We start from the raw sequence: 418,573 nt of genomic DNA, 5'->3' as shown, positions 1-418,573 counted from the left end.
ATTGATCACATATGATATATCTGTTTATATAGGACTTTCTTTTTTCAGAATAAATGAAAACTTAAGACATAATTTAATAAGCAGGAGTTCGCTGCAAAAATCTGGAAATATGAAATCAGGAGGTTGGCATGGAACAAACTTAAAAATTGGGAGTTTTTTTTCCCTCCCAGCGTGAGAGTTGACAGGTATGGTGTAAGGTCACTTACATCAAAGCAAACTACAACTCAGCTTTTACGGCATTAGCATAATTTTCAAAGCATTATTTCTGAAACTTCATTATTGTATTTTGGAGATATCGATAAAGTTTAGTGCCATGGTGCCCATGATTCGGCTCCAAGGGATGTACTTCATTCAGCGCATGTATAAACCTACAATGTACGTGCGGTGACGCCATTATGTAAATACATTCTGTTGCCTAATTGCGAGCATTGAATCAAACTGTATTGTTGTTTGTTGTGTTGTCGTACTGGGATCACATTTTAATGAGTTAGGTATTTACAATTTCAAAGCAAAGTAAAAACGTAATTACTGATATAAAATGTCCAATGCAGTAATGCATAAACAAACAATACTTGAGTCAAAAGAGAGAGGTAGTTTTACAGCAACTCACGAATTCTTGTCATCGTTCAATCAAGTTACACACAAATCTATATTAGGCAGAAACAGTAAGAAAACAGAAAATTAAATAAATTACTTTTCAATCAAGTTTATACTATTTCTTTTTAATATTTTTTGTTAATGTAAGCTTATCTAAATAAATAGCATTTAGAACTTGCATGATGTCACGGAATTGTGAGTCGGCTTATACGCGAGTCATGCAGTTTTTAGTGTTTATACCTATTCAGTTTGTTGGGTCAGTTTATATGCGAATGGGCTTATAATAAGTATATACAGTATCTCACCAGACTGTAAGACCACAAGGGCTTGTTTATCTCACCAGGTTGTAAGACCAAAAGGGCTTGTTTATTTCACCAGGCTGTATGACCAAGAGGGCTTATTTATTTCACCAGGCTGTGAGACCAAGAGGGCTGGTTTATTTTACCAGGCTATAATACCAAAAGGGCTTGTTTATTTCACCAGACTGTAAGACCAAGAGGGCTTGTTCATTTCACCAGGCTGTAAAACCAAGAGGGCTTGTTCATTTCAATAGGCTGTAAGACCAAAAGGGCTTGTTTATTTCAACAGGCTGTAAGACCAAAAGGGCTTGTTTATTTCACCAGACTGTAAGACCAAGAGGGCTTGTTTATTTCAACAGGCTGTAAGACCAAGAGGGCTTGTTTATTTCACTAGGCTGTAAAACCAAGAGGGCTTGTTTATTTCAACAGGCTGTAAGACCAAAAGGGCTTGTTTATTTCAACAGGCTGTAAGACCAAAAGGGCTTGTTTATTTCAACAGGCTCTAATACCAAAAGGGCTTGTTTATTTCAACAGACTGTAAGACCAAAAGGGCTTATTTATTTCACCAGACTGTAAGACCAAAAGAGCTTGGTTATTTCAACAGGCTGTAAGACCAAGAGGGCTTGTTTATTTCAACAGGCTATAATACCAAAAGGGCTTGTTTATTTCACCAGGCTGTAATACCAAGAGGGCTTGTTTATTTCAACAGGATGTAATACCAAAAGGGCTTGTTTATTTCAACAGGCTTTAAGACCAAGAGGGCTTGTTTATTTCAACAGGCTGTAAGACCAAGATGGCTTATTTATTTCACCAGGCTGTAAGACCAAGAGGGCTTATTTATTTCACCAGGCTGTAAGACCAAGAGGGCTTGTTTATTTCAACAGGCTGTAAGACCATGAGGGCTTGTTTATCACACCAGGCTGTAGGACCACGTGGACTTGTCATACCAGACTATATGACCAGGAGGACTTAGGCTATAAAACCAAGCAAGATTACATATATATACCTGATGATAAGCTCAGTCCTCCACTGGTATAAAACATTGGCAAATTGAAATACCTTTTGTTTCATCATAACCCGACCCCTACATTTAACAAATTGATGAGGCTGGCTCTCTGTGTTTATCATGGGACAAATATTGTATGGTTTGACCATGCGTCTGTATTGCATAACATTTCATGCATCCACCATTACTAAACAGACTTTAAAAAGATACTTGAATATATGTACTAAATTTCGCAGGGAGCGTTGTAGATTCAAGGCTTTCAGGTTTGTTCACTTGATACCAATCCATCTCAAATATGGCAACCATTTCTGAAAAATGGAAGAAAAATCATTCAAGAACTTCCCAAAAATGGTTCAGTAGAATATGACCAAATTTAAGAAGAAGCATGCCGGTGTAGTGTTAAATTTTGACCCTCGTTGAATTCTGACCCACTGGGTCATTTTTCAACGACCGTGATCAAAATTTCACGTTAAAATCTGACCCTTTTTTAAATGTCCTGTTAAATAACGACCCAGATGTAGTATCACATTTTGACCCTCATTGAATTCTGATCCGGTCGGTAATTTTTCAATGTGATCAATATATATATATATATATATATATATATATATATATATATATATATATATATATATATATATTTATTTATTTAAGCTGGTTCCCTATCTTTAAATCTGGGTAGCCTCTATCTATTTATCCTGATTCCTATTTATGTTGTTTATTATTATGATGCTTTTATTTTTAGGTATTAATATGTGTTTTCCCTATTTGTGGTTAATTGGTCAGATTACTTTTAGTCCCAGATAGTTATCCTTGTCGATTACTCGAACCTCCTAAGAGGGATCAAGGACATCTGATCTGGTTGGTCCCTATTGCATTTTCTTTATTTTATTTTGTATTGTTATGTCAATGGATATTAATAGTTATTTTAAAAAAATTATAGTATTTTTATAGTATTTTTGTATGATAAAATTGTTTTTCTTTATTTTAAAAAAATTAATAGGTTTTGATATATAGTTTAATTGTGCCCTATGGGAAGTTAATTGATCAGAATCATTTTAGTCCCAGATAGATATCTTTGTCAGTTACTCGAACCTTCTAAGAGGGTTCAAGGACATCTAATCTGGTTGATCCCTATTGAGTTTTCCTTATTTTACTAGTTATTGATATATCAATGATTGGCTATTATATTTTTTTTTATCTAAACCTGTTTTACGTAAGTAGGTTATTATATTTGTATAGGTACTGTTCAGGTTAGGGTTGGATTTGTTTAGGATTTCTGGGAAGGTAACTGGGGATCCTATTTTATTTTGATCTGTTTTGAATATCTCCCTTTCGTTTTTAAATTTAAGGCATACATTGAATATGCGTGGAAGGTCCTCAGGGACCCGGCAATAATAGCAATTACGATTGTGTGGGAAGGGTCCTATATGCTTACCATAACTGGTAGCCAGTTTGGTTTGACCTGTATATATTTTATTAATTATCTTTAGATCTTTACTTTGGAGTACGGGTGGTTTCCTGTTTCTTTTGACTTCATTAATGATGTTGCAAAGTTTCCTACCTTGGGCACTGTCATTCCATTTTTTGCTGCCATTTTTTTGTCATTAATGATGTTGTTAGGTTGTATATTTCGCTAACACTGTAGTCTAATTGGACGTGGCTAGGTTCGTTAAGTTTTTGTTTAGCTATTGAATCTGCTAGGTCATTGCCTGGTATATTTATATGGAATGGAATCCATAGGAATTACATGTGCTGTTTATTGTTGTTTAAGCTTTTTAGCGTTAAGTTGGTTTGTTTCAGAAAATTTTCTCCGTAGTTGGTATTGTTGTTAAGTATTGAGGAGATGACGCTAAGTGAGTCGCTTATAATTACTGTCATCGGAGTGTTGTTAGTCTCGACCCATTTAAGTGCTTCTTTTATGGCCCAGAATTCTGCCGTATATATTGAGCAGTTGTCGGGTAGTCTATGTCCTACTTTGATGTTTAATTCAGGGATGACAAATGCGGCTGCCGTTTTGTCTAGTCCTTTAGTTTTTGATCCATCAGTGTATATCTTAAGGAAATTTGAGTAGTTGGTGTTAATTTCTTCTGTTGCGATGGTGTGTAATTGATGTTCTTGATCCTTTTTATTGCCATATTTGGTGAGGAAGATATTGATTTTTGGCTCTTCGTTGGTCCAAGGATCGGTTCTGAAGTGCTTGTTTGTTTTATGTTTGAGGTTTCCAATGTAGAGTTGTTCTATAAGTTCGTTCACTAATTTCCCTGTAGGGGTTAGGTGTTGCAGTTTATTGCTAAATGGTTTGTCACATTTTTCTATCGCTATTCTAGTGGGGTGGGAATTTGAGTGGGATGTTAATCTGGCTGCGTATCTTAGAATCAGTTCTTGTCGTCGGAGAGCGGGAGTTCTCCGGTTAGTACTAGGAGTTCTGCTAGAGATGTTGATGGTAGCGCGCCAGTGTTTGTAATGAGGGCTTTTCTTTGTATATTGTCTAGTTTTTTAAGATGCTGTTTAGGTGCTGAGTTGTATATTTGGCATCCCTAGTCTAGTTTGGATCTAATCAGTGCCCTGTATAGGGTTAGCAGTGTTTCTTGATTGGATCCCCAGTCGGTCCCTTTAATGTTGTTGAGGAGGTTGAGGTCCCTATTACGTCTTTTAATTAATTCTTTGATTTGGTGTTCCCAGCTTAAGTGCTCATCGTAATACATTCACAGGAATCGTGCAAATGTTTCGTACTTAATTTCATGATTTTGTATTGTCAGTGTAGGGAGATGCTTGTTTATTTTACGTTTTGGGGTAAATATTATGGCTATAGTTTTTTCGTGTGCTAGTTTGAAACCCCGTTTGTCAGCCCACTTTCCAAAGTTGTTTAAGCTATCTTGTAAGTATTTAATTATTTTGTGGTTGGAGGGGTTTCCTGCTCTCCATATTCCACTATCGTCCACAAATTACGATATTTCAGTTAGGTTAGATGCCAAGTTCTTATCTAGGTCATTGATCATGAGGTTGAACAGAGTGGGACTGAGTACACTCCCTTGTGGAGTCCCGTTTTCTAAGGGTTGTAAATCAGAGTGAGTGTCACCGACTCTGGTTATTATCTTGCGGTTCGTTAGGAAGTATTCGATGAAGTTATACATTCGGCCTGTTATGGCGTAGTGATTTAATTTGGCTAATAAGCATTTAGTCCACACTAGGTCGAATGTCTTTTCAAAGTCTATGAATACCGCTATGAGGTTTCTGTCTGATTTTCTTTTGGAATGTTGAATAAGTAATTATTAGTAGAAAAAAGTTAGTGTATCATTTAGGGCCCAGCCTTCTTTTTTTTTTTTTTTTTTTTTTGTAATCATATAGGTAATGTAAGATTTGGGTCTTAGGGGATGTTTTCCTTCACGTCCGTGCTTCAATTATATATACGGAAACACTCGTCAGTCTGGCTACCCATTGTCGACGAGACATCAGTGAAGAATGAGTTGCAGAATAAGCAAACTGTTCGAACTCCAGATGCACCTGTAATATGCCAGGCGCCTCCTGAATGAGCTGGCAGCGGAGGCCAATGTAGAAGAATTAAGAATGAAAGAGGAGGAGGAGCAGAGAAGAAAGAAAGAAGATGAGGAAAAGAAGAGAGGGATCAGGTCTCACCCTATGATGAGACCTAATTGTGAGGTGAAACCTGAGGCGAGGACGCCTCCACAAACAACAGTAACAGTACCACAACGTCAACCACAGCCACAGACTCTTCCACCAGTAGCACAATTACCTGTGGTTCGCCCAACTGAAAGCTGGGAAGAAGAAATAAGGAGGCCACAACATCCTAGACTGCGACATAGAAGAAGAGAGAGGGAAGTTTATATTATCCCAGAGACAGAAGATTGGGATGCTGAGGCTAATCATCAAGCCTCTGCACTCCCATCTGCTACAGTCAACTGGGATAATTACTGGAGCAGAAGATGTGTTTGTGGAAGGTGCCATCACTAACAGGTGTATGTATCTGACTTGTTTAACCAGTTGAAGGAGAGTTGGTATTGGATGATAGATCCGGAGTATGTAGTGGAAAGACTTGAAAGAGAATGGAAGTTCCCAGGCAGCCCATTTTGGCTTGGTATCCCTCCTAGATCAACTAATCTTACATCTGAATTGATCTGTTTTGGTACCGCCGTTTAAATTCTCACACTTACTCTTTTACCATGCGTTACTCAACTGCTATAAGTCGTTTAGACTTGACCGATTGGTTTTTAATTTCAATAAGTATGTACACTATGTACACTAAATTCAAACTTGTTCGGAAAAATTATTCAAAATTTATAACTCTTACGATTTGATTAATTGCAGAGGTGGCTAACACATTATTAGTATATTTTGTCCATTAGTAAAACTGGACATGATTTGGAATAAGTACGGGCTGGCGTTTTGGGGATTACATGACATCCATGGCTGGCTTTCCGAGTACCTTTCCTCCTTTACCACGCTCGGACAACGTACACGTGGCAGTATGTGGAACGATTTCCACCTGCCACAAGACCAGGTGTCCTAATGTGACGTCATCGCTGCCGACTAATCGTAGTGGGCGTCACATACTGCTTGGGTTGACACGTGGGGCATTTCAATCCAACTAAAAAACATGAGTGTGTGGTGTGACTATTCCCACTCATGTTTATTAGCCTTTCAGTCAGGTTGTTAAGGACTAGTTAGTCCTACACCTGAGTGGCTAAATTGAAAAGTACTCTGTGAGTACATAAAAGCCTGGGGGATTACCCTCATTTTCCTTCCCCCAAGAGTAATTAAAAATCACGCAGTGCGTGAATAAACAAGTGGTACATGTTCGAAAGAACGAAAACCACTATAATCCAACTAACCAACCATCCCAGGCAGCTTGGACTTTGCAAACAATCTGAAAATAGCCAGGGAGAACATTGAAGGGATGATAGAAGAAGAGGTAAAGAAGTTGAGAGGTTTCATCTCGCCTGAATATGTAAGAGTCGGAACATTGAAGTAGTCTCTTGAAATTGTTATCTAAGTCAGGTGTTTTTGGATGATATCTTCAATTTTACAGAGTGGGCTTTTATCAAAAGAGGACGGGACAAAGTCCATAAAGCAGAAGAAATGATGAAAAGGGTCTTGGAAGAAGAAGTCAAGAACGTTAAAGACACATGGGCAAAAGATAGGAAAGAACAAGAGAACAGAAAGAAAAAAGAAGCATCTGAGAGAATGAACAAAAACTGGATGAATGTCCAGGAGAAATGTAGAGTGATAGGTCATCCAGACTGGATTCCTGAGTCGGAACACAAAAAGAAAGGAATATTGGGAAAATTTAGGAGATGGATAAAGAAATGGAGAAAGTAGAAGAAAAAGCAGAAGAACCAAATGACTTTCATGCCTAATCCTCCCAAAAAAAATTATTTTTTAAATGTGGTATCAGTGTTTATAATCCACGATATATTTCCATGTTTATTTCCCCTTGACGCTAGGCAGGCCCATGATATATTCCTATGTAAATTTTCCCTTGACGCTATACAGGCCCAGGTTGTACTTCATAGTACTTGTAGCTATATCGTCCCAAGGGACCTTGTAATGGTAATTCCCATTGTCGCTATAACTCTTGTCGCCATATCGTCCCAGGGTGGTTTGTAATGCTAATTCCCATTATCGCCCTATCGTCCCACTATACTACTCTGATGTCTTTCTTCAAATGTTGGTCTCCATCTGAAAGTGCTCTACAGGCGTAGGCAATAATCTTTCCATTATTAGTTAATAATGTGTCTAGACCGACAGGAATTGCATGTACAAGTAATTGCGTTTCCTTATTAGGATCGAATTACGCTGTTATTGCGTTATTTTATTAAATTCTGTTTGAGTTTTTCAAACGCTTTATCGTTTTTCACTCCATTCCCATGGTTGATTTTGTTTCGTTAAGGCTTGAAGAGGGTCATTGATTGTTTGATGGAACGCAGCAGGCGAAGTACAAACAAAATTACATTATATCCATTTCAAATATGGAAGATAAATATATTCATAATTTCATTACTACACGTACTGCATTACATTGCTTTTGTTGATTTTATACATACTAAGCATTTCCTTATTGACGACTCATAAACCCATGTATGCATAACTTAAAACAATATCCGTTAAAAAATGACCCGGAAATCTGATCAAAATTCAACGCTGCGATCGGTTTTCAACGACTGTGAAAATCAAAATTCAACGTTAAGAACTGACCCTGGGTCAACTTTCAACGTTAAAAGCAGACCCGGAGGGTCAAAATTCAACGAGGGTCAAAATTTAACTCTACACCGGCATACAAAAAAAGTTAAATTTGTTCAAATTTGTCAGATTTGCCCTCAGATTTGGCTGCCAGTACCAACAAGATAAAAACATTCCAGCAGCTCCTAATTGTAAACACTAAACATTAGAAAGCATAACAGCATCAAGGCATTTCAGATTTATTCAAATGATTCTGATCTGCCTGAAAATGTGAGTCTAAGAAAGTAATTCAGCAGCTCCCTCTCAAAGCCTAACCCAGATTACTTTTATCAACTGCTCTTGCTTTTCACTACTAGGGCGATGTCAGCTCGACTGACCTTAGGCTCGTTTGGTTTCTTGTTCAAATTTCCCAATGAGTGAATTAATTTTGAGGTTTCTGCTTCATTTTAGGGTGTTGCAATTTATTTAGAAATCATTACACACTACTTGTGGTTCAAGCTGTGTAAGAATTCTAGGGAGAAATCACTTCTCCCTTCAAGGGCCAAGTGGAAGAAGTTTACTGTCTCTTGGAGACCTGGTTTGAATTGGGATTTTTTTTTCTATGTACATGTATATTTCATGTATGTATATTTATATGTGTGTATGCATGTTCAGCAAATTTTGATTAAATCTATGTAAGTGTGGTCATGGATTTCCTTTGACCTGATGGCCTGGATCCCTGATACAGCAATCAGTTTCCTGGATGCATGTGTTTCACCCATTGACCCACCTTGGGTCCCTGTAACACGGAATATTTTCTTATGGTTCCTTGTTATTTTTGTTGGAGTAGTACATTAAATTATACTACATAAAAGATATTGACACCTTTTCAAGCAATGACCAATCATTTGTCCCCAGTTGGTGTATGCATATGTTGAAATAGTTATCTATTAAGACCCTAATTGCAAGGACTGCAGAATTTATGTGGCTTCCAATAGAGCAAACAAAAGATGTACCACTATCTTTATGGAAGTCTTTGTTCATGCCAATCTTTTTAAGTCTTTGTTGACTATTTGGTTGTATTAATTTGCCTTTGATTTAATCATGTCCAGGGAGTTGAATTTTTATTATAAGTATTAAACTTGTTGGCATTAGGCCTTAGTGACTTGAGTTTAGTAATCAACCAATCATCACAAGTTAGGTTCACTTGGTGATATATACTCCTAATTGGTTATATAATTTAGTCTCAGATACGTGTTCAGAATGTAGCTGAAAATTTAAATGATGTCAGAGGTGAATTTAAATGATGTCAGAGGTCAATTAAAATGATGGCAGTCAGCCAGGGCAGAGAAATTCCCTTGGCTAAGAAAGAAAGAGAAAGTGTCAGAGATTTAAGCGCTGTTTTTTCCTGGTTTGTAGGAGTGCAGAAAAAAAAATGGAAGTCCTAATATGCAGTTCTCTGCAATTATCAGATACAAGATAAATAAACCAAGATCATGAAAATGCTGTAGCAGGGAGGATTGTTTAGGAGAATAAGACATATCGGTCTGTTTTTATCTTCATAATAAAAGTATATTCAATCAATTATTATTTGTATGTATCATGATTCTCAAATTTACAACAATAAAATGGCTGTCTGCCCTTTGCAATTTTTCTCCTCAGCACAGAATACGTACTTGGTACACAATCAATCAAAATGTAAATCTTTTTCAACAAAATTTTTCTCTTCCCCAAAATCACAAATATATGTCCATTTTTCTTGCATCATTTATCGGCCTCTCTGGTGCAGATTCAGAAAATTTCTCTTTTGTGCAATAAAACATTAAAAACCGATCATCTTTTTATTTTATACCTAAAATCTAAAAGATTGTGTTAAATTATTGTATTGTACTAAGTATAGTTTCTAACATATTAAATTCCTAGGCTGGGCTTGGACTCGGATATGTTTGAAGATTCCAATAGTTTTCTTGGGACTCCCCATTTCTGGAGCAATAAGTCCTTGGCCCTCAACTTTCTAACTCAAAGGAAATCTGTGTATGGTTATTAAAGTAAGAAAAAAGTAGACTGGTAAAGTGCAGATATTGGATAAATCCAATAAACAAAAAGCGATAGAAAAGTATTAATTTATCAACCATGTTTGTATGCATCCGTGATTTTGATGGAGCATGTTATGCCTATGACCCTGGCAGTCTTCTGTCATAACTTTCCAAATTTGCAGAACATCAGTTCTACAGCACATGCCTCCACTAAACTTTATGCATGGCTTCCACTTGGAGTAAGAACGAATGCTGTCTAGTTTGGGTTTCAAAGATCAAATGTCTAGTCACTACTGAAAGAAGAAAAATGCTTTCTGCACATTATCTTGAGTTCACTACCATCTTCAGTTGCCAATATTTGTGGATGGATTACAGTTAAGGCAAGGAAAAACCCTATTAATTTTTGAACCAAAGAAAAACAATTTCTACACAATAACTTCAAGCCCAGAAGAAAATGATGGTTTCTGCACAGAAGGGTATTTTAAAACTTAATACCTTGACCAAAGGTCCAGGTCATTGAGACTCATTGACCAATAATCTCCAGAGATAATCATGCCATGTTATTTCCTTCACTGAGGACTATTAAACATGGTTCAGATGTATAATGTAACGTACTCATGCTATTGATGAAGATATGTTTTTTTAAGTCTGTAATCATCTACAAAAGAAATATAAAGAAGAGAAATGATAAAGCCTGGATACAGAAAAAATTGTTAAAGAAACATCGTTAATGATGATTATTTTAGCACATGTCTCACGTTGACATGTATTGGCGTTCTTTATAGCAGATGTCTCATGTTGATATGTATTGGCGTTCTTTATAGCAGTTGTCTCACGTTGACATGTAATGGCGTTCTTTATAGCCGATGTCTCATGTTGACATGTATTGGCGTTCTTTGTAGCAGATGTCTCATGTTGATATGTATTGGCGTTCTTTATAGCCGATGTCTCATGTTGACATGTATTAGCGTTCTTTATAGCAGATGTCTCACGCTGACATGTATTGGCGTTCTTTATAGCAGATGTCTCACGTTGACATGTATTGGCGTTCTTTATAGCAGATGTCTCACGTTGACATGTATTGGCGTTCTTTATAGCAGTTGTCTCATGTTGACATGTATTGGCGTTCTTTATAGCAGATGTCTCATGTTGACATGTATTGGCGTTCTTTATAGCAGTTGTCTCATGTTGACATGTATTGGCGTTCTTTATAGCAGATGTCTCATGTTGACATGTATTGGCGTTCTTTGTAGCAGATGTCTCATGTTGATATGTATTGGCGTTCTTTGTAGCAGATGTCTCATGTTGACATGTATTGGCGTTCTTTATAGCAGATGTCTCATGTTGACATGTATTGGCGTTCTTTATAGCAGATGTCTCACGCTGACATGTATTGGCGTTCTTTACAGCAGATGTCTCACGTTGACATGTATTGGCGTTCTTTATAGCAGATGTCTCATGTTGACATGTATTGGCGTTCTTTATAGCAGATGTCTCATGTTGACATGTATTGGCGTTCTTTATAGCAGATGTCTCACGTTGACATGTATTGACGTTTTATTATAGCAGATGTCTCATGTTGACATGTATTGGCGTTCATTATAGTAGATGTCTCATGTTGACATGTATTGGCGTTCCTTATAGTAGATGTCTCATGTTGACAATTATTCGCATTCTTTATAGCAGAGTTTTTGTTACCAATGCCATGTCATCTTTAATATACTAATGAATAATCATTCGGATTCAACACTTTCTTTAATTTGTTTGGTGTTTCTCTTTAAAAAATTTCAGAAGCCTTTCATTGTGTTGCATTATTCGGATGAAAAAAGGATGAAATACTCAAAACTGTTAGCGACATCTTGAATTTCTTAAGTAAAAGTGGTTGATAAATTAATGTTATTTAAGAACAATGGCCTAAATGACCAGCATAATTAAAAATGAACAAAAGAAATGTACTTCTCTAAGTTAATGTTTTATTATATGGATGAAATGTCAAACTTTTGTGATGCTTCATTTTTCTTCAAGATGCTCAACATTTTTTTTAAATGTCTGTGGTCTGGGTAAAAATACATAAAGCTAGCTCTGTACGAGCTATTTTACGAATATGACATAATAATAGCATTTAATAACTCAACAGATAGGTTGTTGCTGTTGTTCTAGGGTTTAACGCCATTTTCAGCACAAGATAGGCTATACATGGCGGCCAGTATAACTGGTACAGGAACAACCCTGGAAAACCCAGGGAAGACCACCGACCCACGAGAAGCTACTGGCAGGCTTTCCCACGTACATGCCAGCCGAGCCTTGGACTCGAACCCACGCAGACAGAAGTGAGATGGTAGTGATCCGGCAGCAGATGGGTACACGGATTGTATATATTTACAGTAAAACAATACACATAAACATTACAGTGCCAACAGTAAAAGCAGATTAAAAGACAGTACAACAGTAAGTGGGTGTGATTTAAATTTTTAACGTAGCTTTAACAATTTTTCAGTCATATCGCTACGATGTCTGCAGTGTGATAGTTTATAGTTATGTCTAGCACTGGGACATCATGCCGCAGACATGTAGCATGATGTCCCACCCAGTCACATTATCCTGACACCAGGCCGACTAGTCCTAATACTAAACTCTTAATGCTGAGCACCAAGCGAGGCAGCTGTTAGCACCATTTTTGTAAGTGTTTGGTATGACTCGGCCGGGGTTCGAATCCACAACCTCCCGCATCCGAGGCGGATGCTCTAACCACTAGGCCACCAGAGCGGTCAATACAACAGTAAGAACATAACAAATATACAAAGTTTTGTTCCTTTGTAAGTTATGGATGAACCTGTATAGCATGAAAGGTATGCACTTCATAATTTAAGTAGATACTATGCCAATTTTGGTGTTAAAAACATTGTCAGCGATAACATCAGATTAAAAGGCAAGACAACAATACAGCATACAGTTAAAGGCATGCATTGTGATGGATAAGTGATGATATCCGAAAAATGAGGGCATAATATTGGAGCCTTTAGCAAAAGAAAAAAAAATATCTGTATATTAATCGTAAGAAAGTGAGTAATTAAGATACGCGTTATAGCTGCAGGATTTAATTTAGATTCTAATCCATGAAGAAGGCACTCTTAAAGCTGAAATGTGGCTGTTGCTAAATAGAGACATAGAATACATCTACAGTGTGGCCCAGACCATGTCTGAATCAGCCTGCTGAATTATTTTGTAATTGGGGATTGTTCTTAGTGCATTAGGAGGGCTGCTCCAGACCCAGGAGTGGGAAGGCAACATCAAATTTGAAAGAGAGCTTACCATACTGTGTAGTCTTTACCTTTTGATCCTGTTGCCAGATTGTATTGTCTAAAATTATAGTTGCAGTTTTTTTAATGTGACCAGATTACGAGAAAGCAATTAGGTGTTTTTTTAAAAGACTCTTGTATACTTAGTTGCCATATATCTTAATCTACTAATCTGTAGAGTTAAAGGTTTGCTTTTCTTCGCAGTGAGATGTATTCGCTATTTGAATCATCAAACGCCAATTTTAGTGCCCTATACTATATATTTTCATTTTGTCAGAGTATTGTTTGCTACAGAAATGCTAAATAAAGGGGCGTGGTTGAAGTTGAACCTAATGAAGCATTTTTAGATATGACACATAATGTAACCCCGCGACAGGGATTTTCTTGTCTCGGTCTAAACCCGAACGTAGATTGTTTTTCTCACCCAATATTTCCTTTAAAGTAAAAATAACTCTTCACTAGTGTAATATAGTTCACGTGCAAATGTTTACATGCAGCTCCTTATACAATTTTTTTTAATGAAGGCTGTTGTGTGACCGTTGCATCCGAAGTACACAATTTATACGAGTGAGCAAAGAAAAGTAACAACATAAAACGTGGCATAGTAATGAGGTATTGTCACATTTAATATGTGGATGTTATATAAAATTGACAATAAATAATTAATATCTATTACAAGAAACTGTTTCATTTTCATAAGTTCTAATTTTGAAAAGTTACATTGTAAATAATAAAACGATACTGGGTATTCAGCTCTTCTGTAGTTATACTTAGTACAAGCTGTAACGAAGAGTAACATGTTGCATTAAATTATTCATGGGTAATTAGTGATATATTGCCACTATCGTATATATCTCTCCTTTTCTTTGGAGGAAGTGAGACTATTTGTGACATACTTGTGTTGTCCTTAATATTGATTGTAAAATTACCCCTATGTATAAAAGACCCTCAAAATACAAACCCTAGCGGATAACCATGTGCTACACTTTCAAGTTCACGGATTCTTTGAAAATTTATTTTTCTGTCTTGGAAATGTGGCAAGTGCTACTGTAAAATTTGCTTATGGATTAATGTGTTGATGGATAAATGATTCCTTCTGGCTGGTAAGTGCATTATTTGTCATTAAATATTATAGGCATATTTTTAGTTGAACTGGCTCACAATGGTAATGCTTAAAAAGATTAGAATAAAGCATGTTTGACATACCACATTTCTGGCTGTTACTAAGTTTTCCGTAGTTGTTAAGAGAGTTGGGATGCTATGAAGTGTATAGGTCTATAGTCTGTATGCATGGATCAGTGTTTTCTGTCATAGTTCATTTCACACAGCATTGAGAATTTTATCTCGTCCGTAGCACAGTACTTTTTCAGGTCAGCGTCATTAAATGTAGCTAATATTATATAGTTTGTTTCACACGAAATATTTTTAAAACTAGTTCGGTAGCGTTAGATACATTTAATGACGCTGACCTGAAAATATACTGAGCTAGGCCTGCATATAGGATAAAACTGACCATGTTGTGTGGAACGAACTAGCATAATACAAAAAAGCTCGACATCGTATGCGTGTGTGTTTTTGTCTTTCTCGAGATGTTTTTGTATGGTGTGTTCTCAAAGATGGATTGACCTTAAGTTCCTATGTTTTTGTTATATATTTGTTATTCTTGTGTGATTTTAACACAATTACGTCAGGCACATCAGAAGACAACAAAGGTTTCTTTTTTTTTTAAAAAGTAGTTCTGAGCGCGTGGACACCATGACTGAGACGACTGGTCTGAGATGACCTGACAGAGATAAGAAAAGTAAGTTTCGCAAAACAGCTAGATTTCTCTGTCGCATGGGTGAGAAATTATAATTTTAGATCTTTACCGATATATGTTGTTGGCATCAGCGTAAGTATACTAGAGGCCCTAGTATTGAGCGTTCAGAAGCCCTAGTATTGAGCCTTTAGAGGTCCTAGTATTGAGCCTTCAGAGGCCCTAGTATTGAGCCTTCAGAGACCCTAGTATTTAGCCTTCAGAGGCCTAGTATTGAGCCTTCAGAGGCCCTAGTATTCAGCCTTCAGGGGCCTTAGTATTGAGCCTTCAGAGGCTCTAGTATTGAGCCTTCAGAGGCCCTATTATTGAGCCTTCAGAGGCCCTAGTATTGAGCCTTCAGAGGCCCTAGTATTGAGACCAGAGGCCCTAGTATTGAGCCTTGGGATACTCCTTTATATCCCAGTTACAATATGAGAATCCCAGTTTAACACGTTTTCGGTTTCAGTCAGTTTGATGAATTCAGATCAGTGTTACAGGCTTTCACATTTTTTATTATGAAGCTATGAAGGCATTGGACTGTCGAAGGCATTGGACATATCCATTCGACTGTCGAAGGCATTGGACATGTCCATTAGACTGTCGAAGGCATTAGACATATCCATTAGACTGTCAAAGGCATTGGACATATCCATTAGACTGTCGAATGCATTGGGCATATCCATTAGGCTGTCGAAGGCATTATCATATATATTAGAATTGCACCCACATTGGAGCCAATGTCAAAAGCTCCCCTCCAGTCTTTCACCAATTTCATTAGAGTACTTTGACATCGATTCCCTTTTCTAAAAGCAGATAGAGAGCTATGAAGAAAAAAAATCATCAAAATGCGATTGGATCTGATTACATAGAAGCCTTTCAAAAAGTTTGCAAGTAAAATGTAAAATGCTGGTTGATCCGTAGTTACTATAGTCCACAGAATTATATTTGATGTAAGTTTGGGTTACCTGTGCTTCTTCAAGATAATCTGGAAATTTCCCTTGTCAGTACAAATGTTACAAGTAAGCAAATTTCAGAGTATAAAACTGATACTCATAATTTAAGCATTTTAAGGGACGTGTAATCGATGCCTGTCGATTTCTTTGTGTCAAGGCCTTTCACAATTTTGAAAACTAGTTCCGGTACTGCGAGTTCGAGTTTGAGTTGTGTAGTTTTCAGATTGTTGGTTGTCATTAATCGATTGTATTTTAGGGTGATTAGTAATGGGATTTATTGGTTCATTTGACTCGATGGTTTTGACAGTGTTAATGAGTACTGAAAATTTCGGGAAAATTCCATAAACATTATTTTGTTCTGTAATCTTCCATTAGAATGATCGTAGTCTCAACTATTAATTTTGACTGATAAAAAGGTCTATCGATTTTAGGCCACTATTGCATCTTTCAACGAAACAAAGTCTGATAGATTATCTCCTGACCTTAGTTACAAAATGTATCTGCTGTTTTGTTTACAACTGTCCCGAAATTGTTTAGCTTTTTATTTGTTAAATATTTTATGGGCCATACCCTTTTTATATATGGCATTTCTAAGTACAGTGTTCATGTAGGAGATGGGTATTTTCTATTTTCTTTTTTGAGCGTGATTATCAATGACCCACAGTGATAGATTTTAATATGCCCAATATATATCATCAATATCGTCAAACATGTCAATGACTTGAAAAGGTATTTTATTAACAGCAACAAGGAATTGTTTCTCAGCAAATTCTTTTTAGTTGCTTCTAGGTGATCTTCTCACGTCTGTTTGAAACATAATATTCTTTTAGTGTTGTGTCTTCCATGTGATGCCACCAGTGCCGGATTACCCATTTAGCACACTATGCACGTGCTTAGGGGCACCAGATCAAAATTCAAAACTAATTGTTGATGATAAAGTTGAATGAATTATATAACCATTTCGATCTGCATGTAAGCGTATTTTGATTTGGAATGATGGCAACATTGGTATTTTCCCACCGTTTTAGCTTTTAATATTGTTTTTGTTTTAGTTTCACATTTTGTAAAGGCCTTAACCCAGCACTGGATGTCACTCACACCACATTCAATATGTATGCTATGACACACGAATTTGGACTGTTAGCAGCATTACATATTTTTTTAAAGGGGGGAGGGTCTTAAATAAAAGCAAGTGGAGTTTCCTATGGAAATTTAAGTTTTTGTAAGACATTATATGCTATGAAACTTCGAATAAGACGAAGGAAATACCACTGAATTAGTCTCATAATTATGTTTAGATTAAACATTAGTACTAAGCAGTTACGGGTATACTGAATTTTTTGATCAAGGAAAGCGCAACTTAAATTAAGACACAATGTTCTCTGTTTTTTAATTTTTTAAATTTTTTTTCTTCCTTTGTTTGACTGGGGAGGGGCCTCTGGTGTCAAATTCAGAGGAGGTAACCGAGCTACATCCTAAGTGGATGAAAATGATTGGATTCTTTTAAATTTTTAAAATATTCAAACTAACCTTCCCTATCTCGGTGCCAACCATCTCAGCCTTTTCCACCTGAAGTGGTATACATAGCGCCTAATCTTTAGAAGCTCTAAGCGCTTTACAACATTAGACAACACCTATAACATAAAAAAACATATAATGATATGAGTAGTAAATGGGGTGAGATTAGCGACAATGGGAATTAGCATTACAGAGACCCCTGGGTCAGATTAACGACAATGGAAATTTAACATGGCGAAAAATCGTGGGTCAGATTAGCGACAAGGGAAATTAACATGGGAATAAATCGTGGGTCACTCTAGCGACAAGGGGAATTTAACATGGAACTATAGTGTGGGTCTGTCTAGCGACAAGGGGAAATTAACATGGGGAATAGAGTTTGGGCTTTTGGGATTATTTTTTTAAAATTTAAATTTAAATTTAAATTTAAATTTAAAAAAGGGGTAGGCAATGGAAAGGCTATCTCTTTTCGAGAAATATGGCTGGCCCTGAAAAGGGCCTTTGGGTTTATGTTAATGTATTCATTAACATAAATGGTACCGCATTGGTCTTCTTCTTGTCCTTAGGCTACGTCTCACTGTTGGTCCGTAAATCAGCACTCTTTTCAGGCATCCTTGTCTTTCAACGTAGATCCTACGTATCCACAGGCTGGTGTTTGTCCTGTGGACAACGGTCCACTTGGATCGGTCATACATGAGCATGTCCGTCCTAAACATCATGGAAGACACAAGCGTAGAAGATTGCACATCGGTCCACATCTTGAAGCGACGAGAACAAGTGAATCAATGCAGTGAACTGCGCTTATTTATAGGTACAGGAAGGATTGAAACGGATTGAATTCATTCACCAATCCGAACACGCGTTACAAAATTCAGTCAGCTCGCATCCAATCCGAAGAGAGCAGTCTGTGACGTCACGTGGTCTATATAGATTCGTTAGCGCTTGTGTGCAGTTAATCTATGCGACAGTGATTCAACATGACGGAAACTCAGAAAACGATCCAATGGGGTGCACCAGCAGGGGAGACTGCCCAAGGGAACCCGGACTTACTTTCAGAAGAGGTACATTGGGATTTTGTGGATTTTCTTACCTCGCAAGAATTTGTTCCGGAACCTTCGTTACCTTCTTCATTACCGCAAGTGGAGAATTTTAGACAGAGACAGAAAGAAGAATTGGAGAAATTTATGCAACGACAAAAGGAAGCGGAACAAGCTTTTCTCCTACAGCAACAGCAACAGCAACAAGAAGAGGTAAGAAAAAAACAACAGCAACAACAGCAAGAAGAAGTAGCAGCAAAGAAACAAGAGGGTGAAAATCAAACGGCTACGGTACTGTTGGACATTTTAGCGGTGTTAAGAAGTCTGAAACAAATGTATCAGACTTCTTTATCACGACCGAAGAGAATACGACCTTCCCGAGCTAAACACGCCAACCCTGTGACTAAGCCTGTCCTACCACCCTTAGTGATTTCAACCCAATCATCAGAAGTAGGCCTTGGCCGTGGCAAAGGCTTAAGGCAGTTAAAGTTGATTGGTTAAACTCACTCCTACACCATAAAGAAAAAGGCCCTTTTCAGGGCCACCCACATTTCTCGAAAAGAAATACAATTTCAATTTGCCAATAACTCAAAAATAAACCCCACCCATTTTACCCTTATAGTACATGTCTGTGTATGAGTGCTTGAGTGTAGCTTCTTATTTTAAAATCAAAACTCAAAGACACTTACCTTATATCATTCATGTATTCTTTTATCCATTTTTTACAATCCAATTCACAATTCACCACAGAACACTTTAATTAAAAGTTCATTGACTTCTTCTTTCTTCTTGTTTAGTCTCTCTGCTTTTTGAATTTCTTCACCGTTTTTTCCTCATTTTCTTTCCTTCTTCTTTTCTTCTCCTGTTTCTTTGCTTCTTTTAAATAGAATTGTCTTCTTTCTTCCTCTGAAGAATCCATCTCTTCTTTCGAAGAATCCCTCTCTTCTTCCGAAGAATCCCTCTCTTCTTCTGAAGAATCCTTCTTTTCTTCTGACTCCTGTTGTTTCTTTTTTGGGCAATCTGGAGACCAATGTCTTTTTTCTTTACAATAATAACAGGTATCTTGACTTTTGTCTTTTTTAGCCCCTGTTTTTCTTTTTTGACGGTCTGGACACTCTGAAGACCAATGCCCTTTCTTCTGACAGATATAGCAAGTATCTTGACTTTTATCTCGAAAGGAAGGAGAGTAGTCCGTCGGCTGGTCTGAAGAGAATTTTCTAATGACCCCTCGCAAAGCTCTGACGAAACGTTCCATCTGGGTAGTCTCTTCCATCGTTGTGCTCGGCTTGAGAGTGAAATGAATAGTGAAAGGACAAGACACACACCCTTTTTATATACGCTGGTTTGCCAAGACTATAAATTAGTCTATGGTGTTTAAACGTGAGTCATTTGACGTTTTGCACTCAAGATGAAACGATCCCATTCATTCGAGAAGAAAGAAGAAGAAGAAGAAAGTAAGAGGCAGAAACGTGATCTATCGCCTCGTACCAGGGCTGAAATCTTGGCACAAATTCATGCCAGTGATTTTGAAGAGGACATGAGTGAACCAGAATCCGAACCCTCTAAGCCAAGTTCACCACCCTTAGTCAACCCTGAAAAGTACTATTCCATTCGAGAGACGGAAAAGCGCTCCTCTAGAAAATTTAGAACCACGGCTTACACCTACACGGTGAAGTTTAAAGATTTCAAGGCCGACGTACCCTTGGAGAAAGCAGAAGGGTTTATCACCGAGATGTGGGATTCTTTGCTCACCGCACTCAAGCGACAATGTCAAGCCAAAGAAGACGATCGCTTGACACTATCCATAGATCACGACGGTTTGAAATCCCCTGTTTGGATCGAGTTTAGCAGACCCGCAGAACTGACCCCTTCCAAAGTCATGGACAAGATACAACAGGTGCAACAATCTAATGACCAGTTTGACATCACCGATGGTAAAGCCACACTGAAAATGGCCCACGTCTCTCCTCCTCAAGGAACTGGATGCAAAAAGATGTTATTGGTGGACGACCTTCGCAACACCAAAAAGAGTCTCGTCCGAATTAACAACCCTCAAGACCAGATGTGTTTATCCCGTGCCATCGTGGTGGGACGAACCTATGCCAACAAGAACGATACGGTAGAATGGAAAAGAACCTGGAAAACTATTCAACGATGCGACCGAGCCAAACAACGAAACGAAGCAGAACTCCTGTTACAACAAGCCGGACTGTCCAAAGACACACCCTGTGGCATTCCTGAGATGCAAAAATTGCAAGATGCCCTAGCTCCACGCTACACCTTGAAAGTGCACCCTCAAGAAATGCGTGGAACTCTGTTGTTTCGAGGCCAAGATTTTAAGGACGGAAAATACATTCATGTCTATCATCACGATGACCATTTCGATACCATTACCAGTATCACTGGATTCCTGGGATACAGTTATTATTGTGAGAAATGTGACTATGGTTATAACAATCGAGAGCAACACAAGCATTGTGGAATGAAATGCCCAGGATGTTTAGCCTCTCCACCCTGTCTGAGCGAAGGACCAGTGCCTTGTTCGACTTGTTTGCGCACGTTTGTCAGTCCTACCTGTTACCAACAACATCTGAAGACGCAAGGTTCACAGCAGAAATGTGCTTGTCAACTCTTGAGATTGTGCCCTACGTGTAGACAAGGCATACGTACCAATAGTACCAAGACACACGTATGTTCAGGAAAAAAAAAATGTCACATTTGTCACCGCATCGTGGACTTGGAACACCAATGCTACGTGCAAAAATACCAACCCCCACCAGAGAAAGAGGACGGTCACAAGAAGAAAGGCAATTTCATCTTTTTCGATTTCGAATGTATGCAAGAGACCGGCATTCACATTCCTAATTTCTGCGTGGCTCATCGAGCGTGCGAGAAGTGCATTCAAGAACCTATCTTCAGTCATTGCCCTCACTGCAGCAAGATTCCCGGAGGGCGTGAAAAAATCTTTCGGGGACCAAACACGTTAGCCGATTTTGTCCAATGGGTCTTAGACGCCATCGACAAGACGTGGAGCCAAGAGGACATCGAACGTTACGGAGATTGTCATCGTCATGCCACGGTGATGGCTCACAATTTCTCCGGATACGATGGACAGTTTCTTTTGAGGTACTATGCTGAACAAGGCACCGAGCGTCCTAAAGTCACTTTGAACGGAGCCAAAATCATTTTCATGCAAGTGGGACAAGTACAGTTTAAAGATTCGATGAGTTACTTGGCCATCCCTTTGAGTCGAATGCCTAAAACGTTTGGAATGACAGAAATGGCTAAAGGGTACTTTCCACACTTTTTCAATACGGAAGCCAATCAACATGTCGTTCTACCCCATTTACCTGAGGCTCACTATTACGACCCCGACAACATGCGTACCGAACAACGAGAAGCTTTCTACGCTTGGTACCAGGCTCATGCCTCTGACCCCTTCGACTTTCAGGAAGAAATGTTAAAGTATTGTCGTTCCGACGTGGACATTTTACGACGTTGGTGTGGAAAATTTCGAGAACTGTTCATGGAACACGGAGGGGTCGATCCTTTGAAAGAAGCTTGCACCATTGCCAAAGCGTGTTCCTTAGTGTACCGCCAACGATTCATGCCTGAAAACACCGTGGCTGTCATCAGTCCTCAAACGACCCACTATGTCAAGCGTCAATACTCGGTCAAAGCCCTACGTTGGTTACATTACTTGTGCGACAAGGAAGACAAATGGATTCAGCATGCCCGCAACGGAGGAGGCGAAAAGACCATCGGAACGTATTCGGTAGATGGCTGGGACTTAGAAAACCCCAAGATCGTGTACGAGTTTAACGGTTGCTTATTTCACGGATGTCCCGTCTCTTACCCTGACCGTGACACTAAAAATCAGTTTTTGCAACGAACCATGGAAGACTTGTACCAGGACACTTGTCAGCGACGCCTAAAGTTAGAACAGCAAGGATACCAAGTGGTGGAAATGTGGGAACACGAGTACGATCACCGTTTGAAAACCGATCCCGAGTTTAAACGCCTCGTGGAAAGTTACCAGTTCATGGACCCGCTGAACCCGAGGGATAGTTTGTACGGAGGAAGGACCAATGCCACCTGTTTGCTGTACCAAGCCGACGAAGAGAAAGGAGAAGAAATCAAATACTTGGACGTGTGTTCGCTGTATCCCTACGTGTGCAAATATTGTCGCTTTCCTGTAGGGCACCCGCAATTGTTGACGGAACACATCGACTTGAAAAACATTCGACAATACGAAGGCTTGATCAAGTGTAAAGTTTTGCCTCCCACGAACCTATACCATCCCGTCTTACCTCACCATTGTCAAGGCAAACTGATGTTTCCCTTGTGCCGTACTTGTGCCGAAACGTGCAACCAGGACCAACCTTGCCATCACAGCCAGGAAGAACGTGCCTTGACGGGAACCTGGGTCAGCGTGGAATTGTTCAAAGCTCTGGACATGGGATACCAACTGTTAGAAGTGTACGAAATTTGCCACTTTCCCAAGACACAACAGTACCACAAGGGTGACCCTACTCAGAAAGGCATTTTCGCCGACTACGTGGATGCCTTTTTGAAACTGAAACAAGAAGCCAGCGGCTATCCTTCCTGGTGTCACACTCCCGAAGACCAAATAAAATTCAAAGAGAAATACTACGCACAAGAAGGCATCTCTTTAGACCACATGGAAAAAAACGAAGGCAGGCGATCGTTTGCCAAAGTGATGTTAAATTGTTTGTGGGGTAAAATGGCACAACGACCGTGTTTACCCAAGACGGAATATTTGACAGAACCTTCCCGCTACTTCCAGATGATTCACGACAAAACCAAATACATGAAACACGTGGACGTCGTTCGAGAGGATTTGATCTTGGTCAATTACGAAGAAGATCTGGACTTTGTACAAGACGACCCTTTTGGAAATGTCATCATTGCGGCTTACGTGACAGCTCATGCTCGCTTAAAATTGTACGAAGCTTTAGAACTGTTAGAAGAACGCGTCCTGTACTTTGACACGGACAGTTGCATTTACATCCATCACCCGATTCAACAGCACCCTAACATCGAAGGAGACCGTTTAGGAGCCTGGACAGACGAGCATCCCGACGACAAGATTCTAAGTTTCGTCAGTGGTGGTCCCAAAAATTACGGCTACGAATACCGGGACAAACAAGGAGAAATGCACACGACGTGCAAAGTGAAAGGACTGACTCTGAATCATCGTACCAGTCGAGTGGTCAACTTTGGGGTATTGAAAGAAGCCTTGCAATCGGGAGAGGATGGAAACTTTAAAGTGACCACCTATCAACCGAACAAGATTGTACGTTTACCCACTCACCACATCGTCAGTCGACCCTTGGAAAAAGTCTATCAAATTGTATACCAGAAGCGAGTGCGACTTCCCAATCACTTCACCTTACCGTACGGTCACGTCGGTATTGGTCTGTATATAAAAAGGAACCCTAGGCAAGATCGATAGTTCATTGTTCATTGAAGTAACTTACCATGTCGTTGACGAAGAAGAAACCAGATTGGTTAGGAGTCAAATGTTGGACATCACCTAGACCAGGGTTTTGAGGCTTGGACACAAGAAGTGGCCCAGTATGCACGAGAGTTATTAAAGGAAAAAAGTTACTTTTCAACCTGTGTTAGTGACGGTGCCAGAAGAACCCGTCACCCAGGACAGGACTGTCGTGGACAGGCCTGAAAGACCCTTTCGGGAGGACACTTGTGTGACCTTACCCCTACTATAGAACTGGTTAGAACTTTACCCAAAACATGTTGTACAGACACTTGTGTTTATTCCACGTTCATGGTTATCATGTGCCTTTTATTCTTGTACTTAAGCCTTTGGCTTTTATGTATTTTTGTCTTTCGTATTCATGTTTGAAACATTCAATAAACATGTTCTGAAAAAGTATATAAACTCTTGTCTTGTTTGTTTTTCGTGTCACAAGTGACATTTCTCACACCATGGCTACCTCTGCTGTCTCTGCTCCCTCTTCCTCTACTGTCAAAGTCATCGACGAACACTTAGATCGTGCCAGTTGGGAGGCTTTGTATCTTCGCCATCCCTTTAACATGCTCATTGCTGGACCTAGCGGTTCAGGCAAAACCGAATTCGTCAAACGTTTGATCGAACATAAACATCATTTGATCGATCAACCCCCTCAACGACTCGTGTGGTGTTACAAAGAGTGGCAATCGGCGTACAGCCTCTTGTGTTTGTGGAAGGCATTCCTAAAGAAGACGACGGCATCGTCTCTGACTCCCGTCTAACCCATTTGGTCATTTTCGACGACATGTTAGGAGAAGACGAAGAAGAAATTAAACTGTGGTTCACGCGCAAAGGGCATCACCGTAATGCCAGTGTCGTTTACATCATCCAAAATTTGTTTCAACAAAGGAAAGCCCATCGCACCATCAGTCTCAATGCGCATTACGTGGTCTTGTTTAAAAGCCCTCGAGATAAATCGCAAGTGCAAGTCTTAGCCAAACAGTTAGGGACACCTTGGCTGACTCAGGCGTACGACGATGCCACTCAAACTCCACACGCCTATTTACTCGTCGATTTGAAACCTACGACTCCCGAGGATTTGCGATTTCGTACCCACTTGTTTCACCACTGGTGCCAAGACGGAGGGCCTGTCCTGTACACGTCTCCGTCCTCGACTTCATTTCACTCCCCATAAAAAAATCTATAAAAACCTCAGACCCTTTTTCGTCTGTCTCACACAGTGTGAACATGACGTCCCTTCAGTCGCATCTTCCCGTCAAATTGATTCGTGCCTTGTATGGCATCAGTCGAGAAAAAGATCCACAAACACGAGCTCGTGTCTTAGAAACTAGTCTCAAAGAAGTCTTACGATGGTTCACGGTGACGGCACGTCAATTACTCCATGGAATCATTCAGATTCCTCATCAAACCAAACGCTTTTTCGATCGAAACAAAGTCGCTTTGGTCCAACTGGCCGATCCCCGCATCGACACTCAAACCAAAAAACAAATCATTTTGAAACCTGGAGGGAGCGGTACTCTAGGAGGGGTCATCATTCGCTCACTCTTAAGATGGGATCCTAATACCCCCAAAGTTATCCCCAAGACAAAAGTCCAACGAAGCCCCAAGAAGAAAAAGAAAAAGACCAGGTCCCCAAGAAGAATAACTTCTCCAGTGGCAGGACCCTCCTCTGACCAGACACCACCACCACCCCGGAAAAAGAAAAGAAGCCCCCAGAAAAAGAAAAGTCCACAGAAAACTAGTCGCAAGAGAGGCACTTCGGCCAGGACGCTACCTTACACTCGCAAACCACGACCTGCCACGGCGGTGACTGCGTCTCCGGCAGCTTCACGTTTGTCCACTTCTCCGTTAATGACACCCAGAACTGAAGAGTACTTGGAGACGTTGATCACACCAAAAACTTCTCCGTTGATGACCCCCAAAAGAACTTCCCCAGTGGCAGGACCTTCCAATTTAGTGGCAGTGGCTGCTGCTCACAAAGTACCTTCTCCCAAAATCAAAGTTCAAGAAAGATCGGGCATGTTACAAAGTTTACTGGATTTGTCCAAGCAAGAACTGGCTCGATTTAGTCCGTTACGTACCCCTGCACGACGTGTCATGCCTGTCCTCAAACTAATACGACGTCAAGACAATCAGTGGCGACGCGTTCCAGTATAAAAAAGGCCTGTGACCAAGTCGGGTATCAGTGTTTTTTGATGCTCCTGAAGACTCAAAGATGTCACCCTCCAGAAAACCCCAAGGAAAGAAAAGGAAAGGACTGCCACCACGTTTAGCCAAACATGGGGACATGTTATCTGTCCTGTCCAAAGCTTCTCCACCCCTACCAAAAAAACTCATTCAAACAGCCTCCAAAGAGGTCATCGATACCGTGTGCGAATGTTGCTTGAACGTTTTGAAAGGCACGATCCCTTTGTCCAAACACCAGAAACAATGCTACGGCAAACATCGTCACGTTCTTCGCCAAATGGTTCAAAAGAAAATTCCCATTCGTCAAAAAAAGAAGATGTTAGTGCAACGTGGAGGTATTTTGCCTCTCTTGTTAGGCCCCATACTGAAAGGAGTCTTGGGAACCATGTTGGGAGGACTGGTGGGAGCAAGATAAAAAGGCCTCGGAAGTTCCAAGATCTCAGAATCGACCCCTGACAACCCCATGGAAGGACGAAAACTAGCTTTAGTGCCTTACAAACGATGGATGGAATACCATCGGTGGCAAGAACAACACACCCCGCATTTACCTCCCAATCCCCATTTGAGCGAGATGTCCCAGTTACAACACGAATTGCAGTCCTTGATGGATCGCCAAGATTTGTCCGAAACAGAAAAATCGCAAAAGTACGGTCAACTCTTGCAACGACTGCAACTCTTTCACCAGAAAGCTTTAGACGAAACAGCTCTAAACACTCTGAAAGATTTTAAGACCTTGATGAAAAGTCCAGCACCAGTACCAGTACCAGTACCACGAGTACCAGTGACCAAGACAGAAAAAGGAGAAGAAGAAGAGGAAGGGTTTCAAACTCCACCAGAAAAAGTACGCAAGTTAACAACACCACCTACCTCCAGAATTGGATGGATTAAAAAGATGATGGCCACCCCTTCTTCTTCACAAGAGAAAAAGAAAGTGAAGACAGAAGTGAAGACAGAAGTGAAACAAGAACCGATATCCCCCGCTCAGACATCCTTCTCCTCTTCGACACCTATTGCTGGCCGCACACGCAAAGCATTGCAATCCAAGAAAGTACCCCAAGAGAAAAAGAGTAGCATCCTCCAAAGTGGGTGTCTTATTAACACACCAACCAACACAAAAAAATGGAAAAAGTCTTAGCCAGCATTTACTACGATCCCTCCCATCCTGCAGGTTACGCAGGAGTTCAAAAATTGTATCGTGCTGCCTAAACGCGACTGAAAAGTCTCCGTTTACCTCAAGTGCAACGATGGTTACAAGAACAAGCTACCTACACTTTACACAAACCCATTCGACGCAAGTTTGCCAGAAGTCGCACCCGAGTGGAAGGCATCGATCATCAATGGCAAGCCGATTTAGCCGATGTCTCTCATTTGGCCAGCTACAATCGTGGCTACAAATATTTGTTTTGTGTCATCGACGTCTTTTCCAAATTTGCCTGGGTCGTGCCCTTGACTTCCAAATCGAGCAGCGAGTTAGTGCGAGCCCTGCAACGGGTGTTGAAACAAAGTGGTCGTCACCCTCTTCGATGGCAAACGGACAAAGGCACCGAATTTCTGAACCAAGCTTTCCAAAAAGAATTAAAGAAACGTGACATTCATTTTTTTACCACCGAGAATCCCGAAACCAAAGCCAGCATCGTGGAACGTTTTCAACGCACTTTGAAAGAACGTATGTGGAAATATTTTACGCATCACCACACTCTGAAGTACATCGACATCTTACCGCACCTGGTGCAAGCGTACAACCAATCTTACCATCGAAGCATCGGACGTGCCCCGCAAGACGTGACTCCCGACAACGAAGTGTTGGTGTTTGAGCGTCTGTTTGGTACGTCCCCGACGAGGGCTGTCCCCGAGAAAAGTGGAATGTTGGCCGTAGGAGATTGGGTGCGCATTGGCAAAACCAAACGCACTTTCGACAAAGGTTACTTACCTAACTGGACGACCGAATTGTTTCGCGTCACTGGACGAGTGCATGGCCGTCATCCTGCCGTCTATAAATTGGAAGACATGAACGGAGAAGTGCTCAAAGGAACGTTTTATTTGCCCGAGTTACAACGTGTGACCAAAAAACAAGACGACGTGTACGACATCGAAAGCATTCTCGAACGCAGAACCCGTAAAGTGGGCAAACGACGTGTCAAAGAAGTCAAAGTACGTTGGAAAGGATATCCACCCAGTTTTGATTCTTGGATCGACGCTTCGCAAGTCATCGACTATAAAAAGAAGTGACCATCATGCCCTTTCACACAGCAGACGCAGTTACGTCGACCACTCCTCCTTCACCTAGTTCTTCTGTGCAAGATTTACAAAAACAACCCTTGTGGGTGTGGTGTGGAGAACGTGTGCCTAAAACGCAAATCGTCTTTTTCTGCCAAATCTTCGTGGTGTATTGTGTCATCGGGGCAGCCATCGCCAATTTGAGTTTGCAACAAGGAGACAAACAATTGTGGACCATTGTATTGAGCAGTTGCATCGGTTACCTGCTTCCTAATCCCTCCCTGAAATTCACCTCGAACGGGAACCCCGGGAACCTTGTGTCCAGTGCCAGTGCCAGTCACCACTTCAATCACAACCAGAACCCCATTTTAGACGGAGACACGCCTCTGACGTCCAGTAACCCCTCGGACAGCCACAGAACTCTGGAATTATGAGTCACCAAAACCAATTTTACTTAAGTTTACCCAGTGACAGTTCCATGGAGGTGTTTCCCAAGAACACGTTGTGCTGTTACACGGCCAAATTACCTCAGGCCATCCAGTTAGATCACGAAGCCCATTGGGAAGTGGCTTTAGTAGAAATGATTCACCCGACCCAAGTCCTCAATGTCCTTCCCAATCAAAATTTTTTTGATGTGGAAGTTCATGACGAGCAAATGCAACAGTGGATGGATAGCAATGTCAAATATGACAAGAAAACCCGTACACAAAAGTACACCACCTATCACTTGTTCATTCCCCCAGGCTATTATTTTAGTGGTCAACATTTGGTCAGCACCATAACCTCCAGGTTTAATGTCGTGTTTCTGAAAGCTTTCGCGCATGTCAACAAAAATGTCACCATGGAGTACCACAAAGCAGCTCGTCGCTTCTTGATGAAATTTGAACGAAGTAAAATCCTGTCCATTTTATTTTGTCCTGAATTGTTTGACATGTTGGGCGGAGACATGGACATGAGAAAGACCATGATCAAGAAAAACGAATTACCCATCGTTTACGACAACGAGTCTTTTAGCAAGTTATTTCGTGCCCCGGTAGAACTGAACCAAGGACTGAATTTGATGTTCGTGTATTCCGATGTGGTGGAGTACAACGTGGTGGGACACACCTCCGTACCGTTACTGCGTGTCATTCCTTTCAAAGTAGATTCTGCCACGAACGCTGACGAGGAAGGTGGAAACACTTATCACGTCCACCGCGAATTTGTCCATCCTCACTATTTGCCGGTCAGCAAGTCGTATTTGGACACGGTCAACATTGCTATAAAAGGAGATTTGGGACAAAATATTCCATTCACCAAAGGAAAGGTCACGGTGAAACTCCATTTTCGAAAACGGTTCTCTCACGACTCTTAAGTCATGTATCCAGTGTACCGAGGGGTTGCTCGACAGCGAGGACACGGCTTAGGAGATGTGTTAAAATCGGCCTTTCGTTCGGTGGCCCCGGTGTTGAAACCGATGGTGACACGCGGATTGCACGCCTTGAAAGATGCGGCACTGACGCAAGGCAAAGAATTTCTCCAAAATGTCATCATCGACAAACAAAACCCTAAAGAAGCCTTGATGAGGGCAGGCAAAAATGTCTTGCTGCAAACGGGTAAAGACATTTTAGGCCAACGAGAAACACCTATAAATGCCCTGCACGCTACCGAGTCAGGCATTCAGCAAGGACAAGGCAGAAAGAGACGACGCAGAAAACACCCTTTCACCAGACTTCAAGCGAGAAAGGCCAAGAAAAGAAGAACCGTTCGAGACTTAGACGTTTTCGATTATTGAGAAAAGAGACAAAAAAATGATGCACCGAGAATTTTGCGCTTGTTCCAAGACGGAACTGGACCTGTTTGCCATGCCCCCCACGATGATGACGATGCAAGAATCCCAGTGGGTGGAATTTCACCCCGTGTCCTCACTGACCGATTCCGCTCCCATCGAGTTTGAAATCAAAGGACAGCCCGAAGATTACATCGATCTGAATAGCAGTTACTTGTACCTGAAAGTCAAAATTCTAGATAAGACTGGAGGTGCTATAGACGATGAAGCAGTAGCTCCCGTCAACAATTTCATGCATCCCTTGTTCAGTGGAGTGGACTTGTACTTGAATAACAAACTGGTCAGTAGCAGCATGGATACTTACCCTTATCGTGCCTACCTGGAAAATCTCTTGACATACGGAATAGATGCCAAGAACACTCATCTCAATGCCTGTGTGGTATGGGAAGCTGACGAACCTACCAAGTTTGAAATATTGGAAACTGATGAAAAGAAAGACAACAATGATGGATTTGTAGAACGAAGAAAGAGAATCACGGGAGCCGACACAAGTTTAGAACTGATGGATCGTTTGCATTTGGACATGTGGTTGCAAGAAAAGTATTTGCTGAACGGGGTGGATGTCCGCCTGAGACTGAATCGTAGCAGTGCCGCTTTCCATTTGATGGCTGATAGTGACGGTTACAAAACCAAAATCCTAGAAGCCAGACTCTACGTACGCCGTGTGGAAGTGTTACCTAAAGTGGGAAACGACATCAGTCAGACGTTGAGCAGAACGACCGCCAAGTATCCCATACGGCGCGTGGAAGTGAAAACCTTCACCATTCCCAAGGGACAGCGATCCATGATCGAAGATCATCTGTTCCAAGGACAGTTACCCAAACGTTTGATCGTTGGTATCGTCGAGAATACAGCCTTCAACGGAGCTGCCGAAAAAAATCCTTTCTACTTTCAACACTTTGGTGTGTCCAAAATCGAAGCCAGTCGCGATGGCAAGACCTTGTGTACCCGACCTTTCGAACCTGACTTTACCAAGAAGAATTACTTGAGATCGTACTTGTCCCTGTACGAAGCCACCGGACAGTTAGGAACTAATACCAGTCACGGTATTACGTACGAGGATTATGCAGGAGGCTACGCTTTGTGGGCTTTCGATTTCACTCCAGACCAAGGCAGCGACGAGGGACATTTCCACCCTATAAAATCCGGCCAGATTCGTGTGGAAATTCAGTTTAAAGACCGAGACCCTGATGAAACGGTGAACGTCATCCTGTATGCAGAATTCGATAATACCATAGAAATCAACAGTTTGAGAGAAGTCATCCTAGATTACTAGAAACCATGGAAGACTTTTATCCCTCTTTACCTAGTGGAGAAACTTTTAGTGTTGAATTATTGTTAAAAAATGTTAGAGTTGTTGTTGTTTAGTGTTAAGTGATTTTTGAATAAAAAATGTGTTTTGAAAAAATTGTTTGATGTTATATTGTTGGATTATTGTTAAAAATGTTAGAGTTGTTGTTTAGTGTTAAGTGATTTTTGAATAAAAAATGTTGTTTTGAAAAAAATGCCTTTGTCTTTTGTTTAGCTATAAGAATGTTGGATTGATGCTCTTTCATTTCTTACTATCCCTCTCATGACACTCACTAAACGTTGCGACTCAAAAACCGTGTGGGGGATGTTTTCCTTCACGTCCGCGCTTTGACTTTAAGAACCGGGGTTGTTTCCAGTCTAACCATCCATTATCGACTCATCCTCCTACGAAGATGTGTTCCAAACTAGCTAAGCTCAACGAAGCCTACGTGAATTTGCATAGGGTCAGACACAGTCTGATACCGAAGCCAGAAGAAATAGAGAATGTGAGAATGTTAAAAATCACTGAAGACCTGATAGAAGAGCTCTTCAGAGAAGAAATGAACAGGGAAAAAGAAGAATGGACAGAGAAGTACAGACTTCAGAGACAGCAGCAACAGCAGCAACAACAACAACAGCAGCAGCAACCTGAAGCTGACAGAGGCTTTGTCGATTGTCGTATCGACACCAAAGAGTTCTTCTTCTCTTTTCGAAGAAGCAGACCTATCGCCAGAAAGTCTATCCTCAGAGGACATCGCATTCTTAGAAACTAAAAAAGAATACCATAGCAAACAAAAAAAAAAAACAGCCCTTTTCAAGGCTACCCAATACTCTAGAAAAGAAATAACAATCCATTTGCCAATGTGTGTAGGTAGAGTAGTGTGAAAATAAACACTAACTCTTTTTTAAAAAAATGTGAGGGTATGTGTTTGTGTGTTTGTGTTTGTAAGTGGTTAAGTAAGTTGGTATGGATAGTAGATTAAAATGATGTCTTTTTTTTGGTGTTTGAGGTGTAAATTTGGGGTTAGATTGGATTGCTTTGCGTATGTGGATAGTCTATTGAAGTGATTTATAAAAAATTTTAAAGTAGTGATGGGTAGCATAAAAAGTGAGTGAGTGTTTCTTTTAGGTCCGCGCGTTGTTGTTTTTTGGTCATGATGTAGGTAAGATCAATTTTATGTTTTTAGGGGATGTTTTCCTTCACGTCCGCGCTTTCAGTATAAATTGAAACTCGTTCGGCAGTCCAACTACCTTTGTTGATTGATCAACACCAAAAATGAACACGAGACTGGAGAAACTGTTGGAACTTCATGTGCATCTGGAATATGCCAGGCGCATATTAAATGAACTGGCCGCGGAAGCCATTGTGGAGGAGGGAAGGATAAGAGAGGAGGAGGAAAGAAGAAACAAAGAAGAGGAGGAGAGAAGATATAAAGAAGAAGAGGAAAGAAGATACAAAGAGGAGGAGAGAAGATACAAAGAAGAGGAGGAGGAGGAGGAGGAGGAAAAGGAGAGAAGAAGAAGAAGAAATTTCAGAATCCCAGAAACCGAAAATTGGGATTCTGAAGCCACATATCCTGCCTCTGCTCTCTCCCCCCAAAAGGTAAAAAGTAACTGGGGGATACGATGTGTATGCGGCGCCAGGCCTGGAAGGTGCCACCATTAACCAGGTGTCCATGAAGTTCCAAACAAAAAAACAGCCCTTTTCAGGGCTACCCAATACTCTAGAAAAGAAATAATCATCAATTTGCCAATGTGTAGGTCGAGTAGTGTGAAAATAAACACTAACTCTTTTTTAAGATATTGTGAGGGTATGTGTTTGTGTGTTTGTGCTTGTAAGAGCTAAGGTATGTTTGTGTGAATAGTAGATTATGGGTTACTTTATTGTTTCTTAGCGTATGTGAAGAGTATAGTTAGGGTTTTGCAAGCGCTCACGTAAGATTATGTGGATAGTAGATTATGGATTTTGTTTATTGTTTCTTAGCGTATGTGGAGAGTATAGTTTGGGTTTTGTAAGCGCTCACGTAAGATTGTGTGGATAGTAGATTATGGATTTGTTTATTGTTTCTTAGCGTAGGTGAAGAGTATAGTTAGGGTTCTGTAAGCGCTCACGTACGATTGTGTGGATAGTAGATTATGGATTTTGTTAATTGTTTCTTAGCGTATGTGGAGAGTATAGTTTGGGTTTTATTATATGAAATGAAAAAGTAGGGGATGTTTTCCTTCACGTCCGCGCGTTTCGTATAAGAACCCACAGTATTCGTCGTTCCAACCATTCTACAAAGAATAATCTAGACAAGATGACGCAAGTGACTGATTTATTTAATCAATTGAGGCATATCTATTTCTGGATAATAGATGCAGAATATGCTATAGAAAGGATACAAAAGGAATGGGAGTATGAAGATAAAGAACACTTGGTAACCAGTCAAGTCGAACGTATAAAGGCCGCCAGACATATAATAGAAGGAATGATAGAAGATGAAGTCAACAAATCAAGAGGATTTATTGACCCACCTTATGTAAGAGTGGGGAGTTTGAAGGAAGCACTGGATTATGTCATCCAAGTCCGGTGCTTCCTAGAGCATATAGTGTATTGGACGGAGTTGTCATATATGAAGAGGGGACTGAACAGGTTGAAAAAAGGAGAAGAAATAATGAAACAAGTGATGACCCAAGAAGTAGAAAACATAAAGGAAAGATGGACTAAAGAAAGAAAGGAAGAACAGAATAAGAAGAAGAAATTAGAATTCGACCAACTGAATAACAACTGGATGAAAATACAGGCCAAGTTCCGAGCCATGGGTCACCCGGACTGGATACCAGAAACAGAAAAGAAAAAGAAGAAAGGAATGATGGACAAAATAAGAGGATGGTGGAAAAAGTTAAGAAGTTAAAAGAAGAAGAAGAAGAAGAAGAAAAAAACCCAAAGGCCCTTTTCAGGGCCAGCCATATTTCTCGAAAAGAGATAGCCTTTCAATTGCCTACCCCTTTTTTAAATTTAAATTTAAATTTAAATTTAAATTTAAAAAAAATAATCCCAAAAGCCCAAACTCTATTCCCCATGTTAATTTCCCCTTGTCGCTAGACAGACCCACACTATAGTTCCATGTTAAATTCCCCTTGTCGCTAGAGTGACCCACGATTTATTCCCATGTTGATTTCCCTTGTCGCTAATCTGACCCACGATTTTTCGCCATGTTAAATTTCCATTGTCGCTAATCTGACCCAGGGGTCTCTGTAATGCTAATTCCCATTGTCGCTAATCTCACCCCATTTACTACTGATATGATTACAAAACAAAAAATAAGCACCATAAAATTAGAACACATAAAAAACATGCTGAAAATATTTAAGGTAGGAAACATTATTAGGTCATTAAGTTTGTTCTTTCAGTCGAAATAAGTGAGTTTTAAAAGCACTCTTAGTAGTAATGTGGGGTACCTTGGGACAATGGGACTTATCATTACAAACAGGGTCGCGGCCCTCTGGGGACTATGTAAATTTAACATGGGGAAAAGTGTCGCGGCCCTCTGGGGACAATGGGAATTTAACATGGGAATATAGTTTGGGCCTATCTAGGGACAAGGAAAATGGAACATGGGAATATAGTTTGGGCCTGTCTAGGGACATGGGAAATTTAACATGGGAATATAGTTTGGGCCTGTCTAGCGACAATGGAAAATTAACATGGGAATATATTTTGGGCCTGTCTAGCGTCAAGAGAAATTGAACACGGTAGGACTATATAGCGACAAGGGGAATTGAACATGGTGGGACTATAGAGAGAAATTGTATAGAAACTGTCTAGGGCAATGACGGTAGAGGGCCAAACACAACAGAGACAGAGACAGACATACACTAGCTCAAGCCTGAGATTTATATATAAAGCATTACTAAGACCTGAAATTTTGCTGTGTTGTTCAAAAATTTGCATAATTGTAATGATGCTATAAATAGCTATAATCCAGGAAAAGCTCAACGCCAAAAGGAATGTGACTAAAAGTAACGCTAAAACGACGAAATTGTCCCAGAATTTAAAGGAGAATAAACATATCCCCGAAAATTAAGTTACAATGGTTTAGACTAAAATGGATAAACTTAGTAACTACTTACAATATCAGCTTGTGTGACTATCGTGGATAAACACCCATGTATCTATTTATAGCTATAAGCAGCTGAAATTCCTATGAAATCTCACTATCTATTTATAGCCAGAACTTGTGGAAAATTTCATTGGAAAACCCCACTATCTTTTTATAGCCTCAGCTTAAGTGACGTTCCTGTTTATGAACTCTAGTATACATGTATAGCTACAATCTGTGTAAAACCTTCAAGTCCATATTTATAGTCTCAAAATTTCCAGCGTCAGTGACGTCACTGTATTGGACACTAAGGGATAAATGGCAACAGTGTTGCAAGTGGCTGACCTTAATACGCGCTACTGTAGGTAGGTAGAATGTATTTGATAGGGATAAAAGGAGTTTTATAGGGACAGAGACCAATACACACTCACACACACACACACACAGAGACGTACGCGCGCAGACATATGCACAAACACACACACACCACAGAGGAAAGAAGAAAAAGCAAACCTAAAATATCCTATTCACACAGGGAAGAGGAAAAAAACCAACAAATATACTATCCTCACAAGGGAAGAAAAAGAAAAAAACAAATATACCATCCACACTATCTTACAATAACACACACACACACACACATTGACAGAGGGAAGAATAAAACCAAAATTAAAATATACTATTCACACAGAGGGAAGCGGAAAAAACACAAATATACTATCCACACGGAAGGAAGCGAAAACAAACCCAAATATACTATTCACGCAAACTTACACAAACATATACAAACGTAATATCTACTATCCATACAAACGTACGCGAACGCATACAAACCCCAAATATACTATCCACACCACGTCGCTAACGCGTACAAAACCCAAACATACTATCCACACACGGGAGGAAGAAGAACAAAGCAACCAAATATACTATCCACACAACATACGCGAACACAATATACACACACACACACACACACATACACACACGTATTACTGCATTGGGTGACAATAGAACGGGCAGTACTTTAGTTTGGAGTGTTTTGAGAAATGGGCAGACTTAACATTACATTGGAGAAAAAAAGAAAGAATGGTAAAAAAAAAGTAGGACATCATTTTTGGTTTTTTATTTTTGCGGCATTATAGAACAAAGATAACTAAGACAACCTCACATTCTATGTGAGAAATGTTCATTGTTTTCATTCATTCATCAATTTTATAAAAAAGGTATTGTGATATCTATTGTCAACTGACTGCTTAACAGTTTGCTGTATATCTCATATTTAAGAGATGTCCTGTGTTTCGTAGCACACGCGACTAACAATGTTGAAGAATTTTCACAAATCTAAGGGCGGGGAAAAAAGCAGCACCAAAACTCGCCTTGTTCTAGGAGTCACGGTACTAATTCAGTCCCTATAGCAAACCTATGCAAAACCCATGATCTTCAAAGTTCAATAACTTACAGTTTTTGAGTACTCGTGATCAAACCTATATTTATGAGTATAGATAAAACCTGGATGTCAGCTTCTGTGTAGAGGAAAGGATATGAGCCGCGGCATTTTCTGGACATGCATGTGTTTAAAACATGTGCTTTCAATTCCGCACCAAAGAGTCCGGTGCTAATTTTAGTAATGAGTGTTCCAAACTCAAGAATGTTAAAGGACTGAAATTCCATCAATAAAAGAATGTCTCTATTTTTTCACTTACAACTAGGATAACATCTCAAAAGGTTCTTTTTCTTACAACATAACTTACATCATTTAACCAATCCTGGTCAGCCTAACCCATATAAATACTCTATTTTAGGCAGGCTGGTTCCCATTTTTCCATACTATTAGTACGTGTATCCTCTATCGACAGTCTAAACTGAGAGAAAATAGGTCGAACATTGGTAAATTTGTTTTTCAACGCATGTTTTGGTTTTAGAATTCAGAGTTCAACATCGGCAGGGTTATACAGTGCAATGACACTCGCGTTATTCTTTAAAAAGTCATGTGTTTGTTGCCTTTCTGAGAAGAAAACAAAACGGTAGACATAATGTTGTAAACTTTTCCGTGTAAAATTTGGTACACGATTTTTGCTATCAGAAACTGGGCGCCCACCATGAGCATAAAGTTTAGCATTCTAATCTTGTGATAGACAACACGAGCTCGATACCCGTAGTATTTTATACATGGTAAATTTTTAAAAACGGGGTGTTACATCTTCGGAAGAGTGTTCTTGGCTATGTGAACATAATGTCATCTATCGTGGAAATAATGAGCAAAAAGTACGAGAAAGCCAGTTAACGTTATTAAGGGAAACTCACATGAAGATTATTTCCCAATGACTTTTATTATTTCCCACAATGACTTTTATTATTTATTATTTCCCAATGACTATTTCCCAGTGACTTGTATTATTTCCCAATGACTTTTGTTATTTCCCAATGACTTTTATCATTGTAGAAAATAAAGAGTCTGACACATGACACTAAAAAGGAAAATTATGATACAAATTGCAAACAGTATTTCGAATATTTTCTCGTCTGTTAAATTCCTTAGTTGCAATAATAACATAAAAGAGACATCTTATGCCTTAGATGTTGAAACAGAAAAAACGAACATATTTTTAAACATTTCTACCAAAGAGCGCATACACATATTTTCCCTCATATCAAGTTTAATCCGTTGTTTACAATGTAAAAGACGATAATCGTAATTTATCATTTTATACATGTATCTACAATATTTGAATCATTTATCATTTTAAATGTTATAATGTCGTTGATTATATTATGCTAAGATTCTCCTTTTCACCAAATGGATATTCCCCACTGCATTCGTTTTCATAGGCACCTCTAACTGTTCTCATGGTTCATGTTTGGTTCATGTCAGAACTTCATGAGCACCTCCAAACGTCACAACTGTCACAACTTAGAAAAAATTAACAAATACTTGTTTGTCTTTCATGTATTAGGATTGACGTTTATTATTTTTTTAATCACTGTTAGGAAAACTTTGTACTGTGTCTGAAAACGGAGAGCTGATAAAAATTGCTGCTTCTTTGTGGTGTGGAGATAATACTTTAAATATAACAAATACACTAATCTTTCCTGTCCTTGAAATAGAGAAATTCATTTTCGCAGTGTAGTCATTACTATTGTCAAAAAGTGCATTATGAAATTTTAAAATAACATCAGATAGATACACATTAGAAGTAACGCTGGATGTGTAATCTCAAATCTAAATGAACCAACATCATTCAGATATCAACATAAATACAATTATCGTGTCCTATGCAAAAATACGAATCTCCGTATCGGTAAGGTAAGACAAATTAGGCTGATATAGAGATAACACATACAATAGACAACATACAAGCATAAACAACTATACAACTAACTAAATAATTTAGGCAAGAAAGCAAATATTTTCGAGGCATATCTACAAGAGACAACATTCAAACAACTATACAACTAAAACAATTTAGGCAAGAAAGCAAATCTTTTCGAGGCATATGAGGGGCCCTGAAAATGGCCTATGGGTTCTTCTATTTTCTCCAGTTCTTCTACCATTTCCTCACTTTCTTAATCATTCCTTTCTTTTTCTTCTTTTCCATCTCTGGCATCCAGTCAGGATGACCCATCGATCTAAATTTCTTCTGCACCTTCATCCAGTTTTGATTTAGTCTGTGAAGGTTCTCTTTTTTCTTTCTGTTTTCTTTGTCCAATCTTTCTTGAGACCATCTGACTTTTATCTTTTCCATCACTTTTTCGTTAGTTCTTCTGCTTTGTTTAGCTGGTCCAGACCCCACTTCACAAAGGACCACTCTGTCCAATTCAATGTTTTCTAAAAAACACCTTACTTTCATCGCATTATCAAGGGCCTCCTTCTAGGTGCCCACTCTCACATACGGAAGTTGAATAAAGCCTTGTAACTTTTTCACTTCCTCTTCGATCATGTTCTGGACCAGATCCCTGGCTAATTTCAGACTGGTCAATTGACTTCTCACAAAGTCCTTGGTAACTGAATACCCTCATTCCTTCTCTAGCCTTTCCATCACATAGGCGGCATCCATCATCCAGTACCAACTGTACTTTGACTGGTTAAACAGCTCAAGGTCATTTTAGTTTATTCTGTGTAGAATGGCGCGAACGATCATCATCATATTTAAATTATAGACGTAAACGCCCATACGGGCATGCACGCCTCTTTAATATCCGAAACAGACTGTTTAACTGGTCATGGGGAGCGGAATCGTGACACATTCCCCAGTAATTACTGTGCATAGAAGGCATTATTTAATTTGAGCCGTCAGGTCTTGGGTCAATATGACTGGCTTCATAGACCCTATCGACCTGGATGTAATGCTGTATTCGAGTGGGAATAGTCCCAGCATTCACTAGAGTTAGAGGTGGTAATTCAGTTTGCATTTACTGCGCCCGGTATCGACCAAACAGTATGTGATGCCAGTAGCGATTGATCGCCACTATGACGTCACATCGGGACACCTATGTATTTTAGTTGTTTGTTCATGAAGAGAGGAAAAAGTGCCTCTCCCTTCATGTGATTAATATGAGCTAGGCATATTAAGTAATTTTATGTCTGAAAGTGGCAAGGAAGAAGGTTCTGTCAGGGAGGAGCCCGCGAACCAGGAAGGCACCTTGGTGAATCTATGATATTATTTTTGACCTCCTTGCCAAAAGGTTACTGAATTGTCGTCTTGACGTTTTTTTTGAGATTTATTGAAGAAATATTCTGCGCTGTTTTAATTAAGGATAGTACCGCACCAGTACCGCTTAGTGATAGTCTGTAGGGTTATTATAACTGTATCCAGTTTGTCTGATTTGGATGGGGTGATTTTGGTTGAGTTCACCCTTTTTCTTATGGTTATCTTAAGCTTTCCTATGTTGTTTGGTGTGCTACTTTGTGCAGCTGGGCCTGATGGTCCTTGGGATTTGCACCACCTCATATATTCATAAGTTTAGGGGTCCTAACTAGTTTCGCTTGGTTGGTTGGCGCATTATGCAGCCGGGCCTGATGGTCCTTGGGGTTGGATCACCTTACATGTATTAATTTTGGGGTTATAGTAAGTTCTCTTATCTAGTTAGACTTTGCCGCCTTGTGTAGCGGGGCCTGATGTTCTTGGGCTTTTTAGACAACCTTGTATATTTTAGTTGTTTTGGGGTCTTATCTAGGTGTTCTAATTGTTTATTTTGTGCCTTAAGGTGAAGCTGTGCCTTAGTGCTATAGCGTTGATTGTACTACATATAATATGCGGTCACCTAGCAGTATGAAAAGATGTTTGTGTCCTTAATTTCATGTTGTGATAGTTTGGTGCCCTAGGAAAAAAATTAATAATAGAGAAACATTTTTTTAAATTTAAATTTAAAAAAATAAATTTTATTTTTAATTTTGTCTTTCTTTCCCCTATATGTGTGGGTTTAGGGTTGTTTGATTTACTTTCCTAGTTTTATTGATGAAGCCATTATTATGTTGTTATTTTATTTTCAGGTTAAATCTATTTTATTAAGAAAGATATCTTTGCCGAATACTCGAGTCGCTAAGACATCTCAGAGACATCTGATCTTATTTATTCCCTAGTTTTTGGTTATTAGCCTGCTTACTAGTTTTGATAATTGTTTCTATTTCGTTTTATTTATGTGATGTTATTTTATTTCATGCTATATCTATTTTAATAAGCCATATCTTTATCAAATACTCAAGTCTCTTACGACATGTCAAACACATCTGAACTTATTTATCCCTAATTTTAGGTTTCTTAGCCTGACTACTAGCTGATTGATTGATTGAATGGTATTTATTTGTTCTTATGTTTAAATCCCACCATTTTTCCCAATGTCTGTAAGGAAATTTATGATATTTTGGTAAGTATTGTCCTTATTTAGGTTTTGTTCTTTAAGGAAATCAGGGTATGTCGGTGGGGTCCCTATTTTGTGTTGTTTAGTCATAAACCTAGTTCTTTGAGTTGTATACTTATGGCAGGTGTTGAATACATGTTCTAAGTCTTCTTGGAGTGGGCAGTGTGGGCATTTGCCATTTGAGTTTGTGGTGGTTGTCAAATATTTCCCTTAGCTGGTGGCTAATTTAGTTTTGCCTATTATTATCCTATTGATAAGTTTTTGGTCCTGGCTTCTAACGAGTTGTGGTGGTTTGTTATGTCTTATGAGCTTGTTTAGGATGGAGTATAGGTTGCGTCCTTTTCTTGCTGCTATCCAACAGTTGTTGCCACTTATTGTCAATTTTAATTCTGATAATACTGTACGATTCTTGGACGCTGTAATATAATGCTACTGAGTTAGGTTCATGTAGATGTTGTTTAGCTACTTGATCTGCTTTATCGTTACCTGTTAGCCCGATGTGGGAGGGCACCCACATGAACTCTTCTTTTTTTGTTTATTTTGTAGTAGTTGTTTAATTAAGTGATTGGTTTCCATCAGAAAGTTGCTTCTTGTGATGTACTGGTTTAATTTGATCGAGTTGATGACGCTAAAGGAGTCGCCAATGATAACTGCTTTTTTATTGTTTGTTAGTTGGAGCCATTTTAGGGCTTCGATAACGGCCCAGAATTCGGCCGTGTAAATGGAGCAGGTGTCGGGTAATCTTGCTTCTAATTCTGTGTTTATTTCGGGAATTACTATTGCTGCTGCAGTTTTGTTGGGCTTTGTAATGTTTGAGCCATCGGTGTATATCTTGGTGTACCTTGTGTATTTTTCTTCAAGTTCAGCTAATATTTTGGTCTTTATATCATGTGTCTGGTCTAGTTTGTTGCCATAAGTAAGGGCTGTTGTATTGCAATTTGGGTTATCTACGGTCCAAGGTGTCGGGTCTACACTGGCTATCCATTCGATCCAGAATCAAACACAAAATTTGTTCTCTGTGCTACGTTTCATTGACGGGCTCCAGTCCAACATACCTATCCGACCTCACCCATGTCTACACACCAGCAAGATACTCACGCTCCTCTTCGGACACTCGTATTCTCATTATTCCCACTATGAAAATGAAGTCATATGGACAACGTTCTTTTGCATACTACGGCCCAGCAACGTGGAACGAATTGCCCACTGAACTTAGACACAACGACGCAGTGATCCAATGCAAGACCGCTCTTAAAACTCATCAACTGCGAGTGCAAGAACAGACTTAAAGACCTAATAATGTTTCCTTACCTTAAATATTTTCAGCATGTTTTCTGTTTTCTAATTTCATGGTGTTTGTTTTTGTAATCATATCATTATATGTTTTTTATCTTATAGGTGTTGTCTAATGTTGTAAAGCGTTTAGAGCTTCTAAAGATTAGGCGCTATACAAAGTCCTCATTATAACTATTATTATCAAGTTTCGCAAAACAGCTAGATTTCACTGTCGCATGGGTGAGAAATTATATTTTTGGATCTTTACTGATATATGTTGTTGGCATCAGCGTAAGTAGACCAGAGGCCCTAGTATTGAGCCTTGGGGTACTCCTTTGGAGGTTATATCATTATATAGGTCTTTTCCATTGTTGTAAAGCGTTTAGAGCTTCTAAAGATTAGGCGCTATACAAAGTCTTCATTATTATTATTATTATTATTATTATTATTATTATTATTATTCACTATACATTATCTGAAGGTATATATATATACACATATAAATGCATGTGGATATGGTGTTATCAGCATTACCTGTATCTGATCTTAAGAAGGAAGAAATTCAATCTCTCACTGAATAAGTGCCCCAGCTGCTCATATCGAGACAGATCATAACTTAAGGTTGGTCCGAAAAGAGGACAAATTGTCAATCAGAGATATTTGACTATTGGAATAACTGAGATACAATTTCAGTTGTAGATGGGTTAATCTTGAAAGGTAAAAAAGAAATAGTCGTACCACAAGCCCTCGGGCAGAAAATGCTAGAAACTGTACATTCATGACATTTAGGTACTGAGAAGTGTCCGAAAAGAGCCAGGGATGTCTTGTTTTGGACAAGAATTTCGGTTGACATGTCCGATTTAGTGTCTAAATGCTCTATCTGCTTAGAGCGCGGAAGTTCTAACCAAAAGGAACCTCTCATCCCCCATGACGTTCCTAAATACCCATCAGTAGTAAAGGGGGCCACTAAAGCCTCAATGGAAATTAGCATTACAAGACCCCCCTGGGCCACTATAGCCTCAATGGAAATTTAACATGGAGAAAAACCCTGGGCCACTATAGCCTCAAGGGAAATTTAACATGGAGAAAAGTCTTGGGTCACTCTAGCCTCAAGGGGATTGAACATGGGGAAAAAAGCATGGGCAACTCTAGCGACAAGGGAAATTGAACATGGGGAATTGTAACAGGGTCCAGACCTGATGGGTCTATGGAAAGGGAACAGGGGGAGAGGGACATAACACACACACACACACACACACACACACACACACACACATACACACACACACACACACACACACACACACAACGTACGCGCGAAGACACACACACACACACACACACACACACATAAAATAATAATTCGGGGTTAGGCAATTGAAAGTCAATCTCTTTTGGAGAAATAGGAGTGGCCCTGAAGAGGGCCTTTGGATTTATGTTAATATGCCCTTAACATAAAGGGCATCTGTGGCATCTTCTTGTCCTCAAGCTGCGTCTTACAGCAGGGCCATACGTCAGAGTCCTCTTGAGGCAACCTTGTCTCTCTATGTAGACTCTTCGTATCCACAGACTGCTGGTGGTCCTGTGGACAACGGTCCACTTGGTTCGGACATACATGAGCATGTCCGTCCTGAACATCATTGAAGACACGAGGGTGGAAGATTCAACGTCAGTCCACATCTTGCGGCTACGAGAATAGGTGAGTGAGTGATTGCACTGAACTGCGCTTATTTATAGGGAGAGGAAGGATTGAAACGGATTGAGTTCGTTGACCAATCCAAACACGCGTGACGAAATTCAGTCAGTCCGCATCCAATCGGAAGAGAGCAGTCTGTGACGTCACGTGGCCTATATACATTCGCTAGCGCCTGTGCGCTGTCAATCTATGCGACAGTGATTCAACATGACGGAAACTCAGAAAACGATCCATGGGGGTGCACCGACGGTGGATACTACCCAAGGGAACCCGGACTTACTTTCAGAAGCCGTAAACTAGGATTTTGTGGATTTTCTGACCTCGCAAGAATTTGTTCCAGAACCTTCGTTACCATCTTTACCGCACGTGGAGAATTTTCGACAGAGATAGAAAGAAGAATTCGAGAAATTTATACAGAGACAAAAGGAAGCAGAACAAGCTTTTCTGCTACAGCAACAGCAGCAAGAAGAAGAGGTAAGAAGAAAAAAACAGCAAGAGGAAGAAGAAGCAGCAAAGAAACAAGAGGGTGAAAGTCAAACGGTCACGGTACTGTTGGACATTTTAGCGGAGTTAAGAAGTCTGAAACAAATGTATCAGACTTCTTTATCACGACCGAAGAGAATACGACCTTCCCGAGCTAAACACGCCAACCCTGAGACTAAGCCTACCTTACCACCCTTAGTGATTTCAACCCAATCATCATCATCAAAAGTAGGCCTCGGACGTGGCAAAGGCTTAAGACAGTTAAAGTTGATTGCTTAAACTCACCCCTACACCAAGAAAATAACGGCCCTTTTCAGGGCCACCCACTTCTCTCGAAAAGAGATACCATTTCAATTGCCAATAACTCAAAATAACAACCCATTTTACCCCTATAGTACGTGTCTGTGTATGAGTGCGTGAGTGTAGGTTCTTATTTTAAAATCATAACCCAAAGTCACTTACCTTTTATCATTAATGTATTCTGTTATCCATAGTTACAATTCAATTCACAACATAAACACTCTTAAAAAAGTTCATTCACTTCTTTTGTGTCATTATTTACTCTCTCTGTTTTTTAGATTTCTTCACAGGCTTTTCCTCTTCTTCCTCCTCACTTTCTTCCCTTCTTCTTTTCTTCTCCTGTTTCTTTTTCTTCACCTGTCTGCTTTCTTCCTCTTCTTCTTCCTCTTCTTTCTCTGAAGAATCCCTCTCTTCTTCTGACTCCTCTTGTTTCTTTTTGGGGCAATCTGGAGACCAATGTCCTTTTTCTTTACAATAATAACAGGTATCTTGACTTTTGTCTCTTTTAACCCCTGTTTTTCTATTTTGACGGTCTGGACACTCTGAAGACCAATGCCCTTTCTTTTGACAGATATAGCAAGTATCTTCACTTTTATCTCGAAAGGAAGGAGAGTAGTCCGAAGGCTGGTCCGAAGAGAATTTTCTAATGACCCCTCGCAACGCTCTGATGAAACGTTCCATCTGGCTAGTCTCTTCCATCGTTGTGATCAGGTAGAGAGTGAAATGAATAGTGAAAGGACAAGACACGTACACTTTTATATACGCTGGTATGCCAGGACTATAAAGTAGCTCATGGTGTTTAAACTTGAGTCATTTGACTTTTTGCTTTCAAGATAAAACGATCTAATTCATTTGAGAAGAAGAAGAAGAAAGTAAGAGGCAGAAACGTGATCTATCGCCTCGTACCAGAGCTGAAGTCTTGGCACAAATTCATGCCAGTGATTTTGAAGACGACATGAGTGAACCAGAATCCAAGCCCTCTCAACCAAGTTCACCGCCCTTAGTTAACCCTGACAAATACTAATCCATTCGAGAGACAGAAAAGCGCTCCTCTAGAAAATTTAGAACCACGGCTTACACCTACACGGTGAAGTTTAAAGATTTCAAGTCCGAAGTACCCTTAGAGAAAGCAGAAGGGTTCATCACCGAGATGTGGGATTCTTTACTCACCGCACTCAAGCGACAATGTCAACCCAAAGAAGACGATCGCTTGAAACTATCCATACAACACGATGGTTTGAAGTCCCCTGTTTGGATCGAGTTTAGCAGACCCACAGAACTGACCCCTTCCAAAGTCATGGACAAGATACAACAGGTGCAACAATCCAATGACCAGTTTGACATCACCGATGGAAAAGCCACACTGAAAATGGCTCACGTCTCTCTTCCTCAAGGGACTGGACGCAAAAAGATGTTATTGGTGAACGGTCTTCGCAGCATTAAGCGTAGCCTCGTCCAAATTTACAACCCTCATGACCAGATGTGTTTATCCCGGGCTATCGTGGTGGGGCGAACCTATGCCAACAAGAACGACACGGCAGAATGGAAAAGAGCCTGGAAAACTATTCGACAATCGGACCGAGCCAAACAACGAAACGAAGCAGAACTCCTGTTACAACAAGCGGGCCTGTCCAAAGACACACCCTGTGGCATTCCTGAAATGCAAACATTGCAAGATGTCCTAGCTCCACGCTACACCTTGAAAGTGCACCCTCAAGAAGTGCGCGGACCTCTGTTGTTTCGAGGCCAAGATTTTAAGGATGGAAAATACATTCACCTTTATCATCACGATGACCATCTCGATACCATTACCAATATCACTGGATTCCTGGGATACAGATATTACTGTGAGAAATGTGACCGTGGTTATAATAATCGAGAGCAACACAAACATTGCGGATGGAAATGCTCCGGATGTTTGGCCTCTCCACCCTGTCTGAGCGAAGGACCAGTGCCTTGTTCAACTTGTCTGCGCACGTTTGTCAGCCCTACCTGTTACCAACAACATTTGAAGACGCAAGGTTCACAGCAGAAATGTTCTTGTCAACTGCTGAGATTGTGCCCTACGTGTGGACAAGGCATACGTACCAATAATGCCAAGGCACACGTATGTTCAGGAAAGAAAAAATGTCACATTTGTCACCACATGGTGGACTTGGAACATCAATGCTACGTGCAAAAATACCAACCAGAGAAAGAGGATGGTCACAAAAATGAAAAAGGCAATTTCATCTTTTTCGATTTCGAATGCATGCAAGAGACCGGCATTCACATTCCTAATTTCTGTGTGGCTCATCGAGCGTGCGACAAGTGCATTCAAGAACCTATTTTCAGTCATTGCCCTCACTGTAGGAAGATTCCTGGAGGGCGTGAAAAAATCTTTCGGGGACCGAACACGCTAGCCGATTTTGCCCAATGGGTCTTAGACCCCATCGACAAGACGTGGAGCCAAGAGGACATCGAACGTTACGGAGATTGTCATCGACATGCCACGGTGATGGCTCACAATTTCTCCGGGATACGATGGACAGTTTCTTTTGAGGTATTATACGGAACAAGGCACCGAACGACCTAAAGTGACTTTGAACGGAGCCAAAATCATTTTCATGCAAGTGGGACAAGTACAGTTTAAAGATTCCATGAGTTACTTGGCCATGCCTTTGAGTCGAATGCCCAAAACGTTTGGAATGACAGAAATGGCTAAAGGGTATTTTCCACACTTTTTCAATACGGAAGCCAATCAACACGCCGTTCTACCCCATTTGCCTGAGGCTAAAGATTACGACCCCGACAACATGGGTACCGAACAACGAGAAGCTTTCTACGCTTGGTACCAGGCTCACGCCTCGGACCCTTTCGACTTTCAGGAAGAAATGCTAAAGTATTGTCGTTCCGACGTGGACATTTTACGGCGTTGCTGTGGAAAATTTCGAAAACTGTTCATGGAACACGGAGGGGTCGATCCTTTGAAAGAAGCTTGCACCATTGCCAAAGCGTGTTACTTAGTGTATCGATAATGATTCATGCCTGAAAACACCGTGGCTGTCATCAGCCCTCAAGCGACCCACTTTGTCAAACGTCAATACTCGGTCAAAGCCCTACGTTGGTTACATTACTTGTGCGACAAGGAAGACAAATGGATTCAGCATGCCCGCAACGGAGAGGGCGAAAAGACCATTGGAACGCATTCGGTAGATGGCTGGGACTTAGAAAACCCCAAGATCGTGTACGAGTTTAACGGCTGCTTATTTCACGGATGTCCCGTCTGTTATCCTGACCGTAAAATTAAAAATCAGTTTCTACAACGAACCATGGAAGACTTGTACCAGGCCACTTCTCAGCGACACCTAAAGTTAGAACAGGAAGGATACCAAGTGGTGGAAATGTGGGAACACGAGTACGATCACCGTTTGAAAACCGATCCCGAGTTTAAATGTCTCGTGGAAAGTTACAAGCTGGTGGACCCCCTGAACCCGAGAGATAGTTTGTACGGAGGAAGGACCAATGCCACCTGTTTGCTGTACCAAGCCGACGAAGAGAAAGGAGAAGAAATCAAATACTTGGACGTGTGTTCGCTGTATTGTCGCTTTCCTGCAGGGCACCCACAATTGTTCACGGAACACATCGACCTGAAAAACATTCGACAATACGAAGGATTGATCAAGTGCAAAGTTTTGCCTCCCACGGACTTGTACCATCCCGTCTTACCTCACCATTGTCAAGGCAAACTGATGTTTCCTTTGTGCCGAACTTGTGCCGAAACGTGCAACCAAGACCAGCCTTGTCAGCACACCCAGGAAGAACAGGCCTTGACGGGGACCTGCGTCAGCGTAGAATTGTTCAAAGCTCTGGACATGGGATACCAACTGTTAGAAGTGTACGAAATTTGTCACTTTCCCAAGACACAACAATACCACAAGGGTGATCCCACGCAGAAAGGGATTTTCGCAGACTACGTGGATGCTTTTTTGAAACTGAAACAAGAAGCCAGTGGCTATCCGTCCTGGTGTCACACTCCCGAAGACCAAAAGACATTCAAAGAGAAATACTATGCACAAGAAGGCATCTCTTTAGACCACATCGAGAAAAACGAAGGCAAGCGATCGTTTGCCAAAGTGATGTTAAATTGTTTGTGGGGCAAAATGGCACAACGTCCGTGTTTACCCAAGACGGAGTATTTGACTGAACCTTCTCGCTACTTTCAAATGATTCACGACAAAACCAAATACATGAAACACGTGGACGTCGTTCGCGAGGATTTGATCTTGGTCAATTACGAAGAAGATCTGGACTTTGTACAAGACGACCCCTTTGGAAATGTCATCATTGCGGCTTACGTGACAGCTCATGCTCGCTTAAAACTGTACGAAGCTTTAGAACTGTTAGGGGAACGCGTCCTGTACTTTGACACGGACAGTTGCATTTACATCCATCACCCGAGTCAACAGCACCCTGACATCGAAGGAGACCGTTTAGGAGCCTGGACAGACGAGCATCCCGACGACAAGATTCTAAGTTTCGCCAGTGGTGGTCCTAAAAATTACGGTTACGAATATCGGGACAAACAAGGAGAAGTGCACACGCAGTGCAAAGTGAAAGGATTGACTCTGAATTATCGTACCAGTCGAGTGGTGAACTTTGGGGTATTGAAATAAGCCTTGCAGTCTGGAGAGGACGAACACTTTAAAGTGACCACCTATCAACCCATCAAGATTGTACGTTTACCCACTCACCACATCGTCAGTCGACCCTTGCAAAAAGTCCATCAAATCGTGTACCAGAAGCGAGTGCGACTTCCCAATCATTTCACCTTACCGTATGGACACATCGGTATTGGTCTGTATATAAAACGGAACCCTAGGCATGATCGATAGTTCATTGTGACTACCTGGACCAAGTGAACAAGATGAATACTTTCAGAGAAACACAAAACAAGTTTAGAAAGGCACAATTCAAGTGTGGGGTTTCTGAAGTGGAATGCGCTTGTGAGCCTTGCAACTTTTCAACCTGTGTTAGTGACAGTACCAGAAGAACCCGTCACCCAGGACAGGACTGTCGTGGACATTCCTGAAAGGTCATTCCGGAAGGACACTTGTGTGACCGTACCTCATGTAGAGACTGTAAGAACATTACACACTGTCCCTAGGACATCTTGCTTACCCAGAACATGTTGCACAGAGACTTGTTTATATTCCACTTTGATCGTTTTGATGTGTTTTTTATTCCTGTACATCACTATTTGGCTTTTATGTATTTTTGTCTTTCGTGTTGTTCATATTTGAAACATTCAATAAACGTGTCCTGAAAAAAGTATATAAACTCTCGTCTTGCTTTTTTCGTGTCACAAGTGACATTCCTAACACTATGGCTACTTCTACTGTCTCTGCTCCCTCTTCCTCCACTGTCAAAGTCATCGACGAACACTTAGATTGTACCAGTTGGGAGGCTTTGTATCTTCGTCATCCCTTTAACATGCTCATTGCTGGACCTAGCGGTTCAGGCAAAACCGAATTTGTCAAACGTTTGATCGAACATAAACATCATTTGATCCTTCTACCACCTCAACGCATCGTGTGGTGTTACAAAGAGTGGCAATCGGCGTACAGCCTCTTGCGAGAAAGTCAAGGCGATTCCATCGTGTTTGTGGAAGGCATTCCTAAAGAAGACGATGGCATCGTCTCTGACTCCCGTCAAACCCATTTGGTCATTTTTGACGACATGTTAGGAGAAGACGAAGAAGAAATTAAACTGTGGTTCACGCGCAAAGGGCATCACCGTAATGCCAGTGTCGTTTACATCACCCAAAATTTGTTTCAACAAAGTAAAGCCCATCGCACCATCAGTCTCAATGCGCTTTACGTGGTCTTGTTTAAAAGCCCTCGAGATAAATCGCAAGTGCAAGTCTTAGCCAAACAGTTAGGAACGCCTTGGCTGACTCAGGCGTACGACGATGCCACTCACACTCCACACGCCTATTTACTCGTCGATTTGAAACCTACGACCCCCGAGGATTTGCGATTTCGTACCCACTTGTTTCACCACTGGTGCCAAGATGGAGGGCCTGTCCTGTACACGTCTCCGTCCTCGACTTAACTTCATTCCACAAAAAATCTATAAAAACCTCAGACCCTTTTTCGTCTGTCTCACACAGTGTGAACATGACGTCCCTTCAGTCGCATCTTCCCGTCAAATTGATTCGTGCCTTGTATGGCATCAGTCGAGAAAAAAATCCACAAATACGAGCTCGTGTCTTAGAAGCTAGTCTCAAAGAAGTCTTACGATGGTTCACGGTGACGGCACGTCAATTACTCCAAGGGATCATTCAGATTCCTCATCAAACCAAACGCTTTTTCGATCGAAACAAAGTCGCTTTAACCCAACTGGCCGATCCCCGCATTGACACTCAAACCAAAAAACAAATCATTTTGAAACCTGGAGGGAGCGGTACTCTAGGAGGGGTCATCATTCGCTCTCTCTTAAGATGGGATCCTAATGCTCCCAAAGTTTTCCCCAAGACAAAAAAAGCAGTCAAACGAAGCTCCAAGAAGAAAAAGAAAAAGACCAGGTCCCCAAAAAGACCCGTGTCTGCAAGAACTTCTCCAGTGGCGGGACCCTCCTCTTACCAGACACCACCCCGGAAAAAGAAAAGAAGCCCTCAGAAAAAGAAACAGAGAAAAAGTCCCCAGAAAAAGAAAAGCCCACAGAAGAAAACTAGTCGCAAGAGAGGCACTTCGGCCAGGACGCAACCTTACACTCGGAAACCACGACCTGCCACGGCAGTGAACTGCGTCTCCGGTAGCCTCAGGTTCCATCACTTCTCCGTTGATGTCACCAAGAACCGAACAGTACTTAGAGACGTTGATCACACCAAGAACTTCTCCGTTGATGACCCCAAGAACTTCCCCAGTGGCAGGACCCTCCAGTTTCGCAACAGTGGCTGCGGCTCACAAAGTACCTGCTCACAAAGTCAAAGTCCAAGAAAGATCGGGCATGTTACAAAGTTTACTGGATTTGTCCAAGCAAGAACTGGCTCGATTTAGTCCGTTGCGTACCCCTCCACGACGTGTCATGCCTGTCCTCAAGTTGATACGACGTAAAGACAATCAGTGGCGACGCGTTCCAGTATAAAAAACGTCTGTGACTAAGTAGGGGTATTAGTGTTTTTGGTGCTGAAGACTCAAAGATGTCACCCTCCAGAAAGCATCCCTCTTCTAAACCCCAAGGAAAGAAAAGGAAAGGACTGCCTCCTCGTTTAGTCAAACATGGGGACATGTTATCTGTCCTGTCCAAAGTTTCTCCACCCCTACGAGAAAAACTCATTCAAACAGCCTCCAAAGAGGTCATCGATACCGTGTGCGAATGTTGTTTGAACGTCTTGAAAGGCACGATCCCTTTGTCCAAACACCAGAAACAATGCTTAGGTAGACATCGTCACGTTCTTCGCCAAATGGTTCAAAAGAAAATTCCCATTCGTCAAAAGAAGAAGATGTTGGTCCAAGGTGGAGGCATTTTACCCCTGTTGTTAGGTCCCTTACTGAAAGGAGTCTTGGGAACCATGTTGGGAGGACTGGTGGGAGAAAGATAAAAAGGCCCTCGGAAGTCCCAAGATCTCAGAATTGACCCCTGACAGCCCCATGGAAGGAAGAAAACTAGCTTTAGTGCCTTACAAACGATGGATGGAATATCTTCGTTGGCAAGAACAACGCACTCCGCATTTACCTCACAATCCCCATTTGAGCGAGATGTCCCAGTTGCAACACGAATTGCAGTCCTTGATGGATCGCCAAGATTTGTCCGAAACAGAAAAATCGCAAAAGTACGGTCAACTCTTGCAACGACTGCAACTCTTTCACCAGAAAGCTTTAGACGAAACAGCTCTACCCACTCTGAAAGATTTTAAGACCTTGATGAAAAGTCCAGCACCATCACCAGTACCAGTACCAGTACCACCACTACCAGTGACCAAGACAGAAAAAGGAGAAGAAGAAGAAGGTTTTCAAACTCCACCAGAAAAAGTACGCAAGTTAACAACACCACCTACCTCCAGAATTGGATGGATTAAAAAGATGATGGCCACCCCTTCTTCATCACAAGAGAAAAAGAAAGTGAAGACAGAAGTGAAGACAGAAGTGAAACAAGAACCGATATCCCCCGCTAAAGACATCCTCCTCTTCAACACCTATTGCCGGTCGCACACGCAAAGCATTGCAATCCAAGAAAGAACCCCAAGAGAAAAAGAGTAGCATCCTCCAAGAGTGGGTGTCTTATTAACACACAAACACAAAAAAAAATGGAAAAAGTCTTAGCCAGCATTTACTACGATCCCTCTCATCCTGCAGGTTACGCAGGAGTTCAAAAATTGTATCGTGCTGCCAAAACGCGACTGAAAAGTCTCCGTTTACCTCAAGTGCAACGATGGTTACAAGAACAAGCTACCTACACTTTACACAAACCCATTCGACGCAAGTTTACCAGAAGTCGCACCCGAGTGGAAGGCATCGATCATCAATGGCAAGCCGATTTAGCCGATGTCTCTCATTTGGCCAGCTACAATCGTGGCTACAAATATTTGTTTTGTGTCATCGACGTCTTTTCCAAATTTGCCTGGGTCGTGCCCTTGACTTCCAAATCGAGCAGCGAGTTAGTGCGAGCCCTGCAACGAGTGTTGAAACAAAGTGGTCGTCACCCTCTTCGATGGCAAACGGACAAAGGTACCGAATTTCTGAACCAAGCTTTCCAAAAAAGAATTAAAGAAACGTGACATTCATTTTTTTACCACCGAGAATCTCGAAACCAAAGCCAGCATCGTGGAACGTTTTCAACGCACTTTGAAAGAACGCATGTGGAAATATTTTACGCATCACCACACTCTGAAGTACATCGACATCTTACCGCACCTGGTGCAAGCGTACAACCAATCTTACCATCGAAGCATCGGACGTGCCCCGCAAGAAGTGACTCCCGACAACGAAGTGTTGGTGTTTGAGCGCCTGTTTGGTACGTCCCCGACGAGGGCTGTCCCCAAGAAAAGTGGAGAGATGACCGTAGGAGATTGGGTGAGCATTGGCAAAACCAAACGCACTTTCGACAAAGGTAACTTACCTAACTGGACGACCGAATTGTTTCGTGTCACTGGACGAGTGCATGGCCGTCATCCTGCCGTCTATAAATTGGAAGACTTAAACGGAGAAGTGCTCAAAGGAACGTTTTATTTGCCCGAGTTACAACGTGTCACCAAAAAAGAAGACGACGTGTACGACATCGAAAGCATTCTCGAACGCAGAACCCGTAAAGTAGGCAAACGACGTGTCAAAGAAGTCAAAGTACGTTGGAAAGGATATCCACCCAGTTTCGATTCTTGGATCGACGCTTCGCAAGTCATCGACTATAAAAAGAAGTGACCATCATGCCCTTTCACACAGACGCAGCTACGTCGACCACTCCTTCACCCAGTTCTTCTCTGCAAGATTTACAAAAACAACCCTTGTGGGTGTGGTGCGGAGAACGAGTGCCTAAAACGCAAATCGTCTTTTTCTGCCAAATCTTCGTGGTGTATTGTGTCATCGGGGCAGCCATTGCCAATTTGAGTTTGCAACAAGGAGACAAACAATTGTGGACCATTTTATTGAGCAGTTGCATCGGTTACCTGCTTCCTAATCCCTCCCTGAAATTCACCTCGAACGGGAACCACGGAAACCTTGCGTCCAGTGCCAGTGCCAGCCACTACTCCAACAACAACCCCATTTTGAGCGGAGACACGCCTCTGACGTCCAGCAACCCCTCGGACAGCCACAGAACTCTGGAATTATGAGTCACCAAAACCAATTTTACTTAACCTTACCCAGTGACAGTTCCATGGAGGTGTTTCCCAAGAACACGTTGTGCTGTTACACGGCCAAATTACCTCAGACCATCCCCTTAGATCACGAAGCCCATTGGGAAGTGGCTTTAGTAGAAACCATTCACCCGACCCAAGTCCTCAATGTCCTTCCCAATCAAAATTTTTTTGATGTAGAAGTTCATGACGAACAATTGCAACAGTACTTGGATACCTATGTCAAATATGACAAGAAAACCCCTGGCACAAAAAATCAAAAGTACACCACCTATCACTTGTTCATTCCTCCAGGCTATTATTTTAGTGGTCAACATTTGGTGAGCACCATAACCTCCAGATTTAATGTCGTGTTTCTGAAAGCTTTGGAGAGTGTCAAAAAAAGTGTCACCATGGAATACCACAAAGCAGCTCGTCGCTTCTTGATGAAATTTGACGGGAGTAAAATCTGTCCATTTTATTTTTTACAACGTAGTGGGAGACACCTCCGCACCGTTACTACGTGTCATTCCTTTCAAAGTGGATTCTGCCACGGCCACTGACGAAGAAGGTGGAAACACTTACCACGTCCACCGCGAATTTGTACATCCTCACTATTTGCCTGTCAGCAAGTCTTATTTGGACACGGTCAACATTGCTATAAAAGGAGATTTGGGACAAAATATTCCATTCACCAAAGGAAAAGTCACGGTGAAACTCCATTTTCGAAAACGGTTCTCTCACGACTCGTAAGTCATGTATCCAGTGTACCGAGGGGTTGCTCAACAGCGAGGACACGGTTTAGGAGATATGTTGAAATCAGCCTTTCGTTCGGTGGCCCCGGTGTTGAAACCGATGGTGACACGCGGATTGCACGCCTTGAAAGATGCGGCACTGACACAAGGCAAAGAATTTCTCCAAAATGTCATCATCGACAAAAAAAACCCTAAAGAAGCTTTCTTGAGGGCAGGCAAAAATGTCTTGCTGCAAACGGGCAAAGACCTTTTGGACAGACGAGACACACCTATAAATGCCCTGCACGCTACCGAGTCAGGCATTCAGCAAGGACAAGGCAGAAAGAGACGAAGAAGAAAACACCCTTTCACCAGACTTCAAGCTAGAAAGGCAAAGAAAAGAAGAACCGTTCGAGACTCAGACGTTTTCGATTATTGAGAAACAGAGAAAAAAAAAAAATGATGCACCGAGAGTCTTGCGCTTGTTCCAAGTCGGAACTGGATTTCTTTGCCATGCCCCCTACCATGATGACGATGCAAGAATCCCAATGGGTGGAATTTCATCCCGTCTCCTCTTTGACGGATTCCGCTCCCATCGAGTTTGAAATCAAAGGACAACCCGAAGATTACATCGATCTGAATAGCAGTTACCTGTATTTGAAAGTGAAAGTGATCAAAACGGACAACACCAATCCAGGAGGCGATGCTAGAGTAGCTCCTGTCAACGATTTCATGCATTCCTTATTCAGCGAAGTGGACTTGTACTTGAATAACAAACTGGTCAGCAGCAGCATGGATACTTACCCATATCGTGCCTACTTGGAAAATCTCTTGACGTACGGAAAAGAAGCCAAGAATACTCATCTGGATGCTTGCGTGGTATGGAAACCTGACACGGTAGGTGTAGGCACGTTTAGCGACACAGTTCTGACAGAAGATGACAATCCTCACAATGTGGGGTTTAACGACCGTCGTAAGAAAATTCTGCAAGGGCGAAGTTTAGAACTGATGGATCGTTTGCATTTGGACATGTGGTTACAAGAAAAGTATTTGCTGAACGGGGTGGATATCCGTCTGAGACTGAATCGTAGCAGTGCCGCTTTCCATCTGATGGCCCATGCCAACGAATACAAAACTATCATTCAAGAAGCCCGACTTTACGTGCGTCGTGTGGAAGTGTTACCTAAAGTGGGAAACGACGTCAGTCACACGTTGAGCAGAACGACCGCCAAGTATCCGATACGACGCGTAGAAGTGAAAACGTTCACCATTCCCGCTGGACAGCGATCTATGATCGAAGATCATCTGTTCCAAGGACAGTTACCCAAGCGTTTGATTGTTGGTATCGTCAGGAATTCAGCCTTCAACGGAACCCACGATCAAAATCCTTTTGAGTTTCAACATTACAATGTGTCCAAGATCGAAGTCAGTCGCGACGGCAAGACCTTGTATACCCGACCCTTTGAGCCCAACTTTGGTGTCGCAAAGAATTATTTGAGATCGTACTTGTCCCTGTACGAAGCCACGGGACAGTTAGGAACCATCACCAGTCACGGTATTTCGTACGACGATTATGCAGGAGGCTATGCTTTGTGGGGTTTTGATTTCACTCCAGACCAAGGCAGCGACGAGGGACATTTCCACCCTATAAAATCGGGCCAGATTCGTGTGGAACTTCAGTTTGCAAATCCACCTCCAGATCACACAGTGAACGTCCTCCTGTATGCAGAATTCGACAATACCATAGAAATCAACAGTTTGAGAGAAGTCATTCTAGACTATTAGAAGCCATGGAAGACTGTTATCCCTCTTTGCCTAGTGGAGAAACTTTAGACATGAAATGTGAGGAGACCCGTGGAAGGAGAATCCCAAGACAAAGACGAAAAGGACATCATGATCAAGTCGAGATGTCCAGAACAAGAACAGCAATTTGTCTCCTACTGTGCTACATACCTGGCAGACACAGTTACGATATGGATGAAGCATGATTACTATGAATGTCAAAACATCAGTCAAGAAGAAAAATTCAAAGAATATCTGGACGAAGCTTGGAGTCTGTTTAAAAAAGACGTGTTACGTTGGTGGTATAAAGACTTGCGTGAACATTTCTGTCCTCCATTAACGACTCAAGAAATCCATTACATCAAAGCCCTCTTTGACAAATTCAAAGAGAAAGTCGAGATCGAAATTGATCACTTATTATCAGCAAAAGAACATTTAGTGACTTATTTTGATCATGGTTTTTCTAGAAACGATGAGAAAGTAAATCGTTGATTTTGTGACTAGTATGCTTATTTTATTGTCTTCAGCTAGGAAACGTAGTGTCCATCCATGACTCAATGACTTGCAACAGTGGAAATCACAATTTCATTCACAACGTTGCCAACCCTGTTCAAAGTAGAGTGTAAATTGAAAACATGTTTGGTATTTGAAAAAAAAATGTTGGATGTTATATTGTTGGATTATTGTTAAAAAATGTTAGAGTTGTTGGTTAGTGTTAAGTGATTTTGAATAAAAAATGTTGTGTTTTGAAAAAAATGCCTTTGTCTTTTGTTTGACTATAAGAATGTTGATTCATGCACTTTGACTTCTCTCTATCTTTCTCATGACACTCATTAAACGTTGCGGATCGAAAACCGTGGAGGGATGTTTTCCTTCACGTCCGCGCTTTGACTTTAAGAACCGGGGTAGCCTCCAGTCTAACCATCCATTGTTGACTCATCCTTATACGAAGATGTGCTCCAAACTAGCTAAGCTAAACGAAGCCTACGTGAATTTGCATAGGGTCAGACACAGTCTGATACCGAAGCCAGAAGAAATAGAGAACGTGAGAATGCTAAAAGTCACTGAAGACCTGATCGAAGAGCTCTTCAGAGAAGAAGTGAACAGGGAGAAAGAAGAATGGACAGAGAAGTACAGACTTCAGAGACAGCAGCAACAGCAGCAGCAGCAGCAACCTGAACCTGACAAAGGCTTTGTCGATTGTCGTATCGACACCAAAGAGTTCTTCTTCTCTTTCCGAAGAAGCAGACCTATTGTCAGAAAGTGCATCCTGAGAGGACGTAGCATTCTTAGAAACTAAAAGATTGCCATAGCAAACAAAAAAAACAGCCCTTTTCAGGGCTACCCAATACTCTAGAAAAGAAATAACAATCCAATTGCCAATATGTGTAGGTAGAGTAGTGTGTATATAAACACTGACTCTTTTATAGTGTGAGTGTTTGTGTTTGTGTATATGATTGTGTGCTTGTAAGTGCTCAAGTACGTTGGTGTGGATAGTATATTAAGATCAAGTTTTTTTTTTTTTTTTTTTTGCTGCTTGACGTGTGGGGAGAGTAGATTTAGGGTTAGATTGCTTTGAGTATGTGGATAGTATATTGAAGTGATTAATGAACATTTTTAGAATAGTGGTGGGTAGTATAAAAAAGTGAGTGAGTGTTTCTTTTAGGTCCGCGTGTTGTTGGGTTATGATCTAGGTAATATCAATTTTGTGTCTTAGGGGATGTTTTCCTTCACGTCCGCGCTTTTAGTATAACTTAAAAACTAATCGTCAGTTGGGCTACCCATCGTCGACCTGTTAACAGCAAGACAATGAATACAAGGATTGTGAAACTGCTAGAACTCCAGATGCACCTGGAATATGCCAGGCGCTTTGTAAATGAACTGTCCGCGGAGGCTATCGTAGAAGAAGCAAGAATAAAGAAGGAAGAGGAGGAGAGAAGAGAGAGGGAAGAGGAGGAAAAGAAAATAGGAGAGAGGATGACTTACAAGATACCAGAGACAGAGGATTGGGGTGCTGAAGCGAATCATCCCGCCTCTGCACTTTCAAGACAAAAAGTAAAAAGAGACTGGAGTCGAAGATGTGTGTGTGGTGCCAGACCAGGAAGGTGCCAGCATTAGATAGGTGCATCTGAAGTTCTAAAACAAACAGCCCTTTTCAGAGCTACACAATACTCTAGAAAAGAAATAACCATTGATTTGCCAATGTGTGTAGGTAGAGTAGTGTGTATATAAACACTGACTCTTTGTGTGTGTGTGTGTGTGTGTTTGTTTGTAAGCGCTCAAGTACGTTTGTGGGGATAGTAAATTTGGGTTTAATTTTATTGCTTTGTGTGTGTGTGTGTGGATAGTAGATTTGGGGTTAGTTTATTGCTGATTTAACTTATGTGGATAGTATATTATATGAAATGAGAAAAGTAGGGGTATGTTTTCCTTCACGGCCACGCGTTTTAAGTGATGATCTAGGTAATATCAATTTTAAGTCTTAGGGGGATGTTTTCCATCACGTCCGCGCTTTCAGTATAAGAACCCACAGAGTTTGATGTTCGAACCATTCTACGGAATAATAAAAACGAAAATGGTGGTTGCAAGTCAGTTGTTTAACAACTTGGTACATATATACTATTGGATAATGAATGGTGTCTATGTAGTGAAGAGACTAGAAAAAGAATGGAAGATAGCAGAGTACCTGTACTACGCTAAATGCCTAAACGTAGCAAAAGAAGTGATAGCAGGAATGATAGAAGAGGAGGAAAAGAGATTGAGAGGTATGATAAATCCCACCTATGTCAGAGTGGGAAGCCTAAAGGAAGCACCTGACAATGCAAGCAAAGTCAGGTGCTTTCTTGAAAATATGTCACATGGGACAGAGTGCTCTTTTGTGGAGAGAGGTCTGGACAGACTGAAGAAAGGAGAGGAGTTGATGAGAAAAGTGATGGAGGTAGAGGTCAAGAAGATTAAAGAGAGATGGAATAAAGAAAGAAAAGATCAGGAAAACAAAAAGAAAGAGGCAGAGTTTGAGCGGCTAAACAACAATTGGATCAAAGTCCAGGAAAAGTTCAGAGCCATGGGTCATCCTGACTGGATGACAGAGAAGAAGAAGAAGAAGAAGAAGAAGAAGAAGAAGAAGAAGAAAGGAATAATGGAAAAAGTGAGATCTTGGTGGAAGAAGTGGAGGAAATAGAAGAAGAATAAGAAACACAAAGGCCCTTTTCAGGGCCACTCCTATTTCTCGAAAAGAGAATGACTTTCAATTGCCTACCCCCGAATTATTATTTTATATATATATGTGTGTGTGTATGTCTTCGCGCGTACGTTGTGTGTGTGTGTGTGTGTGTGTGTGTGTGTGTGTGTGTGGGTGTTATGTCCCTCTCCCCCTGTTCCCTTTCCATAGACCCATCAGGTCTGGACCCTGTTACAATTCCCAATGTTCAATTTCCCTTGTCGCTAGAGTTGCCCATGCTTTTTTCCCCATGTTCAATCCCCTTGAGGCTAGAGTGACCCAAGACTTTTCTCCATGTTAAATTTCCCTTGAGGATATAGTGGCCCAGGGTTTTTCTCCATGTTAAATTTCCATTGAGGCTATAGTGGCCCAGGGGGGTCTTGTAATGATAATTTCCATTGAGGCTATAGTGGCCCCCTTTACTACTCCCATCTCAAAACATCTCCACAGACCTATTTACATGCAATAATAAGGAGTACATTGTTGTTGTAGATTATTTCAGTCGCTACTTCGAAGTTAAGGCACTCGCAAGCTCAGAAAATTGCACTGTTATCAACCACATCAAAAGCATATTCACGCTCTTCGGATTACCGGATTATCAAACATTTTAGTCTTTCCGCGAGTTCACAAGCTACACGAAAGAATGGGACTTTAAATATGTTACATGGAGTCCCACATACCCTCAGTCGAACGGCCTAGCGAAGAAACCAGTTAAAACTCTAAAGAGAATGCTCTCAAAAGCAAAAGCCGACGGCAGAGAAATGCGTTTAAGCATATTAGAGAATCGAGCCACTGCTCTCGATATCGGGTTCTCTACCAGCACAATTGTTGATGGGGAGACAACTCAGATCAATTCTCCCAACAACCCACGAAAAATTAATTTCCCAAACCCCCATCAGCATTGAGGTAAAAAAATAACACTTCGTAAGAAAAAACAAAACAAAGAACTATTATGATAAAAGTGCAAAACCCCTAATGCCACTTAAGAAAGGGGAATCAGCCAGGGTTCAATTGAAAGGTCAAAACTGGGAACCTGCCGTTGTAATACGAAAACACAACGAAATGTCATATTCAGTTCGCACCTAAGATGGTACAATTTATCATCGCAATATACGTCAGCTCATGAAAACTAATGAAACACAATCCCTGCAATGTAAGATAAATGCGACCTTCCCTATGATTTAAAACACACTGTGTACAGCTGTATCACTCACCGCAAATGTCAGTATATCAATTTCAGAATCAATGGAATCTCAATACTTCAGCCAAAGTACGCCTGATCCTGACGCAACAATCCCACAAGTCCGTCAGCAAAGCGGATACCATACACGCTCTGGAAGGCTAGTAAAACCAAAGATAATAGTGTCAGTGGAATATCAGTTCCTAAAACCTAGAGGTATCCTGGATAACAAACAGTTATGAAATCCTGTACTCACAGATAAGAGAGACTCAGCTAATAGAACAGTCATTAGCGCAGCACAATTTACAGTTTTGTTGATAAACATAGACGGTAATTCAAGATATGGACCAGCAATGTACATTAAATAGCAATCAAACAAGCAACAGGATCTTTAAAAAAGTGTACAATGCATTCTCAGTCTGTCTCCGGATTTATTCGTTGATCATTGTAATCATTGATATCAAAGACGTGCTTGATTTTGATATATTAGTTATAATATCTCATTATTAATTTAGACAGTTTATTAAAACCGTTTCTTTGTAAGAAGATAGATGTAACATTATGTGTAACTGACTAATCTTATATACCACTCTGTGTTAAGACATCACAGTAGTCGTTTGTATATAATACAGTTGTTGATAGTTAGAACACGGCGTATTATCTTGTTTTAACTCAATAACACAACAATTGAGTTCCATCGCTCACTCGATTTCTTGATGAAATTTGTCTTAGCGATAAAAACAGAACAGCTAATTGCATTTTTATAAACTTGATAAATATTTCTAAGAGAAGTGTACCTTCGCATGTCATGGTCAATTTCATTTTGTTTATATAACTGATTAAATTATTATGTTTTACATAAGAGGGCTAGTGTTGTTATATTCTATATCTCTACTCAGATTTCCATTTATTCAATATATAAATTTCACATTTTATTTTATTATCTACTCGATCCGGGCAATAACACTGCGGTCATTCATCCTCTAGATAACGATAGCCAAATCAAACACCCAGTAACAGTAGTCACGAATCAAAAGCGAATAATGAAAAGTGTTACTGTATACACAGGAACTTCAACATTTTAGAAAGTGATCAAAACTATAAGAGAAAACGCATTACTACATTCATACCATGACAAATGAAGAATACAAAACAATACATATATAATAATAATCCGTAACTACATCCAAATGTTCATCACCGTAATTTGATTAGGATATTTAGACAACATCTGCTGTTAGATATTTACAGAACAAGCTGCACTTGCTCAATTTACACGTCGTGGATGCATGAACACTCACTCACCCTGCTCATGCTCAATTTACACGTTATGGATGCATGAACACACTCACCCTGCTCATGCTCAATTTACACGTTATGGATGCATGAACACACTAACTCACCCTGCTCATCCTCAATTTACACGTTATGGATGCATGAACACACTCACCCTGCTCATGCTCAATTTACACGTTGTGGATGCATGAACACACTCACTCACCCTGCTCATGCTCAATTTACACATTGTGGATGCATGAACACACTAACTCACCCTGCTCATCCTCAATTTACACGTTGTGGATGCATGAACACACTCACTCACCCTGCTCATCCTCAATTTACACGTTCTGGATGCATGAACACACATACTCACCCTGCTCATACTCAATTTACACATTGTGGATGCATGAACACACTCACTCACCCTGCTCATGCTCAATTTACACATTGTGGATGCATGAACACGCTAACTCACCCTGCTCATCCTCAATTTACACGTTCTGGATGCATGAACACACTCACTCACCCTGCTCATGCTCAATTTACACGTTATGGATGCATGAACACACATACCCTGCTCATACTCAATTTACACGTTATGGATGCATGAACACACTCACTCACCCTGCTCATCCTCAATTTACACGTTCTGGATGCATGAACACACTAACTCACCCTGCTCATCCTCAATTTACACGTTATGGATGCATGAACACACTCACCCTGCTCATGCTCAATTTACACGTTGTGGATGCATGAACACACATACTCACCCTGCTCATACTCAATTTACACATTGTGGATGCATGAACACACTCACTCACCCTGCTCATGCTCAATTTACACATTGTGGATGCATGAACACACTAACTCACCCTGCTCATCCTCAATTTACACGTTCTGGATGCATGAACACACTCACCCTGCTCATGCTCAATTTACACGTTATGGATGCATGAACACACTCACTCACCCTGCTCATCCTCAATTTACACGTTCTGGATGCATGAACACACATACCCTGCTCATACTCAATTTACACGTTATGGATGCATGAACACACTCACTCACCCTGCTCATCCTCAATTTACACGTTCTGGATGCATGAACACACATACCCTGCTCATACTCAATTTACACGTTATGGATGCATGAACACACTCACTCACCCTGCTCATCCTCAATTTACACGTTCTGGATGCATGAACACACATACCCTGCTCATACTCAATTTACACGTTCTGGATGCATGAACACACTCACCCTGCTCATGCTCAATTTACACGTTATGGATGCATGAACACACATACCCTGCTCATACTCAATTTACACGTTATGGATGCATGAACACACTCACTCACCCTGCTCATCCTCAATTTACACGTTCTGGATGCATGAACACACATACCCTGCTCATACTCAATTTACACGTTATGGATGCATGAACACACTCACTCACCCTGCTCATCCTCAATTTACACGTTCTGGATGCATGAACACACTCACTCACCCTGCTCATGCTCAATTTACACGTTGTGGATGCATGAACACACTCACTCACCCTGCTCATGCTCAATTTACACGTTATGAATGCATGAACACACCCAACCTGCTCATGCTAAACTTCAAACAGACATTATTCTTGAGAAAAAGAATTCTAATGACAATTATTAAATATTTATTAATTATTATAGCTCTCAACTGATAGATTGCTATGAATAAATTGATGTTCTAGCTCAGAACCACGCTATTCAAACGCCTTATGGTCATATCCCCTCCCAGAACCACACTATTCAAACGTCTTATAGTCATGTCTACTCTCCCAGAACCACTATAATCAAACGCCTTATGGCCATGTCCCCTCCCAGAACCACACTAATCAAACGCCTTATGGCCATGTCCCCTCCCAGAACCACACTATTCAAACGTCTTATAGTCATGTCCACTCTCCCAGAACCACACTATTCAAACGCCATATGGTCGTGTCCACTCTCCCAGAACCACATTACTCAAACGCCTTATGGTCATGAGTAGTGAAGTGGGATACTATAGGGTCTATGGGATTTATCATTAAAAAGACCCCTGGGACAATATAGGGTCTATGTAAATTTAACATGGAGAAAAATCGTGGGACAATAGAGGGTCTATGGGAATTTAACATGGCCAAAAACCCCTGGGACTATATAGGGTCTATGTAAATTTAACATTAACCACCCTGGGACAATATAGGGTCTATGTAAAATTGAAACAGGGAGGGTCTCTATTTTTTTTAAAAATAAAAAATAAAATATAAGAAGGGGTAGGCAATGGAAAGACTATCTCTTTTCGAGAAATATGGCTGGCCCTGAAAAGGGCCTTTGGGTTTTCTTCTTCTTCTTCTAATTTCTTCTTTTCCTCCACCAAGTTCTTATTTTATCTCCTACACTCTTCTTCTCTTTCTTTTTTTTCTTCTCCTCCTCTTCTTTCTTCTCTTCCTCCTCTTCTTTCTTCCTCTTTTCATTTTCTTCTTCTTTTTCAATTTTTTCATTCCATTCTCTCATCCTTATCCTTTCCTCTTCATCCTCCTTCTCCTCCTTTATTTCTTTCAACAGATCACTGATGATTACCTTCATTTTTCGTAAATTGTTTATCTCCATCTTCACTCTATGGGGACTATATGAGTAGTGATCCTCGTTTAGGTTAACCAACATTTGCTCAAACATTCCTAAATTGTCCATGACGTTTTGCAATTTTTCCATTTTGTTAAGGTGGTTTGAAGCCATCTTCTTTTTTATTCTTTGCAGAATGGTTTGAACCACGAATACTGTGGGTTCTTATACAAAAAGCGCGGACGTGATGGAAAACATCCCCCTAAAAACATAAAATTGATCTTACCTAGATCATAACCGAACAACGTGCGGACGTGAAGGAAAACATCCCCACTTTTCTCATTTCATATAATCAAACCCAAACTATACTCTCCACATACTCTAAGAAACAATAAAGAAACCCATAATCTACTATTCACACAAACATACCTGAGCTCTTACAAACACTAACACAAACACACAAACACTAACACAAACACACAAACACATACCCTCACATTTTTTAAAAAGAGTTAGTGTTTATAATCACACTACTCTACCTACACACATTGGCAAATGGATCGTTATTTCTTTTCTAGAGTATTGGGTAGCCCTGAAAAGGACTGTTTTTGGAACTTCAGAGGCACCTGGCTAATGGTGACACCTTCCGGGTCTGGCACCACAGACACAACGCCTACTCCAGTCATTGGTCCAATTGACTGAAGTTGTTGGAAGAGCTGACGGGGGGTGAGTGGCTTCACTATCCCACTCCTCCGTTTGCGGAATAGTGAACATTTCTTCTTCCCTTTGTCTTCTTTCTCTTCTATTCCTCATTCGAGGATGAACAATTACCTCTTGTTGTGGTTGTAACTGTGGTGCAGTCATTGCCTGTGGAGGTTCCATCACCCAGGGCTTCACCTCACATTTCTTTATCATCAACACGTGAGACCTTATCCCTCTCTTTTTTTCTTCCTCTTCTTTCAGTTTTCTTTCTTCTTCCTCTTGTTTTATCCTGGCTTCTTCCACAAGGGCCTCTGCAGCCAGCTCATTCAGGAGGCATCTGGCATACTCCAGATGCATCTGAAGTTCCATCAATTTACTCAGTCTGCTGCTCATTTTTCTAGTGTTGAACAATCAACAAGGGTAGCTGGACTGCCGAACGAGTTTCAATTTATACTGAAAGCGCGGACATGAAGGAAAACATCCCCCTAATAACATAAAATTCATCTTACCTAGATCATAACCTAATACAACAACAACGCGCGGACCTAAAAGAAACACTCACTCACTTTTTTATGCTACCCATCACTATTTTAAAATTTTTTATAAATCACTTCAATCCACTATCCACATACTCAAAGCAATCCAATCTAACTCCAAATATACACCTCAAACACCAAAAAGACATCATTTTAATCTACTATCCATACCAACTTACTTTATCACTTACTAACACAAACACACCAACACATACCCTCACATTTTTAAAAAGAGTTAGTGTTTATTTTCACACTACTCTACCTACACACATTGGCAAATCTATCGTTACTTCTTTTCTAGAGTATTGGGGTAGCCCTGAAGAGGGCTGTTTTTTTTGTTTGCTATGGCATTCTTTTTTAGTTTCTAAGAATGCGATGTCCTCTGATTATAGACTTTCTGGCGATAGGTCTGCTTCTTCGGAAAGAGAAGAAGAACTCTTTGGTGTCGATACGGCAATCGACAAAGCCTCTGTCAGCTTCAGGTTGCTGCTGCTGTTGTTGTTGTTGCTGTTGTTGCTGCTGTTGCTGCTGTCTCTGAAGTCTGTACTTCTCTGTCCATTCTTCTTTTTCCCTGTTCACTTCTTCTCTGAAGAGCTCTTCTATTAGGTCTTCAGTGATTTTTAACATTCTCACATTCTCTATTTCTTCTGGCTTTGGTATCAGACTGTGTCTGACCCTATGCAAATTCACGTAGGCTTCGTTGAGCTTAGCTAGTTTGGAGCACATCTTCGTAGGAGGATGAGTCAACAATGGATGGTTAGACTGGGAACAAACCGGTTCTTAAAGTCAAAGCGCGGACGTGAAAGAAAACATCCCCCACACGGTTTTCGAGCCGCAACGTTCATGAGAGGGATAGTAAGAAATGAAAGAGCATCAATCCAACATTCTTATAGCTAAACAAAAGACAAAGGCATTTTTTTCTAAACACAACATTTTTATTCAAAAATCACTTAACACTAAACATCAACATTTCTAACATTTTTAACAATAATCCAATACTATAACATCAAACAATCTTTTTCTAATCACAAACATTTTTTTCTTCAAATACTAACTACTTTGAACAGGGCTGACAACGTTGTGAATGAAATTGTGATTTCCACTGTTGGAAATCATTAGGCCATTGATGGACACTACGTTTCCTAGCTTGAGACAAAAGATAAGCATAATGGTCACAAAACCATCGATCTACTTTCACATCGTTTCTAGCAGAAGAACGAGGATCAAAATGAGTCACTAAATGTTCTAAGGAATAGCCCAGGCTGCGATGATGCAGAAAATACACGCAGTACTGTCCACACACCAAAGAATCTGTGCCTTGTAATTTCACGTTATTGAATCGGGTGGTTTGAGCATTTCTTCTCATAAAGTCGATGATATCGTCTTCCAAAGGGGGCAATCCGTACGAATCGAAATATTCCACACATCCTTCTTGAGGAAAGTAGACGGCTACCCAGTGGGTTCCTGGGAGATGACTGTCGTCCGTGTTGATCACGTAAGCTTGATGGTCTTTAGGTTTGCGATGAGGGAGTTCATCTTTAGCACAGACGACAGGATTCCAAGAAGCCGTATACGAACTGTGGTTCAAAAGGTAATAAAATTCCCAGGTATCCATTGTTTTGTGTTTTTTTCTTCTTCTTCTTCACAGGTAATAATAAGTCGTCAATTCGATCCTGACTTTTTGCTTGAAAATGTCGACGAATAAACGGTTATTCGTTCTGTTTCCTCACTCTGATTCAGGAGAGCTTCGATACGATGGATCTCTTGAGTGGTTAATGGTGGACAAGAATGTTCACGCAAGTCTTTATACCACTGGTGCAACACGTCTTTGTTCGAGATGAGACTCCAAGCTTCGTCCAGATACTCGTCCAATTTTTCTTCTTGACTTAACATCAGGCATTTATCGTGTTGAATTTGACTGGGATGATCGTTTTGACATCCATAACAATTTTTCTTGATCAATTCCGTCATTTTTTCGACCAAGTGTTTGGCAAAACAGGAGACTAAATGGGCTTCTTGTTCTGGCCATCTCGACTTCATCATGATCACTTCTTCTTTTTCCACTGTCTCCTCATATTCCATCTCCAAAGTTTCTCCACTAGGTAAAGACGGACAACAGTCTTCCATGGTTTCTAGTAATCTAGGATGACTTCTCTCAAACTGTTGATTTCTATGGTATTATCGAATTCTGCATACAGGATGACGTTCACTGTCTCTTTCAGTGGTTCTGCAAACTGAAGTTCCACACGAATCTGGCCTGATTTTATAGGGTGGAAATGTCCCTCGTCGCTGCCTTGGTCTGGAGTGAAATCGAAAGCCCACAAAGCATAGCCTCCTGCGTAATCCTCGTACGTAATACCGTGACTGGTGTTGGTTCCTAACTGTCCGGTGGCTTCGTACAGGGACAAGTACGATCTCAAGTAATTCTTCTCTTTAAAGTCAGGTTCGAAAGGTCGGGTACACAAGGTTTTGCCATCGCGACTGACTTCGATTTTCTTCACGTTAAAGTGTTGAAAGTTGAAAGGATTTTGAGCGAAGGCTCCGTTGAAGGCTGAATTCGAGACCATACCAAGGATCAAACGTTTGGGTAGCTGTCCTTGGAACAGATGATCTTCGATCATGGAATGATGTCCAACGGGAATGGTGAACGTTTTCACTTCCACGCGTCGTATGGGATACTTGGCGGTCGTTCTGCTCAACGTTTGACTGATGTCGTTACCTACTTTGGGTAACACTTCCACGCGTCGTACGTAGAGTTTGGCCTTTTCGATTTTGCTTTTAGGAGCCTTAGCATCCTCAGCCAACAAATGGAAAGCGGTACTGCTACGATTCAGTCTCAAGCGGACATTGACTCCGTTTAGCAAATATTTCTCTTGCAACCACATGTCCAAATGCAAACGATCCATCAGTTCTAAACTCTTCTTATCTAAGATTTTGAGTTCTCTTTGCTCAAAGCCGCTATTGGTTCCATCTACAAGGTCGAACTTGCCCGCTTCGTCAGGTTCCCACATCACACAAGCATTGAGATGGGTATCCTTGGCATCTATTCCGTACGTCAAGAGATTTTCCAGGTAGGCACGGTAAGGGTAAGTATCCATGCTGCTGCTGACCAGTTTGTTATTCAAGTACAAGTCCACTCCACTAAACAAGGAATGCATGAAATTGTTGACGGGAGCTATATTCTCAGTGTCATCTACTGCACCATCATCCTTATCTAGAACTTTGACTTTCAAGTACAAGTAACTGCTATTCAGATCGATGTAATCTTCGGGCTGTCCTTTGATTTCGAACTCGATGGGAGCTGAGGCTGTCAATGAGGAGACGGGATGAAATTCCACCCATTGAGATTCTTGCATCGTCATCATGGTGGGGGGCATGGCAAACAGATCCAGTTCCGTCTTGGAACAAGCGCAAGACTCTCGGTGCATCATTTTTTCTCTGTGTCTCAATAATCGAAAACGTCTAAGTCTCGAACGGTTCTTCTTTTCTTAGCCTTTCTCGCTTGAAGTCTGGTGAAAGGGTGTTTTCTTCGTCGTCTCTTTCTGCCTTGTCCTTGCTGAATGCCTGACTCGGTAGCGTGCAGAACATTTATAGGTGTGTCTCGTCGGCCCAAAATGTCTTTGCCCGTTTGCAGCAAGACATTTTTGCCAGCCCTCATGAAGGCTTCTTTAGGGTTTTGTTTGTCGATGATGACATTTTGGAGAAATTCTTTGCCTTGCGTCAGTGCCGCATCTTTCAAGGCGTGCAATCCGCGTGTCACCATCGGTTTCAAGACTGGGGCCACCGAACGAAAGGACGATTTTAACATGTCTCCCAAGCCGTGTCCTCGCTGTCGTGCAACCACTCGGTACACTGGATACATGACTTACTTACGAGTCGTGAGAAAACCGTTTTCGAAAATGGAGTTTCACCGTGACTTTTCCTTTTGTGAATGGAATATTTTGTCCCAAATCTCCTTTTATAGTAATGTTGACCGTGTCCAAATACGACTTGCTGACAGGTAAATAGTGAGGATGGACAAATTCGCGGTGGACGTGGTAAGTGTTTCCACCTTCCTCGTCAGCGTTTGTGGCAGAATCCACTTTGAAAGGAATGACACGCAGTAACGGCATAGAGGTGTGTCCCACCACGTTATACTCCACCACATCGGAGTACACGAACATCAAATTTAGTCCTTGGTTCAGTTCTACCGGGGTACGAAAATACTTGGCAAAAGTATCGTTGTCAGAAATGACTAGTAATTCGCCTTTTTGTTGTTCTACTTTCTTCCTCAGCTCCATGTCACCGCCCAACATGTCAAACAATTCAGGACTAAATAAGAAAGACATGATTTTGGGCCCCTCAGGAAATTTTATCAGGAAGCAACGAGCTGTTTTGTGGTACTCCAGGGTGACACTTTTTTTGACACTTTCCAAAGCTTTCAGAAACACACCATTAAACCTGGTGGCTATGGTGTTGACCAAATGTTGACCACTAAAATAATAGCCTGGGGGAATGAACAAGTGATAGATGGTCCACTTTAGATTTGGTGTACGGGTTTTCTTGTCATATTTGCTATGGGTATCCAAGTACTGTTGCATTTGTTCGTCATGAACTTCCACATCAAATTTATTTTGATTGGGAAGGACATTGAGAACTTGGGTCGGGTGAATCATTTCCACTAAAGCCACTTCCCAATGGGCTTCGTGATCTAAGGGGATGGCTTGAGGTAATTTGGCCGTGTAACAGCACAACGTGTTATTGGGAAACACCTCCATGGAACTGTCACTGGGTAAGGTCAAGTAAAATTGGTTTTCGTGACTCATAATTCTAGAGTTCTGTGGCTGTCCGAGGGGATATTACTGGACGTCAGAGGCGTGTCTCCACCCAAAATGGGGTTCTGGTTGTGGTTGTGACTGGCACTGGCACTGGACACAAGGTTCCCGGGGTTCCCGTTCGAGGAGAACTTCAGGGAGGGATTGGGAAGCAGGTAACCGATGCAACTGCTCAATAAAATGGTCCACAATTGTTTGTCTCCTTGTTGCAAACTCAAATTGGCGATGGCTGCCCCGATGACACAATACACCACGAAGATTTGGCAGAAAAAGACGATTTGCGTTTTAGGCACACGTTCTCCACACCACACCCACAAGGGTTGTTTTTGTAAATCTTGCACAGAAGAACTAGGGGAAGAAGGAGTGGTCGACGTAGCTGCGTCTGCTGTGTGAAAGGGCATGATGGTCACTTCTTCTTTTTATAGTCGATGACTTGCGATGCGTCGATCCAAGAATCGAAACTGGGTGGATATCCTTTCCAACGTACTTTGACTTCTTTGACACGTCGTTTGCCCACTTTACGGGTTCTGCGTTCGAGAATGCTTTCGATGTCGTACACGTCGTCTTCTTTTTTGGTGACACGTTGTAACTCGGGCAAATAAAACGTTCCTTTGAGTACTTCTCCGTTCATGTCTTCCAATTTATAGACGGCAGGATGACGGCCATGCACTCGTCCAGTGACGCGAAACAATTCGGTCGTCCAGTTAGGTAAGTAACCTTTGTCGAAAGTGCGTTTGGTTTTGCCAATGCGTACCTAATCTCCTATGGTCAACTCTCCACTTTTCTTGGGGACAGCCCTCGTCGGGGACGTACCAAACAGACGCTCAAACACCAACACTTCGTTGTCGGGAGTCACATCTTGCGGGGCACGTCCGATGCTTCGATGGTAAGATTGGTTGTACGCTTGCACCAGGTGTGGTAAGATGTCGATGTACTTCAGAGTGTGGTAATGCGTAAAATATTTCCACATGCGTTCTTTCAAAGTGCGTTGAAAACGTTCCACGATGCTGGCTTTGGTTTCGGGATTCTCGGTGGTAAAAAAATGAATGTCACGTTTCTTTAATTCTTTTTGGAAAGCTTGGTTTAGAAATTCGGTGCCTTTGTCCGTTTGCCATCGAAGAGGGTGACGACCACATTGTTTCAACACCCGTTGTAAGGCTCGCACTAACTCGTTGCTCGATTTGGAAGTCAAGGGCACGACCCAGGCAAATTTGGAAAAGACGTCGATGACACAAAACAAATATTTGTAGCCACGATTGTAGCTGGCCAAATGAGAGACATCGGCTAAATCGGCTTGCCATTGATGATCGATGCCTTCCACTCGGGTGCGACTTCTGGCAAACTTGCGTCGAATGGGTTTGTGTAAAGTGTAGGTAGCTTGTTCTTGTAACCATCGTTGCACTTGAGGTAAACGGAGACTTTTCAGTTGAGTTTTGGCAGCACGATACAATTTTTGAACTCCTGCATAACCTGCAGGATGCGAGCGTAGTAAATGCTGGCTAAGACTTTTTCCATTTTTTGTGTTGGTTGGTGTGTTAATAAGACACCCACTCTTGGAGGATGCTACTCTTTTTCTCTTGGGGTATTTTCTTGGATTGCAATGCTTTGCGTGTGCGGCCAGCAATAGGTGTCGAAGAGGAGAAGGATGTCTGAGCGGGGGATATCGGTTCTTGTTTCACTTCTGTCTTCACTTCTGTCTTCACTTTCTTTTTCTCTTGTGAGGAAGAAGGGGTGGCCATCATCTTTTTAATCCATCCAATTCTGGAGGTAGGTGGTGTTGTTAACTTGCGTACTTTTTCTGGTGGAGTTTGAAACCCTTCTTCTTCTTCTTCTTCTTTTCCTTTTTCTGTCTTGACCACTGGTAGTGGTACTGGTACTGGTGATGGTGCTGGACTTTTCATCAAGGTCTTAAAATCTTTCAGAGTGGGTAGAGCTGTTTCGTCTAAAGCTTTCTGGTGAAAGAGTTGCAATCGTTGCAAGAGTTGACCGTACTTTTGCGATTTTTCTGTTTCGGACAAATCTTGGCGATCCATCAAGGACTGCAATTCGTGTTGTAACTGGGACATCTCGCTCAAATTGGGATTGGGAGGTAAATGCGGGGTGCGTTGTTCTTGCCACCGATGGTATTCCATCCATCGTTTGTAAGGCACTAAAGCTAGTTTTCGTCCTTCCATGGGGTTGTCAGGGGTCGATTCTGAGATCTTGGGACTTTCGAAGGCCTTTTTATCTTGCTCCCACTAGTCCTCCCAACATGGTTCCCAAGACTCCTTTCAGTATAGGGCCTAACAAGAGAGGCAAAATGCCTCCACGTTGAACCAACATCTTTTTTTGACGAATGGGAATTTTCTTTCGAACCATTTGGCGAAGAACGTGACGATGTTTGCTTAAGCATTGTTTCTGGTGTTTGGACAAAGGAATCGTGCCTTTCAAAACGTTCAAACAACATTCGCACACGGTATCGATGACCTCTTTGGAGGCCGTTTGAATGAGTTTTTTTCGTAGGGGTGGAGAAGCTTTGGACAGGACAGATAACAGGTCCCCATGTTTGGCTAAACGTGGTGATAGTCCTTTCCTTTTCTTTCCTTGGGGTTTTCTGGAGGGTGACATCTTTGAGTCTTTAGGAGCACCAAAAAAACACTGATACCCTATTCGGTCACACACCTTTTTTATACTGGAACGCGTCGCCACTGATTGTCTTTACGGCGTATCAACTTCATGACAGGCATGACACGTCGTGCAGGGGTACGTAACGGACTAAATCGAGTCAGTTCTTGCTTGGACAAATCCAGTAAACTTTGTAACATGCCCGATCTTTCATGGACTTTGATTTTGGGAGAAGGTACTTTGTGAGCAGCAGCCACTGCCACTAAATTGGAGGGTCCTGCCAATGGGGAAGTTCTTTTGGGGGTCATCAACGGAGAAGTTCTTGGTGTGATTAACGTCTCCAAGTACTCTTCAGTTCTGGGTGTCATCAACGGAGAAGTGGATAAACGTGAGGCTGTCGGAGACACAGTCACCGCTGTGGTAGGTCGTGGTTTGCGAGTGTAAGGCTGCGTCCTGTCCGCAGTGCCTCTCTTGCGACTAGTTTTCTTCTGTGGACTTTTCTTTTTCTGGGGACTTTTTCTCTGTTTCTTTTTCTTGGGGCTTCTTTTCTTTTTCCGGGGTGGTGTCTGGTAAGAGGAGGGTCCCGCCACTGGAGAAGTTCTTCTCTTTGGGGACCTGGTCTTTTTCTTTTTCTTCTTGGGGCTTCGTTGGACTTTTGTCTTAGGGATAACTTTGGGGGCATTAGGATCCCATCTTAAGAGTGAGCGAATGATGACCCCTCCTAGAGTACCGCTCCCTCCAGGTTTCAAAATGATTTGTTTTTTGGTTTGAGTGTCGATGCGGGGATCGGCCAGTTGGACCAAAGCGACTTTGTTTCGATCGAAAAAGCGTTTGGTTTGATGAGGAATCTGAATGATTCCTTGGAGTAATTGACGTGCCGTCACCGTGAACCATCGTAAGACTTCTTTGAGACTAGCTTCTAAGACACGAGCTCGTGTTTGTGGATCTTTTTCTCGACTGATGCCATACAAGGCACGAATCAATTTGACGGGAAGATGCGACTGCAGGGACGTCATGTTTGCACTGAGAGTGAGACAGACGAAAAAGGGTCTGAGGTTTTTATAGATTTTTTGATGGGGAGTGAAATGAAGTCGAGGACGGAGACGTGTACAGGACAGGCCCTCCGTCTTGGCACCAGTGGTGAAACAAGTGGGTACGAAATCGCAAATCCTCGGGAGTGGTAGGTTTCAAATCGACGAGTAAATAGGCGTGTGGCGTTTGAGTGGCATCGTCGTACGCCTGAATCAGCCAAGGTGTTCCTAACTGTTTGGCTAAGACTTGCACTTGCGATTTATCTCGAGGGCTTTTAAACAAGACCACGTAATGTGCATTGAGACTGATGGTGCGATGGGTTTACTTTGTTGAAACAAATTTTGGGTGATGTAAATGACACTGGCATTACGGTGATGCCCTTTGCGCGTGAACCACAATTTAATTTCTTCTTCGTCTTCTCCTAACATGTCGAAAATGACCAAATGGGTTTGACGGGAGTCAGAGACGATGCCGTCGTCTTCTTTAGGAATGCCTTCCACAAACACGATGGAATCGCCTTGACTTTCTCGCAAAAGGCTGTACGCCGATTGCCACTCTTTGTAACACCACACGATCCGTTGAGGTGACCGATCGATCAAATGATGTTTATGTTCGATCAAACGTTTGACGAATTCGGTTTTGCCTGAACCGCTAGGTCCAGCAATGAGCATGTTAAAGGGATGGCGAAGATACAAAGCCTCCCAACTGGCACGATCTAAGTGTTCGTCGATGACTTTGACAGTAGAGGAAGAGGGAGCAGAGACAGCAGAAGTAGCCATGGTGTGAGAAATGTCACTTGTGACACGAAAAACAAACAAGACAAGAGTTTATATACTTTTTTCAGAACACGTTTATTGAATGTTTCAAATATGAACACGAAAGACAAAAATACATACAACCCAAATAGTGATGTACAGGAATATAAAACACAGCAAAGCGATCAAAGTGGAATATAAACAAGTGTCTGTACAACATGTTTTGGGTAACCAAGATGTCCTAGGGACAGTTTGTAATGTTCTTACAGTCTCTACATGACGTATTGTCACACAAGTGTCCTCCCGGAATGACCTTTCAGGAATGTCCATGACAGTCCTGTCCTGAAGCGAGTGGTTGTTCTCAGTGACGGGTTCTTCTGGCACCGTCACTAACACAGGTTGAAAAGTAACTTTTTTCCTTGAACAACTCTTGTGCATACTGGGCCACTTCTTGGGTCCAAGCCTCAAAACCCCCCTTTTTCCAGTCACGAACATCTGTCCAATGAGGGTGTAAGTCACAAGCTACACACACATCGTCATACACGTCTTGGGTAGCTAAAAGTTGACGAATCTTTTTTTCCTGTTGAGGTCGAGAAGTATCCCGATCAAACCGCAAGGCTTTGAGCAAAAGGAGTTTTTCGTGACCATTTAAGGCCATGGAGGTGGTAAGTACTGATCGTAAAGAGTCCACAAAGAATCGGCTGGTAAACGAAATCCCAGAAAACAAGTCACTAAGACACACACCACTTGTCGTCCCAAATTGAATGGATAAAGTTCTTGTAATAATCGATGGTAATGATCCACGGTTTGAATATGGTCATTGAGTTCCTTCCACGGAATCTGTTGGATGACATACGACATAAGTCGTGGCATAGCTGCCTGTTTTTATAGTCTCTTTGTTTCGAAAAGAATACACGTAGTTTCTAGCCAGTGATCTTCGTTCTCCAGTGGGGAATGTAAATCTTGCATACTGTAACCGAAACGTCAGAGTTCGATTAGAAGTTTCCTCTTCCGCTAAGTAGATTCCACGGAAAATATGTTGGTAATCCTTTACCTCGTCTTCCTCAATGGGTTGCTCTAGGTGAATCTCGAAGTAACCAAAATGATCAACACGTGAATCATCGGGGGCCTGGAAGTATTGAACAAGGTCTGACCATTGAAACAATTTCTGACGAATCAGTTCTCTTATACCCTTCAGGTACCAGTGGTTCAAACACCGGTGACGTAACGGATGCAATTGTTCTTTACGTTTCACTTGTATTTTGACCAGCTCTCGGTAAATGCGTTCTCTCAACTCCACAGGCAAAGCACGAATGTTCTCTAGCAAAGTATCCATGAATAGGTCATACTAAATCCTCTTTGGTCTGACACAAGAAATGTACTGTTTGCACAAACATGGTTTTAATTCATTGTCGAATCTAAATCGTTTCACCACTAATCTACACATTACAATTCGTTCAGAAGTTTCCTCTTTCACTAAGTTGACATTGCGTGAAAGATGTTGGTAATTCGTTAACTCTTCCTCTGGAATTCGATGCAGTACGTTTACAATGTAGTAGATAGAATCGTCAATACCAAACCATTCCTTTTTATAACCAGGAGGTCGTTGATCAATGTCTGTCCAATGGAACACTTTCAACTCAATCAGTCCTTGTATAGCCTGAAGGTACCAGTTGTTCAAACACCGGTGACGTAACGGATGCAATTGTTCTTTACGTTTCACTTGTATTTTGACCAGCTCTCGGTAAATGCGTTCTCTCAACTCCACAGGCAAAGCACGAATGTTCTCTTGTAAAGTATTCATGAACAGATTATTATGGTAAGAAGTTACTTCAATGTCTCGGTCCCACTAAGGGTAAGTAATGACAATTCGGTGACCATCGAGCATGTTCAACGTAGGCCGAATCTTGCGGTTCCCAGTGGTGAAGTGACACACCGCAACTGAAGCACTTGACTTTATCTCCTTCGCCCAAGTAGAAAAATCCGGCTCTGGCTAATTCTTCGGGGGTCGGTCCTCCCAGATACTTAGGCCATTTTCCTTTGAACGATTGAAGACGATTTTCAAAGTCGCAGTATTCCGACAAACGCACAGGAAACGAATATTCGTCTTTCACAGGTTCGTTTCGATGAGGGTTGAGTGACATGGGCAGGAGTTTGCTCAGGGCTGGATGACATCCGTAGGGGGGTAGACGTGAAGGTGAACATTCCCCTTTAAAACGAAACCCAGTAAAATGTCCAAGAGGACGAGCGGCATCACTTTCGCATCCCTCAGGTTTGACACGCACAGCATCACTTTCCATGACAGGGGTAGTGAGAACAAAGTTCCCATGATGCTTTACGGCATCGCTCAGGTCACAACGTACAGCATCGTACCCATCGCAAGGCTCACAATCGCACTCGTCTGCAAACTCCGTTACGCAATTACAATGGTAACCACATGGACAATCGCAGTTTCCTTCCGGACATGTTCCGTCGCAATGCATGGGTCTTATCCATCCAATATTAGTCACACTAGAGGAAGATACAACTTTTTTATAATCCCCAAACTGGAACGATGTCTCTTTCAAAGTATTCATCTTGTTCGCTCGATCTTGGTAGTCCCAATGAACTATCGATCTTGACCATAGCCCCCTTTTTATACTAGTCGCAATGCAGTCTCCAGCTTGTACATCTTTCCTTTTTTACGTTTTTTATGTCCTGTTCTGGAAGGCACCGTCTCTAAGGTACCGTCAACATTGTACCGTAATGTGATGGCTGGAAAGGCCATAGAAAGGTAAGGACAGTGCGGAGACCATCGAGTATGTTCCAGAATAGCTGAATCTTTATAGATGCATAGATCCATTCGTAACTTCAGTCCGCAAGCGAAACACTGTACCTCGTATCCCAATCCTGACTCAGGTCCCAAGTAGACAAATCCTGTTCTAGCTAAAACATGCGAAGAAGGTAATCCGTCCCTATCCGTAGACCATTTCTGAAACGTGTCCAATCGACGGGCACAATCACAATAGTCAGGTAAGAAGACTGGAAAATGGTTGGGTTTGAACTTGGAGTTCTCATCGGGTTTCTCACTCGATTCTTGCTGTGGCGAAGTCATCTTTCTAGTGGGTGACTATCCTCTTACAACCAATGTTTTATACCAACGTGTCCATACGGTAAGGTGAAATGATTGGGAAGTCGCACTCGCTTCTGGTACACGATTTGATAGACTTTTTCCAAAGGTCGACTGACGATGTGGTGAGTGGGTAAACGTACAATCTTGTTGGGTTGGTGAGTGGTCACTTTAAAGTTTCCATCCTCTCCCGATTGCAAGGCTTCTTTCAATACCCCAAAGTTGACCACTCGACTGGTACGATAATTCAGAGTCAGTCCTTTCACTTTGCACGTCGTGTGCACTTCTCCTTGTTTGTCCCGGTATTCGTAGCCGTAATTTTTGGGACCGCCACTGACGAAACTTAGAATCTTGTCGTCGGGATGCTCGTCTGTCCAGGCTCCTAAACGGTCTCCTTCGATGTTAGGGTGCTGTTGAATCGGGTGATGGATGTAAATGCAACTGTCCGTGTCAAAGTACAGGACGCGTTCTTCTAACAGTTCTAAAGCTTCGTACAATTTTAAGCGAGCATGAGCTGTCACGTAAGCCGCAATGATGACATTTCCAAAAGGGTCGTCTTGTACAAAGTCCAGATCTTCTTCGTAATTGACCAAGATCAAATTCTCTCGAACGACGTCCACGTGTTTCATGTATTTGGTTTTGTCGTGAATCATCTGGAAGTAGCGGGAAGGTTCTGTCAAATATTCCGTCTTGGGTAAACACGGTCGTTGTGCCATTTTACCCCACAAGCAATTTAACATCACTTTGGCAAACGATCGCCTGCCTTCGTTTTTCTCGATGTGGTCTAAAGAGATGCCTTCTTGTTCGTAGTATTTCTCTTTGAATTTTATTTGGTCTTCGGGAGTGTGACACCAGGAAGGATAGCCGCTGGCTTCTTGCTTCAGTTTCAAAAAGGCATCCACGTAGTCTGCGAAAATGCCTTTCTGAGTAGGGTCACCCTTGTGGTATTGTTGTGTCTTGGGAAAGTGGCAAATTTCGTACACTTCTAACAGTTGGTATCCCATGTCCAGAGCTTTGAACAATTCTACGCTGACCCAGGTTCCCGTCAAGGCCCGTTCTTCCTGGCTGTGCTGACAAGGTTGGTCTTGGTTGCACGTTTCGGCACAAGTACGGCACAAGGGAAACATCAGTTTGCCTTGACAATGGTGAGGTAAGACGGGATGGTATAGGTTCGTGGGAGGCAAAACTTTGCACTTGATCAAGCCTTCGTATTGTCGAATGTTTTTCAGATCGATGTGTTCCGTCAACAATTGCGGGTGCCCTACAGGAAAGCGACAATATTTGCACACGTAGGGATACAGCGAACACACGTCCAAGTATTTGATTTCTTCTCCTTTCTTTTCGTCGGCTCGGTACAGCAAACAGGTGGCATTGGTCCTTCCTCCGTACAAACTATCCCTTGGGTTCAGCGTGTCCATGAACTGGTAACTTTCCACGAGGCGTTTAAACTCGGGATCGGTTTTCAAACGGTGATCGTACTCGTGTTCCCACATTTCCACCACTTGGTATCCTTCCTGTTCTAACTTTAGGCGTCGCTGACAAGTGTCCTGGTACAAGTCTTCCATGGTTCGTTGCAAAAACTGATTTTTAGTGCCACGGTCAGGGTAACAGACGGGACATCCGTGAAATAAGCAACCGTTAAACTCGTACACGATCTTGGGGTTTTCTAAGTCCCAGCCATCGACCGAATACGTTCCGATGGTCTTTTCGCCCCCTCCGTTGCGGGCATGCTGAATCCACTTGTCTTCCTTGACGCACAAGTAATGTAACCAACGTAAGGCTTTGACCGAGTATTGACGTTTGACAAAGTGGGTCGTTTGAGGACTGATGACAGCCACGGTCTTTTCAGGCATGAATCGTTGGCGGTACACTAAGGAACACGCTTTGGCAATGGTGCAAGCTTCTTTCAAAGGATCGACCCCTCCGTGTTCCATGAACAGTTCTCGAAATTTTCCACAGCAACGCCGTAAAATGTCCACGTCGGAACGACAATACTTTAACATTTCTTCCTGAAAGTCGAAAGGGTCCGAGGCGTGAGCCTGGTACCAAGCGTAGAAAGCTTCTCGTTGTTCGGTACGCATGTTGTCGGGGTCGTAATAGTGAGCCTCAGGCAAATGGGGTAGAACGGCGTATTGATTTTCTTCCGTATTGAAAAAGTGTGGAAAGTACCCTTTAGCCATTTCTGTCATTCCAAACGTTTTAGGCATTCGACTCAAAGGGATGGCCAAGTAACTCATCGAATCTTTAAACTGTACTTGTCCCACTTGCATGAAAATGATTTTGGCTCCGTTCAAAGTCACTTTAGGACGCTCGGTGCCTTGTTCCGTATAATACCTCAAAAGAAACTGTCCATCGTATCCGGAGAAATTGTGAGCCATCACCGTGGCATGACGATGACAATCTCCGTAACGTTCGATATCCTCTTGGCTCCACGTCTTGTCGACGGGGTCTAAGACCCATTGGGCAAAATTGGCTAACGTGTTCGTCCCCCGAAAGATTTTTTCACGCCCTCCAGGAATCTTGCTGCAGTGAGGGCAATGACTGAAGGTTCTTGAATGCACTTCTCGCACGCTCGATGAGCCACGCAGAAATTAGGGATGTGAATGCCAGTCTCTTGCATGCATTCGAAATCGAAAAAGATGAAATTGCCTTTCTTCTTGTGACCGTCCTCTTTCTCTGGTGGGGGTTGGTATTTTTGCACGTAGCATTTGTGTTCCAAGTCCACGATGTGGTGACAAATGTGACATTTTTTCTTTCCTCGACATACGTGTGCCTTGGCATTGTTGGTAAGTATGCCTTGTCCACAGGTAGGGCACAATCTCAAGAGTTGACAAGCACATTTCTGCTGTGAACCTTGCGTCTTCAGATGTTGCTGGTAACAGGCAGGGCTGACAAACGTACGCAGACAAGTTGAACAAGGCACTGGTTCTTCGCTCAGACAGGGTGGAGAGGCCAAACATCCTGGGCATTTCAATCCACAATGCTTGTGTTGCTCTCGATTGTTATAACCATAATCACATTTCTCACAATAATAACCGTATCCCAGGAATCCAGTGATACTGGTAATGGTATCGAAATGGTCATCGTGATGATAGACATGAATGTATTTTCCGTCCTTAAAGTCTTGGCCTCGAAACAACAGAAACCCGCGCATTTCTTGAGGGTGCACTTTCAAAGTGTAGCGTGGAGCTAGGGCATCTTGCAATTTTTGCATCTCAGGAATGCCACAGGGTGTGTCTTTGGACATGCCAGCTTGTCGTAACAGGAGTTCTGCTTCACTTCGTTGTTTGGCTCGGTTCGATTGTCGAATGTTCTCCCAGTCTCTTTTCCATTCTGCCGTGTCGTTCTTGTTGGCATAGGTTCGTCCCACCACGATGGCACGGGCTAAACACATCTGGTCATGAGGATTGTGAATTTGGACAAGGCTACGCTTAATGCTGCGAAGGTCGTTCACCAATAACATCTTTTTGCGTCCGGTCCCTTGAGGAGAGACGTGGGTCATGTCCAATGTGGCTTTTCCATCGGTGATGTCAAACTGGTCATTAGATTGTTGCACGTGTTGAATCTTGTCCATGACTTTGGAAGCGGTCAATTCTGCAGGGGTGCTAAACTCGATCCAAACAGGGGATTTCAAACCGTCGTGTTGTATGGAAAGTCTCAAGCGATCGTCTTCTTTGGGTTGACATTGTCGCTTGAGTGCAGTGAGCAGAGAATCCCACACTCCGGTGATGAACCCTTCTGCTTTCTCTAACGGTACTTCGGACTTGAAATCTTTAAACTTCACTGTATATTTGTAAGCCGTGGTTCTAAATTTTCTAGAGGAGCGCTTTTCCGTCTCTCGAATGGAATAGTATTTTTCAGGGTTAACTAAGGGTGGTGAAATTGGTTTAGAGGTTTCAAATTCTGGTTCACTCATGTCCTCTTCAAAATCACTGGCATGAATTTGTGCCAAGATTTCAGCCCTGGTACGAGGCGATAGATCACGTTTCTGCCTCTTACTTTCTTCTTTCTTCTCGAATGAATGGGATCGTTTCATCTTGAAAGCAAAAAGTCAAATGACTCAAGTTCAAACACCATGAGCTTCTTTATAGTCATAGCAGACCAGCGTATATAAAAGGGTGTGTGTCTTGTCCTTTCACTATTCATTTCACTCTCAAACCGAGTACAACGATGGAAGAGACTAACCAGATGGAACGTTTCGTCAGAGCTTTGCGAGGGGTCATTAGAAAATTCTCTTCAGACCAGCCTACGGACTACTCTCCTTCCTTTAGAGATAAAAGTCAAGATACTTGCTATATCTGTCAGAAGAAAGGGCATTGGTCTTCAGAGTGTCCAGACCGTCAAAAAAGAACAAAAACAGGGACTAAAAGAGACAAAAGTCAAGATACCTGTTATTATTGTAAAGAAAAAGGACATTGGTCTCCAGATTGCCCAAAAAAGAAACAAGAGGAGTCAGAAGAAAAGAGGGATTCTTCAGAAGAAGAGAGGGATTCTTGGAAAGAAGAGAGTTATTCTTCGAAAGAAGAGAGGAATTCTTTAGAGGAAGAAGTGGAAGAAAAAAGACAATTGTATTTACAAGAGGTAAAGAAACAGGAGAAGAAGAAAAGAAGAAGGGAAGAAAATGAGGAAAAGACGGTGAAGAAATTCAAAAAACAGAGAGACTAAACAAGGAGAAAGAAGAAGTCAATGAACTTTTAATTAAAGTGTTGTGTTGTGAATTGTGAATTGGATTGTAAAAAAATGGAGAAAAGAATAAATTAATGATATAAGGTAAGTGTCTTTGAGTTTTGATTTTAAAATAAGAAGCTACACTCACGCACTCATACACAGACACGTACTATAAGGTAAAATGGGTGGGGTTTTTTGAGTTATTGGCAAATTGAAATTGTATTTCTTTTCGAGAAATGTGGGTGGCCCTGAAAAGGGCCTTTTTTGGTGTAGGGGTGAGTTTAAGCAATCAACTTTAACTGCCTTATGCCTTTGCCACGGCCAAGGCCTACTTCTGGACTGCGTAATGTTGATGATGATTGGGTTGAAATCACTAAGGGTGGTACGGTAGGCTTAGTCACAGGGTTGACGTGTTTAGCTCGGGAAGGTCGTATTCTCTTCGGTCGTGATAAAGAAGTCTGATACATTTGTTTCAGACTTCTTAACTCCGCTAAAATGTTCAACAGTACCGTGACCGTTTGATTCTCACCCTCTTGTTTCTTTGCTGTTACTTCTTCTTGCTGTTGCTGCTGTTGTTTTTTTCTTACCTCTTCTTCTTGTTGCTGTTGCTGTAGGAGAAAAGCCTGTTCCGCTTCCTTTTGTCGTTGTATAAATTTCTCCAATTCTTCTTTCTGTCTCTGTCTAAAATTTTCCACTTGCGGTAATGAAGAAGGTAACGAAGGTTCCGGAACAAATTCTTGCGAGGAGAGAAAATCCACAAAATCCCAATTCACCTCTTCTGAAAGTAAGTCCGGGTTCCCTTGGGCGGTCTCCCCTGTTTGTGCACCCCATTGGATCGTTTTCTGAGTTTCCGTCATGTTGAATCACTGTCGCATAGATTGACTGCACTCAAGCGCTAGCGAATCTATATAGACTACGTGACGTCACAGACTGCTCTCTTCGGATTGGATGCGGGCTGACTGAATTCTGTAACGCGTGTTCGGATTGGTGAATGAGCTCAATCCGTTTCAATCCTTTCTGTCCCTATAAATAAGCGCAGTTCACTGCATTGATTCACCTATTGTCGGAGCCTCAACATGTGGACAGACGTTGAATCTTCAACCCTTGTGTCAACAATGATGTTCAGGACGGACATGCTCATGTATGTCCGATCCAAGTGGACCGTTGTCCACAGGACCAGCAGCAGCCTGTGGATAAGAAGAGTCTATATAGAGAGACAAGGTTGCCTCAAGAGAACTCTGATGTATGGCCCTGCTGTAAGACGAAGTTTGAGGACAAGAAGATGTCGCAAATGCCATTTATGTTAAGGGCATATTAACATAAACCAAAGGCCCTTTTCAGGGCCAGCCATATTTCTCGAAAAGAGATAGTCTTTCCATTGCCTACCCCTTCTTATATTTTATTTTTTATTTTTAAAAAAATAGAGACCCTCCCTGTTTCAATTTTACATAGACCCTATATTGTCCCAGGGTGGTTAATGTTAAATTTACATAGACCCTATATAGTCCCAGGGGTTTTTGGCCATGTTAAATTCCCATAGACCCTATATTGTCCCACGATTTTTCTCCATGTTAAATTTACATAGACCCTATATTGTCCCAAGGGTCTTTTTATTGATAAATCCCATAGACCCTATAGTATCCCACTTCACTACTGTCATGTCTCCTTCCAGAACCACACTATTCAAACGCCTTACGGTCATGTCCCCTCCCATAACCACACTAGTCAAACGCCTTATGGTCATGTCCCCTCCAGAGCCACACTATTTAAACGCCTTATTGTCATGTCCCCCCCACCCCCACCCCGAACAAGCTTATAAACAGACATAAGAGTATATACATGCATATAGCCAACAATGTCCCCAATCAGAGGGAATCCTTTCACGGAAACAGCGTGATAGAATGTCGGCACTTACATCGAACCTATTAAAACACCATAAGTTTAAACCACTATCCAAATCCAATATTGTTCTTCCACAGAACCAGTTATGGCAATGCTCAGAACGAAAGTCCAAACTATACTAGTGTAATGAACATTACCTCCATTACGAATGTATAATGTAATTACTATGCATCATTTTCTAGATGAGAGGTGTGTTTTATGTATAGTAATATGTATAATGTACTTATCTAGGACACGTCTTTTAGCGTTTAGCAAGTGAATTGTGTTACCTGCATTTTGTATTGGAACACGCCGACTCATGATGTTTTGAAACGATGAGATATGCAGATTAGGTATGTATTGTAACCTTGTATGAATATTTTGTGCTTATTTTACATGTTAGTCATTGCAGTATAATGAAATTACCTTGTATCATGTATAATTCCACAAGGACATGGTCAAATAATTCCATAGTTACAATGTTTTGCTGTGCACTCGCCGTCAAAATAAGTACTAATCCGCCATTTGCACTCTTTTGGTCAGTGAGCGATATGGAATCTGATTGGCTATTGGTCACGTGACCTTTTCCTATAAATAGCAGCATGTACATGTAATGTAAGGCTTCACTGTTATCTTGTCCAGCGTTTGGAGCAGACGGAAGTAAAGCATCGGGTGACGTTGTACCCAATTCAACTATTCTATAATGTCTCAAGCTATGTTGGATAAACATAGTCAAGTAGCAATGGCTAGTTCTAATGAAATTTGATATGATTGCTTGACATTACGGGGAATTCCAGAAGTTATTTATTATTCATGAGGTGACGTCTGCTACCGTATTGGTTGATATGATTTCACCTTCGGTGAATTATCACTGCGATTAACCTATGCAAGTGAAGGCGAGAGATCATTACTATATATATAATCCTGGGAAACATACAAACTGTTCCCTCATGAACTGATATATAAGTATATTAACGCTATTAAACATTCACTCTTCACCTTCGTTAGAAGGCGAACTCACGTTGCACCTTCACCTTACGATACTCATCACCTTCAACACCTGAACGTTAATACTTCACCTTATTCACCGCCCCGACTTAAGCAACTCTTTCTTGTACTTCCATAACGGGAATTCTATGTGATATAAATCATTACAGATATATTCTTAAAGAGGTGGAGAAGGTGCAATTATATTTGAAGCCCCATTGCACATTCCCCACACGGGAGTCGATCACCTTTGTATCCCGTGATTCTGGTATTAAATCATAAATGTTTATGTATATGCAACTGGATTGACCTTCAGTAATTGCATGTTCACCTGCTCTTGTACTTAAGGTAATTTACAAACAAATACTTTCGATGTTGATTCTATACGGTCTTGTATTATTCTTTCTAATCAAAAGCCAGACAGGAGAATCCAAACATACTGTAGCCGGAAACGGCGTTACACTTATATACTATTGACGTCTTCTATCTACAAAATCATTTATATCCTCCATCATAACCAAGAAAGATTTTTGAACATATCTGGAAACTCGATTATTATAAACATATATTTATTACCTGCCCCGTTCTTCAAAACATGATTGTCCTTGTACAGAAGACAAAAAGTAAAAAAATTATTTAAAAAAGAAAAATAAATAAAAAAATAAAATAAAAAAGAGGAGAAGGTGCTCGTTATGAAAGTCAACAACGTCATTGCTGAGAAACAAACTTATATGGCGCTTGTACTGAATTAAACGTTTTGCTAAAAACAGACCATGACATCACTGTGCCCGGCTGCCGCTATATTGTTGTTTTCAGACAAAGCATCGAGAGATGAACACGTCGTAATTTATGACATTTAGGCAAAAATAAAGTTATTTGTATTTGTTCTTCCCTCACTATGTAATGGTTTGATATATTCTACTATAATATATGAGTGTGTACAGTAATAATTTTGTACATTTTATTTCTTTTTCATCCTTTTGTATTGTTTTCAAATCTACGTTGAGTAAATCTAAGTTGAGATTATTAATAGTATAGTGGGATACTTTAGGGACAATGGAAATCCCAGTCAAAAAGGTCGTGGGAACGTTTAGGGACATGGGGAATTTTAATATGGTTGGGACCATAGAGGGACAAAAAAGTATTGGGACTGTATAGGGACAATATGAATGGAACAGGGGAGGTGACATCATGGTACTGACGATCAGCAATAATGTAGCAAGGGGCTGACCTCAATCGGAGCAAACAGTGGGGAAAAAACCTAGAACGCTTGGCGCGAAAGGGACTGGCGGGACAGACGCAGAGATAACACAGGCAACACTCACTATACAAACAACAATACAACCGACTAAAAATAAATTAGCAAGAAAGCAAATCTTTTCGAGGCATATGAATGGCCCCGAAAAGGGCCTTTGGTTCTTTTATCTCCAGTTCTTTCACCATTTCCTCACTTTCTCAATTATTCCTTTCTTCTTTTTCTCTTTCTCTGACATCCAGCCAGGATTGCCCATCGATCTAAATTTCTCTGCACCTTCATCCAGTTTTCATTTAGTCTGTCAAACTCTTCTTATTTCTTTCTGTTTTCTTTGTCGTTTCTTTCCTTAGACAACCTTTTATCTTGTTCACTTCTTCTTCCATCACTTTTCTTATTAGTTCTTCTGCTTTCTTTAGCTGTTCCAGCCCCCACTTCACAAAAGACCACTCTTTCCAATTCAACATGTCTTCGAAAAAAGACTTTACCTTCATCACATAATCAATCGCTTCCTTCAAGATGCCCACTCTCACGTATGTTGGTTGTGTCAAGCCTCGTAACGTTTCTACTTCCTCTTCAATCATGCCTTGTACCAGATCCCTGGCTACTTTTAGGCTTGTCACTTGACTTGTCACAAAGTCCTTGGTAACTGTATACCTTCATTCATGTTGTAGCCTTTCTACCACATAGGTGACATCCACCATCCAGTACCAACTGTCCTTTAACTTTTTAAACAACTCTATGGTCATCTTCTTTTATTATGTGTAGAATGGCGCGAACGATAATGATGATTATGAGATTTGATTGGCGTCGTTTGCGCACATTTAAATTCCGCAATAGCGGTCTAATTAATTGTTCGATGGGTACGGAAAAGGAGCCTCATCCTCCAACGCTTTAATGCACACAAAGTGTGCTACATAGTTGACCTGAAAATAGACGAGTGGGAATCTATTCACACACTCGGAAGAGTGGTCCAAACGTCGCCGAAACGTACCTGAAACGCCAAACTTAACATTGCCAAATTCAACCCGTTACTTTATAATGGGTATTCCCTTTTACCAATTCCGTGTTAGCCACAATCGTAATTAGAGTCTCGAATTTAAATACTAAATCTACTCTCAACACAAACGTATGCTCACTTATTTAAATACACACTCTGTTATCCACACAAACGTATGCGCACTTATGCAAACACACACTCTACTATTCACACTAATGTTCGTGAGCTCATACAAATACACACCCACACCCACCCACCCACCCACACACAATCACATCAGTAAAAGACTGAGTGTTTCTAATCACACTACTCCACATTCAGACAAATTGGCAACTGGAATAGGGTCTCTTTTCTAAAGCTTTAGTTAGCCCTGAAAAGGGCTGATTTACAATTAGAGATGCATCTGGCTAATGGTGCCATCTCCCAGGCCTAGCACCACAGATACAATGACGACTCCAATGGTTCTCCCAATTCACTCTTGTGGTTGGGAGCGCAGAGGGAGGTTGATCGGCTTCACTCTCACAGTCTTCACTCTCACGGACAGTGAAGACTTCCCTTTGTCTTCTTCTATTCCATACTCTTGGATGTTGAGGCCTCCTTATGTCTTCCGCACCCACCTGTACTGGTACTGGCTGTGGTACTGATAGAGGATGCGGTGCTGATAGTGGCTGTGGTGTTTGTCTCTGTGGAGGCGTCCTCGCCTCAGGCTTGACCTCACACACAGGTCTCATCATTACGTGAGGTAAGATTTTGTCGTCTCCTCCTCTTTTTCTTTTTTCTCTTCTCCTCATCTTTTTACTCTCCTCCTCCGCTTTTTCTACTCTGACCTCGTCGGCTATGGCCCTCATAGCCAGCTCTTCAAGGAGTCGCCTGGCATATTCCAAGTGCGTCTGGAATTCCATCAGTTTTGCGGGTCTGTTGCTCATTCTTCACAGTTGATGAATCAACAAGGGTAGCCAGACTGACGAGAGCTCCCTTTATATGGATCAAGCACGGACGTGAAGGAAAACATCCCTTGTCAACAAAACTAACATTGCCCATACCATTACCCCCAAAAACGTGGATCGCACGGACTTAAAAGAAACACTCACTGACTTTTTATTTACAAACACTAATTACAATCACAAACTCACTGACTGTTTGACAAGCTACGGAAAACTAAGTGCTTATAGACACACTTCTAACAACGTCAAACAAACGAAGTGCTTATAGACACACTTCCAACAAAGTTAAAGAAACGAAGAGCTTATAGACACACTTTTATTTTTTCTAACCTACTAACATACCATTGGCAATTGAATTAGTATCCCTTTTCCAGAGTATTGGGTAACCCTGAAAAGTTTTTCGTTTGTGGACGAGGAGCTATGGCAATCTTTTATTGTCTAAGATCTCGTCCCGTCTGGCGGTAGTCTTCCCGCAGGATAGGGCCTGCTTCTTCGGAAAGAGAAGGAGAACTCTTTGGTGTCTACATGGCATTCGACAAAGCGTCTGTCTGGTTCCTGCTGCTGATACTTTTGCTGCTGCTTAAGTTTTTACTTCTCTTTCCATTATTGTTTCTCCTTCTTGATTTCCTCTCTGGAGATCTCTTCAATCAGGTCTTCAGTCACTTTCAACATTCTGATATTCTCTATCTCCGCAGGCTTCGGTATTAGCCTTTGCCTGACACAATGTAAATTCATTTAAGCTTTGTTCAACTTGGCTAGTCTTGAGCGCATCTTCATGGGATAAGTCAACAATGGATGGTCAGACTGGAGACTACTCTGCTTTAAATGGTTCAAGCGCAGTCGCGATCGAAAACATCCCTACACTGTTTAAAGTCGGAACGCTAGAATAGTTTGAATTGAGGGATAGAGAGAAGTAAAAGAGCATGATTCATCATAAAAAGGGCAAACAAACCACAGACGCATTTTTTTTTCAAAAACAAAACATTTTTATTCAAGTAACTAACAACCAACAATTACTTTAAAAAACATAAACAATCAAATAAACTAACAAACGTATTGTTCTAAAACCTAACTATCTTGGACAAGGTTGACAATGTTGTGAAGTGAAGCTACACTTCCAGGAATGGAAGTGATCGGGCCATTGATTTACACTACGTTTCTTAGCTAAAGACAAAAGATAACCATAATGGTCACAAACCATCGATCTACTTTGTCATCGTTTCTAGATGAACGACGATCAAAAATAAAATCACTAAATGTTCTAAAGAATATCGTAGACTGCGTTGATGAAGAAAATACAAACAATTATGTCCGCACACGAAGGAATCTGTGCCTTGTAATTTCACATTATTGAATCGTGTTGTCTGGGCGTTTCTTCTCATTAAGTCGATGATATCGTCTTCCAAAGGTGGCAATCCATACGAATCAAAATACCCCACACAATTTTCCTTAGGAAAGTAGACGCCTACCCTGTGGGTTCCTGGGAAATGACTGTCGTCCGTGTTGATGACATAAGCTTGATGGTCTTGAGGTTTGCGATGAGATAGTTCGTCCTTAGCACACCCGACAGGATTCCAATAACTAGTGTACAAATTGTGGTTCCGATGGCAATAAAGTTCCCAGGTACCCGTTTTTAGTGTTGTTTTTTCTTGTTGTTTTTCTTCAAAGGTAATGATAAGTGATCAATTCAATCCTAACTGTCTGTTTGAAATGTCTGGCAAGTAACCGTTTCTTCCTTCGTCTCTGCACTCTGAGTCAAGAAAGCGTCGATTTGATGGATCTCTAGAGTCAACAATGGAGGAGAGGAATGATTACGCAAATCTTTATACCACTGATGCAACACGGCTTCTTCCGAGATGAGACTCAAAGCGTTGTCCAGATACTCATCCAATTTTTCTTCTAGACTAAGGGTCAGACATTTATCGTGTTGAATTTGTCTGGGATGATCGTCTTGACATCCATAGCAATCTTTCTTGATCAATTCCGTAATTTGTCCTTCCAGGTGTTTGGCAAAACAGGACTAAATGTTACTCTTGTTCTGGCCATCTGGACTTCATGACTATGTCATTTTCGTCTTTGTCTTGGGGTTCTGCTTCCACGATCTCCTCCCATTCCAAAGATTGTCCACTATTCGAAGAGGGATAACAGTCTTCCATAGCTTCTAATAGTCTCGAATTACTTCTCTCAAACTGTTGATTTCTAGGGTATTATCGAATTCGACAGACAGGATAACGTTCACCATGTTGTTTACATGTATTGGCTTGCAAACAGAAGTTCCGCACGAATCTGGTCGGATTTAAAAGGGCGGAAATATCCATCGTCGCTGCTTTGGTCTGGAATGAAATCAAAGCTCATAAAGTGTAACCTTCTGCATAATCCTCGTACGTAATGTCGTGACATGTGTTTGTTCCTAACTGTCCTGTGGCTTCGTAGAGGGACAAGTACGATCTCAAGTAATCTTTCTTCGCGTCACTAAAGTCAGGTTCAAAAGGTCTGATACACAAGGCTTTGCCATCTCGACTGACTTTGATCTTGGAAACATTGTAGTGCTTGTCACAGAATAAGGCAAAGAAATAACTTGGTTTTGTCTTAAAACAATTAGACTATTTCTCGTTGTACATGCGTACAACGTTATATAGGGTGAATGTGTTTTCCAGGTAAGCGACTGTATAACATGTACCTAGCCACAGATTACTTGTGTCGGGTATCATGACTAACATGAGGTGCACGGGTATTCTACCCCGACTTGTACTCACTCTCCTATGGATTTAAGTAAGACGAATCACGAAAACCACACTGGTCGTTTTTGGATCACGTCAAGGAGTATACACTCTCCTTTATTCTCCAGCCATAGGGGTAAGTGTTAAATTTACATTCTATTTGTTTTATAGGCGAAGCTTATTCGGTTTGTACTGTGTTATCGCGTAATAATGTTTATTACAACGCAGATTTTTAAAAGTAATATCATATATATAGAAATTATGCATACACTATTATGTCCCATTTGGTTTTATTATTGCTGCTTATGTGAATCTGTAGCTGCGTCTGTGCGTCTGTGTGTCTGTGTTGGCAGCTGTGTCTGTGTTGGCAGTAGCTGTGTCTGTGTTGGAAGCTGTTTCTGTATTGGAAGATGATTCTGACTGTGTTCGTAGCTGACTGTTATAGTAGCTGACTATTATGGTAGCTGACCGTGTCTGTAGCCGTGAATGTATATGAAATGTTATAGTGAATATAACTAGAGCGGTCCGAAGCTGTACGAAGCCGTCTAAAGTTTCATGGAGTCATCTGGAGCTTCCAGAACAACGCTGTCTGTTGTGATAAGATTATTGTGAATCTTAGTTGTGATAAGATTATTGTGAATCTTAGTCGTGATAAGATTATTGTGAATCTTAGTCGTGATAAGATTATTGTGAATCTTAATCGTGATAAGATTATTGTCAATCTTAGTCGTGATAAGATTATTGTGAATCTTAGTTGTGATAAGATTATTGTGAATCTTAGTCGTGATAAGATTATTGTGAATCTTAGTTGTGATAAGATTATTGTGAATCTTAGTCGTGATAAGATTATTGTGAATCTTAGTCGTGATAAGATTATTGTGAATCTTAGTCGTGATAAGATTATTGTGAATCTTAATCGTGATAAGATTATTGTGAATCTTAATCGTGATAAGATTATTGTCAATCTTAGTCGTGATAAGATTATCGTCAATCTTAGTTGTGATAAGATTATTGTGAATCTTAGTCGTGATAAGATTATTGTGAATCTTAGTCGTGATAAGATTATTGTGAATCTTAGTCGTGATAAGATTATTGTGAATCTTAGTCGTGATAAGATTATTGTGAATCTTAGTCGTGATAAGATTATTGTCAATCTTAGTCGTGATAAGATTATCGTCAATCTTAGTCGTGATAAGATTATTGTGAATCTTAGTTGTGATAAGATTATTGTGAATCTTAGTCGTGATAAGATTATTGTGAATCTTAGTTGTGATAAGATTATTGTGAATCTTTAGTTGTTTCAAAGATTATTTTGAATCTTTAGGTGTGTCAAAGATTATTTTGAATCTTAAGTTGTTTCAAAGACTATTTTTTGAATCTTTATAATTTTGTTCTTGTTGAACAACATACTGTTTAAGGGGAAAGTGCAGCCCATGAGGGTTCTTGGATCTGCACTTCATTTTATTTAATATTTGTTTTGTTTATTTTCACATGCATTTTTACATCATATATTTATCATTATTAACTCATTCATAAATTTCCATCTTTCTTACATTGTGTTTGGCTTGTTCATTTCATCCAAAAACCCACTAGATTACAATTCTGTGACAGTGCTGTAACTCAAATGGATTTTCCTCGAACGCTCCATTGAAGGCTGTACGATACCAATGATCAAAATGCCCTTGGAACAATGATCTTTGATCATGGATTGATGCCCAGGACACTTGGCGGTCGTTCTGCTCAAAGTGTGACTGACGTTGTTTCCCACTTTAGGTAACTTCTACACGTCGCACGCAGAGTCTAGCTTCTTGGATGATGGTTTTGTAATAGACAGCATCACTTATCAAATTGAAAGCGGTGCTGCTACGACTCAGTCTCAGGCGGACATCCACACAGTTCAGTAAATACTTCTCTTGCAACCATATGTATAAATTCAAACGATCCATCACTTCTAATTTGTTTGGGGGGCATTTGATTTTGTTTCGTCGGGCTTTGAATCCCACATTGTAGTTGGGGTCTTAATCTGTAATCAAATCGGTATCGTCAAGCTTGCCCGCTGTGCCAGGTTTCCAAACAGAGCAAGCATCCAGATGGGTGTTCTTGGCTTCTTTTCCGTACGTCAGGAGATATTCCAGGTATGCTCGGTAAGGGTAAGTATCCATGCTGCTACTGACCAGTTTGTTATTAAAATGCAAATCTACTCCACTGAACAAGGAAACTACTTTATTCTTCGTCCTTTTTATCGGGACCATCCGTCGATGTGTCCATTACTTTCACTTTCAATTACAAGTAACTGTTAATCAGATCGATATAATCTTCGAGATGTCCCTTGATTTCAAACTCGATGGGAGCTGACTCTGAGTCTTTGACAGAGAAGATGCGATGATATTTGACCCATTGGGATTCTTGCATTGTCATCATAGTAGGAGGCATGGCAAACAGATCCAGTTCTGACTTGGAACAGGCGCAATACTCTCTGTGCATAGTTTTTGTTTATATGATTTAATAATAAAAAACGTCTAAGTCTCGATTTCTTCTTTTCTTAGTCTTTCTAGCTTTATGAGTGTGAATTCTTCCGAAGGGGTGTTTGCATCGTCTCTTTCTGCCTTTCCTTGCTGTGGCGTCAGGGAAGCGCAAATGCCTGACTCAATAGCGTTCAAGGCATTTATAGGCGTTTCTCGTCGTCCCAATGTGTCTTTGCCCATTTAAAGCAAGACATTTTTGCATGCTCTCAAGAAAGCCATTTTACTGTTTTGTTTGTCGATGATGATATTTTGGAGAATTTCTTTGCCTTGCGTCAATGCGGCATCTTTTAACGCGTGCAATCCTGGTGTCACCATCGGTTTCAAAACTTTCAGGCCGATTTCAACATATCTCCTAAACCATGTCCTCGTTGTCAAGCGACTCCTCGGGTATTCTATATAAATGACTTACAATTCGTTAGAGAATCGTTTTCGAAAATGGAGTTTCGCCGTGACTTTTCCTTTGTAGAATGGAATATTTTCCCCCAGATCTCCTTTTACCGTAATGTTGACAATGTCGAAATACGATTTACTGACGGGTAAATAGTGAGGACGTACAAATTCGCGGTGAACGTGATAGGTATTTCCACCTTCCTGGTCATAGGCAATGGTACTAGCCACTTTAAAATGAATGACACGCAGTAACGGTACGGAGGTGTATCCCACCACGTTGTAATCCACCAACATCGGAGTTCACAGAGATCAAATTGATTCCTTCGTTCAGGTCTACCGGGGATCCAAAAGCCCTGTAAAAATCCATATTACTGTTGATCTTTGAGCCCAGATTGTCTGTTACCATCTGTGGATGTCCACCCAAAATTTCAGACAAACTGCCATTAAACCTGTGGCACAACGTGTCAGTATCGTGAAATTTGATCATTAGGCGACGAGCCACTTTATGATACTTAATATTAACACTTCTTTTGGCTCTGTTCAGGGCTTTGCCAAATGCTAAATCGAACCTGTCTGCAATGGTGTCCACCAAATGTTCACCACTAAAATAATAGCCTGATGAAATTTTCAACCTGGACATGCTGAATGATGGATTGCTTGCTGAAATTGTGTAACCTAAAAACCCAATTTCAATTATTTCTTCTTGCAATTGGGCGTTCAGGATTTCGACCTGTCTAGTGACATGCTTTCCAATGATATTTTTGTCTTATTTAGGGTAAATCATTTCAACCAAAGCCACTTCCCAAAGGGTTTCGCGATCTAATTGAATCACCTAAGATAATTTGACCGTGTAACAATACAAAGTGTTATTGGGAAATACCTCAATGGCACTGTCACTGGGTAAGGTTAAGTAAAATTGGATACTGTTGATCATAATTCCAGAGTTCTGCTGTCCGAGGGGTTACTGGAAGTCAGTGGAGTGTCTCCGCTGAAAAATTTGGATGTTGCTGTTTGTGTGGTGACTGACGCTGCACGCAAGATTCCGCTGTTCCCGTTCAAGAAGTATTTCAGGGAAAGATTGGGAAGAAAGTAACCGATGGAACCGCGCAACAAAAGTGTCCTCAATTGTTTGTCTCCTTGTTGCAATCTCAAATAGGCTATGGCCGCACCGATGACACAATATACTACAAAGATTAGGCAGAAAAAGACGATTTGTGTTTTAGGCACACGTTCTCCACACCACACCCATAAGGGTTGATTAGTAGATCTTGCAGAGAACAACTGGGTGAAGGCGTGGTCACTGCAGTGACTGCGGTAGCTGATGTTATGTGGAAGGGCATGATGGGTACTTCTATTTATAGTCGATGACTTGCGAAGCGTCGATCTGAGAATCAAAACTGGGAGGATATCCTTTCCAACGCACTTTGACTTCTTTGATACGTCGTTTTCCCACTTTACGGGGTTCTTCGTTCGAGAATGTTTTCGATATCGTACACGTCGTCTTCTTTTTTGGTCACGCGGTCTAACTCGGACAAGTAAAATGTGCCTTTTAAAACTTTCCCGTTTATGTCTTCCAATTTATTGATGGCAGGATGACGGCCACACGCTCGTCTAGTGACAGGAAACAATTCGGTGGTCCAGTTGGGTAAGCAAACTTTCTCGAAAGTGCGTTTGGTTTTGCCAATGCGCACCCAACACTCCACCATTCTTGGGGACAGCCGCCGTCGGGGACGTACCAAACATGTGCCCAGAAACGATCACTTCGTTGGCGGTAGTCACGTCTTGGGGGGGGGGGGGGCATGTCCGATGCTTTGATGGAAAGATTGGTTGTACGCTTCAACCAGGTGCGGTAAGATGTTGTACTTGAGAGTGGTGATGTGTAAAATATTTCCACATGCGTTATTTCAAGGTACGTTGAAAACGTTCCACGATGCTGGCTCTGGTTTTGGGATTCTCGGTGGTGAAAAAATGAATGTCACGTTTCTTCAATTCTTTTGGAAAACTTGGTTGAGAAATTCGGTGCCTTTGTCGGTTTGCTATCGAAGAGGGTGACGACCGCTTTGTGTCAACACCAGTTTAAGTGCTCTCACTTATTCACTGCTCGATTTGGAAGTCATTGGCACGACCCAGGCAAATTTGGAAAAGACGTCGATGACACAAAACAAATATTTGTAGCCTCGATTGTAGGTGGCCAAAGATAGACATCAGCTAAATCTGCTTGCCATTGAGAATTGATACCCTCCACTCAAGTGCGACATCAGGAACATTTTCGTCGAATTAGTTTGTGTAAAGAGTAGGTGCAACCATCGTTGCACTTGAGATAAACGTAGACTTTTCAGACGGGTTTTGGCAGCACGATACAATTTCTGAACTCCTCCGTAACCAGCACAATGGGATGGTTAGGAGTTAATGCCGGCTAACACCTTCTCCATGTTTTTAATAAGTTACCCACTATTCGCTGTTGATACTTTGGATGGGGCGAAAGGGAGGATTGGAAATGACTCTACGTGTCCGATGTGCCATGGTAGTAGATGTAGAAGGTAGTGGTGGTGGTGGAGGAGGTAATGGGATGGATTTGGTCTTCTTTTCTTTTCCCACTTCTGGTTTCCCTTGTTTCATTTTCACTTCTGTAGAAGGATTAGTGGACATCATATTTTTAACCCAAGCTTTCAGTGTTTCTCATTGGGTTTGGGGGAAGGGGTCAATAAGGACTCTTAAATCTTGCTAGTAATATGAGCTGCTGACAGTGTTTGAAAGACTTCTCGTACCTCTTCTTTCTCAGGCTTTCGTGGAGCTGCGTCTGTCTTGACCGCTGCGGGTGGTGGTCCTAGTTGTGGTGATGGACTTTTCATCAAGGTCTTAAAATCTTTCAGAGTGGGCAGAACTGTTTCGTCTAAAGCTTTCTGGTGAAAGAGCTGCAGTCCTTGCAAGAGTTGACCGTACATTTGCGATTTTTCTGTTTCGGATAAATCGTTGAAATCCATCAACGAATGCAATTCGTGTAGTAACTGAAACATCTCGGTCAAATTTGGATTGGGAGGCAAATGTGAGTCTGATGTTCTTGCCAACGATCGTATTCGATCTATCGTTTGTAAGGCTGTAGAGCCAGTTTTCGTCCTTCCATTCGATTTCAAGGATTACGTCTGAGATCTTTCGACTCCAAAGGTGAATTTTATATTCTTGTTCCCTTTTATCTTGTTCCCACGAGCCATCCCAGCATTGTTCCCAATACTCATTTCTGCAAGGGTCCTAACAACAGAGGCAAAAGTCCTTCGCGTTGTATCAACATCTTTTCCTTTTGTCGAATGGGGATTTTCTCTTGAACCATTTGGCGAAGAAAGTGACGATGTTGAGCTAAGCTTTTTTTCTTCTGGTGTTTAGATAAATGTATCGTGCCTTTTAATACGTTCAAACAACATTAATACACGGTATCAATGCCATCTGTGGAGGAGGTTTGAATGAGTTTTTTTCGGCATTGGTGGAGAAGCTTTGGACAGGTAGGACACCATGTCCCCATGTTTGACTAAACGAGGAGGCAGACATTTCTTTTCTTTCCTTTGGGTTTAGAAGAGGGATGGCTTCTGGAGGGTGACATTCTTGGGTGTTCAGGAACACAATAAAACTGATTCCCATTTTTGTCCTCAGGACTTTTTTTAGTCTGGAACGCGTCGCCACTGATTGTCTTTACGTTGTATCAACTTGATGACAGGCATCACAAGTTATGGAAGGGTTCGCAACGGACTAAAACAGGGCAGTTATTGTTTGGACAAATCCAGTAAACTCTGTAACATGCCCGATCTCTCGTGTACTTTGGTTTTGTGAGCAGGTACTTCGTGAGCAGTTGCAGCTGCAGCTAAAGAGAAGGAGGGTGTCACCGCTGAAGAAGTTATTGGATATGACATGTGGGTTTCGATTGTTTCATCACCTGAAGAAGAACGGATGTCAAATTGGATTCGGTAGGCATCCCCAACAACGGAGAAGTGGAAGAACCTGAGGATACTGGAGACACGGTCACCATTGCTGCACATTGTGATTTGCAAATCTAAGGTTGCGCCTGGTCGAAGTACCTTTCTTGCGAGTAGAATCTGTTTTCTGAGGGCTTTTCTTTTTCTGGGGATTTTTCTTTTTCTTTTTATTTGGGCTTTTCTTTTTCTGGGGCTGTGACCTGGCCTTGCTCTTTTTCTTCTTTTGGCTTTGATTGGCTTTTTTGGGAGTGGCTTCTTTCTTGGGGAGCGCTTTGGGGGCATTAGGATCACATTTTAAGAGGGCACGAATGATGACACATGCTAGATAACCGTTCCCTCTAGGTTTTAAAATGATTTGCTTTTTGGTTTGAGTATCGATGCGGGGATCACCAGTTGTGTCAAGACTACTTTGTTTCTGTCCAAAAAGCGTTTGGTTTGATGAGAAATGTAAATGATGCCTTGCAGTAATTGATGTGCTGTCACCGTAAACCATCGTAAGACTTCCTCGAGACTGGCTTCTAAAACACGAGCACGCATTTGTGTGTGAGACAGACCTAAAGTGACCGATGTTTTTATAGATTTTATTTGTTAAGCCCTCTGTCTTGACACCAGTGGTGAAACAAATGGGTACGAAATCGTAAATAATCGGGGGTGGTGGGTTTTAAATCGAAGAGTAAATAGGCGTGTGTGGGACGAGTGGCATCGTCGTACGCATACGTCAGACTAGGCGTTCCTAACGATTTGGCTAAGACTTGCACCTGTGATTTATCTCTAGGGCTTTTAAACAAGACCACATAATGAGCATTGAGACTGATGGAGCGATGGGCTTTACTTTGTTGAAACAAATTTTCGGTGATGTAAATGACACTAGCATTATGATGATGCTCTTTGCGCGTAAACCACAGTTTAATTTCTTCTTCGTCTTATCCTAACATGTCATCGAAAATGACCAGATCGCTTTTAACTGGGGTCAGATACGATTCCGTCGTCTTCGCTAGGAATGCATTCAACAAACACGATGGAATCGTCTTGACCTTCTCGCAAGATACTGTACGCTGATTGCCACTCTTTGTAATACAACACGATTCGTTGAGGTGGACGATCGATCAATTGATGTTTATGTTCATCAAACGTTTGACAAATTCGGTTTAGCCTGAACCGCTAGGTCAGGCAGTTGATATGTTAAAAGGATGGCGAAGGTACAAGGCCTCCCAACGTGCACGATCTAAGTGTTTGTCGATGACTTTGAAAGTGGAGGAAGAGGGAGCAGAGACAGAGGAGGTAGCCATAGTGCAAGGAATGTCACTTTTGACACGAAGACGAACAAAATAAGAGTTTTTATTATTTTGCAGGACACGTTTATTGCAAACTAAAACGGAACAACACGAAAGCCAAAAAATATATAAGCCAAATGGTTAAGCACAGCAATAACAAACACATCAACAGAATCAAAGTGGAATATAAACAAGTCACAGTACAACATGTTTTGGTAACCAAGATGTCCTAGAGACAGTGTGTAATGTTCTTACAGTCTCTACTTTGGATACGGTCACACAGGTGTCCTTCCAGAACGGTCTTTCGGGAATGTCCATGACAGTCCTGTCTTGTAGGGAGTGGTTGTCCTCGGTGACAGGTTCTTCTAGCACTGTCACTAACACAGGTTTAAAAGTTACTTTTTTCCTTGAGCATATGAATTGAGGATCACAACTCTTGAGCATAATGGACCACTTCTTTGGTCCAAGCCGCAAAGCCCCAATTTGTCCAGTCACGTTGATCTGTCCGATGAGGGTGAAAGTCACAAGCTACACTCACATCGTAATACACATCGTCGGTACCTAAAAGTTGACGAATCTTCCCGTAGAGGTCATGTATCCAGATGAAAACGCAAGACTTTGAACAAAATGAGTCTCTCGTGGACATTTAAAGGGACCCCTTTCATGTTTTATTTGGTAGTAAGTACTGTTCGTAGAGAGCCCACAAGGAATCGGCTAGTAAACGAAATCCCAGACAACTAGTCACTAAGACATACACCACACGATGAAACCAAAATCAATGGACATAGTTCTTGTAATAAGTTTTGATAATCCTCCCCCGTCTGAACAGTGTCATTGAATTTCTTCCACGGAATTTTTTGTATCACTTCTGATAAGGTTTGTGGTATGGTAGTCTGTTTGTATACCTCTTTTTGTCGGAGGCAATAAGTGCACTTTCTGCACAGAGATGATCGTACTGCAGTGGCGGATCTAAATATTGTAGTCACTAACTTGCACATCATAAGACACCGTTCAGAAGATTTCTCTTCAACTAAGTTTACGTTGTGTAAAATATTTTGGTAACGCTCTAACTCTTCCTTTAGAATTCATTGGATCAAGTCTACCTTGTAGTAAAAAGAACAAGTCACAACAAGCCAATCCTTATCACCCAGGTTGAGCTTAACAATGGTTTACCACTGGAACACTTTCATCTGAATCAGTCCTCTTATAGGATTCAGGTACGAGTGGTTTAAACATCGGTGACGTAACGGATGCAATTGTTCTTTGCGTTTCACTTGTATTTTGACCAACTCTCGGTAAATGCGTTCTCAACTCCACAGGCAAACCACTAATATTCTTTTGTAAAGTATCCATGATCATTGTCAGTTAGTATTATTTTTTAAAAATCTTCTCCAAGAGCGAAGTAATGAACATAGTGAGTAATTTCTGACCACTGACATTCATAGTAGCGGTCAAGAATGTCAATACAATTTTCTGATGTAAACGGTCTGAAGCGGAATAATAGGATGAACGCACACTTGATCTAGAAAAATCTGATCCGTTTGTTGACGATTTTTTCACTTTCCTCCTCTGAATTTCTCGACACAAAAGTTCTACAGTCACCCATTGAGATTTTGCTCTAATATGTCCTTGCCAAATTCCCTTGTAATCTTCTCACGCAATTCGTTTGGTAATCATTGAATATTATTTTTTAAATGGGGTTTAAATACTTGTCTCGGTGTTGTCCAACGTTTGACACCTAGTCAATATCATTTCTTAAACGACATCGTACGTAACTTCAATAACTCGCTCCTGTTAAAGGTAGGTAATGACAATTCGGAAACCATCGATCATGTTCCAGGTATGCCGACTCTTTCTGCTCCATTGGTGACGTGACACACCACAACTAAAGCACTTGACTTTATCCCCTTCGCCCCAGTAGATAAATCCGGCTCTGGCTAATTCTTCGGGGGTAGGTCCTCCCATATATGTAGGCAATATTCCTTGGAACGTTTGGAAACGACTTTCAAAGTCGCAGTATTCAGGGAAGCGCACAGGGAACGAATATTCGTCTTTCACAGGTTCGTTTCGTTGAGGGCAGACTGAAATCGACAGTTGTTTGCTAAGTTTGGGACGACATGGTCTCACGTGAAGGTTGACATTGACAATGAAAACCAGTAAAAATTCCACGATAACGAGTGGCATGGCTTTCGCATCCGTCAGGCTTGACACGCACAGCATCACTTTCCAAGGTAGATGTAGTGGTAGTAGTAGTAGTTATAATAAATTTCCCATGATGCTTTACTGCATCGCTGAGGTAATAGCGTACGGCACCACTCTTATCGCAAAGCACAGAATCGTTCTCCACTTGAGAGTCCCTAAACTTGAATGATGTTTGTTTAAAATGATTCATTTTTCTCGCTTGGTCTTGGTAGTTAAAATGAACTATCGGTCTTGAGCGTTTTCCATTTTTATACTAGTCGTAATGAAGTCTCGAGCTTGTACAACGTTCCTTTTTTATTCTTTGTTTTGGAAGTCTTCCTTTTTTCTTCCTCGACAAAGGTACTATCTTTCATTGGATCTTTTGGATTTTTTAACGTATCTTTAACATTTTATCCGTCATATTGCTACGATGTCTGCGGTGTGGCAGTTTATAGTGATGTCTAGCACTGGGGCATCATGCCTCAGACATGTAGCATGATGTCCCTTCCAGTCATATTATCCTGACACCAGTCTGACCAGTCCTAACACTAACCTCTTAATGTTGAGTGCCAAGCGAGGCAGCTGTTAGTACCATTTTTGTAAGTGTTTGGTATGACTCGGCCGGGGATCGAGCCCACGACCTCCCGCATCCGAGGCCGACGCTATAACCACAATCCACCGGAGCGGTACGACCTTCTCTAACGTACCGTCATAACTGTCCCGTAGTGTGATGGGTGGAAAGGCCCAAGAAAGGTGAAGACATTGAGGAGACCATCGATTATGTTTCAGAATAGCTGAATCTTTATAGATACGTCGATCCATTCGCAACTTCAGACCACGACTGAAACACTGTACTTTGTATCCAAATCCAGTCTAAGGTCCCAAGTAGTCAAATACTATTCTAAGAAAAACATTGGAAGTAGGTAAGCCTTTCCTATCCTTGGGCCATTTTTGAAACGTTTCCAATCGACGGGTACAATCACAATAGTCAGGCAAGATGACAGGAAAATGGTTTGGTTTGAACTTGGAGTTCTAAATGGGTCTCTTACTCGATTCTTGCTGTGGCGAAGTCATCCTTTTTGTCGGTGGCTATCCTTTTGGAACCATTTTTTTATACCGACTTGATACAATTTTTCCAAAGGTCGACTGACGATTTGGTGAGTGCGTAAACGTACAATCGTGTGCGGTTCGTAGGTGGTCACATTAAAATTTCCATCCTGTCCAGACTGCAAAGCTTTTTTTTCAATACGCAAAAGTTCACTCGACTGGTGCGGTAATTGAGAGTCTATCCTTTCACTTTACATTCAGTAATTTTTAGGACCTCCACTAGCAAAACTTATAATCACATCGTCGGGGTGTTCGTCTGTCCAGGCTCCTAAACGATCTCCTTCAATTCTAAAGCTTCGTACACATTTAAACGAGCATTGGCTGTAACATAAGCCGCAACGATGACATTTCCAAATGCGTCGGCTTGTACAAAGTCCAGTTCTTCTTCGTAATCGACTAAGATCAAGTCCTCACGAACGACTTCCACGTATTTCATGTATTTGGTTTGTCGCGAATCATCTGACAGTACCGGGAAGGTTCTGTTAAATACTGTGTCTTGGTGAAACAACGATAGATGTGCGACATTGTCCCACAAGCAATTTAACATCACTTTGGCAAACGATCGCCTTCCTTCGTTTTTCTCGACGTGGTCTAAAGTGGTATCTTCCTGCTCCCAGTATTTCTCTTTGAATTTCGTTTGGTCTTTCTGAGTCTCGTCATCTTATGAACTGTTTTGTCTTGGGAAAATGGTAAATTTCGTACACTTCTAACAGTTGGTATCCCATGTCAAGAGCCTTCAACAATTCCACGCTGACCCACGTTGCTGTCAAGGCGCGTTCTTCCTGGGTGTGCTGACAAGGTTGGTCATGGTTATACGTTCTGGAACAAGTACGACACAAGGGAAATATCAGTTTTCCTTGGCAATGGTGAGGTAAAATGGGATGGTACAAGTCTGTGGGAGGCAATACTTTGCACTTGATCATTCCTTCGTATTGTCGAATGTTGTCCATGTCAATGTGTTTCGTCTGCAATCGTCTGCAATTGCGGGTGCCCTGAGGAAAATAAACAGTATTTAATTTCTTCTCCTTTCTCTTCGTCGGCTTGGTACAAAAACCAGGTGGCATTTGTCCGTCCTCCGTACAAACTATCCTTCGGGTTCAGTGGGTCCACCAACTTGTAACTTTCCACGTGCGTTAAAACTCGGGATCGGTTTACAAACAGTGGTCTTAATCGTATTCCCACATTTCCACTACACTGTACTTGTTATCCTTGCTGTTCTAACTTCAAGCGCCGCTGACAAATGGCCTGGTACAAGTCTTCCATGGTCCGTTGTAAAAACTGATTTTTAGTGTCACGTTCAGGGTAACAGAGGGGACATCCGTGAAATAAGCAGCCGTTAAATTCGTACACGATCTTATGGTTTTAACTGTAACAATTTTCTTCCTGAAAATCGATGGGGTCCGAGGAGTGAGCCTAGTACCAAACGTAGGAAACTTCTCGTTGTTCGGTACCCATGTTGCCGGGGTCGTTGTCGTGAGCCTCAGGGAAATGGGATAGAACGTCATGTTGATTGGCTTCGGTATTGAAAAAGTGAGGAAAATAACCTTCGGCCATTTCTGTCATTCCAAACGTTTTAGGCATTCGACTCAAAGGCATGGCAAAGTAGCTCATCGAATCTTTAAACTGTACTTGTCCCACTTACATGGAAATGAGTTTGGCTCAGTTCAAAGTCACTTTCAGTCGTTCGGTACTTTGTTCCGTATAGTATCTCAAAAAAAAATGACCATCGTATCCCGAGAAATTGTGAGCCATTACCGTGGCATGGCGATGACAATCTCCGTAACGTTCGACGTCCTCTTGGCTCCATATCTCGTCGATGGGGTCTAAGATCCATTGGGCGAAATCGGCTAGCGTGTTCGGTCCCTGAAATACTTTTTCACGCCCTCATGACTCTTGCTGAAGTGAGAGCAATGGCTAAAGATAGGTTCTTGGATGCACTGCTCGCAAGCACGATAAGCCATGCAGAAATTAGGAGCGTGAATACCGGTCTGTTTCATTCAAACGAAATCGAAAAAGATAAAATTGCCTTTATTCTGGTCATCTTCCTCCTCTTGTCTGGTATGGTATTTTTTAATGAAGCAATCGTGTTCAAATTCCATGATTTGGTGACAAATGTGACATGGTTTCTTTCCTGAACATACGTGTGCCATGGCATTATTGGTTCCTATTCCTTGTCCGTAAGTAGGGCACAATCTCAGCAGTTGACAAGCACGTTTCTGTTGTGAACTGTCCTTCGTCCAGAGAGGGCTTAGAGACCAAACATCCCTAACATTTCGATCCAAAATGCTTGTGTTGCTCTTGATTGTAAGAGCCATAGTCACATTTCTCACAGTAATAACCTTATCACAAGAATGCAGTCATACTGGTGATGGTATCGAAATGCTCATCTTGATAATAGACGTGAATGTATTTTCCGTCTTTGAAATCTTTGCCTTTAAACTATAGAGGTTCACGCACTTCTTGTGTCTGTACTTTCAATGTGTAGCGTGGAGCTAGGACATCTTGCAATTTTTGCATTTCAGGAATGCCACGGGATATCCCCGCTTGCGTAACGGGAGTTCTGTTTCTCTTTGCTGTTTGGCTCGATCCCATTTTCGAATATTCAGCCAGGCTCTATTCCATTCTACCGTGTCGTTTTTGTCGGCATACGGTCGTCCCATCATGATGGCCATGGTTAAACACATCTGGTCTTAATAGTTGTTAATTGGGACGAGACTCGTTTTGGTGCTACGAAGGTCGTCGACCAATAACACCATTTTGCACCCGATCCTTTGGGGAAGAGACACGTGGGACATAAACAGTGTAATTCTGCTGAGCTGCTAAACTAGATCCAAACGGGTGACTTCAGAGTGTCTTGATGAATGGAAAGTCTCAAGCGATCGTCTTCTTTGGCTTGACATTGTTGTTTTAGAGTGGTGAACAAAGACTCCCACACATTGGTGATGAAGCCCTCTGCTTTCTCCAATGGTACGTTGGACTTGAAGTCTTTAAACTTCACCTTGTACTTGTAAGCAGTAGTTCTAAATTTGCTAAAGAAGCGTTTTTCTTTCTCTCGAATGTAATAGTACTTTAGGGTTTGCTGATGGTGGTGAGCTTTGGCTGGGTGTAGACTCTCTTGGTCTGGATTCTAGCTCACTCATGTCATCTTCAAAGTCACTGGCATGAATTTGTGCCAAAACTTCAGCTGCTGTGCGAGGCGACAAATTACGTTTCTGCCTCTTACTTTCTTTTCCTTTCTCTGTGACATGATGCGATCGTTTCATCTTGACTGTGAAAAGTCAAATGACTACTTTTTAAACGCCATGGGTCACTTTCTCTCCATGTCAGACCAGTGTATATGTAATGGATGTGTGTCTTCCCTTGCAATATTCATTTTACTCTCAAACTTAGCAGAACGATGGAAGAGCCCACACAGATCGAACTTCTGATCAGAACTTTGCGAGGTGTCTTAAGAAAATTGTATTCAGACAAGCCGATGGACTACTCCCCCTCCTTTCGAGATAAAAGTCAAGATAATTGCTAGATATGTAATAAGATAAGACATTGGTCTTCAGAGTGTCGAGACCGTCTTAAAGGCAAAACAGGTGTCAGAACAGATAAAAGTCAAGATACCTGTTATCGTTATCAAGAAAAAGAGCATTGAACTTCCGAATGCCTTAAGAAACTATAGGAACAAGAGGATGAGAGGATTTCCGAACAGGAAGAAGAAGAGGTACCTTCTCCAAAGGTAGAACTCAGTCACGTGCAGAAGAAGAAAAAAGTGAAGAAAACAAAACGAAGAGAAAGTGAGGAAGAAGAGGAGGAAAAACCTGTGGAAGTGAAGACATTCCAAAAACAGTGAGGGAGAGAGAGAGAGAGAGAGAGAGAGAGAGAGAGAGAGTGAACAAAGACACAAAAGAAGTCTATGAACTTTTTAATGTGTTGTTTTGTATTGTATATTGGATTGTAAAATTTGTACCAGAATAGACCAGGTAGAAAACCCAAGTGACTCTTGGTTTCGATTTGTAAGAATATGGACATACGCACGCACGCACTCACTCACATACGTACATCATGGGTAAATAGGGCATTTGAGTTTTAATTAATTTTGGCAGTTGAAATACCATCTCTTTTCAAGAGATGTGGGTGGCCCTGAAAAGGAACGTTGGGTATGTTTTTGTTTAAAGAACAAACTCAAGAATGGTACGTAATCTTCTTTAACTGCCATAAGCCTTTGCCACGGCCAAGCCCTGCATCTGGGTGGCTCCTGTCAATGATGATTTGGTAGAAATCACTAGGGGTGGTATCGCAGGTGTAGTTACAGGGCTATGTTGTTTGGCTCCGGAAGGTCTTTTTCTCTTGGGTGGGAATAAAAAAGACTGATTCATTTGTTTTAGACTCCTTAACTCTGCTACAATGTCTAAGAGTGCCGTCTCCGTTTGACTTTCACTATTCTCCTTCTCTCCTAGACCTTGTGTCTTCTCTGCTGCTTCTTGCTGTCGTTTCCTTCTTGCCTCCTCTTCTTCACTATATTGCTGTTGAAGGTGAAAAGCTTGTTCTGCTTCTTTCTGCTGTTGTAAAAATGTCTCTATTTCTTCTTTCTTCTCTGTTTAAAATCCTCCACGTGTGGTAAAGAAGGTGAAGGTGGCGAAGGTATTGGCACCGGAACAAATTCGTGCGAAGAAGAAAGAAAATCGACTAAATCTCGATTAAAATCGAGCTCTTCTGGAAGTAGGCCTGTGTTGACTTTGGTAGCCGCTACAATATCATCGCTTCTCATCTCCAGAATAAACTCAGTCCGTTTCGATCCGCACTTCCATATAAATAAACGCAGTTCACTGCATTCCCTTCGCGTGTTCTCGTCACAAGATGTTGACAAACATATAACCATCTATTCTCGTATCGTCAATGCTCTTTCGTATGGAATTACCCCTGTATGTGAAATCATCATGAACAATTATCAGGATCACGGATACGATTGTTTGGAAAATGAAGAATTTTTATGTGGAGAGACAAGGATGTTTGAAGAGAGTCATTGTCTACGGACCAGAAGTCAGAAGAAGTTAGAGGAAGGAAACAAGACCTATGCGTTCTTCTCTAAGTTAACGGAATGATGTTAACAAAAAAAACCAAAGGCACTTTTCAGGGTAACTCATATGCCTCGAAAAGATTTGCTTTCTTGCCTAAATTTTGTTTTTAAATTGTTGTATAGTTGTTTGTGTGTTGTGTGTTGTGTGTTGTCTGTGTTATACCTATCTCCAGAACCACACATTAAAGCAGACTGGAGCCAGTTTCTAATGATAACGTCAGCAGCAGGGGAGTTCTACAGACCAGACGTTCCAGACCAAATAAAGCCTCCTACGAGAACTTTCTCCGTAGAAGCCTCAGATTTCAAAAATAAGCCTTCCTACGAAAATTAATTTGCGTAAATTCACTCCCGACTGCAATTTTTTGTGTGTATTCGGGCATAGAAAAAACAAAGATTTTTTTTTGGGGGGGGGGGAAATTTATTCTGGTGTCGATGAAGTTTGCAAAGTTTGGCTGCCGATCCTAATTTTACCTCGCATTAAAACAATATAGTTGAAAATAATATGAGTCGGAAAGCTAGTAGAGTTGGAGAGCCTCATTCTGCCAGATTAGCGCGAGAAGAGTTAGCGGCAGTAAGGAAACTTATCCCGGCAAAGCAATTATTTAAGAAAAAAGTTCGTGATCACGAAGACACGCAATATGGAATTACCGAGGTATCGTCAAAGTTGTTGAGTCCAGTCACTGGAGCGATCGAACAAGTCGCATACGGCGATAAAAAGGAAGATAAGGAACTCAGGAAGAAGGGGCTTATTCCTATGACGAGAGACATTGAGCAACACACTCGATTATTGCCGGAGCGAATAGTACAAACACAAACACGAGCACAAGCACAAGCACAAGCACGAGCACGAGCGCAAGCACAAGCACAAGCACAACAAGAACAAGCACAAGCACGAGCACGAGCACAAGCAGAATTGAGGACGGGTCAAATTCCTGAAGAATTAGATGAAGATCAAAAATTACGGCAAGAACAAGCGCAAGAAGAAGAACAAGAGCAAGAGGAAGAAGAAGAAGAAAAAAAAGAGGAAGATAAAGATATTCAACCTCGAGATATAATAAAAAAAAAATTTACCGAGAATGGTTGGAAAACATTGCAAGAACAATTTGACTTTTTTGGCAAAGATACTAAAATATTTGCTATATTTGCCGAAGATTCCTTTGACAATAGAAAGATGTTTTTAACGGAAGACGGATTGAAAAAAATTAAATCGCGGGATGTTTGGTATAATAATTTATTTCGAGCCAAATATAATTTACCTGAGGCGAAGAAAACAAGCTTTCTTTACAGTGATTTTCTGGACTACGCAAATGCAAGGAAGGAGGAAAAAAAATCTTCGGGGATATCGCAAAAATCAACTCAACAAGAGAAAGAAACTGCGAAGTCCGACTATGAAAATCTTCATAAAACTATCAAAACTAATTTTACCCGTGATGCGTATGAACAAATCGTAGGGGGGAAAAATTTAGTAGATATCGCCGCGGATTATGATGATAGGGATAAATATTTTAACCCCGATGTTCGTGGAAAACCTCTTGAAAAAGGCAAATATATCGACTGGATATATTTTGCTAGTAAAAAACCACCTTACAAACGTGATGACGAATATTTTAAATTTATGGAAAAAGTAAAACAAAAAGAAAAAGAAAAGGAAGAGAAGGACGTGTTAACGGAGTGGTTTAACGAACCATCAACACCAAAACCAAAGACAGGAAGCGGATATACCGTTTGCCCTGACAGCGTTGTCAACGACGTGTCTCGCCTCGAAGTATTAATCGGAGGAAAACGAGCCGGAAATAACTCTCGCGAAGTAATCAACGAAGCCTCAGATATTTGTCAGCGGTTATTCCGCGGTGGTGTCATCGACTCTCTCATTTACAAGGAACTTGTCGATGAACTCATCGATTAAAACAACACAATTGAAATAACATGATTGTTCACAAATATCAGCGCAGACCCAGACAGGTCCGCGTAGTAAACTCTAGATTGCCCGTATATAGATATATACACGGTAATGGATTCGGCGATATTATTGGAAGTCTTTTTACGCGAATAATACCTAAAATTGGACCCGTGATCAAACAGCTCGGGTTAAAAGCAATAGGAAAAATCGGCGAGACTGCCATTTCTGGTATCAGTAATTTGGCCAGTAAAGGCTTCAATGTTGTCAAAAATAAAATATTAAATTTAATGCGCAAAAAACAACCCGTCAAATTGCCTATCACCAGAGAAATGCCACCCGAAATCAGCAAAGTCATAAACGACGCGGCAAATAAAAAAATAAACGATCTAGCGCAGGAAGTTGCTAAGACAAATATAGCGCAGGAAGTTGCTAAGACAAATCTCGCAAATGAAGTTGCTAAGACAAATCTAGCAAAGGAAGTTGCAAATACAAGCTTCATTTCAGGCAGCGGTCTTCGTTTTAGATGATATTCTTAATAATAAATGTTCGCACAAGTGTCAAATGAAGTGTTCGACATGGACGAGCCTGTAGGCAGAGACACATCCGTGCGGGATTTCCAGTATTTCTCGTACGAAGCAGTTGACCCAAATACATCTAATCGCTTGGAAATTCAAGTCCACGATACAACAAGATATTTTCTTCCATCTGAGGCATATATCGAGGTTGTTGGAAGAATTATTAAAACAGATAATACCAACTTTGGCGATAATTTTAAAGTAGGATTCGTTAACAACGGCATCATGGCTTTATTCAAGAGTGCCACTTACATGATCGATGGAAGAGAAATCGAATCAATCACGGACAACGTTGATATAGCAACGACGATTATAGGCCTAGCGAGATACTCGGATGATTTTACCAGGTCAGCCGGTCCTAGTATGATGTTCGCCAAGGATAATTCTGATCTCGCTGATCATGTCCAGTATGCCATCAGACAACCGAAAAAAAATACTAACGCCGCCGAAAATGCTGACGTCGAAGATATGATTATTAACACCAATCCCAATTATAACCTTGGATTTGCCACGCGGAGAGCTATGCTAAAGGGAGATGAACGAAGATTTTCCTGTGCAATTCCACTATCTCACATTTTTGGATTTTGCAGGCATTTCAGGAAAGTTATTTACGGAGCAAAACACACGATGACTTTCGTTCGAGACGCTGCTGGCAGTGACAAAGCCATCTGGAGAGACGCTGTTGTTGTTGATCAAGGTAAAGTACTACTAACTAAATTTACCTTGTGGATGCCAGCGATAGTTCCATCGATGATCGAGGAAGAAAAATTATTATCATTCATGAATCAAGGCGGAAAATCCGTCATGTCCTGGTTGACAACGATGACAGACTCCTGTGATGTTAATATCAATGGAATATTTACCTGGCGAATTGCGTCACAACAGGGTGCTTCGGCACCTAGGCATATCTTCGTTGCTCTTCAAGCCGCAAACAGATACGATCAACTTCACAGTCATATGATATTCGACAAATTTGCAGCAACAAACGTTTCACTGAGAATAAACGGTCAGCAAGAACCATCGGAGGAAATAGCCATCGATTTTGAAAATTTTTCGACTGCTCGCGCGTATCATCGATTGCTAAGTTTCATGGGCCGCGATCAAAATATCGATACCGGATTGCAAATATCACAGTTGGATTTTAATAAACTTTATCCTATCTATTACTTCTCCTTGGAGCATCTCGACCTGGTTAAACAATCCGTTGTCGATATCCTTTTCAAAGCCAGAATTAACACAGCCGGAGCAGCAAGAGCCATCGCGGTAATCCTCAGCGATAGAACAATGATCTTGGAAGGAATCAGCGGCAGAATGAGAGTCATCGATGCTCCTGTCGAGAACATGTGACAAATTCCAAATTTAGATTAAGCGATTATTAATATGCCATACGAACACGTCAGTGTAACTCTGACCCCAGGTCAGATAAAAAAGCTCCAATCAGCGATATCAAAGCGATGCGGTATGAAATTAACTTTGAAAAATGATCAAATTCACGGTGGACCTAACAGACTATCGCTAACTAGAGGTCAGCGTGAACAATTTACCAGAGCCAAATCAGCGAATTCCGGCGTTCATGTGAGCCTTTCTATAGGCGCCATCAGAGACATGGTCAAAACAGGCGGAATTCTTCCTTTTCTTCCCTTACTAGCTCCATTACTAACAGGCGCAGTATCGGCCTTGGGTGGATTCGGGGCTAAAAAAATATTAGAAAAAGTTACAGGAAGTGGCTACCGTAAAAAAAAGGGAGGGTTACTTCCCGTCCTCTCTCCCTTAATCGCGAAAATGTTGCAAAAACAACAAAAAGGATCCGGCCTTTATCTAAGACGCCCCCCATACGGATCCGGCCTAAGATTAGCACGGCCTATTCAAATTTAGATCTAATCAACGAAGCAAGGAAAAAGAAAATAAAATTTTTCAGAGGCGTATTTATGCGAGATCAACTACCAGAAAAACCAAACCCTACCGAGACAGGAATAATAAATCTCGATAAAAATACCGGCCCTGGTACGCACTGGGTTGCATACGCGATTAATCCTCGCGAAGTTATTTACTTTGACTCTTATGGATTAGCACCGCCAAATGAATTTATCAACTATGTGTCAAAACTAAATCTTCCGATTTGGTATTCGACTCTTCCAACACAAACATTAGCTGATCCACCAATATGCGGTCCAGAGTCAATTAATATTCTTGACGCAATTTCAAAATCATCCGGTCCGTATCACAAAATTGTATTTGAATACGCCGTAGATAAATATCATGGTTGATATTTACGGTAGATTTATCTACAGGAAGGAAAAGGCAGAAGTGACTGACGTCGATCTATCAAAGTTCGCAACCAAGAGCGATATTAACAATCTTCTATCGCTGTCAGAGGTGGACCCTGGCGAAGTTGCTGTTTTTCAAAATACCGAAGGAAGATTACAAACCAGCAACGTGAAAATAACTGATATAATCAAGCGAGACGAATACCGCGATCATATTAGTCAATTTACTCGTCAATCGGAGATGGTATTAAAATCTATTGCTGATATCGCCGATATTATAGCGAAGTTACCCCTGAAGGCCAATATCGCGGATGTGGAAAAATCCGACAAAGAGTTATCAGCAACGTTGCTTCTGAAGGCTGATAAAGCATTACACGACGATCTTCAGGACAGAGTGACAAAAAGATTTACCAAGCTAACTAACGATCTTAAAAAACTAGACGATACATCAAAAAATCTCAGTAAAAAACTCGACGAGGATATAAAAAAATTCATCGAAACTTCCTCAATTACACACGGCGATCTCATCGAGAAAACAAAGAAAATAAACGAAGATATCGCCCAAATCAACAGAGAGATTGAATCGGCACGTGCATTAATATTTCAAAAAACCGATAGAACATCACATAACGATCTCAGCGAGAAAGTAAAATCCATCAACGAGGAAATTACCAAAATAAATACCGCGATGGGTCAGAAAATCGATAGAACATCACATAACGATCTTACCGAGAAAACAAAGAAAATAAACGAAGATATCGCCCAAATCAACAAAGATATTGAAGCGGCACGTGCATTAATATTTCAAAAAGCCGATAGAACATCACATAACGATCTTACCGAGAAAACAAGAAAAATCAACGAAGATATCGCCCAAATCAACAAAGATATTGAATCGGCACGTGCACTAATATTTCAAAAAGCCGATAGAACATCACACAGCGATCTCATCGAGAGAGTAAAATCCATTAACAAGGAAATTACCAAAATAAATATCTCGTTAGGTCAGAGAGCAACAATCGACGATCTCAACAAAAAAATCAGCGAGGAAATTAATAAACTCAACGATCTTGTTGTTCCCGAATTTACCAAGGGGTTTAACGCGATACGTGAATCGACAGATGAGAAAACAAGAAAAATCGACGAGGATATTACTAAAATTAACGATGAAATTAACGCGGTACGTGAATTAGCGCGTCAAAAGGTTGATACATCAGCGAACGATGGAAAAATTCAAGAAATCAACGCGAAACTTCTCGCCGTAACAACAAGCGTCGACGAAATCAAAGTAGAAATATTACCGTTGGATATTCCTATGTTGGGGCTTATTACGGTACCAGTGGAGGCATATACAACAAATCTTCTTCTCTATATACCATTTGTGCTGAGGTCAGAATATTTTACCTGGACACCCGATAATGATTCTTTTAACTTTACCGCGCCATTTCAGGCTGTATATCGAGTATATATTATCTCGAAGTCATTAATAAAATTTAACGTGACGGCTCTTCTTCGTGAAATTTATGAATATCATCCTGGATTTTTCGTTATTTCTCTAGATGAAAATAAAACTGAAACTTTTAAATTAACGCCACCGGATAGAACCACCATGGGACCGGTTATATATTTTGTAATTTTCGAATATTTATTTGGTTGGGGTATAACCGATCCACCCGGAGCTCGTCAAGTTGTTGCCGAGATAGAGAACCCCGAGCCATTTAAAGTTGCCGAGATAGAGAATCCCCAATCAATTGGCTAGATAAATAACTAATAAATGACCGCATCTGACTACCGTTATAATCAGGCGCGATCATGGCAGGATTCACTAAAAAAACTACTAGACGAATATCAAACAAAAATAAAGAAATACCAGCGTAGATTAGTTATCATTGACGTTGCTGTGTACACTGTATCCGCGGTAGTCGCTGGTGCTGGAATAATTTTATCCGCGGTAACAACAATCGCGCCGATCGTAGCAACGATAATAATCTCGTCAACAACGACAATCGCTGGTGTTCTCAATATCGTAGCGAAAAAAATATCCTCGTGCACAAGTGAGAAGTTATCATTGTACAAAAACAAACTAACCAAGGTCAACAGCGCGTATTCGAAATTATCATCGTTGCTTTCGGAGAGTCTCAACGATGGCGTTGTCTCCGATCTAGAATTTTCGGCAATGATAAGTATTTACTCGGAGATTGAACAAATGAATATTAATAATGTCCGAACTAGCCCAGATCGTGACAAACACGACACCGCCGACAACAACGTTAATATCGTTAAGCTCAACTAAGCCAGAATTTAGCATCAATTTTCCAACACCAATCAGCGTCAAAGAAATTGCGTTAACACAACTGCGTGTCTACAACAGCTGGCCCAATGTTAGATCGAAATCATTTGGCAGATTATTATCAAACAATTCACTTGTTTTTGCCAACAAAAACAAACCCGATGGAACACCTGATTGGATCGTCGTTGGCATACCAACAGGCAGTTACGAAATTGATCAGCTGGATAAGGAATTTACCACCAGAATATCAAATATAACCGGCGATGCTACTCCGGGAATAAAAATATCTGCGCATGAACCAACACTGTCATCGATGATAGAAGTGAAATCGCCGTACATGGTAGATATTTACCAATCATCGATTAGGACCATATTAGGATGGCCTGAAATCGCACCTCTAGCAAAACCAAAAAAATCAGATTTTATTATTCCAGGTTGGTACGAGGAAGCTCCTCCAGAACTACCGGAACCAAAAAAAGAAGATTTTACCACCGACGAAGGATGGTATGGAGATATCAAACACAAGCCTCTGATCGATAGCGCCATCAACCTCATGAATAACCACAAATTTAACCTGGTAATATTCGCTTTTACTTTTATTAACGAAAGAATTCTCTCGTGGTTGCCTCTTCCTAAAATTCCCCCCGGTGTGAAAATCTTCGACGCTACCCACATTAACAGGATAATAGCCCCCATAGACGGTATCTTGGTAAGAAGAACCCTCGACGAATTTATTCAAGAACATACAATACAATTAAATTTATTGCGGGAATCCTTTCATGAATGCATCTTAAATAAATCAGGCTCATGTAGCGAAATTATCAAACGCGTGAAAATTTTAAATCAACTCGCGAATGATGTTGAATATTATCATGGTATGTTTATTCAGGCGATAGTCGACGATATATCAATTGCCGATTATGTTCTTCCTATTAGCAAATTCGAGTTGATCAGAAATTCAGGAGAAAAACAAAAATTCATGAGAGTATTTGGATTAACCGAGGAAACGCTACCAAATTTCAAATTTCCTGATTATGACGTTGATAAAATGAGAAAATCCGTCACTGATACCATCGATGATTTATTTCCGAAGTTACATGCCGCGTGGACTAAAAAAGTACAATTGGAATTGATTCTCAAACATAATAACGATCCCGCCGGGCAGGGGCGGCATATCTCACCAGGTATCGTTAACATAACGGAAGTTATCGCGATTTATCTTCACGCGGATGTTGTCGAGGGCAGTTACAATGTTGATTCGTCAGAGTCAAATCAAGCGCAGCAGGGTTTTATCTTGTATTCGTTTTCACCTAGCGCTTCTCCGGGTTATTTGATAATAAAGGAGCCGGTGAATCCGTTTTATCTGCGATGTCATAATCGATTATTGTCGAAGATAAATTTCAAACTAACGGATCAGAAAGGAAATTTGCTTGATATACGCGGGGAAACGATAAGTATCAATCTGCTGGTGAAATCGTGAGATTCTTCGATTCTGTCCACGGAGAAAAACAGGCCAAAAAATTAAATAAAATCCAGGGAAATTTTCAAAATTAATATATTTTTTTAATTTTTGGTTTTTTTTGTTGTTTGCGGAAAATATTCAGGAAAATTCAAGAGTCTGCGATTTCCTTGGCCTTGCTCTCATCGACAAGTTTTTTCAGCTGTCTGATGCGTGAACTTGTAATTTTTTTTGACTCGTATGCTTCTGATAAAATCAACCTAGCTTTTTCTACCAGCGTAGATAATTTAACAAAATCCTCGACGCGATCATCGCTGACTGTCGCTAGCGATTGGTACATCGCAATCTGGATTTTCTTTATTAATTTATATTCGGATGGTAGCGTGTATTTGTATTCGAGTTTTCCTTGGATAATTGTCTCGAATTCGGATCGGATTTTATTTGTGTCCAACTCCGATGGAAGATTTATTTTTTTCTTCAGATCATCGATGGCTTCGATAATATTGCTTATGGTTTGTTCATCCATGTTATATTAATCCTGTAATATTCAATTATTCTTCGTCGAATATTATTGGGATATAGTAAAATTTGATCCACTCGCCAATTTTATAAGAAAATGTCGCGTTATATATTTTTTCTGCCGCGAATTTCACCGAGTGTGAGTCAATACTGAAATATTTTGCGGCGGCGGTCATCGACGTGAATATCATCTCCTCGCCTGTTGCTTGATTTATCGATTTAACCGCCTTAGCTAGTCGCCGTCCACCGCCGGTATTGCCGGATATGCAATTTTCACTCTGAGTTACTGCGCGAAGGTTAGATATTTTGTTGTTAAGTTTATTTCCGTCAATATGGTCGATAACAAGGCCTATCTTGATAGGTCCGCGATAACACTCGAATACAAATCTGTGATTATAATAATTTGTTCCTCTTCTTTTATTATTTTTGTTGATAGTAAACATAAGATAACCCGAATTATTAACATTACCGACTTGATTCTTTGTTTTGATGTTTCTGACAGTACCATCAGATGATGCCTCGTAACCCTCGATGGTTGGATGAGATCTATACTCGTGTGTGATTTTCATTGCAGGAATCCTTGATTTCATTTCCATTATATAATAATTATCTGTCTAAATCATAATTTGCCTTGAATCGATTAATGTAATCCTCTTCGCATGTTATCACCGACGAGGATTTCTTTTTGTAATATCTGAGCAATTCCCGATAATTTTTCCCTCCACAGGACAAACACAATCGAGTTTTTCCTCGAGTGCCAACTTGACAAACTAAGCAACGTTGTGGTCCTTTACTACCTCGTCGAATTGCATATATGTGAGCGCCACAATAATCGCCTCTGCAGGATTTGTCGCATGATTTTGTTGATCCGATTGGTATCCATTTGCACTGCATATTATAATTTAAATATTTGTCTAAAATATAATAATGGATACATTTGATCTTGATGAGGCAGAATATATCATTCCTGAGGTTGATCGTGCCAAAAAAGAATTTTTCGATGATGGGGGGATTCATGTTTGGTCGACATGGAAAACTAACTCTGTTGATGCTACGATGAATCTGGAACGGGCCAAGAAGATAATCGAGCATATAAAATCCGAACACAAGGAAGAACGATTTATCTTCGGAATAAAATTTATTGCACAAATGCCTGACGACACTTGGATTATTCGCGATAAACGAGATCCAATACGTGGCAGTAAGAAAAATGTTGTTCTTGATAAAAATTCGAAGCCAGGATTATTATTGGGAATCGATGGTCCTTATTATGCCAGGGCGTATCCTTCTAGTGCTGTTGTTTATGGAATGTAACGGCTGAATAATAACCCGGACATGAAAAATCTACCTGCGATGAAAGAATCACCGATGATAAACTGCGTGGCTGAGCGTGTTATCGAGCATATGAAAAACGCTCGTCGTGGATCTGGTCTGACACAATTGAGGTTGGATAAAATTAACGCGTGGGCGAAGACAGTTGTTGATGGCGCATCGATTGACGATGTTGCTGTGTTGAGCAAGAAACTTAAATTTCCTATTACCGTGAAAACGCTATCGGGAGAAATATTATATTCGTCGCCGTATAGATCTCGAGGAGTTCCAATCGAGATTATTGATCATAATTCACATGCGTGGTCACAGTCGGTAATGATATTCCCGCGAGATCGGGCTGTTAAATTTTATCCTGTGGAAAATTCTGCGAAGGACAATTCCGATGCCATGTTCCGATATATCAAAATATTAGCCGCGTCTGATCCAATATCGGTTTGGTTATTCTCGAGCGAAGAAAAATATGATCAGTTTATATTACCGCGAGGAGATATTTACCGTGATGAAAAATTACATGAATCTATGAAAAATATCGCGGTGAAATATTCGTCAAATCCCGATCAGTTACTGACAAATTGTTTTACTGTTCCGTCTGTTGCTGCTCACGCTGCCAGAGAGAGAAATTCATGGAAACCTACAAGGAACGAATTTCTCACTGATATTCAACTTAGCTGCATCGAATACGGCCATGGCGGATTGTGGAATACCAAGTATTATTTCGAAGACATGATATCCGTTGATATGAGCGCGTGCTATCCTGGAAGTTTCCTCGGATATGGTGATTGTGCGGATTATTTTGCTAAATTTGGCCATCCCACCAACGAAATGACAAGGGTAGCAATTAACGGACCGTTGCCTGATTTTGTCATGACCGGATTCGCTTGTGTTACTTCATTCGAGTTTGCAGAAAATTTACATAAAATTTGTTATATTTGGTTTGGTCGGCATTTATCTCAACGCAGATGGGTCCCTATAGTGTTGTTGAGATATATGCTGGATTCGTCAATGTTAGTATCGTTGACGGTTAGCGAGGCGATTATATCATACAGGAAACAAACTGAAGTGTGGTTGCCGACGGATTGTGAAAACGCGAAGGATATAGGAAGAAAAATAATTGGCAAATTTACTCAAGGAGGATCCGTTGATCATAAACACCGACACGCTAGGTTATTTATCAACGATGCCGAGATGGACTTTATTATTGCCGATACGGTATCGCGTGGAATATTCTGCAACAGAGAAAATATTATCATTGACGGAGAAAAATTGGGTACCGTAATCACTTATCTCGACGGAGAATCAGCGCAGTATACGCATTTGAGATCATCGATGCTCGCTTATGTGAGTATAAATTTACTGTCGATGATAAATAAATTTTCTGATATCGCGGTAAGGGTCGCAACGGACTCGTTTTATATCGATAAGAAATATCAGTATAGGCTGTATAATTTAATCTCCGATGGTTCTTGGGGAACTTGGAGGATAAAAAACGAGGATATCCTAGATTACTGTGAGGACGCCGATGTCGAAGATTGCGATAAATTTCATCGAGATAAATTTGAGGAAATATCGACGGCTGCATCTGCATTTGACCCGATTTCACGTAGTAAATTCGTTTACATGAATGGACCTGGTGGTAGCGGGAAAACAACGAGAGCGATAAATTTATTTGCGAAATCTGATATGATAGTGTTGACTCCAACTCACAGATTAGCGCGAGAAATAAGGCAACGCGACGTTGATTCTTGCACGTATCACAGTTATTTCAAATACAGCGGTGGATTATGGGATTCGGCTCGTATGGGAAATAAATATATCAACAGGATCATAATATTTGATGAAATTTGCACAGTAAATTTAGTTGTATTAAAATCTTTCCTGATCTGGCTGGAGGAGAAAAATACCGCCGTGATAATGTGCGGAGATCATGGCCAGCCTGATCCGATTGATGGTGAATCTCCTCACGAATGGCTCAGGAATTTCGTTGACTATTATGAGGAAATCGACGCCGATTACAGATCCGATGATATTTTACTGACCGAATTTAAGAAAATAATTCGATTACAACCGAATAAAATTCAATGCGATGTGATGAGAAGAATAATCGACGAGACTCCGATGGATATTTTTCTAAATTTGTGGCGTCCCGATCATCTGATTGTTGCTAGTAGGAAAATTGTTCGTGATGTTATTCAGGAAATATTATTCAAGCTGCATTGCGAGAAATTTCCAACATTGCAGGTGCCGTTGTGTTACAGGCCAGCTGATACCAGGAAACAAAATATCAGTGTTACTTTACCCTGCGGAGAGGAAAAGATCCTGGTACTGAACGATATTATTCTTGTTGATATTAATCTTGTTAATGACGCGATAAACGCAGAAAGATCGCCATGGAAACTTGGATATGCAACAACGATACATTCATCGCAGGGATTAACCGTAGATGGTCAAGTTTGGATCGTCGATGATAGAATTTCCTGGTCAAATTTAGTTTATTTAGCCGTGTCAAGAGTAAGAAAATTATCTCAGTTAGGTAGAATTCGGTTTCACATTAATGACGCTGGCGGTAGTTGAGTATCTTTCGGTATTATTTGTAATTCTTCCTTGGTAAATCCGCGCTGTGGCGCTAGTGAATCTAGAAAATAAATTGCTGGTCTTCCTGACGATCTTGTTACGGCTGATATTTTATGTGTTGTTACGCTCCAGGTTGGATCGGTTGCTCTTTTTCTTCCTCCTTCAGCCTCGCCTTCTTTATATAAATACCTGACCGTGACGCTACCTAGCACAGGTGGAATAGTAGAATCTCGCTTTAGGGGTATATTCGATTTTGTAATTGCAATTGCGGGTTTCATTGCTATTGTTCTCGTTGTCTCGTTATTTAGTGCGTTAATCACATGAGGCAACCTCGATACCCAATCATGAGATCGATTATCTTGAATAAATTCGCGCGCGTACTGGTATCCGAATAATCGTTCTGCAAGCGTTTTGTTGAATCTCTCAACGATAGCTTGATTGTGATGAACACCTACAATACCGCGACGGATTTTAACATTATTCTTTTTCATCAGTGAAGTAACCGCGCCAAGAAATTCTCGACCTGGATCAACCTGGAGAAGCTTTGGCCAGGTCAACGGGGATCGTGAATAAATTTCGCTAAACGCCTTAGCGATCTCCGTTGCTGTTTTATTCGATAACGGCTCCGCTTCCTTGTATCTGCTTGCGATATCAACAACCGTTAACACGTATTTATATGTGACTCCGTCGACGGTATCGTAAGGAAGAAACATAAGATCAGCCTGATGAACTTCATTAGGTACACTGACGGAGAAACTCGCATACGGTATTTTTTTAGGCGGAGGGAGATATATTTGCCAGACCGCCTGTTTCGATAGCCACGATTCAGCAACGGACTGTTTTACTTTTGCTGCCTTGGCGAGTTTGGCAATTGCTGATTTTCCTCGCCAAAAACCTCGCGGAGAATAATATATTTGCTCCATTATTATTTACCAGCGCCGAATACTAATTTACCTTTCATCGCGCCTTTTATCAACCAAGTTGCCAATTTTTCTTTGAAACTTTTGTCAGGAATCGCGTCTATTGCATGAATTAGCCTAATATCAGCGAGATGCCTTTGTTGTAAATCTCCGCTGCGATACGCAAGATCGTGATAGTAGCACGCGTTATCGATGGCGTTTACTGGATCTTCACCGGGATTTGGTTGATTATTATCGTTGAGTCTTATATCGAGTCTTGTTCCGGGTCCGCAGTAATTGTATCCTGGTAGATGCTTCTCTCCGGGATATTTCGCCCAGGGCAACCCGGGTAGATTTTTCATGGAGGCGGTAATGTCTCCTCCGGTTCTTCTATTTTTTTTTTACAAATCTGAATTTGCGCGTCTTACAAACTTCGCATTCTCCTGCAATTGCGTTCCTGTTATTGCGTGTGACGATTTCGATTGGATTTATCGTAGCTGTGCGCGTGCGACACTTAACACAATATAGATCCATGTATTCTAGTAACATGAATGTAATTGATTTTTCCGCCACGAAGCGACGCGAGCAGGTGAAACACAACGCGGTGTTACCAAATTCGATTAGGATGATAATTATTGGTCCGTCTGGTTCTGGAAAGACGCAGTTGTTGTTAAATTTGATAATGCGATGGTTAAAATGGGATAAGTTGTATTTGGTTGCACCGTCCGTTGATGATCAGCGTTGTTATCAAGTACTAAAGGAATTTAGCGACAATACCGACGAAGGCACGATCGAATTCATCACAGACATCAATGAAACCCCATCCGTGGAAAATTTAGACGGCGATGTTAATAATCTTGTTGTTTTCGATGATGTAATGCTGGATAAGCAAACTAATCCAGCTAGGATATTCTCGCGTGGCCGACACAAGAACACCGATGTGATTTACGTGACGCAGCGATATACACAAATTCCAAAGGTAATTAGGGACAATTGTAATATCTTATCAGTGTTCAATGGCGTCGATACTCACACGCTAAGAAATATTCATCAGACTTGGTGCAACGGCGATATGGACATAAACAAATTCAAAAATTTCTTCAGCCGCGCCCAGGCAACACCGCATGGTTTTATCACGATTAATCTTCATGATCCGCGTAGTAGATATCGAATCGGTCTCGATCAAATTTATTCATGAGACTTGCAGCCAAACTTTGCAAACTTCATCGACACCAGAATAAATTCCCCCCCCCCAAAAAAAATCTTTGTTTTTTCTATGCCCGAATACACACAAAAAATTGCAGTCGGGAGTGAATTTACGCAAATTAATTTTCGTAGGAAGGCTTATTTTTGAAATCTGAGGCTTCTACGGAGAAAGTTCTCGTAGGAGGCTTTATTTGGTCTGGAACGTCTGGTCTGTAGAACTCCCCTGCTGCTTAACGTCAACAACGTTATTAAAGAGAAACAGGCTTAAAATTATTATTATATATTTTAGCACACAGTCGATACATTTCATTGGATACGTTCGTGACCCAAGGCAGTTCAAAATTATTCAATCGTCTTAGAGTCATATCCTGGACCGGAACCAAGCTTATGAACACACATTACGGTTTATACCTGGATATAGCCATCCATTTGCCCAATCGGAATGAATCCTTTACGAGCACAGCGATATAATGTCCAACTTTACAATGCACGTACTAAAACGCCTCAAATTTATACCAATGCCCAATGCCCCAAACCAATTATATCTCTGCCCAGAAACAATTATGTCCTTCCTGAGAACCAAAGTTTCAAATGGACTTAATTTTAATAAGCGTCTAATATTCACAGAATAATTTCTATATTCCATCAGAAGCATGATTTGAGAAAGAGTTTTGGGTGCTTTCCATTAAGATTCCAAACAAATTATACGTTCAAGATGTATGAACATCTCCATCCTCTTGAAGCAACGTTGCACAGAACCAAGCATTAAACGAGACAGAACAAGTTGCTTGTGTTAAACAACAATATCGTTAGTAGTGAAAGATAGACTTTAAATGACTAATTGAATATTCTAACTTAGAACCGATATATTTCTATGGATACGTTCGTGTTACGGCTCAGAAACACACTATTTTCATGCCTTATTGTTATTTTGGTTTTGGTGGTGGTATCGATATATATATATATATATATATATATATATATATATATATATATATATATATATATATATATATATATATATATATATATATATATATATATATATTAAATTCTTATCATACCTTATTCATATAATTTAAGACAAAGACATTTAATCAATTATCAAAGAAAAGTAACGTATGAAATTCTTAGAATACATCATTCGGATGACACTCAAGACATATTCAACAATTATCTTCAGACTCGTATCAAAGAAAAAGTGCATGCAACTAAGATACTGTACCTAGTGATTTCGAGATTCGCTTGCTTTCCACTTTCGCAGAGCCGTCTCTTTACCGTCTTGTTTCGCGCCTCTCAAAAGCTTCTAACTCTCCGTCCCTTGGACAAATTTTACGAGAGTATACTTCCTACTCCCCCGGAGTCGATATATCAAATTTAGACAGACTAATTTTACGGCGCAAGACATTTATAAAACACAAAACTTCGCATGGAGTCATATACCCCGATTTAACTTCTACAATCGGAATATAGGTTTATTTAAGCGCCATAAATAATAGAATCCCGTCCACGGATTGTAAAATTTCACATCCTTCCCGCTTTCTTAGCAGACCGATCTGTGCAAAGGTGCAACTTATGACAAATATTTCAACAAGTATAAACACTCTCTCTGCAACATTTCATCCCTAGGTATTCTCGATAAACAACCAAAGCTTCATCCTGACATTGTTCGCATGGACCTCATTAAGAATCAACCAAGCCTACACCAGACAGATTAGAATACCATATTAGATGATAGACTGAAATGTATATTGAACAGTCCCGTATAATTGAGCTAGAATGTATACGGTACGAAATGCAAGACTACGACAGCCGCTGTCCATTTGAATTACAATATGACGAAATCTGACATGACGAGATAGGAGACAATATCTTATCCAAACAGTAAGGACATACCATAATAAAATAGAGAAGTGTTTGTAGGCTACAGTGCAAGGGGGCCAGATGATAAATCAACCACAACCTACTTCCGGTGTTGTAGGTGAATGACCTACAGCTAAGTCATCCAGGTTATGCAGTCGCGTTTGACAACTGAGTTCAAAAACTAACGCCCAATTTTATGATAAAATGTGTCATGTATGTGTAAAAATTCTGCCAATTGCATTTTGTAAATACGTTTTTAAAATTATTTTCTGGTAGAAGTGTATTTATCAAGAGTTTTGTAAATTTCATTTTCTTTGTATAATTTATTAAATTGTTAAATTTTTTTATTCTACATCACTGCTCACATCTCCATTTATTTCATCCATTAATTTCATTTAATTTTAATTCACTCGATCATTCGGGCAATAACACCGAGGCTGATATTCCTATAACTAATGATAACCATCACCACCACCACCCCGGAACAGAGTGCAATCAGGAATTAACAATAAAAATATAGAATATTACTTTTTAGATTCAGAAACTTGAAAATTTTATTATGTGACCACCAGTATAAGAGGAGATACATTATTACATTGATGCCATGACAACGGAAGCAACAGAATGCATCAATAATATAAGTCCATAACTACATCCAGAGGTATATGCCCGTAATTTGATTATGCTCTTGTAACCCGATGTTAGTTATTGACCGAACAGGTTGCACTTGCTCAGCTGACACGTTGTGGATGCATAAATACAACATCTGATGTAGTCGGTGTTATCAAAGAACGCGGTTTACACCTTGAAGCTGCTTCTCTTGTGCAGGTATGTCGATCAACGAATCTGTTTTCCTGTCTGTCTGTCTTCATTAGATTGTTTTCGTATCAAATTAGATCTCAACATGGAAGAATAAGCTCATAAATCTATCAACAATTACTTTAAATAACGATAGTTACCTCGATATTTGATCTCACCTACTTTTATAAGTTATAAGCTTAATGCGAAGAAGACTATTTGAACTCAGATGCATGCAAATTGGCTTGAAGTACGGAAAACAATGAAGATTTAAGGACAATGAAAATATATATTTAAAGTAATTGGTGTGAGAGTTATGCTAAAATGTTGTCTTCTCAGACTTATGATGTATGGGTTGGTCCTTAATGAAATGGTCCCGGTGTGAGGTCCAATATGTCCGTTACAGCAGCCATCCTCAAACTCTTGTTATCGCTATTCCTCCTGAACGAAGGGTCGAATGAACACGAGGCTTTCAAAATACTTTGCATGCGGTGTAGTTAGTTCTTAGTTCTGACAAGCAATATGACCAGCTGCAAGATCCTGTCATCGCTTTTTATTTACATTTATGCTTATATCAACATAGGATTTCCAGTGAAAGACTTCGTATGATACTTAGTTGGTTCTAAATGAAAATGGCACTGATCTGACGTCCAATATGGTTGCCACAGTGGCAATCTTTAAAATATTAATATTGATGCTCTTCCTACATGAATGGCCATATCAACATGTTTTTTTGCTAAAGGACATCTTATAATATCTAGCTCGTTCTAAATAAATCTGGTACTTACTTGACAAATATTGTGTCCCACACGGCAGCCATCTTGAAAATATTGCTATGTAGAATCCTCTTTAATGGGAAGTGATATCTTGAAAATATTGTAATCTCTGGTCCTCTCCAAACCGACGGATATATCAACATGAGGTTTTCACCAATATACTTATGTCAGCTGGTTGGTTCTAACTGAAAATAGGGCCAGCCGTACATGCGGTACAACTGCCATGACGAATGTCTTAAAAATATTGTTTTCGCTAATTTCCCTGAATGCATCAACCTTATGACATGAGGATTTCACCGAAAGACTTATAATCGTGTATACTTTGTCGAAAATTAAAATGGCGGTGAGATAACACCCAGAATGGGCACAATATCAGATACTGTAAAACTAATCTCATTGGTTTCAACACAAGACAGGCGAAATACATAAAAGATCCTATCTTGAATTTTGGTGAATTCTTTCCCCCCAATAATGCACCGATCACTTCTAGGGACTCTTATTATAAAAGTGTATATCAAACATGTGTTTTCAAGTCAGCAACTATCAAATAGGTGTTAATGAAAGTAAAAGGACTGAAATTATATCAGTATACCACTCTCTTTGTTGTTTTCAGTTACAAATGGCATCATCTCTAAAAAGATCACCTTTATTACAATTTTGCGTTCCTTTATCAACCAATCATGAGCAGCGAAAATCGCATATATTATTTTGTCTTTGTTTATTATCCTCACCTATTTTTAGAATGGAGTAGTGTCATATTAGAGGTTTTGCCTTGTTTGGTTTTATATACGTCACGACCTCTAGCCCCCATGATTTTTGCCCATTTTAGCATGAACAAACATATATGTTGTGCAATCCGTAGATTCATAGCATTAAATAATCCATGAATTACTTGACTTTAATTGTTTGTTAATTCGCTACGCATTCCTTATCTCTGCTTGGAGTTGTCGGTGATTTTCTATTTCCGCCAACACAGTCTCAAATCTAGCTGCGCTAATTATTTTATCTTCGATTGCCACTGAATACAATTTACTAATCGTTTTGAGGCTACGTTCTGTCGCTCCCAGCAGTTCTGAATAGACTCGTGCACGTGAATGAAATCGTATCGGAATTAATTGTCTTAAGCCACCAGAGAGACTGATTACTATCGATTACTATAAATATCGCCCCGACAGTAGTTCCGAATGAGCATCTCTGATGGTTGTCGAGGTTACAATTCCAGTCACACGAAGAGAAACTTGCTGACTCGCAAGAACATAACAGCATCTGCAACGAAACATGAGCGTTTGTAATTCACGACTTAACGCGCGCAAACTGAGCATCAGTTAAATTTGACCGCGCAACAACACGAACTAAAAAATATCAAGCGGTATGCGAAAAGCTGACATACTCGAATTATTGAGATTCATAGTTGCACTAGATCATCTTGCTCCACCAGTTGCTAATTCACCACCGGTTGTCGACAAAACGGTTGCTAATTCACCACCGGTTGTCGACAAAACGGTTGCTAATATAACTACGGTTGTTTAAACAGCAAAGGTACAAGAACTGAATCAATCTGAGTGTAATATACGAATACCAAGAGGTACTATAAAAGCTGACGTACATGCGATAGTAGCTGCGTTTGAGGATGAGCAAAACCATCATCGGGACGAGAAAATACAAACATCGGAAAGAACAAAACCGTCTTCAGAATGAACAAATTCCCACTGCATCTGCTATTGCTACTGAAACTGCTGAGTATGTTCGTGATGTGTGAATTAAACAATCACATGGCAATCAATCCGCAAATGCAATCTCACACTTATGTGTTGCAACGAAAGATGAAAGTCCTTTATGTCATCTACATGGACTAAAAATATGTTATACAGCAATCAGATGTGACGTTCAAACTGAGCTACAAGTGTTGCATCGTTGCAAGGACTTGGTTGAGGTGTTTCTTACATCGATTGAGGTTACAACAAAACCGATTCGACAACAACTCTATTCAAAGGCTGACATCGGCATGACCACGACAACAACTCTATTCAAAGGCTGACATCGGCATGACCCACGATAACATTCGTTTGTTTTCCGCAGCCACTGATCACTGTATCTACGAAGCAGCTTTTGGCTCCTCTGATACCAAAGTCCGTGACTATTGTCACATCACCGACGCATACAGAGGAGCCCCTCACAAATCATGCAATCTACAGTTGAGAATTTATCTCAGCAAAACAAAATCCCTGTAGTGCTCCATAGCTTGTATGATATGATGGTCGCTTTACTATGCAAGCATTATCCAGGGCGTCAAAAACACCAACAAGCGTAATCGCCAAGAACATGGGCAAACACATGCTGTTCCTGCTCGGACAATTACAGTTCTTCGATTCATTCATGTTTGTTAATTAGTTCTTGAACAACCTGAACAAATCAGCTGGTAATCTAGTTGAGGAAACCTTCAAAATCATTCGTATGTATTGTGACGGCGAGTTATAGATACGCTCGCGCAAACGACCCAAACGTGGACGAATATGACCCCGCTGCCTCTGACAGTCACATCACGTATAACAATAACCTTTATGAATGGGCAACTGGTTGGTGGGTTTCACTAAATTGATCCCACGGATGAACATGTACATGATGTGCACAACAATAACACCAGCAGCGCTGTCGATGACTGGTACGTGGGTGTGCCCCCTTTCACTGTGCAATCGTGAATGATTCTGAGCGTAAATTTGCTGAATACACCAAACGTATTCTGAGCCTTAAGACAAAACACAATTATATACCACAGGCGAAAAATCTGAAGTTCTACTTGCAATGGACGTAACCAAGATTCATCGAGTGATTGATTCAGATAAATGGATATGACAATTATACCTATGTTGGATTGACACAAAGCCAAAAGCGAGTCTGAATTCTCACAAACATCCCACCAATCTAAGGATACTATCAATTCCTAGTATTCATGGTTCGTACGACAGACGGATAAGATATTTCGTACGACAGACGGGTAAGATATTTCGTATGACAGACGGGTAAGATATTTTGTACAACAGACGGGTAAGATATTTTGTAGGACAGACGGGTAAGATTTTTATAAGAGGAGTTGGGTCAGTAACGATAAAACAAACTTGCTTCAACAATCAATAAATGCTTAGTATTCTTAAGAAATCATGTATAATTCAAACACAACAACCAGCTTCTCAAATGAAAATCATAGATGATTCGCAGTTCAATTTACTGGGGAAGTTTCGTACATTTTCCTTACGGTCGAAAACTAATGAAGTACAGGTAAAATGGAAGGTGCCGTGGTACCTACCACTCGAAAAAACGTCCATGCTAAACTGATATACTGGTAATACCGCGCACATCTACTTTCTAATATCATCGAATCTAGCATATGTGAGTAAAATAACCATCTTTAAACCTTATTGAATATTGAAAGATAATATATATTGATGTCATTCCATTGAAGGAAAGTACAAAAAATAGAATAGGGACAGGCCGTGATGAAGGGTTAGATAGGTGGCCGCCATGAGGGGTTAGATAGGTGATCACCAACAGGAGTTAGATAAGGGGATGCCATGAGAGATTAGATAGGGGACCGCCATGAGGGGTTAGATAGGGATGACATGTTTTGTTGTCATTGTTTAAATCACTAATATGTCTACATATAACAAGTCGAATACCATAATTAGTTATCGTCTAAAACATAACGACGTAAGAGAACGGCATTTGTACATATGTTTTATTTATCTGGACACTTCAACAGACATTCACTTGCTTAAGGGAAAAGATCAACCCACAAGTATTAAAAGATGAGTGTACAAATTTATCATATTTCAGACAGGAGAAATTAAACAGAATCTATGATTCAGATTACAAATATTGTTCTATATTTTTTTGTGACATGTGATTGTCGTGTATGCATCGCTTTAGCATTTTGATGTTAATTATTTTTAAAAAAGTATTTGAACCCTGAATCTGATGAACAGTTATTGGGAAAATCGATGGAATAAGGCGTGTTTCTGAGCCGCAACACGAAGCTATTAATAGAAATAAAATGATTCTTAGCTGGAATATTTAATAAAATAAGTATGTTTCTCAGAAATAACATTGCTGAAGTTAAGAACGAATCGCCTGTACCATCCGTGTTAACGGCTAGTATTGTGCAGTGACAAAGATGGTTCTCGCCGAGGGGTGGGGTGGGGTGATGCTCTACAATGTGTTATATATCGGGTAGTTAATGGAAAGACTCCCAAAATTATTTCTGAAAGCCTTCTTATAATTAAGTATATGGATCGTTCTGTGGATAGGAGAAGTCTATAGACTTTTCACTATATTTTAAACTTTGGTCCTGAGCACGGGCATAATTGGTTCTGGAGAATAACTTAATTGATTTTGGTAACTATATAAACAAAGTCCGTCATAGAAGGTTAATTTTAAGTTGAGACATTTTTGTCGTAATTCATGCATCATTAATATTGGCATGATATATCAGGGGCGCCAGAGCAGTTTTGAGATTGGGGCGGCGACGGTCAGGGGGTTGGTGAGGAAGGGAGTTTCCCAATCCTGCCTGAAGTAGAGCAATCTGAACATATTCAAATTATAACTTGATCGGTACTTTTTCTTTCTTTCTTTTAATACATAAAGCTATACAACAACGATTTAAAATTTCATTAAAACAATAAATTTACATTAGCACTTAACTTCTGATTCAAAAGGTACTAAAAATTGCCTGGAGTGTTTCCTTAAAGTTCACAGAGTCCTTTTCGATAGCACGTATGTTCGTACTGTCCATAGTCTGTTTGTGAAGGTATATCGTCATTAATGCGTTAAGGCATTCCTGAGTCGTGTTAATGCGTGGACATGTTTGTATTCTTCGTATACGGTCTTTCACTTGTAGCTGTCATTACTCAGATCATCGTCAGCACAATCTTATCTTCTGAAAAAGTTGTCGAGAGGATAGTTTCATCTCTTGTATCATTTTAGCAATGTTCTGCGCAGTGAGTCTATTCACATCCACAATTTCACTTTGGACCAGCACTTTCAATGAGTGTAGCTGTGTTGCAAGGTTGATCGTATCAACATCGTACTTGAAGAAGGCAACGACATAGTCCATATCGTCACTGAACGTTGCATCGTCGGTGACACGTTTCAGAAGCATGTCTTGAAGATGCCGGTAGAACTGATGCACTGGCTGGCCAAATCTGTCATCCACATAAACTAACAGTCAGATCAAACGTCTCAAAGTATTTCTACAGGTACAGATCTTGATGGAGTATTCGTTAGGCGCATCTTTTGTCAGAAAGCGTTTTGGCATGTTTCGGCGGCGCGACAAGACAGGCACGTTAACATCAAAAGTTATCAGGTTTCCAAGTAATAATATCCCAGAACATATAGTAAGCATCGTCGTCTCTCATGGTGTTCAATGTCACGATGGCGAGCTGCGCAAGTCTCTGACCTTTAGATGCTGACGTGCCTTTGCCTTGTAATGTTATATTTAGATTATCTGTATAACGAAATATGTCATAACTAAAGTTCACACCAAACAGAGAATCGAAGTTGTTCGTTTTAGATTTTCACACCGAGTATGAGGGCACGTGTCTCATAGTCCTTTACCATTTCACAGCTACTTGCACAGAGACTGAAGCACCGCTCCGGTGACATAGTGGTTTCAGCTTCTGCCTTGGACTGGATTTGCCCAGATTGAATCATTCGATTTTCAGCGGGTATTCATCCTGTGATATCAATTCGGTTTGGTAGACATTCTAATAAACCTGAAAGCAGGGTCAATGTCAAGGACCGTTGCACAGAAAAGTCGTGGTTGGGTTCCAATATTACGATACATGTTTGATGCCAAGATTAGCACATCGTTAACTGTAACCTCTGCGGTAATTTTATACAAATCACGAAGACAAATATATATGCATCAAAATTATTGGTAAGTTTACTCAGGGTTCATCTTCTGATAATGCACGTCAGTGTACAAGACTAATTATGGGTCGATGACACAGCGGCAAAAGGTATATTGAAACTTATGGCGTTCTAATCATCCAGGAATAACGTCCTGATTCACTTCAGCGCAAATTGTTTGAGCTTCAAAAGGAGAAAAAATCCTAGTTAACTAGTTCCATTATGTTATCGAGCAACATATACACGCAGACAAAATACACCTGTTGATATTTCAACATTAGACATCGGAGATGTCTACCAAAAACAAAAACTCGTCCTTAATGAATTCATCAATTTTCCAGTAGAGGTTGTACAACAAGTGTTGTCGTTTAACTCATCGTACTGGACTTTGTGATATGCAATAAAAATGCATTCGCCTCATGGATTAACAATACAAGATATCAATATATGGATTGTCGATGATCGCATGGAATGGTCAAATTTAGTTTATCTGGATGTGTCTAGAGTAACGAAAATATCTCAGTTACACAGGGTTGTCTACGTGTTGGATTTGCCAACAGCGTCACAAACAACAACAGCGTCACCAGGAAGTATCAACGAAGTGAAGAAAAAAATGTACAAATTATGCGAGAGATGACAAAAAATTACGTCAGTTTGATCTAGATGTGTAATTTGTCATGATGCTGAAACAACAAAAAAATACCAATGCTCCTGCTGTAACACAATAATGTTGTGACAATATTTTCTTAATGACGTACGACGATTTACCGTAGACAGAAACAATAGTAGTCTCAACCACACACGCAAAAATGTCTCTTTTATGTTTGCGCGCGGACGAATCCCCCCGCTAGCGTCTGCGGTACCGTATCCAATTTGGTGGTAGCTTGGTGTTTTCAAGAATTACCTGTTATTATTTCACGGACAAAGCCACGTTGAGGAGCTGTTGAATCTAATCCATAGATTGGTGGCTGCGTAGTAGATCTTACCACGCTGGAAATTGTATGTGTTGTTATACTCCACACAGGATCAGATGTTCTTGCTGCACCACTCTCGATTTCACCAAGTTTATATAAATACCTCGCTGTTACATTACTACCCAACACTCATTGTTGTAACTGATCTGGTAAATTTTGTCGTGGTATATGTCTTTTCGCAATTACATTTACAGGTTTCATGTTAATTCCATTCGTGACTTCGTTGTTTAACGCGGCCACCACATGAGATAGTCTCGCAACTCATTCACGAGATCTTTCCTTAAGGTGCAGTAATTTCTGAGCATATTTATGTCCAAAGAGTCCCTGTGCAAGTGTTTGATTAAAACGTTCAAGGATTGCTTGATCGCAATTTATCGTGGTGTGTCTTCGTCTGATTTTAATTTTATTTTGTTGCATAAGTGTCGTCACTGCACCCATAAATTCTTTGCCAGGATCAACCTGTATCATTTGTTGCCAACATAGGCCCGTGTTCTCGCTAATAAATTTGTTCAAACGCTGCTGAGACTTCAGTTGATGTTTTAGACGATAACGGTTCAGTCTCTTTGTATCTGCTCGCAACATCTACGTCAGTCAACGCGTATTTGTATGTGCGCCGTTTATGTACGTCATGTGGTAAAAGCAAGATATCTACCTGAATAACTTCCTTGGGTTTACTGACATCAAAACATCTATGTTGAATCGTTTTGGGACGTGGAAGATAAATTAGCCATATGGCCTGTCGTGACATCCAATCTCTGGCTTCAACACGTGTGACACCTGTTACATCGGCGAGTTCTTTTATTGCTGTTTTACCTCTCAAATATCCTCTTGCACTATAATAAACCGACTCCATTGTGTAATTGTTGTCATTTAATTCCCCACTCCCAACACTATTTTTCCTTTTACTGGCGATCTTAGCAGCCAATTCGCAAGTGATTCTCGTATGTTTTCTTTCTTTATCGAATTCAGCGTGTGAATTATGTTGACATCCGCGACATGTCGTTGTTGTAGATCTAGATTTTTAAATGCGATATCATGAACATGGCACGCTTGGTCAATTGCATTTATCGGAAATTCAACTGGTATTGGTTGATTTTTTTCGTCAAGTCTAATATCAAGGCGAGTCGCAGAACCACAATAATTATATCCTTGAAGATATTTTCCCCAGGATACTAAGCCCATGGCATTACAAGTATTTTTCCGAGTGCCTAAGCAATATCGCCGTCTGCTGTTGCAACAGGAATACTGACAAAGTTACATTTTTGTGTGCTGCATTTTACACATTTACCTGTAAGTGCCGGTGTGCTATTTTTGAACGTGGTTGCTCCCAGAAAATTTGTACCAGTGACTGTCTTGCATCGAACACAATATAAACTCATGATTATACCTAATATTACATTTTATACAATATAAACGTGAATTACCTTTCAGCAACACGTGAACAAGCACCGATCAAGCGTCGTCATCCAGTGTTACCAAATTCCATTCAAACTAAAACTAAGTTGTTGCTCAACCTGAAAATGAGGTGGTTCATTGGGACAAACTTAATTTACTAACGACATCCGTGGATGACCAACGATGATATATTGTTCTTAAGGAATTTAATGAATTTCAGCGGCTGTAGACGATGCTATTTAATTTATCACAGACATAGATGAAGCGTTGTCCATCGAGGATCTTCGCAATCTAGTGGTTTACGATGATGTCATGCTTGTCAAACAAGCAAATGCAACCTGAATATTTTCACGAAGCAAACAAAAATACAGATGTCATTTACGAAACTCATTGGTATACTCAGATTCCCAAGGTAATTAGAGATAATTGCAATTCTTTGGTTATTTTTAACGGGGTTGATTCACATACGCCTCAAAATATTCATCAGACATGGTGTCTCCACGACATGGACATAAGTAAGTTTAAAAACGTCTTCGTACATGCTCAGAAAACTCCGCACAGATTCATCACGATAGGTTTACACGATCCTGCAATTCGTTACCGAATTGGTTCGGATAAAATCTTTTATTAAATAAATGAATTTGTTGCATAATGAACCAGGAAAATATTAACGATATCATCTCTACGATCGAACATTTGCAGCAAAATGGTCTCCTGGTTCAACTCTATGTTGAAAAAAATCAACGAAGATTTTGAGATGATACAGCAGCGACAGAAAGAGGGCATATATACGTTCGCGGTTGAGTACACATTTATCAAATTATTCCAGTGCGAAATGGAATTGTCATTGGCGGATTTATACGAACAGCATGATATAGCTAAATTTGTTCCACTAAATTGCGCCATTGAGAAAATACGATCAGAGCTATCTCGACAATATAAAACTTCGGCGGGTGTAATTATGCGTGCGAGACAGCTAAGGAAATGTTTATTGGAATCTACTAAGAATCCGCCAAGGAGGAATAGACCAAATAACGAGATTAATTAACGACAAAAATTGAGATAGTAAAAAAATTAACGATATTTTGTCACTAGTCAGGAAAGTCCGTTCATGGTCTGTCACGCACATACAAACTAGAGGTCAATTCTTCACCACGTGTGTGCAATAAATAATCGCCTTGTTCGGTTACGCGACATCGTATTCATTACAGCGATGTATTATGACATAGTAAAAAACAGGATTAATGGGCACCGACACAAACAAATAGCCAGATGGAACATCCGAAGCAAAGCTGTGAAGAACATGTCCCTGCTGCACCTGCCCTTGTAATGCTTGCCCAGACGTGGTATAGCTACCGTCGACTGCGTCACACACTAGATGTACAGAAATCGTCAACGTGATATTGACAATGCCTGGCCACCACCCGCTGGATAAGTTATGTCGGAGAATATCTGGAGGGCCTCTTATTTTCTCTTGGGAAAATATTAGTCAATTATGACCCTTATGTATCTTATCGATGTTAAACCGGGGAAATTTAAAAGTAGGTAGTTGGCCTTCAGTGATCTTTAAATGATCAAGAAATAACTTTTTGTATGTTGCGCAATTTACGCTCTTAATATGATCACCCCAGTTAATTTCTTTTTTATCATATATTTTCGAAGGAGTTCTTCATCAGGTTTCAGCTGGTCCAGATGTTGTACTGTCTCAGTGATTCTTCGTTTAAAGTCATCATCCAGATATTCAACTCTATGGTGTTTAAGTAGCTTTCTCGGCTCCTCTAGTGTTGTTGTATGCTCTTGATATGTATTATTATAGGAGTAATCAAAATCGATTCCATTACCCTTTGTGTTGCTTGGTCATAATCCAGTAACAGGTAGTTACTGCCACCTGAGTAAACCTCTCCAAGGGTATCTAAGTCATCAATTCCAAGCATTCTTAGATCTTTATAATCTAGTTCCTTCATTATGCTTTGTGTCTTATAAAAACCAGATCGTTGGGGCTGTGGTGGTCTAGTACAATTCGGGCGTCCAGCGTCCATCCCAATACAGTTCTGATCGACAACGTATATATGTCAACTGCATAATTTGATTTCGCAGAATTCTCCGCTGCTATTACAACAGCGGTGCTCAACGATGGCTTGTATGCTTTGATAGCGATCTTTGATATGATCCTCATGTTGGTACGCTGACAACTTCTCAGAACGAGACTGGCTCGGAAGTTTCTTTAGTGGTGGTTTTATGCGATGATACCAGTGAATTATTAGCGTCTAATCTACCGAATGATTTTTCTCTGATATTTGGCCAAAGTCGTAATTGCGCCAGTGCGATTTCAAATAACATACCATTAGGCGCTTTTATCGGAGTTTGAAAACCAATATCGAATTCTAGCCGTGTTGACGTCGCTGTTATCATTGTGGTCGTTGGCGGCGTTGTGTTGGCGATGATCTGTTCCAGTGGTGTGGTTATTTCTGCAGTCATTATTATCTATACGGCGGATTATAAATGTGGCGTCAGCAAAGTTGGCAACCGTGTGTTGTCGTTCTTGCGATACTGATAATAAATATCCCTAATTGCAACTAATTCATTGTCTGATATTGCACATTTGTTTAACCCCGCTAACAGTATCGATGATATATTTTCGCACGAATGTGTTGCATTTGGTTTTTATGTGTTCTCATGCAATGTTTTTTAGTGGTACACGTAGCATGTAGATATTTTCTGCGATAATATTGAGTATACCAGCAACAACAGAGACTCCGATTCCAATCACAGGTGGTATCACGTGCGTTGCTGATAATGTACCGATAAACATCATTGTTGCAACGACCAGCGAGAAAAACGCTTACACAACATTGTTGATGACGATGGTTTGTATGCGATATTTTTATATTTTGTCATGTGCTCGTGGATGATTTCTTTTAGCGATGCCTTCCACGCACACGCTGGATTATACCGAAAGGATTGTGTGGGATTCATTATGTTATATACTACGCAATCAACTAATATATCTTAGCAACGAACTCCAGACACCATCCATGCGTCGCTGTGGTTAATCTTTTGTCTTCTGAATCCACTATGAATACTTCCTCGAGACCTAGTTTTAAACGACTAAGATGTTTCTGGATAGTTCCTTGGCGGAATGACGCAATATGTGTTTCGCAATTATATTAAATTGATCATCGCTGAACATAGAAAGCCTGTACACCCCAATGACCTCAGCGGTATATCAGATAAAGCTGTTTTGTGGTGTCCATGTTACTGATCCAGATGCTACTGTGTACACCATGTGCATTAACGAAGTCGTGTGAGTTAACACCATCGGCACATCTTTTTTTCTTCTCGAGTTCAGTGTTTATCTAATTAATTCTTGAGTTGATGTTCGTGACCTCGTTGTTAATAATTTCGATTGTTGTTTTAAAGTTAACTAGATCAACAAGTTGTGTGGGAATTTCCAAGAGTTTAGTGTTGATAACCGTTTCATTTCCAAAGAAATTATCCATGGTTCTTTTTGTTTTCTCGAAACTTTGCAAACGTTGTTACATGATTAGCATATTCAGATTTGAACGTGGCCATTACATCATTGATTGTCATTAAGGATGTCATCATCGGGATGCTGCTGTTTGTCCACGTATTTCTTCGATGCAGTGTCATCGTTTGATTCTGGTTCTCTCAAATTAGCAATATTTCCGCTCATGTTGAGATCGTCAGTCACTGCATCAACAACGCATTTACTGATCTCAGTTCTGCTAGTGGTTTTGTTGTTCACGTATTTTTTGTTGTTGCCACATCATCGTCTGATTTTTGTTCTCAAATTGTTAATTGTATTTCTGCTCGCCATACATTATTTCTCCAATTTTTCTAATGCGTCCAGTAATCTCACCCATGAAAGAAGTGATTCCTCCGCGTTTTTAATTTTGCTGGTTTTAGTAAACACCACTAAGCTATCTTCGGTCGCGCCTGGAACTCGCAGAATAATATCTTCCAGAGGGATATTTCTTTTACCGTCCTTGCTGATCCTGAAGAAAGAAAAAACTCGGGGAGATGCAAAATATCAGCAAGTTCATCTCGTGCTGATTATTTGGATCAACCAGTCTCACCATGGGCGTTGCCGCTAGCATATATTCCGTAAATATATACCATTATAAACTAATAACCTGTTTAAAACGATGTTGGTAGGCTTTGCTGTCTGATGTTATACTCATGCACAAATTTATGAGACCGCGCTGATGACCTTGATACGGCGTTAAGTACAGCAAGTACTTCTGGATCGCATATTGGTGGATCCGTTACTGTCTGTGCTGTTAATGTTGAATACCAGATAGATGGAATTCTATGCATCCTACTGCTATACTGTAAACATTCTTTTGGTGGCGCCAATCTATATCAATCAAAAAAAAACAACTCCACGTGGATTAATCGGGCATACAACCCAATGAGTACCTGGACCAGAATGTCCATCGCGATTATTGATATCGATTTCAACATGGTTTAGTTTTTCCGGTAACTGATCATGCTTGAAAACACATCTGACGTTTTCTATGTTTATTCGCCGAGCAGCATCAAGTATATCATCACTGGACATGGGAAGCTTAACGAAGCGTCCCTGACAGTCTCAGACCTTGACCATACCGCGTTCCCATTAATCTTAGACCCCGTCCTTTCTTTTTTCTTGAGGTGTTTATGCCATGTCGTGACGCTCCATGTCGGGGCACTCCTTGTCCTGTTGTTTTTTCAGTAACATACCGGAAACAGTTACAACAGCACCAAGTGTAGCTGCTTTTTCAATAGCTTCAGCTGCTGATGCAGTAGCTGGAGTCAATACTGTAATTAGCGCTGGTAACACCGCTAGAAACAGAAATATACCGCCGATGTTGTGTCGCTGGTAGCCTTCGATGCGTCCATGTCAAACATTGGATCAGAGATACACGCTTAAACTTTATATTTATATTCGTTGTTGTCTAAAACGACCGTCGAGCCATACCATTCATTTGCAGCTAGGTTTATTATTTTGCTGACACTTGCTGCCATAGCTTCGGTGCTAGGCAGTTTTACTGGAACGCTTGCGCTGGAATTTTTAACATTCTGCTCCGGTTTTCGTCGTACTTATCGTGCGAGTCTTATCACGAACAACTTCGATGGCTATTATACCTAATTGTTTTGCAATCGGGATAGTTTTTGGGGCTATCCTTCTGAGTAAACATTGAATAATATCGCCGATTCTATCTCCGTAGATCATTTTATAAACAGGCAATCGTGAATTTATTACCCTGACCTTTTCAGGTCCATGTTGGGCATTGTGTATAATCATGTTATCTTTTTATCGCTGTTACCTAATTGATCACTCACTGTAGTAATCGTCGATAATTTCATCGTCCATAACTCCACCGGTAAATAAACGTTGACAAATGGCAGCTACTTCATTGATGATTTCGTAGGAGTTGTTACCGGCTCATCTTCCACAATCAGAATTTCTAGTCGATCAATATCAGCGAGGATGTTATTGGGATAAAGTTTATTTGTAATCACTGGCGATTCAGTTGCATACTCATATATACAATCCACTGATTGGCCTTTGCATAATTTAACAGTCAACACTACTTGGCTATAACAGCATTTTAGCCCCCAATTTTGCAAAACTGAGCCTTGATTAGGGGCTCCCCCCAGAAATCGGCCGACGTTAGCGGAGCCCACCCCCTCTGCTGCTGGTACTGTAAATGATCTGATATGACCCCTCTATGGCCTCCGTCCCCCACTCTAACAAAAAGGGAGAAGGAGTCACTAACAATACTAAAAGAAAGTAATCAACTGAAGGCAAACTCGTTGTATACTCACACAATAATTAACAATAGAGGTTCACTACGGCCCAACATAAATTTAATATTAAACACAATTACACCGTCATAGTGGAGCCATGGATGGAGTTTTAACCATTCAACTTTAAATGCACGATATTCAACGTTGTTGGTCTCAAAATATCGCTAAAAAGCTGAACGGTTGATTCAAACTAACTCTGTTAAGATAGTAAGTGCAATTTACGGAAAGAATCTCAATTTTAAATTGTAATATCAAGTAATGCAAGATAAAGCAATGTACATTTTTTATGTAAGGATGTTTTACTCACGTCTAATTATCCAATAATTATTTGGTCATGCATTGTTTAACACGTGCCTTGTGCACTTGCCGTTTTCCAATATTGACCGTCATTATCAAGGTGACAAATAACATATCATATTTATGCATATTTCCTGTTTATTCCTACCAGGTAAATATTGGATTTTAAGCACTCTTGTAATATATTCTGAATTTTTAACACCAAATTTTCTCTGAATTATTTGTCTCATTTAGCCGGGAACTGTTCTACAACATCTTCCATCGTGCTTCACGAGCACCATGCAGGCCACATAATGGTGCCTAACCCCGTACACCAACGTGACATATTTCGCACGAAATAGGGCCTCCGCCCTTTGTAACTCGGTCAGCATATATCCAACAGTACTCTCCGACACATTGTTGACCACATTCTGTCGACTTTCCCATAAGGCGCTACTTACACATATTTTTTTTTAATCATACATATGAAAATTATAACTTTCTAATTGGTTTAACCTTTGCGGACTATGAAGCTTTTTTCATACGCGCTCACGTTCACGTGTCACAGCAATGGGGGCTAGGGAGGTAGATCCAGTATACAAAATGTTTTAAACTTATATATATATATATATATATATATATATATATATATATATATACACACACACACACACACACAGAGGACATGTTAGTGAATCACCTTATCATTTAGGTGCGTACAGCATACTAATAAATGTCTGTTGTTTGTATTTCTATAGTAATCAGTAATCATGAATTAAATGCAGTTATGTCAGTACTCTACTTTTGTTAATCAATCTAGCGTTGCAGATAATTCATTCGTAGTGAGTAAAATATTACTTAGTCCAACGCCACCTTTTAATAATAAATATAGTGTTACATGCTTAGTGAGTTCAAAGATTAATGAAAATATTTCGGTCATTTCAGTACTAAATATGCAGTCTAAACCATTAGTGACTATTGCATCTGTGATGCGGAGAACATATTTTTGATTTCTAGTTTCGAATCGCAATATATGTTTATTGTTATTTTCTAAATGCCAGAGTAAGAGTTCAATACTTGATACCATTTCTAACCGCAACATTGAGGGATCGGTCGGTAAGTTTGAGTGGAGCTTATAGTTTCTATGCCATTCATCTGTCTGCCTTCTGTACTTTTCTGGAGTAACTGACCTACTTAATTATTTTACTTTGTCACACATAATTTATCATATACAGGCTTTTTCAGGACAAATTTTTTCGTAGCCATTTCTTATTAGAAATATTAAGTTTAGACAAAGAAAATACTGAACTTGACAGATAATGGCGATTACTGATAAGCCTCCCACAGGTTGAATTCATAATTCTCCTATAATATTCCTCAGAAAAGTCTGCAATTGTTGGAAAAGTTTTGCTTGAGTAAAACTTGTTTGGACCCGTAGGCTTTTCCATAGAAAGTCGGCTATATACAGTACATAGCGTGTCTAACACATCTAAATGTTTTACTATCTACAACACATCACCTGCCATGTACTCTGATAGGTGTGAGGCTTGTTGACATCCTTTTATGACATAGCTGTTTCTATCAAAGAGATGAGGAAACTTTGATTTTCAAGCATTTGTTTTTATTATGCTTAAGCAAAATAAAATATATATGCGAGGGTTGTTATGGTTGGGAAAGGGTGCTCCCAATATTTTATTTAAATTATAATAGAAGTCCTACCCAGGCTCGATTTAGGTTGGAAGTTATATTAGTAAAAGATAAATGTAAAGCTCCGAGCCCCCAGTCAACAATGCCGACGGTTAAATGATTGAAAATACAAAAAGTGAAATTCAACGAATAGCAATTTAATAACAATTCAATAGTCAAATGATACAAATTGCCCTTCCACTCGACCCTGTAATAGCCAATTACATCACTTGATTAGTGGTGTGAGATAGATTTACACCTGTCCTTGTATTCTACTAATCTATGTATTCTTCTCTACTATTCCTCCCAATTCCTTCTCCTCTCCCTCCTGATTTTCTCCAAATTCTTTATCCTCCTCGACTTCTCTATACCCCTTCTCCACTTTTCCCTCCTCAACTCCCTTTCCTCCTCCTCCTCGACTCTCTCTACCGACTAGACTTTGGTCGACTCTGACTGCTCTGCTAGTCTCACTTCCGTCTCCACCTCTTAGAGACTCGGGACTCAACTGAACTAGATGTTCTGTCCCCTAAAAAGTTTCCTGTGAAAACACAAGGACGGTACAATATTTTCCTTAGCCCTCTCGTCTCACACTGCACCAGTCTATCAGACAGATAACGGCTATTAAATGTCTTCGGTCACGCATTCATTCACATCGAAATACTCATACGTTCTTGTATGGTAAAACAACGTCGCAATAAAAGCACGGTATCAATTACTTCTCATACATACATCAATAAATTGCGTCACATCAGTACATATTCCTAATCCCATTAAACTACACAATATCACAACAATCAGACGTATTTCTTAACATTACAACTCATACAAGATACACAAATATTCAAATATCCATGCTCTGATCCATACACCCACAGTAACTAATCTTACACACTTCAACCATTTTCCAAATTCACAATTCAAGCATGTGCAAATTTTAACATAGCACATGAATAAATGCACTAGTTTACTACAAAGTAACATAATAGCGAATTACAAAATTAATTCTAACCACAAGCTAACAATCTGCATAATTCTCTATATAAGACTCAAGTCCATTTCTCAAATACGCATGTAAATGAAACACTACAAAAGTAATTCTACGTACTAAACGATCATAGTAATTAAGTATACATACTACACATAATTACAATTACAGTGTCGTAATATTCTGCAAAATTCGAGCAAATAACTTACTGACCTTTTCGAAGCTTTGTCTTTCCTTAGAATTTGTTTCTAAATTTTACCGCCAAATTACGAGTGGCTTTCTCTGAGTAATTCTATTTGCTCAGTAATCTTCCCAGGAGAACTACTGACCTTTTGCTTGCGAGTTAGGAAGTTATAATTCGGATCTAAATTGTAATGACACCCTCTATCTCAATTTCGATTGGATATCGATGTGAACCGATCCAATCGAACTTAGCGGACAATAACCCTCTCGATGTCTGTTCACGTTCACCCCATGTGTTTCCTCTAATCTCTGGACAGACCTTTAACATGAAGGTGTGATACGGCAAGCCTTTGTCCAGTTGGCACGATCTATCGCCTGATTTGATTAAGCCTGTCCAAAATTCAGGACAATCCGCAAAATATCAGGGCTTGTTAGTGAATGACAACACTATTTAGTTGCATGCAACCTACTTGTGGTTGATTGTAGTGTGTATGTCTTCAATAATATGTAATTGTAAATTAAATGTAATTTTGTCAGTATTTTACCTGAACAATTTCAAGAGGACTTCAATATCGTAGTCTTCATTTACAAATAAAAAAATTAAAAAGGAAAGATAATTGAATTCTTTACTGAACTGTGACGTTGAACTTTGAATCAAACGATAAAACAGGAACTCATTCACTATCTGTAGGATGAATTGCTAATCTGGCTTTTTAATTTTAGTTGATACATATGTATTGCGGTTTTATTAAACAACATGATTTCAACACGCTAACTCACATGGATCCAATTTCAGTACATACAAAAAGCGTTCCAAAACTGTCATTCATTTAAACAAATGTATTTTTTTAAAAATAAAAATAACAGCATATCCGAAAACTATGTGGAAACGTCATATACCGTTTCAGATAAAAAAGTAACATATACGTTTGTAATAAATAAATAAATCAACAATTGATAGGAGTGAGATGGCGACAAAGAAGGGGATGGAAAGAAGACATTTTTATGGTTACAGTCACAGTTGTCCATGCTGAGTAATTTAAAACTTAGTACCTGCAATATAGTTGTAAGTACTAAAAGAATCTTGTTTTGTGCATATATTTCTGAACGTTTAGGAACATGACATAGTTTGTTTCATTACTTAGTTCAACGTCACAGTTCAATACAAAAAAAAATCTAGTGTTACATACGTAGTGAGTTGAATGATTGATGAAAGGAATTGGGATATTTCAGTACCAAATAAGGGGCAACCGCTCCGGTGGCCTAGTGGTTAGAGCGTCCGCCTCGGATGCGGGAGGTCGTGGGTTCGATCCCCGGTCGATCATATCAAACACTTACAAAATGGTACTAACAGGTGCCTCGCTTGGCGCTCAGCATTAAGAATTTAGTAAAAGGACTGGTCGGCCTGGTGTCAGGATAATGTGACTGGGTGTGACATCATGCTACATGTCTGGAGCATGATGACCCAGTGCTAGACATCCTATAAACTGCCACACTGCAGACATCGTAGCGATATGACTGAATTTTTTTTAAGCTACGTTAAAAATCCAAATCACACACACACACACACACACACACACACACACAAGGGGCAATAGATACAAATAGTGATCAACATTTCCATTATCATGACCACGTGATAGCTAAGTCTACTCTCTACAGCTCGATTTGAGGATAGGTTTAGGTTGTTGGATATTAAAGTTACTTTCAGCAATATTCATAACAAGGTAGTTAAATTAGAATGTTTTCTTTCTAAAATAGACTAGATGCATGTTGAACAAAGGAAGGAAGACAGTTCCAAAAACATAAAGACGAGGATATTAAGACGTATGAAAACATTTACGACTAATAGGGATTGGTGAGATTATTTGAGAGTAGGGCAGACAGTAATTACTTGTCTCGTATTTTCGTTGTGGACGAAGGTCACATAAGTAGGTATTTAACACTTTATTAAAAATTGAAGATAGCATTCATAATTTCAACCTCGTTATCACTGCATAAGAGTTTTCTAATCAGTTTGCCCGTAAAGTGAGGCTCGACCAAGAAGGGGTCAGACCTATAACGATTCGTGTGGCTTCCATTCCAATTTTGTTCAAATCTTTTTCCAATCCTGCTTTGAGCAATTACTCCAGACCTCACAAGCATATTTTAAGGTTGGATGCATACATACTGTAGCTAGAGGTATTCTTTTGAAAGATTTGTAGCGGCGCCAAACACAGATAAAAAATGTATTTTCGTTCTGAATAATGTTGCTTGCATTTGTTCAATGACAACAAAATATAATGTTAGGCCTCTGTGTCTATGGCTTTCAAAAGGAAACACATTCATATTATCAAAAAGAAATTTAGAGGGAACAAATCAGTTTGCTTGCAAAATAATACAATGTCAACTTTCGAAATATTTAAAGTAGCAAGCAAGTCGTCTGCCCACACTATAATTTTTTAAAGATCATTGTTTATAACGTTTTATCCTTGTAAAGGACGTGCTGAAGAAGTTCCAAAAGAAGTGTGATTCTCAAATAAACTTGTAAGCGATTTTAAAGGGTCTACTATATCATTGAAACAAGTAAAAATAAAAAAGGGCCTAGCACGAAACATTTGGGAACTCCGGTATTTAGTTAGCATTTTGATGTTAATGAATTTCGATTGCAAACTTTCTGGAAATGGTTTGCTAAGTTGCTTTCAATCTACAGTATAAGCAGACCTTCTATACTTTAAAAATTTATAAATTGAACCTTAAATCCAAATGACACTTGATTTTATTCAAATCATGAGACAAACATTGATGATAAGCTCAATTATTGATTAATTGTTGAACGAATTGGATAAAATCCAACTTGATATGTATATTTCATCATTGCTTATTATTATTTTCTAACCGCAAGAAAAGAGTTCAGTAGTTCACATTTTTATGATCGCATTGATACACGATCGGTTGGAAAGTTTAAGTGGAGACTATATCAACAATTTATATTATCTGTCTGCTTTCATGCCAGCAATACTTTACTGGTTAACTGTGCTGACAAACTAACTGTTTTTACTTTCTCGCACATGATTTACCCCATACATGCTTCTTTCAGTACTAAGGTTCACGTAACCAGTTCTTCTTAAAACATTTTAAACTTCAGACCAAGAAAATATTGAACTTGACTGTTAAGCCTCCCAAAGGTTGAATTAGTATTCCGTCAAGGTTATTTCTCAGAAGCTAATTGTGACTGCCATTATTGGCAAAGTTGTTGTTTGAGTAAAACTTGCCTTGACCTAGAGGCTTTAGCATATGAAGTCAGCATTATACCGTACATAGTGTGTCTAACAAATCTACATGCTAACCTGTCTATAAACACGTCACCTGCAATGTACTCTGACAGGTGTGAGGCTTGATGACTTCCTTTTATGACACAGCTGTTTTATCAAACAAATGACGAAAACTCGAGACAACAAGTAGAACAACAACGATACTACTACTACTACTACCACTACTGAAACTACTACTACTACTAATATTCTGTATTTGGTCTTACATATCGTAATATTTTCCCATACTTTGGGTGTTACAAAGACAATACTAATAACTTTGTTGTCAGTTGTCAGCATGAGTGACTAATGTTTCAAGCGGTTTGAATAATGCAAATTCTGATAATGGCTATATTTATTTCGCTCTTGTAGAATAAAAGTATACATGTCAGTTTACAATGAACGAGATTAAATCATGATATTATTCCCTAATCCAACACCACTACGATATGTAGGCATACATTGTTTGTCTGAGTCACCTTTTTATGGTAAATGTGCGCCCGAAGGAATCAAATTCATTGGTTGTTTTGATGTTCGTAGGCGGAGTTGTCGATAGCGCACTTGTCTAGCGTAACTGGTAATATGTAATTAACATTGTCAGCAGAGTGGAAAATGCAGTCAGAGAGTTGTTGGATATCGCTCGTTCCCTTTTGATATTATAAGACAATACCTTTCTTCCAACAAAATGATATAAGAATAACTGCACAATATCCTATCAAATTTCTCCTATAAGAACTCTCTCTCTCTCTCTCTCTTGATATACCTAACAATAAACACACACACACACACACACACACACTTGAACTTAAATTTCAAACATTATTTTCTTTATAAAGAAAACTAAATAATAATAATAATAATAATAATAATAATAATGATAATGATAATAATAATAATAATGATAACAATAATAATAATAACAATAAGTCTCTTGGTGAGTGCCCACAAGTTTGAAGATGAAGCGATGGTCAACACAATTTCATTTGATATCTAGAAAACATTCATTTTCAAATATGCTATATACATAGTTAATAATGCAATGTGTCATATCATTTTCAAACATGCCATATACATGGTTAATAATGCAATGTGTCATATCATTTTCAAACATGCTATATACATGGTTAATAATGCAATGTGTCATATCATTTTCAAACATGCTATATACATAGTTAATAATGCAATGTGTCATATCATAATCAAACATGCCATATACATGGTTAATAATGCAATGTGTCATATCATTTTCAAACATGCCATATACATAGTTAATAATGCAATGTGTCATATCATAATCAAACATGCTATATACATGGTTAATAATGCAATGTGTCATATCATTTTCAAACATGCCATATACATAGTTAATAATGAAATGTGTCATATCATAATCAAACATGCTTACTAAACACCAAACATAGCTAATGTATGTCCATATTAATGTCATATCGAAGATATACTAAATTCTTCTAAAATAGAATTTTTCTAATATCTTCATAAGAGCAAGAAGAAATGTTTGCATACAGAAAATGAGCTCTATCAAGCATCCCTTTGAATAACACGTGTTATGTAACGGCCAGTTTCAATTTGCAATAACACGTGTTATGTAACGGCCAGTTTCATTTTGAATAACACGTGTTATGTAACGGCCAGTTTCATTTTGAATAACACGTGTTATGTAACGGCCAGTTTCATTTTGAATAACACGTGTTATGTAACGGTCAGTTTCAATTTGCAATAACACGTGTTATGTAACGGCCAGTTTCATTTGCAAAGAATAAAGATTAGTCTAAACTGGGCACATTTTTTAAGCAGCATCTTTTACGAGCATACTTAAAATATTTTTAAAACTGGAAAATGTTCCCCAGTTTGCAATAAACAATTTCATTATGACAATTATTTATATAGGTTTTCCACCATACATCTTTGCAAAACAAAATTTGCTTTACAGCTTGCATCAGGTTTTTTTGTTGAGAAAATACTTAAATTTTCCAAACATATTCAGATCCCAAATATTTGAATATATTTTTTAACCACAAAGAACTGTCACTGTTGTTGGGTTCTTTTGCAAATATTTAGGAGCCCTGGGGAGTTCAAATAGATGCACCCTGTATTGTATTGCTTGCATGCAAGTTAGTCATGGGGATGTTCGAATGGATGTATCCTATATTGTACTGCTTGCATGCAAGTTAGTCATGGGGATGTTCGAATGGATGCATCCTGTATTGTATTGCTTGCATGCAAGTTAGTCATGGGGGAGTTCGAATGGATGTATCCTATATTGTATTGCTTGCATGCAAGTTCGTCATGGGGATGTTCGAATGGATGCATCCTGTATTGTATTGCTTGCATGCAAGTTAGTCATGGGGATGTTCGAATGGATGTATCCTATATTGTATTGCTTGCATGCAAGTTAGTCACGGGGATATTCGAATGGATGTATCCTGTATTGTATTGCTTGCATGCAAGTTAGTCATGGGGGAGTTCGAATGGATGCACCCTGTATTGTATTGCTTGCATGCAAGTTAGTCATGGGGATGTTCGAATGGATGTATCCTATATTGTACTGCTTGCATGCAAGTTAGTCATGGGGATGTTCGAATGGATGCATCCTGTATTGTATTGCTTGCATGCAAGTTAGTCATGGGGGAGTTCGAATGGATGTATCCTATATTGTATTGCTTGCATGCAAGTTCGTCATGGGGATGTTCGAATGGATGCATCCTGTATTGTATTGCTTGCATGCAAGTTAGTCATGGGGATGTTCGAATGGATGTATCCTATATTGTATTGCTTGCGTGCAAGTTAGTCATGGGGATATTCGAATGGATGTATCCTGTATTGTATTGCTTGCATGCAAGTTAGTCATGGGGGAGTTCGAATGGATGCACCCTGTATTGTATTGCTTGCATGCAAGTTAGTCATGGGGATGTTCGAATGGATGTATCCTATATTGTACTGCTTGCATGAAAGTTAGTCATGGGGGAGTTCGAATGGATGTATCCTATATTGTATTGCTTGCATGCAAGTTCGTCATGGGGATATTCGAATGGATGTATCCTATATTGTATTGCTTGCATGCAAGTTAGTCATGGGGATATTCGAATGGATGTATCCTGTATTGTACTGCTTGCATGCAAGTTAGTCATGGGGGAGTTCGAATGGATGTATCCTGTATTGTACTGCTTGCATGCAAGTTAGTCATGGGGGAGTTCGAATGGATGCATCCTGTATTGTATTGCTTGCATGCAAGTTAGTCATGGGGATATTCGAATGGATGTATCCTGTATTGTACTGCTTGCATGCAAGTTAGTCATGGGGGAGTTCGAATGGATGCATCCTGTATTGTATTGCTTGTTAAGGGATGTATATGTAAAACGTTTTTTCTGCCAGATCTTGTGGCCAATTTGCTGATACATTTATTGAGGAAAGCTAATGAATATACGGTGTTGGTGATACAATTATTGAGGATAGCTAATGGATATACGGTGTTGGTGATACATTTATTGAGGCTAGCTAATGAATATACGGTGTTGGTGATACATTTATTGAGGATAGCTAATGAATATATGGTGTTGGTGATACATTTATTGAGGAAAGCTATTGAATATGCGGTGTTGGTGATACATTTATTGAGGATAGCTAATGGATATACGGTGTTGGTGATACATTTATTGAGGATAACTAATGAATATACGGTGTTGGTGATACATTTATTGAGGAAGGCTAATGAATATACGGTGTTGCTGATACATTTATTGAGGATAGCTAATGAATATACAGTGTTGGTGATACATTTATTGAGGATAGCTAATGACTATACGGTGTTGGTGATACATTTATTAAGGATAGCTAATGAATATACGGTGTTGCTGATACATTTATTGAGGATAGCTAATGAATATACGGTGTTGGTGCGCTTGGCAATACACGATACCTGATCCCGATTAGCTTGTCAAGAGGGATAAATAAATAAATAAATAAATAAATAAATGAAACTGTTGAAACAAAATTGTAAAATTCTGAATCTTATTTGCTATTGGTTATTAAGCTACCTATCAGAAACCCCAAATTCCCATCAAACTGTTCTTATTGTCCGCCGCTGCATGCATGTGTAGAAAATCAGAACACAGGATGAAAGGGTTTCCAATAACAATAAATTGAAAAATTCCAACAATGTGTACCAAAGAATCAACAACCATCATTGTCAAATCATTATAAACAAAATCGTCAGTGAAAGAATATAAAAATAATTTTAGCAAAAAACCCTCCACATATTAACAAATTTGAAAGAAATGATGGGAAAATACTGAGGATATAAAGAGTCATACATATATGTATGGATGTTCTGCATAAATATGAACACTGACTCCTTCATACACGTGGTAAAGTTAAAGGAGGGTTTTGGAGTTCTCAAGTGATTTAATCGCCACATAATCCGCGTCTGATTAAAGTGTGCCGTATTTGCATTTAAAATTATATTTGTAATTTGGCAAGATTCAAGATTTATCATGGATATTATATCAAGATGGAGTTATTGTTAATCAAACACGTTTTAACCTTGGGCAATTACATAATGCATTCTTTCGTAGCATACCAGTGAATGTCGCACAAGATGACTCCCGTCTTAAACGTCACTCGCACTAGGTTTTCGCGTGGTTACGGAAAATATGTGTACTAAGTGATCCTGCCATTCTCGCCCTTTATCTCGGAGAAACAAACACGGTTCTGACGATCACGTTTTCAGCACTTGGTTTTTTGCTTATATTTGAATATTTGAAATGATTTATCTAGGACAAAATGTACAAAACCTTGAAAGAAAACAATTTATATTTTCTACGTTTCCTTTTTAATTTAATATTAAATTGTTAAATAGTGTGTGTGTGTGTGTGTGTGTGTGTGTGTGTGTGTGTAATTGAGATTTATAACGTTTTAACGTCCGTCAAATGTCCGCGGCACCCTCAGGGAGCGAAAATTATGAATATCATTATAAGGTCATCCTTGCGCGACAGACACGAACTGGCAGGGAGCCAAAACGTACCAATATCAACACACGGGAACCCTTGAGTGACAGAAGTTATTGAGTGTACAACTCGAGACTCAAATGTTAAATTAGGGGATTACAGATCGATGTCTGTCACATACGTAACAAATTTTTAGTGATTAAATTCATGATAGCCAAAATTCTCCGAAAGTCTTAAATTTCTGTTAGAGGGCTACAAACTCATACTTCCCGACTCTGACATGCTTCTCGTGAAAACATATGAACCAAGTTTATTCATTACATCTTGCCATTATAAGCATCGGCCTTCTTTTCTGTCACCTTTCACTCCATTGACAAAACTATAGGGATTATGAAAATAGTAAAAGGGATGGTAGTTTTGTTTGAATGAAAACTGAGAGTACGGACATTATCGAATGCACTGCATATTGTACGTCGATAATTCAGAAGGATATGTTTTGTGAGGATCTGATTTAACTCTATTTGAAGGCAGCGACGAAGGAGTGTGTATATGAGTATGCTGCGTATATATACCTACTGCGTATATCCTTAACCTTGGCGTATAATGGCATATTTGTGTGTATGTAAGTATCAAGAATGTATTAGTACTTCTACCCTCTTGTATGTGATTTCGTACCTCTTCTTTTGCAATCTATCCGTTTCGTTGGATATAAGGTGTGGAATGTTGATCACTGTACATGGCGTGTTGGATAGTAGATAACGGGGTGTTGAGTATGATATTAATAAGTATTGGATAGTAGATAAATAATTGTTGGATATTAAATGTCTAAGTGTTGGAAATTAGGTAACAGTGTGATGGATAGTAGATGACTAGATTGCCCCCAGATTGCTATCCCCATGTCGGATCCAGAGTGTTATTCCCATCCCCATGTCGGGTCTAGAGCGCTATCCCCATCCCCGTGTCGGGTCCAGAGTGCTATCCCCATCCCCGTGTCGGGTCCAGAGTGCTATCTCCATCCCCGTGTCGGGTCCAGAGTGCTATCCCTTTCCCCATATCGGGTCCAGAGTGCTATCCCCATCCCCGTGTCGGTTCCAGAGTGCTATTTCCATGTTAAATTGTCCTTTAAAGCTAAATTCTTTAACTGTGTTTAAAAGGTAACTACAGTTTGAGGCTGTAGCGCCTAGGTAAACTGTTCACTCAACACACGATAAACACATTTTTGTAAAATGAACATACTTTGGATCATAAAGTCGGCCAATGTATGCTAGCAGAATGGAGGCCACGATTTCTAACACTGGAAAATATTAGGACCAAAATCAAGCACAAACTAAATGTAATGCTCGCAGAATATAGTAACTATTTAAGAATATTTTCTCGCACAAGCCAAACCAGTAAGCCGAATTCACAACATTCAGAACCATGAAGTATTTAAGAACATAATTTGTATCACGCCAACAATTCTGCCTGACAATCTTTAACAAACAGATAAATGAACATTTGCTAACCTTGAATTTTAAATACGTGTCATAGAAAGAATTTGCATGACTTAATACTCTAGTTACCAAAGAATGTTTCGGTTCAGAGCGTCATTCTCATGTTAACTTTCCCTTTTTGCCCATGTTATGTTTCCGTTTGAGTCCAGAGTTTATTCATACGATACATTCTCATTTGGGTAAATACACGTTTTACCTCATTTAACACTGTACTCACGTTTGAGTCTCATGTGACACACGCTACTACTGACAGACGCATACCAGTTTGCATCTAAAGAGCACTTCTCCATCTGTCTGTTCATACTTGGTTACACATAGCCGGATCTCTGAAAACATACCCTTAAGTTCTTTCTTACAATAGTATACGCAAGTAATGCCTTGTGGGATCAGAACTAAGCGTCCTGGATCTTTATTGCGGTACCTTACACAGATGTATACCGCTTTCCTAAAGTCGCTACTCACAACGTAGATGGAGCTTCTGCGATGAATACTGCAGCTCAGTCAAGTGGACTTCAGGTCTGAAGTTTGTATAATGGAGCGTTTCTTCACTGCAACTTTCAATTTATGACAATTTTTTGCGACATGTCTAAAGCTTTTGTAGATGCTGGAAGTTTATCAATAATGAGAAGGTGTACATAGTTCAGAGTTTCGGTAAGTTTCAACCGAATGTAAAGTCTTTTTCAGGGCAAAGTAATGGAATATACAGACATGAAGGTCTTCCTCGGGGGAAAGAAAAGAAGAGACAGACTAGAGAGACAATGATAATTGTTTACATTTTGGTACAGACACGCAAAAAAACCAATACATAATAATGAAGTGGCATGAATTAAAGAATAAAAAAATAGAATAGAAGAAATAGCTGCGTGTCTAAAAGGAGGGACCTATTATTTCTGAATAGTACTAGCAATATTGGATGCAAGCTAGCATTTCTGTAACGCTTTACTGCTTCACGTAATCTAATTAAGTACGGCACTGCGTGCAGACATAGGGCGTCATCTGTTGCGTTAAACTGTGTTTTTTGTTCCTACCTTTAAATACTAGGTGTAATTTTCACTACGAGAAAGGAAGATATAACTGAAATTTCATTAGCAGGAGAAGGTAAGGTGGTTGAATTACGTCCTATATACGAAATTAATCTTTCTAACACTCGACCAGATCCGTACTGTAAGAAGGTAAGGTGGTTGAATTACGTCCTATATACGAAATTAATCTTTCTAACACTCGACCAGATCCGTACTGTAAGCCAAGAAAGATATTAATTAAATTCATCTTGAAATATGTCATTCGGTGATTCTAAGTGTTGCCGTTGGGGATCAGTTTAAGATGACAACTGTTACAGCGGAAATGAAACCTGGCTAATTGCCGGCGGCAGTATTTGTGCGTGTCGTCAGTAAATTACACCGTAGTAAAGGTGAACCTGTGTTAGCCATGTAGGCATGTAACGCACTTGTTTTTTTCTTATTTTTCACATATATGAGTTGCAAGGGAATTTCATTTTCTTGAGAATAAGGTAAGTTTTATGTACGCATTTGTTTTCAAATCTATTTTTAAATTTAAAAGCATTAACTAAGACTTTTAAGACGAGAGAGGTATCAATATGAACCACGTTTGAACATAAAGTACTTTTTACACAGATATGCCGTTTCGTCTTGTTCCCAATATTATCACCATGCAAAGTTATAGTTATAGATGAAGATGATTGACCTTCTGCTACATCTGATTATAAAAATAGATGGTAATAGCAAAGCATACTACAAATGGAAATGTACTGACAAGGGTCCCATTAAGTCATTATAGTAGACGAATACACATATAAACCCTTTTAGGGGATGTCGTTTGTTACATAGAAACCCTTTTAGGGGATGTCGTTTGTTATTTGAAGATGAATCTTAATACTACATGTTTTACTGCATACTCACCCGTAACACCATGGCACTCACCACCGACAGACAGTGTACTACTTTAGACCCTCAACAAAAATAGCACCCCACCCACAGAATGTATTGCTTTGCACCCACTAAAACATGGCACTCAACGCACCCATAGAGAGTATAATGCTTTGCATCTCCAACACCACGGCACTCACCCTCCCCACAGACAGTGTATTGATTTGCACTCCCAACGCCATTTCTCTCACCCCATCCACTGACTGTGTACTACATTGCACCCCAACACCACAGCATGCACCCCATCCACTGGTAGTGTACTTCTTTGTACCCTCCAACACCACGGCTCACACTCCACCCACATGCAGTGTACTGCCGTAGTGCAATGTAGCTAAACGCTATCTGGTAGAAGAGGGACCCATGCCAGCGGTATTACACGTATCAGCAAATGCCAATATCACCGGCAAAATATATCAATTTTGAAAATGCCATGGGATATTGTGCCAATTCAGATCTAGTTTGATGCCAAGCTTGCAAGGTAGTGTGCTCTAAACTTGATATCGTGTTCACTTTATAGCAGGTGGAATGCGTTAAATGCAATATTTGTTTTAAGTTCAGATTTAAAAAGTAACTTCAAAAGCTTTCTAGTGTTCCATTTTTAAAGAATTGTTCAAAGTTATTTTGTGTCAAATTTTTTCTAGTTTTTCCATTTCCCAACCATAGTTAATGGTATGTCTGAATCTGATTACAATCAATATATCAATAAGTAAAATCTGATGGTAGCGATACTAGGCCATGTTCCGATGACCGTTTTATTCACTAATCAGATCACCAGTGCCGCTGAAAGTAAAAAAAAAGAAAGCAAAACACGGCATTCAGAACTTATAGTCAAATAGCGACAACTCTCCCTAAAACGAAATGCAAGGCATTATTTGATATTATGCTAAAGATAAGTGGGCCGTGAATTAAGAAATTTGTCAGAATATAAAGTTAGATTGGTGCCTACCAGATCTCCGTTATGTCTGAGATCTCGATTTTAATATGTATCATGCTGCGTATGTAGAATCAGCAACTGTCTAAAAGCATTGAATGTATTACTGCCATGTTAAGATTATCGCTAAAGTATGCATTGCCCTTGTTATGTCCATTATCCAATCTCCTTTCATGCTATTAAAATTTCGTGCTGCATAAGCCAAGTCAAGTTCATTTTAAAAGCTTGGTCACGTTTCATTTAAAAATCAGAAGTTTATATGCACGTTAGCCCCAAATGTTAGCAGGAACTGTTTTTAGATCTAAGTTGTAACACAATTATGAAATCGCTCCTTCAATACACTATAATGCAAACATTTCATGAGATATAGTTTAGATCATTAAAAAAATATATATTAATTAATAATTCGATATAGGTGTCGGTCCCAGATCATTCAAACAATCAATCCATCATCTCCACACACCTCATCCTACGTCTTCTCCAGGTGCAGAAGTTGTTTGTACTCTCTCTCTCTCTCTCTCTCTCTCTCTCAGATCGATCAATCGATCGATCTCAATCTTGTGAATTGTAGTTGCAGCGTCTACAGGAATTTTTCCGTTGGCGGGCAAAGCTTAAATCAATGGGATATATTTGTATACTACGCAATGGCTTGTAACCCTCCCCTCAGTCCGGCCAGGAAATTGTACTGGCCGAAATTGTACTGAAGATTTAGCAGCGTCTTTTTAGAAGTACTCAGGGCCACTCACCATTAGGCCAAAAAAAAAAATCAGTTAGATCAACGAATAGACCATATACCATTTTTATCTGGATATAAACAGATCATTTAACATTTGAATACCTGAGTAGTGTATTATTAGGGGGTTTATGGCCGAAAACCCTATTTTGTTTTGGACGACAACACAATTCTCCACCCCTCCATGACCCCTTCAAGTTAGTCTAAACAACTACGAAAACAACTTTGCTGAGGCAGCAAAATTTACTGAATTATCGCCGCCGGAAAACAAAATAGGGTTTGATACCGAAACACCCCTTATAGTCCACTACTTATATATTTCACACAAAATTACTTGAAATTGCTAACAATTTTACTGCATCTATTTTTATATTTCACACAAAATTGCTAGGTATGTCTCGAGATATTTTTAACGTGTTAGCTTTAGCTAGGATATAACTCTCATCATCATGACAGAACAAGTACATATTAATTTTACCACTGATAAGAGAATCCGGTTCTAACATTTTGATAAGGGTTCATGTCAAACTATTGTCTTGTTAACGTAATTTTTTTTAGCTCATCATGTACTGTACATTTTGTGTATTTGTTTTGCGATATTGGATTTTAAGGATTGGCAATAGTTTTAACGAGCTCTTTGGTGATCAAAGCAATTTTATCAAAATATTGCGAATAATTATTACAAACCAGAGATAACTTTATCTTGTTTCTATTTTGAAGTACGTGCTATACTTCTCGTTATTAAGTATAATCGTCATATGCTTACCCTGAAAGAGAATTCTCTTTATCATTAACGTGGTATCTTCCACAGTAATATCTTCCATTATATTTCATATTTCCCACAAAATATAACAAATACCATTTTTCATATTTCACAACTCAGTTTGGTATCCTATCAATTAACATATCATCTTTGACTCGTAGTTCTTGTATAAGATCTAACATTATAAACTTTTCACTTTTGAGATAAGCTCGAAGTGGATTCAATATTTTATTATAAGACGCTGTTGCTATCTTCTGTTGCTATCTTACAAGACGCATCTTTGTTCTCATATTTTGTTCTATTTTGTTTTGTTGATCGCTGATAACCCAATACCTGCTCCTGACACTATCAGCAATAATGGATTTGCTGTTCTTCCTGCTAATGCTATTCCTGCTGTTGTTAACACAATCGAGATATAGTTTAAAACGGTTATGATTCTGCTGTAATATGTTCTGGCGCGTCTGATACAACAAAGTTTTATTGTGGTAGTACTTGTAATATTTGATCAGCTCGTTCCTATCGTTGTCTTGGAGACCTGGTGAAATATGATTAAAGTCTATTATTTTTCTGTCATTGTGAAACTGTTTCGGTAATTATTTCAGTTATCGTAGTAAAAATAGTTTCAGCTGAAGCTTTATCGATCAGAGCACTAAACATTTTACTGACAGGATCGGCAAGAAACTCTCTATACTTATGATACACTTCAGATGAGATATCATCATATCTTCTATCTGTTAAAACTGAAGATGAAAATGCAGGATCAAAATGTGTTGGTTTTTCTTTTTTTAAGTACTAGATGCTGCAAATCGTAAAATACCGCGAACATCAGCTTGCCCTATATTTATAACGGGTAGTTTTAGGCGCCCAGCAATGAGCTCTTTGATATTTCTGTACTTTGTTTCTGTCAGTAACTTTCCAACTTCTTTGCATAGTTTTTTAACAAAATTGTTTTATAACTATTATGTATTTCATAATGTTTTTATATCAATAATGGGTTTTTCAGTTGTAATTTCGTTAAGCTCTTGATAAAATATATCTCGTTCGACATCATCATATTTCTCAATTCTAGACTCAATTTTTGATAATGTATTTAGTGCAGTATTAATGTGATATACATCACACTTTTCTTTATCGCCAGTGAGCTAGTCTATAAAAACTAGATATGCTGTTGTTAGCAGGTTAATGTCAGTGGTGTTATCTACTATTTCCAGCAGCGTCTTTTTATCATAATAGTCCATACAGAGAACACAAAATACTACACGTTTAGTATATACGTCCTTGAACTTACGATTTTTATGAAAATTGTGTTTTCTTGTTTCAGCTAGTTTGTCAAGCTTCTCGTTAATCGTCTTTAGTCGCTCAAGCTCTGGTGTCTTATCACCATGAAATTTTGTTTTTTGTACAAGGTTAGATTTATCAATCATCAAAACATTTTCTTTATTTAGCTCATGCAGGGTATTTATCAAATATCTTTTCAACCTTTGATCGTCTTTCCTCGCACTCACTTACAGGACAGTATTTGCTAATTATATCAAAGTCTCTGATTGCGTATCTCATCTGAGGGCCTCTCATTCTTGAAACTCTGGCAAAGTTGTACTGTTCTCATTTAAACCGGGTGACTCTATAAAGTTAATTTTTATTCTAGCAATGGTATTTATTTCCCTTGCCTCTTCCACACTCCCTGGGTCTAGCGAATCAACACCAGCTATTTCAATTTCCGTTTTAGGGTTTAGTATAGCGCTGTAAAAGTTTGACGACTTTGATTGATGGAGGATCAATAGACATCATAGATTACAATTACACTAAATCACCGATACAAGTTCATCGAGTGTATTTATCTGAAGCATAGGCAAACCTGGGGAAGGACCTCTAGCGAATACAATATAAATCCGGAAATATGAATACTTATTTGTGGTAAATTCATGATAAGGTGTAAACTGCCGGAAGTGAAATGACCACTTATTTTATACAGCGTAGTTCAGTTCGGATCATCTTTTGATCCTTCTAATCGAGTGTAGCATTTAGTTGACCTCGCAGTTGAAATTTCCTTATTGCAGCAGCCCCTGGGCACTGTATTTTGATCCATGAGTTTGATTTTTCTCCGTCTGTGATCCACTCTAACCCATCATATAGGGGCTGCTAAACGCAAACGCATAACTTGGATTATTCTCCGAATGATAACTTTGACGCAGATGCAACAAAACCCCAACGAGTATTTTGTTGCATCGGCACGATGTGGAATATGACCGACATTACGTTTAAACCATTTTGTACTACCACCAGCTGCAAGCAACTGTGTAACATTACCCACGTACTGTTTATTCACAAGGTCAGATGAAGAAACTGGCACATACGTGGAAGTTATCTCATTATCGATCATATCAATCGCACCTGTACTGTACCACCGGATCTTTTAAGATAATTGGCATCAGCAGAAGTAATTTCACTCGCTGATACTGCACTTATTTCAACGTCAACATAACATTTATTTGCAAATATCAAAATGGGGTGACTGGATTATAAGTAGTTGTTATTTTGCTCGAACCCAAGCTTAACATACCTGTCATCGTATCACCGCGATTTGCTACTCGTGATGTAATAATATTCGTTACTATGTTATCGTCGACGTAATTTTTATTTGTTAAATCTGATACCGCTGATGGAACTGCCGTAGTTATTATCTTATTCGAGCAATGTTGAAATCGATAAATCAAATCTTATTTTTCATTGTCAAGGAACCGAAGATGTAATGCGATTTATCTTGCCAAAGGTTTTTATAAAGTTGATCATTTTATCAGAAAAAATACGGATTGTTTCTACAGTTTAACAGACTTGACAACATTGATGTGCAATTTATATCACGAGAACAACGCGGTGATGTTTCCAGAGACAATTTTTTTCTTAGTCAATAAACTTGCATGAGGTACCAAGCATATGTTTTGAAGCAGAATCGACAAGTTCTTTGACTGTAAAGAAGTGTAAAATTAATGTGTTATTCATAATAATGGACAAGGCGCAGATAAATCTTTTAAAGAAATAAGTGGCAACAAGATCTGCATTTAAGAAAAAAGGTTGAACAAGAATGTGCATGACAGCAACAAACTGCAGACAAAACTGCAAAACTCTTTAAGGCTATCATCGAATCTGTACTTGGCAAGCGACACGATGTTGATAAAGTATCACCAGATGATCTAGAAAAGTTAAAAGATAAAGGTTTGCGAGGACTACTTGAAGAAGGACAACGAAAAGTTGCTGCGGACATTGTTGAGCGAATTAGTGATCCTGATGTATGACAAGTTGAGGTTTTACAAAAATTGAAGAAAAAAAAGATGCGTTATTTAACAGGCAGATGACAAAACAAAGAGAAAAACAACAGATAATTGAGAAAGTAAACCAAAAAAAATAAAAAATAAAATAAAACATTATAAAAACAACGTTCACAGAATATTTTGCCTTTGAGATTAAAAACAGAGATATCAGGTTTAAAAATTCACAAAAAATAAGATTGTGGATCAAAGATAAAGAAGATTCTTTTTTAAAAAAAATATTTGAACAATGTACTACGAAAAGTAGATGAGGCTAGACATAATTTAGATTCGCAACAGAAGTTGCTGATGCTGACATTTTTTGAAAATATTCCGTCAAGGTGTTATTGCTAAGATATATCTAGAAGTTTGTGATAGTTTTAAGATCTGAAAAAGGTTTTACAGCTGCAAAAAATTTTGAGCAATGGCGAAAGAAATAGAAGATGAAGAGTTAAATAAAATGAAAATAAAACGAGCAGCAGAGTATAGAATATGATAAACAATTCGAATCATATTCTAATTGCGAGAATGTGGAAGAAACGTCAGGAAAAAGATTAAAAATCTTTAACTCGGCCGCTGATATCATTGATCGACTGATGTTGCTAATCTCATTGTAGGAAGCTGGAAATACTAGCACACAAATAGACAATGAAATAGTTGAAATACATCTAAGATCGAACGGATCTTTAACGATGGACGAGTATTATGTGTTACCCAGCGCTCTGATTCGCTAAGGCAGACCAGTTATGTTTTTTTTATTTATCTGCGAATAACAAATACAAATGTCGCCGATGACACTGTTACTCGACTCATCTAAGACAATATAGAACAGCGCAAACTTTTACGTTTTGTAATATCCTGCTACTGAACTTGACCCTAGATTCCCAAAGCAATGTGAGATCGGATTAGTATCTGCTACTGTATGACACTCTATGGCAAATCTTAAAACTAACGTCAGCGATGATTTTACTTTCGGGGTGAAAACCAAAGGCGTCATTGATTGGAAATCTGTTAAGATACCAAAAGGCGCCTACAAGGTCACATATATCAACAAAACAATGAAGTATTATAACTGCTGCAAGTAGTGGTATATCATCTGATAATATCGAGATCGTTCCGGACTACAACACGTTACGAGCAAGAATAACACTAAAAACAAATTGTTTATTGACCTTGGCAGACAAAACACAATGTGATTATAAATCGGATTTAATAAGTGGCAATATGGATCTGACACATCTGCGACAATATCATATGACAGCGAGTCAGCCGTCATCATCACAGATGTAAATACAATCCTGATAAACTGTTATATTTCACCTGGGTCATACAAAGCACGAGGTAGCCAAGGACAGACAATTTATTCGTTTAGTCCTGATGTTCCACCGGGTTCGTTAATGCAACTAAATCTGAGAAAAATAATGTACTATCCTAATAGTGTCGAAAATCAATTATTATATATCACGATGACACTCACAGATCAATCGGGCAGTCAGATTGATCTTAACAATGAAATTTTAACTTACTATCTTCATCTACTTGTCAGCAACTGACCATAGTGAACGAGTCCACCACAGTAAATTTTATCAGACATTTTGTATAGCAAAATGAAACAACGAAATAATTTATCACAGAAAAATAGTAGGTGTTTTTTCTCTCGGGAATTTCTTCTCAAATATAGTTGAAAATGTACCTGGGATAGCTCAGAAAAGTAATGCCAATCGCGTTAGACGTATCAAAGACTTTTGCAACAGGGGCCGCATCCGCAGCAGGAACAGCTGTCCGACAAAAGATCGCTGATAAAATCAAAGGTGGAGATCTAAGTGCTTCGGATACAAAAGAAGTTATTTCTGAAATAGCTCCATTATCAGAAACAGCACGTGCGATGATAACAACATAATTTATTTTGTCTATGGCCAGAGAAAATATTATTAGAGAGTTGAAAACACGAGTTAAACCTCGGAGTGCTAGCACTCATCTTGTTGTTGGTGCGTTTTAGGTTGTGTAGAATACTCACGTTTTTATCTAACAATTACAATACAAAATGTCTTAAAAATTACCTTGACCTTGCTGATGAGATAACCGTAGACGACTGTGCAACGGAGTTCGAATATATTGAATATCTTGACGAGAACTCTAATGAGCCTAACAAGATGTGGATTAGAACATTTAATACACGGGACGAAGACGTGTTTTTGCTTCCACACAAAGCAGTACTTCAAGTACAAGAAAGTATAATGACAGTTGCTAATTCCCCGGTAGCAATTGCTGCTGGTGTTGAAATATCACTCGTTAACAACGGTAGGAGTTTATTCAAAAGCGCTAGATATCAGACAGCAAATCAAGCAGTCGTAGATATTGCTGTGACCTTGCCGATAGCAAGTAATATTCTTAACAATGTCTCGTTCATCAGTGATTACCCGAGATCTATTACAACAAATATGCTGTGGTTTAAAGATACCGGAACCGGAGATGCTGTTTAGACGAGTTTAAAACTGGCACCGATGATAATGTTGCAGAACAAAATGGACTTACTCTAACGCCAGCTGGTGCTAATGCAGCAGCACAACATACCGTAGCAGCACTTACAGCAGATGCGGCTGGTAGAGCTATTGTTGCAGCGGCAATAAGAAGTGCCCTTGGTAACATTAGGCGACTAAATTGTAACGAGGGATATGCTAAACGAAAATCGTTTACAGAAGAATAAAAAAATAACGATGATGCTTCCGTTAAGCACACTATTGGGATTTTGTCGCGACTACAATAAGGTGTTTCGTGGAATAAAACATACGCTTATACTTGACAGAGCTGATCACAGCGTTTGTTTGATTCGAATTTGTGGTAATGATTGCCAATTTCTAGTTTCACGATTGGCGTTATGGATGCCACGAGTTGTCGAATCTGTTTCAAAACTAATAGGACTTGAAACAATATTAGCCGCATACATCAGAAAGATATACTTCGAACAGCATAAGGTTTATTAAATTGCAGTATAAAATTCATTTCATAGCATATGGCGAATAACAATAGCGCCTAGCAAACAATTGAGGAGACATAAATATGTTGTATTTCAACAACAGGAAAGGCGTGGTAGTGAAGAACGAAATGATTCTATTTTCGATAGCGTTGACGTAAGGCAAACATTCATCAAAATAAACACTAAGCCTGATCCTGAACGAGCGATTGAATGTCACTTTGCAAATAACACTGGACAACAAATTTTTACAAAAGTCATGTTACTGAAATAAAATTAGTCAATTCTTATCAATTTTTATGTGCTGAACACGAATATGACAGTCAAATTGCAAAATTGGCTCTAGTTTTTTTGTAATCTGCAAGAAATTAATGTTTACATAACGAAATGCATTCCAATAGTAAAAGGTCAACTGTAATAGCCTACCTATAAAAAATCAAGTCATTGACTACATCTTAGATTTCTTCGCCTGTCTCTTGTACAGCTGTTCGGGAGCATCTCTGAGGAGTGTCCAGCAGTAGTCAGCCAGCATTGTAGTGGACCATTTTCCCTGGTATCTTTGTTCCATTGTTGCGATATCTTGACGAAAACGTTCGCCGTGTTCATCACTAACAATACCACAGTCGCTAGGAAAGAAATCCAAATGGGAATGAAGGAAGTGAATCTTTAGAGACATATTGCAGCCAAGTTTCTTATACTTCATCAACATGTCTTCTACTAGTTCCTTATAGTTTTCTGCCCTAACATTTCCGAGGAAGTTTGTAGAAACTAGGCGAAAAGCATTCCATGCTTGTTTTGCGTCACCTTCCAGCAAGTTGTTGAACCGGTCATCTTTGAAAAGCTCTCGAATCTGAGGACCCACAAAAACTCCCTCTTTAATCTTTGCTTCGCTGAGTCGAGGGAATTTTTCATGCAGGTATCGGAATGCTGGCAAAGTCCGGTCAATGGCTTTCACGAAGTTCTTCATCAAACCTAGTTTGATGTGAAGGGGTGGTAGCAAGATTTTCTGAGCCTCAACCAGAGCTGGGTGTTGGATATTCTTCTCTCCAATGGCTACATTCTGCCTGCGAGTCCATTCCTTCCTCATGTAGTGCATTTCCCTTGCTCGGCTATCCCACTCGCATAAGAAACACATGTATTTTGTATATCCTTGCTGCAGTCCCATTAAAAGGGCAACTACCTTCAAATCACCACAGAGGTGCCAGCTGTACTTGTTATACTCAATGGAATTCAGTAGCTGCCTTAAGTTATCGTATGTCTCTTTCATGTGGACAGCATACGCTACTGGAATAGATGGAAGAATGTTTCCATTGTGCAAAAGCACAGCCTTGAGACTCAGTTTCGAAGAGTCCACAAATAGTCTCCATTCTTGTGGGTCATGAGTGATTTTTAAAGCATTCATGAGGCCCTCAATATCGGAACAGAATATCAGATTACTTTCCTTTCTGAAGAAAGGCTCCAATTGCTGGTGGCGCTTTCGATATGCAGTAATTGTGACATCTTCTTCTAGAAGATTCCATTGTTGGAGTCTTGATCCTAGCAATTCTGCCTTGTTCTTTGATAAGTCCAAATCACGAATCAGGTCATTTAGTTCTTCCTGTGTTATTCTGTGTGGGGTTGATGATGCACCACAGTGAAAATCTGGATCACTGCATGCTGATGGACCAGGAGAAGAACAGGTCGACTCACCTTTGTCTTCGTCAGATGAATCAAGAGAATATTCTGCTGGAGGTTCTGGAATAGGAAGTCCCTCACCATGTGGAACTGGTCTCAATGCAGACGGAATGTTTGGGTAGATTATTCTCGACTTCTTTCGCTTCGTTATTCCGCCGGAAAGAGGAGGAACCAAGCAGAAGTAACAGTCATTTAGGTGGTTGCTTGGCTCTCTCCACACCATTGGGACTGCAAACGGCATTGATGACCTTTTGCAATTCAACCACTGTGAAAGCTGTGTTGTACATGTAGCACAGCATATATGCGGAGCCCAAGGCTTGTCTTGGTCACCAACCTTGCATCCGAAGTAAAGATGATATGCCTTCTTCACTTGAGAATTGATACTTTTCTTCTGGTTGGCAAATGTCACTTCCCCACAAATATAGCAAAAATTGTCCGCGGTATTAACACACTTTCGAGGCATTACTGTTCTTTATTGTACGTAAATGGATAAAATAATAAGTTTTATGTAACAGTAGCTTGAACTGTCTCGCACAACGTCTAAAATATTTTAAATGCTGAACCTATCTGATTGGGCTTTATATAGTACACTGCTTACGTCAGCTTCAGCAGCCGCCTGGCATTAGTATAATAGGCCTACACATGTATAGTACACTGCTGACGTCAACTTACTTCAGCAGCCGCATGGCATTAGTATTGCATTGCATCAGAAAATGATGCAATCAACTGTGGATGATGTGAGCATGATGGTATTATGCAATGTTACATCATTATTCCGGATGTTGCTGCAGTCCTACTGGAGAAATTTACACAGTGAAACATAGAAAATGAGGTATATGAATATCTTCAAAACGAGAGCCAATACAAATTTTTCACGGTTATATTCGTGTTCGGCACACCAAAATACTACAGATTAGGGCCTTTTCAAGTCAGTAATGATTTCACTGTTGACCAGTGTAATAATACCAGAAACCTATCTCGTACGTATGTGAACCGGATAGAGGCGATGCAAAAGTATCAGGACGCTGATAATGGATCTCAGATATATGTCGAAGAGGTTCGATCTCTTTACCCAATATTTCATTTCGATATGTCTAAGCACAGCGAACGAGCTATTGGATCAACCGCTGATACTGAGGTAACGTGGACGTTAGGAGCTGTTCCAGAAGCTGCAGGTCCTCCATTTGTTCTATAATATTACGCTTATGTACTTGTAACATCTGACAGATATATTACACTAGACGCTGTCCGAGGTAGGATGACTGTCCAATTGTAATGCTTAAGAACATTTAATTTCATCTGATAAAATTAATAATGAAATAAATTTCGCATGATATTAACATGTCACAAGGACAAATACAAAATCTAACCGTTCTATAGCTAAACGAAAGCTGTTTCACTAAACATAGATGTCAAAAGTCAGCGCGTTCCAGGAATAATAACAAAATTACTTCTTACACAACGACAAATAAACAAAATTTTGAAACGTTTTATACTCGATCTGTCAGTGTCACAAATAACAGCATTTGCTAGATCGAATCGATCCTTGGAGGATCAATCAGAACAACGACAACTACTTGAACACGAACACTATTGCCAAAGATACTAACTGTGCTATGAACGTTAGTTATAGCTGCACCGTCATTTGCAATATATGAAGCGACAAAAAGCTGTATCCGGAGACAGAATCAAACACTTACCATAAATGGATTGCAGCTCAGTTTTATCTGATCAATGATAATAAATAATGCCGACAACACGAACATTAAAAACTCCTATGACAAAAAATGGAGAACCACAAGAACAAACCGCAACGCGGTCAGGGACGGGTTCATAGGCTCACTGCCACAAGCGATAGCAGGAAGTTTATTACCAAACCTGTTAGGAATAGGACGCGGAATGCAGGTATACTCAATGCAAAGACAGATTCGTCGAAGTCGGGGCCGAGGACTGATGCTACTGGGAACCAGAAGAGGAAATCGTCCGCGTTAAACAATGTTGAAATTGCTGATAAACTTAACGATGCAGCGGTTTATCGAAGTATTATTAAAAGATGAGATAGTTGATAGATCACCGAAAGATAATCAAAGCAGTGTTTTAATGTACAAGACTTTAACAACTGATCTGGAACTCGCTGGGTAGCTCTGTACAACAACAACTACTTTAACTCGTTTTTTATTCCTCCAAATCCTGTTATCAAATAGTAAATCTTTTAAAAAATTTAAAAATCAATTATATTTCTGATGAACTTCAGCCAGTTGGAACTTCGGCTTGTGGTTATTATAGAGAAACGTTTAGTAAACAAATATCTGGATCTTATAGCGGATCTAAACACAACAATTTCTTAAAGTTTATTCTGCAATTTGACCCGTTTCCAAGTTTCAGCAATGATCATAAAGCGGTATTTGGATCGTAAGCAATCTTAACATTAATTTTGTCTGACAAAAATTATAAAAATGACAACATTCTGTTTCAAATGCAGATCCAGACCAATAACATCGATGAAAGAACAGAAACAACTTATAATAACAGAAAAATGTTAAAAGGTATCAGTGATGTATGTGGCAGCCGAAAGAGTACGTTTCTTAAATAAGATAAATCCGGTGATCCAATCACTGGTGGTTGTGCAATATAACAACCCAGAGTGCTAGCACTCCAACAATAAAGTCAGACAATAAAGTTATTTTAATCAACGATCAAAAATAAATGAAATGTAATTACGATGATGTGAACAAAGATCTGTGCCTTGAATAAAATAGATAGTTGCTTATTGGCAAGTTACCGAAATAACAGGGAGGTTGGACATTGCCAGGACATACATATACCGGTCCATGCAATCCACTTGATCAACAACTCGATGAAAATGACAATATGTTGCCAGGACAAGAACCTTATAATGTAGTTGATGCAATTGCAATGCACCATGATATTTGTTACTGTAATCACGTCCAATGCAAAACTAGGTTGCGATCGGGTCATGCTTGACAAACTACGAGATATAAAACAGATAATATGTGAGAACGATTTGACAGAAAATTTGTACACGGTATCACTGGAGCAATATATAACCTTGGCATTGGGATGCCTGGCAAGCTTGCGTCAAATCAGCTCGCTCATGAACTTCACAGACCTTAAAAAAAGTTTCTTTCCCGGAAGGTCGTCGTAAACGCAGATGTTGATATCTGGGCGATAGATCTCGTAGATATGCAGAGCATTGCATAGTACAAAGATATTTGTTTAACGTCATTGATGTATTTAGCAAATACGCGTTTAGTGTTCCTGTTGCTGATAAACTGGATCGATGATAACAAATGCGCTGGAAGATATTATTGTTAAGACGGAGCGAAAACCAAGTAAATTCATGACCGACCATGTGTTAAGTCTAGGCTCTTACAAAAGGTAACAGGAAAAAAGGAAAGACAACAAGCTTTGTAAAATTTATCACAAAATTAATTTCCCTAGAATATCAAGTGAAAAATTAGAAAAATAAAGAACTTACGGTTTTGCGAATCAAATCGAAACATAATCCAAGAATTAAAAAATAGAAGTCCAAGTAATAAAAAGTCCTGAATTAAACTGAGTTCAAATATCGATGAAATCCAAAATGGAAGACAATGACGTCTGTTGTAACCTGCGAAGTGCTGTAATGTCAACAGTCTCTTGTTGAATCACAGAAAATATTATTCCAGTTTTTGAATTCTGTATAAATTTCGAGAAATGCCCTTGTCTAAGAATTAATTTAGAACATTAGTATTTCCAGAGAAATCAATCACTTGAATTCAAAATAATTGGAAAAAAATAAAATAATTAGCCCAGACTGGAGAGAACATAAACGACATGACCATTCAAGTGTTAAGGCACGGCTGACAATTCTTTCTCAATACATCAGTAATAAGTCTAATTAAGACGCAGAACAGATTCCCGGATGGGATTCAACCTTTTAGAAATAGAAGTTTGTTACATGATAAATATCACGTAATATAGGTATGGTCTTGACTTAACTTAATAATTTTTACTCTGAGACAGAATAAATTTCTTTTTAAAAAAGTTGTTTACTAAAACTGTCATTGGTTCTAAATCAAGGTCAGAAACCAAATACAATGTTTTTATTATTAGGCGTTTACCAATGAAAATTAATAAAGTCAGGTCAAACATAACTGAACTTATTTCTTAAAAAAAATAAAGTCCAATAAACAATATTACATTACAATAACATGTAACTGAATAAAATAAAAAAATAAAACAACAAACAATTCAATTAAACCAAATATGCATAACACTCCCCCTATAAAAGGAAAAGTAAGATTTATATAATGAGGCTTTCTTTTTTTACCATAGGTCAATTACACATGTGGTTTATAAAAAATAACATAAAAACCTTATGAATGATGCAAAATATGAATCAAATAATATATCTATATACATGTGAAAGTGCATCTGTTATTAAATTATCTTTATCTTGATGTGCGTGATATCATTATGACATTCCTTTAACGACAAACTCTACCTTAATAATCATTGACTTTTATTTTTAATATTGCCGATGAAAGTAAGGTGGTTGTGATTACTAAACACAATAATCGGATAAGGAGCTGAACTAATGTGAACTTCAAAATGTTTTAATGCTAATTTAAATCCAAACATTCCTTCTCGATTGTAGAAAAATTTATCTCGTGCTTATATAATTTCTTTAAAAAATAGCACACTGAATGATGAACGCCACTTTTATCTTCTTGAATCAATACTTCTCCAACCCCAACATCACTTACATCGACATACAGTTTAAATGGTTGACAGAATTTTGTAGCTGTAAGAACTGGTGCACTCTTAAATATGGCATTTAACTTATGAAAAGCCTCCTGACATTTTTCAGTCCAATGAAGCTTGATTTTCCTGCTCATAACATTTGTCTGGGGTTCAGCAATTCTGGAAAAATTGGAACAAGATTTCCGATAGTATCCAGTCATACCTAAAATAGCACCAGTTGCTTTTTATTGATAGGCACAGGGAATTCAGAGACAGCCTTGACCTTAGCATCTATAGGCTTAACTTGTCCATGTCCCACGATATGTCCTAGAAATGGTACACAAGCACGGTAGAACTCGCTTTTGGATAAATTAATATGTCAGACTTGCATCAGTGAGTCTGTCAAAGAATTTCCGAATTGATGCTAAATATTCTTTCCAGGTGTCGTTGTAGATGATGACATCCTCGATGTAAGCATACCAATTATCTAGACCAGTTGTAATCATGTTCATTAGACGTAGAAAAATATTTGGGGAACCTTTCATCCCAAAAGGCATCACTTTATATTGATGAAGTCTTTCCGTCAGTGGAATTTGCCAAAATCCTTTCAGAAGGATAAATTTGATGACATACTTGTTATTTCCCATTTATCAATACAGTCATCGATTCTTGGTAATGGAAATGAATCTGTTTTAGTCACACTGTTCACCTTTATATAATCACTGCACATACGGAAAATTTATCTGGTTTCGGAACAAGTATACACGGTGAATTCCAATCACTTTTACTAGGTTCTATGAAATCATTCTTAAGCAAATACTGAATTTCTTTCTTGAAGTATTCCTATTTGAGGGGGTTCATCCTGAAAGGGTGTTGTTTCACAGGTGCAGAATTTAAAATTTCAACGTCAATAAAAGTTTTATTTGTTCTTGAAGGAACATCTGGAAATAAGTGCTCATGTTCAAGTAATAACTATTTACGTTCATTCCTTTGTTGTGCAAATGTGAAAGTTTCTGGTCCAGACTATTTATAATTTCTGAATTCCGAAGATTTTGTCGCTCAATATCAGTAGAGTCCAAATGCATCCCTTCACTTAAATCCTCACTGAGTGGGACAGGTACAGCAAAAGTAATTGCATGATTCATCTAGCTATCTCTCTAAACATACTTCTTTAACATAATTATGTGGCAAAGTTGTTTTTGTTTTCGCCTCCCATGAGTATTTATGTTATAATTTAGATCATTTACTTTCTTGTCAACTGCGTAAGGACCATAAAACTTGGCCTGAAGAGTATTTTGTGGTATGGGCAAGAGACCCAGAACTCTATCACCAGGCTTAAAATTCATTTCCTTTGCATTTTTATCATATCCTAATTTCATTTTTGACTGAGTAGACTGCAGATGAGTTCTTGCAACCTCACAAGCTTTTGAAAACTTATACTTAAAATTGGAACCACCATCAAGAAGATTGATTTCAGTATCTACATTAGAAAGAAGTTTCTCTTTTAACAACTTCGATGGTCCTCGCTCAGTATGTTCAAACATTAGATCAAAGGAACTGAATCCTAAAGATTCTTGAACTGATTCTCTATCAGCAAACAAAAGTAAATGAATGTCATCATCCCAATCTTTACTTGTATCAAAACAATATGACTGAATTATATTTTTCAATGTTTGATGAAATCTTTCTAAAGCCCCTTGGCTCTCAGGGTGATAAGCAGAATGTTTGAACTGTAGGATGCCTAATTTGTAAATAACTTGCTGGAAAATTCCAGACATAAAATTTGACCCTTGATCAGATTGGACAGATCTGGGAAAGCCAAACTGAGTAAAAAACTTTATCAAAGCTTTTACTATTGTTTAAGTTTTTACATTACTCAAAGGAATTGCCTCTGGGAATCTTGCTGACGCACACATTATGGTCAATAAATATTGGTTACCTGACTTGGTCTTAGGTAAGGGACCAACACAATCTACCAGTATTCTGCTAAATGGTTCGTCAGTTGTAGGAATAGGTTGCAGATGAGCCTTAGATATCTTCTGGCTGGATTTTCCTACCATTTGACAAGTATGACAAAATCTCCTGTATTTACAAACATCACTTTTAATATTTGGCCATTAGAACTGAGTCAAGATCTTGTGATAAATTTTATTAATCCCTAAATGACCAGCCATAATAAAATCAGACTGGGGTTTATTAGACCCAACAAATGTATTGCTTTCAATACATGACCGTGACCTTGACATCTTAGAAATAAGAGCATTTGGAATAGGTCTGTTTTGATTCTGATTCTTAGTTTTCAATTTGTAGCGATCAGAAATAACGTGTCCTTTCTTCTTTCAATAGGCACACGTAGGAAGAGACAAGGATTTTTTATCAAGCTTATCAGAAGCTTGATTTCTAAAAGATTTTTGTACCAGAAGATTGCTGAGTGGAAGATGTGCTTACAATAGAAACTTTATGAGTTAAGAAATACTCGTCAGCAGCACGAGCAGCATTTTCCAAGGTTTCGACCTTATGCTCATCAAATTAAGTCTTACTGTCACTATGGACACAGTTCTTGAACTCTTCAAGTAATACAAGTTGACTGAGATTGTCGTAATCTTGATCACATTTCCTGGCTAAGCACCATCGACCAAACAACTGCACTTTTTAACTTGCAAATGCGACATGCGTTTGTCCAGCTTCCTTTATATAGTTCCTGAATAACCATTTAAGATGCATTCTTTACCCAGATCATAGTCAGCACTTTGCTGTAGTTACAGAGAATTGTAAATATCACTAGTTTTAACAGTAAATACACATTGTAATAATAGAGTCCAATGCTCCCTTGGCCATTTCAAATTTTCAGCAATGTTTTTAAAATGAGAAAAATGTTATTCTACTTCTTTTTCTCTAAAAGGGGGCACTATCCTAATATTCTCAGTAACATCAAAACTTGAATTTGTATTAGATGTGGGAACGTGCAATTCACTTGCAGTTTCTATTTCTTTAACTGCAAATTGATATTCCCTGTCTTCCTTCTCTTTTTGCATTTGCATTTGCATCTGTCTCTCTCTCTCTCTCCCTCTTCTTTCTCCAATTATAACTGCTTTTTTTCTCTCTCTTCTCTTTCTCCAATCTCAACTGCATTTGTTTATCTTCTTTCTGTAACTGCATTTGCTCTTTCTGTAACTGCATTTGTCTCTCTTTCCTCTTTCTCCGCTTGTAACTGTATTTGTTTCTCTTCTTTCTGTAATAACAGTAGTTTTTCTTCTTTCTGAAGTTGAAGCTTTCTTAACTCTAATTCTATCTTTCATTATAATTTTAATTCCTTTACTTTTATGCCAGACTTTCATACAGACTTGTTGATCGAAAACAAAGCACTTTTATTCAAAACACTCTTTCCCACCAAATACAGGTCCAAAATGTTTTTGTTTTTTTTTTATAAAAATTTCTTTCTTCTTGAAAGAATCTTTTGCCTCATAAAGATCTTTTTTACTTCTGGCAAGTTGAAGCAATTTATCTTTTTACAAAAGGTCTAACTGTTCCTGGGTAGAATTTGAAAGAAAGATCTCCACTTTTGATGACATTGTAAAAAAAGCCTGTTGATTTCGCGAAACATGGCGGCCAGTATTAATGGTGGAGGAAGAACCCGGGAAAACCCCGGGAAGAACCACCGTCCCACGAGAAGCTACTAGCAATCTTTCTCACATATCCACATAGTTCGAACCCGAGACTCGAACCCACGCGGACAGAGGTGAGACGGAGAGCGCTTTAGACCACTCGTCCATTTGAGGCCCCGAGCCGTGATATAACTAAGTTCAAAATATACACTAGTACAGTAAGTATATTAAGAAACTATAACATTAAAATACAAATTATTAGTCCGACAAGGTCATATCAAATGCAATTTGCTATCGGTATACATTAATCATTTGAAAGAACGGTAACAGCCTGCATTTTGCAAGCAAGAAGTGACATTTAATTCTAGGGAAGTTTTGTCAGTTCTTAATTTTTAGAACGAGATGTATCTACGTTATTAACCATGCATTTACTATTAGAAAATATTTCATTTCGGGACAGCATAGGAACATAATTTGAAAGTTTGTCCGCCTTTTTACATACCCGGTTACATGTTTTCTTAGGATTTATGTATCTAGTGTGCCCCCATATTTCTAATCTTCCTTTTAACTTTGCATACCAGTTTCATCAAGCCGCTATATATTTACTTCAAATATAACTTCATTCTTATTTTCGAGTTTTAGTCGTCTAGTGTTTTTTTCTTCTGTCCCATTAGATATAGGGGAAAGCTACACGGGGTTAAGCTGAATCCTGAATAGACTAACCCCGACAACATAAGGCCTACTGAATCGGTTAAGTTAAGACGTACCGGCTGATACTAGACAAGAACAAGGTTCACTTTGAATTTTGAACGTCCCAACCCGATAACATTACGAGTGATGCAAAGACATATATAACACAGAAATCGCCGCCAACTTGCCTGCGTTTTACTGCCTATTGTCACCTTCCTATATGCAAATGATGGTGACATGGTGCGGTTTATGTCTGTGCAGCGGCTTACGAGTCACGGCTGTAAACTAGCAATAACTGGATGTACAGTAGTATAGAGGTGACGACACTTTAGCCGGTTGTTTTCAGATCAAAAATTTTAACAGTAATAAAACGCATTTAATTAGTGGTGGAGTAAAGGAGATGAAATGGATGGTTGACGTGAACTCTCATTCTGTGGTATCGACCAATGCAATAATCGTATTACTAGCAGATATTGTTGTCATCATTAGAGGAAATCGATTTGCATATAGTTCAGACCTGCACGTGTTGGTTCTCCTATTGCAGCAGCGCGTTTCTGCTGGCGATTTCAATCTCTTATTTCGATTATGCACTCAGTATGCCCAGACTTGTCCTATATACATGTGCTTCTTTTCATTTAAAAGGAGAACTGAAATTCCCTTGCTTTCCACTACTGGGAACTGTTCTCTTTAAATGGTTTTTATGTGCACACCTTTTCTTGATCTTTTATGCCAAAAAGTCACCGAAGAGCTCTTAAGTAATTTTGATGCATAACGTCGGAATCGTACCTGTGTTGTACACTATAAGGGAAGCTATTTAGACGACCAATTAGAGCAACTCTAGGTTTTGGGGGTCATTTCATTTGGTTGTCTGTGTAAAGTTTCACCTTCAATCACAGAAATGTTATCACACATATGTAACTGCATAATGCTAGACAAACGCACTATTGTAATTTATATATATATATATATATATATATATATATATATATATATATATATATATATATATATATATATATTCCAATGTAAGTGATGTATACTGCAGTAGTTTAGTGACCAGAGTGTCATAATGCAAAATTCGCCACACATATAATACTTCTTCCTTCTGTGATTGTAAATATAAATTTCGCACTGAACGTATTAAAAATGTAAATGTGATTTAAAGTTTGTTAATTTAACCCCATCCGGCATGGGAGACAATAACGACATATCCATAACAAAGGACAAGCCAGAAGCAATGTAGCTACAAGGTTTTGTACAATTCCATACAGCTGTTTATTAGGACACGTGGTAACAGACAGTAGGAAGGATGGATAAAAAGAAGCTTGGAAATGATGTTATCTAAAAATTTAATGATTGAATATTATATATTAAATCGCGGCTTGAACAATTGTTTATTACTTTATTGTCAACGTAGCAACATTACATGCACATATGTTTTAGGACATTTTATAATTATAAGAATAAATCATATTCATTCTTTCCTGCATGCGATTTATACCTTGGCGTTAAGCCGGAAGTTGCTAAATATTTAAAGCATGTCAAAAACAATACGTCAACAGAAGATACATTAGGACATACATAAAAGTCTACCTAACTTTGATTCATTCACATGAACAAAGCCGGAACTAATCAATAAAAAATGTAGAATCTGTTGAGAAAAAACGTATGGAACATAATAAATATGTAACAAGCTACGTTGATAAATGAGATCGATTAATCACAATAAGGAAGCACCTAATTACATAAGTATTACAAGTATGAAACGATTCGATTTGGCTGTTTAGAGTAGATTACACGTGTCACGGATCACACACCGATTCTTTTTTGATGAAACAACATATTTTATTCTAACTCTATACCAAAATATCAAAAGGTAATTCACCCTACTCTCAACACCTTTTTTTTTTAAATCCTAGGCCACCTTTCTAAATTTTGTTTTGAAAAGTCTTAAGCCACCCTTCCAAATTTTGTTTTGGAAAGTCTTAAGCGACCCTACCAAATTTTGTAAAGAATATAGACCGCCAATCCTCCCCTAATTTAAAAACATCAAATCCACATATCTCCCAGCTGAATGTTTTGCGTGAAAAATCCGAGAACACCATCATTATCAAAAGTAGGTCACCGCTCTAAAATAGGATTTTTGGGGAGGGGGGAATTTATTTGCCACAGTATAAAATAAATGTTCTGGAATCAGAATTCACAGTAAAACAAACTCATGAATTTATTATCCATGATTATAAAGTTTTCTGCGTCATTTAGATTATATTATATCTATCTGAAAAAAATTCTTTCTCGAGCACAACTGATGATATACAATAGGTAGTTATATATACAATATGTAGTTATATATACAATATGTAGTTACATATACAATGGGTAGTTATATATACAATATGTAGTTATATATACAATAGGTAGTTACATATACAATAGGTATTTATATATACAATAGGTAGTTACATATACAATAGGTAGTTATATATACAATAGGTAGTTACATATACAATAGGTAGTTATATATACAATATGTAGTTGTAGTTATATATACAATAGGTAGTTATATATACAATATGTAGTTATATATACAATAGGTAGTTATATATACAATAGGTAGTTATATATACAATATGTAGTTACATATGCAATAGGTAGTTATATATACAATATGTAGTTACATATACAATAGGTAGTTATATATACAATAGGTAGTTATATATACAATAGGTAGTTATATATACAATATTAGTTACATATACAATAGGTAGTTATATATACAATATGTAGTTATATATACAATATGTAGTTATATATACAATAGGTATATATACAATATGTAATTATATATACAATAGGTAGTTATATATACAATATGTAGTTATATATACAATAGGTAGTTATATATACAATAGGTAGTTATATATACAATATGTAGTTATATATACAATATGTAGTTACATATACAATAGGTAGTTATATATACAATAGGTAGTTATATATACAATATGTAGTTACATATACAATAGGTAGTTATATATACAATAGGTAGTTATATATACAATATGTAGTTATATATACAATAGGTAGTTATATATACAATAGGTAGTTATATATACAATATGTAGTTATATATACAATATGTAGTTACATATACAATAGGTAGTTATATATACAATATGTAGTTATATATACAATTGGTAGTTATATATACAATATGTAGTTATATATACAATTGGTAGTTATATATATAATATATGAGAAAGATGATACGACAAAAATACTGGAGATCCTGCACTTCGTAGCTCACTCACATTTGCAAAAACTGAATAACTCAGTAACAGGAAATTATTATTCATCATGGTTTTTTGATGTTGTTGTGCCAGAAGTCATAATTAAGCAGCTTCCTTTTATCTAACGTTATAAAGCTGCCTTAAATTGGCTTGGTTGATTGTTTGTCTTATTTTTTGAATTAATTAATACTATATATTTTTGTGAGCATTTTTCTTGCAAATTAAACGTCATTATGAAGTTTAAAATATTTGTTTCATTAGAACATATTTTATAATTTCGTTCCTTTCTTAGACTTGAGTTTGTTTCAAAGATATATTCAATTTGAAGCATAATATTAGCCATTGAATACTAACATAAGTATCTCCTAATTGAACATGCAACTTTAGATTATATCTCTGTGCTCTTTAAAGTGCGCACTGAGGCTTCGTACCGTTTTTATCCTCTCAGTTTCTTCTTTAACGGGATAAATCAGGCTCTTTAGGAATTAGTCCCCGAGGTGCTAAAGGATAATTTATAAAATGATCTGGTAAATGTGTTGGAAATTGTAAATTATACGGCTAAACTTTAAAAAAAAATCGTCCCGGATTCTTTCCTAGATATTAAATTCTCTTCAGTGTAATTTGTTTCAGCCATACAAAGGTTATAAGTGACACATGGCCAAGGCATATAAATTATTGGAGTTTAAGTGAATCAAATCCCCTTGATATTAATACTTTGTATTCTCTATCTTTGTTAAAGTATTCATAATTTTCTTTAGCATTTTATTTAGCATCATGATGATTACTCGTCTGATGGTAGATTCTACCTAATCAGATTATATAATCTGTGAACAGGTATAATTCAACCTTACTTATTTTCAAGAAAACGTCATGGCCTAGTCCAGGTACTCTACAATAATGTGTTGGATCTAGTTTGCAATTATTCATGCAGAGATTTTATAATTTCTTCCAAAAAGTCACGTAACATTCCATTTTCTTTTCTGCGATATTAGTTTTGAAAACTGCCATGTGAATTCGCTTTAAAATGTTTCATCAAATTTTAAACGTATTGGTAATTCTCTTTGGTAATTCCTGATCCTCGAGGCTTGAATAAAAGTTTTCTTTTGTGGGTAATTTAGTTTTATTAAGCCTTTTCAAAGGCACCCGTGCATTCGTACTGATACTGATAAATGTCTCTTTTTGTTCAAATATTTTGGTTGCATGTAACTAAAATTAAATATTTATGTGCATCTATCGCTGTTAGATTTGTAGCAAGTTGTTCTAAGAATTAGTTCATAAACTGATAACTTTGGCCTTATTTTTCATTTTACAATAACTCTTTTACCTTCTGTTCTAAATTTATCGACTATAAAATCCTTTCTAAACGAAATATATTTGTCATCATTATGTGGTATTGCCTTCTTCTGTATGAATTTTTAAAAAACCATTACATTGTTACACAGATGATAATCGTACGTAGACAAATCGTGAATAATTAGTGGAATTTATTTTAGATATTAAAATGCATATACAGAACACTACATCTTCCATTTAAGTGATTTATAATAAAGTCTGCTCCATAAAATAGTGTAATTTTTTTCTGCATTAAGACAGTCGTTTCTTTATATTTTACCCATTCACGAAATCTTTATATTGGTATTATTTTATTGGTCTAATACAAAGTTTAAAATAATTTATCCAAACAACCGCTGTTTAATATCCTGTCTTGTTTCTTGCACCGGTTTTGTGTTTAAAGTATTAAGCATTTCTTGTACACATCTTCCAGCTCATTTTTATTTAATGTTTTTGTTGGCAAAGATATGTGATACAGATGCCAGTGAGAAAGTATTTTTCTTTAATAATTACGCTGTAGTTATGGAAATAGATTAAATGAACAAAAATAGCTATTTGTTTCTCAAAATAAATCTTGCTTACTATCAGCACAAATTTATAGAATTTAGTTATTTTAGTTACAAACTTTAATAAAAATAAGTCCAGAACGTTTTTACACTATGTCCTATGCGCCATATACTAAATTATAAACCACAATAGACTGAACGATATCATTTATAATGAACATACTTCCTTTTTATGCCATATGTAGCTTATCTTCGTCGCGTAAAGTTGCCCTCTCATTGAATGTTATTATTTTATTTTATTTTTGTTTATCCGTTTCTTGTGATGTCATTGCGCTGTGATAAAGTGTTTCTTCGTGACTACTTGTAATTTGTTGCATAGCAATAACAGGTTTTTGTTTTGATATTTATGTATTATTGGTTATTTCAAATACTTTGATATTTATGTATTATTGGTTATTTCAAATACTTTGATATTTATGTATTATTGGTTATTTCAAATACTTTGATATTTATGTATTATTGGTTATTTCAAATACTTTGATATTTATGTATTATTGGTTATTTCAAATACTTTATCAATAACGAATTATGAAAAGTTAAAGTTAAAAGCAAGGCGTTAGTTTGAATATTTTATTGACATTTTCATAATATGGAGAGTTAATTATATACAGTTATAATTTAGATACTGAAGCAAAATATTTACCCGTCTGGGTCGACTTACCCTATCTGGATCAAAAATTTCTGTCTTCTATTATGCTCGAGAAGAAGCTCTTCGGATAGACATAAGATTTATCAATTAATATGAAAAAACCTTTGAATTTGGATAATAAATTAAGAGCCTAGAATTGATTATTCTTATTTTACATTTTTTTGTTCTACTAAATGCCTAAGATTTTTACAGCAAACTTTGAACAGGTGGCAGGTGATATTTTTAACAATTTGATATGGTGACCCATGATTTTTCAGAAAAAAATAAGTGGAGGGTTGGTGGCCAAGTTTTGTCAGACAACAAATTTAGTAGGGGTTGGTGAGGTACGATTTTCCGAAAAGAAATTGGTGGGAGATTGGTGTCCTGGGATTTTCAGATAAAGAATTTAGTAGGGTTTAGTGTCATAGGATTTTAGGAAACAATTTCATGGAGGAGTTTTGGCCTAAAAGTTTCGGGAGACAAATTTGTTTGGAAATTGGTGGCCTTGGAAATTTCAAGACAAATTTTGGTAGGGTGGCATAGGATATTTTTTGTGGTAAAATGGCGGAAGATTGGTGGCCAGAGATTTTCAGAAAACAAAATTAGTACAGGATTGATTCTTTTTGCTAGACGGGTGTCCAAAGACTTTTAGTGAACAAATTTCGCTGGGGATTGTTGGGCTAGAATTTTTGGTACAGTGGCAAAGGAATTTTAAAATAACAAATTATTGGTGGGGTGGTGGTATGGTAGTTTATTATTTTAAGACAAATTTGTTTCGTTTGCGTGCATGAATGGGGATGGATACCGTTGTTTGAAATAAAATTGGAATATAGACCATGACATATATAATCAAAACTACCTAACATCGATACAGATGTTCAAATTGTTTAAAGTAATGAAAATAAAGGTTATGCAATTTTAAGAAGATAATTTTGCAAATATTTTAGTATTATTCTATGAAGCAATTTTGTTGACGTTATTTATGATAATGATGAAATCGAATTTGGCATATCTCTTCTTCGTAATATAACATAATAAATACTTTAAACTTAAAGATTTACATCGGCAATACATATATACTGTCGCATACTAGAGGATGTTGTATGCTATAGTATGTATGTCTTCGTCCGTATGTGTCTGCTTTGTCTTTGTTTCTGTCTGTTGTTTTCTCCATTTGTCCGCCCTATGATGGCATTTGTCCTAAGTCAAGCTATATTACACTTAAATTATGCGGACATCTTTGTCTGTGTGTTCATTTTTCTCCTCTCTTTCATTATTTATACTGCTGCTACTGCTGCTGCTGATGATGATGACGAACATACTTTTTTTGTACACGATGTGCCATGGAAATTATGACATATTCGAACATTTCGTCACGACAAGAAGACATATACATTACTCGTTTCGGGTTATGACTCCTAAGTCCTGATTCATGGGGTGGGGTGGATCTTGATTAGAAAGGTCGTGGGAGGTGTGCAGAGGATAAAATAATAAAACTGTTTCCAATTAGGCAATATGTTCAATAATTGGATGTATGATGTCAAGTCTTCAAGTAGTAGTCGTTGTAGTCATTGTTTTTTTCTCATTGTTGACTAGAAGTTCATTTATAAAGAAAACAACAAAACAAAACCCGTACAAAACTAGGGCATTTACGTCATGAGAAAAATGATGATGTTTATATAGCACAAAGCATATTTATCATTTCTATATGTTAGAGTTTGTGACCTTTTGGCAGGTATCTTTGTCACACAAGCGGATCTTCATTATACCGTACAAACCAGTTCGGATGTCCTCATTTACATGAACATTGGACCTGAAAACATGTTATAATGTGTAAAGATAAAACATGTTATAATGTGTAAAGATTAAACATGTTATAATGTGTAAAGATAAAACATGTCATAATGTGTGAAGATAAAACATGTTATAATGCGTAAAGATAAAACATGTTATAATGTGTAAAGATAAAACATGTTATAATGTGTAAAGATAAAACATGTTATAATGTGTGAAGATAAAACATGTTATAATGTGTAAAGATAAAACATGTTACAGTGTGTAAAGATAAAACGTGTTATAATGTGTAAAGATAAAACGTGTTATAATGTGTAAAGATACCAAATGTAGCTATTGAAATCAAATGTAGCTTTTAAAATTGCATTTATTGCACATCGGTTTTATACGTTAAAACTGTCAAAACGGTATCTAGCTCCTGATTCACTGAACATCTTAAATGTTTATCTTCAAATTGAGATGAGAGTTGTGAATATTTATCTTACTACTTGGATGGAATTTTTTTTGTTGATCAAACGTTTAGGATTAAAATGACCACCCCTGTGGCTTAAGTGGAAAAAGCGTCCGGGATGTTGCATGATCGAACTCCAGTCTAGTTATGACGAAAAATGGTACTTTCAGTTGCCTCGCTAGGCGCTCAGCATTAAGAGGTTAGTGTTCGCACTGGTCGGCTTGGTGTCAGGACAATATGATTGGGTGAGACATGATGCTACATGTCTGCGGCATGATGCTCCGGTGCTAGACATCACTATTAACTGTCCCACTGCAGACATCGAAGTGTTAAAGCAATGCTACAAACCTAAACCACAACCCCACACACCCCACACTGGATTAAAATGCATTCATAATATTAGAAGTCAACTGGATCGTGACTTGTTTTGTTCCTGCGAGTTTATTAATTTTCGTCAAGGAATTTAGGGTCTATAGTGTTCTTATAGGTGAAATAAGCTAGAAAAATCAAAACAAAAAAAAGAATCGGAAATTGTGAAACCAACCTTTGCCGCTCTGGTTAAACGTTTGTCTACGTTATGACTGTCTGTAGGAGAGATATTTTCATGTTTGGTATGGCAGTCTGTAGGAGAGATATTTTCATATGTCGGCATATAATGCACCCCATTTTAATATAGGCTGAGAAATTCAAAGTCATTTATAGAGCACTTGTATTAAACAATGATGACTCGCACGTAATTACTACAGAGGAGCATCCTGGTTCCAGTTGATGGCCCTTAAATTTCATTGGCCATCGACATGCAGTAATGTATATAAGCTGTCAGAGACGATTAACGTACACACTGGAAATTGTAATTAAGCACTTCGGAATAGAGACGAGGTATGTATGAATGTATGTAGGTAGGTAGGTAGGTAGGTATGCATCCCACTGCTAAAAGGTTGTCTCCTTTCGTCGTTCTTACATATGCATATATGAATACCGACCAACATACATACATACACACATACACACATACATACATACATACATACATACATACGTACGTACGTACGTACGTACATACATACATACATACATACTGCCAGTAGCTTCTCGAGGGTCGGTGGTTCTTTCCAGAGTTTTCCCGGATTCTTCCTCCACCATTAATACTGGCCGCCATGTACAGCCTATCGAGTGCTGAAAAATGGCGTTAAACCCAACAACAACAACAACAACAACAACATATATACATACATACATACAGTGAGATGTTCTGTGATGATGTTCCAAGTGATATTTTGGACATTGCTAGAATAGTTATGTTTATATAGAAAAACAGAATTTGTATCTTATCATGTTACCCTTTCTCTTGCCGTTATCTTGATTTTGTTTCTCTTTTTGAGAGTATTTGAAGCATTTTTATTTGTTATCTTGTTCATCAACGTGAATATCTACTGTTTACTGGAGGGGTTCGTCTTCCAGCTGATTTTGACAAAGCTTTTGCCTTTGTCATCGTTGTTACATATCTTTTGTTAGATATCCAGGATTATGTTGATGTTTCATCAAATTCTATACACACACATGTTGGAGAAAAATACAAGCAAGAAACCAATATCGAGACTCATGGAGAATAATAGCCAGATAATAAAAAGTGATTTGCAAGACAGAGCAAATTCCATAAAGTACGCGAATGTGCTTTTCAAATGCAAAGTTAAACATACAAGAGTCTTTTCATGTTGACTGATTGAGTTATATACTTTTTTTATGATAGCAAAAATTAGGAGCCATCATTATTGACAAATTTGCTCCACTAACTTTCAATTCTGAAACCCTTTTATGCCGAATTATTGCCTTTTGAAGTGATAATGTACGAGATATACAACTACTTTTGTCTCAAGAAAGAATGATACATATAGCTATATAAACCTGTTGGTAACTCCATCATTATACAAATTTGGAAAAATATTCAATAGAACTATTGAAAAATATAACTGAACAGTTAATGATTTTCTTTTTTTTCTTCAGATTAGAATGGCAACGGAAGGATTTCGAACGCATGTTCTGTTTCTAATTTTGGCGTTTGCAAGAGTCCATACACAAGACATATACGATCCGTTACCTAGGGGATGGGAAAAGTTCTGCTCAATCGATGGCACGAGGACTTACAGATCAGAATTTACTCCTGACTTGGTTATGACACTGATGAGATGCGACATAATGTCGGAACATTCTGGAATATGGAGGTTAGACACTTTAAGAGAAACAATGAAGAATGCAACTGGCAAATACGCCATTGATCTTCACTGTACTGGTGATGCCAACGTGTCTCTACCGTGGCCGATCAAAATTCTTCGTGTGCATGAGCTGAACGTGTACGGATGCATATTGACAGACTATCTGGAGGAACACGATAGTGATGTTATCAATATTATACCTGATTCTTTGAGCGTTTTAAGACTAGTTGACACTGAAATATCTGTAAGAGTTAAGACATTCATAAAGACGATGCAGAATGTGAAAAACATCTCGAAGGAGTTCGACTGCGGACATGAAGACACGATTGAGAAACTCACGAGAAGCAATATCTCATATTCCTTCATCGAGGACATGGAGACTGTAATTGAAGGTTTGTCCGAATTAGGGGCCCAGTTTATGCAGGACAGCAAAGAAGTGAAGCATAAATGTATCTTCAGCCGACTTACTGAACTACAGGAGGTCCATGAATCAAGCCAATCCAAATATCATCTCAAACTGCTGGTGGACAACTCAATCCTTCGTGAACTTCGCATGTACAATTTGTCTCACAACTATATCTCCGATCTAGACGGGTACATCTTGGAATGGTCTACAAATTTCCCTAAACTTGAAATGCTAGACCTTTCCCACAATGATATTTCTCAGCTTTATAAATTCAAGATTCCTCTAACGTCCCATGCGACGACCATCAATTTGCAGTATAACAATATCAGCATGGTAACAGTAGAGGATCTCAAGCATCTGAAGAAGATGTCAAATGTGACGATCGACTTACAAAATAATCCTCTGGTCTGTGACTGCGACCATAGAGTCAAGGATCTGATTTCCTTCGTCAATAACGACAAAGATCTCGATACGCCGGAGTTTAACAATTATCAGTACATCAGAAACATGGCATGCTCGAGTCCAAAAACGCTGAAAGGAACTAAACTGTATAAGCTTCGAATTAGTGACTTGGAGTGTGGTTCAACGCAGGAAACAGAATACTTCATGGTACCTATAATTTGCCTGACTGTGTTTGCAGTTGTTTGCCTGAGCGTCATCATTATTCTTGTAAAATATCGCAAAGAAGTGAGAATCATTATGTTCACACGGTTCCATATAATCCTACCTTGCCAGTCAGCATCAGTTTTAGAAGAAAAACTTTACGATGCATTCGTATCCTACAGCAGTGTAGATGAGCAATGGGTCGACATTATCTTTAAGAAAATAGAACTATCACCGGATGGGGAAGAAGACACTGATAAATCGCAGAATAAAAAATTCAAGCTTTGTCTCCATCACAGAGACTTCATTCCTGGAAAGACCATCTTTGATAATGTCATTAAGTGTGTGGAATCAAGCAGACATACAATTGTCCTTCTATCCCGCAATTTCATTCGTAGCGAGTATTGTCTGTACGAATTTCAGGAGGCTTTCCAGCAAAGCATCTTGGAGCAGAAACGTCACTTAATTATAGTGATGATAGAAGAAGTTCCAACAGAAGAGCTTCCAAAGGAGTTGCAAAGATGTCTCAAGACCTTTACCTACATAAAAAAGGATGATTTCCTTTTTTTGGATAGACTTATATATGCCTTAAAAATGCAAGGAGTGGAGAAGAAATCTTACAGTAAATCAAATGGACATATGACGAACCCATGTATGGAAACCAATAAAAATCCAACTATTGAGACCAAGAAACAGGACTCGAGCTGCAAGTCAAAAGGCTTTCTAAAAAATAAATCGAAGAAGCCATCTAAACTTAAGATGGCTACCGAGAAAATTTTAGAGATACGTCCAGATACTTATGATCGATCAGTCAGTGTATGGTCAACTGATACTGGCTACGGCAGTGAAAAAAGCCCATCCATAAGTCACCTGACAATGGAAACACTAACTTCAGATTCTTCTGTCATTGACTTGGACATGGTTACCACACCTGGCGTTATTGATACATCAGCTACCGATTGTGTAAAGGTCAATATGAAGAACGTGTAGAATGACGTGGAGAGCAGGACTGCTGTAAACTATCTCATAGCTATTTTTCAAAGGTAACGACAGGAGCCTACAAATGTGGGATAACAATACTTATATACATGGTGTATGCCAAAATATGTTCCGAATAAACCCGCAAAGATTTTAGTCGATGCACAGATGACCGTTCAATCAGTAATCTTTCATTCAGCATCACTGTTGTTCTTATATGGCCACTTCAGGTTGCTGCAAGGTGCTTTAAGATCACGGTGCTCCATAATCCCTTATGAAAATAATCCTATTGCTGCAGTTGACTAAGTGAGTGCTGTACAGACAATATATTTGTATTTGTGATACAATTATGCATGAAAATATGTACTTGTTTTGAATCATAAAGGCTCATAACTCGATCATAATTAGCAAAATATGAAAAAGTAATCACAACATACTGTATTCATCCCACGATATGCCTAGCTTTTTGCTTTTACAAATTGTTGGCAAATACGAATACAAAGGAAACATTTGTCAGAAAACGATCCCAGTCTTACTTCTTGGCACACACATATATAATATTAGTCCCTTGATCTCGTCACCTGAAAAAATACTATATTTAGCATTTCATTTATTTATGTGAGATAGAATGTAAATGGGCTTACAAGATCTATTTTATTTTATGAACAACTTTTTAACCAGAAACAAAGCAATAAATATATAAAGAATTTATCTTCAGATTATTAATGTTTGTAAAGTTCATTAACATATGATGTTGAAAAACTTCATTCGTCTGTTGCAAAAGGTATTTTGCATAATTGTTAAATCTGGACAGGTCTACAGCTGCACCTAACAAACAGATGTACTTTAAGTACTGCAATGTCTCAGTTCTTGACAGTGCTTGATCTCAGCCTATGACAGTGTCATATCTCAGTCTATGATAGTGTCAGGTCTCATAGTGTCAGATCTCAGTCCTATGAGACGGTCAGGTCATGAATAACTGCCTTTTTACACTGCTACCCGTATGCAACAATAATGTTATTCTTCAATATATTTTTCAGAAGTTAATTAATTCTTCGAAGCATTGTTTGATCTCTTTGCCTTGGATGTGAAGTATTGTAAAATAGCCCGGTTTCCTTTGTTACATAGGTACTCAACTAAATCAAACTGAAACCAAACATACAAAACAATCTCACAGAGAATTTGCTCTTGTCTTATTGGTCCGGATAAAACTCTGGATGAGCTCTTTTTAATCTCTTTACATGTCACTGGGGACCGGTGAGTGTTACTGGATAATGTATAGTGTCTCGTACATATCACAGACGACCAGATAGTGTTGCTGAATAATGTACACTGCCTCGTACATTTAGTTTTTCATCCAAAAGCACCGGATGAATATTATGTACTCATCTAAAAATACATTTTCGTATTACTAGTTCTCATTTAAAAATATACATTTGTATTACTAGTACTCATCGAAAATATATTTTCATATTACTAGTACTCATCTAAAAATATACATTTGTATTACTAGTACTCATCTAAAATATATTTTCGTATTACTAGTACTCATCTAAAAATACCTTTTTGTATTACTAGTACTCATCTAAAAATATATTTTCGTATTACTAGTACTCATCTAAAAATACATTTTTGTATTACTAGTACTCATCTAAAAATAATTTTTCGCATTACTAGTACTCATCTAAAAATACGTTTTCGTATTACTAGTACTGATCTAAAAATACATTTTTGTATTACTAGTAGTCATCTAAAATTAAATTTTTTTTATTACTATTAGTCATCTAAAAGTACCTTTTTGTTGTATTTCTGGTACTCTACAGCTGCACCTAAAAATATACATTTGTATTACTAGTGCTCATCTAAAATACGTTTTTGTATTAATGGTACTCATCTAAAATACCTTTTTGTATTATTTGTAGTCATCTCTACAAATACCTTTTTCTATTACTATTGTTTCGTATCAAGTATAACTGCAGGTGCTTTTTTAAACACGAAACTTGTGCATTAACAAAACCATCGCCACACTTTTCACTGAGAGCAGGATTTTCAAAACCTGTGAATGGTCAAAACAAGTGACATATGCTTTAAATTTACAACCAATGAAAATTTTACAAGAATGCATACGGTAGTAGCTATCTACATGGTTGTCATGTATTTGCCATATTCTGTATACACAGCTGCCATGCACGTATTCTGCCATCTATAATATGCATTGCCACTTCATTTGACCATTAAATTATATTGCAGATAAACAGGGGAGTAAGTTAAATCATGCTCTTTTCTTTTTCTGTTATTTCTTTACCATAGACCTCTCGACCTTTGAATGGTCCTATCTACTTTGGTTGTTGAATTATATATACAAAGACACGGAAAATCAAGCAATAGCAAGGAAATGAAACCACACGAAAGTGTTGATGGTCAATAAAAATAAGAAAATAAATACATGTGTGAATCAAGTGTAAATACTTATGTAAATTAAACATGCAACATATTTGGATTCTTGTATCACCAATCAATAGCTTTAATTACTGTTCGATAAGTAAATAACAAGTCAGTGATTCAAATAATTTGTTCAAGTTTAAATTATAAAAGTGTAAAATATAGAAAACAGTTTCTATCATAACAAAGGCGCTTCATTATTTTTCATTGAACATATTTTATTTTATGGTTATATTGTATATATAATTCATTCCCATTCAATATATCCTGCAGGTTTAAGCAATACATTTATGACATGGCTGTTTTATTTTAGAAAGATATTTTAATTAACAATTTTATATTTATGTTCAAAGGCAATATTGTTTTTTAATACAATCTGCAAATATCTGTGGTCCTTGCTTACAGTTAAAAAAACCAATGATATCAAACACGACATAAATTTATTTTATCTTATATCATTTTGTTGCTTAATTTAGATCTATCCGTTGTTATTTAACTGTTCATCTCCTAGTCTAGAACATTATTTAAAACTGAATGGTCTTAATGAATTTATTTATTATGTTTTATGTTACTTGAATTAAATTTAATGTGTGTAAATATAGGATATTGTGCAAAACCACAATAGTGTATGAAGGCTGGCATCTTGTTTGAAATGAGTCTTAGTCACGTAGACATCCTCATAAATCACAATAGGGTATGACGGCTGGCATCTTGTTTGAAATGAGTCTTAGTTACATAGACATCCTCATAAATCACAATAGGGTATGAAGGCTGGCATCTTGTTTGAAATGAGTCTTAGTCACACAGACATCCTCATAAATCACAATAGTGTATGAAGGCTGGCATATTGTTTGAAATGAGTCTTAGTCACATAGACATCCTCATAATCCACAATAGTGTATGAAGGCCGTCATATTGTTTGAAATGAGTCTTAGTCACGTAGACATCCTCATAATCCACAATAGTGTATGAAGGCTGGCATCTAATTGAAATGAGTCTTAGTCACGTAGACATCCTCATAATCCACAATAGTGTATGAAGGCTGGCATCTTGTTTGAAATGAGTCTTAGTCACACAGACATTCTCATAAATCACAATAGGGTATGAAGGCTGGCATCTTGTTTGAAGTGAGTCTTAGTCACGTAGACATCCTCATAGATCACAATAGGGTATGAAGGCTGGCATCTTGTTTGAAATGAGTCTTAGTCACACAGACATCCTCATAAATCACAATAGTGTATGAAGGCTGGCATCTTGTTTGAAGTGAGTCTTAGTCACACAGACATCCTCATAGATCACAATAGGGTATGAAGGCTGGCATCTTGTTTGAAGTGAGTCTTAGTCACGTAGACATCCTCATAGTACAAGCTGGTTTTCAAAGTTTATAAAAGCTGCATATGCTTATGTTCAAATCAAGTGACCAATCTAGATATATGTATATAGGCTGTTGCTGCTAAGCAGCCACTAAATGAGGAGACACTATATGTTATCAAGTGATTTTGACTGAAATACGCAAAAGAAAACAAGTCCTTCCTTGTGAAGGAAGTGACACTCTCCTGAATGTATTGATTCTAGACAGTTTTGGAAATAGGCAACAACATATGACTATACTGCTGATACAATAGAAATCTACTATTTTATCTCAACACAGCAGAGAGAAACACTGTCAAAACAACAGAAATGTGTGTGTGTGTGTGTGTGCATGTTAGTTTTTGAACTTTTAACGTAGTTTTAACAATTTTGCAGTCATATCGTGACGATGTCTGCAGTGTGGCAATTGATAGTGATGTCTAGCACTGAGACATCATGCCGCAGACATGTAGCATCATGTCCCACTCAGTCACATTATCCTGACACTAGGCTGACCTGTCATAACACTAACCTTTTAATGTTGAGCGCCAAGCGAGGCAGCTGCTAGTACCATTGATCCAAGTGTTTGGTATGGTCGGCCGGGGTTCTAACCCGCTACCTCCTGCATCCGAGATGGACGTTCTAAATAGAAACCAAAAATTTTTATTCACACATGCGATAGAGAAAACTTGCTTTTTTGCTAACCTTACTTTTCTTATATCAGTCCGGTCGTCTCAGTCAGGTCGTCTCGGTCATGGTGTCCACGCGCTAGGAAATAATTTTATCAAGGGACGCAGTCATTGTTGTCTTCTGCTTGGCTCGATGGAGTTGTTTTCCAATCAAATAAACGCTGACACTTTCGGAAATTGAACGAAATAGTTTTTGGAGGCGATAAACAAATAACTTTTTAAAAAAAAAAAAAAAGATTTCACGGACACCAGCTGATGCAAAAAAACTTATCTCACTAATAAAAAGTGGCTATGAAAGCAAACTTACCAGATTTGTAATTCTGAAGGTATTAACAACTAAAACACGAGAAAATATCTGTCAGAAACTTATAGAAAACAATTTCCAGACACGCAGGCTAAAACATCACTGGCCAGAAAAATCATAACTTTCTTATCAACTACCGAAAACTTAGTAACAACCAGTAATATCATGTCCGACCTGTTTTCTTTTAACTGTTGAATATCCTCATTTTGCCCTAGTTAATTCAAAGGTGTACCTGCAATCAGAAATGATAAATCATGCACTTACCAATCAGAAGAAATCCTTTATTTATCATAGAACGTTTCTAAATTAGAACCGACGAAAACGAAACATTTTCCTTGTATTACATATTAATTATTTATTGTTAATTTCATATAAGACCCATCTATTAAATGTGATAATACCTCAATATTATCAGACGTTTTATATTATTGTAGTAGAGGGGGCGAATCCTACAAACTTTAGAAGGTTCCAAATGCCGAAATAACACTTCCTAAAAAAAGGGTTTAATAACCTAAATCAGCATAGACTAACCATCGAGGAATTCTTCCTCAAAAGTTAGTCCGCGCTATTTCTGCTTGAAAAACTCATCAACGGTGTTGGATTACAAAAAATGAACCAACCTGTTGTCGCGCCCTCTCTGCTGCTATGAATTAAATAATTATTATATCAATAATGGCAAATATCGGAGAAGCACATTCCGCTAGATTAGCTAGAGAGCGACTAGAAGCAATAAAATAATTTCTTCCTGTTCGTGATTCTGTGAGACAAAAACTTCAAAAACGTCAAGAAGCACAAGTTGAATTTGTAGAGGGTACAGAACAATTATTTAAACCCATAACAAAAGCTACTGAAAATGTTGCATCGGTTACTGAAAAAGCTATATGGGGAGATATTAAAGATGAGGAAAAGAAGAAGGGTATTCTTCCAGTATTAAAACAATCCGCTGGGCAGACTGAAAAAATAGCAGCGAGAACTAAAAAAACAAAAAGGATTTTACGAGATCTTCCAACTGATATAGCTGCAGCTCAGCCTCCTCCCGTCGGTGAAGAAATACTTGAAGGCATCAGCAAAATTCACACTGAATTCGCCGACGTGAAAAAAGAACTTGCATCTTAACCAATAAGATAAAATATTGGACTGATTGCAAAATTTAGGGAAGCTTTTGTCGAAGATATTAAAAATACTAAAAGAGAAAACTTACCTGAAAAAATATTAATTAGTATATTTAATAAATCTGATATTTTAAAACCCGGTCATGAGAAAGCAAATGATGATAATCTTATTAAATGGATATATCGTATATATAAAAACAAAAAACAAGCCAGAGATGATGATTTAGAATACAGAGGTCTTTTTGAAGAAATACAGAGACTTTATAAAGAGAGTGTGAAACAAATAGAACAACAGATAGAACAACAACAATCTTCTCCACCGCAGCAAAGGTTGATGTCGGAACTTAAAAGGTCTGAGGAGATACTTAAAAAAGCAAAAGAAAAAAGATCACCCTTAAGACTATTTGAAAAAAGCACGGTAACAACAGAAGAAGGAGCAACCGGAAGTGGTTTGGAAAGTGGTCTTGTATGTTCTAACAATATCATCGATGACGTACAACGGTTAGAAGTTCTCATGGGAGGAAAACGAGCTGGAAATAACTCACCGGAAATAATTAATGAAGCAGCTGATATCTGTCGACGATTATTTCAAGGTGGTATCATGGATACTAACATTTACCGAGAAATTATTGATGAGCTCGTTGATGACTATCATAGTGACTAGCTGTTTTACGATTAGAAACAACAATAACAAATAAGATGATTATACATAATGCTCATCGTGGGCCTGTAGCGGTTAGGGTGATAAATTCGCGATTACCAACCTATAAAGCAACTTACGGAGATGGACTCGGTGATGTTGTTCAGGGTTTATTCAGAAGGATAGCTCCCAAAGCAGTACCGATCGCAAAACAATTATCAATGAAGGCTATTGACGTTGCTCGTGATAAAGCTCCTGGTGCTATTGGTAATGTTGCCAGTAAAACGTTCATGGCAATCAAGGACAGACTAGCACGATTAATATGCAGACCAAAAGCGGTCCAGCCACAACCAGTGAAATTACCAAGCACTGAAGTGATGCCTGCAAATGTCAGTAAAGTAATAAATAAAGCCGCAAATCAAAACCTAGCAGATCTGATAAATCAAGGGGCTGAACAAATAAATACAAGTCTGATATCAGGAAGTGGTCTTCGTTTTAGAAGATAACAAATTATAATAAAATGTGTAAACGTACATCTGACCCAGCGTTTGACATGGATGCACCAGCACTCAAGGATGAGTCTGTGCGTGATTATCAGTATTATTCTTATGAAGCAGCATCGCCAAATCAACGTTAAACCGAGAACAAGTTGTTAGTGGCGTATCCAACTAAGCTATCGCTGACTAAAACTCAACTGAAATATTTCAATAAAGCGAAGCAGGCAAAAACCGGTGTTCAACTTAATTTTACTACAAAAGCCATCAGCGACATCATTAAAACCAGTGGTTTATTTCCACTTCTTGCAGCGTTACCAGCGTTAATAGCTGCAGCTGCTTCAGCTGTCGCAAAAGCAGCCGCGTTAGGAGCTGTTGGAACCGCTGCTGAAATGGCATTAAAGAAAGCAACTGATAAAGGATATTAAAAAAGGGATCGGGTCTAAGACTTCCAGGAACTCCGCCCTCATGGTACGGAAAGGGTCTAAGACTTCCAGGAACTCCGCCCTCATGGTATCCCAAACGCCGTTGACGCCGATGTCAAATTTTGATTTACTCGATGCCGCTAAACAATTAAATATAACAAATTTCAGAGGTGTTTTTATGACAGATCAGTTACCGAGACAACCAAATAATTCAGAAACTGGAATTATTAATCTTGATAACAGTGATGGCCCAGGAACTCACTGGGTTGCTTACGCGATACGTCCACGTGGAATTGATTATTTCGATTCGTATGGGCTAGTACCGCCAGTTGAATTTCTAAAATACGTACAAAGTACTCCATTCCCAGTTTGGTACTCAACGCTGCCAACACAAACACTAACTGATCCTCCGATATGCCGCCGTGAAGTAATTAATGTACTTGACGCGTTATCAAAATCAACCAAACCACCTCACAAAGTCGTGCACGAGTATACCACAGCAAAATTTAACATTTTAAACAATCCCTAAAGAATAATGGTTGATATTTACGGAAGATCTCGTGATGATATCAAGGGTAAAAAACGCGACGACTTGGATTTATCAAAATATGCGACCAAAGATAAAATCGATAATCTTTTAACCCTCTTCGGAATAGACCCAGATGAGGTTGTAATTTTTCAGGACCGATACGGAAAACTGAAAACCAGTGATATCAAATGGCAAGAAATAATTCGTAGGGTTATTGGAGCTACTCCGGGTAACATCCCTGTGTTCACTGACAGCGGAAAAATCAGAGATTCGCTGATATCAATCACGACGTTAAGAGATGATACACAGAAAGCTGCAGGGGAACGTGTAAAAAAGACTGGCGATACAATGACAGGTGAACTCAACATGAACAAAAATAAAATAGTTGTTTTAGGGGATCCAACATCCGACGAAGATGCCGCAACAAAAAAATATGTTGACGTTAACTACAACACCGTAGACACTAAATTATCCACGTTGCGAGCCGAGTATGACGTTCACGTAAACGCGTTTACAAATCTCCGTAGAAAGTTTAGAAAAATTAAAGAAACCGCAGAGGAATTCTTTGGTACTCCACCCACCGCTGACATGAAACTCTCTGATATCAAAACTAACATTGATACGATTAAAGAAACATAAGAAGATGTCGTAAGTGGAATTCCTGAGATTGTTAATAAAATTAGTCTGATTAAAGTCCCACCGGGAGTTACCCCGGGGTATATTACCAATATCGTATACAGGGTACCATCTGGATTCGCAACATGGCCAAAACAAAATAATAGCATCAAATATACCGCAACGGTTACTGGTGTGTACAGGCTGTCTGTGTTCAGTGCTGCAAAATTTGAGATATTCACAACATATCCATGGTGGCATTCCACCGACAAGTTTACCGGGGTTGTGACTATCATATCAAATAGTGGAACCGAAGAAACATTTATACTGGAAGCAGCTGATAAGAAATTAACCGCAACATCTTACTGGTGGTGTATAGAATTTGTAGCTGAAACACCTCAATTAGTTACCGCGTAAATAAATAATGGCAGCGTCAATGACAGCGTCAACGACAACATTAAATGTCCAGCAATATAGATACGATCAAGTACGCGAATCAGAGTTAAAAATGATCATCGACAAATACACAACAAAAGTAGAAAAATATAAGCGACGAGCTGTCATCATAGATGTTGCAGTATACTTGGTATTCGCGGTAGTTGCGTCCACCGAAGTAATATTGGCGGCGCTAACGCCAGTAACAACTGCAATAGCAGTAACAGTATGCGCTTCATCATCGGCTGCAATCGCCGGCGCTTTTAACATTATCGCGAAAAAAATATCCACGTGCACGAGCACAAAACTACATGACGTTGTCACGCGGCTGAACACAGCCACGGACGAATACTCGAAATTATCGTTGCTGATATCATCAAGCCTCAACGACGAAACAATATCGGATTCCGAATTCGCGTTAATGGTTAAGATATACGATGAAGTTCACCATTTGAAAACAACGAAAATGAATAATGACAGAATTACTTCAGCATATAGCCGCAAACACAACTCCGGTAAGGACCACGGTGTTAACAGTAAGCTCAACCAAGCCTGAATTCAGTATTAATTTTCCAACTGCAATTCCGGTGAGCGAAATTGCGCTAGCACAATTACGAGTATACCACAGCTGGCCAAATATTAGATCAAAATCATTTGGTGGATTACCAGCAAATAATTCGTTTGTGTTTACAAATAAAAAACGACCCGATGGTACTCCCGACAGGAACGTTGTTGGAATACCAACCAGGTGCTACTAAATCGAAGAAATCAATGAGGAATTACAACGTCGAATAAAAAATATCACTGGAAAAGAATCCAAAATTGTCATAACAGCTCACGAACCAACGCTGTCTTCCGCGATCGAGATAAACTCTCCCGACTAAGCCGTGGATATATATCAGAGTTCGATCAGAACAGTGTTAGGATGGCCTGAAGTTGCCCCCGAAGCAACGCCACTGCCACCAGAACCGAAGTTAGATGAATTTCTGACAAATAAGACAATTTTTATACAGTTTCCGGAATATAGATAAAAATATCCGTGGGATCGTATAAGCAATGCTGTTCAAGGTGAGGGAATTTATTTTGCTGCACGTGACGGTGAAATAATTCCTTGGGCAGGAAGAACTATATATAATAGTCGTATTGTAAGCAGTATCCGTTATGAAAATTTCATTGACACAGGATTCATCGAATCATTTTCTGACAATATTAAACCCGAGTATACACGCGTATCTGACAATTTACGAAATTTATTTTTCAATGTTTCATACTCTGAAGATTTAAAGCAAGAGATCATTGCTTCAATACAGCATTTAAATCAGATTATATCAGATCTTGATTACGTTAATAAAATTTTTATCACATCAATGATTGCTGACTCAAGCGATAACAAAGTACTTTATTCTGCTTATGCCAGTGGCAGCGAGTTACTTACTATTACTACTATACCTCATACAACAATAACAGTCAGAAAGTTATTTCTTGATCATTACAGAATAACAGAAGCAGAATTACCAACATTTGTAATACCAACGCTTTCAACCGAACAAATGAAAAAAGATCTCTTCGATTTAATCAATAAAAACTTTTCTGATGTACACGCAGACTGGAGAAAAACACTACCACCGACAACTATTCTCCGGCACAACAATGATCCACAGGGCAAGGCCGACATGTATCTCCGGAAATCGTAAATATAACCCAATGGTCGCGGTCAATCTTGTGTGTGATGTAATCGATGGAAGTTACAGCACGGACACAACAATATCAAATCAAGCCCAGCAAGGATTTATTCTTTATTCATTCACACCGAAAGAACCACCAGGATTTTTGTTTGTGCAAGAGCCGATTAATCCGGTCTATCTACGATGTCATAATCCACTGTTATCAAGAATAAATTTCAAACTAACAGACCAATTAGGCCACTTATTGGATTTGAGAAATGGAACGCTAAGTGTGAATTTACTTGTGAAATCGTAAAGATTTCCAATCGTGAAAATCTACGATTTTCAGGGATTTCCTATCGTGAAAAAAAGCAAAAAAGAAAATTCTCCGTCCTTGCGGACTGACATACTACTTTCACTTTCATTTCCACGTACTTGATCTAACTTTCGTTTTCGATCGCTTCACGATCTGACAATTTTTTTAATTGTCTCACGCGAAAATTAATTATCTTTTATTCTTCATATTCAAGAGATAATTGTGATCTATTTTTTCAATTGCACAAGACAATGAAACAAATTCCTTTATTCGTGTTTCTTCAACAGTAGCTAGCGATTGACACATGGCCGACTGAATCTTCTTTATAAATCTATATTGGGATGGCAAAATACATCTTCCTTGTTGTTTATCCTCCTGCAGTGTTTCAAAATCAGAAATGATTTTTTTCAGGATTTAGTTCATCGGATATATTTATGCCGTCATGTTCTATTTTTTTAATCGCAACAATTATATCATTCATATTTTCGTAATTCATTATATTATATACCGAATATTATATATTAAAAAAAAGAAAGAAAACATTATGTGAATTTCTAGGTTGTCATAAAACATCCTAGCAAATCCAGAATGGTGTACACAGAGGACAACACAACCCCATATGAACCTCTAGGGTGTTATATAACATCCTACCAGGCTCAGGGGCATTACGAAACACAATCCCCATGTGAACCCCTAACCTGTCAAACAACAGTCTAGAAGGTCCAGAGGGCGTGTTTGCGAAAGACGAAACATTCCCCATATGAACATCTAGCTTACCAAATGATATGCTAGCGAGTTCAGAGGAATACATATAATGACGTCACAACACATAGTGTTTACAGGCGAGTGAATCTTAATTAAGGGATATCACAACACAAAGTATTTACATCTGGAAACTCCTAAGGTGCCACCGCATCTTAGCGAGTTTACAAACCTTAATTAAAGAACATGTATTTACACTATTTATAATAGGACAGCACAACACATAGTATTTACATTATTTATAGTGGGACAGCACGGTACATGTATTTACACTATTTATAGTAAGGACAGCACAACACAAAGTATTTACATTATTTACAAGGACGGTACATACAGATACGGGGTTATTCTCTAAACTCAACAGATTTTTGCACACATCCCTCCCATAATCAACCCGTTGGGATGCAAAACGTTGCACCCACCACATGGTGAGTGTGGAAGAGAGGTGTTTTTTTTCTGTTGAGCTTGGGTGAACCCCCAATTATATATAAAATCGCGAAATATCGCCTACGTCGGTAATATGTCTGTCACTGGATTCGAACTCGAAGCGTCGAGAAAAAGAATTCTATACTTTAGCAATGCTCCACGGAACCTTGTTATTAATATATGATTCAGAAATTATTATATAGTTACTTTTGGATTGCCAAAAAATAATACAATTACCTTTAGATTGCAACAACTTGAATTTAGTTCTACTCGAAATTTATTTATTTTCTGGATGATATATTACTGTAAAAAGGTAATGACGTGTATTGCACAATCTTCTGAAATCAAGGGAGGTAACTCCATCATTGACTTTTACAAAATCGCGGCAGAGTTATCTCCGTTATCTGTATCTAACACCACTGGAATATAAGAGAACGAAATTCAGTTTCCAAATCGGTATGAACACGATGATTTGATTATCTTACCTGCAACAAGTGAGACTGAGCGCTGGTGAATACCAAATTATTTACCAACTCCATTCATTGACTGAAATATCATCTCGTCGCCGGTCTCTATATTGAAAGATTTAATCGCTCTCTTTTTGATGCTCTTAAACCGACCAGTCCCTCCTCGTGCAGAATTCTCACTTTGTGTAATAGCTTGAAGATTCTCTAAAGAGTTATTAAGTTTATCTCCGTCAATGTGATCGATCACAAGACCATTTTTGATCTCTCCGTGATATACCTCAAATACGAATCGATGACAGAGATACATTTTTTCCCCAGCAGCAAATCTAAGATAACCATAATTATTAACAACACCAACTGTTTTTTTCAACCTACAGTGTCTGATATTACCATCACGAAATTCTTGGCTCATTTAAATATAATATTATTTGTTTAAATTATAATTTGTCTGAGAACTTATTTAAATAATCCTCTTCACGCGCTATAACTCTGTCACTGTCATTATTTTTTTTATCATAATATCTTTTGAGTTTCCTGTATCGCTTACCACCACAACGAGCACATAACTGTGTCTTTCTCCAGACTCCGACACCACATCGCAGACATGGTATTGGTCCTAAGCTTCCATTACGAACACACTGTGAATGTTGTTCGCAGAATTCTTTTATACGGGATTTGTTACAAGGAGTTACAGATCCTATCATAAACCACTTACACTGATTCATTATATATAATATTTTTTATTTAAATGTTTGTCTTAATTATATATGGATAAGTTTGAGAGATTGTCTGCAATCCAGCCCTGGAAAGCTTCTAGATTCGATCTTGACAGACTAACCCCTGACTCTGACTGATCTGATTAATATTATCAGGGATGCCAAAAAAGAATTTCGTGATGATGGAGCATCTCACGTGTGGTCTACATTTAAAATTATACGCAATGACAAAGTCGTCGACTCTGTCAAGGACTGTCATTGATGCTACAATGAACGATACGCGGGCGAAAACGATTATCGATTACCTTAATCAGAAATATCTTTTCAGAATAAAATTTATTGTGCAAGCAGATTCCGATACGTGGATTATCCGTGACAAACGTGACCCTGTCTTTGCTAATGGAAAAACCGCTATGTTAAGTAAAAATTCCAAACCAGGAATGTTGACTGGGATTGACAGACCATATTACGCTCGATCGTATCCTGTGACTGCGAATATTTATGGAATTTATCAGCTATATGAAAAACCTAATATTAATGATGTTGCCCCGATGAAATTTTCCAAACTGAATTGTGTAGCCGAGCGGATAACGGAACATTTTACAAATGCGATGGGTGGAAACGGTTTAACTGACCTACGACGTGAAAAAATAAATAAATGGGCTGATTCAGTCAAGGATAATGGAGCTACAATAAACGATGTTGCCGAGTTAGAAAAAATATTAAGATTCCCAATAACCGTAAAAACAATAACAGGAAAAATATTGTACGAAGCGAAATATAATCGGAACGGAGCTCCAATAAATATCATTAATCATAACACTCACGCGTGGACCAGCGCAGTAACAGTATTTCCACGAGATCGAACTGTAAGATTTTACAAGGAAAATATATTTGATTTTATTAAACAGATAAATAAAAACGATCCTGTGTCAGTGTGGTTATTTAAAAGTTCAGACGATGAAAAATATGATCAATTTGTACGACCTAACGGTGAAATATACCGTAAAGAATCTCTCCAACACGCGGTTCCGTCAGTTGCAGCCCACGCCGCCAGAGAAAAAAAAATCGTGGAAAGGAATACCATTTGAACTTCTCGAAGATGTTCGTTTGAGCTGTGTCGAGTACGGACACGGCGGATTGTGGAATGCCAAGTATAATTACAAGGAAATGATATCAGTTGATATGGTTGCGTGTTATCCGGGAAGTTTTCTTGGCCGTGGAGAGTGTTCTGGATACTTTAAAAGATTTGGACACCCCACAAACGAGATGATGCGAGTGGCCATTAATGGACCATTACCCGATTTTGATTTGACAGGATTCGCTCGTATTGTATCATTCGAAATGGCTAAGGATCTTTATGTTATTTGTTATGCTTGGTTTGGTAGGCATTTTAATGAAAAACACTGGGCACCAATAGTGTTGTTACGATATATGCTTGATTGTAAAATATTAATATCGTTGATGGTTAGTGAAGCAATTATATCGTATCGGGCGCAGACTGAAGTTTGGTTACCAACACCTGAACTGGTTGATTGCGACAGCGATGATTATGATACAATAATCGCCAATCTCGAAGAGAAAAGAACCGCAAAAGATCTCGGTAGAAGAATAATTGGTAAGTTTACTCAAGGCGGTGTATATGATCATAAACGACATTATGCACGCTTAATTATGGACAATGCTGAATACAATTTTATAATCGCTGATACAACAGCAAGAGATATATTTGTAAGTCGAGAAAACGCTTATTTATCTAACGAAACACGGCTGGGTACAATTGTTGGTTATACTGATGGAGAGTCACCTCAGTATACTCATTTAAGATCTTCAATGCTCGCTTATGTTTCTATAAATTTATTATCGATGATAAATAGATTCCCTGACACTGCAGTCAGAGTTGCAACGGATTCATTTTATATCGAAAGAAAATATTCAGAATTACTAACACAGTTTACAACCACTGATGCATCATGGGGTTCGTGGAGAATAAAAGAAAAAATGTTACATAATTATTGTGAATCCGCAGATGTTACGATTAAAGATATTTATTACGATAGTAATCAGATATCAGAAATGTCGAGTGCGCCATCTGTGTATGATCCAGTATCCATACACAGGACTGTTTATCTCAACGGACCGGGAGGTTCTGGTAAGACGACTCGAGCGATCGAATTATTTCGGAATTCAGATATGATCGTGCTAACACCTACACACAGACTTGCAAGAGAAATGAAACAACGAGGAGTGCAATTATGTACTTATCTCAGCTTTTTTCGATACAAAGGTGATGCATGGACTCCTGATCGAATGGGAGAGAAATATATTCCAAAAATTATTATTTGGGATGAGATATGCACAGTGTCGCTAGATATATTAAAAATGTTCCTCGATTGGTTGTTGTCTAAGAATACAGCTGTGATAATGTGTAGCGATCATGGTCAACCACCACCTTTTGATGGACCATCTGCACATGATTGTTTAAAAGATTTTGTTGATTATTACGAGGAGATAACCGATGATCATAGAGCACTTGAAGCAGAATTAAACGAGTTCAAGAAATTAATCAGACTACAACCGAATAAAATTCAATGTGAAATAGCGCGTAAAATAATTCCAGAAACTTCAATGAACGACTTTCTACAAACGTGGAGACCAAATAATTTGATAGTGGCAAGTAGAAAGATAGTCAGAGACACACTCCAATAGCGGTTGTTTCAGTTGCAACGAGAGAAGTTTCCAGAATTACCAGTGCCGCTGTGTTATAGACCAGCTGATACACGACGACAGAATATTGACGTTGATATACCAGGATCCTCTGAGCAACAGAATTCAGTATTAAATGATATTGTCGCAGTTGATGTCAATGTTGTTGAGGATGCGTTTCGCGCTGATAAATCTCCGTGGACGCTAGGATACGCAATGACAATACATTCATCTCAAGGATTAACTATATCTGATACAGTTTTTTGGATTGTTGATGATCGTATCGAATGGTCGAATTTAGTTTATTTGGCAGTGTCTCGAGTCAGAAGAATATCTCAGCTACCAACAATTATCTTGGACGAGTCAGAAACCATTAATGATGATATTGACAACGATATAATAAGAAAACAAATTAACCGGTTATAAACAAAGTGACAAAAAAAAAAAACAAACGCGACTTTGATCTCGACGCTGAATTTATCAACGCTCTGAAACAACGGCAGAATAAACATTGTGCAGCTGTAATTGTGTAATGTTATGGCAGTACTCGAGCAATAATCCAAAACAATTTACCGTAGATAGAAAAGATAACAACCACGGTCATACACGAGAAAATGTGATGCTGACCTGTCTTGAATGTAATCGACGTCGAGGTGCTAGTTAAGTGATCTGGGCGGTAATTGTGTGTCTTCGGGAATTACTTGTAATTGCTCACGTGTAAATCCACGCTAAGGAGCAGTTGAATCCAGTCTGTAGATTGCGGGTCTACCCGTGGATCTTGTTATGTTAGATATCTTGTGTGTCGTGATGCTCCAAATAGGATCAGTCGCTTTCTTTTTTTAACACCTTCAAGTTCCCCCGGCTCATATAAATATCTTACAGTGTCATTGCCCAGCACTGGCTGTGTTGAAAAATCGCGTCGTTGCACAGGTATATGTTTTTTTTTGTGACTGCGCTAATGGGTTTCAAGTTGGTTGCTCGAGTAATTTCATTATTTAATGCAGCTATCACACTTGGTAATCTTGCAACCCATTCGCGAGATCTCTTGTCTTGAATGAATTCCTTCGCGTACTGATATCCAAATAACAATTCAGCAAGTGTTCGATTAAATCGTTCAACAATTGCCTGATTGCGGTGAATTGCAGTATGTCCTCGTCTGATGGTGACATTATGTTGTTTCATTAGCGATGATACTGCACCCTGAAATTCTTTGCCATGATCAACTTGTAACAGCTGTGGCCATCGTAGACCACCACGTTGATAAATTCGTTTAAACGCAGAAGCAACTTCAGCAGCTGTCTTTGTTGACAACGGCTCTGCTTCTTTATATCTACTTGCAACATCAACGACAGTTAATGCGTATTTGTATGTTTCACGACGTACTGTATCATGTGGTAAAAATAGTATATCAGCCTGATGAACTTCATTAGGAACACTAACATCAAAATGTGCAAAATGAATTCGTTTAGGTGATGGTAGATAAATTTGCCATATTGCCTGTCGGGATAACCATTTTTTAGCAGTAACACGTGTAACCTTTGCTGCTTCAGCGAGTTTACTAATCGCTGCGTTACCTTTAAAGTATCCTCTTGGGGAATAATAAATCGATTTAATTTATAATTAATTACCAGAACTTAGCGCTAATTTACCTTTCATCGCGGATCTTACTAACCAATTAGCTAATGATTCCTTGAAAGATTTATTTGTAATGGAATTTAGCGCGTGAATTAATTTTACATCTGCGAGATGTCTATGTTGTAGATCTTTACTTTTATAAGCTACATCCTTAGCATGACACGCTTTATCAATAGCGTTTATCGGATATTCACCTGGTTTTGGTTGATCTTGGTTGTCAAGTCTGATATCAAGTCTGGTTCCAGCACCACAGTAATTATATCCTGGGAGGTGTTTTTCTCCTGGGTATTTAGCCCACGGAGACCCTGGTAACTTTGTTAATTTTGCTGCAATATCACCTCCTCGGTTTTTTTTTTAAAACCCGACTGTGCGGAAATAAATTTAAATTTCTTTGTACCGCATCGTTCACACTTACCCGTAACCGCTGATCTGTCGTTTTTCGTTGTGATGGTTATTAGATCACCTTTTGTGGTACGCGACCTGCATTTTACACAATATAAATCCATATTCTTTTTATATATTTCTATAACATGGAAATCACTGACTGTTCTGCAACAAGAAAACGAGAGCCGGTCAAGCATCATCCTGCGCTACCAAATTCTGTTCGAATGATTATCATAGGTCCATCTGGAAGTGGTAAGACACAACTGCTACTCAATTTGATAATGAAGTGGATGAAGTGGGATAAGTTGTATTTAATTGCCCCATCTGTAGATGACCAGCGGTGCTATGATGTACTCAAGGATTTTAATGAAAATGCAAAATCGTTAAATGAAAATGGAGACGATGTTATTGAATTTATCACTGATATCGACGAAGCGCCAAGTATCGATGATATTGATGGGTTTATTAACAATTTAGTCGTGTACGATGATGTAATGCTGGACAAACAGTCCAATCCAGTTAGAATATTTTCCAGAGACAGACACAAACACACAGACGTGATTTATGTAACCCAGTGGTATACACAAATACCAAAAGTGGTCAGGGATAATTGTAATATTCTTGCTGTGTTTAATGGAGTTGATACACATACACTACGAAATATTCATCAGACCTGGCGTAGCGCTGACATGGATATAAATAAGTTCAAAAATTTATTTAGTCAGGCTCAGTTAACATAAACACGATAAATTTAATGATCCTCGAACACGATATCGAGTAGAACTTGATAAAATTTTTGGATAAATTCATAGCAGCAGAGAGGGCGCGACAACACGTTGGTTCATTTTTTGTAATCCAACGCCGTTGATGAGTTTTTCAAGCAGAAATAGCGCGGATTAACTTTTGAGGAAGAGTTCCTCGATGGTTAGTCTATGCTGATTTAGGTCATTAAACCCTTTTTTTTAGGAAGTGTTATTTCGACATTTGGAACCTTCTAAAGTTTGTAGGATTCGCCCCCTCTACTACTGTTATTTTCTTACCTGTGAAAATTTTGTATTTCGGATGAACAGCTAACGTCACAACCCTCATTAACATATTCTTATTAAGGCGACGTATGTAAACAACTTTAGACCTCTTCACGCAATACTTACAATAAATACAAACTATAACTGTTACGTTATAGCTGTTTGTGGGTGAGGGTGTACAAGTGGTAAATATAGTTGAGTTTCACTGATGCTACTACAACACTTGGTGTTCATTAGTACTTTCAAGACTGGACTATTGTAACTCAATTCTGTCTGGTTCATCTCAATATCTGCTCCAGAAACCTCAAAAAGTTCAAAACACAGCTGCTCGGATCATACTTAGAGTACCACGATCCGAGCACGCCTCCCCGCTGCTCTGTACCCTACACTGGCTATCCATTCGATCCAGAATCAAACACAAAATGTGTTCTCTGTGCTACGTTTCGCTGTCGGACTCTAGTCCAACATACCTATCCGACCTCACCCATGTGTACACACCAGCAAGATACTCCTCTTCTGACAATCGTATACTCATTATTCCCACCATGAAAACAAAGTCATATGGACAGCGTTCTTTTGCATACCAGTGCCAGCAACGCGGAATGAATTGCCCACTGAATTTAGACACAAAGACACAGTGATCACATTCAAGAGGGTTCTCAAAACTCACTTATTTCGACTGCAAGAACAAATTTAAAGACCTAATAATGTTTCCTACCTTAAATATTCTCAGCATGTTTTTTAATGTTTTCTGATTTCATGGTGATTGTTTTTGTAATCATATCATTATATGTTTTTTATCTTATAGGTGTTGTCTAATGTTGTAAAGCGCTTAGAGCTTCAAAGATTAGGCGCAATACAAAGTTCTCATTATTATTATTATTATATGATTATTCAGATTTTCATAACAAAACATGAGATCGAATGACCTACAGACAAAGGTGAAGAAATAATTGTGAGTTAAGAATACTGTATATTTTAATGTTCTAAACTATATTGAAAAACTGAAGAGTGTTTTTTAAATTAAAAAGAAAATATTGGGAGAGAAAAATAATATACGTTGGGATTTGCACCGAGACAAGGAAATCTCAGTCAAGGGGTTGAATTAAGTTGTCATGACTGATGTTTACAGAGTTTACATCAGCATAGTAAATATTCATAGAAAGTACTTGCAAAATATAAAATATACATGAGCATAAAATATGCCTGAAACTTTTCAACAAATTAGAAACTAATTTGTTTCTAATAAAATATGTTTCTTTGATAATACTTATTCGATCATATTACATTACATTACTACTACTACTATTACCTCCCAAAGCCAGCCCTCACGGATTGAATTCTTTAGATAATAAACTAAAGGTATCGTCGGACCTAGTGGACAGTTAGTTATAGAGATGTGCCATTGATAGCGGTATTGGCTGCAAATCCCGTGAATTCTTCAGTTACTACTGCATTGGAAGGTACTCTCTTATATGGATCTAAATGTGTGGAGGCTGGGAGGGTGTGAGTGTATTATAATCTGGTACTCTTTATCGAAGAAACATATTTTGCTTCAAATTTTTTTATTTTCTTCAAATGCCTTACCAAACCATAATACGTTATGAGAATGGTTATGAGGTGGATGGAGATACACCCCCTTACCCATGAGAGACCATTTCCAATCCCCTGAGGTACGTGAGTCAGCTTCCAGATAATCAGACTGGAAAATAGATTCCATATGGCGGGGAGCGGCTTCAAAAGGGAAAATATTTCCCTCCCGCAAATCGAGCGGACGTTGTGAAGTCGAATCCTTATAATGGTGTCAAACGACTTGGGAATGTAACCTTTTGCGCTACGGCTATAGATGATAGCAGATGAGGAAATATTTATATTTCCTGGTGATTCTGTTGCGAGATTGATGGGGTCGTTGATCCAAGATTTTCCATTTTAGTGGAGTAATGAGGATGAGGCGATACTCCAATTATTTTGCTTCCTGTATCACCTTCGGAACCTGGGTTTTGGAGGGGCAGAGTATACATTTGGCCGTTCCAGTCTATAGAAAAACCATTGACTATCCAGGCTATTGAATCCTGGACTGGTGAGACAAATGTTGAAATGTTGACATTCCACCTGTCGGCATGAAGTTTGACATAGGTCGATCTGATCGTGTAACTATTGACTGAAAACCAAGTGGAGTTGTCGACAAAAATGGGTACTCATTTCCTCATTGCCATATAGGTTATTGAGTCACCAACTAAAAACTTTCAAAGTGGTTTCCATACCGCTTGTTGTTAATGCAACTCCATTACAAACTTTACAATGTTTTTTTGCCAATGGCTCTAACAAGTTGAAGCATCTTGGTGTTATTTTACGATTGGCATGAACGTAGGGCCGCAAACCTGTTAGTATGTGTAAATGTACCAAATGTAGCTATTGAAATAAAATATTCTTTTTAAAAATTCATTTATTTCACTTCACTTGTATTCCTTCAAACTGCCAAAATGGTATCTGCCTTCTGATCTCTTACACAGCTGAAATTTTCGCCTTCAAATGGAGAGCTTTTAACATTTATACTGCTTGGATGGCGACAATTAATTTGTTTAATAAAACACTGAGGATAAAAATGATGCAAAAATATTACGATTAAATGTACCGTTACTTGTTTTGTTCCTGCGAATAATTTCTTTTTCAAAGATTTTCGTGGTCTATGGTGTAAGCGAAATAAACCGGGAAATCAGAAGAAAAATCGGAGATCATTAAACCAAACTTTGCAAATGACACTCAAGTTAAAAGATTTGTCATGGCTGTTTATATGGTAGATACTGTCATATGTCTATTATGGCTGTTTATCGGGGTGAGACCATAGTATGTCCTATTATGGCTGTTTATAGGGGAGAGAACGTTTTATGTCTGATACGGATGCTTACAGGAGAGAGAACGTCATATATATATATATATATATATATATATATATATATATATATATATATATATATATAATGTCTGTTTACATAAGAGAAACTGACATTTCTCGGTATATGTCTGTTTATAGGGGAGCTCCTGTCATATGTCGGGATATAATGCACCTAAGTTTAATAAAGGCTGACAAAAAATATCAAAGGGATTTATAAAAGCACCTGCATTAAAAAAATTCCGACTCCTGCGTAATTACTACAGAGGAAGATCCTGGTTCAACTCGATGACCCTTAAATTTCATTGGCCATGAACATGCATGAATGTATTTAAGCTGTCAGCGACTATTAACGTACACACTGGGAATTGTAATTACACACTTCGGGATAGAGACGAGGTATGTATGTATATATGTATGAACGGTAGACTTAGGGATTTAGTATATGTTCGATGCGCCCTCCTCCACGTCGTCAGAGGCGACTATGAAAGGGAACAACCTTATTGCAGTAGGATGTTCTGTGACGATGTTTCAAGCGAGGAGTTGGACCTTTCTAGAAGAGTTCGGTTAAAAGAGAAAATGAATTTATATTTTATGATTTTACATGTTCTTGTTTCATCCTTATCCTCGTGTTGTCTGTCTTTTGTCGTTATCCTCGTGTTGTCTGTCTTTTTTCATCCTTATCCTCGTGTTGTCTGTTTTTTGTCGTTATCCTGGTGTTGTCTGTCTATTTTTTGTCGTTATCCTCGTGTTGTCTGTCTTTTTTTGTCGTTATCCTCGTGTTGTCTGTCTTTTTTTGTTGTCGTTATCCTCGTGTTTTCTGTCTTTTGTCGTTATCCTCGTGTTGTCTGTCAATATCTTTACCTGGTGTCTTGTGAATCAAGGTGAATATTTACTGTTGGTTGGAGGGGTACGCCTTCCTGTGGATTTTGACAAGGTTTTTGCATTTACCATCTTTGCTACCTAGCGTTTGTTCGACATCAAATGGCCAGTATTATGCTGACGTGTCATCAAACCCCATACGTACACTCTTATTATAGTTTCATTTTTTTCTCCGTTAACTTTACATTGTCAGAATCGTGCATTATTTTTCCATACTGCACGGCTTGATACTGCACGATACATGGGTCTAAAATAGTATCATGTATTAGGAACTACTTTGTAAACATACAATGTACTCTCAGGTAGTAGATGCTTTAGCTTTTGCTTTATTAGATTCATATATGGATAAGCAAAACGAAATTATGTGATATAGTGTCGTTTTTGGTAATTTAAATTTTTAAAAAAAAAAAATCATATTTTTCCCAGATTTTGATTCCAAACAATAAATGACAGAAAAGAAACACAACTGCAATTGATTCAACTCTTCAATCACATGTACATTGTACGAAATTGATCCAATAAATCTAGTCCTTTATAAGCAGAAAGCAGAAATGAGTTGGATCGACAGAAAATCAAAATCCATCGATTCCAGACGAATTGGAAAAGTTGGTTCAATGTGCATTTATTCTTAATATTACTCTAAATTTCAATTTTATGTAGACCAAAAAGATACTTTTTTTTAAAATCTTGTTGAGCGCACGAAGAAGTTCCAAGGTGGCTGAACGGTGCTAATTAATATTGTTACTATGTATTGATTAATCCAAGGGTGTGTATTTGGAATACAGCATACATTCAATGACTTTTTTCTTGTAGTGTATTCATTTTAATATTATTATCTTATGATAAAATTCCTCAGAAAAACTCATTCCTATTTTCCCCATAGAAATGCAGTAACCTGTAAATGCATGTGTATGTAGATTACCGCTTGTTGTTAATGCAAACAATAAGACATGACATAATTCCTTCTGTTATGGACAGTAATAGTCATATAATGCAAGGCGATTTGCAAGATGGACAAATTTCGTAAATGTGCTTTCTAAACCAAAGTAAGACGTACAACAGTCTATTCATACTGACTGTTTGAGTTAGTTGCTTTTATGTATGAATAGCAAATATCAGCAGCCCTTGTTGTTGACAGATTTGTTCTACTTACTTTTAAATCGTAAAACTTTCATTGCCAATTATTTTTTCAAACGATAATATACAAGATATACAAAACATTAATAAAATAAGTCCAGAAAGTTCTTACACTGTTCTCTATGCATACTAAATTATAAGCCCAGACAGACTGAACGATGTCGTATATAAGAAATATACTTCCTTTTTTATACCATATTTAGCTTTATCCTCTTCGAATAATGTTGCCTTGTCTTAGATTGTAATTATTACATTTTGTTAAGCTTCTAATGATGTGATTGCAGTGTGACAAAGAGTATCTTCGTGGCTACCAGTAATTTATTGCAAAGCGTTGATACGTGTTTATATTAGACATTCTATGAATATTACTGGTTATTGGAAATACTTTATCTATGCGAAATTACGAAAGATAAAAATTAAAAGTGAGCTAAGCTCACTGAAGTCTCTCAGCGTTTACAATAGGAATAGTTTCTTTGGAGTTTCATAACATTATTAGTAAATTCTTTAAGTATTGACTTTCTTAAGTAAAAAGGTTACCCTTCTGAAATCTAGTTTTCATTTGTGTTGATTTACTCAATCTGCATGAACTTACTTTGATGCATGTGTCTCTTAGTTTGCTCTAGAAAGAAGTTCTTTAGGCAGACAGAAGATCTTGTAATTAAATACAGAATAAAATTCATTTTGGATAATACAATTTATTCTAGAGCTGTGAATTTTTTTTCTCATATTTTTATTTTCTACTGAAGAACTTTGTTTTTCAGCAAACTTTGAGTTGTGTGGGGTAACCTTTTAAAAATGTGTTAGGGTGGCCTCCGAGTGTCAGAAAACGAAACAACAACATCAAAAAAAAAAAAAAACAACAACATTTGGGTGGATTATTGGTTGCCTAAGCTTGTAAATTTAGTAGGGGGTTGGTGGCTCATGATTTTCAGGAAAAAAAGTTCGTGGGGGATTTGTGGCCAAAGATTTTATGGAAACAAGTTTGGTTTGGGATTGGTGACCTAGGACTTTTCAGAAACAAATTCTGGCATGGTGGCATAGGATGGTTGAAATAAAAATGGGCGGAGTATTGGTGAGCAGAGATTTTCAGGAAACATATTTGGTAGGGGTTGGCGGAATAGGATTTTCAGAAAAGAAAATTGGTTGAGGATTGGTGTCCTAGGATTTTCACAGAAATTGTTTGTAGAGTATTGGTACCTTATGATTTCGAAAAAAGAATTTTTTATGGGGCATTGGTAGCCCAAGACTTTAAATAACAAATTTAGTGGTGCATTGGTACCATATGATTTTGAAAAAATAAATTTAATTGGTAGCGTATATTTGGTATGTGGAGTAGCATTATAGAATAAATATATTCGTGGTGTGTTCGGTGGTTTATGATTTTTAAACAAAATTGAGTTGTGTGTGTGTGCTTGTAAAGGCAGGGCGTTAAGGTTGTTTAAAAATCAAATTAATAAATCGGGATGTCCAGGACATGTATATTCTAAACTACCGTAGCTTGATAGATTACGAAATTTTCAAATTGTTTAAAGTAATGACAATAAGGAGTACGACATATTTGAACATTTCTTAATAAAACTTTGTATGACGTCACAACAGGGCGACATACAAGTTACTCGTTTTGGGTTAAGATTCTGGAGTCCTTACTCGTGGGATGGTGGTGGTTTTAGGTTAGAAATGTCAGGGGAGGATTACAGTGGGTATAAAACATATTCTCAAATTAGGCCATATGTACAAAATGTATTTCTTCAAGTAACAGTAATTATAGAAGTAGTCGTAGATGTAGCTGAAGTCCAAGACGCAGCAGTAGTCGATAGAAGTATTGGTATTCTCAGATTTAGTTATAGTCGTAGAAATAGTAGTAGTAGTAGTAGTAGTAGTAGTCATACAAGTAGTAATAGTTGTTGTTGTAGAAGTAGTGGAGGTCACAGAAGTAATGGTTGTCGTAGAAACAGTGGTTGTCGTTGAAGTAGTAGTCGTTGTAGAAGTAGCAGTAGCCGTTGAAGTAATAGTTGTTATTGTTATTATTAATGGATAAAAGTGCATTGGACTATCATATATGGTGATCGTACAGAATAAACAAGAATGGAAAGAGCTGTGGCAACCTTCGTATAAAGAAACATACATAAAAACCGCAAAACATTCGTATTTATGTAATTTCCACAGTTTTGAATGAGAAAAATAATTACAAGTCATAGTTTATGACCTTTTGGCTGTCATGGAAACGGATGATCATTACACCGTATAAGCCAGTTCCAATATCTCGTCTTTACAGTATTGTATACAATGCTAGGGATTTTTTTATTATAAAAAACTGCTCTAACTTTTTGATGATCCTTTGTGCTATTTCATGGCTGGCATGAATGTAGGACCTGCAAACATGTTATTATGCGTAAAATTACCAAATGTAACTAATGAACCTTTTACAAATTATATTTATCTCATCATTTTTACACCTTCAAACTGCCAAGATGGTAGCCTGGCTCCACATTCGCTAAACATTTGAAATGTTCGCTCCACGCTGAGAATTTCGAATATTTATGTTGTTTGGATGGCGAGAAAACATTTTAATCAAGCATTTAAACATTTAAATGCAGTCATAATATTACCAGTCAACTGGATCGTGGCAGGTTTTATACTTGTTAATGGCTTCTTTGTTTGATGTTGTTTTTTTTTGTGGTAAAGTATTTTCAGAGTCTATGTTGTTTTTGTAGGTGAAATAATCCGGAAAATCGGGAGAAAAAGATCGGAGTTCATGAAAACAACCTTTGCACGTGCCACTCTAGTTAAACGATTTGTATACTTTTTGGTTGTTTATATGGGAGAAACTGTCATCTGTCTGTTATAGTTGTTATAGGAGAGAGGACGTCGTATGTCGCCACATAATGCGCCTCAGTTTAATATAGGATGACGAGAGAAACATCAGTCATTTATAAAGCCCTTGTATAAATATGATGAATCGTACGTAATTACTATAGAGGAAGATCCTGGTTTCGGTTGATGGCCCTTAATTTCCTTTGGCAATGAATACGTAGGCATGCATATATATATATATATATATATATATATATATATATATATATATATATATATATATATAAGCTGTCAGAGATGATTAACGTACACACTGGGAGTTGGTTGAACATACACACTTCGTAGTAAAGATGGGGTATGTATTGTTACGTCCTATGGGCTTAAACTATGTAGGAAGAAATTATGAAACCCAACAAGAAATTTTCCAAAATATTGATTTATTTCCCTAAAATATAAAATTAAATAAAGTGACAGAATTTAAAGATAAGTTACAGAATGGAATGAAATCCTATAATATTTCCCAAAGGTGCTATCAATTTCAGAGTAATCTGGATGTAACAAGATAATCGGATGGGGTTTCGGATTTACAAAAGAACACTTTTGATGGTGATACAAATATAATGTTTAATGACGAATGACTTGAAAGTAGTTAAGTGGGATACCCTAGCCTCAATGGGACTTAGCATTAAAAACACCCCTGGGACAATCTAGCCTCAGTGGAAATTTGACATGGGGAAAAATCATGGGACAATCTAGCCTCAAGGGGAATTTAACATGGGGAATAGATCGTGGGACTGTCTAGGGACCATGGGAAATTTAACATGGGGAATAGATCGTGGGACTGTCTAGGGACAATGGGAAATTTAACATTACGGAAACCCCTAGGGGATATGGCCTCAAGGGAATTTAACATATGGAAATTGAACATGGTGGGTCTGTATAGCGTCAAAGGGAATTGAACATGGTGGGATTGTCTAGGGACAATGAAGGTAGAGGGTCAAACACAACAGAAACAGAGACATACATACACTAGTACAAGCGTGAGATTTATATATAAAGCATTACCAAGACCTGAAATCTTGCTGGGGTGTTCAAAAATTTGCTTAATTGTAATGATGCTATAAATAGCTATAATCAAGGAAATGCTCAACGACAAAATGGATGTGACTAAAAGTAACGCTAAAATGACGAAATTGTCCCAGAATTTAAAGGAAAATAAACATATCCCCGAACAATAAGTTACAATGGTTTAGACTAAAAAAATATCAACTTGTGTGACGATCGTGGATAAACACCCATGTATCTATTTATAGCTATAATCAGCTAAAATTCATATGAAATCCCACTATCTATTTATACTACAACTTGTGGGTTATTCCTTTGGAAAACCCCACTATCTTTTTATAGCCTCAGCTTGAGTGACGTTCCCGTTTACGAACTCTAGTACATATGTATAGCTACAACCTGTGGAAATCCCCAAGTCCATATTTATAGTCTTAAAATTTCCAGCGTCAGTGACGTCACTGTACTGAACACTAGGGGATAAATGTCAACAGTGTTGCAAGTGGCTGACCTGAATACGCGCTACTGTAGGTAGGTAGGTTGAATGTATTTGATAGGGATAAATGGAGTTTTATAGGGACAAACAGAGACCAATACACACACACACACACACACACACACACACACACACACACGCACACCACAGAGGGAAGAAGAAAAAACAAACCCAAAGTATACTATTCACACAGGGAAGAGGAAAAACCCAACAAATATACTATCCATACGTTCTTACACACACACACACACACACACACACACAGATCGAAGAATAAACCAAAATTAAAATATAGTATCCATACAAACGTACGCTAACGCATACAAACCCCAAATATACTATCCATACAACGTCGCTAACGCATACAAACCCCAAATATACTATCCACACAAACGTACGCGAACGCATACAAACCCCAAATATACTATCCACACAACGTCGCTAACGCATACAAACTCAAAATATACTATCCACACGGAAGGGAGGGAAAACAAAACCAAATATACTATCCATACAAACGTACCCGAACGCATAAAATTCCCAAATATACTATCCACACAACGTCGCTAACAAGGACAAACCCCAAATATACCATCTACACTCTGGAGGAAGAAGAAAAAAACAACCAAATATACGATTTACATAACGTACGCGAATACACACACACACGGACACACACACACACACACACACACACAGGGAAGAGGAAAAAAAACAAACCCCAAATATACTATCCACACAGAAGGGAGATAATACTAACCCCAAATATACTATCTACACATGGAAGAGGAAGAATACAAATCCCATACCTACTATCCACACGGAGGTGAGATGTAAAAAAATAAACCCCGTATCTACAATCTACGCAGAGGGAAGAAGAAATAAATAACCCAATATACGCTATCCTCAAAGAGGGAAGAGGAAAAAAGCCATAATATACTAACCACACAGAGGGAAGAAGAAAAGCATTATACACTATCCACACGGAGTGAAGAAATAACCCTTTATATATACTATCAACATAGAATGAAGAAAATAACCCATTATATTCCATTAACACAGAGTGAAGAAGAAAAGGATTTTGAAAGCACCTAAACCCTCACCTGCAATGACCAACTCTGCCAAGCACCTACACCCCACCCCACCCCCAACACTACAAAACCCATTTAACCCGTTATTTTATGGCATCAGTGTGTGATTTAGGAAACATCAAGACACAAAATGATGGATGAATAGACTGACTATTGTTTACCGACTTGCATGCCTAAAGAGCGTGCGTGAAGGAAAACATCCTTTCATTTCAATTCTAACTAAAACATGTTCCAGAGGGATAGAGATAGGTGAAAGAACACAATTTCATAAAGTGTGAGTATAAAAAAAAAACACGTCATCCTTATTATAGAATGTCAAGACTAAGAGACACTTACGTTTTCTTTCTGGTCTATTCTCTTTTAGAAGTTAGTGTGAAATTTCACATCAGGGCCAACGCATCGACTCACATTGTCAATTTTTCCATTTCCATGTCTTTACTGGCACAAGCTCTTCATCATCTTCAATTTCTTCTTCTTCTGAATCCCTTTTCTCTGTTTCGTTTTGTTTCTGTTTCTTCTCTTTACTCGTAGGGCACTCTGAATCCCAGTGTCCTTTCTCCCGACAGCGATATTAGGCATATTGACTTTTGTCTCTCTTTCTTAGACGAAGCAGGTATTCTGGAGACAAATACCCATTTACCTTTGCAGATATAGCAAACTTCATCAGCACTTACACACTTTCGTATGACTCTCATCAAATCAATGACCAAAAGAGTAAGTTTTGTTGCTACTTTCGCCTGTGAATTATGCTTTCGAATGACTTTTAGCAAATATTTGACCAGCAGGTCGATCTGTGCTGACTCTTCCATCTTCTTGATCGTTTGAGAGTGGAATGAATACTCTGACGCTAAGACACTCTCCCTATGTACATGGACCTGCTGCGTATGAAGCCTAGTCAAATGTAATTTTGCAATAAGATGAAACGATTTCATTGATAAAGTAAAAGGCAATGACGTGCCGTGTCGCCTCACACAAGAGCTGAAGTGTTAGCTCAGATCCGTGTCAGCGATTTCGAAGACGACATAACTGAGCTTTCATCGATGTTCTCCACATATGCCACAAAACCACGAGTCCTGCTTCACGCCAAAAGAAATTTCGTTCAGTCCGTAAAATATAGTATCACATCTGAGAAACGCAAAAACGAACTTCCAGAAAACTGAGAACGACGACTTACACCTACAACGTAAATGTATGAGTTCAAGTAGTGCCTAAAACTTAGTCAAATTAAATTTGTATAGTCAAGACGAAACGATCTCTTTTCGAACAAGAAAGCAGACACCAAGCGACAATGGCGATCCGTGTCACACAACACTTTTTAAAATGTATATTATCAGAGGTTTGTTCTAGCGATCTGCACGGTTAAATTAAATGTTGATGTATTTTGCAATGAGACGGACACAATTTCCATGGGATCACCCATGGTACGATTGTTCGTGCATTAGTTTAATTTTTAAAAATATTTTTTTATATAAATCGCCTATAGGATAGACTCAGTAAAGCATGGCCATTCTCGTCACTGTCTGAATAGCTACTCAAGTCAATTCGAAGCGAACGCGGTAAGAAAATAAGTATAGCCAATGAAATGGCTTACAACGGGTGATGCGTCGTTTTGTTCTAGGACTGTGTGGCATAATAATCCCTATGTTCTTGCGTTGTTTACCATTACAGTGCAGACAGACTGAAATGTGAACTTACAAGCCCTCTTTGTGTGTGTTGTACTATTTCTTCTTACCACATCAAAATACTGAGCGTCACAGTATTGGTTCGCGTTTTCAAGCTGACCATTTTTTTATATCTCACTTAAACAGTTTAACACTCACACTCACACTCACATCGGTAGAGTCAGAACAGACGAGTTACAGTATTGAGGGGCATGTTATCTTTTTTTTCTTTTTCAATCTAATACATTTGGGGTTTGTATGAAGTAAAGAACCGAAAGTACATTGAAACTCAAGGATGATGACCCAATCTGTCTGTCTATTGATGCGTGTACTTACTTACGAAGAAATATGACCTCTAAAACACAAAGAGATACGGCAAGCATGATTAGATTAAACACAACGATGTTTTCCTTCACGCCCGTGTAATTTAGAGTTTCAATCGTCTTTGAAGACAAACTTGGTCTCCTTTTGTAGGGCTTGAAATAATAAAAAAACTGGAAAATCTTAAGCACTTTGCTATAGATAATTTCATCAACAGACTAAACAACATAAATACCGTTACAACACTAGAAAGCCTTAAATCTTCTATCAAAAAGAAATGCATCAAAAAATTAAAGATTAACGATAATTAACCAATGAAACCGAATTTAACAAAGGCAATGACATGTGAAGAAATGTCTCTCACTTTGGAAAGGTAGGCGAATGTAATCTGTCATGCACCATCAACTTGAAAAAAAATTATAAACAGATAGAAATCTGAATTCAAAATTCAGTTGTTTTTTTTTTTCAAAATTGTTTCGTTTCTTTTTTCTTTTTTGGAACAAATCTAAGCACTAATATAGAGTGGAAAAGGGAAAATGCACATAAAAGCTTTGATATTTCTGAAAAAATGAGGGGATATTCCTAATGTTCATAATCACCTATATATGCTTGGACTTGTCTGTGACTTATCCACAAAACAAGATGTACATATTTCTGGTCAAGCTGCAAGTGTGTGCGTGTTTTGGAAAATGGTAAAAATTGGATATACAATTTTCTCGTGACACTTATAAAGTGAAGAGTCTGTGCAAGTGTCAAAAGCCAAAGTCATATAAGTTTTGTATTTTGTACGGCTTGTAAAGATTTCCACTTTAGAAAATGTGAAGTATCACAAGTTATTATCACAAACAGAAGTGGAACATAGGGGCTTGCAAGAAAGAAAAAAACCCAGACAGTTGGTGTCATCAAGAGTGCTAGAGACGGTACCCGAACTTGCTTGCTTGCTTACTTGAATTAAAGTGATTTTCGCTCCAATGGAGCATGTATCACTGGTTTAATCACGCAACGCGTGATTTTTAATTACTCCTGGGGAAGGAAAGAGAGCCTCATCCCATAGGCTTTTATGTACTCACAGACTACTTTTAAATTTAGCCACTCAGGTGTAGGACTAACTAGTCCTTAACAACCTGACGGAAAGGCTTTAAACATGAGTGGGAAAGTCTCACCACACACTCATTTTTCTTAGTTGGTTTGAAATGCCTCAGGTGTCAACCCAAGCAGTATGTAAAGCCCGCTACGATTGGTCGGTAGCGATGACGTCACATTAGGACACATGGGCGTGTGGCAGGTGGAAATCGTTCCACATTCTGCCACGTGTACGATGTCCGAGCGTGGTAAAGGAGGTGTAAAGGTGCTCAGCAAGCCAGCGATGGATGTTAAGTACTCCCCAAAACGCCAGCCCGTACTTATTTCAAATCAAGTCCCGTTTTTGCTAATGGACAATAAAAAGTACCAATAATGTGTTTTACACCTGTGCAATTAGTTCAAATATAACGAGTCTGTTAAATTTCCTACTTCCTAACGTATCTATCTAATATAAAATAACCATACTGGTCTTATTTAAATTAATATGTCTAAGCGACATATACAAATTTTGTCACTGTTAGGTTTAACAAGTTAAGTTTATTGTGGTGTTCCAATGGGTCAAGTTTGTTTCGAGAATAGTTTAGTCAAGGAGGGATACCATGCCAAATATGGTTCCCTATTTAATAAAAGGCAATCTTTTGGAGCCCTAAAAAGGGCTGTTTTTTCTGCTAGAAGGTACCACGTCTCTCTTTCGCCCTCACGATCTTTCCCGCACTCCAAGTCTCATGATTCTTCATATCAAGAAATGCGTAGCCATGATGGGCGACAATGTCTCAGAGTTCTCCCCCCAATTCTACAGACAAGCCTACACTGGATACCCCATCAGTCAACTTGTAGAAGCTGCTGCTTACATTGACTAAACTATTCTCGAAACAAACTTGACCCATTGGAACACCACAACAAACTTAACTTGTTAAATCTAACAGTGACAAAACTTGTATATGTCGCTTAGATATATTAATTTAAATAAGACCAGTATGGTCATTTTTATGTATACTAAGTACTATTATTAGATAGATACGTTAGGAAGTAGGAAATTTAACAGACTTGTTATATTTGAAATAATTGCACAGGTGGAAAACACATTATTGGTACTTTTTATTGTCCATTAGCAAAAACGGGACTTGATTTGAAATAAGTACGGGCTGGCGTTTTGGGGAGTACTTAACATCCATCGCTGGCTTGCTGAGCACCTTTACACCTCCTTTACCACGCTCGGACATCGTACACGTGGCAGAATGTGGAACGATTTCCACCTGCCACACGCCCATGTGTCCTAATGTGACGTCATCGCTACCGACCAATCGTAGCGGGCTTTACATACTGCTTGGGTTGACACCTGAGGCATTTCAAACCAACTAAGAAAAATGAGTGTGTGGTGAGACTTTCCCACTCATGTTTAAAGCCTTTCCGTCAGGTTGTTAAGGACTAGTTAGTCCTACACCTGAGTGGCTAAATTTAAAAGTAGTCTGTGAGTACATAAAAGCCTACGGGATGAGGCTCTCTTTCCTTCCCCAGGAGTAATTAAAAATCACGCGGTGCGTGATTAAACCAGTGATACATGCTCCATTGGAGCGAAAATCACTTTAATTCAAGTAAGCAAGCAAGCAAGTTCGGGTACCGTCTCTAGCACTCTTGATGACACCAACTGTCTGGGTTTTTTTCTTTCTTGCAAGCCCCTATGTTCCACTTCTGTTTGTGATAATAACTTGTGATACTTCACATTTTCTAAAGTGGAAATCTTTACAAGCCGTACAAAATACAAAACTTATATGACTTTGGCTTTTGACACTTGCACAGACTCTTCACTTTATAAGTGTCACGAGAAAATTGTATATCCAATTTTTACCATTTTCCAAAACACGCACACACTTGCAGCTTGACCAGAAATATGTACATCTTGTTTTGTGGATAAGTCACAGACAAGTCCAAGCATATATAGGTGATTATGAACATTAGGAATATCCCCTCATTTTTTCAGAAATATCAAAGCTTTTATGTGCATTTTCCCTTTTCCACTCTATATTAGTGCTTAGATTTGTTCCAAAAAAGAAAAAAGAAACGAAACAATTTTGAAAAAAAAAAACAACTGAATTTTGAATTCAGATTTCTATCTGTTTATAATTTTTTTTCAAGTTGATGGTGCATGACAGATTACATTCGCCTACCTTTCCAAAGTGAGAGACATTTCTTCACATGTCATTGCCTTTGTTAAATTCGGTTTCATTGGTTAATTATCGTTAATCTTTAATTTTTTGATGCATTTCTTTTTGATAGAAGATTTAAGGCTTTCTAGTGTTGTAACGGTATTTATGTTGTTTAGTCTGTTGATGAAATTATCTATAGCAAAGTGCTTAAGATTTTTCAGTTTTTTTATTATTTCAAGCCCTACAAAAGGAGACCAAGTTTGTCTTCAAAGACGATTGAAACTCTAAATTACACGGGCGTGAAGGAAAACATCGTTGTGTTTAATCTAATCATGCTTGCCGTATCTCTTTGTGTTTTAGAGGTCATATTTCTTCTTAAGTAAGTACACGCATCAATAGACAGACAGATTGGGTCATCATCCTTGAGTTTCAATGTACTTTCGGTTCTTTACTTCATACAAACCCCAAATGTATTAGATTGAAAAAGAAAAAAAAGATAACATGCCCCTCAATACTGTAACTCGTCTGTTCTGACTCTACCGATGTGAGTGTGAGTGTGAGTGTTAAACTGTTTAAGTGAGATATAAAAAAATGGTCAGCTTGAAAACGCGAACCAATACTGTGACGCTCAGTATTTTGATGTGGTAAGAAGAAATAGTACAACACACACAAAGAGGGCTTGTAAGTTCACATTTCAGTCTGTCTGCACTGTAATGGTAAACAACGCAAGAACATAGGGATTATTATGCCACACAGTCCTAGAACAAAACGATGCATCACCCGTTGTAAGCCATTTCATTGGCTATACTTATTTTCTTACCGCGTTCGCTTCGAATTGACTTGAGTAGCTATTCAGACAGTGACGAGAATGGCCATGCTTTACTGAGTCTATCCTATAGGCGATTTATATAAAAAAATATTTTTAAAAATTAAACTAATGCACGAACAATCGTACCATGGGTGATCCCATGGAAATTGTGTCCGTCTCATTGCAAAATACATCAACATTTAATTTAACCGTGCAGATCGCTAGAACAAACCTCTGATAATATACATTTTAAAAAGTGTTGTGTGACACGGATCGCCATTGTCGCTTGGTGTCTGCTTTCTTGTTCGAAAAGAGATCGTTTCGTCTTGACTATACAAATTTAATTTGACTAAGTTTTAGGCACTACTTGAACTCATACATTTACGTTGTAGGTGTAAGTCGTCGTTCTCAGTTTTCTGGAAGTTCGTTTTTGCGTTTCTCAGATGTGATACTATATTTTACGGACTGAACGAAATTTCTTTTGGCGTGAAGCAGGACTCGTGGTTTTGTGGCATATGTGGAGAACATCGATGAAAGCTCAGTTATGTCGTCTTCGAAATCGCTGACACGGATCTGAGCTAACACTTCAGCTCTTTTGTGAGGCGACACGGCACGTCATTGCCTTTTACTTTATCAATGAAATCGTTTCATCTTATTGCAAAATTACATTTGACTAGGCTTCATACGCAGCAGGTCCATGTACATAGGGAGAGTGTCTTAGCGTCAGAGTATTCATTCCACTCTCAAACGATCAAGAAGATGGAAGAGTCAGCACAGATCGACCTGCTGGTCAAATATTTGCTAAAAGTCATACGAAAGCATAATTCACAGGCGAAAGTAGCAACAAAACTTACTCTTTTGGTCATTGATTTGATGAGAGTCATACGAAAGTGTGTAAGTGCTGATGAAGTTTGCTATATCTGCAAAGGTAAATGGGTATTTGTCTCCAGAATACCTGCTTCGTCTAAGAAAGAGAGACAAAAGTCAATATGCCTAATATCGCTGTCGGGAGAAAGGACACTGGGATTCAGAGTGCCCTACGAGTAAAGAGAAGAAACAGAAACAAAACGAAACAGAGAAGAGGGATTCAGAAGAAGAAGAAATTGAAGATGATGAAGAGCTTGTGCCAGTAAAGACATGGAAATGGAAAAATTGACAATGTGAGTCGATGCGTTGGCCCTGATGTGAAATTTCACACTAACTTCTAAAAGAGAATAGACCAGAAAGAAAACGTAAGTGTCTCTTAGTCTTGACATTCTATAATAAGGATGACGTGTTTTTTTTATACTCACACTTTATGAAATTGTGCTCTTTCACCTATCTCTATCCCTCTGGAACATGTTTTAGTTAGAATTGAAATGAAAGGATGTTTTCCTTCACGCACGCTCTTTAGGCATGCAAGTCGGTAAACAATAGTTAGTCTATTCATCCATCATTTTGTGTCTTGATGTTTCCTAAATCACACACTGATGCCATAAAATAACGGGTTAAATGGGTTTTGTAGTGTTGTGGGTGGGGTGGGGTGTAGGTGCTTGGCAGAGTTGGTCATTGCAGGTGAGGGTTTAGGTGCTTTCAAAATCTTTTTCTTCTTCACTCTGTGTTAATGGAATATAATGGGTTATTTTCTTCATTCTATGTTGATAGTATATATAAAGGGTTATTTCTTCACTCCGTGTGGATAGTTTATAATGCTTTTCGTCTTCCCTCTGTGTGGTTAGTATATTATGGCTTTTTTCCTCTTCCCTCTTTGAGGATAGTGTATATTGGGTTATTTATTTCTTCTTCCCTCTGCGTAGATATGGGGTTTATTTATTTTACATCTCACTTCCGTGTGGATAGTAGGTATGGGATTTGTATTCTTCCTCTTCAATGTGTAGATAGTATATTTGGGGTTAGTATTATCTCCCTTCTGTGTGGATAGTATATTTGGGGTTTGTTTTTTTCCTCTTCCCTGTGTGTGTGTGTGTGTGTGTGTGTGTGTGTGTGTCTGTGTGTGTATGTGTGTGTGTGTGTGTGTGTGTGTCTGTGTGTGTGTGTATTCGCGTACGTTATGTAAATCGTATATTTGGTTGTTTTTTCTTCTTCCTTCCGAGTGTAGATGGTATATTTGGGGTTTGTCCTTGTTAACGACGTTGTGTGGATAGTATATTTGGGAATTGTATGCGTTCGGGTACGTTTGTATGGATAGTATATTTGGTTTTGTTTTCCCTCCCTTCCGTGTGGATAGTATATTTTGAGTTTGTATGCGTTAGCGACGTTGTGTGGATAGTATATTTGGGGTTTGTATGCGTTCGCGTACGTTTGTGTGGATAGTATATTTGGGGTTTGTATGCGTTAGCGAAGTTGTATGGATAGAATATTTGGGGTTTGTACGCGTTAGCGACGTTGTGTGGATAGCATATTTGGGGTTTGTATGCGTTCGCGTACGTTTGTGTGGATAGTATATTTGGGGTTTGTATGCGTTAGCGACGTTGTATGGATAGAATATTTGGGGTTTGTACGCGTTAGCGACGTTGTGTGGATAGCATATTTGGGGTTTGTATGCGTTCGCGTACGTTTGTGTGGATAGTATATTTGGGGTTTGTATGCGTTAGCGACGTTGTGTGGATAGTATATTTGGGGTTTGTATGCGTTCGCGTACGTTTGTGTGGATAGTATATTTGGGGTTTGTATGCGTTAGCGTACGTTTGTATGGATACTGTATTTTAATTTTGGTTTATTCTTCGATCTGCTTGTGTGTGTGTGTGTGTGTAAGAACGTATGGATAATATATTTGTTGGGTTTTTCCTCTTCCCTGTGTGAATAGTATACTTTGGGTTTGTTTTTTCTTCTTCCCTATGTGGTGTGCGTGTGTGTGTGTGTGTGTGTGTGTGTGTGTATTGGTCTCTGTTTGTCCCTATAAAACTCCATTTATCCCTATCAAATACATTCAACCTACCTACCTACAGTAGCGCGTATTCAGGTCAGCCACTTGCAACACTGTTGACATTTATCCCCTAGTGTTCAGTACAGTGACGTCACTGACGCTGGAAATTTTAAGACTATAAATATGGACTTGGGGATTTCCACAGGTTGTAGCTATACATATGTACTAGAGTTCGTAAACGGGAACGTCACTCAAGCTGAGGCTATAAAAAGATAGTGGGGTTTTCCAAAGGAATAACCACAAGTTGTAGTATAAATAGATAGTGGGATTTCATATGAATTTTAGCTGATTATAGCTATAAATAGATACATGGGTGTTTATCCACGATCGTCACACAAGTTGATATTTTTTTAGTCTAAACCATTGTAACTTATTGTTCGGGGATATGTTTATTTTCCTTTAAATTCTGGGACAATTTCGTCATTTTAGCGTTACTTTTAGTCACATCCATTTTGTCGTTGAGCATTTCCTTGATTATAGCTATTTATAGCATCATTACAATTAAGCAAATTTTTGAACAACCCAGCAAGATTTCAGGTCTTGGTAATGCTTTATATATAAATCTCACGCTTGTACTAGTGTATGTATGTCTCTGTCTCTGTTGTGTTTGACCCTCTACCATCATTGTCCCTAGACAATCCCACCATGTTCAATTCCCTTTGACGCTATACAAACCCACCATGTTCAATTTCCATATGTTAAATTCCCTTGAGGCCATATCCCCTAGGGGTTTCCGTAATGTTAAATTTCCCATTGTCCCTAGACAGTCCCACGATCTATTCCCCATGTTAATTTCCCATGGTCCCTAGACAGTCCCACGATCTATTCCCCATGTTAAATTCCCCTTGAGGCTAGATTGTCCCATGATTTTTCCCCATGTCAAATTTCCATTGAGGCTAGATTATCCCAGGGGTGTTTTTAATGCTAAGTCCCATTGAGGCTAGGGTATCCCACTTAACTACTCTTGAATAAGAAAAGGATCATGATTAATACGTGCGTATAATATCCAAATATTGGATCAATTAACATAATCCGCACGAACTAAATAATGAAAATGCAAATAAATGACCTTACACAGTACAAGGACAAGGAGTGAATGATTCACAGTGATTTCACAACGAAGAAGTGATGTGTTTTACTCAAATAGTAAAACTGGTATTTTACTCGTATAGTAAAAATGTATTCACTCAAATAGTGAAAATGATGAAAACAAAGGGACAGATGTACAAACTATCTTTATAGTCCTAAAACACACTGGGTATTACAAACCCCAAAGATTAGCCCACGGCTAAAAGATTACATGTATAAAGTTACACACTCCGTAACCAGCACACTTGGCTACCGATCACACTGGTCGATCAAGCAGTCAGTATTCCAGGTTGGTCAAACAAGCAATCAGCGCCCACCAATCTCGGTCAGCAACCAGCGATCACCTGCTACTCAACCAGCAACACTGTTTACACAGCTCTACGGCTGCTGTGGTTCAGCTTCACAGCTGCGATGGTCAACTTCTATAGTTAACTCTGCAGCTGGTACCAAGTCGACTCTGATCACTCCGATAACTCTGGTCACTTCAATCAGCTTTACAGCTGCGACTCCTATCAGCTCTACAGCTGAGATTCCGATCATTCTGGTCAGTTGAAAATACATCTAACACCGTGTACTATGCCTGACATGGGCATATATTTGCATGATACTACGTAAGCCGAAGCTACATAAAAAATAAAATAAAAAAATAAACGTGGTAGTACAATAGTTATAACTTATACAGAAGAAATTAATAACTCACATACCTCTAAAGCTGATATGCAAAGTCCTTAAAGTAGACCGCTCACTGACAAGACGTTTACTACTGTAAAGTTTTTGACTTACGATGACGTAATTATACACAGACGATGCCGCAATACACCGTCTATGCGCTGGAGGTATTCGGTTCTTCCCATCGAAAGCACTTTGCACGTGCGGCATAGGATGAACCGAACTCACTGTTTCGAAATCTTCAACAATATACATAAATCACCATCGGGTATCGTTGTACACAAAATACAAAACCCGAGTACATGTATTTGATAAATAAAAAGATTTATACAATTCCGTGACAACGGAAACAATCGAAAGGTATTCCGAATGAAGGTTCAAATGTGCCTATTAATGTTTCCTACCTTAAATGTTTTCAGCATGTTTCATGTTTTCTAATTTCATGGTCTTTGTTTTTTTTGTGTAATCATATCATTATATATGTTTTTTTATGTTTTAGGTGTTGTCTAATGTTGTAAAGCGCTTAGAGCTTCTAAAGATTAGGCGCTATACAAAGTCCTCATTAATATTATTATGTACTAGTACCGGGGCCCCGAGTGGCCGAGTGGTCTAAAGCGCTCTTCGTTACGGATCACTGCCATCTCACCTCTGTCTGCGGCGGTTCGAGTCTAAGATTCAGCCAATGTGGGCATGTGAGAAAGCCTGCCAGTAGCTTCTCGTGGGTCGGTGGTTCTTTCCGGGGTTTTCCGGGTTCTTCCTCCACCATTAATACTGGCCGCCATGTATAGCCTATCGTGCTGGAAAATGGCGTTAAACCCCACAACAACAACAACAACATGTACTAGTACCACTGAATCAGATGAAGGTAAATGTCACAAATGTCCTTGAATGGTTCATGTATCACAACAAAAAATAAGTATCCGTGTTCTTGAATAATTCACAACAATCCAGCAAGGTACTATCTATTTAGAATATGTGGTTTCCTTTCTGTAATTTCAACAAAAAATTGAGTAAATCAAATTTCCTCTCTTACAAGGCTAAAATATAACTGAAAAATGAAAGGCTGCATATTTAAATATTTTATATAGACACTATATATATATATATATATATATATATATATATATATATATATATATATATATATATATATATAAAATCAGTAATTCTGAATCACTTCAAAAGATTCCAGGTATTTAAATTATTCTGTAATATAAAATGTCTTTAAGTCATTATTTAAATTTTTTAATAATGGAGCCAATCAGCGACTAGGACGTGCATGACATCTCTAGCATCACGTGATATTGACATGACCCCCATTCACTATTTTGTAACGTACTGTGACCAAATTAGTTGTTGACGTGAGCTTGGCAATAACCTTGATTTATAAATGTGGAAAGTATATACATGTACTCCTCTTATAGTATAGGCAAGCCACATAATTAAAGAATTAAAAAAGGTTATTAACCCAAATGATTAAAAAAAATATACTATAAAATAATATATGATATAGAGATGTATGTATCTATCCATCCATCCATGTATGTATGTACGTATGTGTGTGTGTGTGTATGTATGTACGTACATATGTGTGTGTATGTTTATATGTATGTATGTATGTGTGTGTATGTACGTATGTGTGTATGTATGTATATATGTATGTATGTACATATGTATGTATGTAGGTATGTATGTATATATGCATGTATGTACGTATGTGTGTATGTATGTGTGTGTATGTATGTATATATGTATGTATGTATGTATGAATGTGTGTGTATGTATGTATGGATGGATGGATGGATGGATGTACATACGTACGTGTGTGTATGTATGTATGCATCCATGCATGTATGCATGCACATTGTATGTAGTATGTATGTATGTGTGTGTGTGTGTGTGTGTGTGTATGTATGCTTGGGGATGTAATATAGATTCTATGCACCATTCAAATTCATCATTCTACCAAATATGAAGCAATTCAACTGGAAATGTTTAAAAAACCTGAGCAGGTAATGATTTTCTTTTTCTCAGATTCTAATGGCAAGGGAAGGATTTTGGCCGTATGTTCTACTTCTACTTACGGCCTTTACAAGGCTCCATACCCATGACATCTACAGTCCTTTACCTAAGGGATGGGAACAGTTCTGTTCAATCGATGGCACGAGGACTTACAGATCAGAATTTACCCCCGACTTGGTTATGACACTGATGAGATGCGACATAATGTCGGAACATTCTGGAATATGGAGGTTAGACACTTTAAGAGAAACAATGAAGAATGCAACCGGCAAATATGCCATTGATCTTTACTGTACTGGTGATGCCAACGTCTCTCTACCGTGGCCGATCAAAATTCTTCGTGTGCATGAGCTGAACGTGTACGGATGCATATTGACAGATTATCTGGAGGAACACGATAGTGATGTTATCAATATTATACCTGATTCTTTGAAAGTTTTAAGGCTAGTTGACACTGAAATATCTGTAAGAATTAAGACATTCTTAAAGACAATGCAGAATGTGAAAAACATCACGAAGGAGTTCGACTGCGGACATGAAGACACAATTGAGATACTCACTAAAAGCTATATCTCATACTCCTTCATTGAGGATATGGACACAGTGATTGTAGGTTTATCAGAATTAGGGGCCCAGTTTATGCAGGACAGCAAAGAAGTGAAGCACAAGTGTATCTTTAGCCGACTTACTGAACTACAGGAGGTCCATGAATCAAGCCAATCCAAATATCATCTCAAACTGCTGTTGGACAACTCAATTCATCGTGCATTACGCATGTACAATTTATCTCATAACTATATATCGGTCCTCGACGGGTACATCTTGGAATGGTCTACACATTTCCCTAAACTTGAAATGCTAGACCTTTCCCACAATGATATTTCTCAGCTTTATAAATTCAAAATTCCTCTAACGTCTCATGCGACGACCATCAATTTGCAGTATAACAATATCAGCATGGTAACAGTAGAGGATCTCAAGCATCTTAAGAAGATGTCAAATGTGACGATCGACTTACAAAATAATCCTTTGGTCTGTGACTGCGACCACAGAGTCAAGGATCTGATTTCCTTCATCAACAGTGACGAAGATTTCGATACACCGGAATTTAGCAATTATCAATACATCAAATATATGGGATGTTCTAGTCCAAAAACACTGGAAGGAACTAAACTGCATAAACTTCGAATTAGTGACTTGGAGTGTGGATCAACACAGGAAAGAGAATACTTCACGATCCCTATAATTTGCCTGACTGTTTTTGCAGTTGTTTGCCTAAGTGTCATCGTTATTCTTGTAAAATATCGCAAAGAAGTGAGAATCATTATGTTCACACAGCTCCATATAACCCTACCTTGCAAGTCACCATCAGTTTTAGAAGAAAAATTTACGATGAATTTGTTTCCTATAGCAGTGTGGATGAGCAATGGGTCGATATTCTCATTAAAAAAATAGAAATATCACCGCATGAGAGAGAAGACGCTGATAATTCACAGACTTAAAAAAAATCCAATTTTGTCTTCATCGCATAGACTTTATTCCTGGAAAGATTATCTTTGACAATGTTGTTAAATGTGTGAAATATGGCCTTCTGTCCCCCAACTTTATTCGTAGCGAGCATTGTCTGTACGAATTTCAGGAGGCTTTTCAGCAAAGCATCTTGGAGAAGAAACGTTATATAATTACAGTGATGACAGAATAAGTTCCAACAGAAGAGCTTCCGAAAAGAGCTTCAAAGATGTCTCAATACCTTCACCTGCATAAAGGAGGATGATTTCCTTTATTGCGCAGACTTTTTACCTATGCTTTAAAAATGCAAGGAGTGGAGAAGAAATCTTACAGTAAATCAAATAGACTTATAACAAGTCCACGTACGGAAACCAATAAAAATGCAACCATTGAGACCAAAAACAGGACTCTCGCTTCAAGTTATAAGGATTTCTAAAAAGCATAAGATATCTAAATAAATCGAAGCAGCCATCGAAACTAAAGACAGCTACAGAGAAAAATACAGAGGGACGTTCAGATACTAATGATCGATCTGTCAGTGAATGGTCAATTGATACTGGCTATGGCAATGAAAAAGATTATCTATAAATCAACTGTAAATGGAAACCCTATCTTCAGATTCCTCTGTCATCAGCTACTGATTGTGTAAAGATAAATATGAAGAACGTGTAGAATGAAGTAGAGAACAGGACTGCTGTAAACTATCGCATAGCTATTTTTCAAAGGTAACGACAAGAACATACACAAAACTTGTATACATGGTGTATGCCAAAATATATTCTAAATAACCCTGGAAAAGATTTTACTAGATGCATAGATGGCTGGACAATCAGTAAGCGTTCATGCAGCATTACTGTTGTTCATATATGGCCACTTCAAGATGCAGCAAAGTAATTGTATATCATGGTGCTCTTTCATCTCTTATTAAGATAATCCTATGGCTGTAGTTGAGTGCACTGAAACATTTTAATGTGAAACACTTATGTTTGAAAATTGGTACTCATTTTCAATCACAAAGGCCCATAACTAGATCATCATTAGCAAAATATGAAAATGTATTCACAGCATACTGCATTCATCTTACAAATTGTTGGCAAACACTAATACAAGGGATACATTTGTCAGAAAACAATTCCAGTCCTACCTCTTGTCATATATATATATATATATATATATATATATATATATATATATATATATATATATATATATAAGATTAGTCCTTTGATCTTAACACCTGAAAAATACGGTATATAGGTAATGAATAACAACTTTTCTAAGTTTCATTTATATCAGTTCAGTTATGCCCGTCACCCCTGCCAGTGTACAGTCCACCCACAAAAGATTGCCAAAGACTTTGGTCCCGCCTCAAGGTCACGTCGCTAGGTGTTTCTTGGTCGGTCCCATCTCCGCTTGTCTGGTAATGTTGGTTTGCAGCTTATGTAGGGTGTGTCCTATCCAACCCCACCTTCTCTTCTTGATCTCGTCTTCTACCGGAAGCTGGGAGGTTCTCTGTCACAGGTTGGTGTTGCTGATGGTATGTGGCAAATACTTCTTAGGCAGCTGCTGATGAAGGTCTGAACTCTCTTTACAGTCGACTTGGTGGTTCTCCTGGTCTCTGCTCCATACAGTAGGACTGACTTCACGTTGGAGTTGAACAGTCTGATCTTGGTAGTCGAGGAAATTTCTTTGGAGCTCCAAATGTTCTTGAGCTGTATGAAAGCCGCTCTCGCCTTTCCGATCCTTGCCTTGATGTCTGCATCTGTGCCACCCTGCTGGTTGATAATACTGCCCAGGTATGTGAAGGACTCCACTTCTTCTAGGGGACTTCCATGCAGTGTGACTGGGTTGTTACTGACATAATTGATCTTAAGGATCTTGGTCTTGTCTTTGTGGATGTTGAGGCCAATCTGTGCTAATGTGGCTGCCAGTACGTAGGTCATGTCCTTCATTTATATGTGTTAGGTGGAATTTAAATGATTTTGCAAATAAGGTAACATTAGCTCTATTTTATTTCATGAACATTTTTTTAAAACCAGAAATAATGCCAAAAATACATAAAATTTTTTATAAACAAATTATTAATGCTTGTAAAGGTCATTAACATATGATTTTGAAAAAGGTCATTTGTCTGCATAATCAGTAAGTCAGGACATCTGCACCTAACAAACAGATGGCGGAATCAAAGTACTCTAAGTACTGCAGTGTTTCAGTCTTATGTGAGGGTCAGATCTCAGTCTGTGATAGTATCAGGTCTCAGTCCTATGAAAATTTCAGGTTATGGATAACTGCATTCTTTTACACTACCAATCTGTGTGCAAAATTTTTGTTCATCTTCAAAATAATTTCCAGAAATTAATTAATTCTTTGAAACATGTTTTCTCTCTTTGCCTCAGATATGCATAATGCAGTATTGTAAAAAAAAAAAAAACCCTGTTCTGCTTTGTTACATAGAAACAAAACTAAACCAACTTGTACATCAATACATCAATAAAACTTGTACAACAATACATCAATAAAACTCGTACATCAATAAAACTTGTATATCAATAAAACCTGTACATCAATGCAGCAATAAAACTTGTATATCAATAAAACCTGTACATCAATGCAGCAATAAAACTTGTACATCAATACAACTTGTACATCAATACATCAATAAAACCTGTACATCAGTAAAACCTGTACATCAATAAAACCTGTACATCAATGCAGCAATAAAACTTGTACATCAATACAACTTGTACATCAATACATCAATAAAACCTGTACATCAGTAAAACCTGTACATCAATAAAACCTGTACATCAATACATCAATAAAACTTGTACATCAATAAAACCTGTACATCAATAAAACTTGTACATCAGTAAAACTTGTACATCAATACATCAATAAAACTTGTACATCAATACATCAATAAAACCTGTACATCAATAAAACTTGTACATCAATACAGCAATAAAACTTGTACATCAACAAAACTTGTACATCAGTAAAACCTTTACATCAATAAAACTTGTACTTGTACATCAATAAAACTTGTACATCAGTAAAACCTGTACATCAATAAAACTTGTACATCAATAAAACTTGTATATCAATAAAACTGGTACATCAATAAAACCTGCATATCAATAAAACTTGTACATGAATAAAACTTGTACATCAATAAAACCTGTACATCAATAAAACTTGTATATCAATAAAACTTGTACATCAATAAAACCTGTACATCAATAAAACTTGTACATCAATAAAACCTGTACATCAGTAAAACCTGTACATCAATAAAACTTGTACATCAATAACACTTGTACATCAATAAAACTGGTACATCAATAAAACCTGTATATCAATAAAACTTGTACATCAATAAAACTTGTACATCAATAAAACCTGTACATCAAAAAAACTCGTTCATCAATAAAACCTGTACATCAATAAAACTCGTACATCAGTAAAACTTGTACATCAGTAAAACCTGTACATCAATAAAACTTGTACATCAGTAAAACTTGTACATCAATACATCAATAAAACTTGTACATCAATACATCAATAAAACATGTACATCAATAAAACTTGTACATCAATAAAACCTGTACATCAATAAAACCTGTACATCAATAAAATTTGTACATCAATAAAACTTGTACATCAATACATCAATAAAACTTGTACATCAATACATCAATAAAACCATCTTCACACATTTCACTGAGAGCAGGGTTTTCAAAACCTGTGACTGTCCACAAGTAACATATGCTTTACATTTACAACAATTGAAGGATTTTAAAGAATGCATACGGTAGTAGCTATATACACTGTACATGATTGCCATGTATTTGCCATATTCTGTATACACAGTTGCTATGTACGTATTCTGCCATCATAATATGAAATGCCACTTCATACGACCTTTAAATTATACTCTAGATAAACAGGGTAGTAAAAATGTTCTTTTTTTGCCTGTTATTTCTTTGCTATGGACCTATGAACCTTTAAAAGGTCCCATCTAGTTCGGTTATCAAATTATACAGCAAATGATACAGAAAAAACTGTCGGAAGGGAATCAAGTCACATGAAAGTGTTGATGCTCAATAAATAAAAAGAAAAAAACATACTTATGTAAATTATACATGCATGAAATTTTGATGATTTTATCACGTATGGAAATGCTGCCTTAATTTAGTACTTTTATTTGCTGTTTGGTAATTAAATATCAAGCAAGTGATTAAAATAATTTATGTTCAAACTTAAAAAGAATAAAATGCAGAAAATATTTTATCCTGACACACATGCCTCATAATTTTTCAGTAGCTATTTTTATTTTAACATTAAGTTGTATCCATGATTAACAGTAAGTTGTATCAATGAATAACAGTAAGTTGTATCCATGATTAACATTGTTATATCCATAATTAACAATAAGTTGTATCCATGATTAACATTAAGTTGTAAGTTGTATCCATGATTAACATTAAGCTGTATCCATGATTCATTCCCATACAAAATATTCAGTAGATTCAATATTACCTGGCTGTTGTTTATTATGAAAATGTTATTATTATTACTTCTATATCATGTTCTTTTCGACAACAATCGGATAATATATGTGGTCCTTCTTCCAGGAAATAAATAAATGCTATCAAAAATAAATAAAGTTCTTCTCTTCTTCTTTTGGCTGTGTTTCTTATTATAGATCACTCCATTATTATCTACCTGTTGATCTTATTATAGATCACTCCATTATTATCTACCTGTTCATCTTATTATAGATTACTCCATTATTATCTACCTGTTCATCTTATTATAGATCACTCCATTATAATCTACCTGTTCATCTCACTAAGAAATTATTTAAAACAGAATGATCTTACTGAATGCGATATATTGCTTTATGGTATTTGAATAAACTATTATTATGATTAAAAAATAGCAAAACTACAATGGTGTATGCAGATTGACATGTTTACTGGAGTGAGCCTCAGTCACAAAGACAAATCCATAACACCCCTGATGTACATTTTAGTGAGCTGGGTTTTTAAAGTTTATAACTGACCACAACAAGCTAAATATACTTATGTTTAAAACAAATGACCAATCTACATGTTTGTATATAGGCTATTGCAGCTAAGCAACCACTAAATGTGGAGACAATATCTGCTATGAAGTGAATTTTGACTGAAATATTGAAAAGAAATCAAGTTTTTCCCAAAAAGTACTTGAGATGAGCAACAAACAGGCGTGTTTAACTACCTGGACCCAGTTTGGGAGTAAACCATTCAGTTTCATGGGTAAAGGGTGAAATCCACAATACAGTTGAGTCATTGTTTCTATGACATAGAAAAATGAAATAAAATAAACCCAATAATAAACCTTTATTTATAACTATGGGGTGTGTGGCAATGACAAAGACTAATCCTGACAATTCAGGCAATAAATTTATTTCAACAGGTGTGTCTGACAGTTGACTGAGCATGTAGCGGTGGTCTTTTGTTTCCCTTTAATAGGTAGGTAAATGAACTCATTTAATAAAGTCAGATGAGAAGCATTGTTTGATGCTTGGCTGAGAATGTCAAAAGACTGAGCGAACATGTTAGCCAATGTTTAGCTTCTATTATGCGACATTCATAAAAAGGATGCCCTGATCACAAACACAAAGGATACATAATGATTATAAGAAGTATTGATTAGATATTTGTTCTTCAAGAATACAACACATCATTAAATCAAACTCCTGTTTACTTTGGTTCTAAAGCTTCGTAGTACTTAAAACAATTGGTGAAAATATTGCAAAATTTTAGAAGTCATGCCATGACCATTCTATGTCCAAATTTATGTTTTAATGAAACATGTTATAGCAAGGTTTCACTATAAAGTACTTTCTCACGTCTTTATTTAGTACTAGAAGAAAAAAAATATTTGGCTTTGGAACTTAAGGCTCTAAAAGAAGGGTCAAAGGTTAATGTCTGAATCCATTCATCCATTTTGTTTCTTAACATGAAAAGATGTCATGAATGAGGTTTGCAGAGTTTACACCAGCATAGTAAATAACCTTTGAAAGGACTGAAAAGATGTTGTTTCAAATAAATCTGAAATTGTTCAACAAATTAAAAATTAATCACTTCCATGTATCAAAATATTAATTTTTAATAACTCATAATTTGCAAACATGAAAGATCCAATTCCAATATTTCTCATAAAAAGCTGAGTGTAATATTTCATAAGATGCAATATCGGCTATTTGATTTGTACAGCATACATCATCATACTTCAAAAAAATTTTAATTCTATCTTCCCGACACTGTGATTACACTTATAGCAATTTAACAGAGCTTTCATTACAGTACATGAAATGTACAAGATTAATGTCAACATTCTTTCATTGCATATCTTTAGGAGATCATATACTAATATGGAAAGAACATGACAAATATTTTAATTCACAGCACAAGATTGTGACAATGATTCTCTACAGTGTAAGCCCATAGTTTCTATGGTCAATTTGACTTACTGTATGATTTGCCAGATGTGTCAAAATAATGCTAACTTATTGATTTTAATCTGATACCTCCAGATTTTCCAATATAAGCCTAAAATACATTACCTTAAAGTAGAATATGCATGTGTTGTATAAAATATATCAAAATATATAACTAACCCTTAGTCTGATGTAAGCAAGTACAAAGCCGTATGCAAGTACAAAGCTGTATGCAAATAAATTGCAGAAAATGCAGATACTAAAACAAGCATGTTATGGCGACAGCGGCGTTTCTTTCATCAATGCATGTGGCAAAGCCAGGTCATATCATCAATACCTCATGTATAATAAGTATGGTCGGTGTCACTTCTCTAATTTGCGTATTTTGTTAACACGTAATTTGGCCAGAATTCAGATGCCACAACAAACATGTAAAGACAGGAGCAGCGTTTCTTTAATCAATGTAGATAAATAGAACTTGTTTAATTTTGAAAAAACCCTAAGGAGTTTTAAAACTGCCAAAACATCATAAGGTTGTAATTTGTTTGTAAAGTTTGGTTTAATTCACATTTAAGCCAATTTATGTGACAATCCGAATTATGGATTACTTACAGTTTAATGCACTTTATTTTCTATAAACTTTTCCATCTGAAAATATGATATCACCATTTTGTCCTCCTGCTATATAATCTCATCTCCAATCTGTCCAGGGTGTGAAGAATATCGCCATTTTATCCGGTTGCCATTTTGTTCGATTACCATGCTTGACACATGGTTTCATGACCGTATTTATTTCTCGTTAAAATGAATAAAATCAAACTTAAGACATATTGTCAAAAAGCTCTTGGTTTTGTTTCAATATTGCAAACCATCAGCACACAGTTACAATATTAACTGGCTGTCCACAGGCATATGCATTATTAGGCCAATCTCCTCACAAGAAATAAACAATAAGCTTAGTTTCAGCATGATTGACAGCAATTACACTGCATACAACTTGGTTAAAGGATATGAACTTAACACTAGACATCAGGCATCAGTCAAGCCAGAGGCACTCAAGCCTTCCATGTGGCTGACAAGTACATGAGGATGATGCCATAAAGTTGAGAGTGGGAAAGACTTAGCCTAAGAAGGCAAATCAAGGACAGGTCTAAAACAAAGAGAGCAAATAAGTATGAATAAAATCTGTCCATTAAAAAGTTTCTTTAACGTATTCTTCAAAAGACAATGGGTTCCAACAAATGATAGAGATCTATTAATAAGGACAACTTGACCAGAAAATGATGAGTTACCATTCTTTGCAAATGATAAGGGGACAAAAACAAATAAAAAATCTCTTTCTGTAAAAATATTTGTGACAAAATTTTCAAAAAGCAATTCTGAATTGCATTAACAATGTGTGTGTGCATGATTTGGGTTTTTAATGTAGCTTCAACAATGAGTCATATCGCTACGATGTCTGCAGTGTATCAGTTTATAGTGATGTCTAGCACTGTGGCATCATGCCCAAGACACATAGCAAGATTTCCCATCCAGTCACATTATCCTGACACCAGGCCGACCAGTCCTAACACTAACCGTTTAATGCTGAGCACCTAGTGAGGCAGCTGTTAGTACCATTTTTATAGGTTTTTGTTATGACTTGACTGGGGTTCTAGCCTGCAACCTCCCTCATCTGAGGTGGGCACTCTAACAACTAGGCCACCAGAGTGGTCTGCATTCACAATAATTAATATTAAATAACTCCCTTGTTTTAACACATACTGATAGCTTATGTGATGGGGCAAATTTCTGTCGATCTACGAAAAGCACATTAGTTTGTGCCAGAGAACAATTAATTAGATTTATGGGGACAGGTGCTTGTTAAATCGCTATACTGCAGTGGTTCCAAATGTCTGGTTGGTGGTGGTAGAGATTTTTAAATTAAGCATTCGTTCACTTTACAGCAAAACGGACTATTAGGGCACATGGTTAACTTTGATTTCACAATGGATCTGTCAAAACTGAAAATTTTCCAGAAACCATTAGTCGAAAACCTGGAAGGTCAAGTTGACCCCAACTTTTGCGCTTAGATAAAAGGCACTAATACCTAGATAAAAGGCAGTAAATATATTTCATCCTGATTGGCTATGCTAAATAAGGGGAGTGTTTCCCACACAAATTTAGTAGCTGTAAATATTTCCCCCATTGAAAATCTAATTAGTCTAAGCTTTGCTGCAAGAGTAAAGGTACAGGGGACTCCGAGAGTCAATTTGGAAGAAATTCTCTCATAAAACATTTGTCCAAGGGACTGTATCTCTGGAAGGTCGATGGACATATTTCTGGCAGTAGAAGCGAGAAATGCTTAAAACAAAAAAGGTATTTGCGTCAAATTCATGAAATTCATTGATACCAATATAATATTTTGCTTGAATTATTTGATAATATGTGTATGAATTTATTTGCTTAACTTCGTAGATCAATTCTCTTGATATAACTGTGTTGAGTTTATATATATATATGACTTCATACAATAATCTTCTTTATATAAGGTTGCTGAATTTTTTTAATTAGTCGTCTTGTTTTTGTAGGAATTAGGTTCTAAGAGTTTCATGTATTACTTTAGTTAATATGAGTTACGAGAATCAGTGTGAATTCACCGATCTCAGGTAATTTCAAGTATGATAAAGACTTGAGTACATATTGACTGTTAAGCCATGCAGTGTGATTTCACATATGCTAAAGACTTGAATGTGTGTATTCACTGAACATTATGTAAATCCATGTAATTAATTTCATTAATTCATTTGTGTAATTGAGACGAGAGCAGAGTTTCTAAGTCTCATGTGTTAATGCGAATTAGCCACTAGGAAGTACATTAATCTTATGAAACTTGGTTTGGTGTGGTCTGCCATGCTTGGCCCAATTAAATAGCCTTTGGTATCTGTGTCAATACCGATAATAAGATCTGATAACAAAAGGGGAGTAATGATCTATCCCCAGTAGAATAACAGACAGAAAATTTAGGTTGTTCTTGGTTTGTTTTGAAAGGGGAAAATAACTCTTCAGAAGTATTCCCAGAAGTATCCTCAGACGTACATATGCACTGACGTATCCATGCATATGTGTATCTACATGTTTACATATCCACCTACCCACACAAGTCCGAGGGCCGAAGGGAGGCGAAACAGTAGGAAGGTAGAAAGAAAAGGGAAATGGAAGGAAAAGGAAAAGCAAAAGGACAGAGAACAGCTACAGTGAAATTGGAGTGAACCAGAGATAAGCATGTTATGCAATTGGATGAGGCAATGACTTCGATTTTTCACTTGATCATATGAACTAATTCTATCAGTACAACAGATCAGCTATTTTTATAAAATATATTTGTGTTTGGGAAATTTGTTGAAAGATTTATTGCAAAAAGAAGTGTATCTTCCTAATGCATTGTGTTATCACCATTATTTATGTAATTGATTAAATTTTGATTTTCCATATACGAGGGCTCGAGTCATTCTGTTCTATACATCTGCTCTGATCTCTATTTATTCTACCTATAAGTTTACTCGATCCGGGCAATAACACCGAGGGCGATCATCTCCTAGATAACGAGAACGGAGTAAAGGGGACACTTTGAAAGAAGGTACAATCCGCCAATCAACCCTCACCCTTTTCAAAAGGGGGGGTGGGTGTCTTTACAGCTTGATAATCTGCTTATAATGTGGGGCCAGTCTGGATCCCATTTTCCTTATAGAAAATACCTCCAAATTAACCCCTATCTGTAGAACTTTGAATACAATCATAATTCAAATTGGTAAATGAGACTTTGTGGTATATCACTTGCTTTATCATTGAAGACAGCAGTTACTACCTGGAAGGCAATCAAGAAATTCACAACATTTAAGATGAGTTCATATACATTGTTACATTTTCTTTTAAAAATTCTGAAGAAACTAAAAAAATACATGATGAAATACTGATCAATAAAAATGTTTAAAATGCCCACTGGTTGCAAGATGTTAAGAAAAAGATACCAAAAAAAATCTTGTCAAGTGAAATTCATATCTCAGTTTTATCATTAAATTTGGTTTCAATGTAATCATCATAAATGTGGTGTGTCCTCTGGTATTCAAATGTGAAAAGTGCCAATCGACTAGGCCCACAGGTATTTCCATGAGAACCTAATTAAAAACCAATTGTGTTTTGGTCTGCAACTTTAAGTGTTTTACATTGTTAAACGCAGACGTGGTTTGTATTATCACATTAATTGTCTCTTGTACTAAATCATGTAAAGACGTTAGAATAAAAATGTTAAAAGGCATGTAAATTCTATCTTCTAAAGAGTCAAGCTTTGGTTCAAATAATATGATGTAAGTTAAAAGATTAAAGAATCTAACATTAATCAATCATATATGTGAAAAATGATCAATGAAATCAAGAGCAAGTTGTTCTCGATACATTGAAAGCTATTAAGTTTCACTGTCAGGGTGGACAGTGGAAAAGCAAGATTCAAGGTAACTTTAAATTCTCAAATTGGCACTCAGATGTTTGCTCAACAATGAGCAGATATTTTTTGATTACTCGCAACGAAATCACATCAAGACTTAAGAGAACAATATAAAAAATACGTTTTGACATTTTTGTTTCTCGAAATAAAGTCCATCTTTTGTTAAAAAAAGATCTAGATCTGTTCGGAGTTAGCAAATAAGACCAGCATGTGACATAATACACAATGTTCTCACTGGTACATGTTTTGCGTCTTCCAACGTAATGGTGTTATGATTTTACCAATCTTTCAAAGATTGCTTACCTCGAAAACAGAGGAACTTTATACAGAAAGCAAACAGCTTTATTAGAAATATTTAATAATATTCATAACACAATTATAGAAACAAGCATTCAACCATTTACCCCACCCACCTTCAAAGGTACCTTGTTAATTTTTACCCTCACTTAAATGGAATCTGTCTTTTTAGACCCCGCACTGTGGATGAGTTATTGAGGGAGAAGTGTATTTGGATGGTACACAGAATAATGTCTTCACATTTTACCAAAATTAGATGAAGATGAATCCTTAAAATTGCTGTAATGTTTTAGTTATATAACTCTAAGAAGGAAATAGCAGTGTGTCCTCTTGAAGGGAAATAACACTAAATAAGAGCCATCACTCCTGTAATTGGAAGATCACTTATTAGTGGAGTCCACTAACTGCATTAGTTATGACATGGAATCACACATTAAACTAAAGATCACATATAAACCTGTTTGATGTTGTTATCTCGCTGTGCTCAAATAAATGGTACTTGAATACACAATCTGAAAGAAAATGGAGTAAGAAATCTGAAACCTGGTAGAACCTGACCATCTATAAATCTTCAAAGCTGATACCTCTATGTCAACTCTGACCACCGTCATGATTTTATGGTGGTAACACAGCAAACACTGTCATGATTTTATGTTGGTAATACAGCAAACTCTGTCATGATTTTATGTTGGTAACACAGCAAATGGCCTTCCTCGCACTATACAGCCCCCAGCACAGCTCAAATGCCAAGTCAGGTCTGAAAATGGCTATACTCCATGCAAACATATTTGAGTAAAAGTCAAATCAGATCAAGTTCACATGCAAGTTAAAACATTTGCATGAAATCTGTGCTGAACATCATTTACATTTATAAATTAATTTGTCCAATTGCTCTAATATATGACTGGTAAAATACAAATTCTAAAATGTCATGTTTATTAATATCTGCATTCAAATTTAATCATAAAATAAAATTATTAATTTACTTACATGTCCACTGTTCATTTGATTTGTGTATGTCTGTATATGTAATGGTGATGCATTCAAGTTGGGGATGTTTAATGAATGGCTGGATGGATAAAGGTGGATAAATGGATGGCCTAAGGTGGATACAGGTGGATAAAGGAATGGATAAAGATGGATAATGGATGGATACAGTTGGATATAGGAATGGATAAAGATGGATAATGGATGGCTAAAGATGGATAATGGATGGCTAAAGTTGGATAAATGTATGTACAAAGGTCATTAAATATTGGTGGATAAATGGATGGCAAAAGGTGGGTAATTTAATGAATGGAGGGATAAAGATGGAGAAATGAATGGATGGCTAACAAACGGAGAAATGGATGGATAAAGGTGGATAATGAATGGAAAAACTTGGACAATGAACTGATAAAGCTAAATAAATAGATCACAAAAGATGGATAAATGGATAGCAAAAGGTAGATAAATGAATGGCTAAAGGTGGATAAATGGATGGCTAAAAGTGGATACACTAAATGAATTGCTGAAGATGGATAAATGGATGGACAAAGGAAGATACATGAATGGCTAATGGATGGATAGAGGCATGTACATTCATGGAAAAAGGTGGACATATAATGTTTGATAAATGGATGGCTAAAGGTAAATAAATAAGGGTGAAAAAATGGATAGCAAAAGGTGGATAAATGGATGGAAGCATAAAGGTGTATGACTGAAAGGATAAAGGTGGATAACTGGATGGATAAATTAATGGGTAAAGGTGGGTAAATAGACAAAGGTGGATACATGGAAGGCTAAAAGTGGATAAATTAATGGGTAATTGGTAAAGGTGGATAAATTAATGAGTAATGGGTAAAGGTGGATAAATTAATTGGCAATGGGTAAAGATGGATAAATTAATGAGTTATGGGTAAAGGTGGATAAATTAATGGGTAATGGGTGAAGGTGGATAAATTAATGGGTAATGGGTGAAGGTGGATAAATTAATGGGTAATGGGTGAAGGTGGATAAATTAATGAGTAATGGGTAAAGATGGATAAATGGAAAGACAAAGGCAGATAAATAAATGGCTAAAGGTCGATAAATTAATGACTAAAGGTGGAAAAATGGATGAATAAAGGTGAATAATGGACTGAAAAATTTGACAAATGAAGACAAAGGTGGATAAACTGATGGCTAAAGGTGGATAAATGGATGGATACATGTAGACAAAATTGGCTAAAGGAGGATAAATCGATGGTTCAAAGGTGGATAAATGGATGGTTAAGGTGGATAAATAAAATGGATAAATGGATGATGTTGGACAAATGGATGGGTAAAGGTGGATAAAGAAGGGTGGATAAATGGATGACAAAATGTGGATTAGTGGAGGGATGAAGGTGTATAATAGATGGATGCAAAAATGGTTGGATAAAGGTGGATAAAATGGATGGACAAAGGTGGACAAATGGATGGATAAAGGTGGATTAATTAATGGGTAAATGTGGTTAAATGGATGGACAAAGGTGGATAAATGGTAAAGGTGGATAAATGGTTGGACAATGGTGGATAAATTAAGGGATAAAGGTGGAAAAATGGATGGATAAAGGTGGATAATGGATGGCTAAAGGTTGATAAATGATTTGCTAAAGGTGGATAAATGGATGGATCAATATGGATACATGGATGGCTAAAGTTGGATAAATGGATGAATATGTGTGGAAAAACAATGGAAAAGGTGTATAAATGGATGGAAAAAGGTGGATAAATGGATGGAAAAAGGTGGATAAATGGATAGATTGATAAAAGTGGATAGATAGAGGGATAAAGGTGGATCAATTGATTGTTGGATAAAGGTTGACCAATGGATGAATGGCTAAAGGTGGATAAATGGATGAATACATGTGATTAAAAGGATGGCTAAAGGTGGATAAATTGATTGCTCTAGATAAATGGATGGATGGATTAAGTTGGATAAATGGACAGATTAAGGTGGATAAATGAATGGCTAAAGGTAGATAAATGGATGGATGGCTAAAGGTTGCTAATTGGATTAATAAAGGTGGAAAAATGAATGGCTAAAGGTGGATAAATGGACAGATGAAGGTGGATAAATTGATGAATAAATGTGGATAAATGGATGACTAAGGTGGATCAATGGCTGGATAAATGGATGAAAATGGGTAAGGTGGAACTCCACAGTTTTGTATTTTGTATAGGGTTAGAATTTTAAAGAAAAAGAATTCCCCTAAGTTTCCTCACTGATTATACAGGCTATTTAAAAAAGACCTTGAATATCTTAGGTATTGTTGAAAGAAACTTAAATTCCCTTTATTTTGGTGTATGATTGATGGGTGTAGTATCAGTTATAGAATGTATAGCTTAGCCTTACTTCAGATGTGCACCTCTCAAACCAACTGCTAGCTCCACATGGTCATTTGCACTTCCCGACTTCAAAGGTGAATTGCAAAAAAAAGAGCCAATAACTTTTTTAACATTTTACATATTTGGTAATACATTCATTGCACTTTCAGAAGGTAATACTGTATAATCTGGCAAAATTCAATTTCCCTACTTTAACAACTACTAAAGATGATGTACTTTAGACTAATTCAGACTGATTTTTTTTATCACAAGGGAGCAGTCATTTCAGTTAGATGTATGCTTAGATCATGCAAAATTTCCACAAAGTACAATATCTAAAGACATGTCAGTGACAGTACATGCAAATAACATAATGAATGTTGCAAATGTAAGCAACTTCAATTATACCCACTACTCTCAGAAGTTCATAATATCTGTAGAGTGCCCCATAATGGATTTTAAAGGTGGCTGAATGGACGGCTAAATATGGATAAGTAGATAGACAATCAAGTTCAATAAAAAGACAACAGACATCAAGGTCTGATACCTATCCTACTTTTTTCTTTGGGGTATAATAAAAGTGTAAAAATCAACAAGTTTTATTAGTTTTTATTTAATATTACAATAGTCTAATTAAGACCATGAACAAGTTTTTAATGTATTAATATATCAAATACTCTGTTCCAGTGATGGATGGTACTAGCACATTTCAATGATGGACTGGTACTAGCACATTTCAATGATGGACTGGTACTAGCACATTCCAATGATGGACTGGTACTAGCACATTTCAGTGATGGACTGGTACTAGCACATTCCAATGATGGACTGGTACTAGCACATTCCAATGATGGACTGGTACTAGCACATTTCAGTGATGAACTGGTACTAGCACATTCCAATGATGGACTGGTACTAGCACATTTCAGTGATGGACTGGTACTAGCACATTCCAATGATGGACTGGTACTAGCACATTTCAATGATGGACTGGTACTAGCACATTTCAGTGATGGACTGGTACTAGCACATTCCAATGATGGACTGGTACTAGCACATTTCAGTGATGGACTGGTACTAGTACATTCTAATGATGGACTGCTATTAGCACATTCCAATGATGGACTGGTCCAAGCACAATCAACTGTTATGACAAATTCTTGACAATCACATTGATTAAAAAACAATTATATTGATGAAGTTAACAATGACGCTTATTAAAACCACATTTGATACAAAAATGAGCAAAACATACAATCTATATTTCACCAGAATCAGCAATTGCTGCACCATATTCATGTTGAAAATGTTATTTTCTCAAGCGGTACATAGTACTATGTATACTCGGTTAAATGTCAACATCAACTGCAAACACAGACCTTCATCTGCCTTTGTACAATGTGCCTGTAGACCATGGTCTATAGTGTTCTGATTACTACTAGCAAACTACAAAGACCCAGATCTGCCAGTGAAGTACATAACAACAGATATGGGTCCGATCAGCTTGCAGTTGTACTTAACTTATAAGTGACGATAATAAATGGTGCTATGGACTAGAAATTTATAGCATCAGTTAGCTAGCTTGTCTGATTTATCTCTTTCTGAAAATGTCCCCTGAGAATCGGACATCTTTTGTGTAGCTTATCCCAATGCTTTCAGGTCAAGAATGGAAAATTGTGAAACCCACCATCTATCTTTCTACCTATCCATCTTCTTGTTACCACATTTCTGCTTAAATCACTAGGTGAAAATTTACAAAACTTGGGATTTATCTTGGCATTATGGTAATCATTTACAAAAGGGGCTGTTTTTTTGAATAGCTCTCCTGGGATTTCTGGGTGAGTTGTTGTTGTTGTTCTAGGGTTTAACGCCATTTTTCAGCACAAGATAGGCTATAAATGGCAGCCAGTATAACTGGTGGAGGAAGAACCCTGGAAAACCCAGGGAAGAACCACCGACCCACGAGAAGCTACTGACAGGCTTTCCCACGTACCCAGCTAGCCGAGCCTTGGACTCGAACCCACGCAGACACAGGTGAGATGGCAGTGATCCGGAACGGTGAGCAATTTAAATCACTCAGCCACTAGGGGCCCCGATTCCTGAGTGAGAGTGAAGGGTCAATCAAGTTACACAAATATCAATTAACAAGTAACATCTTTGAAATATCTTTTGAACATACTTTTCACATCCTGGCAAAGCAGAACGACAAAATACCTATTACACAGATTTTTGGTTATGACTATTTGGGTGTTAGTCCCCCAGAGGCTTGGGGGAGTTTGGGATTAAAGGAATATAAAGTCATCAGGGAAGCAGCTCTAGTTATCATTTGTGACAATGTAAGCTCATGGATAAAATCTCCCATCAATAAGGACCCAATAAATTACCCAGGATGCAATACATATTGATCACACCCAGAAATAGCTATAAATGATAATAAATTTTTGTGTGTGACTTTCACTACAACGAATGTGATACGAGTTGAATAAACCTGAATATTACTACAGTGTTCATGTTACTCAAACTGACTGTACTGTTATTATCATCAGTAAACACTTATAAAACAAACTTCCTCTTCCATAAGTCTATAAACTTCAAATTGTTTTAAATGATTGGTGGTCTTTAAGAAGGCTGGATAAAATATATATTAAATTCATTCAAATCACATATTAGAATAATCAGCAGTTCTTCAATTTATCTCTCATTTCTGAAAGATATACTGAAACAATAGGCTGTAAAATTTCGACAATGAAGATTGATTCTGCCCAATGCTAAGATCCCTATTTTAAAAGTCTCTTTAAAAAAACTTTACAATATCTAATATATATTTTTCATTAGATTTTACAGTCTTTACAGAAATAAGAAATAAAGAATATGTTGGAATTCACATTCAATATACCAAATCATAAACATTAAAACAATGGCAAGTGGATGGAATTTTATTGGTCACCTGCTGTATGTAATTCTTTACATCAATGCAGGTAAGATAATGACATTTTCCCACTGGTTTTAACATTGTTTCTAAGGATCTAAAACCCTGATCCTTTTCTCAAGGGTTTGTTTAGGAAACAGGAAGCCTTTCATAATGTCATCAAGCTCATTAAGGGCCAAGTTAACATGCATCTTGACCACCACTTCCTTTTCTGTCTTCATAACTAGCTTCAGCAATTGGTACAAATCTTTCAGCACATATTCCAGCACCTGAAATGAATGATGAAGTACTAAAAATGTTTGGTGTCATAAAATGTTTGCAAATACAGCATAATCAAGGTATATAAATTCTGAGATTCATTCATCTGATATATGCATATAGTATAACTGTTGTAAATCACAACATAAGGCCCATATGGACTTGAGATCTCTCACCTTTGTTACATCTACCTAAAACAAAACACTCACATGGACCTGTGATCTCTAACCTTTGTTACATCTACCTAAAACATAAGGTACATGTGGACTTGAGATCTCTAACCTCTGTTACATCTACCTAAAACAAAACACTCACATGGACCTGTGATCTCTAACCTTTGTTACATCTACCCAAAACATAAAGCCCACATGGACCTGAGACCTCTCACCTTTATTAGATTTACCCAAAACATAAGGCACAAATGGGCCTGAAATCTCTCATCTTTGTTACATATAACAGAAACATAAGGCCTATGTGGTCCTGAGATCAATCACCTTGTTACATCTACTCAAAACATAAGGCCCATGTGGGCTTGAGATCGCTCACCCTTGTTACATCTACTCAAAACATAATGCCAACATGGACCTGAGATATCTCACCCTTGTTACATCTACCCAAAACACAAGGCCCATGTGGGTCCTGAGATCTCTAATCCTTGTTACATCTACCCAAAACATAATGCCCACATGGACCTGAGATATCTCACCTTTGTTACATCTACCCAAAGGCCAAATGCTTCATACCAGTGAAAGGTGTTTCTAACTTCAGACTTGTCAAACCTGACAGATGTCTATCAATAGTTCTCAAAATCCAACCCATAATTTCAGCTACCTGTCCATATATTTCCCTAGAACACTGACAGCTAGTCTTGCTGTACATGAATAGTTTTGAAAAATACTTTCATGAATAACTAACCCTCTAACTAAATCATCAACCTTTCTATACCAACCAATCCTCTGACTAATTAAATCAACCTTTCTATACCAACCAATCCTTTGACTAACTAAATCAACCTTTCTATACCAACCAATCCTTTAACTAGCTAAAATCATCAACCTTTCTATACCAACCAATCCTCTGACTAACTAAATCAACCTTTCTATACCAACCAATCCTTTAACTAGCTGAAATCATCAACCTTTCTATACCAACCAATCCTTTGACTAATTAAATCAACCTTTCTATACCAACCAATCCTTTGACTAACTAAATCAACCTTTCTATACCAACCAATCCTTTAACTAGCTGAAATCATCAACCTTTCTATACCAACCAATCCTTTGACTAACTAAATCAACCTTTCTATACCAACCAATCCTTTAACTAGCTGAAATCATCAACCTTTCTATACCAACCAATCCTCTGACTAACTAAATCAACCTTTCTGTACCAACCAATCCTTTAACTAGCTGAAATCATCAACCTTTCTATACCAACCAATCCTTTGACTAACTAAATCAACATTTCATTACCAACCAAACCTTTAACTAATTAAATGATCGACCTTACTGTACCAAATAATCCTCTAACTAGCTAATCATCAACCTTTCTATACCAACCAATCCTTTAACTAATTAAATCATCAACCTTTCTATACCAACCAATCTTTTAATTATCATCAACCTTTCTATACCAACCAATCCTTTGACTAACTTGACTAACTAAATCAACCTGTCACAGAATTAGGCAAAGAAATAACTTGGTTTACCTCAGAACTATTTGTGTTTTTCCAGGTAAGCGACTGTATTAACATGTACCTTGCCAGAAATTACTTGTGACGAAGTAACATTACTAACATGATATGCACGAGTATTTTACCCTGACTTTTGCTCACTCTCCTATGGATTTAAGCAAGATCAATTTCTAAAACCAACACTGGTCATTTTGGATCACGTCAAGGAGTGTACGCTCTCCATTGTTCTCCAGCCATAGGGGTAAGTGTTAAATTTACATTTTCATTTGATATGTGAAGCTTATTCGGTTTGTAATGTCTTATCGTGTAATAATGCATTTATTACAACGCAGATTTGAACTTTGAATTACAAGTCACTATTAGAGGTTAAAGTATATCATATATCCAGAGATTATACAGAAACTATTATTATGACCAATTTGGTTTTATTGTAGCTGATTGTGTCTGTTGCTGTGATTGTGGCCATGATTCTGATTGTGTCTGTCGCTGTGATTGTGTCTGTCGCTGTGATTGTGACTGTCACTGTGACTGTGAATATGACTAGAGCTGTCTGAAGCTGTCTAAAGTTGTTTAGAGCTGCCTGGACTTTCCAGAGTATTTAAGGCTGCGTGCTGTCGATACGTATGTATGTATGTACGTATGTCTGTGCCACGGATGTAGACGATGCAAATTAAAAAGGGTGCTGTATGCTGTCTGTACATGTGTATACATATGACTGTACATGTGGTGGATCCATAAAGGGTGCGAGCGGCCAATAAGAGTGTGGGCCAACCCAAGGAATCGTGCGACTGTACAAGGGGTCTAGAAGCTTATGTTTGGATCAATTGTTGTTCCAATTGCATTTTTATATTAATAAGATTATTTTGAATCTTCGTTGTTTTCATAAGATTATTTTGAATCTTAGTTGTGTTCATAAGATTATTTTGAATCTTAGTTATGTTCATAAAATTATTTTGAATCTTAATAGAGTTCATATTCGAGATTATGTGAATCTCTCTTATAGTGTAAAATACTGTTTGAAGCGTATCTGCAGCCCATGAGGTTTCTTGGATCTGTACTTCATATTGATTTAATATTTTGGTTTATTTTCAATGTGTGAATGCTGTGTAGAGTGATTTGAGTCAATTGTATGTTGAGAGCGTGAGAGAATCATTGTATTTTTACATCATATATTTTTCTTTATTAATTCATTTCATAAATTTCCATCTTTCTCACATTGTGTTTGTCTTATTCATTTAGTCCAAAAACCCACTCGGTTTCTATTCTGCGACACAACCTTTCTATACCAACCAAGCCTTTAACTAATTAAATCATTGACCTTTCTATACCAACCAAGCCTTTAATTAATTAAATCATTGACCTTTCTATACCAACCAATCCTTTAATTAAATCATTAATCTTTCTATACCAACCAATCCTCTAACTAGCTAATTATCAACCTTTCTATATCAACCAATCCTGGAACTAACGAAATCATCCTTTCTATACCAACCAATCCTCTAACTAGCTGAAATCATCAACCTTTCTAAACCAACCAATCCTGTAACTAGCTAAACCATCAACCTATCTGTACCCAACCAATCCTCTAGCTAGATAAATCATCAAATTTTCTATACTAACCAGTCTTTATACTAGCTAAATCATCTACATTTCTAAATCAACCTATCCTGCAACTAACTAAATCATCAACCTTTCTATAACAACCAATCCTGTAACTAGCTAAATCATCAACCGTTCCATGTCAACCAATCCTGTAACTAGCTAAATCATCAACCGTTCTATGTCAACCAATCCTGTAACTAGCTAAATCATCAACCGTTCTATGTCAACCAATCCTGTAACTAGCTAAATCATCAACCATTCTATGTCAACCAATCCTGTAACTAGCTGAAATCATCAACTTTTCTATGGCAACAGTAGTTTGCATAAATTGTTTAATTCATTGCCACAATTCATCATACATACCATCATTTCCATCAAGACCATCTTGTCTGTTATTGAAAGTGGTCCTAAATCCCATTGCTTTATTTGTAATAGCTCATCACAATATCAAATTCATGTAAATAACATGCAATTGCCTCATGCATAGAACATTCCTTGTTCCCCACAAGCAGCCATCTTCAGAACTGCTTGCCAGTGACAGCCATTACAGTACCTTCCATTGCAATCTTTAATGTCTACATTGGTGCTGTAGGCCCCATGTCTTAGCATACTGACCTTATTATTTTAACCTGGTTTTAACATGTACAAAAGAGTCTTTCTTCACATATATACCTAGTTCACCACAGTGCATAAAGGCCAAGTACTTAACTGGAAGATGAAAATGATGATAATCATTCAGGTACTTCAATACAGCTTACTCAAACACTTCAATGACATAAAGAGAAGATAACTCTGGCATGAAACAAATTTGCAGACAAAACTCTGCCTGTAAAATCAACACTGTATCCCATATTTTTGTAAATATTCTACAGAAATTTTGGTGAAATAATAGCAGTAAATAGGTCTGTATTTTAGTAACAGAAACCCAACTGGACAAGTGAATGACACCATATGTACAAATCTGAAATGACTTTAAGCCCGAATGCTTTCTGTTCAAATTCATCAAATTCTGTCCAGTGTTTTTTGACAAGTTGTAAAAGGTTTTCTGTTTTTAGTAATGGTGGCCAAGTCTGGTTATGGATAAGCATGGCCCTAAAATTCCCTTACAGCACAATGCTTGCCATCAACTCTGTCCAGCAGTGTGTGTGTGTGTGTGTGTGTGTGTGTGTGTGTGTGGAAAACTCTGTCCAGCTTATTTTATGAAGTCATTTATGTGTTCATCTATTTTTTTTGTGAACTGCATCCATACCAGATGGTAAATCAGCATGATTTGTAGAAACAAACTGAATGGCATTAGTTGTTTTGAAGTAAAAATGTTAACATTTGTTTCCTATTTTTAGAATAGGTGGCCATATTTGCTGGTGAATAAACATCATTTGAAAACTTTTTTAATGGCCTTCATATCAAACTGCTTCCTGACAATTTTTTTGGTTAAATTTTGTTTAGTGTTTTTTAAGAAGTCATTTCAAGGTTTTCTACTTTTAATGACAGCAATTACCTCTATTGGTGAAATGTCATCATTGGAAGAAATTTTAAAGGTCTTCTTGACGGAATGCTTTCTGTAAATTTTCGTAAAGTTCTGTCAATCAGTATTAGCCAAAGAGTCATTTAAATGTTTCTCTATTTTAATAAATGGTGGCCACATATGAAATAAACATGCATGAATTTTACAAACTTGCAAGGCTTTCATGCAAAGATGTTTTCTGTCAAATTTGGTCAAATTCAATTGAGCTGTTTTTGAGAAGTCACTCAATGGCTTTCTAGTCATAGCAATGGCAGAGTTAAATGGCGTTATCTCTAAAATCTGAAATGTTTTTCATTTTTTAAAGCTGGGATGTTGTGAATTATATTTAATCAAATTCTGACAGAGGTTTTGGTGAAGACATTTAAAGTTTTTATTGCTCCTTTTTAGTTATTGTTGTTGTAGGGTTTAATGCCATTTTTTAGCACACGATAGGCTGTTCATGGCGGCCAGTATTAATGGTGGAAGAAGAACTAGGTAAAACCCCGGAAATAACCACCAACCCATGAGAAGCTACTGGCAAGCTTTCTCACATACCCACATTGGCTGAATCCGAGACTTGAACCCATGCAGACAGAGGTAAAATGGCAGTGATCCGTAATGGAGAGCGCTTTAGACCACTCAGGGCCCCTCCTTTTTAGTAATAGCAGATATGTTTCATGATGAATCAGTATCAACTGTAAAAGGCCTTTGGACCAGGATACTCTCAATTGCTGATGGATGAACAGGACATACAGTGATGATGCATGATGGATGAACAGGACATACAACGGATGATGCATGATGGATGAACGCGACATACAACGGATGATGCATTATGGATGCAGGACAATGATATATCCATGGTTGGTCATATGTACTGGTGAACTAAAGATTTTTAACCATAAAATTTTCAGGCATTTAGCAAGCAAACTAAAGTTGTGAAAATAATATTTAATTTGAAAATGTTATTCAATGAATCTGTGCAGACTTTTGATGGAATTTATTGATCTTGTTTTAACAAATAATGTAAACACAAAAATTGAAAGATATCAATATCTTGTCTTCTTCTATTACACACATATTTCATCCCTAAACAATAACTTGTATGCAAATTAGTTTGATATTTGTCTCAGCATATGGATTGGAGAGACAGAATTATATTTAAAAAGATATTTAATAAAAGGATGTAACATATTCGGCTCTGGGTAGCTTTGTAAACAACAACAGGATCTAATGGGCATTACATTTCAGAGCACACATCGTTGCATATTTCTGTTTATGTAACATATGGTGACTAACCTTCAAAGCATTACATTTCAGAGCACACATTGTTGCATATTTCTGTTTATGTAACATATGGTGACTAACTTTCAAAGCATTACATTTCAGAGCACACATTGTTGCATATTTCTGTTTATGTAACATATGGTGACTAACCTTCAAAGCATCTTGACCTAGACCTTGAATCATTAGGGTCAAGGCCATAGCTCCTGCTTTTCTGACCTCCACATCCTTATCTGTCTTCAGCAGGCTGCTGCAGCACTCAAATACCTGTAGAAAGAGTACTAAACTGAACACAGACTAGGTAGAAATTAAGAGGTATTCACCCCTCTCTATGTGATGCCCTCAATGCATTCTCCACAGACACCCCTTTCTTTTTATTCCCCAGATCACTGAAAGGCCTCACAATTATTGAAACTGTTATTTTATCTTAATTCTTTCTATATTTTCCTGCTTTTGTCTGCAAAATTCAACAAGTTAAATCTTCCATCTTAACAGCAACAAAATTAATATGCTAAACATGAGGCCCATGTGGGCATGAAAGCACTCACCTATTTGAACTTTTCCTAACAGCCAAATGCAATAGTTGGCCAAGAACTCTGGGTCATTAGGATGCTTTCTGATAAATTGTTGTCGTAATGGGGTTTAACGCCATTTTTCAGCACAAGATAGGCTATACATGGCGGCCAGTATTAATGGTGGAGGAAGAACCCGGGAAAACCCTGGAAAGAACCACTGACCCACAAGAAGCTACCAGCAAGGCCTTCTGATATAAAATTCTTCCCATGCTTTTCACTGCATATTATGAAAACAACTGCTTTAAGGTTTTGTTATTTTTTGGCATCTTCATCCATATATGGTGACCCAACAACATTATTTATTCAATACTGAAAGACCTCTATGCCATGATACTTTTCTGTAAAATTTGATAGTATTCTGTTAAGCGGTATTTAGGTAAGATTGTTTCAAACATGTTTTAGGATGGATGGCTATATTTTATGGCAGATCAGCACATTAACAATGTAAAAATATGAAAGACCTTTAGGTTAAATGCCGTCAAGTTGGGTCAAATTCTGTTTACTTATTTTTGAGAATGAATTGTGCAAGGTTTTTCCATTTTTGGTGACAGCAGCCATACCTGATGGTGGATCAAAATCATTTGTAGAAAACTGAAAGCTCCTCATATGTATTGACACTGTGGCATGCGATCTGTCTAATGTATAGACACTATGGCATGCGATCTGTCTAATGTATAGACACTATGGCATGCGATCTGTCTAATGTATAGACACTGTGGCATGCAATCTGTCTAATGTATAGACACTGTGGCATGCAATCTGTCTAATGTATAAACACTGTGGCATGCGATCTACCTAATGTACAGACACTGGCATGCGATCTGTCTAATGTATAGACACTGTGGTATGCAATCTGTCTACTGTATAGACACTGTAGCATGCGATCTGTCTAATGTATAGACACTGTGGCATGCGATCTATCTAATGTATTGACACTGTGGCATACGATCTGTCTAATGTATAGACACTGTGGCATGTGATCTGCTAATGTATAGACAATGGCATGCAATCTGTCTAATGTATAGACACTGGCATGCGATCTGTCCAATGTATAGACAATCTGGCATGCAATCTATCTAATGTATAGACACTGTGGCATGCGATCTGTCTAATGTATAGACACTGTGGCATGCGATCTGTCTAATGTATAGACAGTGTGGTATGCAATCTGTCTAATGTATAGACACTGGCATGTGATCTGTCGAATGTATAGACACTGTGGCATGCAATCTGTCTAATGTATAGACAGTGTGGAATGCAATCTGTTTAATGAATAGACAATGTGGCATGCAATCTGTCAAATGTATAGACAATGTGGCATGCGATGGCTCCCATAACTGCTAAGACCTTATCTAAAATGGATATCACATACAATGCTGTGCTGAATGAACTAAAGTAACTACAGTTGCAACACTTCAGACACCATGCCAGCATTCCAAATTAAATCAAAATGAGCAAACAATGGACAAAAAGAATGAAACAAACTTCAGTATTACAAATGAAAAATACTTTAATTTTAATAGTTACCAATTACTAAGAGATACGTGTAATTTCAAGTGTAATTTAAATAAGGGAACAGATCACTATAGCTCTTATACCTTTTCCTTCATATTTCTTTTTTTACTGTTTCAATTAGGTTTATAATCATGAAGTAATGTTTCAAGTGATTAAGTCACCTATGACCCAATATAAAGTTTTTTCAAATGCATTTTTGCACCTTTTTTAGTGGCAATAACATTTTCAGGATGGTAGGTGTGGTGACCATACTGAACATCAGATTGTCAAAATATTTATTTCAGACTAACTAGACACTAAAAGACGTCTTCTGGTGAAAATCCAGTGCTGATATATCTTTCCATTCACAATGAGCAGCAATAACAAGGTTTTCAAGATGGCTGCCATGATGTCCATATTATATGTCAGATCAGTACCATTTTCATTCATGACCAACTAGACATAAGAAATATTTTAGTGAAACTCTACATTGACATGACATGACCAAAAAGACATAGGAAATATTTTAGTGGAACTCTATGTTTACATGACATGACCAACTAGACATAAGAAATATTTTAGTGAAACTCTACATTGACATGACATGACCAAAAAGACATAGGAAATATTTTAGTGGAACTCTATGTTGACATGACATGACCAACTAGACATAAGAAATATTTTAGTGAAACTCTACATTGACATGACATGACCAAAAAGACACAGGAAATATTTTAGTGGAACTCTATGTTGACATGACATGACCAACTAGACATAAGAAATATTTTAGTGAAACTCTACATTGACATGACATGACCAACTAGACATAAGAAATATTTTAGTGGAACTCTACACTGACATGACATGACCAAATAGACATAAGAAATATTTTAGTGAAACTCTACATTGACATGACATGACCAACTAGACATAAGATATATTTTAGTGAAACTCTGCATTGACATGACATGACCAAAAAGACAAAGGAAATATTTTAGTGGAACTCTATGTTGACATGACATGACCAACTAGACATAAGAAATATTTTAGTGAAACTACACTGACATGACATGACCAACTAGACATAAGAAATATTTTAGTGAAACTCTACATTGACATGACATGACCAAAAAGACATAGGAAATATTTTAGCGGAACTCTATGTTGACATCACATGACCAACTAGACATAAATATTTTAGTGAAACTCTACAATGACATGACATGACCAACTAGACATAAGAAATATTTTAGTGGAACTCTACACTGACATGACATGACCAAATAGACATAAGAAATATTTTAGTGAAACTCTACACTGACATGACATGACCAAATAGACATAAGAAATATTTTAGTGAAACTCTACACTGACATGACATGACCAAATAGACATAAGAAATATTTTAGTGAAACTCTGCATTGACATGACATGACCAAAAAGACAAAGGAAATATTTTAGTGGAACTCTATGTTGACATGACATGACCAACTAGACATAAGAAATATTTTAGTGAAACTACACTGACATGACATGACCAACTAGACATAAGAAATATTTTAGTGAAACTCTACATTGACATGACAATCCTTTCAAGTGGAATAGTGATAATAGTTTTAAAATGGCTGCTGTGGTGGTAATATTGATGGCTAGGTGGCACTGTTTTCATTTCAGACCAATTAGATATCATAAGAAGTCTTCTCATGAAGATCCCATGCTGATATGACTTTCCGTTCAGGATATGCAGTGAAAACAAGATTTTCAAGACAGCTGCTGTGTTGGCCAGATCAATATGTTTCATTTATCCCAACTAGACACCCTAAGAAGCTTCTGGGTGAAAATCCCATGTCAATATGACTTTCTAATCAGAAGGAACAGCAATAATAACATTTTCAAGATGGTTGTCATGACAACTATAATGGATGTCATATCAGCAACCTTTTCATTTAGGACCAACTATACATCATATGAAGTCTATTAGTAAACCCTTACTCATTTTGATAATGATCATTCATTAATGAAGCGTAACAATAACAAGATTTTCAAGATGGCCGCATTTAGATGCTCAAGCAGAACCATTTTCATTTAGGATCAAGTAGACATCATTAGAAGTCTTTCAGTGCAACCCCCACGTTGATATGACCATCCATTTATGTGGAGTTGCAACAAGAAGATTTTCAAGATGGCTACTGCTGCAACCATACTAAATGACTGAGAAGCACCTTATCCATTTAGTACTAACCAGACCTTGGTAGGAATCTATGTGTAAAGTGTCATGGCAATCCTCTAAGCAGTTTAAGAAAGGTAGCAATAACAAACTTTTGCTAACAGATGGACGAATGTGATAAAATGGACAACAATCCAGCCGATAATATCTTCTGTTTTATGACCAGATGCAGATGTATTTAATGTTGTGTTAGATTTAGTTTGAAATGAATCATTTATTTAAATTATTTATTAGCATTACAAAGCACCCATATGACTCTTTGGACTAAATACTGTTTTGGGATAATTATGAATTAATTCAAAGGAGTTCTGGACAATGCCATTATAATACATCAAGAATGTTTGCACTTCAGCATGTTAAAAGCTATTGGTACATCAACACATTCAAGGCCTGGAATGTTTGTGGGAACACCCTATTGGACTTATGATAAAACATCCAGAATTATCTGGGATTTATTTCATAATACAGTAAATTTCTTTTTAAGTTTCAATTTATAACTTTAAGAAATACATTATTTATTAAGTTTTACATAATTAAAAGGTTTTGCTTCTTTTTGTTACTTAATTTAAGACCATAGAGTCATAAAACAGGTATGAATGACCTGGACTTTTCGCCAAGGTATGTAGTCTTGATGTAAACTTACAGTGCGGAGAGCATTATTTTCTCATTGGATTTGCCATGACCATAACATCTAACCGATGGACCATGGATGCTATACGATTCCTTATTACCCAAAGCAATGACTTTGACCTTTAACTGTCTGACTCCAAATCCATAAGCTACTTCCACACTTTATATGCAAGCCTCCCAAAACTTTGGTCAATGTGCCAAGCCCAAAACTAAAGTTACAATGCAAAATATATTTTTCTTTTTTTTGGCCACAGTGACCTTGACCTTGAGCATGTTCACCCCAAATCAACAGGCTTCCTTTATACCCAGTGTATTTCCATAAGCTCTGGTGAAGGTATATGGTCAAGAACTTAAATGTTTTTGCAGAAGCTGTTTTTCTTTTTCAGTCACATTGGCCTAAATTTTTTCACCCACAAAATGTATATGGCTTCTTCTCCCACCAAGTGAAAGCCATCTACGTTATTTGATCCAGGTATGTGATGTAAAACTAATGTTACTGAGCAAAAAGCATTTTGCTTCATTCAGTCGTACAGACCTTGACCTTTGATACTAATCAATAAGATTCTTCCTTAACCGAAATGTAAGTCATCCACAAAGTATGGTCCTGCTCTGTGGTGTAGAAAAAATATTACTGAACAAAATGTTTTTTTTTTGCTTGTTTAGCCACAGTGACCTTAATATGTCACCTTTTGACACCAAAATCAGTACGCTTTTTAATTATCACAAATGCAAGCCATCCGGAAAGATTGGGTAATAGTATATTGCAGAGAATGATTTATGTTATTGTTTAAAAATGAAATTGGCAACAATGGTCCTGATGTACAACAGCATAATAAAATATGCTACACCATGTGGAGGGAGGGCTTATAAAAATGCTTTAAACATTGCTGTAATGGCCTAAATTCTACTCAGGTCACATGGATACAAAGTACCACCATGTGGAGGGAGGGCTTATAAAAATGCTTTAAACATTGCTGTAATGGCCTAAATTCTACTCAGGTCACATGGATACAAATAAGTACCACCATGTGGAGGGAGGGCTTATAAAAATGCTTTAAACATTGCTGTAATGGCCTAAATTCTACTCAGGTCACATGGATGCAAATAAGTACCACCATGTGAAGGGAGGGCTCATAAAAATGCTTTAAACATTGCTGTAATGGCCTAAATTCTACTCAGATCACATGGATACAAATAAGTACCACCATGTGGAGGGAGGGCTTATAAAAATGCTTTAAACATTGCTGCAATGGCCTAAATAATACTCAGGTCACATGGATACAAATAAGTACCACCATGTGGAGGGAGGGCTTATAAAAATGCTTTAAACATTGCTGTAATGGCCTAAATTCTACTCAGGTCACATGGATACAAATAAGTACCACCATGTGGAGGGAGGGCTTATAAAAATGCTTTAAACATCGCTATAATGGTCTAAATTCTACTCAGGTCACATGGATACAAATAAGTACCACCATGTGGGGGGAGGGCTTACAAAGATGCTTTAAACATTGCTGTTTTGGTCTAAATTCTACTCAGGTCACATGTATACAAATAAGTACCATCATGTGGAGGGAGGGCTTATAAAAATGCTTTAAACATTGTTGTAATGGTCTTAATTCTACTCAGGTCACATGGATACAAATAAGTACCATCATTTGGAGGGAGGGCTTATAAAAATGCTTTAAACATTGCTGTAATGGCCTAAATTCTACTCAGGTCACACACACACGGATACAAATAAGTACCACCATGTGGGGGGAGGGCTTATAAAGATGCTTTAAACATTGCTGTAATGGTCTAAATTCTACTCAGGTCACATGGATACAAATAAGTACCATCATGTGGAGGGAGGGCTTATAAAATGCTTTAAACATTGCTGTAATGGTCTAAATTCTACTCAGGTCACATGGATACAAATAAGTATCACCATGTGGAGGGAGGGCTTATAAAAATGCTTTAAACATTGTTGTAATGGCCTAAATTCTACTCCGATCACAGACATATGGATACAAATATAAATACCACATCTCACTGTCATATTTTTCATAAAAATTATCAATAATAACTGTTAACAAAGTGACTGCAGTTCATTAAAGATGGTAAATTTGGGACTCTGGGTCATGGGTTTAGCCTGCTTTTGTTTTGACAATGACGTTAAAAATTAACAGACAACAACCAAGTCCAAAAGTGTAAAAATATGTTTAAAAACTGAACAAAAAACTGTAATAGCATGAAAATCTTATAGGTCATTTACTTATGACCATGAAAAAAGTTGGAAACTAAAAAAAAGAATGTTTACTTATGACCTTGACAAAGTATTCCATCACTTTAATAGCATCTGTGCTTTCATGCTATAATGGCTTCATGACAGATATACGGATGTGTCAGAATGCCATAAATGATATATTTTCTGTAGGAGAGTAAATTAGCCCCAGTTATTTAATTTTATGAAAACATTGTGCTGTAATGAAAATCTGGGATATTTTCCTAGTATGCTGTCTGAACTTTTCCTAGACTTACTTCATGGACAACACCTCCAAGAGAAAAGTGTAAAAGTTTGCAGACTTCACCCAGGTTAGACAGACTACTTGCTCGGATGAATGGGTCAACATCCTTACACCCAGACAGAATTGCTTTCAGCATCATCTCACGATACTTAGGCAGAGTTCCTCCTGGAAATATAAAGGATCTTGAAATGGAAAATGAGACATTATCATATAAATCAGACTTAACCATTGAGGTAACAGTATAGCTGCAGCAGTCCTGGCATATTGTCACCACTGCTATAATGATGATAGCACAGATGATGATAAATATTTCCATTTCGTAATCCAATCATGTCATGATTTTTAAATGCTGAACAAGAGAAATGTATTCTACATATGTAAGTATAATGATGATAATATTCACTATATAAATTATCATCAATTTAATTAGATAATAATAATAATAATAATCAAAATAATAATAATCATAATAATAATTATGTTAACTGATTTGTAAACAAAGAAACCAGTTTGTTTGAAGTCATCCAAATTCTAGCGCTGAAACAGTGAAAAGCACAACCAACATACCCAGCTTTCTACAGGTCTTCACAAGGCATTCTCCCAACTTCATTCTAAGTTCTGATGACCGTTTTATTTCGGACTGTGTAGCACCAAAATTGGCAAACTCTGAACACAGTTGTGGCACAATTACATCAGGGTTTTGGTCAGACAAAGCAACCAGTCCACTTACAGCAGCCAGGTATAAGTATGAATCAGGATGATCCAGATTTTCAGAAAATATCTTCAGTATCACTTCAGTTTTTTCCAAAGCCTCAGGCTCCCTAGCATCTAAAAGTTTTGTGAGGGTGATTAATCCATGACCTCTAACAGGAAGCAATGGGTCACACAGCTCCTCAAATGCCTTCTGCAATTTAGACTGATTCTTTGAAGCTACATTGCCATCATCCTTTCTGACAGTAGAAATCACATTAACACCAGTCTCTTTTGTTTTCTCTTCCTGATGCAAAGAGCTGGATTGGTTCTCTAGTTCTTTCTTTGATACAGTGCCTAATTTTGAACATGACTGATACTCTGATGTTGAGTTTTTGGCATAAGTATCAGCACTTGTTTTAGAAAACTTCTCATCAGTCTCAGACAAAACCTCTATTTTGGGTCTATCTGATTTTCTAGTTGTTTTTAATTTATGCTGCTCATCAGTTTTTGTTTTCTCTTTCACCTGCAATGTAAATGTCAACATAAAACAAGCATAACAAACACTAATGCCTGTCTATAACCAAATAAATTAAACTACTCTTATTTAAAACAAAGCAATGGCTTAAAGTGCAAATAATCCTGGATGTCTCTGGATTTCTTCTTATTTGAAATAAAATTATATAACAAAAAAAACATTGACCTGGTATGAATCATTATTAATTTCTTCCTTAGTATCTAGGACAATGGCATGATAAATTGTGCTGAAAAAACACAAAACAACATTATTTTGATCACAGTGCTTAAACACCATCCCCAAAATTTACAAGTTAAAAAAGTGTAGTTTTATATTACAAAAAAAAACCTTGAAAAATACTTTGCAAAGCTGTATTAGAAAAAACATATGTTGGAGGAAAAGGCAAACATTGTTTCTGCAACTGAGTTCTGTATTTTTCTGTAATATTTTCAAGGATGTGTAAGACCCTATTTTTGCTGATAAGTGTATATATTTCTTGATGTGTGACAGTGTATGTGTGTGTGTGTGTGTGTTTGTGGACAGAGAGATAGTTTATACTTCTATCTATTACTATAGACAGTGTATACTAGAAGTCAGGACTTTAATTCTTATTTACAACATCCAAACCACTGCTGTTAAAGAGAATATATAAAGTCTTGACATCTGTACTGTCAAGAAAAAATTGTAAAATGTTTTTTTTCTATAAAATTTGTAATAAAGCATATCTAAATTTGCTAAAAAGAAAGACTTAATTGATAAAACCGGTATTTAAATGCTGATTAACATTGAATTTAATGTTGAAAAATCCATTCTACATAAACTGTGTAATGTTTCTTTACAATGGTCAGTCTTACTGGAGTAATTAAAATGAAATGACCTTATAGAAAGCATACACTGAATGTCCATGTATTTAATAGATATTGCAACAAATTCTGCAAAGAAATACACACAGTTTGTATAATATTTAGCTTTACTGACATTTAGGAAAACTGTAAATTCCATTATAATCAGTCAAATGAAAATATTTCTTCCTATTTCAGGCAAATGACATTAGTACTATATATTATTCTATTCAAGCCATAAGAGAGAGAGAGAGAGAGAGAGAGAGAAAGAGAGAGAAAGAGAGCAAACATAATACTCAAACATGACTAATTTTCGTCTATGCACCACACAGTGGGTTACCTCCCCTGCCACACTATTGTAAATATGGTGGTAAAATCCCAACTGGAGAAAACAGTATACTTTGATATCTACATCACAATGAGTTTACATTGTATCTTCTGTGATTTTTTTCTCTACAATTGCTTTAGTGCAGAATGCAAAGTTTTACCCAATATGTAGTTGGAAAAGTCAGATGTTCTTTATTTGCAGAGATGGGGCAGACCACTGATGAAGTTACAAGGTATCACACAGCAGATGTCACAGTATACAAATAATATGACAATGAAATGTATCGGGTCACCACACAAAGTCTGGTTTCTTATCCTTGTTTCTGATTTGATTTCAATCAGTGATGAGAGTAATAAGGCAGGATTCAGCCAATGTGCTCATGTACCAATGCTTAGATATGTGGCAGCCAATGTGCTCATGTACTTAATGGTCAGTGCTCATGTACTAATGCTCAAATATGTAGCAGCCAATGTGCTCGTGTACTAATGCTCAAATATGTAGCAGCCAATGTGCTCGTGTACTAATGCTCAAATATGTAGCAGCCAATGTGCTCATGTACTAATGCTCAAATATGTAGCAGCCAAAGTGCTTGTGTACTATTGCTTAGATATGTGGCAGCCAATGTGCTCATGTACTTAATGGTCAGTGCTCATGTACTAATGCTCAAATATGTAGCAGCCAATGTGCTCGTGTACTAATGCTCAAATATGTAGCAGCCAATGTGCTCATGTACTAATGCTCAAATATGTAGCAGCCAAAGTGCTTGTGTACTAATGCTCATATATGTAGCAGCCACAGTGCTTGTGTACTAATGTTCAAATATGTAGCAGCCAAAGTGCTCATGTACTAATGCTCAAATGTGGCAGTGATATAATCTATAGAAGTTGGTTTGAGGAGTGTGAATACCAACCCACCCATTTTAATGTCAGCATGAATACTGAATTGTAATAATGACACATTGCAATAATAATCACACCTCATGTTGACAATGCTTGATACTTTATCAACAATCTTTTACAATGCTACTTGTTAATTGTCAAGTCTATATGAAAACAGCAATGCATTTTACTATGGTCTTGGTTGTGACTCTTTGCTGAGGAAATCTAAATTATGGAAGCAAATGATTTTTCTGTATGAAGTCTTCATAAGTCACTGACAGTCTCTTGTATTAAATGGAAATAACTTACAATTATAAATAATGATTGATTATTCCCAGTAGTTCCAATGACCAAACTCAATCTTCTCTGACAAGGACTTACAAAATTGCTGTTTTAAAGTATATTCTTGTTTGTAAACAACATTAGTTGCCCAAAATGTCAAAAGCAACAGATGCAGACTAGAAAGATTCTGACAAGTCTGTATCTACCTAACTGTAAATCAGCAGGCTCCAAATATAACAAAAGCAACAGATTAAACTAATGCCAAGAGTTTTCAGACAGTTCTGAAGTAGATTATTTTCTTGGGGAAACTTCTGCACTTAAATATTTATTTTTGGCATCCAGAAATATAGACATTAGTCAAAGTACCTCAGGAAATATTATTACCAACAGATTTATTTTTCAATAGGAATGCTTGTCACAGGTCATCCTTCCACCCTGATGGCAAAAATTACCAGGATATTTGCTGTGAGATCCAAAGAACTATGAAACAAGAGTACCATGAACAGCACATCATAAACATGACCTCTGGCTTTTTAACCTCCATATCAAATGGTCTCTTCCACACAAAACAGTGCGAACCCTCTGCAAACTTTGCTCAAGGTACTAAAGTTATGATGCATAAATCATTTTCCTTCTTTTACTGAAAGAGACCATTTGATCACTGGATTCTAAAATCTATATGTTTCTTTCTAGCCGAATGTATAGGTCATCTAAAACCTTTCGTAAAGGTCCATGGTCAACTTAGTTTTCTGTGCACAAACCATTATCCTTTTTTCAGTCACAGTGACTTTGACTATTAAACTCTGAACCCAAAATTTCTCGACTTCATTACCACAAAAGCAGGTCTTACACAAAGCTTGGTCCAGGTTAGTGATATAGAACTAATGTCATTGTGCAGAAACCATTTTTCTTCTATTAGCTGTACTGTTCTGGTGGCCTAGTGGTTATAGCATCCACCTCGGATGCAAGAGGTAGCGAATTGCGACCCCTGCCCGAATCATACCAAAGACTTATAATAATGGCACTGACAGTTGACTTGCTAGGCACTCAGCATTAAGAGATTAGCATGGCCAAAACAAAGTTTCACAGTGTATGGTCACAATAAAGTTTCATTGGTGTATGGCCAAAACAAAGGTTCACAGTGTAAGGTCACAATAAAGTTTCATTGGTGTATGGCCAAAACAAAGGTTCACAGAGTAAGGTCACAATAAAGTTTCATTGGTATATGGCCAAAACAAAGGTTCACAGTGTAAAGTCACAATAAAGTTTCATTTGTGTATGGCCAAAACAAAGTTTCACTGTAAGATTACAATAACGTTTTATTGGTGTACCAATCAAATAAAGTTGACTAGTCTAGATGTAAATGGGTTAAAGATGCAGGGATTGTAAGATACAAAAATGGCTGAACATAAAAAGCCATTCAAGCATGAAGATTAGGTTACAGTAACTTAGTTTTGGTACTACTGAGTATTCTTGAGTGAAGGTGAAATTGGGTCCAGCATCATGAGGATGTAATGAATGAATAAACAAGCAAATGAATGAAGTAGCTGAAAGTACATACTCCTACCTCTATACATTATTGAGAGGCAAATTATTTCAGTATGTGCGTGTGATTTGGATATTCCTACCTCTATACATTATTGAGAGGCAAATTATTTCAGTATGTGTGTGTGATTTGGATATTCCTACCTCTATACATTATTGAGAGGCAAATTATTTCAGTATGTGTGTGTGATTTGGATATTCCTACCTCTATACATTATTGAGAGGCAAATTATTTCAGTATGTGTGTGTGATTTGGATATTCCTACCTCTATACATTAGTGAGAGGCAAATTATTTCAGTATGTGTGTGTGATTTGGATATTCCTACCTCTATACATTAGTGAGAGGCAAATTATTTCAGTATGTGTGTGTGATTTGGATATTCCTACCTCTATACATTATTGAGAGGCAAATTATTTCAGTATGTGTGTGTGTGATTTGGATACTCCTACCTCTATACATTAGTGAGAGGCAAATTATTTCAGTATGTGTGTGTGATTTGGATATTCCTACCTCTATACATTATTGAGAGGCAAATTATTCAGTATGTGTGTGTGATCTGGATATTCCTACCTCTATACATTATTGAGAGGCAAATTATTTCAGTATGTGTGTGTGATTTGGATATTCCTACCTCTATACATTATTGAGAGGCAAATTATTTCATTATGTGTGTGCGATTTGGATATTCCTACCTCTATACATTATTGAGAGGCAAATTATTTCATTATGTGTGTGCGATTTGGATATTCCTACCTCTATACATTATTGAGAGGCAAATTATTTCATTATGTGTGTGATTTTGGATATTCCTACCTCTATACATTACTGAGAGGCAAATTATTTCAGTATGTGTGTGTGATTTGGATATTCCTACCTCTATATATTATTGAGAGGCAAATTATTTCAGTATGTGTGTGTGTGATTTGGATACTCCTACCTCTATACATTATTGAGAGGCAAATTATTCAGTATGTGTGTGTGATTTGGATACTCCTACCTCTATATATTAGTGAGAGGCAAATTATTTCAGTATGTGTGTGTGTGATTTGGATACTCCTACCTCTATACATTATTGAGAGGCAAATTATTTCAGTATGTGTATGTGTGATTTGGATACTCCTACCTCTATACATTATTGAGAGGCAAATTATTCAGTATGTGTGTGTGATTTGGATACTCCTACCTCTATACATTATTGAGAGGCAAATTATTTCAGTATGTGTGTGTGTGATTTGGATACTCCTACCTCTATACATTATTGAGAGGCAAATTATTTCAGTATGTGTGTGTGTGATTTGGATATTCCTACCTCTATACATTATTGAGAGGCAAATTATTTCAGTAAATGACAAAATCACATTGATTGCAACATTCATCCACAGCAAGATTTTCTGATAAAAAATTCCTCAAAACTGATTTGTACATACAGTTTGGGAGGTGGATGGGAGGCGATCTGCTGCAGATTTCATGACCTCTGACCACACTGCACCATGCGTTGCTATGGCAATCCTTATGTCTGTTGCCATTTCCTGTACATTGGCATCAGGGTGATTGGTACTTAGTTCTTGTAGCAAGGGAAGTAATTCTTTCAAAGTTTCTCTGTCAGCTGTAGTCATCTGAAGAAAAAAGAACATTACTTCTATTTATGTCAGCCTCTAAATTGGTAATAATTTTCAGTAACTTTCAAAATAAGACCAATCATTTTTATCCTTGGGATTTACAGATATTAAAAAATTAGAATCTTTTAAAACCCTGAACAAGGACAATTATATATAATTTTCCAGCTTACATTCAAACTTTCATTTTTTTTAAAATGTGAATCTTTTAAAAGTTGTAACATTTGTTCCAATATCCAAGATTTATATGTCAAGTAACATCAGTGACATTATAAATATCAAATTATATAGGCTAGATCTTGCATATTGAATACAGAGTTGATGACAGGAAAGACAAGAAATCAAAAAGAAAAAGGAGTAATGCACAATGCAACAGTAGGATGGCATTGATGAAACTTATGGATATTTCATTTTAGAATTATATTTACTTTAAACATATTTATCATCATTTAATTGAAACGTATTTTTACAGAAGAAATTTGTGAAAATTTCAAGCAATGTAATAATACACTTGTACTACACTCTGTTTGCAGAAAGTAAATACCTTCAAACAATGACACACTTGTACTTCAGAAAAGAATAAAAGGCTCAGAATCAACCTTCAAATAAAGCTTAGATAATTTGCTGCTAGAGTTGTTATGGTTATGGTAATAGGTATACTTCAAAAGATTTATGACAAATAAGCCAGTGAATGAACCAAAGTTTTTATGAGTAACTCATTACTCAAGCCTTTAAAACAAATGTTTATTTATTTTCTATTTATTTATTCAGCAATTACCAATGGAAGATAAAAAGAACAATTGGTTTTTGGTTATTTGACTGCAGTCATAACTAGTAAATTGGGTGGACAAACCTTTTTAAGAACCACTTTTCAGTGGATAACCTCATATTAGTGTGACCACTGTAAAAATAAAACTGACTGAAACCTTTCCAAGGGCTCCAAACACTTTATGAGTGTATATTCTACTTGTTTACCTGGCAATAATTTTTAATGGATGAATGTACAGTCTACTGGTTTACATGGCAATAAATTATATGGATGAATGTACAGTCTACTGGTTTACCTGGCAATAAATTATATGGATGAATGTAGTCTACTGGTTTACCTGGCAATAAATTATATGGATGAATGTAGTCTACTGGTTTACCTGGCAAAAAATTATATGGATGAATGTAGTCTACTGGTTTACCTGGCAATAATTTTTAATGGATGAATGTACAGTCTACTGGTTTACCTGGCAATAAATTATACGGATGAATGTACAGTCTACTGGTTTACCTGGCAATAAATTATATGGATAAATGTACAGTCTACTGGCTTACCTGGCAATAACTTATATGGATGAATGTAGTCTACTGGTTTACCTGGCAATAATTTTTAATGGATGAATGTACAGTCTACTGGTTTACCTGGCAATAACTTATATGGATGAATGTACAGTCTACTGGTTTACCTGGCAATAATTTTTATGGATGAATGTACAGTCTATTGGTTTACCTGGCAAGAAATTATATGGATGAATGTACAATGTACTCGTTTGCCTGGCAATAATTTTTATCTGATAAAAGCGTAAATACAATATGCAAAATAGAAAAGATTTTTTTTAACAGTCATTCACAAACTGAATCCCTTTATCTAAAAATCACCTTTATGTGATGTTTTAAAGGTCATTTATAAACTGAATCCCTTTATCTAAAAATCACCTCTATGTGATGTTTTTAAAAGTCATTATATAAACCGAATCTATTTATTTAAAGATCACCTTTATGTGATGTTTTCAAAAGTCATTCATAAACAGAACCTATTTATCTAAAAATCACCAGTATGTGATGTTTTCGTCATTCATAAAATGAATCCATTTATCTAAATTTCACCTTTATATTGTGTTTTTAATGATCATTCATAAACTGAATCCACTTATCTCAAAATTACCTTTATGTCATGTATTTAGTGGCAATAAAATGAGAATCAGATATTATTCTTTTAATACTGAAATTTATATTCATCTGAAACAAAGGTGTATAACTTGGTACATCTGATCAATTTAATATGACTCTATTGTTAAAGGCAACAACTTAACTGGGGTGGGGGATTTCACAAATGATAACCTTTTCTTAAGTGGTATTAGCCAACCCATGAAGTCCACAAAACTTGGTAACCAATGAAAAATAATTATAATAATTGCAAGAAAAAGATGTATCTCATGCCTCCCCCCCCCCCCCCGGTTTCAACTCCCGGATGGACAACACTATCACTCCATGCCACTTCACCTCCAGTTGAGGGTGGGGGTGGGTGGAATTAAAACGATAACTCTGATATAAAATACCAATTAAGCTTTTTTTTAGTAAATCTGAAGTAGTCCCCTTTTCATACCTATGCATACAATGTTACAACTTCTAAACTACATTTATAAGCATAATAATGAAGTAGTCCCCTTTTCATACCTATGCATACAATGTTACAACTTCTAAAGTACATTCATAATAACCACCCTTATAAGTAAGCCATGTGAAAATTTAAATCTGTGGTTGTCATGTCAATCAACCTGAATGGCTCCTGTCATGATTGCTGTAAGCATCCCGATTGCCATAGTAACTGTCTCACTTTCAAAAGCTCCAAAAACCTCATCCTCTGTGGAATTACACACCTGGATTCCTCGCTCCAGGGTTACCTGAAAGTGAATATCATATAAATGCAACATGTTTTTATAATCACACTATCTAATACACTAGTGACTCATAAAAAAGTAAGACAGGATGACACCTATAAATACCTCCAAATTATGTACTCCCAGGAAAACGTCATTTCCACCATCCATCTAAATTCTACATGAAATTATACTATTCACATAGGACACAGCAATCCAACTGTTACATCTCTGCCAAATTTGTCATGATGTCACTACTGTACAATCTGACAACAAATTTAAATGAAGACCTAACTGGTATGGAGCCATTTTGTCATTCAAACAGACAACCAATCTTTCTTGCTTGTTTTAAACAACAAATAGATCCACAAATAGATACAAGAGTAAATAATTGGACATATTATGCACTGTTGTGTATATTTAATTTAATTGTTTCTTAGTTTTCAAGATGGCTGCCATGGTGGTTATACTGGATGTCAGATCAGCACCATTTTCTTTTAGTATCAGCCAGACAACATAAGAAGTCTTCTGGTGAAAATCTCGTGTTGATATGATTATCTGCAATAACAAGATTTTCACCTAGTGACCATACTGGACATCAGATTTGCACCATTTTCACAAACTAGACATCATAAAAGTCTTGAAGTGAAAACTCCATGATCTTACATCCAATCATTCAGGATGAATAGTGATAACTCCATGATCATACATCCAATCATTCAAGATGAATAGTGATAACAAGACTTTCATGATGGTTGCTGTGGCAACCATACTAGATACCCAAGCAGCACCATTTTTATGTATGACCAACCAGACCATGAGATGAATGTGTGAAAAGTTTCATGGTAATCTTCCAAGTAGTTTATGAGATGTAGCAATTATAAATTTGTGTGTAAATGGACCAATGGACAGATGGACGATGGACAACAAGTCACCCCAAAATATCTTGTGGTCACAGACTAGTTGAGCTAATAAAATACAAAAAATGAAGAGAAAAAAGCATTTTGTGGTTCTAAACAAATTTTTTTGGTAATCCAAAGTATGCTGAACTTCAGCATTTAGTTATCACCAATTCCTACCTTTATGAACTCCACTGTGTGTTGGAAACTCTGGAGACAATTTGGTCCAAGAGTTTCACACATAGCAGCTAAGAGATTCAAAATCATCAGCTTCTGAAAAAACACTTCTTTAGGCTGTTGCTGTTTATGATTTTCCAAAGAGACAAGATTGGGTAGATGGATCTCAGATTTTCTTCTCCTTTCTGTTTCAACTTCATGAGTAATTAATGAAGTTAGTTCCTGAAGAATTATAAAATGAACAGAAGATATATTTTACTGATTGAAAATAATCAAACACACACACATAATTATTTTCTCTGTGGCAGTCTCCTACCTGAAAATACATTATTAATATTTTCTTTACGCACTGTCAAAGTAGTGGGAAATAGCAACGACATCAATTGCATTCAATCAATCAGAAAATGCTATATGAATTCAGGAGTTAATATAAAAAGGTGATTTACTTGTATTTAATATGATGGATCCTTTGATTATCTTTATAAATGCAATCTTTCTTCAAGCTGTTTTTTTTCGCTGTATTGAAGAAAACACATCAAATACATATCTTAGTATTTGTTACCATGACGATAATGTATATAAATTCAATGATAAAGCAACTATAGAATGAACAAGTAAACCAGATATATTCATCCATCTTAACAAGACATTAACATAAATCATGGATTGTGCAAAAAAATGACAGACATGACCCAGTTACATTTCATCTATCCCCCCCCCCCAGGTATTTCAATGAAAACCTATTTGTAGTCCGTAGAATATAGGCAGTACTAAAATTACTACTAACATGTTTATCACAGCTTTAGTTACCAATCCTTAAATGTGGTCCTGTTTTGTAATTTTTCGTTGATGCCCTATTTGATTCTTACCTTCATCAAGCTTATGAAGAACTCTGCAGCAACACCAACCCTCTGCAAATCCTTTAAAATATCCAGTACAGCCTGAACATGTGCTTCCTGACCAAAGTCCATACTCTCACTGAAAAAAGCATATAAATCTAAATAAGTTCTGGGGGGTTTTCTATATACATTTTATGAGCTTTTCTTTCAAATATTTAAAGTTTGTTTCTAATTCTCATACAGTTTATTTACCATTGCCGCACTATTTTATGAATGAAACACAAACAAGAGGCCCAAGTGAGCTTTAGTTTTCTCACCTGGCCTGACATATTATTAACAACTATATGCAAGGTTTGCTGGTCAAGAAATATGAGTCAGTAGTATGCTTTTATAAGAAACTTCTTCCAATGATTGCAATCAAATGAGCTAATAAATAGCTGTTTCAAGATTTATCAATTATACGTCTTCTCATCCATATTTGATAGCACACCAGAATGTGTGTTTGAAAGATCTTTATTGGCCAGGATGCATTCTGTCAAAGCTGGTCAAATTCTGCTGAGCTTATTTTCTGTGATAAAGTTGTTTTAACATTCTTCTATTTTTAGCAATGGTGGCCATGACGATGAATCAGCATCATTTGTATGTAAATGCCATTCATGCCACAGGACTTTCAATCAAAATTGTTCAAATTGTTTTGATTATTTTTTTAGAAAAGAGTATTTAAATGTTTTTTTCTATTTTTAGTAACAGTGGCCATATTTGACAGAAGATATGGTGCATCTATAACACATTCCAGGTTCTTAATGTCAGGGTGCATCTTGTCTACTTGATTAAATCATCATGCTTGTTAAAAACAAAAATGTTTAGTCTTCTATTTTTAGCAACAGATGCCATTTTTGATAATGGGTCAACATCTTTTCTGTCAAATTTGGTCAAATTTTGCTTAGCAGTGTTTGAAACATTATTGAAAGGTTTTACTGTTGTTACTAATGGTGGCCATATTTGATGGTGGATCAGGATTATGCCAACAAACTTCAAATCTCTTCAAGCAAGAATGCTTTCTTTTATATTCTGTTGAGCAATTTTTGAAAAGTCATTGAAAAGGTCTTCTATTTTTTGTAATGGCAGCCATAATTAATGGTTGATCATCTTCATTTGCATAAATTTTAAACCATTCATTTCATGCTGTTGTCAAACTGGTCCAATTCTACTAAGTGCATTTTGAGAAGTCAAATAAACACTTCATTTTTTTAATTGATGGCCATACTTGAAAAGCAAAAGAAAGCAAATATAATTGCATCATTTATAAAAATATTTTAAAGCCCTTTTACCAAGATGTTTATTTAGAAAATTTTGTCAGATTATGTTACTAGCAGTTTTCGCTTAGTCATTTAACATCTTTGTCTACTTCAAAATGCCACTTCATATATTCAGATTGTAATAATCTGTATAAAATTGAATGGCCTTTATGCCCATACGCCAAATTTGGTCAAATTCTTTCCAGTGACATTTGAGAAACTGTTTAAAGGTTTTTCTATTTTTAGTGTGCATGTGTGAGTGTGTGTGATTTAGATTTTTGACATAGCTTTAACAATTTTTCAGTAATATCGCTACAAATTTTAAGTCTTTGGGTTGACTTGGCCAGGGTTTGCTATGTCACTATTACTTCCACTGAAATTGTAGCAACAATATTTTTGAAACAGAACAATAAATAAAACATAAGTTTTGAAACTGCCAGTTGTTCTTTCACAAATTAAATATCCACAGTTTTTTGGAAAAAAAGAAATCTTTCTCTGTTGTGAATAACACCTTTATATATCCATATTCACCTGCAAAAAACAATGATTGAGATACACATATGATGCAACAAAACATATTGGAGTAATGTTTTTAGCAATCTTAAAAAAGGTGGGTTATCTTGAAATTAAAGGTCATTTATATAATACACAAAACAGTCAACAACTTCATTAAAAAAAAGCATTTTATTGGCAATTATCCCCAACATGATTATAAAACAAGTAACAAACTACTGAACAGCCCCCCCACCAATCATATTACTAAGAGGGTATCCCCTTCATAACTTTCAGAGGTTTCTCAGTAAATTGCACCCTCACTTATACTGTGGTTTGTATGTTTGGTCCCCATTGTGTGAGAATTTTAAAGTGAGGTTTATTGGGTAAACATATTGTGTTAAAGAAAATTTTAAAATATTTAATAGTTCTTGTTTAAATCTGCACAAAATGTTCATGTCAATTCCAAGCTTCTAAGTACAAATTAATGTTTTCAAGAATATAATAAGCAAAACTGAACTTTCATTTACCAAATGTGATCATGACTTTTTAATGTTATGTAATTAAATGCCTGTATTTTTCCTTTTCAAATAGAAAAAAAATGGTATCCTCACCTACCTACAAGTTTATAAGTTATCGGGGTGTACCAAAAAACAATGGTTTAATTCATGACAGGAAATTGTTTAGATAGGGTAACAGAGTGGCAAGAATATATTAAAAATGTAAATCCTCATATCTGGTCATCTGCTGGCCTTTGGTCATCTGTCAGTAGACAGATTTAAAAAGGGTCATCTGTCAGTAGACAGATTTAAAAAGGGTGGCTGGACCAGAGTAACTCTGGCTATAACTAGGGTAATGTGTGTGTGTGTGTGTGTGTATGCGATTTGGAATTTTAACATAGCTTAACAACTGTTCAGTCATATCGCTATAATGTTTGCAGTATGACAGTTTATAGTGATGTCAAGCACTGAGGCATCATGCTGGAAACATGTAGCATGATGTCCCACCCAGTCACATTATCCTGACACAAGGCCAACCTGTCTTAACACTAACCTGTTAATGCTGAGCGCCAAGCGAGGCAGCTGTAAGTACCATTTCTGTAAGTCTTTGGTATGACTTGGCCAGGGATCGAACGAATGACCTCCTGCATCTGAGGCGAACACTTTAACCACTAGACCACTGGAGCGGTGACTAGGGTAATAAAATCATGTTTGAAAATCTGTTGATGATCCCATCCAATAGCTATTATTGAGTATGGGAAAGCCATTCCTTAGTTGTTTACATTTCAACCTGACGGTTTTCCACTGGTTTAAAGGATGTACTTGTGTCTAGAAATTTCATGCACTAATATTGAAAATCATTACAAATTCTTACAGTAATAAAACAAAAAGGCAAAGCTTTAAGTTAAACAAAGGCCACAACTCAATGAGCTTTTTTTGGAAAATGGTGAAACCTGAACCTGAGCAAGATCTTTTTAATGTGAATCTCCAGACCTAATATGGTTGAATTCATTAAGTCCTTCAAGATTATTGTGTGGAAATGAAATTCACAATAGAAAATGACATTACATGACAGGATAAATGGGCATTGTTAACATTATAGATATGGTTAGGGCCATAAAAATGGTGCAAAGAACATAGCATTTATACCTATTCAAATTAAGACTACAACAGGTAAGATATCAAGAAAAATGCAATCAGAATAGACATACATATGACCTGACCTTGCATCACATATGAGAAGAAAAAAATGAGCCAAAGACTACATGTGAAACTTGATTATCTAGAATCAAAACGAGTACCTTTTGGATGTCTTCGTACTGACCATCACACCACCCTGACTGGCAGTACATAAGACCAGACATGGATGCATCTTCCTGAAGCCAGCTGTGGCAGGGAGATTAAGGGCTAACATTTTCAGGCATGTTATGGAAACTGCTGACTCCATTCCCTGCATAAAGCCCACAAGGATTGCTAGACATGGATTTCTGTGGTGAAGAAACAAAAATAACCAACATGAGGCCCAAACGGGCATGAAATACTGACATCTACCATTGCAAAATGTGTGATCAATTGGCTAAGAAATCTAGGCCAGTTGGATACATTCTACAGAAATTATTCCTATGATGTTGATTTGATTGGTTATGAAAAGAAATGTTTTAAAGTTTCTCTGTATTGTGTACAGTTATTTCTATCTTACTGTGGATAAGAATCATTTGTCCAAATATGAAAAAGTTATGCCAGGATGGTTTCTGTCAATGTTTATCAAATTTTGTTAGCAATTTTTGAGAAGAAGTCATTTAATGGCTTTATTATTTTAAGAAATGACAAGTCATACTAAATCAGGGTCTCTGTAAAAAGCTGAAAGTAATTCATTCCAGGATGCTTCAGTCAAATTTTGATGGTGGATCAGCAAATACAAAAGTCCTTCTTGCTTGGATACATTCTGTTAAATTCTGTTGAGTAGTTATTGAGATGTTATTTAAAGGTTTGCATATTTATAGAAAGAGCAGTCACATCTGATTGTGGATCAGCATGATTGGTGCAAATACAAAAGTCCTTGCCTGGATACATTCTGTTAAATTCTGTTGAGTAGTTATTGAGACGTTATTTAAAGGTTTGCATATTTATAGAAAGAGCAGTCACATCCGATTGTGGATCAGCATGATTGGTGCAAATACAAAAGTCCTTGCCTGGATACATTCTGTTAAATTCTGTTGAGTAGTTATTGAGATGTTATTTAAAGGTTTGCATATTTATAGAAAGAGCAGTCACCTCCGATTGTGGATCAGCATGATTGGTGCATACAACTGAACACTCTTCATGACAGAATGCCTTCTACCAAATTCTGCTATGTGGTTTTTGAGAAGACGTCATTTAAAGGTTTTTCTAATTAGTTGTAGGTATGGTATATCAGCAACATTTGTAAAAACTTAAAGCACTTTTGGCCTGAATGCTTCTTTATGGGTTTTGTGGGTGTCATGCCATTTTTCAGTACACAATAGCATATACATGGCAGTTAGCATATTTTGTGCATAAAGAGGGAAATCCCCTGGCAGAACAACTGACCCACTGGAGAAGGGGTGGGTAAATTATGGCACATGGACCAGATCCAGCCCATGACTGGGTTTTGTCCATTAATTTATGCCTGCTCTAGAAGCAACTGGCAAGCTTTCTCACATAACCGATTTTGTTGCTGGTTTTGTTGTAGGACTTTTTTTCAGCACAAGATAGGCTGGCTATACATGGCAGCCAGTATTAATGGTGGAGGAAGAACCCTGGAAAACCCTGGGAAGATCCACATACCCACGAGAAGCTACTGGCAAGCTTTCTCACATACCCATGTTAGCTGAGCCTTAGACTCGAACCCACACAGACAGAGGTGAGATGGCAGTGATCCAGAATGGTGAGCGCTTTCGACCAATCAGACACTTGGGGGCCCCCATATACATTTTTGCTGAGCCAAATAAAGAACCCATATTGACAGAGGTGAGATTTAGTGATCTGTAATGAGTGCCTTAGACCACTTGGCCATCCAGTCTGGATGCAAACTGTCAAATTTGGTTCAGTTCTGTTTAGCTTTAGCTGTTGGATATCCATCCACATACTGGATCTTCATACAAATTTGAAAGCCCTTTATTTCAGGACATTCTCTGCCAAATTTGTTCAAAATTGGACCAGTGATCTTTTTTAAAAGAAAGCTTAAAACAACGATCACTAATGAAAGTTAAATGCTGGACCACAGCATAAACTATCTTACTGCTTGGTGAATTACAATGTATATCAACAGAAAGATATATTATAAGAAGACATCAACAATAATTTCTGCATTTAGTTGAAAATGTTCTTGTGGTGTTACACATTATTATGCATGATATATTAACCTGAATTTGCAATGATTGTCAGAAAGCTGGATTTAGCCATTAAACTTTCATTAGGAAAAGCTTAGCCTGTGACATTTGATAAATTACAGGGAAATAAAGAGTGACTACAAATGTATGTCTTTTGTGTGGATTTGAGCAAGTTCATTTTTTATTTACTTGGATGCTATTTTGAGGTACACATTCTAAAGCTTCAATCCAGCTAATATAGCCTTGCAAATCTTAATAAATTTAATATTTTTAACAACTCTACTTGGATACAAAATAACATCCTCTATTTACAATGCAACAATACTGTAATAATGGCAAGTGTTAGATTCACAATGTAACAATACTGTAATAATGGCAAGTGTTAGATTCACAATGTAACAATACTGTAATAATGGCAAGTGTTAGATTCACAATGTAACAATACTGTAATAATGGCAAGTGTTAGATTTACATTGTAACAATACTGTAATAATGGCAAGTGTTAGATTTACAATGTAACAATACTGTAATAATGGCAAGTGTTATATTTACATTGTAACAATACTGTAATAATGGCAAGTGTTAGATTTACAATGTAACAATACTGTAATAATGGCAAGTGTTAGATTTACATTGTAACAATACTGTAATAATGGCAAGTGTTAGATTCACAATGTAACAATACTGTAATAATGGCAAGTGTTAGATTTACAATGTAACAATACTGTAATAATGGCAAGTGTTAGATTTACATTGTAACAATACTGTAATAATGGCAAGTGTTAGATTTACATTGTAACAATACTGTAATAATGGCAAGTGTTAGATTTACAATGTAACAATACTGTAATAATGGCAAGTGTTATATTTACATTGTAACAATACTGTAATAATGGCAAGTGTTACATTTACATTGTAACAATACTGTAATAATGGCAAGTGTTACATTTACAATGTAACAATACTGTAATAATGGCAAGTGTTAGATTCACAATGTAACAATACTGTAATAATGGCAAGTGTTAGATTTACATTGTAACAATACTGTAATAATGGCAAGTGTTACATTTACAATGTAACAATACTGTAATAATGGCAAGTGTTACATTTACAATGTAACAATACTGTAATAATGGCAAGTGTTAGATTCACAATGTAACAATACTGTAATAATGGCAAGTGTTAGATTCACAATGTAACAATACTGTAATAATGGCAAGTGTTAGATTTACAATGTAACAATACTGTAATAATGGCAAGTGTTAGATTTACATTGCAACAATACTGTAATAATGGCAAGTGTTAGATTTACATTGTAACAATACTGTAATAATGGCAAGTGTTAGATTTACAATGTAACAATACTGTAATAATGGCAAGTGTTAGATTTACAATGTAACAATACTGTAATAATGGCAAGTGTTAGATTCACAATGTAACAATACTGTAATAATGGCAAGTGTTAGATTTACAATGTAACAATACTGTAATAATGGCAAGTGTTATATTTACATTGTAACAATACTGTAATAATGGCAAGTGTTAGATTTACAATGTAACAATACTGTAATAATGGCAAGTGTTAGATTTACAATGTAACAATACTGTAATAATGGCAAGTGTTAGATTTACAATGTAACAATACTGTAATAATGGCAAGTGTTAGATTTACATTGTAACAATACTGTAATAATGGCAAGTGTTAGATTTACATTGCAACAATACTGTAATAATGGCAAGTGTTAGATTTACATTGTAACAATACTGTAATAATGGCAAGTGTTAGATTCTAGGACTTTTCTTTTAAGGTCTCATAAAGAAGCTTTTAGAGCATGCATTTTTGACTTTGTAGGTTAAATGCCATTTTCAACACATGACAGGCTAAACATGTGATCCACTATATTTGGTAGAGGAAGAATCCAGGAAGACACTGAGAAGAACAAGCTTTCTCACATACATATGATGGCCAAATGGAGACCTGAACCAACATGTACAAAGGCGGGATGTCAGTGATCTGTAAAGCTAAGTGCCTAAGGACCACAGTAAAGCTTAGTGCCTAAGGACCACTGTAAAGCCAAGTGTCTAAGGACCACTGTAAAGCTAAGCGCCTAAGGACCACTGTAAAACTTAGTGCCTAAGGACCACTGTGAAGCCAAGTGTCTAAGGACCACTGTAAAGCTAAGTGCCTAAGGACCACTGTAAAACTTAGTGCCTAAGGACCACTGTAAAACTTAGTGCCTAAGGACCACTGTGAAGCCAAGTGTCTAAGGACCACTGTAAAGCTAAGTGCCTAAAGACCACTGTAAAGCTAAGTGCTTAAGGACCACTGTAAGCTAAGTGCCTAAGGACCACTGTAAAGCTAAGTGCCTAAGGACCTCTGTAAGCTAAGTGCCTAAGGACCACTGTAAAGCTAAGTGCCTAAGGACCACTGTAAAGCTAAGTTCCTAAGGACCATTGTAAAGCTAAGTGCCAAAGGACCACTCATATTCTAGGGCATATAAAATTGTGACAGTCTTAAGCTGAGAAGAATTCACTCTTTACAGAACCTGTCTGAAAATGTAAATGTAAAAATAATTTTACAAGTCAAACTTTTACTCTAAAACAAAAGTTATTTTGCAACAAAAACAAAACATTTTTCCTTGAGCCACACTGATTCTAACCTTTGATATTTTGACCCCGAAAATGAAAAGACATTTTCCATACCTCAAGTCCAAGTCCTATACAAACACTGACCAAAGTAAAAAAATTGAAGTTATTATTACGTAAAAACTATTTATCTTCTTCAGTCACTTTTGATCTTTTCAACCCCAAAATCAATAGCTTTTTTTATCAAAGGTGTAAGTCAGCCATAAACTCTGAAAGTATATTGTGATGAAGTTACATTTTTCGTGCAAAATACATTTTTTCCTGCTAAGACTTGATAGGGTTCTTCCTTATTCCAAATGCAAGCCATCCACAATGTGATGTAGACCTAATGTTTTGTAGAGAAACCATTTTTCTTCTTTCAGTCACAGTGACCTAAGTACAAACAGTCCAAAAAATTTAGCAAATGTGGAGAATTCCAGTTATTATACAGAAAACATTTTTCTTCTTGTAGTCAGTGACCTTGATCTCTGACCTTTCACCCTAAATCAATAGACTTCTTTCTCACCCCAAGACAAGAAATCCACAATGTTTATTAACTGCAGATACTGCAGAACTTGAGTTATTGTCGTGAAACAATCATTTTTCATCTTTCCAATCACAGTGACTCAGAAAGTGAATTGTCAACATCAAGTCTTCAGGAATATCAGGCTCTTGTTACAGCTGTCTATTGACCAGAAAGTGAATTGTGAACATCAAGGCTTCAGGAATATCAGGTTGTTGTTACAGCTGTCTATTGACCAGAAAGTGAATTGTCAACATCAAGTCTTCAGGAATATCAGGCTGTTGTTACAGCTGTCTATTGACATCTTCAGTTCATCCACAAGATAATATGAGTAATCCAATGGTATCTATTCAAACATGTATTTTTTAGTATGAGCAAAACATTCATCAATTTAAATTCCAACCTGAATGCTTTTATTTTCGATAAAAATGTACTTGGTGTCTGAAACATTTGCTGACTAATAAAAGTTATTATTATTTTGAAAACATGGTGTTTGGGAAATTTGGGGGACCAGATATTTAGGTTAATGACTGTAATATTATTTCTCACAATCAGAACTGATTAATTAAATTCTCAATATCTTAAAATATAATAATATTGGGAATAAAATAAAAGAATGCAGCAAGTAATTCTTGTTCAATTTCTTTTAAGGCTGTAATGCTTACCAACATTTATAAATGTGTATATGGTTTACAATAACCAAAACAATGCTGTTTATTAAAATGGTTAAAAATGGAAACTTTCTACTTGTTATCTGACAGCAATAATTATAAGTATCATGTCATGCCATGCTCAGGCTGAAACTATTTAATTTGCTGTATATCTTTTACTTCTTATTATGGGGGCCCCGAGTGGCCAAGTGGTCTAAAGCGCTCTCCGTTACGGATCTCACCTCTGTCTGCGTAGGTTCGAGTTTCGGATTTGGCCAATGTGGGTATGTGAGAAAGCTTGCCAGTAGCTTCTCGTGGGTCGGTGGTTCATTCAAGGGTTTTCCCAGGTTCTTCCTCCACCATTAATACTGGCCACCATGTATAGCCTATTGTGTGCTGAAAAATGGTGTTAAACCCCACAACAGCAACAAAAACAACAACCTCTTATTATGACATGATTCAATTTGAAGGAAATGTCTTTGTTTAATACATCTGACAATTTAGGTAAAATATCCTTGGAATTATCATGATATTATTTTCTACTGATGCATACATGTACATCATGAAACAAAGAGATAATGCAATTGGACAAACTGAATTGCATGCCTATGGGATGCTTTTATAAAATCTACATCGACTAGGAAACTGTATGGTGGCTTAACTTTAAATGGTGCTTCTTTAAAATAAATATTACTAATCGAATGTTCTGTGAGCAAACGTTTTTCAAGGGTGAATAATGTAGTTTAAAGAAATTATCTGCATTTCTGTAAATCAAATTGATGTGCACTGTGTAATGTGCACTGTGTAATGTGCACTGTGTAATGTGCACTATAAAACATTCTTGTCAACTTCACTTTTTTTTAGAGATGCCACATTCCATATGAAAATCATAAATACATACTTAGACTTATCATAAGAACCCTACTAAAGAGTCACTGCAATGTAGAATTATTCACATTCAGAGGCAATAAACTAAGTTAAGCTGTCACACATGTAATAATACCTCAGATGTGAGACTCCCTATCTGATAAAGGTATACATCACACATGTAATAATACCTCAGATGTGAGACTCCCTATCTGATAAAGGTATACATCACACATGTAATAATACCTCAGATGTGAGACTCCCTATCTGATAAAGGTATACATCACACATGTAATAATACCTCAGATGTGAGACTCCCTCTGATAAAGGTATACATCACACATGTAATAATACCTCTGATGTGAGACTCCCTCTCTGATAAAGGTATACATCACACATGTAATAATACCTCAGATGTGAGACTCCCTATCTGATAAAGGTATACATCACACATGTAATAATACCTCAGATGTGAGACTCCCTCTCTGATAAAGGTATACATCACACATGTAATAATACCTCAGATGTGAGACTCCCTCTGATAAAGGTATACATCACACATGTAATAATACCTCAGATGTGAGACTCCCTATCTGATAAAGGTATACATCACACATGTAATAATACCTCAGATGTGAGACTCCCTATCTGATAAAGGTATACATCACACATGTAATAATACCTCAGATGTGAGACTCCCTATCTGATAAAGGTATACATCACACATGTAATAATACCTCAAATGTGAGACTCCCTCTCTGATAAAATTATACATTAGACATATAATAATACCTCAAATGTGAGACTCCCTCTCTGATAAAGGTATACATTACAAAAACTGTATGGATAATGGACCTTAGGAACTCCAGCAGGACTGAGTTTGGTCCACTTACTGAAAAAAACACCTGAAAAAAATAAGTTTTAGAATTCTCAGTCTATGAAAAAGCTAATATTATTATGGATTTAGGAAATTTACTTTGTCATACACAAGTCGATGGATCTAAAATAGAAAATACAAATAACACAATAAGTGATGTATGAAAGATAAATATTTTTAAGAAAGGAAGAAATGTTTTGTTTTGCTTTGTTTTGAACAATAAGTCAATGATGTCAGACATTTAATAACTTCATGGTATTGTAACAATTGTGACCAGGCTACTCACTTCACCCCAGCCAATGTAGAAAGAGCCTTATTTCACATAAATGGACTAAAAAGGTGCCAAAGAATTTTGCTAGAAGTGTAAAGAGGTGAACTGTAAACTTCACACAGTCTGTACATTTAACTACAGTATGTACCTTCATAGATATGCCAAATATTTTAGCACTTAAAGAAAAAAACACAATATGAGACAAATATGTGAATAACCTTTCTGGTCTCTATTACCATCACTTGATATTCAGTATGACTAACCTTTCTGATTTCTGTTACCATCGGTTGGTATTCAGTATGACTAACCTTTATAATCTATAATCACTTGGTATTCAGTATGACTAACTTTTATAATCTATCATCACTTGGTATTCAGTATGACTAACCTTTATAATCTATCATCACTTGGTATTCAGCATGACTAACCTTTATAATCTATCATCACTTGGTATTCAGTATGACTAACCTTTATAATCTATCATCACTTGGTATTCAGTATGACTAACCTTTCTGGTCTCTATTACCATCACTTGGTATTCAGATTATGGTAACTGGCAATTATTTGAAAGACCACCATTGATGTTTTCAAACAAATTTTTAGTGTTGCATCAGCAAGGAAGTAAGGTGAGATATTAAAATTCACCTCAAGGAATCCTTTTATACTAGGATTTACACCAAGATATATCCATAAACCAGTCCATATTTCTATTATTTCAACACTATAAACTTCAAAAATAAAATCCAGGTCAGTAAAGAAAGGAAATTTGAAAGATCATGCATTAAATATTAAGTAGTCATCAAAGGCAACATAGACTATAAAGGTTTGTAATATTTTTAACATATTATCTCATATTTCTTAAAACTGTAAATAAACCACACCTGCCAACCTTCCCAACAGTGTTGGAGAGTTTATGAGACTCAAAATATTGTGCTCTGTGGTCTCAAGTCAGTCAGTGCACATGACCCAAATAATCGACATTATATAATTGAGAATAAGCGATCTACGTGTACAAGCCTATAGAAAATGACTGGAAATTCATATACAAATAAATGAAAATAAAATATTTTGTTTGAACCCTTCAATACTGCTAGTATATGTGGCAGTATCATACATCATCACAACATACATATGTGCACACATTTACACACAGACTGAAAATAACTAAATAAACACACAAAGCTTCTGTCTGTAAAATCTGTTTGACAGGAAATACTGAATTAACTTGCTGATGCTCTCAACTGTTCAATAGAGGGTTTAAAATTGATGTGTCATTAGTGTTCATATTTGCATTCATTACGGACTTGATGGAACTGTTAATCAAACTTGACAGGAGATCTTATTGAATATTTTACAGCAGTGCAAATGATTTTGCATCAACATTGCAATAGAAAATTATTTAACTTGTTTTACAACTAAATTTCTTAGTGATACTGCTGTCAGGAACATATCCACATACAGGTCTGAAAAATTATCCACAACAAAATAGCTGAAAAAGTACATCAGTTCTTGTGACTTGGTCTGTCCATGATTGTTAATTTGTGCACTGTCCCACTGCAGGGTGGTGTTCATAGGCAATTGTCAATGGATATCATATACTCCAACATGACTAATGTTGATATGGTATAAAATTCACTCTCTTGCTCCTATGCCTCCTTACCTTAAGTTACACAATATTAGAATGGAGTTCATAAATTTAAGTTTTGTTGGACTTTGTTCATTTTGGATATGGTTCCTCCTTCCCTTACTCACTGTTACATTTTGACATTCTGCCTTAAAAATGTACTTACACTTCCATACTTGCACTTACATACTGTTCCTACCATTATCATTCCAATCTGGCTTCACAGATCATACGTTTGCCAATGACCATGAATAAAGAAAACTTAAACATTTTCATTCAAGGAAAAAAAGTTTAATAACATTTGTTTCTAAAACATGCATATCGAATTTATGAATTGGGGTATTCCACTCTGTGTACTTTACCCACACAAATAATCCCAATAGGGTCTTGCATGGCATGCTAAAATGGATATTTATCTCTGAAAACCTTTTAATTGCCGCTATGACACCTGACCTTATAAACTGCTCAGTGGTTTTCCATTCACATTAACCAAAAGGCTACGCTAATCATGACCGTCTTCTGATTAAACATGTTGCAGGCATATAGCGTCAAGAAAGACCTTTGTCTGTTCTTACCTGTATTTGCTTTCTGCATTAGATTTATTGGAAATCTTGTTTTTACAAACATGACAGTGTTCTGGAGGGGAGGACTGTTTTTTAAATAACATGTCATGAACTAGCAGGTATGAATAAACTGTAACTTTATACTGAAGCCATTTGACATTTATGCACTATGATTGTCACTTTTTTTATGACACTCAAACTGAATTCATTTACTGTTGAACAACACACTGGCAAGGCAAAATATTATGTAGCCATTACTTTTTTGCAAATAGTGTAAAATTACTATTGGGTACATCATATCGCTCATGAAGTGGTCATGGACTGGTATTCCCTTTAATGGTCAAGTGATCTGTTCGCCATTTTTACCAAATATCTACGAACATCTGGAACTTGACAAGGTACAATGAATGTTCACAGCACAAATAAACAGATGTTAAAACACTCAAGTAAATTTATGTTATTTTGTTATTATTGTCAAAATAGTCTTCACTAAATGGAACTAGCCTGGTGTACTGCCCCCAAGCATTTACCTTACTGCAGATTAAAACGAAGTTATAGGGTTTCAGGCCAAAAGCAACTGTTCACAGACTCAATGAACAATCCTGAATTATATAGAAAAATGTGTTTTAATATTTATATCACTGGTGGTAAACATTAAATGCTGTGTACAATGACAATTGTAAACATGTGGAAGTATTTGCAAGGTGTACGACTACCACTGATATGGCAGAAATTGGACTATGGTAAACGAGAGCTTGATCACAGATATGATCAAGAGACTAAAGAGTACCAGAAATGAAAATGAATACAATTGGCTGATGTGTTATGTTGTGTACTGAGTAGTTAGAGAAATATGAAAGTGCACAGAGTACTTGATTCATAAGTATTTTTGGTGAAATACAGTTGTAACTGTTTTGAGTTGAAGTTAATCAAAACTGAAAAATGAATTAGGAAATGAACTGGATTCTGTCTGATTTTAGCAGGATCAGTACTCTTCATGTGACATCTGGCTTCAGATGCATGACAAATGCCACATACTGAGTATGTTCATTTGTTAATCTCAGTGTTTGAAAGTCAAAGGAAGGCTCTACTGGTACTTTTGCAAATACATATCCTATATGCTGTGCCAGAGAACAAAAGTATGGACTGTTCTGGAAACCAGTAAAGGACAATGAACAGTCTGTCTGCTTGTTAACACTGAGAATGTCAGTTTGGTTTCAAACACCAATAAGTTGATAGTGTTAGAGACCCTCAGCAAAGGCGGATATGTAAGAAAGCTTGCCAGCAGCTTCCTGTGAGCTGGTAGTTCTTTCCAGGGTTTTCCTGTGATAATCCCTCTACTAAATATACTGGGTGCAATGTATAGCCTATCATGTGCTGAAAATGACATTAAACCCGTAACAACCAGCTAACCAACAGTCAGCTTGTGGCAGCAAAATAGAAACTTCAAAGATAGACACAAACCTTTGATATGTCTTCAATACAAGCTGTGATCATGCATTCTTCAGCAATGACTACTGACTCTTCCTCAACCCTAATGTCTGAAATCAAGATAAGTGTAAAAGTAAGAAAATAATTAGGACCTTAGATCAAAACCAATTTAAAAGAAAATATTAAAAATTATTTTGGCCAAAGTTCAAAGTCTATGTGTAGTTGTTAAAAATAAGGCAATTCTCTACAAGTAACAAAATATCTGAGGGTGTAAATAACAAGTAATGGGAATGACACATTAAGTCTCCCCAATTTTAAATCCTGTATGTAGGCACTAATATGGCACAGTTGTAGCTGGAAATTATTGACCAACAAGTCTCAATGACCTGGACCTATGGTCAAGGTATGCAGTCTTGAACAAAACTTACTTTGAAAAACAATTTCTTATCAGACTTACCACAACCATGATCTTTGACTCCAGATGCTATATGTATCCTCCCTGCAAGACATCCACACATTTTGGCCCTGGATCTTACCCTAGGACTAAAATTCTTCCGCACAATCCAATTTCCTTTAAGCCACACTAACTTTGAGCTTCTGACCTTTTGACCCTAAGATCAATACAAAATTTTTCCATGCATTAAGTGCATGACTGCCTCATCTTTAGAACTAAATTTATTATGCATTTAATGACCTTGAAATTTTCAACCTTTTGATCCAAAAATTAAAGATATCCACAAACTCTGATGAAGGCACATCGTCCAAAAAATGAAATCTGTGTGCAAAAACCAATTTTCCTCTTTTAGTCACAGAAACCCTGACCTTTGACCCTTTTACCCCAGAATAAATAGGATTCTTTCCTACCCAAAGTGCAAGCCATCCATGATTCAAAACTAATGTTTCTGTGCTGTCTACTTGCAGTCATAGTGACAATGACCTTTCACCTAATGATCCATAAAATCAAAAGGTTTTTCCTTAATCCAAGTGCAAATCATCAACAAAGTTTAATCCAGGTCTGTGATGTAGAACTAATGTTACTAACTTTTGACCCCAAAATCAATTGTCTTCTTCCTTACCCCAACTGCAAGCTATACACAAGCGTCTGATAGATAACAAATGTTGTGGCATGGAACCATTTTAATTGTTTCACTCACAGTGACCATGACCTGTTGACTCCCAAATTAATAGGCTTCTTCTTCACTCCAAGTGCAAGCCATCAACAAAGTTCAGTAACTGTAGATAATGGAGAATTTAAGTTAATGTGCTAAAACAAAACAGGAAACAGATAGAAGAGTGGAAAGTATCGTAAGAGATATTGTGGGTGTATAAAAGCAATTTTTTATTGGACCTGGCCAGAGGTGTTTCATCTATACAGAAAAACAAAATGTTATTTTTTATTGGACCTGGCCAGAGGTGTTTCATCTGTACAGAAAAACAAAATATTATTTTTTATTGGACCTGGCCAGAGGTGTTTCATCTGTACAGAAAAATAAAATGCTAATTTTTATTGGACCTGGCCAGAGGTGTTTCATCTGTACAGAAATATAAAATGTTATTTTTTATTGGACCTGGCCAGAGGTGTTTCATCTGTACAGAAATATAAAATGTTATTTTTTATTGGACCTGGCCAGAGGTGTTTCATCTGTACAGAAAAACAAAATGTTATTTTTTATTGGACCTGGCCAGAGGTGTTTCATCTGTACAGAAATATAAAATGCTATTGAGAACGGCAATGATGGATAACATCATCAAACAGGTGGAGAGGCATGATGATGGGTGACATACACAGAATCTGCCCAGGAGTGGATTTTGCTGATTTTTAAACAATCAGGCCTAATCAAGCTGGTTTGACATGTGGCATGTTAGCTATGTTTAAAAAATCAGAATCATAAGTACAGGTTTTTTTCAGTTTAAACAGCTATAATGTTTCTGTATCTGGTACAATACAACCTCCAATAATGGTCACCTCCCTTAAACAAAAATATCTCCATATTCAGCTGGAGACTACTTTCCCTCCTCATCACGGTTCCATACATTTTACCAAGGCACCTAACTAGGACAACCAAATCTGTTTCCTCCTTGGAAATCTGATAAAGGGAAATTACTGTCACAATTTTATTAAAACTAAAATCTACTTCCAAAAAGTAGATCCTACTGACAGATATAAAAATCATTAAAAGCACTACATTCTGAATGACATTTTTTTACTTTCCTGATGAGGTGAATGGTGAACAGAGGAGTGGCCAAGTGGTCTAAGGGTCTCACCTTTACAGATCTCTCACATCTGTCTGCATGGGTTTGAGTCTCAGGTTTGGAGACTGTGAGTACATGAGAAACTTTACCAATAGCATCCCACTGGTTGCTGGTCCTTCCCATGGTTTTCCGTGGGTTTTTCCTCAACCAGATATATTGGTTGCCACCCACTATAACAAAGGTGAACAGAACATGACATTTTACTGGTGTCTGTCAGATCTCCATGCTGGTGATACTGTTTTTAAACACACTACTAGTGTAAGAAACTCTGGTGTTGGTATCTGTCAGATCTCCATTATGCTGGTGATGCTGATTTTAAACACACTACTAGTGTAAGAAACTCTAGTGTTGTTATCTGTCAGATCTCCATTATCTTGGAAATGTTGATTTGAATCATACTGGCAATGTAATAAACTCTTGTGTGTGATATTTATAATGGCATACCTTCAGTATCTAAATAGGAGATGAGGGTCTGGAGGATTGCTGTTGTTGTTGTTGTAGGTTTAACTCCATTTTTCAGCACAAGATAGGCTAAACATGGCGGCCAGTATAACTGGTGGAGAAGAACCCTGGAAAACTGCGGGAAGAACCACTGACCCATGAGAAGCTACTGGCAGGCTTTCTCACATACCCACGTTAGCCAAGCCTGAGACTCGAATCCATGCAGACAGAGGTGAGATGGCAGTGATCCAGAACAATGAGCACTTTAGACCACTCAGCCACTTGGTGCCCCTGGGTCTGGAGGAGGGACATAATGATCAATAATTCAGTCAACTCTGTTTGCTGGGATGATAATGACATACCTTCAGTATCTATACAGGAGAGGAGGGGCTGAAGGAGTGGCCTAATTATAAGTGACTTGGTCATCTCTGCTTGCTGGGACAACATCTGAGTGATGGTACTGCAGGCTACCCTCAGGAATTGATGGGCAATCTGCTGATCTGGATAGTGAATTATGTCTAGAATCTGCACACAAAAAAAGAAACAGAGAATCACACATCAGTGTTCATTTGATTTGAAACTGATGATATAACTTGCATGATCTATTCATGCCATGAGTGCTTGGCATGCATAAATCAATGAGTTTTGTACTGTAACTATCAAAAATGACTTGGTATGCAACTATCAAAAATGACTTGGTATGCATACTTCAATGAGTTTTGTACTGTAACTATCAAAAATGACTTGGTATGCATACTTCAACAAGTTTTGTACTGTAACTATCAAAAATGACTTGGTATGCATACTTCAATGAGTTTTGTACTGTAACTATCAAAAATGACTTGGTATGCATACTTCAATGAGTTTTGTACTGTAACTATCAAAATTGACTTGGTATGCATACTTCAATGAGTTTTGTATTGTAACTATCAAAAATGACTTGGTATGCATACTTCAATGAGTTTTGTACCGTAACTATCACAAATGACTTGGTATGCATACTTCAATGAGTTTTGTACTGTAACTATCAAAAATGACTTGGTATGCATACTTCAATGAGTTTTGTACTGTAACTATCAAAAATGACTTGGCATGCATACTTCAATGAGTTTTGTACTGTAACTATCAAAAATGACTTGGTATGCATACTTCAATGAGTTTTGTACTGTAACTATCAAAAATGACTTGGTATGCATACTTCAATGAGTTTTGTACTGTAACTATCAAAATTGACTTGGTATGCATACTTCAATGAGTTTTGTATTGTAACTATCAAAAATGACTTGGTATGCATACTTCAATGAGTTTTGTACCGTAACTATCACAAATGACTTGGTATGCATACTTCAATGAGTTTTGTACTGTAACTATCAAAAATGACTTGGTATGCATACTTCAATGAGTTTTGTACTGTAACTATCAAAAATGACTTGGCATGCATACTTCAATGAGTTTTGTACTGTAACTATCAAAAATGACTTGGTATGCATACTTCAATGAGTTTTGTGCTGTAACTATCAAAAATGACTTGGTATGCATACTTCAATGAGTTTTTGTAATGTAACTATCAAAAATGACTTGGCATGCATACTTCAATGAGTTTTGTACTGTAACTATCAAAAATGACTTGGTATGCATACTTCAATGAGTTTTGTACTGTAACTATCAAAAATGACTTGGTATGCATACTTCAACAAGTTTTGTACTGTAACTATCAAAAATGACTTGGTATGCATGCTTCAATGAGTTTTGTACTGTAACTATCAAAAATGACTTGGTATGCATACTTCAATGAGTTTTGTACTGTAACTATCAAAAATGACTTGGTATGCATACTTCAATGAGTTTTGTACTGTAACTATCAAAAATGACTTGGCATGCATACTTCAATGAGTTTTGTACTGTAACTATCAAAAATGACTTAGCATGCATAAATCAACAAGTTTTGTACTGTAACTAACAAAAATGACTTGACATGCATACTTCAATGAGTTCTGTACTCAAAAATGACTTGGCATGCATAAATCAATGAGTTTTGTACTGTAACTATCAAAAATGACTTGGTATGCATACTTCATTGAATTCCATACCATATACATGATGCATAAGCTGGCATACATCAGTGAGCTTCATCCTGTATGTATGCATCTTCACTAGCTATGGTTCAGATATGTTAACCCTGTCTACACCTTGGCAGATAGATTGATCAGATATTTCAGTGCTTTATCACAGCAACATCTATTGGATTTCATGAGTTGTCTCACTTAGTATGCAATGCCAAATAACCAATAGCATGTAACAGCAGTGCATTGTACATAAGCTGATGGCAATTGACTTCAAAATGATGCTTTGTAAGTTTAACATCAAAAGTATGACTATGTAACAAAGAGAAGCCATTACAGGTTTATTTGAGTGAAAGGATGTATATGTTCAAACACAGAACGGCAGTGGAAAATTGCTGTCCTTTCCAGTTGTGAGCTGCCCTTGTCTTGGTCATGTAGGAACAGTGTTCAGATTTGGACAATTTGATTTTGATTGGATGTGTTGGCTTAGCATTGTTACCAATGAAATTCACAGATTCAAAGCTGGCATGCATAGTTCAATGAGTTTCATACTGTATATATGATAAGCTGGCATGCATAGTTCAATGAGTTTCATAGTGTTTGTATTAATTATGAGTTGTAATCCATAATTCAGTGAGTTTCATACTGGAGGTATTAAGTACGAGTTGTAATCCATAATTCAGTGAGTTTCATACTGTATGTACTAAGTACGAGTTGTAATGCGTAATTCAGTGAGTTTCATACTGTATGTATTAAGTACAAGTTGTAATGCATAATTCAGTGAGTTTCATACTTTATGTATTAAGTACGAGTTGTAATGCATAGTTCAATGAGTTTCATAGTGTTTGTATTAATTATCAGCTGTAATCCATAATTTAGTGAGTTTCATACTGGATGTATTAAGTACGAGTTGTAATCAATGATTCACTGAGTTTCATATGGTATGTACTAAGTACGAGTTGTAATGCATAGTTCAATGAGTTTCATAGTGTCTGTATTAATTATGAGTTGTAATCCATAATTCACTGAGTTTCATACTGTATGTATTAAGTACGAGTTGTAATGCATAATTTACTGAGTTTCATACTGGATGTTTGACAGACAAGAGTTTGAGATTCTATTTACCAAATAACTGAAAAAACTTTGTATTAATCTAAATTTTGCTAAAAGTTATGTAATTGTTTAAAAAATGATGTCTGTGATGTTACAGTATTAGTCAAATGTATGTAACTATTACAGGGTCCCTAGGGATGCATTAGTTTCCTTGAACAGCATGGTCTCAGGCAATAAATAATCATACTGCACAGTTGTGAATTCACTAACAACTGCATCACATCATACCTCTGTCTGCATGGGTATGAGTCGCAGGTTCACCCAATGTGGGTATGTGAGAAAGCTTGCCAGTAGCTTCTCTTGGGTCAGTAGTTCTTTCCTGGCTTTTCCTGGGTTCTTTATTCACCAGTTATACTGGCTGCCATGTATATAGCCTATCTTGTGCTGAAAAATGGCGTTAAACCCAACAACAACAACAACAACAACAACATCATATATAATGTTAATTTCTTGCAACAGCAGCTGAAATGCCATTTTCACTATTTTGAAACAAATTAAAATTCATCATATATTAAATCAACCTTTGACCTTTCAGTGAATATTGTATTTAATGAACATGTAAACTCATCATACTGATCTTGGTTTCAAAGCTTGTAGAAAATTCCATTTTCTTTTTCAATGTTCATTACTGTAGACTATTGCTATTTATATCTGACAGTCATGTATCTATTGAAATGTACCAATGCTATTTATATGTGACAATCATGTATCTATTGAAATGAACCAACGCTAATTATGTGACAGTCATGTATCTATTGAAATGTACCAATGCTATTTATATGTGACAATCATGTATCTATTGAAATGAACCAACGCTAATTATGTGACAGTCATGTATCTATTGAATTGTACCAGTGCTAATTATATGTGACAATCATGTATCTATTGAAATGTACCAATGCTAATTATATGTGACAATCATGTATCTGTTGAAATGTACCAGTGCTAATTATATGTGACAAGTATGTATCCATTGAAATGTACCAATGTGGAGGATGCTGATTATAGTAAACATTGTCATTTGTATAGTACACTGTATCACCGTAAACTGGAAACAAGTTTATGTTGGTCATGGCGGTGTACCTTTAATCTATATATCGTCTATATTTTTACTGATATAGTCATCATTTTTACTGATATAATCATTGTGGGAATCTGACAATAATACACAATGATGGCAATATGTGAGGAATTCATACCAATAGCTCAATTGTGATCAGAACACCATCTAGATGATTGGAAATGAACATCACTGAGTTACCATGGCTAATTGTAATGGAAACATTAAAAGCTAGCCAATGTTGACGTTTACAGCTGCACTGAAATGTTTGAGGACCTGTATGAAACGTTTGAGGACCTGTAGAAATGTTTGAGGACCTGTAGAAACCACTTTTGTGGAAGTCTTTATCTTCTGGTAGACTAATTCAGATAGTTTGATAATCTGCACAACATGCCTTGAAGCAAAGTCACACTAAATTATTATCAGTCTGAACACAATGCTTAAAATGAGATAGATCTAAAACCTCCCCTTTCATAAGAATGCTGAGCTGAGAGAGACTGGGGAGTAATCTGTTAACATCTTGTATTATATATTAGAACTGAACATACCATGTGTTTCTGTATGATATTATCCAGGTATGCCACACTTTTGATAAGGCTGCACTGACGATGCTAGTGAAAGGTCAATTGATTGAGGCTGAGCCAAAGAAGGAGTGCCTGAACCTGTTATTTGGTTTCATGGAACATGAAACAATGGAACAATGAATTGGGATATTAAAACAGGTATCCATCAAGTCACAGCTAACACAAACATGTCACTACTTAAACAAGGCCTTATCAACAATGTATCCTCCATATCATGAGCATGGGCATGGCTGTAAACTTGTTCAGCTGGCTCAAACAAACAACAGGTTGGAGCTTTGTTTCATTCCAGAATCTGGAAGTCATGAATAAAATCCCAATGAGATCAATTTGCTCATTTTTGCTAGACAAGGTTTTGATGTGATAACCCTATCTACATCTTGGTTGATTGAGCAGACATATTGGTCCTTTGTCCTAGCGACATCTATTGGATTCCATGAGTTGCCTCTCACATTATGTAATGCTAACCAACCAATAGCATAGTACATTGCACACTGGCTGAAAATGGTAGGGGCAATTGACCTAAAAAGGATACTTTTGAAGTTTAACATCAAAAGTATGACTATGTACCAGAATGAAAGCCATTACAGGTGTATTTGAGTGAAAGGTATTTGTGCAAACAAAGACCCGCATTGGAAAATTGCTTATTTGTCAGTCCATTCAAGTTGTGTGCTCCCATTGTCCCATGTAGGAACAGTGTTCATATCTGAACAACTTAATTTTGACTGGATGCATTGTCTTGCTGCCGCATCCAATGAAATTCAGAGACCCAAAGCACAGAAATATCTGTTTGATACGCCAAGGTTAGATAGGGTTACCACATTGGAACCTTGGCTGGTGAAGATGCAATTTACTAAGAATTACCTGCCTGTTGAGTCTGGATCTCTTCCAGAATGTGTGCATTCTCAGGATAAAATGGCAACATCATCATTGAAGAGGAAAACAAAAGAGCAGGGGCAGGTGAATTAATAAATTTGACCTCTCTGGAGTTACTGGGGTCCCACATATTTACTGACGTACAGTCAATACTTCAAGGATCCGATGGAAGGCAGTTTGGTCATCTTCATCATCCACGTCTAACGACTGCCCTGAACTAATATGCTTGACTTGAAGATGGCAGTGACAGGCACTCTGTATATCCCAATCTTTGCATTTCAGTTAAACTCAGTCCTCTCCATGGTGATCTGGGGTTCTTAAGTACAGTTCAAGTTACCCTTGTAATCTCTCGGGGGGGGGGGGGGGGGGGGGGTCCCGCATCCAACAAACCATCCATTTCAAAATCATACACAGTAAAATGGGATGAGGCAGAGTTATCAAAGAATGTGTTCCGTTACATGACCAGGAAATGCCATAAAGTGTGGACCCACTGACTATACTGTCTGACAGGCAACTGACAGGCCTTGGAACACTGAAGTGTGACAGCAATGTCTCTGGACTTATCTGATTGGTTCCCATAATAGTCCACAAATAATGAAATAGCAAATATGCAGCTCATTTCAATGAAGAATCCAACCTCAGATCCTAAGTATAATGTGTATGCATGATTGACTGAACAGGAACCAGGACAGCAATAGATGGTATGACTGGAGCATGTGATTGCTGGAATGCCCAAGAGAGGTTTGAGCAAAAACACCTGCATCAAGACTGCTGGGTACTATGATGCTACTCTAGTATATTGGGGGACTTCTACCCAATGGGGGACTTGTGCCAAAATGAGGAGTCAAGTCTCCCATCGCATCTTTGTCAGTTGTTAAAAGGTGGGTCACCATGTACAAAATTGTTTCCTGAATATGTCTTCATATCTGGGACTCTAGTGGTGAATGAGAAGGTGTCAAATAATTTGTATCCAAAGTTCCCCATTCTTTTTCTTGCAACAGTGGCTGAGTCAACAGCAGGGTTCATGATTCTTGGGAGGGGGAGGGGGATGGTCCATAGGGGTGTCCTCAACTATGCTGATACTGACTCAACATTGAGGAAAAGACTAAGCACTTGGGTGTCCAAAGACTTAAATCATGTCAGCTTTGATCAACTTGTGTACCCATTGCAAAGGATTGGAGGAAGTGCACTTCGTACACCCTGTGCATATCCTCTGACACCTTCAGTGTCATTTACCTACCATAATAATGAAAAACAACAAATAATAAAATGTGCAAACAAAGCACAAAAACACAAAAATGCCAAATTAAATTAAAGTTCATCAGCATCAACTATAAAAGAACATTATTATGGCATGTATATGACAAGACATAGAAACAGCATGGTCAGAGTCTAAAAACACAAACATTATAAAAAAAATGCAAAATAAAAAAAATCAAGTTTTTTAAAAGTCACAAAAGCTAGAAGCAATAGTAAATCAGTAAAATAATTCTGACTTGGTAAGCATATGGCTGATATGACCAGAGAAATCCAATGACTATTGGAAATTCAACAGATGTTATGTTACCTATACTGAGCAAAGCTTCAACAAAGGTCTGGTGGTGACAGGGGAGGTAATTACACTTGTACATGGAAGAGTTTCTTCCCTTAGATAATATTTCTGATAGCAAATCTGGTATATAGAAGGGAAAGACAAATTTTGCATCTATCTGAAAGGGTTGGATATGGGTAGTAGCAGAAGTTAATTCCTAACAACTCTGTATCCAAGTAAATTACTCAACAGATAAATCAGCACATCTGCGAAATGGAGAATGACGAATGAAAAATGAAGCAAGCTTTTAAATACACTGCATAAATGGATATGAAGGTCTTTTATTTTAACGCTACTGCTAAATTCCATGATCTAATGCCATTTCACATGATAACCTAGGATCAGATTCTTTGCAGTTACATTTTTCACCCCTTACAAGCCACAACATTATTTTTGTCCAGACAAAGAAAAACAACTGTCACTGATATGATGACATGATGAATGAAAAGTCGTATTTGTAACATTTTGATAAGAATGAAATGAAAAAAGAAATAAGTGTGTGTGTGTGACATTGGTTTTTAACACAGTTTTAACAATTTTTCAGTCATATCAAGAAAATAAAAAACAATTTCTAAAAAATATTCCACAACTATACTTTAGCATTTATTGCTGTTGAGGGTATATTTTTATCAAGTAAAATACAATTTTTGTTTTTTAATTTTAGGCATTTACTATTTTAATAAATATGTTTATATAGGATAACATGCAAAAGCAATAGTTCTCTCTCTTCAGTAAAACAAAAATATAATACCTGACTTCACCAAATGCATTTCCTGTTCATTCCAAATGAACAAAAATGAAAAAAGCAAAAATGCAAACATAAATGCATTTCTTAGACCATGAATAAAAAATGACCAGATGATAGGTGAGACCTAAAAGAAAATTAATTATGAATACATTTCGACTAAATATTAAGTGCAAATGAAATGCCAATGAAATCTGCAATTTAGAGTCTGTACTTAGTATGAGAACTATGTGGCAAACACCTATATGAAATATTTCTTACACCTGCAAAAATCAAAAATGTCCAATCAGCCATAATAGGCCTAATCATGTAATAAAGTTGTCAAACTGTTGTGCTCATACACCATGACATTGTTAATATCATACACCATACACTGTTAATATCATACACCATGACATCATTAATATCATAGACCATGACATCGTTAATATCATAGACCATGACATCGTTAATATTATAGACCATGACATCGTTAATATCATACACCACCATGACATTGTTAATATCATACACCATGACATCGTTAATATCATACACCATGACATCATTAACATCATACACCATGACATTGTTAATATCATACACCATGACATCATTAATATCATACACCATGACATCGTTATTATCATAGACCATGACATCATTAATATCATAGACCATGACATCGTCAATATCATACACCACCATGACATTGTTAATATCATACACTATCACACTGTTAATATCAAACACCATGACATCGTTAATATCATACACCATGACATCATTAATATCATACACCATGATGTTATTAATATCATACACCATTACATCGTTAATATCATACACCACGACATCGTTAATATCATACACCAAGACAGTGTTAATATCATACACCATGACATCGTTAATATCATACACCATTACATCGTTAATATCATACACCATGACAGCATTAATATCATACACCATGACAGTGACAACATCATACACCATGACATTGTTAATATCATACACCATGACATTGTTAATATCATACACCATGACATTGTTAATATCATACACTTTGACATTGTTAATATCATACACCATGACATTGTTAATATCATACACTTTGACATTGTTAATATCATACACCATGACATTGTTAATATCATACACCATGACAGTGTCAATATCATACACCATGACATCATTAATATCATACACTTTGACATTGTTAATATCATACACCATGACATCGTTAATATCATACACCATGACATTGTTAATATTATAAACCATGACAATGTTAATATCATACACCATGACATTGTTAATATCATACACTTTGACATTGTTAATATCATACACCATGACATTGTTAATATCATACACTTTGACATTGTTAATATCATACACCATGACATTGTTAATATCATACACCATGACAGTGTCAATATCATACACCATGACATTGTTAATATCATACACTTTGACATTGTTAATATCATACACCATGACATCGTTAATATCATACACTTTGACATTGTTAATATCATACACCATGACATTGTTAATATTATAAACCATGACAATGTTAATATCATACACCATGACATCGTTAATATCATACACCATGACATCGTTAATATCATACACCATGACATTGTTAATATTATAAACCATGACATTGTTAATATCATACACCATGACATTGTTAATATCATGCACCATGACATCGTTAATATCATACACCATGACATTGTTAATATCATACACCATGACATCATTAATATCATACACCATCACATTGTTAATATTATAAACCATGACATCGTTAATATCATACACCATGACATCGTTAATATCATACACCATCACATTGTTAATATTATAAACCATGACATCATTAATATCATACACCACCATGACATTGTTAATATCATACACCATGACATCGTTAATATCATACACCATGACATTGTTAATATTATAAACCATGACATTGTTAATATCATACACCATGACATTGTTAATATTATACACCATGACATTGTTAATATCATACACCATGACATCATTAATATCATACACTTTGACATTGTTAATATCATACACCATGACATCGTTAATATCATACACCATGACATTGTTAATATTATAAACCATGACATTGTTAATATCATACACCATGACATTGTTAATATCATACACCATGACATCGTTAATATCATACACCATGACATTGTTAATATTATAAACCATGACATTGTTAATATCATACACCATGACATTGTTAATATTATACACCATGACATTGTTAATATCATACACCATGACATTGTTAATATTATACACCATGACATTGTTAATATCATACACCATGACATTGTTAATATTATACACCATGACATTGTTAATGTCATACACCATGACATCATTAATATCATACACTTTGACATTGTTAATATCATACACCATGACATCGTTAATATCATACACCATGACATTGTTAATATAAACCATGACATCGTTAATATCATACACCATGACATTGTTAATATCATACACCATGACATCGTTAATATCAATCATACCTGTGGTGCCACATGTCTGTAGTATTCCTCTCGCATTGAAGATTGTAGGGGACAGCATGCTATAACTTTGGCAACAGCATCACATTTCCTCCAATCAGAAGTCTGGGTGAATTCAATTTTGGGACCTGCTATTTTAGCCCCTGTATCCAGCATCCCTTGCAGGAGGCTCTTGACCCCCTGGGGCCTCATTATTACCTGGGTCAGGAGCTGGCCACAGGCCTTCCTAAGCCAAGTAGGGGCTGGCAGAAGGACAGAAGAACCAATGGATTCTGCCTACAAAAGAAAAATGTTAATAAGGAAGGTTACATGGAACACATACTTTCATGTTGTATGGTATGGGTTTTTCAAAAGTATGATAGAAACCTTGAGTGCAAATCTTCACCACTGCTGCAACCACAGAAATGATTTGAATGTCTGTATGTGGTGAGACAAAAATAGGCATATTACAAATGTTTTACTACACAGCAAATTGTGATCTTCTGGTGCAAACTGTTGATATATTAATTGGTTAGAGTCTTCCATCTCACTCTAGAAAGTTATTTGCTAACTTGTCCAGTGATAATATTTCATTGCCACAATCAAGAGATATAGCCATTTAAAAAACAATAAATTTCAGAGAACAATCACCAGAAAGAGTGAGTGCCAGGTCTCATTTGCTCTATTAGTACAAGATGCAATAACCTATCCAAGTAAACATCATTGTGACTTACAAGTAACTATGCAAATGTTGTTGTTGTCGTTGTTGTGGGGTTTAATGCCATTTTTCAGCACACGATAGGCTATACATGGCGGCCAGTATTAATGGTGGAGGAAGAACCCGGGAAATCCCCAGAAAGAACCACCGACCCTCGAGAAGCTACTGGCAAGCTTTCTCACATACCCACAATGGCTGAATCCGAGACTCGAACCACCGCAGACAGAGGTGAGATGGCAGTGATCTGTAACGGAGAGTGCTTTAGACCACTCGGGGCCCCAACTATGCAAATGAATATTGCTGCTAATAATGAATGCACTTGCCAAATTTCATAACTGTATAAGCAAGATTTAAAGACAAATAGAGGTAAATACTCAAATTTAATGTATACAGTTAAAAATGCAAAGAGATCACAGTGACCTAATGTTAGCAATGAGTAATACTCAAGAAGAATGCACCCCCTCAAGTGTGTCCCAAATTTGTACAGAATGCATTAATTGTCAACAATGTATTTATATGATGAAAGTTGATTTTGGTTTTTAAATCAAAAGTTGAAGCTATATTTCTCATTATTTTTAGTTAGCAGCATTTAATGTTTGAATGGAATCTCTTGTTAGTTACAGTTTGATATTCACTTATTTTCAATGATAAATAACAATTATTCTATTATCGATACTAGTATATACTGCTTTGGCTGACAGACAATTATTGTCATAGCCATAGCAGAGTTCCCTAATGTGGCTAACAGACAATTATCTTTATATTTATCCCAGACTATCATACTGTGGTTAACACACAATTATCTTTGTATCTATTTAATAGTACTCTGTACTATTGCTAACAGCAATTATCTTTATATCCATACTAGAGTACTGTACTGTGGCTAACAGGCAATTATTTTTATATGAGTACTAGAGTACTGTAATGTGGCTAACAAGTAATTATCTATATATCCTTACCAAAGTATTGTACTGTGCTAACAGGCAATTATCTTTTTACCCATACTAGACTACTGTACTATGGCTAACAGGTAATTATCTTTATATCCAAACTAGAGTATTGTACTGTGACTAACATGCAGTTATTGTTGTATCCATACTAGAGTATTGTACTGTGGCTAACAGGCAATTATCTTTATATCCATACTGGAGTATTGTACTGTGGCTAACAGGCAATTATCTTAATATCCTCACTTGAGTATTGTAATGTGGCTAACAGGCAATTATCTTTATATCCATACTGGAGTACTGTACTATGGCTAACAGGCAATTATCTATATCCTTACTAGAGTACCCCACTGTGACTAACAAGGAATTATTTTACTATCCATACTTGATTACCCTACTGTTGCTAACTGGTTCTTAAATTATTTAAACATGAACAGCTGCTGAGATGTCCATCACAAGGTTGCTAGTCTAAATGTTAAAAATTGTAACACTTCAAATTTTGAAAGGTAAACGGTCTGTTCATCAAAAACGTATTTACAGTAGGAGAATGAGTATGGCCCATTTTTTGTATTTTGCATTGTGATGGAGACGTGTTTATTATGGCCCATATTTTGCACTGTGATGGAGACGTGTTTATTATGGCCCATATTTTGCACTGTGATGAAGACGTGTTTATTATGGCCCATTTTTTGTATTGTGATGGAGACGTGTTTATTATGGCCCATATTTTGCACTGTGATGGAGATGTGTTTATTATGGCCCATATTTTGTACTGTGATGGAGACGTGTTTATTATGGCCCATATTTTGTATTGTGATGGAGACATGTTTATTATGGCCCATATTTTGTATTGTGATGGAGACATGTTTATTATGGCCCATATTTTGTATTGTGATGGAGATGTGTTTATTATGGCCCATATTTTGTATTGTGATGGAGACGTGTTTATTATGGCCCATATTTTGTATTGTGATGGAGACATGTTTATTATGGCCCATATTTTGTATTGTGATGGAGATGTGTTTATTATGGCCCATATTTTGCACTGTGATGGAGACATGTTTATTATGGCCCATATTTTGTACTGTGATGGAGACGTGTTTATTATGGCCCATATTTTGTATTGTGATGGAGACGTGTTTATTATGGCCCATATTTTGCACTGTGATGGAGACATGTTTATTATGGCCCATATTTTGCACTGTGATGGAGATGTGTTTATTATGGCCCATATTTTATACTGTGATGGAGACGTGTTTATCATGGCCCATATTTTGCACTGTGATGGAGACATGTTTATTATGGTCCATATTTTGCACTGTGATGGAGACGTATTATGGCCCACATTTTGCACTGTGATGGAGACGTGTTTATTATGGCTCATATTTTGCACTGTGATGGAGACGTGTTTATTATGGCTCATATTTTGTATTGTGATGGGTCATATTTAGTATGGCTCATATTTTATATTGAGATCGGGTCATATTTAGTGTGGCTCATAGTTTATACTGAGATGGGGTCATATTTAGTGTGGCTCATATTTTATATTGAGATGGGGTCATATTTAGTGTGGCTCATATTTTGTATTGAGATGGCCCATATTTTGTATTGAGATGGGTCATATTTAGTATGGCTCATATTTTGTATTGAGACTGGATCATATTTAGTATGGCTCATTTTGTATTGAGATGGGTCATAGTGTGGCTCCTATTTTGCATTGAGATGGGTCACATTTAGTGTGGCTCATATTTTGTATTGAGATGGGTCATAGTTAGTATGGCTCATATTTCGCATTGAGATGGGGTCGTATTTAGCAATGCTCATATTTTGCATGTGACAAGGTCAAGTTTATTATAGCTGATATTTTGTATTGAGATGGGGTCATAGTTAGCATGGCTCATATTTTGTATTGAGATTGGATCATATTTAGTATGGCTCATATTCTGCATTGAGACGGGGTCGTATTTAGCAATGCTCATATTTTGAATGTGACAAGGTCATGTTTATTATGGCTCATATTTTGCAGTGAGATGATGTCATAGTTAGTATGGCTCATATTTGGCATTGAGATGGGGTCATAGTATGGCTCATATTTGGCATTGAGATGGAATCATAGTGTGGTTCATATTTTGTATTGAGACAGGGTCATATTTAGTGTGGCTCATATTTTGTATTGAGATGGGTCATAGTTAGTATGGCTCATATTTGGCATTGAGATGGGTCATAGTTAGTATGTCTCATATTTGGGATTGAGATGGGGTCATAGTATGGCTCATATTTGGCATTGAGATGGGATCATAGTGTGGTTCATATTTTGTATTGAGACAGGGTCATATTTAGTGTGGCTCATATTTTGTATTGAGATGGGTCATAGTTAGTATGGCTCATATTTGGCATTGAGATGGGGTCATAGTTAGTGTGGCTCATATTTTGCACTGTGACAAGGTCATGTTTAGTATGGCTCATGTTTTGTATTGAGATGGAGTCATGTTTAGTATGCTCATTTTTTTTGTACTGTGCTTGGGTCATATTTAGTATGGCTCCTATTCTGCACTGTGATGGGGACATATGTTATTTTAAAGATGTAGAACAAAAGCAGAAGAAGACAAATTTTTATTTTGTCCAGCTCATCAGGTTAAATTTCTGCCAGGCATTACAAACTGTGTAACAATGAATTGTACACAGAATACAAGTGAAAAAATAGATTTGTGTGCACCTCATTTAAAATCTCAATGCCAGAGAAGTAGACTATTTTACTATCTTCCCATCCCTGTCGTTTGCTTTTTTCCAGTTTTGAGAACAACAATGCAGAAGGTAAAATAACTGGATAACATTATTTAGCATAGGTTCAAATTTCTGTGCATATTTTCTGCAGCAGCATTTCACTAGATTCTAACAGCATAAACTGAACTTTATATCATTAATAGAGTACATTACTGTAGCTAACAGGTAATATCTATACAGGAGTACCTTATTGTGCCTGACAGGTAATTATCATTATATCCATAGCAGAGTAGCCTATTGTGGCTGATATGTAATTATCCTTATATATATCCATACCAGAGTACCATATTGTGCCTGAGAGTTAATTATCTGTATATCCATACTAGACTACCATATTGTGCCTGACAGGTAATTATCTTTTTATCCATACTAGAGTATCCTATTGTGCCTAACAGGCAGTTATCTTTATATCCATACCAGAGTATCCAATTGTCAGTTCATCAAAACTTATGTAAAATGAGAGAATGACAGTGAAGTGTAAATTAATTCATGAGATTACTAATTGGTGACCACTAACGACATTCATTGTGATTTTTAAGTTTCACATTTAACAGTTTCTCAGTAGTGTTCTGGTCCCAATTTCCCCTTGAATCACTGTGTAGTTTGTGAAGAAGCGAAAATGTACTGTCTTGAGGATGAAGCGATGACAATACAACCTTGTTCAGCCTCAAAAGAAGTTCAAACTTCGGTTTTCCTGTGCGTGCATCCATTTTTAAGACTGCTGACTGCTCTTCAATACTCCACCAAGCTAAGTTAATGTGGATATAAAAAACACAAAAATTAAATCTTGTTTTAAAAATTAAAAATCTGTTTCAAAACACCATGTGCAGAAGATGGCCTTTAAAATGGTATTTCTGTCCCTACGCCAGTAGAGTTACATGCATGCTTATTGAAATCAAACATATGGACAATGATCCTGTCAAAGTGAATAAAACATATGAACACTTATATTTCCATATTTTAAATCAAAGTACTGAGAGTACTGACTATAGGCTGGTCAGTTAGTCATATTGATAAAAGGTCTTCATAACACAGTGTTTACCTTCATTAACATCACCATGCCATGTCATAAAGTCATGTCCCACTTTATCAACCTGTAACAAAGTCACACAGCAATGTCAAAGTTGTGTTCATTGTACATGTATGTCCCACTGTATCAACCTGTAACAAAGTCACACAGCAATGTCAAAGGTGTGTTCATTATACATGTATGTCCCACTGTATCAACCTGTAACAAAGTCACACAGCAATGTCAAAGTTGTGTTCATTATACATGTATGTCCTAATGTATCAACCTGTAACAAAGTCACACAGCAATGTCAAAGATGTGTTCATTATACATGTATGTCCCACTGTATCAACCTGTAACAAGGTCACACAGCAATGTCAAAGTTTTGTTCATTATACATTTATGAAGCAAGCAGAATACTCAAGTCCATCACTTACAGCAAACAACTATAGTCTGACTCTACATCCCCGTTTGTTTGTACCCCCCTACCAATTTCAAAAATGAGAAAGTTTATTGTGATAAAAAGTGCATAGAACTAAGTCAATTGAATCAGCGATTTATAATTTCTAACCTGACTGTGATGAGAATGGCATTAATGCTGGCATCCCCTGCACCATTTCATGCTTAATGGACTTTTCATACTAACGCGGCGCCATATTGCATACATTATAGGCTAGTTTATTTCCATCAGACAACATAATGACGTAGTTCATTCTGTTAGGTAACTGCTGAATAATTGCGTAAGCTACGTAACGTTGCGAATTAGGAATTATATCCCTCTGCATATTTGAACATAGAAATTAAAACGCTTGTTAAATCCACATGAAAAGCAAATTTGCAGTTGTCATTATTTTCCTTTGCTTGATTCAACACTGTAAATATCGTAAACAGACAACTTATGTATGTACATATGTAATCGTGATACACCCCTTTGCTGAAAATGGACTTGTCCAGAAACTGGAAATGGATCCGAGCATGTCTGTCTCTTACACTGAAAACTTCTGTTAAGCATGAAATGTGCATATGATGATGGAGTTAGGGCCACTCTACTCAGAGTCAGGTTAGAAACTATAAATCAGTGAATGAATTGACTAAGTTCCTTGCATTCTTCATCACATTAAAGGTTTCCATTATTTAAATCGGTAGGGGGGTACAAACAAACGGGTTTGTATTATCAGACTATAAATGAAAATATGATTACTCACTTTGTGTCATGAATTTAAATGAACTATTACAATGATTTAAAATATTCATACCTTTTTCCTCGGGCCACCCTGAAGAATCATAAGTTCTCGTATGAGAAGTGGAGGGTACACTCTGTCCATAAGAGTTTTCAATGATTTTTCACAAAACTCCATATCTATTGTACAAGGCAGATCTTCATTTCTCCTCATTGCTTCATCATCTAAAACTTGTAAAAGCTCTTCAGCTCTTGATTCAGATATGTTGCAAGACTCCCTGACTGAAGAATTAGAACAGAATTCCTTGCCCTTGTTCAATGGAGATGATTCACCTGCCAAAGGCTTTGTCCTTTTTGAATTATTATCAACGCAAGATTGTTTTTCAGTGTTTGCATTTGATTCATCACCATTTATTTCTGGTTTAGTTTTATACAATAACTGCAGTAGCATTGCAAGAACGTCTGACAAATGTCTAGACAGGATAAGAGAACCAAGTGATGGAGTGTTAATGCATTCCATGAGGACTTTTATACAAATAAACAAGCGGTATGTTTTCTGGCAGTCATCTAATTGCACTTCTTCCACACTGAGACCCAGAAGTCTACCATATTCAGACCTCTTTTCAAGGGGCAGACCAACTCCGGGCTGGAGGTAAGGGCAAATTCCCAGAGACACAATAAACTGGACACTGGCCAGTATAGTCTTCTGCTGACCGACACCAAGGGTATCTGGAGAAAGTAGTGGGGCTCCTGAGGGGCGAATGTTCTCTGGTTTTGACTTGGATTTGAAATCTCTTAAGGCTTCATGAATTGAATCCTGTAGGATGTGTAAGAGTTTTAAGCAATGGAGAATGAAGCACCATCTAGTTGTGCTGTTTGAAGGTATTTCTAAGAAACAATCTTTATTGGCCCAAATCTGTTTCAGTATAGAAAACTTCATGTTTTTTCCAACATTATCCTGAAATGTTTCAATGTTTCTTTGCAAGGCATCTTCCATTCCATCCACTGTTACATGACCTATAGGAAGAGATGGTTCCATGAGACACTTCCTAATTTGTATAATTACAAAACTGAAACACTGTTTCTTAAAAATTGTGCACTCATTCTACTGTGTATATTACAAACTTTTTCCTCAGTAATTTAAACTAAGCATTCAGTTAGTTACAGGCTTTGTCCAAAGTAATCTGGACAATACAATATTATTTGCTGAATATCTGAATTTCATATCTTGCTGAAATTAAAAGTGGTCCTTTAAAGAACAGTGAACATGACTAAACAAAATAAAATAATGGAAATATAATGTGAAATCCAGCTGACTTTTGCATGCCTTTCCTGCTAAGCAAGTTATGATGTGTAGCATTTAATTCAGCACCCCCCCTCCACTGCAAAAATACTATGTAAAATCATAATAAGGTCTAACACCCACCCCCAAAAAGCCATAAGCATTATATTGTCAATGCCTCTGATTAAGCAAGGGGCTGAAAGTCATGCAAATACATGTATCAATATCTGGTAAATCAGGAAAAACAAAATAAAAACCTGATGTAGTTCCTGGTGTGGTCTTATCTGGAGATGTCAATATTTTCAATCCCTCAATTACAATGGCTGGATCTGGACGTTTGGCCATATTGTCTCAGTGGTCTGCATTCATGAGCCTAAATTCTGAAAGACAAGGAAATTAATTTATTTATATGGCTTACATGCAAATGTGTCTCCTTGCAATAATAATTAATTTAATTCATTTATATGGCTTACATGCAAATGTGTCTCCTTGCAATAATAATTAATTTATTTATATGGCTTACATGCAAATGTGTCTCCTTGTAGTAATAATAATTTATTTATATGGCTTAGATGCAAATGTGTCTCCCTGTAATAATAATTAATTAATTTATATGGCTTACATGCAAATGTGTCTTCTTGTAATAATAATTTATTTATATGGCTTACATGCAAATGTGTCTCCTTGTAATAATAATAATTTATTTATATGGCTTACATGCAAATGTGTCTCCTTGTAATAATAATTAATTTATTTATATGGCTTACATGCAAATGTGTCTCCCTGTAATAATAATAATTTATTTATATGGCTTACATGCAAATGTGTCTCCTTGTAATAATAATTAATTTATTTATATGGCTTACATGCAAATGTGTCTTCTTGTAATAATAATTTATTTATATGGCTTAGATGCAAATGTGTCTCCCTGTAATAATAATAATTTATTTATATGGCTTACATGCAAATGTGTCTCCCTGTAATAATAATTAATTTATTTATATGGCTTACATGCAAATGTGTCTCCCTGTAATAATAATTAATTTATTTATATGGCTTACATGCAAATGTGTCTCCTTGTAATAATAATTAATTTATTTATATGGCTTACATGCAAATGTGTCTCCCTGTAATAATAATAATTTATTTATATGACTTACATGCAAATGTGTCTCCCTGTAATAATAATTAATTTATTTATATGGCTTACATGCAAATGTGTCTCCCTGTAATAATAATTAATTTATTTATATGGCTTACATGCAAATGTGTCTCCTTGTAATAATAATTAATTTATTTATATGGCTTACATGCAAATGTGTCTCCCTGTAATAATAATAATTTATTTATATGACTTACATGCAAATGTGTCTCCTTGTAATAATAATTAATTTATTTATATGGCTTACATGCAAATGTGTCTCCTTGTAATAATAATAATTTATTTATATGACTTACATGCAAATGTGTCTCCTTGTAATAATAATAATTTATTTATATGGCTTACATGCAAATGTGTCTCCCTGTAATAATAATTAATTTATTTATATGGCTTACATGCAAATGTGTCTCCCTGTAATAATAATAATTTATTTATATGGCTTACATGCAAATGTGTCTCCCTGTAATAATAATAATTTATTTATATGGCTTATATGCAAATGTGTCTCCCTGTAATAATAATTAATTTATTTATATGGCTTACATGCAAATGTGTCTCCCTGTAATAATAATAATTTATTTATATGGCTTGCATGCAAATGTGTCTCCTTGTAATAATAATTAATTTATTTATATGGCTTACATGCAAATGTGTCTCCCTGTAATAATTAATTTATTTATATGGCTTACGTGCAAATGTGTCTCCTTGTAATAATAATAATTTATTTATATGGCTTACATGCAAATGTGTCTTCTTGTAATAATAATTTATTTCTATGGCTTACATGCAAATGTGTCTCCTTGTAATAATAATTAATTTATTTATATGGCTTACATGCAAATGTGTCTCCTTCTAGTAATAGTAATTTATTTATATGGCTTACATGCAAATGTGTCTCCTTGTAATAATAATTAATTTATTTATATGGCTTACATGCAAATGTGTCTCCCTGTAATAATTAATTTATTTATATGGCTTACGTGCAAATGTGTCTCCTTGTAATAATAATAATTTATTTATATGGCTTACATGCAAATGTGTCTCCTTGTAATAATAATTAATTTATTTATATGGCTTACATGCAAATATGTCTCCCTGTAATAATTAATTTATTTATATGGCTTACATGCAAATGTGTCTCCTTGTAGTAATAATTAATTTATTTATATGACATACATGCAAATGTGTCTCCTTGTAATAATAATTTATTTATATGGCTTACGTGCAAATGTGTCTCCTTGTAATAATAATTAATTTATTTATATGGCTTACATGCAAATGTGTCTTCTTGTAATAATAATTAATTTATTTATATGGCTTACATGCAAATGTGTCTCCCTGTAATAATAATTAATTTATTTATATGGCTTACATGTAAATGTGTCTCCTTGTAATAATAATTAATTTAATTATTTATATGGCTTACATGTAAATGTGTCTTCTTGTAATAATAATTAATTTATTTATATGGCTTACATGTAAATGTGTCTCCTTGTAATAATAATTAATTTATTTATATGGCTTACATGCAAATGTGTCTCCCTGTAATAATTAATTTATTTATATGGCTTACATGCAAATGTGTCTCCTTGTAATAATAATTAATTTATTTAAATGGCTTACATGCAAATGTGTCTCCCTGTAATAATTAATTTATTTATATGGCTTACATGCAAATGTGTCTCCTTGTAGTAATAATTAATTCATTTATATGGCTTACGTGCAAATGTGTCTCCTTGTAATAATAATTAATTTATTTATATGGCTTACATGCAAATGTGTCTCCTTGTAATAATAATTAATTTATTTATATGGCTTACATGCAAATGTGTCTCCTTGTAATAATAATTAATTTATTTATATGGCTTACACGTAAATGTGTCTCCCTGTAATAATAATTAATTTATTTATATGGCTTACATGCAAATGTGTCTCCTTGTAATAATAATTATTTATATGGCTTACACGCAAATGTGTCTCCCTGTAATAATAATTAATTTATTTATATGGCTTACATGCAAATGTGTCTCCTTGTAATAATAATTAATTTATTTATATGGCTTACATGCAAATGTGTCTCCTTGTAATAATAATTAATTTATTTATATGGCTTACACGTAAATGTGTCTCCCTGTAATAATAATTAATTTATTTATATGGCTTACATGCAAATGTGTCTCCTTGTAATAATAATTATTTATATGGCTTACACGCAAATGTGTCTCCCTGTAATAATAATTAATTTATTTATATGGCTTACATGTAAATGTGTCTCCTTGTAATAATAATTAATTTATTTATATGGCTTACATGCAAATGTGTCTCCTTGTAATAATAATTAATTTATTTATATGGCTTACATGCAAATGTGTCTCCTTGTAATAATAATTCCCTTTTGTTTAAACAGAAGTGATTTGCACTTTGATTTAGGTGACAAAAACATTTAAGTTTTTGACTACTCTTGTATATCCAACTAAAACTATAGCACTACCTCATTTATAACGTCCTTCATTATAACACAGTTCTGGATAGTATATGAGTGTGGCAATGTAAAATCCAGAAAACTGAATAGCCCAATTCTCAGGGCCCCTCTAAATTCAGACTGGTCACCTTTTATATTCCAGGTCAGTTGCCATATTGGGCATGTCTAAAAAAGTGTAATCTAGTTTGCCTGAAAGAAACAGTGAATATAAAGACAAATACATGATTTTTTTTCATTTTTAGGCTCTTGAAAGACACTGGTCAATATTATCCACCATAAGGAAACTGTGATAATTACATTGTATTTTAATCAAATTAGCTCAAAGAACACATCCACAGTACTCTGACATGTCCTAATGAAACTTGAATGCTACTGTTGCACAGACATATAGAAAAAGACCAGCACATTCCATCTAAAAACATGGAGACTTTCGAGGCAATTAGAAAATGAAACAATTCAAAGGGACCCTAAATACTATTATCTGCAGATGGGATACAAAGGCAACACGGACCTAATGGTAAAGCTGAAAACATACAGTAAGATCGCAAGAGCAGAGGTATATGCCACAATTATTCAATACCATCTGCATGACTATCTATCTCTATCAACTTCTCTACCTACCTACAATACCATCTGCATGACTATCTACCTTTATCAACTTTTCTACCTACCTACAATACCATCTGCATGACTATCTATCTCTATCAACTTTTCTACCTACCTACAATACCATCTGCATGACAATCTATCTCTATCAACCTTTCTACCTACCTACAATACCATCTGCATGACTATCTACCTTTATCAACTTTTCTACCTACCTTCAATACCATCTGCATGACTATCTACCTTTATCAACTTTTCTACCTACCTACAATACCATCTGCATGACTATCTATCTTTATCAACTTTTCTACCTACCTACAATACCATCTGCATGACTATCTACCTTTATCAACTTTTCTACCTACCTACAATACCATCTGCATGACTATCTACCTCTATCAACTTTTCTACCTACCTACAATACCATCTGCATGGCTATCAACCTCTATCGACTTTTCTACCTAGCTACAATACCATCTGCATGACTATCTACCTTTATCAACTTTTCTACCTACCTACAATACCATCTGCATGACTATCTACCTTTATCAACTTTTCTACCTACCTACAATACCATCTGCATGACTATCTACCTCTATCAACTTTTCTACCTACCTACAATACCATCTGCATGACTATCTACCTTTATCAACTTTTCTACCTACCTACAATACCATATGCATGACTATCTACCTCTATCAACTTTTCTACTTACCTACAATACCATCTGCATGACTATCTACCTTTATCAACCTTTCTACCTACCTTCAACACCATCTGCATGACAATCTATCTCTATCAACCTTTCTACCTACCTACAATACCATCTGCATGACTATCTACCTTTATCAACTTTTCTACCTACCTTCAATACCATCTGCATGACTATCTACCTTTATCAACTTTTCTACCTACCTACAATACCATCTGCATGACTATCTATCTTTATCAACTTTTCTACCTACCTACAATACCATCTGCATGACTATCTATCTCTATCAACTTTTCTACCTACCTACAGTACCATCTGCATGACTATCTTTATCAACTTTTCTACCTACCTACAATACCATCTGCATGACTATCAACCTCTATCAACTTTTCTACCTACCAACAATACAATCTGCATGACTATCTATCTTTATCAACTTTTCTACCTACCTACAATACCATCTGCATGACTATCTATCTTTATCAACTTTTCTACCTACCTACAATACCATCTGCATGACTATCTATCTTTATCAACTTTTCGACCTACAGACAATACCATCTGCATGACTATCAACCTCTATCAACTTTTCTACCTACCTACAATACCATCGGCATGACTATCAACCTCTATCAACTTTTCTACCTACCTACAATACCAACTGCGTGACTATCTTTATCAACTTTTCTATCTACCTTCAATACCATCTGCATCACTATCAACCTATATCAACATCTCTACCTACCAACAATACCATCTGCATGACTATCAACCTCTATCAACTTTTCTACCTACCTACAATACCATCTGCATGGCTATCAACCTCTATCGACTTATCTACCTACCAACAATACCATCTGCATGACTATCTATCCTTATCAACTTTTCTGCATACCATCAATACCATCTGCATCACTATCAACCTCTATCAACTTTTCTACCTACCAACAATACCATCTGCATGACTATCAACCTCTATCAACTTTTCAACCTACCTACAATAATATCTGCATCACTATCTTTACAACTTTTCTACCTACCTACAATACCATCTGCATGACTATCAACCTCTATCAACTTTTCTACTTACCTACAATACCATCTGCATGACTATCACACTCTATCAACTTTTCTAAATACCTTCAATACCAGCTGCATGACTATCTTTATCAACTTTTCTACCTACCTACAATACCATCTGCATGACTATCAGCCTCTATCAACTTTTCTACCTACCTACAATACCATCTGCATGACTATCAACCTCTATCAACTTTTCTACCTACCTACAATACCATCTGCATGACTATCAACCTCTATCAACCTTTCTACCTACTTACAATACCATCTGCATGACTATCAACCTCTATCAACTTTTCCACCTACCTACAATACCATATGCATGACTATCTACCTCTATCAACTTTTCTACCTACCTACAATACCATCTGCATGACTATCAACCTCTATCAACTTTTCTACCTACCTACAATACCATCTGCATGACTATCTACCTCTATCAACTTTTCTACCTACCTACAATACCATCTGCATGACTATCTACCTCTATCAACTTTTCTACCTACCTACAATACCATCTGCATGACTATCAACCTCTATCAACTTTTCAACCTACCTACAATACCATCTGCATGACTATCTTTGCAACTTTTCTACCTACCTACAATACCATCTGCATGACTATCAACCTCTATCAACTTTTCTACTTACCTACAATACCATCTGCATGACTATCAACCTCTATCAACTTTTCTACCTACCTTCAATACCATCTGCATGACTATCTTTATCAACTTTTCTACCTACCTTCAATACCATCTGCATGACTATCAACCTCTATCAACTTTTCTACCTACCTTCAATACCATCTGCATGACTATCTTTATCAACTTTTCTACCTACCTACAATACCATCTGCATGACTATCTACCTCTATCAACTTTTCTACCTACCTACAATACCATCTGCATGACTATCAACCTCTATCAACTTTTCTACCTACCTACAATACGATCTGCATGACTATCAACCTCTATCAACTTTTCTACCTACCTACAATACCATATGCATGACTATCAACCTCTATCAACTTTTCTACCTACCTACAATACCATCTGCATGGCTATCAACCTCTATCGACTTTTCTACCTAGCTACAATACCATCTGCATGACTATCTACCTTTATCAACTTTTCTACCTACCTACAATACCATCTGCATGACTATCTACCTTTATCAACTTTTCAACCTACCTACAATACCATCTGCATGACTATCTACCTCTATCAACTTTTCTACCTACCTACAATACCATCTGCATGACTATCTACCTTTATCAACTTTTCTACCTACCTACAATACCATCTGCATGACTATCTACCTCTATCAACTTTTCTACCTACCTACAATACCATCTGCATGACTATCTACCTTTATCAACTTTTCTACCTACCTACAATACCATATGCATGACTATCTACCTCTATCAACTTTTCTACTTACCTACAATACCATCTGCATGACTATCTACCTTTATCAACCTTTCTACCTACCTTCAACACCATCTGCATGACAATCTATCTCTATCAACCTTTCTACCTACCTACAATACCATCTGCATGACTATCTACCTTTATCAACTTTTCTACCTACCTTCAATACCATCTGCATGACTATCTACCTTTATCAACTTTTCTACCTACCTACAATACCATCTGCATGACTATCTATCTTTATCAACTTTTCTACCTACCTACAATACCATCTGCATGACTATCTATCTCTATCAACTTTTCTACCTACCTACAATACCATCTGCATGACTATCTTTATCAACTTTTCTACCTACCTACAATACCATCTGCATGACTATCAACCTCTATCAACTTTTCTACCTACCAACAATACAATCTGCATGACTATCTATCTTTATCAACTTTTCTACCTACCTACAATACCATCTGCATGACTATCTATCTTTATCAACTTTTCTACCTACCTACAATACCATCTGCATGACTATCTATCTTTATCAACTTTCCACCTACAGACAATACCATCTGCATGACTATCAACCTCTATCAACTTTTCTACCTACCTACAATACCATCGGCATGACTATCAACCTCTATCAACTTTTCTACCTACCTACAATACCAACTGCGTGACTATCTTTATCAACTTTTCTATCTACCTTCAATACCATCTGCATCACTATCAACCTATATCAACATCTCTACCTACCAACAATACCATCTGCATGACTATCAACCTCTATCAACTTTTCTACCTACCTACAATACCATCTGCATGGCTATCAACCTCTATCGACTTATCTACCTACCAACAATACCATCTGCATGACTATCTATCCTTATCAACTTTTCTGCATACCATCAATACCATCTGCATCACTATCAACCTCTATCAACTTTTCTACCTACCAACAATACCATCTGCATGACTATCAACCTCTATCAACTTTTCAACCTACCTACAATAATATCTGCATCACTATCTTTACAACTTTTCTACCTACCTACAATACCATCTGCATGACTATCAACCTCTATCAACTTTTCTACTTACCTACAATACCATCTGCATGACTATCACACTCTATCAACTTTTCTAAATACCTTCAATACCAGCTGCATGACTATCTTTATCAACTTTTCTACCTACCTACAATACCATCTGCATGACTATCAGCCTCTATCAACTTTTCTACCTACCTACAATACCATCTGCATGACTATCAACCTCTATCAACTTTTCTACCTACCTACAATACCATCTGCATGACTATCAACCTCTATCAACCTTTCTACCTACTTACAATACCATCTGCATGACTATCAACCTCTATCAACTTTTCCACCTACCTACAATACCATATGCATGACTATCTACCTCTATCAACTTTTCTACCTACCTACAATACCATCTGCATGACTATCAACCTCTATCAACTTTTCTACCTACCTACAATACCATCTGCATGACTATCTACCTCTATCAACTTTTCTACCTACCTACAATACCATCTGCATGACTATCTACCTCTATCAACTTTTCTACCTACCTACAATACCATCGGCATGACTATCAACCTCTATCAACTTTTCAACCTACCTACAATACCATCTGCATGACTATCTTTGCAACTTTTCTACCTACCTACAATACCATCTGCATGACTATCAACCTCTATCAACTTTTCTACTTACCTACAATACCATCTGCATGACTATCAACCTCTATCAACTTTTCTACCTACCTTCAATACCATCTGCATGACTATCTTTATCAACTTTTCTACCTACCTTCAATACCATCTGCATGACTATCAACCTCTATCAACTTTTCTAACTACCAACAATACCATCTGCATGACTATCAACCTGTATCAACTTTTCAACCTACCTACAATACCATCTGCATTACTATCTTTACAACTTTTCTACCTACCTACAATACCATCTGCATGACTATCAACCTTTATCAACTTTTCTACTTACCTACAATATCATCTGCATGACTATCAACCTCTATCAACTTTTCTACCTACCTTCAATACCATCTGCATGACTATCTTTATCAACTTTTCTACCTACCTACAATACCATCTGCATGACTATCTACCTCTATCAACTTTTCTACCTACCTACAATACCATCTGCATGACTATCAACCTCTATCAACTTTTCTACCTACCTACAATACGATCTGCATGACTATCAACCTCTATCAACTTTTCTACCTACCTACAATACCATCTGCATGACTATCAACCTCTATCAACTTTTCTACCTACCTACAATACCATCTGCATGGCTATCAACCTCTATCGACTTTTCTACCTAGCTACAATACCATCTGCATGACTATCTACCTTTATCAACTTTTCTACCTACCTACAATACCATCTGCATGACTATCTACCTTTATCAACTTTTCTACCTACCTACAATACCATCTGCATGACTATCTACCTCTATCAACTTTTCTACCTACCTACAATACCATCTGCATGACTATCTACCTTTATCAACTTTTCTACCTACCTACAATACCATATGCATGACTATCTACCTCTATCAACTTTTCTACCTACCTACAATACCATCTGCATGACTATCAACCTCTATCAACTTTTCTACCCACCTACAATACCATCTGCATGACTATCAACCTCTATCAACTTTTCAACCTACCTACAATACCATCTGCATGACTATCAACCTCTATCAACTTTTCTACCTACCTACAATACCATCTGCATGACTATCAACCTCGATCGACTTTTCTACCTACCTACAACACCATCTGCATGACTATCAACCTCTATCAACTTTTCTACCTACCTACAATACCATCTGCATGACTATCAACCTCTATCAACTTTTCAACCTACCTACAATACCATCTGCATGACTATCTTTGCAACTTTTCTACCTACCTACAATACCATCTGCATGACTATCAACCTCTATCAACTTTTCTACTTACCTACAATACCATCGGCATGACTATCAACCTCTATGAACTTTTCTACCTACCCTCAATACCATCTGCATGACTATCAACCTCTATGAACTTTTCTACCTACCTACAATACCATCTGCATGACTATCAACCTCTATCAACTTTTCTACCTACCTACAATACCATCTGCATGACTATCAACCTCTATGAACTTTTCTACCTACCTACAATACCATCTGCATGACAATCAACCTCTATCAACGTTTCTACCTACCTACAATACCATCTGCATGACTATCAACCTCTATCAACTTTTCTACCTACCTACAATACCATCTGCATGGCTATCAACCTCTATCGACTTTTCTACCTACCTACAATACCACCTGCATGACTATCAACCTCTATCAACTTTTCTACCTACCAACAATACCATCTGCATGACTATCAACCTCTATCAACTTTTCAACCTACCTACAATACCATCTGCATGACTATCTTTGCAACTTTTCTACCTACCTACAATACCATCTGCATGACTATCAACCTCTATCAACTTTTCTACCTACCTACAATACCATCTGCATGGCTATCAACCTCTATCAACTTTTCTACGTACGTACAATACCATCTGCATGACTATCAACCTCTATCAACTTTTCTACCTACCTACAATACCATCTGCATGACTATCAACCTCTATCAACTTTTCTACCTACCTACAATACCATCTGCATGACTATCAACCTCTATCAACTTTTCTACCTACCTACAATACCATCTGCATGGCTATCAACCTCTATCGACTTTTTTACCTACCTACAATACCATCTGCATGACTATCTATCTTTATCAACTTTTCTACCTACCTTCAATACCATCTGCATGACTATCAACCTCTATCAACTTTTCTACCTACCAACAATACCATCTGCATGACTATCAACCTCTATCAACTTTTCTACCTACCTACAATACCATCTGCATGACTATCAACCTCTATCAACTTTTCTACCTACCTACAATACCATCTGCATGACAATCAACCTCTATCAACTTTTCTACCTACCTACAATACCATCTGCATGACTATCAACCTCCATCAACTTTTCTACCTACCTACAATACCATCTGCATGACTATCTACCTTTATCAACTTTTCTACCTACCTACAATACCATCTGCATGACTATCTACCTTTATCAACTTTTCTACCTACCTACAATACCATCTGCATGACTATCTACCTCTATCAACTTTTCTACCTACCTACAATACCATCTGCATGACTATCTACCTTTATCAACTTTTCTACCTACCTACAATACCATATGCATGACTATCTACCTCTATCAACTTTTCTACCTACCTACAATACCATCTGCATGACTATCAACCTCTATCAACTTTTCTACCTACCTACAATACCATCTGCATGACTATCAACCTCTATCAACTTTTCAACCTACCTACAATACCATCTGCATGACTATCAACCTCTATCAACTTTTCTACCTACCTACAATACCATCTGCATGACTATCAACCTCGATCGACTTTTCTACCTACCTACAATACCATCTGCATGACTATCAACCTCTATCAACTTTTCTACCTACCTACAATACCATCTGCATGACTATCAACCTCTATCAACTTTTCAACCTACCTGCAATACCATCTGCATGACTATCTTTGCAACTTTTCTACCTACCTACAATACCATCTGCATGACTATCAACCTCTATCAACTTTTCTACTTACCTACAATACCATCTGCATGACTATCAACCTCTATGAACTTTTCTACCTACCTTCAATACCATCTGCATGACTATCAACCTCTATCAACTTTTCTACCTACCTATAATACCATCTGCATGACTATCAACCTCTATCAACTTTTCTACCTACCTACAATACCATCTGCATGACTATCAACCTCTATGAACTTTTCTACCTACCTACAATACCATCTGCATGACAATCAACCTCTATCAACTTTTCTACCTACCTACAATACCATCTGCATGACTATCAACCTCTATCAACTTTTCTACCTACCTACAATACCATCTGCATGGCTATCAACCTCTATCGACTTTTCTACCTACCTACAATACCACCTGCATGACTATCAACCTCTATCAACTTTTCTACCTACCAACAATACCATCTGCATGACTATCAACCTCTATCAACTTTTCAACCTACCTACAATACCATCTGCATGACTATCAACCTCTATCAACTTTTCTACCTACCTTCAATACCATCTGCATGACTATCAACCTCTATCAACTTTTCTACCTACCTACAATACCATCTGCATGACTATCAACCTCTATCAACTTTTCTACCTACCTACAATACCATCTGCATGACTATCAACCTCTATCAACTTTTCTACCTACCTACAATACCATCTGCATGGCTATCAACCTCTATCGACTTTTCTACCTACCTACAATACCATCTGCATGACTATCTATCTTTATCAACTTTTCTACCTACCTTCAATACCATCTGCATGACTATCAACCTCTATCAACTTTTCTACCTACCAACAATACCATCTGCATGACTATCAACCTCTATCAACTTTTCAACCTACCTACAATACCATGTGCATGACTATCTTTACAACTTTTCTACCTACCTACAATACCATGTGCATGACTATCAACCTATATCACCTTTTCTACTTACCTACAATACCATCTGCATGACTATCAACCTCTATCAACTTTTCTACCTACCTTCAATACCATCTGCATGACTATCTTTATCAACTTTTCTACCTACCTTCAATACCATCTGCATGACTATCAACCTCTATCAACTTTTCTAACTACCAACAATACCATCTGCATGACTATCAACCTGTATCAACTTTTCAACCTACCTACAATACCATCTGCATTACTATCTTTACAACTTTTCTACCTACCTACAATACCATCTGCATGACTATCAACCTTTATCAACTTTTCTACTTACCTACAATATCATCTGCATGACTATCAACCTCTATCAACTTTTCTACCTACCTTCAATACCATCTGCATGACTATCTTTATCAACTTTTCTACCTACCTACAATACCATCTGCATGACTATCTACCTCTATCAACTTTTCTACCTACCTACAATACCATCTGCATGACTATCAACCTCTATCAACTTTTCTACCTACCTACAATACGATCTGCATGACTATCAACCTCTATCAACTTTTCTACCTACCTACAATACCATCTGCATGACTATCAACCTCTATCAACTTTTCTACCTACCTACAATACCATCTGCATGGCTATCAACCTCTATCGACTTTTCTACCTAGCTACAATACCATCTGCATGACTATCTATCTTTATCAACTTTTCTACCTACCTTCAATACCATCTGCATGACTATCAACCTCTATCAACTTTTCTACCTACCAACAATACCATCTGCATGACTATCAACCTCTATCAACTTTTCTACCTACCAACAATACCATCTGCATGACTATCAACCTCTATCAACTTTTCAACCTACCTACAATACCATCTGCATGACTATCTTTACAACTTTTCTACCTACCTACAATACCATCTGCATGACTATCAACCTCTATCAACTTTTCTACTTACCTACAATACCATCTGCATGACTATCAACCTCTATCAACTTTTCTACCTACCTTCAATACCAGCTGCATGACTATCTTTATCAACTTTTCTACCTACCTACAATACCATCTGCATGACTATCAACCTCTATCAACTTTTCTACCTACCTACAATACCATCTGCATGACTATCAACCTCTATCAACTTTTCTACCTACCTACAATACCATCTGCATGACTATCAACTTTTCTACCTACCTACAATACCATCTGCATGACTATCAACCTCTATCAACTTTTCTACCTACCTTCAATACCATCTGCATGACTAACTACCTTTGTCAACTCTTCTACCTACCTTCAATACCATCTGCATGACTGTCTACCTTTATCAACTTTTCTACCTACCTACAATACCATCTGCATGACTATCAACCTTTATCAACTTTTCTACCTACCTACAATACCATCTGCATGACTATCAACCTCTATCAACTTTTCCACCTACCTACAATACCATCTGCATGACTATCTACCTTTATCAACTTTTCTACCTACCTACAATACCATATGCATGACTATCTACCTCTATCAACTTTTCTACCTACCTACAATACCATCTGCATGACTATCAACCTCTATCAACTTTTCTACCTACCTACAATACCATCTGCATGACTATCAACCTCTATCAACTTTTCTACCTACCTACAATACCATCTGCATGACTATCTATCTCTATCAACTTTTCTACCTACCTACAATACCATCTGCATGACTATCTACCTCTATCAACTTTTCTACCTACCTACAATACCATCTGCATGACTATCTACCTTTATCAACCTTTCTACCTACCAACAATACCATCTGCATGACTATCTATAATTTTCTACCTACCTACAATACCATCTGCAAGACTATCTACCTCTATCAACTTTTCTACCTACCTTCAATACCATCTGCATGACTATCTTACCTTTATCAACTTTTCTACCTACCTTCAATACCATCTACATGACTATCTATCTTTATCAACTTTTCTACCTACCTACAATACCCTCTGCATGACTATCTACCTCTATCAACTTTTCTACCTACCTACAATACCATCTGCATGACTATCTACCTTTATCAACTTTTCTACCTACCTACAATACCATCTGCATGACTATCTACCTCTATCAACTTTTCTACCTACCTACAATACCATCTGCATGACTATCTACCTTTATCAACCTTAATCTTCATAACTAACAACCTTTCTACTACCTACCTACAATACCATCTATCTTCATAACTATCTACCTTTATCAGGTAGTGAAATTGGTCTCCAATTTTTAATGAATTTTATGTCTTTATTAAGCATTAATTGACTGAAATTCTTACAAATGTTGAATATCATATCCACCATTTAAAGACCTAAAGAGAAAGCCACCTAGATATTTCCAAAAGAATTTGTAGAATTCAACAGTAAATCCACAGGAACCAGGGCTAGTTTCATTCTTCGTATTTTTCAGTGCTAAATGCCATACTTCAAAAGTCAACTTAACTTCACACGAGCTTCTTTCAAAATCTGTAAAAGTTTTTTTTTTATCATGATTGAAAAAGTGATTGCAAGTTTGAAAATTATGTTGTTTTTACTTTTGTACAGTTCTTAAAAAAACCTCTTTCTGATGATTCAATATCTCTTTTTTACCCATTACCCTTGTTACATCTTTTGAAATGACCTCTTCTATTGTTTTGTTGATTTGATTTCACTTTTCAGGGCAAAGGAAATACTTTTTTCACTAGATTTGTACCACCTTGCTTTTGATCTTAACATTACACTTTTCACCTCTTTTTTTCCCTCATTTTTCCTTGTTTTTTGGTTTTTCAGTTCTTCCAAAACAGTCCGGTATTATATTGATTGAATGAAGTATGCAAGATCTGTATTTCAGCTTCAATTTTCTTTAAATTTTGTTTTTCTCCAGTTTTGTCTTAGCTTGAGAATAAGTAGTTGATTCTGATCTTATAATCATTCTAAGGATTTCAAAACACAATTGATTATTACAAAATAATTTCACCTGGAGTGTGCTTTTCTTATTGCCTTCACAGTAGTATTCTTCAACTGTGTTAGATATACAGCTTTTAACGAAATGAATATATTCATGCTGCTTTAATATCTTTCAAATGAATTTCAAGTGGCGGCCCCGAGTGACTGAGTGGTCGAAAGCGCTCACCATTCCGGACCACTGCCATCTCACCTCTGTCTGTGTGGGTTCGAGTTGAAGGCTCGGCTAGTGTGGGTACGTGGGAAAGCCTGCCAGTAGCTTCTCGTGGGTTAGTGGTTCTTCCCTGGGTTTTCCAGGGTTCTTCCTCCACCAGTTATACTGGCTGCCATGTATAGCCTATTTTGTACTGAAAAATGGCATTAAACCCTAGAACAACAACAACAACAAATTACAAGTGCCCAGAACCTCTGGGTAATGTGAATATCGATAATTTTAGTGTTATTGCTGAATGATCTGTTTTATAGCCTTGGATGTGTCTATACAATTTGAAAACATATCTTCTGATATTAAAAAACAGTCCAGTCTACTTTATTTCACAGGATTTGCCCATCACCAGGTAAATATTCTACTCTCAGGACTGACAGCTCTCCAAGGATCCACTAAGTCAAGTTGATTCTTGATGTCCTGGACTGCTGCTTGGTCCATGGAGTGTTGCTTATCTTGCAGGCTGTCTGGGCCATGGAGTGCTTATTATGCAGGCTGCCTGGGCCATGGAGTGCTTATCATGCAGGCTGCCTGGGACATGTAGTGCTTATCATGCAGGCTGCTTGGGCCATGGAGTGCTTATCATACAGGCTGTTTGGGCCATGTAGTGCTTATCATGCAGGCTGCTTGGGCCATGGTGTGTTGTTTATCATGCAGGCTGCTTGGGCCATGGAGTGCTTATCATGCAGGCTGCTTGGGCCATAGAATGTTGTTTATCATGCAGGCTGTCTGGGCCATGTAGTGCTTATCATACAGGCTGCCTGGGCCATGTAGTGCTTATCAGGCTACTTGGGCCATGTAGTGTTTATCATGCAGGCTGCTTGGGCCATGGAATGTTGTTTATCATGCAGGTTGCTTGGGCCATGTAGTGCTTATTATGCAGGCTGCTTGGGCCATGGAGTGCTTATCATGCAGGCTGCTTGGGCCATGGAATGTTGTTTATCATGCAGGCTGTCTGGGCCATGTAGTGCTTATCATGCAGGCTGCCTGGGCCATATAGTGCTTATCAGGCTACTTGGGCCATGTAATGTTTATCATGCAGGCTGCTTGGGCTATGGAATGTTGTTTATCATGCAGGTTGCTTGGGCCATGTACTGCTTATCATGCAGGCTGCTTGGGCCATGGAGTGCTTATCATGCAGGCTGTCTGGGCCATGGAGTGCTTATCATGCAGGCTGCTTGGGCCATGGAGTGCTTATCATGCAGGCTGCTTGGGCCATGGAGAGCTTATCGTGCAGTACTTCATAAGAGTCACGCTCCATGTCCTGAACAACATTCAAGTCACAACAACAAATAAAACAGGACTGTCATAATAATATCCTCTTTCAAATTCCTAAAACACTCAGCATTTTCATCATTATGACTGTACAGATTCACTAGAGTAAGTCTCAGTCCATTCACTGATATATCTAAAAGAATAAATCTGCCCTGACTATCACATCCACTTCTATGAATACATAATTCAAAATTATTTCTAAATAAGATAGCAACACCTGCACTTTTGGCGGTTTTATCGCTAAAAATCCACTTATAACCCATTTCAGCCTCCCAGTATTTTGCAATTCTGGCTGTACCATGTGTCTCCTGTAGACATACAATGGATGCATTCTTTTGTTTTACGCAGCAGAAAATATCTCCTCTTTCTAAAGTGGAACTATGTTGACCCCTAACATTTATCAATAAAATTTTAATCTGGGTCTCCGTTATTAGTTTTGTTTTTGAGCAGAACTATCCAACAGCTTATATAACTATGCATTACACAATAAATACCATACACCTCTGATACACTCTTATACGCACGATCCCAACATGTTTAAAAAAGTGATTATTGTAGTACATTGTCATGCACTACTGGGAAGATATATGATGTAGCCAAAAATAGAGACGCATGAGGTCTGTTCAACACTAGGATGTTGGTATAGTTATAAAGTTCTAACACACAGTGTAGCTATAAAAAAAACATAAAAAGCTCCACTTTTGCTCATTCATTTTCTTCCTTTCCCTATAGAGACACATACATATAAATACATATGATCAATGTTCAAACCATACAAACTTGTTGTGCTCATTCTTTTCAAGATTCAAGCACAATTATAATACGAGTCCAAAATTAGGCTGTATGATCATGTGAAGATCCTTGCCCATTATAGGCTTCGTCCTATTCAAGTCAGAATATACAATGGCGAGACTTTAAAAAAAACTGTTCACATCATTTGATGCGATGTTTCATACTTCCAACTGTATCCAACATTATTTCATTTCTGAATTGGAATTGATTGTTTTACTGATGTCATCAAAGAGGTCCAATTTGTACCTTTTGCCAGCTTTTGTTTTGGTATACACAATGCAACTGTAACATTAACCAAATTCAATTTCTAGATAGGTAGACGAGTTATTTAAGAGTCCTGAATGACATCTTCCACTATTCTTACATTATATTTGCTCCTAAAATCCCTTTTCTTCTTGGGAATACTAATAATAGACTCTGAATTAAACAAATTCAAGATCAATGGTTTTGGGGCACCGCTTTTCTCAGGGATCTGATGTATTGCAAGAATATTCCATTCATCTATTTCTTAGCCTGTTTTCATTCATCACCATCTCTGCAAACTTTGCTCTGACATTTTCATGTTGTGATTCAGGCAAATTGAAGAATCTGATCTTATTTTTGCTTGAGTTTTGCTCATTGTGATTTGCGATACTCATGGTCTCCTAAAAAACGATCTCATGCATTTGTAATTTCTTCCTCTCACTTTTCAGTTTTTTCTTTGAGTTGTCTAATTCTTGTCTTAATGTGGCTGAATTCAAAGTTCACTGCCTCAAATTTTTTCTTCTAAATCTTTTGTTTTGTTTACAATTTGTAATTCTACATTATACTTCTTTCATTAGTTCGACTTTAAGTTTGTCGAACAGCTGGGATACTACGTCATATACTTGTTTCTGGTCATTAATAAATTAATGGCAGTTTTTATTTCAAGCAGGTTGCTCTGGATTGGAGCAGCATTACTCTCATCTTCAGACTGACATTCATCTGAAAATGAATCCTTACTTCACACTGTAAACTATTTAGATATCAACATCTGAAAGAGAACTTGCTAACAACTTGCCCTGGTGGTCATTTTTAGGCAGCGCAAAATATCATATTAGCTTTGAAAATTGTAGTATATATAAAATACATTTGCATACAACAAGCAATCTGAATTGAGATTTGTTAATGTGAAATATATTTACAGTCATGATTAAGTGACACTAACAAGTAACAAAGCTGGCATCACTCTGGAGCTGTCATTTATTCCTGGGATTCAGATTACAGTGCTGGGGATGGTCGAGTTGATTGGAGGAAGTTGGAGTATATGTATGGAGTGTTAGTATCAAAAGCTTTTATATTTAGAACTTCAAAGTAAGAACTGTTACCAGAATTTTTATCAAAATTCTTGTCTCCAGTCAATTAAGCCATGTTCAAATGTCATTTACCTCCTATTTTAACTGATTCTCAGTTAACATTGGTGGAAAATGGTTGTAAAAGTGGCTTCATTTCTTGGAGAGCAAAATGGTCCAATAAAAACCTAAATTTGAACCATTTCTACATCTCTGACTTCAAACTTCCCCAGGACATGTCTCTTGCACAATGTAAAAATGAAAGAAAAATAAAATTAATCCTGAATTTACCAAGGAGTTTACTCATGCAACAGTGGTGTGGAATACATACAAAATAGGATTTAGCACTTTACAAGTCAACTAATCCCATAATTCACTCATTTAATAACAATACTAATATAACAATAATAATAACAATAATAATGATAATAACAATAATAATAATATCAAATATAATAAAACATGATAAATAATAATCACAGTAATAACAATTCACAATAAAATAAGGAGCCATTTGAGATACACGTTTGAACTGCCGTTTTGGCGCTTAAATTGACTGTTTGGCGTTTAAAATACCTTTTCTTGATGTTATGTTGCTTTTCTTACGTCTGGTAGGATATTTGCAATGTCCTTTTTAGATCATGAGGAAACACTAGCTGTTCTCCTCATCTTGTTGAATTTATCCAGTCATGTTATGTGTTATAAAAAAGGGGGCGGAGAACACATTTTTGATCTAATCAAACGATAAAAAATGTCAAGCCCGAGTATGATGATTCCTCCTCGAAATCTCATCACATACGAATGACCTGAAAAAAGTAGTGGCATGCGCTCAAACCTATCAACGATATTCCATAATAACTATCAGCTAAATTAGACAACAATATAACATTTAAGTCATTTAAACCAAAGTGGACAAGATTCACTAACATTATGATATTTTGAGAATACGTCTACCAGTACTCAAAACATGCTCCAATCGGAATACGTCGTCATTTTCCATGGCATGCTATATAAAAAAAAACAATACTCGAATGTTTTATAATAGACACTTTCATCTACCTAAAATCCCGAGGTTCTTTTAACGTTAACACAACGAATGTGTAACGTGTCAGTTGCACAGGTGCTCGACGCCAGCTTGATGTTGAGAGGAAAAAACACAATAATAATCTGATGGAAAAAAATCATAAAGTGTGACAAAAATACCTTAGATTACCCACATGACCGGTTCTGACCTAGGACCCTCTCTATCATACTGTTTAGTACTATTTAGTATGATAAAGAGGGTCTAATTTTTTTTTTTTCACTCTATATGATTTGTTTCCTTCTGATTATTGTTTTCTTTTTCTTTTTTTTTTTGTGGTTTTTTTTTCTTTCTTCTCTTTTTATCGAGCTCGCGTCCAGCACTGGTCAGCTGCAACAGCAACGCAACAAGTAGTTTTAGACTACTATATGCAAAACGAATGATTTGTTTGATTTCTTCATTGCAAAGTTGCAGGTATACTATTAACATTTAGAAGTACAGGTGTTTCATTGAATTTGTTGAAACGTTGTCGACTATTACCATCTTATAAGGATCTGATCATATCACATCTTGGTTGGAACTTACCTTTCTGGAAAGTAAAACCCCAATTACCCAAACATTAAAATCCCGTGTTTTTCAAACATCAATCACTACCGTTTCGTTACAGTTCTACTTTGGACAAGGTTTTTTTTTTATATTAAAGAAAATGAATTTCACTGTTTTCTCTATTATTGCTATCATTAGTAGTAGTAGTAGTAGTAGTAATAATAATAGTAGTAGGAGGAGGAGTATGCTGTTGTTTTTAAAGACCTTATCTTAGGAATAATTAATATAACTTTTCATATCCTCTTTTTTGGTGTAGGATACATACACTATGTACTAGAATTTTTACGATTCTTAGGACGTAGGAAAACTTTACAACTTGTTTTGAGGGGCCCCGAGTGGCCGAGTGGTCTAAAGCGCTATCCGTTATGGATCACTGCCATCTCACCTGTCTGCGTGGGTTTGAGTCTCGGATTCGGCCAATGTGGGCATGTAAGAAAGCTTCTCGTGGGTCGTTGGTTCTTTCCGGTGTTTTCCCGGGTTCTTCCTCCACCATTAATACTGGCCGCCATGTATAGCTTATCGTGTGCTGAAAATTGGCGTTAAACACTAAAACAACAACCATGCCTGGTCATTTACCCAAAGAGGGTTTCACGCCATATGTAACTTCATAGCCATGATTTCAAATTGGTTCCCTGAGGCAGTGAACTACAAAAACATACAGATAAATTGACAGAGGTGATGCAAAGGTTCTCGGAAAGTTTGAAACTACTCCAGAGGAGGTTCAGAATAGCTGCTTTTCAGATGCTTGTAGGTTCGACTTCATATTTTCCCGCACAAGTCTTTTGGACGGTTGAAAAGTATTTCAACGCTAGAGCTTATGCAACCTCAAAACCTCATACGCGTGAAAAACGATGACAACCGATGTTTCGCATGAGGGTCTTTATTCGTGCTATATTCTGTGCGCGATCATATGTATCAGTCTCGAAAATATCAACAACGTATGGGTGAACTCAAGTTTGGTTGCATAGAATTCCCAGAACACCTGTTACTTACTTCACACAGTTTGAAGAACGCAGCCGTTAATGAAAGCGAGCGGACTAATATTAATATATGGCTCTTGAGCAACGTGGATGGTCCATTGCATGTGGATAAAAAATCTTCCAAACACGTTGTAGCGGCACATCAATCACATGTCGAAAATCTTTCCATGTCGACGTTGCCTACTTAATACAAGCAGGCAACCTGTTGATAAAAGGTCCTTCCCATACGGTGTAGTGACACATTATTTTCGACTTGTGATTGAGGTGCCGGTACATCACGCGCGAAACAGTTTTATTCAGTATGCGACAGTTGCTTGACAACCACGAATTTTACTGCGGAGGAATCAATGATCATGCCAGAACCCGACAAAAATATTCTGGAGATTACAACGGTACAACAAAAGATGAAAGTGCTTTACATCATCACATGGATTTGAATGTTTGTGAAGTTACCATGAATTCCAACGATCAAGAAAATCCCAGGGTTCAGTCAAATATGATACACCTTGCTGAATAAATCTCATGTGTTTGCCACATTTTCGTCAGACGCGACTGAGTCAATAACGTTGTACCAATACAAGGACCCGGTTGAGGTGTTCCGCCAATCGTTCGAAGTTAACGCGAAAAGGATCTGGCAACAGCTTGCCTCACCACAGGACATTAGCAAGTTTTTTCCGTGGCGACTCATTGCTGAGATTCTCCGTTTGACACGGATTGCTCTGAACTTCCGATGGAGATGGAAGCTCGAAAGATCGTGCTCTCTGCCGCATCACTGACACGTGCAGATGAGTCGCACGCACTTCATGCAACCTACATCTGCGAATTGACTCCAGCAAAACACAATTCCAGTTGTGCTTCATAACCTGCGGAAGTACAATGGTCACTTGATCTTGCAAACATTTTCAACGTCATCAAATGCGTTAATAAGTGTCATTTCCCAAAAAAATGGAAAAATACATGACGTTCCGACTGGGTCAGCTGCAGTTCCTCAGTCCCAGCCTGGATAAACTCAACAACCCTGCGGCGGAGGTCACGATCGCTTTACGATTACTCGTCGATGAGGCAGTGTTTTTCTCGATGCACCTGGAAGGTTCAGCTTTCTTGCCCAAAATAATTTGCCATACGAGTACATAAGGGACACGGAGAAGTTTTTTGAAACTCAACTGCTATTGAGTGAGGCCTTCTATTTATCGCTGTCACTCGAAACTATTACCGCTGTCGATTATGCGCATGCGAGTAAAGTCTGATCCTCGCTTGGTTGTGGAAATCTCTGCGACTATAACCGCTTGTATTCCCTCACCGACTTGCTGATGCTTGTTGTCTTTGAGGCGTTCCGCGATAAAGGCGTGCGTGGATACAAACACCACGCTGACCACTAATTTTCATAACCAGGAATAGATTCGATGTGCTGCTTTCGAAAAACGGTTGTAGAATGGGATTCTCAGTGAGATTTCGATGGTGAGTCATCGCTCCGCTCGTACGAACAACTGAAGCAAAACAGTTTCATCATGTATTTGGAATTCAACAACCTATATTGTTTGGGGATTACGCTACTGATACCCGTTGGCTAGTTTTCATGGATCGATCACGCTGAAGTGAACATCCACTAGTACAAAAAGAATAGTGACTTCGGGTATTTCTTTGAAGTCGACTTGTAATACGCTGGCAAGCTTTGTCATGCATACAATGATGATCCCCTGGATGTCGAAGCTTTGTTGGTACCCCGCGAGTGTATGTCACGTACCAGTGTACACAAGAAGCAAAGCTTTCACGGGTATAACTTTATTGTTTGGTGCACCAAGTTGTTCTGACCCTACGGTCAAAGCTGAACTATGTTCTCCACGTGCGAAACCTATAGTTTTATCTGCGGTTGGGAATGTATTTACTCTGGTTTCGTCAGCACTGGTGGATGTCTACATTCAGATGAATATTGAATTTAGAATGGCCACCTCGAACAAACTTGAAAAGGACTACTTTAAATTGATGAACAATGCAGCGCCCGGAAAAACAATGGAGAATCTTAGGAAACGAATTTGAGTTTATGTTTTCCTGGAAATTGAACAAGTCAAACTCTTAGATTCACTGCGGACCCCTCATTCGAGTCACGTAAGATTGTCGTTGGAGAACTCGGTGCCGTGCAGAGAAAGAAATTTCAGCTAAAAGGTTGCGGTGTCCGCGCTGTATTTGTCAAAGCGGCTAATGTACGACTTTTACTACAAGAAGATTAAATCGTGATACCGTGACCACGTCAAAATGTTGTACACGGACACGGAATGGCTGCTTATTCACATTACCATTACGCGGACATGGGTCGATTCGCAGACAAATTAGACACCAGCGAATACCTGAAGCATTATTCGCCGCTCAGAAAAGCCAACAAAATAATCGGAGTGAGCAGAATTAAAATGCGCGGGTAAGCCCATCACGGAATTCGAGGGACTACGCCGCAGAATGTACTCGATTAAGACCGCTTACAAAACATCAAGAAAGTGAAATGAGTTCCAGGCACATTTGTACAAAAAGATCACAGGAACAACGTGAGTGTGTAATGTCTAAGTGAGCGGTGCGAATTCATGCACGCGACAAATCGTATACGGTCGCGAATATATTGCTTGGGGGTGTACCTTTGCACTAAGGTGAGTTGTTTCACGCTCGACACCAAGCAATGGATATTTTCCTGACGGAGTAACCACATACACGTACGGGCACCACACGATCGTGCACTAAAGACTTTCGAGGGCTGTGATTTTTTTACTCGCGTAATGTCTGGTAATTCTACCCGCGTGAATGGTCTACTTAGGGGTTGTACCGCAATGTGGTCTTGGGAACGTTTGCCCGCGGATGCCATATGATAGCTCATCGGATGTCCTTGAATATCAATCGAGTCTGAGTTTGTGAATGAAACAATTAACCAAACCAAGTCAGTTGCACGTGTTGTCCGTCTTCTAACTCCACGTGACTTCCAGGCCCGCATTAATCTTATCCTGGGATATACTTTTCACCAGGATATTTACTCTACAGTAAATCGGGAAGATTCTTTAGAGAAGCGGTGATATTGCCAAAGAGGTTTTTTTATATACCTGGACCCGGCGGACATAGAAGATCCTCACGAATGTAAACATTTTTGCTCCACACCATACGCAAATTCATACGATTGCGGCTCGGCATTACGTGCTTGAACCTGATTTAGATATGTAGTACACAGTCAGAAAGCATGGTAATAAATGTACAACAATTCGTATCAACACGATGTCACTGAAAAAGGGAAAATTCAAAGATTTTCACTGTCACTGATTATTTGGCATCTCTGAAGCCTCGACTGCCTTAGTACAATTCCACGTTTGCGAAATCATTGAACTGGTCTTATCCGGGAAACTCAACTGCTGGTTAAAGCAGGATAGGCTGAACGTGATTGTATTATTCGCGGACGATCTGCAATGTCATTTTGCGGACTTGAGCCATCGAAGACGTCTTCATCGCCGGCCATCCAGTTCATTTACACAATAGATGAAGCTGGCCCGTCTATGTTTCACAAAGATGGATCGGACCATGCAGATCATATCCAGCATACCACTGAAAATGTCAGAAATGCGACAGGAGATGGATCAACTACCATGAACTCAAATATCAACATTGAATATGTGCAGTCGACTTCATGGAGACTAATTGTCTTTTATGTGCATGATTCCTCACAGACACTTATATGGGTTTTGCATATATGTCATGAATACTATTTTTGAAGCCAGACATACAGTAACTAATACAATACCGAAAGGGTACCGACAACGATGTGGTTTATCGCGATGAAAGTTGTGTTGTCGAAATGACATTGTGGATTACCTGTGATAATCCCTTTCGATGACTTCAGAAAACTATTTGCTATTATTTTTGTGTTCCTCAGGCAGATAGGTGTTGTCATTTCTTCGCTCAGCACAGACTCGACATGTCAACGCATTCAGCAATATCATTAACAAAGAACTATCCAACAAGATGTCAGCATACCAAGACACGTGTTTGTGTCATTTCAAACTATTGCTTAGGCGAATGGTGGACATATCACTGGTACAATGATGTTTTGACCGGTTAGGCGTACATGTATCTAAGTTTTTTTGTGGTTGAACGATCAACAGGAACTCTAGGAAATAATTTTGTTATGACTTCACCTTGATGTCGCACTGTATGTCATACGCTATTTTCGTACATGAACCTGTATAAAAATACTGACACAGCCCTGTAGTTTTTCAAGAAAGCCAACGCTACTTTATAACCGATTTATTACTTTTCTTTGGAGTTCCTGGAATCGGTTCAGCAGTCTGTGGTATACATGCACATTCACACACATTTAAGTAAGCACCCTGTTCCCAATTACAGATGCATTGAAGCGATTCTCACTAATAAGACACTGTTGTAGGAGGTCACAGGTGGCCGTATAAGGATCATTGACGCGTCAGTTGAAAACCCGTATTTTTTGGTTATGATGAACTTGAAATTAAACAACGCAGCTAAAAGTAATCTCATATCGGGAAGTTAAGGTTGGTCTCAGCCGAAATCACTTTTCTCAGGTAAATCTGATTAGTAATGTTCACGTATTATTAACACACATGCAATTTGATGAGGTCAGAGGTGACGTGGAAATTCCAGTGTTGCGCGTGGCTACGGCTGCCACGATTGCGCATTCTTGTTTTGTCTGCCACAGAGATTTATCCCGGTACATGTACGTTTGTATGAACACGGGGAAAGAAACGGGTATAGAGAAGTCTAACCCTGACTAGTAACCCTTGATAAAAAAATTAAAATACTACTCCTCGAGATTCAATTCTGCAATGATATTAATTATTCTTTCCTTCTAGCTCTCTATGAAATATCAATAATTTCAATATTGCTTTCATTATAATTTCTTAAAAATGTCATCCAACATGTCTAAAAGAAACCATTAGCCAACTGACGCAGTGCTACATTTTTGTAGTAATTTGTTTTTGAAAGACTGATAAATTATTAATGGTCAGTTCCCTTTTGGGCCTCAACAGTAAATCCCTCCACATTATGAAAATCACCAGTTTAGTTATATCAAAAGCTATAAATTTTGCATGTACAAAGCGAACACGTGATCTGTGAATAGGGTACAGTTTTATTATCCGTATTTCAGTGGTGATTTATAATTATCACTCACCTGTGCAGCATAAACAATAATACATTGCTAGTAACTCGTATCAAGCAGTACCTACCTAAGCGATTATTTGATAGTTATACTAAGCAAGGGGATTGTCAATGTATAAAAGCCCCATTATTTTTAATTTTCACCGTAAAGGGATTGAGATATCTAGGCGATAGTTGATAGCCGCTGAATTTATTCATAGTACGTGGGTGTTTTCAGTAATTGTGAAATATCTACAGTAACATGATACAAACTATAATGTGAAATCGCAACAGTGGAGTTGTGTGCTACAACTATTCAAAATGTACTGCCTGAGCATATATAAACTGTAATTGTTGAACACCTCACTGTGATCCCATCTTTAGCAGAATGTGAACAAAGGTTCAGTGACCAATATGACGAATATAAGGGACTGACAGTTTAATTTTTCTGAATAATATGACATTGTGTGGCAACTAAATTTTACGTCAGGGCAAGTGAAATGTCTAGAAAGAGACCGCACTGGACCTAAAATATTAGATGAGTACTGGAGTAATTGGTTGATATCAAGACCTGGAGGAATATATTGAAATGTTTTAGTTTTGGTTTTGTGCTTTAAACGCAATTTTACAGCACATGATAGGCTATATTAATATTATAAAAAAAGAAAATAGGATCCTTTAAGGGCAATGGACTTCGAATCAGGGCATGTGAGCTTTATAAAAGTCATTTGCCTTGTGCCTGTCTCTGAAGTATTCGTAGAGCATTGGTGACATATTTGAGCAATCGTTTGGTGAGAATCTTAAATTTGCGTTTGAGACCATACAAACTCCAGATATATTTCCCGTCCAAACAGACCCAACCTGTTACAATGTCACACTTTTCCATCCAGAAGGACTCATGATGTATTACCGAAGGACATATTTTTAACATAAGATTCCCCATCTTGACGATAGAAACCCACAGATATGGACCCTAATGGTAAATTCACATTGACGCTAAAGGTGACATTCCCACGCTAATATTCCTTTTAGACGCTACAAACTTCTTATAATTGGATACCCGTTGACGTTCTTATAATTGGATACCCGTTGACGTTCTTATAATGGATACCCGTTGACGTTCTTATAATTGGATAACCGTTGACGTTCTTATAATTGGATACCCGTTGACGTTCGACGATCAATCACCACAATATACTGCACACACTTCACCTCATTGTCTAACTTTTAAAGAAAAGTTGTATTTTTTTATTGACAAAAAATTAATTAAAGGTCAACACATCGATAAAGGCAAGTTTTGTGTTCTTTTTACATCCATTTCTCTCTCTCTCTCTCTCTCTCTCTCTGTATCTCTCTCTCAAAAAAGTAAATAAAAACAAATAAAAAATACAAAAAATTTATATAAAAATTCAAACATTCGTTACTCCTTGCAGTCCGTAGGCAGGAAAGGGGACTTGATTTGTATTGTAGAATACTCTCCGTACGTTTTAACATAAGTGGTCGATATGTATTTTGTTCTGTTATCACGAGCTCTTGTTCAGTTTGTTTACATAAGATATATAAAAAAAATCTAATAAAGTTGTATATTTACGCTCATAAGTGCATGTCAACATGTTTCGAGATAGACAATCCTTGCCCTAAGCGTTGCACGTGCAATCCACTCATTTAGATTATGCAACCATTAGTACATGCTAGACTCCATTATCTACTATTAACGTCAAAAGTGCGGCATCCATGCGGCTAGAGAAACATATTTTACCTGTGACCAAAATAATAAGCAACAATCGAATTGATTTTAAAGCTCCCTTTTCGCGCAACATTTATTAATCGTGACAAGGATGAATTGTGGCACCCCAAATGAATAGCGATGAAATATTTTAAACATCGGGACACCAGCGTAAGAAAAAAAGGGGAGTACCTGAACGGATATTTTAAACGACTGGCAGAAGGTTTAGCATTTTAATAAGGTGTGGCGTTTCCCAGTAAATAGATAATTCCTTAGGTACTCGTATTAACATATCAACAAACCGGCGACTTTGTCACCGTGATACTTTTTGCAAATGCACACAGCCAGCGCATAGTTTTCTTGAGGGCGGGTAACGCAAACTGCACAGCGCACTTACTCTCAATGACCATACGTTTCTTGAAGATGACAGTGCACAAAAAAGTATATACCAGTACAAGTATAGCAGACCACTCCCCACCCCCAAAAAGAAGGACAATTTTGAAAACAAGTTGCATGTTTACAGTTAGGGTAGCTGCTCTCATTCTCAAAATCCATATGAAACTGGTTTAAAACAAACGCTATATTTAGACCACATTAAAAATATTTCCAGAAATTGAACATATCAGACTGGATGATTTGGGTGGAGTTTGGTGGTATGATATTTAGGCGTCGCAAAGAACACATTTATGAAAATGGTAAAAATCGGTTTTTGAGAAGGGATGTAGCTTGAAATAAGAGAGAGAGAGAGAGAGAGAGAGAGAGAGAGAGAAACCCGAATAAGACAAGTAATGGACATCCGTCTTGTACATTTGTTAAATCTTGGTAAAAAAGTGAACATTTTATGTCACAAATCCACAACAAAATATAGCCTGAACAACTATTTAGTGCAGTCTTGTCTGACATAAAGTTCTACAATATTATACCAAAATGGCCCAAGGCACGGACCTGATGTCTAGTTGGTCATAATGGTAGCATTCAGACATTCAATATGCCCACCACATTGTCTGTCTCTAAAATCGTGTTATATCTCCTGAATGAATGGTCATATCAGCATAGGATTTTCACCGATGTCGACATGGTTCAAATGGTGCCAATCGTAATTATCGTATGACTGACAGACACAATGGCCACTTGAACATCTTATTGTTACTACTTCTTCTCTATGGCTGGTCATGTCGACATTGTGTTTCACCAAAAATCTTCCTATGATGTCTTGGTGGTATGAAATAGAAACTGTGCCAGTCTAATATCGAATAGGGCTACCATGGTATCCTCTTGAGAATTGTGTTACTATTGCTCCTCCAACACGGGAAGTCACATCAACAGGAAGTGGATACCAGAAGACTATGTTTGATGTATTGGTTTTAAATGAAAACGGTGTCAAGATAACATCCAGTTTGTCAGCTGCAGCAGCTATCTTGAATAATTTATCGCACAAGAATATCAGTGGCGTCGACACTCTGTAGCTTCAAGGAATAAATAGTCTTATCTTGAATTCCTGGAAATTCCTTACCGCCAGTAGAGCGTCAATACCTTCAAGGGACCCTAGCTTATTTGATTTAGATATCGATATGGAGACTAAACGTGTTTAAGAATTTGTAATACCTGTTCCTATGTATCCCTGCATTTTTTTGCAAACTGCACGTATATTTCTGCACCTCTTAAATTCTCAAATTAAGGAAAACCTTTGTAATTTTTTTGTTAAATCGTTAACGTTTTCCATTAATAAAAATCCATTCCGGCACAAAGTCTTCTTTAATAAAATACCTATGTCATGAGCTGTTTATTATTTTCTATTTCACTTTCGTTGAATGTAAAACTTCCCTTTTTAAATAGTCTAATAATGTTTACGTTGTTAGCCATAACTCGTCTTTCATCATTACATGACAAAGCGGCCATTGTCTGTCGTAACGTTTTACTCTTAATGAAGGTGTGATCTCAACAAGTTCGTTTTGTGCTAAGTTCCTCATGACTGAATACGTAGTTACAGTCAATTTTATATCTTAAATTCTGTTTGATCACAAACGTTTTAATTTCATCGAACGCTTTCTTTTCTTCGTTACAAGTTTTAAATGTATACATTTTTGATCTTAGCTCTTTACTATGTTTAGCTCTATTCAGAATGTTCTTTCTGCCGTTTCGTTTATATCTGTCATGCTAAAAGCATTGTCCATTTTGAAGTTTCTGGTTCATAAAAATTAATCTTGTTTTATTTTAACATACAAATTTTTAACTTTCAACAATGACTCAACATGAATCTGTATCTATTAAAACTAAAGTAATCCTGCAGTCAAATTTGGTTAATTTAATTGTTTTTATTTGTATGACTTCACAAAACTCAGTCATCCTAAATAAGAGTTCCTCCTTGCAAGGGATGTACATAATCCAGATTTCTTGTCATCAATAAATATTTGAACAGTTTTTCTTTTCTTCAGATTTTTCATCTGAGTTATAAATCAGTTTAAAAGATTCCTTTTCAAAGTCTTTGCTTGCCTTCTGTTCCAGATTTGTAATGAGTTCGTTTTATGGTTTAAGCCAATTTTGTTGATTAAACAAAGCAACTGTTTATACCTTTTTCTAATTTGTACACAAAACTGTATATACAGCATTAGGTTTCTGAATTTATTATCTTGGTTTTCTCCTTGTTATTGATTTTACGTAGAAATTTAGGCACTGTTGGATTGGTTGTATTTCCTTGCTCTGTGAATAGTTTTTGAAGTTCGAATACCTAATCTTTATCAGATGCAAGTTTGTTAGGCGCTAAAGGATAGTTTTTAAAGTCTTTATGCAACTCTCTAGAAATCTTTAAATCCATTTTCAAAATATAGCCTGTGTCATTATTGTCGGGAATGTTTAACAACATTTTCTACACTTTCATTCTCTTCTTGCTTCCTGCCTGAATCATCACCAATTCAATCAAGCTGTTATAACACCAAAACAAGAATAATAATTTTGTATAGACTCGACGGGATTTAATTTATCCTTCATTTTGTATCTTCATCGTGTGAAATTCATAATTCCAACTCGCGTATTTTAATCCCTGGTCTTATAAAACCAGTGATTATGAACATGCTATACTATATCAATAGTTAAATTTATACACCTGGTATCTTTAGACTTTTCTTTGATCATGGTCTATTCCTGGTGCGCTATAATATTGTGCAGCCTCAAGTTTGTAGTGTTTCATTAAAACTTTTATAAATTCGTTGAAAATGTCACACAGTATCTATATATCTTTCTTGACGCAATAGGTGCAGAGATCATCGAAAGTGTTATAGTTAAAATGTTCCATACATCTTTCATGCATTGTTAATAACCACTTCGTATAACGGAGTTGAAGCATGATGGGAAATATACTGTCATGGATGACTGTCTCACTGAACTTATAAAAACTACCAAACGTGTCGAAAGGAATAAGTGACTTTCGTCATATATTTAGGTTGCATATGACGAAATGCTTAATGTCTCTTTCAGCTGGCTGTAGTTTATACTTTTGTAAGCTTCTCCAGTGGTTTACCAACGTTCATACAGCAATCATCAAACGACAGTGTCCTTCTTACAATCAATCATCTCAATTTTCCATGAACTCATAAATTATCGTCTTTTTCGGTATGACTGTTACTGCATGATCATGACCTTGTCTTCCTAACTACTTGATAAATAGGCGACTGTCATACTCTGAAAAGTTTCATGGAATAATGTTATGAATTTTGTTTACCTCAAATTTAAATTGCAGTCTCTATGAGCAGGACCTCTATGTTTAAGGGTTAAATGAACATGGTCACGAACTTTATAACAAATGTTAGTTGAATTAAACATTGTTTTCATTGATTTAATTCTCGATAAATCAATTTACGACTTTACTAGGCTCATCATAAAATACTTTAATACAATCAGGAAATCTATGAAAAGTTGACTTGTATTCATTGTTCTTTGATTTGAAGTATATAACAAAATCCTGACCGAGTGTGTTTAGTTGTTTTGATTGTGTAATGTTGATTGTGTATATGATTTCATAACACTTTCAAAGCCACACTAAATGATGAATGAGTTTTTTTGTGAAAATAATTAAACATATCTTGAAGATATACTTACGAACGGTTTCATTTTTTTCTACTTTCTTATGAGAATAATTTCAAGATATTCTTAATGTATACACAAAGACACGTCCCTTCTTTGTACTAGCAGTTACGTTTTTAGCATATTATCGTATTTTCTTTCTCTATTTCAACAATTTTAACCAAATTAAAATAGTTCTGTCAGTTTCCTTTGACATAAATCAATAAACCTTTACATGTCTATCGAGCTCATGATCGAATTTATGAATCTCCTCTATTTTTGTCGGATATTTATCAAAAGAATGAACGTGTCTATCTAAACTGTATATAGCTGGTCTTCGTTAATTAAGAGAATTTATTGGTTTATTAACAGCCTATAAGAGTAATCTGTTAAAGTTATTATGTTTTCTTTATAAAACTACAAAGTTTTCTTGTTTTTTCTTGGGGTGGGGGTGGGGAGGTAATTCAGTATATGAGCTTGTTCTGAGCAGTCCCAACGTATCAATGTTCATAGTCAAGCATTCAATCATGTAAAACATTCATTTCTTATTGACGCTGATTTTATGCTCAAATAAAATGTTTAATTCATCGATAATTTCATTTAATGCTGTATCTATGTCGATTTTGTTCAATTATAACCTGAAATTAGCTGACTAGTTAAATTTCACAATTCTTTCTTTAAATTAATTGTATCAGTTTAAGTCAATTGTCTGAATCTAATCTTTATAGAAAGTTGAACGACTACTCAGTAATGTTTTCTCTACAGTTTACTTCTGATAGCTATTGTCATGTGTGGTTCAATTTAACTGAAGAGCACGTAGATCTCTAGATCTTATCATTACCGCGTGAGAATGAATAATTTCCTTGTATCAGCTAAAACCAATTGTCTGAATCTAATCTTTATAGAAACTTGAACGACTACTGAATAATGTTTTTTGTTTAGATATAATTTACTTCTGATAGTTGTTGACATGAGGTTCAACGTAGCTGAAGAACAAATCGATCTCTAGATCTCATCACAGCCTGTGAATGAATGTTGCGCGTGTGTGTGTGTGTATACGTACATACATACATACATACATACATACATACATATATATATATATATATATATATATATATATATATATATATATATATATATATATATATATATATATATATGTGTGTGTGTGTGTGTGTGTGTGTGTGTATATAAAGATATATAGGTTAATTAATATCTGCGTCTGTGAGTATTAAGAACGTTGGTTGTTTTATCTTATTAATTCTAGTACGTTGCTCTGCGTGCTTAATTTGTTTCAAACATTTCATTTCAGCTTGTTTCCTCCATATGACACTCAGTCAATTGAAAGCTTTCAAGCCTTCATTTCAAGCTCCATATGAAACTCAGTCAATTCAAGCTTTCAAGCTTTCATTTCGGCTTGTTTCCTCCATATGACACTCAGTCAATTCAAGCTTTCATTTCCGCTTGTTTCCTCCATATGACACTCAGTCAATTCAAGCTTTCAAGCTTTCATTTCAAGCTCCATATGACACTCAGTCAATTCAAGCTTTCAAGCTTTCATTTCAGCTTGTTTCCTCCATATGACACTCAGTCAATTCAAGCTTTCAAGCTTTCATTTCAGCTTGTTTCCTCCATATGACACTCAGTCAATTCAAGCTTTCAAGCTTTCATTTCAAGCTCCATATGACACTCAGTCAATTCAAGCTTTCAAGCTTTCATTTCCGCTTGTTTCCTCCATATGACACTCAGTCAATTCAAGCTTTCAAGCTTTCATTTCCGCGTGTTTCTTCCATATGACACTCAGTCAATTCAAGCTTTCAAGCTTTCATTTCAAGCTCCTAATTTCCTCAGCCTATACTCTTCCTTTAAACTATTTTTGTCTTTCCTCTGTCTCTGCTTTAATCTGTTCATTGTCTGCCAATCACTGTCATTCATCATTACATCCATTAATTAATTCTTCTATCACTTACACGCTTACTGTGTTTGTTATGTTTCTATTTTTGACACATATTCGTCATGTGTTAAACAGTCCTTTGATTTATTTGAGCTAAATCTTTTCCTTTTTTGTTTGAAATTAAAATTTTTGAAACAAATATTTCAGCTTATTTGATTTATTAACGTTTAATGCATTTCAATATTTGCAGTCTAGAATTATTCGATTATTCATTCATTTTTTCCATATCAGAACCTTTGAATTTAATTCAGCAATATTTCTCTTACAAGTTTTTGAATTATTTATTACAATTTTTCATCGGATAAAATCTCCCGATTTTAATGCTCTGATACATTTCCACATTTACACCAGTGAGCTAAAATCATATTTTTCACTTGTTTCCTCCATATGACACTCAGTCAATTCAAGCTTTCAAGCTTTCATTTCAAGCTCCATATGACACTCATACAGTTCAAGCTTTCAAGCTTTCATTTCCGCTTGTTTCCACCATTTGACACTCAGTCAATTCAAGCTTTCAAGCTTTCATTTCCGCTTGTTTCCTCCATATGACACTCAGTCAATTCAAGCTTTCAAGCTTTCATTTCAAGCTCCATATGACACTCAGTCAATTCAAGCTTTCAAGCTTTCATTTCCGCTTGTTTCCTCCATATGACACTCAGTCAATTCAAGCTTTCAAGCTTTCATTTCAAACTCCATATGACACTCAGTCAATTCAAGCTTTCAAGCTTTCATTTCAGCTTGTTTCCTCCATATGACACTCAGTCAATTCAAGCTTTCAAGCTTTCATTTCCGCGTGTTTCCTCCATATGAAACGCAGTCAATTCAAGCTTTCAAGCTTTCATTTCAGCTTGTTTCCTCCATATGAAACTCAGTCAATTCAAGCTTTCAAGCTTTCATTTCAAACTCCATATGACACTCAGTCAATTCAAGCTTTCAAGCTTTCATTTCAGCTTGTTTCCTCCATATGACACTCAGTCAATTCAAGCTTTCAAGCTTTCATTTCCGCGTGTTTCCTCCATATGACACTCAGTATATTCAAGCTTTCAAGGTTTCATTTCAGCTTGTTTCCTCCATATGACACTCAGTCAATTCAAGCTTTCAGGCTTTCATTTCCGCGTGTTTCCTCCATATGACACTCAGTATATTCAAGCTTTCAAGGTTTCATTTCAGCTTGTTTCCTCCATATGACACTCAGTCAATTCAAGCTTTCAAGCTTTCATTTCAGCTTGTTTCCTCCATATGACACTCAGTCAATTCAAGCTTTCAAGCTTTCATTTCAGCTTGTTTTCTCCATATGACACTCAGTCAATTCAAGCTTTCAAGCTTTCATTTCCGCGTGTTTCCTCCATATGAAACGCAGTCAATTCAAGTTTCAAGCTTTCATTTCAGCTTGTTTCCTCCATATGAAACTCAGTCAATTCAAGCTTTCAAGCTTTCATTTCAAACTCCATATGACACTCAGTCAATTCAAGCTTTCAAGCTTTCATTTCAGCTTGTTTCCTCCATATGACACTCAGTCAATTCAAACTTTCAAGCTTTCATTTCAAACTCCATATGACACCGAGTCAATTCAAGCTTTCAAGCTTTCATTTCCGCTTGTTTCCTCCATATGACACTCAGTCAATTCAAGCTTTCAAGCTTTCATTTCAAGCTCCATATGAAACTCAGTCAATTCAAGCTTTCAAGCTTTCATTTCAAACTCCATATGACACTCAGTCAATTCAAGCTTTCAAGCTTTCATTTCAGCTTGTTTCCTCCATATGACACTCAGTCAATTCAAGCTTTCAAGCTTTCATTTCAAGCTCCATATGAAACTCAGTCAATTCAAGCTTTCAAGCTTTCATTTCAGCTTGTTTCCTCCATATGACACTCAGTCAATTCAGACTTTCAAGCTTTCATTTCAAACTCCATATGACACCGAGTCAATTCAAGCTTTCAAGCTTTCATTTCCGCTTGTTTCCTCCATATGACACTCAGTCAATTCAAGCTTTCAAGCTTTCATTTCAGCTTGTTTCCTCCATATGACACTCAGTCAATTCAAGCTTTCAAGCTTTCATTTCAAGCTCCATATGAAACTCAGTCAATTCAAGCTTTCAAGCTTTCATTTCAAACTCCATATGACACTCAGTCAATTCAAGCTTTCAAGCTTTCATTTCAGCTTGTTTCCTCCATATGACACTCAGTCAATTCAAGCTTTCAAGCTTTCATTTCCGCGTGTTTCCTCCATATGACACTCAGTATATTCAAGCTTTCAAGTTTCATTTCAGCTTGTTTCCTCCATATGACACTCAGTCAATTCAAGCTTTCATTTCAGCTTGTTTCCTCCATATGACACTCAGTCAATTCAAGCTTTCATTTCAGCTTGTTTCCTCCATATGACACTCAATCAATTCAAGCTTTCATTTCAGCTTGTTTCCTCCATATGACACTCAGTCAATTCAAGCTTTCAAGCTTTCATTTCAAGCTCCATATGACAATCAATTCAAGCTTTCAAGCTTTCATTTCAGCTTGTTTCCTCCATATAACACTCAGTCAATTCAAGCTTTCAAGCTTTCATTTCAAGCTCCTAATTTCCTCAGCCTATACTCTTCCTTTAAACTATTTTTGTCTTTCCTCTGTCTCTGCTTTAATCTGTTCATTGTCTGCCAATCACTGTCATTCATGATTACATCCACTTTATTAATTCTTCTATCACTTACACGCTTAATGTGTTTGTTATGTTTCTATTTTTGACACATATTCGTCATGTGTTAAACAGTCCTTTGATTTATTTGAGCTAAATCTTTTCCTTTTTTGTTTGAAATTAAAATTTTTGAAACAAATATTTCAGCTTATTTGATTTATTAACGTTTAATGCATTTCAATATTTGCAGTCTAGAATTATTCGATTATTCATTCATTTTTTCCATATCAGAACCTTTGAATTTAATTCAGCAATATTTCTCTTACAAGTTTTTGAATTATTTATTACAATGTTTCATCGGAAAAAATCTCCCGATTTCAATGCTCTGATACATTTCCAAATTTACACCAGTGAGCTAAAATCATATTTTTCACTTTCTTATATATCATAGACTTTAGATGCGGACTCATAGGCTGGATGGAACAAATCTTTCGCATACTGTAATTTTAAAAAAAAAAAAAAAATTGTTTTATATTTTTCAGTGTCCACGGAGTGCTACTCGATTTGCTCGCCGATCTTTTACATCACATCCATGGATCATTTCTTTTCTAGAATTCGTATGCAAAGTTTTCTTCATGAAATTTTTTTTTAGTTGTGATTTTGATGATTTCACAAAATGGTTCTTAAAGAACATTAATTTCTACCAAGCTCTACGTGTGTTTTCTTTTCAATTGTTTAGCTGTAGCTACGGGACTTTGTTTTTTTTTTTTTTTTTTGGCATATAATTTGTTTATTATTAAACGTTATTTTAAATGACAAGGTCGTTCAGTTAGTGACATTTTAATTTTACTATTTATACATATTGGCAAATTAAATTAGTATTCAGTGATATTTAGACTCTTCCTTTTAGGTCTTGTTAGTGACATACTCATTGACTCAGTTTTAACTTGTTTAAATAGTTTTCTTTTCCAAGTTGTGTTCTTATTGTCCATACTTTGCAAGGGACACTTGGAATCTAAAAAACAAACAACATACAATGTTTAATAAAAACAACATACAATGTTTAATAAAAACAACATACAATGTTTAATAAAAACAACATACAATGTTTAATAAAAACAACATACAATGTTTTAATAAAAACAACATACAATGTTTTAATAAAAACAACATACAATGTTTTAATAAAAACAACATACAATGTTTTAATAAAAACAACATACAATGTTTAATAAAAACAACATACAATGTTTTAATAAAAACAACATCAAAAGCAGTTGGATGAATTTAAATCGCTTAAATCTTCCAAACCCGAAAATACGCTAGCAGCAAGAAAGCATACAGTAACTAGAGCTGTGAAATATTGTGCAGGAAGGTGTAACCAAATCAGATAAATGAAAACCAAATGAAACATTCAATCTTGTATCAAACGAAATAAGCTTTAAAGAGAAAAAATGTATACATCTAGCAGACTTGACAAACCAACCGATGAAATCTGAAATGATATATGTTGAAATAAACAGAGGATGATACAAAAATTTGTACGATATAGATGAACTTTACTAAAATGCTGAATAAATGAAAGAATTATCGAAGCGAGAACAAACATTGGACAGGTTTCTTTTTGGATAAGTGACTACATAAAATATTTATATCGGCTGTATAGCATATACAATAGACGTGACCTATGCAACAGTCAACTGTTTAACACATTGTGCATGTTGAGTCATCATCGTAAATTAAAAAACAGTTTCAAAGCTCGCAATAATTATTACATATCAGGTCTGATTTAACAGCAATAACAATGTTTGCATCGCTCTTTTGTATCTACATCCTTATACACAATGTATACAGTGTTTACCATCCTGTACAAGTCGATAATGTATTGTATTTCATGTTTCAGTTTCATTACGCAGGACGTTAGCTCTTGAGCAACGCCGTCATGTTGTAATTATACGACCTCAGCCAGATAAATCTTTGTGCACATCGCTTTAAGAACACTACCAAATATAGTCATTTATCAGTCTCTAAAGTAAGTGTACATTAGAACGGGTCAGGCTACTTGTTTATATTTAAAACAATGACTATTTTTGCATATGATTGTCGACTTCGTACTTGATAAGACTGCAGATCTGACCCTCTACTACATTGCAACTCTACTCGACTACCTAAGCGTTGGGAGTGTATTTTATTATGGATTTAGATGACGTTATTAAACTTATACCACAGTAACATTTGTAATTTATTTTATTCCGTAATGACTCCATTCTCACTATCTTTAAAATTATTGTCTAAACATCTGATGCAATTAAGCATAGCATTAGTTGATCAAAATCAGATGGATATGTTTGTTCGTGACAAAGTAAACGATTTTTTCATCTCAAAACTCCCCAAAATAGATACCAAATATTTTTCTCGTCCATTTAATTGATAAATGTATTATTCAATATATTTATTAATTCGAGAATAGAATACGATCGCTACTGGCGCACTATATATTACGAATGTTAAGAAAATTTATTTATGTTATTAAAAAAATCAAGAAATAGCTGAACTACTGATCAGCTTGTGAAAAACCTTCAACAGTTAGTAGCTTCACAATGCTGCAGAAATTTGACTTTCTAACCTACTAATGACAGCCCTTTCTTGTTGACTAGTGCTAAATTTGATTTTGTTTATCTTTCTTCAAACGAAGTATTTCACAACGTTGTGCAAGTGAGTTTAAAAATGCATTGACGAAGGGCGTGTATCTAGTTTAAAGGCGTGAAAAAAAAAAAAAATTGAGGTATACCTATCAAACGTACCAAATGACCTAGAGGGTATACCGCATATGTGACAGCACTGTTGCGTATTTTGTTAATCCTAGAAGCTATTATAGAGTATAAGCAATAGCCGTGTGAACATTAAACGATATCTTTTTCACATGAAAAAAACATACTTATGAAAAGATGTGAAAATTATCTTACGAATATTATGTGAAAATTATTTTACGAATATTTGTTTTTATTTCACATGTATGCATATAGCAAATATGTTTATTAAGCACCTACATATGATGAAGGAAGATAGGCACCGTGATGGTCTGAAATTCAGTTTTGTCTGAACAAGACTCTTGACTATAGGAAGTTACTGACTTTTATACATTATTGCTGTATGTATATGCCCTGAATACCATGTGAATTCTACTAAATTTCAAGTCTAGTTCAACGAGACACTCTCTTGGCTCTGTGAGACCATTCTCATAGGACGGTCTAATTACTATATGCTTCATTGATTTCTGTTATCGATTGCAGAAGTAAAACTACAAATACATCCGTATCTAACATGTTATGTATCTATTTTCTGCTATCATTTAAACTCAGAAAACATTGAAAACTTAAAAGGATATAATTTTGCACCACTACCGATGCAACAAAAGTGTCTCAATCAACCAATAAAAATGTCAATGTGTAAGACGTCATCTTCTCAACAAAAATCACTTAAGGTTCCTCTCTACGGTTATTAAGTACTTCTGAACGCGAGGCAGTTATAAGGTGATGCTAGGTGCATTTACAACGAACATAGTGGAGATGATCTTGTCAAACATAGTGGAGATCATTTTGTCAAACATCTATGCTACATTCATGTATTGTAACTGAAGTTTCGTTATCATATATGGTATTATGGAAACTAAGAGCTGCCTAAAGCAGACATTTGATCGGAAAGGCTTATCCCATGTGCTTGAACTAGTTCAAATTACACTAAAGTTATAAGGTATTAAAACAGGGAAGAAATTTTGCTAGAGTAGAAAATACCAACTTCTAAAAAGGCAAATACAATTATAAAAAATATTTTAACACACACACACAAAAAGAAACAAATTAAAATAAAGAAAATGTATTGGGTTGATTAATGTTTCCAATTTACTTCTGAGTTCCAGGAAGTAAAAATGACCAGTCGGAAATGATAGTTTCTAGAGAGTTGCACATCTAAAGACAAGTGGTGTTCTCTCTAAACCACAGTACACTCATCAACCATACACCAAAATAATAGGAAATAAAAGTTATTTTTGCAATATACACTATATTTTTTAAATAATTAGGATAGGCAGTGGGGGACAACCCAAAAAATTCTTTTTCTTTAAGAATCAAACCCTGTACAAAATATGAAATGAGGATAGGAATGAAAGACATCAAGTCATGTCATCAGCCAATCAAATATCGTTTCCGATATTTCGGAAAGTGAGTTTCTTGCGTTATGATTCCAACTCTTTTTTCCCATTTGTTTATCGGACCTTCTAATGGGGATGATCTATCTGATGGGTCACTGGAAAGTCTGGTTCAACGAGACTACCAAATTCCATCTCGCATACACTTCGACGGAGCGAAGCAGCGTAAAAGGGAGAAGTCGCCAAAAATGACGGCGAATTCAGTCCCACACTACACTATGAATGGCAAAGCAGAATGACGTTAGAAGCAGTATAACATCTTTTTGAAATTATCTGCACAAGTTCAGTAAAAAGCCGTGTAAGTTCATGCTTGAAAAAAAGAACCCTGGAAATGTTAATCCAAGAATAAAATCATCTGGATTGAACGCTCTGGCGGTGTTTGGTGTGCACATGATATCATAAATCACTCAATAACCCTTAAAAACTACTATTATATTGCAACTGAGCTGCTAGTACAAATCTTGAATGTTTTCATTGCCAGATACGTTATTATGATTTGATATCCATTGCTATCTTTCAGGCTTTATCACCATTAGTGACTTTGGTCATTGATAGCGTCAACATCCACTAAAGAAAAGTGGTAGGGGTCATTTGTTTAATAAAAGAGCGCACAGAGATCGCACAGTCAACATTTGGGGGATATAGTATGCAATTCCGCACTCTGTGTGCAGCAATGTTTACATTGACAAACAGTTTGTGCGCCAATCGATTGGTACATAATATAATTAATCAGTTTGTCCGTCAATCGATCAGTAAATAACATAATTAATGAGTTTGTCCTCAGTCGATAAGTACAAAACGTAAATTAATTCGTTAGTTGAGAGATACATTACATAATTAATGAGTTTGTCCTCAGTCGATAAGTACATAACGTAAATTAATTCGTTAGTTGAGAGATACATAATATAATTAATGAGTTTGTTCGTGAGTCGATAATTACAACAAAATAATTAGTTTGTCACTCAATAATTGATCGGTACATAACAATAATTAATCCATTTATCCGTCGATCGATAGGTACATAACATTAATTAATCCATTTATCCGTCGATCGATAGGTACATAACATTAATTAATCAGTTTGTCCGTCAAATGATAGGTACATACCATAATTAGTTCGCAAAACTGCAGTTAGTAGTGAGAAATCATGGATACAGAGAATACAAGTTGTCGTTTCACATTGAAAAATGAAAAAAGGAAGTAGAGGAATAGAACATGGAATAGATAAATAAACAATTTAATTGCATACCGTAGTAATAATGAAACCACTTTTAAAAAAAATAATCACAAATGACAATGAAAAACATTGAAATTTCAGTCCTAATCGATACTGAATTACTTTTACGGCAACAATTCATAACGTGTTCGAATGTATACACCCTTAGCACAAAATGTAAATCAATACTCCAGATTTTATATATAGAAGAATTTAAACTTTGCTCATTTCTAGAAATATGTTCTAACGAAATAAACAATATTTATGATGTGCCAAATGATACAAGCAAGGTTTAATTTAATTTCCCGTACAGAATGCAGAATTATGATATGTCTTTGGAATGATTAAATAAAGACTACTCAATTACGTCAGGATATAATAATAACTTACACAAGAAAATACCGTATAATATCATATGAGTGGTTTTAATGATTACTCAGCGGATGTCTTTATGCGATCGTGACGTAGACGTATATCACATTTTTGTATCTAATTTTATTCCATTCCTATTTTTAAAGAATTAATTTCTTGACAATGTGGGATGGGGCACATTGTTTTACCAGTAACCAGCTCTTTCTGTTTCATGGCGTACTTACAATACTTATGACAGAATCGCACCTGCTGAAGTTCATAAGTAAGTGTTGTCCAATAAACATCACTGAAAATGGTACAGAAATAAAAACGGTACATATTTCCACCGAATCAAACAGTTTTGTTGTTTTACAGTTTTGGAGACTAAACTGTTACACTGAACTAAATTTGATTTGCAGCTGTCAGTCTGCTGTTAGAGATCGAGAGGGACACCATTTAATCTTGACCAAATGCTTCGGACTCGATGAACAAGTTCATCCTGATAAATAAGCAGCCTAGTGTCCACTACCTTCGTCCCTACCCCCGGATTAAACCAATTTCTGTAGTGATGAAGTAACCCAATGTTGGGATCAACACCAATGGTTTCTTGTTCGCTTCTATATTTCCAAATATCATGAATTCTAATGCTAATAACCTCTTCCGGATTCACCATGTACTTGCTTCTTTGTCCCTTAGGGAGGATTAGGTTTTCTCTTTGTAGTTTCTTTAAGGTTATAAGATTGTAACTCTCAACGTCACTTAGATAGCCAGGATTGACCAGCAACTTATTTCCAGAGGTATGATAATCAGGCCAATCCTTTCGGAAGAATGTGTTGAGAAACGTGTATCCGTTTGCCCTAGGCAAGAGCTTCAACATGTCCCACCAACTGTAGCTACCGTTGCTTCTTGGAATTATGAATTCATCGAGGTCGATATTAATTAAGAACTTTGTGTTGGGCCTACTTCTGTACAGGCAATCATTGAGAGCTGCAGTTTGGCCATAATATGTGACTTCAGATTTTATATCGGATGGTGGCCAAGTATCCACTGCCATCGGAAGCGGCCATTGTATTACGTCTACTAATCTTCGATCCGAATACAGTTTTAGCACTTTACGAATGTTGGGTGAGGATGAGTAATTATAGATGACAAAGAAGTCCGCACCAAGAATTCCGTTGAGTTCCAACCACTCAACTAGTTCATAGGCTCTGCTGTAATTTATATTAAGGGGAGACAAACATATCGTAAAATTCCGCTTCGTCTTAACCTGTTGTGACCGCGGCATCACGGAAATAATATTGTATGGTTCCTGACATTTAGCAGCCACCACGGAAACGACTGTGGGTACTTTGTCATTAGCTACTGGGCACAAGTAGAAGACTTCTTGATATCTGAAATTAAATAGAAGCCATTACCTTTTACTCTTAATTTTGAAATAATTGTTATTTTTACATCGGTAAGAGTTCCAGCAATCCAGGATCACTTAAAACTTCTTAGTTACATTGTCTAGCGATACGTCTAGTTGAAATATCTATTATCATGTAGTCGTTTCGTAGAGGGCAACGAAAAATATATCATGTCACTAACTGATTATATATATATATATATATATATATATATATATATACAGTACTACCCATTTATGTCGACATCACTTATGTCGACAAGCCATCTATGTCGACAAAAAAAGTCCTAGTTCCGTGGTCTATTATTCCTACCAAATATGTAATGCTTATGTCGACGTCGAGATAATAACAAAAAACACATGTCGACAGAAGCCATCGGTCTCAACTTGAACAAATTCTTTGTTTTCTTATCGTTTATCTCAACAAGCCAGCAGTTATTGATGTCCACAAGGCTTTAGTTTTGCCGTCGCAGAGGGCATATGTTTGGTCTTCTGAAGTTTGTTTCCGCGGTAACTTCAACACGTAGCATGTGCACATATCATCAAAACAATCCACCTACAATCTTTTATAAAACACTGCACCCTTTATCAAAACACGATAGTTACAATCTTTTATAAAAACGAAGCACCCTTCATGAATACAAGCCAGCCAAAATCTTATAAAAACAACGCACCCTTCATTAAAGGAAGTCGGTACCAAATTTGTATATAAAGGCTGTGAAATCGGATCAATTGTTGCATTTCAAAAGTTATCTGAGATTGGAATAAATCAATTGTATCTTGCAAGTTTCGTTTTCTGTTGGAAAAAAGAACTTTATACTTGCTATGGCTAACAGCGGCGGCGTTTTCATTGTGGGATAGTTTGACCAGACTTTTTTTTCACAATCAGACTCAATCAGACTAATATATCGAAAGAAGGAAATGAACATTTGGAAACGTTGCAGCGTCTCACACAGAGAGAACACCTATCAAGGCTAAAACAGACGTTTGCATACAATTCAGAACTATCCGCTTCTCCGCCCGTTATGCTAAAGGGATCTAATTATAATTACCTTAAATTTTAATTAAATTACATTTGAATTTAATGTATTGAATATTCTTAATTACATGGGTTACTCTGTTTTACAAAAGTACCATTTCTATGCTTAATTAATTAAAAACTTGGTGACTTCTTTTTCATTTCCCTTTGAGTAACCTCTTTTCTTTGTGCAGCCTCGTTAAGTTTGCCTCTGTTGTGTCAGGCAACCCAAAATCTAGAGCAATGTATGCACGTGCAGCCACGTGCTGCTGGCATGTTGGTTGACAGTAGATTATACAGTATAGCTAAAAGGTAGTTGTTGTTGTTGTGGGGTTTAACGCCATTTTTCAGCACATGATAGGCTATGCATGGCGGCCAGTATTAATAGTGGAGGAAGAACCCGGGAAAACCCCGGGAAGAACCACCGACCCACGAGAAGCTGCTTGCAAGCTTTCTCACATACCCACATTGGCTGAATCCGAGACTCGAATCCACGCAGACAGAGGTGAGATGGCAGTGATCCGTAACGGAAAGTGCTTTAGACCACTCGGCCACTCGGGGCCCCCTAGCTCAAAGGTAACACAAACATAAATTGTCCGAATACCAGTGTTCTTCAAACTGGTTTTGTCTTTTGTTTTAATTTAATTACATTTTCAATTGTTTATTTTCACAATGTAGATCTTACGCACTGATTAAAAGTTTCCCCAAACTGACTAATTTCACATATATGTACAGCTGTATATGCTAAATGTATATTTTTTCACCCCCACCACCCGTCTATAACACTTATCTCGACAACCGCTTATGTGAACAGTATTACCCCAGACCAGACCAGAGGACGTCTAGATAAGCGGGTAGGACTGATATATATATATAATGCTAATTACTTTTGCACCGATGAATAGTAGTGTACACAAAATGTTACACATAGACACTATACTTGAGAACACCTGCATATTTTATAACTCCTCAGTTCTACTACTTAATAAAATTGACAGAAAAAGGGCTTTTGAATATAGGGAATATAGCAGATAGAAATTTCACACACGATATGTATAATTAGGATTCAGATGAATCTGTTGGCTTATATAAATTATAAAAAGATGTTACCTTTTCGAGGCCCGATTGGCAATAGTTGTAACGCTTCCTCTCACTATCTCTAAACGGTGCGTGTCTGACTGACTCATGTTTGTCTTGCCCATAAACCATATTTGACAAAAGATTACGTTAAATTCACCTTGACTCAGACCGATTAATCGAATATAAGGTTTCCCGTTTATGTCATCGTAAAAGGCAGAGAAAACATACATTTTTGTTGAGTTTTCAATAGGAAGCCATTTTTGTTCATCTCGGATATTTATCGGCGGTAAAAGTCCTGGACACTCCAAGGAATAACTGCGTTTGTTGGCGTATTCGGGATAATGAGAAGTGTCATTTGCCCTAATAACACCTATAGCTGACGTGGAAGGTCTTAAAACCTGGATTTCTAGGTCCGATATGTTTGCAACAAACGACGTTAAACTTTGTACTCGAAGAGAAGCTGATGACTCTATGAATAGAGTATAGTTCATCCATAAACACATTATTATTATTAAGACAAAAAGGGACAGGCCAATGGTAGATTGCTTTTTTCTTAGCAACATTTCTTAACTCCTATGTCAGTTCAATTAGTTATCTTTAAGGTTGTATGATTTAACGAAGTGTCATCGAGATTAGCACTGTTGCATCTCCACCTCCTCCATCGATATTATATTCTCGTCTACAAATACTTCTTGCTAAAGTAATGCAAGCCTAGTATCCCATTCTGTCGGTTAGGTTGCTCATATATCAAATCCATGTGTTATGCTTCTGTGTGTTGGGGGTGTAGGAGAGCTACAATACGATTCCATACCATCACGGGAGTCTTCTAATACCTGTAAAAACATTTAAATGAAAAAAATATATATTCTTGAAAGTCTTAAGAAAGACAGCTGTCGAGTCCGAGACATGGAAAAGAAGATAGATAGATAGATAGATAGATAGATAGATAGATAGATAGATAGATAGATAGAAGGATAGGATAGGATAGGATAGAATAGGATAGATAGATAAACAGATGAACTTGCATACCGGTTGTCACCAATCTTAATTAGAATTAACGCTTTGTCAACAATGTGAACTTACATTCTGATTATCACCACTCAAAACGTATCACAACTGTGAAACTGTATCCTAATTATCACCACTCAAAACGTATCACAACCGTGAAATTGTATACTAATTATCACCACTCGACGGTTTATAGGCCTACTCACATGTTCTATCCTTTGTGAAGTCTGTTGGTTCTAAATTTTAAATACTTCCGGCGAAGCGTGTCTTTTCGTGTATGTACTATCAGTTGCATCAAGATATTATTTATCTTCAACGTTTTATTCATCCATTTAAATTATCCTTATCTGTCAGCCATTAGGTGAATTAGTCATCTGTTCCTGTTTAACTATGAAGTGCATGTTACGCCCGGTATAAAGTGGCAGAGGGAATCTACAAGTGAATAATGATTGTAAATCAGTGTCAACTAAAGGGTCACGCAACATAAAAGTATAGAAGATGTAAGTAATTATTTATCCCGATAACCAAACAGGGTTTATAAAACAGTATCAAGTCGGACTGGCGGTTAATATCCACCTCACCCAACCCCCGTTCAAGCCGAAGATGTCGCTCATGATTTCAGGTCCTGGGGGTTAAAAGGAGTCGCCTAATCCACCAAGTGGGTCAGTAATACATTTGCATTATCTGCGTTATGTGAAATGAACAGTGATTCCGAGACAATTTAGGAAATTGAAAGGACTAACTGTACACTTGCATTTAATATGGTGATCGATAGATTCAAATAAAGCATGCCAATTTTCGCAATGAATAAGGAAAATACTATCGTGCATTCAAAACGTTGAAAGGTGGTCTCAGCGTCTTTTCCAATTCTTATGTAAACAACACCAAGAAAATAAATAAATCAGATCCTTATTTTCGGTAACAATTATCGGGAAAAAATCTCCCCAAAAGTATAAACCGAGTTCTCTAAAATGGTAGATGAATGGCCCAACCTCTTTAAATAATAATAATAATAATAATAATAATAATAATTTTTGATCACTGATCACACACGAGTGCGCGCATTAAGTTACCATAAGGTACCCCAGCGAGAGGAATGTCACGACCGGACCTTGATCAGTAATCTAACAAACCAATATTGCCATACAACCATACAACTCGTTGTTCATATGATTTAAACATACGACATACGAACTTTGACCAGTGTGAGCCTCACACAAGAGATTATCATATGCGCTCCACTGCTGGATAGATCAAAGTACAAAGGCAACCATTTACTCAGCTTTCATTGTCTGTAAATCAGATATCTGTTTGGAGTTTCTAATTCACCGATCCGTATATGTCCGAGGAATCGCCGGTGGTTTTCCATTTCTATCACAACTATTTCGAACTAACCCACGCTAATCGTTTTATCCTCGATAGCCATCGAGTACAGTTTGGTAATTGTATTGATGCTATTTTGTGCCGCCGCAAGAATTTATGAATAGACACGTATTCGCAAATTCAGCCGTAACAATATTATTTTATCAGCACCGCTCGAGTCACATGTTACTGTTAATTTGGCTCCAACAACACATCAAATCGGTGTACCTATGATAGTTGCTGTAGTTACAATTCTAGCGAAACCGAGGTCAACGGTGGTTGATGCAGTGATTACGAAAATAGCACCTACGACAAAAACGTGTTAATATTTGGCCAGTAAAACAGTTTTCTTGGAGATTTCATCTCAACTACTTTTTCGTGTCGGTATCTTTGAGGATCTGTTATAGTCCTTCTATTAATATTGTCATCGTGGAGACTAAGTACTCGGCAGGTTGGTATTGTTCAGTTGCTATTCGCACACGCTCTTCCAGTCAAGCACTTTTGTTTACTTGTACAGCCGTCATACAATCATAGAAAATATTTCTAGGAGAATATTTAGTGTCAGGCAATTGCGCGTTCCTGGGGTTTGGCGCCAAGTTTATTTAGAAAAACGTATAATTATGCCTTTGCGTTGTGCCTGTAATTATCGTTTTTGTCCAAGAACTGTTACGTAGACAAGACCGTCCTTATTGAATAACAGTTAAGATCTTTCTCATATAAGTTGAGTCAATTTTTAGTTTAACGCAATTGAAGGGGAATGTAACCGGGTTCAATTAGGCGATTAATTTCATTTCATCATTGAAGAAATGTTTTTTTTTTGGTCTCATTTTATGCATGACGGCAATGTATCCTTTTTGTCTGGCATTATAACATGCTAACGCTATGACTCCAAGCCAGCATTGAGTTGGTAGTTGTATATCAAGATGGTTCCAAAGCTTCATTTCTATGCTGAACTCGATTAGATTATATCTGAGAATATATGATGGTCTGGTAACACCATTCCGAAGTAGATATTTGTCGACACGTCCTTTGCCAGGTCATCAATCACCACGTGGGTAAATTCCGCAACACCATCACAGCGTGGTTGTTCAAAATCCATCATTACGTATATGTAATGACGAGTCTAATCTTAAACATAAACACCAACTATACTTAAGTACACAACTGAGTAGATGCTGAGTCCTTCGAACTGAATATCTTCTCCGACGGCAACACTGCCATTGCTAACATCTGATATTGGTAGACCATTATTCACTTGTCATTTTCTAATACTGTTATTGAACCCCGCCTGCGTTTAGTTCCGCTTAAGTTAAACAAGTTATGTTCCGGACTTGCGCACTATTAAAATGTGATGTTTTGTCTATCAAAGACATCTCCAGTACCACTGAAAACAAGTCGACCATTTACTGTTTACTACGCACTCGGTTTGCTTTTCTCTGCTTCATTCGTTAATATTCATGTAACTTGAAATGATGAATTATAACGTGTATTGGAGACGGTAAGGTTGATAGCAACTGGGCGGCCTTTACATTGATGCAGTCTTTGATAGAAGTAACCGATACAACAGATTCTCTGATTCCCCCACGTTCGTTGATTTCGACCAGGTTTTTCGTGACTGCTCCTCAAATAAACACGTTAGACGTTTTAAGTTTTCCCGTTTGATCTTGGAAAATAACAAGCTCGCCCGGGTCGACGTCGACGTAAACCCGGCTTTTAAACTCGATCAAATCCATTTTGGTGGTAAACCGGCTCAGGTCTACTAAATGGTCACGTCAGGTTGAGTAGCGTCCGTAATTGTTAACATACATTTGTACTGTTAGACTATATTCGAAGTGATTATGCAGAATCAACAAGCACTTGCAGGATTGTTCTCTGGCAAGACTCTTTTGTTGGCGGGCACATAGGGCCGAATGAGGATGATTGATGCGAGTAGAGAAACTTCGTCGTGGTTGTAATTGAACAACCTAATTAACAATATTGCCTTATCACAAAGTTAAGGTTATAATAATAATAATAATAATAATAATAATAATAATAATAATAATAATAATGTTAAGGTTATAATAATAATAACAATAATAATAATAATGATAAGTTAATGTTATAATAATAATAATAATGTTAAGGTTATAATAATAATAATAATAATAATAATAATAATAATAATGATAAGTTAAGGTTATAATACTAATAATAATCATCATCATCATCATCATCATATTAATAATAATCATAAGTTAATAATAAGTTAAGCCTAATGCATCTTGCGGAAATAAGAAGCACAAAAAATAATTGCATAGTCATATTAAAAATAATGCTGCAAAGTTAACTGGAATAATCCGCGTGTGACTAAACCAAACACAGCGTAATCAGCTTAATTAGGTCCAACCAAAGAATACCTGAGCAATATTAATGTTATCCAAGTCAGAGGTGACACAAATACAAAAACCGGAGGAATGTTTCTATTTCTCGAAACGACTCCCGCCAACAACAGAGTCTTGCCAGAGATCCTTAATTGGGGAGAGGAGGGGAACCAACCAGATTAGTAAAACATGCATGAAAGTACAAGTCGTCCACGGACTGTTTAAACAATTGCATGTGTTCTAATGAAAAGTAATAAACTGGGAACAAATGAGTGAAGTCGTATTGGGAAATTTGCTGACCTGTGTCAATGTTTTGATGCTGGTGTATCCATAATTTACGATATCCGCATGTGACTTGATTCTCTGCAAGTTAAGCAATATTTCTTCGGTGGGTTAAACTGCAAAGAAACTTAATACACTCATAATTTATCAAATATCATGCCATCATGGGTTTGATCGTTGGCCAAGTTTCATCTTGAAACGCCACAAACACGTGTTTTTATGTGCAGAGACCATGTTGTGTACTTATATTTCTCACCCTTGCGACAGAGAAATCTAGCTGTTTTGGTAACCTTACTTTTCTTATCTCAGTCTAATCATCTCAGATCAGTCGTCTCAGTCAAGGTGTCAACGCACTCAGAACTACTTTAAAAAAAGAAACCATTGGTGTCATCATCAGTTTCTGACGTAGTTGTTCTAAAATCAAACAACAACAACAACAAATATATAACAAAAACATAGTAACTTAAGGTCAATCAAGCTTCGAGTATACACCATACAAAACATTTCGAGAGAGACAAAGACACACACGCACACGATATCGAGCTATTTGGTATTATGCTAGTTCCTTCCACACAACATGGTCAGTTTTATTCTATATGCAGGCCTAACTCAGTACATTTTCAGGTCAGCGTCATTAAATGTAGTTAAAGCTACCTAACTAGTTTTAAGTACTTCGTGTGAAACAAAGTATACACTGTTAGTTCATTTAATGACACTGACCTTAAAATTGCCTGTGCTACAGATAGAATAAAATTCTCAATGCTGTGTGGAATGAACTGTGACAGAAAACACTGATCCATGCACATAGACTATAGACCTATACACTTCACAGCCTCGTGGAGAGACAAATAATATAACCCCTTGACTGAAATTTCCTTGTATTGGTCCAAAATCCCAACAAAGATTCTATTAATCAAGGGATACTCAGGCTATACGTATTACTGGCCACAAAAATCTGAACTCTCTCAACAACTACAGAAAATTTAGTAACAGCCAGCAAGGTGTTATGTCAAACAAAGATTTCTTCTAAATTTGTTAAGCATCTCCATTGTGTCCCAGTTGAATAAAAAATATACCTACGATATGACAAATAATGCACTTATCAGCCAGAATGAATCATTTATCCGTCCACACATTAATCCAGAAGCAAATTTCACTAGCACTTGCCATATTTCCAAGACAGAAAAATAAATTTTCAAAGAATCAGTGAAGTTTAGCACATGGCTATCCGCTAGGGTCCATATTTGGAGGGTCTTTCGTATACTGAGGTAATTTTACAATCAATATTAATTACAACATAAGTATCACACAAACAGCTTCACCTCCTCCAAAGAAAAGGAGAGTTATATACGGTAGTGACACAGATCTCTAATTATCCATGAGTTATCTAATGCATTATGTTACTCGTCGTTACAGCTTGTACTAAATATAACTACAGTAGAGCTGTGTACACAGTATCGTTTCATTATTTACCATATAAATTGGAACTGATGAAAATGAAAATTTTCTTGTAATAAATATTAATTATTTATTGTTAATTTCATGTAATATTCATATATTAAATGTGATAATACCTCATTTTTATGCAAAGTTTTATGTTGTTATTTTTCTTTGCTCACTCGTGTAAGCTGTGTACTTCGGATGCAACGTTCACGCTATATTCCTCCTTAACATATTTGTATTAATGAGCCGCATGTAACCATTTGGACATGAACTAGACTGCACTAGTGAAAAGGTCATTTTACTTTAAAAGAAAATATTGAGTGAGAAAAACAATACGTTTGGGGTTGGGACTGAGACAAGGCAAGCCTCATGTGGAGACAAATAATGTAACCCCTTGACTGGGAATTACTTGTCCAAACACCATCATAGATTCTATTTGTCATGTACACTGTCTTTGAACAGTAATATTATTCTCAAGTCTGTGCTGAGTGCGAGAAACGACAATGTTGACGCGGTTGGGAACTTTGTAAACGACAACAAATGCGCTTCTGTGATCAGTGAAGGAACTAGCGTCGGCATTCACAATGTCGACGTTGACAACATGAGTTGGCCTGCATTAATGCCTGCAGTGCCGAATTGCAAGGTTGGAAGTATCGTTGTTGGTTAACACGGCCGAGTGTTTGGGCAAGAAAATAACCCTGTGTATTTCTCTGCAACGCCCCAAAATGGGACCGAAAGGCCTCGCACACTGATTCACGAACTGAGGTCCGTAAAGTTGTAATCGAAAGCCAAGGTTTAAATTCGGGTTTTTACTTTTCATATGGGCACCGCAAAAACCAGTTTCAGCGGGTTGTGGGTCATAGAAAGGTGATTTTAGTTTAAGCTGGATATGCGGGATCTGATCTGCATGTTCGTTTGAGTCCTTGTAAAAAAACAACCCATCACAGATGGACCAGCCGACATCCCGTAATCATCACAATATTTGGCGAGTCTGAGAATCGTCGCGATGGTGTCAACATTGTCTTGCCGATAATTGATTTGATTTCTTTTCCATCGATGGAATAATGTCAAACAATGCTATGATATAATTGATAGTACATTCAAACTTCGAACTAACGGTTATTGTCGGCCTGTGCAAGTTTTCATTCAATTTCGAGAAAAAGAAAGCTTCATACGAAAGAAAATACCTTGATGTGTCCTGAACTTGTAATTGTTTTTAATGGCCTCAAGTACTTAGCTGGGTAAGAATAATACTGAAAATCTTTGGTGCCGTGATCTACCATCACAGGTGAATCCATGTCAAACACAGGATCAAACACGGGATCAAGTGCATCTTTGCATTTTGCTATCGCTTTTACCTGTACATTATAGATTTCTCCTAAACACCCTTTTCTCATCTTCAAATGCAATCCACTTCCCACTGCCAGATTTGAAATGATGGAATCGGTTATACGTTGTCGAGCGGCTTCATTGATGATTTTGCCAATTGGAGTTTGCATTGTTGCTAATGATGACAGTATAATTGCTTTTTGGTGTGCTCGAGTTACTAATCCTCGCAATCGGTCTCGAATCGACTGAACCGCTTGCAGTCCCTGATTTTTAAAAAGACCGTTGCAACAGTTTTGATGCTATCAGCAATTCGCGTTGCATCTTGTTTAGTAATAGCCACAGGTCAATGTAGGTTACACAGGCGCTGCGTGAATAATCGACCACAAATCACCCGTTTCCATAGTGGATAGACTTGTGGACTCTCCGCTTTCGTAACTTCCACCGATGGCGTTACAAGTCATATTAATATGAATAGTTGAGGTAGTCCTGAGAGTGTGGTGCAATAGAGTATCCAGGTCTTCATGGTGCTGCTAGCAGATTTCGTTGGTTTGAGGAAATGTCATTAACATCTCCAGGCGATCCAAGAACTGTTCTTAGCTATGACATTGTGATGTAAACCGCGTACAGTTCAGATTTGATTGAGATGGCAGAACTAAGTGTGGGCTGTTCTTCAAATTGGGAATTGTAGAGTCTTTGACAAATTTTAATAAAATCATCCACCGAATCTCTTCTTTGACTGATTCCATGAGATACGCTCCACTGGTAAGCTCTACAACGTCCAAGGTTGCGCCAGCATCAACCGAGAACTGACATCCATGTACTTCAACGTGCTTATGTATATCTTTTTCATTCTTGAATGTATTGTGGGACATATGTTGTAAAAACTGTCAAATGGAGCATCAAATGAGGTAAAGCATATAGATATAATATACAAACAAACATGAAACTGAAAAATACTACTGTCTGCGGTGAAGCGTGAAATAACCGATGAGAAAATTAGCGAGCGCGACAAAGTTACCCATGGGGTCACTCGAGTGTATCTTGTCAAAACAGCTTTATGGCAGATTTACCTACCCGCACCAAGAGAAATTTCCCATGGATGGTTTGTTGGGAGCACACCAAATGAAGTTCATCAGCTGGACGACTGACGAACGTACAAGTACGCGTTAATCACTGTCCGTATTGTAAGCAGATACAATGAAAACGAGCCGTTGATGTCCGAAGATTAAGCGAGTACCACAGACGCGTTGAACCGTACTTACGGACGCGAACCGTTAATATGGCCACGGCTGTTGAAAGGATTTCTCAGAGCCGTTGCTCCATTATACGTAAAATATTAAGTGCGGGTTTGTCTCAGACATGCTGACATACATCGCGATCGGGGCCCCGAGTGGCCGAGTGGTCTAAAGCGCTCTCCGTTATGGATCACTGCCATATCACCTCTGTCTGCGTGGGTTATAGTCTAGGACGCGGCCAATGTGGGTATGTGAGAAAGTTTGCCAGTAGCTTCTCGTGGGTCGGTGGTTCTTTCCGGGGGTTTCCCGGGTTCTTCCTCCACCGTTAATACTGGTCGTCATGCATAGCATATCGTGTGCTGAAAAATGGCATTAAACTCCACAACAACAACAACAACTACATCGCGATCAACCCACTGTGGAACGATTCAATCTCGCTTGTGAGTGGTACAGCCGGAAGTGTTGATAATGAAATCACATGCGCGATTCGTTAAAACTAGCTCAGGCGAATAGGAAAAAGGCTATCCGTATTACCCTCAAATCATTTTCACAACTACAAATAGAAGCCCTACTCGGAAACAATTTGGTTTGCTATCTGTGTAGATTGGGTGATTTAGAAAGCTGGCAACGTCGGGCTACTGGCGCAATATAGCCCGTGGATGAATTTACAGTCTTGGACCGGCATCATACGCATCCCCAACCGCAGACACAATTGTTAAATACACAGGTTAAGTTCGTAGTTTCTCCTAGTCAACGAACATTTTGGAAAAGCTTAACACATTAGGTGAACTTTGGTCTGGAAGCATTAAAGAGTTCGCACGGGTGTGGGGACAACCACTCGCGGAGCACAGACAGTGCTTTCGGAGCTAGGGGATAATCGTTATTGGTGTGAATATCTAGATTATCCAGATCAACTTCAAAGAAGTCTCTGTAGTCGCTGTTGCTATCATACTCGTGAGTTTGTTCAACTGAAACTCGCCAAAGGACATTGGTTACATCATGTCCTATGCATGGAAGATTTTTTGCACAAGATACATGATGTCGCTAATTTGGGAGGGGGCTCGTATCCCTCCATAGGTGATTCGCTCTGGTGTATTGGTGGTTTGTCATAGAAATAACACCACGGATACTGAGTTTAAAAAATAGAATCTGATTAATATCAGTCTTCAACTGCAGCTCATTTGTTTTTGACAGCTATGCGTCCTATGCCGTTCCCAGGGATGAGAAATAGTGAGCTGGATGGGAATTAACCAATCAATAGCCGTGTTGAATAATGTCTCAATCACATCCGGGAACAGAGCTACATCCGTACACAAATGCAAATCGTTATAGTTGTCAAGATTTTGACAACCAAACGCGGACCAGAAACTGTTCGCGTACATGTAGTCGCTGACAGGAATACATTTACGAGATTGTGATGAAAAAATGCTTTAATAGGAGGCAACTGAATTACAGTAAACTTTTTCCAGTAGCTCATGTACTCGTAGCGACAAATTTATTTACGACTGAACAAAGTAAATATTTCATCGTTGGCGCCACCATATAGATGAATACTCTTAAAACCATCGTTCCCATTGGTTGCAAGTTTGTTTACAAATTTATTCAGGGTGTAATTAAGAAACTGAAACAGGTCAATTAAATGCAGTTGTCTCAGCCTAAATTTACTATATGTCTCCGTGTTATTGGTGATGACACTTATTGTCGAATTAGCCGCTGACACAATCCTTCGCATGACGATGTGGCCATCACACCTGCGTAGGTTACGAAGCGTCGCCGGGAGTTTTGTTTTACCTGGATAAAACCGCACCTTCAGATTATATGCACTGTGCTCTCCTTTCTGTAAATATCAGCGATGTGACAAAGGTCACGCGCTTCATGACCGGTGGGAAACTTACAAATACCACAGTTGGACGTATCATGTCTGCTGTTGAGGAAAGCTGTTGTTGAATCAACCTCACGGCAACCTAGAGCGATTTAAGATACACCTCAACTGAATCCTCACCATTAGACAACATTGGTGGCTCTGTCGCTCCATCCCATCTGACCACAAAGAAACCATACCTACATGAGGCTTGTTCAGCAACTTCCGTTGCATTGGTTTGGTCAACGGAAAGCGAGGCTTCCACGGAAACATTCAAGCATTCAAAGTCCGAGTAGATCCAATAGAAGACTTTCAGTTTTCGTGCATCGCGCTTAACTTTAGAATGCTATTGCCATGCTCTGGCATAATTTGTACGTTGCAGGTTCTCACCGATTCCACCACAGTAATATTCATGGTCCTCGAGCAACTGTTGGGTGGTAGATACATGCATGCATGTAAGGTCTGCAAGGAAACTTTCTACCCTAGTATTTACTATGCTAGTATACCATTCGTGTAAAATCTCTTATCCTCGCTTATTGATACCGCTCCTTAGGGCTATGCATCAATGATAAATCAATATTACACCACTTGCATGAATGTGTAGATACTCGAATATCTATATTTATCTTTAACGGTTATGTATGTCTAATTGCAATGACAGTAGCTGGTACAGGAAAGTAATATTTCCATTGGTCAGAATGTTACCACGTGATCAAAATGAATTGCGTTCATTTCTGTATGAACTGTAAGGAGAACTACTTTTCCACTTCTATAAATAGAGTCACGTATAAAGCATAAGGTAAATTCTGCCAGTGAAGGCAGACACGAAGTAAGCATTAAAGGAAAACAACATTCTTAAATTAAAAAAATAAAAAAAATTGAATAAATTTGGCTTCCATTGGTTGAAGGACTATTATTATGATGACCTGATTACGATCAAGCAGGACAATCTCAAGTGCTATATATAGCTACGTAACAGAAAAACCCCAAACATGTATTACTACGCTCAATTAAGATTTCTGTTGTTTGTTTTTTTTTAAATGGTGCAAACAAAATAACATAATAAATAATTAAAATTTAAATTATAAGAGTTTAACGTTGTTTTTTCTGAGTTTATCGTGGTATAAACTGTCAGTTGCCGACTCACACAGCTTACATAACGCCCTTCGGGCGTTATTTGTCGTGTGAATCGGCAACTGACAGTTTATACCACGATAAACTCAGAAAAAACAACGTTAAGCTCTTACATGTATGTATGTATGTATGTATGTATGTATGCATGTATGTATGTATGTATGTATGTGTGTATGTATGTGTTTGTGTATGTATGTATGTATGTATGTAAGTATGTATGTATGTGTGTGTGTGTATATGTATGTATGTATGTATATATGTATGTATGTATCAAGGTCAGTTTAAAGCAAGTTATAAATTTGTTCAGTCTCTTTTGTCTCAATTTCTTGTTTCAGAATTAATTTGTTCATACTTTACTCTATGTTTTTATTTTTACCTAAAACTTCCAAATGATTTTCTTTGACGATTCAGTCCTTTTCACAGTAGATCGAAGGTTTCATTTGATGTTATTAGTGTCTACTTTAGCAAGACTTTCTTTCCCAGTGACAATAATATTTGTTAGTTAAAGCTGTTGGTCTTTATATTGTCCTCGTTGTCAATCAAGTACTTGTAACATTCTTATATAGTTTTTGTTTTCAGTCCTCTACTTGTAACATAGTTTTTTAGTCCTTGTTGTCATTCTCCGACTTGTAACATTGTTATATGGTTCTTGTTTTCAATCCTCTACTTGTAACAATGTTTTATAGTCCTTGTTGTCATTCCCCGACTTGTAACATTGATATACAGTCCTTGTTGTCAATCCTATACTTGTAACATTGATATACAGCCCTTGTTTATCCCCTTCCTTTAACATTGTTATGCAGTCTTTGATGCTCACCCCCTACTTGTAACATTGTCAGTTTCCTCTTTTAGCGTGTTGCATTTGCTTTGACTGTGTCTTTAAACTAAGTAAAAGAAAATAGCAAAAACAAACAAGTCTTGTAAAATTCAACAAATACTTTATTTCCCTAGAATACAAAGTGAACATTTAAAAAGAACTTATGATATTTGAATTAAATCCAAAATAGTCTTAAACGTTCTATCACAAGACTCCAAATGTATGAAGCTCCTATTGAATCCCAGTGGTGTTCCAAATCAATTCCAATATTTAATGTGTTGATGTGCCTGAAATCTTGAATGTGATAATGTGCCAAAGACCTGGAATGTAGCGATGTCCTTAAAGTCTTTTGATGTATCACAATAATAGAATCCAAATTGTCCTTCACTGAATTCACCATAGTTCCAAATTAATGTCTTAGTCATAGAATGAATTGACTTAGCTTCGTAATGATAAACATCAAGCATAATGAGAATCAAAAGATTTAGTTTAGGAAATATTAGCAGATAAAACTGCACATGAAATCATAACGAAAATTTTCTGTGTCCTTTTATCCAAGGAAAAGTGGCCGTAAACATGTTATAGAATGAGTTGTCTTAGATTCGTAAATATTCATGCCAAGAATGAGGAGAATCCTTTGAAGATTGTTTAGAAAATCAATGCAATTAAAAAAACATTTGCAACAAAAACCTAAACTGTTGACAACGCAATCGCCACCGTCAGAAAAGTGACGGCTATGTTTTGCTTCTCACTAATCTAGGTTCCAAACAAAAGACTGAGTGAAGCACTGAAGGACAAACAGATCAAAAAGACCTACTTTTGCTGATATTTTTGGTACTCATCGAGATGCATCTACGTAGAAATCTCTGTATTACTCTGGGACTAAAATCCATGAAGCAGTGACCTAAATGTAAATCTGACATGAAGTCACTTAATCTTTTCTGATATTTAAGCGGCCTCTTATTATAAGGATTTCATCTATGGAATTTTTAAATCTTAAAAACATAATTAAAGTCATTTGCGACCGTGTTATGCAGGTTTGTGTTTGCTTTATTTGTGCGGGGGATGGGGGTGGGAGGACTCGATCATTTCGTACAATCGTTGACCAGACAGTCATCTCATACGAGCTTACAAAAGACATGTCATATATTCAATAGAAGAAAAAAGTCTAAGAGTAAATACAGGAGTTAACGTAAAGGAATGTCTTGCATATTGACGGGATTTTTCAATACCATAAACGGAACCATCCATCAACGCTGTATAATCCAACAGATAAGATTTAAAAACTAGACAGATGAAATATAATTTCAACACCAATGATTTAATTCAACATGTAAACTTGGAATTGTTGACACAGAACAATGAAATTTAAACTGCTATTTTCTCATTGAACCAACTTTTGTCCGCTACAGTGCCTTGTATTATACTTCCACCGTTCGATTTATCCAATCCTACGCTTGAATGTAATTTACTGACGTTCACTTCCGTCCCAAAACACGCACTTTATTTCTATATGAATCACCACAAAGCTTCGGATGATTTTTCTTGGCCCAAATTCTCAATCCACGAGGACAGCTTTCAGTATTTAAGAGGGGGAATAAGTTAAAATGTTTTCACTTAAAATCTATAGAAATTATTTATTTAAATTGCAGCTGGAAGGGAACAGAATGTGTACTTTCATCAGTTTTTATAGAGCACAATTTCAAACAAAACATTAAAATTCTACTTCTTTTTACCTGCCAGACAAAGCTTGTCTACTAGATTCCACTTTAATAAACAATTCAGCGTGACTTCCGCCAGATGTTCTTAATATGTTAAAACTTGGATGAAAAAAATGTGACATGTCAACTGTCATGGCACCCACCCCCACCCCACACCATCCCCTCTCTCTCTTTCGCTGTCTCTCTACAAATTTTGGATAAATAAAACCTTTCTATATGTTCAAATGATTTTCTATGCTGAGTTCTTGTTTACAATGTACAATGGATTTTTAATTTCCGCTACACTGATTTGTATAGATGTTGTAAAGAAACATTACCTTGCAATTTATTGGCCCACAATTCTCCGCGAATGGTCAGAAAAACAGCACTAGTGTACAGGACCCAATGAAATGAGAAACTGAACCAACGCAATTAAAATGGTTCTAATCAGTCAGATTGCTGAAGATCGTAAAGAAAAACAAAGATTTATTTTTTTTAATGATACATTTCAAGACTAGACGTTTTGTTAAAATTCATTAAAATATGAGCAAATAAATGTCACCACCACCCACCCACCCCCCAAAATGCAAACCGTATCATCCGCTGATCACACTGATGTTTGCTTCGAGTTTATTCGGAAACTTCACTTGTATTCACCAATCAGAAATATCTAGCAGTTTCCTGACAATCTGGCACAAACTGTCTCCGAAGACGGTAGAATCAACATACCTAGGGGGGTGTGTGACTTGGGTTTTTAATGTACCTTTAGCAATTTTTCAGTCATATCGCTACGATGTCTGCATTGTGGCAGTTTATAGTAATGTCTAGCACGGGGGCATCATGCCGCAACCATGTGGCATGATGTCCCACCCAGTCACATTATCCTGACACCAGGCCGACCAGTCCTAACACTAACCTCTTAATGCTGAGCGCCAAGCGAGGCAGCTGTTAGTACCATTTTTATAAGTCTTTGGACCGAATCCACGACCTCCCGCATCCGAGGCGGACGCTCTAACCACTAGGCCACCGGAGCGGTCGATCATACCTACAGCCTCAGTCAGACAATAATGTCAATTTAAACAAAACTTGTGTTGAAAACTCTAGGTCCTTCAGAATTATTTCTTAAAGGTTACTTTTGTTTATTTCTTATTATCTTGTATTGCGTTTCTTAAAATCCAAAATTTTGCTTTTGATTTAAATGGGCAGAAGCTACAGTAATGTGATAAAAAGTTTTCCATACTGAATGTTCTACAGCAACTAGAACACGTTGCCATCTGTAATTCAACAAAACTGCCTCTGTCCAGACTGTGTTGCTAAATCCTCTTTCAAGATCTACCTTTTTGTTTGTTCATTGAATTATATAATTTGAGACTGAAACCAAACTATTTAGTATTAATCGGCTCTGAAAAAAATGAAATCAAGAAGGATCGATGAATTTGTCATATTTCTGATATTTATCGTCTTTTATGTGAATATTTCCAGTAGAAGATGATTATGTAAATTTCTAGCAAAAATAGTGTATATATTTTGGAATTCTAAAAGGTACACATAATAATATTATTAAACATTTGCGATGAGCTTAAATAATCGTACCTGAAGTACTCCGTTCCATATAAACAATATATGCAAATGTTACAGAGTTATGATCCCTCTGCAAGATTGTAGGAATTCCTCAAAAATTTGATTTGTTCCCCCTGCTGGTACTTCCACAGTTTTCCTTTAAGCAGGGCAAATTCCTATTGATAGACAAATGGCGCATGCAACACATCGACACTGGGTAAATATTTCATTATAGAATTATTGATTGTGTTTCATCTCAGCGCAGTGCTCTGAATACCCGGGAAAGGCAATACATTTATAGTTTAATATATCGGTTTCACGGAGTCTTTGTCGATAGTAGAAAGCAGTTTATTTATCTGATTTGAAGGATAAGAATGTCAACTGTTTTGGAGATGATGGAATCTGTGTATGTTTGTGCCTATGTTTGACCTAAAAAGCCAAATTACTGTAATTTTCCTGTTTACGCGAGTAAGAACTTGTTTGATTACCATACAATCAACTGGTGTATTGATCCAGATTGTTATTTTACATTTTCCAGATGTTTGAAGAAAGTGAAACTGACAAATAGCTACAAGTTAAATAAGCTGAAACTGTCAAAGCATCCAAGTGCTAAACACAAACCTTTTTTTCTGAATCAAAATTTATATTTCTTAATATCATATCTAAGAAAGGGAGATCTTAATGTAAAGTCAAATATAGCTTTCATTATATTTAAAGAATCTGATACACAGCAGGCCAGCCTTCCTGAGTCAACTCATCATTTTATGCTACGGCAAATACAATGGCTGAATTTAAACCAGATAACCAAGTGCTGAAATCACAGTTGAACAAATCCGCCAAAATCAATGAAAGTGGCTACAGACAAGCAAATCGACCGTTTTGCAGATTCTTGGTAATCAATTAGTCACCAGGGTTCCATACTAGGGATCGATTTGTCATGGTGTACCCAGTTATGTTAAATAAACAGGTCATATTTTAAGGAGTTATTTTGGAATATTTTTTTAATTGTTCATATTTTCCAAACACCTTTACAATAACTGAGATATTCACTTTATCCCTAATGAATTGTAATTACCAGTTATAGGAATTTTACACCAGGTGCCCTCCATGATCAGAAGTCTGATAATTTTCTCCTTATCATAAATAGAGACTGCATTAGTCCACTACAGATATGACACATTGATAGTCTTTATCCAACTTTCAACTCCTTTCCAACTCACCCATGTGAGGATACGTCCATCGTTTGAAGCTTCTGATGTTATCTACTCATGACATATTTTATCGATGTTGTCTACTCATGACATATTTTATCGATGTTATCTACTCATGAGATATTTTATCGATGTTATCTACTCATGAAATATTTTATCGATATGATCATTCAATCAGCTCCAAAATCCGAGTAGATGGAGACAGAAAACAGATTAAGTGAGGCGGTCATGACGCAAAATGGTTGCATGTATGTGAAGAGTCACATTATCTGCAACGTGATCTTGTCCATCATTTACCAGCGATATTATCCCTGGAGTACCCTAATCAGAATTCGGTATAGCCTCATTTAAAGATGTGATTAACAGGGCATGTGCACGAATAGTTCTTATTGACGCTAGTGCCCAATATTATCTTGAAACAATTATCATTATGTTTCTAATGAAATTCGTCTCATTAAAGGAACGAAAACAGGTATTTCACCGAGTTTCATAACTTTATTTAAATCAATAGAAAATTAATGAGTTGAACCATTTAATACAAGATCGTGAATAGGACCGAAGGGCCAACCGGAGACAAAGCTTTGATCCTATGGTCAAAGAATGGACAGGAATAGGTACCAGGGGCGGATCCAGAGAATAGGGGTGGGAAGTGCGAAGCTGCCGCCTCCCCCTTTAAAAAACCATAAAACTGCCGGAACGTTTCCAACAGTAAGTCTTCTGTAAAGTTAGATAGCAAAAAGTGTACCCTGGAAACGCTTAAAATGCTGTAGCTTCAGGGGCTTTGCCATCAGGGGTGTCACCCCATCGACCCCTTGCTTACATGCTTCATCCCACCTCCAAAACAAATATGCTATTTCTGGACACCCCACCCCCATACAGTATTAAAATATCTCTTGAAGGATGAGAAACGGTGTGCCATGTACGGAACACAGACAGACAGACAAAATACAAACACCGAGCAGGTCATAATCAAACCACTTGCAACCGCAGGCAGACGGAGTACGTGTATTAAGAACAATACGTTAACGGTACAAAACTGTAAACTTCGGTTGCAGCAGAAACAGTAAATGTTCAGCATTTTTCCAGAGCAGTACGAAAATATACGAATAAGGAAATGACGGTTTGTAAACGGTTAGGAAACGGGACGATATGATTAGAACACGAAAAGGTTCCACACGTGACGGTACGATGTGCGAAATTAGTTGCATAAAATGTTGCTGTAGTAGGTTTTGTTAATAAATCCTTTCCATTTTCATTAAATATTAATGGCTTTTGTGAGGACGGCTTTTGCAACACAATCCCTAGCAGAAAATTGGCGGACTTAAATTCGTACCCTTTGTGGGCACATATTCACGCGATTTTTGCATGACCAATCAACGAAAACAAGTTCTGCTGTTGAGTGTTTCTTTCTGGCACATCCCTGAACGAAACAAAATATATCATCTTCATCAAATTATCATAGCTGACATAAATAATTTATTTCAGTTTCAAAACGCTATAGACCAATTCTAAATGTTAGGAAGATATTTTGTAGATAGACACAATATATTATTTATGGCACCTGCTTAATGTAATTGACAAAATGCACTCCTCCAAGAAATTGTGGCCGTAGATGTAACGATTTCGAATACTGTCTGACAATGTTTGAATTTTAATTTTTTGAATGCAAAGCAATTAAGCCATATAAAAGCTAATATAAAAGCTATGTTGTCTATCGGTAAATATTCAGATCTACATACAAAGAATCCGTGATAACGTTGATATTTAGACAAATTTATGCTTTGCTTTTGACCACATTTAGGGGCCCCGGGTGGCCGAGTGGTCTAAAGCGCTCTCCGTTACGGATCACTGCCGTCTCACCTCTGTCTGCGTGGGTTTGAGTCTAGGATTCGGCCAATGTGGGTATGTGAGAAAGATTGCCAGTAGCTTCTCGTGGGTAGGTGGTTCTTCCCGGTTTCTACCTCCACCATTAATACTGGCAGCCATGTAGCCTATCGTGTGCTGAAAAATGGCGTTAAACCCCACAACAACAACATGACAACATTTGTTTATACGTTTGTTGTAACGATTGTATGGATGTCTGATTCAATAGGTATTCGTGTCTTTTCATTAGATATGGTTACGAATAGCAGTTCTTTTCGCCAGCTATTTACATATACACGTTGCATCGATCGCAATACAAGATTTTCCACAAGCAATCTTAATTCTTGAACTGGAAAACAAGGTCATAGTTTACTAAACAGGAAGTTTGTTCCAATATTAGAAAAATTGTTGACATCGTGTCAACTTTCTTCATATAAAAATTCATTAGAACAATCATTTTTTTTAAAAAACAAAATTTCGTTCGGCCAAAGAATCTTTACTACTATTGGTGGAGACACCAAGAGATATTTTGTATTCCTGTTTTCTATTATCGAAATGAAACTGGTTCTGAACTGCACTTAGTTGCGGGCATCAGCACAACCCTTGACCTTGAGACTAAAGTGACGAATAACATGTTATATATACAGCTGAAAAAAATATTCGCTATGTTAGCATAAGGAATTGAATAAAATACTACAAACGCATACGGAAGGATTAGAACTGGAGAATTAAGCAAAAGAGAAGAAGGAGGCAAACAAATTGGACACCATTTGAGAAACCTCCTACAGTGGTGGTAATGGAATTTGCGACGTAGTGGTAACTTGCAATTCTAACAGGAATGTACATGGTACCACGTCAGATCACTAAGTTTAGTGTGGCTAAAATATTTGGAAACTGAAAATAAACAGATTGTTCGCATACTACTGAATACCGATGTCATAAAGTAAGAAATATGAAAGAAGATCTTATTAACTAGCAAACAAACAACATACAGACAACAATCAAACAGGTAAAGACAAGGGTGCATTCTTTTTGTGCAGAAGGTAGATAAAATATACAGACGGTAAAGTAATTGTACAGATCAACCCCCTTGCAGCCTAAAGATGTGAATTATTGGTTCTGATTTGACGCAAGAACAACTTTGAGGATATGTGAGAGTCTTACTTTGGATGCACACGCAAGCTTTTAAGAACACATATTTCAGAATACAAAATAAAAAAAGGACAAATCAAACACAATCGTGATATAAACACATCAATACAGACACGCGCACGCATAGTCCGATAAATAAATTCTACAAATATGTATTGATACTGATGGATGATGTTGTGGGTACTATGCCACCTGTTCATTAAAATATGCAATTTTGCTGTATGCAAATCATTCCGGAACAAACCCGAGTACACTTTGGACTCATACCGATAATTTGTAACAGTCATATCAAGAGCGAAATTCAAAATGGCCACAGGACAGATGATTGTGCAATTCCAGGTGGATTTACAAGTCACCAAATATATGATTTGCCCAGGAAATATAATCTACATGTTACCAAAAGAACCCTTAATCCGACGGAAGCTGCACAGCCACAAGAAATACCGGTAAGTGTATAAAATATACATCGATGTGTGCAGCCAAATTTGGGTGCAGATACTTGCAGTTTTTAATGAAATGGTGATTTCAGCCCATCACCCGAAAATCAATATTATCACGGGCGAGGGGCTGATTTATCGGCCTAGAGCACGCCCATACACGTTCTCATGCCCTTGTCAATCGACTGTTCATACAGTGTTATATATAGAGGATCTCATATAGGTAATGATTTAATATTACTTTTATGCAACGAGTTGAATAAGTTCCAGCTTTTACGAATCTTGGCGAACAAAAACTTGACATTAATCAACGAGTTTTATAAATTTAACATTAAATCAGTACCAAGTTTAGATTCTGTTTATTGATATATTTTTATGGAAATAGTTTAGAGAAAAAGAAGAAATAATTTTCGTTTATTCTGGTTCTGATGGACTGCATCTTTCATTTGTTAAATTAATAATATGCAGTTCTATAACCAGTATCATTTACAAGAAGCTTTTCTTTTGCAAATATTAATTCAAAGAGCATCTGTCCCTCAAAATCAATAGAACCTTTGACACATACAGTATACATTTTCAACACTGGATCTCTGATGGAAATTCCTGTTTGACGTCACATAATTCACTCGGGTCAGGTTAGACATGCCATATACATCGATTTCAATGAGAATGTTTGACAATGTTTTCACCTTAAGTGTAACATTTTCACTACTGACAATTACATTTGTTTGATGTTCGTATCACCGGATGACATACATGATTACTGGATGCAGAAATTCCAGATTGACTGTAATGCCTGTGTGACCAACTATTGAAATTATTTGATTTGGAACAGTGGACACATTTGATTTAGGGTCGGAATCGCATCACATAATAAGGAAAATTTGCTCGTTGGAGCTATTTTACGACGTACAATGCTGCCATTGCATACTGATATATCTAATTTAAAAGTAAAGGTCATCAAGTTAGGAGGTAGACTACAAAAACTATGCTAGACCAGATTTTAAATTTACTTCACCATAACTGGTATTTGTACTCTAAAAGAGGAAAAATAAAAAAAAATAACTATAAAATCATCTTATATGGAAAACGTCGACACTCTTTTGATCATTAATACATGCTTACCATGTTATGGTCAATTCCAGTACGTTAGTCATCCTATGCCACCTCCATTCTACATACGGGGACTTCCTGTTTTGTCATCTGTTCATCCTTAAATTATTTATGTATGCAACGTAAATCAAAGTTGTTTACAAAAGTCGGATCCACACTGGAAACACGATTTGAGTTGAGAGTGTAAGATGAGATAAAAAAGATTTTGACAGAAAATTCAAGTGACTATACTTGATTCATCTCGATGAGCGTGCTAAATTCCTTTAAGAAAATACCTTCATAAATGGCTTTACGACATTATTTAAGTTCGGCTAGTACTGCAAAATAAGGTTATAAATTTGATACCCACATGAATGATGAAGAAAAAGTTTACACCTTCCAAACGAGTAATCAATTCAAAGTACCCAGATCGAAATATCCGCATATAATGCAAATAATCTGTACAGCTATTGCTTCTATTTGGATCAAAACATCGAAGATACGCCTGTGAAACCCGAGTTTGCTTTTGGTCTTTTTCTTTGCCTTTCTCCTTGCTCATTACTGGAAAAATTCAGTTCTAAGGTCAACAATAACCTGCGGTTCTCATATACCTGCTTTGCTGCAAGTAAATAAAAGTATTGTTTTCTGTGTGAAATAAAGTGGTTCGAAATGACACACTTCATACACTTTATGTACATGAATACAGCAAGAATTAACTTGCAGAACAATCTACAGCGAAAGCCAGCTACGAGGAGTTGCTTAATTGGTGACTCATGTGTTTCATGTATCATCAACGTCAGGAAAATATATTCTTTTAAAGACTGTTACTGATTTAATTAAATAACTGAATTGATGTCCTTATAAGAATTTTTCGTACTGCACACTATCTCTTTCTCTCTACACTGCGTAAATTCGTTTAGTTTTGTGGGTTTAACGCCATTTCTCAGCACGTGAGAGACATTGCATGGCGACCGGTATATTTGCTGGAGGAATAATCTGGGAATACACTTTGACGACCCACCGACCCACCGGATGCTACTGGTAAGCTTCCTTAAATAACAACGTTGCCTGAGCACGGACTCTTACCCATGCAGGCAGAGCTGAGTTGTCAGTGATCTGAAAAGGCAAGCGCCTTCGAAAACTCTGCCACCCGGGGTCCCCTACTCTGTATGGAACGAACATATAACATATATTCCCAGGAGACGGTGTTCTTCGTCAAATTGTAGTACACCTAGTAGTTTAGCTTGTTTTTCCCTGTGTGTAGTGATTACCCGAAAGTAAACACATTGTAATTATCCGTGTACCACAATATTTAAGACTTAACGCCGATTTAGGTTGACCGTAGCATCGACTGCCTTTGTCAAGCGTGAAACTAAGAACATCAGGGCAACAATCGCCGCGCTTCTGTTGAGTATAACGAGTTTAAAAGACAGAAGAAAAAAATTAAATAAGAGGCGATTCTTAAAGCAGTTTATTTAAGCTAGTATTTGCAACATTTTTCTGGTGTCGGTAGTGTTAGCGACATTTTAAAGCACACCATATATTTGGTGGAGGAAGAACCTGAGAGGACCCCGGGAAAAAATCGACCTACGGAAAGCTCCTGACAAGCTTTTCCACATGACTATGTTGCTCGAGCCAAGCCTCGAATCTACGCAGACTGAGATGAGATGTAAGTGATCCGATGATTTTGAAACATACTTTTGCGTTCGAATGCACTATTTTGCTGCTGTAGAAAGGAAATGTTTTGCATTTATATTGTACGTTCTAGAAACACACACACACACACACACACACACACACACACACAACAAATATAGATCGTCCTCGGGGAAGACAAAGATCAAGTTGCAATGTATAATCTTTCTTACCCTCATTATCGACGGTTACGCTGGTCTTCTGATATTAGTACCCAAATGCTTGAATCAAAACTTGTTGCGTTTTCATGGTCTTATTATTTTACTAATCACATAGCTTTGACCTTTCGCATTCCCTGATTTCAAAGCACGTATTTCCAGAAACAGTAAGCAATAAACACTTCTCAAACAGGACTGCTAATCAATTTTGAGGATAGTCTTTTCCGGCACCCTTGGTACCGAGGAAGGCACGAATTCAGCTACTACAACGAATAAAAAAAGATTCATCATAATACGTCGTCCCCAGGATAACAGCATCTACAAGTCCACGGCGTAAAATTGTTTATTATATGTTCAAACATCGCCTTTTCATTCCGGTATGGACATAATACTTCACACCTATTTACCACCAAGCGCCTGTTGGCGTATCTTACTACAAAACTGCTACTAACATATAAGTGACGTGAACATAAGTCACGGTTTGAATATATGAACCACTGCAATGCAGATGATTCTGATAACAATATGTACAAAGTGTGTTATGTGCCGTCATATCAGCACGTTCCACTATGTCCGAGGTCAGATGTCAGCATGTTCTACTATGTACTTACTCATATGTCAGCATGTTCCACTGTGTCCGTACTCAGTCATCCTTCCGCTAGGTCCGAAATATCTTGCTCAATGTACCCACGTCAGGTGTCATTTTGTTTCTATGTGTTCGCGTGTTCCATTGTGTCAGCATCCGTTTATTCCATGTGTTTGAGCCTTCCTTTATGTAAGCATCTTTTTGTTTCTATACGTACGCGCATTTGGTTATGTCTGCTACTTTCTGCTTTGCTATGCCCATCCATTCCGGTTATTTCCGCAATGTTTGGTTTCAATATGTCAGCGCATTTTTCTGTGGACACATTTTACCGTTCGGTTTCGTCCCAGCATACATTAGCCCTCATATTTCCACGCTTGTATGAATATACTTTTCGTGTTTTATTTGGTTTGCTTTGGTGTTTTACGACACAGTAACACATATGGGCTATTAAGTATCTATATTTCCGGTTCGGCACCCAATAATGTAGTACCAGTCTTTTTTTTATAGCATTTCTTCCCCTCATTTAGGTGGTGACACAAGATCTAAATTAACGCATTATTGATATTTATTTAAAGGTAATTGTTTATTCTTTATAATATGAGCACCATGGTGTGGCTGTCTGTGTGTATTTTGGTGACAGTGCACAGTGAGTAAAGAGGCATTGATGGTGATTTTGACCCAATGCACGTTTTTTTTTGTTTCCAGTACAGCCTAAAATAAATGTCGGATAACCTATGATAAGAACCTCACCGTGGATACATCTTAGAAGGTAATATAAGTTATATGCTTTATTACGATTTGGACACAGTGTAAAGTTCAGTACTGACAAACAAATGTAGAGGCTATATTATAAAATAATTGTGTGTGTGTGTATGTGTGTTTGTGTGTGTGTGTGTATGACTATGCTTCCCCATGGCACTGTGCGTTTTGCCGCCACCGCCCCCAGCCCCACGCCCAAGGCAAAGCCTTAAATGCAGCGCCTTTAAAGACCATTACGCATTAAATACAACAAAAAGTTTAACCTGAGCTTTTTGGTATGCAATACAAATATTTATTAAACAACACCAGAATTTCACACTAAAATCTGCAGCCCCCTGATTTTTTTTCCGTCCTAGACAGCTGCTTTGTCGGCTTAAAGGAAAACATGTAACTCGTGTGTGTGTGTGCGTGTGTGTGAGAGAGAGAGAGAGAGAGAGGGGGATACTCACATGATTACTTATAACTGAAATGATCCATTTTATTAATAAGCATGAAATTACATTAAGGTCTCCATGATGTTCTTTCCAACATGAATTCCAGCCGAGTTAACAATTATGCATGAGAAGGTAAATGTGACGTTGTATGCAATCATTTGCGTCAGCTACAACCTACCGAACCTATGTATTATTCATTGCAATACAAATACTAGAAGCTGACATGTATTTTAATTTCACTTTTGCTTGAATTACCTGCATTGTACGACGAAAATCTGGACAAAAATGCACCATTCTTGCTTCATCACCCCTACTCATAGGCTCGTCAAACCTTGGAGAAAAAAAAATCATGCTACAAACAGCTGGACGTGATGTAATCCATTTGATTGGATCGGGGATCATCTCAAAATTCTCTCTCTCTCTCTCTCTCTCTCTCTCTCTCTCAGACACACACAGACATTCAATGAATTCTCCCAGTACAGGATTAAGTTCAATTAATCACTATATCTACTTAATATTTATAAACTATATGACAAAAATGGTGTTAATACATTTTCTTTTCTTAATAATACATTTAAAAAGGTCTGATCGATGCAGGTGCATATGTATATCAACAAGTCAACATCATTTGCCTACGTCAATCTGTGAGGGCATTTTGGTTTTCTCCATCTGATACGTACGTCCGTACTTCTGTGGTTATGTCATTCTAGTTTCGATAATATTTTTAGCAACAATGGGCAAAAACCACTTAACGTGTACAAACGAAATTTTGTTACTATTTTTGCATGTATACGTAGATGAGCTGATTCTTTTTTTAGGTCACTACAGCCACCTTTTCTTTTAATTTTCTTACATGCTTTAAAACTGCTTGGACATTCAAAAGATAATAGACGTTACTAGCGAGATTAGACACAAACAGCTTGAGGCAGAAAACGATATTTAATAGTCATATTTCTATTCGTATGTAGATGACCGGATTCAATTTTATGAAAATTCCGAGATTATGTTTACATTAATAAAGTAGAAGTCCAATAAAAAAAAATTTAAATGTGTAAAAACTAGATTATTACATAAACAAAACTTGTCACAACTATTAAGCAATAACCGCTTGAACTCTACAAGGAAAAGTAAATGTCTCATATTTCTCATTTTTATATAAATAAAACCTAGACAATAAATCCGCCGGTGTTTAAATCTCTAACCCATTGTTTGATAATCAGTATTACCGAAATTCTGTGTACTCGAGGGAACAGCCATCTGCTTAATTTTTTTTGGGACATAGTTATTTTAATGTTTGGTTTAAATTATTTCAGTCGAATTAAGGATCATCTACTGTGTACCCTATACTGTGTACCATATATATATATATATATATATATATATATATATATATATATATATATATATATATATATATATATATATATATATATATATATATTTATACTGTGTACCCTATGTTCAAATTGTTACCGGATGTATACAGGGACAACTTATAATCTGCTTTGATAATATATCCTATTTTGCTAGCTTTACTTAGATGCAGTAATTTATTTTAAATTAAACTATTGGCACCCTTGAGGAATTAATGTACAAATGTGCAGTTTTAATGGAAATGGGAACATCAATAAGTGGGAATAGTTTATTAATCTCACTTTTGAATCATTATATGCCAGTGGGGATAGCCTATTAATCATTAATCGCTATATAGAATCACTGTGTCGAAATGGAAACGGCACCAAATACTGAACTACGGTGCATATATATATATATATATATATATATATATATATATATATATATATATATATATATATATAATACCGACCAATTATTCTTTTTGACATTCCATTTTAAATATTCTTCAATAACAGATGCCCCTTTCATAATAGTTTCTTGTGTTAGTTGACAGGTTTTTTAAATTAAAAATCTAAGGACCATGGATTCAGCAAGACATAATTATTAGTAGTAATTAAGAAAACATGAATTAATTCCATTTTCTTGAGAATACGACGATCGGATTATGGTGTTAGTGAAGATGTTGATGCTGATGGCCATCAGTTTTTTAATTTATTTATTAAAAGACAGTAGGGCTCCCGGTAGCAAAGTGGTGTAAAGAGCTCGCCTTTACCAATCTCTGCCAACTCACCTCTCTCCGCGTGGGTTCGAGTCTCAACCTCGGCGAATGGCGGGATTGAGAGAAAGCTTGCCAGTAGCTTCCCGTGGGTCGGTGGTTCTTATCGGTTCGTTTTTCCCGGGTTCTTCCTCGACAAGTTATTCTGGCCGCCATTTATATCATGTGTTGAAAATTTCCTTAAACTCAAAGGAACAACAATAAAAGACAGCTGATATTAGCATCAGGAGTGGAAATATTGACACTATCACATGTGAACAAGCAGAAACAAATGTTATACATACTAAATAGAAGCCAGGGAAAGGCACTTAGTCTACTGGTTTAGATTTTTCCGCATCTTGATTCATCTAAGTGCAAAGTTGTTTTCATCAGTATGTGGAGAGAGAGATTCACAGAGAGAGGATAATTTTGATATGCGCCAAGAAATTCCATTATATGCCGTATAGTGGATCAGACATTCCAATATATACCGTATATTGGGTTTTTCTTAAGCAAAGATATTTTAAACCATATTTACAAACGTTATATTTTATTTTGTTGATTAGCCCGAAAAATATAAACAAGCGTACCATTAAAAATCGTCAATTTTAATGAAATTCCATCAAAAATCACGACAACCAAATTATCCTTTCATACACGGTATGTCAGGGTCGGGAAGTGCTGATATTTAGAGAGGTATTTCCACACAAAGTAATATACAATGTATCTATGTGTGTAAAGAGGCCTAACGTGTTTCTGTGACTTGTCGTAAAGTTACGTAAAAATGTAAGGGAAACTTAGGAAAAAAGAATATACGTAAATTTTGTCTGTGAAACACTCGTAATGACATACGAATGTCGTATGTAAAAACTTAAGTAAATATTGGGCAAACGTTGTTTTGTGAAACGGTGCCTAGGTCTGCGAATATCTCTCTTGGAGCAAAACGAGGGTCTGGTTAGCTTGACACCTTGTCTTGTTTTTATTACAATCAATTTGTTAACGGTCCCTTGAGCGAGCACAAACCTCCACACGGGGATCAGCTTACAAGCTGACAAGTGTAGGATTTTCCGTAGACTGCGGAAATCTAGTCGTCATAGTCACAATATTAGGATGCAAGGGACAGTTTTTATGCACAAATTTCATCTTGCATATACCTGCCTAATATAAAATTCAAAATAAAATAAAATACACGAGTGAGGTCAAAAAGGTCTGTATTATTGGTTAGCTATAACAAAACCAGCTTAAGAATATCATTTACTTGACCTGACAAGTCAGTGGAAATTCATAGAATAAAAAGCTGAATCACCCCACCCCCAAATTTGTACATGTGTTTTTCATGTCCGAAGGCTATTTTTGAGAACACGTGATACTTACAGTGCGAACACAAGCCATTTCCCTGGTTGATAATTTTGAAAAACACTGAACTTAATAGCTTGATGCAATTCAGTATAGTTGTCATCCACGCAGTTTTAGAGATATTCTACTTGCCTTGAACCAAAGTGTTTACTGCTATAATCGACTAGCTCTGCTTCCTAGCCGACCATTGTTATTTCACTGGCTACATACTGTGCAGTGACCACATGAAGTGAACATGCCTCACGTCAATTTCAAGAACAACACAAGCCAGAAAGACCAAATTCACAAACAGATCAGTATCTTTAATTTTGAGCTGAGTGCGATGTTCTTGTCGTTCCAGATGGGCTTCAGTTTTGTCAGCGCTGCTGTTGTCTGTGCAATCCTGGAGAGTACGTCAGGCTTCGATCCTTCATCTATTACCGTTGCCTCAAAATACTTGAAGCTGTGGACTGTTTCTAGTTTCGTACCTTGGGCCCTTATATCAGTGCTGATATGTTGTGTTGTTGATCATCATTTCGGCCTTCTCTGCACTGATTTCCATGCCGTAGGCTGCAGACGTTTTGTCGATGCTGTCTACTAAGCTAGCTAGTTCTTGGTCATTTCCTGCTAGTCCATCAATGTCGTCGGCAAAACGTAAGTTGGTGACTGTTTTGCCTCCGATGCTGACTGTTCTTTCATGTTTTTCAAGCGCGTCAGCCATGATTCTCTCCAGAATGATGTTGAATAATGTGGAAGATCGCAGACAGCCTAGACTGACCCCGACTGTCATTCTGAACCAGTCCCCTATGCTGCCGTTGAAGTATACTGCACTAGTAGCCTTGTCATAGATGTGCTATATTACTGTGATGAGGTTGGCGTTAATGATGTACAGTCTCATGGTCGCTTACAAGGCTGCATGTCATACCTTGTCACATGCCTTCTTGAAATCCAAGAAGACGTGGTACAGATCTTATTTCTCACACAATATCCTGAGTTTGAAGATCTGCTCTGTTGTGCTGAGCTCTGTTCTGAAACCTGCTTGCTCCTCGGTAATGATCTTTTCAACATGACTTTGCTTGGATGGCTAATAAGACTGATTGTTCCGTGGTTTTGACACTGTGGCAAGTTTTCATTCTTGGGGATGGTGATGAACAATGATTAGGTCCACGGCAATGGCCATACTTCTGTTTGACAGACCTTGTTGCAGATGTTTATGAGGGCGCTAATCATTGCTTTTCCCCCAGCTTGGACCAGTTCTGCTTGGATGTTGTCCAATTCTGCTGATGCTGCCTTTGTCTCTTTCACAATATCACTGCGGATTCTACTTCTTCACGTAGGATAGGGTGGTTGTCGTTGTTTGTTGCTGCAGGGACGTTCAATACCTCTGAATATATTGTGGATCGGTGGTTTAACGTTCTGCGCAGTACTCTATCCTTCTTTTTAGAATGTCTTTTCTTCTGTGAAGCGGTTTCCGGCTTTGTCCTGTAAGGAGGTAACTCGCCGTTGTTTTGTGTTTGTTAGATCTTGTGCCACTTGGTATGCTTTCTTGCTCTCGTTCCTTTTCAAGTTTACTTCAGTATCTTTGGACTGTTCTACTATCCAGTTTTCGTTTTCTTGACTTCCCAGGTGGCTGCCTTGTACTGCTATAACCATTCTGTATCGTTCTTTTTCTTCTGCAGCTCCCTTCTCTTGTCACACAGGCTCAGGACCTCAGCTGTATCCCAGGGCGTCTAGACTGGGCGATGTCTACCAAGGATTTCGCTGGTCGTTGCTGTATTGAAGGTGGTGATTAACGTGTCCATGTAGGTATTGTCAGCGTCGAGGTTGGTGAGCGGTGCAAATGTCCCACTAATCATTGCCCGGATTTCTTCTGCTACTTCTGGTTCCTTCCGTTTCTCGAGGTTAAATTTTATTCTTATGTGGTTCTCTTTCGTGACCTTCTTTAGATGTAGCCTGAAGGTTATCATCACCAGATCATAGTCACTTCCTTTGTCCACTCCAAGAAAGCTTTGAGTCTTGGCGATGTTTACACTTGACTGTAAGCGCGTCCTGACCATTATATAGTCGATTTCCATCTTCTGGATAATTTGTGTAGGCCGAAGGTGTTTGCCAGCATAAGATCGTTGTAACTAGCGAATTTCAGGAGCCTTAGTCCTCTCTCGTTCGTCTGTGCACTGCCGCAGCGCTCACATGTTCCTTTGCAGTTCATGCAAGCGTCCTCGCCTATCTTGGCATTCCAATCGCCTTGCGCAACCAGAATGTCTTTCTTCGGTGTTTTATCCACAATTTATTGTAGCTGGTCATAGAAGTCTTCCACATACGCGTCCTCATAGTTTGATGTTGGGGCGTATGCCTGTATTATGGTGATGTTGAATGGAGTTGCCATGAGGTGGATGGTGATGAGCCGGCTGTAGATTGGCTGACATCCCATAACAGTACTCACGCTGTCCATGTGGACAGGTAGCCCAACTCCCTGCTCATGTTTGTATTCTCTGCCACTGGAGTACAATTTGTGGCCTTCCAAAGTAGTTATTTCTCCAATGTTCTTCCATCGTATCTATAAGAGTCCGAGGATGTCCCAGCGATATCTGTTCGTTTCAATTGCAAGCTCTGCAAGCTTTCCTGCTGCTCTCAGTGTTCTCACATTCCTGGTGCCAAAGGTGATGTTGCTTCTGACACGAATCTTGCTGCTCTGTTTCCTATGAGAGTTCTAAATAAATGGCACAATCAAAATAAAATTGTACCTATTTTTCCCACGCATACATTCATTGGTAATGGTTGAGCTTCCCAATCGCAGATAACCAAGGTAACTCTGATAATATATATATATATATATATATATATATATATATATATATATATATATATATATATACACACACACACAAACAACATGGCTTTTAAAGTATTGGTAGAAAGCAATTTTGATATATCGAATTGTTATCCGCAAATGGCTCAAAATCCGCATATATAAACATTGTTGCAACTGTGCTATCGATTCTAGACCTATTAATCAATTATGAATTGCATTGCAATCCTTTCTTTTTCCGTTCCCCTCCTCTTTTATGTATAAAGGGCACAATTGGCAGAAATCTGAAGTGTGAGAGATAAAGAATTTGGGCTATATGTAAACCTTTAAACTGAACGTACACCAAGTAACCTACAAGAATATTTTCATTACGGAGTGTTACGTTAATAATTTGTGGATTAATCCCGAGAGCATTATATAGTCTAATTTTGTTCCAAAACGATACAGAGAAAACAATGCTATATTTCATACAAATAGGGGAAGGGCTACATCTGAGTGGAATTTGTCTCCCCTTATTCATTTATTTGATGCTAATTGTCGCTGCATTTTTAGACCAATCGGGCGGGTAGGGGGATCGTTGTCTTGCAATAAAATTTAACAAATTTGTTAAATGCAACATTATTTTGCAACTAATTATAGTATGGAGATCATATTTTTCACTTTTATCCAGTTATTAGCTTGACATTTTTGTCTGAGAAGTTTGTTTGATCCGTGTATATAAGTATTAGAATTTAATGGCACGTCAACACATCGATGACTATATGGTGCTAATTAAAAGTCAAGTTCGACAACTTAAAACTGAAGAAAAAAATCACACTATCTGAGGAAGATAAATCCTTCCAAATATAAACAAACATAAAGTACAAGGAGATACAATATGAAATGTAAAGACAATAACATTATATAACATGTATATACAATAAAACCTGTAAACTTGTTAAACCATATGTCGATTTTTTTATACATAAAATGTATTATCTCAAAAGAATATTTTTCTTCTGGTGGACGATTATAACTCATCATAAGTTTGATCTCTGTGTATGCAAGTATTTTTAGTTTAATACGTAGTAAATCATATTGGAAAATTTTTGATAAAATTATTTTGTGTTGGTTTCAGACGAAGGATATAACGATAGGTATCAAGAAGCAGCAAGGAATCAATTTGTCAACGACGTAAAACCAGACGAGGAAGAACCATTGTTCAAATTTTGCACTGATTTGAATAATAAGCTGAAAATTCTATCAATTTCACGCTGGTATAACTCGATGTTAGGTCGTTTAAGTTAATATGCGGTTTCCCTATGGCGCCAAAGTTGGCTGCTAATTTCAACTTTTCGATAGGCAGATAGCCCTTACCGTACACTCCATCATAAATGCCAAAATTGGGTGGGACGGGTTCGAGGAAAGTCGGATTGGGTGTCTGAAACGATGCTAGTTGATCTCAATATGTCGTACAGAAGGTTATATAATTAATATTGTTCATGTCGATAGACCAACACCCCACAAGCTGTTGTTTAATTTATGATGATTCTTTGTGTTAGATGGTTGATTGACGTGCTAAAAATATGCAGGGAAAAACGATTGATATTTTACTGTTTGAAGATCATATTTGATTTTCACAAATTAGCAAATCACTTAAATACAACCAGAACATAATTCAATGTACTCAATTGCCCTAGAACTCGCTCATTATAATACCTCGTACACCAGTTTGTAGTGTTAAAGATTTCCAGTGTCGTAGAAATGTCATCAAAGATTTCCAGTGACGTAGAAATATAATCAAAGATTTCCAGTGACGTAGAAATATAATCAAAGATTTCCAGTGACGTAGAAATATAATCAAATATTTCCAGTGACGTAGAAATATAATCAAAGATTTCCAGTGACGTAGAAATGTAATCAAAGATTTTATAGTGTTGTACAAATATAATCAAGGATTTTCTAGTGTTGTAGAAATGTAATCAAATATGTTATTGGCATCCTTCATGATCTTTGTTTTGGAAATCACATGTAGTTGCGATTACAAAACTGACATTTTTTGTTTTCATTTTTGTCTAAATTACTTATCAACCACATTTGTATATTTCATTATCAATAATTTGATGAATTGTTTTGGAAAGCTTATCAGCTGCTGAAATCTTTTTTTTAACATGTTGCTATTTATGGCAGAGTTATCCATATTTTAATGTTATCTGATAGCTTCTTATGTTGTTTTTATTGCAGCCAACATTGTTATGGATTTTCATTACCATATTACTTTGCGACAAAAATATACCCTAGACATTATCATCATTCTCATGTCTAACTTTTGAATCCGAATATTTTAATCTTCTCATGAAGTTTTCATCTGAATTATTGCTTTGTTTTATTCTCCAATTTTTTATAATTTCAAAATGAGGATTACTCGAACGATGGCAACGAACTGTTTAGTAGAGCTATATTTTGACCTTGAGTAAATATATATATATATATATATATATATATATATATATATATATATATATATATATATATATATATATATAGCTTAATACTCACCCAATGCCGCTATTCCGTCTTCTATCTAACCATTCTTGTCCTGTAAAAGTGCATATCTAACCCATCTCCTGCAAAAAGAAGCACATCCATCCTATGTCCTGCACAAATGATGATATCCAACCCATTTCATGTCAAAAGAAGCATACCCAACCCATGTCCTGTAGAAAGAAGTATGTAAAACCATTGTCCCGTAAAAAGCATACGCAACCCATGTCCTGTGATAAAAAAGCATATCCAACCCATTTGATGCAAAAGAAGCACATCCAACGCATGTCCTATAGAAAGAAGTATGTAAAACCACTGTCCTGTAAAAAACATACGCAACCCATGTCCTGTAATAGAAAAGCATATCCAACCCATTTGATGCAAAAGAAGCACATCCAACCCATGTCCTGTAGAAAGAAGTATGTAAAACCATTGTCCTGTAAAAATCATACGCAACCCATGTCCTGTGATAAAAAAGCATATCCAACCCATTTGATGTCAAAAGAAGTATATCCAACCCATGTCCTGTAGAAAGAAGTATGTAAACCCATTGTCCCGTAAAAAGCATACGCAACCCATGTCCTGTGATAAAAAAGCATATCCAACCCATTTGATGTCAAAAGAAGCATATCCAACCCATGTCCTGTAGAAAGAAGTATGTAAAACCATTGTCCTGTAAAAAGCATACGCAACCCATGTCCTGTGATAAAAAAGCATATCCAACCCATTTCATGCAAAAGAATTATATCCAACACATTTCCTGCAAAAAAGAAGCATATCCAACACATTTCCTGTAAAAAGAAGCATATCCAACACATTTCCTGCAAAACGAAGAATATCCGACCCATATACTGTAACAAGAGGAATTTCCATCCCATACCCTGTAACAAAAGCATATCCAACCCACTTCATTGACAGTAATCATCTTCTAGTAAAAATTATTTGACATTCTCAACTCAAAGTTCCAATTGACTCCAATTTATCTCTGATCACTAGCTAATTCAAGAGTGATTGAAACCATGAAAGTTTTGTTCTCACCTAATACTGATTTATTCTTACTTTGTATGCATTTTCAATTATGTCTTTTTAAGCGTTGAAGTTATTAGAGTTGCTATTGAATTATGTTAAATGTGTGCTATAATTATTAGAATTAACTGCATGCTCAGCAGGTAAATGTATTGTACATTCAAACAATAAATTCGTATTAGTAGTTACTGGGGGGGGGGGGTGGTGGTGGCTGTTTAGCGACAATGGGAAAATACATTACAATTTTAAAACTAAATTTTTATTTTTAAATACGAATAGTTAAAGGGGGGATGTTTAGCGACAAAGAGAACATACATTACACCCCACCCCCTTGGGCACGTTTTGCGACAACACTTTTTAGCACACCCTGTACACGTTTAGCGACAAGAGGAATTTAACACGGGGACTATTGGGCCTGTATAGCGACAAGGGAAAGTTGGGTTGTTGTATACTGACAATAGGAATGGAACAGGTGAGGTGGAGTCACGGTATTGTACATTGGTAACAATGTGGCAAGGGTTTGAGACAAATACAGTAGAGATATAGACAAAGGCATATCTGACATATAGACAGACTGATGAACATCAATCTATCACACCTAAACTATAAAATCGGCTAAAACATTTTAATGCAAGAAAGCAAATCTTTTAGGGGCATATGAGTGGCCCTGAAAAGGGCCTTTGGGTTTCTTCTTCTTCTTGTTCATCTTCTTTTCCAACACCATCTTTTTTGTTTTGTTTTGCTGTTGTCTTCTTCTTTTTTAAATTTTTATTTTCTCCTGTTTTTTCATTCTCTTCTTCCTCTTCTCCTCTTCCTATTCTAGCTTTTCTTTCCATTGTCTCATTTGTTTTCTGCCCTCATCCTCCTTCTCCTCCTTTTCTTTTTTCATCATCTTCCTTATCATTTCCGTTGAGCTTCTCAAATTAGTGATTTCCATCATGACTCGATGGGGACTATAACAATAATCGTCATCCAGTTTGATCAGCATCTCTTCAATCATGTTTAATTTGTCTAGAATGTCTTGCAACTTCTTCATCTTGTCGATGTGATTATTTGCGATCTTGGTTTATTCGACGTTGAATGGCGGGAATGACGAACGTTTGACTTTATATTTGTCAAGCACGGATGTGAACAAAAACACCCCTTAAAATAACTTCACATATTATCTACTGTCCACCCAGAAGAGAAGGGGAAAAAAACAATATATAAGTAGTGAATGGGACACTTTACGTACAATGGGAATTAGCATTAAAAACACCCTTGGGACACTTTACGTACAATGGAAATTTAACATGGAGAAAAATCGTGGGACACTTTACGTACAAGGGGAATTAACATGGGAATAAATCGTGGGATACTATACGTACAAGGGGAATTTAACATGGGAATAAATCGTGGGATACTATACGTACAAGGGGAATTTAACATGGGATTTTTTTTTTTTAAAAGTTTTTTTAAAATTTAAATTTAAATTTAAATTTAAAAAAGGGGTAGGCAATTCAAAGGCTATCTCTTTTCGAGAAATATGGCTGGCCCTGAAAAGGGCCTTTGGGTTTATGTTAATATGCCCTTAACATAGAGGGCATTTGCGACATCTTCTTTTCCTCAAACTTCGTCTTACAGCAGGGCCATACATCAGAGTCCTCTTGAGGCAACCTTGTCTCTCTATATAGACTCTTCTTATCCACAGGCTGCTGTTGGTCCTGTAGACAACGGTCCACTTGGATCGGACATACATGAGCATGTCCGTCCTGAACATCATCGTTGACACAAGGGTTGAAGATTCAACGTCGGTCCACATGTTGAGGCTCCGAGAATAGGTGAATCAATGCAGTGAACTGCGCTTATTTATAGGGACAGAAAGGATTGAAACGGATTGAGTTCATTCACCAATCCTAACACGCGTTACAGAATTCAGTCAGCCCGCATCCAATCCGAAGAGAGCAGTCTGTGACGTCACGTAGTCAATATAGATTCGCTAGCGCTTGTGTGCAGTCAATCTATGCGATAGTGATTCAACATGACGGAAACTCAGAAAACGATCCAGTGGGGTGCACCAGCAGGGGAGACCGCCCAAGGGAACCCTGACTTACTTTCAGAAGAGGTGAATTGGGATTTTGTGGATTTTCTCTCCTCGCAAGAATTTGTTCCGGAACCTTCGTTACCTTCTTCATTACCGCAAGTGGAGAATTTTAGACAGAGACAGAAAGAAGAATTGGAGAAATTTATACAAAGACAAAAGGAAGCGGAACAGGCTTTTCTCCTACAGCAACAGCAACAGCAAGAAGAAGAGGTAAGAAAAAAAAACAACAGCAAGAAGAAGTAGCAGCAAAGAAACAAGAGGGTGAAAATCAAACGGTCACGGTACTGTTGGACATTTTAGCGGAGTTAAGAAGTCTGAAACAAATGTATCAGACTTCTTTATCACGACCGAAGAGAATACGACCTTCCCGAGCCAAACATGTCAACCCTGTAACTAAGCCTACCGTACCACCCTTAGTGATTTCAACCCAATCATTATCATCATTACGCAGTCCAGAAGTAGGCCTTGGCCGTGGCAAAGGCTTAAGGCAGTTAAAATTGATTGCTTAAACTCACCCCTGCACCATAAAGAAAAAAGGCCCTTTTCAGGGCCACCCACATTTCTCGAAAAGAAATACAATTTCAATTTGCCAATAACTCAAAAAAAACTCACCCATGTTACCCTTATAGTACGTGTCTGTGTATGAGTGCGTGAGTGTAGCTTCTTATTTTAAAATCAAAACTCAAAGACTCTTACCTTATATCATTCATTTATTCTTTTCTCCATTTTTACAATCCAATTCACAATTCACAACACAACACTTTAATAATAAGTTCATTGATTTCTTCTTTTCTCCTTGTTTAGTCTCTCTGTTTTTTGAATTTCTTCACCGTCACACTCTTTTCCTCTTCTTCCTCCTCGCTTTCTTCCCTTCTTCTTTTTTTCTCCTGTTTCTTTTTCTTCACCTGTCTTCTTTCTTCCTCAGAAGAATCCCTCTCTTCCTCTGAAGAATCCCTCTCTTCTTCTGAAGAATTCCTCTTTTCTTCTGACTCCTCTTGTTTCTTTTTTGGGCAATCTGGAGACCAATGTCCTTTTTCTTTACAATAATAACAGGTATCTTGACTTTTGTCTTTTTTATCCCCTGTTTTTTTTCTTTTTTGACGGTCTGGACACTCTGAAGACCAATGCCCTTTCTTCTGACAGATATAGCAAGTATCTTGACTTTTATCTCTAAAGGAAGGAGAGTAGTCCGTAGGCTGGTCTGAAGAGAATTTTCTAATGACCCCTCGCAAAGCTCTGACGAAACGTTCCATCTGGTCAGTCTCTTCCATCGTTGTGTTCGGCTTGAGAGTGAAATGAATAGTGAAAGGACAAGACACACACCCTTTTATATACGCTGGTCTGCTATGACTATAAAGTAGTTTATGGTGTTTGAACTTGAGTCATTTGACTTTTTGCTTTCAAGATGAAACGATCCCATTCATTCGAGAAGAAAGAAGAAGAAAGTAAGAGGCAGAAACGTGATCTATCGCCTCGTACCAGGGCTGAAATCTTGGCACAAATTCATGCCAGTGATTTTGAAGAGGACATGAGTGAACCAGAATCCGAACCCTCTAAAACAAGTTCACCACCCTTAGTCAACCCTGAAAAGTACTATTCCATTCGAGAGACGGAAAAGCGCTCCTCTAGAAAATTTAGAACCACTTCTTACAAATACACGGTGAAGTTTAAAGATTTCAAGGCTGAAGTGCCGTTAGAGAAAGCAGAAGTGTTCATCACCGAGGTGTGGGATTCTTTGCTCACTGCACTCAAGCGACAATGTCAACCCAAAGAAGACGATCGTTTGAGACTTTCCATACAACACGACGGTTTGAAATCCCCTGTTTGGATCGAGTTTAGCACCCCTGCAGAATTGACTGCTTCCAAAGTCATGGACAAGATTCAACACGTACAACAATCTAATGATCAGTTTGACATCACCGATGGTAAAGCCACACTGGACATGACCCACGTCTCTCCTCCTCAAGGGACAGGACGCAAAAAGATGTTATTGGTGGACGACCTTCGCAACACCAAAAAGAGTCTCGTCCGAATTAACAACTCTCATGACCAGATGTGTTTAGCCCGTGCCATCGTGGTGGGACGAACCTATGCCGACAAGAACGACACGGTAGAATGGAAAAGAACCTGGAACACTATTCAACGTTCCCATCGAGCCAAGCAACGAAACGAAGCAGAACTCCTGTTGCAACAAGCTGGCCTGTCCAAAGACACACCCTGTGGCATTCCTGAGATGCAAAAATTGCAAGATGCCCTAGCTCCACGCTACACCTTGAAAGTGCACCCTCAAGAAGTGCGCGGACCTCTGTTGTTTCGAGGCCAAGACTTTAAGGACGGAAAATACATTCATGTCTATTATCACGATGAACATTTCGATACCATTACCAGTATCACCGGATTCCTGAAATACGGTTATTACTGTGAGAAATGTGACCATGGTTATAACAATCGAGAGCAACACAAGCATTGTGGATCGAAATGCACAGGATGTTTGGCCTCTTCACCAGGTCTGAGCGAAGAACCAGTGCCTTGTTCCACTTGTCTGCGCACGTTTGTCAGCCCTACCTGTTACCAACAACATCTGAAAACGCAAGGTTCACAGAAGAAATGCGCTTGTCAACTGCTGAGATTGTGCTCTACGTGTGGACAAGGCATACGTACCAATAGTGTCAAGGCACACGTATGTTCAGGAAAGAAAAAATGTCACATTTGTCACCACATCGTGGACTTGGAACACCAATGTTACGTGCAAAAATACCAACCCCCACCAGAGAAAGAGGACGGTCACAAGAAGAAAGGCAATTTCATCTTTTTCGATTTCGAATGCATGCAAGAAACCGGCATTCACATTCCTAATTTCTGCGTGGCTCATCGAGCGTGCGAGAAGTGCATTCAAGAACCTATCTTCAGTCATTGCCCTCACTGCAGCAAGATACCCGGAGGGCGTGAAAAAATCTTTCGGGGACCCAACACGTTAGCCGATTTTGCCCAATGGGTCTTAGACCCCATCGACAAGACATGGAGCCAAGAGGACATCGAACGTTACCGAGATTGTCATCGCCATGCCACAGTGATGGCTCACAATTTCTCCGGATACGATGGACAGTTTCTTTTGAGGTACTATACGGAACATGGCACCGAACGTTCTAAAGTCACTTTGAACGGAGCCAAAATCATTTTCATGCAAGTGGGACAAGTACAGTTTAAAGATTCGATGAGCTATTTGGCCATGCCTTTGAGTCGAATGCCTAAAACGTTTGGAATGACAGAAATGGCTAAAGGGTACTTTCCACACTTTTTCAATACGGAAGCCAACCAACATGTCGTTCTACCCCATTTACCAGAGGCTCACTATTACGACCCCGACAACATGCGTACCGAACAACGAGAAGCTTTCTACGCTTGGTACCAGGCTCACGCCTCGGACCCTTTCGACTTTCAGGAAGAAATGCTAAAGTATTGTCGTTCCGACGTGGACATTTTACGACGTTGCTGTGGAAAATTTCGAGAACTGTTCATGGAACACGGAGGGGTCGATCCTTTGAAAGAAGCTTGCACCATTGCCAAAGCGTGTTCCTTAGTGTATCGACAACGATTCATGCCTGAAAACACCGTGGCTGTCATCAGTCCTCAAACGACCCACTTTGTCAAACGTCAATACTCGGTCAAAGCCCTACGCTGGTTACATTACTTGTGCGACAAGGAAGACAAGTGGATTCAGCATGCCCGCAACGGAGGGGGCGAAAAGACCATCGGAACGTATTCGGTCGATGGCTGGGACTTAGAAAACCCCAAGATCGTGTACGAGTTTAACGGTTGCTTATTTCACGGATGTCCCGTCTGTTACCCTGACCGTGGCACTAAAAATCAGTTTTTGCAACGAACCATGGAAGACTTGTACCAGGACACTTGTCAGCGACGCCTAAAGTTAGAACAGCAAGGATACCAAGTGGTGGAAATGTGGGAACACGAGTACGATCACCGTATGAAAACCGATCCCGAGTTTAAACGCCTCGTGGAAAGTTACCAGTTCATGGACCCGCTTAACCCAAGGGATAGTTTGTACGGAGGAAGGACCAATGCCACCTGTTTGCTGTACCAAGCCGACGAAGAGATAGGAGAAGAAATCAAATACTTGGACGTGTGTTCGCTGTATCCCTACGTGTGCAAATATTGTCGCTTTCCTGTAGGGCACCCGCAATTGCTGACGGAACACATCGACCTGAAAAACATTCGACAATACGAAGGCTTGATCAAGTGCAAAGTTTTGCCTCCCACGAACCTATACCACCCCGTCTTACCTCACCATTGTCAAGGCAAACTGATGTTTCCATTGTGCCGTACTTGTGCCGAAACGTGCAACCAAGACCAACCTTGTCAGCACAGCCAGGAAGAACGTGCCTTGACGGGAACCTGGGTCAGCGTGGAATTGTTCAAAGCTCTGGACATGGGATACCAACTGTTAGAAGTGTACGAAATTTGCCACTTTCCCAAGACACAACAATACCACAAGGGTGACCCCACGTAGAAAGGCATTTTCGCTGACTACGTGGATGCCTTTTTGAAACTGAAACAAGAAGCCAGCGGCTATCCTTCCTGGTGTCACACTCCCGAAGACCAAATACAATTCAAAGAGAAATATTACGAACAAGAAGGTATCACTTTAGACCACATCGAGAAAAACGAAGGCAGGCGATCGTTTGCCAAAGTGATGTTAAATTGCTTGTGGGGCAAAATGGCACAACGCCCGTGTTTACCCAAGACGGAATATTTGACAGAACCTTCCCGCTACTTCCAGATGATTCACGACAAAACCAAATACATGAAACACGTGGACGTCGTTCGAGAGAATTTGATCTTGGTCAATTACGAAGAAGATTTGGACTTTGTGCAAGACGACCCTTTTGGAAATGTCATCATTGCGGCTTACGTGACAGCCCATGCTCGCTTAAAATTGTACGAAGCTTTAGAACTGTTAGAAGAACGTGTCCTGTACTTTGACACAGACAGTTGCATTTACATCCATCACCCGATTCAACATCACCCTGACATCGAAGGAGACCGTTTAGGAGCCTGGACAGACGAGCATCCCGACGACAAGATTCTAAGTTTCGTCAGTGGCGGTCCCAAAAATTACGGCTACGAATACCGGGACAAACAAGGAGAAGTGCACACGACGTGCAAAGTGAAAGGACTGACTCTGAATTATCGTACCAGTCGAGTGGTCAACTTTGGAGTATTGAAAGAAGCCTTGCAATCGGGAGAGGATGGAAACTTTAAAGTGACCACTCACCAACCGAACAAGATTGTACGTTTACCCACTCACCACATCGTCAGTCGGCCCTTGGAAAAAGTCTATCAAATCGTGTACCAGAAGCGAGTTCGACTTCCCAATCATTTCACCTTACCGTACGGTCACGTCGGTATTGGTCTGTATATAAAAAGGAACCCTAGGCAAAATCGATAGTTCATTGTGACTACCAAGACCGAGCGAACAAGATGAATACTTTCAGAGAAACACAGAACAAGTTGTTTAGAAGGGCACAATTCAAGTGTGAGGCTTCGGAAGTGGAATGCGATTGTGAGCCTTGCGATGGGTACGATGCTGTACCTTGTGACCTGAGCGATGCCGTAAAGCATCATGGGAACTTTAGTGCCCCTACCCCTGTCATGGAAAGTGATGCTGTGCGTGTCAAACCTGTGGGATGCGAAAGCGATGCTGCTCGTCCTCTTGGACATTTTACTGGGTTTCGTTTTAAAGGGGAATGTCGACCTTCACGTTTACCTCCCTACGGATGTCATCCAGCCCTGAGCAAACTCCTGCCCATTTCACTCAACCCTCATCGAAACGAACCTGTGAAAAACGAATATTCGTTCCCTGTGCGTTTGTCGGAATACTGCGACTTTGAAAATCGTCTTCAATCGTTCAAAGGAAAATGGCCAAAGTATCTGGGAGGACCGACCCCTGAAGAATTAGCCAGAGCCGGATTTTTCTACTTGGGCGAAGGAGATAAAGTCAAGTGCTTCAGTTGCGGTGTGTCACTTCACCACTGGGAACCGCAAGATTCGGCCTACGTTGAACATGCTCGATGGTCACCGAATTGTCATTACTTACCTTTAGTGGGACCGAGACATTGAAGTAACTTCTTACCATAATAATCTGTTCATGGATACTTTACAAGAGAACATTCGTGCTTTGCCTGTGGAGTTGAGAGAACGCATTTACCGAGAGCTGGTCAAAATACAAGTGAAACGTAAAGAACAATTGCATCCGTTACGTCACCGGTGTTTGAACCACTGGTACCTGAAGGCTATACAAGGATTGATTCAATTGAAAGTGTTCCATCGGACAGACATTGATGAACGATCCTCTAGTTTTAAAAAGGATTGGTTTGGTATGGACGATTGTAGTTACATCATTGTAAACGTACTGCATCGAATTCCAGAGGAAGAGTTAACGAATTACCAACATCTTGAACACAATGTCAACTTGGTGAAAGAGGAAACTTCTGAACGAATTGTAATGTGTAGATTAGTGACTCAACGATTTAAATTCGACACTGAAGTGAAACCATGTTTGTGCAAAGAGTACATTTCTTGTGTCAGACCAAAGAGGATTTAGTATGACCTATTCATGGATACTTTGCTAGAGAACATTCGTGCTTTGCCTGTGGAGTTGAGAGAACGCATTTACCGAGAGCTGGTGAAAATACAAGTCAAACGTAAAGAACAATTGCATCCGTTACGTCACCAGATCTTTAACCACTGGTACCTGAATGGTATAAGAGAACTGATTCGTCAGAAATTGTTTCAGTGGTCAGACCTTGTTCAATACTTCCAGGCCCCCGATGATTCACGTGTTGATCATTTTGGTTACTTCGAGATTCACCTAGAGCAACCCATTGAGGAAGACGAGGTAAAGGATTACCAACATATTTTACGTGGAATCTACTTAGCGGAAGAGGAAACTTCTAATCGAACTCTGACGTTTCGGTTACAGTATGCAAGATTTACATTCCCCACTGGAAAACGAACATCACTGGCTAGAAAGTACGTGTATTCTTTTCGAAACAAAGAGACTATAAAAACAGGCAGCTATGCCACGACTTATGTCGTATGTCATCCAACAGATTCCGTGGAAGGAACTCAATGACCATATTCAAACCGTGGATCATTACCATCGATTATTACAAGAACTGTATCCATTCAATTTGGGACGACAAGTGGTGTGTGTCTTAGTGACTTGTTTTTTGGGATTTCGTTTACCAGCCGATTCTTTGTGGACTCTTTACGATCAGTACTTACCACCTCCATGGCCTTAAATGGTCACGAGAAACTCCTTTTGCTCAAAGCCTTGCGGTTTCATCTGGATACTTCTCGACCTCAACAGGAAAAAAAGATTCGTCAACTTTTAGCTACCCAAGACGTGTATGACGATGTGTGTGTAGCTTGTGACTTACACCCTCATTGGACAGATGTTCGTGATTGGAAAAAGGGGGGTTTTGAGGTTTGGACCCAAGAAGTGGCCCAGTATGCACAAGAGTTGTTCAAGGAAAAAAGTTACTTTTCAACCTGTGTTAGTGACGGTGCCAGAAGAACCCGTCACCGAGAACAACCACTCGCTTCAGGACAGGACTGTCATGGACATTCCTGAAAGGTCATTCCGGGAGGACACTTGTGTGACAATACCTCATGTAGAGACTGTAAGAACATTACACACTGTCCCTAGGACATCTTGGTTAACCAAAACATGTTGTACAGACACTTGTTTATATTCCACTTTGATCGCTTTGCTGTGTTTTATATTCCTGTACATCACTATTTGGGTTGTATGTATTTTTGTCTTTCGTGTTCATATTTGAAACATTCAATAAACGTGTTCTGAAAAAGTATATAAACTCTTGTCTTGTTTGTTTTTCGTGTCACAAGTGACATTTCTCACACCATGGCTACCTCTGCTGTCTCTGCTCCCTCTTCCTCTACTGTCAAAGTCATCGACGAACACTTAGATCGTGCCAGTTGGGAGGCTTTGTATCTTCGCCATCCCTTTAACATGCTCATTGCTGGACCTAGCGGTTCTGGCAAAACCGAATTCGTCAAACGTTTGATCGAACATAAACATCATTTGATCGATCGACCCCCTCAACGAATCGTGTGGTGTTACAAAGAGTGGCAATCGGCATACAGCCTCTTGCGAGAAAGTCAAGGCGATTCCATCGTGTTTGTGGAAGACATTCCTAAAGAAGACGACGGCATCGTCTCTGACTCCCGTCTAACCCATTTGGTCATTTTCGACGACATGTTAGGAGAAGACGAAGAAGAAATTAAACTGTGGTTCACGCGCAAAGGGCATCACCGTAATGCCAGTGTCGTTTACATCACCTAAAATTTGTTTCAACAAAGTAAAGCCCATCGCACCATCAGTCTCAATGCGCATTACGTGGTCTTGTTTAAAAGCCCTCGAGATAAATCGCAAGTGCAAGTCTTAGCCAAACAGTTAGGAACGCCTTGGCTGACTCAGGCGTACGACGATGCCACTCAAACGCCACACGCCTATTTACTCGTCGATTTGAAACCTACGACCCCCGAGGATTTGCGATTTCGTACCCACTTGTTTCACCACTGGTGCCAAGACGGAGGGCCTGTCCTGTACACGTCTTCGTCCTCGACTTCATTTCACTCCCCATGAAAAAATCTATAAAAACCTCAGACCCTTTTTCGTCTGTCTCACACAGTGTGAACATGACGTCCCTTCAGTCGCATCTTCCCGTCAAATTGATTCGTGCCTTGTATGGCATCAGTCGAGAAAAAGATCCACAAACACGAGCTCGTGTCTTAGAAGCTAGTCTCAAAGAAGTCTTACGATGGTTCACGGTGACGGCACGTCAAATACTCCAAGGAATCATTCAGATTCCTCATCAAACCCAACGCTTTTTCGATCGAAACAAAGTCGCTTTGGTCCAACTGGCCGATCCCCGCATCGACACTCAAACCAAAAAACAAATCATTTTGAAACCTGGAGGGAGCGGTACTCTAGGAGGGGTCATCATTCGCTCACTCTTAAGATGGGATCCTAATGCCCCCAAAGTTATCCCCAAGACAAAAGTCCAACGAAGCCCCAAGAAGAAAAAGAAAAGGACCAGGTCCCCAAGAAGAATAACTTCTCCAGTGGCAGGACCCTCCTCTTACCAGACACCACCACCATCACCCCGGAAAAAGAAAAGAAGCCCCCAGAAAAAGAAACAGAGAAAAAGTCCTCAGAAAAAGAAAAGTCCACAGAAGAAAACTAGTCGCAAGAGAGGCACTTCGGCCAGGACGCAACCTTACACTCGCAAGCCACGACCTGCCACAGCGGTGACTGCGTCTCCGGCAGCCTCACGTTTGTCCACTTCTCCGTTGATGTCACCAGGAACTGAAGAGTACTTGGAGACGTTGATCACACCAAGAACTTCTCCGTTGATGACCCCCAAAAGAACTTCCCCAGTGGCAGGACCTTCCCATTTAGCGGCAGTGGCTGCTGCTCACAAAGTACCTTCTCCCAAAATCAAAGTCCAAGAAAGATCGGGCATGTTACAAAGTTTACTGGATTTGTCCAAACAAGAACTGGCTCGATTTAGTCCGTTACGTACCCCTGCACGACGTGTCATGCCTGTCCTCAAACTGATAAAACGTAAAGACAATCAGTGGCGACGCTTTCCAGTATAAAAAAGGCCTGTGACCGAGTAGGGTATCAGTGTTTTTTAGGTGCTCCTAAAGACTCAAAGATGTCACCCTCCAGAAAACCCCAAGGAAAGAAAAGGAAAGGACTGCCACCACGTTTAGCCAAACATGGGGACCTGTTATCTGTCCTGTCCAAAGCTTCTCCACCCCTACGAAAAAAACTCATTCAAACGGCCTCCAAAGAGGTCATCGATACTGTGTGCGAATGTTGTTTGAACGTTTTGAAAGGCACGATCCCTTTGTCCAAACACCAGAAACAATGCTTAGGCAAACATCGTCACGTTCTTCGGAAAATGGTTCAAAAGAAAATTCCCATTCGTCAAAAAAAGAAGATGTTGGTCCAACGTGGAGGCATTTTACCTCTCTTGTTAGGCCCCATACTGAAAGGAGTCTTGGGAACCATGTTGGGAGGACTGGTGGGAGCAAGATAAAAAGGCCTTCGGAAGTCCCAAGATCTCAGAATTCACCCCTGACAACCCCATGGAAGGACGAAAACTAGCTTTAGTGCCTTACAAACGATGGATGGAATACCATCGGTGGCAAGAACAACGCACCCCGCATTTACCTCCCAATCCCAATTTGAGCGAGATGTCCCAGTTACAACACGAATTGCAATCCTTGCTGGATCGCCAAGATTTGTCCGAAACAGAAAAATCTCAAAAGTACGGTCAACTCTTGCAACGACTGCAACTCTTTCACCAGAAAGCTTTAGACGAAACAGCTTTACCCACTCTGAAAGATTTTAAGACCTTGATGAAAAGTCCAGCACCATCATCATCATTACCCCCACCACCACTACTGTCATCCCCAACCGTCACCAGAGATGCTACCCCACAAAGACCTGAGGAAGAAGAGACGCGCGAAGTGTTTCAAACACCGTCAGCAGCTCCCATTTCGAGTAAGATTGCAGCATCCTTATTGACCCCGTCCCCCACACCCCAACGAGAAGAAATGAAAGCTTGGGTTAAAAAGATGATGTCCACGCCTCCTTCGACAGAAGTGAAAAAGAAAGAAGGGAAACCAGAAGCGAAAAAAGAAAAGAAAACCAAAGCCATTCCATTGCCACCTCCACCACTACGTTCGACTTCTACTCCCGTAGCCCATCGGACACGTAAATCTGTTTCCAAACCACCCTTTCGACCCACCCAAAGTAGCATCACCGAAGAGTGGGTGACTTATTAACACACCAACACACAAAAAATAAAAAAAAAATGGAAAAAGTCTTAGCCAGCATTTACTACGATCCCTCGCATCCTGCAGGTTACGCAGGAGTTCAAAAATTGTATCGTGCTGCCAAAACGCGACTGAAAAGTCTCCGTTTACCTCAAGTGCAACGATGGTTACAAGAACAAGCTACCTACACTTTACACAAACCCATTCGACGCAAGTTTGCCAGAAGTCGCACCCGAGTGGAAGGCATCGATCATCAATGGCAAGCCGATTTAGCCGATGTCTCTCATTTGACCAGCTACAATCGTGGTTACAAATATTTGTTTTGTGTCATCGACGTCTTTTCCAAATTTGCCTGGGTCGTGCCTTTGACTTCCAAATCGAGCAGCGAGTTAGTGCGAGCCCTGCAACGGGTGTTGAAACAAAGCGGTCGTCACCCTCTTCGATGGCAAACGGACAAAGGCACCGAATTTCTGAACCAAGCTTTCCAAAAAGAATTAAAGAAACGTGACATTCATTTTTTTACCACCGAGAATCCCGAAACCAAAGCCAGCATCGTGGAACGTTTTCAACGCACTTTGAAAGAACGCATGTGGAAATATTTTACGCATCACCACACTCTGAAGTACATCGACATCTTACCGCACCTGGTGCAAGCGTACAACCAATCTTACCATCGAAGCATCGTACGTGCCCCGCAAGACGTGACTCCCGACAACGAAGTGCTGGTGTTCGAGCGCCTGTTCGGTACGTCCCCGACGAGGGCTGTCCCCAAGAAAAGTGGAGAGTTGACCGTAGGAGATTGGGTGCGCATTGGCAAAACCAAACGCACTTTTGACAAAGGTTACTTACCTAACTGGACGACCGAACTGTTTCGCGTCACTGGACGAGTACATGGCCGTCATCCTGCCGTCTATAAATTGGAAGACATGAACGGAGAAGTGCTCAAAGGAACGTTTTATTTGCCCGAGTTACAACGTGTCACCAAAAAAGAAGACGACGTGTACGACATCGAAAGCATTCTCGAACGCAGAACCCGTAAAGTGGGCAAACGACGTGTCAAAGAAGTCAAAGTACGTTGGAAAGGATATCCACCCAGTTTCGATTCTTGGATCGACGCTTCGCAAGTCATCGACTATAAAAAGAAGAAGTGACCATCATGCCCTTTCACACAGCAGCAGACGCAGCTACGTCGACCACTCCTTCTTCCCCTAGTTCTTCTGTGCAAGATTTACAAAAACAACCCTTGTGGGTGTGGTGTGGAGAACGTGTGCCTAAAACGCAAATCGTCTTTTTCTGCCAAATCTTCGTGGTGTATTGTGTCATCGGGGCAGCCATTGCCAATTTGAGTTTGCAACAAGGAGACAAACAATTGTGGACCATTTTATTGAGCAGTTGCATCGGTTACCTGCTTCCCAATCCCTCCCTGAAATTCTCCTCGAACGGGAACGTTGTGTCCAGTGCCAGTGCCAGTCATCACTCCAACATCCACAACCAAAAGCCCATTTTGGGCGGAGACACGCCTCTGACATCCACTAACCCCTCGGACAGCCACAGAACTCTGGAATTATGAGTCACCAAAACCAATTTTACTTAACCTTACCCAGTGACAGTTCCATGGAGGTGTTTCCCAACAACACGTTGTGCTGTTACACGGCCAAATTACCTCAAGCCATCCAGTTAGATCACGAAGCCCATTGGGAAGTGGCTTTAGTGGAAATGATTCACCCGACCCAAGTCCACAATGTCATTCCCAATCAAAATACTTTTAAGGTGGAAGTTCATGACAAACAATTGCAAGAGGAGTTGGATAGGATTGGCACATATACCAATAGAACCTATGATGAGAAAACTAAAACGTGGACCTACAACTTGTTCATTCTGCCAGGCTATTATTTCAGTGGTCATCATTTGGTCAGCGCCATAGCCTCCAAGTTTAATGGCGTGTTTGGGGAACTTTTTAAGAAGGACAATTTCAGGAACAAAAGTGTCACCATGGAGTACCACAAAGTAGCTCGTCGCTTCTTGATGAAATTTGAGCGAAGTAAAATCGTGTCCATTGAATTTTGTCCCGAATTGTTTGACATGTTGGGCGGTGACATGGAGATGAGGAAGAAATTAGAACAAAAAATACCACCCGAATTACCCATCGTTTACGACAACGTGACTTTTGGCCAGTATTTTCGTACCCCGGTAGAACTGAACCAAGGACTGAATTTGATCTTTGTGTACTCCGATGTGGTGGAATACAACGTGGTGGGACACACCTCCGTACCGTTACTGCGTGTCATTCCTTTCAAAGTGGATTCTGCCACAAACGCTGACGAGGAAGGTGGAAACACTTATCACGTCCACCGCGAATTTGTCCATCCTCACTATTTGCCGGTCAGCAAGTCGTATTTGGACACGGTCAACATTACTATAAAAGGAGATCTGGGACAAAATATTCCATTCACCAAAGGAAAAGTCACGGTAAAACTCCATTTTCGAAAACGGTTCTCTCACGACTCGTAAGTAAGTCATGTATCCAGTGTACCGAGGGGTGGCTCGACAGCGAGGACACGGTTTAGGAGACATGTTAAAATCGGCCTTTCGTTCGGTGGCCCCGGTGTTGAAACCGATGGTGACACGCGGATTGCACGCCTTGAAAGATGCGGCACTGACACAAGGCAAAGAATTTCTCCAAAATGTCATCATCGACAAACAAAACCCTAAAGAAGCCTTCATGAGGGCAGGTAAAAATGTCTTGCTGCAAACGGGCAAAGACATTTTGGGCCGACGAGACACACCTATAAATGCCCTGCACGCTACCGAGTCAAGCATTCAGCAAGGACAAGGCAGAAAGAGACGACGAAGAAGAAAACACCCTTTCACCAGACTTCAAGCGAGAAAGGCCAAGAAAAGAAGAACCGTTCGAGACTTAGACGTTTTCGATTATTGAAACACAGCAACAACAAAAAATGATGCACCGAGAGTCTTGCGCCTGTTCCAAGACGGAACTGGATCTGTTTGCCATGCCCCCCACCATGATGACCATGCAAGAATTTCAGTGGGTGGAATTTAATCCCATCTCCTCATTGACCGATTCCGCTCCCATCGAGTTTGAAATCAAAGGACAGCCCGAAGATTACATCGATCTGAATAGCAGTTACTTGTACTTGAAAGTCCAAGTTCTAAAAAAAGATGATAAAGGAGTAGAAGACGATGACGATATAGCTCCCGTCAACAATTTCATGCATTCCTTGTTCAGCTCAGTGGATTTGTACTTGAATAACAAACTGGTCAGCAGCAGCATGGATACTTACCCTTACCGTGCCTACTTGGAAAATCTCTTGACGTACGGAACAGATGCCAAGACAAGTCATCTCAATGCCTGTGTGCTGTGGGTAGATGACACACGAGACAAGTTCGACGTAACAGATAAAAGCAATGAAGGCTTTGAGACAAGAGAAGAGAAAATCTTAAACAAGAAAAGTTTAGAACTGATGGATCGTTTGCATTTGGACATGTGGTTGCAAGAGAAATATTTGCTGAACGGGGTGAATGTTCGCTTGAGACTGAATCGTAGCAGTACCACTTTCCATTTGCAGGCTGCTGATCTTGCTAAGGCTCCTAAAAGCATAATCCAAGAAGCCAAACTCTACGTACGACGCGTAGAAGTGTTACCTAAAGTGGCAAACGAAATCAGTCAGACGTTGAGCAGAACGACTGCCAAGTATCCCATCCGACGCGTGGAAGTGAAAACGTTCACCATTCCCGCTAACCAGCGATCCATGATCGAAGATCATCTGTTCCAAGGGCAGTTACCCAAGCGTTTAATCCTTGGTATGGTCGAGAATGAAGCCTTCAACGGAGCCATCGCTAAAAATCCTTTCAACTTTCAACATTTCAACGTGTCCAAGATCGAAGTCAGTCGCGATGGCAAGACCTTGTGTACCCGACCTTTCGAACCTAAATTTGATGACACCGATAAGACTAAGTTGAATTACTTGAGATCGTACTTGTCCCTGTACGAAGCTACCGGTCAGTTAGGAACCAACACCAGTCACGGCATTGAGTATGACGATTATTCAGGAGGCTATGCTTTGTGGGCTTTCGATTTCACTCCAGACCAAGGCAGCGACGAGGGACATTTCCACCCTATAAAATCTGGCCAGATTCGTGTGGAACTTCAGTTTGCAAAGCCACTGGACAAGACAGTGAACGTCATCCTGTATGCAGAATTCGATAATACCATAGAAATCAACAGTTTGAGAGAAGTCATTCTAGATTATTAGAAAGCCATGGAAGACTGTTATCCCTCTTTACCTAGTGGAGAAACTTTGGAGATGGAATGTGAGGAGACCGTGGAAGGAGAAGAATCTCAAGACAAAGACGAAGAAGATATCATGATGAAGTCGAGATGGCCAGAACAAGAAGCCCATTTAATCTGCTGTTTTGCCAAACACTTGGTCGACAAAATGACGGAATTGATCAAGAAAAATTGCTATGGATGTCAAAACGATCATCCCAGTCAAATTCAACACGATAAATGCCTGATGTTAAGTCAAGAAGAAAAATTGGACGAGTATCTGGACGAAGCTTGGAGTCTCATCTCGAACGAAGACGTGTTGCACCAGTGGTATAAAGACTTGCGTGAACATTCTTGTCCACCATTAACCAAGCAGCAGAGGGGGCGAATCGGACATTTTGTCCAATCGTTATTTTGCTTAATTATTACTTTCTGCACTCAACGATCTAGTGTCGTCAGCGCCTGGTAAAAAAAAAACGACGTCGTCGTTGGGGGATCGTCGCGTCGTCATTTGGTTTAATTAACACCTTCTGCGCGTCGATCCCCAGCGTCGTCAGCGTCCGGTAAGCACATCGACGACCGCGTCGATGTCATTGCCCCCTCTGCTGCTAAGTGGTTATTTACAATGAAAATTATTTACAACTAACCGAATATTTGGTCAAGTCCGATACGATATCGTGTCCGAGGATCATGTAAATTTATCGTTATGAATCCATGTGGGGTCGACTGAGCATGACTAAAAAAGTTTCGAAAAACATTAAAGTCCATGTCACCGCCGCACCATGTCTGCCAAATATTTCGTAGCGTGTGTGTATCAACGCCGTTGAATACAGCAAGAATATTACAGTTGTCTCTGATTACTTTTGGAATCTGAGTGTATCGTTGAGTGACATATATCACGTCAGTGTTTTTATGCCTGCCTCTGGAAAATATCCTAGCTGGGTTCTTTTGATTGTCTAACATAACATCATCGTACACGACTAGATTGTTAACGTCGCCATCAATATCATCAATACCCGGTGCATCATTGATATCCGTAATAAACTCAATAACATTCTTTTTAGCGATCGCTGATGCATTCTCGTTGAAATCTTTCAACACCTCGTAGCATCGTTGATCATCTACGCTAGGAGCAACCAAATACAACTTATCCCACTTCATCCATCTCATTATTAAATTGAGTAACAATTGCGTCTTGCCGGATCCAGATGGTCCGATGATAATCATCCGGATCGAGTTTGGTAACGCTGCAACATGCTTAACTGGTTCTCTTGTTTTAGTCGCCGAAAAATCAATTATATTCATATCTCTATACATAAATTATGGATCTATATTGTGTGAAGTGTAGAGTGCGTACTGGCACAAATGATATGACAACCGTTACGACAAGAAATAACAGATCGGCGCTTACTGGTAAGTGTGTACAATGCGGTACAAAGAAATTTAGATTTATTTCTATTAGACCCGGAGATGTTTTAAAAAAAAGCGAGGAGGTGACATCGCAGCCAAATTGGCAAAACTCCCCGGAACACCGTGGGCAAAGTATCCAGGAGAAAAACACCTCCCAGGATATAACTACTGTGGCCCCGGAACACGATTAGATATTAGACTCGATGATCAAAATCAGCCCAAACCCGGTGAGTATCCAATAAACGCTATCGATAAGGCGTGTCATGCTCATGATGTTGCTTACAAAAGTAGCGATCTGCAACAGCGTCATATCGCGGATGTAAAATTAATTCACGCGCTAAATGCTATTCCTGATAAATCCGTCAAAGAAAAATTGGCCTCATGGTTGGTAAAATCGGCTATGAAAGGTAAATTAATGATTGGCGCTGGTAATTAATAACAATCATCCAAGAAAAACGATGGATTCCATCTATTATTCTCCGAGAGGATACTGGAAGGGGAAGGCCGCAATTGGTAAGCTTGCAAGCGCTGCAAAGGTAACAAAGACCACTGCGGCTAATTGGTTATCCAAACAGGCTATATGGCAAATCTATCTACCACCGCCTAAACAAATCAACTTCTCGCGCTTTGATGTCAGCGTACCTAATGAAGTTCATCAGGCTGATATACTATTTCTGCCGCATGACAACGGTTACAAATACGCGCTAACCGTAGTTGATGTTGCGAGTCGATACAAACAAGCGGAACCGTTGAAAACAAAGTCAGCAACTGAAGTAGCCGATGCGTTTGAGCGGATTTATCGAAGAGGTCCTCTGCGCTGGCCAAATCTATTACAAGTTGATCCTGGTAGTGAATTTCGCGGCGCTGTTTTATCAACGCTGAAACATCATAGCGTCGCGATACGACGAGGTCATACTGCGCTACATCGTGATCAGGCAATTGTTGAACGATTCAATCGGACTCTCGCTGAACGGTTATTTGGATATCAATACGCGAAGGAATTCATCCAAGAAAAACGATCTCGTGAATGGGTTAAAAGGTTGCCAGGTGTAATTGCAGCGTTAAATAACGAGATTACCCGAGTAATCAACATGAAGCCCAGCGACGCGATTAAATACGAGTATATACCCGGAAAATTAAAAATAAATAGCGTTTCTAAGCCGATTCTTGGCGATGTCACTGTTAGATATCTATATGAACCAGGAGAGCTTGAAGGCGGTAAAAAAAGGGCTACCGATCCTATTTGGAGTGTTACCACACATAACATATCAACGATAACACGATCAACTGGTAGACCACCGATCTATAGACTGGATTCAACTGCTCCTCAGCGCGGATTTACACGCGAGCAACTACAAGTGATACCTAACGATACTCAATTACCCCCACGTGGTCTTAACTAGCGCCGTTGCGTCTATTGCACTCAAGACAGGTCAACCTCACATTGTTTTTGACATGACCGAGACTGTTATCGATCCTATCCACGGTAAATTGGCGAGTGTCTTTATCCGAATAACGCCAACTCATTATACAATTGCAACTCGCGCAGTGATTATTCTGTTGTTGTCGTAGCGAGATTATTAATTCGGCATCAATATCAAAACGCCGCTGTTTTTTTTTATCCTGTTGGCGGTAACCCGAGAGTTTTCTATCAATGACGCTTGCATCGATGGTGACTTTGTCGCCGGCTTCGTCAGTGACTCCGTCATCGGCTCCGTCAATAACAATTCTTCGAAGCTGATTTATCCTTCGTACTCTGGACACTGCAAGATAGACTAGATTTGACCATTCGATGCGATTATCAACTATCCAAACAATTGTGTCCGTGATGGTTAGTCCCTGCGAGGAATGTATTGTTGTTGCGTATCCTAGCGTCCACGGGGATTTATCAGCACGTAGCGCGTCCTCGACGACGCTGATATCAACGAGCACGATATCATTCAGCACGAGAATTTGTTTTTTTGTCCCCGACGCTGTCGGGGCTGGAATTTCAACTTCAATGTTCTGCCGCCGTGTGTCCGCGGGTCTATAACATAACGGCACTGGACGCGTTGGAAACTTTTCCTTATGCAACGTAAACAACTTCCGCTGAAGTGTGTCTCTGACTATCTTTCTACTCGCTACAATCAAATCGTTTGGTCTCCATGTTTCCCAGAATTCATTTAACGGCGTTTCCGGAATCACCTCGCGAATTATTTCACATTGAATTCTATCCGGCTGTAATCTGATTAATTTCTTAACCTCGCGCAGTTGTTCATCAAGTGCTCGGTAATCAGTATCGGTTTCTTCATAATAGTCCACAAAACCCCTTAACCAATCATGTGGACCCTCGCCGACAAATGGTGGTGGTTGGCCATGGTCCCCACACATGATTACCGCTGTATTCGCGCGCAGCAACCACTCAAGAAACATTTGTAAAGTATCTAACGAAACAGTACATATCTCATCCCAGATGATAATGTCGGGAATAAATTTTTCACCCATTCGATCAGGAGTCCACTCACCGCCGCTGTATCGAAAAAAGCTGTGATAAGTAACGGCGTCAACATTTCGTTGTTTTATCTCTCGCGCTAGTCTATGGGTCGGTGTAAGCACGATTATACTTGCCCGCGTTCGAAATAATTCAATTGCCCGAGTCGTCTTTCCTGACCCGCCACAGCCGCTTAAATAAACCGTCTTGTGTCTACAAATTGGATCAGAACACGATGGTGCATTAGACCATTCTGACAATTTATCACCGCGTAAGTAGTTGTTCTCAACGGTGACATCTGCTGACGGGGAATAATCGCGTCGTATTTCATTTTTAATTCTCCATGTACCCCAACTCTCGTCCGGACTAGTAAACTCGGCTACGTTTTCCTTATACTTTACGTCTATGTAAAACGAATCAACGGCTACTCTAACCGCGGTATCGGGGAATCTATTTATCATCGAGAATAAATTGATAGCGGCATATCCCAGCATAGACGCCCTCAAATGTGGATACGCCGGGCTGTCTCCATCGCTGTAGGTAACAACTGTACCCAACCTCGTTCCATTGGACAAGAAAGCTGTTTTGCAGTTCACGTATCTATTTTTTGCCACTGTGTCCTTGATTACGAAATCATATTCTGCGTCATCTATAATCAGCCGTGAGCAATATCGTTTGTAGTCGTGGTTTTTTCCACCTTGTGTGAACTTACCAATTATTCTTCTACCGAGATCTTTTGCCTCGCGGTTTCGTTGGTTAAATATCCTCCTGGACCATTCGATGATATATTCCTCGTCGGCATCAATGTTTTTTCTGGACTCGTCAATTATGCTATCTAGACGCTCCGGTTCTGGTAACCAGACTTCAGTCTGTGCCCGGTATGATATAATCGCGTCACTGACAATCAACGAAACTAGCATGCTACAATCAATCATATACCGTAGCAGCGCTATTGGCAGCCATCTCTTTTCAGCCATGTGTCTACCGATCCAAATATAGCAACAGCGATGGAGTCCTGCCGCGAATTCAAATGATACTATGCGAGCGAATCCGGTTAAATCAAAATCAGGCAGTGGTCCATTAATAGCAACACGAATCATTTCATGACTGGGGTGTCCAAATCGTCTAAAGTACTCAGCGGCGGATCCATACCCGAGAAAACTCGCTGGATAACAGGCAACCATATCAACCGAGATCATAGCGTCGCGGTTGTATTCAGTGTTCCATAGTCCACCGTGATAGTATTCCAAACAACTGGATTGTACATCCGGTAGAAATTCCCTGCGCGTTGGTCTCCACGCATTTTTCCTTGCTGCAACATGAGCTACAACCGATGGAATCGTAAAACAATTTGTTAGCAGTTGTTCATCATGCTCCTCAAATTCTATGGCGGTTTTTTTCATCCTGTTGTGAAATGCTTCAGTGCGATATAATTCACCGTTTGGTCTTACAAACTGATCAAAGGTATCCGCATCGTTTTCAGCGCTGCGAAGTAACCACATTGATACAGGGTCGTTTTTACACAAGTAGGCAATAGCATCAAATAGTTTCCTCTCCGCGAGAAAACCGTCCTTGGAGAATTGTTCTCCCAGGAATTCTTCGGGTATATACTTTACTGTTCTATCCCGTGGAAATATTGTGATCACGGGCGTCCATGCGTGTTCGTTATGATCAATAATTTTGATTGGGGCTCCCTTCGATTTATACTTCGATTCGTATAATACTTCACCGGTTATCGTTGTAACGGTTATTGGAAATCTCAGCGATGTTTCTAATCTCGCTATGTCGCTGATGGTTGCTCCACGCTCTTTTACGGTTAGTTCCCACTGGTTGATTTTGCTACGTCGTAAATCAGTCAATTTGTTTCCTCGACATGCATTTGTAAAATGCTCTATTATTCGTTCTGCTACACAATTTATCCCAGTTGACTGTTTCATCGGTTTCAGTTTTCCGATATCAGGTTTCTTATTTAACGGGTATATTCCATAAACAACTGCTGTTTCAGGATACGCTCGTTCATAGTATGGTTTGTCAATTCCGGTTAACAACCCCGGCTTGGAGTCGCGGCTGACAGTGACTGTTTTCTTGTCGCTGAGAACTGGTTCAAATTTATCACGCATGATCCAATCGCCTGATTCCACCCGGACAATGAATTTTACTCTGAAGAAATACCTTTTACCGTCAAGTTGTGATATTATCATTGCTGCGCGGTTGTCGTTCATGGTAGCATCAACAATGCCATCAATTCGAAATGTTGACCAACTGTGAGATGCGCCATCACGCTTGAATTCATTGATACAATCGCGTATTTTATTCAACAGGGTTTTATCGTTTATTAACGCTTTTGGTGTGTCCTTGAGGACTCTATCGAGATTAAACCTAATATTTTTCCGGGGCTTAATTACTGCTAATCTCTCGAACTCATCCATATAATTAAAACAAGTATTTAAATGAAAGAATATAGTATAATGAATCACTGCAAATGGTTGATGATTGGGTCGACAACCCCGTGCAATAAATCATGTAGAGGTGAATTCTGCGGGTATCATTTACAAAGCGTTCGTAATGGTTCTCTTGGCCCCCTCCCGTGCTTGGTTTGTCACGTCGGTGTAAGAGGAAAATCACAGTTGTGTATCAATTGTGGCGGAAAGCGATACAGGGAACTAAAACGCTATTATGACAAGCGAATTAAAAACGCCGTCATTGACCCCACCGCAGACTTCGTCATCAAAACTCCTCAGGACTACATTGCAAGGTTTATAATTAAACCAAATAATAAATTAGACAAGTAGTATTATTATACAAATGGACCAAGAGTTCAGACCTCACCCTGTGTTTGTTAATTACGAGGCATCTCGCGACGGTATTGTTAGAAACCGCAGACTGAAGAAGCCGGTTGGTACCGTAAATAATCACGGATACTTGCGATTTAATGCTGGGAAAAAAATCTGTCTTATTCACAGGATGGTGTATGAAGCGTTTAACGGACTGATCAACGACGGTCTCGTTATTGATCACATTGATGGATGTCCTCAAAATAACAGACTGTGTAATCTAAGAGCTGTTACACCGAGTCAAAATTCCAAATTTGGAAAAACAGGAGGGATGAGAAAGGCAAAACCCGTAAAGTCATTTGATACAATAACGCACGAGGAAAAAATATTTCGCTCTATGAATGCGGCTGGTAAATACTTCGATATTTGTAGTAAATCAGTTTTAGATGTTGCGGAGAATATAACTAAAACAGCGATCTCAAAAAAGACGGGTCACAGAATTCGATTTTCATATATAACATCAAAGGGAGATAACTCGTTTTGTGATAGCGTCGCATGACAAGAGTTACGTCCCTTGAAGTCTAATTAATGTTGCGTCCCTTGAAGTCCAATTAATGTTGCGATTAATTAATCATTTTACGATGAAAACTAATGAAATACACGCTATTATCTAACAGCTGTATTCTTTTTTTTAATGTTTTATTTGAGTATTTGGTTTCATTTAAATGCCGTGAAACACCATTAATAAGTATTTAAGGATTCAAACGATTCAAGGGAATTCAAATTAACACACACCTTGTGACTGACGCCGCTGTATTAGTCACTTTATATACAAGATGACTCGTTATAAGCCTGGGGCTTTCGAAAGCCAATTCAACTAATCAAAACTAACCCACGCTCTTGACCCGGGCGTGTGGTTGTCTTTTGTTCACAATCATGCAACCGGGTTAATTTAATTGGGTTGCTTTTGATTGGTTGAATTGGCCGTAGAGTTCCGCCCCGCCGTTTTATGTTTGTGCTGTCTTGTGCCGTCCCATCATCCATCAATCATTTCATTGTAAATATATTCATCCTTAATTAA

The 418,573-nt window shown here is 37.9% G+C and overlaps 4 protein-coding genes across 18 annotated transcripts; 2 read left to right on the top strand and 2 right to left on the bottom strand.

Moving 5' to 3' along the window:
• The first annotated feature begins 86,387 nt into the window (after window positions 1-86,387).
• On the top strand, window positions 86,388-189,329 carry LOC149787410 (toll-like receptor 2 type-2). 4 transcript variants are annotated; one of them, XM_089978019.1, is made up of 2 exons: window positions 86,388-86,511; window positions 186,423-189,329. In XM_089978019.1, exon 2 carries the CDS (start codon window positions 186,429-186,431, stop codon window positions 188,628-188,630), a length of 2,202 nt encoding a protein of 733 aa, XP_089834145.1. In that variant the 5' UTR covers window positions 86,388-86,511; window positions 186,423-186,428; the 3' UTR covers window positions 188,631-189,329. The 4 variants fall into 4 exon arrangements, with proteins under 4 accessions (XP_089834145.1, XP_089834144.1, XP_089834142.1 ...); XM_089978018.1 differs by lacking the exon at window positions 86,388-86,511 and adding an exon at window positions 156,236-156,380; XM_089978016.1 differs by lacking the exon at window positions 86,388-86,511 and adding an exon at window positions 156,379-156,500.
• A 21,585-nt stretch (window positions 189,330-210,914) lies between these two features.
• Window positions 210,915-235,893, top strand: LOC149787409 (uncharacterized). Of its 2 annotated transcripts, none has more exons than XM_089978015.1 (2): window positions 210,915-211,046; window positions 230,868-235,893. In XM_089978015.1, the coding sequence occupies exons 1-2, from the start codon at window positions 210,969-210,971 to the stop codon at window positions 232,308-232,310; spliced, it is 1,521 nt and encodes a 506-aa protein (XP_089834141.1). In that variant the 5' UTR covers window positions 210,915-210,968; the 3' UTR covers window positions 232,311-235,893. The 2 variants fall into 2 exon arrangements, with proteins under 2 accessions (XP_089834141.1, XP_089834140.1); XM_089978014.1 differs by lacking the exon at window positions 210,915-211,046 and adding an exon at window positions 211,076-211,208.
• Window positions 235,894-247,555: 11,662 nt separating this feature from the next.
• On the bottom strand, window positions 247,556-332,040 carry LOC149787408 (transport and Golgi organization protein 6 homolog). 3 transcript variants are annotated; one of them, XM_089978011.1, is made up of 16 exons: window positions 331,479-332,040; window positions 311,436-311,558; window positions 309,973-310,913; window positions 303,283-303,555; window positions 293,058-293,220; window positions 290,035-290,111; window positions 286,028-286,140; window positions 278,522-278,707; window positions 274,961-275,069; window positions 274,095-274,313; window positions 272,914-273,039; window positions 270,179-270,367; window positions 264,235-264,883; window positions 263,681-263,832; window positions 256,385-256,498; window positions 247,556-250,159 (listed from the first exon to the last, which is right to left on the bottom strand). In XM_089978011.1, exons 2-16 carry the CDS (start codon window positions 311,521-311,523, stop codon window positions 249,980-249,982), a joined length of 3,579 nt encoding a protein of 1,192 aa, XP_089834137.1. In that variant the 5' UTR covers window positions 311,524-311,558; window positions 331,479-332,040; the 3' UTR covers window positions 247,556-249,979. The 3 variants fall into 3 exon arrangements, with proteins under 3 accessions (XP_089834137.1, XP_089834136.1, XP_089834138.1); XM_089978010.1 differs by having other exon boundaries at window positions 331,830-331,920; XM_089978012.1 differs by lacking the exons at window positions 290,035-290,111; window positions 293,058-293,220 and having other exon boundaries at window positions 331,830-331,920.
• A 17,489-nt stretch (window positions 332,041-349,529) lies between these two features.
• Window positions 349,530-386,320, bottom strand: LOC149787407 (uncharacterized). Of its 9 annotated transcripts, XM_089978000.1 has the most exons (7): window positions 386,187-386,320; window positions 384,024-384,099; window positions 382,005-382,252; window positions 363,321-363,418; window positions 359,502-359,727; window positions 358,318-359,120; window positions 349,530-356,175 (listed from the first exon to the last, which is right to left on the bottom strand). In XM_089978000.1, the coding sequence occupies exons 6-7, from the start codon at window positions 358,848-358,850 to the stop codon at window positions 355,218-355,220; spliced, it is 1,491 nt and encodes a 496-aa protein (XP_089834126.1). In that variant the 5' UTR covers window positions 358,851-359,120; window positions 359,502-359,727; window positions 363,321-363,418; window positions 382,005-382,252; window positions 384,024-384,099; window positions 386,187-386,320; the 3' UTR covers window positions 349,530-355,217. The 9 variants fall into 9 exon arrangements, with proteins under 9 accessions (XP_089834126.1, XP_089834127.1, XP_089834128.1 ...); XM_089978001.1 differs by lacking the exon at window positions 359,502-359,727; XM_089978002.1 differs by lacking the exons at window positions 359,502-359,727; window positions 363,321-363,418.
• Between the last annotated feature and the right edge of the window lie 32,253 nt (window positions 386,321-418,573).

Source organism: Sinohyriopsis cumingii, chromosome 12, assembly GCF_028554795.1.
Source record: "Sinohyriopsis cumingii isolate HCF-2022 chromosome 12, ASM2855479v2, whole genome shotgun sequence".
NCBI lineage: Eukaryota > Metazoa > Mollusca > Bivalvia > Unionida > Unionidae > Sinohyriopsis > Sinohyriopsis cumingii.
This window is presented reverse-complemented; position numbering and strand designations above follow the sequence as displayed.

What these genes read in the sequence shown, in the direction of transcription:
- LOC149787410 (XM_089978019.1), top strand. Translation starts at nt 186,429, where the DNA reads ATGGCAACGGAAGGATTTCGAACGCATGTTCTGTTTCTAATTTTGGCG.
- LOC149787409 (XM_089978015.1), top strand. Translation starts at nt 210,969, where the DNA reads ATGAATGTATTTAAGCTGTCAGCGACTATTAACGTACACACTGGGAAT. An exon ending in CACTTCGGGATAGAGACGAG is followed by an intron (nt 211,047 to 230,867) that starts GTATGTATGTAT and finishes TCTTTTTCTCAG; the next exon opens with ATTCTAATGGCAAGGGAAGG.
- LOC149787408 (XM_089978011.1), bottom strand. Translation starts at nt 311,523, where the DNA reads ATGGCCAAACGTCCAGATCCAGCCATTGTAATTGAGGGATTGAAAATA. An exon ending in AGTACGAAGACATCCAAAAG is followed by an intron (nt 275,070 to 278,521) that starts GTACTCGTTTTG and finishes TGCTTTTTTCAG; the next exon opens with TGAGAGTATGGACTTTGGTC. An exon ending in TCATGACAGGAGCCATTCAG is followed by an intron (nt 270,368 to 272,913) that starts GTTGATTGACAT and finishes TTTTTTCTTCAG; the next exon opens with ATGACTACAGCTGACAGAGA.
- LOC149787407 (XM_089978000.1), bottom strand. Translation starts at nt 358,850, where the DNA reads ATGTTGCTAAGAAAAAAGCAATCTACCATTGGCCTGTCCCTTTTTGTC. An exon ending in GCCAATCGGGCCTCGAAAAG is followed by an intron (nt 356,176 to 358,317) that starts GTAACATCTTTT and finishes ATTTAATTTCAG; the next exon opens with ATATCAAGAAGTCTTCTACT.